Source organism: Monodelphis domestica, chromosome 4 (genome assembly GCF_027887165.1).
Source record: "Monodelphis domestica isolate mMonDom1 chromosome 4, mMonDom1.pri, whole genome shotgun sequence".
Classification (NCBI taxonomy): domain Eukaryota; kingdom Metazoa; phylum Chordata; class Mammalia; order Didelphimorphia; family Didelphidae; genus Monodelphis; species Monodelphis domestica.
This window is the reverse complement of record NC_077230.1, coordinates 195,320,497-195,897,212: the sequence shown is the minus strand read 5'-3', so window position 1 is coordinate 195,897,212 and position 576,716 is coordinate 195,320,497. Positions and strand designations below refer to the sequence as shown.

The 576,716-nt window shown below is 35.7% G+C and overlaps 3 protein-coding genes across 4 annotated transcripts; 2 read left to right on the top strand and 1 right to left on the bottom strand.

Annotated features, from left to right (window-relative positions):
* Window positions 1-88,249: 88,249 nt before the first annotated feature.
* On the top strand, window positions 88,250-92,300 carry NEUROD1 (neuronal differentiation 1). The gene is made up of 2 exons (XM_007494465.3): window positions 88,250-88,452; window positions 89,912-92,300. Exon 2 carries the CDS (start codon window positions 89,922-89,924, stop codon window positions 90,990-90,992), a length of 1,071 nt encoding a protein of 356 aa, XP_007494527.1. The 5' UTR covers window positions 88,250-88,452; window positions 89,912-89,921; the 3' UTR covers window positions 90,993-92,300.
* Window positions 92,301-110,062: 17,762 nt separating this feature from the next.
* On the top strand, window positions 110,063-283,329 carry CERKL (ceramide kinase like). The gene is made up of 13 exons (XM_001377714.4): window positions 110,063-110,556; window positions 177,346-177,588; window positions 228,003-228,134; window positions 251,048-251,111; window positions 263,036-263,178; window positions 272,235-272,309; window positions 272,951-273,128; window positions 273,254-273,319; window positions 274,808-274,833; window positions 274,928-275,030; window positions 278,636-278,732; window positions 282,771-282,943; window positions 283,228-283,329. Exons 1-13 carry the CDS (start codon window positions 110,307-110,309, stop codon window positions 283,307-283,309), a joined length of 1,632 nt encoding a protein of 543 aa, XP_001377751.1. The 5' UTR covers window positions 110,063-110,306; the 3' UTR covers window positions 283,310-283,329.
* Window positions 283,330-283,845: 516 nt separating this feature from the next.
* Window positions 283,846-380,562, bottom strand: ITGA4 (integrin subunit alpha 4). 2 transcript variants are annotated; one of them, XM_001377699.5, is made up of 28 exons: window positions 379,566-380,562; window positions 378,913-379,034; window positions 354,753-354,859; window positions 354,528-354,657; window positions 351,073-351,140; window positions 349,686-349,815; window positions 347,686-347,771; window positions 346,715-346,777; window positions 346,486-346,623; window positions 344,900-345,011; window positions 336,446-336,540; window positions 334,147-334,237; window positions 333,198-333,243; window positions 332,660-332,814; window positions 329,618-329,772; window positions 318,596-318,745; window positions 315,407-315,483; window positions 306,603-306,753; window positions 305,240-305,335; window positions 304,361-304,440; window positions 303,896-303,985; window positions 301,619-301,709; window positions 299,971-300,078; window positions 291,310-291,435; window positions 290,288-290,407; window positions 288,041-288,139; window positions 287,122-287,241; window positions 283,846-286,605 (listed from the first exon to the last, which is right to left on the bottom strand). In XM_001377699.5, the coding sequence occupies exons 1-28, from the start codon at window positions 379,760-379,762 to the stop codon at window positions 286,513-286,515; spliced, it is 3,096 nt and encodes a 1,031-aa protein (XP_001377736.1). In that variant the 5' UTR covers window positions 379,763-380,562; the 3' UTR covers window positions 283,846-286,512. The 2 variants fall into 2 exon arrangements, with proteins under 2 accessions (XP_001377736.1, XP_056650073.1); XM_056794095.1 differs by lacking the exon at window positions 378,913-379,034 and having other exon boundaries at window positions 379,566-380,152.
* Window positions 380,563-576,716: the final 196,154 nt, after the last annotated feature.

The following is a 576,716-nucleotide window of genomic DNA, read 5'->3' as shown; positions in this document are numbered from 1 at the left end:
AGTAACTGAGGTCAGATTTGAACTTAGGACTTTACGCCTAGCATTCTTTCCATGTTAAATTAGTAATTAGGGGTAATATAGAATTGAATTGAACAAATATTTCAAAGAATCTCTGAGTTGGAAGGAACAGTGGTAGCCTATTTTGATGACCTGAACAGAAATCCATTCTACAATACTTCTCACAAATGGTGGTCATCTGGCCTATGCTCAAAGATCTAAAGTGGCAAGAAGTTCACTCTTTTGTGAGGTAGTACAATCAATTTACCAATGTTTCCAGTTGCTAGAGTTTTTCTCATATTAAATCATAATTTAATCTGATCTGCCTCTGAAACTTCCACATGTTGCTCCTAGTTCTTCCCTCATATGCCAAGCAAAACAAGTTTGATCATTCTTCTACTGACATTCAAATTCCTGAAAACAGTTATTGTATGCTTCCCATGTCTTCTCCAGAAAGGCCCTGTTCATTCAATTAATCCTCAGACAGCTTGGTTTCAAATTCCTTCATCATCCTGGTTAACCTTTCTGGATATGTTCCCAGTTTTCCTTTTTTTTTTTTTAAAAACTAAACCTATGATTTCATTGGAATAGAAACTCCTCATGAAGAAATTCCACAAACCAAAGTAGATCAGCAATTGCTTTACAAATTAGAGTGTTAAGAGAGTTGCTTGAAGTACTGAGAGATCCAATGACTTGTTCAAAGTCATGTAGTCAGGAGATGTCAATATCATTTATATAATATGGTACTTAAATTTAATAAGTTTGCCATTAAGGCCTTCTTCCAACTCACTGAGAGAAATGTTAAACAAGTACAAGACTCTTGTGACAAGTCACTAGAGCCCTTCTCATCAGATTGACATAGAATTCTCTTTATGCCCAGTTAGTAAATGAGTTTCAAATACATATTATCATCCATTTCATTAAATTTATTTATTTGTTACATTCAAAATATTCCCTTATTTTCTTCCTTTGCCAACTTAATTCTAAATTAACCTACCCTTGTAAGCTTCCCTTCCTTATGCTCTTAATTGTTAATATATTCCCCCTCCTAAGGATCTTTCCGTTATTCCTCCAAGGGAAAGTTCTACTTCACTACCTCTCAAACTAACAGTAGACTTTAAGATTGGTGCAGTACATAGAATGTCAGTCTCCCAAGCTGAAGGTCCTGAGTTTCACTGGAGAAGTCTCTTGAGACAAAGAGAGTCATTTGACATCTTAAAGTCTATTGTTAGTCTGAGAGGCAGTGAAGTAGGACTTTCCCTTGGAGAAGGAAGATTCAATGACTTGTTCGAAGTCATGTAGTCAGGAGATGTCAACATCATTTATATAATATGGTACTTAAATTTGATAAGTTTGCCATTTAGGCCTTCTTCCAAGTCACTGAGAGAAATGTTAAACAAGTACAAGACTCCATGTTGACAACAGCAATTCTCAGTAATACAATGCTTCAAGACAGTTACAAAAGACTCATGATGAAAAATGAACCTCCAAAGAAAGAACTGATGGAATCTGAATGCAGATTGAAGCATATTATTTTTCACTTCCTGTATTTTGTGTGTATTGCAGGGAGAGCTATCTTTGGTTTGTGTTTTCTTTAATAATATAATTAATACATATATATGCTTTGCATAATTGCACATTTATAACCTATTGAAGCTGGACAAAGGAAAAACATACTCCCTTTCTAGAATCTGCATTTTAAAAGAGGACTATAATATTAGAGAAAAGAAGGCCTGGCTTGTGGTCTTCTCTCTGATTTAATAACTGTATAATCACTCTAATTTATTTTTCTAAGTCTTTATTTCCTTTCTGTAAAAATGAGTGAGTGTACTAGCACTAAGTACCCATTTAGGATGAAGAAAGCACTTTGTGAACCTTCCAGCATTCTACAAAAGTGAATGATTATTATGTATTAAGTGTAGAGATAGTTGCCAGTTTTCTTCCTTGCTGAAGCACTTGGATGACTCAGTGGATAGAGTATTGGATCTGGAGTCAGGAAGACTCATCTTCCTGAGTTCAAATCTGGCTTCAGACACTTAGTAGCTATAGGCTCATGGATAAGTCACTTAACCCTGTTTGCCTCAGTTTCCTCTACCTGTAAAATGATCTGGAGAAGGAAATGGCAAACTAATATAATATCTTTGACAAGAAAACAGGAAGAGTCAGGAAGAGACAGAAATGACTGAACAAAAACTTTCTTTTCTTGTTTGAGTAACTAAAGAAAGAGATTTAACCCTCCCCCCCCCAAAGCATACATAATACATAGGGATAGTAACCAGAGGAAAAGTTGAATAAATTCTGAGGAAGAAAAAGCATTGACATAAGGGGGAAAGGGAGACAAATAGGATAAAAGAATATTTTCTCTTTGAATGGAAAAGACAGCATGGCACAATGGATAGAGAACAGATCTATAGGTCAGAAAAGAAACCAACTAGGTGATCAGTGGCTAGAGAGCCAGGTCTCAAGATAGGAGGTCCTGGGTTCAAAGCTGACATGAGATACTTCCTCTCTCTCTCTGACGCTGGAGAAGTCACTTAACCCCATTACCCAGCCCTTGCTGCTTTTCTGCCTTGGAACTGTTATTTAGTGTTGATTCTAAGACATAAGGAAGGGTTAAAAAAAATAAAAGACTTAGATTTAATTCCTCCCTCTGACTTATATTATCTATGTGACTCTGGGCAAATACCTTTGCTTCTCAGTTCTCTAGTTTCAGTTGTTTCAGTCACATCTGCTATAGTGATTTGCCATTTCCTTCCCCAGATCATTTTACAGATGAGGAAATTATGGCAAATAATAAGTGACTTGTCCAGGTTCACCTATCTAGTAACTCTATGAGGTTAGATTTGCACTCACTAAGATAAATCTTTGGAACTCCAGCCTGACACTACCAACTATCTATCTGCCCCAATCAGTTCTTTAGGTTAGGCTAAATTCCAGAGAGGGTGTCAACCTGTATTTAGTAGAGGGAATTTCCTTAGCTGGGAATTCCCTATTCTGATGCTATATTCATAGGTCTAATCTATTCCCATTCCTTTTACTTCATACCATGGGTAGTGGTAAACTTACCTGGCTGGTTATCTTATCCTACAGAGGTTATTTTGGCTGAAAATATAAATCAATTCCTAAAAGAAGTCAGTTAGATTTCAAGGCTAAGAATTTCACATTGGTTTAACTTTTCTATGGCTATTCTCCTCTCTGTTCTCAGGGTCAAGTTACAACCTATGCCCTTCCTAGAGGGCATAATAATACAGCCCCGATTTTTAATCTATTTCTTTGAAAATGGGAACTGGGAATGTGTGCCTAGAACTACATAGATTGAGGGTGTGGGCTAAATAGCAATATTTAAAGATTTAAAAGCCTAAAGGATGAATACTCTCCATCAAGGCGCAGATATGAAAATTACTCAATATCTTGAATTATCATCATGTTACACTGTAGCATATCTACTTAAGAAAGGAGTTTCAAAATGATTGCTAATAAATAATACAGTCATAAATGAAAACAGTAACATTGTGTTTAATAAATGCAAAGATCAAATCTTTTAACATAAGTACTCATTTTTTGGTAGAAATTGTTGAGGAAATTGGAAAGCAATCTGGCAGAAACTAGAGCAATATCTTTCACAATTTAAAATGACATGGTCAAAATAGGTAGATAACCTAAACATAAGGGAATATATCATAAGTAAATTAGAAGAACAAAGAACCTATGACCTATCAGATTTATGGATAAGAGACTTTATGAATTCATAAGAGCTAGGGAACATTGTAACATATAAAATTGATCATTTTAATTATGTTAAACTATGAAGTTGGGGAGTTGGTTTTGATTTTTTACAAATAAAACCAATATAATCAATATTAGAAGGAAAGCAAAGCATTGGGAAGGGGCGTGGAAATTATAGCCAACTTCTCTGATAAAAACTTCATATCTCAAGTATATAGAGGACTGAGTCAAGTTTATGAGACTATGAATCATTTATAAATTAATAAATGGTCAAAGAATATAAACAGGCAATTTTCAAGAGAAGAAATCCAAGCTATCTATAGTCATATGAAAAAATGCTCAAAATCATTACTGTTTAAAGAAATGCAAAATTATAACAACTCTCAGGTACCATCTCAAAAATATCAGATTGGTTAAAATGATAGAAGGGAAAATGACAAATGTTGGAGGGGATATGGAAAAATTAGGACACTAATAAACTATTGGTGGAATTCAGAACAGATCCAACCATTTTGGAAAGCAATTTAGAAATATGCCCAAAAGGTAATAGACTTATGTAAATCCTTTGATTCAACAATACCCCTATTAGGTCTGCTTCCCCAGGTGATCAGGGAAAAAAATAAAGAACTTGTATGTTCTAAAATATTTATCACAGTTCTCTTTGTGATGGCAAAGAACTGGAAAATGAGGGGATGCACATCAATTGGGGGAAATGGCTGAATAAATCATGGTATATTATTGTGATGGAATATTGCTATGCTGTAAGAGATGTAGGAAATAGAAGAAAGTAGCCTGATTTTAGAAAAACATAAAAAGATTTGTATGAATTAATACAGAGTGAGATGAGCAGAGCCAGGAAATTATTACATGCAGTAGTGGCAATATTGTTCAAAAAGCACTATAAATGACAAAGGTATTCTGAGTAACATGATTATTCAAATCAGCTTTAAAGGACTTATGAAGGGAAATGTTATCCAACTCCGAAGAAAGAACAGATGTATGGAAGTGTATGTTGTATGACTCTAGTATAAGTATATCTACACACATACATATTTGTTCTATATGTGTGTGTGTGCATATATTTGGTCTATATGAGAGAAACACCTCAGAATTCAAAAGGATACAAAAAATGTAATTTAAAAGTTAAAAAAAGGAAGGGTCTCTGCCCCAAAAGGAACTCACAAAACAAAACAAAAAAGGACTATTAAATTTTGGGGTGACCCCAACAGCTTTGGACCATCCTGTAGAATAGAAACGATTGAAAATGACAATGCATATCAATGTAACAAATCTAAATTCATGAACCTTAATCTTCCAGGAAGTGTAATTGATGGCAGGTTTCATAGTTTGGCACACACACAGGTCTTTGCACAATGTTGACTGTTTTCTCTGTCTGCCTCTCTATTTCTGTCTCTCTCGGTCTCTCTTTCTATCTCCTCTTTGTCTTCCTCTCCCCCCCCTCCACATACCATGTATGCATAAGCATACATATATAGTTATGTGTGTATATGTGTGTGCATTTGGCTTTCTCTAATTGAAAGGAAAACAACTCAGAACTCAAAATGTAACAAAAAGTTTCTGAAAAAAAATTTTAAATGGAGATGGGTTGGGGAGAGAGAGAGAAAGATTCTATATTTTTTAAGCTCATCCTTCTTTGGGATAAGCCCAGGAAAAAACCTGTATTCTCCACTTCCCACTTGCCATAAGGAGAAGACATTTGTTGCATCAAATCAATCTTGGAGTCAGAAAAATGTGGGTTCAGGTCTCAGTTCCATAACTATCTGTATGTCCCTGAGTGAGTCTTTTAATCTTGCTAAGCCTTTGTTTCCTTATTTGTAAAATGAGGATAAGAATACTTGGACTTGGACTTCCGGGTAATCATGGCTGCAATCTAGACTCCACACGCTTCCTCTCCCCGACACCGAACGAAATAGACTACATCAAAGGAGCATAAAAATCACCTTTGGAGGAACAGAAGGACTCCCCAGTACACCCCAGTACCCCACAAAGGAGAAGGTACGTGGGGTTGGAACATTTCCACACTATAATAAGAAGGAGGAAAAGCTTGCACAGAAACGTGAACTGAGCCTCCCTTCCCCCCCCGCCACTTCCCCCACCAAACCAGAGTGAGCTACCGGAGCACTCACTGGGACAGCGAATGAGTGGAGAATGTCCCTGTCTTGGGGGGCACTCCAGGGTCCTTGGGATCTGGGGACTACCAGGAAAAAACACAGGAGAATTCTGCACCAAGCAAAGGGGGCCCAGGGAGCTGTACTCTGGGCGGTTGCGCTGAACATCTGGGTGGAGCTAAACACCAGGGGTGGACCACGCACTGATTATTTGGGCAGAGCTGAACACCTGGGCAGTGTGGCTGTGATCAGGGGCCCAGTGCTCTAAGAAACCTTGGAGGCTGGGAAGAACTACTCTGAGGCAACCTAAATTCATAGAAAACCCGCCCATACCACCCAGACCCCAGACCAAAAAGGAAAGGGGAATAAAACCACCAAAGGGATGGCTCACATGGCCCAAAATCAAGCCTCCAGGAAGAAAGGGAAAAAGGTGACTATTGAAAACTTTTATGGTGGAAGTACCCAAGGAAAAGAGAAGAATGAGGATGAAATCCAAAAAAAATCAGAACATGCCTCCCAAAATGGAAACTATCAACAAGCTCTGGAAGATCTCAAACTGGAGCTTACCAAAAAGATGGAAACCTGGAAAGAAAAATGGGAGAAAGAAATCAGCAGTCTGACAGATAAGACTGCTCAATTGGAAAAAGAGTTCAAAGCATCCAGTAGAAGGGCAGATAAAGCTATAAAGCAAAACCAGTCCCTAATGACCAGAATTAAGCAACTCGAAGAAAGTGAGATCATAAAACAGCAAGAATCAATAAAGCAAAGCCAAAAAATTAATGAATTAGAAGAAGACATAAAATATCTCACTGAAAAGGTCACCAACTTTGAAAAAGAGGAAGAAGAGACAACCTCCAAATTATTGGTCTCCCAGAAAAAACAGAGATAAACAATGAACTCGATGTTATTCTACAGGAGATTATAAAAGAAAATTGCCCACACGTTCTGGAGCAAGGGGGCAAAATAGAAATAGAAAGGGTTCATAGAACACCCTCTATACTAAATCCCCAAAAGACAACCCCTAGGAATGTAATTGCCAAATTCAGGAGCTTCCAAGAAAAGGAGAAAATCCTACAAGAAGCCAAGAAGAGGAGCTTTAGATATGGGGGGCGGGGGCTCCCATAAGGATCACACACGACTTAGTGGCTAACACACTAAGAGACCACAAAGCATGGAACACGATATTTAGAAAGGCAAGAGAGCTGAGTCTCCAACCAAGAATCAACTACCCAGCAAAACTGACTATATACTTCCAGGGGAAAGTATGGGCATTCAACAAAATAGAAGATTTCCAAGCATTTGCTAAGAAAAGACCAGAATGTAGTGGAAAATTTGATATCCAAGCACAGAAAGCAAGAGAAACATGAAAAGGTAAATCTGAAAGAAAGGGAAAAGGAGATAAATCTTATCTTTTTCTTTAAGTCAAACTCTCTTCTATAAGGACTACATTTACATCAAATTATATATATTAATATGTGGGGGAAAATGTTTTGTGTAACTCTCAAAAATTGTATGCATCATAAGAGTAGTTAGAAGAAACATGCATAGGGAAAGATTGGGGCATTAAGAAGATTTGGGGAAAGTAGGGGCAAAGAAAGAAAAGGGAGGGGGGAAACCATCGATAACACTAAGATTTACTTCAAGAAATAGGGGGGGGACTTAGTAGAATAATCTTTCCCATATAAAGATACACATGGGAAGGGGAGGAGAAGAACTCTCATATGAGAAGGAGAGAAAGAGAGCGGGAAGTGGAATTACTTAAACCTTACTCTCAGTGAAATCAAATCTGAGAGGGAAGGACATCTAGATCCAGTGGGATCCTGAATTCTATCTTATCCAATAGGGCAAGAAAGAAAGGAAAATCAAGGAGGGGGAGGGGGGAGGGAGTATAAAAAGAGAGGGAAGGAGAGGGGGGAGGGGAAGGGAACATAAAAAGGGAGGGGCTAGAAAGGGAAGCATCTCAAGGGAGGGAACTAGGGGGACTGACCTAAAGTAAATCACTGGTTCAAAAGGAGATAGCTAAAGAAGAAAGGTCAGAACTAGGGGAAGATATCAAAATGCTAGCGAATCCACAAATGACAATCATAACTTTGAACGTGAATGGGATGAACTCACCCATAAAACATAGACAAATAGCAGATTGGATTAGAACCCAAAACCCTACCATTTGTTGTCTTCAAGAAACACATATGAGGCAGGTTGACACTTACAAGGTTAGAATTAAAGGTTGGAGTAAGACCTTTTGGGCCTCAACTGATAGAAAGAAGGCAGGAGTTGCAATCATGATATCTGACAAAGCCAAAGCACAAATAGACCTGATCAAAAGGGACAGGGAAGGTAAATATATTCTGTTAAAAGGGAGTATAGGCAATGAGGAAATATCACTAATCAACATGTATGCACCAAATGGAATAGCATCCAAATTTTTAATAGAGAAACTAGGAGAATTGAAGGAGGAAATAGGCAGTAAAACCATATTAGTGGGAGACTTGAAACAACCACTATCAAATTTAGATAAATCAAACCAAAAAATAAACAAGAAAGAGGTAAAAGAGGTGAATGAAATCTTAGAAAAATTAGAGTTAATAGACATATGGAGAAAAATAAATAGGGACAAAAAGGAATACACCTTCTTTTCAGCACCACATGGCACATTCACAAAAATAGATCATATACTAGGGCACAGAAACATGGCACTCAAATGCAGAAAAGCAGAAATAATAAATGCAGCCTTTTCAGATCACAAGGCAATAAAAATATTGATCTGTAAGGGTACATGGAGAGCCAAATCAAAAATTAATTGGAAATTAAATAATATGATACTCCAAAATCAGTTAGTTAGAGAAGAAATCATAGAAACAATAATTTGATTGAGGAAAATGACAATGGCAAGACATCCTTTCAAACCTTATGGGATGCAGCCAAGGCAGTACTTAGAGGAAAATTCATATCCCTGAGTGCATATATTAACAAATTAGGAAGGACAGAGATCAAGGAATTGGAAATGCAAATCAAAAAACTTGAGAACAAACAAATTAAAACCCCCCAGAAGAAAACCAAACTAGAGATCCTAAAAATTAAGGAAGAAATTAATAAAATCAAAAGTGACAGAACTATTGAGCTAATAAACAAGACTAGAAGCTGGTACTTTGACAAAACAGACAAAATAGACAAAGTACTGGTCAATCTCATTTAAAAAAGGAAAGAAGAAAGGCAAATTAACAGCATCAAGGATGAAAAGGGGGACATCACCTCCAATGAAGAGGAAATTAAGGCAATCATTAAAAAAAAACTACTTTGCCCAACTATATGGCAATAAATATACCAACCTAGGTGATATGGATGAATATTTACAAAAATATAAATTGCCTAGACTAACAGAAGAAGAAATAGTTTTCTTAAATAATCCCATATCAGAAAAAGAAATCCAACAGGCCATCAAAGAACTTCCTAAGAAAAAATCCCCAGGGCCTGATGGATTCACCAGTGAATTCTATCAAACATTCAAAGAACAGCTAACTCCAATACTATACAAACCATTTGACATAATAAGCAAAGAGGGAGTTCTACTGTTAGATTAAAAATAGTTTTGAGTGTTAAATAGTTGTAGATAAGAGAGTGGGAGCCATAAACTGTGATAATTAAAATGTTTGGGAGCAAGGGAAATATATATATCAATTATGACCACTGAAATATGTTTTCTACTGTGTCTTGGTTTTATATAAATATAAGATATTCGCCAGGGAATATATTCCCAATTTATGAATATGCCCAAGCCAACTGGGTTTTATAGAGAAATTTAATTTATAATACACTGATTAATCAATAGAAAAAGAGAGAAAGTAAGAAAAGAATAAGAATGAATAAATCAGTCAGTTGGTTTTTGTAGCAGTCCAGCCCATAGGTATTATGGAGAGACAAGGATTGTGAGTGAGCACATGGCCACCCTGCGCATGGCAATGAGCTCTATTCCCAGTGTGGCTGAAGTTTAGGTGAGAAACCTTGCTTTCCTTTGTCTCACTCTCCGGAGGATAATAACCTCACCTTCACCTTATCATAAGTTGCATTAGCCAATGGCTATACCCCAGGGAACTCATCCATATGTATTGAGGTATCATGTAACTGATCAATATGTATTGAGCTCATTTGTATATCAAAGAGAATATAAGGGACGTAACACAGCCAGCCCGCCCACTGGGAGGACACCGACAGGTTTGCAATGGAGCAACTTCTCCCCTTTCTCTCTCCTCTCTATCTTTCTCCCTGAGGCCTGGCCTTGTGGCCTTGTGGCCAGGCCTCCCTGTTTCTCTCTCTTTTCTAATGCTAATATTTAGCATTATCTACCACCTTTAGTTTCTGATCTCCTTTCCATCTGAGCTAGCATTATCCTCTGACCAGTGCAGTGTTAAATTAAGTCCATTGGATGGGAATAGCCTGAATTAATAACCACCAGGGGTCAGAGCAGGCTGTGGCTTCCGAAAATCAATAATTGATTACTGACTCAATTATTTACATCTCTAAAGTCGGCTCATTCACGCCCTTCACGGGATCTAAAACTTCTATCCTGTTTCTATCTTCTCTCCTTGCAACCTCTTGCAGGCCAGGAGGTTGTAGTTTTATCACTCACCCAAGATCTCTCTAGGTAAGGCTTCTCATGCCAACCTCAGGCTCCACCTTCAAGAGAGCCTCCTTTCAAGAAATGTTTCCAGAGAATTCTCCTCCTTCAAAGCCAGCCTTCTCTCCTGGTCCTCCAACAGAGCAACCTCCTCAGAGCAAAAACTCTCCTCCCTCTGTCCTCAGACCCCGCTATCTTTAAGGAAACCATCTAAGTTCCCTCCCTTCAGTTCTCACATCTACCAATCACTGTCCATGTCTCCCCTGTGCCAATGGTAGCTCTAGTTTAACCCAGAACTGCCTAGAGGTCTGTGGCTTTGCACATGTCTGTTGAAGGTCATATTCTCAAATAATTAAATCTTGATCTTTGCTGCAGCCCTTCCTAAATCCTGTTACTCTAAGTAGGGTGGAGATTGTATTTTCCAAGACCTCATTCTGTCATTCCAAGTATCTCTATTGTATCAATTCTAAAATCAATCATGACTCAAAGAACTTCCTGTTCTATGCTTAAGCATAGGTCAAAACCATTTCCATTGTTTAGCAAAAGGTTTCTGTCCTAAAGTAATCTTAAGTAGGGAGGAGAAGGATCCTCCCATGCAAAGGGGTTTCACATTCCAATAGAGTTCTTACTATCAGTAGGAAATTTTTTCCAGTATGAGATTTCCCAATGGGGAAATTTCCAACATTCATAAGTCTAAGAAATTTTAAGGTTTACACTACCAAACTCCTTTTATGACACAAACATTATACTAATTCCAAAGCCAGGCAGGCCAAAAATGGAGAAAGAAAATTATAGACCTATCTCCCTAATGAATATAGATGCAAAAATCTTAAATAGGATACTAGCAAAAAGACTCCAGCAAGTGATCAGAAGGGTCATCCACCATGATCAAGTAGGATTTATACCAGGGATGCAGGGCTGGTTCACTATTAGGAAAACTATCCACATAATTGACCACATCAACAAGCAAACCAACAAGAACCACATGATTATCTCAATAGATGCAGAAAAAGCCTTTGATAAAATACAACACCTATTCCTACTAAAAACACTAGAAAATATAGGAATATAAAGGTCATTCCTAAAAATAATAAACAGTATATATCTAAAACCATCAACTAATATCATCTGCAATGGGGATAAACTAAATCCATTCCCATTAAGATCAGGAGTGAAACAAGAATGCCCGTTATCACCTCTATTATTTGACATTGTATTAGAAACACTAGCAGTAGCAATTAGAGAAGAAAAAGAAATTGAAGGCATTAAAATAGGCAAGGAGGAGACCAAATTATCACTCTTTGCAGATGACATGATGATCTACTTAAAGAATCCTAGAGATTCAACCAAAACGCTAATTGAAATAATCAACAACTTTAGCAAAGTTGCAGGATACAAAATAAACCCACATAAGTCATCAGCTTTTCTATATATTTCCAACACAGCTCAGCAGCAAGAACTAGAAAGAGAAATCCCATTCAAAATCACCTTAGACAAAATAAAATACTTAGGAATCTATCTCCCAAGACAAACACAGGAACTATATGAACACAACTACAAAACACTTTCCACACAACTAAAACTAGACTTGAACAGTTGGAAGAACATTAACTGCTCATGGGTAGGATGAGCCAATATAATAAAAATGACCATCCTACCCAAACTCATCTATCTATTTAGTGCCATACCCATGGAACTTCCAAAATTTTTTTTACTGATTTAGAAAAAACCATAACAAAGTTCATTTGGAAGAACAAAAGATCAAGGATATCCAGGGAAATAATGAAAAAAAAATACAAAGGAAGGGGGCCTTACAGTCCCAGATCTCAGACTATATTATAAAACAGTGGTCACCCAAACAATCTGGTACTGGCTAAGAGACAGAAAGGAGGATCAGTGGAATAGACTGGGGGCAAGAGACCTCAGCAAGACAGTATATGACAAACCCAAAGATCCCAGATTTTGGGACAAAAATCCACTATTTCATAAAAACTGCTGGGAAAATTGGAGGACAGTGTGGGAAAGATTAGGTTTAGATCAACACTTCACACCCTACACCAAAATAATTAAAAATGGGTGAATGACTTGAACATAAAGAAGGAAACTATAAGAAAATTAGGCGAACACAGAATAGCATACATGTCAGACCTTTGGGAAGGGAAAGACTTCAAAACCAAGCAAAACTTAGAAAGAGTTACAAAATGCAAAATAAATAATCTGGAATACATCAAATTAAAAAGTTTTTGCACAAACAAAATCAATGTAACCAAAATCAGAAGGGTAGCAACAAATTGGGAAACAATCTTCATAAAAACCTCTGACAAAGGTTTTACTCAAATTTACAAAGAACTAAATCAATTGTACAAAAAATCAAGCCATTCTCCAATTGATAAATGGGCAAGGGACATGAACAGGCAGTTCTCAGCCAAAGAAATCAAAACTATTAATAAGCACATGAAAAAGTGCTCTATATCTCTTATAATCAGAGAGATGGAAATCAAAGCAACTCTGAGGTATCACTTCACACCTAGCAGATTGGCTAACATGACAGCTATGGAAAGTAATGAATGCTGGAGGGGATGTGGCAAAGTGGGGGCACTAATTCATTGCTGGTGGAGTTGTGAATTGATCCAGCCATTCTGGAGGGCAATTTGGAACTATGCCCAAAGGGTGATAAAAGACTGTCTGCCCTTTGATCCAGCTTTAGCACTGCTGGGTTTGTACCCCAAAGAGATAATAAGGAAAAAGACTTGTACAAGCATATTCATAGATTCGCTCTTTGTGGTGGCCAAAAATTGGAAAAAGAAGGGATGCCCATCAATTTGGGAATGGCTGAACAAATTGTGGTATATGTTGGTGATGGAATACTATTGTGCTAAAAGGAATAATAAAGTAGAGGAATTACATGGAGACTGGAACAAGCTCCAGGAAGTGATGCAGAGCGAAAGGAGCAGAACCAGGAAAACATTGTACACAGAGACTGATACATTGTGGTACAATCGAAGGTGATGGACTTCTTCATTAGTGGCAATGCAATTTCCCTGAACAATCTGCAGGGATCTAAAAAATACTATCCACAAGCAGAGGATAAACTGTGGGAGTAAAAACACCAATGAAAAGCAACTGCTTGACTACAGGGGTGGAGGGGATATGACTGAGGAGAGACTCTAAATGAATACTCTAATGCAAATACCAACAACAGGGAAATGGGTTCGAGTCAAGAACACATGTGATAACCAGTGAAATCGTGCGTCGGCTATGAGAGAGGGAAAGGGGGGGGCAGGGAGGAAAAGAAAATGATCTTTGTTTCCAGTGAATAATGTTTGGAAATGACCAAATAAAATAATGTTTAAAATTTAAAAAAAAAAAGAATACTTGTACTTATCTATCTCATATCTACCTTTTCTGAGGAAATCACTTCATAAACTTTAAAGTGCCAGATAATGTGAGATAGCACTTGGCAGAAAGACAAATCAGCCACCAAATTTCCCAGTTTGCTTAGGACCACTTACATAGGAATGTGTGTGTATGTGCATATACATAGATACAGCATACATTATACATTTATATGTGTTTTATTTGTAAATATATATGTACTTCAGAACTTCCTTGTAAGAACTTTTTCATATTTATTAAGATATATAAATTTAGGAACTCTATTTTTGTCACAGATAATAGATTGGTGTATCAAGATTTATCTAAAAGCAATTTATTGTGTTTGGGCTTGTGATTTGGATTTGTATGGGCTTGTGAGAAATATGTAACTATAAAAGCCCTTTTAAACACTCTGGAATTACATGGATAGGTTTAGAAATTTTAAAATCATGCAAATTATATAAATTATTTGCTTATTTCATTCACAGAATATTTTCAGCATCATCAACAATTTGGCCTCCAGGCATCCATTTTAAAACCTCTAGGGAGAGGAAACATCCTGTTTCCTGAGAAAATCCATTCCATTTGTGGATGGCTAATTATTAGGAAGTTTTTGTTTATATCAAACTAAAATCTACTTCTCAGGAACTTCTATATACTGCTCCTGGGTATAATAATAAAGATAATAAATAGCTACTATATATAGTTCTTTAAGGTCGGCATGGTGCTTTATGAAGAGTATCTTATTTATTCCTAGAACAAGCCTAAGGTAGATGCCATTATTAACCTCATTTTACAGATGAGAAAACTGAGACAGATTTAGGTGAAGTGACTTGTCCAGAGTCACACAGCTAGAGTGTCTGAGGACATATCTGAACTCAGGTCTTCTTGACCCCAGGTCCTACAATCCATCCACTGAGTCACATAGCTGTCCTCTAGGACCAATCATAATAAATCTAATCTCTCCTAGTGATAAAACATCAAATACTTGAAACCTGAGATTGTGTTCCCCCTTAAGTGTTCCTTATCCAGGTTAAATTCCAACAGTTCCTTCAACCATTACTTTTTAAGTTTAGTCTCAAATCATCTGTTAGCCCTCTTCTGGAAGCTGTATAGTTTATCAATGTATTATTTTGAACCTTTACCTTCCATCTTAGAATTAATACTGTGTATTGATTCCAAGGCAGAAGAATAATAAGGGGTAGACAATAGGGGTTAAGCGACTTGCTCAGGATCACATAGCTAAGAAATGTCTGAGGCCATATTTAAAACCCCAAATCTCCTGTCTCTAGACTTGTCTCTCAATCCACTGAGCCACCTACCTGTTCGCTTTCAAAGTATTTTCTAAGCTGTGGTGTTCAGAACTAAACATAATATTCTGACCAGGACAGACTCCAAGGTCATACTGCCTCTGTTTGAAGACCCCTAGTGAAGGAATATCCACTGTCTCCAGATGTATCCCATTCTACCTCTGAACAGACCAAATTGTTACAAAGTTTTTTCCAGAAATCAAGTCTCAGTTTACGCCTTTGCGGTTTCTATTTTTCCTGTCATACGTGTCCTATGATGCCAAAGAGAACCATCCTACTTTCTCTTCCCCATGAAGCTATATAGAAGCTTAAAAATGATGGAGTCTTCTCTTCTTCAGGCCAAATATTGCACTTCCTTCAACTGACTCTAAAATGACATGGATTCAAGACCTTCCCAAAGATGTGTTTCTTTTCATAGAAATTTCAGGCATTGGGTTTAGCTGATGGAAGAACTATCTGGTGACCTTCAACTTAATTTAGGCAATAGCTTTTTTCTACAACATGAGAGGCTGGTGCTAGTCTTGTGGGTCAGTATGTGGAAGTTTTCAAAATCAGTAATGACCCGTAGGGAAAGGCTGGACTGAGAGATGTGTGCCAGACAGACAAAGCCCTAAGCACCACTAATGATCTTGCCTGAGGCTTCCTTGGAAATGCAAAAGATTTCCAAGCTTCTTGGTAATGAAACCTTTCCTGTCATTTCATGAAATGGCAGCACCTCTGGTTACTTTCTAAACATAGCCTTGCATGCCAGAAAAACAAAACAAAATTTTTCTCTACCAAGTTCACAAGAAAATATGAGATCCACTGGATTAAAAATAGCTTTTAATTAACTGAGCATATTCTTGTCATTTACAACTTATTCAAATGAAAAGGGTTTGAACTACATAACTCACATTTATCTAATTCTTTCAAGTTTACAAAGTACTATCCCAGCAACAATTGAGACAAATGGTATAAATATTGTTACCACTATTTTATAGACGAGGAAATTGAGGCTTGTGACAAGGAAATCACTAGATAGGCTAAATAACTTGTTTAGGATCAGATAGCTAGTAGATGTCAGAAGAGAGATTCAAACCCAGGTTTCCTGTCTGCTGGTTCAGAATTCTTTCTGCTAAGTCACATTATCTCTTGTCATTACACTTTACTAAGTGAATTTTAAGTTCCCTCCAGCTCTAAAATGCAGCAGTCTAAGATTCTAATAAACACACACACACACACACACACACACACACACACACACACACACACACAACTAAAGGTGTATCAAGATTGATAACCATTCTAAGAGCTCTTGTAATGCCACAAACCAGCTGGTTTGTTTTTTGTTTTTTCACTAGTCTTCATTCCCATTTAATTCCTCCTTGACTTCCTCCCAGCTTTGGTAAAAAAAAAAAATTAAAATTAAAATTAAAAAGAGAAAGGGAGAGAGACAGAGAGAGAATAAAAGTAACTTGTTTTAAAACCGGAACTGTTGTCTTTCACATAAGAATATATTTTTAGCTATTGATGCATGACTTGTTCCACAGTCTTTGGCAAATTTTCAATACATGTGCTATACAAAAAAATCCACTGAGTAAAATGGTCTTTGGCTTTGAATAAATTACAACACTTCCATTGAGAGTCCAAGACATAAGCCATCAATTCAAATGTGGTAGTGATGCCAGAGTGAATACTGAATCTTCATTCTTCCTCTAACTGAGTCTAGAATAGGAATGGCAAAACTCTGATGGCAGGAAGGCTCAAAGATAACAAAACAGTGCAGTAACAGCAAAGCACAAGGCTCTTGAGAGAAAAAGAAAAGGTACCTCAATAAGTAGTGTTGTCTAAACCAGACCCAAGAGCACGAGCATAGGACCCAGCAGACTCCTGTCGTACCACAATCTACTTGCTTTATATTTGGGGGCATATCTTTCTTTTTTCTTCTTTATCCATGAAATAAGAGTTAAATAAGGTGATCTCTAAGTTATCTTCTGGGGCAGTGAATGGTAGGTCCAGGCTTGGAGACACAAAGGCCTGAGTTCAAATTTGGCCTCAGATACTTATTGTGTGACCACAGATAAGTTACTTAACCTTGTTTGTCTTAGTTTCTTCATCTGTAAAATGAACTAGAGAATGAAATGGCAAATCACTCCATTATCTTTGCCAAGAAAACCCCAAATGGGATCCCAAAGAGTCCAACCCAACTGAAATGTTTAAACAACAATGACAGCAATTTGCCATAGTTCTAAGAGACTACAAGTCTACAATGAACAAGCCTCCTGGAAAAGTGAAGGTACTATACTATAAAGGAAACCAGTATTAAAATGGTTCAAACTGTCACTAATTGGAAAATGTCCCAAGTGAGTCTTGTGAATTAAACCACATCAGTTCCTTTCATGCTCACAAGAAATACCAATAATACATGAAAAAACCCCAATGGTTATTAATTAATTAATTAATCCGTGAGACTATGTGGTGCAGAACTTGCCCATAGGAAGCCAAAATGGCTTTGCTAGAGTCCCTGTGTGGGCCTTCTCCCTGATCTACTTGATCAACCTTCATAAAAGCTGCAGTGTCTCCATTGCCAGGCAGAAGGCTACAAACTTTTAAGACTGCTTCCCTTCCAACTGCCATATGGTTCCACTAGCTCCATAAGGTAACACTGATGGCAGAGTTAATACAAGGGAGAATGAATTGTTTCTCCACATTTTTAGGAAAATCAGAGGAAAATATCTACTGGTTCACTCCTACTACATATCTGTGAAATTTCCTGTTCTCTGTTGATCAACCACCAAATTCATAAAACTCAAGCAAACATTGTTCAAGGTTATGACTAAATACCTCATTCAACATAGTTGAAATTGAGTGTTAGACCTAGAGACAAGAGATCCTACCCTGGGCAAGTCACTTAACCCCCATTGCCTAGTACCTATTGCTCTTCTGCCTTAGAACCAATACCCAGTATTGGTTTTAAGATAGCCAGTAAAAGTTTTTTTTTTTTTTTAATGAACAATAAAATTGCATAGAAACTGTCAAGCATTCCCCTTCACCCAATCATCTCCTAAATCAAACCAGAGTCATCCCAGATGTTCTGGGTTGGAGAAAGATAAGGGATCTGGGACTTTGGAATTTTAGCAGGAAGTCAAAGGAAGCACACGTGTCTTCCTCCTATGTGCTCACCTCTTCTCTTCTTTTAGAACCTCAATGCCTGGCTGATTCTAGCCCTGTGTGATTCATCTTGGTAGCTATGCTCCTCTCACTTTGGAAAGCAGCTTGCATTTCTTTTCTAGTTCTGAACCTTAGCTCCTGATTGTGACAGGTAGAGCTTTGTCATAACTTTTCTATTATACAACAAAAAGAGTATATGGAAGATGTTTACATTAATTAATCAGGTTTTCAGCCAAGTGCTTATGCCACCTGCCATGTGGAGCACATAACACCAGAGAATATTCTGGGGCTATCATGATGCTCTTTATAGCTTTCAAAGTGCTGGATGACTTTTTCCCCTGAAAGTGACCCTTCAAAGAATGGGAATGTTTGAGACCACCACTTTAGAGATCAGTTTGGATTATTCAACCAAATTATGACTCCATTTATTAGGAAAATGCCTGCCCTTCCACCTCCCTCATAACTATTGTTTCCTAATTGATTCACCTCTAGTTCAAGGATATACTATAATAAGCATTTAATGGGATTAAGTCAAGGTAATAAAAAACAGAAACTTTATGCACATGTAACAGAGACACAGAACATGCATTTCATCTGACCTCTGGTTCTAGCCTCTCCCCAAAGGCGGAAACCTTGTCAGAGCTAAAATTTACCTTTCTCTCTCTTCTCCTGGCCTAAGTATAAGTGTTAGCCCAAAAGTTCAATTCCTGACTACCCTCTCAGTAAAGAGCTGAATAAAAGACCTTCTTTTAAACTTGTGATTTCATATTTGTTTATATGGGTATGTGATTTGGAGTTTTTGGTTTTAAAGGATTGCTCTTTTATGGAAATGGGTTCTAGTAATTATATATATATATACATACATACATACATACATACATAAATATATATATATATATATACCAATGGAATTACTTGTCAACTCCAGGAGGGAGAAGGAGAAGGAGAAAATATTAATTGTACAACCATGGAAAAAATTAAAAAGTAAATAAATATGAAAAAGACTTTCTTTCAATTATGCAGTCTACAGTATCTGGGAATATATCTCATCATTGCTAGAAGTTAACATTATTCTCTCTCCTTTCCTTCCCCATCTCATACTCTGCCTTCTCCTTGCTTTAGTTGGATGTCACAGGCATATGCTATTTATTCATTCAGAATCTGAAGCTGCAATGAGCTTCTCTATAACTTTCCAGGTCAGATAATGGAATCCAGGCTCTAATCAGGTAGATTGTATCCTTATATTCATAGCTAAGGCCCATTGCAGAAGACTGGAACATTATGAATTGGTCTTGATTAGGTCACTTCCTTATCTTTTTTTTTTTAACCTTTACCTTTTGTCTTAGTACCAGTTCTAAGAAAGAAGAGTGACCAGGGCTAAGCAAAGGGGATTAAGTGACTTGCCCATGGTTACATGACTAGAAAATGTTCGAATCCAGATTTGAACCCAGGAATTCCTGTGTCCAGACCTGGCACTCTATCCACTGTGTTATCTACCTACCCTCACTTCCTTGTATTTTACCTTTAAAACTTCTCATCCCCCTTTCAGCTTCTTTCTGTGTATCATCTCACCCCACCCCCCATCAAAATGTAAGTTCCTGGAAGGCAAAGGCTATCTTTCTACTTCTGTTTCTATTCCCAACATTTAGCACAGAGTCTGATGCATGGTACATGCTTAGAACATGCCTCTTGCCTATGCACAAAGACATCAGGTCCATGGACATACTTCTTTTTCAGGTCCTGTCTTAACCTTCTCCATCAGCGTGCCTGGTCAAGGTATGCTGCCATGCCCTCCCATTTAATATTAGTACTGAATAGGGAGGAATCAGGCAGCTAGATGATATGGTAGATAGAGTCCAGACCAGGAATTAAGAAGACTCATCTTCAGGAATTGAAATCTGGCCTTTTACACTTACTAGCTGTGTGACCTTGAGCAAATCACTTAACCTTGTTTGCCTCAGTTTCTTCATTTGAAAAATGAACTAGAAAAGGAAGTGGCAGACTACTCTAATATCTTTACCAAAAAAAACCCAAATGGGGTCACAAAGATTTAGATGTGACTGAATTGAGTTGCACTCAATGCACACACACACAAAAAATGTTGCACTATAAAAAATGTCTTAAACTGAGGACAGTACAACAGCAATGACATTGGCTAAGTAACCACTGTGCTATAGAGGTTTCCTTAATATGGAAACCTGCTTTTCATATTACAATCTGCCTTAGATAGGTTTTCAATTCCTTGTTATCTTACAGACTCTACTTTATTTCTTGGTGAGGAAAAGATGTGTAAAATCAGTTATTTTGGAATGGGAGAACTACCATTTCTTAAATTCACATCAATTTAAACACACAGGATAGGGCCATAGGCATTAAGATAGAAAGCTGGCAATCTCTACTGGATACTATGAGGTACAGAAAGAATTTGATTCCATTCACAAGTTTTTGTTGATGAGGAATGCATTGCTAGGTACTAGGGAGACCAAAACAAAAACCCACAAACAGCTCCTTCCTTCAAGGACTTGTTTTATACTGGAGAATATTGTATAGACAAATAAACTTACCATATGGGCAATAAATACAAGATAACGTGAAGAGGGAAGAGTATATTAACAATGGAGGTACTAGGACCATGGGTAATTTAAAAAAATATATAACATTAAACTAGAGCTACATCCTGGTTCCTGTATACCCAGCTGGCAGCAAGGTAATTGCTACAATCATATTGAATGGGTATCAGGAGGAAGTTCATGGCTTTCACTTCTTAGATCTTAGATAGGTTTGTTTGATAGAGCAAAGGATTGAGAGTCCTTAAAGACATATTTTTATTCTGCTGGTTGTCTTACAAATTGTTCACTTCGCCATCTACAGGGGTGCCATTTTCTAAGGTAATGAGAAGAACTTCTGACTGTAGTGAAAATAATCTTATTCAATCCCATTGTCTCTTCTCTGTGTTATTTTATAGTTGGCCTTATGAGTAGGCCATCATACTTGGTGAGATGAGGAAGGCTCAGCAATTCCTTCTCCCTCAAAAAAAATCCCCCCCAAACTTATCAAATGCTTGAAATTCCACTGTTGGGGATTTGTTCCTCTCAGACTCTCCAGCCTTGAAGAGTCATCTCCTCAAGTATAAATACCCTGGTTGAGCTAACACATTTAAGGGATTAGTGGACAGCTCTCAGAAAACAAGGCTGACAAGAATATAGTTCAGGGTTAGGGTGATGGTGACAGTTATAGACAGTAATGGAGAAAGAGGATTAGGAGGATTAGGGGGTTGAAAGGGGGCATGAAAAATTATTAAATACAAACTTGTGCACATCATCATTTTTTCAAGGGCTTTGAAGGCTTAAAGAAAAACTTGAAAAGAGCAAGGTTATCTCACTTCTCCCAATATATGAAGTGTTTGCTCTTTACTAGTATTTTCTCTGTGAATCTGTTTCACGACAAACTTCAAATCATGAGATTTTTTGAGAGATCACTGCACCATCTTCATAATCTTGCCCCAACCAAATGAAAACCTGGAAAAAAAAAAGATGGAGTAGAATAGTCATTCATTTGCAATAGCAGGGTTTAACCAGTAGCAGGGTTTAACTTTGCAACCAAAATGATTCTTGCTACTACTCTTGAAGCTGCAAAACTACCTGCACAATTGTGCAACAACTGCTTATGAAAATAACTAATGTGAGCATGTCTGAAAGCTGGAAATTAGTCACAGAAGTAGACAGATCATTCCAACATATTCTCTAGGGAACCAGGAGATTTCTAGCTGTATTGGCAAAGCTCTATTCCTCAGGGAGTTTCCAACCTCCAGATTATGTCTTGATGCCATTTTTGATATGACTGAACATCTATGAAAAGAAAAATGCCTAGTAAACATTTCTTGGCTGAGGAAAAAAATTTGACATATGAAAACAAGTTCCATATTTAAATACCTTCCAGGGGTATTGTAAGGTAAGTTGGCTGCTTTGTTTGGTCAAAGTGCTTTTATAGAAATGTGAGTTTTGACTCCTTAATGAGATGACACCCTGGTGCTAGAGTGCACTCGACTCCACAGTGCTACTATGTCACCAAGAAAATTTTTAAAGAAAAATTGTAAACTTGTTTACTTTTTTATTTATTCATCCATTAAGTCATTCATTCCAGCATACAACTCATTCATTCTCTTTCCTCCTAAGCCCTTTGACACTTCTACCTTCTTTATTGCTGTAGAGCTATAGCATCCTCCTAGTCCCTCAGGCTCACCATCTGGATGTCATCCCAGATTCCTTACTGTCTAGTACCTGCCATATCCAAAACGACTAACACTAAAATTTCAAGTGTCATCATGTTACCTCTCCCAACTCCAATAAACTCTAGTGGTTTCCTATTGCCTCCAAGATCAAACACAAAATGTCCTGCTTTACATTCAAAATCCTTCAAAACCTGCCTCTCTCTTACCTTTGCAATAGCCTTACATCTTACTCTGCTACAGGTACTCTTCTATCTGGTAAAACAATCCTCCTGATTATTCCTTTAGGAAGACACTGAATTTGTCTGCTCCAGGCATATTCTCTGCTTATCTTCCATTCAGGACATTCTCTTTGTCCTCAGTTCTATCCACTGACCTCCTTGACTTCCTTTAAGTCCCAACTAAAATGTTATCTTTTACTGTAAGCTTTCCTGAACCTCTCTTAATTCTGTGTCTTTCCTATGCTAATGATTTCCTATTTATCCTGTATATAACTTGCTTTGTATCCATTTGTTTGCATGTTTTCTCCCTCTTTAGCCTGTAAGTTCCTTGAGGCTTTTGCTTCTTTTTGTATCCTCAGCACTTAGCACATTGCCCAAAACACAGTAGGCACTTAATAAATGTTTATCAATTACTTCATTGCTCCATGCTTTGTTATTTATTTATTCATTTATTTATCTATTTGTATAGGTAGATATTTGGTTTTAGATTTCTGTCTTGGGCTCTCTGGAACTTTCATAGAGAAATTCCCTCCCATGAAGTATGTCAACAACTTATTTTAATTTAGAGTCTTAGAGAATTTCTAATTCCCTGAGAAGATAAGGGACTTGACCAGGGTCAAGTTTTAGTTATATATATATATGTCAGAGGCAAGATTTGAAATTTAAAATTAATTAGAATATTTAACAAAGCTCTCTATATATTGCATAACCAATTCCAAATGACTTAGAAAACATTTTCCCCCTTTCTTTATTCATCAAACGCTGTAGTCTAGAAAACCAGTATTCTTAAACAATTAAAAAAAGGAACTGAGAAAGATAAAACTTCATCTTATTTGTCATTTATATTAGTACTAAACCAATCAAGGCAAATGGCCACCGTTCAAAAACTCTGTGATCCTATACAATTAATTTATCCAACCTTGGACTTCAGTTTCTTCATATAAAAATAAGAATAACAAAATTTTCTTTTTTTTTAAAGTTACACACATTACCAATACATAAATGCTATTAGGAGCTAACTTGTAATGAGAATGAATCATTGTGAAATTATTTGCTTTCTTTAGGGGAAGTATCTGGAAAAGGAATGACCACACATTAAGAAACATGGGTTCTTTTTATCCACAAGTGATGATTGTTTATTTTTTTCCTTTTTGTTTTCCCCCTTCTATTAGTTTCAATAAGACTTAGGAGAAAGATGATGGCCCATTTGAGATATATGCTGGGCAAAGCTCCTGATCAAATCAAAGATCTCTCATGACTCATCAGAGGAAATAATGTGATGGTGAGTGATTTGAAATCCAGTCTTTGTGGAGAAAAATTTAGTGGAGAAAATATCTTTAAATGTTAAAGTCAGTTGATAGTGAATAATTACAGAGAAATCTTCCAAAATTTGATATTAAGAATGCTTGGGGGAAATCATGATTATAGAACAATTGCCAAATAGTATAAAAAAGATTGATCTATGAACAATGTCAAATATATATTCTTATAAAAATGCATATAACCAGAACACTTCTTTTTCTCTGCAATCTTTATGACTCATGGTCCTAAATCTTAATATCTACTTCAATTCCTTGCTTCTGTGATATTACAGATTATCCAGTGTCAGAGAAAATATCTGAATCTGTTGTTGTTTAGTCATTAACTAATGATCCCATTTGGGTTTTCTTCACAAAAATATTGGAGTGATTTTTTTTCTCCAGTTCATTTTACAGAAGAACTGAGGCAAACAGGGTTAAGCAACTTGCTGAGGGTCATATAGCAAATAAGTGTCTAACACTGGATTTGAACTCAGGAAGAAGAGTCTATCACTGTGCTACCTAGCTGCTTGAATGTAGTATATACATTATAAATGCTTAATACTATGACAGGACTGGCCAAATATTTGATATCTAACAAAACAGAACTCTGCTGTTGTAACATAGCCTGTATTAATATCCCACGATGAAATTAGACAGCCATACTCTTTCTCACATACTCAGATAGAATTCTGATTACAATGAAGTTGGAATTCCCTCCATTAATGCATATCAAAAACCAGGCCATGAGTGCCCATTCCCTAGGATCCTAGTCTATGAATCCTGTATATTTGCCACAGGGTATCCACACAATGCACTGGAAGGAGAAGGGGAGGGATCTTCTTTGCTTTCTCTTGACATCATAAAAGATACTAGTGGGAACACACGTGTTACCCATCATTTATCCCTTGCCATATTATTAATCTGCCTTCTCTTCCATAGTCCTTGGACTTCCTTTACAACACAGAACAAAAAGATCCTTTTTACTTAAAGAGTTCAGAAATCATATAATTTTTGCCCTATTCATAAGCCCTAGAAAATCACAGGGGAATAAATTGTGCCATTGAAACATTAAGCTAATAGGATACATTATTGATTTCAATGGAACATCAAATTCTCCAAAACAAAATGTCCTCTATTTGAATCTCATTGTTAACATAAACTAAGATTGCTGAAGTCACAATTACATTTGTTAAAACAAATCTGTTTTTCAATGTTTCAAAGGTTGCTGATTAAACCAGGAATCAAAAGCTATTATGTCATTCCACTTGCACTCTGATGAGAAGGGATATATATATATATATATATGTTATATTTATTCATCATTACCCCAGGAGCAAGCCTTTTAAAAACAAAACCTACAAAGGCAATAAATCCAAAAGGGTAAAGTAGAAGGAACAAAATAAAGGCATTATCTACAGTGCCACCTAGTGACAAACCTGAATAACATTCAGATGAATATGAAGGCAAAGTTTTGGTCCTTGTTTGTTCTCAGTGGAGTCTGACTCTTTGTGAACAGATTTGAATTTTCTTGGCAAAGGTAATGGAGTGGTTTGCCATTTTCTTCTCCAACTCATTTTCCAGATGAGGAAACTGAGGCAAAGAGGGTTAGGTGGCTTGCCCAGGGTCACTCAGCTGGGAAAAGTAGGAGAACAGATTTGAACTGAGGAAAATAAGCCTTCCTGACTCCAAATCCTGCATTGTATTCCCTGTGCCCCTTAGCTGCCATTTGAAGGCAAATAGATGAAGGGGAAACTGATGCTCAGAGGGACTCATGGAATAAATGAACAACATAAAATCCTCAGGCACATGAAGAAGTCTATAAATAGCAATTTTTCTTAGAAATAAAAAGAGTATCCTCAGTTAGAGATAATTCTTAAAGAAAGGTCGGATATTCACCAGTCTTCCTGGTCACATGTCAATTTTCATATGTGAATCTTATAATCTTCTATCACAAAGGAAAAATAAATACAAGAAATAATAAGAAAAGTAGTAGTGGCATAGTGCTAGTCATTTCTCATAGCCTTCAATTTCAAGCTTTGGTGAAATGTATTATGTTCTCTGAGCCCTCAGCCCTTTTCATCTACTGTAAAATGAGAGGGTTGTAGTTGATATGCTCTAAATCCTTTTAGACCTAACAGTCTATGATGGTGTGATTCTATACTTTGTGCTATTTGGTAAGGTATCACAATTAATCCAAGGTCAATGGGTCAGAAAATGTTATATGACATTCATGCATAGTTTTATAAGATGGACTCAAACCATTAATTACATATATAGGCAACATACAGTGGGAAAAGGTAGCAAAGAGAAAGCAGAAATATGTTGTCACTTAAGAAGTTTAGAAAGAATCTTCTGGAGGTGAACTCTCAGTTTATAAATTATAGAAGGTAGTTGTACATGAATACATGTACAACTTTTCCTTGGCGGAAAGACGCTTGAAATTGATAAAAATGAAAGCAAAGGAGAAATGATAAGGTAAGTACTTTTTTGAACATCCTGTAGCTTTCCTCACCAGTAACAAATCCCCACCTCCAATTTTCATATTTTTTCTTATTTGGTTTCTATAATACTGCTGCTTCTTGATGGTTCTTCTACATGTCCAACCATTCCTGTTCAGTCTCCTTTGTTGGATAATCACCCTGTTCCCACTCCCTAACATATATGAGTGAACCTCAGGGCCCTGGTCCCTTTCTCTCTTTTCTTGCCCCCTTGGTGATCTTCTCCCTGATCAAATTCTATTACCATCTCGATACATATGACTTTCAAACTTAAAAATAGCTGTAATTTATACAAGGAAAGAAGGAAATAAACAAATATAATATGCCTACTTTGTGCCAAACACTATGCTAAGCACTTCACAAATATTTTACTTGTTCTTTACAACAACCAGGAGAGGTAGATGCTTATGTTGTTGACATTTTTACAGTTGAAGAAACTGAGGCAAATAGAGATTAAGTGACTTGTACAGAACCATACAGCTAAAAAATGTCTGAGGACAGATTTAAACGCAGGAGTTCCCCACTCCAGGATTAGTACTCAATCCTACTTTGCTAGGTGTCTTCAGGGGGATATTCCACAGGCATCTTGAACTCAACATATTCAAAATTAAACTCATCATCTTCTCTTCTAAACCATTGCATTCTCTAAATTTCTCTGTTTCTGTTGAAAGTACTATCATCCTCATGGGCCCCCACTTTTATAACCTGTGAGTCCTTCTTGACACTACCCTCTCTCTTCTATCATATCCAATCACTTTCAAATCTTGTCAATTCTACCTGAACAAAATTTCTCACCTCTCCAGTAACAGTCACTACCTTTATCACTTCTAACATAGAGTTCTAGAATAACCTAATAATCAACTCCTTGCTTCCAATCTCTCCTCACCCCAACTTATACTTTACACAATAACAAAAATAATATCTCTAAGTCACAAAATTGACCGTTATATTACTCTACTTCAAAAGCTTTATCTAGGACAAAGTAGAATCTCTTCTCCTTGGTGTTTAATGAACCCTACAATCTGTCACCAATCTAAGTTCCAGTTGTAGTTCATATGATTATACTGCATGTATCTTGCTACTCAGATAAATTGATTTTTTAACAAATTGATTTGCATGTAGTGGTATTTCTCTGATGACATAACTTCACATGACCATATTTTTGTAAGATTGTAGATTTAGAGCTAGAAGGGACCTAAGGGCCATTGGGTACAGTTTCTTTATTTTTATTAAGGAAGAAAGTGAGGCACAGAGTGACTTACACAAGATCACACATCTGGTAAGCCTGAGGTAAGATTTGAACTTGGGTTTTCCTTATTTCAGATTCAGAACCAAATCACCATTCCATGCCTCTTCTCAACTTTGTCTTGACCTATTTCTGTATTTGGAAGGTAAGAGCCTTGAGGTCAGGAATCTTCCCTTTTACCTTGTATCCTAGGTACCCAGCACTGTTCTTTACACATAGTTAGCGCTTGATAAATATTTACTTAATCGACTTGAATGAGATACACTAGAAAATCAAATAAGCCTTTTTCATGCAAAAGATCTGGTTAAAAATAGATAAGGTCATTTCAGGATGCAAACTGAAGAGTGACAGACACACTCTAAACTCTGCTGTGGGGCTGTTTTAGACAAGTCCAAAGCAAAATACTGCTTTCATTTTTTGTTTTTAGTCCAGGTATAACTAGACAGAAGAGAATGGAGATTAGTAACAGAAAATAACAAAGGGAGAGGAGAGATTAAGTTACCAAGTAAGGAAACATTGGGGAGCTAAATCTATGAAGTCTCATTAAGCCATGTCTAAAAATAGAGATGTCATGGGGAAGAATGATATAGTTTTCCACAGACCCAGGAACCACGAATGGGAGTAGGTAATTAGATGAAGGCGAGGCAAGGAAAATTCAGACAATATTGGGATGTGGAAGGGAGTTGGGGTGGGGGGAACTTCCTGACTAAGAAAATTATTAGATTAATGCTATCTCTCAAGGGAAGTGATAGAAGTTCCACTTCTTAACATATTTGAAACCAAATGGGATAGAGCACTGGAACATGTATTGTGGGAGATCTGGGTGGAGATAGACTGGATAAATCTTTAAGTCTGTATTTTCCATTCTGACACTTAATGGCATGAGTTGAAACTCCATAAACGGTGAGCAATACAAAGAGAGTTTTTTCTCTTGACAATGGTTCATATAACACTGGAAATAGCGAACAACACAATCAATAAATGAAAATATTTTCTGACTAATAAAATGTGGATAGAGGTACATATATATATATGTATATATATATAATGGATAGAGTACTATGCTTAGAGTTGGGAAAACCTGGATTCATATATTACCTCTGATATTTAAAAGTTAATTGTGTGTTCAGAGGTAAATCACTCAATCCCTCTGTGCCACAGGTGAGTCTCTAGGACTTATCTTCTAAATTCTAAAGGAGTTACTACACCACTGGAGGGATTTCCTGCATTGGGAGTTTCAGGCACCAATGAAATTGAAGATCCTTCATATATTCCCATAATAAAGTGAGTACACAGGGGAAATGAAGTAAGAACCTAATTAAATCCAATCAGTAGAGCTAGTTTATGTTAATTTCGTCTTAGCTTTTTTCATATCAAATTAGGAACCCTTAAAAAGCAATCATCAGATAGTTAATTCAGTTACTCTTACTCTGTTACCCATAACATCCAGTAATAGAACATGAAACTGGGGTAAAGGCCTTAGTGCCTTCTCCCCCTTTGAGGCCATGTGAACCCTGAAAAACAGGCTTTGAACCTTGGGCTTTTCATTTATTCTTTTCCATTTTGGGTGAGAGAGTGAAGCCATGACTCTGGGATTTCAAAGGTCAAAAGAGTGAGTCATAGGAATTTCAGAGTCAGAGTTCAAGATGGATGAGGCAGCCAGTACAATATTGATGCCTGGAGGAACAATCTTGAGGAGTGAATATCTGAATTCTAGTCTAATAAAAGATCTCAACCAGTAATAATATTATATGTGGACATGAACTTGGTTAGGCTAATACTATATAGGAACTAAGTTAAATATTGAGCATTCTTCTAGAGACCAAGAAGCTATAGAGAAGGGGATTGGGCAAAATATTTGTACACTAGTTCCTGTTACTTATTTTGAATAAATTTCCTTTTGTAAGAGCTTACTGATGTTAAGTGGTAAAATGAACCAGTGGTGCTAGCTTCTGGACCCCTAAACATGAGAAGAACACAGCTGATGGCAAAAGAGAAGAGACACTCCAATCTTTCACATCCCCTCCCTTGATTCTAAGAATCAGTTCAAGGAAGCCTGAAAGAGTGATAACGATCTCTTCCTATATATATATATATATATATATATATATATATATATATATATATATATATATGTCTTGACAGAAATAAAGATGGACCTTTTGAATTTATGTTTACCAAAGGAAAGATTCTCTACCTGGAACATTAAATTTTGGTCATCCTACTTTGCAGGATCCTCAAGGAAAATTAGCACCACCTTCCCTACACTGCAAATTAGGCTATGCCTTCACAGTCAGTTGTCAAATATGTATTCCCTCATACATCTGTTCTATTGAAATGATTTTCCAGATTGTTAGATTTGTCTATTTGTTGTAGAAACTAGGAAGCACAATGTATTGGGCACTAGACCTTCAGTCAGAAAGTTCTGAATTCAAATTCAGCCTCAGATACTTAATAGATATGTAAACCTTAATCTCAGTTTCTTTATCTGTAAAATAGAGAAGGCAATAACATCTACTTTTCAGGATTTTTTGAGGACAAATCAGATAATATTTGTAAGGCCCTTTGCAAACCTTTAGTCTCTATATAAATGCAAACTATTACTATTACTTTTTATATAAAGAATCTTGCATAAGTATTAATATTTAATCCAATATGACGAATACAGAATTTGTTTTACTAGAAAGTCAGAACTAATCTGAGAAATGTTTCTCCTTTTATTTTTTATGCTTTTAAATGTATGTAGTCTGTTTCTCTTATTTTGAGCTCCTTATGCTGTGTAAATCTTAAGATAAGGTTTGGCTGTGTGATTAAAATCTCTAAGTATTTGCTCTAACTGAGCCTACTTATCTTGTTGAGTGAGTTTGCAATTCCATTTTGGATTGTCCTTGCAGGGGCAGGGATCCAAGGGGGAAAATTTGGGTGTCTTTGGAATAAGAACTCAGGAGAAATTTTCCTGGTCCTCTAAGGAGATGGCCTATAGTATAGGGACCCACAGATATTTTAGTATGTCCAATATAAAAAGAGGCACTTGGAAATTTTCTCCAGACTCCAGCTGGATGAGTTCATTGCTAAGGAAATAGTAGAAGAATTTCTACCCAGGACAATTTTCTGCCAAATGGGGGAGGAGATGACTTTCAGTAAAACCGGATTCATCATTTCTATGTAGAAAGAGATCCATGTGATTGGGACTCAGCTTTCCTAAGACATAAAGTTTAAATTTTTTTAGGAGTTATTCAGTGATTAAACCCACTCCAGAACAGAGGAAAGTGCATGGGTATGTGTGAGGTTGGGGTGAGGCAGATGGTTAGTAGTGCAAGGTGATATAGGTTCCCAACACCTGAAGTAATTTTTAGGCACCATGCCAAGTCAGTTAGATTTCTAGTCTGAGAATTAGGGGGTAACTCCTAGTCAATTCCTGGTCCAAAATTCATGGGAAACACAGTAGGGATCAGGTTCTTCCTTCAGACACAAGAAGCTAATTTTTTTTTTTCTTACTTGCTTTTGGGTTAAGGAAGGCCATTTGAGCACCCAGTTAGGCACCTGAGTCCTAAGCAAGCAGTAATCTTTGGCAAACTTTGGGAAATACTCCTCGTTTGCAAAATCTATAAGACTTTGTATTGGGGGATAATTGTGCTTTTATATGTATAAGAGGAACTGTATACAGTCAGGCCACATCAATGATTTTGAGATTCTTTCCTATATGCACCAGGGAAACAAATAAAATGACAATATTCCTGCCTCCTCAGAGGCTCTATAGGATTGTTGGTATGTAAAAATAGACAATATATTCAAAACATATCCCTATCTGTCAAGAATGACAAAATTTTCACTAGGTGAGGGAAAAGTTGGGGTTTTGAGAGTGTGCAGACTCCATTAGGTTTTTTAGTTAATTCAATTTCTTCAAACAAAGGATTTTAAGGAGTACCATGTTGATATGTAAGGGAAATGCATTAGATTTTCATTGGAGGTCATCTTTCATCCTCTTTACCTCATCTTTCATTTTCTTTGCCTCATCTTTCATCTCCTTTACCTCATTTTCAAGCTGGTTGATTTTGGATTTCAAGACACTGTTTTCTCATTTTAGTTCAAGTGCCTCTGTTTCCAGATGACTTATCTTAGTTTTTAAGTTACTTTCCCAGTTGTCTTCAACCTCTCTTAATTGTGTTTTGAATTGTATTTTGAGTTCTTCCAAAGCCTGTATCCAATTCACTGGGTTTTCTGTTTTATTGCTTGGTGTTCCCTCCTCCTTCTTTGTTCTGCTTGTTCTTTGTTCATTGCCTGTATAGAAACTGTCAATTGTAATTTCTTTTTTCTTTTTCTGTTGTTTGCTCATATTTACCCCCCTTCTTTACTCCCTGCAGTTGTCTATGCTCTTGCTCTTTTCATTTTAGTTATTTATTATTTTTTTTTTTTGTTTTGGACTTTTCTGTCAGTCTTCCCTTTTGGAGTTTTGTCAGCAAATCTCAGTGTGTCTGTGGGGGAGGGATATTGGAGCTTGAGATTCCCTGCCCTCTGGAAATTTTGATAGGATTAAAGTCCAGCAGTCTGTGGGGGAGGGGTGTTGGAGTTTGAGCTTCCCTGTCCTCTGAAGACTTTTGATGGGATTAAGTCCAGCTGGGTTGAGCTGGATGTGCCCTAAGGCCAAAACCTCCTGGAAACCCAGGAGCAATATGGAGGGTCTCTGATGCAGCAACTAGGCTGCCAACTCTGCTCCTTCTCTAACTCCTTCCCCACCACCTGTGTTCGATGCTCTGAGCCTGGCACAGCTTTGCCCGCAAGGTACTCCCTCCAGATCAGTGCCTTTGCCTGCCCAGAGGTTCCAGCTGCCATTGGAGGCTTAGTGCTTTAGGTGGGAGATGGGTCCTGGGACCTTCCTTCTCCCTTCCCCTTAAACTGGAGTATTCCCAAATTCTGGCTTTTGGGGGGCATATCTTTTAAGTTGAGTCCAGCAAGAGGGTTCCTTGGCTCTGTCTTGCTGTTAGGTTTGATTTTCAGTCCCCTGGAAGCATTTAGACTGTAATTGGTAAGGAAGGGTTTTCAGAGGTCTGAACTTTCACTGTCTCTATGCAGCCATCATGACTCCTCCTCAGGGAAATGCATTAGAGACATGAAACATAGGATAAGAATTTCCACTAGTTTTCATTAGTTAACTACATGGTTTCATGAAGTCTTTTCTTCATATAGTAAAAATTGTGAGTTTCTACAAAAAGACCCAAGTCAGTATTAACTAACACTATTAGCTTTGTTCAATAATGGAGACCATGAGATATGGCCCAGAGAAATAGAATTCTTTCCTTGACCTTTTTATTTCTTCTTTTCCATTCTAGATAATGGGAGTGGAATCTCTGACCTTGAAAGTTTCAAAGATTTGGAGAGTAAGCCATAGAAATGTGGGAGACAGAACTTCCAGGAGTCGAACCCACAACTTTCTAATCATTTTCCTTACTTTTAACTGAAACTATCCCTAAGTAAAGTTCCTAGCAGTTAATTATGTTACAACTGTTGATTCTTTATGTTAAACTGTGCCATTTACTGACAGAAATTAGAAGTGCAAACAACATTAACAAATAGAATCTAATTATTAGATTAACAATGATTCGGGGTAGTCTAGTTTAAGTTGTGATGCTGTTTCTTGTCTATCTAAAATGGTTTATTATCTAACAGAATATTTCACAGTGACTTTATATAGCATTGTTCCTAGTCATACTTATAGTGATAGAAGGCTTGGCATTTTGCCCATTTCTCCTCAGGAAGAAACAGAATAATAGTTTTGATGTACTAAAAGCTCACCTTGAAGGAAAACTGGAAAATAATTCGAGTGAACTAGAGAAGCTGGAGGAGAGTTTGAGGGATCTCAAGACTTATATAAAAAGCATTGAGAAAAGCTTAAGAAATCCCCAGAATAAGAAGGGATATTTATCTCTCAACACTCCCTCATCATTAGAGCTGACTCAGTCTCTGTCCAGTCCTGCTCCATGAAGTTCTGCTCATACTAAAACCACCTCAATTCCTCCTTGTCCTTTTCTAACTATCTCTAAATCTACCCAATCTCTCCCACTCAACCTATTTCCCTGCCTACATCCATTACCTGTTCTACAGCAACTCAAATAAAAAACAAGAGGCAGAAACCAAAAATAATGCAGTCACATTCCTATTCCCCTTAAAAGGATTACCCACCTTTGATAAGAGTAGAGATGTAATTTTGCTCAGGCATCTTACACCATTCACCCCCAAAGATATTGAGAGATTCAAGTAAAATATCCCTTCTTTTGAAAATGATCCAATTGTGATTACTAAAAAGCTAGAGAACATTTTTCACACATGTGATCCCGCATGGATTGATTTTGAAATTTTGCTCCAAGATTTTTTGACAGAGAGAAAAACAAAATTGTCTCTCTCGTCAATCAGGCTCAGGGAAGGAGAGCAGTTCATTGGCCTCCACAAGACCCAAAATGGAACCCCAACAATGAACAAGAATACACAAGACTATGCCAATCTAGAGAGGCATTATTAACAGCAACAATAGCTTGCTCTGATAGGACTGATACATGGACAAAATTTGAAGATCTCAAACAATACCCCAATGGAAATTTGTCCTAATTTACGAATAGACTTACTGAGCTGGGAGACAGATATATAGACCTGGATCTTGCCAGAGGAATGAATGTCAGACAAATAAGGAGAACATTTGTAAAAAACTGTTGTAAAGTGACCAGAGATTATTTTAAGACCAATTGTCTGAATTGGGTTAATATGGACCTTGAAGAATTGAGGAGAGTAGCAGTTTATGTATTTAATGGCCATGAAAAGAAAAACGAGGAGAACAGTGACTTAATAGAGACATTAAGGAGAGAAATTAAAATTTTAAAGGAGGAAATTGAAAGAGAAAAAGCAAATCTAGCAGAGACTACAGCCCCTTTGCAAGAATACACAAATCAAACACCAATGTGTTACTTCTATGGGAAAAGAGATAATGTAATATTAAACTGTCAAAACTGGAGCCAGGTACTCAATAACATAAATTTTAGAAATAATGGGAACCCTAGAAATAATAACAATAGAAATGCATTTATAAATACTAATCCAAATGAGTCAAAATGATAATTTACAACAATATGTCCAAAATGGGGCTCACACACTCAATATTCAGGTTGGAAATCCCCCTCAATGAGAGGAAACTCAGAGAAATGGCTAAGGACCTTTATGATGGTCTGAATGGGGAGAAAGGACTCGAATCAGAGAATGAACCCTTTGGTTTCCCAGACACTGATACCTTAACACCAGTTATCCCACTCCATTCTCCCCTACATAGTGATGAACTGCATGTAACCCTGAAAGTTGGAAATACCTATTATGATTGCCTCTTAGATACGGGAGCTTCTGGATCAGTGTTGATGAGTAAACCAGATTCTGAATGCAGTTCCTATACATGCCAAACCTTTTCCCCCTGCATATATGTCATTGCTAGGGGGAGATGTTTCTATTGCTTCCTATATATAATCAAGAATCTGGAGCTGCAGTACAAGCAGGACCTATAGACTTTTCCCTTCATAATCTTAACACAGGAGATAAAGTATATATAAAGAACTTCCAGCACACAGGGGCAATTCAGCTGGCCTGGGAAGGTCCATTTAAAGTATTGCTGACCACTCTAACAGCTATAAAATTGGAGAAAAGACCTCATGGATACATTGTTCCCATATAAAATGAGTATTTTCCATCAAAACTGATTGACTATATCCTGTCACATGCATTGAAGATAAAACTGCAGAGACAACTGGACACTATTTTCACTAACATTGAACTCTGGAGTTTTTATTTTTTAAATAGGATATTTGATTTTTCCTTGTACTTGAAGCACATGATACTAGTATTAATTTTTTTTATTTTGCCATCAAACAAGTTTAGACACCCATTAGCTAATGGGCAAGTGCATAATTTATATTATATTATAGAATTTGTATTTTGTTTTAAATTAGTGTACTGGCATGTATGTATTCTGTTTAGAAATGGTTATTGTATCATACTTTTATAGGACTATAGAGAAAAGTTGTAATAAGTAAATGATAATTGTTACAAAGTGTTATGAGTATTGGTCAACACCCACCTCAAGGAGGATTGGTTGTATACTTTTTTATGTTTTATCTGTTAGATTATATACTTTTTTATATAGTATCTGTCAGATTTAAATATATATATATTCAGATTCTTATTTTCCATAGAGTATAATTTTCATAAATTCTGAGATTTAGGATTGTATTATTTGTAATTGGGAATTGTATTTGTAAAATCTAATATTTGAAATCTTTTGAGATTAATTTTAGGATTTTTTAACTCCCTGAATCAAGAAAAGTGAACTGTTTTAAGAAGATACCACAAAGAAAACTAAACTGCATCAGAAGAACTAAAGTAAACTGTAGGAAGGTGTCAATTGAACTGAAGGGGACTGAATGCATTTAATGAATGTAAATTTCTTATGCCAAAGGAAATTGGCCCCTACTTGGTTTTTTTTCCCCAATATGCCTACCTGCCAATGGTTTTGCTTTCTTTCTCTTTTCTTTATTATTTTAGTTTTCTATTGGTGGTAGTAGTCTCTCAGTAACCGAGGATGATGATTGTCTTTGTGCATTTTTGTACACAAAAACACTTGTGCACTAAGATTTAAGTGGAAAAGTCGATGCACAGAGACAGTCCCACTCTCTAGGCATTGGAAGCCTGGGTCCAGTGGCACAAAAAGTCATTACACCTGGAGACTTCCTCAGCTGCATTGGATGGCCGTGTTGTCCTTTGTGCTCCAACACGCTCTAAGCACTCCACAGTGCTTTGCTGCATCACCCTCTCAGCCATTGAAACTTCTTGTTGGTTTCTTCCACCTATTCTGCCAAAGCAGCCTTCACATGCTGGGTGAGCAAAGCCCTACTTCACCAGGGGTCGACGACGATGACCTGATGGCTATCCTCAAAAGGTTTAGCTGGCCTGTCGAAGCCGTTGCCCAGGGTGTGGCCGCTGCTGCATGCTAGCAGCTACTAGGAGCCACAAGTGAGAGCTGGGTGTCAGGTGGGAGTCAGAGGCTGGAGAGCTGCCCCAGGAGGGCATGACAAGCCCTGCATACCAGAGATACTACCCCTCCCTGAGCACCCCGTAATATTATAGTGTAATATTATAGGCACCTTTAACTAGAAGATTTTTAGAAGTATAAGTGAGATATGTTTAACTGATTCGTTGGGGATACTTGCCTCCCAAACGATCACAGGGGGATTGTAAAAAAGGAATACTTTAATTTCTTTAATTTTACAGTGGACCTGTAGGTCCTCTTACCATAGAGGTGTGTAGGAATTAACCAGCCCATGTGACAGGAAGTAGGCATTGGGGAGCCCCCTGCTGAGCTAGCATCAGTTGCAGGCTGTCAGTTGCTGATATTTGGTGAGAGAGTTACTGATGGTTAGGACTGGGAATTGCAGGGAAGTTGGTGGCTGGGGTGAGTTGGTTGTTGGGGGTTGGTTGCTGGTAGTGTGGGTTGGCGTTTAATTACTAGAATATAAAGGTAGGCCTGAGCTTACTGAGAGGGCTTTTGGCTTTAGCCTTTAAAGGGCTTTTTGCCTCTGGGATCTCTAGAGAGCAGGAGGTCTGTCTCATAGGCAACAATCTGATGTCAGTTGGCTACTGACGATTTTGACTGCTATAGAAAAGTGATTGAAGGAGTGAGTGAGTGGTAGCTTTCTATTATTTTAGGGAGTTAGGTAGTTGGGTTAGATAGGCCTGGTGTTTGCCAGGCAAGAAGAGGTAGTTATTAGGAATTTTAGGTAGTATTAGGAATTTTAGATATATTTATATAGGGCATAAGATTAGTAATCTCTCCTCTTTTCTACCTTTCCCTCCTTTACTATATTCTTTTACTATCTCTATTTTAATTAAACTAAGTTGTTAATTGTTAAAAACTTAGTTTTCTTTTCTCTGGCTGAAAGAGATAATATTGATTGACAACTCTATTATATTCTCATTAAAACTTAAATTATTAAGAGCTGCTATTTTATTTTGTCAAAACCCTTATTTTAACCCTTACAGCTCTGATATCCCAAGAAGCAAAGAATGATCTAGAATCAAGCTGATAGAAGCTAATAAAGATTCATCTTTAATCATATTCATCTCAAAAGGAACTTAATGGAACTCTTATTATGTGATACCAAAGCTAAATTTTGAACCTACTCCTTCAGAGTGAAATCATAAAGGAAACAGTAAGCCTCTTGAGGTTTTATTTATTGTTTTGTTCTGGGTTTTTTTTTAGGGGAGGGTGTTTGTGTTCTTACTCTTATAATGTCTTTCAAGTTAATAACTTCAGATAGCTTAAGAAACAATTATTATGGTGTCTATTTTAACTTTCTACTTCACCATATCAGGGTAGATATGATGATTATGATTTCATAATAAAATTATCCATTATTTGCCATGGAAAAATTATGAGTAAATTCATATTATAGGTCAAAATATCTCTGTTCTAATATAAGGAAATCACAGCATAAAGTGAATCTGGCCAGGGGGTATAGGTGAGGTTGACAATCCTGTAGCTAATTTGATTTCTGAATATTTTTCTTTGCATAATTACTAGGACCTGCAGAGAACCCAATTACTGGGGCTCTTCCAAACTGTTGTAAAGATAGTAAAATTTCAGAACTGAAAAAGAACTTCAAAGTTTCTCTCTCTTTTTAAAGATGAGGAAATAGCCAGAGATGTAAAATGATTTGTCCAAGACCACAAAGGTAATTAAATGGCAGTGACTTACAAGACCTTTTGATTTGAGGTGTAATGTTCTCATTCAAAAGCAGGAAAAAAATGTTAATTAATTCTTACTTCATTCTAAGTTGATCAGACAGCAAAGGTACTGCCACCATTCCATAGAAAATTATAGAATCTCAGAGTTCAAAGAGATTTAAAAGTCCATCTGTAGTTGATCATCATGTATTGTTCTTGCTTTGTAAAATATTCTTCTGGTTCTGCACTTTATATCACTTCACATAAATCTCTCCACATTTTTTGGTGATCATCTTGAGTGTCATTTCTTATAGCGCAATAGTATTTCATTATAATTATATACTCCAACTTGTTTAGCCATTCTTCAATTTCTGGACATCCCTTGGCTTTTTAGTTCTTTGCCACTATAAAAAGAGCTGCTATACATATTTTAGAACATCTAGTTTCTTCACCTTTTACCTTGATCACCTTAGGAAATAAATCTAATAGTGATATTACTAGGTCAAAAGGTATACAAAGTTTGATAATTCTTTGAACATAACTCCAGATTGCTCTCCAAAATGGTTGGTTCAGTTCACAGCTCTACCAACAATGTATTAGTATCCCTATTTTTCCATATTACCTCCAACATTTGTAAGATTTTTAGCCAATCTAATAAAGGTATTATATGACAGAGTTGTTTGGATTTGCATTTTTCTAATCAATAATGATTTAGAGTATTTTTATATAGCTTTATGTAGCTCTTATTTCTTCATCCAAAAACTTAACTATTATCAACAAGGCAAGGATCTAGGACAACTCCAAAGGCCTCATGATGAAAAAAGATATCAGCCACTCCAGAAGAAATAGACATGCAGAATGCAGATTGAACATATCATTCTTCACATTATTTCTTCCATGAATTTTTCTCTGGTATAAGAAATATGTGTCGTATCTCACAACATGATGAACAAAGAAATATATATTATATGATAATATATGCACAATCTATATCATATTACCTGCTTTATTGGGGTGATGTGAGGAGTGTAAGGGAAGTGAAAAAAAAGAATGAAACAGATTTTTGGACATAGGTAATGTGAGGATTTTTTCTAATAGGAAAGCATATTAATAATAATTTAGTAAATATTTATAACAAATCATATGTATTATATTTTTAAAGTATATATATTATGTTTTTATATATAATACAAATAAATGGTAACTTTAAAAAAAACTCATCCATTCTAACCTGTATCTGACCAAGACTCTCTTCTACATCACACCCAGCAGAGAGGTGATGGATCCAAAGTAAAGACTGAGATATATTTTTCGAAGATGGAATTTGTTGTACTTGGCTATGAAATTTTCTTTTTTCTTTTTCAAGAGGATAGAAGAAGAAAATAAAATTTTGTTAATTCAAGAAATAAAATTAAATTAAAAAGGGAATATGGCATTCATCACATGCAGAAATATTCATTCAAATTTTGTTCATACAATAGATAGGGAAAATGCAAATTTCAAAGACAGTCCATGACATATTTGGATAACTCCAATTATTTGAGAGTCTCATTTGATTTCCAAGTTCTGATTTTTAGTCCCTGAACCTTGACAGAGACTCCGGTGCCAACCTAAAAACCTTTATCTATATGTCAATCCAACAAAAAGCATGACTAAATTCCAGTCTGATTTATCTCTGCTAGGGTGAAGCTTTCCTTTCTCTTCTTCACCTGCCCTTGATATGGGTTATATAAAAGAAAGAGCCATTCTTTGTTTTTTTTTCATTTCAAGTAAAAAAGGAATTATGCAATGTTATATAATGTAGTAATTCTACCACATAGTTTAAAACAATAATATTGTAATAAAGGTTACAAATATAAGTATATTTATGTTATAATAAATATCATAAAACAATGACATCATAAATAATAGTTTAAAATGATAAATTTAACTCAAAGTACAATATTGTAAAAATCTTTAATGTTATTAGTATAGACACTTCCTATTTATAATGAACTAAATCTTTCTATAATTAAAAATAGTCTCCAAGAATTGCTATGGTCAAATTACTATGATGATGAACCTTTCTGAACTTTACTGGTTCATTCTTGTACCATAGACATTTAGTCCATTCCCCAACCTCAAATCAAAATGGCAGGACTTCAATGCTAAAAGAGATCTTAGTTGCTATGCAGTTCAACCTGGATCAGGAAAAGAATCCCTTCAATATCATGGAAACAATCATTCTGCCTTTACATGGAGATGTAAGATTTAAATTAATGTCCAATAACTCTAAGTATTATTTTATAAGATTTATTAGTAATCATTTGAAGTAGAAGAAAAAAATAGAAGTAGAAAGCTTGAGTATAACCACGTGAGTAAAATTCACTTGCCTGGCTCTCATCCAACCTCCAGAACCACCTTCCTGGGAACAGAGAGACAGGGTGGAGCAACACTCACAATATTATCTTCAAAGCCTAAGCACATAAGGTGAGAAGAAAAATGGGAAGCTGAGAAAGAGAGTTCTGAGGAGAAAATTCTAATTACAAAGAGACCTCTAATGGGAAAGAATTCATTGCCTCCTTTGCTTTTTGGAAAGTCTTAGTTATATTTTCTCTTATTTAACATCTAAAATGATTCTTCTCAGCTTTCATTCATTGCTTCCTGCCTTTGACATTGGTGAATTCCTTCTAAAATTCCATTTTGGTAGGAAGAACCCTAAGTCAGTTATCTTGCACCATGATGTCCCTCACCCCAAGTTTTCAGTTTACTTTTTCATGTTGTCTTCCCTTTTTAGATGATAAACTCCTAGAGGGTAGGGATTATCTTTCTTTTGGCTTGTCTTTGTCTCCCCAGTGATTAGTATAGTGTCTCCCACAATATAAGTCCTTAATAAATGCTTGTTGACTGAATGATTGGCATTGCTTCTAATTCTTATTCAGGTACTAGACAGACCAAGTCTAATCTCTTCCATATGACAGCTCTTCAAACATTTAATGAAAGCTAGCTTCATCCCTGTTCCTTGAGTCTTCTCCAGGTTAAACACAAAGCCTTTCCAGCTGGTTAGAAAATGCCAGAGATTACATTTTGCTGTCAGAGCCTTTGAGAATTCAGGATAATCACAACATGATGAGACCTCAGGGTAAGTCTTTAGTGGAAGATTAAGTCAATAGTAAAACTGAAAAATGCTGTTCAGTTTCAAAAATGAAAATGTCCCTTCCTTATTCTCCTAGGAATCAAACTAATATTCATTAAAAGATTTTTAAAAGCATAAATTCTAAAATAAGCATGCAATTTGCATACTCAATTCTAATCTCCAAAATTTTAATATATGTCAAATATAATTTTCTTTCATATATAAATTGTGATTATTTTTAAGTATGGCTCAGATTCAGATTTCACCAATATCTATTATTTATGTCTTGATGTCTATGTATAATTTATGTCTATTCATATATTTTGATGAGTGATAACTAAAGTATTAAAAAAACTCATTTACACCTGGAGAGAGATTAAGTCTAAAAAATACACATGTCCCTGCAGATGAGTATGGGTAACTCTAGTTGCTTAGAATAAAAATACTACAGTATGAATGCTAGCATGGTGACCCACAATTTTCAGATTCTCTGTTCCTAAGAGCCACAACTTCATTTTCAGTTTGATTTTATTCCCAGAAATGAGAGTGGACTTTTGTGTGAAAAGTTTGTTAGCAAAACAATATCACCTTAAACAATTCCATAAGCTTTCCTGGAATGTATGGGATTTTCATTCAGGTGAACATAAAGAGTATGATAGCCTCATATTTTGTCTTTCTCCTTACTCCTCCCAGCTTTCTCATAACAAAAAATGGAATTTAAAAAAAATAGAGTTAGAAGTCATCTAATGTAATCTCCTTGTTTTATAGATGAGGAAATTAAGGCTTAGGGAGATTGGGAACTTAACCATGTCACACAGATAGAAAGTGGCATAACTGGGACCAGAGCCCTGATCTCCTGACTTCTAGCCCAATATACCATAACTTAGATGAGCTGATCATTTCAGAAAAAGATGAAATAAAGGAAACATATCACTTCTTATTAGCAAGAAGATACGCTAAATTTTAGTTCAATAAAGGTAAGAAATATAGGTCTCTAGAGTACTGAGAGATGCAAAAATAAAAATTAGAGATATCTGAAATTTTAAAGTTTTAAAAAGCACTTTATTTGCAATGACCTTGTGAGACAGATAGAAAAAAAGTATTATCCCTACTTTACAAATGAGAAATCTGAGGATCAGAGAAGCTAGGCCACTTATCCATGGCTACAGAACTAGTAAAATAATCAGAGGCAGGATTAGAGATCAGTTTCCTGATTCTAGGTCTAGCCCTTTTTACATTATACTACCTTCTATTCCTAATGGACCTATTTTAAGGACAGAAAATTTTAGCAAGTTTTGATAGTATTAACAGTAGCTACTATACTGGGACAATGTGTATAGAAAAAATAGAAAGTTTAATTTCCCCATCCTTTTTTATCTTCCTTGAAGATTCTACTTTTTTGCTTGTAACAACAACCAAAACAACTCTTGTGACCCATGGTGTCATCAAATATGGCACACGTCTGCCTGCCCCCTCTCAATATTTACAGAATATAAGATGATTATCCACAATCATATCTAGCTGCTGACAATATATAGGAAAATTGCTAAGAAGGGAAAAAAAACAGGGGTAGCTAGGCATCTCAGTGGTTAGAGCGCCAGGCCTGGAGTTAAGAGGACCTAGATTCAAATCTGGCCTTGGACACTTCCTAGCTGTGTGACCCTGGACAAGTCACTTAACCCTGATTGCCTAGACATTGCCGCATTGTCTTAGAATTGATCCTTAGACAGAAGGTAAAAATTAATTTTTTAAGAGAGAAAGAAAGAAGACAATGCACCTAAGAATTAGACTTGTGTGCATTTTAAAAAATTTAAAATAAATGTAAATATATATGCACTCTTGGATAGTGCCAATGTTGGACAGACAGTGCTGTGATTTTTATTCTATGGTTCCTCCTACTGCCACATGTGAAAGGTAAGGATAGGAATATGAAAACTATTATATGTCTGCTACAGTATTTACACTTCCAGTTTGAATCTGTGTTGGAATCATTACTGGACTGTAATGGTTATTAAATAAGCATTTTAAATTAATTAATTAAGAATATTTTCCCCATGGTTACATGCTTCATGTTCTTTCCCTCCCCTCTTCCTTAACCCCTCCAGGACCTGACAAGCAATTCCACTGGGTTAAACATGTATCATTGTTCAAAACCTGTTTCCACTTCATATTTGCAATAGAGTGATCTTTTCATGCCATAACCCTAATCATATCCCCATCAAACCACATGATCAACCATGTTTTATTTCTGCATTTTTGCTCCCACACTTCTTTCTCTGTACATGGATAGCACTTTTTCTCGTAAGTCCCTCAGAATTGTCCTGGATCATTGCATTGTTGCTAGTAGAGAAGTCCATTACGTTCTCTTGTACCACAATGTGTCAGTCTCTGTGTACAATATTCTCCTAGTTCTGCTCCTCTCACTCTGCATCCATTCCTGGAGGTCGTTCCAGTTCACACAGAAATTTTTCATTCCTTTCAACACAATAGTATTCCATCACCGTCAGATACCACAGTTTGTTCATCCATTCCCCAATTGATGGACAACACCTCATTTTCCATTTTTTTGCCACCACAAAGAGTACAGCTTAAATAAGCATTTATTAAGCATTTACTGTATTCAGGTACTGTGTCAAACTCAGGGATTCAAAAGAAAGACTTGAGGGTAGGATAAATGTTTCTTCTAAACTTTTTCCCTTTATTACCGTGCCCAGGATTCTGCACACATTAGGGATTTAAGAAATGTTTGCCAAATCGCATTAGAGAATCCATAATCTTAGAATTAGAAAGAACCACCTCAGTCAATCCATTCTTGAGAAAAATTCTCTCCTAATACGTTACCAATATGTAGTGATCTAGCCTCTGCTTAGAAAATTCTGATAGAGAACACACTACTTCCTGGGGTAGTCCATCCCACTTGGAATAGCTTGAATTGTGAAGAAATTTTTCTCTTATGAAAACTATAATTTATATTCCTAATCCTAATTGAATTCTGTTCTTCATTGCTTCTTGTTCTGCCCTTAGCTGACAAGCAGAAATAGCCTAGTTCTATTTCCACATGAAATGTTTAAATTGTTATCATGTTCCCATTAAGCCATCCCTTATCCAGGCTAAACTTTCTTACTTCTTTCAGTCAGTTCTCACATGGCATATTCTACAATTCCCTCACTCTGGATGTGCTTCAGTTTGTCAATATCCTTTCTAAAATGTGACATTAAGAACTGAACATAATACTATAGAAACTATCTGATTAGAAGCAGAACCCTTTATTCAGGACACTGTGTCTGTCAAAGCAGCCTAGAATAGCATTAGTTCGTTTGGCCACTATATCACACAGGTGACATAGATTAAGTGTATAGTACACTAAAACTTTCAAATTATTCTCATGTGGAATACTTATTTAGGCATAAGTATCTCATCCTATGGGAGCAGCTAGGTGGCACAGTGAATAGAGTGACAGTCCTAGAGTCAGAACAATTCATCTCCATAAGTTAAGATCTAACCTCAGCCACTTATTAGCTGTGTGACAATGGGAAAGACATTTGACCCTGTTTGCCTTCATTTCTTCCCTTGTAAAATAAGCTGGAGAAGGAAACGACAAAACGTTCCAGGATCTTTGTCAAGATGGAGTGATAGAGTCAAACAAGACTGAAAACAGCTAAGTAATAAATCTCATTCTGAACTTGTGGCTTTGATTTTTTGAGTCAGTGTAGGAATTCACATTTATATCATTAAAATTTCATTTTATCAGTCCATCACTTTTGAAGATGGTGGAGATAGCATGGATATAGATGGAGGTAATATGGAGATAACATGGAAATGAATGGAGATAACATGGAGATAACATGAAGATGATAGAGATAAGAATTCATGACTGCAATGGATTTGTGGTCTCATGGATGCAGATATTTCCTCTAAGATGCAGATCACAAGCTTTACATCTCTGCATTGGGTCTTCCTTTGCTTTCTTCAAGTCTCAGCTAAAATCCTACCTTCTAAAAGAAGTCCTTCCAACTCTCCCTTAAGGGTAGTGCTCTCCCTCTATTGTTTACTTCCAATTTTATCCTGTCTATATTTTATTTGTATATAGTGGTTTATATGTTGTCTCCCCCATTAGACTATGATTTCCTTGAGGGCAGGGACAATTTTTTAATTTTCTTTATATTTTCAGCACTTCACACAGTGCCTAACACATAGTAGGTGCTTAATAAACATTTATTGACCCAGTGCCTGCTGATTCATCTTGTATAATTAATTCTTCTATTCTTCTTGCATTTAAAAAAAATTTTTTTATTTAAAAATGAAGAAAAATCTACAAACTTATCAAGGGTATAATTGTTCAAGACAACATAAAGGAGGGGGAGAAATAGATTTCTTTGGCCCTAATACAGGTTGATTAAAAAACTTACAGTTACAACTATGTTGACAGCAGTGGGATGCTAATTTACCTGACACAGGAATGTCTTCCTTCATTGAAGCTATAGATCTGAGTTTTTCCAAGGAATCCTATTTGTAGAAATTTATTCTGACATTTGATCCTTTTTTAAGTGTGCTTTTAATTTATAATATTTTATATATATCACTCTCTAACCAATGCTTATTGGATGGCATATCAGATAAAAATTAAAAAATTCAAGCAGATCAATATCTTGTCTACATGATACTATGCACCTAGATATTTGCAAACATCTATAATATGGACTAGGTTTTTCATATTTTCTTGTAAATGTTTAGCAAAAAGAAAATGCAAATATTTCTTTTCTAAATTGAATTCTTATACAATAATATTCTATCTACTTATTGTTGCCGATTATTGTGGGAATTACAAAGATTTCAACATATCACTGAATTGCTTTGCCTGACAGTAAATGACAGAATACCAGATAACAACTGAAAACTACATTTTTTTCATGAACCCTTTCTCCACAGCAATGTATATTATAAAATTGATTATCAACAGAATACATTCATATTCTCCCTCAAACTTTTAAAATTATTTTATTGATAAATTTTGCTTCACATTTCCTAAATTTCCCCCTCCATTAAATTTTAATAGTCTCTATTGAATATGATCTTTACATGGGATGAGAGAGTTCTATTCTTTGACCAGATGTTGACATAACTGTAAAACATCTGCACTGATGTCTGCTTGGCACTTGTGGTATGGGGAAAATTTAACTATCCTCTTGAGGCTTTGGAGCACATAAGACAAGCATTCTAATCTCTCTCTCTGCAGAAGCTCAATGGGACTAAGTAACATGCTTTTCCCTTGTCAACATCTGCTGAGAACCACAAGTCAATTACTGTTCCATCTTTTCTCAGGTAAAGAAAAGATAACTCCCAAACCACCAGTCTTTACCATGCCAAACAATATGTCCCCATCCTTCTCTCTGGGTTTCAAGCTCACAAGTTTATGCTCATTATCCACCTGATGTGATCAGAGTAAGGACGTGGCTTCTGTCTCAGCAAACCAGCCTGTATTGGCATTATCCTTTGTGCCCTTTTTATAGTTGACCTTAGTATAAATGAAAAGAAGATCCCCTGTACATAATTTGGATAGAGTAGTTCATTTTTTAAAAAATCTATCTGACACAGCAAATTGGTTTCTATTGAATTCCTATTTGTAAATAGGGTTGGGGAGTAAAACCACAAGAGGAGGAGAAAAAAGAGGGGAGTGGATAGGAAAGAAGAGGAGAAGGGAGAAGGAGAGAGGAAAGTAAGAAAAGAGCAAGAAAAGGAGGAAAGGGGAAGGGAGAAGAAAGGGGAAGGGGGAATGGGAAAGGAAAAAATAGGAGGGAAGAGAAATTAAGTATTACTCAGAAGATAGACTGAAAGTAAGCCATAGTCTACAGAATCTATAATGTGCATTCTGTAGCATAAATAATTGCCTAGAAAAGCATTATTACTCACTATCTTCTCTCCAACCTGCCCTCCTCAAAACTTATCTTTATATGTTAATACTATTCTCCTTGGTTTAGTGGGAAAGTTTGAGTTAAGTCAATTCAAGTCCTTTTATATTACTTAGTGACTGTGTGACCAATTATATAATTACTCTAAGCCTCACTTTCCTCATCTATAATATATATTTCCTCATCTTTTCTGCCCCCCTGGATTAAAGTCAAGAAAATCCCTTTTCAGTCATAAAGCACTATATAACATAAATTGTTTTGTGCTGCCCAAGGGAGTCTCTGCAAAGGAGAGATATAGGTGCTGGTGCCTTCTTGTTGACATAATTCAAAAACTTTCTCATGTATGTTCTTGAGAAATATGTGGTTGTGGTTGTTATTGTTGTTAGTCCTTTGGTTTCAAAGAAGTCCAGCTACATCACAGGGTGGTGTCTTGAGTTACCCATGAATTGGATTTGAGTGAGGCAGAGTTGCACAAAGCCATCAGCCTCACTCTTTCTTCCAAAATCATCCAAATCCAGTGACAAAACAAAAGTTAGGATGACTAGAGATGGCCCAGATGCAATGGGTAACTCTGATGTCTTCACAATATCTGACCAAACTCTAAGGGCTCCGCAGTGCGGACTTCAGCCACTTTTATGGCCTTTGAAAGAAATTATTCTCATCTTTCCCATTCTGCCAGGGGAAGTCCTCCAGTGCTTTGGGTGGATATCCCCATAGATCCCCAACAGGTTTAAAGCCTGTTACCTCCCCTGACTAAACCTGGTTTTATCCATCTGCTAAGACAGTTTTACTGGGGTGTGTGACCCCACATACTACAGCTTCTTGGAGGTGAGAGTTGGGGGGACAAGTAGACACCAACAATGGGTGAGAAATGCCATAAGGGCTTGGCAAGTCCTCACATCAGCAATGCTAGCCCTCCCTGAACACCCCATAAACTGGAGTCTTGAATTCATATACACCCCTCTCCCATCCCAACTGTATTCAAAGCAATTCTGCTTTGGCTTTGAGGATATAAAGGCAAAAGGAATATATCGGCTGCCCTCAAAAAGGCTAAGGTTATACTGGGGGACACAAAGTGTACACAAGCAAGTAAAAAGTGATTTGAGAAGAGAAAGAATACTGGCAATAGAGGGGGTCATGAAGGAGATAAAATCTGAGCTAAGCCTTGAGGAAAGATACAATTTTGTAAGAAACACTTAGAAAGTTACTTAGCAGTAATTCCAGTAGAATATTATGGAGTTGCAACTGACTATGCAAATACTAAAGCTACTTAGACAACAGGTATGATCATCACCAAATATAACTAATTAGAAAAGGCTTCCTGGAGAAGGCAAGTTTGATTTATAGATTAAAAATGGCCCATCTTTGTTTTCTCCTCATTATTTTAATGTTGATATTGATTGTTCCTCTCCATTTAATTAAAGCATAAAGTCTATGGAAAACACTAAGGAGCTATTTTCACAAAAAAAAAATTTATGAGAGTTTTCTTATAACATTTTATAAACCTCCCCAGTTTTTTATGATACCATGAGCATTACATGACCTTCTTAGGATCTTAGATTTAGATTTGGAAGGGTCTAGTCCCTTCATTTTACTGATAAGAAAACTGAGACCCCAGAGAGATCAAGTAACTTGTTCAAAGGCACAAATTGGTAAGTGGTGGAGTCAGGATTTGAACCCAAGACTTCTGACTACATCTCGACCACTTAATGTCTCCTCCTGTGTAAGACTTCTAAATTCCTACTTTACTGATTCCTTCCCCATCTTTGCATGGGTCCTTCGCCTTAACTCACTTAGCTCACTAACTTCTTTTGCTTTCATTATTCCACGATCACCTGAAATCTGTCCCCAGAATAGCATCCTAGAATTGAAAGTAGAGTGACCTTTACCCTTTTCTTGGCTATGCAACTCTCAGACTGCTGACGTCCGATGGGGATATGGCTGGGGATGCACACTCTAAATGATCATCCTAGTGCCAACATCAACAACATGGAAATAGGTTCTGATCAAGGACACATGTAAAACCCAGTGGAATTACGCATCTCTTATGGGAAGGGATGATGGGAGGGGAGGGAAAGAACATGATTCTTGTAACCAAGGGAAAATATTCTAAATTGACTGATTATTTAAAATTTTCAATAAAACCTGCTGACATCAGTCAACAAAATTATTGTATTGGGAAATTTTCTGAATAGTGTCTCCAAAAGAATAAAATAAATTTTAAATTTTCAACCCAATGATTCAATTTCATGTGTAAACATCAGTCCTTCTGCATCTCTCTTTGACTTCTGGATGAGCCAGCTTCTCAAAGTGTGTGGGATTTTACAGACTGGTTCTGAAGTTGAATTTCGAGAGGAATTTGAGGAGTCATTTTAAAAGCTGGACCTGATCTCCAAGCCAAGAAGGTCTGAACCTCTTTGCCTCTGAGAGACAGAGTCCAAGAAGGATCCTCTTACATCGTTGAAAGACAAAAATGGAAGAGGAAGGGAAAGCCTTCCTCAGGTCAGACCAACCAACCAATCAATTGTATTCAAGGGTAAAGTTCTGTACCAATCTAGTTAGAACAATTATAGGCACATACAGCTTCCTAATTGTCTTTTGCTCCATAGAGGCTATTACTAGAGTTATGCATATGTAAAGTAAGTGTTCTCAGTTATCTCTGTACCCAGAGAAGTCAGTTCTCTATGCTGGAGAGGAACATGCTCTACTACTTTAGACTGAAAAACCTTGAAGTGAAATATTTATTATATACTTTTTTTAGTACTAAATATATATCCTGGTATCATTTTATGTGCCACGGAAATCGGTATTTGCTTATAACTTTAAACTTTAGTTTGGTAGAACATTTAGTCAACAGGGATGTCCTCAGACAGAACAAGGAAATGGGGGGGTCGGTTTCTGACAATTTCCCACCTCCTCTTTCTCCACTTCTCTCATCTTTATAGATTTAGTTCTCCAACCATGCCATTGCAAGTCTGCCCTATCATTGATAATCTTCTGCTCCTAAACTATTCTATTCTTCTCTCTACCTCAAAACCTATCCAATGTCTCATTCCCTCAGAACCACAGAATCTCTGAGTTAGAAATGATCCTAGTGACCAAAAGTCCAATCCATCTCTGAATTAGAGATAATCTACATAGATCACCCCTGACAAGGGCTGGTCACCCAGCCTTTGCTTAAAGACCCCCTTCCGCCTTTTACCTACTTTTGCATAGGTTTAATTGTTCCAGTAAGGAAAATGCCTTTCATCATGCCTTTTCTCTTAGCACAAGCATACATCTAATCTCCATTGGAAATCTCCTTCCCACATCTTTTGATTTCCCCTTCAGGGACTAGATCCACCTTCAGATACCTGGCCTCCTATTTCCTATTGTTTTTATCCTGTTCTTCCACAAGTTCTGAATGACTCACATTTTTGTTGAGACAAATAGAAATTATTATTCTTTTTCTGTTCATCTCTGGATTGGTGGTGAATAGGTACATCTTCATTTCCCATTTGTCTCTTTATTCTCTTTTCATCTTTATTTTGTTCTTTTGAAATAAGGTATACTCTTTCTTGTCATGGATATCTTCTCACCAAATCTCAATTATATCTATAATTTCAAATATGTCTTCTTGCATTAAGATCTTTAGTGCACATTGTTTGCTATCCCATACACACTCCGAATACACAATGCATAGCTATTTGATACTAAAGAGTGTTATCACCAGATTCTCTTTTAAAATGTTTCTCTTGTAAACTTGGTGGCATATCGTCTGTTGTATTTTGTAATTACTTTTTATTGTATTTAGATTGATGTGTATACTAGGCAGTGTTTCTTCTTATCCTTCCTTTTCAACTTAAAACTATTTTGATTAAATTTACAACATTCCAGGGAAACACATTCTTACTAGGTGATGTCAGGTCTAACTATCCCTACCTGGAAAATCCCTCTTGCTTATATTTTTAGTCATGTTTCAGAAATCCAAATCCTGTTCTCAGACCCAGTCTTTTCACAAATCATTCACTTTCCAAAATCTGCATTTTTGAAGCTCTAGACTTCAACTGACAACGACTAAAAAGACAAGCAAACAAACATCCTTTATTCTATTCTATATTATATTCATATTTAGCATATCATCCAGATTCTAATGGATCCTGACCATTTTATACCAGTTCCCAGTATATTCTCTCTCTTTCCTTAATAAGTTCAGTGTCTAACATAGGTTTCCTTTCCACTCCAACTTCTGCCTTCATACTAGGGGATTTCAAGATTTTATCCAAATTCCCTAGCTTTCCAAGTCCTAATCTCTTCAGTTCCAATGACCAACTCCTCTATTTCATTATAGTTATATACAGAAATGGCCATACCCTTGATCTTGCCATCACTTTCCAGTGTTCTATATTCTAGAACTTCAGAATTCTGTTTATTATATCATGATGTTTTGTTATTCTACTTTTTCCTACTGCTTTTACTTATTTGTTTATTTTATAAAAATTCTTTATCTTCTATCTTGGAATCAATACTGTGTATTGGTACCAAGGCTGAAGAGTGGTAAGGGCTATGCAATCGGGGTTAAATGACTTGCCTAGGGTCACACAGTTGGGAAGTGTCTGAGATCAGATTTGAACCAAGGACCTCCTGTCTCTAGGCCTTGCTCTCAATTCATTGAGTTACCCAGCTTCCCCCTTCCTGCTGCTTTTAAAGATATATACATATATATTTTTTTCCCTTATGTCTTCAATATCTCTCTTCTTCAGTATTTTTCAGATCATCACCTCTGCTCTAACTATTCTCTCCTTCAAATCCTGGTGGACCAATCCAATCTTATAGTATCTTCTACTTTCAAGTCTTTTGCTCCTCTGTTCTATTGCCCCTCACACTTTACCAAAATCCAACTATTGATTATTCTCCAATATCCTCCTTTGCTCCTACAAAGAAACTACTAAAAAGATCTAGAGGAAGTCAAGTACAATTTGTTTTCTAATCTTATCTGGACTGCCACTCTCTCAAGACAATCTTTTTATTCTTCCCTAATTGATTTTCTTAGTTAATATCTCACCTCTTCAATCTCCGAACCACCAACTTAGTTCAGAACTTTTTACCAAGATTCTTGCAATAGCCTTCTATACCTCAGCTTTCCTCTCATTACAATACAACCATCAACGTACTTTCCCCAAAGTATGTCTATGTGGCTCTTCTACTCAATAAATTTTAATGGTTCCCTATTAATTCTAGAATCAAAAATTATGCAAATTCAGATTTTTTTGGATTTCAAGATTTTTTAACAGCCTGGTCCCTTTCTATTTTTTCAGTCTTCTTACTTACATATTACTTTCCTCCATGGCCTCTAAAGTCCAGCCATACTGGGCCAGTTGGCCTGGCACAGAATACTCCATTCTATACCACATGCATTTGTAATGGTTATCCCCTAGACTAGAATGTCTCTTAGAGTCCCTGAATTCCTTCAAAATTTATCTCAAATAGCAGCTAGGTAGCTCAGTAAATAGAGTGCCAGGCCTGGAGTAGGAAGGACATGAGTTCAAATTTGACCTCAAACATTTCCTATCTGTGGAGCTCTGGACAAGTCACTTAACTCCAGTTGCCTAGCTCTTGCCACTCTTTTGCTTTGAAACTGATACTTGAATTAATTCTAAGGTAGAAGCTAAGGGCTAAATAAAAGATTCAACTCAAGAACAATCTTCTGTAAGAGGTTTCCCTCTTCTAGTTCCCCTTCCCTCTTATCCTCCTCTCAGCTCCTAGTATCTTTGCTACAAAGAGTATCTTGTAGTAACTTGTTGCATATATCATGAACATAGCTATGCATGTTCTTTCCTAAAATAATTGAATTTCTTTGCAGGAAGATTTTTTTAATTTGATTTTTTCTTTGTATTCTCAGTCTAAGTATAATCCTTGGCACATAGAATAAGTTTAATAAATGCCTATTGATTGATGTTTTAAATCACTGAGATAGTTTATTACTTACTGTATGTATTTGCTATTTTATTTCTTGTTGCTAACATCTATTATTATTTTAAGTATGAATTTTTCTGACATTGAAATAATCTTATTATGATTGCTTTTACTCTAAAGGATGCTGCTTTTATTTTGTTTCTCTTTCTTTTCTGAACCCAAAGTTCCTATTTTTCTTATGGGAGTGATTTTAAAGCAAGACCCACAACAAATTTTGTGATAAATTTAATTTCTCATGGAGCAAAAAACACCTTGATGCCACCAAAGAAATAGTCTGTTGATTTATTTCTGAACAAAATGTAGTAAGATTAATTTCATTAAGAAAAAATGTTTTACTATGTCATGTTATGAAAAAATTATCCTTTTCATCTGGTTAGCTTCTGGAATTCTTTTCTCTGTATGAACTTTTTTTTGAACCAACCTCAAGATGGAGCCACTTGCTTAGCAATGCTGTAACCTTTACAGCATCACATTCATGTACATGATTAGAATCGCAATGTCACTAAGGAGATGCAGAATTATAGAAAGATTTACAGCAAACACTAACTTGTAATGAAATTTACATATTCAAAGTGCCAAGACTGAATTAATATATCTAGATGATAATCTGGGTGGATTATTCCATTTTTAGGGAGTGTGGATGAGGGAATTCTTAGGGAGATTGGCAGGCAAGCATAAACAAAATATGATACTGAGTTTGACTAATGGCTATTTATCTGCAACTGCACTAAGGGTCATATCAATATCAAAATGGATATAACATAGGCCAAACATTGAGAATGGCCCTATATCTCTATAGAGCTCTTTTCCTTACCCACCAATTCTGGCCCTTCATGACTTAACAAATATTTATTTGATCTTTTCTTTCTCCAGACTAGAGTTGTATATAGGATGCCTATCGTCATTCAGAAATCTTCATTCCTTTGATAATTTTAGTTGACCTCTGAATATTCTCATGTTATTATATGTATGCATAAATATATGCATATATGGAAAATAAATACATTTCATGGAATAATTGAAAAAATAAACAGATTTACTGAAACTATTTTCATATTTCAAGCTGGAGGACATTTCAGAGCTCATTTAATCCACATCCCTCATTTTACAGATGAGGAAACTTACAGTCCCAAAAGATTTGATAATTTGCCCAAGGTCACTCACATCATAGGAAAAACAGGATTTGGACCCAACTTCTCTAATATATCCACCACTTTAAGTTGTTGAAAATTATATGCATTAAAAAGTAGAAAACATTTTAGAGATGAACACTGGTGAATAGAAATCAGTCCTAGTATATAAATGTATTCACTTCTTGTAAGAATGGTATTTATATACCTATAGACAAGTCATGCCTCCTTCCAGTATTTATCTAAGTGTGCAAAAAATGTTTTGATTCTTCCAGGTCACTAGGGTACCCTTTAGACAACTAGTGACTTAGATTGTGTCTATATGCACAACTTAGTTTGATAATTTCGAAAGAACTGAGAAGTTATTCAAAGTTAACCCCATTTATGGTGGGAGAGGCTAACACATTACACACTGACCAAGTTGCTACAGAGAAGCCATGGAGAGTGAGGTTTAATGAGTTTAATGTAGCTAAAATTCAGTGATCTAGCTAAATGCTATAAGCCTTGCGATAAGCCACTATGGCCATTATGAATGAAAATGAAATCTATCCAAATGGCAGATGATTTTTGCACTTTGAATTTATAGTAATAGCTTATATGTTTTGGGATCTGACTAAAGTGAAGAAAAAACACAGATCAGTTGATGGCATCTGGAAGTTGAAGTAAGTTCACAGAATTAAGAAAGAGGAAGTAGATAGGAAGAGTAGGTAGAAGTTTTTTAAGAGATGGGAAGTAGAGCTAAAATCATGGATAGAGAATGCCAAGACAAAATAGAAATAAACAGTAAAAAGAAAGGAAATGCTGACATTTAATCACTGGAAAAGAAGCATCTGGAAAAAATAAACATAAAATATGACAATTATACACATATTTGGATTTTATATCTTTCAAAATACTAGGTTAAGTTGTAGAACAGTTCCTTCAATTTTATAATGGAAAAATCTATGCAAGAGAGTGGTCCTGTGTCTATTCCTTATAGAAAAATTTCTAGTGAGGAGCTAATTTATAAAGATAAACTATGAGTCATAATGTGAAAATCAGAAAGTGAAGTAAAAGAAGGTTCCATCTGTACAGGTGTTTCAACTTCCAGAGTACAAAAAATGGTAAAGCTGGAAACAAGATTTTTGAATGGGCAATAATTCAAATCCCATCTGGCCTAAAAAAGGTTTATCCAGCTACCTGATTCAGAAATTATACCCTTACTTATTGGCCTATTTGGGGGCTTAACAGAAAAGAAAGAACTAGTAAATTTAGAGAGATGTTTATCGGAACCCAAGATAGAAAGTATCCCTATAGTGTATTGGCTCCAAGGGCTTCATTTGGGAAATTAGGTAGTGCAGTGGGTATATCATTGAGCTTGGGAATCAGAAAGATCCATCTTCATGAATTCAAGCATTACCTAGGACACTTAGTAGCTGTGTGATCCTGGGCAAGTCACTTAATCCTGTTTGATTCAGTTCTTCATTTGCAAAATGAACTAGAGGAGGAAATGGCTAAATACTCCAATATTTTTGCCAACAACTCCAAATGGGTCACATAAAGTTGGATGTGACAGAAACCACTGAACAACAACAACAACTTGATTTGGAGGCCACTGGAAAATTCTAATATTTCTCTCTGAGATCCCTTTCATCAAGATTCTATGATTCTATGACTTTATGGGAGGTGAGAGATTGAACCATCACTGTTCTATGTGTGGGGCCAAAGGTCATGAACAAATTGAGCTAATTTGTACCCAAATCAATGTTTGGTCTGCAAAACAGATTCCAGGTATAGATTGAGTAAGTGGATATGAATCTGTTCTTTTGTAAAGGATTCTGAAATCTTCCTTCTCAAATTTATCTACTCTGGCAGCCTGCATTGGTAGTAGAAATTCCCACCAGGAGATTGACTCTTTGGGATGAGTCCAATGAGGCATTATAGCCAGATGGTCCTGGTTAAAATGCAAACTCCCTAGTAGGGAAGAAGCAGAAGCTTATGTGAGCCCCAGAGGGTGTAGATAGTCACCCAGATAAAGGCCACCTTGTCACCTGAACCCTCCCAGCAAGCAACCCCTGCTCAATTTATTATTCCTCATCTTGATCTTTCTTGAATTCCCTGTATCCTGAGATCCTGACTGCCTTTGTTGGCCTCTAACTGTCATATCAACTTGTCTCCTGGTTAATGACCTAGGACCTCTGCTGACTTTGATTGGCTCTTCCTTTTGGTCTTTGTTTATATTTATCTAGCTCAGCCTCCCTTACTAATGACCCCAGAGGCTTAGACCTTGATTATGGATTGCCTTTTGTGGATTTTGAGTACTTAGCAAACTAGCCTGAGGGCTCTGTCACTAATATGGAAGGGGTAACATAAATCTATTAACACCTGAGCACTGATTAGTGCCTGGGAGACCTAAAAAATTGCTTGTCTTTTCCTCTAGAGGGAGAGAAAATAGGTTATGGAGATCCTGAACACAGAGTCCTTCCAGTGGAAGGCAGGCCAGAGTGGGACACCAGAATGAAAATGAATTCTACTCCAAACCTAATTATATTCTGTTCCATAACATCTCCCAGTTACATACACTTTAAGGCATCTAAGGGGTGTGTGTGTGTGTGTGTGTGTGTGTGTGTGTGTGTGTGTGCACGTGCCCACGTGTGCATGTATGTGTACATCCTTGTGTAAGAAGAAAAAATATTCAAGGTGGAAGGATTACAAGAGAATCTTTACCTGATTTATAATTTTCCCCAATGTCCATCATTTTTTAGGAACAATTCATGAATGTCACAAATGTATATGACAAATAATTCTTTTTAATAATGGGAGCATTTGCATGGAAACATTTCAAATATGGAGTTTTAGCTTTGAATCACAGCTCTTTAGAACATGTTAATGGCTATTAATGGTTAATGTATATTAGTTTTTTCTGTAGTCATTTTAAAAAAAACCTTCCCTTCCATTTTAGAATCAATTCTGTGTATTGGTTCCAAGGCAGAAGAGTGATAAAGGTTAGGCAATGAGGGTTAGAGGTACAAGGTCACACAAGTAGGAAGTATCTGAGGCTATATTTGAACACAAGACCTCCCATATCCAGGTCTAGCTTTCTATCTGCTGAGACACCTAGCTACCCTCCCTGTTCTGTTGTCAGTTGAGGGAGATGGGTATTCAGAGAAAATGCCCCTAATAGGGATTGCTTGTTTTCCCTCAAATAAATGGCATTGGCCATTTGTTTGTATGGCATTATATTTCATCAAACTGTAATTTTACACTGAAAGACAGAGATCTGGTTCTTTTCCTTGAGATCCTTCCATTGTATCCCAAGTCCTGTTTTAGGTTTGTGTGAGAACCACAAAGCTTGTCTATGAGCGTATTTAGCATTTCTAACATTGCAAGGTCAAATGGATTATTTCCAGCAGTGAACTTTGTTTTTCAATTCTTTTAAATTGTAAGTCATGCTTTAAAAAAAGTATTCACATCAGTATCCTGAATCTCCTAGCTATATTAAGGGCTATTTTTTCTTCTTTGGGAATCTCTTGAAATGCAAACAAACCAGGAATGTATTAAAAATTATTGGTTGCTATTTATGTGGGGCATTTAATCTTGATGAGTTCTAAATTTCACACATTAACACATTGAGTGACCTCTCAGGCTCTCACAAAGAAAAAGTATTCCATATGCATCTGAAAGTCAAAAGATGAAATTCCCAAGAAAGTTTCAAATGCCAAAACTTCCTATAAAAGCAAATATTTTTTCTCTCTTGTTATACATGTAACAATCCTCTCCTATATCTCATATTAGTTAAGTACTTAGTGCCTTAGCTTATTTCTTTCTATTTAATGGAATCCTCCACAATGAAAATATTGTTTCAAGAATTTCAAAGGGTCAACTTTTTGGCATTTGAACCTAAAAAGTCTCAGTGACATCAGAAAAAAAAATGGATTCTTCCATTTTGTCTGTAGTTTTTGTACACTTAACATTAATATTCACTCTTTCCTCTAAAAACCAATGAGAGCAATATGTTTAAGGATCACATGATTTATTTTATTGTTTTCCTTAAAGACTAGGGTTGTGTAAATATTTAATATCGGACTCCCTTTAAAAAATAACTATACTTGGGACAGAGGATTAAATTTGTTCTGTATTATTAACATTTTTTTCATCTCTTTCATCTCTGGCAATCATTAAAACAAATCAAGTCTTGATATACACTGTTTGCCCATTTCTGAAGTATAAATGCTCACACTAAAAATTTAACAACCAGCTCTCTTGAGTCAATTTGAGCCAGCGCTGTCTAGCATGCCCCTGATCGTGTTGCCCCAACCCCGTTTTCTTTCATTCTTCCTTTTGACAAATGATTACTAATTTTAATTAACTTCCAATTAACATGTGCAGAGCTCACACAGTAGTCCGAAGAAGTGGTATAAGGACGCTTGCAAGGTATCTCTAAAGAACCTTGGTATTGACAGTGAGACATGGGAAATGCTGGCAGAAGACAGTATAACATGGGGTGCCTGCACCAAAGAAGGCGCTATATTCTATGAACAAAACAGAATCATAAACACACAAAGGAAAAGTGAACTGCACAAATCCAGAAGCACTTCCGCTCTAAAAATGTGATGGTGCCTTCTGAACTCGTATTGGTCGGATCAGTCACAGTTGAGCACACTGCACTTTGACTCTAACATTGTAATGCTGTTGGTCTTCTTCCAGAAAGAAAAGATGAACAACTGTGCTAAATTCTAGAAGAGATCCAAAGATTAGGTGAAATCCAAACCCTGCCCTCAGGGATTCTTTTAGTTCTATTCTAACATGGAATATGTGTTAGCAGAGTTCTAAGAGGTTAATGAATATCTTTTTAGTGAATAAAGAGGCCAGAGGAGGTTTAGGCTTTTAAAATAAGGTTTGAGTTGGATTTTCCCAGCTGGATAAGATTTCAACTGAGAGTATTCCAGGTTAAGGGAACAGTGTAAGCAAAGGAAGAAAATCAAAGGGAATAAGTGAAGAACAGTATATAGTTCAGTTTTGCAGGCAAGGAATCCAGCATGATAGATGAAGGCAAATAACAAATGGCTGGAAAGCAAGGAGTCAGATTATAGAGGGTCCTAAATACCAAGGTAAGGAATTCAAAACTTATCTGGGGAGCAATGGGGAGCCATTAGAAGTTTGTGAACAGTGAAATAATAATTCTAGATACACTGGAAATGTCCTATTCTTATTTGTTGTGGTTCCAAATTGTGTTTCAAAGTGGGAACAAAGTAATGAGCTATATTTCAATTAAGTCCAGGGCTACTTCTACCAAGTATTGTATTCAGGAGTTGTTGGCAAAAGAAAAGAGGGGCTTTCTCCATCTACCTCAGACAATGGAGATGCTGCCTTTTCAATTTGGATATTAAAATGATTCTATCCTCCCTCCTCCAGTTAGTTTCTATCTCTCCAGTTTTGATTTTTCAACCCTTCTGTGGGGTCTTTTTTTTTAGTGACATCATGTCCTCCTAGAGGAATGTTGTGTCTCGGTAGTCATTAGTAAAAGACAACTTCCCTTCCCTACTTTCTTCTAGCTTTTCTAGCTAGACATGTAGATAGATGGATGGACAGATAGATAGATTCATAAATACATAAGCAGAACAGATAATCAGACAGATGATAGTAGACAGAGCATTTATTGCTGTTGATCAATCATTCAGTCATGTCCAACTCTTCATCACCCCATGCTCCATGGCTATCCATGAAGTTTTCTTAGCCAACAATATTAGATTGGTTTGCCATTTTCTTTTCCAGTATCCTTTTATTTTATTCAGTGCATACTATATGCCAGTCACTATGCGAAGAACTGGGAATAAAAAAAAAGATGTTCTGTATTCCCAAGGAGTTTGTTTTCTAATTGGGGAAGACAACGCATAAAAGGGAGCTCAAAATCATAGCACAAAGGAAAGGAAGAGTACCTACACAGGAACCAGACATTCAGTGTGAAGGAGAGGATCAGTATGGTGGTGGACCAGGTCAGAAGGTGAGGTAGAAATGAAGAGTTAGCAGCTTCTCTGGGCCTTTTTACAGGCAGACATTGTAGAGCCAGAATAAGGTAAAACTCCAGCTTTTGCCTTCACATATTCCCCATGTAAAATTGTGAGGAAATGTCCTTTAAAAGTTAATGACAGGGGGAAGCTGGGTGGCTCAGTGGATTGAGAGATGAGAGGTCCTAGGTTCAAATCTGACCTCAGACACTTCCTAGCTGTGTGACCCTGGACAGGTCACTTAACCCCATTGCCTAGCCCTTATCACTCTTCTGCCTTAGAACCAATACACAGTATTGATTCTAAGATGGAAGGTAAGGTGTGTTTTTTTTTTAAGCTAATGACAGTGGGCTTCAAGATGATAATTGGGAATAGTATCTCATCTCTTAATTTTTTCTATGTTAAAGTAAAGATACAACTTTTAAGTATTCTTCTTTAAAAGGAAAAAAAAGAGAATATGAAACTTCTAAGGTAGCATGGAGACATGTTACAGAGTGTTTATCCTTATTGCAAAAGATTTCTTCTCAGAAAAATAATTTCTGGCCAGAGTATTAAAATGAACTCTACCCTGTGTAGTGAGTTGCATAATTTCACACATAATTGTATTCTCACAATCTTATCCATAAAACATTAATTATGGGTTTTTATATTTTATTAACCCATATAATAGCTAAAGAATTTACAATAGATAGGTTAAGTATGCCAAGGGTACATAGAAGAACATAGAATCTATGATGTATTCTGAATTGGAGCCTGATTTTCCTAACTTTTTATTTAATGTTTTGTCTTTTAAGGGTCCTTAATTTGAGGTCTGGGAATTTATTTTTTTAAAAATATTTTGAAAACTAAATCTCAAAATGATTGGTTTCCTTTGAAATCATATACACTGTATGCCTCTATAAACAGTAGTCTTTTAAAGGATCCATAGGCTTCACTAGACTGCCAAAAGGATACATGAAATAAACAAACAAAAAAGAACTTTGTGGTTCTTACTATGAGGTTTACTTTCTGTAAAAGAACTCTGAAGTAAACTTATTGGCTATATAGAGGTGGCTGAGGCATATTTTATAGAGAACCAGCCTTAGAGCCAGGAGTACTTGGCTCCATGTCTTGTCTTGGACACATTCTAACTGTATAAGAATACTCAAGTCATTTAACCTCTCAGGGTTCTAAGCAACTTTTGAAATTGCAGAGAGGTAGACTAATACTTCCTTTAAGAAAGAATTGGTAAGTACTCTACATGGTGAGAGCCAAATAACAATGTAAAAACAAAATAGACTGTATGTTAACAGACAAGAAAAGATATTATTGTTCTCAACTTAGTTATCTGTACTGTCAGAGCACTGCCTTAGTATTTATTAGCTTTTTAAATTTTTGTTTATATATTGAAAACATTTACAGATTATTCTTATTTTATGAGTAGTCTCTTTAGCAAAGTAAAAGAGTTAAGTAAGACAGATAATAGAGTGATATCATCTGAAAGTTCAGCAACATACTATGTCTATAGCATTTCCCTCCCCTATTGCTATTAAGCAAACAAACAAATTTATATTCTTTCCTTTCCATTCCTGTCCCATTATGAAAAAGAAATTTCTAGTAACAAATATGCATAGTCAAGCAAAACAAATTGCCTTAAGAGTTGTGTGTTGCTCCCAGCGTGGAATATATACACAAATATAAACATATATACACCTATGTAGGTTATATACATATATATATATTCCAATCTAGCTGCCTTTTCTGTTTCTCATCTTTAATGCCATTTCTGTCTTCCAGACAGAACTATAATGTTAGTAGTATAATAGCCACAGATAGTACTATAATACTAGTGTGCAAAAGTGATGGTCCCTCTATCCTGAATGGTAAAAATAATTTGTTGTTTATATTTTTTGAAAATCATTTCCATTTTTCTTCTATTTGTTGTACTTCATTCTGTTTCTTAAATGTCCTTGGAATAACTTGCATTTGAAGTCTTGCCATGTTTTATACAAAATATTATTTATCATTCATTGCTTTTTCTGTGCTTTATCAGATGATGCTTCTTGCAATTAGCCATAATCCTTTTTGTAGGATTTTGCATATGAATTCACATTCTAACCCAATTTTGCTTCCCTATGTTTCTCAAATAACAAGATGGTTATCAACTAAGATGTTTTAGGTCTCTTTGGAGTTCCTTATATTGTTTAAACTTCCATATAAAATTTTTAATATCCATATCAGTGCCATTTTTATTGCCAACTTGTTAAGATAATTCAAGCTTAGTCATTTCAACTGAATTTAGTCAATTCATTTTATATCTTCCTCTAATAAGCCAAGCAGAATCAGTAGAACAATTTATACCATAACCTCACTATTATAAAAATGAACGATTCTGAGGACTTCTATAAATCAAAGAAGAATAAAAGGCCCCAAACCAGGAGAACAATTTATACTATAAAAATAATTAATTTTGAAGAGTATAAGAATTATGATTACAACAATGCCCATTCATGACTACAGAGGATGATAATAAAACATGCTATTCTTTACAGAAAGGTCATGAATTTAGGGTATAAAATGTGACATGGGTATATATGTGTGTATATGTATATATACATGCATGTATATAAACATCTATATTATAAAGATGATCTCTCTATACATAAACATTTGCATTTAAATATATATATATAGATATATATTACTTTAAGATTTGAAAAGTGCCTTACAAATATAAATTCATTTGATCTTCACAACAATCTTGACAGGTAGGTGCTATTATCATCCTGTTTTGCAGATGAGAAAATTGAGGTAGACAGATATTAAGTGACTTGCCCAAGTCACACAACTAGCAAGAGTCAGAGGTCTGATTCAAACTCTGGTGTTCCTGACTATAGGAGCTGATATATTGAATGAATTTGCCATTTGGAGGGGAAACACTTTATACCTATAAGGCTGTTGTTTGGCTTCAGATAAATTAGGATTTTTTCACTTATAAATTCAAATATATTTGAATCTCACAGCCATAATGAAAAATTAGAAATTTTGAATTTCATACTAGGAAGCTTAGTTTAATAAACATTTTTATGATAACCACTCAATAGAAAGTACAAAGCTTCACTTATACTTGAAAATAACTAGTTCTTTGGAATTCAAGTGTAAAACATTAAAGAATAGTTTGTGAATTTGCTAATTGACATTCCTTATTATTTAGTATATGAACCAGCTTATCTTTTTGGTAATAACATAGACATATGTTTTTTTCCCTTTCAGTGGTACTCTAAAGCAAGGAAATACACAGAAATATACTTCTTTAAAGGACCTTCCAGGACCAGGCTCCTGACTTTGGGTTAGACCATTATTAAGCATTCCCAGGGGGAAGAAAATTGCTCCTTTTAATATAAAAGTAAAAACTACTTGAAATTTAATATTTCCTTCCACATTTGTTCATCTTCCTGATTTTATTTTTCACTACTGAACAAAGCTGTGACCAGCAATTTGTGCCCTATATAAGTAGCACAAAATTAAATCAACTTTTAAGGATAATTCAGTTGAAATGACAGACCCTGGGGCAACATCACATGGGGTAGAAATAGAAACTCCATCATATCATCCCCTATGGGTGGAGACCTTAAAACTTTTCAAGGTTCTTTAAGAGGAGGCTGTCACCTGGTGCATTGGAGAAGGATGGAGCCATGACAGCAATGATTTTAACCAGGATATATCCTCTGGTGAGGGGTGGGAAGGAGGAGGTAAAAAGGAAGGAAGCATGCCATCTGGTAGCATCTGATTTTAACTAATTATTTTTGCTAACTAGGTGTTAAGCTCAGTTGTTTCTACTCTGCTTAAGACTGTAAGTGCTATCACTCACAGTGACTATCTAAAGTCCCTGGGTAAATTCCTAGTTGTCTCACTCTAGTGATGTCTCTCCTATTAGGCAAATCTTTGACTGCTCTAGTAGAAGAGGTAACATTTGTAAGTATCATTCTAGAGTTCCTTTCCATCCAGTTGTTACATAAGAAGACAGGTAGTTCAAGAAAGGATGGAGTATCTCAGTCATCATCATCAACTAAATATATTTAAATATCTACCTAATCTGGATACTTTTTGTGACTAGAGCATGTTGTATATACCATATGCCCTCAAAAATTGATTGAATGTCTAAATGAATGAATGATGCTTCATAACTATTTCTAACCTACACAGATACAATGTTAAAGTTTTTATTGCTATTATTCTTGTTCAATTGTGTCTGACTAGCCCTGACCCTTTTTAGGGTTTTCTTGACAGAGATGGGGCTTGCCATTTCCTTCTCCAGCTCATTTTCTAGATGATGAGGTCAACAGGATCAAATGACTTCCCCAGGCTCACACAGCTAATAAATATCTAAGGCTGAATTTGAACTCAGGTAAAAGGATTCCTTCTAACTCCAGGCTCAGCACTTTATTCAGTTACCTAGCTGCCCTTGTTGCATTCCTTAGAGATGGCCTATAATTTACTTTTGAATATAATTCACAAATGTAAGGTTGGATATGAGATTAGAAAAGTTAGCTCATCCTCACCCCTAATTTCTGTCCGTCTATAAAAATCTGATCCATCCCTCTAGTCCCATCTTAAATCCAACCCATCTCTAAAACAGCCCATGATGTCCCCTTGTGATGCCCCCAAACACCAACCTATTTTTCTAGACCTATTTCCCATTACTCTCCCTCACAAACTCTATCTCCTCTTGTCAAACTGGTCCACCTGATATTCTCAGTACTGTACATTCACCTTTTCTCCCCATTTGCCAGAGCACATCTCCCCTCATCTTCTCTAGCGCTCAGAATTACCTTCTCCATTAGAGGCTCAGTTTAAGAGTTGCTTTTGTCTTTTCTGATTCTAACCCTCTAACTCTTTTTCATATGAAATCATTTGGTGCTTAATTTGTATAAATTTTGTAGTTACTTCTCTGTGTACACGTTGTCTCTTCCCCTCTGTCCTGGTAGAAGCAATTTTTTGTCTTTTTATTCTCTAGTACCCAGGACAATGCCTGCAACGGAAGTGCTTAGTAAGTGCTTGCTATATTTAATTGATGTGACATAGCACTTATTATTTGTAAGAATACTGATGCACTGCATTACATGATGCCTTTTAATGTTCTCTATTAGACCGAAAGATCTTTGAAGGTTAGAAGGTATCTTAGATATTTCTATATCCTCATAGCACCAGAGCCTCATATATGGCAGGTCATTGGGAAATGTTTGCTCATTTAAGGTAATGCTTCCAGGACACTAAATAGCAGTCTGTAACATGGAAGAATAGATGTATGCCAACCAAAGAAGCAAATTACTTCTTTGCCACTGAGAAAGGGAGTTCTCTTTTTTATTTGGATAATGAACTACGGTATTTAGTTAAAAGTTCTTGAATATAACTGACCTGAAAAATATTTTAGAATGAATCTAAATATTAGAGTTTATGGTATCTGGTTAAATTTTGTTGTATGATTAATTTTACAATTTAGTAAGGTTTTGTTGTAATTTTAAGAGGAGAGGAGATTCTTATAGGAATGATGGGAAACAGATTCCATAGTTACTTTTTTGTAGTAATAGCAAAGTTATATGCCTGTTTCCCACTGAAACATGAGGCATAGCCAAACTCTATGAATTCCCAAATGAAAGAAAAGTCAGCTTTTTGGTGTAAGTAAGTGTTTTATGGGGTGGGAATTATAGTGCACACCACCATTGTATTTTGGCTTCTTTTTCCCGTCTATGTCTTTGTAGATACTCCCCAGAAAAAAAGAAAAAAATTCCATAATTACATTTACCAAAATCCAGGTGCTAAAACCAGGGAGAAAATAGTCCTAGAAAAGGGAAATTTTATTTAACATATCTGATTATTGGCAATGAAAGAAACAAAAGAATTCTAGTATTCTGAAAATAGTAAAGAATTAATTTATCATGTCAGTTATGAATGTGATGAAACATAATGAGTTCCCATAGCATATGTATTGTGATTAAATATAATTTTGCCTACACTGATGGAATGCTGGGGCAAGTGGTTCATTTAAACATAAAAATATTTCAAGAAAAAAAGTGAAAAAATGTAGGAAAGGCAAAGTGATCCTTTTTAAAATAAACACAGTGTATATGTATATGGTTCCCAGAAACACAGGATAAGTAGCCATAACATTAGCTGAAGGAAGCTGTGTTTTCCTGGGATAACTAAAACTTGTTTTCTACAAGCCTAGTTTTCTATGTGTCCTTGTCTTATGTATTATAAAATTTACATAAAGTAAAAATTCTGACACAGATGATTTAAAGTAGAAGTTTATTCCATTGCTATGTTTATGCAGATCAATATATCTATTTAATTTCCCAAGTAGAAAATATGGTTGACTGGTGAACATTTTTCTGTGTTTAGAAAGCAAGGATCAGATGCATTTAATGGCTTTTGGAAATGGTCAGTTTAGTTTATTTTTATTTTTTACTTCTCAGTTCCAACATTTTCTTGGTTTGTGGAAAGTTTATATATAAATTCATAGATTGATCAAAACTTGAAAATCATTGGAATTGATATACTAGAGAATGAACAGAGGAAAAGGTTGAGTTATGATTATGCTAGGAAGGATTTACCTTCTAAAAAGTGGAAAAGAATCCTCATTTTTTGGGAGTAGTAATTTTAGATATGTGCCAAGTTAGATCCATTCTTGGATTCCTATATCTCCTTGTCTGCAGCCTTGCCCCTTCCTGGGTACTCTCTTTTCCTCCTCCCTTTATTCCAGCTCTCCTATATATGCTATCTTTCCACATTGGAATGCAAGCTTCCTAAGGGTAGAACTACCCTTTGTTTTGCTTGTTCTTGTATTTTCAGAACTTAGCTCAATACCTTGCAAATAATAAGAGTTTAATAAATGGATTATGTTTCTCTACCTCTCATATTAAAAAGTGATACAGGTTAAGTCAGTTATGTCATTGAAAACCAAAATTTTTTTCTAGAAATCTTTTGATGTTTTTCATGTTTCAAATTGTTTACAATTAGTTATACTGAGTTATCTGTTTCTTATCACCCAAAATGATCTATATATCTACATATATTATTATATATATATATATATATATATTAAGTAGGTTCCTATTGCTTTAATTCCTGGTTGGATGTAGCCAGACCCATCTATAGTTCTGCTTTCATATATCAAGGAATAGTAACTGAAATGGAAATCTCACCTTTACAGTATCACATCTTAAGTAGATGATTGTAATATCTTCCTTAACTAGTTTCCTGGAGCACACTCTCTCCCTTTTCCAATCCCATTCTTTTACACAGTTAAAATATAATTTTCTTTAGGCACAGATCTGATCATATCTTTGCTCTGATCAAGGAAAAGTCTTTAGTGGCTCTAGAATAACATATGATCACCTCAGTTTGACATTTAAGGCCCTCCACAGTGTGGTTCTAACTTATGTTTACAACTTAGATGTAGTGGTTAGAGAACTGGACTTGGAGTTAGATTTGAACTCAATCACTTATTGGCAGTGCAATCTGTGAGAGAAAATCCAGAGACTTTTGGAAGGAAAGTCTGGTGGAGCTGCATGGATTCCATCAGCAGTGGGGGTTGGGCAGAGAGAGAAGGTATGGGACTGAAAGGAAAAACCCTGAGAGAGTCAGTTGGCTCTGCTCTCTTGCCTGAGACATGCTAAAGAGAAAGTCTATTCTTTGACTGGATCCTGATCCCAGAAACCTTTTCTTCCCCTGAAACCTTATCCCAATCCTCTCAATCCAACCCAAATTGCCTAACTTTGGGGGGAAGGGTTTATCTAGATAGGGATCCCTTCCTCCCTCTTTCCTTTTAACCCCAATCCACCATCCATTTCAACCTTGTCCTTCATCTTTGTTGTCATAGAATAAACCTCAAGCCTCAGTGAAGGGCAGTCACAGTTGAGAGGAGAGAGAAGTGACCTCTCTCTCTCTCTCTCTCTCTCTCTCTCTCTCTCTCTCTCTCTCTCTCTCTCTCTCTCTCTCTCTCTCTCTCTCTCTTGAAGGAAGAAGTTATCATTTAGGAAGAGCCTGGCAATAGAGAGAGAAAAGACAGACATAGTGAGGGGCCATAACCAGAGGATTGAAGGGGGGGAAACAGACTCACCCTCCTTCTATCTCTTGACTTAACTATAATATCATCTCCTCCTCCTTTGTCCTTGCCTTGAGGGAAGGAAGACCCCATTCTCTCCCTCTCTTCTCTCTCAACACAACCCCATTATTAAAGATCATAGGCAAGTCACTATAAGCTTTTTTATCTGTAAAACAGAGATAATAGTACATAACTCAGAAGGTAGTTATGAGGAACAAATGTCATAATATTCATAAAGCTCTTTGCAAACATTAAGAACTTATGTAAATAATAGCTACTGTTTATGCATTTTAAATTAGTCAGCTAATACCATATATTAAGTACCACTACAGACACCTCACTAAGCAGTGGGGATACAAAGAAGAGACAGTTCCTGCTGTCTAATGAAAGAAACAACCTAATGAAGGAGATAATAGTAAAATGATAATTTACTAACAAGACATATACAGGATCAGTTCGAAACAAAATGCATCCTATATGGATGCAATCATCTATACCTATAATGCACTCTTCCTTCTTCTTTGCTTCTAAGAATATTTCCTTCAAGACTTGGTTCAAGCAACATCTCCACGATTCTTCCTTGACCTCCCCTCAGCCGTTGATAATAACTAATGTTCTCTGTCTCTGTTTCTCTTCCTCTCCCTTTGTCTGTCTTTGTCTCTCTGTCTCTATCTCTCTCATTTTCTCTTTCTCTCTGTCTTTCTCTCTTCTTCCCTCTCCTCCAATTCTTTTCTCTTTAGGCATCATTTTGCTGTCTTTCTCTATCAGAACATACATTCCTTGAGGGCAAGTACCTTTTAGATTTTGTCTCTCTGTTCCCAAAAATCTAGCACAATGCCTTGCAATACTGAATACTAGGTGCTTAACAATTATTTTCCAAATTGATTTAGGGATATAACACCTGTGGTTTTCATTTCTAAAATGAGGGGATAGGATTATTTTATCCTGAGGGTACCCTTTGCTTCTAAGAGTCTATGACTAGATTAGAAGAGAGTAAATGTAATAGAATATAAAACAAAATCATCACACAATACAAATATCTATTGAGTCAAATTTTCTTGATGACACCCCCTTCCCATCTTTAGCATTTTGGAACCTAGACTGGAAGCTTCACTGATTCTTTTGAACTGCTGGGTTACTATTTATTAAGCTAGTTTTGGATTGAATTATGCAATTTATCATGGGATACAGGTCCTATAACCTCCATTGTGGCCCAATCATATCCAACAAATAATGGTGATAATAATGATAAGAGTAATTTCCACTTAAAAAGCACTTTACAGTTTACAAAGCTGTTTCTAATCTAAACCAAGCTTTTGTTTATTTGTTTTGATGGTTGTTGTTTTGTATGAAACAAGGCAGTATTTTCTATTCAGCTTCGAGGGTGACAATAGTGGACAGCTGTCTATTGTGAATTCATCAGAGAATTCAAGGATTGAATAATCCATAGAAAATGAATTAACTGCAAGTGACCTGACCTTGGGCAAATCATCTGACCTCTCTATGCTTTGACCTCTTCACCTACAAATTGGAAATTAGAGCATTTAATTCCAAACAATGATTAATAAAATTTCTTTGAAATTCCCAGAAGCTTTAAGATCAAATTATTTTATCATGCTATTAATTCTTCCCCTTAACAATGGTCCTTCCAAATCATCCCTTCAATTCCATTTTATTTCTAATATTTAACTTGTGTTTATACATTATGGGATATATAGTTTACTTGTAAATAAAAAATAAGTTTTGAGAATTATTCAAATCAATGACTTTTAAACTATTAAAAGCATTACCCTGTTCACTATATTAGATGACTTACTGTTATCTTGAGATACTAGAAGGGTAAGAGGGTGGTATTGAACACAATAAAAATCATTCTCTTTTGTTGGATTCATAGGAAATATGGACAAGAACAGCATGTGGCCATAAAGCAAGGAAAGTTTGCAATTTGCTTTTGTATAGGGAATACTCACAGTGCTATCATGAATGTTAAAATACCAAAACCATGGATGTTAAAATTCCAAAATATTAAGGATCAGATAGAATATGGATTCCCTGTTTTTAGTCTTTTGTTTAAGAAGACTAAGAAACAAATAAATTATTAAAAATAAGAGCTTTATTAACTACATTTTAATATGTTGAATGAGATTTTCAGTTTCCAAATATCATATGTAGATTTTTTGTATATATAACCTAGGGAGCCAGAGGTCAGATCTATAGTATTATAGCAAGAAGTAATCAGCTTTTTTGACTATTTTGAATTCATGAATTCCTTTTGCAATGCCTTGACCCACTAACTTCTGAAATGTTTTAATTTTTAACTTGCTAAAGAGTTAACCTTTATGTAGAATATACTGTTATCCAAATGGTTTGATTGAGTTGGCACTGAGAAGCCTATTATATTTTTTTAATTTTATAATATTTTATTTGATCATTTCCAAGCATTATTCATTAAAGACAAAGATCATTTTCTTTTCCTCCCCCTCACACCCCACATAGCCAAAACGTGATTCCACTGGGTATCACATGTATTCTTGATTCGAACCCATTGTCATATTGTTAGTATTTGCATTAGAGTGTTCGTTTAGAGTCTCTCCTCTGTCATGTCCCCTCAACCTCTGTAGTCAGGCAGTTGCTTTTTCTCGGTGTTTCTACTCCCACAGTTTGTCCTCTGCTTATGAATAGTGTTTTTTTCTCCTCTATCCCTGCAGATTGTTCAGGGACATTACACCGCTACTAATGGAGGAGTCCATTACGTTCGATTATACCACAGTGTATTAGTCTCTGTGTACAATGTTCTCCTGGTTCTGCTCCTCTCACTCTCCATCACTTCCTGGAGGTCGTTCCAGTCTCCATGGAATTCCTCCACTTTATTATTCCTTTTTGCACAATAGTATTCCATCACCAACATATACCACAATTTGTTCAGCCATTCCCCAATTGATGGGCATCCCCTCGTTTTCCAATTTTTGGCCACCACAAAGAGCGCAGCTATGAATATTCTTGTACATGTCTTTTTCTCCATTATCTCTTTGGGGGTACAAACCTAGAAGTGCTATGGCTGGATCAAAGGGTAGACATTCTTTTATCGCCCTTTGGGCATAGTTCCAAATTGCCCTCCAGAATGGTTAGATCAGTTCACAACTCCACCACCAATGCATTAATGTTCCTACTTTGCCACATCCCCTCCAGCATTCATTACTTTCCTTTGCTGTTATGTTAGCCAATCTGCTAGGTGTGAGGTGATACCTCAGAGTTGTTTTTATTTGCATCTCTCTGATTATAAGAGATTTAGAACACTTCTTCATGTGCTTATTAATAGTTTTGATTTCTTTATCTGAAAACTCCCTATCCATGTCCCTTGTCCATTTATCAATTGGAGAATGGCTTGGATTTTGGTATAATTGATTTAGCTCTTTATAAATTTGAGTAATTAAACCTTTGTCAGAGGTTTCTATGAAGATTTTTTCCCAATTTGTTGTTTTCCTTCTGATTTTAGTTACATTGGTTTTGTTTGTACAAAAGCTTTTTAATTTGATGTAGTCGAAATTATTTATTTTACATTTTGTGATTCTTTCTATGTCTTGCTTGGTTTTAAAGTCTTTCCCCTCCCAAAGGTCTGACATGTATACTATTCTGTGTTTACCCAATTTACTTATGGTTTCCTTCTTTATGTTTAAGTCATTCACCCATTTTGAATTTATCTTGGTGTAGGGTATGAGGTATTGATCAATTCCTAATCTCTCCCATACTGTCTTCCAATTTTCCCAGCAGTTTTTATCAAATAGTGGATTTTTGTCCCAAAAGCTGGGATCTTTGGGTTTATCATATACTGTCTTGCTGAGGTCGCTTGCCCCCAGTCTATTCCACTGATCTTCCTTTCTGTCTCTTATCCAGTACCAAATTGTTTTGATGACTGCTGCTTTGTAATATAGTTTAAGGTCTGGGACTGCAAGGCCCCCATCATTTGTGGTTTTTTTTTTTTTCATTATTTCCCTGGATATCCTTTATCTTTTGTTATTCCAAATGAACTTTGTTATGTTTTTTTCTAAATCAATAAAGAAAATTTTTGGGAGTTCAATGGGTATTGCACTAAATAGATGAATAAGTTTGGGTAGAATGGTCATTTTTATTATATTGGCTCATCCTACCCATGAGCATTTAATGTTTTTCCAATTGCTCAAGTCTAGTTTTAGTTGTGTGGAGAGTGTTTTGTAGTTGTGCTCATATAGTTCCTGTGTTTGTCTTGGGAGATAGATTTCTAGGTATTTTATTTTGTCTAAGGTGATTTTGAATGGGATTTCTCTTTCTAGGTTTTGCTGCTAAGCTGTGTTGGAGATATATAGAAATGCTGATGACTTATGTGGGTTTATTTTGTATCCTGCAACTTTGCTAAAGTTGTTGATTATTTCAATTAGCTTTTTGGTTGAATCTCTAGGATTCTTTAAGTAGATCATCATGTCATCTGCAAAGAGTGATAACTTGGTCTCCTCCTTGCCTATTTTGATGCCTTCAATTTCTTTTTCTTCTCTAATTGCTACTGCTAGTGTTTCTAGTACAATGTCAAATAGTAGAGGTGATAATGGGCATCCTTGTTTCACTCCAGATCTTATTGGGAATGCATCTTGTTTATCCCCATTGCAAATGATATTAGCTGATGGTTTTAGATATATACTGTTTATTATTTTTAGGAACCACCCTTCTATTCCTAAGCTTTCTAGTGTTTTTAATAGGAATGAGTGTTGTATTTTATCAAAGGCTTTTTCTGTGTCTATTGAGATAATCATGTGGTTCTTGTTGGTTTGCTTGTTGATGTGGTCAATTATGTGGATGGTTTTCCTAATATTGAACCAGCCCTGCATCCCTGGTATAAATCCTACTTGATCATGGTGAATGACTCTTCTGATCACTTGCTGGAGTCTTTTTGCTAGTATCCTATTTAAGATTTTTGCATCTATATTCATTAGGGAGATTGGTCTATAGTTTTCTTTCTCTGTTTTGACCTGCCTGGTTTTGGAATCAGTAAATCAGTACCATGTCTGTGTCATAAAAGGAGTTTGGTAGAACTCCCTCTTTGCTTATTATGTCAAATAGTTTGCATAGATTTGGGGTTAACTGTTCTCTGAATGTTTGGTAGAATTCACTGGTGAATCCATCAGGCCCTGGGGATTTTTTCTTAGGCTTGATGACTTGTTGGATTTCATTTTCTGAAATGGGATTATTTAAGAATTCTATTTCTTCTTCTGTTAGTCTAGGCAGTTTGTATTTTTGTATATATTCATCCATATTACCTAAATTGGTGTATTTATTGCCATATAATTGGGCAAAGTAATTTTTAATGATTGTCTTAATTTCCTCTTCATTGGAGGTGCTGTCCCCCTTTTCTTCTTTGATGCTTTTAATTTGCTTTTCTTCTTTCCTTTTTTAAATTAGATTGACCAGTACTTTGTCTATTTTGTTTGTTTTTTCAAAGTACCAGCTTCTTGTCTTATTTATTAAATCAATAGTTCTATCACTTTTGATTTTATTAATTTCTCCCTTAATTTTTAGGATTTCTAGTTTGGTTTTCTGCTGGGGGTTTTTAATTTGATCTCTTTTGAGTTTTTTTATTTGCATTTCCAATTGATTGATCTCTGCTCTCCCTAGTTTGTTAATATATGCACTCAGGGATATGAATTTTCCTCTGATTACCACTTTGGCTGCATCCCAAAAGGTTTGAAAGGATGTCTCGCCATTGTCATTTTCCTTGGTGAAATTATTAATTGTTTCTATGATTTCTTCTCTAACTAAATGATTTTGGAGTATCATATTTTTTAATTTCCAATTAGTTTTTGATTTGGTTTTCCATGTACCATTACTGATCATTATTTTTATTGCCTTGTGATCTGAAAAGGCTGCATTTATTATTTCTGCTTTTCTGCATTTGTATGCTATGTTTCTGTGACCTAATGTATGGTCAATCTTTGTGAATGTGCCATGTGGTGCTGAGAAGAAGGTGTATTCCTTTTTATCCCTATTTATTTTTCTCCATATGTCTATTAATTCTAATTTTTTCTAAGATTTCATTCACTTCTTTTACCTCTTTCTTATTTATTTTTTGATTTGATTTATCTAAATTTGATAATTGTTGTTTTAAGTCTCCCACTAATATGGTTTTACTGTCTATTTCTTCCTTCAATTCTCCTAGTTTCTCCATTAGAAATTTGGGTGCTATATTATTTGGTGCATACATGTTGATTAGTGATATTTCCTCATTATCTAAAGTCCCTTTTAACAAAATATAATTACCTTCCCTATCCCTTTTGATCAGGTCTATTTTTGCTTTGGCTTTATCAGATATCATGATTGCCACTCCTGCCTTCTTTCTGTCAGTGGAGGCCCAGAAGGTCTTACTCCATCCTTTAATTCTGACCTTGTGTGTGTCTACCCACCTCATGTGTGTTTCTTGATGACAACATATGGTAAGGTTTTGGATTCTAACCCATTCTGCCATTTATATACGTTTGATGGGTGAGTTCATCCCATTCACGTTCAAAGTTATGACTGTCACTTGAGGACTCCCTGGCATTTTGATACCCTTCCCTAATTCTAACCTTTCTTCTTCAGCTCTACATTTTAGTCCAGTGATTTACTTTAAATCAGTCCCCCTTGTCCCCTCCCTTGTTATGTTTCCCTTTCTAGTCCCTCCCTTTTTGTTCCCTCCCCCTCCCCCCTCTTCTTCCCTACCTTTCTTGTGTTCCCTCCCCCCTACCCACCTTGGTTTTCCCTTCTCCCTTCCCTTGTTGGGTAAGATAGAATTCAAGATCCCAATGGATCTGGATGTTCTTCCCTCTCAGAGTTGATTTCCCTGAGAGTAAGGTTTAAGTAAAAACTCTCTTCCTCTCCTTCTTATAGGAATTTTCTTCCCCTCCCCTTCCCATGTGAATCTTTGTGTAAGAAAGATTATTCTATTTGGTCTTTCTTTTCCCCCTATTTATACATTACATTTTCCCCACATGTTAATATACATAGATTGATATAAATGTAGTCCTTATAGAAGAGAGTGTGAGTAAAAGAAGAAGATAACATTTTTCTCCTTTCCCCTTTCCTTAATATTTACCTTTTCATGTATTCCATGCTCTTTGTTTTTCGATATCGAACTTTCCACAGAGCTCTGGTCTTTTCTTTGCAAAAACTTGGAAATCTTCTATTTTGTTGAATGCCCATACTTTCCCTTGGAAGTATATAGTCAGTTTTGCTGGATAGCTGATTCTTGGTTGAAGGCCCAGCTCTCTTGCCTTTCTGAAAATCATGTTCCATGCCTTACGGTCATTCAGAGTGGAACTTACAAGGTCTTGTGTGACCTTGATTGGCATTTCTTTATATCTAAATTGTCTTTTTCTGGCTTCTTGTAAGATTTTTTCTTTTGTTTGAAAGCTTTGGAATTTGGCAATTACATTCCTGGGAGTTGTCTTTTGGGGGTTTAGTGTAGAGGGTGTTTAGTGAGCTCTGTCAGTGGCTGTATTGCCCCCTTGTTCTAGGATCTCTGGGCAATTTTCTTTGATTATATCTTGTATTACGATGTCGAGTTTGCTGTTCATTTCTGGATTTTCTGGAAGTCCAATTATTCTTAAATTATCTCTTCTTCCTCTATTTTCCAAGTCTGTCACCTTGTCAGTGAGATATTTTATGTTCTCTTCTAATTTCTTGGTCTTTTGGCTTTGCTTCATTAATTCTTGCTTGTTGTCTTCGACTTGCCTAATTCTGACCTTTAAAGCCTGGTTTTCCTTTTCAATTTGGTCCAACTGGTTTTGTAGATGCGTGAATTTCTTTTGCATTATTTCCCAATTTTCCTCCCAGAGGGCTTCCATCTTTTTGATCCTTTCTGATTCAAATTCTTCATGGGTTTGTGGAGAGTTTCCATTTCCTTTGGAAGGTTTCAGAGCATTTGCTTGTGTTTCCTCTTCTATCTCCTCTGTATTTTGTATTTTTGCTCCATAAAATGTGTCCAAAGTCTCCCCCTTTTTCTTGTTTTTCTTGGAATTTTGGGGCTTTTGTGCTTCTGTGGAGTTTTCCATCTCTATCTGAGTGGGGAGGACTAGCTTTTCTTATCTCTGTCTGGTGTTCAGAGGTTTTAGCCCCAGGCAGATTGTCTATTCTATGAAGTTGTTGTTCTGTCTTCCCGGGGAAGCCAGGAATTGCTGGTGTTTCCATGTTACTGCCCTCCTCAGTTCCCTCCCAATACTTTTCCGTTGCCCCACTTCCACAGTCTGAGCCTGGCTTTGCCATTTCCATGGGGTGTTTGTTTCTGTGCCTTAGCCGGCCAGGAGAGCCAGCACTCTGAGGTGGAGGGGCGGCGGCTTGAACAAGGTCAAGACAGCTCCTGGAGACCTCCCTCCAAGCTATTATTGATACATTAATAACTGCTCTGTCATTCAAACAGTTTCAAATCCATTTAGCTATGCTATCATGTAGCCCATACCTCTTCACCTTCCACAAAATAATTGCAGTTGAGGTTTTGTAAAATGTTTTGCCGCAATAGAAACATATTATATCTACATTTTCTATGTATTCCTGCTCAGAGAATTGAATTAAGATAGAACATGCTATTGGTCTATAATGAAATGTTTTTAATCAGCTTGTGCTGAGTGTTAGTGGCTGATGTTTTACATTCTAAGTGTTCTCATATCATCATCTCATTAACGATGTACTCTAGAATTTTGCCAAGAATAGAAGTAGACCTTATCATTCCATAGTTTCTGGAATCTACCTCTTCCCTTTTTGGACACGTAGGACATTTGCCATTTTCTGGTTCTATAGAATCTCTGCTATTATTTAAGATCTTTCAAAGATCATCATGGTAGCTTAATAATCACATACACTGGTTTGCCCGTGATTAATGCAGTTTGCCTTGGCTTAGTGACTTGTACCCATTGATGGAAAACAAAGCCCAAAGATTATTTTCCTTGGAAGATTAAAAGAAAAAAATGAAGATTGCATTAGTGAGCCTTCTTATCATCTTTTATTATTGTCAGACTTCAAGTATAATTTCTCTTCTTTGGTCTTTTGCTTGATCTCAGTATAGCTTAAGAGAAAAGTAAACAAAAAAATTTTAATTTCCTTTTTGTCATTCTCCTTAACATTCATTGATGCTTTGGGGCTTTAGGAAATCTATCACAAATTTTACACTGCTGTGTTAAATTAATTTATATTTTTATATTCATAGTTTATATTTACAATTTATTTTATACTCATTCTGAGTTGCTTGCATTTGCTTCTATCTTTCACAATAAACAATTTTTAAAAATCAGAATTTGTTCATAGGTTCCCTATGTAGACACATCCATCACTTTAGGCAGCTCTCCTTCCTACTCCTCATTGCAGTAATTTCTGGTTAAATATACAAAATTTCATTCTTGAGAGTTTTCCATTCCTCTGAGACTAAGTTCTCCAAAATACTAGGCCATTGTACCTTATTTATTTATTCTTTCTCTGATTAAAAAAATCTCTGAGGTTTTCTTTTCAAAGAATATAATTTGCTATCTACCTTGCTACTATCAATGTCATATTGTCATGACTTTCTTCTCTCAGTATGAACTCTATGAAAATCACCACTTACTCCCAAATTCTTTATCACTTTTATTCCATCAATTAGTTCCTTATTGCTGAGGAATATTTAAATCAGAATATCAGGTTTTCAGTTGCTTTCTCCATCTTCTTAAGGGTAAAATTGCATTATGGATTTATTAGATCTTCTACTTTAAATAGAGATCTCTAGAGAGTAGAAGCATCTTTCACTAAAAATAGGTGAATGAATAAATGAAAAAAAATCTTTCATTAGAAAGATTTAAAAATTCATTCAAAAATATTAATTAGAATTCTAATTCCTAATTCTGTCCAAGTGATGTCAATATCTCCAACAATTGTCTCTGTATCTATCTCTATTGGTTCTCACCCAAATGCCCTCATCATATACTTCCCCCCAAACAAAATGTTTCCTTCTTCAGTTCTATAACTTCATAATCTTTATCATGCTTTCTAGGGTCATTCTATTTTTCAATATGAATCAGTAGAAATTAAATGTGATCTTTGTACTTGATAGTTCTCTGGAGGCATTCTGTCACATCCAATACATATCTAGGAAAATATCAGACCTTCCAATATTTATATCAGGTTGACAAATAACCATATTATCACATCAATGGTCCCCCCCCCATCCTGCTACCAGGAGTCTTTAACTATCATTACGTTTGTACCTTTTGTCTTAGATGATTTCCTGATCAATGTTGGGTGACATTGTGATTTTTTGAACTATACCATCATGCCTCAGTTGCCTCCTCACTCTGTGCCTGCAAACCCCTTCTCCTGTTTTTGAGATCTTCCTGAACCTCAATTTTGGGAAAGAGTCCAGCCCAGTTATCTTTGATTCTCAGGAAAATGCCACCATGCCTCTGTTAGGGTATCCCTTTCCTTCCTCAACCATAATCTCCTCACATTTAAACTCATTTTAGATCTTTTATATAGTTTTCCTCCACGAGAATTTAAGTTCCTTGAGAGCAAGGATTGTCTTTTTGCTTATATATATCTGCCCAGTAATTAGTTCAGCTGCAGGCACATAGTAACTGCTTAATAAATGTTTATTCACAGTCAGTCTTCCATCTCATCTGATATCACTTATGAATCCATCTCATACAAGTAGTTTTTCTAAAGATTGTCCAACTTCTTTGTGGTTTTTTTGTGGGGTGTTTTGTTTTTTTGTGGTGATACAAAGAAGATACAAAGAAGAGCCTCAAAACTATCTGATATAGGTTCATTAAACCAAACACCTTTCCCCCCAGAAGAGTGATGACATTCAGATGCAGTCAACTAATATGACCAGGAAATACCCATGGATGTAGTCCTTGACTTCAAAGGAATTTTGTCAACTACAGTGCTTCATTTCTTTATCCTAAGATTAGTACGTTTGTGAAACTTGTCAACCCCCTTTGTATGCATCAATATATGATCCCAAAGTCCTTTAACATTTTTGAGTCATAGAATCATGTAGCTGCTTATACTGATCTAGTTTCCTGGAATTTAGCTACCTAAGCATGCAGCTTCATTTCTAAACACCAAGACAAGGATGCCCTAAGAATGATGTGTGTTTAAAAAATACTAATATGTAATACTCTTTTTGTTTGCAGAAGTCCCTCTAATATTCTGAATATTATTTAATAGGCATAATAGCCATCTTAAGGAGAGAATAGTTCTGTTTATTTCCTTAAATTGCTTGAATTTGGCTATTAGCATCAACTTTGTAGCAGTTCTTTTCTTACTTCTTCATAACACATTTTTCTACCTGTTAGCCTCATAATTGAGGTAGGAATTCTCCATTGAATCTTGGTGCTCTTTCTTTATTTCCTCTTTGAAGAATTTTTCTAATCTTTCAAGTAATAATTTAATCTCATTGATAAGAGGGAAAGTAAAACTTCATTCCTGCAAGATTTCATTTTCTTCTCCAGGAGGAAGACAATTTCCATGGTAGTAATAGAGATACATTTGTAATATAATGTCAGGAACTCTCACCAACATTTTCCTTGACAACCTTACTCACTAAGAAGCAAGTTCTAGAATCTTTTCTCTTCCTCTTGGCTAACCTCTATAGTTAACTATTTCAGTTAACTGCCTATCTATGAAATATAAGATTTGAGAGATAAACATAGCATGATCCATCCATCACATTTCACTTGCCTGTTGCTGAACAGAACCTTCCTTTTACTTCCCCGGATGCTAAACTTTCTTCAGCTGATGCCTGAAAATTTACTATTAGAGAATAATTCCTGTGGTATATTCCCTTGTTAAAATGCAAATAGATTTAGAAGAATTAACACATTAGGCTTTAGCAATTTACACCCTAACATGTAAATGAATGTGTCAGCTCCTTCCCAGATAGGTTGAAGTGGAAATAGAACAAGGCTGCACTGGGCATTTCAAAAGAGGTATCATCTCAAAATAGAGATGGAAGAAGATACTAAAAGTATTGAATAATTTTAAAAAGAAGAAACTGGGGATAATAGAGAGTTTAGAAAGGGTAAGCTAAAGATGCTTCACTTGTTTCACAAATTTGTCTAGGGCAAACTCTGATTTGCCCCTTCTGAGAGAAGGGCATTTCAAATCTCACACATCATAAATTATAGTGAAAGAAACTTTTTAATCTCATAAAGTGTTGGAATCCCTACAGAGTACTTGTGCTCACTTCTCTTTTGCCATACAAGTGTATTAAGAAAGGAGAATGGAGGGTGTGATAGAAAAAGCCCTGAATTTAATATCAGAAGCCTGGTCAACACGTTCATAGGTTAAAATTTTGACTCTGACATTTACTAGTCATGCAGTCTTAGATAATTCACTTAGTTAACCTCATGAGCCTGAAATTCCTCATCCATTAAATGGGCATAATAATATCTGCTCTACTTACTTCACAGGCTTATTGTAAAGGTCAAGTGATATAAATCGAAAAGCCTTTATTGTGGGTATGACCAATTCCCAACAAAAGGCTTCTAGACTTCTTTTTAGAGGATAAATATTAACACTAGAAGAGACCTTTGAAAACAAACCAAACCCTCTCGTTTTATGGGCATGGAAAATTAGGCCAAAGGTGGTGAAGAAACTCACCACAAACTGAAACCCATGTCCTTTGAGTGTAAATTCAGTGCCATCTCCACTACAACTCACTGAAGATCAGATACATAATTAGCATGTAAAGTTATTACTGTAGTCTGGGTTCTATAACTCTGATACCGATGCCCTTTTTATTACATAATTTACTATTAAAACACCCTAAGACTTTGGCTAAACCTCTTTATGTCTCTACTTCAGTCCAGTCTCTAAATTAAATTTCTAAATATAAAGAAGTCACTGAGAACAAATCACAAAAGGAGGTTTAGAATTCTAGACAACACAGAGTGGTCAAGCAATTTTTTTTTCCTTGAAGAAGTTGCTGAACACAATAAACTCTGAGCATTTAATTAGTTCTCACAGATGTATAGCAGGGTCATAGCATCTCCATAATAGTAAGTAGATCAATATATTTATAAGTAATCCAAAAAGCTTATACGGCCTATAACTTCCCTAATGTCATACAATACGCCAACTATAAGAAGTCTAATTGAAGGTTTAGGTCTACAAATGTATAGATCTTGGAGATCTATGTTTTACATTTTTATTTATTCACTGATTTATGCCCTTTTATATTCTAATAATTCCTTGCTTTGTAATAATATTCCTCCCCCCCCCACCCCACTTAGGCTCAAAAAGAGACTTGTCACCCAGAGAAAGCAATTTCCCCGTGGCAGGTGCATACAGCAGGTGGTTCCACATGGTACCTGCATTGGAAAGGTAGATTTAGTCAGAGATTTTATTTTAATATGAAAACCTTATTGCAGCCTGAGCCACCACTGGGTAATGTGCCAAAAATCATGTCTGCAGCATGATTTATTACGTGAAAATACCACCGAACTAATCAGTGGAGTTACTAATTAATACAAATCTGCATTTTTTGCATAAGCAATTAGTGCAAGGAGAGTGCAATGAAAAAGGAAGTTGACTCGTTTAATCTCAGTGCCTATTCAAGCGGAAAGACCCACCAGGGCCAAGCACTAGATCTACATTTGGAATTTTTCCCTTTTGATTAGTTAAAGACACTAAAAGGTCAAATTATCAATATTTAATTCAAATGGAAATGCATTTGTAAAAAGAGAAAACAGAATGCTTAACTTAAAGGTGGAATCCTAAAACTATATACATAGATCAAAATTAATTAGATTTTCAAGTTCTAACAATGTTTAAATCAAAGCAGATAAAGAATTCTGGTTCCTAATAATTGGAAGCTTAAAAAAAAACAACCTCAATGAATGTGTGTGTGGACTGTTATTGATACTAAAAATAGAGCCTTTGGAAAATCTTTCCCTCCCTGGTCTTTAATAGTTATAATTCCAGTAGCCTTTATTTCAAAGTTAGGGGGTTAAATTTGTTTTTAAAATCAAATGTAATATTTCAAAATCTTGCATTATTTTAGTAATTATGTAGTTCAACAAAAAGCTGTCACTTAACTGTAAAGCATTACTTAACTTCAGTTGATTTATTTTCCCGATAACTTAATAGAAATTATTTACAAAATTAAGTACCTATTGGATTTAGGGCATAGAGGGAAGAGGCAATGGTATTATTTTTCAACTAGTATAGGGAACACCACTTTAAAATACCAGGAGAGATACTTTTCTCATTCAGATAACCAAAAGCAGCTTTCAAGTAAGGTAATCTACCTTGGTTTTTGCTTTTAAAAGATAGTAGAGTTGCTACTGAAGAAGGAAAAAAAGTGTATTAAATAATTTTTTGAAAAACTCAGTATTTCAGTTTAATCACATGGAGTCTATTTCCTTTTCTCTGAGAAAAATGCCATCCCCAAGGGGAAGATGCTAAAAAATATGAGTTAAAAAGGCTTCCTGATGAAAACTTCTGTAAATAAAATGAAAACAAAAAGTTAATGAAAAATCAACCTTTAGTAAAAAAAATAAAATAATTTTAGAAGAAAGGGAAGAAAAAAGGAAGGAAAGAAGGAAGAAAGGAGGGAGAAGAAAGGGAAGAAGAAAATTAAGGGAATCATAATTATTATGTTTTTGTTTGAAGCATGAAAAATGGAAGAGATGTGGGGAGAAGGCTGGGAATTGTCCACGGTGCTGATTATATTTCCCTCCCTACCTCTTCCACTGTCCCATCTTCTCTTTTGTTCCTGTTTTCTTTCATGGCCTTGCTTAGAGCTTCTCAGTTATTCTCCCCCATTCTCAATCATTCTTGAGGATCTATTGTTCTGAAAACAATTTCCCAACTTCTTTCCGTTCAGATTTTTTTTTTTGGTGTGTATGTGGGGGAGTTGTAAACCAAGAGAAGACTGGTAATCGCTTCATCCTTGTCAGTTACCTGGTTCTGCCTTCCCCTTTGGTCTGCAATATATTATCGAGGCCGGTATTAAACAGGTGTGCGAACTCTGGTCAAACATGTCATACACAATACACACAAGCACAGAGTCCTTCATCTTGCATCTACCGCGAAAAAGCCATTCTTTAATCTCACAGATGAACTGCATTTGCTACCATCTACCGAGATTTATTGACTTTATTTTGTAAAGGCTTTTTGCCTGTTTGTTTTGTTTTAAAATGAGATGTGCAAGCATGGAAAGAAATAGAAGCAAGGATATGTGAACTTCCAAAGGCTTCATTAATTTGGGGGGTGAGGGTAGGCTGGATTAAAGAGGCCGGGGTTAGGGCCAGAAAAACGTAAATAACAAATAAAAGAGACCCAGACAGGCAGAGCTGTGGAAATACTGTACTAAATCATTCACCAAATTACAACCAAGGCTTACTCTCTCCAATAGCTTTAAGCTATTTGGAGGGAAAGGGGGGGAGGAATCCATTTTTTCCCGTCGTTCTCGCAGGTGCAATATGAATCAATTATCTTAATTAAGATAATGCCGCAAGCCCAAGAGATTTGCATCGGACGGATTTTGCACTCTGGACAACTGCGAGGCATTTTAATAGCGTTTCCGTTACTTCCAGATCAGGCTTGAGCAACTACAAGCCTCTTAGCCTCAATAAAAGGCAAAGCTCTGCTCTTCCCTAGGGGTGCAGGTCCTGACTGGGTCCCCAGCGCTTAGAGCTTGCTGTCGTGCTCCTTGAAGCGATTTTTTAGCCTAAGGGCTATCTACTCAAAGAATAACTCATATGGGACTTTCAGAAACCCTTAGGGCAGTGATGAGGCTCTTTCCTCCAAGCTTATATTCAAGCTTCTTCTGACCCCTGGCTTCCGGTCCCTTATCCCATCCCTTCTACTCCTTTATTTCATTTTGTGGGACCCGACTGGCCTTCTCTTGCTGCGGCATTCCAGAAAGAAAAGAAAGGAGGTGGCAGAGAGGGGGCCGAGGAGGGACTTGAGAGATGGAAGTGGAAAAAGGGAAAGACTATTCAACCGGACTTGAACCTTTCTAATAAGAACTGTACACAACTGCTTCGAAAAGAAATAGGTCATTCAGAGAGATACCCAAACATTCCTCTCTCAGTCCTTTAACCTTTGAGCCTCTGGACTCAGGTCACTCCGTGTCTCCTGGCCCTACATTCACGAAGACGCTAGCCGTGTAGTTCTCCCCACTCTTCATTTCTCTTTTCCCTCCCTCCTTTCCCCCGGCGGCTGGACATTCCCGCTGCTCCTGCTGCTGCAGTAACGGTCAGGCCCCGGCTGCACCCGCAGATGAGCTGAAAGGGAGACCTAAGAGGGAAGCAGATTTGGGACATTGCATGGGGTCAGTGAGCCGTGAAAGGGGCTTTTGTTGTGAGCGCGTGCGGTTCGCGTGCACCGCTGAGGACCTGAGTCCCCAGCCAGGGGGCCGAGAAGGGGGAAGGGGCTGGTGCTAGGCGGAATGGGGCGGGGCGGGGGGGTTGGGGTGGGGATAAGAGAAGGATCTAGTGAGAGCAAAAGATAAAAAGAGTCAAAGGAAAACCAAAAATGGATACTTAAGGATGAGAAGGGAGTAACTATGTTAGGACAACGAAAACAAGAAGACAGAATAAGGAACGAAAGATATTGTGGAGGATCAATTTGAATATAGAAGACAGAAGAAAAGCTAGAGAGCTTCACTCTGTTAAGTAAACTAATACAACTGCAATTAAAACAAGACTTTTTAGACTCAACTTCCTACTCTGCTCAACAACTTCCCTTTTACCTTTCAAATCTGAACCAAGCTGTTCTTCCCCCAACTAGAGATTCAGTTTTTTGTTACCCAGAAAAAAAAAAATCAGCTGTACTTTCCTAGTCTAACAATAATCTCTAGAGTTCAAGAAATCAAACCATTAATTTTTTTTAATATTTGCTGCATATATTTGTCTGATAGCTTTTTTTTCTTTCCAGGGTTCTCCCCCTGCTCCCCCAAGCTTTCCTAGGTTTCAGTGACTGAAGTGACTGAAATTGTGGTGCAAACATTGACATTTTAGCTAAAAAAAAAAAGATCCCCCGCTTCCTTCTTCTAACTCCATATTTCCCAACAACTTAAGGTAGAAATGGGCATGAATTAACCTAATGAAAAAGATGGGAGCCAACTTAAATTAGATAGAAAGAACATTGATTTGATTTAGCACTTATTATGAAACAATAACGAAGGGTTTTCCACCTAAGAATATTTTTTTCAATCTACATGAAATCTTTACAACCCAGATATCTCCCTCCCATCTGGGGACATTCTAATAAATCATCCAATTTAAAATCTTGGGGTTCCTAGATACCTGTAGCTTACTATCACTCATTCTCTCTCTCTCTCTCTCTCTCTCTCTCTCTCTCTCTCTCTCTCTCTCTCTCTCTCTCTCTCTCTCTCTCACACACACACACACACACACACACACACACTTTCTATCTCACACATTCATCAGTCCTCCCAAAAAACCATAACATTGAATGAAGCATTGAAGATATATGTTAGTAACATAAAACATATTAGCCCTTCTGTGAGCTAGACAGAGGGCCAGTAAGTTCAAAATAGAAATAATCAGGTACCCAGCCAGTTTTCTATTTTAGAATTAAGACCATTCCATCACTGTTACCCTAAGAGTTTTTCTTTGTAAATCCATCTCCCAAACAAATGTTTCGATGGAATATTGAAAAAATAAGTAGTTTGAAGAAATTGAATTACTTTTCATTCTTAAGTGCATTTTCTTATCAGCAAGGAAAACCCCAAAAGCAATCATTCAGATCTGGCCCCGAGATCCAGAACTAATGACTTCTTGTTTAAAGGTTCGTGCCTCTCTAGATTTAAAGCCTCGGATAAAGTTCATCATACTTAATATCCCTCCCCTCCAACAATTGTTTGCAAACTCGGGGTTTGTTTATAGGCTTTTAAGGCAATTACTTTTACATAATCTATTCAATTGCAAAACATTCTACTGGGCTTTAAGGCTTTCAGAGTTAGCTTTGGAAAATTTGGCCTGGGGAGGTGGGTCAGTGAAGAGGGAGCAGAATGCCGTTCCCCTTATCTGTCTTTGAAAATCTTTTGGTGGAAATTAAAATACTGATAAGGTGGCTCATTCAAAACTAGCCAGGCCTAAACAGTGATTTGTTTCCTAACTTCTAGCTTATGAATCTGTGCCCTGGTGAAGCCAGCTAAAGAACACTTTGGGGATTGCTTTGATTGCAAAGGTTAAAAGTAAGAGTAAGTGTCTATCGGAACACTGGGAGGTGAATCAGCCTTTACAGAGAACAGCAACGTGATTCGTAAATGCTCAATATAGAAAGAGAAGCTAAATTGAAATGAATACAATTTGAAGGAAAACCACTGCATCTTCTTATTGGCATCTTAAAAAGAGTCGTTTGTGAAACAAGATAGATTTACAGATTTGATTGAAGTTACAAATGTGTAAGGTAAAAACCGTAGGAAGAAAAAGCACAGATTGCAAGCCACGCCGGATGTCTTTCTAGGGAAACAGGTAGGACTGACCAATGGCACTGAGTCGCTTAGCCCTAATGCTGCAGAAGTACAGGTTGCCAGCTGTCTGCAATTGATCCGGGGACTAGGGCTTCAGAAGCATGTGTAAAACTTTAGTACCCCTAGAAACATTCCTCCAGGCCCACTGGGATTGATTACAGTGTACCATAACAAAGTCTGTACTTCTTTAAAAATCATATTTTCGAAGAGCTATTCTCTAGTCCTGGTGCAGCTCTTTCTCGGCTCTCACGAAAAAGAGATGCAGCTGACAAGTGCTGAGGCATCATTTCTACTCTCACACCGTGTCGATATCTAGGCAGTCCTAAAGGACCCTATGCCGAAAGGGAACGAGAGCAGCAAAAGTGGGCAGAGATCTAGGGAGTGGAGAGGCGGAATGCAGGAACTGGTTGATAATGAGAAGGCTGCTGCCAATCGAGGAAGGACGTGTAGAGGAACAGGATCTCCGGGAGAAAAAGTGTTCACTGAAGCCAGGAATGGGGCATAGGGAACCAGATGATAGACACCTTGATCTCACAGTTCCCTTATTGCGCTATTCACCACTGTCCCACTTCTATACTTCCATCTCGCCCTTCACTAAACATAGCATTCATCAGCTTCGTTTCCCCGCCCTCATCACTTCTGCCCGGAACTCACCCCCCCCTCCCCCCCGTTTTTTCTTCGCCTTCTGCTGTCGAAAGGGTTAATCTCTCCTGCGGGTAAAAACAGGTCCGCGGAGTCTCTAACTGGCGACAGATGGGCCACTTTCTTCTGGCCACAAAGGGGCCAGAATGGAGCGCTCCACGGAATACAAATAGGCAGGTCACGTGGCACCCGGGCCCTTTGCTTGACGGAGAAGACCATATGGCGCATGCCGGGGAGGAAGAAGAAGAGTGGGGAGTTGGGGCGGGGGGGGGGGCAGAGAAAGTAAGGGTGGGGGGGCGTTGGGGAGGATAGTATGGAGGGTAGGAAGGGAGCAGGAGGGAGAGGAGGGCGGGAACACCGGGAAGCTGCAGGGAGGGGGAAGGAGGCAGCCAGAAGCCGTGCGCAGGCGCTGGGCGTTACAAACTAGCTTCTGGGTCTCCTCCTCCCCCACCCTCCCTCTTGTAGCATCACCAACTCCGCTATATAACCTGAGAGCCCAGGGCGCAGCCCCCCAGAAACAAGAATTCAGTCCCTCACAGGAGAGAATCCCGGGAGTTAACAGGGTTATGAGACGATCACTGCAAAGGACTTACTAACTAACGCAGGTAATTATGATTCTTTTCGTTTCTTCTTCTCAAATACAGCATTTGAGGACACACTCATGCCTTGTTTTCACTGAAATACCCCCGCACGCAAAAATTTACTTACAGAATGTATAGCTACGTAGACATAGTTTAATGTTTTGTGGTGTGTTTTTTTAAAGGAGAGAAACCGCTGAGATTATTTCAATGTCGTGTTTCCAGAGATCTAATTATAATAAAAACTTTGTGATTATCCCCCACGCCCATACTAGTCGTTTCTGTGGTTAATGTGTATTTTAACTATTATAAGGGGGTTGGCTTTTAAAGGACAAGATTTTTTTCTGAGTTGGGCAAGGGAACCTAAAGGGTTTTTAAAGCATACTCTGCATACCCACTTCTTGTCATCTAAAACGGATTCTGAGGTAGTTTACTTTGAAGGAGAAAAGAAGAGAGCTGGAATTGCAATCCCTGCTACCTGTTACAGCAGTCAAGCGAGACACACATCACTATTGGAGTCCTATATTCAATTGTTGTACTTGAAGCCTTTCATTTTCCTTATTGGAAGCAGGGATTTTCCCATTGCTGATCATTGTAGAGGGGTGCAAGATTTTAATTATTCAGTCTTTTAAAGAGAAAGGTTTGAGCAGAACTTTGAAAAGCCCCCTTAAAAGGATGGCCGAACATTTCAATGGGCTGTTTATTAGAGAGGAGGCTTCTGCACCTGATCCCGGGCACGAAAGAACTGCTCTTTGCTTTGACCTGCACACTTATGAAGATGTGATAGATTTTGTAGAAGGTTGGGGATCCAATCTTGGGGTGGGGGTAGGGCTAAGAAAAAAAGAAAAGAGAGGGAGAAGATTACTTGCCACTTTTGTTTCCTTTCTGCTGTTGTTGGTTGTAAAAGTATTTTTGGAAACTTCTTTCCCTTTTCCAATTAATTTCCAATTAAATTTCCTTCCATTTAATCTTAAATTCACATCCCAAATGCCAACAAATTGAATGTTTTAATGAATAATTTTATTAATATGGGAGAGTGGGCACAGGCAGTATTAACATTTGCTTTAAAATACAACAAATCATTCTTTCAGAGATGTTATGGACCTTACTACATGCAAATATATATGGAATAGCTATAGATGGATATGCATTTAATCGCCACACGTTTATTTTCATCATATCCTCCAAACATTTAATCAGTATAAACACACTTAAGAAGCTATACTAGGAGAGCATACATACAGATATAATCTTAGGCATAAATATTGTTAACACTCACACACTCTAATACAGCCTACACATGCCAATATAACACATTGAATTTGCCCACTCCCCTGGGATTTCAGCGCTCTGACTAATTGGTCTCTTCCTCACACAAGCATTTAGAATACAGTAGTGAGGTGGGTTGGGAGTTGAATTTCTTTCCTTTGAATGTGGTGTTTTCCTTTTTCCCCCCTTTCTCTTTGGTCTCTCCTGTTAAATGTAGGACTTGAAACATGACCAAATCGTACAGCGAGAGCGGGCTGATGGGGGAGCCTCAGCCCCAGGGCCCCCCGAGCTGGACAGATGAGTGTCTTAGTTCTCAGGATGAGGAGCATGAGACGGACAAGAAGGACGACGATCTTGAAGCCATGAATCCAGAGGAGGAGTCATTGAGAAACGGGGTTGAGGAAGAGGACGAAGAAGAAGAGTTGGAAGAGGAGGAGGAGGAGGAAGAGGAAGATGATGATCAAAAGCCCAAGAGAAGAGGTCCTAAAAAGAAGAAGATGACTAAGGCCCGGATGGAGCGATTCAAGCTGAGGCGCATGAAAGCTAATGCCCGGGAGAGAAATCGCATGCATGGGCTAAACGCTGCGTTGGACAATCTGCGCAAAGTGGTGCCCTGCTACTCCAAGACACAGAAACTGTCTAAAATCGAAACTCTGCGTCTGGCCAAGAACTACATTTGGGCTCTTTCGGAGATACTGCGCTCTGGTAAGAGCCCGGACTTAGTGTCTTTCGTACAGACCCTCTGCAAAGGCTTATCCCAGCCCACCACTAACCTAGTAGCTGGCTGCCTGCAGCTCAACCCTCGGACTTTTCTGCCGGAGCAAAATCAGGATATGCCACCCCACTTACCATCAGCCAGTGCTTCCTTCCCCGTACATCCTTACTCCTACCAATCTCCCGGGCTTCCCAGTCCTCCCTATGGAACCATGGACAGCTCCCACATCTTCCACGTAAAGCCGCCGCCTCACTCTTACGGGGCAACCCTGGAGCCCTTTTTCGAAAGTACTCTCACAGATTGCACCAGCCCTTCCTTTGACGGACCCCTCAGCCCACCACTCAGCATCAATGGGAACTTCTCTTTCAAACACGAACCTTCCACCGAGTTTGACAAAAATTATGCCTTTACGATGCACTATCCTGCAGCGACCCTGGCAGGAGCCCAAGGCCATGGATCAATCTTCTCTGGCACTGCTGCCCCCCGCTGTGAGATCCCAATAGACAACATTATGTCCTATGATAGCCATTCACATCATGAGCGAGTCATGAGTGCCCAGCTCAATGCCATCTTTCACGATTAACCCTTGAAGAGACCCATCGATTTCATGATCAGAAGGAAAACGAATCAACTGTGCTTACAGTGACTGTCTTGTTTACAAAGGGCAGCCCTTTGGGTACCACTGCTGCAAAGTGCAAATATTCCAAGCTTCAAGTGATATATGTATTTATTGTCGTTACTGCCTTTAGGAGAAACAGGGACGCAAAGTTCCTGTTTATCTTATGTATTATTTTCTATAGTTCCTCTATTTTAAAGAAAAAAAAAGAAAAAGTAAAGAAAAAAGAAACTACACTGTAAATCTGGTGTAGCTGTATTCAGATCATATTAACTATCTGATCAGATAACAAAATCACAAGCAATAATTAGGATCTATGCAATTTTTAAACTAGTAATGGGCCAATTAAAATATATATAAATATATATTTTTCAACCAACATTTTACTACTTGTTACCTTTCCCATGCTGAATTATTTTGTTGTGATTTTGTACAGAATTTTTAATGACTTTTTATAATGTGGATTTCCTATTTTAAAACCATGCAGCTTCATCAATTTTTATACATATTGGAAAAGTAGAATTATATCTAATTTATACAAAATAATTTAACTAATTTAAACCAGCAGAAAAGTGCTTAGAAAGTTATTATGTTGCCTTAGCACTTCTTTACTCTCTATTTGTAAAAATTGCACAATTTGAGCAATTTCTTTCCCATTAAAGTCTTTTCCCTATAATAAAAACCAGACCCATAGCTCTCAAGTTGACTCGAACTCAAGAGACTTATTTTCTATCAAAACATATCAATTCAACACATTACTTGCACAAACTTGTATATAAATATTTTAAGCAAATGCCAACACCCTTTTTTGAAATCAAAAGCTGCTTGACTATCACATACAATTTGCACTGTTTCTTTTTAGTCATATACTGCTTTGCATTCCATGATTTTACAGAGAATTTGAAAATATTGGTGTTTCCAGACAATATAAATGCATGATTTTATACATACTCACACAAATCGTGTTTTGTCATATATTCATCTTATGAATCTGAGCCTAAAACGAATCAGGTTGTTAATGTTGGGCTTTATACCTATTGTAGTCAATTAGTACAGTAGCTTAAAACAAATTTGAACCATTTAATCCATAATTAGAACAATAGCTATTGCATGTACAATGCAGTTCAGAATAAGTGCTGTCTGAAATGTAATGCTGGTTCAACTGGAATCAATTTGTACTGTAATTTTGTTTGTAATCCTGTATATTATGGTGTAATGCACATTGGGATTTTAGAAAACACTCATCAATTTGCAATAAAATAGTATTGAATGTTTGATCATTTGTTGCATTTCTTCTTAAAGGTATTCTTTCCCTTCTTGTAAACAATTACTATGGGATTGTTTTATTTGGTCAGATCATGAAAGGTATAGCATTAATTATTTGTAAAATCAAATGAACTAGAAAAAATTCTGGACTCCCTATTTTCTTATGTTTTTATCTTTTTTTAATTGCTAGGCAGTTTAGCAACACATTCTGGAGGCTAGAAGCAAATAAATGCAATGGTAATTGTTTGGGATGTATGTGTGTGTGTGGGTGGGTGAGAAGAGAGAGAGAGAGAGAGAGAGAGAGAGAGAGAGAGAGAGAGAGAGAGAGAGAGAGAGAGAGAGAGAGAGAGAGAGAGAGAGAGAGAAACTCTTTTCATATTCCAAACAATTTTAAGGCAAAGCCTGAATTTTTTCCAGGACTGGATGTTTATGCCATTTGATTTGGTTCTCAAACCTATAAATCCCTTTTAGATAGAAAGAGAAAGGATTTAGTTTAGGTAAACACTGCCTTACTATCTTATCTTTTCTTATGTACTCTTTTCCTTAAAAGAGTTTGGTTACTCAGCTTAAAACACATAGAATACTTTAGTTCTCTTCAATTCCTCAATACATCTGCTTCTGGCATACTGTCCAGAACTGGAGTAACAAGTAACTAGTATAGTAAAGTGCATATTTCTAGCAGAGCATTGGAGAGAAATATTATTTCATCAAAAGTATAAAGTTTTCATGAGAAAGGAGCAAACAACTTTCTGGTAAAAATGTGCCAAAAAGCAAGTAGGACCTATGCTTAAGAAAACTTTTTTTTTTTTTGCTTTAGTGTATATAGCAATAAGGTATTGACTTTTTTGGTCCTATCCTATGAATTTAAAAACCTAAATCCACTGGCAAACTATAGCAGATGAGTCTGCCAATTTCTAAGTCCACTCCCAAGCAGCTTGGCACTTTCCTTTTCCCTAGATATACTGACTGACAGGAAAGGTTTCTGGGGAATAACATTTTGGCACTTATGTCCTGGCCCTACTACCGTGTTCTGATTACTGTCATTAGTAGCTCCATTGTTTCCACTATGAAGTGGATGCCACATTGGATGGTTACCCCTTTTCCCAAGCATGTTCCTTTAATCTCCTTCTCATTGGTGATTTAGAGGTTCCAGAAAGCTGACCTCATTTAGCAAACTGCTCCAGAAAAATGTAAGTAATCTAATGAACAGAAACAATTAGCTATCCTAATAACATCATCAATGAAACTTTGTCAAGCTGTGATAATATCAATAATACAATTAAAATTTCTTAAATATCTGGAAGCAATTTTACATAACTCTTTCTATCTTGTTTTCTACCATTATTTATCAAATGGGTGGAATGCATTTAAATTAGCCTCATATTCATACTAAATGTATCCATCTCAATTCAGGGGAACCAGATTTGTCAGCTATGAATCAAGACATCCCCTTCTATGTTTAAGACTGCATTCAGTGTTCCTTTCCCACTGATTAAATATTTGTAAATTGCTAATATTCAAGTCTCTGAGATCATGAAGTGAACATTAACATGTGGACTTAAAGATTTCCTTTCAACAGCTCAGTTTCACCTGCAATTAAAAATGGACATGCCCTTGAAATCTGATAATAATAATAAACTGTTGCTATCATGAATAGAAGAAAATTAAAAAGAATATTTCAAATACCCATTAATGTATTTTAAAATTTAGTTACTTACACTACCCAGTTTGCTATTTTTATGAAAGAACTGAAGATTTTAATGTTTTCATACCTTATGCATATCACTTTATTTTAAAAGAAAGATTCTTTCAGTCAGTCAAAGAGTAACTCACATGCCACCATCTTTTATTCAAACATAGGCACAGATGTTCTTCTGCAGGGGAGGTTTTAATTTATGAAAATGATATTGTTTATGCATGAATGCACTGAATGCACTCTGCATAACACACAGTCCTTCCATCTGATGAGAGAAATACCACAGAACTAGTGCCAATGTCAGGAACATATTCTACAAATTTACTTGCTTAAATGTTTAATGAATATTTGGAAGGCATTTCCAAGCCACAAGAAACCTTTTCAATTACATTCCCTTTTTCATTTATGAATTGCCATCCATAGTTAAGAGGAGAAATACAATTCTTACAGTTAGTACAACTGACTAAAGCCCATATCTGCTATTCGGAAGGAATTATAAAGTATAGAGGTGAAAATTAGCCAAGAAAAAAGTATGAAAAACAACTCACTATTGCTTAGTTTGAAATATTTTTTCTTTTATTTTGCTCTGAATATTGTTTTTCCACTCATCCTCATTCCATATAATACTATGAAGCTTCAGTTTCCTCCTTCATCTTGAGCAATCAGTACTCATCAGGATAAGCTGCTGTAGACCTACTTGTTTAATCTGGAATTGCTCTGAAGAGTTATTTTCAGCAGGGGCTGGTGGTTTCAAAAACCAGCTGAGCAAATTATTAAACAACATTATAGTGACCCATTTTCTCTGTCATTAAAAACTAGACTATAAACATTTGATTGGTGATAAAACTTGACTTAAGCATATGATTTAGTGCATAATTCATTTTAACCAAAAATTCCTCCATCAGTTTCAATTGATTTACATAATGAATTGAGTACATATGCTTGCACAGATATGATTTTCTAATATTTAAAAGTAAAATATCATTAAAGAGAAACAAGGAGAAATGTTACTGTTCCAAAAATATTCCCCCAATTTAAAGATACAATATGCTAATATAATAGAAATTTTAAAAAGCATAATATAAATATTTTCATCTACACATATATATTTTTAATCCTCAGCTCCCTATACTTTTACAGTAGGATATCTCAATTACCTTTGCAATTAATTCACTTGTAAAGGATTTTTAAATAATTATTTAAATTACATATTAATCATTAATAATCAGAAAAAAGGTGTTGGTTCTTTAATTAAACAAGAGTTTTTATAAAATACAGATGTGTACTAAAGTTAGTAAGTTGGAAAGGGTCCAAATAATTTTAGGGGCTTAAAATAAAAGCTGGCTTTTGGATGGCAGGTTTCAATTACTTTTTGTGGATCCATTGATCAAACTATTATGAATCCTATCATTGTTTTCTTCTCTTCCCCTCCAAAAAATGATCCAAATGCAATGGCTAATTCTTGGATCTTATTTAAACCACAGAAAGAGCTAATTCAGCATTATGTAGAACACCAGGGCTAGGAACTATTGTTAATATCTTTGGAAAGAGGTATTTTGGCACCAGAGCCACAGTGATTTGTATAAAGGTATAGTCACTGGCATCTGGCCAGCAATTATATTTAAGAGGATACTTGTCAAGAATTATCCAACTAGAAGCTATGACTGTAGGCATTCTTAAAGTTGAGATTACCTGTCTTGAAATGTAGTGAGTTGAAACTGACAGTTAACTCTCTTCCTTTTCTCTCCCTTCTTTCTCCCTTCTCTCCTTTCTTCCCTTTCATTTTTCCTCCTCTCTCTCCTTTCCCCCTTTAAGTCATTTCCCCTGCCTCTTCCTTTATCCTCTTCATCCTTTCCTGTTTTAGCCTCCTCTTTCTTCTTTTTCCTTTTTTTTTGTTTTTTCCCCTCTCTTATCCTCTCCCTCACTTTGACTTTATTCCATATCTTCTTTTTCACTGTTTCCTCCCCTTTATTTCTTCTCTCACTAATAGATTCAATCATTTGGATTAAGTTAACTGGACATTTGATGAAGTTAGCCACATGCTTTCTTGTAGCCATAGTTACCAGGAACTTTTGTTAAAATTACTAATTGTAAAATATTTTAAAATGTGAAATATAAAATGGATGCTGGACTGGTTTCTAGGTAATTCAAAATGAAATTTAGCCATTTATATAGCCATTTATATATTAAGTCCATCTTTATATTAACATATATTTGTCTTTTACATCTGTTGGATATTTGTCACAATTTTTACATATGTAGCAAATCTTTCAACCTTGGCAATTTTTTTAAACAAAATAAAACTTATTTGGGTCTAGAACATCACCAAGAAATCTAGACTGTACTGGTGGAAGTAAATTAAACTGAAGATTTAAATTATTATGCATGCACAGAAGCTCTTTTTGACTTCCTGCTTTATATGAATTTTTTGTAGGATCATCTATTTGGTTCTCTACCTTTAACACAACATTCTTTATTATATATATATATATATATATATATATATATATATAAACCGTCCATTCATAAGAGCAAAGTTATATAATGCCCTCAGTTGATACCCATTCCTAAATTCTGCCTTCCACCTCATGACACCAATAGCTATCAAATCTCAAAAGTGAGGCACTGACATAAGGGAAAAACAATCTATAAAAGGCATCCCCCATTGATCAATTTATGTACAGTGATTTGTGAATTACTTGGATAAAAATATAAGAGCAATTTTAAAGGTTTTGTGACATCAAAAATCAAGGGAATATACTTCTACTAACAGTAGGCTGACTCAGAACATCTAACCTTAATTAAATGAAACAAAATTGAGCTGGTTTCCACATTTTAATTTCTTTGTCAGCTGACTGCAAGGTTTCATGCTATATGTTGTGCTTCATTGCTATCTTTGTTATGTTTTTTTCTGTAGATTTTAAAATGGATATGACTATAAGGAAATGTATAAAAGTTATTCTTAAAGAGCACACTTCAGGCAATGATTATTGGAAATATTGCAATAGTTATTAAGCTGGGTAGTTCAGTGAATGGAGTATTGGACCAGGATTCAGGAAGAACTAAGAATCCTGCCCAGGATGTTTACTAGCTGAATGATCTTGTGTAAGCTATTTATCCTCTCTCAAACTTTAAAATGGGTATAATGATAATAACAGCATTTATTTCATAAAGTTATCAGAAATCTTGTGTAAAAGCTCTTTATAAACTCTAATGCTTATGTAAATTCTAGTGAATTCTCATTCATGAGAAGTCCCAGACTTGCTCACTCACTTGGGACTTAATTAACTCTCTGGACTCCTCCATCTCCATAAATGAAGCCTAGGTGTCCTTTTATCCTCCCCCTCTTCTATGTCCCCTTATGTAGTCTTTTTCCCAATAGAATGTAAGTTTCTTGAAGGAAGGGGTTGCCTTGATTACGTATATTTGTATCTTCAGTGCTAAACAATTTGTTTAGTATGTGGTAAGCACAAAATAAACAAATGACAAAAAGTTATCCAGAAGTTAGAGATATGTTTGCTTATGAGATTGACTTACCACTGAAAACTCATGATCCATAATTAAAGCTAGACTTGGGAAAATGGAGTGTTCATCAAAGGTACACTTAATATCTAATACAATGTGTTATTTTTTGATGCTAAGTTAAAGAATATAATGAAAGCTTGTGAACGCAATACCAAATACTATGAAACAAATGTCTATAGCAAAAGATGTACATATTATGTTTAAAAAATTTTAAAGAATGGAGTAAGTTGTAAGGTTTAAACCAACATATTTAATTGTTTTACTTCATCCTCATTAATTTGCATACCATAGTAGACCTATAAAGAAACCTAAGAAACACCTGATGCTTCTTGTAAGATCAGCTGCATTCTCTGATTTAGGGTGTGATGATTAAACATAGTCAGCAGAGAACAAATTGTAGTCCTGTTATAATTCATGCTGGCATTTCTTTTTCTCTTTCTCTTTTGAGGATATTGAAGTATGTCATCTCTTTTCTAAATATATCATCTGATTTATTGATCTTCATTGCTTAGGATTTGCGTTCATAGTTATATAGAAGGGACCTTCAAAATTATCTAATTCAATTCCTTTATTTTACAGATGGGAAAAGGGACCCAACTTGAGACCAGGAAGCTAGTTGAATGTATTCAGTAACATCATTTATATTGCATACTCTGCTAATTAAATGAAGCACCATTGTTAGTTTATATATTGAGACTAGAATAAAAATTTAAGATAAATGACACTGATTTAAATGTGATAAAAATCACATTTTTTAATTATCAGGCAGCACTTTCAGAACTTTGGCATTTAAAAAAATTTGAGTAATTTTTCTCTTGCCATTTTTCTCTTTCAAAATGATGATGTAGATAGTGATAGCTTTTATATAGCACTTCAAGGGTTATAAAACACTTTTGATTTGACTTGAGCCTCTTTGCTTTGACTAGCTATCTTTCCCAAGCACAATCATTGAGCATTTGGGTTAAAGGCAGAAATAGCCTTCAACTTAAATTAGTCTTACCTTATTTTGCTTCGCAGAACAATAATTTCATGATATTATTTAACCAACTAGAAACCCATATGTTCAAGAAGAACACTGTAATATTCTTAATAAAGATAAATCCTGGAAAAAATAATCTCCTTTGAAAACATTGGACTAAAATATGTTAAGGTAATAAGAAATATGTCTCTTTAAGTCATGAATATATCACTATACAAAACAGTTTTCATTATGATAATACTAAATATTTATTCATCCTATTGCATGACATATTGAGAGCAAAAAAAGACTCTGAAGGGTAGAGATAAGACAAAGTATATTCTAGGCATGGTAAAAGGCTTGTTTATATAAGAAGAGGGAGGATAGAATGCCAAATTTGGGGAGCAGTTTTTCATCCAGCTTAGCTAACATTTAGTGTGTGTGAAGGGAAATAACAAAAAATAAATCTAAGAAATCAGATAACAGATTATGGAGGGTCTTAAATACTCATACTAAATATTGTGAATGTTATAGCAAGCAAAAAGGAGCCAGTGAAGATGTTTGAGCTGTGACTGATGAGAACATATCTGTGAATTAAGAAAGTTATTTTGGCAGATGTTTGCAGATTTGCCAGGGTTAGATTAGAGAGCAGTTAGTCAGTCAGCAAGCATTTATTAAGCATAAATCATGTGCCAGGCATTGTGCCAAGCACTGGGGTTAAAAAATGAAAACAAACAAACAACAGATAAAGAGATGGAATTATAATAACCCAGGAGGGAAGGAAGGAGTACCTGGACTAGGATGTTGTCAAGTGAGTGGAAATAAAGGAGTAATCATTAGGACATGGAAACTAAATTTGGAGAATAAGGGATAAGTAAGAAGCAAAATGATTTTGTAAAGTTCGAGTTAACTAGGAAATTGGTGGTATTATGAACATAATTAAAGAAGAAGGAAGGAGAGACAGATTTAGGGGAAAAGAAAATGAATTAAGTTTTGGAAATGTTGGGTTGGAGGTGCTAGTTTGAATACAAGTAGAGATCTGATGCATGCAGATGAAAATATGAATGTGAATTTCACGGAAGAGAGAAGGATTTGATATAAAGATTTGAGTCTTCCATGTGGATGTGATAATTAAACCCATGGGGAAGGATGAGACCACTTAGGGACCAAGTGTAGGGGAAGAAAAGAAGAGAGTAGAGCTGTGGAGTAAAATCCCAATTAGAAGGTTAAGGAAGGAAATGAAATAGACAAAGAAGGAAGAATAAAGATGGGAGAAGAATGCAGAAAGAAGACTATAGCCAAAATCAAAAGAGAGGGAACTATTCAGAAAGAGGAGGTATTACATTTTGCAAAAAAGCCCTTCAGGAGACAGAACTTGAGAGATGACTGGTAGGGTGTAGTTGTTGAGGGAAAGAAGGAAGTCAGATAAAACTAGCAGGTTTTGTAACTAGATGACTGAAAGGAGGTAGTGCTATTAATGGGGAAAGGGAAATCAAGAGGTTTTGTATGAATAGATCCTTAAAAATGACTAAAGAACTAATATTTCCTTAAGGGAGTTTCATTTAGGTAAATGCAACTGACTTATTTACATTGCCATCTAACCTTTAATATGTTCAGTTCTATAAATTTTAAATATAAATATTTTAAATTTAGAGTACTGTTTAAATTATGTCAGTTATGACTACTTTAACTTTGCTTTGACGTCAATGAAAAGGTATTACAACCCTCAAGAGATATGCTAATACATTACCATTGATGTCAGTGAGAATTGTAATGCCTGTCTATTGATAGTAGAGAATTAAATTTTGCTGTAGGTTAAAGATAAATAAATACATGAGATAAAATTCACATGCCAAAATATTTTTTTTAAAGTTACTTTTTTCCCAATTCATTTGTGAAAATGCAATTTAGTGATTTTCGTGCGCATAGCTAAACTAAAGTGTGATTAGGCCCCCAAAGCATCTAGGTGTTAATATTTAATTTTAAATAGTCCATAATACAGAATTAATACAAGCAGAATTAAAACAATTGATTACACTCCTTTTTTCTCTTAAAAAATAGAGATGATGCAAGAAAATATTGTCTAAAAAGGATATAGAAAGATTTTAATATTAAATATTTCAAGTGCCTTTTATTATTGTTGTTATTCAAATACTCATTATTTTCATGGGGCTTAAAGATGGGAGGGACCTTAGAAATTATCTATACTTTCTACTTCCTTTATTTTACAGATTAGGAAACTGAGGCCCTCATAACGAAGTTCATTGGCTTGCTCCAGTTCAATCGGATAGTAAAGACCAGAGCCAGGATTCAAACCCTTATCCACTGACTCTAAATATTTTCTAATACAGATCATTCCTTTAGCCATTTAACCTGATTTAAAATATTCAAAGATTTAATATAGAGATAGCTCCAGAAAAATTTCACTATGTGGCATGAGACATCCCCCATTAATATTCTGTTTCAATATGGCATGGAAGCCAGAGATCCTCTAAAGTTGTGTCACCAGTGCACGAGCTTTGGCCAATCTTACCAAACTAGAAAGGACAGAGGATGGAATGTTGTGTGAAGTCAAGTTAGAAAGGGTCATCCCAAGAAATTCGGCCATTAGATACATATTTTTGGCCACAGAATCACATTAAATTGTATTTTAAGTGAAATATGATAGGGATGGCAACTTGAATCTGAAGAAGCAACATCAGTCCTTATGAATGAATGAATTATTTGAAGAATTCTTCAGAGATTCTATAATGCATAATTTTGACTATATACTATCCATTTGTGAGTCAAACAGGTAGCAAAGCTATCAGAGACTTTTTATTTATTAAAAAAAATTTTTTTTGGTTACAATACTCACTTTATTTCCCTCCCTCTCCTCCACCCACCCTTCCTGCAGGAAATATGCAATTTCATTGGCTATTACTTGTGTCCTTGATCAGAACCTATTTCCATGTTGTTGTTTGAACTAGGATATTCATTTAGAGTCTACATCCCCAATCATTTCCCTTCCACCCATGTATTCAAGCAGTTGTTTTTCTTCTGTTTCTACTCCCACCGTTTTTCCTCTGAATGTGGATAGTGTTTTTCTCGTAGATTCCTCCAAGTTATACAGGATCACTGTATTGCCACTAATGGAGAAGTCCATTACATTCAATTGTACCACAGTGTATCAGTCTTTGTGTACAATGTTTTCCTGGTTCTGCTCCTCTCACTCTGCATCAATTCCTGGAGGTTGTTCCAGTCCCCATGGAATTCCTCCACTTTATTATTCCTTTGATCACAATAGTGAGACTTTTTTAAAGATACCTCTTTTTTGTGATTCACTTACAAAAATGCAAGACAGTGGTTTTGGTGCAGATAACTGACTGGAAGTGTGAATAAGGCATAAAAACAGGTGGGTACAAATATTTAACTTTAAGTAGTGCCTAATACAGATTTTTTTTCTCTTTAAAGACTTGCATTATTACTTATTCTTCAGCAGGGCCAAGCCTAACAATGAAATCAGACTGGGAAAAATATATGTGTGTAATACACATGATACAAATTGTCTGATTTTTCGATGCGTTCATTTCAAAGAAAAGAGTACAAATATGATTATAAAGAATAGTAGTTAATTTTGTTATGGGGAGGTTATTCAATTGACTCAGTTCACCTGTTGTTTTATCATTGGGTTGACAGATTAAATCCTACTTTGAATCTTTCTCTCTTTCCTCCCAGTAGAATCTAAGTTCCTTAAAATTGGAATTTATTCTGTTTTCTTTGAATCCCTAAGGCCTGTAACATTGCCTCACATATAGTAGATTCTCCATAATTGCTAGTTGAATTGAACTGAATTGAATTTTTGGCTTTCATCTGGTTCCTTTGTAGTAAGATCTATTACACTAATCTGATTTATAACTCCAAGCCCCCAAAGCTCCAGTGTAAACTCAGAATTGGCCCATTAGAATGACAGTGTAGTTTGGGCTTCTTTATCTCCACCCCTAAATCTGTAGCTTGACTAGAGATTCAATAACCTGTTCCTTGTGGGCCAAGATTTTATTTTATTAATATATGTGTAAACGACAACCCCTGACAGCATGCTTTGTCCCTAGAAAACAATCAATAGACAAGCAAATTTTATTTAAAAATATTTCCCAGCAAGGCCATGGAATTGTAGATCTGGAACTAATAGGGATCTTAAAAGCCATCAAATCCAAGTCCTTATTTGACAAATAAGGAAATAGAGGCAAAGTAAAGTTAAATGACTGCTCAAGGTCACATAGGTAATAAGAAACAGAAGAATTTGAATCCATTTCCTCTGAGTCTAAATTCAGGGCTATTTTCATTGTTATCACATATAACTATACATGCTTCCTTTGGCAAATTATTCTTGTCCCTACAATTTTTACTCTTAAGGGATTACAATACCATAAAACTTTTATTTTGTGTTAACACAACAAAATTGTGTTGGCAAGAAAACTAGAGTGTTACCTCCCTCTCTCCCTCTCTTTTTTCTCTCTCTGGCTCCCCCTCTGCTTCTCCCTTTCTGTCTCTGTCTCTTTCTTGGTGTCTCTCTTTCAGTCTCTCTGTCTCCTTGTCTTTCTGTTTCCTCTGTTTCTCTCTCAATCTCTCTCAGTCTCTCTTTGTCTCTGTCTGTCACTGTTTCTGTCTTTGTATCTCTCTATTAAACCCTTACCTTCTATCTTAGAATCAATACTATCAATTCTAAGGCAGAAGAGTTATAAAGGGCAGGTCATTGGGGTAAGTGACTTGCTCAGGGTCACACATCTAAGATGTGTCTGAAAACAAATCTGAAACCAACACTTTCTATATCTAGACCTGACTATCTATCGATTGAGCCACTTAGCTGCCCCCAAACCTCTATTTATTGGGGAAGTATAACTTACCAATGAACTTGAAAGTGATACAGGCTGAATTCCATAAAGTAGTGACTGTGACTATTGATATTTATTTTCTACATAGATAAGAGATGCCATATAGCTTAGTGTATCGAACTCAAATAAAAAAGTAAGACTTAAATCTAGTTCTTCTTGACTTCAGTGTTGGCCTTCTTTCTACTGTATCATATTGTCTCACATATGTAATATATAATATAATCTATAATAATATAATATAAGTATATATATATATATATATATATATATAATGGAAGAGGGTTTGTCTGATAGTTAACCAATGCTGCATTTAAGTCTATTTTTCTTGCTTAAGTGATGACAGAGAAAAGCTGCATCTCATTCCAGCCAGAAAACTTACCTTGATCAGTTAGTTTCTTCTATCTATACAAACATTTTTCTAACTATGATATGAATATTCAGCTAGATAAAGAAAATGAACTTCTAATTTTGCCTGTTAATTGTTCTAATCTTGTTTTTGTGGTTATTTACACAGGTTATTTCAAACTCGACTTTAGAGGGGGAGAGACCTTAGGAATTATCTAGCCAATCCTATCATGTAGCAGATAAGGCCACCTCAGTATAGTGAGGGCAGGGAACTTGTCCAAGGCCATATTGATATAAAGAATTGAAGAATCAGGCTTTAAATCCAGGATTTCCTCAAACTTTTTAAATCTAGTACTCTTGTCAGTATGTAACATGTTCCCTGCTCCAAATGATGGCAGCAGTTAGAGCTATTGAAGGCTACATTTGAAAGGAACCTTAGAGGTACTCTATTCTAACCTGTTTGTACAGAAATCACCTTGACATCTTGACACTTGGGCAGTTGGTATCTGAATCTCAGCTGGGAGATCTACAGTGCAGAGAAAATCACTACCTCTTATGGGATCCATTTCCATTTTGGAGAGTTCTAAGTGTTAGAAAGTTTCTCCTCTCAAGCTCTACTCTGTTATTTCTACTCATTCCTCCTCTTTTTTCCTCATTGAGAAACTGCTTATATTTTAAGAAATAATTAGAATAAGCTTTTTAAAATAATAAATCAGGAGAACCATTTATGTAAATTATTTCCATCCTATATTCTTAATGTGAAAAGAAATATCATCCGTTCTGTGCACACTAGATTTTATGCACCTAGCCATATCTAAATCTCAAATTTCACATTTGCATACAAATTCTCTAGCTCCATACAACAAAACATATGGTTTTTAGCTTTTACTTTGAGTTCATCTAAAATTGAATTCTATTTAGACAAAGTACCTTGAAATTAGGGAGAAAGGAATGACAAGTACTATCTTTATTCCACATAGTTGGTCTTCCTGAAATAGGGATTCATTAATGAAGAAAAAGATGGGCAAGATGGAGAACTTGGCTACAACTGTACAGATCACTTTCAAAGAGAGTTCTAACTGATTTTGAAATATGAAAGAAAACAAAAACAATGATACATTTTACTTGACTGGATTAGTGAGATTCCAGAATTTTCCCCATTTTCTTTGTTATTGTTTGCAGGGGCATATGGCCCTCTACCTTTAAGGCAGCAGGAGTCAGAGTAGCAGAAATATCCTGGCAAATTCTCTACTCAGCATGAAAGGGAAACAGCAGCACCCCCCATACCCCTGACATTTTGAAAACATGCCCACTTATCATTAGAAATGACTGAGAAATGGAAGCAGTTGAGTCTCTTTTTGCTCAAAGCATCTAACTTTGGGAAATTGAATTTTGCCTATGGTAGGGCCTCCTTTCTGCTAATGAAGCAGATGTATTTTACAATCACAGAAGTCAATTGCAGGAGCACACTGGTAAGAATAATCAGGAGGACTTTTTGAAGTGAACTAATTTCAATGATGTAAAACAAATTTAGTTAATGATTTTCATTTCTGTCTTTCTGCCCTCTAGATCTAGAGGCCTGTTTGTGCTCTCAGGATACAGAGAAGAATCGGCAGAATAAAAACAGAAAAGTGCCATCCTCAGAACAAAGTTTGGGTCCACCCTAAAAAATGATCAAGGTGTTAGAAACAAACTTTGGTGTCTGCTGCCTTCATTTTTAATACCATTAAACTTTTACTGTAAATGGAATGGATCTGGCTCTGATGAACTTAAATGTTTCAAAATTTCCCCATTCCTCCTTTATGGTTTACTTTTATTGGTCTTGTCAATAAGGAAAGCACTCTTTTTGGGGATAGGATGCATTTTAAGGACTTTCATGCATGACTGCATCATACAGATCACTTTTGGTAGCACTAAGAAAGTCTGTCACTTCACTTGAGTCAAGTGGGAAGAAAAATGAATGGAAGATATTTTCAAGTTTTAGAAGAAAAAATACTTTTTAAGTATTAGGTTATTTTATTTATTTCTGTAACAGAGAAAAAAAGAATCTTTTGAAGGCAAAGAAGAATAATTTTATTTCTTTGTTTTAGGGGTCTAGAAGATTATTTGACCTTAAAATATATCAAAGCACATTATGACTTAGAATTAATAAAGGGGGCAGATTTTCTCCAATCTCCTAAGACTGGAAACATGATAAAGTAGCTCAATCTTGCTTTTCTTTGTCTCTCATCATTTTCATGGTCCAAACTGAGAAGTGGTTACCTGAATGCCTCCACTGAGGTATACCTTTCCTAGGAGATAGGTTAAATAAAGATTTCCATCTCTGAGATGGTTGCCTGACAGCTTTCACCTATATTACATAGTTGTCATAAAGGCAACATTTATTATACTAATCTTGTTAAGAACTATGACAGTAAGCCACCTTGTAGAGTTAGAAATTCACAGTGTATTGCCTAAACAGGTCTCTGCCACACAACTGAGTATTCTCTAAAAACGTAATTTATTATCCATGAGGTTTAACTGGGCCAATGACTAAATCTCCAAACCAGAGTTTTCTGATTACCTAAGGCATAAAAGTCTAGTTCATGAAGAGTCAGGAATCCTCACTTTTCACTGTCATGAGAGTCAATTCTGTCTTCTAACTGGAAGTATCATCATAGAAAATGTGAAGGATTGAGGAACTAAGATAAAATAAATTCATAATGTGACTTTCCTGAATATTTTTCATGTTGTTGTCAAATCACCTTCCTTTTATTGAAAGTTGTATGGTTTATGAGTGTCTCATTTAATTTCAATCCTGAGCCTGAACCATCAGTCAGGCCTGACCTAGAATAATAGCATTTTTGAGATTTGTTCTCCTTTATACCTAGATATATGGTATTATTAAAGCCACAGGATGGGTTTTATTCAGACGTAACATGCCTATTTATTTTGTCTGTCCTAATATGTAATTGTTTAATTTGTAGATACTGACATATTATGGCAGGGGGAAGAGAAGGGAAGGATATACTGAGACTGTAATTTAAAAAATCTATAGTATGAGATTAAGAGTGTTGAATTTGAGTCTATTGACCTAGGCTCACAGTTCACTTTATGGCCATGGATACTCAGAATCATAAAGCCTCAGTGCCAGACATTGCGCTAAGTGCCTGAGATACAAATACAAGCAAGAGGGAAAGTCTCTGCCCTGGAAAACCTTTACATTAGAATGGAGGAAGACAAAATATAAAGGAAAGTTACAAAGAGAAGGACATGCTTAGAGGTATTGTGGGGAGATACTGGAAAAGAGGCATGAGATCCTGGTTCTTGGCAAGATGAGGCTAAACCTCATCTATGAAAGGTGGGCAACACAGTGGACCCCAAGGTTGAAGGGATGGGGAAGGGAAGGGAAGATGAGAATGATGGTCAGAGTTGATGGCTTAGAAGAGATAACCATTGCCTTTCTCTGTTTGCTTTGATCATCAGTGAGATTTCCAGATTCTAAGAAGTTCCAAATTCCAAGTTGTTACTCATTGGTCAGCTGTGTAGAGATTGGAGAATCAAAACTCATTAGGCAAGGAACACTAGCTCTCCTAAGGTAATGATGGGGAGTTTAACCTCACTTGAAGTTGGCAGGTTGTTCAGACAGCAGTTGGTTGGGCCCAGATCAAAATGAGGCTTTTCTCTCAGCTTCACTTGGATGCTTAGGTACTAATTTTCAAGACATTAAACAATATGTGAACCAGCTTGACAGGAATACAAGAACTTGATATTCAAAAGGAAGTTAGTTGACTCTTGAGACATAAGTCTCAGTCCCTAACTCTTTCAGAGTTTGAATCTGAGCTCTGGGCTCTGAGATAATCCCTATTCCTGTGAAATAACAATATGAATTTGGAGGGGTTTAGAAAGGAAAACACATAGGGATTATGCTTTTATACAAGAGAGAGGAGAAGTATGGGAAAGGAGGGAGAGGGAGAAGGAGGTTTTACAACTTAATCCTGTTGTTTAAAACTCCTAACTAATAATTCTATCTTATAATATCCTAAATTCCTAAGGGCCAGTCCAACAGAAAGTGCAGAGATGTTACATATAGAGTCTTTTGACCAGTAGAGGCTGGAGTCTAGATGAGGAATCCTAGACTGTCTAAAGAATGGCTGGAGCTCTCAATCTTTAGCTTGGTCCACCCAAGGGTAATTGGGACACTCCTATCCACTCTTGTCCAGAGGGCTGCTTACAGGATGATCCAGAGATGTCCACAGGAACACAGATCAGCAACCTCCAGCTTCTTTGTCAGCTGCAAACCCCCAAGAGTCCAACAGTCTCCTCAACGGTTTTGAACCTTTCCCCTGCCAACTCTGCGGATTCTCTGCCTGTCAATCATTCTTATGCACTAAGCATGACATTGCAACACCTGAAATCCTTCCTTCAGATTTCCTGAAAGTTAATTGGTCTTACCTCAGCAGCCTTCTAATTCCTCCTTTGGAGGGGAAATTGTGAAGGATGCAAGGTGATGATACAGCAGGAAAAATCAAGCCTGGAAATTGGAGACTAGAGTTCTGATTCTAGCTCTGTTCTAGGACAAGGCTTAACTACTAATTAATAATGTGGCATTGGACAAGTCACTTCATTTTTCTGGTCCTCAGTTACCTTATCTGTAAAATAAAGAGGTTGGACTGGTTGGTGTTTAAAGTCACTTCCACTTCTAAAAATGTTATCTTTAGATCTCTCCATTTGATTCAATAAATATTTATTAAGTACCTACTCATGTGCTAGGCACTGTACTTAAAGCTGTGGATACCAAGGCAAAATGAAAAGGGTCCCTCAACTCAAAGAAGGAATATCACATGCACACGTACACACACACACACACACACACACACACACACACACGCAAGATAATTTGAGGAAAACTAGCACTAATAATGGGAAGGATCAGAAAAGGGTTTTCCTAGAAAATGGCAGCTGACTGACTTTGGAAAAAGTTCAGAAGTCTGGAGACAAAGTCTAGAAGACAAGGTGATAAACTGAACTAGAATTTCAATAAAGTGAATGAAGAGAAGGGAATAGATGTGAGATACTCTAGAGATAAAATTTAAGAGGACCTGTCACTTGACTGGATATTGGAAATGAGGCAGAGGGTAGAATTAAGAATGAGTTAGGTTTCCAAAGTATGAAGACTGGAAGAACAGGTACTCTTGCCCCAGGAACCTGCCCTTAGGGCTAAATAACTTAAAGCTTAAAGTCAATATCTCTTTCCCTTTCCTGGTTGATAACTGACTAGTGTGAATGTTTCTTCCCACCACCCCCCTTCCCAAACTGATTGCTTATGTAACCCTGGATAAGCCACTAATCTTCTGTAAGCTTTTCCTCCTCATCTGTAACATGTCACACAGGGTTGTCTAAGGACCAAATTAGATAACATGCTTTGTAAAACTCAAAAAACTTTATGAATAAGAACTATTATTATTCTGGTTTGTCTTATTTATGATACTAAAATTTCTGTTAATCTTCCAAAGTGAATTAGCTAATCTTATAAATCCATGCTAATATGAGGTCTTCAACTCTTTCCATATAAAATGAATTTTAACAGCCCAAATAGAAACATAGACTTTTAGAGCTAGGATGGGCCTTGGAGCTTACACTGTCCAATCCCCTTATTTTACAAATAAGATAATTAAGGTCTAAAGAGATGATATGACTTGCCAAAGTTTATAGGCATTTAGTTACACATCTAGTTACAAAAAATGATTGATAAGCTTCAGCATGCATGGATACAGCTGGCTAGTCTCTAGAACAAATCTAGGACTGAAAACTTCCTAGTGCAAAACAAACAACTGTTTGGGAAGTTTTATGTCCCAATATTGTTCCAGAGAATATAGAAGCAGAGAGATCAGTTAAATGATGGTTGTCCTGGAGGGTGGCAAAGAGGGCTTAAACTCAGGTTGTGGCTGTGTGAGAGGATAAGAAGAGATCTGTCTGCCTTTCGTTTGCCATTATCCTCAGGACTTTCATTATTTATGCTAATGACCTTTCTAAGCACCTAACCTTCACAATCCTGGAATCTCATTTCTTCAGAGACAGTGTTCACACAAGGGCATGGTCACAACTGGGAAGATCCTGCATTCTTTTGGAATTATACCTCCTCCAGGATCTAAATCTTTGAAACCGAAATCCCGAACCTCTAATTCCATCTCTCCCACTATCTCATTTGCATCGAGCCTACTCTTTTCAAGTATCTGTGAAGGGTCTACAGCATCTAGCTAATGAGGAAGATGGTTTAGATTTGTTCTGCTCAGCCCGAGGCGAGAGCAAGGATCCACAGATACAAACTAAATATCAGTAGGTTTTGGCACGCTCGCGCGCGCGCTCAGGACTCCTCGGGTTCTTCAAGAACACGTAGATCTGTAGCTAGACTACAATTAGGTACTTTTCAAGACCGCCGCAGGGAGTAAGGCTTGGGCACACGCAGGGAGGGGGTGGGTCTCTCGCTGTGCACGCGGCGCTCGCTCTCGCCCCCTTGGGGAGGGCGCGCGCCATTGCCAGGGCAACGAAGGACGCATTGGAGGAACGCTGCCGCCACTTTCGCTTGGGGCCTCCCCAGGACCCTTCTCGGGCCCCAGTCCCTCCTAGGCTCTGCCATGCTCCGCTTGGCCAGGGGCCGAGTGAGCGCCTTGGCTGGGGACCCAGAGGGCGGGAAGCAGCGGAAGGGAGCCGAGGCTCAGCCTCCTCGGGTGCTCCTTCCGTCCGCGCCGCCCAGGTCCGCATCTGAGCGCATCCTGCAGCGGGGGATATTTGAGATAGATGGGAGAAGCTGCGACGTGGTGCTGAGCAACAGCGCGTTGAGGTGGAGGCCCATCCAGCCTGAGCGCCCCGCTGCCCCGGCGGCCGGTGAGTGGCCCCGCGCAGCGCCTCTCCTCTCCAGGTGCTGCTCCCAGACCCCAGCCCAGGCTGATCCCCTAGTCCTGCGCCCCTCGGGGCTCCTCCTTCTCCCCGCCCCCTGGCAACCGCGTCCCAAAGCCTTCCCTGGGCGACCGTCTCCACGTGTGTTGCCTGGTCCATCGTGTCCTCCAATGCTTCACCAAGCTATCTCTGCCTTTTGCCGGAGCCTGCGTCGCACCTGCTGCCACAAAGTGAACTCAGGACACTGGGTGTGAAGTCCGAATGCAAATTTACTTCATTGTTGAAGTTATAGTTAAAGTGATACAGAAAGAAAGTCATTTGAACAAATTTATTTTTTCTGTTCCTAAAACTACTGACACATATAGCAGGTTCACGTAGTTTCGCTTTCACTTTTATGAGGAACAGTTAGTTTACTCTGAGGGTCTGAGAATAGGAGCTGAATTCCATCGCTTTGCCTTATCTCTACCCTGACCTAGCTAGGTTAAAAAAAAAATTGCGGAGGAAAGTGGAAGGAGCACTTGGAAAAATCTACAGGGAATGTGGATAGATTAGAAAGAGCCCTCCCTTTGAAGTGGAAGAAGGTCTGTGATTAAATCTTACCCCTCCAAGTGGGATGAGGAGCTTTTATACCTTTTTGTGTCATGGACCTTTTTGGCAGGAGACAGGTGAAGCCTATGGAACTTTTCTCAGAATAATATTCATAAATAAAGTGGGTAGGATTACAAAGGGAACAAATTATTTTTAAATTTCATTTTTACTGTCATGCAAAACACTTCCATATGGTTCATTGTTGTAAGGGCAAACTCATACATAATCCAAACCCCCAAATAATACTATAAATATACTGATGTGAAAGACAACTCCAACAGTTTTTTTTTTTCTGAAGGTGGATAGCATTCCCTGTCATAAATCTTTCAGGATTGTTTCAGATTGCTGAGAGTAACCAACTTTTCATAGATAATCATCGTATAATATTGATGCTGTTGTCTACAATGTTCTCCCCTGTTCTACTTATTTCACTCTGCATCAGTTCCTGCAATTCTTTCCAGCTTTTTCTGAAATCATCTTGCTTATCATTTCTTACCATTACCAATATATACCACAATTTGTTCTGCCATTCCTTAATTGATGAATATTCTCTCAATTTCCAATTCTTTGTCACTACAAAAAGAGCTTTTATAAATATTTTGTACAAGTAGGTCCTTTCCCCTTTTTTTCTTTGGGATATAGACTCAGTAGTATGTAGTAGTGGTTTTACTGGATCAAAGGGTATGCACAATTTTATAGCCCTTTGGGTATAGTTCCAAATTGCCCTCCAGAATAATTGGATCAGTTCACAACTCCACCAGCAATGCATTAGTGTCCCAATTTTACCACATCCCCTCCAACATTTATTACTTTCCTTTACTGCAATATTGGCTAATCTGATAGGTGTGAGGTGGTACCTCAGCATTGTTTTAATATGCATTTAATAAATCAAAAGTCATTTAGAACATTTTTTCACATGTTTATTTATGGCTTTGATTTCTTCATCTGAAAATTGCTTGTCAGTTGGGGAATGGCTTATATTCTTATAAATTTGCCTTAGTGATCTATAAATCTGAGAAATTAGACCCTTACCAGAGACATATAAGTTTTTCCCCAGTTTGTTGTTTCTCTTCTAATATCAGTTACATTAGTTTTGTTTGTACAAAAGTTTTTACATTTAATATAATCAAAATTATTCATTTTACATTTTATAATACTCTCTATCTCTTGTTTGGCCACAAATTCTTCCCTTTTCCAAAAATCTTCCAGGTAAACTATTCTGTGTTCTCCTAATTTAGTTATGGTATCACTCTTTATAGAACAAATTATTTTGAATACAGTGATCAAAAATTCCAAAACAAGTTCATAGACTTCAGGTTAAAGAATGCCTGTGTTAGGAGTTGTGTGACCATGGGCAAATCTCCTAGCTTTTCCGAGGCTTGGTTTCCCCATCTGTAAAGTGGAGATATTACCTATAGTGAAAGGCTTAGTGTCCTCTGCACAGGAACACTTGAATTCAGGTTCCCCTTCTGATGCATTCTGGTCTTGTGACACTGGGCAAGTCACTTTACCAGGGCATACTAGTTATGTAAATCTAGGTAAGTCTCAGTGCTCCAAGCAACTTTTTAAGACTCCAAATTACATAAAGTGGCAGCTAGGCTGCTCAGTGGATTGAGAAACAGGTCTGGCGACAGGAGGTCCTAGATTAAAATGTGATCTCAGATACTTCCTAGCTGTGTGAACAAGGCAAATTACTTAACCCCCACTGCCTAGTCCTTACTCCCCTTCTGCCTTGGAACCAAAACATAGTATGGATTCTGTAGATGAAAGGTAAGGTTTTGCTGATGTTTGTTTGTTTGATTGATTTTTAAGACTCCAAATTACAGAGAAAGTGCCTACCTGCATCAGGTGGAGGAATTTCCTCCCTGGGATTTTACCACACAAGTACCTATCCCTTCCCATGATCTTTTGTAAAGTACTTTGCAAATTGCAAGTCCTTATATAAATGCCCATTTTTGTGTCCTTCAGGGAACTTCCTCCACCTAATTGCAATCCATCTGTCATAATTCTTCTTGGTCATCCTAGTCCTCTTGTCTGTGACTGAGTGAGAGTAACTGGTGCACATTAAATTTTCCAAGGTTGTTAATACAATTATAACCAGTTCTGAAGTCCATCTATCCTCGGCAAAATAGAAAAAGGCTGTTTTTTCATATATGGGCTTATTCACAATAATATTTGTTCAATAGTTATCGGGGAAAAACCACAGAATTTTTTTTAAAAATTATTTTATTTGATGGTTTTCATACATTATTCACTGGAAACAAAGATCATTTTCTTTTCCTCCCCTCCCCCCCTTTCCCTCTCCCATAGCCAACGCATGATTCCACTGGTTATCACATGTGTTCTTGACTTGAACCCATTTCCCTGTTGTTGGAATTTGCATTATAGTGTTCATTTAGAGTCTCTCCTCAGTCTTATCCCCTCCAACCCTGTAGTCAAGCAGTTGCTTTTCATCGGTGTTTTTACTCCCACAGTTTATCCTCTGCTTGTGGGTAGTATTTTTTTTTAGATCCCTGCAGATTATTCAGGGAAATTGCATTGATACTAATGGAGAAGTCCATCACCTTCGATTGTACCACAATGTATCAGTCTCTGTGTACAATGTTTTCCTGGTTCTGCTCCTTTCGCTCTGCATCACTTCCTGGAGGTTGTTCCAGTCTCCATGGAATTCCTCCACTTTATTATTCCTTTTAGCACAATAGTATTCCATCACCAACATATACCACAATTTGTTCAGCCATTCTCCAATTGAAGGGCATCCCCTCATTTTACAATTTTTGGCCACCACAAAGATCGCAGCTATGAATATTCTTGTACAAGTCTTTTTGTCCATTATCTCTTTGGGGTACAAGCCCAGCAGTGCTATGGCTGGATCAAAGGGCAGACATTCTTTTATCGCCCTTTGGGCATAGTTCCAAATTGCCCTCCAGAATGGTTGGATCAGTTCACAACTCCACCAGCAATGAATTAATGTCCCCACTTTGCCACATCCCCTCCAGCATTCATTACTTTCCTCTGCTGTCATGTTAGCCAATCTGCTAGGTGTGAGGTGATACCTCAGAGTTGTTTTGATTTGCATCTCTCTGATTATAAGAGATGTAGAGCACTTTTTCATGTGCTTATTAATAGTTTTGATTTCTTTGGCTGAGCTGCCTGTTCATGTCCCTTGCCCATTTGTCAATTGGAGAATGGCTTGATTTTTTGTACAATTGATTTAGTTCTTTATAAATTTGAGTAATTAAACCTTTGTCAGAGGTTTTTATGAAGATTGTTTCCCAATTTGTTGCTACCCTTCTGATTTTGGTTACATTGGTTTTGTTTGTACAAAAACTTTTTAATTTGATGTAATCCAGATTATTTATTTTGCATTTTGTAACTCTTTCTAATTCTTGCTTGGTTTTGAAGTATTTCCCTTCCCAAAGGTCTGACATGTATACTATTCTGTGTTCGCCTAATTTTCTTATAGTTTCCTTCTTTATGTTCAAGTCATTCACCCATTTTGAATTTATCTTGGTGTAGGGTGTGAGGTGTTGATCTAAACCTAATCTTTCCCACACTGTCCTCCAATCTTCCCAGAAGTTTTTATGAAATAGTGGATTTTTGTCCCAAAAGCTGGGATCTTTGGGTTTGTCATATACTGTCTTGCTGAGGTTGCTTGCCCCCAGTCTATTCTACTGATCCTCCTTTCTGTCTCTTAGCCAGTACCAAATTGTTTTGATGACTGCTGCTTTGTAATATAGTCTGAGATCTGGGACTGCAAGACCCCCTTCCTTTGTATTTTTTTTCATTATTTCCCTGGATATCCTTGATCTTTTGTTCTTCCAAATGAACTTTGTTATGGTTTTTTCTAAATCAGTAAAAAAATTTTTTGGAAGTTCCATGGGTATGACACTAAATAGATAGATGAGTTTGGGTAGGATGGTCATTTTTATTATATTGGCTCATCCTACTCATGAGCAGTTAATGTTCTTCCAATTGTTCAAGTCTAGTTTTAGTTGTGTGGAAAGTGTTTTGTAGTTGTGTTCATATAGATCCTGTGTTTGTCTCGGGAGATAGATTCCTAAGTATTTTATTTTGTCTATAGTAATTTTGAATGGGATTTCTCTTTCTAGTTCTTGCTGCTGAGCTGTGTCGGAATTATATAGAAATGCTGATGACTTATGTGGGTTTATTTTGTATCCTGCAACTTTGCTAAAGTTGTTGATTATTTCGATTAGCTTTTTGGTTGAATCTCTAGGATTCTTTAAGTAGACCATCATGTCATCTGCAAAGAGCGATAAGTTGGTCTCCTCCTTGCCTATTTTGATGCCTTCAATTTCTTTTTCTTCTCTAATTGCTACTGCTAGTGTTTCTAATACAATGTCAAATAATAGAGGTGATAATGGGTATCCTTGTTTCACTCCTGATCTTAATGGGAATGGATATAGTTTATCCCCATTGCAGATGATATTAGCTGATGGTTTTAGATATATACTGTTTATTATTTTTAGGAATGACCCCTCTATTCCTATGCTTTCTAGTGTTTTTAATAGGAATGAGTGTTGTATTTTCTCAAAGGCTTTTTCTGCATCTATTGAGATAATCATGTGATTCTTGTTGGTTTGCTTGTTGATGTGGTCAATTATGTGGATAGTTTTCCTAATGTTGAACCAGCCCTGCATCCCTGGTATAAATCCTACTTGATCATGGTGGATGACCCTTCTAATCACTTGCTGGAGTCTTTTTGCTAGTATCCTATTTAAGATTTGTGCATCTATATTCATTAGGGAGATTGGTCTATAATTTTCTTTCTCTGTTTTTGGCCTGCCTGGTTTTGGAATCAGTACCATGCTTGTGTCATAAAAGGAGTTTGGTAGAACTCCCTCTTTGCTTATTATGTCAAATAGTTTGTATAGTATTGGGATTAACTGTTCTCTGAATGTTTGATAGAATTCACTGGTGAATCCATCAGGCCCTGGGGATTTTTTCTTAGGCTTGATGGTTTGTTGGATTTCATTTTCTGAAATGGGATTATTTAAGAATTCTATTTCTTCTTCTGTTAGTCTAGGCAGTTTGTATTTTTGTATATATTCATCCATATTACCTAAATTGGTGTATTTATTGCCATATAATTGGGCAAAGTAATTTTTAATGATTGTCTTAATTTCCTCTTCATTGGAGGTGCTGTCCCCCTTTTCATCCTTGATGCTGTTAATTTGCCTTTCTTCTTTCCTTTTTTTAATTAGATTAACCAGTACTTTGTCTATTTTGTCTGTTTTTTCAAAGTACCAGCTTCTAGTCTTGTTTATTAGCTTAATAGTTCTGTCACTTTCTATTTTATTAATTTCTCCCTTAATTTTTAGGATCTCTAGTATGGTTTTCTTCTGGGGGTTTTTAATTTGTTCATTCTCAAGTTTTTTGATTTGCATTTCCAATTCCTTGGTCTCTGTCCTCCCTAATTTGTTAATATATGCGTTCAGGGATATGAATTTTCCTCTAAGTACTGCCTTGGCTGCATCCCATAAGGTTTGAAACGATGTTTCGCCTTTGTCATTTTCTTCAACGAAATTGTTAGTTGTTTCTATGATTTCTTCTCTAACTATCCGATTTTGGAGTATCATGTTATTTAATTTCCAATTAATTTTTGATTTGGGTCTCCATGTACCCTTGCCGATCAATATTTTAATTGCCTTGTGATCTGAAAAGGCTGCATTTATTATTTCTGCTTTTCTGCATTTGAGTGCCATGTTTCTATGACCTAGTGTATGATCTATTTTTGTGAATGTGCCATGTGGTGCTGAAAAGAAGGTGTATTCTTTTTTGTCCCTATTTATTTTTCTCCATATGTCTATTAACTCTAATTTTTCTAAGATTTCATTCACCTCTTTTACCTCTTTCTTGTTTACTTTTTGGTTTGATTTATCTAAATTTGATAATGGTTGTTTCAAGTCTCCCACTAATATGGTTTTACTGTCTATTTCCTCCTTCAATTCTCCTAGTTTCTCCATTAAAATTTTGGATGCTATACCATTTGGTGCATACATGTTGATTAGTGATATTTCCTCATTGTCTATACTCCCTTTTAGCAGAATATATTTACCTTCCCTATCCCTTTTGATCAGGTCTATTTGTGCTTTGGCTTTGTCAGATATCATGATTGCAACTCCTGCCTTCTTTCTATCAGTTGAGGCCCAAAAGGTCTTACTCCAACCTTTAATTCTAACCTTGTGAGTGTCAACCCGTCTCATATGTGTTTCTTGAAGACAACATATGGTAGGGTTTTGGGTTCTAATCCAATCTGCTATTTGTCTATGTTTTATGGGTGAGTTCATCCCATTCACGTTCAAAGTTATGATTGTTATTTGTGGATTCGTTGGCATTTTGATATCTTCCCCTAGTTCTGACCTTTCTTCTTTAGCTTTCTCCTTTTGAACCAGTGATTTACTTTAGGTCAGTCCCCCTAGTCCCCTCCCTTGAGATGCTTCCCTTTCTAGCCCCTCCCTTTTTATGCTCCCTTCCCCTCCCCCCTCTCCTTCCTTCCCTTTTTGTACTCCCTTCCCCCTCCCCCTCCTTAATTTTCCTTTCTTTCTTGCCCTAATGGATAAGATAGAATTCAGGATCCCACTGGATCTAGATGTTCTTCCCTCTCAGATTTGATTTCACTGAGAGTAAGTTTTAAGTAATTCCACTTCAAGCTCTCTTCCTCTCCTTCTCATATGAGAGTTCTTCCCCTCCCCTTCCCATGTGTATCTTTATATGGGAAAGATTATTCTATTAAGTCCCCCCCTATTTCTTGAAGTTAATCTTAGTATTATCGCGGTTCCCCCCTCCCTTTTCCTTTCTTTGCCCCCACTTTCCCCAAATCTTCTTAATGCCCCAATCTTTCCCTATGCATGTTTCTTCTAACTACTCTTATGATGATACAATTTATGAGAGTTACACAAAACATTTTCCCCACATATTAATATATATAATTTTATGTAAATGTAGTCCTTATAGAAGAGAGTTTGACTTAAAGAGAAAGATAAGATTTATCTCCTTTTCCCTTTCTTTCATATTTACCTTTTCATGTTTCTCTTGCTTTCTGTGCTTGGATATCGAACTTTCCACAGAGCTCTGGTCTTTTCTTAGCAAATGCTTGGAAATCTTCTATTTTGTTGAATGCCCATACTTTCCCCTGGAAGTATATAGTCAGTTTTTCTGGGTAGTTGATTCTTGGTTGGAGACCCAGCTCTCTTGCCTTTCTAAATATTGTGTTCCATGCTTTGCGGTCTCTTAGTGTGTTAGCCGCTAAGTCGTGTGTGATCCTTATGGGAGCCCCCTTATATCTGAAGCTCTTCTTCTTGGCTTCTTGTAGGATTTTCTCCTTTACTTGGAAGCTCTTGAATTTGGCAATTACATTCCTAGGGGTTGTCTTTTGGGGATTTAGTATAGAAGGTGTTCTATGAATCCTTTCTATTTCTATTTTGCCCCCTTGCTCCAGAACGTGAGGGCAATTTTCTTTTATAATCTCCTGTAGAATAATATCGAGTTTATTGTTTATCTCTGGTTTTTCTGGGAGACCGATAATTCGGAGATTTTCTCTTCTCCCTCTGTTTTCCAGGTCTGTGACCTTCTCAGTGAGATATTTTATGTTTTCTTCTAATTCATTAATTTTTTGGGTTTGCTTTATTGATTCTTGCTGTTTTATCATCTCGCTTTCTTCGAGGTGCTTAATTCTGGTCGTTAGGGACTGGTTTTGCTTTTCAGCCTTGTCTGCCCTTCTATTGGATGCTTTGAACTCTTTTTCCAATTGAGCAGTCTTATCTGTCAGACTGCTGATCTCTTTCTCCCATTTTTCTTTCCAGGTTTCCATCTTTTTGGTAAGCTCCAGTTTGAGATCTTCCAGAGCTTGTTGATAGTTTCCATTTTGGGAGGCGTGTTCTGAATTTTTTTGGATTTCCTCCTCATTCTCCTCTTTTCCTTGGGTACTTCCACCATAAAAGTTTTCAATAGTCACTTTTTTCCCTTTCTTCCTGGAGGCTTGATTTTGGGCCATGTGAGCCATCCCTTTGGTGGTTTTATTCCCCTTTCCTTTTTGGTCTGGGATATGGGTTATATGGGTGGTTTTTCTGTGAATTTAGGTTGCTTCAGACTAGTTCTTCCCAGCCTCCGAGGTTTCTTAGAGCTCTGGGTCCCTGATCACAGCCACACTGCCCAGGTGTTCAGCTCCGCCCAGATAATCAATGTGTGGTCCACCCCTGGTGTTTAACTCCGTGGAGATGTTTAGTGCAGCCTCCCCAAGTACAGCTCCGCTGAAGAGCTGGATTCTCCAGTGAAACCGCCCTGAGACGTTTTTTCCTGGCAGTCCCCAGATCCCAAGGACCCTGGAGTGCCCCCCCAGACAGAGACGTTCCCCACTCACTCGCTGTCCCGGTGAGCGCTCAGGTAGCTCACTCTGGTTTAGTGGGGGAGGTGGGGCGGGGGAAGGGTGGCTCAGTTCACTTTTCTGTGCAAGCTTTTCCTCCTTATTATAGTGTGGAAATGTTCAAGCCCCACATACCTTCACCTCTGTGGAGTACTGGGAGTACTGGGGTGTCCTTCTGTTCCTCCAAAGGTGATTTTTATGCTCCTTTGATGTAGTCTATTTCATTTGGTGCCGGGGAGAGGAAGCATGTGGCGTCTAGATTGCAGCCATGATTACCCGGAAGTCAACAACAGAATTTTTAAAACTAAGTACATTCAAAATAAATTCAATCAACCTTCACTTCAATCAGAATAATATTGAATCCAGTAATATATGAACTGAAAATCACAAAGTTAAACCATAACAAAAAATGCAATAGAATACAGAGATTTTTTTATAAACCAATGGAGTCTGAAATGCCTTAGAATATAGCCTTTAGTCTTTAAAGTTCCTTATGTATGTTTATCCATTTAAATGTATCAGTTCACCTGTAGGCAGCGTGTTGCAAAGTTCTGTTTATAATGCTCCAGTTCTACCTCTCTTCTGTTAACTCCACCTGACTTCTCCCTTTCACTATTGTCTCTTTGTGTACTTTTAGAAAGAAATGTCTTACTAGTTTCTCTGCCTTTGGATGCTCCATTTACTAATCACCCAATCACCTGCCCCCACCCCACCCCACCCCAATTTGTCATTCCAGATGTTTTGAGAAACCAAATAATCTTTCAATTGTTGTTTTCTTTCCAAGAATATTTTAAATGTTTCTTTTTAAATTAAATATTCATCTTTTTTATTCATGTTTAAGCTTTGATTTGTAGGGTAGGTCACCTTCAGTTACATCCTGACCCTTGTTTCTCTTCAGAATACATCATCTCAAACCCTTCTACATTTTCTGATCATCTTGTAATATTTAAATTTCCTTTCCTTTTATTAAAGACCTCTTGTTTGTCTGTATAACTTTTTTTTTTCTGAATTGACTTGTTAAATCTTACCACTATATGCTTAGAAATTTGTGGCCTGGCTGCTATTTGATATTTCACATTGTATTTCATTTTCTCAAATATTCTGGATAGTTTTCTTATTTCCTGCATCATGGTGTTCAATTTTTTTGAGAGACTTATAATCCTTAGGCTATTTCTATGCAACTTATCTTCAAGATCTTGATGTTTTATTTGGATAAAGAATATGTTTTCTTTTCATGTTATTGTTTTATGCTTCCTTTCTTCTAGATTGCCCTTTAGTCTAGTTTTGGACGCATTCCAAATCAATTGTTGTCTCTTTTGTTTCTTTAATGAGACTTGCCATCACAGATTCAAGTACAGTCAATCCTTAACATTTTCAAATTTAACTTTTCCAACTACAAGTATTCTCATGGTTTTATTAGAAACCTCGTTTTCACTTTTTTGTTGGCAACCATGCACATTGGGCTGAGTGACAGAGAAAAAAATAATTGTGCCACTCACAGTTTCCAAGTTTGATGGGTAGCTTGGTATAATCGACTAGCTAGAGTCATTAAGATTGTTGATCCCATCACCAATTGAAGCTTCAATGTTAAATGTCACCTTAACTTTGCTATGTTTGCATACTCTGAAACCCTGAAGGATTTAATAAAGGAAGTAGATTATTTCAAGTTGGTACATCCTTCACTATCTCCAGTGTCATCCACTAGTTGTGAAGGACAGTGCTGGAAGTGATGTTGAGCTCTCATCAGTTTCAGATTGTTTCAACAGTTTTGATTGAAGTCCCAGCAAACCTTCCCTCAATCTTCAGAGGGTGGTCAAGGCAGAGAGGTTTACATCAATATACTGTTGTGGTTTGTCTGTTTTTGAAAAGAACAAATGACATCACAGGGTGATGACTTGCAATGAATTGAATTTAAGTGAGGCAGAGTTGCACAGTGGTCAGCATCATTCTTTATTATAGTCATCGAAGTTCAATGGAAAGACAAAAGTCAAGACAATTGGCAATGGTCTGGGATATATTTTTAGAAATCTCTAGCAAAAGACTATAATATTTGATGGTCGCAGGGACTTAAACTCCTGTTTCCCATAGGTTGAATGTATTGATTGTTTTCTAGGAATGTGTCCCCCACCATGAAAATTGAATATTGACAATAGTTTTTTTCTGAAAAAAATATTTTTTCCTGCAGATGGTAAAGTCTACTTTCATAATTCTCATTTGTTTTTTAAACTGTTCAGTAATAGCATGTTTTGGTTTCAAATTTGGTTTCATAGGATCTTCTGTCACTGTAAAGAAGGAAGTGAAGATTGGATGTGGGATTAGGTTTTGTTGCAAGAATGTAGATTGGGATTTTGTGCCAGTTAGTGAAGCCTCAATATTGGTAGTATGGTGGGTGGTAGGTCAGAGGGTGCTGTATGAACTCAGGTAGATATCAGTTTTATGTTTTTTTCTTCATTTTGGTTTGTAAGTATTCAAGATGTTAAATCAATATAGGTTCTAGGTAATCAGTGGTGTCAAACTCAAATAGGAATGGGGCCACTAAGTATATAAGGCTGCATGTTGACTTGGAAAAGCACATGATAATATTATCTGTTTTGTTGTATTTTTATTTATTTTGTTAAATACTTACCAATTACATTTTTAATCTGGTTTGGGCCATGCTTCAGAGTTTTATAGGATACAAACAGCCTGCATTTGACATCTTTGTCCTAGCTCGCAGAGAAAACTTTTAAGTTTTATTTTTGATGCATCATTTCTGTTTGGGGGAGCTTTGAGAGGTAATAGAGATAAGAAAATATCTAGTTTTCCATTTCATTGATCACATAATCCCTAACTATTGGTTCTTACCCTTTCTTTCCTTTTAAACTCTTCTTGATGATCACCCCTCTGCACTTAGGGGTTGTTTTGCTCATGCTTAATCTCTCCTTAGAAATACCCTCCATTTTATACCCCCCCCCCCTTTTGCTCTCCCTATTTCTGATTCCTTGTTGATTTTAATGCATTTCTACACCAAACTCTGTGTATGTTCTAATTTCCTTCGACCAGTTCAGATAAAAGTGAGATTCGGGTGATGCATTCCCCCTGCCCCTTCATCGTTTGTATAAATTCATATTTGTACACTCCAATTATGTGCAACTTGCCCTCTTCCTATTATTTATTTTGTTTTAACAGTTCCTCTTCTCCCATAGTCATTAACTTCTATTTGGTGAGTTCTGATTTTTAAGGAATCTGTTACTTGGGTTTAGATTGTATACCTCTTGCTTTAAGCTTTAATTCTTTTATCCAGTGTTTCTTCCATAGCTTTCAATGATTTTCCAATTCATTCTTTTATTGCTTTCATTTTATTTATATCACTTTTAACTCTAAAAATTCTTATATTATTTCTTCTAAGAATTCCAATTGCTACGAGAAATAAACCTCTGTTTTTATTGTAGGTGTTTTGAAGTTATTATTTTCTGGATTTGTGTTATTGCCATCTCTATCATCATAGCTCTTTACCTTTTTTTGTTTACTTATTTTTCCAGTGATCTGCTCTGAACAATCTGGTATTGCACTAGGGTAAAATTTGGGGGCAGAATTTGTGATCCCTGCCCTCTGAGAGAGTGCCCCGGACACTTAATGCCATGGATGGGCTATAGAGTTCATGATTTAATCTGGGACAATGCTCCATTTGAAGGTCTGGGTACAGAGTCTGGACTAAATTTGAACCACTTGTGTCCTCTCTTGATGCTGGAATTTAATAAGAGACAGAACTCTCCTCTCCCAAGCTTTCACTAGTTCTGCTCTTCTTACATCTACTAAAGAGGAAAGTCTTAGGAAAATACCTAGGGACAAATCTGATGTTTGAGATTCTATACACACACACCTCAGTAAGAGATGTATACTGAACTCTTAGATATTTGTAAGAATTTGACTACTTTCCAATTTCTTTTTTTAATTTACTGGCTGACTTTAAAAAAAAAAGAATAAAATACTAGGATTTGCAGTGATTTTGCAAAAGTTTCATGAATAGGGAATCTTCATCCAAAGAAATGTTATTCATTGTAACCTATTTTTAGGGGTATCTTTCCATAAAATGACTTATAAAACATAGAAAAGCCTTATAATGTTAAATAGTAGTTTATAAGTTGAACATACTGATTATTTCATATGCCACTTTAGCCAAAGGACTATTATTTTTTTTTAAATTTAGAATATTTTCCATGGTTACATGATTCATGGTCCCTGCCCCCTTCCCTCCCCTCCTCCCAGAGCTGACAAGCAATTACACTGGGTTATACATGTATCATTGTTCAAAACCTATTTCTGTATTACTCATATTTTTAATAGAGTAATCTTTTAACATCAGATCCTCAATCATATCTCCATCAAACGATGTGATCGATCATATGTTTTTCTTCTTCATTTCTGTTTCCACAATTCTTTTTCTGGATGTGGAGAGCATTCTTTCTCATTAAGTTCTCTGCATTGTCCTGGGTCATTGCATTGCTGCTAGTAGAAAAGTCTTTCAATTGTACCATAATGTGTCAGTCTTTGTGTACAATGTTCTCCTGTTTCTGCTCCTTTCACTCTATATCAATACCTGGAGGTCTTTCCAGTTCACGTGGAATTCCTTCAGTTCATTATTCCTTTCAGCTCAATAATATTTCATCACCATCAGATACCACAGTTTTGTTTAGCCATTCCCCAATTGGACACCCCCCCCCCATTTTCCAATTTTTTGCCATCACAGAGAACACAGCTATAAATATTTTTGTACAAGTCTTTTTCCTTATAAGTCTTTTTTGGGTACAAACTGAGCAGTGCTATGGCTGGATCAAAGAGCAGGCAGTCTTTTAAAGCCCTTTGTGCATAGTTCCGAATCACCCTATGGAATGGTTGGACCAATTTATAACTCCACCAGCAGTGAATTAGTGTCCCAATTTTGCCACATCCCCTCCAACATTTACCACTTTCCTTTGCTGCTATATTGTCCAGCAAAGTACTATTGTTGATCAAGAATTAATCTTTCATTGATCATCTCAGGCTTTAGGTTAATATTCTAGGCTGGATTGAGAATGATTATTTCTGTATTAAATACATTTTGGCTTTCAGCATTTCAACTTCATAAATTTATTTATATAATAGTTTAAATACAAATCAGCTGAAGCCACACAAAAATATTTGGCCAGGTCAAAGAGCTTTGTAGTTTAAATTTGCAACTAAAACCCATTCAAACTTTTGATATCAGATTGCAAATAGAAGTGTTATATTTAGACATCAAGAAAAAGTCCAACTTTGTGGACTTTATGTTCTACTATGGGATTACTTCTACATGACCAACTTTACAATTTCAGGAGTACACATTTATTATATTTAATTCAATCATCTTATGTTTTTAATTTGTTTGTTCATGTTCTCCCATAGTAGGATAGGTATCTGAAGCCCCTTCTAAAAATCTGATCACCTAAAACTGAAAAAGTTCAGGGTGAGAATTTCTTATTATCTCCATTTTTAGACCAGAGATATCAAATACACATATATGGGAGGCCTTAAAAAATCCTGCATACATGAGATTAAAATGCAATTGGGAAGTATTTAACAAAATAAATAAAAATGCAACAGATTAGAGACCATATTAATATGTGGTTTTCCTTTCTTTCCTTCTTTTTCTCTTTCTCTCTTTAAAAAATCATTACTTTCCATCTTTGCGTATTGGTTCTAAGGCCCAAGAAGCTTGCCAGGGACCCCTAGCTAGAAATTGTCTGGAGTCATATTTGAACCCAGAACCTCCTGTCTCTAAGCCTGGCTCTCAATCTACTGATTCACCTAGCTGCCCCTAATATGGGGTTTTGTGTCCATATATCCCCATAGGGATCCTTTTATATGGTTAATGACCTTTATCAAATAGTACTTGAGTTTGACCTCATCGATTTATCTTATTTCCTGAGTAGCAGCCCCAATCCCTTTAAAAATATTTAGCTAGTTCTATGGATATAGTTTTCTCAAGATAGCCTGTTTTACCCCTGTTCTGGTCCAGGTGTGACTTGGGCTCAACTTGGGGTTCAATTGAACTAAATGCCCCTCTCACCTAGGCAAGTGCTGGAGTCAGCTCTCACTGGTTCTGAAAGCTGATTCTTAAATTTTTGATAGGAGCAACTGCATTGTGGAAACTGGCAAATGCTACAAATGAGAGTTTGATTCAGTTGTTGATTGTCTGGATTTAAATAAATGATGGAGAAAATGCTAATGATGTAGATTAAATTTAAAAGTAATCTGGAATTTTCTGCGAGCCAGTCATTAAACATTTACTAGCCTACTCAGCCCTAAATCATCCCCCCTCACCCCTTCCCTTCACAAGACTTAGCAGCAAGGTATATCAGGCCTGAGGAGTCCCTGCCCTTATGCTTTTATACTCTGGGTATGACTTTTATACTTAAGTAATTAAGCCTTAGTCCCCTGGGCCATATACATCTTGAGGACAGTTTCATTGCCTTCTAGGCAATGGGAATAGCTGATGCTCCCACCACAATTCCATCTTTCAAACAAAAGGAAACTCTTCATCTACCTCAAGTTCTAAATAGTTGGTTACATAAAGAGTTGAAAACCCTATCTCTTCTAAAAATATGTACGACTGTCCCTCTCAAGGCATACTTTTTCAAAAGAAGACATAGGCACTATTCTTTTGCTTCTGAATGCTGCTCTACAGCCTTTTTATATAATTGAGAAAACAATAAAGAATGATGAACCCTACAAAAAGCCTAACCACTTTTATCAATCTTTTATACCATAGATAAAATGTCCATTCAGTGAATAAAAAAATTCATCTAAATATAGACCTACTATTGATATTTCTTCTAAGACTATAGCATAGTAGTACTAGCCAAATCAAACCAGGCAGGAATATTCTTCTTGGACGAAATGCCAATTTTAAATGATATAAAACAAAAATGTTTATAAAGCCTCCTTTCTTTTATTCTTGTAACAAAAATAACTTGATTCAGTAGAAAGAGTGCTTTGTTATAGGACCTGAATTCATATCCTGTGTAACTTTAGGCAAATTAGCTAACTGCCTGGACCTCAGTTTCCTTATCTGTAAAATATCTTAGTTGAGCTAGATAGCCTCTAAGATTTCTTCCAAATTTATCACTGTCATTCTTTTATGAACTTGGTATAGATATTAGATTATCTGTATAATTGTTCTCTACCTATAGGAAATTGAAAAAGAAGCATGCTGTCTGTATTTTTAGCATAATTTTGTCATTCTTATTACCAGTGGATTTAAATGCCAGGGTCTCACGAACCTCTGATACAGGTGTGCCTGAGTGGAGGTCTTAGAGGTTGTCAGATTTTCAGCTGCTGCTGACATTTGACCCATAATCTTGATCATCCAATGATTTTGATGTTCTTTGTGCCTAAAACCTTAGGCTCTTTTTTTTTCATAGCTTGGCACACTGGAACCACACTCTTCTACTCTAAAAAAAACCCCACTTTTCTGATTTATATACTTAAAAATGTTTTATAATTACAGTATTGTTGTATTAGTATTTTAACAAGCAAAAAAGATGAAATGATAGCGGAAACAATGGTTTGATCTTCTGAGCATGCCAATTTATTTATTGTTTATTAAGCACACTAATTGCCTAATAAATCTGGACCAAACCCCTTCCTCAGCTTAGGGATGGTCTCAGACTATCAGGAGTGGGGAGAAACAGACTTTTATAAATTAAAACAATTAACCAAATAAAGCCAATTAATTAAAAAGAAACAAAACAACATTAGATAATCTGATTTCTAATTGGAGGAAAGATTAGAGGGTTTCTGAGTTGGGAGGGGTAGAGTAAACTTGTATGGTCCTCTGAATTCAAGAAAAGAGGTGGCACATTCCTCCTTGAGTATCAATAAACAGTCAAAAGAACATGGAAGCAATAATTGATTGATCAGTATGGGGTCATTTTTCAGATAAGAAAGATAGGCTGCTTGAAATGTACAATTTATGAGAAACCTTCCTACATCATTCTTAGTATTTAACTGAATTTCTGAGCAACATAACCTAGATCCTTTTTTTCCCTTTTTAAATTTAGAATATTTTTCCATGGTTACATGATTCGTGATTCCCCCCACCCTGCTCTTTCCTCCCCCTTCCCAAAGCTTACAAGCAGTTATACATGTATACATAAAAAAACCTAAGCTGGGTTATACATGTATCATTGTTCAAAACCTATTTCCATGTTATTCATATCTGCTGTAGAGTGATCTTTTAATGCCAAAAGCCTAATCATATTCATATGGAACTACATGATCGATCATATGCTTTTCTTCTGCATTTCTGCTCCCACAGTTCTTTCTCTGGATGTGGATAGTGTTCTTTCTCATAAGTTCCTTTGGAATTTCTTGGATCATTGCATTGCTGCTAGTAGAGAAGTCCATTACATTCGATTGTACCACAATGTATCAGTCTCTGTGTACAATGTTTTCCTGGTTCTGCTCCTTTCACTCTGCATCAATTCCTGGAGGTCATTCCAGTCCCCACTTTATTATTCCTTTGAACACAATAGTATTACATCACCAACATATACCACAGTTTGTTCAGTCATTCCCCAATTGAAGGGCATCCCCTCATTTTCCAATTTTTTTGCCACCACAAAGAGCACAGCTATGAACATTTTTGTACAAGTCTTTTTCCTTATTATTTCTTTGGGGTACAAACCCAGCAGTGCTATGGCTGGGTCAAAGGGCAGACAATGTTTTAAAGCCCTTTGAGCATAATTCCAAATTGCCCTCCACAATGGTTGGACCAATTCATAACTCTACCAGCAATGTATTAGTGTCCCAATTTTGCCACATTTATCATTTTCCTTTGCTGCCATATTGGCCAATATGCTAGGTGTAAGGTGGTACCTCAGAGTTGCATAACCTAAATCCTTGATTAAGGGTCTCTAAATAGCATGTACAGGTGGTTCAAATTCTCAGCCATTTAGGCCTAAGTTCAAACAATACAATAAGATTTTCTCGCAATCATATAATTGAATACATTTTCTTCACAGGACAGAATCTGAACTGGGCACATAACTGAATTAGAAAGGGAACTAAACTTAGTTCAAAATTGAGTTGGTGCTGTTCACTCAATTGCCTCAGTTGACCTCTTACTGCCCTAATCCTCTCAATTTTCTCACAAAATTACATATTTTACTATTATACATACATACATATTTGTCCAGATTTTTTTTCACTTGTGTCTGATTTAGGGTTTTCTTGGCAAAGAAACTGGAGTGTTTTGCCATTTTCTTTTCTATATCATTTTACAGATGAAGAAAATGAGGCAAGAAGGTTTAAGTAACTTGACCAGGGTCACACAGCTAGTAAGTTCCTGAGGCCAGAAATAAAGCAGACATAATTGTTTTATTTCTCCTGTATTCTATGAGATTTCTAGGAGAATAGAAAAGCTTATAGGTAGATTCTGTGAAGGGATGAGTAAAGATTGGTTTAAGGCATCATAATAACAAAACTATGTTTATATGGAACTTTACGGTTTAAAAAACACTTTGCATGCAATAATTCAAGCTCATCTGCTTGGCATTTAAAGCATTCCCTAATATAGCACTAGCCTATCTTTCCAGGTTTTTTACACATTATTTTTCTTCACACATTTTGCAGTCCAGCCAAACCTGTCTCTTTGTTGCTCTGCACAAATGATGTTTCATTCTCGGTCTCCAAGGTTTTATACAGATTATCTTAATAGCTGGAATGTTTTTTCTCCTCATCCCAAAATGTTATATGATAGGCATATTGATTCAATTGATTTAAACCTAAGAAATATAAAGGCATAGGATTTTAGCGCTGTAAGGAAACCTTATCTCCATTCTTTTTATGGATTGGGTCCAAGAGGTTAAATAACTTACCTGAGATCACTTAGGATTGACCCTTATGCCAACTGTAAACATGATCTGCCCTTGAGCAAAGTACTTGGCAATTAGTTAACATTGGCTTTCCGGCCACTGTGTTCACATATATTCCTTAGCCCAGATCTTAAACTCATCTGCCACTTTTTTTCCTGAAGCTTTTAATATAGCATTAAGATAGGGACTAGACCTATGATTTCATTGTTTAAAGTATGAAACACAAAACATATTTAACAAAGATGAATTCTGTGTTATAAAAAAGTCAAGGACAAATAAAATAAGTAGTATGGGAAGAAAAGAGAAACCAGAAGACAGGATAGTGCTACATAACATCACGATGCCACTAGTGGCCTTAGTCATAGTTTTGGCATAGGGAAATATTCTGAATCAATGAATAAATGAAGCTTTTATGAGGTCAGATTTTCATATTTGCAAGAGGGCCCCTAGTCTATGCTTTCTCCCCCTACACTTTAAGCATTTGAGACCTTAGGATATTTTTTTGCTACTGACTCTTTTCTTGGATTTTATCTTCTGGGAATTTTTGGTTCTTATTGTTACTGCTGTTCTTTCTTTGTGGCAAATCTCTCTATATAACTTGGGGTATATATGTAAGCAGTCTACTCTTTCTCCCATCCCTTTTTTCCCTCTTTTTATTAGATCTACAAAACACCTGGCAAACATATTCTTGCCAACCTTTGTTAAACATAATGCATTTCTGGCCAAGAATCTGTCATCTCTAAACTGTAAACATTGATTTAGAAATACAAATTCCCTTCTTTGATAATACCTTGTTAGGCAGGTACTAACTTTTCAAAATATATTTTCTCTTCTATGTCCCTATCTTTCAGTGGGCAGCAGTGAAGAAAACACAACCTGTGTCCTGGTGATTTTCAGCTTCTTGCCCAATATTTCATAAATGTGAAGCCTTTCAGACTCTGTGAGGCTTTAAATGTCAAACTGAGCAATTTGTATTTTGTCCTAGAGTCAGTAGGGAACCACAGAAGGCTCCTGAATATCAGATTGTCCTGGCCAGACGTGTGCTTTAGGAATATTAAGATTGGAGAGAAGAGAGACTCAAAGCCAACTTGGGCTGTTCCAAAAGGCCAGGTGAGAGGTAACGAGCATCTGATCTAGTTAAATATTGTGGAAGAAGAAACAGTCAAATTTGTCCACTGATGAGATATAGTTTGGTATTGGAAAGTGTGGGGTAAGAGTTTGAACCTTTGAACCTGGGTGACTTGGGTCTTGTAAATCCCTCATCTGTAAAACAAAGGCATTAGACAAGGTTATCTCTCATGTTTGTTGTTATTGTTGTTTTAGCAGCAGGCAGGAGGTCCAAAACAGTACAATTGTGAAAGAACAAATGATAGCAATCATAACTAACATAATGCTTTTATAGATTGGTAAATTTTTCTAAGTACTTTATATATATCTATATATCTATATCTATATCTATATCTATATATCTATATCTATATAAACCTTAACTCATCTGAGCTTTACAATACCTTGGTGAGTGTAATTAGGGAGTCATTAGGGAGGAAACTGAGGCTTAGAGATTAAATTTCTTGTCTATTATCATATAGTAAAGTAAGAGTTAGACTTGGGATTGGATCCCTGATTTTCTTGAACTGAATTCCACCATCCTTTTTACTAGGATAAAACAAGAGTAGAGATCCTAGATAGGGGCTCAGGCTATTCCTAGAGCATTCAGTAGTCAGTCAGTCAGCCTAGGTCAGAGCTGGTGGCTGACTTAGGATCCAGTTCAAGTAAGAGATCATGGATAAAGGTACAGGTGCTTGGTAGTAAGGTTAATGGAAGTCAGGAAGGTAAAGTTAAAAGCTAAGCAGAGGTTAAGAGCATTGTATTAGAGGCTGTAAGCAGAGGTCATCCAATATGTTGGATCATTCCTTGGGGAATATATATTTTTTCTTAATAAAGTCAAACCAATTGCTTTTATTCTTAGATCCTGAAGTTAGCTGTTAGTTTAACCCTCTAGTTAGTATTCTGGTTGTTAAAGGAATATCATCCACATGTTCCAGATTTATGTGGGATGAAGGAAGTATTATTATCCCCAAGTTGCTCATGATATCCTTGTTGAGGGAAGAGGAATGAAGAGATGGGAGAGAAAAGGGTCACTCTTTTTAGTTTAATTTGTGATAAGGTCCCCAGTGCCAGCTATAATTGTTTGGGAAAGGGGGAAGTGACAGATTGGAGAGTATAAATCTTCATACCTCACTGGATAGTTCATCCTTTGGAGACTCTATAGTTCATTGCTATTAAGAACCCTGACAAGGCTTAACATAAAAGGAAAAGAGAACATCTATAGTATTCAAGGCTCAAAGGACAAGGGCTATGAAAGATAGTCTGTTACAGAAAGATTCCAGGAGCTATCAGAAATGGAAATATAGGAGAGGGGAAGGTATCAGAATAGATAGATGAAAGGGATAGAGATGAGTTAAGCAGAAGCATAAAAGGATTTCAAAGGAAGAAGTCATGAAGACTTTTTTTTGGCAACTTGTCCTCTAAATAGAACAAATAACTTCTCTTGTCTGGCTATGTATCTTGGACAAGTCTCTTAGATGGAGTTATATAGAGGTGTCCAAGATCTCTTCCAGTTCAAAATCTGTGCTCCAGGGAAGGGAAGAGAAGAGAAGGCCAGTTTCACTGTCCACTACCAGGATCACCACACTATCCCTCCAAACTTATTCTATGCATTTATTAACAAGATTTTTTTTCTGCATGTGCTAAGTATCTTCCCTCTCATCTAGTTCCTCCAAATCCTTCCTGTCTTATATGTTGTAGATCGTGTAATAATGACTATAATCATTAACATTCACATAACCTTTTAAGGCTTGCAAAATGCTTTTCATATATTATCTCATTTGATGCTTACAGCAATTCATTAAGTAGGTGCTGTTATTATCCCCATTTTAGATATGAGAAAACTAAAACTGAAAAGATAAGTGACTTGCTTAGGATCATACTGCTAGCAAAATCCAAACTCAGGTCGGCAGGGCCATAAGTAATTTAAAAAATGGATGAAATTACTATGATTCTCTCCAATCTCCTTCATTTTCTTCTACCTTCTAGATTTCCCTTTCTAGTTTGTAAGTATAAGTTTTAGAAAGCTCATTTTTAGGTTTAAATTTAATGGTTACAGTTACATAGTTTCTGACCACATGTTGCCTTTCAGAGACTATTCTTAGTATAACTTGGACTTCAATTGTATTCTTTTAGTAAGGTGTAGGGGGAAGCAATTGAGATAAACAAAGCTTATGTGTTAAAAGTGGGAATGCTCCAGTGATTATGTAATATGTAAATATAAATACATGAAAGCTGCTATTTAAAATTGTAAGCCTAAATATAAAGATGTGAAAACCCAGATAATCAACTTTAAAACAACAACAAAAACTAGTCTTCATAAAGGACTTAGCAGAGCCCGATGCAGTCTGAGTATGAATCTACCCGAGCTATTTAGGAACAGATGTATGTGAAATGGATATGAGTAGTCTGTTTTGTATATCTAAAGTACAACATCTGTCAGTCTATCTTGTGGTCAGGAATAATGGAAAGAGGGGTTAAACCCCCAAATGACCTATTATCAGTACATTATTGAAGTAGTAATTACTTGATCAAATTCAAAGCTTTTGGTTCACCAATGTACATATTAAGAAAATAATTGTCTTTTGCATTTTATTAAAGTGACAAGCTCTTACACTCAAACTGACTTTGAGGAAATATTCAAAAGATGGGATTAAATTAAACTGTTCCTACATGTTTATAGAGAAACATGTTACTTTGACAGAGCTATTCAATTTAAGAATGTATTCTATAGTATGCTGACATGTTTGGGATTTTTATTGACGACAAATAAGAGAAAAACCAATAAAGTATTTCAGAATGATTTTTCATCACGATACTGTGAATTATTTGGTTTTTAATTTATATGTAACCATTATTTCTATTTATTTCAATTACAACAATTATTATAACAGCTTATTTTCTAAAATGACAACTATTTCCAGTAATTTTAACCAATATATAGCTTAAAGAATTGAAGAGCATGCTATAGATCATCTATTCCAACACCATGTAATAGATGAGAAAATGGAAGCACAGAGCAGGTAATGATAAATATGGTGTGTTCCCACATATGTTCTCATTTGTAACTTTAGCTATTTAAAGAGCCTGTCTAATGCAGTTTTAAAAGCTTTTACTCCAAAAATAATTTTGTTTTATTACTCATGGCTGCTAACTCTGAAGATCTATTTTTTTTCCTGAGGAGTTCATAGCAATGTCCCACTGTGTGAAAATTTGTTTCAGTGTTATTTCATAGAGTCTTCCTGTATTCCTTTGTTTCTGTTAAATTTCAGTTAATCATAGAATATCTCCTTGGGCATCCTAGTATTACCTTTTTTTTTTTTGCACATACCCAGGGTCAATAGAGCTTTATTCTATCCCATCCTGTTAGACTGGCTATTGAAGGATCTTCAATAGCTTTTTTTAGATGAATATCACTGGGACCTTTGAATTTTTACCATAAAATGTTAAGTGGAATCATTTCTCAAGTGTTGGGATATTCAGAATCATAATAATTCTACCAGGAAACAGTATGCAATCAACAACAACACAGAAATGAGCATTATTACAAAAGTAGTATACCAACAGAGGGAAGGTGATAGATCCTGAAAAATGATGGTTTATATGATCAGGGAGCCAAGGAAGCAGTGTAACCTCCTTTCCTCTTCCCCCATGGTGTTCTGAAGCCACTGCTGGCTGTATGCAATTGTATTTGGCAGCAGGGTCCCTAAAGAAGTGGGATTTCAGCCAAAGGAAATCAACCCACATGCTACCTTTGGCTTAGATGCCAGAGACTGTGGTTCTTTGGTATAGCAGATGACTATTTTCACCAAAGTATACATGCAAGAAGATATACAACTTATTTCAGATTTGCTTCCCATGGTTGGCATACTGCTCTGGATTGGTGGTACATCTAAAGATAAGATTGAGGTTGTATATCAGGTGTTATAAAGAAAGCCCAACATATAGTCCAAAGTTTTCATCAAAAACAAAAACAGAAAACAATCACTAAAGACTTTATATATTGTCCAATGGAAGAGTGATGTCCCCTTCCTTTTCTTTTCCCTTTCCTTTTCTCTTTCTTTGACTTTTCTCTCATTTTGAACAATCAGGAAGGCTGTCATGACTTATAGAATAGATAAAGTTATTGTGGATACAGCATTAAACTACATCTAAAGTTCTATCAACAACAGTATTGTTTAAAATCATATGGGGCAATGAAACCTTGATCAACCACAGGTGGCATATCTAAGCTAATGAGGGAAATAGTAGAAATGAGAGAAATTCTTTGTTTCTTTATCAGTTTCAATTTCATTCCCTAAAGAAATCTTTCTAAGGGTCCTTCAAACATAAAGTAGGTAATGATCTCAGTTCAATTCAACAAACATTTATTAAGCAACTGCTATTCAGAAAGCTTCATGGTATTGTCTGGAGATACAAAGACAAAATGAAAAAATAGTCCTTGCTCTCAAGGGGCTCTGTCTACTAATGGATACAAAACATATTCAGATAAATACATTTATTCATCTTTTACTATATGGATAAAGTCCATTTGGCACATATTATAAAAATCCATCTAATGGAAACCCTGTTTATATTCATTTCAATGAAAAAAATAATGTGGTATTTGACCCCTTTCTACCTCCAAAATCATCCCTTTACCATCCAAATAACAAATATCAAAATAAAATTTTAGCTAATTGCACTTTCTGGAAGGAGAAAAAGGCAATGTGTTACTGTCAAGACAGCAAGAGAGAGATGCAGAATGGGCCAGTGTTTTGTGTGTGTGTGTGTGTGTGTGTGTGTGAAGGTGTAATAAAGGGTTTTTTTTTTTATGTGGGGAGAGAGGAGAGGGAGAGAATGGTCTCTTCCCTCCCTCAAAATCAAAGGGTGCATTGAGGAAGAATTGGTCAACTGGTGAATCTGTATGGGTTATCAGTTTCTTATTGTCATTCTGAAACAGTTTGCATGATGTGGAAACTTCAATATCAGTGTTTCCTGTGAAACCTTCACCTGAAGTCCTCAGGCATTCAAGGCAGCTATAGCTGTCCTTGAATTTTCACTTCTTTAATGTTGTCTGCCCCTTAGTGTGTATTGTCTCATTATTCTGTCAATGTATGTGTCTTATTTGTGGTCTGCTGCATGGAGTAATTTATGCTTAAAGATAAGCATATATTGAAAAATGAATATAAATTACTATTGCTTAGTAAAAGGAAAATCCTTAAGTGAATGTCTTAATCAGGAGAAATAGATATACATAATAATTTGAGGAGGAAAAGAGTACAGGCAGGCCACTAGGGGAATCAGAAATGACTTGCCTCAGGAGACGGCATTTGAGCTAAGCCTTGAATGAACCTCAATGTTTGAAGATGTAGAAGTGAGATATGAGTATATTAGAGGAATGAGGAACTGCCTGTGCAGAGGCTTGAAGGATTGAGCTGTGGAGTGAAATATATAAATGGAAGGATGTATAATGTCTGTACAGTATTCCTGGGCAGGCGTATTAGAGCCAGAATATGAAGAACATTAAAAGTTCAACTGACAAGTTTGTATTTTATCATATGGGCAATTGGTAAAAACCATTGAAAGTTTTTGAACAGGAGATTGACTGACTTGTACTTCTGGAAGATTGTTTTGAATTATTGCAATAGTTGGGGGGGGGGGTAGGCAGAAGAGCCTGAACCAAGATGAATGGTCTCCTGAGTGAAGAGAGAGGCCTCCAAAGGTGAAATAGAGTGCAGAGTTGGAATTGAAACTGATTGCATATGACTGTTGAAAGCTACTGAAGAATTAAGGATAACTCAGAAGTAGGAACCCAATTGTGACTATTGAATGGACAGTTTTCTGTTTAGTAATGGGATAAAGTGAGATTTACTTAGTAATGAGAGAAAAATATTCAGCAAGGTTATGCATTGAGGTATACCTGAGTTGATTCAGTTTTGTGCCAAGTTCTCTTCCCTGAGTTGGCCATCATGGTTCACCTAACATCAGAGGAGGCCTGAAGCTCCTTGTTGCTATTTTGTTGTGAGGTTACCTGTCAATAATGTCAACAGCTTGAGCTTTAATCTCTGGAGTCAGTCAAGTTCAGAAGATAGTTTCAAAACCAAGGCAAAGCTACTATATATGCATGGGAGAAAGGGTTAAGCTGTCACTCCCACACTATTCACCTTGGTTGTAAGGATTATTAGTCTTCTAGGGGATATTCTTCCACTTAAATGACTTTAGGGTTCTTACTGGTCCACCTGATCACCTTCAGGAAGACTGACATTGGCAGCACTGATGGAGGAAAAGAAAAATTAAAGCAGAAGCTCAGCAAAAATAAAACTGTGTAACAGCCCACTGAAAGAGTGATTGAATGTGACAGGAAAAAGGGCAAGAAATCAGAGACTTTGCTCTTCCCACTTCCTTTGGGAAGGAATTGAATCCAGCTCTGAATGATCAGATTTTTGTGTTGAAAAATTCCAAGTTTTTTGCAGTTCACCATGTATCTCTCGGGTGACCTCAAGTAGGAACAGCACTAAGAAGATCAGGGATACATCACAAATGATGACCCTTCCTGCATGGTTGTTTGTTTGTTTGTTTGGTTGGTTGTTGGTGCTCATCATCAGTCAGGGAAATTACCCTCCACCCTTACCTAATTAGTCTTCCCTGGACCACCAGGCAGAAATGAGATTCCTATGGGGAAGGAGTACCAGATCTTTGCTCCATGAGAAGTCTTTGAGGGGCTGCTCTGCTTTTTCTCTACGGACTGTGAAGACACCATCAAGCCCCTCTTTGTTACTATAATGCAAAATGCCCCTCATCAGTGCCACTCCATGAGCCTCCAAGGCCTTTCTGAGGAAGAATTGTATGTATTGTGATCATTGGCTGCAATGTGAAAGGGCCAGTCAGTTCTAGATTACAGTAAGTAATTGACTCCAAATGGCCTTTCTTTTACCACTGCCCATGCCTATGCTCACTCTTCCAACATTGGATTGCCAATTGTGCTCTTTTGCTATGCCTAATGATCCTGTCTCTTGCCTCCTATCTACAGCTCCTCCCTTATGACAGGCATGATAAATATTTTTGCTCCTTGCCCTCTGGTCACTGTTATTTGTCCTTAGCAAACTGATTGGGATACAATTACTGTATTTGTCCCTTTCCCCAATACCAGAAATGTTTTAGACTCTTTGGGAGCTTTCAAGTCCTTGGTTCAATGACTTTCACAAAAGAATCACAGAAAAATTCCCGAGGCACAATTCTAGTTGGCTTTTCAAATGCCAAATATTAGTACAATAACAAACTACAAACTACCACCACCACAAAACACAACCAACAACCTGTTACCTAACGTAAAACACCTATGTAACAAGTGAACATTGTCAAGTACAAAGCAAATCCAAATAATGGTCAAGTCTATCAAAAGTCTTTTTTTTCTCTCTTTAAGCTTATACTAAACTTTGAGGGGGGAAAAGTTATTCTTGTTTGTAAGCCCATTTCTTTTGCTTTTTGGAATGGCAAATCCCAAGATTTCCTTTAATTTTTGTAAAAGCTGTCAGGTCTTATGTGATCCTAACTATGGTTCCTTGCTTATTTCAACTGCTTTTTCCTGGATGCTTGCAATTTTTTCCCACTTAGATGTGGGTTTTGGCTGTGATGTTCTTAAGATTTTTCCTTTTGAGTTTCCTTTAAGGTGGTGATAAGGGATTCTTTCTTTATTCTGCCTTCTGGCTCTCATAAATCTGGGTGGTTTTATCCTATGTTTTCTTGAAAAATTGTATCCAAGCTTTAAAAAATCATGGTGTAAAGTGATTATTGAATGAACATTCATTATTAAATTGTCACTCCTTGATCTGTCAGACAAAATATCAGATATTTTGCCTTTTATTTTGTTTTTTTCCCCCATCTTTTGATTTTGTACTACTAGTCCTTGCTGTCTGATGGAGTCATTAGTTTCTCTTTGGTCTGTTCTAGTTTTCAAAGAATCAATTTCTTGGATAAGGTTTACCACAAACTACTTATTCTCCTAACAAATTCTTCCTCTAGAGCTTTTGTTTAATTTTTAATCCCTTATTTCTTCTTATTTTCTTAACCTTTCTAATATTCTAAAGCCATAATTTCTTCTAGGTACTCATATTATTCTTATGGAAAATAAACTATTTTCCTTTGACTTTTTGTTTACCACAATTATGGAGTCAGAATTATAAGAACTTTGTATACTAGTAGGTGTTCCCTTTGCTTAATGTTTCTTCAGTTTTAAGTTCCTAAATTGAGACTATGTGACAGGGTCAACCATTAATCCTGTCCTATGCTTTTGGTTAGCTCTTGTTCCAGGGCCTCTGATATATTGTACTGACCTCTCTCTCCTAAGGTGCTGTCCCACCTTCCCACCTAGATCTAGAAATTTCAAAATGTTAGATGTTCCTTGCCCCCTCTAGGGAATGTTAGGGAGCTTGGATTCTCTGGGCCTAAGCTCTAAAGGGCTAAGTGTTATGGCACTGCTCCAGACTGGTCAATTACTACTGCCACTCACTAGTCTTTTTATGGTTCCCACTCTGGGGCTTTCTGACACTTTGCTTTTTTCCCCTGACCACCCCGCAATTTTCTCAGGTGATATTTCCATTCTTCATACCTCCAGACACCTAGCCTTTCAGGTTAAACATATATCTGAACATCTCTGGTCCTTTTAGGAGGCACCCTTGTGTCAATTCTGTCAAACCTTCTTTACTCATGTCCTTTGCCTTCATGCAGTTGGATAAAAGTATCTTCAGTGATTAATTGAAGCTCAAATGTGAACTTCCCTTCAGGGCCAGGCACAAGGACACTAAAGAGACTCTTATTATAAAGAATAAGATAATTATTGAAATATATATATATGTAAAAGATTTTATTAAGAACATCAATTTATGGAAATGGAAATTCATTTTCCTCTGAAATATGAGTAGTTTCAGTAAATGTCCTCATATCCTGAAATAATCTGGAAAAATTAGAAAATCATTACTGGAGTTCCAAATTATCATTTATTACATATGATTAATTAAATATATAATTATTATAACATTTATGTTCTTCATTATTGTATTTATATTTAAAATTTTATAATTTTGTATTTATGTTCTTATCTACTTCATGCTACCTATTTTGAAAAATAGCAGAATTACTTCAAATTAAACTAAGATCTAAATTTCAGTATGGCTCAACCATATGCAAGCTCCATATTTAGCCTTTCAATTTTGTTTTCTCATCTTAAAAAAAAATACTGGTCATTATAGCTGCCATGGATGCTCTTTTGTCTCTACATACTGTTACCACATAACGCGTTGTGCATTTGATACGGATATTACCTTATTGCCATAAGGAGCTGCCATTATTTTAGACACCAACTGATTTCATGATAGTGTCAAATTTCTTTCACATATGCTTATGCTTTTGTGCAGATGACCCCCCAAAACATCTGCTCGTTTTGTGGTGGTATCTGCTGTTTCTTTTTTAGAATTTGACCTGTCTGTCACTTTGCTAATGGGAAGGTACAATATTTCATTAGAGTGGATCTCTTCTCTGGGTTTTTTGCCATTGGTATTAATTATGAAAATTTTCAGTTCATTATTTTTGAACTTTTACTCCTTACATTTTCATGATCATTAAGCCTATTATTTTACTTAACCTCTTTTGTTTGAAAACTCAAAGCTTGGCAGATAAAAGTCTTATTTGAATAAACCATTTGCTTTTGAAGATAGATCTTAGGAGGACACAAAGTTGCAATGTGATGATATTAAATGTGCATTTTATTAGGAACATAGTAATTCATAATGTACCATGATTATTGAGGCTAATACACTATGTATACTTTGTGGGTTTCACATTATAGTGGCAGTAGCTTTTTATTCTAAAATAGCTTCTAAAATAGCATGTCCATAACACAAAGGCTTATTAAAATAGAACCTTTTTGGGTGGGTGGAGGCAACTTTTAAGTTTTAATAGCAGAGAATAGGTTTAAACCTTATCAAAAGTTCATGAAAATATATTTTTAAAAATGAACTAAGTCAGAAAAATGTTATTTTGGAGATAAATCAGTTCAAACCTTTCCCCAAACTCCTTCTTGCTACTAATTTTATAGAAATCTAGACATTTATTTTAGTTTTCTCAAAATTGAGTATTCCAGGAAACAATGAAAATTCAAATAATTGGTAGTTAATATTAATGACATTAAACAGTAAAGTAGTTCATTGTGATGAAATATCTCCATACTAAATTTTGACAATTTCTAAAAAGTTAGAGTCATTTTTATCTTCTCCAATGTCTAAATACTAAGATATGTTTTATTTAAAATTAAGCACTTGGCTGTTTATTATTAATTTTAAAAAATCAAACTTTAAGGAAATGGAAATGTTGATTAAGCTGATGCATTAGGTGATTTTGTGATGAACAAAATTAATTTTCTTTAATTTCATTTACTATATTGATAAATAAGACATTATAATGTTTTGCCTGACCACTCAGCTGAGAGTGAACTTGGGCCCAAGATGCCAACTTAAGGTTTAAAATCAAAGTAAGAAACAAAAACAAAAAACCTACCCACAAGAAAACTATCCATATAATGATGCATTTGGACTGTTCACTCATTTTCTTTTAATCACTTTCAATTGCCTACCTTCTTACACTCTCACATTTAAGTCTGTTATTATTTAACTTCTCCCTGCCCCGGTCCCCCCCACTTGTTGCTTTTGCTCCATTGATTCATTTTTCTCACTAGCCTGTCATGCTGCCTACTACATTCCTTTGACTTTGGAAGAATTGATACCAGTGCCAGTTACCTTGAGGTACTGCCTTTAGCTGTCATCTCTACAGAGCTTTTGTGCCTTTTACCCTAATACCCACTATGGGGGACAAACAGGATCAAAAGAGGCTTTAGTTATGGCATTGTACTGAAGTGTGTCATAGTGTCATGCTAGCAGAGGGTTATTGTGCTCTCAGTCTCCCTTGCAGAGAGGAAGACAAAACTTTGGAATAGCAATTCCAAATGGAAGACTTTTCTCCTTCAAATGCTAACTTTTTGCCAACCAAATGTACACGTTGTAGTTCTTACACGTGAAACTCTTCACAGATATGCAGGTTGTGTGTGTTTTTTGTGGATGTTGAGCAAGATGCAGAGACAGTCCAAAACGTCTTCTCCACCCGTGGCTGAAGTTAGGTCCTCCTGTTTAAAGGACAGTTCCCAGCTGGTGAAAGAGATTAGTGACAATCTCAAGTAAAGGATTTAAAAAACAAATCATTTATGAAGCAACTACTAGGTGCAAGACATTATACTAAGCATTTTATTGTTGCAGCAATCAAATGGGCATATGCGTTATTATTATCTCCATTATATATTTGAGGAAACTGAGGTCGATTGACCAAGGGGCTTGACTGTGGCCAATACAGTTAGTTAGAATCTGAGAACAGTTTGAACTCAGGTCTTCTTGTTTCCAGCCCCAGTGCTCTATCCAATGTAGGAACTAGCTACCTGTGGCAAACAGGGATGGCCAGAGGCACTAATGTACATTTTATAGAATGACAGCCTGAAAGTGCATTTTATTAGTTTTCATTTGATATTTGTTGAAGACAAACATGAATTACTTTTCTTTTAGGTATGTTTTTAGAAATATACTGAATGCTGTTTATCTTATGTGTACTTTATGGTCATTCAGAGTGACATTGTAGAACAAAGAAAAACTCAGGGGAGAGCTCTATTTCCTTTTGCTTTGTATTATTTTTACACTGGTACTATAAACATGTGGGACATTCATCTGAAGAAGTAAATTATAACATGGGAAAGTGGAGAATAATATTTCATGAATGTGTACTAGATCAATATTAGATATTTCTCTCAAAATGTAGGCTTTTGTTTTGTTTTTAACATAACTTTTCATAATTAAAATGAAATCCTAGTGTTAAAGGATTACTGCTTTAAATAATTGGATTTTTGTCTTTTGTTTCAATGATCCTTCTATATTAGAGGGAACTTAATGTATCTTGGGATATGCAATATTTCTAGATTAGAACATTCTTGTTACATAATCCCTCAACTTTAATAAACGAATGAATTCTCCGAAGCAAGGAAGCTTTTAAAGAAAATAATATAGCACAATAAAAAATACTTTTAAGATGTAGAAATGAGAAAAAGGAATACTTTTCAACATGTTGACAAGTTTGAATAATCATTTGAGAATGCTGAAAATGACTTCTAAGTAGTAAATATTTAATGTATAAATGTTTTATTATAATAACATCTAGAGAAATTATATTTAATTTTGAAGAACCACTGCATACTCTGTAGGATGACTCATTATATATAAATCTAATATTTGAATAATAATATGAATAATAATGATGATTCTGTTGAATCTCTTTCTTTGGTAATGATAATTTTTGTCTATTTCTTAAAGTAAATGTCTCAACTTCCTTAATTGTATGCCCTAAAGTAGAATACTAGGTCTGAGAGAAAGTATTAACAGAATGATCTATACTTGGAAGAAAAGGAGTAGAGGAAAGAAGTAACATGCTTAGGCCTACTTACCATTGAAATGACAGAAATATACAACATTCCCTACTCTTCTGCCTCCTTATTCAAGCTTCTAAATAATAGAGAATCCTACCCTCAGGGGAGATATTGAGCCAGGATCAGGATAAGCACTAGAGAGTGTTAAGAGGGGAGGAAAGTGCTTTGCTTGAGGCATGGGTCTATTCCATCTGGAACCCTCTTAAAATCCTTTCACCAGCCCTGAAATCAGAATTGGAGACCTCAGGCTAGAAACTGAGCTGGGGGCAGCATTATTAGTGGAGGGTGGGAAGAGACATACTGAGAGACAGAGACAAAGGGGAAGAAGAGACAGAAAGATAGACTGCCCAAAAGAGGAGAGCAGAGAGACACAGACAGACCGACAGACAGATAGACAGACAGAGAACACACACACACACACACACACACACACACACACACACACAGAGAGAGAGAGAGAGAGAGAGAGAGAGAGAGAGAGAGAGAGAGAGAGAGAGAGAGAGAGAGAGAGAAGGAGACAAATACACCATGCTTCTGTTCTGTCACACTGCTGACTAGATATAGAGTTAGTAGTTAGAGCTTTCATAAACTTATCATCTAGGACCACTTGCTATTTAGAAATGTTTCTAAATGAATAACTTTCTGTTATTGTGAGTACACATTCCTGCTTCCTCTGAGTTGGGCTGTGTATAAAGTCAGTGGAGCCAGAATCGGGGTTCATAATGGTAGTGAAAAAATTTAGTTAGTAAAAATGTAATAATATGAACATATTACAGGGAAGAAGAGGGAAGGACTTAAAACCAAAACTTGGAAATCAGTAAGAAAAACAAGCAAACAAATAAAAAACCCCAAACAACCCCCCCAAAAGAAGAAAAGAAAAGAAATCAAGAAGAAAGATAGGCTTTAGATTATCACAAACATTGACTTAAAATATGTGTGTGTATATATATATACATATATATACCTATTTCTAGTTTTTCCAGTCCCTGAAGCAAAGGAACATAATAAATAACTTATTTATGAGACAGATAAAATGCAACTTCAGTTGGTCAATAAATACTAAGTATCTAGTGTGTGAAAAGGCACTATGCTAAGTGCTGGATTCATATTAAAAAAAATAAAAGACAAAAAACACTTTCTGACTTCAAGGAACCAACCACCCAAATGGAGGAGATAACATGCAAAAAAAAAAAAAAGTACAAACAAGCTATATTCAGGTTGAATTGGAAATAAAAGGAAGGCACTAGAATTAAGAGGGGTAGGGAAAGACTTCTTGTAAAAAGTGAGATTTTATCTGGGACTTGAAGGAAGCCAGGGAAACCAGGATATGGAAATGAGGAGGTAGAGTATTCCTGGCATGAGAGAGTAGGTGAAGATGCCCAGAATCAGGAGATGGAGTGAATTTCTTGTTTGAGGAATAGCCAGGAGTCCAGTGTCACTGCATTGCAGAGTACACTGTGGGGTATAAGGCGTTAGAAGACTGGAAAGGAGTAGCTGGGTTATAGTTAATACTGGAGGTTATAAGGGAATAAGTGGAATTTATTGAGTGGGGGTGGGGTGGGGTGGGGTGACATAGTCAGATCCGTGATTGGCAGCTGAATGGAGGATGTACTGGAGTCAGGAGAGACTTGTGAGGGGAAGGCAAACCAGAAGGCTATTATTTTACAGGAAGCCTTCCACAAATCCATCTGAATTCAAATGACTTATCCTGTATATAACTTGTTTGTATATATTTGGTACCATATTCCCTCCCCCACTAGATTGTAAGCTCCTTGAATCCCTCCTAGAGGGAATCTGTTTTTCTTCTTGATATCCCCAGCAATTAACACAGTAATGGGCATTGAATAAATGCTGATTTTTTAATTGATATTGGAATAGTCCACACATGAGGTAATGCAAGACTGGGAAGGTAAAAATCTTTTCCAGGTTTGTTAATTACTTAAACTTATTTAGATCTTTAAGTTGAAATCAGTGATCAACCTTTTTTGTTATTTGTTAGAACCTATCATTTCACTCATGTAGGCAATTCCTGATAAGGAAAATGTCTTCATGAATGCAGATCAACAACTTTTCTGTGACTTATAATCTTAGAGAGTTTCTTAGAGACATTCAGAGGTCATTTACTCGCTGAGAGTCTCATGACTGGTATATATTAGAAGGTACACTGGAATCAGTATTTTACCAATTCTGGTGGGCTCCATACTACTGTGCCTCTCGAATGTCTTTTGGCATAAAAATTAATCTGAATGGCAAAAACTACTTTGGATACTGAATTGCTGGATCAAATTAGGGCATCTTCCTGTGAGATCATAGATACACATAACAATTCACTTTTGATTGCTTTATTGAAAGCATATTGTGGAGTTGTCTTATCATTTGCCTAAACCTTCCATGATAGTCTTAACTACTGATGAATGATAGAACAGAGTAAACATGACACCTATCAAATTATTTTCTCTGTTCTTCCTGGAACATAGCGAACCTTTACTTTGTTTAGTAATATAAGCCTAAAAGTTGTCAAATAGCAAGATTCATGTGTGGAGTATTCTAGCTAATCCAGTCTTCCTTGGGTAGGCTGAAATAGAAAGAGAGACCCCATGTTATCTTTTTAGTGTTTAGTATCTACCATCCTTATTTAATTCCTAAAAAGTTAATCTAAGGAGAGATACTATCGGTATTAGAATTTAAAGTTTAAATGAAGAAGATTACTAATGTGGTTAAATGAATTTTATCCATTTGTTGCTACTTTTGGAATGAGTACAGTTTATCATCAGCAGGTTGTTTGAGCTTTCACAATCTATCTTTCCTGTCAATCATTCCCCTAAAGCAGATATGGAAACCTGTGCTTATCTAGGCTTTGTAAGACTCTGGAAATACAGAGCAACAGATGTTGTAGTCTGCACAATAATATGTATCCTGGATACAACTCTTTATAGAGTGCAGATTGATTCTTAGAAAAACAAAAATTTAGCAAACAAATGACAATAAATTGCTGACTGCAGCAGTAATTACTTATGAGTAACTATAATGGTCTTGTCTAAATGATATATCCAATTCTGTGCCTATATATTTTTTAAAAGTGCAAATACAATTATGAGAGACCTTTTAAAAGGAAGAATTCTTGAATTGAGATGGAGAGAGTAATCTTGAACAAACTTCTAATTTCTAGAGATTTATTTTCCCCTTAAAATGGGCAGAAAATATTACTACTGCTCATTAGATTTATAAACAAGCTCCATTATCTTTTAGATGATGATTTTTACCTTGAGTAGTAACAATGACTTTTCTTTGATTTTATACAAGTTTGGGAAAACTTATTTCTGTTATATAAGTTATACATCTGAAAAATTTTACTTATTTATATACTTTACTGGAGTTATGATTTCATGTGAGTAGAGTATCCTTAATGAGAATTTCCTCCACCAATGCAAATTGTCTTTGTAAGTTTCTTTGTAAGTCTCTTTACAGACTAAAGTATTAAATCCATCAGTCAACAAGCATTTACTAAGTACCCAATCTATAGGGTAAGACACTGTATGCATTTTTATGTATAAAATGTAGATCAAAGTATAAATCAAGAATTTTAAATTATATGCTAAGAAACTGAAACTGTTTTACAAATAGGTTGTGGCTCAGTATTGTGCAAATATTTATATGTATATATATATATATATATATATAAATACACAAATGTGAATTAAAGCATACATATATGCTTTATGATGTGAATTCGAAATAACAATACATTTTGGTATAGATATAAAATGAATGGTGTTGCTAATGTTATATAGATCCATTTTCATATTTATGGCTTCAATTTGATGTTTACCCCCCAAATTAGATGTTTATCCCTTAGTTTTGTGAGACAAATCAAATAGTTTGGTAAAGTAGCATGTCTTACTTATATTAAAGCAGGCTATTTCCTCTCTGTTTGAGTTCAAACCCAGATCATCAATTGGTGTGACATGTATAATTATTCTATAGTCTTCAATTAATTGAAGAAAAGGATATACTAGGGAGGATTTAAAATATATCAGAAAATACATGAAATAAGAATTTTTATAAGAAATACATAAACATTTACTCTTCCATTTAATTTAATAAATTATATTAGTTGTCTTTGCAAAGCACTGTCAAGTGCTAGAAATAGAAAGATAAAAATGAAATGATTCTTGGCCTCAAAGAGCTTACATTCAACTCAGGGATACAGTATCTACACATCAAAGTCAATATAAGTTTAAGAGGGAGAGGAGACTGACACTTGTAGAAATCAGGAATTCTGCATAATAGGTGGCAACTGAACTGAAGTTCAAAAGAAGAATATGGGGAAGCCTGTGGAAAAGAAAAGTGGTGAGAGGTTGAATGTCTGATTTTCAGATGAGCTAGTAGACAAGTTCAGCCTTGAACAAGTATATGTGAAGGAAATTATCCTGAAATGATTGCCAAGTAAAGTCAGATGAAGTATGTAGGATAGGTACATTAGTGACAGGAAAATTTGTTAATAACTGATGATAAAACTGATAAAACAACAATTTAAAAACATTTTGTATGATGTGCAATATTAGAATTTGGAGAAAATATAGTTGTCAAGTATTTAATTTTCTTTAATGTTATTGTTAATTGTGTTTTATGTATGCCATCTTTCTAGGAATTTCATGTGGTTTTTCTGCTTTTCTACTTTTAAAACTTAAAATTTTCAGTACTTGTTTATTATGAGCTGAATCTCCCAAATTATTTGAAGTGAGGAAGTCAAATTAATACTTACCTAGAAATCTTCATCACTTGGCAGAAAAGATATCATTTTCCAGATCTTAAAAATAGCTTCCCCCCCCCCCTCCCAGTTTTCCAGTTTACTAACCCAGTGAATAATTTCTAAATCTTGATTATTGGTTCTTCAAGTCACTTGAATTCTTTAAAAATTAAATTTTCTCCTTTTGACTTTTGTGCTTAATAATATTTAAGTTACTACTTGCTCTCAAAGTTATGCTAACCTGTTTTTGTAGTATTTCAGTAATAATAAAAATCATAATGATAAAAACTAACGTGTATAATAGTAATTATCATGTGCTAAATACTTTACAATTATCTTATTCCTCACAAAATCTATAAAAGGTAGGGACTATAATAATTCTCATTTTACAGATGAAGAAACTAAAGTAAACAGATTGGTTCACTCAGAGTTATAAAGCTAGTAAGAATCCAAGGCTGAATTTGAACTCAGGTCTTTTTGTCTTTAGGTACAGTGCTGTATCCAGTAATTTTACAGCTGCCCTTGTCATTCAATTATTTCTTAAAGCAAAAACTGCAGACTTTTAGAAGTCCTGTGGATAATCTGAAGTTGATAATTTTTGGACATTTGAATCCTAGAAATAGTATTTAGTGATGAATCTCTTATAAATCATTAGAACAAAAAACACTATTCCTTTAAAAAATAAAATTATTTATAAGGTTCTAAGTTGATTGGATATTTTGCACATAGCAATATTTATTAATATTTAACTTATAACTTATGTAGAAGTGATTTAATTTTTCTTGGTTCAAACTTTTGATGCTTTTTTCATCTGGAAATTGTTGCCATGGAATAGATTTCACATCTGTTGATAAAAATTAAAATAGAGGAGGTGAATGGCATAATTTAAATTGGGTATGTTATTACAAGTCTAATGTTTCAGTACGAAAGGCAGTGATATTTGTGGTATTACCCTGAAGCCGTGTAGACTGAGATGTTTTTCCTTTGTACATAATCTGTATTTTCATAATGAAATCAAGATTGAAAGAAAAAAAACCACAGGATGAGGGCAGGTGACTGATCAAATTTCTGTTCCACATTACACGATCAGTAAAGTTTGCCAGTCTGTCAGAGTTGACACCATGATGTGTGGGATCGATTGGGTATTTTAAATTGGAAAAGGGATACAAGACAAAAGCAAACAGCCTCTGAAATGTCTTTCAAAATGTTTGGAAGAGGATTTGTGCCTACATGAAAAATAGAGAGGTCTGAAGATAGACATATGAAAACACTATGAACATTTAAAGCAATTTTCTCCCATTTTCATTTCTCATTTTTTCTATTTTCCTTCAGAGTCCCTCTTTCCTTATTTCTTTTGCTTAGTCTTTAGGCTTAACAGTAGCATCTGTAGGTATTGCTTAGACCAGCTAGTGGCATTAAGGATGAAAGATGTTGTAAACTGCAAATAAACTGACCTCTTTTGCAATATAGAAAAGAGGATTTAGTGTTATACATCATTAGCCTTCAGTTTTCTTCTAGACAACATTGCCCATGATACTGAGGGATAATACATAATATTGGTCACATAATAGACATTTGATCAATTCTTATTGGTCATTTGGATCAAAGTACATAAGAGAACTCACTAGATGAAATAGCTGATCATCTAAACCCTTAAGTGGCTCACAGAAAAAAATATTTAAAAAATAAATGGCTATAAGCTGAGTCCTCTATGTGATTATTACCAATTAATATTTGCTAAGAAGTACTGAAAGCATGTCACCCTCAGTGTTTGACAAATAAATTATAGAATAATAGAAGGACTTCAGAGATCTTTTAATACAACCTTTATCCAAATCATTAATTCTCTTTACAACATCACCATCAAGTTTCTAATCTAGACATCTACATTCTACTTAAACACTTCTAATAACGGGGAATTCAGTGATCATAGTATCATAGATCTAGAGGTAGAGGGGTTGTAAGGGTATTGTTAGTCTAGCCTCCTCAGATTACAGATGAAGAAACTGAAAGGTTCAAAGATGTGTCTAGGATCCTACAGGTAGTAAACATTATACACATTATTTGAACTCAAGTCATTGGACTCAAGAACCAGTGTTCTTTCAAGTAGGAAGTCCTTCCTAAGTGGATTTCTTTATGATTCTAATCATTAGGAAGTCATATAATATTCTATTTTAGAAATTTTGTACGTTTCCTTTATGTTGAGTTAAAATATGACCCCCTTAATTTCCTTCCTGGTTCTGATTCTTTTTGATGCCAAGAAGAACAATCCCAATTCCTTTTATTTTCACATTAAAACTCTGTAGCTTCCATTGATATCCCTAAGTATTTCTTTATACGCCTAAATATCTCCTCCTCTTAGTCTTCTCCAGTTTGTCAAAACTTCACTTCAGGGAATCTGTGCTCATTGCTGTGGGTATTACTCCCATAATTGCAGATTACCACCCATTTATCTTTTTCAATTTCTTTCATTATTTTCCCATAGATCATAGACAGAAGACCTATTCAATGTGCTGGAATAAGTCCTTGTAGGGTTTCAAAAAGTATATATTTGGGAACTGTAGCAATCAGGTTGTGGATCTGTTTTTCAATTGCTCTTGGTTTATGTCTAGCCCATTTTTATCTTCTGATCACGTATTTTTGGATGATATCATTTACACCACTCTTAAATACATAATATCTTTGCAAATAAACTATAGAGTACTTATATCCCCCATTGATTAATTCTAGTTATTGGTACTGGATTTTAGAAGCTCAATGAAAAGGCTTAGTTTTTAGTTGTCTACTTTTAAAATGTGACATTCAGAATTTCACACAAAGCTCCAAATATAGTCTGATTGGAACAGTGTATGAAATCAATTGTTCAGAATACTAAGCTTCTAATTAGTGCAGTTTAACATTGTATTTATTTAACTTTTGGCTGCCACATTTGTTCCATTTAAATGACTTGACCCTTAGATCTTTTCTTTTTTAAATCATCTAAGGTACATCTTACTCATCCTATAAAAATCCTTTACATTTATCTTTATTAAAGTTCAATTTATTGACTATATACACTTGATATTTTCTTGCCATGCTGCTTTATTCCACCTTCCTCAGATTGGACACTAGCTTCCATCCTGTGTTCCTTATTTGTGAGCATTTATCAAATGTAAGCTTCCTCCATACCCATCACTCTGTTCTTTAGATCTTCCCTCTGATATATTGCCTTGTGTATCCTCCCCTCAACCTTTCCAGATTTCTACTTCTTACTCTAGGATCATCAATCAAATTAGGACTACCATTGCTGGAAAGAACATGCTTACCTTGTGACTCTATTCACCATCCCCATAACTACCCAGATCAAAACAACCCTCTCTGATCACCTATTCAGGAATGTGAGTGAGCCTTCTTGTGAAGGCAGAGCTCCTTTGCTCATTTGTATTTATAACCACATCTATTAGCATAGTGACTGTTACATAATAAATGCTAAATAAGTTAATTTTCTTTCATTCATTAATTTACCTTTCCAGATTATTATCCAACATGTTATTTCACTTTTTCCAGTTGAATATTATTCAAAATTTTATGATGATCATTTTTGCCATCATCCAAATAGTTTTGTCTTTTTATCTATTTCCAAGACAAAATAGATTGCAAGTCAACTATGTGTTTATTCTGAGCTGCTAAAAATAGGCAATTAATGTGTTTTTCTAAAGTAAAAAATTAAACCATTATACCAAGTATTGAGATTAGCTGAATTTTCAAAAATTATGTTCACACTGATTTTTTTCCCTCTCTTCTTTAATTTATTGACTATGGAGGAAGCTAAGTTTGAAGTTCTGATATTTACTCTGCATAGCATGAAATATTGGGATTTGTGTCTTCACTGCTTCTGAAATGTAATCAACTCCCTTCTCATGTACTAGTTTCTTAATCCATCGCTCGTCCTTCTCACTCTTGTTTTTCAAACTATAAATGATGGGGTTGAAGGTAGCTGATAGAGTGAAGTAGTTGAGGTCAAAATGGCTCTTCAGCATGGTCATCAATATTTCATGAGATGATGGTCAGACTCCCAAAGGTCAATGCTGACCAACTGCCACCATTAGCGAGACAAGCACAGGAACCACAGAAATGGCAGAACTATACAGACCTCTAGTCCAGCCTTAAACACAGTAATCGAGGGAAGTAACCCCTATAGAGAAGGGGCCAACCATCCCCACCAACTTGCCAAACAATTACCACACACGGTAGGTAAGCTAGCCTAGATGAAGCAGCAAGGCACCCTAAAGGAGAGCCAGGATGCAACATGTGCCAAGCAAATCAAACTACCACAATCACCTTGACCATTAGCTCCCCTTAGACTCTGATGGAGACCTCCTAGGACTCTGAACCCTGAATCCCAAGAATCTTGGGAAATAGCAATGATTCTAGTCCAACATCATCCTTGGAAGCAGCCCCTGTGGAGATGTCATCTGGTTCACTACTGCAGGAGCTACAACCACACCCACACACCCATGCCCACACCCACACCCACGCCCCTCCCCCCCCACACAGGCATGTGGCAAAGTAGATAGTTGGATTCAAATCTGGCATCAGACACGAGCTGTGTGACCCTGAGCAAGTCATTTAACTCTATTTGCCTCAGTATCTTCAGCAGTAAAATGATCTGGAGAAAGAAATGGCACACTACCTCAGTATCTTTGCCAAGAAAACTCCAAATGGGTGGGGTCCTGTTATTACAAATATTGATCTTGGTATTTGTTATTGATCTCTATGGTCAGTTGATATAGACCAACTAAACTGTCACTGAGCTCTGATGATTGGCAGTTGATAACTTGCTGGATACAGTTTAATCCAACAAAATTTATTAATTACTATCAGGAGAGGCAGGGACAGAAAAAGGATATATGAATAATAAAGGATATCTTAAATCTAAACTAAAGTGTCTAACTGTAACCCAAACCCCTCTGTCCCACAAGGGACGTCTTCATGTCTGAGATCACATCTAACCTGACTCCCTCTCTCTCTAAAGATATATCTAACTTACTAAGCTATCCTAATAGTTTATCTTAAATTATGTAATTATCTTTACTTATATTAAAATATCTTTCAGCTGCCTCAAACTGATGATCAGCTGAATGCAGTTTGTTCTGTCTCCTCTCTCAGCAGGGGGTCAAAACTGATGCTATTTCAGTGAGAGTACCCCTTTTCTGATGCTTTTCCTTCTTTGAAAGGAAAAGTAGTCACTTCACTCAATCTTCCTTAGTTCTCAAGAAGTTTCCTCTCTTCTCCAAAATAACTCTGACAAAACTCACTGAGTTATCTGAGCCAGCCCTCCAATCACCTCCTCCAAGCAAAGAAGCTCCCAGAGAGAGAGTCCTTTCCCACCTTTCTTTCCTTTTCTAAAATTCTCTTCCCATCACTCACAGAAAATGCCTTCCTTCCTTACTTAAAGGACCCATGGTAAAAACAAAACTTTGTCTTATACTAAATACTTGTTACTAACTTGGTTAATTAACTAATTTAAATTCTTATCATTACAGTCCCAAAGATACAGAAACAACTAAAATATAATTATATATTTTTATTTATATATTATATTTAACTTATATTTTATTATATTTATATATTTAATTTATATATTATATTTAAATATAATGTTTAAAATATATTTATATATTATATATAACTAAAATATATGAAATATTGGTAGTTCTTGCACATGTAGGATTGTTCTTTATAGAAAAATGATTTAAAAAAACTGAAGGAAATGAGCTTAATTGCAACCACTAGCTAACAGAGCTGTGGTCATAATTGCAAAGATCTTATCAGAGAAGATAAAGGTCATATATTATAACTACACAGTCATGTTTCAAAAATTAATTAAAAATAAAACTTAAATTTTCCCTCTCAATACTCATTATTATATTACATGAGCAAATTTAATGCTTCATTTCCTAAATGATGAAGTAATTATTTTATCTTTAATTTTATTATTAAGGAAAATATGATAGGAGATTCCTCATTCCAACTTTTCTGAAAGAGTACTTAGATCTTATTCCCATGTTTCTGTTTCAGTTGAGTGAAAGTATGAGGAGTAATTATAGTGGCCTCTAATATGCACAAGCCTCCAATTATCTAAGAGTTAATATACTTCCAGAAAACATGCAGTTTACTCCGCTTTGGCTATATCAGCATCATAATCATATTGGAAATGCCAAGTTATTTTGAATAGGCTTTATACTCATTTATGTAATTCTCTGATGATGCTTAGCATAAGAATACTTGGAAAATTTTATGCAAGGAAACGATAAAATAGAGGTGACAAAATTTTACTTTACATAAAATTGGGCCTTGAATTACGGTCTTCGATTTTCCCATGCTTACTTTTGGCATGTTAAGTTTGTATTACTCTCATCTTGGTAAACTAGAGAGCAGATGTGGCTTTTTTCATTCTTGTATGAAGGGATTTTTATCCCTTATTCTGCAATGTTTTACATTTTACTTAGACTTTCTGAAAGGAAAGATTTTATTTTCTTCTGCTGCAATTCATTAGACTCATAGAAGAAATATGCCATTTAAAAAAACTCATCAAAACCCCCAAACTATAATCAACCTAACAGAAAATAAACAGCACCAAATAAACAAAACTGTCTTGAGCTGTACCTGGCTTACGTGGATTATTTTGTATATTCAACAGTTTTTGTGTTAAACAAAATAAACATCGATGTTTATTCTGTCATTTGAGCACAGGTGGACACTTGGGTAGCAAGCACCATGCAGTGTAACACATGGCACTACACAACATGGGGGCAAAGAGCAGGCATCCTGACCTAGCAGTCATTTTATGGACACTTTGCTTGTCTCTGTTTTCTCATGTAGTAGCTACCATTCAGGTTCATAAAGAATGCTGTGTCTGTGCTATTTTATTAAACCTTTACAAGACAATTATCTCATATATAAAATGAACCAAATTTAGTAAAAATCTGACCACCAGTGTAAAGCCAATCTGAAATTTTAGATTTTTTTCATCTTGGTATATTAGACATTTCGTCCATGTCCTTTATAATGTTGGCACCTTGTGCATATTAGATGTAATCATTGCTGAAAGGAAACTTGCATCCATCTGGAAGCAATAAACTTTTCTAAAAGACTGCACAGTGTTATTGAATCCTGTGACTTCTTACTGTGAGTGAAATTAAGGTTTGATGCAGTTGTGTCATATCATATTGATATCAAATTTATCTTTATAAAACAGTGATAAAAGTATTACAGCATCAAAGAGAACATGGCATATTATAATTTTATAAACTTTGCTTTGCATATCTCAGGAGAAAATTACATGCAAAATTTATTTTTATAACTAGCAAAGACTATTTAAGATCTTCTCAAAGCTTTTATATTATCAGGGATTGTAACATAAATATTTTGGGGGGGGGGGCTTCTACTCATATCTAAGCATTAGAAAATGGAAATTAAGTACCAAGTTTCATCATCATCTTATATTGGATACATTTTCTATCTTTTAAAAACATGTATTTTTTAACTTAGGAATAATATATCCTTATGTTTTGAACACAGAACTCCAAGAGTTGAGTAATTTTTAAGGTCATACTTTTTGAAAAGAGCTTTTGGGCCTTTTCAGAAATATTTAATAACTTTCATAAGTTTGATTTTTCTGTTGAAAATAATATTTGTTTTTAATTGAAAGAGGAAAAAGGTTCAGATTTTTTGGTGAGGAATTTTAGTATTATGAAATGATAGCTTAACCTACGAAGTTTATTTAATATTTTTGGATCTGTAAAAGTTCAATTAAAAAAATTAAACCTGTCCCTTATGCCAAAGCTCAACATTCATTTAATTTAGAGAGACAAAGGATGTTTTAAACAACAAGTTGATATATGTTTTATTTGTAACATGCTAATTGTTGAAAAAAAACCCAATTACATATATATAGTCTATATGAATTTCTAGATTTTCATTAATAACAAAAATCTGATTTTATTAGATAGATGAGTGTCCTTAAATCATTCTTTTTTTCCTCCCAAGGTACTCACTATCATTGTATTTCCCCCCAAATAACATGTAGATACAAATCTAATAATCATCTTCTGACAATTTGCAATCCATGTTCTCTCCCTCCCTCCTATCCTTTCCCCCTCCCCAAGATGGCAGATAATGTGATATAGGTTGTGCATGTGCTATCATTCAATTCATATTCCATGTTCATCATTTGAAAGAAGACATATAATGCTTATAATAGAGAAAAATTCACAAAGGAAATAAAATGAAGATTGGCATGTTTTAATCTGCATTCAGATTCTATAAGCTTTTTCTATGGCAGTGGATGCCTTTTTTTCCATGTGTCTCTTGGAGTTGTCCTGAATCCTAGCATTGTTGATAATAAGTCATTCACAGTTGGTCATCGTACATTATTGTTGTTAATGTGTACAATATTCTCCTGGTTCTGCTCACTTCACTGTGTATCACATCATATAAGTCTTTCCAGGTTTTTTGTGATCATCATTTGTCATCTCTTAATTTTCCATTAGAATCATATACCTGAAAGACATTCCTCTGTTGATGGAGAGTATGAGTTGACTCCAGCTCACTCTTGTATCCTACTTCAGACATTACCATCCATGAGATCATTTACTTCTTAATTACTCTCTATTACCCATATCAATTCCCCCACCCAATTTACCATTCCCTTAACTTACAACAATCCAATTTAGTTCCTCCTGTGCATTTATTACAAAGTAGTCTTATTGGTCTTACTGTCTTTACTCACTCTCCTCTCCAATTCATTCTCTGCTCAGTTGCCAAGTGATACAGTATTTGTAAAGTATGAGCCTGATTATGTAACTCTAATTCGTGAAGTTTTATTTCTTACCTCTAGATTCAAATATGGACTCTAACCAGTCTTTAAAACCCTACACAACCTGCTTTAAACTTAACTTTTTTTAACTGAATGTATCTTCCTCCCCTTTGTAATTTGTACATTCTAGCGATTTACTCTTCCTCATACAATATTTTTCATCTACTACCTCTTTCCCTTTGCAAAGGGAATGGATGCTTCCTTCTCACCTCCACTATGTTGAAAACAGTTTTCTACAAAGTAAAGATCAGGTGCCATTTCTGATAAGAAACCTTTCTTGATTTCCTAACTTCTTAATAGTTTTCCTATAATCATTTTGCATTTTCCTCCTTTCTTTCTCCCTATTCTCTCTCTCTCTCTCTCTCTCTCTCTCTCTCTCTCTCTTTCTTTTATTTCTATATCCTCAGAACTTTTCACAGTACTTCAGATAAGGTAGACTCTTAAATGATTATTGAGTTAAATGAATCAAAGGTAAATAATTTAGTTACTTGGGGTGTCAGTTCCTTCCTCTAAAATGTAGAGATAGTAATGCTTATCCTTCTTACTATCCAAGATTCTTTTGAGAGTAGTGCTTTTCAAACCTATACAAATCCCTTTTAATATTATTTATGAAGTATTCAGAAATTCAGTTCAAGTATTAATTATTAACAAAAGTATTTTTTAATTCAATTCAACAAATAGTAAATGCCTACTATGCTCAGAGGTCTGTATTAGGTACTGGAGGACAGATAAAAAATTTTAAAAACACAATTCTTTGCCTTCTTGAACCTTAGAGATTTGTAGAGGGATAAGACACATAAACAAATATCCTGTACTTATTTGTAATGTAATATTTATTATTTTTATTATATATATAATTATATATATATATATATAATTAAATGTAATATTTAAGTTGGATTTAAAGAATTGTGAAAAAAGTGGAGAGAGTACATTCTAGGTATGTGTAAAAGGGTATGCAGAGGATAGAGCTTGTACAGGAGACAGAGGATGGTCTACTTTAGTTAGAATTCTCATGAATATGCTTCCCCTATTGATTAATAGCTCATCAATTAGTCAGTAAGACTTGATTAGTTTTTAGTTAGAAGATACATACTAAAGTATGTATCTTTCCAACCAAAATTTGGTAGGAAATTACCTTCCTCCAAAAAAAAACAACAAAAAAAAACAGGTGTAAACTCTCTTCTTCCCCAAAACATATCTAAAAATATCTAAAAGTGGACTCAGGTTTAGAACACACATGACTCCAGGTTGCTAGAAGCCCCCCTTTTCCTCCTTTTTGTGGCATGAGTCCCCATAGAATTACCCTTAGGCTACTATTGCATCCTGCTGGGCTCCCTGTAAAATTCGGAAACTTCCTTTACTGAGATTGTTCAGTTCATCTTTGATTCCTAGTGCAGACATAGCTGCCAACTATTTGAGGGGCATTGTTCATAGGGAAATCCAAAATCTTCAGAATTTTTGATGGTGAGGCAGGGTTGGGGAGGGGAGGGTTAAGAAGCTTTTCTTCTTCCCAGTTGATTCCCTTTCAGGGTCTTCGCTGGGATTACTTCCACTACTGAGTGAGCTAGACATTGAATTCTGAATTAGCATACTGGTTACCCATGCCTCCTCAAAGGGCATGGTTGAGTCTCTTCAACTAATCTCTATATACTTCCAATCAACATCATTTAATTTCATCTAGTGGCTTTCACTCCTTCCAAATTGATTTAAGACTTTTTATACCTTGGAGAATGCTTTTGATCAATTGATCCAGTAGAAGTTTTCTCACATGATAAAATTTTGTGTTATATTGTTAGTGTTTGGGTAGTTTGGGATGATTTATTTAATCAAATCCATCCTTATAAATGAATATGAGTTTTGTTGTTTGGTAGTTTCAGTTGTGTCTGAATCTTCACAACTACATTTGGCTATTTTTGGCAAAGATACTGAAGTGGTTTGCCATTTCCTTCTCCAGCTTATTTGACAGATGAAGAAACTTGATACAGAGTTAAACAACTTATCCAGGGTTACATAGCTAGTAAGTATCCTAAGAGTTCATATTTGAACTCAGGCCTTCCTTTCTCCAGGCCTGGCACTGCTACGTTCCCTATATGGTCAATCGTGTCCTCAAAAGAGAGATGTGAGAAGATACCATTCTCCTCCTTATATGCAGAGATGGGGGTCCATGGGTGTGAAATGTAATATTAGACTTTTTGATATGTTGGTTTTGCTGTCCATCTATGAAGAGGCAAGGAGAGAGAGAAGGAAGGATAGGTTATGCAAAACAAAGTATGTGAATAAGTTATCAAAAAAGTTAAATTGGAGGACAGGACAATCAAAGATAGAATAGACCGCTGCTTTGGAATTAAAGGAACAATAATAACTGACAATCAAGAGAAAGCAGAGTTACTCAACTCATTTTGCTTCTGTTTTCTGTGCCAAAGAAAATGACCTTTGAATGGAAGTGATACCACAAAAGTGACTGATAGGGATTATTGGATGTACAAGCTAAATAAAAAGATAGTAGCATAATACCTTATCTGTCTTTGATGAATTCAAGGGACTTGATAGACATGAACCACCCTGGTTCTGATGTTTAGAAGGATATAGAGACTAGAGAAGAGCAAATATACTGATTTACAAGAAATGGAAGAGCATAAAGGCTACAAATAACAGATCCATGATTTTGAATTTACTTCCAGGTTAAGTTCTAGCACAGATTGCCAAAAGATGATTAGTGAATATCCATAAAAGGAAATGTTATTTCAATGAGAACTTTTTCATTTTGCATTGTTTTTAGAACAAATGATGCCACACTGATGTTATTTTCCTTTTCCTAATTTAGTGTTACTAAATTGGTAGATCAGAGGGGAGGTTATACATATGGATTACATAGATTTTAGGAAAATGTTTGATAATGCATTTGATTCTATTCTATAAGAAAAATAGAGAAATATGGGCTGAGTGATAATAAGTTAGTTAGCCTATTAGTGGAATTACCAGATTCAAATGTCATCAGTGGTTCAGTACTGTATTTTTAAAAAAGATGTTTTATTTTATTAATTATATGTAATAAATTTTCCACATAACTTTTCTTAAGTTATATGATCCAAATTGTCTCCCTCTCTCCCTTCCCTTCCCTTTCCCAAAGATGGTAAACATATTGATGAGCTCTACAGTGGAGGGATCTCTTCTTGATCCTATGCTGTTTTACATTTTTATTGATGACTTGAATTGTGAGGAAGTATGCAAATTTGCAGGTTACCTAAAACTGAGAAAAATAGTTAATAGGATCAGGATCCTCCCAAATCTGGAAAGAATGGAAGCATTGGATTTATTTTAATTAGATAAAATTCAATAATATGGATAAATCTAAGACTAGATGAAAAAATAAATTTCATTAAAGCAAGATCAGAGGACTCAGTACTTGTCCTACAAAAAATAAACAAAAAATCTAGAAGTTTTATGAATTGCAAGCTTGAGATTCCAGAGGATTGTAAACTCAATATTAGACTGTTATGGTAACCAAAGAGGCATTATTACCAAGTCCAAGTTGGTGGTAGGAGTGATTTTGGTTGAAATGTTCCTTCTAATTCTAAATTCTGTGAGTTTAGAACTCAAATGAGAGATTGAGATTGGGCACAGAGATCTTGGGAGCTGTGTGTATATAACTAGAGTAAAAGCTATCGGAATGAATGAGATTACTGATAGAGCATGTAGAGAGAGAAGAGAAGGTAAAACATGAACCTTTGGGAAATAGCTAAATTAAGGATAAGAAGCAAGGGAACACAAACTTAACTGAATGGTTGCATTAGAAGGAGGAGAACCAGGAGAATGGCATTTTTGAAGCCAAGAAAAGAGAGATTTTTAACATAAAGGGAAGTGGTTGACTACATCCAAAGCTACAGGAAATATGAGAATTTTAAATAAAAAAAAAAAACCTATCGGATTTGACAATTAGGAAGTCATGAATGACTACTGAGAGGGCAGTTTGAATACATTGGTAAGGCATAAAAACAACATTGCAAGGGATGTAAGTGAAGAATGGGTAGGGAAGAAGCAGAGGAAGATGAAATTGACAATTTTTTTCAAGAAATTTAATAAAAAAATAAGGGCAGCTGGGTAGCTCAGTGGTTGAGAGCCAGGCCTAGACATGGGAGGTCCTAGGTTCAAATCTGACCTCAGACACTTCCCAGCTGTGTGACCCCAGGGAAGTCACTTAACCCCCATTGCCTAGCCCTTACCACTCTTCTGCCTTGGAGCCAATACACAGTATTGACTCCAAGATGGAAGGTAAGGGTTTAATTAAAAAAAAATCACATGAAAAAATGTTCTAAATCTCTTATAATCAGAAACATTACAGCAAAGGAAAGTAATGAATGCTGGAGGGGGTGTGGCAAAGTAGGGACATTAATTCATTGCTGGTGGAAGTGTGAATTGATCCAGCATTCTGGAGGGCAATTTGGAACTATGCCCAAAGGGCGATAAAGGACTGTCTGCTCTTTGATCGAGCCATAGCACTGCTGAGTTTGTACCCCCAAGAGATAATAAGGAAAAAGACTTGTACAAGAATATTCATAGCTGCGCTCTTTGTGGTGGCAAAAAATTGGAAAATGAGGGGATGCCCTTCAATTGGAGAATGGCTGAACAAATTGTGGTATATGTTGGTGATGGAATACTATTGCGCTAAAAGGAATAATAAAGTGGAGGAATTCCATGGAGACTGGAACAACCTCCAGGAAGTGATGCAGAGTGAGAGGAGCAGAACCAGGAGAACAATGTACACAGAGACTGATACACTGTGGCACAATTGAATGTAATGTACTTCTCCATTAGAGTCAATGCAGTGTCCCTGTACAATCTGCAGGGATCTATGAGAAAAAAACAAAAAAACAAACAAAAAACTATCCTCAAGCAGAGGACAAATTGTGGGAGTAAAAACACCAGGAAAAGCAACTGTTTGACTACAGGGATGGAGGGGATATTATTGAGGAAAGACGCTAAATGAGCACTCTAATGCAAATACCAACAACAAGAAAATGGGTTCTGAGCAAGGACACATGTGATACCCAGTGGAATCTCAAGTTGGCTAGGGGAGGAATGGCAGGAGGGGGGTGGGAGGGAGGAAAAGAAAATGATCTATGTTTCCAATGAATAATGTATGAAAATGACCAAATAAAATAATGTTTAAAAAAAAGAAATTTAATAGTTAGAGGAAGTAGAGAGATGTCAGTAAGCAGAAATAACCTTAAGGGAAGACTTTGTAATTGGAACACAGGAACATGTTTTCAGTTATTTAGGAAGAGATGAGTGGAAAGGGAGAAACTATAGATATATGAATGACAAATTTTAGAGAAGGCATGAGAATTGAGGATAAAAAATATTGATTAGCCTGTAAGGAACAGGTATTTCATTGTTACCAGAGAATAGAGACTTAAAAAGAAATAGAGACAGTAGACTTTCTTTCCAATGGCCAAATTCTTTGGTATGTAGTAGAAGGTTAAGCACAGGAGTGGTAGGGCCTTTTGGTTGAAAAGAGAAATAAATGGTTTGGAAATGAAATTGGGAATTTATAATTGTACAGAAGGAGGATTTTTGAGCAACAGGGAAGGTACAGCTGAGATCATATTATATAAGATCTATGTACTCTACCCCACACCCTATAAATTATAATTTCCTTGGGGGAACAGGAACTATTTTTGAATTTTTTTTCTACGTCTCTAGCACCTACCACATAGTACCTTGTTCATGGTAAGTGCTTGATAACTATTTGTTGAATTAAATTGAATTTATCAGAAACACCTTTGTAATACTAGATTTGTCTATCATCAATGACCTTTGAAAAAACAGTTTCATTAGAGTGGTGGAAGTGGGAGAAGGGCATATGAGGAAGGAAATGATTACTGGGGCAAACACTTAAAAGAGGTGTAGAAAAGTAGAATTAAAATTTAATTTAAAATTTAATTGTTTTAAAATAAATAAATTTAAAATAAATAAAATTGTTTTGTCATTCCCTAGTTGAAGGATAATTTCTAGTTTTTTGCTGCTACAATAAGAGCTGTTATAAACATTTTTGTATGTATAGGTCATTTTTTGGTTTCTTTGATCTCCTTGGAAAATTAGGTAGTTGATATTTGGGATTAAAGAGCATGAGCAGTTTAGTGACTTTGGGAACATAGTTCCAAATGGCTTTCCAGAATGACCCACCAATTCTTAGTTCCATCATACATTAATGTTCTTGTTTTCCTGTGACTTCTCCAACATTACTAATTTTTCTTTTTTTGTTGATTTTGTAAATTTGATAAGTAAGATGTCAAATCTCAGAGTGGCTTAATTTTTGTATTTCTCTGATTAGAAGTCATTTGGAACACTTTCATATGATCATTAATCAATAATTTAGTTTTCTTTGAAAATTGCCTGTTCATATATGTCCTTTGAGTATTTTATCAATGAGTGAATACATATCAACTAGTGAATATAGATTCCCTAGGTTTTAGGAAGATTTATGCTAAAGTATCTCATACTATCCCTGTGGAGAAGCTAGAGATATACGAAAATTTCATATTTGGTTAGAGGCCAGATTCTAAGAGAAGTCTCTAGAAGTTCAATGTTAGTGTGGCAAGAGTTCTCTAGTGAAGGTACTACAAAATATTTATTAATTATTTAAAGACATAGATTGCATTATTATACAAAGCTGGGAAGGATGGCTAATAAACTGGATTACAATCAGAATCCAAAACGGTATTGTGTTGACAGGCTAGAGCATTGGACTAAATTAAATTAAATAATTCTATAGGAATAAGTATAAAGTCTTGCACTTGTGCTCAAAAGATAAACATCATAAGTATAAAGTATAAAGGGGATAGATATGATTATGTAGCTATTTGAAAAAAAATTAAGGGTTTTTGTTTGTTTGTTTTGTTTTTGGTCTGCTATACAGCATCTCCAAAAGCTTATTTAATCCTAGGCTACATTTATAGAGATTTTGGGGAATAAAATGCTCATCCCTATGCACTTTGACTTTATGCATCTAGATTACTCTGTTCAATTCTAGGGACCATACTTCAAGAATCCATTGGTAAGCTGGTAATCTTAAAAAAGGAAATGAAGTAGGAAGGTGAAAGTCACTAAGGCCATGTCCTATGAGAATTAGGTGAAGGAACTAGGTAAATTTGGCCTAAATAAGATGAACACAGGGGAGAAAAGATAGATGCATTCAAGTGAAGTAAAGTAAACATTCATTTATAAAGCACCTACTATGTGTTAGGCACTGTGCTATGGGCTGGTTTTAATTATTTGACTAGTTGTAGAAATAGAATGAGATTGGTCATTTTGAGAAGAAAATGAGATAATATTTGTAAAGCATGTAACAGTGCCTGGTACATAGTAGGCTTATTAAAATGCTTATACCCTTCCCACTTTCTTTTCTTCTAAAGAGTGTGTTCCCTGGTCATATGGAGGAAAACCAGATATAGAAGAACAGTCAGTGCTTGGGAAAGAGTTCTTCTTTGTCCTTTTCCATGCTCCTCTCCCAGAAGGCAATAGTGGAGAAAAAAGGATTTACTTCCATTTTCTCCTGTTCCTCCAGGCTGCCATGATCTTTTGTAGAAGAACTGCATACCCAGTAAGAATATTATACCCAGCATGGAGAGTCAATGATGGAATCTCCAAAAAGTGTGATCCCTGGCAGCAGAGAAGAGAGAGAGCAGCTTATGAATTCAAGGCACCAGAGTGCTACAATTTTATTATTTCTTTCCATTTATTTCTTATCCAATTATTTCTTAGTAACTAGAAGTTGTTGGATCACTCCAGAGATAATTCTATTCAAAGAAACACAGCTAAGTAAAACTAAAGGACTCAGTGAGCATGTCTGACAGCATCATTCCACACACACAGCTAAATGACATATACTGACAATGTTAAAGAAATGGCAGTGCTGTCATAATCATCATTAAGATTAAAATACAATTATTGAATTGATTTGATTGTAGTGCCACATTTAGAGAATTATACATGGTATGGAATTTCTCAGCCTCCAAGAACCTCAATAGCAATGCTGTTCATAGAACCTCTGGAGCTATTACTGTCTTCCAGGGCCAGTGCTGCAGCCCCTGATTCCAGAGTAGCCACAGCCGCTGAAAATCGAGAAAGGAAAATTCTGGACATCAGAGCCCTTACCACTGTCAAATGCCTCAGCATCAGAAATGAATATAATTTGTCAATGGAAATGGCATTAAGTCAGATTCCTTAGCATCTATTTTGCTACTTCACTTTAAGGATCATTTGATTTTCACCTGAAGCTTCCAAATGTATGTCTTCTCTTACTAATTCTTTGCTTATAGTAAGTGCTTAATAAATGACTTTTCCATTGAGACATCCAATCAGGAAAATTCAGATAAAAGTAAAGAACATACGCATATATGATAAAACTCATAGAGGTGAGCATTAATATATAGCAAAACATGGAAATATTGGAATTAGTAATACCAGTAAGATGGGTCTAAAAAGCATTTGAACATAGCAATAAAGTACTTGTTCAGTTGTTTTCAGTTTTGTCTAATTCTTTGTGACTCCATTTGGGGTTTCTGAAGAAACTGAGACAAACAGAATTAAGCTCCTTGCCCAGGATCACATAGCTAGTAAGTATCCAAGGCTGGATTTGAACTCAGGAGGATGAGTCTTCCTTACTTCAGGCTTAGTGCTCTATCCAATGCTCCAACTACTGACCCTATTTAAAGTGAAAATTATGTAATATAATGGGTAACATTCTGATATAGAGTATAACAGATATAGCATTTAATTCAACAATACAAAGAGCAAAATTAAACAGTCCCTTACCCTAAGAGATCTTATATTTGACTGAGATGATAAACATATATTGGGATAAATAAATACTAAGAAAATGGAGGAGAGAATAAGCAAACACATTAATTATAATATTTTCTATCTGAAAATATTTCAATGTTATAAGTATTTTTATTCCAGAAAAAGGTGGCATGCCTTCTTACATATCTAAGAAAATTGGGATTTTTAGGATATATATTTGCTGAAAGCTATTAAAGATGACATAGCCCAAAATATTCTTCCGTCTTGTCCATTCCCTTTGATGACAATCATCAAGATATTTATGTTTAGTTGAATGATTGATTTTGTATTGAATGAAGCACACTGATGACTAATGTTTTCTTTTCACATAAATTTTTAGTCTTGGAAAGACATTTCCTTTATGTCAATAGAAGTTTTGAACTAATTGTCTAGAGTTAGTTTATAAGATGAAAAAATTCACCACATGTTCTTAGTGGAAAAATCACTTTGAAAGTAATAAGGAATCAGCATTTATGTGATACTTCTTATTTATTTTTAAGTACATATGCATATGTTTATGTGTGTGCATACATATATATATATAAACTAAATATTATGTGCATATCTTACCCCCAGTTGTTATCTAGTAAATATGTGGGGAATTTTTGTGTTTGTACATTCTTGTTAGAACCTTTCAGAAGTGCATTCAAAAGAGCACAGCAATTGATTTGATTTCCTGATTTTGATGCTTGACTGATAAATATGCAATCCAAAGTGTATGGAAATGCCTGTTTATCATTGACATTTAAATTCTTCAGCCATAATGTAGAGTCATGTAGAGGAAAAACCCCATAGTTGGAATTCAGTACATTTTTATCATTAAGAAAAATAAATCAGTATTTAGTGTTTATTTTTCTTATTTGCAGATTTTCATGTAGATTGCAGATTTTCTCAGAATTTTGATAAAATCCTTTTAGGATGTTAACTCCTCTCCTCCCTTATCTTGTTATTTTCCTAAAATATTTTGTGCTTAGGCATTTGTATTAACAAATGTTAAATCTTTAGTCTAGAGGGCAGTTGTTTTTATCATTTTCACTGAAATGCAGGAACAGCCTTATTTGTTTAAACCCTAGTTTAACCCAGTTGTTAACAATTACATTGTTGTTGTCTTCTTACAATTAAAGGGTATTCAAATTTATTGGTCCTTTGCTTCACAGATATTTAACTCAGTGTGTGGTGTATTCAAACAGAATCTTGTATTTTTAATTAGGGGATTAGATAAGTAATTCTAAATAGCCCAGAATGTTAGACTCCATGTTGCTTAAAAGTCTAATATAGCATAAGTGTGGACATAAACTCTGTTGTTAGGGATTCATATATCAGGCAGGCTCGTTTTTCAGGCAGTATTTTAAAATGTGGACATGTGCAGAAACTGTAAGCACAATTAGCGTCCAGCAGATAAATCCAGCTCTAATCCTGTTTACGGTCTGCATCAGACAGATGTGCCAAGATTGATTTCGACAAGCCTCCAGCTTACAGTAATATTTTTAAAAGTGCAATTCACTATTCTATTTTTGTTAAACCTCTGCTAAATATTCTTAAGCATTGTTGGCCTTATCCTTCTTCCTAACTGCTGTAACCTACTTTTATACAGGTCTCTGCTTTGCTCGCATGGTGACAGGATAACCTGGCAGGAGAGATTATCTTTATTCCCTGTAATTAAATTGACTTTTTTTCCCAGAAGATACAACAATAGGAAGTGGGTGCTGAATTAAATAAATAGCATGATATCCAATAGATGTATACTTAAATCCCTTTCAAGAACAGATGGTACCCAGTATCTTTGTAAGTAATGTGAGAGGACAGTTAATGTTCTGAAACAGCTAGCTATAACCAATATGATCCTAATGAACCAATAGTTCTTCAATGATAAAACACACCTAAACCAAAAGTAATGTTATTTGTATAACTTCAGTTCTCACAGCCAACTTAAAAGTTTTTCATACAAAATCCTTAAGATTTTATCATATGTTCTAAAAATGGTAAATAAAATACAATTTTAGTTACTTTATGTAATAAGTTGTTTCTTAATTTTTCCATCAATGAAAAATGAATATTCTTACTTTCTATGAGTTGCCTCTATTAAAATTATTTACATAAAATAGTTTACCATATTGTATATGTTCTATGTGCATGCATTGTGTTCTATTGTAAGTTTAACTTTTGTCCACATCAGTGAAAGCGTTTTTGTTTTCAATAGAATTTATTTGTAATATAGCATACATATATTGTTAACAAAGGAATATGAATAGTTAGGTGAGAATTTAAGTAGATGCTCTTCTTTTGCTCACATAGGATCTGAAATCTTTTCTAGTTTTATTTTGCAAATTAAGGCTAATTTTCCCTTGCAGTTCTCATGGGGATTGAAGAGAGCCAAAGACCTTTTTAAGTAACTCTACATAGAGGTTAGACATAAAAGTGTTTTTTAATTAGTTTCATATTTGTAGTACTTTCTATAAAATGTAATTTTTCTCTCAGTAGGGTTACAATAACACTTGTTTATACTGTCATATCATATCTAGGTCCTTTTAGACTATCCAAATATAAAATCTTTTGGGGGCCAATGACTTTCTTTAAACAATGCTTATTTTCTTTTTTAAATTAACTTTTAAAAACCCCATCCTGCATTGGCTTATTCATTTAGATTAAGAGCTCTGAACTTTGGGTCCATGAATTTGTTTTTTAAAATATTTAAAAAACTAAATGTAATTACTTTTTTCTGGATAATGTTATGCATTTTATTTTATGGGTTTCAAAGCATTCTGAGGAGTCTATAGACTTCATTAGCCTACTAGGTCCTGGTGGGTTTGGAGGGGTCTGGGATAAAAAAAAAGATTAAGAATTCCTATCTTAGGTAGTCTATAGAATTCGTTGGCATCATCTACAGGTTAGAAGGGTTTTCTATAGAGTGTTATGAGTTTTCTTCATCTAATGGGGTGTTGGTTTGCTTGCATGTCTAGAAAGTTGTTGAATATTCTGCCATTAGAAAAGCCATCTGGTGCCTCCCTATATCCATCTCAACTTAAAAAATCTGAATTTCCACTGAAAAAAATTCCTGGGTAATTCTTAAAACAATGGAAAACTTTAACTGGAGTTTTCCTTGATTTGATAATTTCACAATATCCTCATTTTATTCTGAATATCATGTAGTTAGTTAGACTGATAAAATAAGAACTTTTTTGAATTATTATTATATTAGGACTTTATAAAATTTGTGAAATGAAATTCTCTTCCAATTCAATAAATTATAACATTTCTGTTAGACTCTTTGCTATAGTGAGTAGGGATTGATTTGTGGAAAAAATGAATGAAAAAGCATTAAATACCTATTTTGTGCCAGACACTGTGTTAAGCATAGGCATACTAATAGAAAAGTAAGATAGTATCTGCTCTCTGGAAACTCATTTTCTTTTAGGATAAGACTACACATTTGGAAGTCTTGCAGTATAAACCATATAGAAAGGTGTTATAGTCCCTAGGGTGCAGTGAGTGTCAAAGAAGATGGGAATGTGCTTCTTTAGTATTGGTTCTACTGATAGAGTCATATCTGTTTCTGATGTTGAACACTGTTAAGGACTTGGGTATTGAGAACTGTCCTGTCTGTCCTGGGCTTCAGTATCCGTGACTGTTAAGGATGTGGGGGCTACAGGAAAGGCACATTTGTCAAGGTTGCATCTCATTGGTGTTTGCTTCTCTTAGGTGAAGTTGGGCTGAATTAAACAAGGGAAAGTGGTCTGGAATCACTTCTTTTCCCAGGGCTCTTGGGGTCAGGGACCTAGTTCAACTGCATTAGAGTTAAAGGAGGTGGTAGTTGGAGTAATAGTGGTTTTACCTAGCTTATACAGCCTCTTGTCTCTCCTTCAGCAGGGTGCCTTGACACTTCAGCTTGGCTGGTTTGTCTGTTCTGTAATTAGCAGTTGGTCTCCAGTTGGTGAGGATGACTGGACCTTTCAAAAAATAAAGGGTTGCTTCCCTGCATGATGACTTTGGAGGATAACTTGGAGGCAAGTCCGGTGATCTGGATGCCACTGCCATGGGGGGGGGGGAGGATTTGCTTACTTGTCTGTTGGTAATAATTGTTCAGTGGTTGGTGGCAGTGGTAAAAAGAAACAAGTAGGAAAAAAAATATATATACATATATTTGTATTAATAGGACCTGTCATAGTACTTGACACATAGTACACATTTAAATGCATGTTGATTTGATTGCTATGTTAATGTAACATTAATTTTACATGTGACATATATAATGTCATTTGTTATAATGACATGATGCTTAGTCTGAAAAAATAGCTTTTATTCTGAAGGAAGCTTACTTATGTTTGGGAATTATTTTAGTTAGCTATTTGTATAGTAGTCTCTCGGTGATCGAGAATGACTATTGTCTTTGTGCAGTTTCATCTATGGTGTACCCTCATGTGGCTTTGCAGTCCAAAGGCTGAGGCACACAGTTTGTGGCACATGGGGCTTGGGACGCCAGTTGTTACGGGAGGTGCGGTTGTGGCCAGGTGTCGGCATTCACGCGCAGCGGCAAGACGTCGACGTTGCTCATCTTCAAAGGTGGCGGCGGCATGGTTAATGTGGGTTCGCCAGCTGCTTCTGTCAGAGGCAGCGAGTTCTAGTTGCTTTGGTGTAATGCCAGCCCACTTCAAGTTGGACTTTAGCTGATCCTTGAATCTTTTCTTTGGTCGGCCTTGTTTCCTGAGTCCAGCTGACAGTTCACCATAGAATACCTGTCTTGGTATTCGCTGTGGGTCCATGCGGATGACGTGTCCAGACCATCGTCGCTGGGTTTTGAGGACCAGGACTTCGATGCTGGTGGAGTTGGCTCTGTCGAGGACTTCCTGGTTGGTGATTCGGTCCTGCCATCGGATCCTCATGATTGACCAGAGAGAGCTTTGGTGGAATTGCTCCAGCTGTTTCATGTGCTTCCGGTACAGTGTCCATGTCTCACAACTGTACAGGAGCGAGCTGAGGACCACTGCGTTGTACACTTTGAGCTTCGTCACAGTGCTTACACCGCTGTGTTGGAGGACTTTGGAGCGCAGCTGCCCGAGTGCCTGGCTGGCCTTTTGGATCCTGGCATTAATCTCGTGGTCTAGGGACCCGTCGTTGGCGATGGTGCTGCCCAGGTACTTGAAGGTGTTGACGTTAGAAAGCTGCGTGCCATCGATTGTAATGCACGGCTGGTTCATTGGCCTGCCTGGTGTGGGTTGGAACAGCACCTCTGTTTTGCTGAGGCTAATGGTCAGGCCAAACAGTTTTGTTGCGGTAGAGAACCTGTCCACAATGGTTTGGAGATGATTTTCTTGGTGGGCCATGAGAGCACAGTCATCTGCAAAGAGAGCTTCCAGGATAAGTCTCTCTGTTGTCTTTGTTTTTGCAGTCAGGCGGCAAAGGTCAAATAGTGAGCCATCCAGTTGGTATTTGATGTAGACGCCCAGGTCTAGATCCATCACAGCATGTCGTAATACTTGGGTGAAAAATAGGTTGAATAGTATTGGAGCGAGGACACAGCCTTGTTTCACACCATTGGAGATGTTGAAGCGATCGGAAGTCTCTCCACCAGATAGGACTTCCCTGTCATGTCGACATGAAAGAGCTGGATCAGTTTGACAAATTTTGCTGGGCAACCGAGCTTGCTGAGGATCACCCACAATGCGTCCCTGTTCACTGTGTCGAACGCCTTTGTCAGGTCTATGAAGACAATGTAGACTTAGGTTCTGATCAAGGCATTTTTCCTGCATTTGCCTCACCGTGAAGACCATGTCGATGGTGCTGCGATCTGGTCGGAAGACACATTGTGATTCAGGCAGGTTTTGCTCTGAAACAAATGATAGGAGTCTGTTGAGTATAACACGGGCCAGGATCTTTCTGGCAGTGGAGAGTAGTGAGATGCCTCTGTAGTTGTCACAGGCTGCTTGTGCGCCTTTGTTCTTGTATAGGGCTATGATGGAGGCATCTCTGAGTTCTGGGGGCATGTCTTCCTCTTCCCATATGCTGGTCAGCACTATGTGGAATGCCTGGAGCGCCTTTCCATTTAAGGCCTTGTACACCTCGGTTGGGATCCCGTCTTTACCGGGTGCCTTGCCTGCACTCATTTGTTTAATGGCTTTTTGGACTTCCTTTATTGAAGGAGAGACATCAAGTTATTCAATGGAGTGGTTTTGGGGGATCTGGTCAAGGGTGCTTTGGTTGACTGAAGAGGGTCGGTTGAGAAGCTGACTGAAGTGTTCTTTCCACCTATTGCTGATGCCTTTTTTATCTCTTATGAGAGTGTCACCATCAGAGGATAGCAAGGGAGTGGTGGTGGGTTTTAATGGCCCATAGACAGTCTTGAGGGCACTGAAAAATTGTTTGTAGTTTTTCATATCAGCAAAATGCTGGATTTCTTCTGCCTTTTTTTTCTCACCATCGGTCTTGCAACTTCCTGATCTCACGCTGCGCTGTGACTTGGAGAGACTTGAATCTGTCCTTTTTAGGAGCAGAGTTTGGGTTATTTTGCCACTCCATAAAGGCTTTGTTCTTCTTGCTCAATAGGTCTTCAAAAGCAGTGTTGTTCTCGTCGAACCAGTCCTGGTGGTTGCATTGTTTGGGGCCTAGGACTGCCTTTGATATTTCCTTCACTGAGTCTCTGAACTGGTTCCATTTCTCGGTTGGGCTTCCAATGAGTGGTCCCTTGGCAGACAGCTTGTTGTCCAGGCAGGACTGGAATGTTTGCAAATAAGATGGATCTCTAAGACGACTCACGTTGTAAAATGCGCGAACTGTCTGGGCGCATTTTGGATGGCGAGGCGCAATGTGCATTTGAAGAGTCGCCCTAACCAATCAGTGGTCTGTCCAGCATTCAGCTCCTCTCATGGCTCTGGTGATCTTTACATCCTGGATGTCTCGCTGGCGTACAATGATGTAGTCAATGAGATGCCACTGTTTTGATCTTGGGTGCATCCACGTTGTTTTATATTTGTTCACCATTCTGAACACAGTATTCGTGATGGTGAGTTCGAACTCTGAGCATTTGCTGAGTAGCAGTAGGCCGTTGTTGTTCATTTTGCTCATGCCGTGTTTGCTGAGCACTCCTTTCCATCTTTCATGGTCCTGGCCAATGCTGGTGTTGAAGTCTCCCAGTATCAGCTTGTCATTTGTGGGCACTGAGTGCAGGACGGTACTCAGGTCAGAGTCAGCTATTTAGAAAATAACTAAACATATGTATTCTGAATGCAATTCTAAAACCTTTGCCTATTCCCTTTTAAGGTGTTACACAGAGTCTGGCAGGTGGGTCATTCATGTATGAGCATAAACTTCTAAATGATTTTGTAGACATTCTTTCCTCTTTAATATATTTTTAGATGTTTGGGGAGAAGAAGGAAGGGACTTTTAGTTTGGAAGGTAGGAAAAGAAGATTTCTTAGAAATCATTATAGGAGTCTCCCTGGCTAAGTCCCACCAATTGAATTATTTTCTTGCCTCATTTGTTCATTAAAGATGCTGTTGGTAGTATTTGAGAGGTTGCCTAAAAATAGTAGGTAAGCCTTTTATTGGGATTCTTCCTTTTCATTGCCTTTGGAAATAACTAAAAGAAAGGATGTTTAATATGTTTGAGAATACATAAAAATAATAAGTACAATCTCTTAATTTTCTTCAAGAAATAGAAATTCTATGGGTTAGAAAAGGTGTTGAATCAAGAAATGGTTTGGAGAGTATAGAAGATTATAGAACATTTTGGAAAGCTTGTAATATATTCTAGAAGGTCAAATCTAAGTAGAAACTAGAAAGAGCCCATTATTCTTTGAGAAATGAAGAAAATGTGAAGTTTATAAATGCTATAGAGACAAAGTATCAGTTACTTTGAATATTAGAACACAGAGAAAAATAAAAAATACTATGATGAAATAATACATGAAAGGATTTTTGGCAGTAGAAATCTGGAAAACTGTTATTTATTAAAGAAAATGCTAGGTCAGGAAATTTGCATTTTAGGCCTGGTCCTACCATTAGCTTGATAAGTTCTTAACCTAGGTCACCTCTCTCTGTTTCATTTTTTTTTCTATTAAATGGACATAATAAAACCTACCCTACTCACCTCATCTTGGTATTATAATGGGCAAAAGAGGCAAAATAGATTAAATTACTTAAAGCATAAATGACTTTATATAATTGTATGATAATATATGATTATTATTGTGCAACCCCAAGACATAGTTTTTATCAACAGTATTTTTAATTAATTGACTGGTAAATTTGACCAAATTTAGATTGATTTATTTGAAGAATTTTATCTAAGTCATTTGCAATATCAATATTTAGTATTTGTGTATGAAATAAAGGCAAACATTTAAATAATTGACATTTGTTTTTAAATGGAGATAGGATAATAAAACCTAAAATATATATTTTTAAGCAAGATGGGGACATTTTCTGTCAAGGAGCAAGTGAGCAAAAATATTTTATTTCATTTTTTCAAGAAGTAGAAATAGAAAATATTCAACTCATCAAAGTTTCAAATTTAGAACAGGTGCTAGAAATTCCAGTCAGTAAATTAGAAAACTATATATATATATATACATATATATATTCAATTATATGTCATATTTTGGCCAGTGGTGGGAGAAGGGGGTAGAAGGGAAAGCAACCAAAAAGCAGAGTACGGAAGACAGAGAAGACACAAATGGAGAAAGGACCAGATTAGAACACAGAACCATAAAAGTCTCAGCTTATTCATTTATAATATTAGATAGTTGGATTAATATTTCCCATATTAATTTGATTACAGAACATATCCGATCTTGAAATATATTGATGAAACCCATCATTATCTATTTGGGGGAATTTATGAATAGAGAATACTATTGGTGACAAGGGGAATGTAGTTTAGTGGAAAATTGGAGCAAAATCTGGGAAACTATACCCATTTTCATTCATAAACCTGTAATGTAATTAGTTTTGTTATATACATATTTAATAACTTAGAAGGGGAAGTATTTCTAGCTTCATTACTTATTCAAAACAAATATTTATATTCATGCAGCATAGGAAAAAACAAGATAAAGTGATCTTTAGGTTCCATTCAACTTTAACAGCCAATTCAGTCAAATATTTGATTAAATTGTTTCAGTAGAAGATGGTGAAGCTGAACTCTTCGCAAGTTCCCTTCCAAACGAATTGAAAATCATACCTGAAACTGTATCCTAGTGTCAGAGGTGATAAAAGGTTGAGGAAAAAGGATTTTCCTGTGAAAAACAACTTAGAAGGTTAGCAGAAAAAGTGTCTTGCACCATGGTGGTTGTCAGGCACAAAGTATGGCACAGGCCCTGCCCCTCAACATCATCAGGCAGGCTTTTGACATGACTGCAACAACCACAGCAGCACCTTAATAATTTCTTGAAATATGATGTCCTTTTGTGATCATGGCTTTCAGATAGTCCAATAATTCTTAAATTCTCTCTTGATCTATATTCCATGTCAGTTGTTTTTTTTTCAATGAAATATTTTACTTTTTCTATTTTTCTCATTTTTTGTTTTTGATTTGTTGTTTTCTGATCTCATATAGAGCCAGCTTCTACTTGCTCAATTCTGCTTTGTAAGGAATTTTCTTCATTGAATTTCTGCATCTTTCCCCATTTTTATGCTACATTCACAAACTGTTAATTCTTTTTGTGTGTGTGTGTGATTCTCTTGCATCTTCTCTTCCAAATCTACCATCTACCTATCTTTGCTTTTTAAAAATCCTTCTGAACTCTCCTCAGAATTCTTGGGCCTAGGAACAATTCACACTTTTCTTTGAGATTTTACCTGTAATCTTTTTGCATTGTTGTTCTCTTTTGAGTTTGTGTTTTGATTTTTTCCCTGTCCTCATAGCATCTTTATAAATCAGGTTATTATTATTTTTTTATTTGCTCATTTTTCCAGTCTGCTTTTTTTTTTTTACTTTTAACTCTACTTTAAATCTAGACTATGCTCCTGGAGTGTAGGGGGAACTGCCCAAAGCTTTGGGTTTTTCATTATGCTGTTTTCAGATGTAATTCTACACTCTTCCCCCCTACCCCAAACTGTAACCAGGATATTTGCTCCCCTATAGTCAGATACTGTGGATTTGTGATCCTTCTAACCCTGGGACTGAGGCTTGGACCTGTGACCTAGACCTTCATAACAGTATTGCGACAGAGTACTGGAGTACTGAGGTACTCAATGCCAACAAAATGTCCATATAGTCTCCTTCTGACTTGTTTTTTGGCCTCTCTAGCGTCTGTGGGCTGAGTTCCAGTTGCTGCTGATTCAGTCATCCCTAAGGTCGGTGCTAGCTTGCACAAATGATCAGGGCTTTGCTACTTGCTGCACTGTGGTGAGAGGCTATATTACTAACTTGAACTGGGGTTTGGTTCCTTGTTGCTGGCTTGCCCAGGCACCACGTGTACTGAACTGTGCTCCACTCTCACCCTAGTGAGGAAGACCTTACCTGTCAAATTTCTAAGTTGTCTTGGGAAAGAAAATTGTTTCATCCTATCCTTTTATTGGTTCGGTCACACCAGGATTCATTCTGAGGCTTTATTTTAAAGTTATTTGGAGGGAAATTTTAGAAACTTAAGGAAAGTTCCTACCTTTACTCTACCATCTAATCTTTGATTCCATTGCAAACATTTTAAATAAGCAAGAAGATTAGAGTACTTTATCACAAAGATTATAAAACATGATCAGGTGATATTTTTTACTAGGAATGTAAGAGTGGTTTAATATTATGAAAACTGTATCAGCATAATTGACTATATCAGTGACAAAAGCAACAAAAATCATAATGATCTCAATAGATGTGGAAAAATGCTTTTTGACAAAACACAATATCTATTTAAAAAAAGCCCAACCCTCTTAGCTTCTATCTTAGTGTCAATTCTAAGATAGAGGAGAAGCCAGGGTTGGGGGTTAAGTGATTTGCCTGGGGTCACAAAGCTAGGAAATATCTGAGGCCAAATATGAACCCCAAACTTCCTGACTCCCTGGTGTTCTATCTACTGTACTACCCAGCTGTCCCACTATTCCTCCTAAAAACACTAGAAAGTATAGAAATAAATGGAGCTTACTTTTAAATGGTAAGTAGTACATATCTGAAATAAAAAATAATTTTATGTAATGGGAAGAAGCTAGAAGCCTTCCCAGTATGATCAGGGGTGAAGCAAGGATGCCCATTATCATAACTCTTATTGACATCATATTAGAAATGCTAGCCATGGTATTAAGACAACAATAATTGAAGGAATTAGAATAACTTCTCACTATTGGCATATGTTGCATACTGGATGTTGTAGAAGGATTGGAGAGTTGGGAAAAATTTGATGAGGAGCCTAAACTAAGGTAGTTTATATGTCAATAGTGAGAAGGACCAGATAAGAGAAATATCAATGAAGAAATGATAAGATTTGGTTGGTGATTGATTGTATGTGTCATGTGAAGGAGAGTGAGGAGTTGAGCATAATTCCAAGACTATAGACTTGGTGCAGAGAAGATACTATCTAGGAAAAGAAGGGTATTCAGAAGTGTGAAATAGTTGCAAAGACATCCAGAAGGATGAGGACTTACATTCTTTTAAAAAAAATCAAATCTGATAACTAAGAAATCATTGTTAATAATGATTTGACAAAATGATAGAAAAGTTAATGACACATGTTGTTTCCTTCAAGAATTTAAAGAAATTATGAAGACTTATAAATTGACCAAGGATACTAACCATTGAATCTTATGTACCTGTTTTCCTATTATCAACCAAAAAGCATTAATTATGGATTTACTTTGTGTTGGACATTGTTAGGCACTGGGAGTACAAGTTTCAGGAATGGATGGATTAGTTTTTAGTTGAAAATTTTCTTTTCTTTTCTAGGTAATTCCAAATGTGACTTCTTGAGTAAAGAAGAATTCATTGAGCTCAAAGACGTATTCTCTGTGAAACTGAAATGGCGCCGTTCTGCCAAGCAGCAAAAAGGTGGTACTTTGCTGGGTATCACACTTTTTCTATGTATGAAAAAGGAACAAAATAAACTGAAGGATTATACTCTTAATCTTAATAACATAAGTGAAGACCATTGTGCCTCATGGGCTAAACATTTGAAGAAAATTTTGACTGGTAAGTAAATACTTCATCATAGAAATATGTTATTAGGCTGTCAACTATTGACTGTGCACTTCATTGTGAAAAAAACCATGGAAAGGAAGCTGGCAAGGAGTACTGCAGACAAACAAGGATGTTGAATTTTTTAAAGTGAGAAAATGTGAATCTCTTAAATAGAGCTTGTTTTTTTAAGTATGTATTAAATTTAATATGGTAGTAACAACACTTTTCTACTTGTTTGTGAATCCTCCTAGACTTCCTTCTGTTTTCTTTTGTGTATTTTTATTTAAGTTCATTAAATTAAAACAAATACCTTACCTTCTATCTTGGAATTAATATTAAATATCAATTCCAAGGAAGAGGAGTGATAAGAATTAGGCAATGTGGTTTCAGTAGCTTGCCTAGGGTCACATGGCTAGGAATTGTCCAAGATCAAATTTGAACCTAGGAGCTTCCATTTCAGAGCCTTTTAATTAAAAAAAATTTTTTTTAATTTCATTTTACCTTTTTTCATGCCAGTGCAACTTTTAATAATGACTTTTCTACATTTTGTGATTCATGCTCTCTCTCTTCTCATACATCTCCCATTCTCAAGGTGGCAAGTAATATGATATATATTGTACATGATGTGTGTTTTTTAGATGATTCATTAATATTCATTTATTTCTTCATTTTTTTCATTACTACCATTCTCCCCTTAGACAACAATTCCACTCCTAAGGAAAAAAAAGCCTTTCCTTGTAACTAGTAAGTTAAGAGTATACTGGCCAGTGCCTGTTATATAATAATAGTTAAGTAAAACAAACTTGTATTGCATTCGTCATGTCTAAAAATGGATGTCTTATCCTTCACTTACAGTTTAATTACCTTTCCTCCACAAGGTGAGAGACATGTTTCATCATCAGTCTTTAGGAATCATAATAAATTATTTAATTAGTCAGAGTTCTTTAAAAATCATTTTTGTAATGAAAAATTAATTCTTAGTTATTTTACCATTTTCTTTCCATCCTTGCACCATAGAAAACACATTTCATAGTAGTATTTAGTAGTTCTTTCTCTAGAGGTAGACATTTATAGGTTATTCTTCAATACTCTGTAGCTGTATATAATGTATTCCTGGTTCAACATGTTTAGGTCTTCATTATTTCATATGTCTTTCCAACTTTTTAAAAAAAATAACCTGCTTAGGAGGATATACAATAAACCCACATAAATCATCCAACATTTTTGTATATTTCTAAAAAAAAGTCCTACAAGAAGAGATGGAAAGAGATACTCCATTTAAAATAGGTAGAATAAAATACTTGGGTCTATATGTGCCAAAACAAACTCAGGAACTACACCATCAAAATCATAAAATATTTTACACAAATAAAGTCAGCTCTAAATAAGTGGAGGAATAATATTTATGGATGGGCAGAGCCAATATAATTAAAAGGAAATTTTTACTTAAACTAAGCTACTTATTCAAGCCCATTCCAATTTAATTAAAAATACTTTTATTGAGCTAAAAATAATAATAAAATTAATTTGGAAGAATAAGGGCTCAAGAATATTAAAATTAATGAAGAAAGTGCAAAGTAAGGAGGTCTAGCAGTACCAGTTTTTAAACTATATTATAAAGCAATAATTATCAAAACTATATGGTACTTGCTAAGAAATAGAAAGTTAAGTCAGTAGAACAGGAAAAAAATACAACAAAGAGTAGTAAAAGATTATAGTAACTTTTCATTTGACAAAAACATAGATTCAAGTTTTGGGGATAATCTCTTTTTGGTAAAAATTGTTAGGACAACTGAAAAGCAATTTGGCAGAAACTAGGTAGAGACCAATATTTTATACCATTCACTGATAATATACAAATGGATACATGATCAGACATTAAAGGAAATAGATATAAGTAAATTAGAAGACAGTGAACATATTACCAATCAGATTTATGGATAGGAAAGGAATTTATGAGCAAACAAAAAATGGAGAGCATTATAAGATGTAAAATTGCTAAATTTGAGTACATTATGAATTACAATTTTTGCAAATGAAACACATATTGCAAGATTAGAAGGAAAGTAGATAATTCAGAAAAAAATTCATAGACCAGCCTCTCAGTTATAGGTCACATATCTAAAATATATAGAGAACTTTTTCAAGTTTATGAGAATAAGAACCATTCCCCAATGGATAAATAGGAAAAAATATGAACAAACAATTTTCAGATGAAGAAGTCAAAGTCATATAAAGGTATATGAAAAATGCTCTAAGTCACTACAGAGTAGAGAAATAAAAAATAAAACAATTCTGAGATATCATCTCACACTCATCAAACTGGCTAAAATGACAAATGTTGGAGGGGATGTAGAAAAATGGGGACACTAATACACTATTGTTGGATCTGTGAACTGATCCAAACATTTTGGAGAGCAATTTGGAATTATACTCAGAATTATAAATTCTGACTCTGTTTCTCAAGGAGACCAGAGAAAAAAAGAAAAGAACCAATGTGTTCTAAAATATGTATAGCAGCTCTCTTTGTGATGGCAAAAAACTGGAAATTGAGGAGATTTCTACCATTTGGGGAATGGCTAAACAAACTGTGGTATATGATTGTGATGAACTACTACTGTACTATGAGAAATAATGAATGGGTTGATTTAAAATAATATTTTGGTAGTTTTATTGATGTGACTAAATACATTAAGTAAAATTTTCATTTTTATAATATTTGTTTGGCCTACCCTGTGGGCAATTAATATTTTCCCAGTTGTTTAGATCTGGCTTTATTTGTCAAGTATTTTGTAATTGGTTTCATCTAGTTCCTGGGTTTGTTACATTTTATATCATCTTCAGTTAATTTAAAGGATTTTCTTCTTCTATCTCTTGCTTCTGGTCTTTGTTAGTAATATATAGGAATGCTGATGATTTACATAGATATACTTTATATCCTGTAACTTTGCTGAAGTTGTTAATTATTTCAACTAGTTCTTTAGTTGATTCTCTAGGAATCTCTAAGTATATGGTCATATCATCAGAGTGATTGTTTTGTTTCTTCATTGCCAATTCTAATTCCTTCCATTTCTTTACCTTTTCTTATTGCTATAGTTAGCCTCTTTATTTTTAATTTAATTTTTTAAATAATTATTTTCTAACATTTTGCTATCCATTTTCCTTCCTTCTTTCTCCTCCCATCCCTGAGATGGCATATAATATGAGATTGGTTATATATATGCTATCATGCAATACATATTTCCATGTTCATCATGTTGTATAAGAAGACATATCGCTTATACAAGGAGAAAACTCAGGAAAAAGATAAAGTGAAAAATGATACTCTTCAGTCTGTATTCAGATTGTATCAGTTCCTTTTATGATCATGAATAGCTTTTTTTGTTCATGAGTCTCTTAGAGTCTTGAATCCTTGCTTTGCTGATGATAATTGTTAACCACAATTAATCATCACACATTATTACTGTTACTGTGTACAACATTCTCCTGGGTCTGCTCACTTTACTTTGAATCAATTCATATATGTCTTTCCATGTTGTTTTATGATCCTATAGCTAACATTTCTATAGAACAATATTGAATAATAAGTGGTGATACTGATCATCCTTCTTTCACTTGTGATCTTATTGAGAAGGCTTTTAGCTAGTCTCCATTAAAGATGATGTTTGCTTATTATTTTGGATAAGATATTACTCATTATTTTAAGGAAAGCTCCATTTATTCCTATGCTCTCTAGTGCTTTTTAATAGGAATGGTATTATATTTTACCAAAAGCTTTTTCTGCATCTATTGATATAACCAGATGATTTCTGTTGGTTTTATTATTGATATGGTCAATTATGCTGATAGTTTTCCCAATTTTGAACATTTCCTGAATTATTGGTATAAATCCCATCTGGTCATAATGAATGATCCTTGTGATATATTGTTGTTGTCTCTTTGCTGGTATTTTATTTATATATTTTTGCATCAACATTGATTAGAGAGATTAGACTATAATTTTATCTCTCTGTTTTTTATCTTCCTGGTTTAGGTGTCAGCTCATATTTGTGTTGTAAAAATAATTTAGTACAATCTCTTACTTGCCAATTTCCCCAAATTGTTTATATGGTATTATATTAATTGTTCTTTAAATGGTAGAATTCACTTGGGAATCCATCCAGCTTTGAAGAGTTTTCTTAGGGAGTTCATTGATGGCTTGTTCAATTTCTTTTTCCAAGATGGAATCCTTCAATTATTCTATTTCCTTTTTTTTGTTAATTTGGGAAATTTACATTTTTGTAAATATTTATCCATTTCAATTAGATTATCAGATTTATTGACATATTTTAGTAAAATAGCCTCTAGTAATTGCTTCAATTTCCTCTTTGTTGGTGGTGAATTCACCCTTTCCATTTTTAATACTGGTAATTTGATTTTCTTCTTTCCTTTTTAAAATTAAATTAACCAATGGTTTATCTATTTTAATTTTTTTCATAAAACCAGCTTTTAGTTTTTAGTCCAAAAGTTTTCTTACTCTCATTTTATTTATCTCGCCTTGAGTTTCAAGATTTTCATTTTACTGTTTAATGGGGATTTTTAATTTGTTCTTTTCTTAGCCTTTTAATTGCATGCCCAATTCCTTGATTGGTTCTTTCTCTAATTTCTTGATGTAAGCATTTTGAGATAAAATTTTTCTCTGAAGCTTTGGCTATATCTCATAAATTTTGGTATGTTGTTTGATGATTGTCACCCTCTTTAATGAAATTATTGATTGTTTCTATGATATGTTCTTCAGTCAACTTATTCTTTAGGTTTAGATTATTTAGTTTCCAACTAATTTTTAATTTGTCTTTCCACTGTCCTTTGTTGAATGAAATTTTTATTGCCTGAGGATCTGAAAAGGATACACTTTATATTTCCATTTTTCTGCATTTGGTTTGTGAGGTTTTTGGACCCTAATATATGGCCAGTTTTTTTTGTAGGTGAATGCACTGCTGAGGAAAAGTATATTCCTTTCTATTCCCATTGTTATGAGATTTTTTTTTGTTTTTAATTTTATTTGTTCATTTCCATGCATTTTTAATTAAAGACAAAGATCATTTTCTTTTCCTCCCTCCCACCCCCCCGTGGCCGACGCGTGATTCCACTGGTATCATATGTGTTCTTGACTTGAACCCATTGCCATGTTGTTAGTATTTGCATCAGAGTGTTCGCTCCGAGTCTTTCCTCTGTCATGTCCCCTCAGCCATTGTAGTCAGGCAGTTGCTTTTCCTCGGTGTTTCTATTCCCTCAGTTTGTCCTCTGCTTTTGGATAGTGTTTTTTTCTCCTTGATCCCTGCAGATTGTGCAGGGACATTACACCACCACTAATGGAGAAGTCCATTATATTCGATTATACCACAGCGTGTCCGTCTCTGTGTACAATGTTCTCCTGGTTCTGCTCCTCTCGCTCTGCATCACTTCCTGGAGGTTGTTCCAGTTCACATGGAAATCCTCTACTTTATTATTCCTTTGAGCACAATAGTATTCCATCACCAACATATACCACAATTTGTTCAGCCATTCCCCAATTGATGGGCATCCCCTCATTTTCCAATTTTTGGCCACCACAAAGAGCGCAGCTATGAATATTTTTGTACAAGTCTTTTTGTCCATTATCTCTTTGGGGTACAAACCCAGCAGTGCTATGGCTGGATCAAAGGGTAGACATTCTTTTATCGCCCTTTGGGCATAGTTCCAAATTGCCCTCCAGAATGGCTGGATCAGTTCACAACTCCACCAGCAATGAATTAATGTCCCTACTTTGCCACATCCCCTCCAGCATTCATTACTTTCCATAACTGTCATGTTAGCCAATCTGCTAGGTGTGAGGTGATACCTCAGAGTTGTTTTGATTTGCATCTCTCTGATTATAAGAGATGTGGAGCACTTCTTCATGTGCTTATTAATAGTTTTGATTTCTTTATCTGAAAACTGTCTATCCATGTCCCTTGCCCATTTATCAATTGGGGAATGGCTTGATTTTTTGTACAATTGATTTAGCTCTTTATAAATTTGAGTAATTAAACCTTTGTCAGAGGTTTTTATGAAGATTTTTTCCCAACTTGTTGTTTTCCTTCTGATTTTAGTTACATTGCTTTTGTTTGTACAAAAGCCTTTTAGTTTGATGTAGTCGAAATTATTTATTTTACATTTTGTGATTCTCTCTATGTCTTGCTTGGTTTTAAAGTCTTTCCCTTCCCAAAGGTCTGACATGTATACTATTCTGTGTTTACCCAATTTACTTATGGTTTCCTTCTTTATGTTTAAGTCTTTCACCCATTTTGAATTTATCTTGGTGTAGGGTGTGAGGTGTTGATCAATTCCTAATCTCTCCCACACTGTCTTCCAATTTTCCCAGCAGTTCTTATCAAATAGTGAATTTTTGTCCCAAGACCTGGGATCTTTGGGTTTATCGTATACTATCTGGCTGAGGTCGCTTTCCCCCAGTCTATTCCACTGATCCTCCTTTCTGTCTCTTAGCCAGTACCAAATTGTTTTGATGACTGCTGCTTTGTAATATAGTTTGAGGTCTGGGACTGCAAGGCCCCCATCATTTGTGTTTTTTTTCATTATTTCCCTGGATATCCTTGATCTTTTGTTATTCCAAATGAACTTTGTTATGCTTTTTTCCAAATCAGTAAAGAAATTTTTTGGGAGTTCCATGGGTATGGCACTAAATAGATAAATAAGTTTGGGCAGGATAGTCATTTTTATTATGTTGGCTCGTCCTACCCATGAGCAGTTAATGTTTTTCCAATTGCTCAAGTCTAGTTTTAGTTGTGTGGCGAGTGTTTTGTAGTTGTGTTCATATAGTTCCAGTGTTTGTCTTGGGAGGTAGATTCCTAGGTATTTTATTTTGTCTAAGGTGATTTTGAATGGGATTTCTCTTTCTAGTTTTTGCTGCTGAGCTGTGTTGAAGATATATAGAAAAGCTGATGACTTATGTGGGTTTATTTTGTATCCTGCAACTTTGCTAAAGTTGTTGATTATTTCAATTAGCTTTTTGGTTGAATCTCTAGGATTCTTTAAGTAGACCATCATGTCATCTGCAAAAAGTGATAACTTGGTCTCCTCCTTGCCTATTTTGATGCCTTCAATTTCTTTTTCTTCTCTAATTGCTTCTGCTAGTGTTTCTAGTACGATGTCAAATAATAGAGGTGATAATGGGCATCCTTGTTTCACTCCTGATCTTATTGGGAATGCATCTAGTTTATCCCCATTGCAAATGATATTAGCTGATGGTTTTAGATATATACTGTTTATTATTTTTAGGAATGACCCTTCTATTCCTATGCTTTCTAGTGTTTTTAATAGGAATGGGTGTTGTATTTTATCAAAGGCTTTTTCTGCATCTATTGAGATAATCATGTGGTTCTTGTTGGTTTGCTTGTTAATGTGGTCAATTATGTGGATGGTTTTCCTAATATTGAACCAGCCCTGCATCCCTGGTATAAATCCTACTTGATCATGGTGGATGACCCTTCTGATCACTTGCTGAAGTCTTTTTGCTAGTATCCTATTTAAGATTTTTGCATCTATATTCATTAGGGAGATTGGTCTATAGTTTTCTTTCTCTGTTTTTGACCTGCCTGGTTTTGGAATCAGTACCATGTTTGTGTCATAAAAGGAGTTTGGTAGAACTCCCTCTTTGCTTAATATGTCAAATAGTTTGTATAGTATTGGGATTAACTGTTCTCTGAATGTTTGATAGAATTCACTGGTGAATCCATCAGGCCCTGGGGATTTTTTCTTAGGAAGTTCTTTGATGGCTTGGTGGATTTCATTTTCTGATATGGGATTATTTAAGAATTCTATTTCCTCTTCTGTTAGTCTAGGCAGTTTGTATTTTTGTATATATTCATCCATATCACTTAAATTGGTATATTTATTGCCATATAATTGGGCAAAGTAATTTCTAATGATTGCCTTAATTTCCTCTTCCTCAGAGGTGATGTCCCCCTTTTCATCTTTGATGCTGTTAATTTGCTTTTCTTCCTTCCTTTTTTTAATTAGATTGACCAGTACTTTGTCTATTTTGTTTGTTTTTTCAAAGTACCAGCTTCTTGTCTTATTTATTAAATCAATGGTTCTATCACTTTCAATTTTATTAATTTCTCCCTTAATTTTTAGGATTTCTAGTTTGGTTTTCTGCTGGGGGTTTTTAATTTGGTCACTTTCGAGTTTTTTTATTTGCATTTCCAATTGATTGATCTCTGCTCTCCCTAGTTTGTTAATATATGCACTCAGGGATATGAATTTACCTCTGATTACTGCTTTGGCTGCATCCCAAAAGGTTTGAAAGGATGTCTCGCCATTGTCATTTTCCTCGATGAAATTATTAATTGTTTCTATGATTTCTTCTCTAACTAAACGATTTTGGAGTATCATATTGTTTAGTTTCCAATTAGTTTTTGATTTGGTTTTCCATGTACCATTACTGATCGTTATTTTTATTGCCTTGTGGTCTGAAAAGGCTGCATTTATTATTTCTGCTTTTCTGCATTTGTGTGCCATGTTTCTGTGACCTAATGTATGGTCAATCTTTGTGAATGTGCCATGTGGTGCTGAGAAGAAGGTGTATTCCTTTTTATCCCTATTTATTTTTCTCCATATGTCTATTAATTCTAATTTTTCTAAGATTTCGTTCACTTCTTTTACCTCTTTCTTATTTATTTTTTGATTTGATTTATCTAAATTTGATAATGGTTGGTTCAAGTCTCCCACTAATATGGTTTTACTGTCTATTTCTTCCTTCAATTCTCCTAGTTTCTCCATTAGAAATTTGGGTGCTATATTATTTGGTGCATATATGTTGATTAGTGATATTTCCTCATTATCTAAAGTCCCTTTTAACAAAATATAATAACCTTCCCTATCCCTTTTGATCAGGTCTATTTTTGCTTTGGCTTTATCAGATATCATGATTGCCACTCCTGCCTTCTTTCTGTCACTTGAGGCCCAGAAGGTCTTACTCCATCCTTTAATTCTGACCTTGTGGGTGTCTACCCGCCTCATGTGTGTTTCTTGGAGACAACATATGGTAGGGTTTTGGATTCTAATCCATTCTTCTATTTGTTTACGTTTTATGGGTGAGTTCATCCCATTCACGTTCAATGTTATGACTGTCACTTGTGGACTCCCTGGCATTTTGATATCCTTCCCTAATTCTAACCTTTCTGCTTCAGCTCTACCTTTTAGTCCAGTGATTTACTTTAAATCAGTCCCCCTTGTATTTCCCTTTCTACCCCCCTCCCTTCTAATTCCCTCCCTTATTTTCCCCTGTAGTCTTTTTAAAAATTCCCCCCCCCACCCTCTCCCTCCCTTGTACTGCTTCCCTCCCCACCAGTCTGTTTTTTACCCTTCTACTCCTCTATAGGGCGCAAATCTATTCTCTTCCCCAATGGATTGGATTGTTCTTCCCTCTTTGGGTCAGTTTCAAAGTACGTAAGAGTTGAATATTTCCTATCTCCGACCTCTTTACCCTTCCAGTGTATCGATGTTCTCCCCCCTCCCGCCATGAGCTTCTTTGTGACATATAAATTTACCCCCATTTGTTTCTTTTCCCATTTCTTTTAGTCATAACCTCTTTTCTTTTTTAGCTTTAGTCATGTATATATATATATATACATACACATGTATATGTATTTATGCATGCATATCTCTATATACCTATTTATGTCTTGTCCTTTCATCCTATACAGTTTGTCACTGTTCCCTCTGAGTGTAGTTCTTCTAGCTGCTTAGGTGATAGCAACAGTTTTTAAGAGTTGCCAATGACCTCTTTTCTTATAGGGATACATATCATTTTAACTTATTGAGTCTCTTAAAAAAAACCTTTGTTGTTGTTGTTGTTTTTCCCCTCTTTTTTAATTACCTTTTGATGATTCTCTTGAATTCTGTGGTTGGACTTCGAATTTTCTGTTCAGGTCTGGTCTTTTATTTATGAATGCTTGGAATTCCTCTGTTGTGTTAAATGACCATACTTTCCCCTGTAAGAATATAGTCAGTTTTGATGGGTATTTTATTCTTGGCTGTAGGCCTAGTTCCCTTGCTTTCTGGAATATCATATTCCATGCCTTTCGGTCCTTCAGTGTGGATGCAGACAGATCCTGTGTTATCCTCACCATGTTTCCATGGTATCTGAATGGTTTCTTTTTGGCAGCTTGTAATACCTGTTCTTTTATCTGATTGTTTTTGAATTTGGCTATAACATTTCTTGGTGTTGTCAGTTGGGGATTAAAAACAGGGGGTGATCTGTGGATTCTTTCAATCTCCACTTTCCCCTCTTGTTCTAGGATTTCGGGACAGTTTTCCTGGATAATTTCCTCTAGTATTATGTCCAGGCTTTTTCTTTTGTCGTGGTCTTCTGGTAGTCCAATTATTCTTAAATTGTCTCTTCTTGAACGATTTTCTAAATCGTCTGTTTTGTGAATGAGATGCTTCACATTTTCCTCAATTTTTTCATTCTTTTTGTTTTGTCTTATAGTGTCCTGCTGCCTTGTGAGGTCACTTGATTCTAGTTGTTTTACTCGGGTTTTTAAAGATTGGATTTCATCTTTGGCTTTTTGGTCGTCTTTTTCCTTCTGGTCTGAGTTTCTTTGAAGACTGTCTTTCATCCTCTTTATCTCGTCTTTCATCTCCTTTGCTTCATCTTTCATCTCCTTTGCCTCATTTTCCAGCTGGATGATTTTGGCTTTCAGGACACTATTTTCTTGTTTTAGTTCAAGTGCCTCTGTTTCCAGATGACTTATCTTAATTTTTAAGTTCTTTTCCCAATTGTCTTCAGCCTCTCTTAGCTGTGTTTTGAGTTCTTCCACAGCCTGTATCCAATTCGCTGGGATTTCTGGTTTATCGTTTGCTGATCTCTCCCCCTCTGTTCCATTTGGAGAGTAGTAGCTGTCTATTGTAGTTTCTTTCTTCTGTTTCTGTTGTTTGTTCAAATTCACCCCTTCTTTCCTCCCTGTATTTGTCTGTGCTCTTGTTCCTCTCATTTTTTTGTTTTTTAGGGACTTCTATCAGTCTCCCCTCTTGGAGCTTTAACTGAGGATCTCTTGGTGTAATCTCTGAGGGAGGGTTGTTGGGGGTTTGAGCTTTCCTGTCCTCTGGAGGCTTTTGATTGGCTTAAAGTTCAGCAGTCAGTGAGGATGGATGGGGAGCCTGGGCTTCCCTATGTTCTGGAGACTTTTGATGGGATTGAGTTCAGCTTATTTGGGATGGGTTTATTCTGAGTTTTAAACTTCCTGGACGGCTGGAGCAGATATGGAGGATCTCTAAAGCTCTGGCCAGGCTGCCAGGTCTATGCTCCTTCTAGGCTGCCCTCTTGACTTCGCCTCTAGGTTTCTGTTTTTTCAGAAGACCCAGCTCTCTAAGGGGGGAGGGGTTGTGGCTTGCCTGGACTCTGAGGGCTCCTGATGAGATTAGGTTCAGGTGGTGTGGGCCGAAAGATCCCTGAGCCAAAAAAGGGAAGGGAAAAAAAAAAACAAAGCAGCCACCTCCTCTTCCACAGTCTGTGTTGAGTGCCCAGAGACTGGCCGAGTTACTTTCAAGGAAAGCTCTTTGGAGCAACCCCTTTGCCAGCCCTGAGTTTTCTGTCCTTTCAGTAGCTCTGAGGGCTCCTGATGGGATTAGGTTCAGCTGGTTCTTTCAGAAGACCCAGCTCTCTAAGGGGGGAGGGGTAGTGGCTTGCCTGGACTCTAATGGCTCCTGATGGGATTAGGTTCAGGTAGTGTGGGCCAAATGATCCCGGAGCCAAAAAAAGGAAGAAAGAGAAAAGCAGCAACCTCCTCTTCCACAGTCTGTGTTGAATGCCCGGAAACTGGCCCGGGTTACTTTCAAGGCAAGCTCCCCGGAGCACCCCCCTTGCCAGCCCTGAGTTCTCCGTCCTCTCAGCAGCTCTAAGGGCTCCTAATGGGATTAGGTTCAACTGGTTCTTTCAGAAGACCCTGCTCTCTAAGGGGGGAGGGGTAGTGGCTTGCCTGGACTCTGATGGCTCCTGATGGGATTAGGTTCAGGTAGTGTGGGCCAAATGATCCCGGAGCCAAAAAAAGGAAGAAAGAGAAAAGCAGCAACCTCCTCTTCCACAGTCTGTGTTGAGTGCCCAGAAACTGGCCCGGGTTACTTTCAAGGTAGGCTCTTCGGAGCCACCCCTTTGCCAGCCCTGAGCCCTCTGTCTTTTCAGTAGCTCTGAGGGCTCCCGATGGGATTGGGCTCAGCTGGTGCCCCGAAGCTGGGACCTCCCCCGAGACCCAGAGGGAAGAACCCAGCCAGGAGGCCACAGGCTTCCCCCTTCTCTCTATGCTTCCCTGCCGTCTGTGTTGGGCGCTCCGGAGACTGGCTCGGGTTGCTTTCAAGGTGAGTCCTCAGAGCCCTGAGGTTCCCGCTGCTGCCTTGGGCTCAGCACTCTGGGTTGGGGGGGATGGGTCCTGGGACCTTCTTTCTGTCTACCCCTTAGATCTGAGTGATCTAGGGTTCTGGCTTTTGGGGTGCGGTACCTTTTGATCCAGGTCCAGGAGGAGGTTTCCCCAGGTCTATCCTGTTGTTCAGCTTGAATTTCGGTGGCCTAGGAGCACTTTGTTTGCGATCGGTAGGGAAGGGTTTCTGAGGTCTGAACTTTCGCTGCTTCTACACCGCCATCTTCTGTTATGAGATTTTTAAAAGGCTATTTCACCAGAATTGAAGAAGTTTAAAGGACTGTTGATTGGGTTGGTAGAAAATGATAATGAGAAATAGAGAGAAGGTAGAGTTGTGTAATTTTCTCTTGTTTTCTGTGTTTTTTTTTCTGCCAAAGATAATGGTCTTGTTCAGAAAATAATAGAACAAAGATGAATAATGAAATCACCAAATGAGGTAAATTCAGGATCATAAGAGTACCTACTTGGTTTTGATCCATTTAAGTCATTGCTCCCAGATGAGAAATACTGAAAAAAAAGATGTTTAGTAAGTCATTTAAATAATATTTGAAGGATTGTTGAAAATTGAAGAATTATAGGACTAAAAACAAAAGAAAATATTGTCCTGGTTTTCAAAAAAGTGAGAATAATCTATATACTTGATTTGGATTGCTGGCAGAGTTCTAGAATGATTCATTAAAGAGATAGTATACATCTTGAAAATGTAGTGATGATCACAAAGGGACAACAAGAGTTTTTTTTTTTTTTGAGAATAAGTCATGCCAGTGTAGCCATGTCTCACTTATTTCCCAGGGAATACTAAACTTAGATTTGGAGGAAAATTATAGAAAAAAATACACCTAAATTTTAACAAATAATTTGAGAAAGTACCTCATTATTTTGTTGAAAAGATGAATAAATAGCTGAAATTATAATAGAATAAGGTTAATTTAGAACAAACTAGACTCAACTGATGTTATGTCATTTTGGTGGAAGATCTTCCATGGAGTACCCCAGGAATCTCTGCTTGGCCTAGCTATGCTCTTTCATATTTTTGTCAATGATGGATAAAGACATAGCTGACATGCTCATTAAATTTGAAGATGATCACAAGGAGGAAATGACTAGCACACTGAATGACAGAGTTCATAGGCTAGAACCCTAAGCTAAATTTAGTTGGACAATATTCAATAAAGGTCAAGTGAAAGTTTTATATTTGAGCTTAGAAGAACTTTCCAAATTCAAGCCATGAGAAGGATGATGAGAGAGCAATTTGCCTGTAAAACATCTAAGAGTTTTACTGGATTATAAACTCAGTACAAATCATGAGTGTGTTATGGTAGCCCCAAAAAGCACATGTTATCTTGGATTATCTTAAGATAAACATAGTTTGTAGGATAAAGAAAGGCCTACTGTTCTCTACTTTGGTCAGATTACAGCTCTAAGCAACATTTTTTAAGAAGTTGTTTGATAAACTGGAGGATATCTGGTGGGGAAGAACAAGTAGGGTTGTGAAGGATCTTTTGTTCATGACATATGAAGATCAGTGGAAAGAACTGATAATGGTTAAGAGAGGAAAGATATGGTATCTCTATTCTAACATTTGAAAGGTTGCCATATAGAAGAATTAGACTTGTTCTTAGTTTGGCCTAAGAAAGCAGAAACAAGATCAATGGGGAAGAAATTGGAAAGATGGATATTTAAACTATTTTTCAGGGAAAAGTCTAATAAGTATCCAAAAATAAAATGCCTGCTTCAGAAACTTGAGTCTTTAATCAGAGACTAGATGGCCATCAGAAATGTTGTAGTGGAGACTATGTTGGTGTATTTGGAGGATGAAGTCTCTTCCAATTATAAACATTTTGTGTCTCTGATATTATTGTTTGAATCACATTTTCTTGGTCAAGTCAGTATGAAAACATATGATTCCTTGTATCTGCCAGGTGCCCAAAGGAGGGCTAGTGTGAAAACTTCCTAATATTAATTATTTTTTAGTATAAATCATAAAAGTGGCAATTGAGATGCCAATCATTAAAAGTAGATTGTGGACCCAAAGTGATCAAAGGAAAATGAAAAGGATACCTATTTACAACAACAACAAAAAATGAATAGCAATGCTTTGCTGAGAACACAGAGTTGGAAACTAAGAGGGAGGTGTCATCAGTTAGAGATGGCTGAACAAATTATGGTGCACAGATATGATAGAATATTGATATTAAAATAATGAATGAGGTGAATTCAGAGAAAACTAGAAAGCTATGTTAGCTGATACAGAATTAAATGAGCAGAACTAAGAAAACATTTTAAAAATAGCTTCTTTTTAAGGAAAAGCAGTTTTGAGACTTAAGAACTCTATCATTATTGTGATTAACCACAGAGCACCAGTGAGGAAGAATGGTACCCACTGTATAACAGAAAGGTGAGGTATTTGAGGTACAGATTGAAGTATATCTTTAGGACAAAACCACTGCATGGATTTGTATGTCTTGACTATGCTTATATTACAAGGCTTTTAAAAAAATTGAGTAGGGAAGAGAACTAGTAATGCTTGCTCCCTTTCTGAAAACAAAAAAAAAAAGGAAAAGGGTTATTTTAGTTCTAGTTCAGAAGAGAATAAGATTTAGGAAACAGAAATATAATGCAGCTTTTAGAGTAACACATTGATTCTTTAAAAATAGTAATAAAGATTTGGGGTTTCATAAACAAACCTCGTCAGTTCTGTTTATATGGAAATGCTCTTTCATTTCTAATGTAGTAACAAAAGAAAGAATGCAAAAGAATTTTGCAATATGAACTTCATTTGATTGGCAGGGACATGTGACAGAAGGTCACATGAGAACCTGAGCCTCAAGATTCTAAGGTCCCAACTGTAAAACAGTCTCCTGGAGAAAGCTTTCGGAGGAGATTGGGGATTTTCCATCTTTCTACAAGGTTTCTGGCTCTTTGGAAGATACCAGCTTAAGTGGAGGAGAACCTGCTTGGCCTGGCTGCTGGCAGCTGGACAGAAGACCAAAGAAGAGCCACTTCTCTGCTGGACCTACTTTGGACATTTCTTCTGGGATCTTGGCTCATATGCTGGACTCTATTTTGTGAGATTGTGTTTGGGGAAACTTAACTTATCTAGCATAGATAAGTTAGCCATTAAGATGGTTTTAAGGGAATTAGTTTTGGGGTTAAGATCAAGAGCCTTCCCTCCTCCTTTTAACCTCCTTCCTCTCAACCTTCCCATCAATAAACTTAAAATATTTAGATGTTTTCCCTCTTGTTATTTCCCCTTAACAATCCCATCATAACTCTACTGAAAATTTGTCCATAACTGAATGACAAAAACTACCTAAAAATAAGTTGTTTCTTGGGGAAATGTAATACTTCTTAAAACAGAAAACAATTATTTCATAGGACTATATTGTCCATTCAAAATAACTGAACTTCATTTAATTTCCAAATAAAAATGTTCATTAATGGTTTTTTTTTAAATATTATTTTATTTGGTCGTTTTCATACATTATTCACTGGAAACAAAGATCGTTTTCTTTTCCTCCCCTCCCCTTCCTCCCCCCCCCCCCCCCCCCCGCCTTTCCCTCTCCCATAGCCGATGCATGATTCCACTGGTTATCACATTTGTTCTTGACTCCAACCCATTTCCCTGTTGTTGGAGTTTGCATTATAGTGTTCATTTGGAGTCTCTCCTCAGTCTTATCTCCTCCAACCCTGTAGTCAAGCAGTTGCTTTTCAGCGGTGTTTTTACTCCCACAGTTTATCCTCTGCTTGTGGGTAGTATTTTTTAGATCCCTGCAGATTGTTCAGGGAAATTGCATTGATACTAATGGAGAAGTCCATCACCTTCGATTGTACCACAATGTATCAGTCTCTGTGTATAATGTTTTCCTGGTTCTGCTCCTTTCGCTCTGCATCACTTCCTGGAGGTTGTTCCAGTCTCCATGGAATTTCTCCAGTTCATTATTCCTTTGAGCATAATAGTATTCTATCACCAACATATACCACAATTTGTTCAGCCATTCCCCAATTGATGGGCATCCCCTCGTTTTCCAATTTTTGGCCACCACAAAGAGCGCAGCTATGAATATTCTTGTACAAGTCTTTTTGTCCATTATCTCTTTGGGGTACAAGCCCAGCAGTGCTATGGCTGGATCAAAGGGCAAACAATCTTTTATCGCCCTTTGGACATAGTTCCAAATTGCCCTCCAGAATGGTTGGATCAATTCACAACTCCACCAGCAATGAATTAATGTCCCCACTTTGCCACATCCCCTCCAGCATTCATTACTTTGCATAGCTGTCATGTTAGCCAATCTGCTAGGTGTGAGGTGATACCTCAGAGTTGTTTTGATTTGCATCTCTCTGATTATAAGAGATGTAGAGCACTTTTTCATGTGCTTATTAATAGTTTTGATTTCTTTGGCTGAGAACTGCCTGTTCATGCCCCTTGCCCATTTGTCAATTGGAGAATGGCTTGATTTTTTGTACAATTGATTTAGTTCTTTATAAATTTGAGTAATTAAACCTTTGTCAGAGGTTTTTATGAAGATTGTTTCCCAATTTGTTGCTACCCTTCTGATTTTGGTTACATTGGTTTTGTTTGTACAAAAACTTTTTAATTTGATGTAATCCAGATTATTTATTTTGCATTTTGTAACTCTTTCTAATTCTTGCTTGGTTTTGAAGTATTTCCCTTCCCAAAGGTCTGACATGTATACTATTCTGTGTTCGCCTAATTTTCTTATAGTTTCCTTCTTTATGTTCAAGTCATTCATCCATTTTGAATTTATCTTGGTGTAGGGTGTGAGGTGTTGATCTAAGCCTAATCTTTCCCATACTGTCCTCCAATTTTCCCAACAGTTTTTATGAAATAGTGGATTTTTGTCCCAAAAGCTGGGATCTTTGGGTTTGTCATATACTGTCTTGCTGAGGTTGCTTGCCCCCAATCTATTCCACTGATCCTCCTTTCTGTCTCTTAGCCAGTACCAAATTGTTTTGATGACCGCTGCTTTATAATATAGTCTGAGATCTGGGACTGCAAGACCCCCTTCCTTTGTATTTTTTTTCATTAATTCCCTGGATATCCTTGATCTTTTGTTCTTCCAAATGAACTTTGTTATGTTTTTTTCTAAATCAGTAAAAAAAATTTTTGGAAGTTCCATGGGTATGGCACTAAATAGATAGATGAGTTTGGGTAGGATGGTCATTTTTATTATATTGGCTCGTCCTACCCATGAGCAGTTAATGTTCTTCCAATTGTTCAAGTCTAGTTTTAGTTGTGTGGAAAGTGTTTTGTAGTTGTGTTCATATAGATCCTGTGTTTGTCTCGGGAGATAGATTCCTAAGTATTTTATTTTGTCTTGGGTAATTTTGAATGGGATTTCTCTTTCTAGTTCTTGCTGCTGAGCTGTGTTGGAATTATATAGAAATGCTGATGATTTATGTGGGTTTATTTTGTATCCTGCAACTTTGCTAAAGTTGTTGATTATTTCAATTAGCTTTTTGGTTGAGTCTCTAGGATTCTTTAAGTAGACCATCATGTCATCTGCAAAGAGTGATAAGTTGGTCTCCTCCTTGCCTATTTTGATGCCTTCAATTTCTTTTTCTTCTCTAATTGCTACTGCTAGTGTTTCTAATACAATGTCAAATAATAGAGGTGATAATGGGCATCCTTGTTTCACTCCTGATCTTAATGGGAATGGATTTAGTTTATCCCCATTGCAGATGATATTAGCTGATGGTTTTAGGTATATACTGCTTATTATTTTTAGGAATGACCCTTCTATTCCTATGCTTTCTAGTGTTTTTAGTAGGAATGGGTGTTGTATTTTATCAAAGGCTTTTTCTGCATCTATTGAGATAATCATGTGGTTCTTGTTGGTTTGCTTGTTGATGTGGTCAATTATGTGGATAGTTTTCCTAATGTTGAACCAGCCCTGCATCCCTGGTATAAATCCTACTTGATCATGGTGGATGACCCTTCTAATCACTTGCTGGAGTCTTTTTGCTAGTATCCTATTTAAGATTTTTGCATCTATATTCATTAGGGAGATTGGCCTATAGTTTTCTTTCTCTGTTTTTGGCCTGCCTGGCTTTGGAATTAGTACCATGCTTGTGTCATAAAAGGAGTTTGGTAGGACTCCCTCTTTGCTTATTATGTCAAATAGTTTGTATAGTATTGGGGTTAACTGTTCTCTGAATGTTTGATAGAATTTGCTGGTGAATCCATCAGGCCCTGGGGATTTTTTCTTAGGAAGTTCTGTGATGGCCTGTTGGATTTCTTTTTCTGATATGGGATTATTTAAGAAAACTATTTCTTCTTCTGTTAGTCTAGGCAATTTATATTTTTGTAAATATTCATCCATATCACCTAGGTTGGTATATTTATTGCCATATAGTTGGGCAAAGTAGTTTTTAATGATTGCCTTAATTTCCTCTTCATTGGAGGTGAGATCCCCCTTTTCATCCTTGATGCTATTAATTTGCCTTTCTTCTTTCCTTTTTTTAATTAAATTAACCAGTACTTTGTCTATTTTGTCTGTTTTTTCAAAGTACCAGCTTCTAGTCTTGTTTATTAGCTTAATAGTTCTGTCACTTTCTATTTTATTAATTTCTCCCTTAATTTTTAGGATCTCTAGTATGGTTTTCTTCTGGGGGTTTTTAATTTGTTCATTCTCAAGTTTTTTGATTTGCATTTCCAATTCCTTGGTCTCTGTCCTCCCTAATTTGTTAATATATGCACTCAGGGATATGAACTTTCCTCTAAGTACTGCCTTGGCTGCATCCCATAAGATTTGAAAGGATGTTTCGCCGTTGTCATTTTCTTCAACGAAATTGTTAATTGTTTCTATGATTTCTTCTCTAACTATCTGATTTTGGAGTATCATGTTATTTAATTTCCAATTAATTTTTGATTTGGGTCTCCATGTACCCTTGCCGATCAATATTTTAATTGCCTTGTGATCTGAAAAGGCTGCAGTTAATATTTCTGCTTTTCTGCATTTAAGTGCCATGTTTCTATGACCTAGTGTATGGTCTATTTTTGTGAATGTGCCATGTGGTGCTGAAAAGAAGGTGTATTCTTTTTTGTCCCTATTTATTTTTCTCCATATGTCTATTAACTCTAATTTTTCTAAGATTTCATTCACCTCTTTTACCTCTTTCTTATTTATTTTTTGATTTGATTTTTCTAAATTTGATAGTGGTTGGTTCAAGTCTCCCACTAATATGGTTTTACTGTCTATTTCCTCCTTCAATTCTCCTAGTTTCTCTATTAAAAATTTGGATGCTATACCATTTGGTGCATACATGTTGATTAGTGATATTTCCTCATTGTCTATACTTCCTTTTAGCAGAATATATTTACCTTCCCTGTCCCTTTTGATCAGGTCTATTTGTACTTTGGCTTTGTCAGATATCATGATTGCAACTCCTGCCTTCTTTCTATCGGTTGAGGCCCAAAAGGTCTTACTCCAACCTTTAATTCTAACCTTGTGAGTGTCAACCCGTCTCATATGTGTTTCTTGAAGACAACATATGGTAGGGTTTTGGGTTCTAATCCAATCTGCTATTTGTCTGCGTTTTATGGGTGAGTTCATCCCATTCACGTTCAAAGTTATGATTGTTATTTGTGGATTCACTGGCATTTTGATATCTTCCCCTAGTTCTGACCTTTCTTCTTTAGCTTTCTCCTTTTGAACCAGTGATTTACTTTAGGTCAGTCCCCCTAGTCCCCTCCCTTAAGATGCTTCCCTTTCTAGCCCCTCCCTTTTTATGCTCCCTTCCCCTCCCCCCTCTCCTTCCCTCCCTTTTTGTACTCCCTTCCCCCTCCCCCTCCTTAATTTTCCTTTCTTTCTTGCCCTAATGGATAAGATAGAATTCAGGATCCCACTGGATCTAGATGTTCTTCCCTCTCAGATTTGATTTCACTGAGAGTAAGGTTTAAGGAATTCCACTTCACGCTCTCTTCCTCTCCTTCTCATATGAGAGTTCTTCCCCTCCCCTTCCCATGTGTATCTTTATATGGGAAAGATTATTCTATTGATTCCCCCCCTATTTCTTGAAGTTAATCTTAGTATTATCGACGGTTCCCCCCTCCCTTTTCCTTTCTTTGCCCCCACTTTCCCCAAATCTTCTTAATGCCCCAATCTTTCCCTATGCATGTTTCTTCTAACTACTCTTATGATGATACAATTTATGAGAGTTACACAAAACATTTTCCCCACATATTAATATATATAATTTGATGTAAATGTAGTCCTTATAGAAGAGAGTTTGACTTAAGGTAAAATCGACTTAAGGTAAAATTGACTTAAGGTAAAATAAAAAGGTAAGATTTATCTCCTTTTCCCTTTCTTTCATATTTACCTTTTCATGTTTCTCTTGCTTTCTGTGCTTGGATATCGAACTTTCCACAGAGCTCTGGTCTTTTCTTAGCAAATGCTTGGAAATCTTCTATTTTGTTGAATGCCCATACTTTCCCCTGGAAGTATATAGTCAGTTTTGCTGGGTAGTTGATTCTTGGTTGGAGACCCAGCTCTCTTGCCTTTCTAAATATCGTGTTCCATGCTTTGCGGTCTCTTAGTGTATTAGCCGCTAAGTCGTGTGTGATCCTTATGGGAGCCCCCTTATATCTGAAGCTCTTCTTCTTGGCTTCTTGTAGGATTTTCTCCTTTACTTGGAAGCTCTTGAATTTGGCAATTACATTCCTAGGCGTTGTCTTTTGGGGATTTAGTATAGAAGGTGTTCTATGAATCCTTTCTATTTCTATTTTGCCCCCTTGCTCCAGGACGTGAGGGCAATTTTCTTTTATAATCTCCTCTAGAATAATATCCAATTTGTTGTTTATCTCTGGTTTTTCTGGGAGACCGATAATTTGGAGGTTGTCTCTTCTTCCTCTTTTTCAAAGTCGGTGACCTTTTCAGTGAGATATTTTATGTCTTCTTCTAATTCATTAATTTTTTGGCTTTGCTTTATTGATTCTTGCTGTTTTATGATCTCACTTTCTTTGAGTTGCTTAATTCTGGTCATTAGGGACTGGTTTTGCTTTTCAGCCTTGTCTGCCCTTCTATTGGATGCTTCGAGTTCTTTTTCCAATTGAGCAGTCTTATCTGTCAGACAGCTGATCTCTTTCTCCCATTTTTCTTTCCAGAAGGTTTCCATCTTTTGGATAAGTTCCAGTTTGAGATCTTCCAGAGCTTGTTGATAGTTTCCATTTTGGGAGGCGTGTTCTGAATTTTTTTGGATTTCCTCCTCATTCTCCTCTTTTCCTTGGGTACTTCCACCATAAAAGTTTTCAATAGTCACTTTTTTCCCTTTCTTCCTGGAGGCTTGATTTTGGGCCATGTGAGCCATCCCTTTGGTGGTTTTATTCCCCTTTCCTTTTTGGTCTGGGGTTTGGGTTATATGGGCGGTTTTTCTGTGAATTTAGGTTGCTTCAGACTAGTTCTTCCCAGCCTCTGAGCCCAGGTATTCAGCTCCGCCCAGATAATCAGCGCGCGTTGTTCAGCGCAGCCCGCCCCAAGCACAGTTCCCCTGGATTCTCCAGTGAAAGCGCCCTGAGATGTTTTTTCCTGGCAGTCCCCAGATCCCAAGGACCCTGGAGTGCCCCCCCCAGACAGAGATGCTCCCCACTCACTCGCTGTCCCGTGGTGAGCGCTCAGGTAGCTCACTCTGGTTTAGTGGGGGAGGTGGGGTGGGGGAAGGGCGGCTCAGTTCACTTTTCTGTGCAAGCTTTTCCTTCTTATTTTAGTGTGGAAATGTTCAAGCCCCACGTACCTTTGCCTCTGTGGGGTACTGGGGATTCCTTCTGTTCTTCCAAAGGTGATTTTATGCTCCTTTGATGTAGTCTATTTCGTTCGGTGCCGGGGAGAGGAAGCGTGTGGAGTCTAGATTGCAGCCATGATTACCCGGAAGTCCATTAATGGTTTTAAGTAGTTAAGCAATAGAAATTACTACTATATAATATGATCATCTTAAAAGGTATTTTAATGCACTAAAAACTAAATTGAATAGTTTTCATCTTTGTATTTGGGGATTAATTTTCAAAGAATCACAAATCTCTCTTGCTTTTATTTAAGCTTATTTACTCTTGTTAGCCTGTAGCAGACATGCAGAAAAATTGATGTTCACCCTCTCATAAAAAATCTCTTCATATTCTTTGATGACAATAATCAAACAACTCTGTACCTTTTTTCCCTCTGGATTAAATAACCACAGTTATTTTAACTTCAATGCCTAGGATGCTTTCCGACCATTAATTGACTTTGCAATTCTTTTGTGAAATTTTTTGTAGTTTCTTCTCCACCTCTTAATAATATGATGACAAACTCTGATTTAAATAATATAAAAAGACCTAATGAGAACAGTGTATAGCAAAAATATTATTCTCTAGCCCTTTAAATGCTGTAACCTTCTATTGATAGAAGATGGGGTAAAAAATTGCAGAATAAGTCATGTAAAACATTTAAGATTCCTTTTTGGCATTGTACTCAAATTTTAGGTATCGTCTACCCTTTGAACTACTGCCTAATTAGGGGACCATAAATATGATGATTAGAATTACTTTTTATTATTGTTTCATCTGTTTGTCTGACTCTGATATTCTATTTGGGATTTTTTAGGCAAAGATACTAGAGGGGCTTGCCATTTCCTCCTCCTCCTCCTTCTCCTGCTCCTTTTCCATGTTTTTCTCCTCCTTCTCCTCCTCTTCCTCTTCCACCTTTTTTTTTGTCTCTTCCTCCTTCTTCTACTCCTCTTCTTCCTCCTCCTCACCTTATCTTCTGTCTTAGAATTGATACTAGGTATTGATTCTGAGATAAGAAAGTGGTTAGCAATAGGCAATTGGGATTCATTGACTTGCATAGTGTCACACAGTGTCTGAGGCTACCTTTGAACCTAGGTCCTCCTGATCCTAGACTTGGCCCTCTATCCTTTGAGTTACCTTGCTGCCCCACCATTTACTTCTCTATTTCATTTTACTGACAAAGAAACTGAGGCCAACAGGATTAAGTGACTTGTCTAGGGTCACACAAATAGTAAGTGGCCAAGACCTAACTCTAGCCAGAGCTCTATCCTCAATGCTACTTAGGTGCCCAAGACTTATTTTAGATATAACTGACAGATATTGATAGAAATTCTACTTAATATAGTCATCCATATTTTTAATTTTTGTGTATTTCAAAAGACAGCAGAATTTTTATTCAAAAATTATTTATTAGTGTTATTGCCTACTATGTGCCAAGTACTAGGAATCCAAAGATAAAATAATATCTACCTTCATAGTGTTTACATTACATTGTGAGGGCATAATATAAAAGCAGGTAACTAAATATAGAAGTGTATAAAATTAAGCAATTTCTGGAGGGAGAAGGTACCAGCAACTTGGTGTGTGGTAGAATCAAGAAGAGTCCATATTTTAGAGAGGATGCTTGAGCTGATTCTTAAAGAGTAGAAGAATTCCACCTGCCAGAAGTGAAATGAAGGGTGTTCAGCATATACATGGTGGATAGCTTGCCAATGCAAAAGACAAGGAGATTGGAGACAGAAATATTATGAAAGGGGTGCTGCAAGTTTTCCAGTTTGGCCAGAACACAGAGTACATAGGGAGATAAATGTGTTTTTTCTACCTGGATGTCTAACCCACATCTCCACCTCTGGTCCAAAAGAAAAGGATAAAAATCTTGGCCAAATTATATGCAAAAATCCAGGTGAACTATACCTGCAGAATACCCTGCATCTATCAGTCTATCTATCTATCAGTTTTAAATCACATCTTGTGATTAAAAAAAAACACAAAGGAAACTGGGATTAGTCTGACATGACTTTGAAGTCATTGGGTTTTTTTCCCTTAGCTTTTCTTAGACTAACAATTCTTCTAGATCCCTGAAATACTTGTAAGATGGATTTTTTTGTTAGTAGTTTCTGTTGGGAATGTCCCTTGCATACATTTTGTATCATTTCTCTGTATATCTTGAATGTCCATCTTTACCTCCTTGATGATTTTGAATATATTTATTCTCTGCAGTTCGCTTTATATACACTTAAGCCATTCTAGTTTCCTCTCAGTACTTACATAAATTGAAATCTCTCAATTCTAGTTGACTTTTATTGTTATTCTAATTATCTTTCTCTCTGTGTCTGTCTCCACCTTCTTTCTTTTGTTGGCTTTCCCTTCTTTTTAGCAGCCTCAAGTAAGGGTACCTAATTGTCTACCTCCTATCTATACCTCATTTTCTTTTAATTTCAATAACATCAATTTGTACTCCCATGTGTAAAAGTAAAATGAGATGATTTAATTAATGACCTAGTCATTTATCAATATGAGAAGTATTGAAAACTGTCAAATAAGAAAAAAGACAAAATAAAGATGGAGTTAAGAAAGGGAGGTAGAACTATCACAATTATAAGGAAAAACTTTAAACTATTAAATATTTCCCAATGCCTAGCTCTTAATTTGATAAACAAGTGACATAGTTAATCTGCTATTAATACTAATTATTTTAATCAATATTTAAATATTAAAATTTAATTGACAGTGATATTTCAGTTATTTTATATTCTATAATATAAAAGCATATTCAGCTGATTCACTGAACACAATGTACAGTAGCTTTAAAAATGGTAGCAAATTCAGATATTTTATTGGACATTAATAATTATTTGGTATGAGGAAATAATAAAAATGAAATTATAATTATCATCATTTCCAAACCATATTTGAAAGAAAATTGAATTTTAATTCCTTTAAGAATACCAGTTAGTTTTGATGATATCTACTTGGTGATGTAGTTTGGAATTTAAAACTAATATTTTCCTTTTAGATCTATGCCTCTTTTCAGAATTTCTTTTGATATACTTCATATTTCATTTTTCCAAATGTGTTTTGCTTTTATTTTGTCAAGTTAAGTGTCCTATTGTTTATTTGATTGACATAGCATTAAAACCATAAAATAACTTTGATAAACAAAAGATCAAGAATATCAAGAAAAATAATGAAAAGAAATGTGAAGAATGGTGGTCTAGCAGTACCAGATCTTAAACTGTACTATAAAGCAATCATTATCAAAACAATATGGTACTGGCTAAGAGACAGAAGTGGGGTAGACCAATGGAATAGATTTGGAGTAAATGATCTCAGCAAGATAGTGTTCAATAAACCCAAAGATCCCAACTTTAGGGACAATAACTTATTCTTTGACAAAAACTGCTGGGTAAATTGGAAAACAGTATGGGGAAAATTAGTTTCAGATCAACATCTCATACCATATACCAATATAAAGAGTGAAAACAAATAAATTAGATGAACATAGAATAGCATACCTGTCAGACCTGTGGGAAAGGAAGCAATTTAAGACCAAGCAAGAAATAGAGAACATTACAAAATATAAAATAAATTATTTTGAATATATCAAATTAAAAAGGGTTTATAGGAAAACAAAACCAATACAACTGATATTAGAAGGAAAACAACAAACTGGGAAAAATTATAACAAAACTCTATGACAAAGGTCTAATTTCCTAAATATTTAAGGAACTAAGTCAAATTTATACATAAAAAAATCCATTCCCCAATTGAGAAATAATCAAGTGAAATGGAGAGGCAATTTTCACATGAAGAAATCAAAACTATCAATAATCACATGAAAAAGTGTTATAGATCCCTCTTGATTAGAGAAATGCAAATAAAAATAGTATTGGGGTACCACCTCACATCTAGAAGATTGGCCAATACAGCAGCAAAGCAATATGACAAATGTTGGAGGGGGTGTAGCAAAGTTGGGACTCTAATGCATTACTAGTGGAATTGTGAATTGATCCAACAATTCTGGAAGGCAATTTGGAATTATGCCCAAAGGGCTTTAAAAGAATGCCTGCCCTTTGATCCAGCCATACCACTGCTGGATTTTTACCCCAAGGGATAATAAGGAAAAATACTTCCACAACAATATTTATAGTCATGCTCTTTGTGGTGGTAAAAACCTGGAAAATGAGAGGGTGTCCATAGATTGACTGAACAAATTGTGGTATCTGATGAAGATGGAATACTATTGTGCTAAAAGGAATGATGAACTGGTGGATTTCTACGTGAACTGGAGAGACCTCCAGGAATTTATAGAGTGAAAGGAGCAGAACCAGGAGAACATTGTTCAGAGAAATTGAAACACTGTGGCACAATCGAATGCAACAGACTTTTCAACAGACTTTTCTACTAGTAGCAATGCAATGATCCAGTATAATACCAAGGAACTTATGAGAAAGAACATTATCCACATCTAGAGAAAGAACTGTAGGAGTAGAAATGCAGAAGAAAAACATATGATCAGTTGCATGGTTTAATGGGGATATGATTGGGGTTTTGGCTTTAAAAGATCACTCTATCGAAAATATGAATAATATGGAAATAATTTTTGAACAACAGTACATGTATAACCCAGTGGAATTGCTTGTCAGCTCCAGGAGGGGGAAGAGAAGAGGGGTGGGAAAAATCAGGTAACCATGGAAAAATATTCTAAATAAATAAATAAATTTCTAAAAAGAATTTTAAAAAGACTTTATAGTGTCATAAGGTTTAATAAAAATAAATTTTTAAAAATTCAAAAATAACTTTGGTAGTATTATCGTTTTTATTATGTTGACAAAGCATAACCATGAGCACTAAATATTTCTCCTGATATTTAAATTGTTATTTCTTTCTTTAAGGGCCACTTTGTTGTTGAATTTCTATAAATCTTTTCTATAAAGTTTGGTAGATTCTTTCCCAAGCATTTTCCTTATTTTTTTTGTTCTTTGTAATGAGAATTCCCTTTTGTATTATTGCTTTTTCAATTTCTATTATTACATGGAAATTCTTTGATTTTTGAGGTTTATTACTGATTCCCTAGGATTTTCTAAGCAAATTGCCATGCCATTAGCAGGTGATAGTTTTAATTTCTACTTTACCTACAACATCTTTAATTTATTTTTCTCATCTTGTTGCTATTGCTAGGATTTTCAGAACTATATAAAATAATAGGGTGGAGAATGGTCATTCTTGCTTTATGCCTGTATTAAGAAAAAGTCTATTATATTCTCATTATATATGATCTTTGCTTTTTTAAGAAAAATAGTTAATCCAATTTGCGCAAGGGGCAATCTGACAGAAATCAGCTGCAGAGAGTGGGGGAGGTGCAAGAAGGAAAAAAAAAACCTTGAAAGTTCCAAGAGGGAACCTGAAGCAGAGAAAACTCCAACTGGTCACTCATTTCACCTCACTTCCAGTTGAGAGCCAGAGAGAGAAGAAGCAGGTCTCTTAGGCTGGGAAGAAGCTTGGTTTTCTCTGAAGATCAATTGTTTCCCTGTGAACCCTTGGATACCACATGGCAAGAGGCAGTTTTTACTAGGATGCAGTAACACAATCAAACATTTCTATAGACATTACTGCCCACAATTTGAATCACTTTCCTTGCAAGAATTGCATGATTCTGCAACATACTTGCATGACGCAAACACTGAACAACAAAAGGAGGATGACCAGAACAGGGATCTAAAGCAAAAGTTAGAGGAAGCCAAAGAGAAAGTGAAATAAAAGGAGATAGAAGAAATCAAAAATCTAGCAGACAATTAGAACTGTCCCACAAACAAGACCCCAATACCAATAGAGAGGTCAGGGAAATGCAAAGAGATGCTTCCTTTGCAACAGAATTGGTCATATAGTCAAATTTTGTCCCATAGAATTCCAATATGAGCAATAAGAGACCACAATACAACAACCACTACAACCAACATAGAAATTACAAAAATAATAATAGAGAAAACACATACTACAACACATCGAAACCAAAATGTTATGATCACTGCAATCAAAACAATGCAAAAATTAATCGATGATGGGGCAAAATCCAGATATTCAACAGTGGTAGCTAAGGGAAATACACACAGTTATGAAGTCGGGAATCCTTAGTTCAAAAAGGATACAGGGATACATAGTAAGGGCTACTTTACCATGGAGGATGCTAAAGGAATTCTTATGTTATATATGATGTTTGCTTTTGATTTTAGATAGACTTTTAAAATAATATTTAAAAGATGTCTTTCTACTTATACTTTAGGGTTTTTAGAATAAAGAATACTGTACTTTGTCAAAAGCTTTTTTATATCTATTGAGGTAAGTTTGGGATTTTAGATGTTTTTGTTTTAAATATTAATTATGCTGATTTAAAAAATGTTAAGGAGTTCTTGTATCCCTGGTATAAATCCAACATAATGAATTGTATCATGGAGAAATTGCTGCAGTCTCTTTAAAATGATTTTATTAAAAAAATAATTGATTTTTATTAGTAATATTGTTCTATAGTTTTTCTTCTGTATTTTATTCGTTTCTGGCTCAGTTATTAAGCCAAAGAACACGTGTATGACTGTATGTGTGTATGTGAGCCTGTGTGTATAGTTATAGCTACAAATCTATATCTGTGTGTGTATTTGTTCAAGGAATATGGTAAGGTACATTCTTTTTCAGTTTTTGCAAATAACTTGCATATGAATTGTTCCTTGAAAGTTTTGATAAAATTCCAGGAAACCATCAATGTGTAAGTTTTGTTTTTTCTTCCCCACCTTTGGGAATCCCTTTATAACCAACTAATTCTATTTTTTCCCCTGAAATTGAATTATTTAAGACCTCTACTATGTTAGCTTGAATATCTTAAAATTTTGAAGGTATTTATTTCTTTTGTATTCTCAATTATACTAGTATATATTTGTTCATAGTATGTCCTCATAATTATTTTAATTTCCCTTTGATTTTCTTATGACTTCACTTTGCTTTTTTGTTGTTGTTGTTTTGATTTTTTGCTCTCTTTAATCAGATTGGCTGTAGGTTTATCACTTTTATTAGTCTTTTCAAGGTACCATGTTCTAGTTTTACTTACCATTTCTATAGTTTTCTTTTTGTTTCTAGTTTATTTTACTCTTATTTTTAATATCTCCACTTTTGTGTCCATTTTAATGTTTATTTATTTGTCGGCTTGCTAATAAAAAATACATATATGGTTATAATGACCTGAGGGCTAGACCTTAAAGTTGTCTCGGCCTACTCCAAGCTGGACAGGTCATTCATCAAGAGTTCACTGACAATTTCATTAACAAATAATAAATTCTACAAATCAATCAAGAGAGAAAACTTTTAAACATAAAGGAAATGGATATTTGAATAACATAAAACTATTCTTCACCCCCATAAACGGCATAAAAAAATAGAACATTATATTCTTAAAAGCAAAACAGCTCAAAATGTAATTAAAAAAATGGCATTCCCTATAATCCTTGGAGCAATCACCAGTGAATAAAGGATGTGTCCATAAGAGACATTTACATAATGTTCCAGCCCTCCCCTCCCACATACATACAAATACATGTACAAACCCTCAGCAGATTATTAGATTAGTAAACACCCTGGAGCCATAATGGTGAACCTATGGTACATGTACTGAAGATGGCATGCAGAGACTTCTCTGTGGGCACTTGCAGCCCTGGCCTCACCCCTGAATGCAGGAGGTAGGGCATTCTAGCCTTTCTCCACCATCACAGGGGCTGAGCACAGCTTAGTTCTGCTCAGCCTCTAGCATGGCTGTGCCCCGCCCCCCCCCCCCCACTCCCAAGCCTCCCCTAGCCGAGCCAAGGCTATGGCCATGTCCCTCAGACCCCTTGAAACGAAGCAGCAGTGAGCATGGTGGCCACACATTTCTGGCCTCAGAGAGTCTAGGTGTGCAGCTGGCCTAGTGCTGGTAGCAGGGCCCTGAATCCCAAATGCAAGGGAAGGATATAGGGCACTGGGGCACTGAAGCCCCACTGTGTGGAGTTCGGCCCCTCCCCTGGTCCTGCCCCAGCACACAGGAGTGGGTGGGGAAATGCACACAATTGGGATTGGGGTTGGGTGGGTAGGACATGGCAAGAGGTCCAAAACGGTTCTCCACCATTGCCCTAGAGAACAGAGACACATTAAAGGTAACTACACATATCAAATAAAGCACAATTAACAAAATAAAAAATCTCATTTGATTAGTCACTCTATAAACTAATGAAAAGGGAAAAATAAATTTAGGAAGAGAAAACTATTTTGGGTGTTAAAAAGAAAATTAACAAAAATAGCAACACTAAAGTGGGACTATTAAAGTGGGTAAATTCATTTCACTCCCATTCCCATTTTAGGATCATTACTTGTTTATTCCTTTCTATTTGTTTTCTCCTATTTTCCCCTCTTTGTTCCTCACTTTTTAAAAATCACAAGTAATCATTTTTTATTTCCTGTTAAGCCACTCTCTCCCCTCTGAATTTTGGGTCATTTTACTTATGACTAAGCCCTACAACTAACCAGCTTGATTACTACAGAATTTCCCTCCTATCCACCTCCAAGTCAGGTGACCAAGATACAGACCCCTTAAGGGATAAAAGTTAAAATAAAATTTAAAAGCTTCTTGTCAGAGAGGAAAAAAAATCTGGGAGAAGGTAAGAAATCCTCTAAAGAATGAAAAATTGAAAGTGAAAGATTTAGGCACACCATAAAAGCTTCATCTGAAATAAAGAAGCCTTAGCAAAAGATCCCCAGAGGGACAAAAAGTGAATGTGTAATATAAAGTGGAAGATTTTTGAGCCGAAGGGATAAAATCAGCATGAAAGGCAAAAACAATACAAAACAAAATAAAAACATCCTAATATGAAAGGAAACCAGCCTCAATCCAGGCCACATGTTGCTGTGGTCCTTAATTAGTTGTGGAAGAAAAAAAAAAGATCTGAACTTAGTAAAATAAAGTTAATTCTCAGACCTCCTTCTTAAGGAAAAGACTTCAAGTTGGTTTGTTTCACTCCAGGAGGGGACAATCAAGGAAATTACAGAGGATTAATGTAAAGGGTTGTCCTTCTCTCACCTTCTTCCCATGAAAGATTTTCTGAGAAGGTTGATCACAAAAGGAGGAGGGATCTTTCACATCCATGATAAAGGGTCTAAAGAAGGGACTCTAACTCAGCCTGAACTCCAAGGAAAGAGGAAGTCTGACCAAAAGAAAGATCTTCTGAGCAAAGAAAAACCCTCAATTTGATCTGATTCCAAAGTAGAGATCCATAAAATCTCAACCCCTGGTGCCTCAGCAAGAAAAGTAAATAAAAGAAACGCATACAAAAAAACCCCACAACTTTTTAAATGCCAACAATGATCCAATACACAAACCCAGAATAGAACAACTCAAAAATATTTATACACCAAGACTTCAATGGAAAAAAAAAACCAACAACTTTCTCACAAGAACAAATAGAAGTCCTTGAAGAAAGAGGGGTTTACAAAAATAAAATAACTAAGCAATGAGAGCAATGGAAGAGAAGTTTGAAAAAAAAGAATCAAAGAACTTGGGCCAGAGCTAAGATGATGGAGTAGTAGGAAGTGCACATTGAGCTCCCTCCCCAGATTCCCTCAAACAGATCCAGAAAGTATGAGACACAAGCCTAAAGGGGAAACCACAAAAAAGTCACAGTCCAAGCTGGCATAAGGAGTCAGAGAGAGAGAGTCTGACCAGGATCATGCGATGTTTGAGGCACTCCAGCACCCTAGGCATTAAGACCAAACTGCAGAAATATGAGTCAGTTGGTAACTTTGGCAGCTACTACTCTAGTGGTCTGAGAAGGGGACCTGTGATACAGTGTGATATTCCTATCTAAGGCGGCCTTGGAAGTGTATCAAGAAAGGGGCAGATTCACAATCAAGCAACAGCAGGAGAGCTGAGATTCCAGGAGCCGAGAAGGGTTTCAGTTCCTATTTCTAGTCCAGTTGAAGTCTGTAGAGGAATGATCGGGACAGAAACCAGACGGAAAAGGATTCTGCAGTTCTGTTAGTCAGTACCAACAGAGCTTCTCAAATGGCTGATAAGAACTGAGTCCAGCAACAGTCTACTATTCTGAAGACCCAGTTTAGGAACTTGCAGAGCTCAACTTTATAGTGATTACAGTGATTAGACTTTTATTTGGATCAGACCACTTGACAGAGCTGAAAACTCACAAGTCCTCATCCTATCTCTAAGAATAACATTACACCCTAGCAGCACACTTGAAAACTGTAAAAGGACTTACTCCCCTGGAGTGTGTGGAGCCTAGCCATAGCATGAACTCTTAGGTCCAGAAGTGGGCTGGAAGAATTAACCATAAACTAAAACAAAACAATGTCTCCATAAAGAGCTACTATAATGGCAGACAGTAGACACAAGACACAAAAATGGTAGAGAAGACTGACTTCAAAACATCTCCAAGCAAAGCCTCAGAGAAAAATGTATCTTGGGGACAAATTGGTCTAAAATTTCTTGAGAAAATGAAAGCAAGAAAGAAAAAAAAGAAAATTTTTAAGAGTTGAATTTTTTAAAAAGAATTTTAAAATGTTTTTATAAATGAAATGGTAATTTTTGAGGAAAAAATGGGAAGAGAAATGAGAGTTTTAGAAAGATGAACATATTTAACACCGGAGGTAACAAAACCTTGCTAAAGAAACATTCCCTAAAGTTCAGAATGGACAAACATGAAGTTAATAACTCCCTGATGCAATAAGAAACATTAAAACAAAAACAAAATACTGAAAAATGGAGAAAATGTAAAGCATTCCATAGCAAATGCAATTGAACTGGAAAACAGATTAAGGAGAAAAATTTAGGAATCTTTATACTATAGGAAAGCTATTTTATATGTCTGTATAGGCACATATATATATATTATATGCATGTAATATACCTAGGCATCTTATTTCAAGAAATCTTGGAAGAAAATTGTTCAAATCTAGAATCGGGGGAAAATGTAAATAAAAAGAAAAAATATCAAGTACTGAGGAGTGATAGTCAGTATAACATATGATTTAGTAGCCACCAAAATAAAGGCACAAAGAAGTTGGAATATAATATTACAGAAGAGAAAGGATATGGGCTTCAGCAAAGAATAACTTAGGTAGAAAAACTAAGCAAAATGCTGTAGGGGGAAAAACTTCAAAGTGTTCCATATGGAAAGAAGAGCAGGACTATTATAAAACACATAGTAATCACAATGTAGTAAAATTATACTAAATACATGGCCACAGAAGAAAATATTAAAAATCAACTGGAAACTGAGTAACAACCCTAAAGAATTGAGAGTCAAAGAATAATCATAGATATGATAGATAATTTCATTACAGATATCTACAAAAATGAGATAACATAGAAGAATTGGGACTGAAATCAAATAATTCTTAGGGAAATTTTATATCTCAAAAATGGTTATTATCCAAAAAAGAGAAAAAACAGATAAATTAATAGGTAATGCAACAACAACAAAAAATACCTAGAAAACCAACAAATTAAAAAATTCCATTAGACACCTAAATAGAAATCCTGAAAACCAAGGAAGAGATGAAAAAAATAATTTAATAAATCAAGCTAGGAGTTTCCTGGAGGAGGAGGGGGTTGGAGAAACAATAAAGTAGATTAATCACTAATCAATTAAAATTAATAAAATAATATTAAATTTGTGGTATCCAAAATTAAAAGAATTTACAACAAATTAAAATAAACATTAGAAACTTTTGTCCAAATACATGTGAATAAAATCAACTTAAGTGGTATAAATTAATATTTATAAAACTTTCAAATATCCAATCACTAGAATAAGAAGTAGGAAATTCAAACAATCCAATCTCAGAGGAAGAAATTAACTTCTAAAAGAAAAAAGGAACAGATGGATTAAAAATTAATTCAATTAAATATTCAAAGATTAATTCCAAAGAATTAATTCCAATTTTATGTAAACTCTAAAAATAAAAAAGAAAGTATCTTAAATTCCATACATGACACAGATGTAGCCTTGATACAGTTCTGGGAGAAGGAATTAGAAAAAAGATAGCTATAGACCAATAACCCTAATGAACATTAATACAAATATTTTAAGTAAAACATTAATGGAAACTTAAACAAGATAACACAGAGATGATATACTATCACCATGTTATTTTATACTAAAAATACAAGGTTGATTTAGTATTAGGAAAACTACAAGAGTAATGATATTAATGCAAATAGCAAACATATATTTTCAAGAGATGTCAAAAATGTTTTTAACAAAAATAATATCTCCATTTCTGTCAAAAAACACTGGTATAAATGTATCTTTACTTGATATTATAAATAGCTTGAACCTAAAATTGACCACAAGTCTTATATATAATGGAGCCAGATTTTAGTATTCTTTCCAGAAAAAAATCATGAATGAAACAGAAATATTCAATGTTACCACTTACATTTTTAAATTTATTTTTCAGTCCCAAATTCTCTCCCTTCAATTATCTGTTCTTATATGTCTGAAAAGTGTTTCATAGAAATGCTTATGCTTTATGTGGATTTATTTTATATCCTGCAGCTTCACTACAGCTATTAATTGTTTTGATTAGTTTTTAGTAGTTTCTCTTTTGTTTACAAAGTATACCATCATATCATTAGCAAAGATTAATAGTTTTGTTTCTCCTTTGCCTATTTTTATTTCTTCAATTTCTTGTCTTATAGCTATAGCTAGGATTTCTAGTACAATGTTGAATAATAGTGGTGATGATGGACCTCCTCACTTTGCCCTTGCTCTTACTGAAGGGACTTCTAGTTTATCCCTATAATAGATAATGTTTGCTCTTGGTTTTAGATAAATACTATTTATCATTTTAAGAAAAGTTCCATTTTTTCCAATGCTATCTAGAGTTTTTGTCAAGAAAAACTCCAAAGGAATACATGACCTGTACATAATGATAACATTACCAAATAAGAGAAATATTTCAGAGGTATAGAGGGAGAGTTTGTGACCAAAGTAGGATCACAGAAGACAAAATGGACAATTTTGGATACACACAACTAAAAGTTTATGAAAAACTAAAATTAATACAGGTATTTTTACAATTAGTTTCTCTGATAAAGGTCTAATGTACAAGATAAAACTTTCAAATTTAAAATACTTAGGACCATTTATTTATTTATTTAGATAAGTAGTTAAAAGATGTGAACAGAAACTTTTCACAGGAAGAGATCCAATGAATTGACACCCAGGGGAAAAATATTCTCCCAATATCATAATTAGAGAAATGCGACTTAAGTTAAATTGGAAAAAAGTATGTAAGAAATTATATTTACATCAATACCTCATGCCATACAGAAAATTGGGCTCTAAATTGATAACTGAATCATATCATGTAGTATTCATAAAGATCAAATCATTCATTAAAGAACTACAAAAAAATTACCCATCATCAGATCAGTGAATAGAAGAAAACTTCAAGATGAAACAATGGATAGATAAGAATGCAGAGACAAGTGGGGCAATTCTGAATGCATAAAATTAAAATTTTTTGCAAAAACAAAGTCAATAAAGCTAAAGTTAAGAGTGAAACAGCTGGGAAAAATCTTTGTATGATGATAATGCCTATTTTTTTTTTCAAGTGATTTTTAATTTCTTCAACCATGTATCCATAAAAATTATTATCAGTGATTTTATGATCATCACCATAATAAATATGTCTTGATTAATATATTGAGATTTCATTATTATGGAACAGAGCCCAACTATTTCTCTTTGTAAGATCACCAAGTAGGTTCTTTTTTTCTTTTTCCTTTCCTATCATCATTATCACATTCTAATCTATTATTATTGCTAAAAATTATGGTCCTATGAAAACTCTTCTCAACTTCTTGGTGGAGTTCAAATAGAAATGGGCTTGGGACAAGTTGCTTATCCCATTATTATTTTATATTTAATGGTTCTTGAAATGTTGTACAAGTAGATTTTGTTGTTGTTGTATTAAGATATAAAGCTCATCCTCTATATAATCAGTAGCATCAAATCACTTGTAATCTAGCCATTAGCCTTATCTTCTTCCCTTTGGAAACTTGTTCTCTGCCCTTAGAATCTGGGCTCTAGTAGGGGAACTTATCTCACATAGAACAAAACCACATTACATCTCAATTCCACACCTCATTTTTCTACTCACTTTCCTGTCTTATCTCCCACCCACAGAAAAGAGGGAGCAGCAAACCTATTCCAACCATATCTCCCTACCATTCCATACCAGCCATCTCCATGCCATGTTGCTAGTCACTTTTACAGTCCTTCTTCCTTCTCCAGGTCACCCAAAGCAAGGATGGTTGTGATGTAGTCGACAGAAGGTAACTGAAGAAAGATATATTGAATAGGTCGACAGAATTGTTAAATTCTGGATGACACTTAGATTTTGAACCTGCGTAACTGGATAAATGGTGGTGCCATGCACTAGAATAGGAAAGTTAGGAGGTACGTACAAGGGGAGAGTTGAGTTCTGGCTTGGGCATGTTGAGTTTAAGACGCCTTTAGAATATTGATGTAGCAAGTGGAAATGTGGGACTGGAGCTCTGGAGAGAGAATTAAGGGCCAGCTATGTAGTTTAGAAGTCGTTTGTATAGAGAAAATACTACAAAATAAAGCAGCTGATGTCACCAAGAGACAGAAGAAAAAGCCTAAAAAAGAAGCCTTGGGATGCATCTAGCCATAGGAACATTGGAATAGGTAACGATCTTGGAAAGTTAAGAAGAATTGGTTAGAAAGATAGGGTGAAAGTAGATACAAACAATGACTAAACAGTGCCATGAAAACACAGCAGAATAAGAATATCCATAAGGAAAGGGCTATCAGCAGTGTTAGATATTACAAAATAGTCAAGAATGAGAATTAAGTGAAATTCACTAGTGGATGTGGAGACAGTAAGTAATTTTAGTTAAGTAGTGCATATGGAAGAAATATCATAAGAAGTTGAGATATGGCTGTGCAATTAAAAAAAAGTGGAGATGATTATTTACAGCTTTTTCTAATTGTTTATCTGTGTAAAGAAGGAGAGATGATTATAACTTGAAGTGATGATAGAGTTAAATGAAGGTTTTTGAAGGATGGATAAGATCTGAGAATGCTTGTAGGTGTCAGGGAAGCAACTGGTCGACAAGGATATATGAAAACTTAGGAAGAGACAGGTGATGATCAAGGGAAAGCAAACTCTGATAAGAGTCAGCAGGGAAGACAACAAAGAACACAAGGGAAGATGGGATTGGCAAGGAAGGAGAATCACCTCATCCTCAGAGATTGTAGAGGGAGTTGGAGTTGGAGCTAGGGAGGAGGGGAAGCTTTTTAAAAGGAAAGATTGCTTAAATTTTTTTTTTCAGGGAAGTAAGGCTTTGGCAAGCTGAGAGGAAGAGGGTAAGGAATGGTATTCGTTGCTTGAAGAGAGACAAGGTTTGAAATAGCTGCTGTGGGGAATAAGATAGGGAGTTAATCAAGGAAGAATTAAAAGTACTGGTGTGTAGCAGCAAGAGTCCAGTTGAAAGTAGAAAACATAAAATTGTAGTGGACTCAGTCAACAAATTGTGACAATAGTAAGGGTGTTTGAGAATATGTTAACCTGCAATTTGAATTCCATGAGTATAAAGAAAGAACTTAAAAGGTAGAGAAGCAGAGTGTGATTTACTACTTATCTAATTACCAAAATCTTTGAGAAAGGAGAGATAATGATAGGCTAGTAGATAACAGCCATGAGGATCATGATAGGCTGATATAGCTGGAGAGGATGAATTTCCAAGGAATGATGGCCAAAGAAGAAGAGTCTCCAATTGAGGAATAATAAATTTGTCTAAATTCCCCTCTTGGCCCTGGTAGGGAAGGGCTGGAGAAAAATAAGAAAAGGTATATTAAGGTCTTAAAAGGATAGACAGGTTTATAATATCTTCTAGGGGAACCAGGTCTCCTTCATTGCAACGTGACAGAGGTACATTATGAAGGAAAGTCTGTTAAGGATAGAATAGGGGTCTAGAGAGCACAAAGGACAGAGAAGATTCTACCTGGGGGCCTACAACTCTGAATCACATTAAAATGAAGCCCTAGGAAAGCTATCTAACTTCCCAAGTAGCTGTTATAATACTGATTTGATTATTCTTTTAGCAAGAGGTGGGAGGAACGTGGTGGGAAATGGGAGAAGGGATTTTTGTGGGACAGTAAGTATTCTTACTTAAGTAGCAAGACAGTCATGTTGGATAGGCTCTGGTCCTGGTTACAGGCTGGAGAAAATAATATAAAAAATAAAAGAAGAAGATTTCTGTCTCAAACTATATTATTCAGATCTCAAACTATACTACAAAGCAGTAAATAAAAAAAATACCTATTACTGGTTAAAAGTAAAAAGGTTAATAAGCCAAATTGATTATATACTTAACATATAACTATAAATTCATCTATTAGCCAAAAGACTTCACTTTCCTTAAGTATTAAATGAAGGTCTTGGACTAGATAATCTGATCTCTAAATTTCTAATTATTCTGTATCTTGTGGCTTGAAATTAAACTAGTCTTTTACTCTAGGGTGCCTAATGAGTCCTTTGAGCTTAAAGAATTTTTGGTCATGGGAATTTTTAAACTTCCTAATTGAACGCTCAGTTTTTAAATATTTACTCTACTGGTCTTGAATATTTGGACTATTTTGCAGGAATGCTATTAATTTTGCTAATAAAGAATGTCTCATCCCCTATTAGGAAACACATGTTCTGAGTCTACAGATCAATTGTTATAGATAAAGAACTTAGAGATAAGTCATTTCTTTTCTTTTAAAATAAACAACTTACAACTTATGTGTATAGCAGAAAACAATAGTTTTTCTATTTGACCAAATCAGGAGCTTTAAATTTTTCTGATTTTAAACATTTGAATGAAAAGTTTGTTGCATTATAACATGTTATATTCTCTAGATGATTGTCATCATGGTTATAGGTATTCTTTGTTTTTTATTTAATTTTTAATTCCATTGTATTTTAAATACACAAGGGAATTCTTTAAGTATCTTGTGGAAAATTCTGTACTATAATGAATAATGATTTTTAAAGCTAGCAAGAATCATATTTCTGCTTTAAAGTAGAATTTTAATTTTAATTGTTTTTAATTTGGGCTACACTTTATACAGACTTTTAAAACCAAACAAAATATATATTATTAGGATTTCAAACTATGAAGAAGATAAATACAAGCTATACAGTGAAATACCCATAACAATATATCCCTATTCTTCAACATGCAACTCAGCAATTTCATTATGAAATAAGTTTGGGTATTTACATTATTTGGATGAATATCAACCTGGGGAGAATTTATTGAATTTTAAAAATAATATTACAATGAATAGAAATATTAAATAAATAAGCATACATTAGCTATAATTAGTAGTTGTGAAAAACCTGAATTTTTAAGTATAATTTTGTTGTCATAAACACTATTTTCCTACATTGAGATTGGATGTGAGTATGTCTAAACACTTGATGTGAGATTGTTTCCTTTCTTTTTATATGTTACTCAGCGTAGTTGACAATTAGTGGCTATTATACAACTGTCATTAATACAAATAAAATTTTATTTCCCATAATTAGGCTTTTGTACTTACAAAAACTGTTGCTAGATGTTCTAAAAAATTCCTCTTTGTAAAATACTTGCAAATATATGGGATTTGTGACATGGCTTGAAGCTCTTAACTTTTGCAAACATGAACCTATTTCAATAAAAGTCTATGACAAAAACAGCACAGATGTGAAGTCTGAGAGTGGCGTCTCTGCCGCCCTACGAGCCTTTGTTTGGAGAACACCCTGATTAACCCCCACCCTTCATGGTTCATTGATTCACTCATAGATCAAGTTTAAACTAGTACATATTAGCACACTTTGTTTCTAACAGAGGAACAGTTGGTCATTCTGTCTTCTGCTGCTGCTTCATTACAAACTGGGGGCTAAAGAGACTATACTTGAATAGGAAATGAGAGACAACCACAGGGCTAAAAAATGATTTTGTTGATGTGTATCTGCCCTATTAATATTGAATTCTAGATTCTAGCAGTACTAAAAATATTTTATACATGAGGATAAATGACAGTGTCTTCCGTTTAAATGACTGATTTCTTTCTATCTAGCTTCTAACTAAAGGTAATATTAAAAAAAAAAAACAGAAAATGAAGGCCTGATGTATTAGAGCATGAAAACATCTAATTTGGGGAACATTTTAAAAAATATTATTCCCTAAAGTTAGCTTTCAATTGTGTTTTATTTTATGCCCATGATGCAATCGATGTAATGTGCTTAATTATACAGAGATATTTATGCTGAAAAGACTGGGCTACTGGAGAAGACATATGACTCCTTTCACATTTAACTTCCGTGTTTTAGGTGAAAACAGATGACTCACCTTGATTTCTTTTAGGTCTAGAGAACAAAAGGCCAGTGATTGCTATGAAAAATTTAAATTGAGGAAAGCTCTAACCAGATTTTTAATCCTGTACAATTGCTATTTTTATTTTGCGTGAAGAATGGAATGAAGTGGGGATAATAAAAAGATTAACAACTTTTCATGTTGACTACTTTTTTCAAACTTTTTACAGGTCTCAAAGAAATGTAATTGAGATAAAACCTTTGCTCTTTTCCTAGGAACAATTCTGTTTAAAAAAAAAAAATAAATTGTTGGCCTTTGGGGGCTTATTTTTATATACGAGTTACAGTTCAATCCCATTTTATTCTGTTGTAATTTAGAAAATAACTTTAAAGTGACTTGCATATTTTATCATTTTACTTTAATATTAGTTATGCATGAATTATAAAAACAGATTTTTGTAGTTTTGCTGAATATCATTATGTATTATATGTAAGCAAAACTCTTCGAATTTATTGATACATTTTATTTTGATAAAAACAATTGTACCATACACACAATATTCTCTTACAAAGTATCAGTTCTTAATAAAAAGAGGTGTTCTTTAACTTTGATAATATTGGATTAGCATTATATCTGAACAGCCTTATTTCTTCTCAATGTCTTTTTTTACATTATCTTAATGATTGTATAGATCATTCTTTTGGCTCCATTTTCTTACCCTTTACATCAAGAGACCTTTAGTGTTTCAATTCCGTATTTGTTACTCCATGTGATAGGGTAATATTCCATTACATTCATACACCAGACTCTTTTTGACATTCTCCAATTATTGATCATATTCCCCCCTAACTTTTAATGATCACAAATAGTGTTTAAACATCTTGTCATATATGTTGTTTTTGTTTTGTTTTTGTTTTTTGCTACCACTAAGTTCCTTCAGGTATTGCCTATGGCAGTTGAGGTGCTACTTGAGTAAAAGGGTATGAACAATTTAATAACTCTTGCAAAATTTCATATTGTCATTCCAAAGTAATTGAATCAATTCACAATTCTACCAGAATTGAATTATTGGGCCTATCCTACATCATTCCAGATAATATGTTGTTGTTTCTTTTTTCATCTTTTAGTATGTTGGATCATATAATGGGTATAAAGTATTATTTTACTGTTATTTGATTTTTCATTTTTGTGATCATCATTTTGAACGTTTTTTCAGGTAACTATTGATAATTTATAATGCCTTTGAAATTTGTTGATCACCTTGGATTGTCTATTAGGTGATGATTTGCAATTAATTTTACATGTAATTCAATAATATCTTTATAGATTTTTGGATATAAATCTTTTGTAAAAGTTGTGGGGATTTAGGAGAGGTGACTAGCTATATGTTTCTGAACATTTAAAATAAATTTTATTGGTGTTGTTTGTCTTTATATCAATTAATTCCGACCACATTTCCTGAACAAACTCTTCTTTTGAGAGAGCAAAACAATTAAGCAAAAAAAAGTTTGAAGTACAAACCTTGTCTGATAGTAAATTGAAGATTCTGCCCTTATATCTCCTATCTCTTTGTTGTGAGGGAGAAGTATATTTCATTATCAATATTTCATGTTATTCATTGTATTTTTTATTACTTGAAGTTCATTTTCTTTTCAATGAACTTTTTATTTATGTCATGATGGTCCCTGTATATCAAACTAAAGACCTGAGCTCAAATATGGTCTCAGACACTTCCTAGCTGTGTAACCCTGGGCATGTTGCTCCACCTCTGTTGGCCTCAATCCATTGGAGAAGAAAATGGCAAAACATTCATGATCTTTGCCAAGAAAAGTCCCTACCATCATGAAGATGACTGAACCACACATCATTATTTATATTTCTGTTTAGTTGTTCTTCAGTTTTCTCTACATTAGGTCATATATATTATTTCCTATTTCTTTGAATTTCCATTATTTGTAATTTTTTACTGAAAAATAGTACTCTATTCTGTTCATATGCCATATCTTTTTCCACTTTATAATATAGTATGTTATTGGGACTGAGAGTGAGGAAATTCTCTTTACCATTGCAAACATACCTGAACTCTACAACTTATAGTCAAATGGCTTATTATGGGACACGGAGAAAAAAAAAGTACCTTTCCCAGGATTACCCCCTATGTATTCAGGAATGTGTGACCCTCAGCAAATATATATGTATACATATATATGTATATTTCTGTTCTGTTGTATCTCTCTGAATGGGATGTAATATAATATATTGTTATGGTTTAGTTGTTTTCAGTCATGTCTGACTCTGTGATCTCACTTGGAGTTTTCTTGGCAGAGATACTGGAGTGGCTTGTCATCTCCTTCTGCTCATTTTACAGATGAGGAAACTGAGGCAAACAGGGTTAAGTGACTTGGCTGGGGTTAAACAGCAAGGAACTGTTTGAGGATGCAGGAGGATGAGTCTTCCTGACTCCAGACCTGGCACACTATCTACTCTAACACTCGGCACATGTATACATGTACATGATACAAATTTATCTCCTTTTTAATGTCAATCCTTAGTGTCTGGATTTATTTCACTTTTACAAATATAAACCTGGTTTTCTTCCCACTACATCCTTTTCTTTGTCTTATTCCAAACTCTGGGTTTTCATTTTATCTATTTGGTTTGTTTAACCCCTTCTTTGCCCTACTTTAAGGAGAGCATGCTACCTGATCCTTCCTTCTCAATAACTCATCCATTTTTCTATTTCACTAACATTAAATTAGTATTTTCCCTTTCTAAAAATTATTTTTTCCACTCTCTGTCTTGTCCCTTATCTCTTATAGGATTATCTAGAATTGATTCTCAGAAATGTTAGTTAACAACGAACTCAACTGTTTGCAATGGGAAGTATTCTATAACCCTTGTGTATGGAGTCCAGTCCTATTTTTGTCTTTCCTCTCATTGCTTATCTCTTTTGAAATACTGTCCCTTTGATTCACCTTTTCCTGTCTTCAACAGATATTCTCCATATTATTCCAATATCTTTAGAATTGATTTTCTAGTAAGAAAATGAGGTTTTAATATTTGAAATATTATATTTTTCCATTATACTGTTTACTTCTTATACTTGTTAACTCATTGATGTTTTTTACCTTCTCACTCTTAGTGTGTGAAAGTAATGTATATGTATATATACATATATAATATTTATATAAACTATCAAAACTACTCCCCATATGTGCTCAAGGCCTTGCTTAGTCATATCTCCATGAAAACATTTCAAATTTTAGTCTTTCATTGGTTTCTGAAAAATTATTAGGTATTTAGTAAGGTTTCAAGGTGAATAATGGTTCTTTTTGAAGAAATAGTTCAAATTCCTTTGTTTTACTGACTATATAAATTTTTCCTTTTAAAAAACATTTAGTTGGAGAATATATGTTATTTTTGGATCTAGCTCAGTTTTATTCATTCTTTGGAATATCATATTCTATTTTTCCCTATTGCTCAGGAATAATCCTGTTTTTTTTTTCTGATTGTTAAATTTGAAGATTTTTTCTCTCTGTTTGATATGGTAATTCAGAAATGTATAGCCTTTGTTCCTCAATGAGTTAAACTTGTTTTTCTGTTGGTGTTCTATAGATACTCTTATTCTGTATATTGCTGTCTGTTTCCACTATTTCTGGGTAATTTTTCTAAATTATTTGTTGGAGTATGACACTTGGGTTTTCTTGTCCATACTATTTTCTAGAATATCTTTAGAAACTAGACAACTTTTTTTTTATATCCTGACCTCAAATTTAGTATTCTTCATAGAGATCTCATATTTGTTGTTTTAAAATCTTTATTCTATTATTTTATGTTTTCATTTTGCATTTCAATTCTATCATATCTTTTTTTGTTGCTATATTTATATGGAGAAAATTTCATGTTTTGTTCTAACTCCTTTAGTTTCTACATAAATTTGTTGATTTTCCCCCTTTACCGCCCTTATTTCTCTTCTTATTTCTTTGATATGTCTTTAATTATTCAAGTTGCTCCATTGTAATTTGAGGGAGATCAAAGATTTTGTTTTTCTATCTTTACCTTCTTTAGGAGATTTTTCTCAATTTCTTTTGTTGCAATGTATTTGTTTACCAAGATGGATCTTTTCTTCAAACTAATGCTCATGTCTTCCCCTATTTCAGATTTTCCCTATCTTAATCATTCTGCTAATTTTTCTATGATGTCCTTGTTGAAAATGTTTTTATTGCTAATCTTTCCCCTTCAGAAGATCCAGGGTTTTTGTGCCCCATCCCTTAGCTTTTCTGCTTATTTTAAACTAGGATTGGTTCAAATATAGATCAGCAAAGTCTATCTTCGAGGATAAAGATGGTAATTTGGAACACTAGTGTAGGATGATTCAGCAGACCTTTTAGTAGAACCACCTTTCCACTTTCAATAGCATTACTCTTCTAGGCTCTAAAATCTTCTCCACATTTGGATTTCTTTTGAAATTAGACTGATTAGTTGTGAAAGAGTTTTTAAAGTTCTTCCTTTCCCAAGACACAACTAAGCTCTTAAACTTGGAGGAGTTACACCTGGAATTTATTCTTACTTATATCTTGTGGAATCAATCATTCTGTAGATGATCCTCTGTTTCCACTAGTTTGGAGCAATATTTTATAGTTTCCTGAAATATTATTAGTATTCAGCCTTCTGGGAGAGTGGTGGTTCTTTGATTATCTCTCCAACCCTTATATTTTGAGGTTAATACTTTTTATTATATAATATTTTCTTTTCTTTTGATTTTGTTCTAATAAATCATATTAAATCACTGAATTTTAAAATTTTTCTCCTCCGTTTTTTCATTGTCTTTATTTTTTTGCCTAAATTTTATAGATTTTTCTCTGTCAGCAATGATTACTTTAAATTTGTCATTAAAAGTTCTAATTTCATACTTTATCTTTTCCTTTCAGTTTTTCACTGAACTTCTAATGATTCTTTAAGGCTTTACATTATTGCACCCTCTTTAAGAGGTTCTTTTTTAGAAGTAATATCTTCTGTAATCAACTAATTTAACCAAAAGTTGATTATAAGTAATACAATTTTCTTGGCATTCTCTTATCTATCACTTTCCAGGTCTTATCATTTTTATCTCTCCAATAAATTTCATATCTGATCTCTTCTCTCCACCCACATGGCCACCATCCTTGCTCAGGGCCTTATCACCTTTTTACCTAAACTCTTTTATTAGCTTCTTGTTTTGTCTCCTTATATACCTTAAACTTCTCCTCGTTTCAATCCATCCTCCATACCACTGCCAAAGTGATTTAGAGGACTATTCATGTCAATCTTTCTCAGTAAATGGAAGAATCTCCCTATCACATATTGAACAAAATTTACATTTTCTCTGTTTAAGAGCTATAAGTCCTCCACATCCTGGGCATTCCTTCCATTACAATGTTCTTATATGTTCCTGTGAAATGGTCATAGCAATGCCCCAACTTTGTATCTTTGCAGTGACTGGCTTCCATTATTATAATGTGCTTCCTCACCAACTCCAAACTGTTGGAATCCTTGGGTTCTTTTAAGAGGCACATCAAACACCACCTGCAAATCTCCCCACTTGATAGTGCCTTCTCTCTCCAAATTACCTCATAATTATTTTGTATATACTGTGTATTTACTTATATAAGTTCTTCTTGTCATCCCCATTAGAATGTAAGCCTCTTGGGGATGGAAACTGTTTCATGTCATTCTTTTCTCCTAAGAGCTTAGCTTAGTATTTGGCATCGAGAAAGCACTATTAGGAACTTTTCATCGCTTGATCATTTCCTCATTTTCTTTGCTATTTTTCTATGGGTATTTCTTTTCTTTTTCCTTATTTTAATTTTTGTTGTTCATTTAGCTGGGGCATTTTTAATTTTTTTCAGATCATAATGAGCAGCTGGATTTATGCACAACATCTTATTTAATAATTTTGCTGAATGTTCTGAGTCATCTCAAATAAATTGAAGAAAAATCTTCAAATATTGTAATCAATAGGTTTCATAAGCAAATATTTGTTTAAGAAACTTGGTTCATTCTCTACATTTCATGATTCTTAGGGGACATACTGAAATTCGTTTATAGCTAAATAAGTTAACTGGTAACAAACACAAAATCTTTTGTCCCTTCCGTGGCATATGCCCTAGAATTTGGAGTTATCATTAAATCATTTGTACTCTACACAATTATTTGTTGAGAAATTTAAAAATTAATTTTTGAGGAATTTGCTTCATTTATAATTCTATGAATTCTGATTTATATGAAATAGTCTTTGCATGCTCAAGATTACCAGTTAATTGCTAATCAACTCTCTATACACATTATTTCTATATTAAATGGACTTATTGAAAAAAATAGAAATAGAAAAAATCAAATAAAAGTTAGTTTTTGGTTCATATTCAATAAATGTGTAGGAAAACCTTTACTTACAAGAAATATGGAGAAGGGAGAGTTTGAGTTAATTTAATTTTGTGGTTCATTCAAGTATAACTTAAAAAAGTTTTTCTCCACCCCAACTCAAAAACAAAAATATGTTTTTGTAGAAAATATGCCTTTGTAGAATGAGTAAATTCATTTTCCTAACATAGTAAGTATAATTTAATTATTTTGGAACCATTAATTTTAGCTTTCAAGGCAATTATCTATATAAAAAAGATCATTATAATTTTAGATTTAAAATGTATGAGATTAAAGTAAATCCATACTGATCCTATCATATATATACTTTTCTATTTTCAGTTTAAAAAATTATTTGCATTTTCTCCTGTCAAATGAACAGAAGGGAAAAATTATTGTTTGACATTTCTTATTAGGATTTTCATCTGTCACATTGTTGTTCTCTGTAATCAGTATAATGAAAGTTTTTTAAAAAGTATTTTAATAATTAGCTCAGGGATAAAAAAAAACTTATATGACTCAAAATTTCTCCAATTTGACTAAATATTTTTAGTGCGTGCCATTTGTTGCCTAAGATGATTGTAGATGGAAGGGGAAAAGTAGAAATCTATTCAATACCTGTGGTGAGTTGCTACTCCTTTCTTCCTTATTATCATCAACACATGCCTCTCCCTGAAGAAGGAAAAAAAAATATTTCTCTAGGAGAAAAGTTCCTGAAGTTTGACAAAAATCTTTATAGAGTTGGAAATCAAAAGTAGAAGGAATCAAAGAACAACTGGATTATTAACTTGGATAATTTTCAAAGATGAATACGACACTCATCATATTAATTGTTTATTGTGCACACTTTTAAACATCTTTTGTTTCTTTGCTCTCTGATGCTTTTATCCCAGAAGACTTGCCTAAAAAAGCCCTTGACTACTTGATCTCTTCTGTAGAAGGGTTCAAAATAAATCTAACAAAGTGGATCATTACAAGTCAATGCTTCAAGATAATCATTAAGCCATGGTTCCTTTACATATAACTTAAGCAATAGCATCTAGAACTGGAGGGGATTATAGGGATCATATAGTCCAACTCCTTCATTTTACATATAAGGAACTAAAGTTGAGAGAGGAAGTGACTTGTCCATGGTCACACAGGCATTGTAAATGCCTTACCATCCATTTTAGCCATTTGCTACTTGCCTGTCACTCCACTTAGAATCCCCGTGATTCTGAGTTGTGGACCGACTTAGAGGGAAGCTTGCATCCCTGGTGACCAAGTCCTAATCCTTCATACCTACTGCCCACCCAAACCCTTCCATGTTCACATATGTCATCACTCCCATTCTATTTACAATAGACTGACTTTCCTATTGAATTTTGTGATCTTCTCTGACAATTACTTTATATTGGGGTATAAATTAGGGAGGCTTAGCACTTCTGGTATGAAAGCTTGCTGAACCCTTTTCAGGAATACTCATCCACCTTTCACCCTACTCTCACTTGTGACTCCAAGAAGCTGTAGCATGGGCAGCATAAACCATCTTGACAGATTGGCTACACTAGGTTGAGGATAACTGACAGTCTACCACAACCATGACAAGAATTCTCCTAGTGGAATGGGGAGATGAGAAGCTGTTAGAACTTGGACAGACATGGAAGACATCAAGGTCATCCATGGTGGGTCATCACCAGTCATCCTGACTTTTATCCTATCACTGACTTTGATGACTTTGGAATAGAGAGTTAAGCTGACAACTTTGTGAAATTCTACCTTACTTAAATCCAATGCTCTTATGTCACCCCATGACATCAATGGTCCTCTTTGAAAACGAAGGATAAAGTTTATATGTATTTTGTTTCTGTGTTTAATTATATTTATCTCTTTCTCCCTTTCCTTCCATGCTCATCATCTATCTATATAATGGGCCTATTTAGCACCTAGAGTATATTAGATGCTCAAAAATGTCCACTGAATTAAATTGGGCTAGAATATGAATTCAAACCCTCTGACTTCCAATCTGTTCTATATAGTTTTAAATATATTGTTTATAATTAGAAACATATTATTGGTTTTATTCTCATAAGTATTTTTGAGAAATATAGGGGTACATCTATTATCATTTTAAAAATATGTTTTTTAAAGTAAAACATTAGCTTTAATTAATTGCCATTTTAAGTGGTTTTTTTGTACCTTTATATTTAGGTGTCCTTTATTCAAAGATTTTTCTTACTAGCTGGTCCAATTAATTTGTGCCTAAGGATAATGTTTTTACAAATTCTTAGTACTTTTATATATTTGAAGAACTTTTATCTTGAAAATAATTTCATCACTTTTACCTCCTCATTTGGATTTCTCTCTCACTGATGTTGAAGGAGTCTATGCTGCTGGAAAATTTCATGTCAGGGAAGAAAAATGAGACTGAGGCTGAGCAGACACTACCGCTACTCAAAACCTGACATTGGTGTGATGGACATTTTAATTTAGATCTTTTGTAATGGTATTAATAAAATCCATAAAAAATAGATGTTATTTCCAAAGAGAATATAGAATTGAAATATGGGTTTCTTTTGCAATGATGTTATAACAGAAGTAGTTTTTTACTTTGTGTAGCTTGCCTTTTCCTCCTGACCCTGACTAACAACAGAAAATTTGCTTTGCACCTGCTCCAGCTGTGTCCTAAGTGATAAGCATCTTGCAGACCCAGAAAATTGCAGTATCAAATCTCAGCACCAACTGTGAGGTAGCACTATCATCAAATCCCTGCTGAGAGGCGTTTCCTATTTAATTCCCAATAGAATATTTCTTTCTTCCTTGGCCTCTTTTTTTTTTTTTCAGGTTTGAGCCGTGACCCAAAACCTTTTTCTTCGTTACTAACAAGTATTTCTATAGGTGCCTTTGCACTGACTCATCCTTACTTGTTTTATTTAACCCTGAACTCATTAGTAGGTCAGGGCTTTGGCAGCCCCAGGGTTGTTGAGGTGTCTGACTCTTTAGGGAGAGGAAATGGATAACTGTATATGTTACGGTTCACTGCTTTTCTCTAAGAACTAAAGTTAAAAGAACATTTAATTTGTTATATATGTCTGGGAAAATAGAAAATAAAACTTAGTATTTACAAAAGCAGCTTTTATTCACATTTTCCTTTATGAACTAAATGTTGTGGTCCTATTTTGTTATAAACTAAGGGTTTCTCTCCTTTAGGCTGGTTACCCTTTTAATTACTAATCAAATGTAAGTCTGTTGACCTAACATTCAAGTCTAGAAAATGTTAAAAACTATTTTAAATATAGATAATAAACAGTTTTTAACTTATCTACCACAATCTAGCTAAAATCTTGTCAGTAGTTTTTAAAAAGTTAAACATTAAATCTAGACACTATATTTAAAATGTAAGGTTTTCATATTTTTCTTTCAGAATTTTCAAATCGACCCAAATCTTTGAAAGTACTTATTAACCCACGAAGTCACAAAAAAGAAGCTACCCATGTCTATTATGAACATGTTGAACCTCTTTTGAAGCTTGCAGAAATAAAGACTGATGTCACAAGTAAGTGATTTTTAGGAATTTGATGTAGTAGCCTTTTTTTCAGAAAACATCTACATAAGAAACCAAGATGATCTACATTTGCTGCTACTCCTTATTAGAACTAGATTCTGGAAACGTGATCTTTTGAAATAATGTATTTAAATCAAATTGTTATGATTTTTTAATTTGTAAAACATTTTGAGATGTCATATTGGCACATGTAAAAGAAAGGCTGAAAATGATCATGTTTAAGTGAAATATACCCATAGATATGTAGGTGTGTTGGATAGGTTGGTTTGATAGGAATATTTTTGAAGTCTGAAAACCTAGTGGGATAAGTGACAAATATATGTATAATGGCCTTCCTAGGAATGCTTTCCTTCCATTGTTTTTGCTCTGATTCTGACCCCTACTGGTTAGGTCAAAAGTGAGTACTTAATTGCTGGTTTCTGGCAGTGAAATAGAGGACAACTTCACCGCAGGACAGAGCTTACAAAGATTGTCACCCTCATTTGTAAATGAGAACCCTGAACTTTAGAAAAGCCAAAGGACTTGCCAGAGAGATAGCTGGAAAGGTCAGCAATGGAGGTTTCTGCTAGGCTTTCTGTTTCCTTGGCCTGCGAAGCTCCATTATGTTCTGCTGGTTTCTCTGTGACACAGAGAATGTGTAACTATGCATTCAGTGATGAGTGCAGTGGGACACAGACTTAGGCATGTCAGTTCCTCTTCCAGGAAAAAATTCATATCGGGAAAGGAAAATGAGATTGAGGCTGAGCAGACTTCTAACGCTATTCAAAATCTGATATTGGTGTGATGGACATTTTTTATTTAGATCTTTGGTAGAAGAGATATAGGAATATTTAATATTAATTAGCAAGTGTTTGGGGCAGCAAAGTGGTGCAGTGGATAGAATGTGAGGTTTGGAGTCAGGAAGACTCATCTTCTTGCATTGAGTTATGGCCTGGTCACTCACTAGCTTTATGACCCTGGGGAAGTCACTTATCCGCTTTTGCCTCAGTTTCCTCATCTGTAAAATGAACCAGAAAAGGAAATGGCAAACCATTCCAGGATCTTTGCCAAGAAAACTCCATGTGGGGTCCCTTAAAGTCAGATTTGACTAAAAAACAATTGAATAACAACATAAAACAGCCCATAATAAAATTTGCTTAAATACTATATTTAGCAGCATATGCCTACAAACAACTATATGAGTCACACATACACTAATATTTGTGTATGTGGCTGAGTCTCTATATACAACATACATATACACACATGCATACACACACACCCATTATATATATATATATATATATATATATATATATATATATATATAGAGAGAGAGAGAGAGAGAGAGAGAGAGAGAGAGAGAGAAACAGAGAAACAGAGAAACAGAGAGAGACACAGAAATAGCCAGAGAGCCAGAGAGAGCCAGAGAACCAGAGAGAGACAGAGGAGGGGGGGGGAGGAAGAGAGAGAGACAGAGCTAGGCAGAAAGAGACATACACAGAGACACAGGCACAGATAGAGACAGAGAGAAAGACAGAGAGACAAAAAGAGACACAGAGAGACAGAGAGAGACAGAAAGACAGACAGAGAGGCAAAGAGACACAGAGATAGACTAAGGCGAGGGGGAGGGAGGGATGGAGACAGAGAAAGACAGAAAGAGACACGCAGAGACAGAGAGACAGAGACCCATCTAGGTCTACACATGTTGGTGTATATATATGTGTGTGTGTGTGTGTGTGTGTGTGTGTGTGTGTGTGTGTGTATGTGTGTGTGAATGTCTTGATGTCTGTGTGCATATTAGGGATAAGGATTGGACATGCGATTTTCACTGGGAATAGGGTATTCTGGGAAAACTTATGTTTTAGAAAAGTTCCTGGAGCCCTGGAAATTAAGTGAAATTAAGAAGTTCATATTTAAATACACCCCCTCTTGTCATTCTAAGTATTAGGCTTCCTTCAAAGCAGATAGCATCCTTCACTCCCTTTCTTCATTGAAGTCTTCTTATTTTTTGGATATTCTAGCCTTTCATGCCATATCATCTGAGAAACTAGCCTTTTGTCTTACTGAAAAGATAAATCAAAAGACCATTCATTCATTCATTCAATAAACATTTAGCTTCCTGAAAGACTATGTGTCAGGCCCTATGATAAGGACTGGTTGACGTTATGTGATAAAGGATTTAAATAATAAGGATATAGTGATTCCTTTGGTCAAGTTTGGCAAAAGGGGATACTTAGAAGCCTACAGATGAGCCTGCTTGATGCAGATTCACTGCTCAGAAGCCCTTCAGCTCTTAAAAACTCTGTAATGGTTCAACCTAGAAGTTCCTGGACAGGAAAGCATGTTCTAGATAGAGGGAGGCAAGACTAGAATTCTCACCCAGGGAAGTTCCAGATCCTCCACTCTCTACAGAAGTCTCATCTTGAACATGAGCACTGGAGTGTCCTAGGTAGCTCAGTGGATTAAATGGCTGGCTTTGAGGAAGGAAGGTTGCTTTTTCTTAGCTGTGTGACCCTAGGAAAGTCACTTAACTATTTGCTTCAATTTCTTACCTGTAGAATGAGCTGGATAAGGAAATGTCAAACTATTCCACTATTTTAGCCAAGAAACCCCCCCTCCCCCCACAATGGGCTCACAAAGATTCAGATATACTTGAAATGACTGAACAACCAAAAACCTATGTGGAGGACAGAAGATATTTCACATTCTCTGAGGGCTCTGAAAGTTTGTAACAAGCTGACTTACACTACACTTGAAAGTCTTGAAAGCACTGAGCACTCTGTTCCCAGGGGACATAGGTGAATTTGATATCTGCCAGCACTTTGTGTACAATAGAAACCAGCAGAAGGGAAAGTATCTTGAGACCAAACAGGTACTCACTATACTATGCAATTGTGCTAGAATAGTCAAAACCTGGCCTTGATCAAGAAAAGGTCTCAATTCAGGAAGCAAAGATGGAAATAATGATTAAATAGAAAAATAAACTTGATAGAGAAATATTGCTGCAAGAGACATATCCAAGATACAAGCCTATAGAAAAAGATCAACTTCCCAGGGACTGTAGGCAGAGCTTCATAAAGATATGGTTCCACCAATTTCCAGAAAGAGCTGAAATAAGAGATTCAAAAGAAATTATAAATGAAATGAAAGCTTTAGAGGAAAAATGGAAAGATAATGAATAGATTTGTTGTGGGGGGAGGGGGGACCAAGTAGCACAGTCCCTGAAAACTAGGATGGAAAGAAAATAAATCAATCATTCCATGAGATAAAAGCAATCAAAATACTGAAAAAAAACCCAGCAGGAAATGTTGAAAGTTTTGCTTATCAAAAAGAATTGACCTAGAAAACTTGTTAAAAAAAAGATAATCCAAGAATTACTGTATTGCTTGAAACTACAAAGGAAAAGAATATGGATACCACATTTCAAAGGGGTTATACATTTATACATATACACATATATATGTGTGTGTATATATATATATATATATATATATTTACACACACATACATATACATGCTTCTCAGACCTATTAGAATCAGAGGACAAAGTAAAACCAAAAAGGAGCCCTCTCAGAAATACTGTAATCCAATATTGAGGGTTTCCAGATTAAGGAAAAAGTACACAAGCAGGTAGAAAGAGATCAAATACCAAAGAACCACAACCAGACACTAAAGCTATCCCTAAAGGAAAAAAAAAAGCATGGAAGATGATATTTCAAAAGGCAAAAGATAGAGACTCACAACCAAGAATAACTAAGAAGAGAGGAAGGGCAGAAAGGGGAAAGAAGAGGGAAGGAATTTAATTTCAAATAATTTGTGGAGGGGCACAAGGGGAAAACTATACAGATATGGAGGAAGTAGATGGGTTAAGCAGTCATCATATGAGTTTCACTTTCCTCTTGTCTACCCAGAGGAAACCAGCATACATGAATAATTTGGTGTAGAAAAACATCAAATCTTATAGGAAAACATGTAGGAATTTTGAGGGGGTGTTAAAGAGGGAAAGCTAAAGAATAAGCAATAGAAACTCTAGCTTTGAAGGGTGGGTTGTGAAGAAGGGATTAAAAAGAAAGAAGGGTTGATAATCTCTGATTATTGACCTGGGTACACAGAAGAGAAGAGGAGTGGAAACAGACCATTTACTAATATTGAGAACATTTTTTCTCTCTCATGATATTCTTATTTTTTAAAGAGAGGAATAGAGGGTTAGAAGAAAAAAAGTAAAAGTAAACATTTCTTTTCCTACCATTTTCTATACTTGCTTTCGACTCCAACATCATCAAGCTCCTCCTTTTCTCCTCAAAAATCATCTGGAAACTTATCATTATGAAGATTCCTATAGCTTTGGTATCCATACCTCAATAGTACCCCTCAGTTGTTTCTACCCATTTGATTGAAGTTCTGGAGAATGAAGCAAAAATGTCTTCCTTATGCAGAAGATTCATTATTCCCAACCATCTCATCCTCTGGACTTCTCAGCTTGCTTTTGATTTTACCATCATTGCACCCCCCATTCTGGCTATGCTCTATACTCCTATGCTCTGCTTCTGTATTGTATTTTCTGATTAGATTTTAAACTCTTTGAGGGCTGGACATGCTTTTATTTTTTTAAATTTGTATTATTAGTGCTTGGCACAGTGCCTGGCATATAGAATTCATAAATAGTTATCATATTGTAATAAGGTGAAAAGAAATACGTAATTAACAATTTTAATTAAGAAAATAAATATAAGATTTTAAATCATTACAAATATATAAAATGACGAGGATAGCAAAACAGGTTAAAATTTGCATCCAACAACTGGCGTTGCTAAGAAACATTTTTAAAGGAAATATTCACATGGTGGGTTTTTTGGTCTTTAAAAAAACATTCTGAACTTAACACAAACTAAATAAAATGAACATTTCCATATATGCTGTAGCATAAAAGAGGAGATTGTTAGATGAAGCTGTGAATCTCTATTATTTAGAATGTGATTTTCTTTTTAGGTAGAAAATAAATGTAATTTATATAATGTATATATGTACATGATACATTTTAAGGTATACAATAAATTTAACAAAGCTATCATTATTGTACATGATTCATTCTGGATTTTTTCTCATTTTTAAAAGAACTCTGGCCATACCTTTCCTTTCTCTTCTACCTCATTCCTACAATTGAGAAAAAGAAAAGTAAAATCTTTAAAATACATATGTATAAGTAAGTAAAAATATTCCCCCAGTGGTTATGTCTAAAAATGTTCATCTTACTTTTCTTATTTAGGGCCTTACATCTCTGACCTGGGTGAGAAATATACCAATTGATATTGCATTAATGATTATTCCTGGCACTGCTTATTTTATTCTGTATCAGTTTATATCCTTACAGGTTTCTCTGAAATCATAGCTTTCATTACTTCTCATAGCACAATAACATTATATTTTATTAATTTCATAATTTGTTCAGCTATTACCTATCACTATCCCCTTAAATTCCATTTCTTTGACAAAGGTTAATTAAATTAATTTAGGATATTTATCATTGACTCAGCATACCCACAAGCAATTAATATTGCTCTAATTATTTAAATCTGTTTTTATTTCCATAAAGAATGTGCTATATTCATGTGTTCCTGTCAGTGCCTTTGTAGGGGGACTTCCAAGTATTTTATAAATTCTGTAGTTATTTTTAATAGAATTACTCCTTTTATTGCCTTTTGTTAGGTTTGTTAGTAATATACAGAAATGCTGATGATTTATGGGAATTTATTTTAAATTTTGTAACTCTGCTAAAGTTGTTGTTTCAGTTAGGTTTTAGTTGACTCTAAAGTTCTCTAAGAAAACCTTTTCTTCAAAAAGTAATTATTTTATTTCCTCTTAAATCGATTTTTTTCTTTATTTCTTTCCTGGCATTTTGCTATCACTAGCATTTGTAGAACATACAGTTGTGGTGATAATTGATACCTTACTTTACCTACTCCTAATCTGATTCTAAAGCTTTTAGTTTATGCCTGTTACATCTGATGTTGACTTTTGGTTTCAGACAGATACTACTTAAATATTAAAGAAAGGCCCACTTATTTTTATGTTTTTGAAGTTTTGCATTGTGTCAAAAGTCTTTTCTGCTTCTATTATATAGTAGTCTCTTGGTAACTGAGGATGACAATTGTCTTTGTGTGCTTTCATCTGTGATGTAGATGAGTGTGCACAAAGACACCTGTGCCTGAAGGAGATTTAAGTGGAAAAGTCCATGCACAGAGATAGTCCCACTCTCTCGGTGTTGGAAGCCTGGGTCCAGTGGCACGAAAAGTCGTTACACCTGGAGACTTCCTCAGCTGCATTGGATGGCCGTGTTGTCCTTTGTGCTCCAACACACCCTGAGCACTCCACAGTGCTTTGCTGCGTCGCCCTCTCAGCCATTGAACCTTCTTATTGGTTTCTTCTGTCTGTTCTGCTGAAGCAGTCTTCACATGCTGGGTGAGCAAAGCCCTGGTTCACCAGGGGTCAAAGACCCGATGGCTACCCTCACAAGGTTTAGCCGGCATGTCGAAGCCATTGCCCGCGGTGTGGCCTCAGCAGCATGCTAGCAGCTACTGGGAGCCACAAGTGAGAGCTCGGTGTCAGGTGAGGGTCAGAGGCTGGAGAGCTGCCCTAGGAGGGCACGACAAGCCCTCCATACCAGAGATACTACCCCTCCCTGAGCACCGCGTACACCCCACTTCTATTATATAAATCTTATTTTTCTGGTTCTTATTTCCATATTATAATTGTAGTTTTCCCTTCTATTAAGTCCATCTTGAATTACTGGTATAAATCCAACATAATAAAAGTTTGTAATCTTTGAGATATGCTATGGCTTCCCTACTAATTTGTTCATTAAAATTTAAGCATTAATGTTCATTAGAGGTGGTGATTTATAAGTTTCTTTCTGTATCCGGATTCAGCATGGTTTAAGTATAAAGTCCACATTCATTTTACAAAAGCAGTATGGTAAGATACCTTATTTTCCTTTCATTGCAAATAGTCTATCTAGTATTCAAATTAGTTATCCATAGACCATATACTCTTTTAGAGCAGAGGCTGTCTTTTGCCCCTTTTTGTATCCCCATTGCATAGCACAATGCCTGGCACATACTAAGGATTTAATTAATTATTGTGAATTCAATAATTCAATTATTGAATTGCATTGTTTCTAATTGATGAATTGATGAATAGAAATGATGAATTGCATCATTTCTAAATCCTTCTGTCTCAGGTTTTTTTTAGGAATTCATTTATGAGTTTTTCAAAATTTTTTTTTCTGAAATTGGGTTTATTACACTGTCAGTTCTGTTAATCTGGGAGTTTGTTGGTTTTATAAACACTCCACCATCTCAAATAATTTATTAGTTTTATTGGTACACTGTTGGGCAAAATAATTCCTAATTCCTAATAATGTTTTTATTATTTTCATTTATTGTGAATTATTTTTTCACTTAATTTCCTTTCTTTTAAAAGTCAAATTAGATTATTTTCCCCAAAGCAAGAACTTAGTTAATATTATTTTTTCAATTTTTTTCTCTCCATATTTAATCACTTCTTTGATTTTTAGGATTTCTATTTTGATATTTAATTGGTATTCTGATTTGTTGATTTTCAAGGGCCTTTATTATTTTTTCTTTCATGCCCAATTAGTTAATCCAGTCTTGGTACCTTTTGCTAAAGAAAGTGTTTTGATAGGTAATTTATCCCTTCAAACTACTTTGACTACATCCTCCATTTATCTGTTGGTTCTATAATTTATTGTTTGATCCATCCATTCTTTAGTATTTAGTCTCCCGTCCAGCCATGTTCTTGACTTCTTTACAGTCAAGCCATATTGTCTCAACCAGGAACTTCCCTTAGCACCTGGGACCACTTTTCCCTGGAACATCCAGTCATCCCTATGACTTTCTTAATGTAGAAAACTCCTCTGTAAGCTGTTTTCCTCTCCTCTTCCGCTTTTAAACATTTTTGTTCTTCTTGATGCTTTCAGATTGTAGGAGGATCCAAGCCAGTTAGTGAGTCAATGAACTTTTATTAAGTGTTTATTATGTTCCAGGAATTATTCTGAGCTGTGGAGATAAAACAGTTCCTGTTCTCTGGGAGCTTACAATATAATGCAGGATTATAGGAAGCTAAAAGGTAGTAAAGGGAAAACAAGGTGCCCATAGTGGAGACATAATGGAGAAGTTTAAATGAGTAAAACTAAGTTGGGGAAGAAGAGGTGGCTAGCTTGATGACCCTCTTTAAATGGTTTGGTGGAAGAGATCTGCCCGCCCTCCTATCAGACTTGAGGTTTGAGTAAGGTGATGATATAATGATGGAATCCTTGGGAATAGGTATCCAAAGAAGTGTACCTGGGTGGGAAATGAAGAGTTGTTTTGAAAGGAGCTCTATTTCACCCTAGAGGAGGTCCCAGGCAGGAGCAGAGAACACTGATGAAGTATAAATTGCAAAGTTAGTATGATCTTGCAGGATGAAGAGATCTCGGAGTATGATAGGATATCCAAATTTGGAATTTCCAACATAAATTTGTAGTGGATCCAGTCATCATGGTTTTGTGATCTTATTCAGATGCATTCAATAGCATATGAATATAAGTGAAGGCATTGGATTGTGGGAATATTCTAATGCTGAGGTTTGGCCAGATAATATCAGTGGGCAATGCTGCAGGAGGCTTGAAAGAAGAGGGTAGTGTAGAACTGAACTGGTTCACCAAGGAGGAAGATCACATCAAGATGGGGAATAGAGGAGAGTGAAGCTAGTGCAAAGGGAAAGAATCAAAGACAAGAAAAATTGGAAATTACATGGAAACTGGAGAACAAGGTTTGGGACTATAAGGTACAGGGAGAGGTTTTGATCAGACAGGAGAATTTCATAATTTGTTAACATGGAATGGGAACATTTGTGGATAATGGCAAGATCAAGGACTTGGCCATCTCTGTTTATTAGATAATTTTTGTATTGTTAAGTATATACTTAAGGAATATCTAGGAAAGGAGGCAATAGTGTTATTGATCTATTCACAGGTTTCAAAGGAGAATTCTTTGAAACTTTTAAAGAACACTCAGTACTCTTACTTCACAAATTATTCTCAAGAGGTGAGAAAGAAAGCACCCTGTCATAATCTTCTTATGAGACAAATAGAGTCCTATTACCTACACCAAGGAAAGATAAAACACAGAAAAATATAGATAAATATTATTAATGAACATTTGACTTTAAAAATTTGAACAAAATCCTGTGAAATAGACTATAGAATAGATTTATCCAAGTAATTATTTATTTATGACAGGGCAGCTAGATGACAAAATGAATAGAGTGCCAGGCATGAAGTGAGGAAGACTCATCTTCATGAGTTCAAATCCAGCCTCAGACACTTAGTAGCTCTATGGCCTTGGGCAAGTCACTTAACCCTGTTTGCCTCAATTCCTTATCTTTAAAGTGATCAGGAATAGGAAATTACTCCAGTATCTGCCAAATGCTAAATGAGGTTTCAATGAATTGGACATGACTAAACAGCAACAACAAACCAAAGGAAAAATCTTAATAAGCAATGTAGTGTGGTTATTAGAGTATCAACTATGATATTAGAGTATTTAAAAAGTAACACAGATAAGAGTTGTGATGTAATTCTTCCACTACATTCCAAAATGGTCAGATATTTATTTGAATGTTATGTTGTTTTCTGGCCATATGCCTTAATAAAGAAGTGGAGAATTTGAAACATAGGAGCAGAGCAACAGAATTAAGCAATTATTAGATAGGTTAACCTCATTAGAAATGGTTAAAAGAACCAGAGACATCTAGCCTGAAGAAGGGAAGTCTGAAAGGGATCTTATTAGTTATCTCCACATGGTATGATACTGCACGGTTGATGGGGAGGGAACAGCTGTTTTCGCCTTCCACTGAGAATAGGAGGGAGAAAATGGGTTTAAATTGCTCCAGGAGGTATCTGTATTAGAAAATAAGAAAAACTTTCTATGTTGTCAGATTCAAGAGTGGTTACTGGAGGAAGTTTTGGAAACTTTTTAATTGAGAATTTTTAAACATCTTTCTAAAAAGTTTAGAATATAACTTTCCATGAACAGATAATGAACTTGATAGAAGCTGAGAAAAAAAGTACATCCTATAAAGAAATGTGAAAAGATCAGGCTTATTAAGCCAAGCAGTAGGCAAAAGGTAAATTATAACAGTAGAAATTCATATATAACTTGTTATTCAAGTATAATAGTATCCTGACATGTTTGAAGATACTAAAAATTATAGCATTTTTCTCCTAAACTGAACAGTTATATTACAATTTGAAATTGAATTACTCAAAGTTTCCTTTTATGACACTATAGATTAACAGACAAAGGGGAGGTCGTGGAGAAATGACATCTGAGTTCAAGTTCCCACCCAAATACTAGCTAATAATGTACATCTATAAAACACTTAATTTGTGCTTCTATTGCTTCTTCTATAAAATAGGGATAATGATTGCAATATCTACTCTTAGAAATGTGGGAAAGGATTTTGTTATTACATGAGTGATCACAGGAGATTTAAGAATTCTTAACACTTGCATTATAATGGATTCCAATGTAACTACTATTTTATAAAAATTAAAAAAAACCCTTACTTTCCATCTTAGCATCAATATTGTGTTCCAAGGCAGAAGAGTGGTAAGGGCTGGTCAATGGAGATTAAATGACTTGCCCAGGGTCACACAGCTGGGAAGTGACTGAGGCCAGCTTTTAATCCAGGACCTTCCATCTCTAGCCTGGATCTCAATCTACTGAGCCACCTCGCTGACCCCCCTATTTTATAATTAATAAGATATTACTCTTTATGTCCATATAAATCAACATACGATATACCTCAACTTTTTTGAGACTAAGGTTCATGTTTAATCTATCTTTGTATTATTTATAGTATCTAATATAGATCAACTATATGCCAGGCATTGTGCTAAGTGCTGGAGATACAAATACAAGCAAGCAAGGTATTACTTCGTCCAAAGAAGCTTACATGTCAAATGTGGAAGGTAGAAGAAGAGGCAATAATGACATGGAATATCCAGAAAATTGATGTGGGGGTCTGGGCCCCAGCAAGATTATCTTTTAGTTCTTCAGTTGTTTTAGTCATGTCTGACCCTGTGATTTTAATTGGGGTTTTCTTGTCAAAGATACTGGAGTGGTTTACCCTTTCTTCCTCCAGCTCATTTTACAGATGAAGAAACTGAAGCAAAATAGTGTTAAATAACTTACCAAGTCACACAGTTAAAAATTGTCTGAGGCCAGATTTGAACTCAGGAATATGAATCTTTCCTACTTTAAGCCTGGCTTTTACACCATTTAACCCCATACCCAGTAAGATAAAGCAAAAAGCAAAAACAAAAACAAACCCTTACTTATCAAGACCAAGGATCAATTATGTGGATGGTTTTCCTAATACTGAACCATCCTTGCATTACTGGTATAAATCCTACCTGATCATAATGAATAACCCTCGTGATCACTTGCTGGAGTCTTTTTGCTAGTATTCTATTTAAGATTTTTGCATCCATGTTCAGTAAAGAGATTGGTCTATCATTTTCTTTCTCTGTTTTTAACCTGCCTGGCTTTGGAATTGTGTACAAGGGAAATGACCAAAAGTAAAGAAAATTTGAAATTTGAATAAATACTTCAGAAGATGAGCAGATGGAACCCCACATGACCTGGGGGGATGAGATGAAATCCCAGCCAGGCTCAAAAGCAGTTGAGAAGAAAAAGCAAGGTTCTTCTTGTCTTGGACTCTTTGGGAGTTGGGAGGGAGAACTACTTGGCTGCTAAGATACCCAAATCTCTCAATCCTTTTATCTGAGAAGAAGAAAGAAGATCTCATTTCTCAACTGGTGGCAATCTTCAGGATAAAGACCCTTTTTTCCCCTTAGGGGAACCCAGAGTGTATTTCTTAAGAATATTCCCTAGGTCAAACCCTCAAGAGCTTTATAGGGAAGACACCTTAGGGATTTCCTCTTCCCCTTGTCCTTTTTTCATTATCCTTTCAACAACTTTATATCCAAATAAACTAGACATCTTGATTTATAATAGAATTTGAATCAGAGTTCATGTGTTAGGAGGCAATTTCAAAACCCATCATTTCAAGAAGGCAGCTAAGAGACAATCTAACTTACCCTTTAGTCTAATCAGACTGACTCCATTGGTAAGGAGCTCAGCTTGGGGAAAGGGAAGGAAGGAAGGAAGTGTCACATTGTATTCAATCCTCAAATAGCTGAATATTTGTTCCTCTTCTTTAAAGTCCCAGCCGCTAATACAGAATCAGTACCATATCTGTGTCATAAAAGGAATTTGGTAGAACATTTTCTTCACTTACTATGTCAAATAGTTTGTATAGTATTGGGATTAGTTGTTCATTAAATGTTTTATAGAATTCACTTGTGAATCCATCAGGCCCTGGGTTTTTTGTTTTTTTAGGGAGTTTTTTGATGGCTTGCTTCTTTTTCCAATATGGGATTATTTAAGTTTTCTCTGTTAATCTAAGTAATTTGTCTTTTTGTAAATATTCATCCATATCACCTAGGTTGTCATATTTATTGCCATAATAGTTTTTAATGATTGTCTTAATTTCCCCTTCATTAGAGGTGAAGTCTCCCTTTTTTATCTTTGATCCTGTTAATTTGGTTTTCTTCTTTCCTTTTTTATTAGATTGATCAGAATTTTGTCTATTTTTTTTTTTCAAAATAGCAGCTTCAGGGTAAAGATCCTCTTTTTCCCTTAGGGAAACCCAGAGTGTATTTCTTAAGAAGATTCCCTAGGGCAATATTTGATTGGTCCAAGGCTTTAGGTGATGTGTACAGCTTACTGGAGCATGGGAACTCATTGCAGGGTCTGGAAGAAGGAAACAAGCATTTATTAAGCACCTGCTATGATCATATCAACAAGCAAACCAACAAAAATCACATGATTATCTCAATAGATGCAGACAAAGCCTTTGACAAAATACAATACTTATTCCTATTGAAAATAATAGAAAGTATAGGACTAGAAGGGCCTTTCCTAAGAATAATAAACAGTATATATCTAAAACCATCAGAAAGTATCATCTGCAATGGGGATAAATTAGAAGCATTCCCATTAAGATCAGGAGTGAAACAAGGATGCCCATTATCACCTCTATTATTTAACATTGTACTAGAAACACTAGCAGTAGCAATTAGAGAAGAAAAAGAAAGTGAAGGTATTAAAATAGATAATGAGGAGACCAAGCTTTCACTCTTTGCAGATGATATGATGGTCTACTTAAAGAATCCTAGAGAATCAACTAAAACGCTAGTGGAAATAATCAATAACTTTAGCAAAGTTGCAGGATACAAAATAAAGCCACATAAATCATCTATATATTTCTATATATTTCCACATAAGTGAATACACACACACACACACACACAGACACACACACACAGACACACACACATATATAAATCAGCAGCAAGAGAAAGAGAAATTCCATTTAAAATCACATTAGACAATATAAAATACTTAGTTATCTATCTGCCAAGACAAACACAGGAACTATTTGAACACAACTACAAAACACTTTCCACACAATTAAAGCTAGATCTAAATCATTGGAAAAACATTAATTGCTCATAGGTACGATGAGCTAACATAATTAAAATGATAATCCTACCTAAACTAATTTACTTATTTAGTGCCATACCCATCAAGCTACCAAGATAATTTTTTACAATATGGTACTGGCTAAGAGACAGAAGGGAGGATCAGTAGAATAGACTTGTTGTAAGTGATCTCAGCAAGGCAGTCTATAATAAGCCCAAAGATTCCAGCTTTTGGGACAAAATCCACTATTTGATAAAAAATGCTGGGAAAATTGGAAGACTGTCTGGGAGAAATTGGGTTTGGATCAACATCTCACACCCTACACCAAAATAAACTCAAAACAGGTGAATGACCTGAATATAAAGAAGGAAACATTAAGTAAATTAGGTGTAACAGAGAATAGTATACATATCAGATCTTTTGGAAAGAAAATATTTTAAAACTAAGCAAGAGTTGGAAAAAATTACAAAATGTAAAATAATTTTGATTACATTAAATTATAAAGCTTTTGTACAAAGAAACCAATGCAACCAAAATTAGAAGGGAAGCAACGAATTGGGAAAAACTCTTCATAACAAAAACCTCTTACAAAGGCCTAATTACTCAAATTTATAAAGAGCTAAATCAATTGTACAAAAAAATCAAGCCATTCCCCAGTTAATAAATGGGCAAGGGACACGAATAGGCAATTTTCAGGAAAAAATCAAAACTATTAATAAGGACATGAAGAAGTGTTCTAAATCTCTTATAATCAGAGAGATGCAAAACAAAACAACTCTGAGGTACCACCTCACACCTAGCAGATTGGCTAACATGACAACAAAGGTAAGTAATGAATACTGGAGGGGATGTGGCAAAATTGGGACATTAATGCATTGCTGGTGGAGTTGTGAATTGATTCAAGCATTCTGAAGGGCAATTTGGAACTATGCTCAAAAGGCGTTAAAAGACTGTCTGTCCTTTGATCCAGCCATAGTACTTCTGGGTTTGTACCCCAATGAGATAAGGAAAAAGACTTATACAAGAATGTTCATAGCTGTTCTCTTTGTGGTGGCAAAAAATTGGAAAATGAGGGGATGCCCTCCAATTGGGGAATGGCTGAACAAATTATGGTATATGTTGGTGATGGAATACTATTATGCTCAAAGGAATAATGAACTGGAGGAATTCCATGTGAACTGGAACAACCTTGAGAAATTGATGCAAAGTGAAAGGAGCAGAACCAGGAGAACACTGTATACGGAGACAGATACTCTGTGGAGCAATCGAATGTAATGGACTTCTCCATTAGTGGCAATGCAGTGATCCTGAACAACTTGGAGGGATTCATGAGAAAGAATACTATCCACATTCAGAGGAAAAACTGTGGGAGCAGAAACACAGAAAAACAACTGTTTGATTACATGGGTCAAGAGAGATATGATTGGGGATGTAGACTTCAAATGATCATCCTAGTGTACACATCAACAGCATGAAAATAGGTTTTGATCGAAGACACATGTAAAACCCAGTGGAATTGCACTTTGGTTATAGGAAGTGGTGGGGAGAATGGAGGGAAAGAATATGATTTTTGTAACCAAGGAAAAATGTTCTAAATTGACTAAATAACACCCCCCCCCAAATAAAGACAACTTTTGCATTTTCCTTATCCCTTATTCCTTTATCTTTACACTACTATATTCCAGGCACAGTGTAAAGCATAAACATAAAAGAAAGGGGGCAGCTGGGTTGCTTAGTGGATTGAGAGCCAGGACCAGAAACAGAAGGTTTTAGTTTCAAATGTGGCTTCAGATATTTCCTAGCTATGTGACCCTAGGCAAGTCACTTAACCTTCATTGCCTAGTTCTTACCACTCAGTATTGATTCTAAGATGGAAGATAAGGGTTTAAAAAAACTAAAGGAAAGGAATTCCAAATAACACCAGAAATTGTAGAAGAGATTGGAATAATATATTCTGAAAGGCAAAGGAGTTTAAGATGAAACCTAAAATGACATGACTGGTAAACCTGAGGATAAATGTCAATGAATAAGATGTGTACAATATAGAGGACTAGACATTAAATTCCAATTCTCCCAACCTCTTAAAATTATCTGAAAATAAAAATTAGTTGCTAGAAATAAAGCAATTGTATCTTTCTTATTGAAGCTCTCTTCACAGGCTAAGACATGAAGAGCTCTAAAGGTAATGACTTGATCTATTATTAGCAAGAAGACTAATCCTTAACAAATTCACTTAACTCTTGTTTCCCCACCCATCTCTACTCTCTGACAGGACTACACAAAGGGACTCATGTTCACACAATACTTTGGAGTGAGAAATCTTTCACATGGGGGTAAATTGTGCATTACATCTTTCAGAAGGATCTGCATGAGGTTTGTAGCATAACCATCCAGTGTGATTCACAGTTTTTTTTTTAAGGTGGGAATCTCATAGGGAGAGAGATGGTGGTAGTGAAATATGAGTTTGTAAGAACTGAGTAGGAAATGTGTGCAGAATGATAGAAAGAATTGGTGTGTATAGGTTGGAGGGAACGAGTTTTACTGACTTGTAACTGATGTACATGCTACAGCTTCTTAGAACCACAGGTGAGAGTGCATGAAAAAGACCAAAGGTAGATGAGCAACTCTGAAAAGGGCTCATCAAGCCCTCATAATAACAATATCAACAACTTCATGAGCAATTTTATACTTGTGGAATTGAAGTTCATCCTGCATTATTTAATCATAGCATTTCCAGTCTCCCATTAAATTTTCAACATTAACTACTACCTCATACTTGCTTCCATGGCTTCCAGTGTGAAGAAAAATTTTAAACACACAAAAATGTGGAAAATTCTTACTGCCAAATTTGAGTCTAAATATACTGTGCATACAAAGATTTCTTATAAGAGCATGTTCTAAGGGACGTACTATCTTCATAATTTCATGTGTTATGTAATTTTATGCTGCCTAAACTCTTTTAGGAACTGAGATATTTGTATGAGAAAATCAACCAATCTGTTGATCAATCTGTTCCTTCAGTTGCTTTGAGGGCATTTTGGTCATTGAATTACTATTGATGTACAAAAGCAAGAAAATTTATTGGCTGAAATGTTGGTGATTCCAGATCATCTGAATTTCCATCCAGATTTGATATACTTAAGGAACATGACATTTTTCACAGAAAATCTATCTTACTTTTTGGACTACATGAGAAGAGATGCTCTCTCTACAGGCCCAAACTGTGATAAAATAGGGGTTGTTACACTTTTTTAATTCTTTTATTGCTTCTTTCTTTCCAAAATCCAGCCCATGAGTTTGGATACTCATGGGAATTATGGAACAAGATAGAAACTAATTAGACACTGGGTTTAGGGAGTTACAAGTCATGAGAATGCTTACTAGTTTACTCATTTCTGTGGTATTCATCTTGCTCTTGTGTTTTAATTAAATTATTTTAAAATTCATATATTATATGCCATTTGATCATGAATTTGTTCCTGCTGTCAGTTAGCCAAGGACAAATGGGAAAGTAAGGTCTGAAGCAATTTTACAAGATTTATGTCCATTGATAGCATACCACCTGGTGGAAGGTGCAGACTTTCAAACTGACTTTCTTATGTTAGTAACTTCTCTCTCTGAATATCATAGATTGCCTTCTCTGGTTATCTCTGGTTATTCTATGGTTATCGTCATAACTTTTTAACATATGGGCATTATGGGATAGCCTACCTACCTAACTTTCCTTTTCAGAAGGTAAATCAGACTTAAAATCAATATCCAATCACAGTCTCAGAACTTATTCATTATCACTCATTTAAAAATCAAGGACTTCAGTATGTAGGTAGGATGATCAAGATCTCTAATGAATGCAGTTTGTCTTCTGGTGGCCATTGCTTTCTTGATATAAAAGTGCCTTTAAGTTCCACTTTTGTATCAAATGTATGATGCAGAAAAGGTCCTAAAAAGCCAACAATGGCGTATGGGTGAAGTATTTGATGAAACCTTGAAAGTCAACTGCTCATATTCCTCATTCCAATGATGACTAAATGATTCTAGGGCTTTCAAAACAGATTATTTCTTTTGTCTTCCTGCCTTTGGTTCTTTGTGATCATTGAAAAGGTCACTGAATAGCTTAGTGATGATTACATCTTTCTTCCCAAATTATTAATAGTTGTTGTGTAATTATAGAAAAGTCTTTCACTCCCAAAAATTCTTTGGAAAAGGCCTATTGTGCTTCTGTTTTCTCAGATCATTACTCATTCCTTACTCTCAAGGACAACATGATTCACATTATTTTCAAAGACTCTAAAGAATCATTGCTTATCTCACTTGATAGTTTTAAGATTTCTAGTTGATACAACACTTTCTGTAGCCTTGTCATATACTCTTCTAATAGCTTTACATATATGATGAAATTATGCTGATGTAAGAACAGCTCCAAAAATTTATGCCACAAATCACTGCTTCCATGAGTACTAAAAAGTGGTAGATCCCTCCAAAATGTATTGGGCCATATTCTTAAACTGGGAGATACTAGTTGAATAGATCAAGGGCACATTTTTTCCATGAGAACTCCTTGCCCATGCTAACCAATCAGTGTGATGTTCTACTAAAATTAAGAGGTCTTATTTCTATAACCATTATATCGCCATTTTCTAGAATGGTTTTTCAAGAATAATATTTATTTCATGTTCAGTAGTATTGAAAAACTGTCATTAAATTTCCTGGATACTACTCTGTGTGCCACCAAAATTTCTATGTAACTTTGAAAGGAACTCTAACACCATGACCTTGGGATGTTTTGTGTTTTTAAAAAGAGATCATGTGAAATCAAAAGTAGTATCTCTTGATTATTTTATTAGCCTCTTAACATTTTCTGTATCAATCTTCTGCCACTCCTGTATTGCTTTGGTAGCGGTTGTTAGAAGGAATACAAAGGATTCATCCTTTTGTTAGACAGAGATGTCATTTTGAATAGAACTGTGATTTTTCCATATGTGTCCTTTGCAGTAATAACGCTTGTAGGCCAATATTCTATTTCCCATAACCAGTTACTGTCACAGGGTAACTGGCTGTTTTTGAGGGAATGGATGCCAGGTCACAGTTAAGAATGGCATTTCCATTGAATCATGTATGAAACACTGAGGATGGTGTTGCCCCAACCTATAGCAGAAATTTTACGTCATTTTACATTACTTCTTCTCTTGGCAGAAATCTCTTTTAGATGTCTTCACTATTTCTTGGTCAGGAGTGGCAAGGAAAGAAAAGGGTCAAGGTTAATAACTAGTTCCTAAATAGCTCCATTTGTTATTAAAGTTATATCTTTGGGGATGTTATATAATGTTTCATTGCATAAAACTGTATACACAGGGGACAGTTAGGTGGCTCAGTGGATTGAAAACCACACCTAGAGATGGGAGGCTCTGGATCCAGATTTGGCCTCAGACACTTCCTAACTGTGTGACCCTGGTATGTGGGTTGAAATCATGTGTTATTCTACAGCATATATTAGCTAGTAGTAATAATATTAGATTGGCAACTTCCCATAGAATGTTGGATGCCCTTCAGAAGAGAGATGCCAATCTCTTTTTTTGAAGAATAGAGAAATCCCCCTCCCCAAGCAGCTTTATATTTAAAGCATTCAAAAGGTTAAAGAGGTTAGAAACTAGGTGGTGATGGAAAATTATAGCTCCAAAGGTTCCCATGGGAAAAGTCCTGAAAGTAAAGTTACAATCCACTCCCTAGCTTAAATGTTTCAGTCTGAAAGACCTTGGCCATGTCTAAACTCTGACTCAGCTTAGAAATTTTGAACTTGATGCTCCCAGGAATTGAAGAATACTGGGAAACTTAAGGAGGATAGGAAAAGATAAAGAAAATATAACACATACACAAGTGATAGTGGGTGGCTAAAGAGAAGCATTGGATTAATTTCCTATAAATTCTAGGTCCCTTGTATACTTGACCACTCAGAGTAGTGCCCCTGTCTTCTCCCTCTCTCTTGATTAGGCCACATTTCTCTGCCAGCATCTAATCAAGTCTCCTGTTTGTTTATTAAATTGACTTTAGGGTGCAAATCTGTGAGATTGCACTCCACACACTGGGCCAGTCATGTAAGCCCCATTGCCTTATCCTTACCACTTCTGCCCTGGAACTAATACACAGCATTGATTGTATGATGGAAGATGAGGTTTTTTTTAATCTGTATACTTTGTATTGCAGCTGCTTTATTTTTATTCCTTTGTCTCTTAGCCTCTACTCTATATTTCCCCCAGATACATAGAAAACATTATCATCCCAATCAAGAGGTTTCACCAAAACCAATAGTGTTCAATGAGTGTCAAGTCTCATTACTAAGCACCAACTCTCTTCTCCATAGTGACTATTCAGCTCAGCCCTTAGATAAGCAGTACACGGTGACAGTTGCACAATATCACTTTAGAAATAAACAACAAAATGTCAGTGGCATTTGTCATACAATACTTACCTTGGCCTCACAGTTTAGGAATAACTGCTGTCATATTCTCTAAAACCTAAATCCTAGGCAGTCTCATGGACTTCCAAGGAACCAGAGGAAAAGATTTTCTATGCATATTTCTATGCCTATTCACATATATATATATATATATATATATTTTTTTTTTTTTGCAGGTTCGTCTCCTTTACTCTCATAACTTTACCTTTTGTCATCCTCTGGGAGACTCTATTCTTTCTTAAAACTGGGCATAAGAAAACAATTTCTAAATCCCTCTTGATAAGTGAAATGCAAACTAAAACAACTCTGATGTATCACCTCATACCTAGCAGATTAGCTAATATGATAGGAAAGGAAAGTGAAAAACATTGGAGGGGATGTGGCAAATTAGGAAGCTAACGTGTTGCTGGTGGAGCTGTGAACTGATCCAACCATTCTGGAGGTTAATTTGGAACTATGTCCATATAGAACTGAACATGCCCTTTGATCCTGTAATACTACTACTGGGTCTATATTCCAAAGGAAAAAGGTGGGGGGAGGGGGTGTGGAACCTACTTGTACAAAAATATTTATAGCAACTCTTTTTGTAGTGGCAAAGAAATAGAAATGGAGGTGAGGTCTAGCAATTGGGGGATGGATGAATAAATTGTGGTAGATGTTTGGTGATGAAATGCTATTGTGCAATTAGAAAGATGAATAGGATGATTTCAGAAAAAGCTGGAAAGATCAGCATGAAATGATGCAGAGTGAAATAAGCAGAACAGGGACAACATTGTAAACAGCAACAGCAATACTGTAAGATGATCAGTTGTGAAAACTTGTCTACTCACAACCGTACAATGATCTGAGACAATTCTGAAAGACTTTTGAGAGGGAATGCTATCCATATCCAGGGAAAGAATTGTTGGAATTTGATGGATGTGGATCAAAGCATTCCATCTTTCACATCAGTGTATTTATAGTTTTATTTGGGGGTTTGAGTTTGGAAGGAGTGTGTTCTTTCAACAGTGACCAATGTGGAAGTGTGTCTTTTCATGATAATTAAATAAGATTTTAAAAACCTGGGCTAGTAGCATATCTATCCAATTAGAGAAGATTCTGCACTGTGTTCTAGGAGAAACAATCCACAGAAAATTTCCCTCAATGAACCAGGGTTTTTCGGCTCAAATGAAATTTGGGATATGTTTACTGTGAAAATTTGAAATAGGTTTACTTTTGTAGTCTCTTAATTCCAGACTGATCATTTAATAAAACTGCATTTATGGTAATCATTGAAAACATAATAACTATTTCTATACAGTTCTGTTTATTGTGATAATGGTCTAATCATTATGAAATTAAAATTCTATTTGAAAGAAAGAAAATGGAATGTTTTGCTTTGAGATCCTCCCACTTAATCTAAACACCATCTCCATTCTGCAACTTTTGAAGCTAATTTTTATAATGGATTTGAGAAAATTAAATTATTAACAAGGATAATATTTTGTTGGAAAATAGCAAGTGAAATTTTATTGTAGCACATTTATTCATTAAGATCTTCCTTGTACTTTTTGACTTGTAGTTATATATGATGTTTTGTTATTTCAAAGATGGAAATGTATTTGTCATATTCTGATAGTATGCATTTGGGGTAATATTTATATGAATGAAAATTAATGATAAATATCATCTTGTATATTTAAAGTGGCCTTCAAATATTATAAATATGAAATGATAAAACTACTTAATATCACTCTTGTTTGATCCTTATAGATTTCTCCTCTATGTATCAATGTTATTTGAATAAGTCATGGGAACATAACATTGTAGCACTGGTGGATACATAATGATTCTTTCAGACACCAAGACTAATAATTTTTAACAATATCTTAAAACATTGTAGGAAAAACTTGAACCATACTGGCACTAGGGACAGACAGGCATGAAAGATTAATGTAATCTTGCATATAATGATGCACATTCTTACACAAAAAATGCATCTGCAAGTGTCATGTCAGTCAGCAGAAATCTTTGATGGGTGGATACAGCTGCGCTGTCTCTTCTGGCAAAGCTGCCCTGGAAAATGCTAAATGTGGTTATGATGTTTTGTGCCATCTGCAGTATGCCAGTTTATCGTGTCTTTGCTGGCATTTACAATACTACATAGGGCATCAACAACCACAGGGACAGCAATGTAGAATGACAGATTCATTTCCTCTAGAGACTATAGACACTGGTGTGTATTTGCACCATCATCATCACCTCCCCCCACTCCTCACAACAGGGTCTATTGTTATTGCTATTTGGTTTTATTTTCAATTTCCTTATTCAACTATTCTTCATAATCTATTAGTCCCAGATATATTCATTTTTGTTTAATATGTTAATCTAATATGAAATATTCAGCTAACATTAATTTAAGAATTATCAGTATGATTTAATATTGTCTCCTAGATGCCAATTAAACATGCCTTATTTTCAAAATTCTACTGATACTAATTTTCTAAGATATAAATGCTTCTTAATTTAGGAACTCTGAATGAACTAACAAGATAAAATAGAAAATTGCTAGGTGTGAAGTAACACTAAATGATTTCTTTAATGGAATGTGTATTTCATAAGAGACTCTATCACTATATAGTGATATATATAGATATAGATATAGATATAGATATAGATATAGATATAGATATAGATATAGATATGAACAGTCAGGGAACTACCAGAGAGTCTTTTATCATCATTAAAATGTATTCAGAAATAAATTTTGTTTTATTGTTTTGCCATAATGTTTACCATAACAGCATTCCAGACCAAGTTAAAAGGTGTTAAATGCATTAATTTTAATTTTAAAAATATTTTCATGTGTTTTTAATTAGTAACAGAATATGAAGGACATGCCCTATCACTACTAAAGGAATGCGAACTTCAAGAATTTGACGGGTAGGTTATTTATTTTACATATGATAAATTATTCTTTTAATTACAGACTATTTTGGAATTTGGACTTTTGAATACTTAAACCAAGAATCTTACTAGTTTATATAATGATTATTGAACCATATACTCTCATTCAAGAAAGGTTCCATGGCATATTAGAAAGAGGTCAAGCCCCAAATTAGAGAGACATTGTTTCAAGTCCCATCTGTGACACATACTATATGACCACAGACAAGTCTCTTAATTAACCTTTCATTTCCTCTAGGCAACAATCTAATACTAAAAAGTGTAGATCAGGTGCCAGTTTTTATAGGTTGAGTTTTCTAATCAGGATTTCCTCTACTACAGTGAAATCATAGGACTTGTTTAAGGGAGAAAAAAGTATTCTCATTCTAAGGAATCTAGTGCTATTGGCAAGGGAAAGGGGTATCAGTATTAAATACAAAACCATTGCCTCTCATGGTGCTGTATGCATGGCCCATAAGTTATAAGCTTGGTTATTTATTGAAAATGGATTTCTAATGTATAGAGGATAGAGTTTGTGAAATATTGATAATAAATTTATTAGTCAACAAACATATTAAGCTTCTACTATCTTCCAGGCACTGTGCTAAGTGCTAAGGATGCAAAGAAAAGCAAAAGATTGCCCTATTCTCAAGGAGTTCAGCCTTTCTCATGCATGTAATCTACTTCCCTCACCTATAGTGGCAGAACATGTACTTACTCTTATAATTACATACTTATAATTATTCATATGGGGGCATCTTTATGGTTAGAGTGTTGCTCTTGGGTTCAAGAAATAGAGTATTCAAATGTAACTGAAATTCTTGATTGGTTCATGGCTATGGGCAAGTCACTTAATTTGTGTTGGCCTTTAATAACACCTTAGGACAGCAGTTCTCAACCTCTCAATTTGTAGCAATGAGAATACATAATGCATGTCAGGTATTTACATTCCAAATCATAACTGTAGCAAAATTACAGTTTTGAAGTAGCCACCAAAATATTTTTTTGATTTGGGGTCACTGCAACACGAGGAACTATATTGTGGGGTCACGGCATTAGAAAGGTTGATAACCACTGCCTTAGGACTTACTTCTTTGACTAATAGAATAGTATAGAGGATGGAGTTGGCAACAGGAAAAATAGAAATCTGAATTCCCCTGAGATGTTTCCTGAGTGAGACTTTGAGCAAGCCACTTAATTTCTTTAAGCATGTTTTTTTCCTCTGTAAAAAGTAAGTAATAATAGCATTTACCTTAGCCAAGTATTAAGTGAGATGGTGTATTGAAAAGCTTTGAGAACCTTTTTGAAAAAAGTAAAGGTATATAGGAAGAAAAACATAGGGCAAGTTAATGAACTAATGGATAGCCTAGGGTAACTGGAAAATAGGGAGTGGTAAGAAATAAATCTGAAAAGGTAGGTTAAAACCAAATGATTAAGAACGTTAGATAACATACTTAAAAGTTTAGTTTTTTGGATGGAATTTGAGAGGAAAATGAAAAATTTTTGAATCAGAAGGTATGTGGAAATTAAAATTCTTAAGGAAAACAATAAATAAGAAGGGACTTGAATTGTGATAGTGGAAATTGAAAAAGGGGGTGAATGCAACAATCAGTTGTTGAGGAAGTCTATAGGACTTGGCAAACAATTGGTTGTTGAGATTGAGGTAAAAGAGAAGAAATTAAAGGTAGTTCTCTAAGGACATTTGCCTATGTTCTAAGAAGGATGGTGAGATCATTAGTGGAGACAAGGAAGACAGGATGGTGAAATAATTTAGGAGAGAGTACATAAAAGCGTCCAGTTATTGGCCACAAAACTACTTAAATAATTGTTTCCTCTTGAGCTAAATTGATTTGCATTGATTTCTAATTTTCATCATCTTGGAAGTACCCCAATTTGTTTAATGCTTATAATCATTCAAAATCTGCAGTATATACTTATTTGATAAAAAATCTACCAATGTAATTTTCTCTCCTTTACCTTCCTTTCTCCTCCTCTCCCCTCTCCTCTCCTTTCTTTTCCTTCTCCCCTCTTCTCCCCTTTCTTTCTCTCCTTCTCCACTGTTCTCTCCTATCATTCCCCTTTCCTCCTTCCCTCCCCTTTCTTCTCCCATCCTTCTCCTTTTCTCTCCCCTGTCCTCCCCTGCTCTCCTCTCCTCTCTTCTTTTCTCCTTTCCTTTTCCTCAAACACTGATGACACCTTTAAATAGTCAGATTTGTGAATTTGTGTCCTATTTAGGAAGACATAATTGTAGGAGTAATTATCATAATATAATATTTTTAAACTGCCCTATTTAGAATTGATTTATGTGAGAAAAATGGAAAATGGCATTTTAGTGTGTTTCTAAGGAGTTGTGAATAATAATTAGGAATAAGAAAAAACAAAAGTCTTAGAGTTTAACAGATGAAGAATGAAAATGAAAGTAAAAGAATAGATTTTTAAAAACCACAAAAATATGTGGTACATTTATTAGTTACATAATACTTGTTGGTATTTGATACTTGAATGAATCAAAAAATAAGTGCTTCAAAAATGTCATGTATGACAGAATGAGTATCAAACAAATTGATGGAAAAGAATATTTGGATAACATAACAAACATTTTCAAACAACATTTAACAATGAAGTTTCTAAAATTTAGTTGATGTGAACTTATTAGTTGTATGGATACTTAACATTTATGAATTAGAATCAGTTTGTTGCTTTAAAATACATGTTATATGCATTTAACTATTGTATTCTCCTATGATTTTGCTTCCACAATTTCCCATGATTTCCCCACAAAGTTAGCCTTTGTAAGTTGATATATGTTTTCATGAATTATTATGCCTTATACTTTTTCAGAGCCTTCTTCTTTATAACTAGTATCCAAAGCAGGAGGAGGGTAGAAAATTTTCTTGTGCATGCCTTTGTCCTTATCAATACTACAGATGGATTTTGAAATCAGTTTTCATTATAAATTAATGTTGATTAAATCTCAACAGTCAATTCAATTCAACAAACTTTTTAAAAGTTTTTACTATGTACAAAACACAATGCTAACTACAAAGTATATGAAGACAAAAATTAAAGAGTCCTTGCTCTCAAGAAGTCTGTATATGCATGTATGCTTGTGTACACACACAAAATAATAGTTATTTTAAAGAAATAATTACATGAATAGCTAGTATTTATATAGCATTTTTCCCATTTTTAAACCCTTACTTTCTGCTTTAATACTGATTCAATGGCAGAAGAGTGGTAAGGGCTAGTCAATTAGGGTTAAGTGATATGCCGAGTCACATAGATAAAAAGTTTCTGAGACAAGTTTTGTACTCAAATACTCTGTACTCCAGGGCTGGCACTCTATCCATTGTGCTACCTACTTACTTCTCCCTTTTTTCCTTCTCTTTTTTGCCCCTTAAATTTTGAAAAGCATTTTACAAATATTATCTGATTTGAAATTCACAACCTGTGAACTTGATACATTTGAACCTTGGGAGATACCCGCTATTATTACCCTTGTTTTACAAATGAGGAAAATGAATCAGATCAGGGTTAAATGACTTGCACAATTGTTAGGTGTCTGGCTGAACTTTTACCAAGTCTTTCTAGCTTTAGATCCATAGTCCAGGGGACAGGTGGGTGGCAAGAGGATCAGGAAAAAACTTTATATTGATCACTGGAAGCACAATGGAGTCCTCTTCTGAACTAGGGAAGCTTGCAGGAGGGATAGGATTTGAGGAAAATATGATTAACAAGTCAATCAGTAAATATTTATTAAATGTCCATTATGTGCCAGCCACTGGACTAAGTATTGGGGATACAAAGACAAAAATGAAAATGTCCCCATTCTCAATGAGATCATGTTATGGTTTTATGATTGATATGAGGGTGCAGGTTTCCCCTAGACACCCCAAACACTCAAGATTGTATAGAATATATAAAAGACTCATTTTTCCTTGCATTTCTACAGTGCTAGGAAAGGTGACTTTGAGGCCCTCTGGTCTCTCCTTTGATTCTTTTTTTTTTAAATGCTCACCTTCCATCTTGGAGTCAATACTGTGTATTGGTTCCAAGGCAGAAGAGTGGTAAGGGCTAGGCAATAGGGATTAAGTGACTTGTCCAAGGTCACACAGCTAGGAGGTGTCTGAGGTCAGTTTTGAACCCAGGACCTCCCATCTCTAGGTCTGGCTCTCAATCCACTGAGCTACCCAGCTGCCCCCCTCACCCTTGATTCTTGATGAGCACAGATAGGCACATCCCACCTTGCTCCTAATAAACATCTACTTTACATTCCAGATATCTGATTATCCTCTAAACTGGACAGTTCACTCCCTTTTGACTTTGAGGCAAAGGACATAGCCACATGACCCATGTCAGGTTCCAGAGCCCCAATAACATGCCATCATTATCCTATCTCTAGTCACATAGACCCTGTTGTCAAAAGGGTATATAAAGCCCAGAACACATCTCTCCAAGGAGGCAGTGCTCCACCTTCACACTGTCTCCCTGGCCTTTCATTATGACTTCCAAATTAATAAATTTCTCTTTATATTTTTAGGCTAAGTTTTGGAGTCTTGCATTTTTGCAAAGTGTAGCCTTTTCAGATCCAGGGTTTTACCTCAAAGCTCTCGCACAACTTATTTTCTTTAAGATATCTACAGGACTCCAAATCACTAGTAATTGAAAATGCAAATTAAAACAACTCTGAGGTACCACACCTATCAGACTAACTACTGTGACAAAATAAGGAAAATGATAAATGTTAGAAGGGATGTAGGGAAATTGGAACACAAATTCACTGTTGGAAGAGCTGTGAGTTGCACTTGATCAAAGACTAGGACTTCAAATGAGAAACACAAATTTGGTTAGAAGGTGATTAGCTAGCTAAGAATATGGTGTCTATAAATTAAATTTCTGAACAATAGCTTAAAATATAGGATTGATGGGCTCATTTCTTCAGGATGAAATGTATATAGCAGGGCCAATAAGAGTGTATTTGCGGGCAGTTAGCCTTTCAAATTTCCTAAAAAGGCCCCATTATGGTGGTGAGGTTTCACACGTTTTCCTGGTTTCCACGTACTTCTAAGGTAGTTAATGTTGAGAAAGCAAACTAATATTTTTAACCTATGCTCCAGTTTCAAAACTGATGGATCTTTAAGCATTGGAACTCTGTAGGGAGAAGAAGAAAGGGAGAAGTCTGACTCACTTGATAACTAAATCATTAGACCTGTTTTCAGAAATTGGGGGCTATTCTCATGGCCTCAACTGAACCCTGAGAAATGTTGACACCAGGAACTTATCTCTAGTACAGATGGCAAGATATCATGGCAAAACAAAGAAAGAGGAAAGGTGAAATTGGGTTTATTCATGACCCCAATTTCTGATTTAACTTAACATTACTGAACAAATCTATAAATTCTAAAATATTCTACAGTTGTAATAAAGACTCAATATTTAACCAGAGCTGTTTGTTTCATATCAGTATATGAGGCCAGCAGGAAATTAATAATGTATATATTTTCTATGAAGCAATGTCAGTTCCTTTATATTTGTAGAGGAAACATTGGTCATTATAAAATTACTAAATAACAAACATTTACTTAATACATTACAGGAAGAGTCATAGCAGCCACAGACTGAATTATGAGACTCATTATAGCAGTCATAGTTTAGCTGGCCTGGACACACTATTTTATCTTAGAGTTTATGATTAGAGTAGAAGAGACAAGCTAATCATAGTTGCTATATTTATTATAGGTGTGGATGGAGCAGATTTCAAAGGGTTCACGAAAAGGACACATATAGGGTCTGATGAACTAAAATTCTCTAACAGTAGTCAGCCCAGGAGAAACAGAAAGTTCTCAATAATGAAATTCTGAAGGTACCTTTAAGTAATTCCAATGAGGTAAAAAAAAAAGTTGTCATGGAGATGTCTAAAGAGACTGATATGGCTACATAATTATCATAGAACAACTAAATGGGATTGGGGACAGAGCCATTGTACTTAGAAACAGGAAGGCTTCAGTTTAAATCCTGCCTCAGCCACTTAATAGATTTGTGCGTCATTTAATTTCTCTGAACTTCAATTTCCTCATCTCTGAAATAGGGTAATAATATTATACACCTCACAGAGGTAAAGACAAAATTTAATAACATATGTAAACCCCATTAAAAACCTTAAAGTGCTATATATGCCACAGGAAAATAGTTGATGAGCTTGTAGCAGGGAGGTAGTGTGGGACAGTGGAAAGAACAGAGATTCTAGAGGTCTGCATTATGCCCCTGAAGTGGAACTTGGGGAAGTCATTTAACTACCTTAGGTCTTACTTTCTTCATTTGGAAAATGTGGGGGTTGGAATAGATGGCCTCTGATTCTAGCTCTAAGTCTATGAACTCAGCATCCTTTGGCCCTACTATAAAAACAAAGGCTGGACATGTAGAATAAATAAAAAATTATGTCAGTCACATTGGGTTTGGCAAGCGGAGTAAGTGACAATTAAAAGAGGTTTTGTTTGAAAAGGCTGTATTGGAGAAAAGCAAAAGACCAAGGAAAAAGATAGAGCTGTTATCCCAGTAGATTATAATTGACAAAGGGGAGAAGGCAGAGCTATGTATCCTTTCTTTTGCTTCAGTTTTTGTTTTTTTGTTTTTTTGTTGTTTTTTTTTTTGCTGAGGAAAACGATCTTTGATCTTAAAAGGTGAAAACCAAAATAACTAATAGAGAGTTAAAACCCAAGATAAATCAAGAGAGCTCTTAGCTTCTCTTGATGAGTGGAGGTGACCCAATTCCCAGGGTACTGAAAGAGTTGGTGGTTATTATTGCCAAGCTACAGTTGGATATAGAAAAAGAGGAGAGTAGTAAGGAATGGAGAAGGGCATATATCTTGAATTTCCTAAAAGGGAAACCATAGATAATTAAGGTTATCTGTGATTCCTGACAAATCTTCTATAATGTCATTCACCAAGCAGTAAGGAAACATCTAGAAAGCAAAGGGTCATCGCAAGTAGTCAGCATGGCTTCACTAAGAACAAATCAAGCCAGAACAACTTCATTTCTTTTTTGCAACATTATGAGATTAGTAATGCTGTGTATATTTGACTTTTCCTCTTAAAATATGTCCATATATTTCATGATAATTTTATAGAGAAAGTGGAATCATATTGGACAAACTTTATTAAAGTTAAATGAATTTGGAACTGGTTGAATTCAATGTATAGCTATTAATGTTAAATTTCAGTTGAAAGAAGATTTCTAGTGGTATGCCTCAGAATCTGTGCTGTGCATTTATTAAATAACATTTTGCAGTTTTAAAATTTTTTATTAGTCACTTGAGTAAAGTGTCATGAAGATGTCACTAAATTAGGAGATATAATCAGCATGTTGGATGACAGAGTCAGGATTTAAAAAGCTCTCACTAATCTAGAATAGTAGCTCAGACCTATTAAGATGAAATTCAATAGTATAAATATGAATCTTAACTTGAGTTTTTTTAAAAAAACAAATTCACAAGAACAGGGTTGGAGTGGCATGGTTAGAGAGCTGTTTTTTTTTTTTATGTAAAGGTTTCTTATTCATCTACTATTTGAAGCACTTGACTTTTAAAGTTCTTTCCAGTTCTAAGATTCTTGAATTCTTTAGTTCTGTAAAGATGATGTCCTTTCTCTCAAAAAGCTTTCCATCCATCAAATGAAATAAAAATATACAAAGCAATGTATAAATAATAGAATGTAGAGATATAGGTAAGGTACTGAGAGTTTAGAGGCAGGAACAATTTTCTCAATTGACAGATCTGGATAAGGATGGATAAGGAGGAGGAGAAAGCATTTGAGCTAGCCCTTGAAAAATCCTGGTATAGAATCTGCACAGGGTAAAAGTTTAGATAGCCTCACCAGACCTTCCAGAGAGACATTTCATGAAACACTACAGATTCAATCGATCAAATTCTGGATAATAACTCTTCATCAGTCCTTTATGCTGAGAGGTACAGAATGCCCATCCCAAATTACTTTTAAGCATTAAAAATTATAGGAATACATTGATACACCTTCTTCTAAATTCCACTTGTTTACTGAAAGTGATTTATTAAAATAAAATATAAAAGTTCCTATGGTAAATATCAACAGTTACACAAGTCTCATGTTGTCAGAGATATTATTTTCAACTGGATGAGAGTCTCCAACATATAGATACTGATCTGAGATATACTTTTCATTTTATCACTATTGTTTCATCACAAAAAGAAATGTGGTCTTAGCCATATTACTCAGCCTATTACTGTGAAAAGAGAAGCATGAATATTGCTTAAGCAGATCATGGTATTTGCTGCTGGCCTATTTACATAACCAAGATTATCCATAATTACCCACTCCAGCCACCAAACTCTGGGCACCCATTGGCCATAAACAGGCTTCATATTAGGTAAGATAAAGTAAACTCTCTCAGCAAACCATGTTTAAGGAAGTACCATATGATAGAATATGAGTGAATGAATGAATAAATGAAGCATTTTTTAAATATTCTATGCAAAGCTCAGGAGATAAAACTAGAAAAGGAAAACAATTTGTGTTCTCAGGGGACTCACATTCAAATGTTTTCTGAATCTATTAACTATATTAAAGTAACTTAACAATTGGATTATGTTTCCAAAGTAATGTGACAAAAATGTTACTACTAAGGACAATTAGTTTGTAATTGAAACCTTCCCTGGCAAGAAAGCATTTTCAGATTCATTGCTCACGCTCCTAAGGGCTTCACATTCAACATTGCATCCTATCTATTCAGTCTTCATTGGAAGTGGTTTAAAAGAAGATAAAATAATGCTACATTCTTTTATGAAAGTAATTTAACAGTTAGTGTTTGGAAAAACTAAATTTTTACTCTTTTAAAATGATTTTTTTTAAAAAACTTCTTGTCCTTTAGAGGTACTAAAGTGAAACATATGGCTTAAGGTTTGCCCCCATATTAATTATAATTTAACCAGACCTATATGACTAATCTAGACATTATCTCACCAATGTTTACAACTGAACTCTATTCATTGCCAATGACAACTGGACTACTTACTAAAGTCAGCATAATAAAAAAAAAGTGTTTTTTTTTTAATAAAATCAGAAACCCAACAATTTATTAATGAAAAGCTCAGTTCTCTGAAGGTGGTGAGGGGGTAATCACATTTTCTCTTTTCTTATAGAACTAAACATAAATTGTAATGTTTTTTTTTAAACTGTCTTATTGCTCTTTAAAGATAGGAAATAGACATTAAATCTCAGCAGTACATTTCTAGACAAAAACACTCTGGTTTATGTCCACAGTAGGGGGGAAATATAATTACTTACTCTGGAAACAGTGAAAAAGTACCCACTTATAAATGGCTGCTGGTACTAAAGTTTCATACTATGACTTAGTACTCAAATATCTGGGTGATAAAATTGTGCTCTTTTTGAATGTAATCTTCCTTTGCTGGTGATTTTTTCACCGCGAATCAACATGCAGTAGTGAATAAATTCTTAAATGTACTTTTTACTCTTGCATAAGGACAGGAAATATTAATGACTAATTGTTTATTGGAATAGCTAAAGTGGATTCCTCATTAACTTTCTCATTAACCATTCCACAGTAGTGTTGTTGGAAAGATAAAGTAAAAAAAAAAACCAAACATTTTTTTTAGTTTGCATCTACACATATGGAAAATCCCTCCCTTGAAACAGATGTTCAATTCATAATGTTAGGGTTGTCCAGTAGCACTGAAGTGAAATGACTTGCTCAAAGTCACATTGTTATTTTAAGTGAGAGAATTTAATCTCAGATCTCTCTGACACCCTAACTTTCTGGCCCACTAGCCACACAATCAGACCCCTGTCTTGGTAAGTCTAGACTGACTCTGGTGTATGAATTAAAGGACCAGTAGTACCATAACAGCATTTTTTTCCATGAAATCACTCATTTCCCTGGTTTTGGATCATGTTAGAAGCAATATTTGCATTCAAGTTCTTTACACTATAAATATTGCTTTGGAGAGGCTTATACCTCCTGACCCTCAGAGACCATTCTAGGTAGACTGGGATGGTCTCATGAGTTCTTTTTATTGGTGTCTTTAGTGCAAAGACTCTTTCATTTTCTCTTTGTATCTTCAGTGCCTAGCACTGAATATACTGTAGGGAACTGATATGCTATAGGAACTCAATAAATGTTTTTTGATTGATGGGATGAAATTCTTTGATCGCTGATCTTTGTTAGGGCCTTAGGCACTACTGTTACAGCATCATTCACCTGAGATGATGATTTCAGGCAAATTCTGGCTCTGTCAGAATGACCTATTCTAAGCCACGTTGCCTCAACACTTCCTTTTCTGAATGTTCATCACTTTAATTATCTATTCTAGAATTTCCCTGGGAGTTAAAGCTATGTTCTCCAGCCTCTAGATTTTAATTTTTCTCTTCTTTAACTGTTCAACATTAAAGTTTTCTTTAACTGCCAATGGGAACACTTCAGTCAAATATCTCTCTACTTCTCCACAATCTTTCATTTTTTGATAGTTCATCCATCACTGACTCTTTGCCACCTTTGAATATAGTTCATCTAGGCCATGGAGCATGAATTATGAATGTGGTGGAGCCAGATTATTATGGGCAATTGGTTACTCTGTCCCACTTTAAATTATTCTCAAGGGAGGTACAAGAGAGTCCGTGAGCTAAACCTTATTGCCCATTGAAAAATTGTTGCATAATCCATTAGCATAATATTGCTTTCTGAGGACCACTGACCATTCACTTACAGTTTGACTACCAAGGACCCACAATACGATCCCTTTGCTCAAGATCTAGAATGTGAATAGGGAATTCCTGTCCTGAGTGAGAGACCAAAGGTTCTCTGACATAAGAAAGGACATATAAAACTCATCAAGGGAAGAAGGGGACTGACCCAAAAACATTTCTCAGAGGATTCTCCAAGAGTTTGGGGTGTGATTCTCAGAATCTGAGAATACAGTAGGCACATGGAAAAACAGAGCTGAACCCTTGGAACTTCTAGCCAACCTCCAAGGAGATGTTCAACTAGATACTTGGTTGACAAAAAAACTAAACCATAAACTGAATAGGTGAAGAAAAACTAGAAATGGGGAGTCAGGATAGACAAAGCCCTAGTCATTCCCTGTTTTGTGCAGCTTTATTGCCCTTTGAAGACTTACAACATGTAATTTAGATCAGCGTACGCATAAAATCTCTTTGATGTAATATATAAAGACTATTGATATCTAAAGTTGTTTTGCATTTTCTAGGCTATTTTAATAACATTTCAATGAGCATTACCATTAGACCTACTTTATATCTGTTTTCCTGTAATTATGATTTCTGTGCTGAATGGAATTCAGTTATTGTTACATATTTTAAAAAATTAGCCTCCTAACTTGTGTTAGGAGGCATGAGAGCTAATGAAAAGTGCCATGTAAAACTGACAGAGAGGTAGGCAGCATTTGGTTCCAATGACTACCTACTAACTAGCAATAATTCAACATGAAACGTATTTTTACTAACTACTGAGTTTTCAGTGTTTTTTAAGTAGCAGAGTTTAGGGGTTTGGTAGATGTCATTTGAATGTTGTGTTGATAGTATATTAGCTTGAAAAAAAAGAGACATGATTTTGACTATTGATAGAACATAAAACAATGCTTATGTAGATCAGAACATGTTAACTTGTTCAAATTTGGCATGCTTATTAGCCAGTTTGTTATACTTATTTAGGGCTAGCTAGTTATTTTATTGAGGAAATGAGATTCACACAGATAGTACTTTTATATTCTCCATGTTCATGCTAAATATGTGAACATATATATATATCTACAAAGAAAACTTTACTCAACATTTTGAGGTCAAAATTTTATTAATATTCACCAAATATTTAGATTTTCTCCTTTTCTTCTGAATTATTCCTTTTCTTATAGGATTATCTGTGTTGGTGGTGATGGATCTGCCAGTGAAGTAGCTCATGGTTTACTTCTTAGAGCCCAGATGGATGCTGGGATAGACACAAATTACATCCTGACACCTGTCAGAACACCGCTTCCTCTTGGGATAATACCAGCAGGTAAGAATAGTGGCAGCAGACTCACTGAATTATGCATCCGTCTGAAATTAATCTGTTGTGGTATACAATTTAGTTTGCCCAGGTTACCTCTTAAATAAATAACTGAGAGTTGAGATTGATTGAATATTGACTTTCAATCTTAAACATCTCATGTAATGGCATATTCTCTAATATTGTTATGCATGCATTTACACATATGTGCAGGGATAATTTTCTAAAAGCCTTTAAAAAACAAAAACTTTTAGTTTACTAGCTAATAGAAAAATGTATTAAAAATCAACATTCTATTTATTTTATTATCATTTCAATCTCTTAATATTGGTTCATGGGTGTTATGGGACTTTAAAATGCAATCCATTCAGAGATGCCTTAATACTATTTGAGAGATGAAGCCCTCCTAGCAGTCTTTAAAATGATAGGAAACATTAAGGCATATTGTGTAGCTTTTACAGTGCCTGCAAAAACATCTCTGGTAAGTTATACTGTGAGAGGCAACCTCTGTTGCAAAGAAGCAAATATATGTTAGGTCAGGGATTTGACCATCACAGGTCATTTTGGTTGCTCTGAATGTGATGGTGATGTTTCCAGATGGAACCTCTCCAACATTTTACTCTCTGCAAATTGGACATGCCTAGGTCACTGTTTCTCTTCATTAGTATTTATAATCTTGAAATAATTTGTTAAGTTACACATCAAAAGCAAGAAGGATGGGTGCACCCAAAGGGATGCATTTTTTACCAAGGGGGCAGCTGCCTCAAAGCACAAGTTAAATGAGAATGGTTCTTTTCTTTTTTAAGCACAGCTCAATTTTTTTAAACAAGGAAATTACTGTCTTATCATTGAACTTTGTGGATGTTACAAGTTTTAAAATGCATCTGCTTTTAAACCCATATTATATATAAGTATATAATACAAATACTGAATTTCCATTGAAATCATTGAGAGGAGAGAGTGAAAAAAGCTTCAGCATGGTATCTGAACACGGGGTAGAGGTTCTAACTAGCTGGTTCTAGTTAATGAGAAAAGGAAATGATTTACCAGACATGTTTGTTTGAGGACTAAAGTCCTACTTCTTACCTTGTTAGGCAAAGAATAGGAATAACAAGTGCTAGGCAGGAAGTTTGCAAGCTTCTGAACAGGAGGAGACAGTCTGCCTTTGAAGTCATTTGCCTCCTGGAGAGAGACACCCAGAGGGAGAGTGTTTAGTAAATTACTCTACTGAGCCAGCAGACTAAGCTGCTGAATTATGGTCAGAATCAAATGGATCAGATGTGGGGAAGCCTGTATTTGTAATCCTGGCCATTAGCAATGGTGCTTGTTGCTATGGGAACTGGTACCAAGGAACTATACAGAGAGATTCGAGTTGAGGAGAAAAACTAGAAGGACATAAAGCTAAAAAATCCATCGAATTGTTGTTAAACAAGGCTTGATCCCTAGAATGATGGCTACAAAACAACACAGTCCTAAGGAGTTAATTTAAATAAATTCATGCTTTCCAATTAATTTAGGGAGAATAAAATATTGCCAAGGGACTGTTAATTTCTATGATATTTCAGGCAAAGAACCAAAGTGTAGGTACAGTTTTCATGAGAATTTTAGATATGCTTGACTAGGAAGTCATTACATCACATTTATCTGTTTGGATGTGGGAGACATTAACAGCCTTATGAATATTCATGTTGTCTGGTTAATTAAGTTAATTGTTCTGCAGAAGTGCTTGCACTTCCAAGGACAATTTTTTTTTTTCACAATTTCTGCTTGGTACCTTCATCAGTCATTCTCTACATGAACCGATACTTTTGTCCTTACTCTTCTGCTTTGGCACATTTTAGGAGTGATGGAGAAGAAAGAGGGAAAGAGGATAATATTGGCAGGAAAATAACTTTTCATTCTAATTAAAATGTTCACTTTGAAATAGAACATTTACAGCTTTTTTTGAGGTATTATTTTGTCATTATCTACATTGGGCGGTACTGCTTTTCAATGAATAGACCTCTTGAATGAAATAGTGTTTGAGGAATCAAGAAGTTAAATTTGATGTATAGAATTCATTTGAAAATTGCATATATAAACATCTTGAAAGGTCAGCTTGGCTCTGTATAAAATGGTTAGTCATGGTCTTGTTACGTCTGTCAAAAATGGTGAAACACAGACAGTTCCAAAACACATCTCACATGAAAATTTTCCATTCATGACAGTCCTCTTTTATATAATATTTTAAGAAAGAAAATATCTTTTTTTGATGGATGTCATGGTTATCTTGTTTATTGCTATATTTTAAGTTAATTGCTTCTATTTTCATGTCATTAAATGTATTATATTTATGGAATTTCCTTTTTCTTTCAAGAATTTAAAACTATATGCAAGGAATGGTGGACAGGCTAACAAGAGCAAAAAGGAATTATTTAACTGTTATCATTTTGGCCTCCTTCTCATGGTTATCCTCACCACCAGTAGTATTTGCTACAGAACTGAGGAACAGTTACAAAGCTCCCCTCTAAAAGCTAAGGAAGGATCTATGCTCTGTCATGATTCATAGGAGCATTCCCTTATAACATGGAAGAAATAAGCAGTCTTTGTGGCTTTGGTCACGGTATGCTTCCTTCTCCATTGTTCATTACAGCATTACATTATTGCTTTTTAATAGGCTTTCTAAAGGAATGTTTTTATAGTCAACTCGTAATTATCTATGATAATAGAAAGAGGGACAGCATGGATAATTGAAATCCATAGATAATAAAAAAATTCATTTTAGTTAATAGTTTCATTCTCTCCTTCACCAAAACTTTTACCAGATTTGCTAACATGAAGCATAATGTATTATTTCATTTCCTTTTATTTCTTCCATCCATTCCCAAGTGGGGGATTCTAATAAGCAAGAGAATGGTCAAAAGACAGGTAGCAGAAAGCCAAAGGATAATTCAAGGGGCCTGAATAATCTACTCCTGGATAATTAGCTCCTCAATAATCAAGAGTTGTCTGCTTTCACAGCTCTACTGTTTCCAAACACCCACGAATCAATTTCTTCCTCATTAGGCCATTTGGATTGGATATTACTTGAGGACTAACTAAAGACCATAATTTCTTTGGATTTAAGGCCTAGGATAGTAGCTTACATTTAGTAGGTACATAATATAGGTTTTTGTTGTTATTGTTGATTTGAATGACTGTAATATCCTCATAGAATAGGTTCTTATAAGTTGTTTTGATGATGTTGATAATCATTTGATGGACAGTCTCTTTAGGCTTTAATATTTGGGAACTGTATGATTCTATTCAGAATATGTCAGACTTTGGATATGTGTCCCTGAAGCAAATACTATGTCAGACTTTGAAAAAAAATATTCCTATTTATTTCCACTATTTAATTATATTAAAATAAATCAGGTTGCAGATATTACTTTGAGATTTCATATATTTAGAAAGTGAATATTTCCAGTTCCATATCAATTCATGCTATTTTCTAAGCACATATTCCTAATGGTCCTAATTAAAGATCCTGTTAAAGGTCCTAATTAAAGATCCAGGTTAAAGATGCTGACAATATAGTCAGTATATGGCACAGCAATGACAGAACACTTGACTGAGGTTGAATGCAGTGGTTTTTAGGTTCTCAGCATTTCCTTCTTTTAATATATAAAATAAACTACTTATCTTGTATTGGAGAAATTTGTCATGAATTAGGAACCTGTAACAAATTATTTTAAAGCAATTTATATGGTGTATATTCATACACATACATGTTTGACAATTTGTATATTAAAAACCTAATAAATACTTGAATAAATGAACCAATTCCATCTCATCTCCTTCAAAAGTTTTACTCCTCTAGTATTCCCATTCTCTCAATAATCTTTACTCTCTCCCTGTTCTATTGGTTCCTTCCTTGCTTCCTATAAACATGACCATGTCTCTTCCATTCTCAAACCACCCTCCCTCAAAAATGTATTTGATTCTCTCATCTCCACTGTCATCCTATATCTCTTTTTCCCTTTGTGGCTAAATGCCTTGAGAAGGTCATCTATAATAGTCAAACTTTCGTTTATAGCTTAATTCTAATCACTGCTGTTTCCCGTGGGGGTGTGGTTGAGCAAGGTGTAATTGGCTACTGTTAGTGTGCCTGATACCAGCTCCTCTTATCTTTTGGTTTAATAGTTTTGAGGGCATTCTCACAGGGTAGCGGAAACTTGCATGTGTAGGTCTAATTAAAATTAACAATAAGGCTAGGACCAAATCTTTTGTTTATGGGTTATACTATGAACCATCTAAGCATTTTCAGTGCTTTGCTTTAAAATTAAGCTACATTAACTTTAGGATAAGGGTTGATTTAATTGTATTTATTGATAGAATGAATTTGTATACTATGTCAGTATTGATAAAAAATAATTTTTTTAACTTTAAAATATTATTTTTATCTTTATATTAAAAACATTTAGACCGTAAAGTTTTTTTTTAACAAATTATACTCTAATTTATATTCCCTATTTAAGTACTTGAAGTTATGTCTCCGGTTTTGGGGTTTGACGGAAATAAGATATAATTTCTTTGTTAAGGGGGCAAGAGGGTTTAGTGAATATATACTTAAAATTATATTCGTTAAATAAATATTACAAATTAATATAAACATTATAAATTATATAAATTAATATAATTAATATAAATCAATATAATTATTATAAATAATATAAATTATTATAAATTAATAAAGCTAATATAAATAATATAAATTATTATAAATTCGCATGTTTGCATCACTCAGGTGGAAATAATATAAGCATGTCTTCAGATCATTGATTTATATGCCAGTTTGAAATTGATTAAATATATATCCTTAATACTGCGTATTACACGTATGTACATAATTTTAATAATATAATAAATATGTCTATTAAACCATTCATATAATTTACTCATTTAATTGCGTGAGCTCTAAGAACAGCATTAGATGCTAGGTCCTAGATTTTATCGGTGTCCGATACCTCCACTTCCTTCTCACTCTCTTCTTAATTCCTTACAGTCTGGCTTCTGAAGTCTTCATTCTACTTCATTCCATTTCTCTAGTTACCAATAAAATCCCAATTGTCAAATTTAGTATCAAAATACTGTCTTCTTAATCTTCCTCAACCTTTGCCACTGCTGATTGTGCTCTGTTCCTTGATACTCTTTTTGCTTGGTTTTTGGGACACCTATCTCTCCTGGTTTTGCTTCTACCTATCAAAACCACTTTTCAGTCTCTTTTGTTGGGTGCTCTTCTGGATCAGCCCCACTAACCAACCATTTATATTCCTCAAGGTTCTTTTCTTCTCCCTTTATACTACCTTACTTGGGATCTCATCAGCTCTCATGGATTTAATCACCATATCTTTGCTGATGATTCTCAAATCTCCCTATTCTGTTCAAACGTCTCTCCTACCTTCTAGTCTTGTATCTCTAGTTGTCTTTCAGATGTCTTGAACTGGATAGCCAATAGAAATCTTAAATACAACATGTCCAAAACTAAACTCATCATTTCCCCCCCAAATCCTCCAAACCATTACTGTCACCATCCTCCCAGTTCCTTAGTCTTAACAGCAGTGTCATCCTTGGCTTTTCAATTTCTCTAAAACCCCCTCCTCCATCCAATCTAGTGCCAAGTTCTGTTGATTTTTTTTCTGTGCAACATCTCTTAGATACAACCTCTTGTATCTTCTAAAGCTGCTAACACCCTGTTATGGGCACTCATTATCTCACACTTACTGCAATAGTCTACCAATGGATCTGCTTACTTCAATCTCTCTCCCCTCTACTAGCCCATCCTTCATTCAGCCACCAAAGTTATTTTCCTAAAACTTCCCTTCTGAGGATACAAATACAAAATCCTCTAATTGGTGTATAAAACTCTTCATAGTCTAGCCTCACCTACCTTTCCAATTTTTTTTACACTTTACTCTGCCATGTAATTTGGAATCCAGTGACACTTGGCCTTCTTGCTCTTCAATAAATAATACTGTCCAGGTCTCAGCTCCAGGCATTTTCTATTCCTATTCTGCAGTTCTCACTCCTCCTGGCTTCCCTAACTTTCCTTCCTGATCTCCTCTTAATTTTAGTCCTCCCCTCTCTTCATTATTTCCAATTTATCCTGTCTATGGCTTATTTGTACTTTTTTTTTTGCTTGTTGTTTGCTCCTGGAAGGCAGGGGCTATCTTTTGCTTCTTTTTGTATCTCCAGTGCTTATCATAATACTTATTAATCAACGGACTTTCTTTTTTATCTTCCTTTTATTTAATCATAGTAGAAATCTTTTGAATAGGATCCATTTTCTCCTTGTCAGTTAGAAATGACATATAACATTTAAAAATTTGTATATTATGAAATGGCAACACTACTATGTCAGAGAGGGTTTATACAGACCATTATTTGCTAATAATAATGTACTTTGGAGCACTAGTTTGATTATAGTCAGTTCTAAATTGCATACATTTTTTTCTGTCAAATTGAGTACACAACATTTTGTTGCATTCCTTTAAATAGTATAGATATGTTTGTTGGAATGGTAGCTACTCTTAAAGTTTTACTATCTAACTTGTAAATTATCAAGTGTCCTTATTTCTTTTCCTGCCCACATTTTAGTTATTTCACTCCAGGGTAGCTGAAAAAGAAAAGGAAGTCATTTTCTTCTCATGTGGATACAGTTCTGTTTTATTAATATAGAATCACTTCCTTTAGTTGTAGTGTATTTCTCCCCTTAGCTTCCAAATTACATTGTTCTTGATAAGAATTTGTGTGATGGAAAGAAGAGAAATCTTTCTGTAGCTAAATGACAGGATATTTTATGTTTATCAATTCAGTTGTTACCAAACTTTCTCTTGATTCATGGGTTTAAATGTATAAATAAAAGGACATTATTTCACTATTTTATGTTATTTTGTAATAGAATAGCTTTTTAAATATGATTTCTTAAAGTTGAAGTCACTGTACACAAAGGAGGAGCACATTTCTTCTGGAATTCCCAGTGGGAAAGTAATTTAACATTTGGTTCATGCCATACTCTATCTAGAAAAAACCAATTAACCATTTTGTCAGAGGATCCTCTCAAAAATTTTTACTGGTAAAGAACAGAATCCAGAAAATAAGTGGTTTTAAAATTCTAGTTTTCCTTAATTAAAAATTAAAAGAAAAAACCAAAAGGTTGAGGCAATGTGAGATGTCAAAGAAATTTAAAGAGCACCATTCAGAAACTTTATTTCAGAGATTTAAGAAGCAAAGAAATTAGAAGAGAGATGAACCCCCTGAATTTTACGAAGCTTTCTGGTCATTAATATAGTTGTAAAAACACAAACAAAATACAAGTTTGATGAAACAAGAAGAATCACTTTGCATATTATAAATGTAGTGAAGCTATAGAAAAATTATACTGAGAGGTGCCTAAAACTCTCCCTTCTCTGTAAAACTAGAAAAGGGTAGAACCAGGGTAAGAGCCATAATTTTCTTTGCTTAAAAATCTAATTAATTACTAGCAAAACACTAAGGTATTTTATTATATTGAATCACATGGCCACCCTCATGTAAAACTGAGGGATAGTAAAGGAACAGATCATAAAAACTGAGGAGGCTGATGAACTTGGAGGCTAATGTGTTTGGGTAGGATATCAAGATGTGTATGAAAAACTTGCAGGAGTAGTAGATTACATCAACCAGGATCTGATAGGTTGTTATCAATAAATGAAGAGGTTTTTGAAGTGGTACTGAGGATCATGTAGTGTGGCATACTCTTCTTTCAGGGCCAGTGTGTATAGAAGCTCAGAAGAAAGCATATCTAGAACTGAAGTAGGTTGCTAAGGACATAAAATGTATAGGTTGTTTGATTTCTATCAGTGCAAATAAGTGGAAGGAGTATTAAAGAAAATATATCTAGTATAATGGGAAACTTTGTTAACATTAGGATGAGAATTCCAAAAGACAAAGTAAAACCGGAAAGCAGAGCAATATGAATATTCTAGAAGGAAACCTGATGCAGACAGATTCAAGAGTCAGGAGTAATCACAGCAATGATAAGTTTTGGGCATTCTGTGATCTTGAATTATGTATATTTGGAGAGGATAGAAATGGAATTTTCTAGCCTAGGATAGTTGATTTTTATCAGTCTTCTCAGTAAACACTGGTAGCTCTCCCTTTCATGGTGTGGTAATGAGTGACTGAAATTAGATTTTCTTATCCTCTGAGGTCTCTGAGGTGCTAATCTGAATCTGAGCTCTGGAGGTAAAAGGCTTGGTGTTTGGATCCTCTTTTAATAATTTTTCAAAGCTTAGGCATTATTGATTTTCTCACCCTTTCAAATAAGTAGGATTGCCCACAGCCCTATTTCTCTTGTAGAGAATTTAGAATTGTTGATTTTCTCACTCCTATTTTTGGTTGAGGTTCTAATTCTAGGCAGGTGGATAAAAGTTTTATCCATTGTGGGGAAAAGCTTAGTATTTCCACCCTCTATGGATAATTGAATATGTTTACTTGAATATACTTTACTTACTTAATGAAGGGTCAAAATCAAATGATCACATATAACTATAGTTAAAGAGAAATAGAAATAACATATAATTTAAGAGGTAGGAAGAGGTTAATTATTAAATAGATTCTTTCAAAAGGTACATAATGCATTTCTATTAGAGTCTAGTGTCTTGCTTTGGCTTTTAAAACAGAACAATTTCCCCTGTTTTTTTGGGGGGTCACAAATGATTTGCCCAAAGATTGAGAAAAGGCTTTTGATTCTCCCTTCTACACCCTTTGCCTTTTTATAAGGCCTTTTGAGATTACACATGGTTTATGTTTAACTAACCAGACCATTTGTGATAGAAGTGTTTATCCAAAAGTAATAATGGAAATTCACAGAAGTTTGTCAAGTGTGCATTGCTAGATGAAAGTGACCCCTCTGCTAATCTATGGGAAAGTCTGGAGGGTGGAGAAGAGTAGAAAAATATTAATATTTTTGCCAGAAATATAACTTAAGTAGTTTAATATTAGTACAATATTTTTTTTTCTGATTTCTTTCCCTCATTGTCAACTTTTGTTCAATTTGGCAGGTTCTACCAATGTCCTGGCACATTCACTTTATGGGGTCACTCACATAGTGACTGCAACATTACATATCATAATGGGTAAGAATTACTTCATATTTTAGGAGATTTTTATTTATTTAACTCAAGAAATATTTTAATTCTAAGAAAGTAAAGTAATACAAATTATTAATCATCAAAGTTAGGACTATCATTTCAAGTTTTTGCTTCATAAAGCAGAAAGATCCTTTCTAGTGGATAATATTTACTGAAATACATGAAAAGAATGCAATTGTTTAAACTATTAATTTAGGATCCCAATGATATATTTATATGGTATATATATATATTATTACATTGGGTGCAAGCTGAATTTATTTTGGGATTGAAAAGAAAGATCATCTCAGACATTCAACTCATAAAACTGAAAGGCAGATATAACTCAGATTAATGAAAACCAAATATACTGTAAAATAAAGCCACTGTAGCCTTATACAACCTCAACACTCATATGATCATCATTGAACCACAGCACTAGTCAATAGGTATTTTACCTAAGTCTCTTTCCTTTACATTATGATGGAGAATAAAATGGAGATTTTATTAATTGGAGATATAATTGGAAAAGCTTAAGGCATCTTTTATATTTAATTAATTAAACATGTTGCTCCAGATTTATTATTTGCTTATGGAAATTCACAAACTTGCTTTTCTCATTTAATTTCATTGGGTTCATATTTCAGGGCATATGCAGCCAGTAGATGTCTGCACATTCAGTAGTACTGGCAAGTTTCTTCGCTTTGGATTCTCAGCTATATTTGGCTTTGGTGGAAAGACCTTGGCTTGGGCAGAAAAACATCGTTGGATGCCACCTAATCAAAGAAAAGACTTTGCTCTAATTAAGACACTGGCAAGCCTCAAGTAAGCATTTTCTGTAGATGTCTAGAGTTCACCATTTAGTATTATTTAGTATGGTACAATATGAAAAAGATATTCACATCCCCTTAACACCCGACAATCTATTAATAAAGGGTATTTTCTTTTAGACCTGAAGACTGTGAAATATCATTTTTACCAACAGAAGTTTCACAGGACTCTGAGGAAGCCAGTCGGTGTGTAATTCTCTTTCTCTCTCTATTTATTTTTTGGTCAGACCCATGATTGGTATCAGCAACTAGCATAAGGACTATGTCTTCTGCTACTGCAGAGTCACAGCTGCCTGCAACATGGAGTCACAGAATTTCCCAAATCATTAAGAAGTTAAGGTCACATATTCAGGATGTGTCACAATATTTTAACCTCTATCTTCCTGACTGAATCTGACTCTGTCCAGTATATCACATAAGACCAAGGTCTTTTTGACACTGCCCTTTGCATTATGTTGCTGTTCTCTCTGCTGTTTCCCTGAAGAAATGTGAGGAAAAAGGCAGCTGAGGACAGGTTTGACTGGTTCCCAAAGCCCTTGAATGTAACTTGGAATTTTTACTTTGTTTTATGAAAAATAGCTTTTGAATGAGATGGGAGGTAGAAGTAGGGCCTAGGTCATGTTATTGTCTTTTCTCTCAGCGAGTTTATAATTTACTGGAGGAATAAGTTAGGTACACAAATAAATACAATTTCAGGAGGAAGAGAGGGAATAATATGTTTTGACAAAACAGGATATTATTTAACATTTCTTTTGTCTTTTTTGTGCTTCAGTCATTTTCCCCCTCAGCACCACTATGAGTTATAATTCATCATGCATATAAATAAATATGTACAAGGTAGAGTATAATGGAAGAAAAGGAGAGATCCAGACAAAATGTTTGGAAGAACCTGAATTGGGAGAATGCAGGGGGAAACAAGAGATAAGGGGATCAATATGAAAGATGTGAAGCTATAATTTAGAAGATTTTGGCAACTAATCAGATATAGATAGTGAAGAAGACAGAACAAAGGTGACTGAGGCGTCATATCTAGGAATTGTAGAAGAAGGGTAGATTGGGGAGAAGATGGAGATGTTGGTTTTGGAAATGTTGAATCCTTGGCGTTGCTGTGCTGTAAAAGGTAGTGATCTCTAGTAGACAGTTCTAAATATTATATTAGCTCAAGAGAGAGAGAGAAACAGAGACAGACACATAAAAAAAAACAGGGAGAGAGAGAGAGAGAGAGAGAGAGAGAGAGAGAGAGAGAGAGAGAGAGAGAGAGAGAGAGAGAGAGAGAGAGAGAGAGAGAGAGAAGTAAAACAGATAGATTTTAAAGTTGTCTGCATAAAGAATGGGTAGCAAATGGGACCACTGAAAAAGAGTAGAGGAAGAAGAAAAAAAGGGTACCCATAGTTAAGAGTTTGAGACCATAATTCACCAAAAGAGATTGGAGACCATTCTAACATTACCTGATTTTCCTCTTTTTAGATGCCCTTTTATTTTTGAATAATGCCACTAATCACCAAATATATTATCACCTTCCACAAAAATTTGCATCTTCTTGAATTGTTGATGAATTTTGACTTTAAAATAAACAACTATTTTTAGAAAAAGTTGTAGTATTTAGTTGATTTTAAGTCTTTTAGTTTATATTAAATATATACATTTTTTCATACAATGCATTTTTCTTTTTAGAAATGAATATGGAACTACAGAATCTGGTATGTTCCAAAATGGTCTCTGTGAAATTTGAATGATATTGCCAAAATATCATTATAGTAAAGCAATGAAGTAATTATTTTTCACAACTTTTAGACTGTGAAAATCAGTGGCAGAAGGTCCAGGGTCATTTCCTGAACATCAGTGTCATGTCAATCCCTCATTTATTGTCACCTGGAGTCTTGGTTCCTAATACCAGGTTAGTAAATGTTTAAAAGAAGGAAAGAAATGTTTGTACATTCTGATGCATTCTTCTATCACTATTGAATTTTATGCCCAGAATATCTGCTATTATCCTTAGTGGTTCATTACTACATCATAGTGTTGGCCATCTCAGACTCTCCAATATCAGATATAAACATTAAGTTTGATATCTTTCAAATGAGGACAAATATGATTTTTTTCTCCAAATCTATGATCCCATAAGTGTGGGTTGCTAATAGAATTTCCCTCTTTTGGTGTAGACTTGTACACTAAGTATCAGAAAGTATATGAATGTAATGACTAAAGTCCAACAATTAATAGCATCAGCAAAGTTCCAGGCTACAAAAATAAGTCCATAAAAATCAATAACATTTTTGTACAATACAAGAGAATCCAAGAAGCAATAATAAAAAGTAAATTCCATTCAAAAGAACTAGAAATGCATAAAATGCTCTCAATATTTGTATCAATCCAATCATTAAATTCTCCTTAAAGAACAAACAACTTAAATAGTAGGTGGAATATTCAATACTCTTAGTGAGGCCATGTCATTATATTAAAATTTAAAGTACTTCCAAAGGTGATTTTTATCTTAATACTATACCAATTAAACTATCAAAAGGAGATTTTACAGAATTCAATAAAATAATAACATTAATTTGGAGTATGAAAAGATTTAGATATGAAAGGAAATAATGAAAAAAGGTAAGAATGAAGGGAGAATAGCACTTCCAAATCTCAAAGTATTTTATAAAGCAGCATTCATCAAAACCATTTGGTATTGTTTAAAAATAGAGAAGTAGAACAATGGAACAGACTACACAAAGGAGAATCAAAAATAATGGAACTCAATAATCTAGTGTTTGATTAACCCCAATACATAAATTACTTAGGAAGGTATTCTGTATTTGATAAAAACTGCTGGAAAAATAAATTGGAAAGCAGTCTATCAGATATCAGGCTTAGATAAAATTCTTATAAAATATGCTACAATAAATTAGATTAGCTTAATATTCAAGATACCATTAAAATTAGGAGAAATTTAGAACATACAGACTATGATTTACATATCTTCTAATTTTTATAATTTTTCCTTCTAATTTCTTCTAATTTTTATGTTCTACATTATATGGTAGACCATAAACTACTGAGTGGGTAGGAGATGTATTCTTAATTAAATTAAAGATAACTGGTATTATAGAAATATTAAAGACATATTACATGAAATTTAAAAGCATTTACACAGATAAAATTAGTGAATATAAGCTAAGAAAGGAAGGAGTCCACTGGAAACAAAATTTTGCCCTAGTTTTCTTGTATAAAAGTTTGACATCAAAAATATAGTAAAATAACAGAAATATATGAGCAGAAATCATTTCCAATAGATAAATGATCAAAGAAATATGAACAGAAAGGTCTCAAAAACTTTCAAATTCTTAATGAACATATGAAAACATTTTCCAAATAACTTATATTAAGTTAAAAAATTAAAATCACAACTCTGAAGTTTTGCCTCAGGCTCAGCAAACTGGCAAAGGTGACAAGATAGAAATAGTTCATGTTAAATGGTTATAGAAAGAGACCCACACTAATGAATTATTTGCCGAGGTATGAATTAGTGTATTTCTAATCTGGAAAGGAGTTTGGAATTATGCAAATGAAATGTCCATATTTTGCCCTGGAGGTTTTACTGCTATGCAAGGAGTTCATTGATAAAAAGAAGTCTCCATACATCCCCAAATATTTGTATCAGCACTTTTTGTAGTAGCAAAGTAGTAGAAACAGTGTAGATGCCCATTAATTGGGGAATGGCTAAATTGTGATGCTTGAATTTTTTGGAATATTATTCTTGCTGTAAGAAATTATTATTATTGTGAATACAGAAAAGCATGAATTGGCTTATAAGAACTGGTGCAAAGTAGGGTAAACAGAAATGAGGAAGCAATATACACAATGAATACAAAAACGCAAATGGAAAAAACCCCACCATAGAACACCAACACCAAAAAACCGAGTGCTACAAAATTATAGAGAACAAGCATGATCCCAAAGAAGAGAAAAGAGAAAATATTTTCTTTGCAGAGGTGGATCATAGGTGTGGGATACTCCATAGATAGTGAGATTGTTTCCTAAGCACTGATCAATTTTTCTGATCTTTTTCTTTTCTTTTTCCTCTTTCTCTTATTTTATTAAAATAAAATGTCTTCTTTTAAAGGATGAATCTTTGGAAATAATAGAGAGGGTAATTTAGGCACTGTAAAGACAAAGGGTATCAATAAAAACACATTTAGTAAGGTTTGGTCAGCATATACTAAAAACAATTTGTTCTCTTATAAAGTAAAACCTAAAACACTACACAGGACATGGTATTAAAAATAGATTAAATGGAGGCAGTAGGAAATGGTAAAAAAGAATATGGGTCATAGATTTATAAAATTGAAGTTCTCCCAGATCTAGTTTTATGACTTTGGACAATCTATTTGAGTAATCTCTCAATTTCTTCTTTTATAAATTGAGGGGTTTAGGCTAAACCCTCATTAATTTCTATAATCTATGACTTTTTAAATTGAAGAGCTTACTTTTATTTCCCTTTTGCAAACTTCCAAGCTTTTTTCATTGAAATAGAATTATAAAGGATTTTCATCAATTTCTACAGACAGACGTTTAAAGTTGGATGTATTTGTAAGTGATTTCCTTGGCTATAAAGTATAATTTTGTCTTTTTTCTTCTTAGGAAACTGAGTAGAGTTATGCAAGATTAAAATACTGAAGCATTTAAATAAACATAAGTAACTTTTGTTTTTACTTCAGTGCCTCTAATAAAGGACTCTTCATAGTAGTTATTTTTCAGTTATTTGATGCCCATGCATATAAACAGATATTTAAATCACATTAAAAATTTAAACTTGTGCGTTATTACACATTATACTTAGGAGTAATTCACAATTTTTACGGTATCATAACATCTAAACTCGACCAAAAAGCTTAAAAATATCAAATGGATGTGGATGTCAAAAAAGAAGCCTCCTAACTCTTAATGCCAACCACAGTAAAGTCTTCTGGTTTGCAGATATCTTCCACCATCTGAACCCAGAGCACCCATAGGGTTGGGTGATTTTCTTTCCTGAGTTGCCATCAAGATAAAATACAGCCATGACACCAAAATTACTCTTTCCCATAGCCCTCCTTTTTTACTAGCTCTGAACTCCTCTGACCTTTCTACCTGTTTGGGAGATCCAGAGACTTTAATCATAGTGTCTGACTAGGAAATACTCATTTTGATTAGTGGTTTTTCCCATTATCCCTTTAATTGTGGATTCCTTGTAATGTTTTGCCATGATAGTTGAACAATGTATTGATTTTCTTTTCACAGAGCTTTTTAGTATAAGAGGTTTCTGAAGATAAAGTTAATTTATAAGTAGAATTGATTAGAAATGGTCCATCATTAAGAAGAATACAGAATAATATATTGTTAAATTGATTCCCCAAATCTGCTAATGAATGCCATATTTATATGAAAGGAACTATATAAATTCTTTTTTATCCTGGTTCTGAACTAAGTTATATTTCTTAGAGTAAAACAAAAATATTTAATTTACAGATTAAATAGTGGAAGTTTGGCTCTTATTCTTACACGAAACACTTCTCGACCAGAATTTGTAAAGCATCTGAAAAGATATGCCAGTTTTAAAAACCAGGTATAGTAAATCCTTCTTGGTTGTTTTATTTTTTAAAATATTGTTAACTGTAGAGGGAACTCTACTGACAGTATTAACTGAGATGTCCTTCCTTAAGAAGGCTTAGTTTCTTGTCTGAATATATTAGCCTCTTCTTATCTGAGTTTGAAAATCAGTAATCACTCTAATAGAGATTAGCCTCCTTAGGACCATCTGCTATAGTTCAGTTCTGTGTAATTTCCATCAGATTTCAAAAGGGAGTATAAATCTATCAAACTCAAGAAAAGCAAAGGATTGTTATACTGAAGGGTGGATCAAATTGAGATTAACAGCATGCACCCATGTGTAGATGCCACCCTTTGGAAAGAAAAAAAATATTTTTTGGAATCAAATGTTTTTTGGAAGAGAAATTGCTGAAATTTCAAATTTTGGTTATTGATATTATGGCAACATTTTTTCTCTTTTTTACTGTGCTCTAAAGATTTCCCAGATAATCTCATATAAATGGGCATACAAGTTAACAGAAAAATACTGATCCAAACTGAACAGCCTTTCAAACGTAAACATTATTTAGTTTGACATTTGGAGTCAGAATAAATTTTAATTTTTGTCATTATTCAAGGGATTCATCATATCTTTAAACAACAAAGTGGTTAATCTAAATCATGTCTTTCCTGCAATCTATTTGATGCAATGGCTAGAAACTGAGCTACAAATATGAACAAATCTGTAAATTTCTAAACCATTTTTCAGTCTCAGAGAGACACCAGACTTCCTAACCTCAAATTCAGCACAATTTTAACTGTGCTTTGCTACCTCCATGTAGTATCCATCATACTCTATTCAGGAATGTAGTGTTTAGGACATTGAAGCTTCCCCTCAATCTCCGTGAAGATTGGACTCTAATAGGAAACCACGATGTGCAAATATAGATAATTCAAAACGTTGTTACTACACAGTAATTCAACTGTGGGTTTTCCCTTTATTTTAATCAAGCACATCCAAACTTATGCCATTTAAATGTATGCTAGCCCTCATAGTACTTAAGTTGAAAAAGAAAACATTTATTCTAATAACGCTGCTATTACTAAATTTTTGAAATTACCATTTTAGAATTGCTTGGAGAGCTATTTGATGAGATGCAAACAAAAAGGAAAATAAACTTAATACTTTATACCACTCCTTCAAACATTGAGAATTCCCAGCATAGAAAACAGCCAGTACAAAGACTCAGAGATGGGGTAGTGAAATGTGTGAGGAACAGCAAATAGACCAGTTATGGATACACCATAGACTATTTGGGGAGAAATATTATATGAGAAGATTAGAAAGACAGGGAGGGGAAGCTGGGCTGTGAATACCCAAACAAGAAATCTATATTTAATTCTAGAGGTAATAGGGAGCCAGTGAAGTATGTTGAGTAGGTATGGGGAGTGACATGGTCAGAATGACACTTTAATGAAAAGACTTTGGTAGCTGTGTGGGAAATATTAGAGTAGATGGACACGAGATAGAACTAGCAAATTGAAAAGTATTGGCAACAGTCCAGAAGGAAGATAGATGATGAAGACTTCAACTAAGATGGTGGCAATGTGAATGGAGAAAAGGGGATACAAGCAATGAAGGAATGAATGAAAAAAACACTTTTAAAATAGTTACTGTGTCAGGGGATGTGCCAAGCATGAGGTTTATATAATAGCTCTAGATATATGTAATGTATTTGTGTGTATGTATTTTTTTTAAGTCTTTATAAGACTTTCCATTTTGTATTCAATATTATGTATTGTTTCTAAGGCAAAAGAATGGTAAGGACTAAGCCATGGTGGTTAAGTGACTTAACCATGGTCACATGGCCAGAAGTGTCTAAGTTCAAATTTGAACTCAGGACTTCCCATCTCTAAGCCTGACTCTTAGTCTACTGAGCCACCTAGCTGCTTAAAAAAATTATATATATATATATATATATATATATATATATATATATGTAAGCTCCTTGAGGGCAAGGGAGGTCTCCTAGATAAATAAAAGTTTTGTTTGCATAGGAAGAAGCCAGCAAATATAAGTGACTGACAATAAAAGTGTTTTGTTCTGTAAAAGTAGAAGCTGGGACATTGTGAGTAGAGAATGTGGAGGCTTGGGTGGGTAGCTGGATAGGATATGAAACCAAGTCACTTCCTGGTGTTTAAGGTCAGTAACTAGATAGTAGGCTAAATGGGCTAGTTTGCACATGGACTTAGGCTGGTGAACCATGAATTGCCCAGTATGAGAGGAGGCTGAGACTCTGAAATCCAGCTACCAGGAAAACCATCATCAGAAGGTCAGAGTCAGAGAGCAATAGCGGGGAAAGATTAGTATTACCAAAGAGAAAAACTTGAATCTGTGATGGCAAGTCTCAACAAAAACAAGAGAGATCAGTAGATTTGGAATGCAAAGATACTAGAAAAAAGGGCAGAAGAAAAGCAAAAAACATTTAAAAGAAAATATGTTCACCTGAGCAAGATATACTGATCCTGAAGATGGGATGTATAGTGATAACCTAAGGAATACTGGAGATAACTATTATATAAAAAAGAAGACATCAATAAAAACTCATATAATTAAAAATCATGTGAAGAAATTTAATATTTTTTTAACATAAGACCACTATTGTGTAATTTCATTATATAAATGTCATTACCCTAAAGTAGTTTTCCAGACCATATTAATTTCCCCATTTTTCAGAAGAAAAGAAACATGTTACCACATTCACTTTGAAAATAATTTTGTTCTTAATGTAAAGATAAAAAATAGCCAATTTTAATACTTCATTTCAAAATGTTCTGGGGTTATGCAAAGATTTCTTTTTCAACCACAGTTAATCAAGAGAGTCCACACTAAGGAAATCAGATTCTATTCTGTGTTTATGACTCAATTTCTTATACTGTTTCCTACAGAAGCTATCCAAAGTTGAAGCAGGATATTATTTTATTCATTTATTCTAATAGAAAAAAGGACATAACTGCCTGAGCAGAAAATTCTTAGCACCTATCAATGATTTTTAAAAGATGTTTCTTTGAGATAAAAGATTATATAGAATTTTGTAAAATTAAAATATGAACCATATCCAAATATCTTGCTAATTTTTTTTACTTGAGCAGGTTTGGTATAGTATAAAAGAGCTACTCTCAGCAATACAATGATCCAGGACAATTCTGAGGGACTTATGACAAAGAATGCTGTCCACTTCCAGAAAAAGAATTGTTGGAATCAGAATGCATATTATTTTTCACTTGTTTATATGGGTATATGTTGTGGGGTTTTGGTTTTATAAGATTAGTCACTAACAAAAATGAATATAGAAATAATTTTTGCATGATAATATATGTATAACTCAGAAAGAATTGCTTGCCTGCTTCAGGAGAGGGGAGGGAAGGAGGATAGGGACAATTTAGATCATATAATTTTGGAAAACTCATATAGAAATGTATTACATGCAATTGGCAAGAAAAATTCAATTAAAATTTTTAAACAATATCTAATTAAATGAACATTACTTCATGTATAAATTTTAGACTTTTGTTCATAGCTTTGCCATCATGACCTAGGAATTACTAAACTGAGTCTTTCCATTTAATACTCCTAAAGTCTCACATTTTTTCATAAACATAAACATGTGAAAGTAACAAGTAAATTGGGATCTATTGGTAAATATAAAAGCCAGAATTTATATATCTTCAAACTGATCAATTTAGTCCACCTGGAACATAGTAGGTGCTTAATAACTATTTATTGATTGATTGATTGCTTTCCATCATCATTTTTCCATAATTTTTATCAGGAAAGGGATGTCCAGCCTTAGTGATCTCAAGGGATTCAGGAAAATGAAAAATTACTTCTAAGAAGAATGGTAGGAATCTTAGGTTCCAAAATAAACTAGTAAAACATCGTGGAGTTTCAAGTGATATTAACCCTAGAATAAGACTGATGGATAGATCAGTGTTTAGATGGAAAGTATTAAACTATTCTGACTGTATTATCAATTCAAGGTAAAATAGCTAACAAATGTTCTATTTAATTTAGCTTAATTTTCCATTTGTTGAGACCTTCACTGTAACAGAAGTAAAAATCCAGCCAAGAAATAACTCTGGGTATAACACAGGAGATGTTGAATTTCATGGAACATCTAGTGAAAATAATTACCCTTGGAACGTTGATGGAGATTTAATGGAAGTAGCATCAGAGGTTCATATTAAGTAAGTATATGTACCATTGTTCATTGAGAACAAAGTGCATAGGCACCCAGTTAATGCTCAGTTTAAGTTACTAATTTATGATATTAAATCATCATGCACCTTACCTCAGTTTATCTTGGTATCTATTTGCATTTTATGTGTGTATACTAGTTGTCAAAAGTTTTGCATGTATGAAACAAAGGACATTCAATATTATGTGCAGGTGATAAGACTACAGTATAAAAATCAAAAAAACAATAAATAAATTACTAGAATCTTATATGACAAGTATTTTTTTTTTACAGGGTGCACCCGCAACTTATCAAGCTTTTTGGAGGAAACCAAGAAGAAATGAATGATTATAAACTAACATTGAATTATTCATAGAATAAATGTATAAAGTTGGATATTTGTAGCGCAAATAATTTAAAAATCAAAATGACTATTTTTTATGGAAAAATGTAATTTTTAGCTTTTAAAAATCTAGAACAATTTGTGTATGGGATATTAAATTATTTCTAGTAAAATATATTTTTGAAACTACAGATAAAGATTTCAAATTTTAAAAATCTAACCACTAGTATAGTATACCACTCAAATTATTAGCCTTTATTATTAAAACTGAAACTAAGATATTATTTTTAGAAATGAATAAACCAATTCTGACATTTTCCTAATCTTCTGTTTCTCATAGCTTGTCCATCTTTAAAAATATTATTGCTATCCTAGACTAACTTGTATGATTTTTATGAATTCCTTAAGTATTGATCAATACACCATTCTCTAAGATAGGATCAAAGGGATACAAGACCTAACCATAAAAAAGAGATGCCAAAGAAAATTAGAAGGACAGAGAATAGATTACCTATTAGACTTATGGATAGGAAATGAATTTATGAGTAAACAAGAGATGGAGATCATTGTGAGATGTAAAATGGATAATTTTAATTGCATAAAATTTAAAACTTTTTGTACAAATAAAATTAATGTAGCCACGATTCAAAGGAAAGCAGAGAACTGGGGAATACATTTTATAGACAATTTCTAAAATAGAGGTTTCAGATCTTAAATTTTTAGAGAACTTTGTCAAATTTATAAATATAAGAGCCATCCCCTAATTGACAAATGGATAAAGGATAGGAACAGTTTTTGGATGAAGAAATCAACAAAATACAAGTATTTGGGGAAATGCTCTAAATAAGTACTGATTAGAGAAATAAAAATCAACGCAAAATTCTGAGATATCATCTCACACTCATCAGATTGGCTAGAAGGATAAAAGAGCAAAATGATAAATGTTGGAGGGGATGTGGAAAAATTAGGATATTAACATACTGTTGGAGGAAGTGCAAACTAGTCTAACAATTTTGGAAAGCAATTTGGAATTATGCCCAGAAAATTATAAAACTGTATACTCTTAGACCCAACAATATCAGGGAGCATAGAAAAGGGGAAAAACTCATATGTTTCAAAATATTTATAGCAACTCTCTTTGTGGTTGCACAATAACTGGAAATTGAGGGGGGTATCCAAAACAATGAGCAGGTTGATTTTTTTAAACTTGGAAAGACCTACATGAAATAATGAAAGGTGAAATAAGCAGAACCAAGAAAACATGATATACCACCATAGGATTAACATTTGGAGAACAACCTGTGAATGTCCATCTCCAGAGAAAGAACAAAATTAGAAACATGAAAATCATAATTTACATGTGCATATCATTTTGTCAGCTAACTGAAATTCTTATACTCTGTATTTAAAAGATATATAAAATCAGTATTCATTTGACATTTTAAAAATGCTTCTCCCTCATAGTTTAGAATAAATTTTAAAAGTTTATATTTTTTTTCTCAAAGCTGGGACACATGGTCTTAGAAATTACTGTGCTTTGGCACACAACTGGCAAATGCCCTGTAGGTGTGACCCCCTAGTACTGAAATACTCATTTCCAAATAGGAAGGAGGCCAAATTAAAGAGTTCTTCTAAAACAGAATTCTTCTGGAGATAGAAAACCAAAGATCACAAATTTAGAGGTCTTTAATGTTACTACTTAATAAGAGATACATAGAAATACCATTTATCTAATTGATGTGTTCATTAGTTTGTGTAGATTTTTAAAATAAAATACGCTGTTTTAGTTTTACTGAGTAAATGAAAGGATGTAAAAATAAACCAAAGAACTGGAAGAATGGAAAAGAGATTTTATCTTTATCAGGCTTTTAAAAAGTTACACATTTTGTCATATGTACAAGATACAAGCAGATTCTAATGAAATTGTATTTGCCCATTTTATGTCACCTAATTCATATACGTGTAATAAATAGTACAAATTAGCAAATACAACATAAATTACTTAATATCCTGGAAAAAGCTACTTCATGACTTTAAAAAACTACCTTACATTTTATGAAAACATTTGCTACATTTATATTCACTGTATTTATCCTACAATCCTCAAAATATTTTTATTTATAGTTAAATTTGACTTCTTTTGAATCCTTTGTAAAAAATACTGATGAGAATCCATTCAATACTTCTAGTTGAACAGTACACACAACTATTCAAATATATATTAGTGCATTTCATTATTGTCCAATCAGAATAAAAATTATTTGCATATAATGATTGTCCTTACACAACTTTAATACTGTTTTTCACCATTAGTAAGGTATGGTTTTCACAATACATACATCATATACATCAGTGTATTTCCTATTTAGATATTAGCTAAAGTGCAACACAAACAATATGCTGTCTCAGTATTTAAAATATCACAGAAGTAAATGATTTTTCAAATTTACAAATAATCACTTAAAAAAAACCTATTTTCTTTGATTTGTTCATGGGTACCATGGAAGAATTTATACTGTGAATATACTTCCATATATTCACATTATTTGAAGACACATAAACAAGTTTTACATATTATATATAACAATGCTTATTTTACATATATGTATATGTAAATCCATAGACCTAAGAAAGTTCACACCATCATTCATTCTCTTAAGTACAACCAGTTAGTCTCACGTTTGACCAACTATGCACATTAGCTCAGCAATTATTTTCCTCTGTTAACACTGTTTACTAAGTATTCTTAGCTCCTTGACAAATACTTATCTAATTGAGATCCAAGTGAATTGAGTTATTTTAAATAAACTATCATTCTTCAAAGGCAACTAATGTTCATTCGATTAGAGCTAGTTTCAACATTACAAGAGTACATCTAGTAGGTGCATTTTTTTGAAAGGATGCTTCAAGTAAAAAGGCTTACTTGTTTCTTATTGTCTCCATGAGATATATTGGCATCCCATGATCTCTTCAGAGTACTATTCATCCTGGAGAAATCAAACTTTTTAGTGTTCTTCAGTCCTTTTGGCACCTGAGAAAGATGCTGTCTTTGTTATTTCAGATAGTCCTTTTCATTCTTCTTGCTTTACTTGAAATATAATGCCTTAGGCCAAAGGTCAAATTTAAGCTCCCCCCAGATGAGTAAATCCAGTAAAATTCAGTTGCCAATGTTTTCTTGAAAACAATATCTTTCAACTTTTTAGTTAACCTGAGTCTATTATAATTTAAAGACGTCTTTAATTCTCCTTATTGCTGTTGACATAGCTCCAACTGTCTCTTCTGTTTTCTTCTTGTAGAATAGCTTTGTATTCTCTTTTAAAGAAACCCGCCTGAGAAAAACAATATCATTTAAGAGTCAGTAACCATAATTTTAATGCATGATGAAGAAAAATACAACAAATATATTGTAAACTCTTCACATAGTATTAATTCTAGTTCTCCCTTTTTCCCTTTTAGCTTAATTTGTTCTACAACTCCTAATGTACCTCTAATAATAAGCAAACACTATGGGGATACCATCTGCAGAAAGCCAAAAAATGTCTCTGAACTAACTTAGGCAAACTTTGAAGGGGTAGGAAAAATAACTCTGGATCTCTAAGATTTCTCTCATCCAGAAAAAAATCAGTTAATTTTGGCACTTGTTCAAAATGTAATGGTCCTGGTTTAAAAAGGCAAATTTTCTTTTAAAAGACTTCAATAAATTGAAGGTTGGGAAACAGGAAATCTGAGTAAAATGGATTTGGGGCACAATGAATCAATCATTGCAAGCTTTCAGGTTCAACTGTTAAAAGAGAAACTACATTACTGAATACAATAAAATTTGAAAACTGGACTGTGTGACTTACCTTCCACATGACATATAAGAGGAATAAAAATACAGTGAAACCCAGTATAAAACTGGTTGAAATAATCATTGTACGAAAATATGGTTTAGGCTTTTTATGATGCAATCCATCCAGATGGACCTGTATGAATTGAAGGAAAAAAATTAAAGCATCAGTTCAAAAACCTAACATAGATAATTCATGTGTTGAGGACATTTTTTAAAAAGACATAGAAATATAAAAGTGGAGGGAGGAAAAGAAAAGGAAAACCACAACATATCCATCTCTCACATTTATACCTAATGGGCAACTTCGTGCTCTATGTATCCCCTCAAAGTAAGTTCTTTATTCAATACATGGGGTACATGCAACAAATTAAGTAGTAGCACGTCCCAGTATTATGAGAAACTTGATCTTTCTCTTCCCACCATCATTCTGTCTTCCCCTTACTTTCCTAGTCTGTTACCCTTGCTTTCTTCCCTCTGAAAGGACCAGGACCCCATTCAGGCTACCTGACTTCTTACATCACTTGAAAGAGAATCGGACTACCATGTCTATTCCTTCAGATGAATTGGAGGGTCTTATAGTCTTTACCTTCTGTCCTGCCTCTCCATCCTTCTGGCATTATCTTCTGACCTACTGTGCTAACTAAAGGACCTTGGGTCTTCTCTACCTAGCTCCTTCCACATGACTTTTGGGCCTTTCTTGTTTCATCTTTACCATCAGAATATAAACCCCTTGAAAACAAGGAGTTTGCCTTTCTTAATAACCCTAAATCTTAACACTAACTATTCACTGACTAATTGAATAGCACAAAGTTAAAGATAAAGATGGTAAAAAAAAAAGAATTTATCTAGCCTGCTTTGTTTAGGCATGCAGAACAAAAACAATCATGAGCACTTCAATTGTATTTTCATTCCCAAAATGAAAGAATTCTTACATATGCAACATTTTCATCCTTATGCAGTTCAATAACTTTTGGATTTGGTTCTGATGAGACTGTAGATTTTACTTCAAACTTGAGTGTTGAGGCCTCATCCTATCATTAGCAAAAGGAAAAACACAATACTATTTTATTTCATTATATTGATTTCATATCCATCGAAACCTGAATTGAAATCAAAATCAATTGAAACCATTTATCATGTGTATTTCAAATAAAATTATATCTATATTCAATCATATCAGTTCATAACAATTTCATATCAATTTCATAATTGATTTCATATTCTTTTTTGTCTATTGTCTAAAAGATTTCATAGTTATTACTAATCCTATTTTTTCCAGTTTGTTCCATGATCTGTAGCTTACATCAGTGCTAAGTGTGTGATGAATGCCAAAGATCCAATGGCCTTAATATTTATATCTGTGTATTGTAGAATTTTGGTGAAACTTTTCTAAAAATAAGTTTATTGCATAGATATGGTTTTAAATGATTTTTTCATTACACTAGACTTCAATGGTGCCTATCATTTTTATTTTTTTTTAATTAATAGATTAAAAATGTAGGTATAATTAAAAATCAGCCTACCATAGCTTCCTTCTTTAATACACAAACTGCCTTAAAAACCTAACCTGAGTGAAGAAATTGGGATGAAGGAAGAAACAAATGAAATATCCCATTAGAATTTGTGACATACAAGAAATGCTACATTTTCTGGGCATTATTTAATTATTACTGAATTGTAGTTAAAGCTGAAATTAAATGTGTATTTCACCATGGGTACATGTTCTCCTTAGAATTCTCAATCCTTGGTAAGAGTTCCTTGATAATTCTTGATTACCTGACCAAGGAAAATAACTAATTATGTATCAAGGTCAGATTTCTGACTACAAAGCTGGTTTTCAATACACTATATCACACTGCCTCTCATGATCTACTTAGAAAGTTATCTCCCCAGCAAAACTATTCTGAAATAAGATCATTGGGGGTTTTTTTGGAGGGAGAAACTAGGAAAAAAAGAAAATAGATATTTGGAACAGTATATTCTTAGGTTTATGTGAAGATCTACTGGCATTTATCACTTATGGTTTCCAAATGTATAAGAGCCTAAACTCTATAATATATCATTAAAATCATATTATCTATGATGTAAATTGTACCTGTTTAAAAAATAGAAAAAAGAATAATATAAACAGCTGGATTATATTCTGCCTTTTCCAACTGGTTGATATTTTAAAAATCAATTTATCAAATTCTCAATAGTAATACATAAGAGTTCTCTTCATTTTCTTGTTTAGTGAGATTTTAAAAAAATTCTGTGGAAGAAAGAAATGATTATCCATAAAGTTGGATAAGGATTCTTATCATCTTTACACACAATTTTAAGTTTAATTCAGAGGTTTCTATGAAATGTTATTCTAAACTCCAATAGTTTGCCTATATTGGTTAATGCCAATGCCAATGTGTAGAGTCAAAACATAGTTTTTATGATCTTTCAGAACTTGAACTTCTTAAACTTCATTAAAAAATTTTATGCTATTTTGTTGAGGGTTATTTTTCATCCTTCTGGGAAAAAATCATTCACTTCTTTTCCTAATAGAAAATTCAGTGTTGAATTATTATGGATTTCAAATTCAAATCAAGGTGAGCAAGTATAGAGTCAGTCTTTTATAATATTAATGATATAAACTATTTCTTCTTTTGATATACAAGGATTTCAATGTTTCAAATGGATTTTACAAAAGCTATTTTTTTCTCCTTAACACTTTCTTGTTTTAATCTATGAAAGAATAGCTTTCTGGGCATATATTTTAGAAGTGTGTAACTTTCAGAAGCAAGGAATTAAAAACTCCAGCTCCAAAGAACTTTATAGCACCTTTCCCTTCAATTGCGATGTGTAATTATAAGTGAGTTGAATCATTTTGGGTAGCCAATCTTGTCAAAATAAATACTTTTTTATTCCTTAAATTCCTGGCCTGAATTACCTGGCTACCAAATCAGCTCCCTCAATTTACCATAAGCAGCAGCTTAAGTGTTTGGAGATCTTCAAGCAAAGTGATTTATTATTTATTTTTCAGATTTAGGCTAACATGTATTTCTTGTCTCTAGGGTTTTACCACAACAGTACCTTAACTGTATTCAAATCTTGATAAGTTGTATGCTCCTAACCAAATAAAATTCAATTGAATTAATTATGTATTGGTATTTTAAAACTGATTCATAATCATAGGGAGACATGCTTACCATTTCTAAAATTGATGGCCGGCCTTCTAAATGAATATGGACACTGGCTTCTTTTCCACTTTCCATTTTTCCAAAATTGCATGAAAAAATTAAGCAATGAGGATCATTTTTTATACAGTACTAAAAAAAAGCACACACACAAAATCATTTAGTTGAGTGTTTCCAACATTTTAAGTAAGGTAACACAACAAAGTAATCTAAATGAAAATCATGATGTTTTCCTAGCTGGCATTTTACAAAACATCTCAGTATAAATAAAACACAAACTTTTGCTTTGCAAATCATAGCAGAAACAGGAATTTTCCCTAAATGTTGGTTGTCATTTTCTATGTGATCTCATCCTTTATGATGAAATTTAAAATGAAGCTTGATAATCAGAATGCCTATATAAATTACATGCTATATGTAAATTACAAAGCTTAAAACATTTTAGACATAAGGCTGTCTTCTTAGTTTTGTGTAATATACATATATGTATACTGATACACATATATAAAATACATATTCTGATGAAAAGAAATTTTTAGTAATGCAACAAAAGCTGACCAGATAACCCAATCCTGGCAGGGCTAAAAATGAAGGGCCCACTGAAATAAATTGTATACCCTGGTACAAAACTAACTTCACACACTAAACACTGTCATATTTTAGTTTTTCTGAATATTTGATGCTATAGGAAAGTAAGAAAAGGATGCTATAGATTCAGATGTCAATAATGTGGTTGGCTATAAACAGCACAGAATGGTTCCTGGGAAAATATTCACTGATAATGAAGATGCAGAATTGATATCCAACCTCACTTTTAACATATCAAGGCTCCATGTCCTGGCATCCCATCTGGTTGGTTCCTCTCATAAGACTATATCTCAAAACTGAAAATTCCTTTATAATTAACTGCACAGTTGGTCACATGGGCCCCCTGTTCAATGTTAGAGACTATGTTTAACACAGTATTTAATAATTTTTAGGAGGGAAGTTAATGAACAAAATTTATTAATTCTATTGAATTAATATAACCTTACCATCAACCTTTTATCAGTTTTTGAAAAGAAGTTAACTATATCTTTTAGGGCTCCTGTTTTCCTCTTTTCTTGTGATAAAGCACAAACCCTTTGATAATCGTCAAAATCACATTTTCCAGCTGTTGTCTAAAAAGGCAAGGAAGAAAAGTATTACTATATGTTTTATATTTGTAAGGAAAAAATATAAAGATTCATGCTAGCCTAAGGATCACATACAACCTTATAACTGAGTTACTTAAGAACTGTGCTGTTCTCCCTCCCACCAGCTAATCTAAGGATGAAACTTCCTTCTTTTAAACAACAAATAAACAATCCATGTGTGGGGTTATACTTAAAGCTTTTCCAGTTTCACAGGCATTCCAATGGCTCTGCATCAATAATCTTTAAGGTCCTCACTGAGGAGGGTTTTAGAGAGCTCTGTATTTTGAATTTTTTTTTAAAATCTGGTTACATATTGCTTTGTCACAAAGTACTTAGGTCCTTAAAGTTTGCAAATATGGGGGCAGCTGGGTAGTTCAGTGGTTTGAGAGCCAGACCCAGAGATGGGAGGTCCTGGGTTCAGATATGGCCTCAGACACCTGCTAGCTATATGACCCTGGGCAAGACACATAACCCCCATTGCCGATCCCTTACTGCTCTTCTGCCTTGGAATCAATACATAGTATCCAAGGCAGAAGATAATGGTTTGAAAATTGTTTTTGAGAATATGTTATCTTTTGATATATCTCTAGTTTTGATATATCTTTAGTTTTATATTACATGTTTTTGAAACATCTTTAGTTTTGGATCACTAAGTTGAACATATGGAAAAGCAGATTTATTTGGAAGATTAGATTTTTGTGGATAATAAAGAACAATGAGGTCCTGGGTTAAAACATAGCCTCAGACATTTCCTATCTATGTGACCCTGGGTAAATCACTTAATCCCAACTGTCTAAACTTTACCACTCTTTTGCTTTGGAACCCATGGATTACAAGAGGGAGGGAAGGAGGGAGGGAAAAAGGGAGGAGGGAGGGAGGGAGAGAAGAAAGGAAGAAGGAAGGAAGGAAGGAAGGAAGGAAGGAAGGAAGGAAGGAAGGAAGGAAGGAAGGAAGGAAGGAAGGAAGGAAGGAAGGAAGGAAGGAAGGAAGGAAGGAAGGAAGGAAGAAAGGAAGGAAGGAAAGAAGGAAGGAAGGAAGGAAGGAAGGAAGGAAGAAAGGAAGGAAGGGAGGGAGGAAGGGAGGAAGGAAGGGAGGAAGGAAGGGAGGAAGGAAGGGAGGAAGGAAGGGAGGAAGGAAGGGAGGAAGGAAGGAACATTTTGTTCTTTGGCAGAATGTAATCTTCTGGAGGCTAGAGCCAATGGGTTCCTTGCATTGAGGATGGGGCACTGTGTTTGATCTCTAATTATTTGCAGAGTAGGCACTTTATATTTGATTTTTGGATTATTGTTTACACTAAAAATGGGACTTTGGGTCAAGATGGCGGCTTAGAGACAGCAACAGTTTAGACCCCCGCAAACCATTCCTCACGGAATCAAAAACACAATGCTTCAGGGGGACTGAAAACCAAATCTAACAACAGGGCAGAGTTAGGGAACCCTCCTCCTGCACCCAACTTAAAAGGCATGCCCCCCAAAAGCCCAAATTCTAGAAAACATGGGTTTAAGGGGAAGGAGGAGGGAAGGAGGAAGGTCCCAGGATCCCTCCCCCATCTATAGTGCTGAGCTGGAATTTCTGGGTGGGCAAGGGTGCTAGTCCAGAGGGAGTACCTTTGCTGGCACTGCTGTGCCAGGTTTAGGGCATTGAACACAGGTGGCACAGAGGCAGCTGGAATAGAAGCTTAGTTTCAGCCAAGGTGCTCCATATCTTGCCCCTCCCCTTTTCTGGAGGTTTTGGCCTCAGGGCACATCCAGTTTTGAAGATCTACTGCAGCCTGGCTCAATCTCATCAATAGGGCAGATAAGAAGCCTTCAGAGGGAAGGGAAGCTCAAGGTTCAACACTCCTACCCCACAGACTGATCTGAGAGCCTTGCTGACTAAGTTCCAAGAGCAAAAGCTGCAACAAACTACAGGCAACAACCTTGACAACAGGGCAGAAGCCCAGCTCCTTTTCAGCTTCTGCTGTCAGCTGGGGAAGATCTGACTAACCTGATCAATCAGCAGAACAGAGAAGAAACCCCTTCAGGACCAGCCCAAACCCACAGATCCAGCACAAAATGAGAGGATCAAGACTACAGGGGGGTAAAAAAGGGGAAAAATATGAGTAAACAAAAGAAAAAAAAAGAAATTGCAATCAACAGCTTCTAATCCAGGCAATGAACAAAGAGCAAATGGAGCACACCAGGAATACCAAGCAAAAACACAAAATCCAGCAAATAACTCAAAATACAATTCATAAAACAAAAGAGGCTGATGACAACTGGGAAAAGAACTTAAAAAGCAAAATAAACCATCTAGAAACAGAAAATAGTGTCTTGAAAGCTAAAATTAATAACCTTGAAAATGAGGCCAAGAAGATGAAAGATGACCTCCAACGAAAATCAGACCAAAAACCCAGGGATGAAATTTAGTCTTTAAAAACTAGAATCCAACAACTACAAGCAAACAACTTCACAAGACAGCAGGAAACAATAAAACAAAATCAAAAGAATGAAAAAAAATTGAGGAAAATATGAAACACCTCATTCACAAAACTGAAGATCTATAAAACAGGACCAGGAGAGAAAACTTGGACTACAGGAAGACCATGACAAAAGAAAAAGCCTGGACATCATTTTATAGGAAATTATCCAAGAAAACTGCCCTGATATTCTAGAATAAGAGGGAAAAGTGGAGATTGAAAGAATCCACAGATCACCTCCTGTACTTAAAAACCTCAATCAAGAACTACCAGACCAAGGAAAAAAATATTACAAGCCACTAAGAACTCATTCAGATACCATGGAACCACAGTTAGGATAACACAGGATCTGGTTGCATCTACAGTGAAGGACAGAAAGGCATGGAATATGATATTCCAGACAAGCAAGGGAACTAGGTCTACAACCAAGAATCAACTACCCAGCAAAACTGACTATATTTTGTAGGGGGAAGTATGGGCATTTAATAAAATAGAAGACTTCCAAGCATTCATAAAGAAAAGACCAGACTTGAACAGAAAATTTGATGCCCAAATACAGAACTCAAGAGAATCACCAAAAGGTAATTAAGAAAGGGGACAAAAACAATAATAAACTTTTTTAAGGGACACATTTAAAGTTGAAATGATTTGTATCCCTACAAGAAAAGAGGATATTGGTAACTCTTAAAAATTGTTATTACTTGAATAGCTAGAAGAATTAGAGGGAATAGTGATAAACTATGTGTATGACAGCAGTGGGGGAGAACACCAATACATTGGAAGTGTAAAGAGTTTGGAGACAAGAAATACTTAATTCTTACCTGCATTGAAATTGACTCAAAGAGGGCAGATAATTGATTCATGCCTTATAAAGAAGTAGAAGAGTAACAAACAGACTGGTGGGGAAGGAAGCAATGCAAGGGAGGGAGAGAGTGGGGGGCAGTTTAAAAAGAAAGTAAAGAAAATAAGAGGGGAATAAGAAGGGGGTAGAAAGGAAAGTAAAATCAGGGTGGGAATTAGGGGGATTGGTTAAAAACAAAACACTGGTATAGAAGGAAATAGTGAGAGAAGAAAGGGCAGAACTGGGAGTGGAAATCAAAATGTTGGGAAACACACAGCCGGTAATCATAACTCTGAACGTGAATGGAAAGAACTCACCCATAAAATGCAAATGAATAGCAGAGTGGATTAGAAACCAAAATCCTATCTTATGTTGTCTACAAGAAACACACATGAGGAAGGTAGACACACACAGGATAAAGATAAGGGGGTGGAACAAAATCTATTGGGCATCAACTGAGAAAAGAAGGCAGGAGTCATAATCATGATATCTGACAAAGCCAAAGTAAAAATAGATCTAGTTAAAAGAGATAGGGAAGGTAATAAAAATCCTGATAAAAGGCAGTATAGATAATGAGGAAATATCAGTACTCAACATGTATGCACCAAATGGTATAGCACCCAAATTTCTAAAGGTGAAACTAGTGGAGCTCAAGGATGAAACTATACTAGTAGGAGATCTGAACTAGATAAATAAAAAATAAAAACTAGATAAACAGATCTAGATAAATCAAACCAAAAAATAAATAAGAAAGAGGTAAGAGAAGTGAATGAAATCTTAGAAAAATTAGAATTAGATATGTGGAGAGAAATAAATAGGGACAAAAAGAAATACACCTCAGCAGTACATGGTATTTTCAAAAAGATTGATCATGTACTCGGGCATAAAAACATTGCAAACAAGTGCAAAAGAATAGGAATAATGAATGCAACCTTTTTGGATCACAATTCAATGAAAATATAATTAGTAAAGGTACATGGAGAAGCAAATAAAAATTAATTGGAAATTAAATAATGCAATTCTCCAAAATCAGTTAAAGAACAAATCATAGAAACAATAATTTTAGTGAAGAAAATGACAATGATGAGACATTCTTTCAAAATCTATGGGATGCAGCCAAAGCTGTACTTAGGGGATAATTTGTATACTTGAGTTCATATATTAACAAATTAGGGAGGGCAGAGGTCAATGAATTGGGCATGCAAATTAAAAAACTTGAAAGTGAACAAGTTAAAAAATCCTCAGATGAAAACTAAAAATAAGGGAGAAATTAATAAATTTGAAAGTCAAAGAACTAATGAATTAATAAAAAAGACTAGAAGCTGGTACTTTGAAAAAACAAATAAAATAGGCAAAGTACTGGTCAACCTAATTTAAAAAAAGGAAAGAAGAAAACCAAATTAACAGTATCCAAGATGAAAAGGGAGACCTCACCTCTAATGAAGAGGAAATTAAGGCAATCACTAAGAATCATTATGCTCAATTACATGGCAATAAATATGGCAATCAAGGTGATATGGATGAATATTTACAAAAATATATATTGCTTAGATTAACAGAAAAAGACATAGAATACTTAAATAATCCCATATCACAAAAAGAAATTGAACAAGACATCAAGAACTCCCTAAGAAAAAATCCCCAGCGTCTGATGGATTCACAAGTAAATTCTATCAAACATTCAAAGAACAACGAATCCCAATACTATACAAACTATTTGACAGAATAAGCAAAGAAGGAGTTCTACCAAATTCCTTTTATGACACAAATATGGTATTGATTCCAAAGCCAGGCAGGTCAAAAACAGAGAAAGAAAACTATAGACCAATCTCAAAAATCTTAAATAGAATATTAGCAAAAAGACTCCAGCAAGTGATCATGAGGGTTATTTGTTATGATCAGGTGAGATTTATACCAGGCATGCAAGGAGAATTCAGTATTAGGAAAACCATGCATATAATTGACCATATTAACAAACAAACCTACAAAAATCACATGATTATCTCAATAGATGCAGAAAAAGCCTTTGACAAAATACAACACTCATTGTTATGGAAAACCTTGAACATATAGGAATAGAAGGGCCTTTCTTAAAAATAATAAACAGTATATATCTCAAACCATTAGCAAAAATCATCTGCAATGGGGATAAACTAGAAGCAATCCCAATAACATCAGGATTGAAACAAGGATACCCATTATCACCTCTATTATTTAACACTGTACTAGAAACACTAGCAGTAGCAATTAGAGAAGAAAAAGAAATTGAAGGTATTAAAATAGGCAATGAAAAGACCAAACTATCACTCTTTGCAGAGGATATGATGGTCTTCTTAAAGAATCCTAAAGAATCAACTAAAAAGCTAGTAGAAATAATCAACAACTTTAGCAAACTTGCAGGATACAAAATAAACCCACATAAGTCATTGGCATTTCTATATATTTCCAACACATCTCAGCAGCAAGAATTAGAAAGAGAAATTCCATTTAAAATCACCCTAGAAAATATAAAATACTGAGGAATATATTTGCCAAGAGAAACACAGGAACTATATGAACACAACTACAAAACACTCTCCACACAAAATAATCTAAACAATTGGAAAAACATTAATTGCTCATGGGTAGGATGAGCCAACGTAAAAATGACAATCCTATCTAAACTTATTTACTTATTTAGTGCCATACCCATAAAACTACCAAAAAAAACCCTTTTTACTGTGTAAGAAAAAAGCCATAACAAAGTTCATTTGGAAGAACAAAAATCAAGGATATCCAGGGAAATAATGAAAAAAAAAGTAAAGGAAGGTGGCCTAGCAGTATCAGATCTCAAACTATACTATAAAGCAGTGGTCATCAAAACAATATGATAGTTGCTAAGAGGCAGAAAGGAGGATCTGTGGAAGGGACTTGGGGTAAGTGACCTTAGCAAGACAGTCTATATGATAAACCCAAAGAAACAATAATTTTAGTGGGGACAGCTTTGGGGACAAAAATCCACTATTTGATATAAACTGCTGCTGGGAAAACAGTATGGGAGAGATTAGGTTTGGATCAACATCTCACACCCTATATCAAGATAAACTCAGAATGGGTGAATGTCTTGAATATAAAGAAGGGAACTATAAGTAAATTAGGTGAACACAGAACAGTATATATGTCAGATCTTTGGAAAGGAAAGATTTTTAAGACCAAGGAAGAGTTAGAATAAATTACAAAATTTAAAATTAATAATTTGATTACATTAAATTAAAAAGGTTATGTATAAACAAAACCAATGCAACCAAAATTAGAAGGGAAGCAACAAATTGGGGGAAAAATCATCATAACAAAAATCTGTGACAAAGACCTAATTACTCAAATTTATAAAGAGCTAAATCAATTGTACAAAAATCAAATCATTCCTCAATTATTAAATGGGCAATGGATGTGAATAGGCAACTTTCAGATAAAGAAATCAAAACTATTAATAAGCACATGAAAAAGTGTTCTAAAATAGAGAGATGCAAATCAAAACACCTCTTAGGTATCACCTTACACCTAACAGATTGGCTAACATGACAGCAAAGGAAAGTAATGAATGTTGGAGGGGATGTGGCAAAATTGAGACATTAATGCACTGCTGGTGGAGTTGTGAATTGATCCAACCAACCATTCTGGAAGCCAATTTGGAACTATGCCCAAAGGGCGCTAAAAGACTGCCTGCCCTTTGATCCAGCCATAGCACTGCTGGGTTTGTACCCCACAGAGATAATAAGGAAAAAGACTTGTACAAGAATATTCATAGCTGCGCTCTTTGTGGTGGCAAAACAATGGAAAATGAAGGGATGCTCTTCGAATGGGGAATGGCTGAACAAATTGTGGTTTATGTTGGTGATGGAATACTATTGTGCTCAAAGGAATAATGAACTGGAGAAATTCCATGGAAACTGGAACAACCTCCAGGAATTAATGCAAAGTGAGAGGTGCAGAACCAGGAGAACATTATACACAGAGACTGATACACTGTAGAACAATTGAATATAATGAACTTCTCCAGTGGCAATGCAGTGATCCTGAATGAGAATGAACACTATCCACATTCAGAGGAAAAATTGTGAGAGTAGAAACACAGAAGAAAAACAACTGCTTGATTATATAGGTCAAGGGGGATATGATTGGGGATGTAGACTCTAAATGATCATCCTAGTGTACACATCAACAGCATGAAAATAGGTTTTGACCAATGACATGTAAAACCGAGTGGGATTACATATCAGTTACAGAAAGGGGTGGGGGGCATGGAGGGAAAGCATATTATTTTGTAACCAAGGAAAAATGTTTTAAATTGATTAATTAAATGAAATTTCCCTCCCCCCCCAAAAAATAAAGGCAACTTTTGCTTTTTCCTTATCCCTTGTCCCTTTATCTTTACACTACTATATTCCAGGTAAGTGGTAAGTTGACTAATTAAATAAAATTTACAAAAAAAAAAAACCCTAAAATGATATTGGGTTTAAATCTGGCTTCAGATACTTATAAGCTATGTGACCCTGGGCAAGACACTTAACTCCAACTGCTTTTCTGTCTTGTAACCAATACTTACTCTGGGTTCTAAGAAAGAAAGTAAGGGTTTAAAAAAATGATAATGGGTTTGCTATTCTTACACAAAGGAAGGCAATATGACAAAAGAGCAGCCTCAATAGGATTAGAACAAATACTATAAATGTGGGACTGAAAAAGCATTAACAAAGCTCTTCAATAATAATTTGTTACTTGTTTGACTTGAAGCTAGGAAGATAGAAACTACTTTTGTGGAGTTCTTACTGCACCAATAACTTGTACTGAATATAGACCACATGCTGTTTCTCTGGATAATCTGGAACTAAAGTTCTCTGCTTAATTTTGCTATCCTAATGACCAAAACCCATGTTACCAAAATAAATCATGTTTGGAATATGTAATTCAAAATCATATTCTTAGTACATTTTTATGTGCAAAGTCCAAAGCAGTGACTATATAATGATACAAATGTCACTAATGTACCGTAATGTCACAACCCGTGAGACAAGATTCACTGAGAACTCTGGAAATGTTTGATGATACAGAGAGATTGCTTCAGTTACATCTGTTCTAAGTTAACAGAATTGAATGAAAAGAAAAGTTTGGTGCCCGATAAAGGAGGGAACAATTTGCTTTTTGTTTTTAAGACATATAATAAAATTTAAGAGGAAAATGATACCTGGACATCCAAAATGTTGAATAATTTGTGGTAATATGGAGTGAATGAGTTGGGTATCATGATTTCTGCACTCACATTAGGGGCCATGCTGGGTCCTGCATTAATTACCTGGTGACAGGGGAAGAGAAGGGAGAAACTCATTTTACAACATTAGAAATATTTTGTCTTACATCCACATCTGATAACAATTTTTTAAACCATACAATAGCTGACATTTTTATGGCACTTTTAAGGTTTAGAAAGTGCTTTACATACATTATCTTTTTTGATCTTCACAATCTTATGACATAAATAATGTAAGGTCCTCTCCATTTTACAGATGACAAAATAGGTTCAGAGGAGTTAAGTAAGTTACCTGAGGCCACAAAGATATTAAAAGAAGAGGCAGGCCTAAGAGTCCAGGGCTCTTTTCACTAGATCATACTACCTTCCCCCATGTGACTTCTCTTTTGACATCTGTAATGGAATAAATTCACATGTAGCTACTTCTCTTCCATGGCACATGCAGGAAAACTCTCCATAGGGAGAGTCCCAGATTGTATCCAATAGCTTCAAAGTGAGGATTATTTTCATTTTTGACTCTGTCTCTCAAGGGCCTGGCATGATGCAGGACACACAGGTGGTTGGTGTTCAGTAAATGTTTGTTTAACTGAATCTCCTCTCCCCATGCCTAAATCCTAAACCTTCCCTCTTTAGTAAATCCGGCTTCAGGGTCCAACAGTCTCCATTCATGATGCAGCTAGAGCCATGAGGAAGACTCAACAAGAGAAACTGTCGACAATGCAACAGTGCAACTTTATTTTCAATTAATTAATTTTCAATCATTCTGATGAATAGTACTCTTAATATTTTCAGCAATTCAATACTAAGGAGATATCTTCAATATTAGTGCACATGGGAAAAAAGTAAAGCAGATATTTAAATATTTAAGGTATAAATGATTAGTTATAATTAAACATTGATACCTTTGTAGTGATTTATAAGCCCCAGTCTGACAGGTTTTTTAAGTGATGTTTTTAGCCTCTTAGGAACATAATATTTGCTCAGGGCAGCTAGAGAGATCAGTGAATAGTGTCTAGCCTGGAGACGGGAAGACCCATCTTCCCGAGTTCAAATCTTGCCTCATGCACTCACCCTAGACAAGTCACTTAACCCTGTTGGCTCCTGTTTCCACATCTGTAAAAGCCAGCTGGAGAAGGAAATGGCAAATCGCTCTAGTATCTTTGCAAAGAAAGACCTGAAATGGTCCATGAAGAATTGAACCCAACTGAAATGACTGAACAACAAACACTGGTTTTGGATAATGAGAGGAATGCTAGAAATTATGGTCAATAAATGAATGAGTAATCTATCTTAGTCTGTCTTTTCTAGCCTAACATTTTTGGCTTGTTTTTTTTTGTCAACCATGACCAACAACTCCCAAGTTGGCTCTTGATTCAATGATCATGCCTGGCCCCAGCTTGTTCTACTCTTTGGCTATCACATTCTCAATCTGAGTACCAAGTAAACTCTGAGCTATTTACTTTCTCCCTCTCCTTGTTGTTGACCTCCTTGTTCTAACAGGCTGATAAAATAAAGCTTTCTCTGCTAATAAGCAGAAAATAAAATTTCAGTTTGGTAGAAATATATTTTTAAAATTCTCTCTTACATGAAAAGTAAAATTGATTTTCTCCATCATACACATATCAGGTTCATTTTCTTCACTTGGTCCATAAATAAATGAAGCTGGAGTTACAAACCTGTAAAAGAAAAAAAAATCAAAACTCTCATCAAATGTATTATTTTTCACCATATTAAAATTGCCTTTCCTCTAAGAACCAATATTTTTAGAGGAGTTATGGAATGCTACATAGATTCCTATCTGGTTGAGAATTTTAATTGATAATAATTTCATACCTATGATCTTTGGGAAAACAACTTGAGAACCACTCTGAACAGAATGTACAATATCTCCTTTTCCTCTAACATACCCAGTTACTTTCTGCTTTAATGAGATTCATTCTAAATACAACAAAGGGAATTTCCTCTTAGTATCATCCTTTTGCTCACTGCCACGTCCATAGCAAGGACTGATCTACCTTCTTCTCTACTCCCATTTCCCAATGTCTTCCTGCCATCAATAGTCACTAACTTCGTAGAAACAGTACATGCTGGCATTTATGGATTAATCAATACCTGAGTTAGCATGGCTGGTAGCCAGAATGGGGAGGACTCTCCTTCCGCTTTGCTCTCCATCAAGCCTACCTTTGCCATCTAGATTTTGTGACCACAGGAAGAAACCATGTGATCTGAAGAACTGTAGAAGATCCTGCCACCTCACTACCCTTTTAATTCCTCTTTGCTTTGGCTGCTTCCAAATTCATCTTGGCTGCTTGGTTCCTCACATGGCTTGGATACTCTACTCCTTTTGATGAGAGAGACTACTAGGTTGTATTATTTACTCTACTACTGAACCATCTTTTAAGGGTTGTATCCTCCAATTAGTGTGGAGCTTCCTAAGACTTGTCTGTCTATTTTTCTGCCTATATCCCTAGTGCTTAACACATGGCAAGTACTCAATAAACACTATTTAATTATTATAAACAAAACAATAATTTTTAAAGAAAAGCAGCTGTGGGCAATTGGGACCATAGTGGCTCCTTCAAGCAAACTTGGGAAATTTTACAGTCAACTCCTGTATTCTTTTTTTTTTTTTAAACCCTTACCTTCCATCTTGGAGTCAATACTGTGTATTGGCTCCAAGGCAGAAGAGTGGTAAGGGCTAGGCAATGGGGGTCAAGTGACTTGCCCAGGGTCACACAGCTGGGAAGTGTCTGAGGCCACAACTCCTGTATTCTTGCCAAAGTGCTAAAACAAACTTTTGCTACTTCTCTGTCTTCATAGAATTGCCAAATATCAGGCATTGAGATTTAAGATGTTGACTTCTGAAGGTAGTAAACTCTTCCCCCCTCCATACTGTAGAGAAAACTTTCTATAATACTTTAAATATAAAAGGAAAAGCTTTGATTATAACCAGTACGTTTGCTCTAAATTTATGCAATGAGTGCATTTTTATTACTTTTTACAGTTTTAAAAACCACATATGGAAGTGGAACTGATAACATTCATTGAGTCACTTAGACACTATTAAGGCCCAGAAAAACACACATTCTGATTCCACATTTTCTGCCTCCTTCTTAAGAAGACAATATCTAAGACAGCAATTGTTTTCTCATGGGATGCATCCCTTGGTGGTCTGGTGAAACCTATCAACCCCTTCTCAGAATAATGTTTTTCAATGTATAAAATATGTAGGATTACAAAAGAAATAAATTATAAGAACATAAATTTACCAATTTCAGGTTAGGAATCTATGACTTAAGAAATATATATATATATATATGTATATATATATATATATATTTATTTACACAGACACACAGACACACACACATACTAAAATGTTGGGAAATTGGGAATGCCTCAGTTCTTATGTCTATGAAGCCAGTAGGTTCCTAGGAGTCAAGGGGTGAAGAGGGATACCCTGCTACTAGAGTAGTTCTTAGAATCTTCCACCCTACAAAGAGGTTCTGACTATACTCCTCACATCCATGATAGTTAGCCTCTCTTCTTAATGTAGTGAGACAGAAACAAGGAAGTCAGGCTGTAGTTCATTCTATTGTGTGGTGGACTAAGAGTTCTCTTACTGTTCTATGCTCCTGATAAGAGGCTTTTGGGATTCCTACTAACACTAATGCATCCTATATGGGCACTATGAATAATCTGCGACATTGGAAAATACATACTGGACCAAAAAAGGCCCTGAAAAGGGATTAAATCAGGGAGGAAAATGAACTAGTAATCTTTAATCTCAAATAAGATATAGGTAGAGTAGTTGACAAAGGATCAGCATGCAGACTAAAATGATGTTTTATTATTGACTTACCCATGAACATTTAATTGAATCTCATACTTCAGTGGTATCATTAAAGTCATATTATTATCCAATAGACTGTCCATTTCCCATTCATTTTCACTAGAGAATCAAATATAAAATGCCCTGTTAGAATTCTTCATGAAGAACACATTTTCTCTAGAGAGAATTAATTATATACTATACACATCTTGTGGTTTGTTTAAATAATACTTTTTGTCATTAATTACAGATGTGGCAATAGAAAATTATTTTTATGATGGGGTTGACAATAATTTTTTCTAATTGTTTAATAGTGTTCTCTACATTTTTGCTCATTCAGCTTCCTCATAGATTATATTATTAAGAATATTCTTTTATTGACCAATAATGATGCAAGAGTGTTATACTCTCCATGCCTTTGTACCCCCAACCCCAGCCCAAGAATGCCAAAGATATTATTTCTCAAGGCACAGCAAGTTTCCAAATGAAATTTACCAGGTGGCATTAACTGTAATGGTGAGGTCATCTTCTGCTTTGCTAAGTGAACTTGCATCCAGGAGAAAACTAATATCTTCCTATTAAAAAAAAAACAACAAAAACCAAAACACAGATTGCTGAGTAAACAATTTTCCACATTCCAATAACTGGGGATGGGGAGAGGGGGAATGTAGAGAAAGAAGGACATTAAGCAAATTGAATATGACTTTCTCATCTAAACTAAAATTGTCTTCTTTTTCATTCATTTTATTTTATGTGGAGCACAGATCGGACCCTTCATTGTTTTGAATGTTAGCAAACCACCTTTACTTGGCATATAATAAATGGCATATTTGATGGCAACTTTGATTACACAGAACTTTCTATGTGAGAAAACATTCATAAGCAAGGTCTAACTTAGAATGAAAACAAGAGTCCTACAGAATAGCAGCCTTAGAAAATTAGAGACATCCTAAAAGCTTGGAAGAAACATAAATCCTGTTGTTCAACAACAGTAAATAAAATATGTAGTAGTAAAAAAAAAAGCAGTTAGTGAAGACTTTTCAAAATCCCATCTGTCAAAGCCCAAACATTGTATTATCCTCAACAAAATACACACACACACACACACACACACACACACACACACACACACACACACACACACACACAGCAAAGGATAAATGTTTTATTAAATCTCTCACAACCCAAGCATGCAGTAATGACTCTTAGAGTGAATTCCCACAAGAGTATAACCAGAATTTCAAAGTTTAAAAGGCAATGAGAATCTGCTCAGTTTTCCTTTTGTCATTTTCATACCAAAACTTTATAATTCTACTGATTTATGTATAGACTGCATATAGGATTCAAAAGCCAAAAGTAAAAACAAGAATTTACCTTTGATAGATGATCCACAAATATATGACCAACCCTGCAGACAAGTTTCACTACACCCAAATTTTCTGTTACTTCACAATATAGTTGTTTCTCTTCCTAATATTAGGGGAAGAAATCACAAAAAGGGAAAACTTCATTTATTAATGTTTTCAAGATTCCTTTATAAAAACATATAATTAAAAACATTTCTATTTTTCCTAGAAGGGCATTGCTTGTTGAGTTTGCATACTAAATTAAATACAAAAGCTTAAAACGCCTTTGTTTTCTGGTGGCAATCTTCAATCCTCCTCCTCCCCATTCATCCCCCCCCCCCCAAATCCCAACTCTAACCTACTGGTCCATTCATGTGTGACACCCTGTTCATTTATGGGTTCAGATCTTAGGGATGGTTTAAGAAATGGGTTACAAAGAACTACTTCCTTATCAATCATTCTTGTGTTTGGGCTGTGGTTGTAAGGCAAGAATATATGCTTGGGACACTTGATCACCAATTTAAAAGAAAATAATGAGGATTTAAAACTCTTTGGTTATTTGAGCCAGTGTGATATTAATATGTCACATTTGTTTTGATGTGTTAGTGAGGCTATCAGTAGGCTTAGTCTTTTGTCCTCAGGTGTTAGTCCTTGCCCAGAACTCTATGACAAACCCTTTAGAAGGTGTGAAGATAGGGGGTACACAGATCTATAATTCTGGTGTTTTGAGTATTGTCAGTCTTGACCTTCAAAGGGCCTTCCTTTTACCTTGATTCTAGCAATTGGGGCCCTTGTCCATTGTAATCAAAGCCACCACTATTGTCCCAGTAGGGTGGGGGTCCCCATTTTGGCTTCCTTTGTTTATGTTCCCATATTATTTTTCCAACTTCTTAGCCCAGCACAAGAGCGAGGCCTTGTTTTGTTATTGACCTTCTAAGGGACTGACCCTTGTACCGAAATCACAATTCTTGTGTCTTTGACTATGACCTAATACTGGTACTATCTCAGGATGCCACCAGACTGCTCTGATGAAGGTAATTTGTGGATTTTTCCCACTCACAAGTGAATCCACCAGCTGTCTCCAACTGGACCTTCCTGAAAGCCAACCACTTACTTATCCAAATTTCTTGCTTCTGTTGTCCTCTTAGTTTCTTTTGCTGAAGGTTTCTCACATGGCCTTTTCTACTTTGTCATGTAACTCCTCTAACTTAGATACTGACATAAATGAGGATTGGTTAAACCATGAGTCTGATTCCTTTCCATGTCCTTGAAAATATTAATTACACTCCTGAGAGCCAGTAGGAGAAAAGTACATGCCAAGCTGTGGTCTCAACTGAGAAACTCAGACTAATAATTTAAAGAATCCATATACTATGCAATCCAATACTTACCAGATCCAAAATTTTAATGAAGTAAAGACCTTTGGGTAGATGAATGTGCAGAGTTGTATCATATGCATCATCTCCAGCATTAGTCAATGAAACATTCAACATTAGAGTCTTCATACTTCCAACTGCAAGGTAATTTTTATTTTCATATGGCCTAGAAATAATTAAATATTGGTTAGGTTCCATTTTTAAGAGAATTGAAATTCTATCTCCTAATGCACATGATAGTTGCCTTAATCATGAATATGAATTAGATTGGGGAAAAAGGTTCTTTAGTGAATCATGAATCTGGCACATGTGTTAGGCACAAACCCTTACAATCAAAGCTAAGTTTTCAGTCTGACACAATAGATATGTCAGTTGTCACTGGATGAAATCAAGCCACTTCATTTTCTACTTAATTTACCACTCTATAGTTTCTTTAATTTTTGTATTTTTATAGCTTTAAGAAGTCTCTTCTGAAGAAACTGATAAAATAAAAAAAATTCAATGTGTTGTATAGTCATAAAAGCTACAATAACAAGCTAACATTTATATAGCATTTTAACATTTACAAAGTGCTTCATATATATTTTCTCATTTTTATCCTCCCAACAACTTTGTATAGACGCTGCTATTATTATTCCCATTTTATAGAGGAACAACTGAGTTTAAGAGAGGTTGAGCAACTCATCCAGGGTCAGACAGATGTAAGTGTCTAATATGAACTCAGATACTGCTAACTTCAAGTCCAGCACTCTATCTACTATACCACCACCTAGCTGCCTCAAATATCTGGGTGTATATGCATGCTGGTGTATCTTCACTCCTTCCTCTTCAACTCTTCAGCTTTTCTATCTCCTCCTGAGATGCCTTCTCATCTGAAGATGCCTCTACCTTGCCACATTCTCTTCTGATTGCTGAGTTTCTGATCTGGACAGCCACTTTGGGTGGCCAGGCCATGCTCATTTTACCCTTGCTTCCAATCTCCACTTTTGTGTACCCTTCCCTCCTCCATCATGCCTTTTCCAGTTCCCTCTTTGATATTTCCTTCTCACATTAGAATGTCAGCTCCTTGGAAAGGACTGAGGTTTTTGCTTATATTTCTATTTCTAGTGCTTAGCCCATTGCTTATTTCTGGCATATAGTAAATACTTAATAAATGTTTTAACTATGTATCAACCATATATACCTATACACTTAGGGGTATATTAATAAATCAACTGTTTACTTCTCAATAGAATAACCACTATGATCTAATAAACAATTCATAATTCTTCAGGAGTTAAAAAAACAAACAAACTCCCTTTTCACATGATCTATAACATTTTATTTCTGTTCTAATTTCTTCAGTGATGGTCTTTCTCAATGCCTTTTCTTTAAAGGATGACTGAAATGATATTAGAATTATTTCACTTATTTTAATTAGTATGCCTTTAAAATCCCACAAGCTACAGAACAGTCTAAATTAAGGTCAGAGTTAGCTGCAAAATAAACAAAAAAGCAAGAGTTATATTTAAATACAACTTACTCCAGAACAGTTTTACAATAATACAAGCTTTGTTCTAGAATACATTTTCATTTTGCTTAATCCTCTTGTTCCAGTTTCAAAGGGTGAAACAATTCATCCTCTGAAGCTGTGACTACAAAAAATTCTCAACTGGCAGCTCCTGAATACTTGAGGGAGGGAAACAGGGAGCAGGTGAAGAAGCATATGAAGGAACGCCTTCCCCTTGGTTCACTGTTAGTAGAATACACTATATAAAGTCACCATTTAAAGTACCAATACTGATTATTTATGAAAAAGCCTATAAGCTAACACTTTAGGCAGAGGAAACTGATTAGGCAAGAGCCACACTACTGCCCCCAACTCTTGGGAAAGGGTTGTGAAATTGACTCTTATTTGCAAGCCTTTGTTTCTCAGAGCTAATGCTTGTAGGGCCTGAGTTAAATAGGCTGGAGGAAATGTAAGGGGGCATGGAGGTCCCCCAATTTCCCCTCCTGGTAGGTAATCAAGTTACAAATGAAGGAATCTAAGAGGTTCTAAAAGTAAACTTTCATTTGACATTAAAGTTTAATTAAGACTTGTGGAAGAGCTGCCTAGAAATAGACATTTATAAAATATTCTGGCTGCTAACCAAAGCATTAGTCACTGAACACCTTTGGGAAAGAAGTTGGCACTTCGACAAACAGCAGAAGGTGAAAGCGCTGCATAAACAGCAAGGTTCCAAGACAACAGCAAATTAAAGAAAAACACAATGTTAACATTTCAGGAGCTGGAGCCTTGGTTTCCTTTACATTTTTTAAGCTATTTTATCACATTACCATAATTACTCTCCTATCCATCCTTTTTTGTTTTACATCTTCCTGCATCTTGATTCATTAACAAGAAGCCATCAGAAAGATGCCCACTAGCTTACTCCAGGAGATACAATAAAGCACCAGGTGCACATCTGGGAGTGTGACAAAGCCACACTCGAGCTTTTCCCTGGTAATCATATTTCATTCTTCATTAAAACATGCATAATGCATACTTGAAATTTACCGAGCCGACTAGAATCCTAGAAGTTTAAACAAAGCGAGGTACTGTGTACATACAGAATCATAACTTAATAAGTACAGGGTTCGGGTGGGGGCAAGAGGGGAGAGAGGGAGATGTAATTCTGCCCTCCTGTCTCTCGACTTCTCTGAGCTGAATGAATGGAAGTCTTATTTGGAAAGAAAGATTCCCTGAGCTTTTGTATAATGAATATGCTCTATCTAGACAAAACAGATTAGTGCTTCACAGCTAAATAGTTTTTAATCAAGATACTAAGACAAAATGTAATGTGAGGTGATACTTCACACTTTGCTATGTCAAGGACGATAACACATTTATTTGGGTTAAAAAAATTCCTGACTCTTGGACTCAAAAGGCTGGAGCTAGAGTAAAAGATGTGTGATGCATCTTCTTGCACTTTCTTGTATGTGTGAAAGGAGAACTGGTAAGTGAAGGAAATGAAGCAATAGGCTTTTGGAGGGCATTTCATTGAGGGGAGGCTGTACTTGCTGAAATCTCTTGTGCATTCAAAAAAGAGGAGGAAAGAAAAGCAGGGAGTGGAAGGATTAATATGTTTAGACAGATTTTGTCTCCAGCCTGCATGTCTCAGAGTCATTCTTTTGGCAACCCTTTGCTTCTACCTCCTGATTAGAAACAGGGCATGTGTCCCACAACGGGAAGATCACCAAGTTTTGGAGTCAGAGCCTGGTATGTGCCCAGATCTGCCAGCCACTACCAGTGTGGGTCTGGGTAACTCAAAACTTCTCTGGTCCTTAGCTTCCTGACACATGAGAGAGGTGGGCTAGATGGCCTCTGAGGTCCCTTTCAGATCTTTGGCCCTCACAGACTACCCGGAAAAAGCCTGCTTGATTTCTTTTCCTAACACAGAGTTTCCATCAAGGGGTTTAGTGCTATATAGTCACTCAGAAAGCTAAATTTTTGATGGTACTGATTTGCCGCTGAATTCATAATTTTAGACAGGTAGCATTCAGCCTTCTTTCTGACAATTGAAGGCTCTGTTAATGTTGTTCATCATGTATATGAGATAGATTTTCATAAGAGGGTTTAACTTAATTAAGGACTGAGTTATAGGGCATTATAACAGTAAAGCATATGATATGGAAGGGAATAAGTATTTATGTAGCACCTACTTTGTGCTAGATTTTTAAAATGGATATCTCATTTAAAATAATATTACGTCCATTTCTGATGTCTTCAAAAACTGATACTCTTCACTGCCTAAAACAGGTTTATAGCTGAGGGGCACATAAAATACCATTAGTGCCCATGGAGTTATGTTTAAGAGGATGAGTGGAACATATGGCTTCCATTTTTATCCTATTTCTGAGGGGTGGTGGGGTGAAGAGGGTCTGCTGCTTTTGTGGAATAGGAGCACGTGTATAGAATGTGGTATAATTTACTAAACATGCAAAGCATTCTGTCAGAACCCTTCTAGAAATCAATTAGAATCTCTTACATGAAACCACCTCAAATCAGTTTCAGGTATCTGCCATAAGTAAGCAGTTAAACTCAAAAATAACACAAAAACTATAGTGCTTCCTGCCTTTGTAAAAGCATATATGGTGGTACTTAGTGACCCTAGGACACTGATGTACTGAACAATATATTCACATCATCCTTCCCATGGAATCACAAAATAAACCATAATCATATATTTTAGTTCAGAGATTATCAGATTTGGAGCTTGAAGAAGTGCTAAAGAAATACCCAGTGACCTTGTAAAATAATGCTTATTTCCCAGCAGTGCAAAACTAAAATAGTTTTATTGTGTTATATAAATATTCCAAGTAAAGTGTATTATCATTTAAAATTATCACAGGGCTTAAAACTCAAGTTATGTGGTCTGGCTGCTAAGGAAAATAAGCTTAATTAAGTTCAGAATAAATGCATAGATTAGATGTTCCAATAAAAGTGTTTTCATTCCTCAGATATGAAGCATTATTGTTTGTATTTTCATATTCTATATTTCAAAATAATGTTCACTTGCAGAGCAATTACAGGGATTTCATTCAATAATGCCAAAGATGATTAAAGGATAGAGTGAATTAGAAGGAAGATGGGAAAAAAAAGACAAAGCAAAGAATTTTCAAACTCAGCTGATCTTATTGCCAAAGATTTGTGGAAGCCAGGAATATGGAGGAATAGGAATCTAGGAAATGTTGATGAAAGAAGGAAAATGGGAAGAGAAGGGTTGAAAATCATTCACTCGTTCAAACACTTAGGGCGTATATATTATGTGTGAGGCACTGAGGAAAATACAAAGCCATTTTCACTGGAACTGACTAGTGTATTTTGCCAATCTGTATAATTGAGGAATAAACACTAACAATTATCTGTGTAATGAGCTGGGTTTCCTTGGCACAGAAATGACAAGTTACTTAAGGCTATATAGGCCTGGCCTAAATGAAATAGAATTAATTTAGAGAAAAAAGAAAATTAAAGCTAGATGTCACACATTTTAAATGCCATGCTTAAACGGGTTATCAATAGAAGTACCTTCAAGAACAGAAATGAAACACTAAGAAATGCATAGTGAGGAATAATCTGAGGAATAAAAACACAACAAGGAATGCAACCCATGATCAAATGCATTAGATCACTTGGGCAGGTTTTCCCAATCTAAATTCTATAAACTTCTGAACTAGATAGAGCAATCTGAACAAATATGTTTCCACTGGGCAGCAGACATGGAACAATCAAGTCTTTTCATTATGAAAGATGTGAAAAAACTGAGTTTATGAATGTGATTTGGGTCTATATAGGCCCATAAGTTTCTTCTGTGGAGCTGCAAGGAAGAATAGAGTCTGGGTGGATATCACTAGATTCAAACTCTACTTCCAACCTAAGGCCAGAGGCCAGAGATGACCAAGTCAGGCAGAAGCCCTTCTCTAATGCCCTATCACCTCCTTTCTCATCCTACTTGAGACCAGAGGGCAGAGAGGATTACGTTAGGGAGAGTCCTTTCCCCAAACTGCCCCCAGAGTCCAACCTGACCAGATCTTACTAGGTCCTGGAATATGGAAAGATAAAGCAGTGGGAGAATGTTTTCCCCCTGCCTACATGCTAAGACCTCTCCTTAACTGTCATGAGCTTAAGTATCTTTCCCACCACTCTGATGCCCAGATACTCCCATGTAACTTGTCACTATAACCTGAGATTCATAGGGTTTTTACATCTAAAGCCTCCTATTTTATCTTCCCCCTTTCTCCTTAAGAGTAAAGACTGTCTCACTTAAAAACCCCTCACTTGATCCTACCATCTCTGTTGTCTAATTCTATATCCTCTCCTTGTCTAAATTCCTCGAGAAAGCTGTCTATACTTAGGGATTTAATTTTCTCTTTTCCCTCTGCAATCTGGTTGGTAACCTCGTTAACTGAAACTGCTTTCTGGGAAATCACTGATTATCTCTTAATTGTCAAATTAATGGCTTTTTCTCACTTATCATGCTTGATTTTTCTGCAACCTTTTATCCTTGCTGACTCTGGAATGACCTCTCTCTAGGTTTCCATTACATGACTTTCTCTTCATTCTCTCCTACCTCTCTAATTGCTCTTCAGTCTTCTTTACTGTATCTTCAGGTCATACCCACTAGCCATGGATGCTTTCCCACCCCAGGCTTTGTCTTGTAGCCTTTCTCCCCTCTCTATGTTATTTCAATTGGTGATCTCATCAGCTCTCACAGGTTCCACAATCATTTCTGCAGATGATTCATAGATTTACAGTTATCTAACCTTGATCTCTCTCACAATCTCTAGTCTTGAATTACTAAATACATTTTGGATATTACAAATGTGACATTCTATTGGCATCTCACAGTCAAAATGTCTAAAACAAACTCATATTTTCCACTAAATCCTCCCCTCTTCCTAATGTTTCTGTTACTGTGGAACGTAACCCCATCTTCCCAGTCACTCATAACCTCAATGTCATTTTCAATTCCTTATTCTCATCTATCCCCAAATTCCAATCTGTCTCATCTCTGTTGCATTTTCCATTTTTCTTTTAATTTATTCTCTTCATTCTCACAGTTCCTCTCTGGCTCAGACACTTACCACCTTGACTACTGCAAACTTTCTACTAGTTGTTCTTGCCTCAAATCTTGCCCTCTACCTTCTATCCATCCTCACTCATCTGGCAAAGTGATTTCTGGGCTTTCCCCCTACTCCCACCTAAACTCTAGTGGTTTCCTACCACCTCAAAGATCAAATATAAAATCCTGTCTGGCATTTAAAATTTGGTTAATTTTTCTTACCAGTCTTCTTATCCGTTATTCCCATCCACACTCTACAACCAGGTACGTTGCCTTGTTTGCTGTTTCTCACGCATGGCACTGCCACCTGACTCCATGCATCTCCACTGCTTGCTTGTCCTCCATGCCCAGAATGCTCTGTCCTCCCCTGCTTATTTTCCTGGCTTCGTTCATGAATCAGTTTAATTCTCACCTTCTACAGGAACCCTTTCCTGATCCTGCTAGTGTCCTCCCTCTGAGTACCTTGCATTTACACTGTACATATTTTATGTGTATGTAGTTATTTATATACCAATTTTCCACTTAGAATATGAGCTATTCATTTTACTTCCTATCCCTACATTTTGCACCATTCCTGGCACACTGTCAGTGCTTAATAAATGCTTTTTAAAAATACATTTGTCCATTGAATCATTCATACTAAAATCTGTATCCAGACTGTCTGGATTGAAATTCCATTCAGATACCTCTCTTCCATGAAGATGGCTTCCCTTGCCACAACACAACTGAGTCAGAGAGAAGAGTGAAAATATGAGACAAGACTGTGCAATTCAGATGAATGGAGGGCAATGTATTTTAATGTACTTGGTGCTTATTCAACTTACTTAACTTATTCAAGGGCAGCTAGGTGGTACAGAGGATAGAGCACTGAACATGGAGTCAGGAAGACTCCTCTTCACAAGTTCAGATCTGGCTTCAGCTACTTACTAACCCTGTTTGCCTCAGTTTCCTCATTTGTAAAATTAACTGGAGAAGGAAATGGCAAACCATTCTAGTATCTTTGCCAAGAAAACCCCAAATGGGGTCACAAAGAGACACAACTGAAAAAGACTAAACAACAAAAAATATTTTAATCAGTTTCCTTTGTATTATTTTCATTTTATACACTGAAAAGAGTTGGATACAAAATGATTGAACAATAACAAATGAAACTCATTAATTAATATCAATCGAGAAGAAAACAGCAAGGCCATACTATATAGAAATACAACCATACCACATATTTATTAATAGCTTTATTATTACTACACTATTGTTAACTATCTCTAAGAAAAATATGACTGTCTTATAAAATGCCTTTGAGTAGTACTCTTAGATGATTCAGGTAGTTAATCTTTATTGCAATTTGCAATCAATTCAATAGGGATTTAGACCAGAAAATATCATTTATTATAACATTCTTATTTTATAAATAAAGAAACTAAGGAGAAGTGACTTAGTAAGGACAGACAACAACTTAGTAAAAGAAGCAGAGTAAGTACTCCTAGTATTAGTTCTAGTCTATAGGCTAGTGTTATTTCTATTCTACTATGGCTTTTATATTAATTGTTCTATGGAAAATCAAACCTTAACTTTGTAGCTCGATCTATCTATAGGCACTTTTGAGTATTTATAGTACCATGACAGAATCAGCAGGACATTGTCCCCTTGGAAGTTCCAGTTTTTTCCATTCCCTTTAGTGCTAATGCCTTCCTTCTATTGATTATCTCCAATTTATATACTTTGTTGTTGTTCAGTCATTTTAGTTGCATCTGGCATGTTGTGACCCCATTGGGGTTTTCTTGGCAGAGATACTGGAGTGGTTTGTCATTTCCTTCTCCAGCTCATTTTATAGATGAGGAAACTGAGGCAAACAGGGTGAAGTAATTTGTCCAGGGTCACACAGCTAGTAAGTATCTGAGGTTCAATTTAAACTCAGGTCTTCCTGACTCTAGGTCCAGTGCTTTATCCCCTAAGTCACCTAGCTGCTCTTATATTATCTTGCTCACACATGGTTGTTTGATGATTGCATTTTCAATTAGACTTGGAACTCCTCAGGAGCAAAGGCTGTCTTACACTTTTTGTTATAATTTTAACATAGTGATTGGCAAACCAAACGACCATGTTACAAAGAGCTTTAATGTGTTCTAAGTCTTTGAAAAAACTGGTCATTTCTATGTGTAATTTATCCAGAATATTTAATTAATCATCACACTCCAAGCCCTAAGGGTGATCAACGATAATAGATGTAATACTTACTTTGGAAATCCAATTTTTGAAGACACTTGTAAATCAGCAGAACAATTTTTACGGCTACAAAATCTTGCAAAGGTTATCTGAAAGGGCAATATAAGAAAAAAACAAAGGCCTCATATCAGTTTGGAAATCTTTAATGGAGTGATCAGGGATCAGTGCTTGACCCTATGTTGTTTAATTTTTTTTTAAACAATGACTACGCAAGAGACCTACATGATATACTTAAGAAATCTGTGGAATGACAAAAGTCTGGGAGGAATGGTTAATACTCTGGATAGCCTAAATAGACAGACAGACAGATAGATAGATGAGCATCCACAAGCACTATGGATAGTCCAAATAAATAAACAGAAAGATAAGTATACACATGAATATATACATATATATGATAAACATTACATACATATTATGCACATCATATATATGATATATATCTATTCCATTATATAGTATAATAATCATATAAATAATATTGTATCATTTATAATATATTATTCAGTTTGACTCAATGTTGTAGTTATATATCTATAATAGCATATATATAAACATATATATAAATATATATATACACACATCCATATATATATATATATATATATATATATATATATATATATATATATATATAAGCCAGAAGACTGAGTCAAACTGAGTAAAGTGAAATTTGAGAGGAATAAATGGAACCTTAAGCTTAAGTTACATAAAAGATAGGTATGGCTAGACAGCAGTTCATCTAAAGATGCGATTTTTTGCATCCTGCAACCTTATAGAGTCAACAGTGTGATACAGAATTCAATAAAGTTAATAAAATCTTCTTGTAACATCAGCCTTTATTAATGTCTATTTTTATATTATCATAATTTCCCCCCATATCCTTTCTCTTCCCTCTCCAAGAGCTATCTCATACAACAAATAGTATTTTTGATGAAAAAAGAAAAAAAATCAGCTGAAATTCATTGCAATGTACACTTGTGGGACCTCCTATTCCTGCAAAGAAAATGAAGTAGGAGCATCTTTTCACATTTCTTCTTACAAGCATGGATTGTTCTTCACAATTTTTCCACTTTTACTTTTGATATGTGTTTTGTGTACATCTGTCTATATGGAGTAAACTAATGCAATTTTAATCTCAGAGAGCTATCCTGGTCAGGACTAAGAAGTACTTAGGATACCATTGTACTTTGCCCTGTTAGAAGACACATTAGAGACAAGTAGTTTGCCACTGTGGATGGCATACTGGGTCCAGTTTGAATTCAGCCTCAGATGCTACTTGTATGTCTTTGGATAAGTCATTTAACTGATGTCTGCCTCAGTTTCCTCAACTCTAACTAAAATGGGGCTGATAATAGACCTATCTTGTGATTGATTATATATATCTGCAATTTATAATAATATCTGCAATTTGCTTAGCAGAGTTCCTGGCACATAATAGTGCTTGATCAGTACTTGATTTTTTTTTGGGGGGGGGGTTGTTTTTGATTTCTTCATTCACTTCTGCACATTACATTTTAGGAGATTATTCATCTTTACTATTAATTATTAATAGAAATTAAACTATAAAGTGTTCAAAGGAAAGAATTAGAAAAAGAACGTTTAAAAGGCGTGCCACATGGAGTTCAAGTCACATGGAAACAGACTGATGGATAGGGATACTTAACTTGAAGAGAAGAATATACAGAAGGGACACAAGGATATCGAAGTAGTATTACATGTTTTTGCTTACCCTTGGAGGGCAAAACTAAGATTGATCCATTGTTATAAGTTGGAAAAAGCAAATTTAGGCATTAAAGAAAAGCATTGCTAGTAATTCAAGTTATCAAGTGGTCGTCTCAGGATTGTAGTGGGTTCTTGCTTATTTTGATGTCTTTCAAGCAAAGGTTCAAGGAAGTAATGTTTGCAGAGGGAATCTTTGTTCAGTTATAAAAAAGACTAGATGTCCTAAGAGCTTTTTCACTGCCAGAAATGCTGAGACAATACATATATTTCAATTCAGGAAATCATTTATATTTATTTGTCAGAGGAGAACAAGTCAGTATTATATCTGGAAAAAATGAAATTAATGCACTATGTACAGTAACTGATAATCTACATCCCCCTGAATTTCTTTTTATTTATTGCAGTGCTGTTTTACCTAATCGATAGTTCAGTTAGTCAATAAACATTAAACTACTAGTATGAACTAAAAACATTAAGTAGGGGAGATATAAAGAAAAAAAGAGCCCCTACTCTCAAGGAGTTTATAGTCTAATGGGGAAGACAACATGCAAACAAGTATGCACAAACAAGCTATATACAAGATAATGGGGATAATCAACAGAAGGAAGGCACTAAAATTAAAGGGGGTATGGGAGAGGTTTTTCATAAAAGAAGGACTTTTAACTGAGATTTGAAGGAAGCCAGAGAAGCCAAGAAGTAGAGATGAAGAGGGAATATTTCAGACATAGAGGAGAGTCAATGAAAATGTCTGAAGTCAAGAGATTGAGTATCTAATGGGAGGAGTGGCAAAGAAGTCATGCCACTTGATCATAGAGTAGATGTATGTTTGTGCACATTGATTCTGTTCAAATATATTCATCCCGCCATGTCTTTCTGCATTTGGAGAGGAAAAACTTAAATGAAATGATTACAACTAATAAAGTTGCTCATGGTATTGACAAAATCTGGTATAAACTAGGATAAGTGATGAATGTAGGAACCTTAACATTAGACTCATTTTAAAGAACAATTTGTACAGAGACATAGATAGAGGAAAGTAAAAAAAAACAACAGGAATTACTGGACAACATAACCATATGACTATAAAAAGCAGTAGAACTCAACAAGGGATCTGTTATCTCAGGACAAATTATATCCCTAGGACATACTATTTGTATGAACTCATGATATTTTGTGTAGGCAAATAATTCTAACACATAAAAGTTGCCATTGATTTTTTTAACCTTTTTCTTCAAAGGAAACGTAAAATAAATTGAAAACTACCATACACAAGATTCAATACCATGAGCATAAAAAGGGGGCAAAAGAAAATTTTAAATACATGCAAACATCTAATTTTTTGGTAAGAACAGCATCAGTAAATAATATGTACAGATTTTTAAAGGAAGAATTCATATAAAAGAATGTCTCATTGTTCTGTTACATGGAATTTCTAAAAATACTAAAAAAAATGAAAATAAAGGAAAACATTCTAACCTTTTCTCTAATTATGTCTTTTTCTTTCTTCTGTTGAAGAATTGGTTGAAGTGGTGAAAATTCTTTAGTGCTGCTCTTACTGGTTACATGATGTCCAAGGTGGTAAGCTGCTTCAACATGAATTGGAGTAAGAATATCCCTTACATCTTTCTAAGAAAATTGGAAATTTTAATAATTACTCATTTAATAAACACATACAAACTTCAGAAAACACAAACTACAAGAATTTCTTTTCTGTATAAGACCTAGACAGCCACAGGAAACCCAGATTATTTTTCTCTTTCCCAAAAACTTAAAAAAAAAATAATTGTTAGGCACATATATAATCCCTGCTACTGAGGTAGGCTGAGACTACTGAACAGCTTTAGCTTGGCATAGCTGAGGAACAGTGTGTTCAAGTTGAAAAGATGTCCAGAGTTCAACACCAATATGGTAAGTCTAAGATCGGACAAAAGGGCCGAGATCAGAAATAGAGGAGGTTAAAGCTCCATTGCTGACCCATGGTACTGATTCTATGAGTTGCTGCTTCACTTCCAGTCTAGGCAAGATAGGAGAATCAGCCTCAAAAACAAAACAAGCAAAACAAAATGTGTGGATTCAGAGTTAAGGATTATGCCATTCATTAGTCCAGGACCAGACTAGATTGCCACTGCCACCTCCGCCATTGTGCCACCCCATGATGTTCTTCTGCTAGTGAAGGGTCCAGAAGGTCATCAAAGAAATATAAGGATAACAATGAAGGTAAGCTAGTCATGTGTGAGGAGCAAAAGGTCATGGACTTCCTTAATGCTCCACAGATATCCTCAAAATATTAAGACAAATCAAATGAAAGCATGAGTACTTTGGATGAATCTGATGTGGTGACATTAACGGTCAAGGACAAGAATCACTGAGGAGATCAATTTTCTTCCAGGATTGTGAAGGGGAAGGGAAAGGGAAATTAGTTCAATCATGTAACTTAGAAAAACTTATTTGAAAAAATTTTATTACAAGTAATTAGTAAAAAAAATTCTGAACCATCAAAAAAAATGACTGAAGATGAACAGACATGGATAGGTTAACCATCTGGAGGGAACACCCACAATGATGATTTCACAGATCCATATGAATATTGAATATTTGAATGCCTAATTTAGTAATTTGGGTGGATGATTTCAACTGAATTAAATTACCAATTTAATTAGATGATTTGAATATAGACTCATGGATCATAAGTCTTAAATGAGGGCCTCTAAATATTATGAAGCATAACTCAAGTTAAAATCCCCCCCAAATTCCAAAGCATGGAAGGGGAAGTTATGAATCAACAAGGACATACATCTATAGCTAGTTTTTATAGGAGTTTAGAAGGCAGTATGCAATCTTACTCAATCTTCTTTGTTTTAGAATGATTAATATGTAGGAAATATATTCATGGAACAGGTCATAGATTTGGTTGCCTTTATTATAGTTGCCATTTTAATCCCTATTCTGATCCTCTTCCAAAATACATTTTTAATAGAGAGAACTATAAGTTTTTAATTACAAAAGTGGATGCAATTTAAAAAAAAGAGGGGGGTAATTCGATAAAGTCCACATGAAACATTAAAGGAAAGATGGTCAGGAGCTTTCATTAGAACTACAAACACTTACTGAAAATGTAAATGAGGTTAACATTTATATTAGGTGAACTCTTCAGAGGAATGACATAAATTCATGGCATTGTACTAGGACATAAATTTCTCAAAGATTAACGTCAATAGGCCAGATTTCCATTCATCTATTGATTCATCTGTTCAAAGCAATAGATTCCCATTCAGAATTCTTTACAGTGATGTCTTCCCTATTAGAATGTGAGCTCCTTGAGGGAAAGAGACCCTTTTCCTCCCTTTACTTGCTTTTGGTTGGGAGTCGGGATGGGGCTTGGGGATAAGGGTTTTTTTCAGCAGAGCAGGGAACTGTACTCCTAGCATGGAAACTTCCTCCACAGATATACATTGGTAATTCATCTCCATCTGTAATCTACTGGCTTTGAGGGATGCCACAGAGGTTAAATGATTTTCTCATTTACACGTATAGTATATGTCACAAATAGCTCCTTAACCTAGGTCATTCTGACTCCTTGGCTGATTTTCCCTAAACCACCATTTCACAATGACAATGAAAGAGTTTGCACTTACCAGGAAAGAACATTTAAAATTATTACAAGGAATCTATTCTTCCAATTTCATATTATGTTAAATAAAGTTTTCTTCTTCATCTTATTTTATATAGTAAAATGAACATGTATTAATTACAAATTTTACTAGCCATCAATAAAAGGTAGAAAAGTCATATTTCCTTTTGAAATCCAAATAATTCTGGTCAAGAGTTTATAGGGAGAGAGAGAAGACTGTGTGATTTTATAGATATAGAGAACTCACCCTCCCCACTCATACAAGGGGGCACCTTCTTTCCTCCTTATAACCTCAAACAGCTGCCTATAACATAAGGAAGCTAAAGGACTTGCCCAAGGTCCCAGAGCCAAATGTATCTGGGCAGGACTTGATCTCAGGTCTCTTGGCTCTGAAGCAACTATCTACTTGACCACATTGTCTTATATAAATTTATAAAGAGGAGAGTAAGGGTGTGGGGGGAAGAGAACCCAGTCAGTCCTGACATGAATTCCGATTGCAAGGCAAAAAACATAATATATGACTCATTCTATTAATTACATAATAACTGGAAGACATCTAGCATGAATCAAAAAACTAAGAGGTGAGGGGTTTTTGTTTTTACATTTCCACATTAAAATATATTTTAAGCCGATTCTGTTAAGCCACTCAGCAAGTGATAATTTCTACATGAAACCTTGACTATACAGGAATGCTGCAAATCAAGGTCCAAATCCCAAGTTATTTACTTGTGAAAACGGAACAGCTTGAAGCACTGAATTTTACAATAGCAAACTTGATTAAATTATTCCCCAGGTGTGGGAGATAGACAGCCAGTGATTGTCCCTCCACGTGTCCACTGCTTTAATTCTTCTCAACTAGCTTGCTTTGACCAAATCACATGTGATCTAATTCATACTAATTTTCCACAAGGTCTTCTCTGCATCTGCTGTATATTACTTCCATTATCCTAATTAGCTATTAATTATTCTTTTCTCACAATATAGAAAAAATGCACATACACTCTTACAGAGACTTTACTTGACAGACAGTCACACTTACTTAACTTTAACAGTTCTATGTAAGGAATGAAGCCTCAGTACCAAAACATGCCTTTAGATTACTAATTAAGATTCTCGAGGAAAAAGAAGTCAAGGTGCTGGGGTGATATGTGTATTAAAAGTAATGAAAGTGCTGTGCTACATTTTTTATGGACAATTACCCAAGATGATGCACACTCTAGCCATGGCATTTGGCACCTGGGCTGAACCAAAAATGAGTAAGTCTTACTGTCTCTCGATTCCCTTTCCTGTTCAGTTTGCATAGAAGTTTGTATTCAGAGGAAATCCGGAGGGTTTAGTTGTCGACAGGTGTTCTCCTAACTTGGTCATGTGTTGAGTTACAAGGGAGAGGGGGCTGACCATAGGTCAATGCATTCTTTTAGTAGTATAGAATTAAAATTTTTAATAGTGCTCAGTGCTTTAAGGCTTTCCAAAGTATTGGATAGTCTTTATCTCATTTGCTTCTCACAATGACCACTACAAGGTAAAGGTATTTTCCCCACTTTAAAGACTGGGAAATTGACTCAGAAAGGTTCAGTAATTTAACTGTGAAAACACAACTAGTGAGTGGTAAGATTCAAACTTGGGTTTTCTTGACTTTCAACTCCAAACCCCATTGTCAATTCACCACAATATCTTTGTTCACTTTGATTCAACAAGCACATATTTTGTGACTATTATTTCACTAGGTGATTTTCTTAGCAAACATACTAGAGTAGTTTACCATTTCCTTTTCCAGCCCATTTTACAGATGAGGAAACTGAGGCAAACAGGGTTAAAGAACTTGCCCAGGTCATACAATTACTGAAATTTACTCAGGTTACTTAGTCCAGACTTGAATCCAGAAAATAAAATCTCACTTCAGGCCCATCATTTTATCCACAGTACTATCTAGTCTGGCACCTCCATTAAAAAAAAAATCAAACCTGTGATTCCATATGTGTAGTAAGGCAGGTTGACCCTTGATCCTTAATGTATAGTCTCAAAAGTTAAGTAACTTAAGTCAGATTTATAAGAATGCAAGCCATTCCCCAAATGACAAATGGTCAAAGGATATGAACAAGCAATTTTCAGATGAAGAAATCAAAGCCATCAATAATGATATAAAATAATTGTCTAAATCCCTCTTGATTAGAGAAATGAAAAGTAAAACTACTCTGAGGTATCAACTCACACCTATCAAATTATATGGAAGTAAAGGAAAGAGTTAAATGTTGTAGGGGATGTGGAAAAAATTGGGACATTGATGCATTGTTGGTGGAGTTGTGAACTGATCCAACCATTCTGGAAGGCAACTTGGATCTATACCCAAAGGGCTATAAAATTGTGCTTCTCTTTGATCCTGTAATACCACTAATGGGTCTATATCGCAAAGAGATAATAAAAACGAGGAAAGGACCCACTTGTACAAAAATATTTATAGCTGCTCTTTTTGTGGTGGCAAAGAATTCGAAATTGAGCAGACATCCATTGTGGAAAGGAAACAAGAATGACCCATACAAACCTCCCATTATCCCCCATTTTTCTAATCCCATTTCCTTTCCCAATAAATATTACACCATCAATTGGGGAAGGGCTGACCAAATTGAGGCACATGTTGGTAATGGAATACTATCAGGCTAGAAGAAGTGATAAGCAAAGATGATTTCAGAAAAAGCTAGAAAGATCTGCAGGAACTGATGCAAAGTGAAATAAGCAGAACTGGGAGAATAGTGTACACAATAACAGCAACACTGGATGAGGATTATCTATGAACATTTGGCTACTCTTAGAAATGCAATTCTGAAAGGCTTATGATGGGGAAAGCTATCCACCTGAAGAGAAAGGGCTGTTGGAGTTATCTTTCACATCAGTATTTATTGTTTTATTTTGGATTTTTCATTATATATATGTGTTTGCCATTACAATAAAGACCAATATGGAATTGTGTTTTGTATGACAATAAAACAATGAAAAAAAAAAGAAATTAAGTAATTTACTCAAGGTCACACAAGTAGAATGTGTCAGAAGCAGGACCCAAACCCAGATTTTCTGACTCGAAAGGTCAGTTCCCTTTCTACTACACAATACTCTCTTTCATGATGTCAATGTATTAGAAAGTAGAGTAGAAAGTCAATTAGACACTACCAACTCACTCTAAGGGGCCAACAGAATAGTAGGCTTTTGAAGACATCTCTGCTAGTAAAGGGAGGAATAGCTTGTGGAAAATGTACCCCAAGTAGTTTCTTCACATCCTGGGAGGGTCTGAGTCTACAGTGAGATTGGAGCAGCTGAGGCAATACCAGTTTGGGTTGACTGCTTCTGAGGGGAGGACTAGGACTTATGGAACCAAGTCAGCAAAAGGGAACTCTAACTGCTTTGGGAGCCTGGAGAGACAGGTAATCAATGTGGTTTGGTCCCATTGCCCTATATGCTCTTCTACAAGATCCTGATGAAAAGGAATGGTCAAATCCTTCCTGAACACCCACATACCCCATTCACATACAAATATGGGTCTGCCAGAGGGAATAAAGAAAGTCCCTAAACCAAGGGATTAGAAAGGCAATATGGCATAGCAAGGAAATTGGGTTCAAATCCCGTCTCTGACAAGTTACATGATTAATGGCAAATCATTTAAATTCTCTGAGCCTCCGTTTTTTCATCTGTAATATGTATCTAGTAATACCCTCATATGATTGTGGTGAGACTAAAAAGAGATAATACATATCAAATACTTTATGAATTTTAAAACACTATATCAATGTTAGTTTTTACTAGATCAAAAGAATCCTGAGCACCAAACCCACCTTCCCCTCCCAGATTCTTTACTGTCTTTAGGATAAAATGCAGCATATTCTGTTTAGCATTTAAAGTTCTTCACAACCTGGAGCAACCTATCTTTCTAGAATAATTTCACATTATCTTTAACTCATCCTGTATTCCAGGGAAATTACTGTCAAGCTGTTCTCTATATAAGAATTTTCCATTCCCTGCTCCTGGTCTCTGCTCATTTCTATGGTGGATTGCCCTCCCTCTTCTCTTCTGCCACTAGGAATTCCCAACTCAAGCTCCATGTTCTCTAAATAAGACCTTTTCTGCCCTCCACAAATGTTACTGCATGCCACCCTGAGGAATCATTTTGCATATGCATAGTTATGATGAGATAGAATCAGGGGGAATGTAAGCTTATTGAGGGCAGAGATGATTCCATTTTTGTATCTGGAGGGACTATTAAAAACTTCTTGCCTTAAATTGAATAGGATACTATAATTAGGGATGAAGGGAACTCTCAAATGTCAATAAGTAAAAGCCTCTTATTTTAAAGATAAGAAAACTCAGGCCAAAAGAAATTAAGTGACTTCCTTAAAGTCACATGTCTGGGGAGCAGTATAGGTGAGAAAATAGAGGGAGTTAAAGATTTTTTTTTAAACCCAGATCCTTTTGCATCAGATCTAGTTCTTTTATCTCTACCACATCCCCTTTTTGAACATATGGAAAGTTAAGTGACTGACTACAATAAGTGTCCAGGGTAGGGCATGAACCCCCAGTTTTCCTGACTCCAAGCCTGGCACTCTATATGTGCAATCTATATACCACTGCATGTTTCAATAAAAACAAAAAATGAGAAATGATAGGTAGAGCTCAATTTGAATACTTTCATGGAATTTGAATGAGATTATTATCACTCAAAATTAGAAGGCTATTTAATCAATCAATGATCATGCATGGACTACTTAGCAAGGCAATTTGCTAGGACACAAGGGATATCTCTGCCTTTAATGAACTTGTTATTTAGTTGGGAAATAAAGACATATGCATGGAAATATTATCAACATTAAAGGACAATCAATCTGTGATAAGTGACAGAGGAAAGGTCCAGCTAATAAGGGTAACTGGTATTAATGGAGCTGAGTAACCAATTAGGATTTCATGCAAAGGCATTCCAATAAAAATAATGTTCATGCTTTTAATATTGAAATTGTCAAAAATGTTGCTATAAATGTGCTAATTTATACTAATATGTGATAAGATGATTAGTTAACATCAGTGGGACATTCCATGTTTATATTAATGTGCAACACGAGTCATTCTTAAACTAGACATTTAAATTAGAGGAATCACATTGGATGGTTAAGTAACACAAGTAGATTCCCCCCTCCTTTTTTTTAAACCCCTACCTCCTGTCCTAAATTGTATTAGTTCCAAGGCAGAAGAGTAGTAAGAGTGAAGGTCAAGTGATTTGTCTGAGGTAGGAAGTATCTAAGATCAGATCTGAACCTAGTTCCTCATGTCTCCAGACTTGGCTTTCAATCCACTGAGTCACCTACCTGCCCCCTCCTGCCCTAGATTTTCAAACATTGCTGGGAAATGAAAAATCGCCCTGAGGTGCAACAAGTATTTAAAGTAGAACCACCACATGCTAACTATATTGAGATGAAGATGAGTTCAAGTTGGATGAAACTCATACTGGCTTTTAAAGCCAAATGTTACGTTTTCATTGTGAGCATTAATACTTCAGATATGGGCAAACACAATAATACAGAACCTGATGTGTTGTTCTGCTGATTGTATAAACCTAAGAAAATCATGGAGAAAATATTAATCATGTAGATTGTTTCAAACATTTCAAATATACATTATTTTCCCCTGGAGAGGTGATTATTAAATATTATGAGCTCATGCCTGAATTAATCTTACTAGAGTTAAGAAAGACTGTGAAAAAGATAAACACTTTAATAGCAATGAGATTTAGTATGTTTTCCTTATTTGACTGATCTGGCAGCTGGGGCTATACTCCAAGAATACTCTAAACAACAATTGGGGGTAGCTAGGTAGTACAGTGGATAAAGTGCTGGGTCTAGAATTATGAAGACTCATCTGCTCTCAGGCACTTACTAGCTGTGTGATCCCAGGCAAGTCATTTAACCTTGTTTGCCTCAGTTTCTTCATCTCTAAAATGATCTGCAGCAGGAAATGGCAAACCACTCCAATATCTTTGCTAAGGAATCCCTCAAAGCAAGGTCACAAAGAATCAGACACAACTAAAACGACTGAATTGAAACACTAAACAACACTCTTAAAGCAAATGTTGATTAGTTACCTATTTACAATCTGAAAGGGAATATAAGACATAAACTAAGGAATTAGCTACAAAACAAGGCCTTAAAACTAAGGAATTAGCTACAGAACAAGGCCTCTTACTGGATGGGTACTGACACCAGCTGAGGTAATGCTGATATGAAATTAACCTGGGCTGCAATTTCAGGACAAATATATAAACATATATTATTAGTCTAATTTTTTCTTATAAAAAAGCAGTGAGAAGTTAATGGTAACATTTTCTTCCTTATAATACATGCATCCTCAATATTCTTTTGCAAATTACTTAATAAGAGTATTTGTATATAATTGACATTAGTAACCCTACAGAAACTAGATTTGAGCAATCTTCTAGACTAACAGCATCAGACAAATAAAATATCATTTTCAGGAGTCAATGTGCATCTAGAAAATAGGGGAAAGGGACAGACAGCTGCTCCTACACAAGAAAAAAAATAAGCCATGCTCTCCTGATTAATATGAAGAGTATCCACTCCACTGATTTGATTGAGTATCAGGTGGGTAAATTGGTAGGCATACCTGGTCCAAAGAACTCTCCTATATCCCCAGCAGAAATTCTACTGGGAAGAAGGAAAACAAATTTCTCCATGAAGAAAATAAAAGTTTCACCAAGTGTTTGTGAATATTTTTAATATCTTAATGCGTCTATCAGGGTTTGCAATGAAATTTTACTCCTTAACATTCTCAGGTAGCTTTCCATTGTATAGAGTTATCTAAACAGTTGCAAATGTTATAACCAATTAACAAGGCAATTTTCAGATTTGTTAAAATTAAATTGGGTGGTGTAAGTATTTCATAAAATGGGAGGTCTAAGATGCAACTGCCTGTGCCCCATGAAGCCTCTGAGATCCAATGAAAGGAGGAAAAAGGACTTACAAAGAACTTGACAATACTAACTGATGAGCATTCCAGATTCATGGGGGGAATTCTCCCTATGTTGGAAAACTGTCTAGAAGCACACAAATATTACAGTAGCCCTAACATCTGGAGCTTTAAAATGAATAATTTCACTAACTTCAAAGCAACTCACTGTCTATGACCTTTTAATTCCAAATGTTAGCAAATTGGTAATATCTAATCTTCTTTATATATATATATGTATATATATATTTATATTCTTATATATAGAGATGAAAGTTTTGAATCTGCAGGAATATCGCCATGTTTCATTCTAAATAAAAATGAAGGCAGAAATTGACTTCTTTTGATTACATTTTGGAAAAATTTTAAATTCAAGGACATATTCTCAAAACACACATTCACTGTTTTAAATGATAAAATAAATTGAGCTTGGACTCCACTTGGATATAATTGGGAAACAAGAGAAAGTTATTTGGGACATGCTAATCTTGCTAACTATATAAAAGATGAAGGGGTAGAAGGACCCAGTAGAACTCTGTGGTCACCAAAGTTTGTAATTGTCTCTTTCCTCCTGAATCAGACACATCAAATCAGGACATATGCTAGGATTACAATTCTGCAAATATATACAATATATCTATAATCTCAACTAGACAGGCATTTTGAAATACATAAACAAATTTCAAGAGTCTTCATCTTGATAATAGCATGATGGGGGGAAGTCTGTGGAGAAAAAGCTTTTTCGATGTTATTTTAATTTCCAATTCAACACAGAGTCCTGGAAATGACACACGGAATATTCCTTTAGGTTTTTTTTTATCAACTTCAATATCTGTCACTAAAACTGATTAAGTCCCTGAAAAACTGTGGCTTTAAAGAGTTAAAAATAGAACCTACTTAATCCCCACCATACAAATGACTGTTAGGTTAATGTCAGCCTATGCCTTCAGAGCTCCACCATCCAATAGCTTTGTATGAGTACTAGATAAAAACCATTAAAGGAAATAGCATGCAGATTACTGCTCTTAGCATTTAATAGTATATTGGATTCTTTGTGTTTGTTTGCATTTGGTTAGAATAAGTATCTTAGGGAAAATTAAGTTCTAAGCTGAGGCTAGTATATGGAATCCCAGAAAGGGCTTTTGGGGACAGTTTAACTTTTGTGTGTGTGTTTGTGACAATAGATACTCTGATGTACCATTCTCTAATGTAAAAGGCATTGGCAATGCTTTCTACTCTGATATTTGGCTAATGTAATAAAGGTGATTAGTAGTTTAATGATAATAGCTTAATTTTTTTTAAGTGTACTACTCCTGGCTGCCAGTGTCAAGCATTGGCTTCATCAGTTTCCTCCCAGGTCCAAGGAAACAAATATAGAAATCCAGGATTGGCTCAGTTGGGACATTTCTGACTTTTGAGCTGAGCCAAGGACTCTGTACACCTCCAGGCAAGGTTATGAAGAAGAAAAGTGAAATTACAAACAAGGCAAAGACGAAAGGACTGACTCAGCCCATGTAATGACATTTACATAGATAGGCAATACAGTAAAACCTGATTCACATGGAATATAGAGTTACAGAACCTGACATCTGTAGCATCTCCAGTTTCTGAAGCACTTTACCATATTTTGTTCCACTGAATAATGTTTGTGAAACCAAAGGGACAGAAAGATAGATTCTTAATGAAGAGGCCTCCTGGGTTATTTCTTGTGTACATAACATAAAAGCATCTCAGGCATAGGGTAGCATTTCACTTTTTTTAGCCTATAGGAGAAGAGCAATTTCATTGGATTATATCCTACAAAACATGACACTTTGATGATGGGCTTTTATCTTATGGTATTAGTAATATTAAATAGGTCACGTTACCCGCATAAATGCCTGATGCTTCCTGCAGTTTTCAGTAATATTGGATACATTAATGCTTCCTGAAATCACATCAGATGTCCCATTAGAAGAAAAGTAAAATCTTGATGGGGTCTCGGCCTTTCTGTTCACATCCAGGCTCACATTATAAAACAAAACTGCAATATCAAAGAAAGAATAGCTATGAGCCATCAATCTCCAAGAGTTATATCAAGGAACCTATAAGCTTTATTATTATTATCACCAATAATGGTAATTAATGTTATCCTGAATATTATAAATATCTTCTGTACTTCATCAAAGGAACTTTTGAAAACACTTGAAAGATTTTTTAAAAATAGTTAAAATGCATACTAAAATTTACATAAAAACAGGAGGAATTTACATATTGCTTCATTAAAAATGATGACTGATCACAAATTATGCTAAGCAAATCATAGTAGATACACATCTACGAATCAAAGTGGGTTCAACTATCCTAAGAAAAATCTTACTTTAGTACCAAAAACTTTCAGGTAAAATTTAAACAAAAAGAAATAGTAATAAGTAAAATATATTCTTCTATTAATTTCTACTAGGCCAGATATGCCATATAGAAATAAAATGTTTTGTGAACTGTAAAAGAGATCTAGAATTCTTTTCAAACTAAATAAATCATCCTCTTGAGTGGAAATCAGGCACTTTAAGAGCTGAAATTACTCTCATAGTCCACTACAGTAACATTTAATGCACTTGAGTCATCATTTCCTCAAGGGAATCTGAAAAGAATGAACACATTTTCCAAAATGATGGTTTATATTTTGGGAGTAACCTAATCATCCCACCCACTTTTTTCCAAGGACTGATATGTACCCAAGTAGGTACACAACAAACATTTACTCCCATCAATTACCAGATAGCTACATCTCCTTTCTTCCTATTTAGAACACAAAAACAACCATGTCATTTCATTCTAATTATAACAACGGAAGCCAAACACTCCTGGACAAGAACTAAAGTTTCCAAATCTAAGTTCAGTGGAAGCTTTTGTAGGTAAATAAGAATATGAACCAATTCATCAAATGCAGCAGGCAAGGAGGGATTGAAGAAGGGCAAGCTGCTTCCAGTAAGACATAAAAAGTTTTTAATTTAAAGTATCTCCCTCAGGCATGGTCTCCCTGAAAGCCCTCCTCAAACAATGATAAAAATATAGTTATTTGCAGTGCAGGGGTTATATGAGGACTGGGGGTAGCATTTGGGACCATTTTTCTATTGACAGTAAAAGCAGGGTACAAAACAAAGAAAGAACTGTCATAAAGGGAAAAAAATCAAATATGGTAAACCAGCCTCTAACTTCACTTTCACTGGCTTTTCATGGGTTGTCATGTCATTCACTCTGGGACCACCCACCTCTTCCAAATGGCAGTTCTGACTACAGTTTTACAAGGAATCTGTTTTCTGTTTTGTCTTGGTTTCCTCAACTGTAAAATAGGCACAATAATAGCACCTACCTTTGAAAATCAAATGAGAAAGTTTGTGAAGCATTTAGCACAGTGCTTGGCAAATAGTAGGGAATGAACAAATATTTCTCTCATTTCTTTCTTGCTCCCCCACTTTCTTTTTTTTTCTTTCCTCCCTCTCTTTCCTTTCTTATTTTCTTCTTTCTTCCCTCCCCCACTTTCCTTCACTCCCTCCCTCCCTCCCTTCCTTCCTTCCTTCCTTCAGCCTTTCTCAAGTTCACCCATGTTCCTGTCAGGGAAACTCTAGCAAGAAGTACTTAACTAGGATGTTTTCAGACAACCACTAGCACTGCTCCTGATGTACCAAGGATGGGCATATATGAGAAATATGAGGATTGTTCTCATCACATCTCATTAAAATTGAATTATGACCAATTTTTTTCTTCTGAACTTCTATATGTTAGAGGAGGGAAGGAAAGTATATAGAGAGCTTATTCCATTCCAGGTACTTCACTTGGAAAATATTATCTTATTTAATCATCAATCTCTTTTAATATTAGCTGTATCTATAGTGAAAGCTAGTAGTCACTGAGAAATCAGTCAATGTTGGCTCTGCCTTTAACTTGCTATATAGTTTTAGGCCCATCATTTAACCCTCTGGGTTTCAGTTTTATTAATTTAGAATAAAGAAGTCAAACTAGATAATGTCTAGTGTTTCTTTTTGCTCTTACATACCAAATGAAACCTGCCATTCAAGCCAATCTCTGGGCTCAAATGGTAACTTTTGATTATTACTGTCAACTTTTAATTACCTATGTGTAACCTACAAAGTTTATGAATTGTTTATAAAAGCACAGGCTGACACATACACACATTCCCTATCATGTCTTCTCAAATAATTCAAACTACTTTTAATATTGGCCTAAATGTAAAATGATTAAGAATATAAATCTTCAGATTTTTTGTATCAATATTAAATCATTGTCTTTGAAATTCATAATATATTTCAAAGTCAAATAGAAATGATTTTTGGATTATTCACATCAGTGCTCTCCTACTACTAGTATCTGTAACTGAGAACTGGCTATTTAGAATATAACTGGCTCCACTCCCAGAAGATGATTTGTTGTCATAATAAATCATTAAGAAGCAGGCTGTTCTTTATTTAAATTGGAGATTTGTTCTAAATTTACAACCCATCAAAGCTTCAATGATAAAAACAGGCTGGTCCATATCAAAACACTTCACCCTCATCTATCCATCTCTTCAGTCTAGCGCACTGGAGGCAAAATATGGCAGCCTACAAAAAGTGAGCTTTGGTGACATCTTTCCATTAAAAAAAGACTTCCTAGATATTCTCAAAATTGGCTGATCTACAACAAATGTGTGAGAGCATCCTTCTCCTTGGGCCTTTAAGGCAACCTCTTCTTCATCACCCATTTGCCTTTTAAGGACAGGAAATTTGGAGGGAAAAGATGCAGATCAAGAATAATGCAGTCATTAAGTATCTGCTTTCAAAGGACTCTTGATACAGCAGGAACAACAGTATTTAGCAAGTACTTATGTGGCATAGTGGTAAGCAACTATTCATGAATTAAATACTTACCAATGTAGCCTGGGACCTCTCGGCCTCTGTATGAAAAGCAGAGGGTCAGGTCCATACATACAGAAGGTTGTCCATTTTCAATACATTCAAATTTAGTTCGGTTCACTGAATCAGGATGTTTTAAAGAAGCCTCAACAATTACTACTGGTCTTGTCCTACAAAAGAAATAAGGTGAGTAATTTTAATTACAGAATAATTTATAATAATTTTAATATAATTAATAAGAATAAAAATAATGCCTTAAAAGGAACTAGTGGCAGTCATAATTTCATATACATATACAGATAATTGCTTCATGCACTGAACCTAAATTAATACTCCACTTAAAATTCATTAAACTACTTTAATTCTGATTCAAGACACTTCTTTAAGCATGCAATTCTGGTGAAAAATCTCCAAGGTCAATGAATTAAAGTTCAGAATACCACAAAGAGCATGCATGATGAGGTCACAATCACTTTGCTGATTTTGAAAACTGTCTCTCATCATTTACAATGAAGCTCAATTGTTTTTAAGCACCGACATATATCAGCCTCACCTTAGCACCACAGCAGAATCAGACCAAAAGGCACCAACTGCTACATCTGGAAGGGGGAAAATGGACACAGATTGACGATCACCACTAGTCAAAAGAAACTACTTTTCAGACATAAATACGATATAGCATAGTCACCTTTTCACTGTATCAAAACACTACGAACACAGAATACATCTATCAATGTGCTTTTCTTAAATCAATTCATTTAGAGTGGCCCACATTCCTATCATGCTAAGTATCTGTAATAACAGAGAAGAATCTTTTAAAATTGAATTGATATTCAAACATGGGGCTAGAAATATCCACACAGAATTACTCTCTCTCTCTTCCTTCCTGGTCTCATCTGATGAACGGTTAATAACTCTTTAATCTGTATATCTGCTTTTTGGTTCTTCAAACCCCTCTGTCCAAATAGGACCATAAGTTCATAGATTTAGGACTGGAAGAGTCCTTAGAAATCATCTAGTCTACATTTAGTAGTTGATAAAACTGGGGTAAGTTAAGTGAATTTTCTAAGGTCATAAACGTAGTACCAGGATACAAACTTAGGTCAAAGGTACTTAGTATTGAGAACTGGAAGAGACCTGGGAAATTTTGGAGTCCTACTCCCCTATTTTTTGGATTAAGGAAACTAAAGCTTAAAGTTAAGTGACTTGCGTAAAAGGAGAAAAAGAGAGAACCCAGGTCATCTGATCTCAAACCAATCTTATTTCCATTGCACTGAAACAGTTAAGACCATTAAGTTGAGGATAAAGCTAGACTTCTTCCAAAGATGTTCAGTTATTTTGCAGAAAGTATTTGCATTCTTGGAATTTAATCAAATTTTGTAAGTGGGAAAAATCTTGACCAAGTTAAAGATTTTCAAGGTGTGAGTTCTGTATAATTTTGTGACAGAACAGCTTTCACCAACCATCTTATTTATATTTCTAAAACAAATATTTTAATTCACCTGGATATCCATTATGATCTGCATCAATGCCTCCAGATATTGATTGTCCAAACATGCGTAGGGACTGACTGATCTGACGTCCTTCGATTCTCTGTAAAAACAGGTGAACTGCATGGGGAGATGTTTTGTAAAGCTTCATCTCCAAAAGGAAATAATGAATTAATTCTGACTCCAAGAAGTCCTCTTTCCATGGTACTTTTATTTACATGAAATCTAAGAAGTTTCAAATCTCATGACAGTAAAGAATGAATATTCATTCTAATAAAAATTACTTCCAAAAGTGTGAAAAGGTGTATTTTCAGAGTACAGAACACTCAACAGATGCTTTTCTGTCTTTTCTACCCCACTTAACCCTTACATGAACCCTATTAGTCACAACAGCTAAACAAAGGCAGCTAGGGACTATGAGAAGGCTCTTGATCAAATGAGATATTTGTAAAGCACTTAGCATAGTGTCTGGCAGTAAGCACTATGTAAATGTTAGCTATTATTATAATATTATCATTTTATTTCCCAATAACTGGCTAAAAACTATCATATTTAGCTGGATTGTTTTTGACGAGAGCTGACAAATAATCTGTGCTAAATATGATATCTAGAAGTTAATCTTTAAGTCCTTTTTCAATTTCTAGATACTGATTTATAAACTCTGGACTATTAGCCAACTTTTAAAAATGGTCTTTTGGCTTGTATGTACATATAGTAAACAAATCGTTCACTTTCTTCTTTTTTAATGAATTTTTTTCCAATTACACATAGATACAAATTTTGACAATTGTTTTCTGACATTTTGTGATTCTGATTCTCTCCCTCCCTGTGTCCCATCCCAGTGGGTGAATATTATGTTTTAGGTTGTATCATATATATATACATATTTCCATATTTCCCATGTCATAACAGAAGACACATATCACATATAAAAGATTCAAAATCATTCACTTTCATCTAGGGCCCCAGTTGAATATTTTGCACATCAAATAATTCTCTTTAGTCTCAGGTGCCACTTTTATATCATTATACTTGGAGTAAGTCTTTCTTCTTGAAATTGGAGTAAGCCATCTTTTTTTAGAACCTGCCATTTTCTTATATCCTCCTCCATTCTTAAAAAGCGATTATACATATTACAAAATGAGGGATTATGAAATCTTAGTGAAAGTTTTTGCATGTTAAGTTACAGTATTGACTATTTCTTAATTTATAACTAAATCATATTTGAACTGGAGTTTTGGAACTTATGTTTTTGTATCAAACTCATGCTTTTATTAGTATAGGGATCTCCTGGTGAGAAAATTCTCTCCACCATTATAGATCAGCAGCTCACCTATAACTGAAGAGTCTTAAGAAAAGTTTTCTGGGCCATTAAACTGTTGAGTAACTTTCCCATGGTCACACAGAATTCATATCAAAGGGAGTACCTGAACCAAGTCTTCCCGATTCCAAGGACAGGTGTCTATCCACTAAGAAAAATACTAAATTGCCTTACTTCTTAGATGTCTAATAAGACTACTATATGCTCCATAACTATTTTCTTTTAATACAAGTATATATAAAGATGTGCTTTTTTCTACGAGGAACCACAATTTATCAAGAGGAACCAGAATCAAAGTGGAGGGATGTATTTTTAAAATTATGTTGATATAAGTGATTCAAAATCTAATAAAATGTAGACTCCTTGATGGTAGGAGCTATTTCTTTTTCTTAATCCCCAGACTCCAAAGAGCAAGGTGCCTGGCACACAGAAGGCACTTATCAAATGTTTGTTGATTGATTCACAGGCTCTACAAATGTTGAATTTCTATCATTGCTCCAATAAAACAGTGGGCCATTTTATGTTTGTTTTACAAATTGATAGTACCATGGAAGTTAGCACAAAGCAAGAATGTTAAGGCTGTAAGATATTTTGGAAGTTATCTTATGCCTTGCTTCTCATATTTTATATAAGAGGCTGGGAAAGCTAAAGTGATTTTGCTCAAGCCTCCAGAAACAGGATTGAAACACAGGTTTTCTAATTTGATTTGACAGCTTTTCCCAGTAAGAAATCTGACTTTTCTCTCTCTCTTCTTTCCTTTCTCATTATATTTCTTCATTCTCTCAGCCCTCCTTTCTCTTCTCTTCCTTTTTGTCTCCCTCTTTCCTTCCCCTCCTCTCCTTTCTCCTCTGTTTGTTCTTCCTTCTTCTTTTGTCCCTTCCCTTTCCCCTAACACATTTTCTCCCTCAAGTCTAGTAATATTAGTAATTTAAAGACAACTTTTACTACCAATGCCTTTAGGTAAAAAAAAAAAAAAAACAGAAAACTCACCTGTGAAAAGGATGGTGATATCCCATCTATTCTGCCATTGTAAATATAAATAGCACCACGTAAATCATCTTCTTGAGGAGCCCCAATGGCAACATCTATAGAAGCAGTAAGAAACTATTACTTGGAAAGATAGGGGCAAAAATAACCATATTATTATGAAGTACTAGCCTGTGATTATGCTAATGTTGACTGACCTTTATTACATTTTAGCTCAAACTAAAAAAAGGAATAAACATTCCCTTAGACAAACACATATCAAATGCCAACATGGCTTAATAATAACTTCTCTCATTCACAGAGACCATTAAAGTTTACAAAGTACTTTTCCTATATTATCTCTTTTGATCCTAGTAAACACCCTGTAAGCAAGGTGCTGTTTGTATCGTAATTTTATAGGTGAGGAAACACTGAGGCTAAGAGAACCTGACTTGATCAGTCACATAGCTAGTATCTGAAGCAAAATTTGAATCTTATTCTTCCTAATTCCAAGCCTAGTTGTGTCCAGTATGCCATGGAATCTCTCCTATAAAGGAAAGATTTAAAATCTATAAAATCTGTCCAAAAAGATTATATTTCTTGAGTATATTTAAGTATTTTTACTGATTTCTTATTACTTATCATATTTAAGTAGTCAAAATATAAATGACATAAAAGAGATTTTTTTGCCATATAAATATCCAAAAAGGTTACTATAACTGAAAAATTTATTATCAAGTGGCAGAAATAATGGCAATGAATTTGTGTTTATCTGTAATGTTAGCTGAGCCTCAAGATGGGAATTATGGGAGAGAGTGGATAAGAACTGCCCTGGATAAGACATAGATTAGCTATAATCTCTCTTCACTAATGGGTGAACACACATAGATGAAATAAATCACAGTCTGGTGGAATATAAAAATATTCAAAAACAACTGATGCATAGATGGAGAGAATAAGATAGAATATAACTAGCTAGAATATAAAGCAAAATCAAGAGTTTCCTATTGTATATACATCTGAAGCACACTGGGAAGAAAGAGGACTATGACTTCTCTTTCCATCTGTTCTTCCATAAATTCATATGTATATTAAGAAGTAAGGATCTTGGAATTACAGTGGACCTCACAGCCTTACCATTGACAAAGTTTCTGAGGGGCTACTTTGGGGGGAGGGAGGGTGGAAAGAGTCACCTATTTGGGAACACAAGATCCCCATAAGAGGTTTTAACAGAATTTACAATTAATCTCTGCCAAATGGCATCACTGTCTGTGACCATGCACTTCAAATCGGCATCAAACACAATCAAGCCAAACTGCACCCCCCCAAATAATTTTATCGGGGGATACTCTGGCTTATCTTTTATGGGTTACTCTTAATGAGCTATATGTGTGGTAGCTCAAAGTCCCAAATAGAGACTAATAAAAATTGGCCTTTTCTGGTCAAGGAATGGCTTTCTCATCACTGCATGTTTAGAAATAGAAGTGAAGAGCAAATGTCTCTAAAGAACTAAAACTCAGTAGATTAGAACAAAGAAAAGTTTGGTTATCACAACATAGGCAGAAATGCATAGTGTTTTGAAACATATGACCAGTAGAGACAAGATGTTCAGCAAAAATGATGTACCTCACAGAAAGGATGTATCCAGGGGAGAAACAGAAACATGATATCAAACAGAAGGTAGTTGCATTTCACCAGAAGTCCCTGCACTAGAAGTGAGTTGCCTTGACTTTGGTCATAAATCTCTTCTAGTGGATACCCTCCCTGTTTTTTCTACATTCATATATATTCTCTCTGTATGCCCCCCCCCATACATATGGCTTGGCAACCTGTGAGAGGGTTACCCATGTTTTCATGGAAAATCTTAGCTTCCTTTTTATATCTTATGTTGTTTGCCTAAATGTCTTTTGCTTTGAATTAACGTCTTCTGGTTGGCTAATAAAGGCAAACATATAAGTGGAGGGTTTGAGGGCGATGTTTTTGAACAGATGTTAACCCATGGAATATCTCAAATTTAAGATAGTTTTTCTTGAGTCCACATATGAGAGAAGAGGCATCCTGAGGAGCTTCATGTAAATAGTAATACAAATACATAAATACACCCATAAAGTAAGGATGAATAAGTAGCTCATATCTATTATGGAGGACAAGTAACAATTATATGAACTAAGGGCTCTTTTTACTTTTATTACAAAGTATCTTCATTATAGAGCTACTTTAAATCCCATTAAGATTCAGAAGCCCCTCTGGGATCTTGAAAGCTATAAGAGATTACTAGCTCTTATAGGTTTTACCACACTGGAAAATGCTTTGCTTATGCCCCCAGTGACAGACTACGTGTCCAACCCCATCACTAGGTTGACAAGTTTAGTAACTTGGCTCTCAAGTTTACTATTAATTTACAAAGGGTTTATGATGTAGGTAGGTACAGAGAAGAGCCACACCAATGAAATAACAGATCCTTGAAATATTGAAGGATGAGGGATAATCATTTGCTTAAGTAAGGATCCCATGCCTTGAATGCTGGTGTAAATCAATTTAAATGCTGACTTAGCCTGGATCCCTGCTGTGAAATGCTATGTGTATGGAAATTCAAGCATAGTTTTATTTATTCATGGGCACTAATGACGTCAATTAAGGCAAAACATCTTACTTAAAATAAATAAATGATGAGCCTTCAGAGAAGAAGAATAAATAAGCCTCTAATCAACAACTTTCCAAATTACTCCTTTCCTGCTGAAGGCATCATTCACTTGTAAGCTCTGACATACACATGAACAGAATATAAGTTTCTAAGAATCCTGAGATTAAGCATTGAATTTGACAGATAAATGTGTCACATTAGTTTAGGGAACCTAAGAAAAAAAAAACTTTCATTGTCCTCTAAATATAAAGAATTGTTTGCCTATTGCTAGGCAGTGACATGGGGAGCCAGAGGGTCTTGAGAGAGGCTTGTTGCCGGATACTCAGGATCTCCAAAGGAAGCCCATGCTCTCTGTAAAAGGTTTCCTCTCAGCGTGCCTTATGCCCCCATCCCCTTGGAATGAGTCTACAGTCTAGCTCCTGATGACCTGGTCAAACATCATCATTTGACATTGCTAGGAATTCACCAAAGAACATGAAGCTTAGTGAGGCAGCAGATTAGAAGGCTTGTGTCAAAGAAGACTTAGGAAACCCCCAAGATCCTGAACTTTAGGAAGTTCTTGTCAGAGGCCAGTTCTGGAAATTGTTTGCAGGTTGCCTGAACCCAGATGCAAGAGACACATCCTGGGTTTACAGGAGGGTCTCTGCTGACTAAGAACCATGCAGACAGTCCCGTAGAGTGCTGACAGTTTAATGGGTTGGGGTCTACAATTTATAGGGTAAATGATGTAGGTAAAGGGATTATGTAAGTTTCATACAGCAACAATGATAAATAATGATTTACAACGTAAGGATAGTGGAAATGAGCTACGAGTTCTCATTTCTCCAAATCTATCATCCTTGCTTTGATCTCATTTTCTTCTCTTTGTATTCTTGACCCTATGCTTGATAAGTTTAACTTAATGTATTATATTAACTATATTTGACACATTTACCATGGAATCCCTTGCATTTGTTCTATTACCATTCATGTCCTACCGAGACCCAATGTTGCATTCCTCCTACCATCTGCCTTCTTTTTTCCAACTCCCATCCTGAAGAAGGCCATGAGACCTGGAAGGCCATATGCATCAAATATGCCCAACCAAATCTAATCAAACCTCAAATGGGAGGCAGTGTGTTATAGCAGATAGAAGATACAGATATAGATTGATGTAGATATATAAACGTAGAGACAGTGTCATAGTTAAGAGATTGTATACGCAGGCAGAGAGAGAGAGACAGAAAAAGAGAGGGAGATGGACAAAGAGCATATATAGGTGTGGATATATATATGTGTGTGTGTGTGTATATATATGTGTGTGTGTGTGTGTGTGTAGTATATATGTTATAAACACATAGATTTTTACTTATATATGCCATGTAATCATGGGAAAATCTTTTATCCTCTCCCATTCCTGCAAGTAACGCTCTAAAACTCTAAGTTACAAATGAATTGTCTTTCTGCATTTGTGGGGAAGGTTACAACAAAAAATGACAGATCTTGATTATCCCACCCACTTTCTAATAACTCCTCACTTACACAACAAATCTTTTATTCTTCTCTGACTATTATGCTGCCCAAATTGGCAATGAACAAACCTTTCTTAACTTCATAAATCCCTTATAATACTCTAACTCAGACTTCCAGTTAATAACATCCCCTTCTACTTTACTAAGAAAGTTGAAGTATCAGCTAGCTCCCTTTTCTCCCCAGCTTCAAAGCTCAATCTCTGTTACATTTTCAAGTATCCATTCTCCTCTTTTGTTCTAGTTTTTGAGGGAGTTAGGACTTTTAATGCTCTATACCCTTTTGTCTCTTTTCAGAGAATTCTCTCTCTCTTCCTCCCTCCTCTTCCCTCCTCACTCTCACTGACTCCCTCTCTCCCTTCTTCCTCCACTCTCTCTCCCCCTCTCCACCCTCTCTTCCTTTCTCCCTCTCTCCCCATCCGCTCACCTTTAACGTTCCCCTTTGTATTGGCTCCTGTATTATCACCTAAAAATACACCCAGATCTCCCATACTTAAAAAGAACATTAAGTGGATTCTGCCATCCCCTTAATTCATCATCTATCTCACCTTCCCCTTAATCAAAAGTGTCCTAGATAGAGCTGCGTATTCTCAATGCCTTCTCAGAACTCACTAATTTTTCAACCTCTCAGACTCAGCCTTCTTATACTATCCTTCTATTGCTCTTTAAAGTTGACCAACAATCTCTTAAGTGCTAAATCCAAAGGCCTTTTCTTAGTCCTTCCAAACCTTTTAGACTCTCTGTTGGGTGCTAACAGTATGAACCAATCATCTCCTCCTAGATTCTCTCTCTTCCCTTCTTTTTTCAATCTCTTTTCTCTTCCTTGGTGATCTCATTAGTTCCCATGGATCTAATAGTTATCAGAAATTTTGGTTGAGTATAGAGACTTGGAAATTATCTGTGAAAAGAGATATCAGACATACTTCTTCACAAATAATTTTCAAATCTACATACTCAGTCATAATTTCTCACATGAACTCCAGCCCCTTAAGACCAATAGCCTGCTAAACATGTCCACAAGAAGATGTCAAACTTAATCTCTCTAAAATGGAATTCATCATCTTTTCTCCTAATCTTAAATATCTCCTCTAGGTTTCCCTCTTTCTCTTAAGGGTCCCATCCTCACAACCACTCATATTGATGAGACTGGATTCTTCCCTCTTCCCAAGTCCCACATCAAAACAATTGCAAAACCTTGTAACCTCTCATATCTGTTTTTTTCTCTCTTCATACGACAACTGCCATGTAGGGCATTGTAATAATTTTTTGAATGAATAAAGTAAATTTATTGAGAGCTTACTATATAGTAAGAGCTGGGAAGAAAAACTGAGATAGTTCCTGTTTTTTGTAATAATTAAAAAAAACATTTTGTTCTGTTTTAGAATCAATACTTAGTATTGGTTCCAAGACAGAAGAATGGGAAGGGCTAGGCAATGGGGTTTAAGTGACTTGCCCAAGGTCACACAGCTAGGAAGTGTCTGAGGCCAGATTTGAATATATGGACCTCCCATCTCTAGGACTGGCTCATAATCCACTGAGCCATCTAGCTGCCCTCATAATTTCTTAATTAATCTCCCTTCTCCCAGTCTATCAGACACTTTCTAATTTATCCTTCACACAAACAGAAGATAATCTTCATAAGGTCCAGGTATGAATTTCCTCTTCAGTAACCTCTGGTGGTTTCCTAATATCTCTAAGGTGAATTATATAAACTTCTCCTGGTTGGTGTTAAGACTCCCCACAATCTGGTTCCAATTTACCTTTCTATCTTGCATCACATGCATTCTAGCTTTTATATGAGCTGTCTTCAATGCATAAGATTCATCACCATTTTCTCTCTCTCTGAATTCCCATCTTTCTTCAAGACTCAGATCAGATGCAACCATTCTCTGCTTCTCCAGGTAGCTTGTCTTGATTTTCTCAGTTATTAAAGTTTGCTGTATTTAACTGTGTATGTTGTATTTCCCATGGAAAATGTCAGCTCCTTGAGGACAGTACCTGTTTTATTTTTGTTTTTGTATTTCTCACAACTAAAAGAGTAGCTTCTCATATAAAAACATTTTAAAATATCTGTTGTATTGAACTGAACTGAGCATCATATACACTAAAGCCACAGATAACTGAAAACTATTGTTTTAGTTTGAATTTTCTGTTTCCTTCCCTCCATTAGCTTTTGTATTTACTTGAGAACAAATGTACTCAGTCTTTGTCATATAGGTCAGTCAGGAACAACAAAATGGGCAGATAATAAATATTTGAAGAAAAAGATTATGAACTACAATAATTAAGTCCTCCCAACTTCACTGCTCTGGTGTATATGACTTTCTTTAAGGTGTAGCTTAAATATCACTGAATACAGGAAACCTTTTTGGTTCTCTCCACTCTCATTACAAGATTTCCTTCCATACAGTTTGTACATAACTTCTATAGAGTTGTTGTTAGCATGTTGTCTTCCCCATTCAGAGGGTGAACTCCTTGCTTGTACCTTTCTTTGTAACTCCACCATTTAATGCAGTGCCTGCCACAAAGTAAGTGCTTATTAAGTGTTCCCTGATTAATTGAAACCATTCTATATTTGGAAAATAACCTAATATGGCCATGATTTGAAAATTCTCAAATTACAGAGTACAAACATAAGCATAACCATAAATATTTATATTTAAAGCCAATTCTAAAATATCAAAGTGATGGCGAAGTGTCCTATGGCAACAAAGTCACATTCCTATATGTATATGGTACCATGTAACAAAAGCCTACCATATGACATAAAGTCTCTACCCTTCTCCAACTCATAATCAGGTGTTCAAACTCTGGATACTAGCCAGACTCTTCAGAAAATGTCTAATTTCACTTTGCTAAGCACAACTCTCTTTACTATGCTAGTCATTAGAATTAAATTATTTGGATACAGTAAATACAGTTGATTTTCTCACTTTTCTTTTACAGCAGAGTAATTGATTTTGTAACAATTCTACTACAGAAGGCAGCCATAAAAAGCAGTAGAATAAAAAGTATAGACATTTTGACTAGAAGTCATGGATTACAGTGAGGAAAACAGTAAAGGGAAAGGGCATCTTTTTTTTTTCACTACTTAACCCTCCACCCCACACACCTGCTACAATTAGAAATCTTCCCCCTTGTCACCACTACGGGGGTGGGGGGAAAGGGGGGAGAATAAAAGGAATAAGGAAGAGAACAAGGCATAGAGGAAATAATAAAATCCAGATCATCCTGGGATTTTTAAACTGGTAGGAACAGTTAACTGAAATGTAAGCTATTGAACAAAAAATTGGTGCATTCTGGTATACCTTTGGTGCTCATCAGCCTAAGCCCTGTAAAGATCTAAAACACAAGGAAATCTACAAAGTAAATATTCCAAGAAAAATGAGATGTGCAGAATTCTTCAGAAATCAAAGATTCAATGGAATTAAGAGGTATAAATGTAACCAGTGAAAATGTCATTTTGAATTTAATTTGATACCCACCTAACTGCTGAGATCCATATTAAAATAATTATTTGAGGAAATATCTTTTGGTATCAGCATATACTTTCTATACTTTAAAATATTCAAAATGATAATGCTGAATGGCACAAGATTCCCATTGTAGGGAGCCTGCTTCAAAGTCTACTGGAAGTCTCATCTCTTCTCTGTAGCCACCGGAGAAGTGAATTGACCTACTCCTTCCATTCCAACATTCACTGACAAGCCCCTTTTCTTTTTTTTGTTAAGGGAAAACTGGTCAAAATTGACTTGGGCATCGGGATTTCTGTCCCTGATAAAGAATCTTGCTAGGATCTGGGGTATTCTTACCATATCACAACCTTATTTTAATATCCTACACACACAGATACATAAACACAGATATAATACAAATATAATATGTATGTTTGGCTTCTGCCTAAATATATCAAGTTGAACTAGACGTTCTTCTGGGGATAAGGAAGCATGAAGAGATTAAGTCTGACAGTGGCATATCTCTTAAAGGAAAAAGTCTACCAATTCTAAAACAATTCTTCTCAAAACTCTAGTAAGCACTATCTTTTATTCCTGCACCAGAGTAGACACATCACTGCTGGATAAGGAGTACACAGAAGTACTCCTAGCCCTTGTATTTAGCAAGACAAGCTATACACCAACAGGGGCAAGAAAGAACAGCTGATAGTGAGGGAGAAAATAGAAAAACTGTATAAAACACATACAAGAACTTTAAAAGCATAGCAACCTGAGTTCTCTCATGCAGAAGCTAACAAAGCACAATAATATTCAATTTAATGAATAACTCTGTAAGATGAAATCAGCCATGAAATATTGACTTTATCATTACCTTCAAAACCATCATTATCAATATCCCCTAGATTTAGTATGGACTCTCCAAATCTTGCAGCATGTTTGTCACTTCCAACCAGCTCAGTTTCCAGTTCTTTCATTTTTCCTTCCTAGAAGGTGAAAAAAATGTCATTATAGATCTTTTCTTTAGAATTGTAATCTGATATGATTGTTTGAACATGGCTTTTTTAATCCCCTAAAATCTAGAGGGAAATTCTTACTGAGTTTTGCTATCAATTTAAAACTCGACAAATTTTATTAGAGTTTGTAGTTTTTAGAATTGCAGTGTGCATAAAGCATTTCACTAGAGGCTTGGGAAAAACTGCTATTATGGTAAGACTGTGGTCAATGAGGAGAAACTGGATACCAAAGTAGAAATAATAGTAATCTGGGAGAAAGTTATCATGTCATTTTCAAAGTTCATTATCTATATATAATATGGAAGAGAAAGGCAAATATCAAAATAAAAACTCTGCAAAATGATAAATTAGGGCAATAAGTACTAAAATTTTCTGGGTTAAGTGGGTCCTAGAGGTATAGAATACTTTTATGAATTCATAATGCAAAAATGAAATTAATATAATGGAGGAAGAAACAGGAAAGTTTTCTAACAGCACCAGTGAAGATAAAGACTGACATGAAAAAAAAGATATGTATAGTAGCTGGGCAAGTAAAAAAGAAAAAGTAATCCTATAAAAATAGTTCGGGGTATTCTAAGGGAATGTTATGAACAACATGAATTTTTAAAAATACAAACTATTTTGGGTACAAGGAAAATACCAAAGAATGGAAAGACTCATTATTGCAGATGAATAGGACAATTAGAAGAGACAATGAAATGAAGGCAAAACTATGCAATCCTTTAGTCATTTCTTTTTTTTTCTATCAAGGATAGAAATTCTAGAAGATAGAAGATAGAAGATTCTATCTTCAACATAGGAAAAATTGAACAAAAATTGTTAAGCTCTAGATTAGAAACACATTTGCATAATTGTTGAAATCCATATTATAAATTTGTTATCACTACTGAAATCAAACAAAATAAAGACAGGTTTATTTTTTAAAATTCTCTCAAGGATTTAATTTAGACAAAATTGCACCGATAGGTCTGCAATTTCATCAGAATATATACTTCCTCTACTGACAGGAGTCAAAGGTCTTTGACCAAAACCTCCAATGGTCTTTTCAGGTTACTATAAACAATAAATTTAACCAAAGAAAAATAATTTAAAATTATTTTGAGCAAGTTTTTTTGGTTTCTCCTTTGTACTTCAATCAAAAGACAAAGATTCTTAAATGAAGGAAGTATATGTTTTGGGATGAAACACAAAAAGATTAAGTAAGCATTAATATATCATGCTCTCTCTTTAGCAAGTTCTCTCATAAGGGTTAGGGTCAATTAAGCCAACAAACCAATTACCTGCACCCCACTTAAAGTAAGCAACAAGATACTTAACCAGGTGAAAACAGTTCTCAGTTGAATCATAGGTTTTAGACTAAAATAGGGAACAGTCCTTCAATTTTCCTAATAGTTCCATAAAAGATCTCAATTTAACTGCTGACTGACATTAAAAGATAACTTACTGAGCCTGAGTTGATGTAAACAAAAACTCTTCCTTCTTCCCTGATAATACTGTGCATAGGGGCACCAACAAGTAAGTCCGAGAGGCCATCAGCATTGAGATCCACTGCACAAACCGAGGCTCCAAAATATGAACCAAGCTGTACAAAGTCAAAGCAAACCTGGTTATGACAGTGATTTAAAAAGCAGTGTTGCCATAAAGTTCAGGATGCAAAAAAAGGAGTACATTACCTTCTTCCCCTTCATTTCATACAATATATTTAGATCTCTTGCTTCAACACTGAATATGTATGCCTATAATTAAAAAAAAGTCAGCAAATGTGTTTTTCAATGATATTCACATGAGGTAAAATCCTCTTTTCATTCACCCTAGGATGCCATTTGACTAATGTGATATTAACTAAGTTAAAAACCTATAGTTTACTTCAAGATTGGTAACTTGAGGTAAAGTAGGGTTAGCTGTCCAATTGTCCAACATCTAATAATATTTTACTTGTGCAGAGCACTTTATGCTGCCAAAACACTTACTATCATTCTCTTATGAGATCCTACTCTGACTCTGATAGAGATCCTACTCTGATAGAACTGACATTATTCCCATTTTTGCAAAACCAAAGAGAAATCAAGGGCAGGGAAGATGACTGGTCTAAGGCTGCAGAGCTAAAAATAAAAGTGAATTTGCTTTCTTCCTACTCCTGCCCAGCTTGCATTCATACAACCTGCAAGGTGCCTTGAGAACTAATAAATACTAACTTTTATTTCTACACTATGCTACTTACCATTAAAATACATCCCCAAACAATCTTTATTTAGTTTTACCATAAAAAGTGAAAACATTGCTAAAAGGGAGAAATGCTGAATATGTTTAAAAGGGGTAAAAATTCTGCCTGCCCAAACACAAAACAAAATGGAATCTAGAGGCAGCATAAAAAGGTCCTTTGTTAGAGACTATTTTGTAGTCTTTATATGAAAAGTAATTTTTAGTCATCATGTTCAAGATACACGGTAATAGCATCTAAGTTAAATCAATCATATGCAATATATTTTTTCACCAATTGTATGATTGCATGATATTTCCCATTCTCTTTGGTGTAATTCCTCAAGGCTTCTTAATTCCTTTCTGCCACACTCTTTTCAATCTTTCTAACACAACCTATATTGAATCTCTGCAGGTAAATGATGCTAACAAATACAATCCTTACCTTACCAATCTGTTCATGCTGTGGAGCTCCTCCAACAACTTCCATACGCTGGTGATCCCGAAAATGACCAGCACCAACAGCATATCCTTGGGAGGGAACATAGAAATCAATATCAAAATTCATTATGGGAATATAGTTTTATACCCTGTAAAAGTCATAAATTTGATGAACTAAAATGTATCTTTTTGATTGCACTGTGTTGCATTCCCTTAATACATTTTTTATTAGGAAACCAAAATGTTCTTGAATTCTCTATTTTGACTTTAAAAACCCCAAAACTCTTCCATTCCATCTTAGAATCAACACTGCATATTGGTTTCAAGGCAGAAGAGTGGTAAGGGCTAGACAACAGGGGTTAAATGACTTGCCCAGGGTTACATAACTAGGAAGTGTCTAAGACCAGATTTGAACCTACAATCTCCCATCTCCAGGAGTTTCTCTCAATCCACTGAGCCACCCAAGCTGCCCCTTGAATGATCTATTTTGAAGCAGTGCCTTCATTCATCAAACCCTATTTCAACAACATGAAAATCTTAAGGAAGAACCTAAAAATGGAAAAAAATCACCAACAGCTAGTTCTCTTGACTTTTGTTACATTAGAGCCAAAACAATTACTAAGATTATAGTAGGAATGTTTCCATGTAAATGAAAAATGTAATTCAAAAGTCAAATATAATTTAATTAGAATTCATCTGAAAAGATGATCTGAAAAAAGCTTCCTTTTCTGAAAGTTGATATGATACGAAGACTACTATAATTTTTTTGTATTTGTTCTTAATTTTGGTTTATAAAAGCTGGACCATATAGTTTCATAAAATGATCCTCATTCTTTTTTAGATTTTTCCAAGGCAACTAAAAGCATTAAAATTTCAAAGGTAATTAAGAAAATGTTAAAATACAAATGGAATTATATTATTTTGCACTGGAAAAAAACTAAGACTGCTTCCAAATTTGTCATCATTATCTCTCGAGCATGGGATACATATATGTAAAGTAGAACCAGATAGCTAAGGAAACTCTGACAAAATGTATTCTTGAAATAACATTAGTATTTAAGTATGAACTACAATTTCCTAAGGATGAAAGGAACATTTTCTTTCACTACAACCTTGGAATTAACTCCAAGCCTAAGATTCCTAGAGAAGCCCAAACTATGTGTTCTATTTCAACTATTTTGACTACAGAGAAAATTTGTGTCCTTTAAAAAGAATTCAAAATGATCACCCTAATGCAAATATTAATAATATGGAAATAGGTCTTGATCAATAACATATGTAAAATCCAGTGGAATTATGCATTGGCTATGGGAGGAGGAGTAGGAGGAGGGGAGAGAAAGAGTATGAATAATGCAACCATGGAAAAATATTCTAAGTTAATTAATTAAATAAAATATTTTAAGATTGAAAAAATAAAAATAATTCAACTCTCAATAAGTCTCAAATAGAATGTAAGTTCCTTGAAAGCAGGTACTATGTCATTTTAAAATTATAGACCTACTAATGTTTGGCATGGTGTAGACATAACATTCATTTTTATTAAGCTGAATTACTCAGGAATAAAGGGAATTTTAATTTTAAAAAATCATCACCTTTCTAGTCTGTATTCTTGTGCACCTTTTAGAAACATAGCCATTGTCACCTAGCAGGAAAGGCAAGATTACTCCCAAGTAATGTTCATTTGTGTGAATGGAGGCTCTGGAGCTCTTTGTCCATAATACATTGATTTTTGCCCAAAGAAAGCACTTAATGAGGGTTTGTTGGACTGAATGTATGTAGTCTTGATTTTATTAGGCCTCTTTTTCATCCTATGGTTTAAATGCAATTGGCAAATGTAAAATTTAAATTAATATAAATTATGAAATTCTATAGCTAAGCAGTCTATTTCTGAACTCTAAGTGTTGATGGCTTCTTATATCCATTATGCATCTCATCCCTAAATCAACATTTATTATTCTTTGTAGACAAAAGGCTATTAAATTTGTGTTAAATTCTGTACAATACCTAGATAGCTTCCGAATTTTACTTTATTCATTCTGTCCATAAAAGCCTTGTATTCATTTGCAGTAATGTTGTACACAAAGAGTGAACCTGTCCAGTAATATGATCCAGGGGCTCCTAAAATAATTAAGTCCTGGGAGAAAAAATAAAGCACCTTTATTATCAATAAGAAAATGTTTCACCACCAAAGTTTAAAACATAGGTAATATTTTATGTGAACATTTACTACACTGAGAAAAAAGTATGCTTTTAATACCAAAGAATTTCTTATGAACAACCAATCTAGTGAAGGCATGGAAGATGGCTATTAACATTTCAGTTCATTCAAGGAGCTTCTGGAAAAAACCTCTAAGACTAAACTTATATGTAAATTTTACTTTTTGATCATAAAAGCCAGTAACTTTTAAAATAAAGAATGATAGTCTTCTGCCTTCTTCCCACTCCCACTGCTGACTCTTATACAAGGATATTCAATTAGACCAATCAAAAATTGCTATAGTATGATCAGTATTTTTTCTATTGCAAATATTCTTGGGGCATTTTAATTTTTTTCTCTGACCTCTTAAATCTTGTTTACATTACACTGACCTATCATCACCTTACATTAATAAATCATTTTGAAAGTACAAAAAAATTAAAATAAAGAATTATTTAAGATATATATTTAAGAGCAGTGAGGACTGTGTTTTGGAAGGACAGAGAAGATATCCTTTCCCATTAAATAAAAGATTAGGGGTGAACCCACAAACCATACCACAAAACAAGTTTCTTCAAGAATTTATAGACTTCGGTACTATTTTCTCTTAGTTTTTGTCTTTTGAGATGGAAATTCCTATTGTTAAGGTCTTGCTTTTATATAGTAACTAATCCCCTTGTCTTAACCATTCAAGACCTCTTAACTTTTTCCACATTTATCACATTCACAGAAGTAGAATTAGACAAATTTTTCCTCTGAGAAAATTATTCTTAAATTTGGGACCTTAGAATGTTTAATGGGAAAAATGCAGATTTACAATTCCTTTCTACAATTTAAACTAACTTAAAAATAATACATGTGGGCAGTTAGTTTTAAAGTGTGTTTTGTATAAAATGCAAAAATTTGTCCTGCATTAAATTGAAACCTTGACATATTCAATATTACTTTTAGAAGCCCATTTGGGACAAGACATTCCTTACTTTGTTAATTTTTTTAGAATTTTCTAAAAATATAAGTTTAATTTAAAGAACAAAGATTAGGATGTAGGCTACTAAAGGAAAGTCATTTTATGCTAAACCACTGTCAAAAAGCTTAATGTCAGTCCTATGAAAAATTTAACTTATTTGTGTTCAGAAAAATGTAAATTATGTAGTTCCAAAAGTTTAAAATGCTTTTTAAAAATTTAATACTTACTTCTGTATAAAAACTAGATATTCCAGCTTGACATGATGTAAAGTATTCTCCAAATTTTTTCTGATAATCTATAGAAAAAATAAAAATAATCTATTAATGTTTTAAAATAGCACTATCACTATGTGACTATAATTTTTAATGTCCTTATGTTAAAATGTTTTTGTCATGTTTTTAACAAGAGTTGACATTAATACCTTTAAAGATGCAAGTTTCTTAATCATAGGGATTGTTTTATTCATTGAATTTATATCTAACTTAGTGTTCTGTCTCAGAATGTAATGAAGATGGAAACCATTGAGAGGGGCAGCAAAATGGCTGACCATGTTATATGCTGCTATATAAAAGCATAACCAAAATAAAGACTTCAACCTCAAGAGGCAAATGCAGAGGGGAAATAGAACTGAAGTCTGTAAAATTTTGAAAAAACTGGTGGCATGTTTTATGGCTGTGTCCCTAACCATTTAGTCAATCCATACAATATAGGTTCTTTATAAATAACAGCAGATCAACCAACAGATCAACATTCTTTGGAAAAATTCAAAACCATTTTACATGCAATATGTAAGCCAAGGCAGGCTAAGGTTCCAAGCTCTAATCCTCATTCTACTCTATGATCTAGGGCAGATCAGTCCAGACTTTTCCTCCTCCCTTCCAATTTCCTCATTTGTAAAGTGAGGAGCTAGAATAAGGTCCCTTTCAATTATAGTACTAAGCCCCCAAACATCCCTCTTGCATAAGGCATAAATATAATTTATTGCAGAAAAAAATGAAGCACTCTTCCAATTAAATAATTTGTTACATGGTCACATCATTTGTAAGTGAAATATTCAAGATTAGCATTTTAGATCCCTAATTCCCATTTCCATTCCATTGAACAGATTACATTTCGTTCCAAATGACAATTTTAACTGAAACTCTAACAGCTACAGGGGATGCATGGGGTAGAGATTTTTATTACATACTGATATTGATCATTTCACCAAACATAAATTACCCTCTCCAATCTAAATGCAATATACTGCTGGCTTAAGGGAGCCTAAAGAAATATAGGTTTCGAGCACTCCACGTCTGCTTCAATATGCTAGAAAAATGAGAAATCAAATCAGTGGGGCAAGAATCTGGTCAATTTTACCTTTAAAGATCAGTCAGATTGGACGTTTGCTATCCTGTTAATAAAAAACCCGAAGACTACATTTCCCCTTTATCACCCGGTGCTCAGTATCAACTATCAGCAGAAACTACAATAATTCTTTAACATGAGTATTTCATACAACATAGTCTTTGTGTTCTCCTCAATTCCCACTACTAGGGAGCAGCCCTGTGTGTGTACAGCTCAGATGTAGAGGGGGGCGACAGATGGGTAGAGTTGGTATTGGGAGGCTGTGGCTAGGCTTGTGTGGGCTCAAGAGAACTCTCAAGGGTGTCCCAGAAGGTCATATATGTGTTACAGTATTAAAAAAAAACTGTCAGATATACTGGCATAACAGCAGCACATATAAGGACTATGTTTGGGATCACTGTTGTGGGAGATCTAAATAGTCTAGCACAATGGCACTATTAGTTGGCAATATAATTGTACATTCATTTGAAAAACCTGCAACATTATTTCTTCCTAGCCTTCATATCTATGAAATAGGTTTTATTTTAATGTGTAAGGAAGCATGCTAGGAACTCTAGGCTAGGGGTATCATACTCATATAGAAACAGAGCGCACTGGTACATACAGATCCCTGAAGGCTGTATATTGACATAGAAAACTGTATATTAATATCATCTATGTTCTACTGTATTTTTACTTATTTTGTTAAATACTTCCTAATTACATTTTAATCTATATCCTGGAGTGTTTCTGCCTACTTTAGTATTAAAAACTTTCACTACTAATTGAATGAATTAATGAAGGAAAGCTCTCGATTACACAAGGATGCACATAAGATGGGGTCCCTGCCTCAAGAACATAGTCTGTGCTTCCTTGACTATTGAGATAATTATTCTGGACACATGTATCATTTTTAACTTTTTGGGAAAAAACTATCAAAATTTAAGAGCACTACAAATAATTAAAATTTAAAAATTTAATTAAAATATAAGTTGGTATACTTTAACAATAAATTTTCTTTGGAGTCTTGGCATATAAAACTTTGGACTCGTGTTATAATTTCTTAACTTTCTAAATACATATGAGTAATGAAAGCTTTGTGTAACAAATCTCACTTTCCATTTCATGTTAAAGAACATCAGGGCCTCCTCAACTTATTTTTAAGTCATGTGTTCATATTTTTACTTTCCTTGTTGACTACTACTCTTAAAAGCTTCTTGCATCTTAGCTGGATCAGGAAGGACGAGCTTTTCAAATTTCACTTATTTTATGTTCCTACACAAAAGAAATTAAATAAACCAGAAAAAGTGGAAAGAGCCAGAGATAGTAAAGGAGAGAAACAGGAACAGAGAGAGAGAGAGAGAGAGAGAGAGAGAGAGAGAGAGAGAGAGAGAGAGAGAGAGAGAGAGAGAGAGAGACAGAGAGACAGAGAGACAGAGAGACAGAGAGACAGAGAGAGAGACAGAGAGAGACAGAGACAGAGAGAGACAGAGACAGAGAGAGAGAGAGAGACAGAGAGAGAGAGAGACAGAGAGACAGAGAGACAGAGAGAGAGACAGAGACAGAGAGAGAGACAGAGACAGAGAGAGAGAGAGACAGAGAGAGAGAGAGACAGAGAGAGACAGAGAGAGAGACAGAGAGACAGAGAGATAGAAAGACAGAGAGAGAGAGAAAGAATAAGAGACAGAGAGAAAGAGAAAGGGAGAGACAGAGAGGGAGGGAAAGAGAAAGGGAGAGGGAGAGAAAGGTAAGGGAGGGGGAGAGGGAGAGTAAAAGGAAGACAGAGAAGACGAGGGAGAGGGAGAGAGAGAGAGAGGGAGGAAAAGAGGGAGGGAGAGAGGATATATGGTGCTCTGCTTAGCCTTTTACTCTAAATCATTCTGAGAAGTGTTGAGAAGAGGGAGAAATTAAATGAGTAATCTTAATGGAATAGCTTCATTATCTGTTAGAAGGGCAATGCATTTATAGAACATCAGAAACACTTGTTTGAATATAACTATAGAGAAAATTTTATTTCCATAACTAAATACAAATGATTCTCAATTATCCACTTCACTGGTAGAATTAACCTCCTTATCAAGTAGAAAAGAATTGACTATAATATCTTTCTCCTTAAGTATATAAATTTCATTAATTATTTTATTAGACCCATATAGAGCTACAGAATACAAAATTAAAGACTAATTTTAGAAGTTAAAGAAACATTTAAAAATAATTCATAAAAACAAAGAACTAAGTTGTTTATTCATCCATAAGGAAAAATATTTTTCAACTTGAGAATCTTGAACCAAGATGTAACTACATTTTTTAAGCAACATGTATTAGCTTTTCATGATCTAATATAACATCACCTCACCTTGATAACAGGGTGCTATTCTTTTACTCTGCTCTGTTCGCAGGTCAGGGGGCATTAGATAACAAACACCAGTGGGAAGCTTATTTTCATTTTTCATGTAGTATATATTTTTCCATCGATGTCCACAAGCCTGCATTTAAGACAAATGCAAATTATGTAACAGCAGTACCCTATGCTATAACTGGTTGCAATAACATCAACTGAGGACAAAATGCCAATACATACCACAATAGCTCCATGCTCTTTTGGTTGTCTGAAAAGACTGACCCCCAACCACTGATTGTCTCTTTCTCCCAAACATGTCTTCCCACAATATTCTCCAGCAGGGCTGCCTATAGAATGTTCAAAAATATTATTTTCCATAGCTGTCATGGAGAAATTATATAATGCTATATCAATTAATAAAAATAAGTACTTGAATTCAGGAAATCATACATGGAATTAAACTCTACTTTTGTTTTCTTTATTCTGTGTTAAATATTTATGAAACTATGGTAGACGGAGAGTTCTACATCTCTCTTTTGCTTATTCTCTCTCTCTCTCTCTCTCTCTCTCTCTCTCTCTCTCTCTCTCTCTCTCTCTCTCTCTCCCCCCTTACAACCTTATTTTCTACCTCAGAATCAATGTTAAGTATTAGTTCCAAAGCAGAAGAGCATGTTATATAATTATATATTATGTCATAATATTATTTATTATATCAAGTCTGGTCTCCTTGCTAGTCCTTACCCACAACCTTCTACCTCCAAGCTTTTGCAAAGACACAGGATACATATCCTCCTTCCACCTACCTCTCAAATTCCCTCATTGTCTTTGAAACTCAGCTCCAATGCCACCCTCCTGATTGTCCTGAGCTCTGACCTCACCCCAGGCCCCCACTCTGCATTTATTTCATATGTACTCATATGTGCATGTACAAGCTATTTTTTTAAAAAATCATCCTCATTTCATTTTATTTATTTATTTTTTAAATTTTCAATATTTTTCCATGTTTATATATTTTGTTTTCTTTCCTCCCCTCTTCCCTCCTCCCTCCCAAAGCCAACAAGCAATTCTACTGGGTTGTAAAATGTTATCACTTGATACCTATTTCCATATTATTCATTTTTGCTATAAAGTGATCTTTTAAACCCTAAATCCCAAATCACATCCCCATATATACATGTGATAAGTGATGTCATATGTTCTCCTTTTGCATTTCTACTCACATAGTTCTTTCTATCAATGTGGATAGCAATCTTTCCCCTAAGACATTCAGGAGTGTCCTGGCTTGTTGTATTGCTACTAGTAGCAAAGTCCATTACATTGAATAGTTGCACAATGTTTTACTTTCTGTGTATAATGTTCTCCTGGTTCTGCTCCTTTCACTCCACATCAGTTCACCGAGGTTCTCAGAGTTCATATAGAATTCCTCCAGTTCATCATTCCTTTCGGCACAATAGTATTCCATGACCATCATATACCATAATTTGTTCAGCCATTCTCTAATTGAAGGGCATCCCCTCATTTTCCAATTTTTTGCCACCACAAAGAGCGCAGCTATGAATATTCTCGTACAAGTCATTTTCCTTATTATCTCTTTGGGGTACAAACCCAGCAGTGCTATGGCTGGATCAAAGGGCAGGCAGTCTTTTAAAGACCTTTGGACATAGTTCCAAATTTCCTTCCAGAATGGCCGGATTATTTTACAACTCCACTAGCAATGCATTAATGTCCCAATTTTGCCACATCTCCTCCAACATTTAACTGTCATACTGCCAATCTGCTAGGTGTGAGGTGGTACCTCAGTGTTGTTTTTATTTGCACAGGCTATCTTCCCTTATAGGATGTAGGCTCCCGAAAGGCAAAGATAATTTCATTTGTCCATGTATCCCAATACAGTTCTTGACACACCAGAAATGCTTATTGCTGTTTGATTGAAGTATTCCCAAGAATGGTTTGTAGGAAGTACCTACTCCTGTCTCTCTCTCTCTCTCTCTCTCTCTCTCTCTCTCTCTTCATGCTTGGGTCCTCCTCATTTACCTCTACTTTATGGTCTCTCTTTTCCTTTAAGATGCAGTTCAGGCATCATATTCTGCAAGAAATATGTCCATTTCTCCAAATATTATTATAATAATTATTATTATATTATTGTTATTCCCCTTAACTCCTCCAATCACTCTTTTAAATTGTTTGTTTTTCAGTTGTTTCAGCTGTGTCCAACTCTTTAGGACCTCATTTGGAGCATTCTAGTGTGGTTTACTATTCAGCTCATTTTACAGATGGGGTACTGATGGGGAACTGGTGGTGAACAAGTTAAATGACTTGCCCAGGTACACATGGCTAGTAAGTGTCTGAGGCTGCATTTGAGCTCAGGTCTTCCTGACTCCAAGCCCAGCACTCTATCCACTGAGCTGCCCCCTTTTAAATTACTTTGTATAACTGCTTTGTATATATTATTATTCATTTGGTTTATGTTTATACAGCATACATTTATATATGTATACAATAACTTTATTAGAATGTAAACCCCTTGTAAATAGGGATTGCTTCATTTTTTATCATAGATTCCTGATGACTGGCAAATAGTAGGTGCTTAATAAATACCTGTTTATTGATTCCTCCTGCTCCTTAACTTCTTGTGATACAAGAGGAGTTATCAAAGAAAGGGCTCACTAAACTGATGTGCTTTATTTATTGTTGTTTTTAACTTGGTAGTTATATCCTCTTGATTCATTTTAATGCTTCCTTTCATTTCAATTACATTATACCCAAATCATTAGGTGTACCATACTGGAGTCATTTTCCATATAAACTAGGCATTTTATGCAGGGGTTCTTAACCTAGGATCTGTGGATAGATTTCAAGGGACCCCTAAAATCTTTCCCTTGGGTAGGAAAAAAATACATCTTTATCCACTAGGCTCTAACTGAAATTGAGCATTTCTTTCAATTATTTAAAAATGTATTCAGCAAAGGAGTCCTTGGGTTTCACCAGGATGCCAAAGAGATTCACAAAAGGGACACACACAAAAGGGTTAAGAATCCCTAGATTCTAGAGGAAACAATCCACATTAGAAGTGCTTGATTACATGTTTAAGGCTAACATATTAGAGATGCAATTCCTTCACATTGTTCCCCCCATTCCTACCCCAAGAGCATTATCTTGCCTGGTGATGGCTGGGGGATGAGCTTGCATTTGTTTATTCTACAAAAAGATGTCAAGGGAAAACAACAAAACCCTCAAACACAGCTGCCCTGAGCAAACAGCAGCACAAAAGCCAATCATGTAGCCATCAAGGAACAATGCAGTATGGTTTCACAACTGGATTGTTACATAAGTAAATAGGTGGGAAATTCCATATGCAGACAGAAGCTGCATTAACTACTTATTGCTATGCCTTGTCAATTCTTCCCCAAAGACTATGCATGATTTTTTTTAATCTACTGTGGCATAGAAAATGGTTAAAATGCATTAAAAGTGCAATAGTTTAAAGGAGACATTTTCAATTTTGTTTTTTTTTATTAAAAAATGAATGTTTTAAATGGAAACAATCTCAAGAATGGCAAAATAGCAGCTAAACATTTTTATGTTTAGGCAAAAATTTTAAATATTGGGAATTATCCCTCTAGTTATATCTCCATGATGCCAAAACCAAAATTATCTACATGGTATCTAATTTCTAGTAGCCTGATTGATTTGTTCATTCAACCACCCAGTTGAGCTGTTTGGTTCTCAGGAAGATACAATTGGATGTGTAAATGCTTAAAAGATTAGATTGAACTAAATAATTAAATCAATATATGTGTGCATACACACAAATATACATATATGTATATATAGATATATGTTTGCATAATATCTAGAGATATGTGCACGTATATACCCATAGAGACATATATGTATGTAAATATATGTACATAGAGATATGTATGTATGTATGGAGAGGGGGAGAGAGAGAGAATGAGAGAGAGAGAGAGAGAGAGAGAGAGAGAGAGAGAGAGAGAGAGAGAGAGACAGAGAGAGAGAGACAGAGAGACAGAGAGACAGAGACAGAGAGAGAGAAATTGAAAGAGAAGGAGAGAAAGAGGGGGGGGGAATTTAGGCGGGAAGCTTGGTACAAAAGATCTTAACTCCCAGTCTCATTTTTCACAAAGAAAGCAGTGCATTATAGCAGAAAAATCACTGGCCCTGGAGTCAGTAGACCCTAGTTAAAATCTCAACTCTAAGATCTTAGGAAGGTAGGGATTGTTTCATCATTTGCATTTGTGGCCTCAATGCCCAGTATAGAAATAGTAATTATTAAATAAATTAATAAATGCCTATTGTGCCTTATGCGACTTTGAGGAAGTCATTTAACTGCTGAAGGCCTCAGTTTCTCTTCATGCAAAATTAAGGAGTTGGACTAGATGGCTTCTAAGGTCTATTGAGGGGTCTGACCTCATGAAGCTGAAACTCTGGAAGGTTAACTTACTTAAAGTCACACAAGGACTGGTAGAACTCAAGTCCTCCAAATCCAAATATAAAACTCTTTCCTACAATACCAATCTGCTTCTCAATTCTTCAGCTACCTCAAAGATACTTCAAGGATGCTCTTCCCTCAAAATCACAGTACTTTTATAAGAAATATACTAGGGTGACTGTGCAATTCCTACCTGATACCTTCAGTGGTTTTGCAAAAATATGATTAGAAAAACTTTAATTAAAAATTATTTAAAACTTTATATTATTTAATAGAGGAAAATTTTTTAAAATTTAAATAGGGTCACTTAAATAAGGAGTCATTTTTAACCTCAAATCTATTCCATTAACATGGATACAGAGATAGTACCTTACGATATTTAGGGGCAAAAATTACACTTCCTTTTTGTCTTGGTTTCTAGCACATAGTAAAATGCTTGCTGAAGGTTAGCCCCAAAGAGGAAAAATGAGACTACATCTCCCTCTCTTTCTTGTAGCAATGCAAGCCTATGGTTGTGGAACACTTTAGACAAAATCATATTCGAATAATGGACTGCTTCATTTTGCTGAACTGCTTCCATCTCTACTCTATTTTCCTTCCCTTTTTTAAGAGAGATTCTTAGCCTTTCTGTGAGTCATGGACCCCTTTCGCAGTGTGATAAAGCCTATGAATCCCTTCTCAGAGCAAGATATTAAAGGTATAAAAATAAAATGCATGGAATAAAAAAGAAACCAATTACACTGAAATACAATTATCAAACTATTAAGAATGTTCATGGACTCCAGGCTAAGAAGCTCTGTCATAAAATAGAGTTCTTTGGGGAAAAGGTCCTAGAAACAGTGATATTAAAACAAAAAAATTGATGAAAACTTAAAAAATAAATGTGGTTGAATTGTATTTATTTAGACCCTTTAAAAAAAGAAGTTGGCACTAGTCATCTTTTCATGGAAGACAGAAATGAACATTTTCATTCTCATTAAATTTCTCATGTTTGACTGTCTTATCTTCCATACCTCTAAAGCATGAAGACAATGTTTACGTCCCTTAGTGAATTGTATCAGAATTGAAAAAAACTTATTCTAGTTTGAAAATAATATTTATAGGCCTCTGTCTCTCTTGGTTTCAACCAGAATGAGAAGTAGAAAGCCAAACACTAGGCAGAATATTATTCATGTGGTAACATAGTACTTCTGATTTGGCCAAATCTGAAGATTATTGGAAATGTCAAGAGAAGGCTAATTCTATTAAATTTTCCTGACAGAGGAACATAAGCAAACTCAGATTATCTTCATATTTTATCCAAATGCCATACTGAAATGATTTATAATCTGATTTTCAACTTAGTTCATACTTTACTCATCTAAACTCTTTGGCAAATCAGCTTTATAATTTAAAAAGTACTTTACATGGCTTAACATAAAAGAGGTCAGTAGAAATTAACATGCGATAATTTTCCATGCTTTTCTAGAATTGGAATACTAATTCTAAGCACAGCTGAATGTATTTTCCCAGTAGACAGAACTATACTCTCTTCAGCTCAAGCTGTTGATAAATCCCACAGATTTCTCCTTTCTACTTAGGAAAAAGAAAATGTGACACTGTTTACTTACTACTTGAATTCTTCTTCTTTATTGGCTTGTTCAAATCTATGCAATTATTATGAGTAAATATTTCTGAGAAACAGAATATAAACTATGTTACCATTAAGGCAGTTTGATATGTTCATCTCTATTCCTTTATGCAAAGTTTTGTCCTGTGGTTCTGGGGAAGCATCTGGAGAAATGTCAAGACAATTATCTAACCTCCCTAGACCTCATCTTCTTTATCTGTTAAAAATGTGGATTCAACTATATAACTAAGGTTGTTTCTGGCTTTAAACTCCTCATGCTAGCACATGACATATATACCTCTTAGAGAGAAAATAATACAATAATAATAATAATGTAAATACATTTTATATGATCAGTAACAAGATATGGTGATATTGTTATATGTGTGTAATATTGTTTATCTTCTACAATACAGTGGAAATGTTCTTTCAGTTGATTTGCATAAAACTTTAATGAACAAGTTTCCCACTTTAAAAAAAATTATACAGAGCATAAATTCCTCGAGTGCAGGAGCTATATGTATAATATATCTGGTAACAGCATCTAGCATGGTGCCTGTAAACACATTTACTGGTTTATATGTGTAAGCCAGATGATATGCATTTACTGATTGACACTTTCATATACTCTGCTGCTAAAATGCTTCATTGAAGGAAGGTCAGATAGATTCATTGAGATGTATCTATTTACACCTGAGGATTTGCTTGCTATTTTTGAAAAATTTTGCTCTGATTTTTTTTTAAACTAAGTTTTCTCCATATTTATCTATGACACCACCTCATTTCTTACCTGGTTGCACTTCTCTGACTTTTCTGCTATGCCCCAGGAAGCTCATTATTGGGAAAATCTCTTTAACCTGCAAGATCCCATCAGCCTCATCATGCCACCTCATCACTACATTCTTTTTCCTCTGACCAGAGAGTGAAGAAACCATGAACTCTTAAGACCTCCACTTAAGGAAAGAGCTCAGTTTAGGCACCTTCTTATTTCTCTCCTGATTGTACAATTCTGGGATTTTTCTGATTTTTCCTTTCCTGATCCTATGTCCCTACCCAACCCTTTGTTTTCAGCCTTTTGTGAGTAGTCTTCCCCCATTAGACTGTAAACTTCTTTAGGACATGGACTGCCCAATGAATATTTCCAAATGAACACAAGATCCTTGAGGTCAGGGATTGATTTTATCTTTTTCTTTGTATCCCCAGCATACAGAAAGCATAGGTTTATTATTTAACAGGGGTTTAATAAATGTTTACTGAGTGATTGACTCTTGTTTACAAACATCTAGTTCATGTTTTAAAATAATAGAGGTTTAATTCTATTAATACATAGGGCTTCCAAACATGTCTTCTAATAATATATTTACCTACAAGAGAGGGAGTAAAAGGGAGAAAGCTATTCTTATTTATATTTTTCATGAAGTCCACTGTTCAAGATAATTTTACATGGAGAGACAATGAAGGTAGATATATATTTTGCTTCATTGAGAGAAAAATATATTTTATATTGGCCCAAGCTTATTCTTTCCCTTCTCCAGTTCTATAGCTGAACATATCAGCAAAAGATGCCCATGGCTACACAAGTTGGATTTCTGATAGCTGAAATCAAATAACAGCATCTTAAAACAAACCAGCAGAGGGAGCCCACAGTGTTGTGTGAATAGGTACCTTTATGACCTCAAAGAATAATTTGTACATTACTGTGACCCTCCTCTAAAATCTTATGATCTTTTTTTGGCCACTCTACCTCTCTAACCTTAATCTCCTAACCAATCTAACTTTGTACATTTCCCTAACAACTAATAAAACATATTAGCAAAAAATGAGAGATTTGTTGCTAAATAGCTCAAAACTAAAACATGTGGTAAACACTAATAGAAATCATGTTAGAGAGAAAAAATAGAATCCCCAAGTTAGGGGCTGACACAGGAAATTACTAAACAACTTATAAGATTAAAACTTTGAGGTTCCTTTTCTCCAGCTGGACTATTAGCTAACAAGGTTTTAAATATAGCAAGTGGTCAAATAACTATAAATTATAAACTTTCTTTAATAATGAACATTATATTCAAAGAAAGATAGATCACAGACTCTTAAAGACTAATTATATCAAATTTACATGAGCTAAATTTATAATCAACACAATACTACATAAGGTATGCAGTTTATTCTATTATTTTCAATCAGTACTATAAACACAAGAAACCCATCACTGGAGGAATTTTTTCTCAGAAAACCTCACCGTTCACTCCTGTTTAGAGATGGCTGTTCTGAACTTGAGCTGCTCAGCCTCAGATCAGAAAAACTGTCTATATAGAATGAGGCTCTCTGGTCTAGAGAATCATCAGGAATCCAGGTAATTTCTGAAGCTTATCCAAAAGGCTTAGGACCCCTTCTAAAGTATTTAAAAGAATGTGCTTGGATCTAAAACTACTATCGTTAAGTCATTTCATTTGTATCCTACTCTTCATGACTCCATTTGAGATTTTCTTGGCAAAAATACTGGAGTGATTTGCCATTTCTTTTTCTAGACCCCTTTTACAGGTGAGGAAACTAAAGTCAACAAAGTTAAGTGACTTGCCCAGGATCATACAACTAGTAAGTTTCTGAGACCAGATTTTAATTCATTTTCTGACTCCAGATATAGCATTCTCTATTCCTTAGAGAATACATTGTTCTGTAACTTGTAATCATACCTAAAATAAAAAAAACTTGAATAAAAATATGCCTTTGTTTTCAGAGATGCTTGACTTTGTTTCACAAAGGCCATATAGCTCAGTCTCATTCTCCTAGTCCATACTGGATCCAATTTCTTGTCCAAATGTAAAGGCTGTCCAAAATAAATAGATGAATAAGTTTACAGGTTCTCCCTCTAACAACATACATCATTTGGACCATAGACATTATTCATCCACTTCATATTTCATGTGTGGTAGGTAGTCTAAAACCTATTGAGTGATGAGGGATATTGTCAAGTTCTGCTTTGCAGTCCTCTGAAATTTGGTGCTATTAGAACCATTATAGAGGTCCGCCCATGTAAACCATGTTATCCACAAAAAGTAGCATCTGTATGATCTACAGAAAAGTGCCAAGCCTTTGTTGTGTTACAGATTCTTTTGGCAGTCTGGTAATGTCTACTAGCCCCTTCTCAGAAGGATGTTTTTAAATGCACAAAATAAAATATGTAGGAAACCAATCACTGAAATAAAGATATATTTTTTCTCATTCAAGTTCATTCAAGGCTGCCTATGTTCTATATATGGTATATTAAGAATCCCATGATGTAAAAGGAATCCTTCTTTATCCTGCACCTTGCACTGTTTCCTCTATGATGGGTGTAGACACCTTTCTCAAGTGTATGCCTCACTCTTCTTTGCCTTTTTTGATATAAGTAATATTGCTCATCATTTTAGTGTGTATTCTGTTTGTATGAGTGTAATGTGTTATAAATATTATAATTATAAATGTTATAAATATTAAAATCAAAATTAAAAGTACAAAGTAATCTGATGGCATTATTCAAAACCAAATATTTAGAGTATTGTATAAATTTTGTGAACCTACAATTTAAGAGGAACAAGAATTTGGGCACCAAAGCTATATGTACTGAGAATTGAAGAAAGAGGTTATAGACTAAAAGCATTAGAAATCCAAAAATCAGCTCAGATGTCAGCATTACTTTGGAAGTTAGTCCCATTTTACTTTATCAGTGTGGAATGTCAAATTATAGAAGCTCCGAGGCTGAGAATGAGGTGAAGAGTATCGATATCATCTGAACTTTCTCTACTAGCAGTCTGACACTGGGGAACCAAATGCTGGGAAAATAGAGGGCCTAGGATATTGAACAAATAATGATATGATCACAAATATTCCTAAAATGCTTCATTTTCTCTCACTTCCCTCCACTCTCTTCTTCCCCTACCTCTACCTATCCAATATTTGTAAATTCTACCTCCATAACATCTCTTCTCTTCATTCATGTGCCCTCTCTACTAGTTCAGGTTCTCATCTTCCCTAACCTCAATTACAAGAGCCTACCTGGTTTCTCTGGTTCCCAAGTCTCCTCTCCAATCTATTCTCTGCTAATATGCCAACATGATATTCCTAAAAAGCTGGCATGGCCATGGCACTCTGCTGCTTAAGAAGTTTCAGTGGTTCTTTCTTGCCTCTAGGAGAAAAATACAACTTTCTCTGTATGGCATTAAAGTCTTTTACAATCTGTTTCCAATCAATCTTACCATGCTTCTTTTAAATTACTTTTCCCCGACCACTACATTTTCCAGCCAAACACTCCATCTCCTTCCCCTCTAACTTTGCTCAGTCTCTCCAAGAATCCTCTTATTCCTCCCTTTTGCCCTTTGGAATCCTTAGCTCCATTCAAATTTCAGTTCAGGTGCAAGAGGTCAAGTAAGATCCCTTCAATTGCTGCTGCCTCTACCCTGAATTTATTTAACTTATTTTCTATTAATATTGCATTCATTTATCGGTGTATGTGTTGTTTCCTCACTGCAAAATAGAGGATGCTTGAAGGCCAAGTCAGTTTTCACTTTGAACTTTGTGTCTCTGGCACCTAGCAGAGTATCCACTTATAGTTTCTGACCTGAATAAAATACATGTTGACTTAAATTGAATGGATTATTTCTCACAATGAAAGAATTCTTGTTTCCAAGTACTCTATGGTTTTCATCAACACGGGATGTTAGAGCTGGAATGAAATTTTGGAAATTGCCTTTTACAGAGGCAAATTTCTGCCCTCTTCATTCAGATTTCCCCCCCTGCTATTTGTTTCATGTCATTTGGCTAAGGGGGCCTTTGTCAGCCAGAACAGATTTAAACTCATGTATGGGGTACTTGGTTCTTTAGCATTTAACTCTAACACAAGAAACTTGGGCAAAAAGGAAATAACTGAGCAATACAAGCACAATGAGCTAGATGCCAGTTCTCCAATATTTAGTTTCATGGTTGTTGGCAAAAGTATCTGTTTCTTAATCATCAGGGGTGTCATCCAAAGTACAAGGCAACAACGAAGCATGTATAAGGCAAAAGATGCAATCTGGAATGGATTACTAATAACTGCCAATAGAAAACATAAAGGAATAGAAATTCTATCACTTGAGAGAGAGCCATAACTTAGTAAATTGCTAGAAATCAATCAGTTCAGTGAGTTTTGCTACCATAACAAATGAAGATCTTAATGATATTCTATATTTTAGGGATGGTGACTTCTGAAGTGACAAATCTATTTGTGGGTCATAAATGACTTGTGGGTCATTTCATTTTTTTTATAAAAACAAAAATGGGTGAGAGTTTTCAAAAGGAATACATGTGGAATTTCAACATCAGACATTCATCTTTCAGTGATAGGGATAGTTAAGCTAAACAGATAGAAGCAATTTTGGGGTTAATAGTGACCTTTCACATTTTTCAAATATATTCTACTATGTAAACCAAGAGTTTGACTCAGAGAATGAAGTGTTGAGGTAGAGGGCAGTGGAGGGGGAATGAAATTAATAAAGAGTAGCCCCTGGTGGATCATAATTCATAGAATTTTAGAGCGAGAAAGGACATTAATTGCTCTGTTCATAAGCATTTATCAAGCATGTTCTTTGTGCCAGGTACTCTGCCAAGTGCTAGAGATCATCTAGTCTATCCATTCCAGTGAGATAAGATTAAGTATAGATAGAGATACTGTGAAGGCCCAAGAAACTCAGAGAGGCTAAGTAACCAGTAAGAAGCTGACATCCTTTCACCTGAGACCCTGGGAAAGCTCCTACAGGAATATTTGTATGTTGATAAAGGGAATTCCCATTTCCCTAGAGGACCACAGTCAAAAAGTTCAATTGGCCATAACTCATCGTCCTGGGTTTAAATCTGGATTCAGATACTTCATTAGCTGTGTGACCCTGAGCAAGCCATTTAAATTTGTCTCAGTTTCTTCCTCTGTAAAATGATCGGGAGGAAGAAACAGCAAAGCACTTCAGTATCTTTACCAAGAAAATCCCATCTCATGGCACAAGGAGTCAGACATAATTGAAACAATTGAACAACAAAAACAACAACCTCTCACAGAGCTATATTGAAGGGTAACTGAAGTTCACAGTGATGAACATGAAGTATAGCAAGATGCTAATTCTCTTTCTGAATCACTGAACAGAAATCAAACTGTATTTAGTCTTAATTCCCACGATAGATGTATTTTACTTTGTCAGAATGCTTGTACGAGAACAGCATGTATGCAAAGTCTCAGCTAAGCAAAATGTCCTATCATAGTGATGTCACAATGAATAAATCTGAAAACATAGCTCCTTTGAAAGATACAGACTTGGTGAGAATCGGGGAAAAAAATCTGACCTTGCTTAATAGATTATCAATAATGTTGACTGAGGCCAGTTATAGAGGCAATGGTTCTACCTAAGGCACATCCCAGCCTCGGTATTACTAAGGAGATGACCTGAAAGTTAAGGAGAGATCATTAATCAATAAATTAACTAAAATGAATTTTTATTAATTGTATCACCAGCACTTAGCACAGTGTCTGGTGCATACTAGACATTCGATAAATGCTGATTAGATTGGATTGGGTTGGACTAGCTCAGCCTTGTCATTGGGCACAGATCATGCTGGGAAAGGTAGAAATATTCTAAATGCAATATAAATACTAGGGACCTGCAGCTCACTTTTCCTACTGATATAGAAGGACAGGAATGCCACACTGAAAGAACCTCTCTCTTAGAATCCAGGTCTGTGATTTCTATGGTATTTTACCCTTGAAATTAAAAGTTACATAGTAGAATTGTGAATACTTTTAAAAAGATTCTCAGATTAACTAATTTGTTTTGACCATTCCTCCCCTCTCATTTTAGGGATGAGATAAATTAAGATTCTGTGAAGGAAAGTGAAACTTGCACAAGGTCTCAGAATTGGTTATTGGTACACTCAGGCTTGCCAATCTCAAAAAATGGGGATTTGATGTATGAATTTTAAGGCTGGAGGAAATCTAGGATGAAGAGCAGAGCCATGGTAGAGATTGTCCAGAAATCAGCTGGAGGAGAAATAGATAGACAGATAAATAGATAGAGCCTTCTTCTAGCCTTGGAACTGACACACTTAAAGGATCCTCTGTTCTTACAGCCTCCCTCTCTGATTGGTGGTACCCTTCCACGCCTTCCATTTCAGAAGGATGCTCAGGTCAGTCATGACTCATCCTTCTCCAAGCTGTACTCAGGACTTCCTCTCCTAGGCTTCTGTGTCAGGTATCTCTAATCAGCCCTTTTCAGCTTCTATTCATGCATTCTCTATATGATTTCTACTTGTATTTGTATTCTTGGGTCTAAGCTAAGTGCCTGGCAAATAGTGAGCACTTAATACTTGATGACTAACAAAACATCAGAAAAATATTTAGGAGTGAGAAATAGAAGAAAGTACAAAATGGCTCGAGTCAGAGGACCTGGATTCAAATCTTGTCTCTGATACTAGTTATGTGGTCTTAGATAAGTCTCAACCTTCCTAGACCTCAGTTTCTTTATCTATAAAATGACAATGTTAGACTTGTTGGCCTCTAAAGTTCTTTCCAAGACCTACAAATCCATGATCTCAAATCTTCTCTATCACTCCTTTCCCTATAAAAACTCTTTATTAATAAAGGTATTCCTTTCAATATTCCTGACCCATTTCTGATGGTGTTTAGTAAGAGAACAAAAAAACAATTTCTTCATGACAAGCACTATAGCCTAGTGAGTAGAGAACTGCCCTCCAACTCCATCTTAGTTGAACTGGTTTTCAAGTCCACCTCTGACATATACTGGCTATGTGATTTAGAATGAGTCACAACCTCTTAGCCAGTTAGGTGGCACAGTGGAAGACTTCAGTGCTTGGAGTGAGGAAGATTCATCTATCTGAGTTCAAACTTGGCTTCTGACATTCACTAGCTGTATGATCCTGGGCAAGTCACTTAACCCTGTTTGCCTCTGTTTCCTCCTATGTAAAAATGAGCCAGAGAAAGAAATGGCAAGAAAACTCCAAACGGGATTGTGAAGGGTCAGACATGACTAATGAAATACTGAAGAACAATAAAACTCTGGATGAATCACAACCTCTCACTATTCTAGGATGCTCTCTAGTTTTATAAATTGCCAGAGAGACAATCTGAATTAGTAGCATTAGTTTCCTCAACTGAGAGAATTCCTTATATAATGAAATAAAAAATTTAGCCCCCATTATCCCTAATATTTTAATACAGGCCATTCTTTTATTTTTTTCCATTTAGGGGCATAATTGATACCTGACTCTATTCTGTAGAAGATCCTGTATAAAATGCAGAGTCTTAGTACCTGAGGGCTATCCCTTAATGCTGGAACCATGGCTAGGTATCAGGAGGACAAGATTATTTATATTGCATCAGAGGTGAAAAGAAATCTCACAGGATGCAGCTTGCTCAGTTCTTTCACTGCAAACCAACTGTCTCAATTTGAAGGGGAAATCCTGAATGCTGATTTCATGATCACTGATAAATCACCAATTATTGTAACAGTTTGTTTTGTGCAGAGAATAACATTTTTCTCATTTATGATGTATTTCAACTGCTGCTTCTTTATTCATACATTCAACTTTCTGCTTTTGTTCCCTAACTGTCCTTCATTTGTTAAAAAAGGGTGGCTTGTAAAATATAGCTTTCCTGGTATGTGATTTATGGCTTAATCCAGAACCCAGGGATAGAATAGCCTTTAGAATCTAGTCAGTTCTTTCAGGTAGGGCATATTCAAATGACATTAAAAAATAAGGAGAGACACTAATCCTAAAAATAGTAGTAGTTCAGTGCTGTACTCTCAATAAATTCCCTTGTATTACAGCATTCAAAGTGCTAGGTAAGAATGTTTCCTCTTTTTTTGACCTTAGTCCAGATGTTGGAAAAACAGGGACACTAATGCATTGCTGGTGGAACTGTGAACTGATCCAGCTCATTTGGAGAGCCAGTTGGAATTATACCCAGAAAGCTAGTTGTTTCCCAAGATCAGGGAAAGAGGAAGAGAATCCATATGTACCAAATATATATATAAACAGCTCTTTTGTGGTGACAGAATTAGAAACTGGGGGATGCTCATCATTTGGGGAATGGCTAAACAAATTGGGGTAAACAATTGCAGTGGAATTCTACTGTATTCCATAAGTGCTCTGCTTTCAAAGGTAGGTTTGTAAGAAACAACAGACTGATTTTTTTTAAAACCTGGAAGGAACTGTCTGAGATAATGGACAGTAAAATGAGTAGATCTAGGAGAACATTATACACAGCCACAAAATTAATGATGGAAAAATAAACTGTTACTTCCAGAAGTTGAACACAAAGGTAAAACATGAAAGATCTGATTTATATGTACATGTTGGCCTCTCTGAAGATATCCTCTGTGATACAGAGAGGGCTAGGAGGGGCTAGGACACTCATGAACAAGATTTATTGTGTAGATATGAAAAAAGTAAGCTAAAAATAAAAGAAATTTGTGTACTATCTTCTTTTTTGTATATGGAAAGACTTGTGTTTGGTTTTATAAACATTTGGAATAAAAAATGAAGGTTACATGGTAATTTATTTCACTAAACTAGCAGAACATTTAAAAAGTTTAAAGGCAAAAAATGCTTTTCACTTTTAATTAGTTAAAGAGTAAGTTTATTTGTTTAGCCTTTTAGGAGATAACTAACAAATTATTTCAACACTTCAAAGTTAAAGGTATAACTGATATTTAATGTGCTATATAGTGTTAGCAATGATTGAAATTTAATATTTTATATATATTATCCTTTGAAAATCCATGACAAAACTGGATCCCCATTGTATAGAAGAAACTGAGCTTCAGAGAAGCTACATGACTTGCCATAATCTTTTTTTAAAACTATACCTTCAGTCTTAGAATCAATACTATGTATTGGTTCCAAGGCAGAAGAGTGGTAAGGGCTAGGCAGTGGGGATTACATGACTTGCCCAGAGTCACACAGCTAGGAAATGTCTGAGGTCAGCTTTGAACCCAGAATCGCCCATCTCTAGCCTGGATCTCAATCCATTGAGCTACCTAGCTTTCCCTAAACCTTAGCCTTTTGATCATAAAAGCAATAAGTCAGGGTGGGATTCAAATCCAGGTGTTTCTGGCACCAGTTATATAGGAACTCTACCCCATTAAAACATCATTCCAGGCTGCCTCATATTAATTCTCATGTTTTAATCAATACCTCCAATTTACTGACAATGTCATAAGGGGTCAAAAACTCTCTCTCTCTCTTTGTACTTCCATTACAAACCTACATTTGAAAGTAGAACACTTTATAATGTTTATTGGATGACATAGTTAATACATTTACAATAGAAGCAGTACTTCAGAAGTCAAATTTGTGTTTCAAAAAGGTGAAGAGAGATCTTATTCCCCTCATAGCAAGTGCAAAGTAAATTCTCAACAAAGAATCCCTCTAAGGCAGAGTAAATTACCTGTGCTTTTCCCTAATTTTCCATATACTCAGCTAAAGTTCCTGATCCTGCCTTAAAGCCTTAGGAAAAGTGGGAGAGCACCCTCCAACAATAAGCCACTAGTATGGCTAGGCAACCCTACCAAAGTGGAAATGGAGCAAGACTTCCCAGGGTTCTAATACACAAATCATAGCTTCCTTAGGTAGAAGAATTCAGCACCTCACTCTATGTGTAATCATAACACCTAGTGATGAAATATGGACCTCTTAGAGTCTTTTGGTACTTTTTGGTCAAAGATAGCAAAAACGGTTTAAGACAGTCCTTGGCAGATTTCAGATCCAAAACAGCATGATTATAATACAGAGCTACCACTGAGAAAATAGGGATACTTTTGTAAAATGGGGAAAACAATGTCTTCTATACTCCTACTGACTTCACAAGGCAAGGCATCCAAATTGTACTTATGGAGTTGATTTCAAGTTTTAAACTCTTTTCTCTTTCTAATTCCAATGAAGGCTTCATTCCTAAGCAGTACATTCAATTGTTGTTTCTGACTCTGCTTGATACTATTTGGGATTTTCTAGGCCAAAATAATAGAGTGGTGTGTCATTTCCTTCTCTAGCTCATTTTACACATAAGGAAACTGAGGCCAACAGGTTAAATGACTTGCTCAGGGTCACATAGCTATTAAATATTTGAGATCAGATTTGAATTCATGAAGGTTAGTCTTGCTGTTTCATTCTCTATCCTATTCTAGTGCTCTATCCACTGCATCATCTAGTTGCCCATTTGAAAACGGGGAAAAAATCATACAAAACAATGGTCACATGTGCATCTCTATACATTTTTAAATCTAAAAACACTCCTTTTATGGAAAACACATTTTGGTGAGTTATACAGAGTGCCTAGGTTTCAGTAAAAAAAAAAAGTTCAATAGATATCATTTGACTGGCATCTGATGAAGTCGATCATATCAAGATGAAAAAAAAAAATCCAGGGCAGTACATAGTTATAATGAAAAGGTTTTCTGGGCCTAATTTTCCCTATACTGATAGTCAGGAAGGATAAAGGTCTTCTAAGATTCTAGGATCTTGTTACTTTGCATTTATTTCTATTCTTTCTTCTCCTTTTTAAAAATGTTAAAATTGTATCGATATATCGATATCTTTTGTTTTTATATCACCTCATTTCTAAATATATCTCTTCCTCTTGCTACCTTGTGAACCATCCCATGTAACAAAGAATAATAAAAGAAAGAAGAAAAAACAAAAGAGGAAAAGTTAAGCAAAATTAACCAACACATCAACAGTGTGAAAAGATTTAAAATATGTCACACCTATAGTCTCCTGCCACTAGTGAAATAAAGGTGGGGGGGAGAGGGAGGGAAGCAAGAGGGGAAGGCGAAGGGGGAAGGGAAGATAGAGAGAGGGACAAGAGAGAGGAGAGGGAAAGAAGTGGTATTTTTTTCATTTTTTTGCATATGCCATTTTTGAAGGTCTTAAAACTCTTCCAACTTGTATGAATTAATCTTCATTCACCTCATCCCTGACCAATATTCTTGTTCACTATTATAGCAAAGATCAAGATTTTATTTCATTATTATTAGCTTACTTGATAAACTTATTTATACTCTGTATTCCTGATTCTAGGAAAAATCACCTGTCTTTGAATAATGCTTCAAAAAAACCTAATCAACCATTCTTCCCCCTTTTTTTCTGTCACACCTCCCTTTTGGCACTTGACCAAACTTTACAAAATCTTTAAATTTCTACATCGTCTAACCTTGAATTTTTAACTCTTCATGTTTTAGACACTGGGTTTCTTTACCTTTTACATTCCTAGAACACCATTTTCAAGTTCTTCCTTCCCTGTTCTCCCCCAAATGCCCCCCAAATCATTCTTCCTAATATATACTTTGGCTCCTCCCTAGGTTTTGGTATTTAATATTTTAGTCCTCTTCTTTTGGATACACTGTAGTTATTATTCAGGGCTCTGGTCTTCAAAGGATAGTTTGGTCCTAAGGTCCTCTGACATATTGTACAGGTAGGTACAAATCCCACTTGGAAAATCAATCCTCAGATAAGTGACCAAAGACAATTATTTTGCTTCCTCATTCCTTATTTTCAGTTATAGACCTGGAATACTTTCCATTCCTTTATGTCTTACTCTTTCCTAATTCATTCATTTTTGTAATCTGATATATATCATCTTAAAATTGGAAGATACCTTAGAAATAATACCCCCAACTTCCTGTCCAACACAGCAATTCCTTTCACAATATTCTGATACACTTCCTAGTCTCTTCTTGATAATTTTGGTGATAGCAACTTCATTAGTCGCCTATATCAGTTGTTATAAAGTTATTTGTGTTGAGTCTTAATATGTCTCACCATAATTTCTAGTCAATTTTTGTCCGGATTATGTCCTATGGAACTATTTAGAACATCTTTGTTCCCTCATATGGCAGTCCTTACATTATTTGAGAAAAATTATCATGTCCTCCTCTCTTTTCTAGGCTAAATATTCCAAAATAATGAAATACTTTTAAATTGCAGAGTAGATAGAACAGTATTCAAAATCCAAGTGTTTGGGTCCAAATCCCAGGTCTGCCACTTTGTGATTATAGACTCATTTAACCTCTCAAGATCTCAGTTTCTTCAAATAGAATAGATGACCCTGAATTCCCTTCTCTATAATCCTATGATCCTTCATCAGATCTTACATGATATGGTTACCAAAATTTTCATCAATCTGATTTTCCCCTGATTACAATCCACTTGGCCAGTGTGCTGTTTAAATGAAAGGAGAGGAATGATAGAAGAAGGAAGAGAGGAAGAAAAGAAGAAAGGATAGAAGAAAGGAAGGAGAAAGAGAGAAAGGAGGGAAGTGCAAGGGAAAGAAAAGCTAGTGAAGGAAGGGATAGAAGTAGGAAAGGAAGGCAGGGAGGGATATAAAGGAAGGAAGGGGAAGGAAAGAAGAGGGCTTCTGAATTAGGAAGGAGGCATTTATTAAGCACCTACTAAATGCTTAGTACACAGTAAACCTACTATCTACTTCTGCTTACTATTCACGACAATATTTACTACTTCTTAGGAAATAGTAAAGGAAGATTTTCTAATTCTAAGATTTCTTTATTTGGCATTTATTGCCCCCCTCCCTCCCCCTCTTATTCTCTCTCCCCCCCCCAAATAAATTTGTATTGATACCTTCTGTTTTTTTGAATCACCTAATTTCTAAATATATCTCTTCCTCCTAAAAGGAAGAACATGAGAAGTTCAGCAAAATTAGCCAGTCATCAACAGAGTGTGACTAAATAGAAAACATTTCACACCCAGTCTCCTGCCTTGGCGGGGGGAGGAATGGGAGTGCACTTTTTTCAATTTTTTTAATACCTTTTTTTTTGAATGGCATAGAACTCTTTCCCCACCTGTATGAATTAATCTTCACCAAATCTCTAACATTCTCGTCCATTATTATAGCAAAGACCAAGATTTTATTTCATTATTATTATTACTAGGAAAACTTAATGTTATATTCTGAGCATATTTTCTTTCTTTTTGATTCCAGGAAATGCCTATCTCTGAATAATGCCATAAAACCACCAAATTAACCATTTTCTACTTTTTTTCCTAGTCAAACCTCCCTTTTGGCATTTGACCAAACTTTACAACATCCTTTAAATTTCTATACTTTCTTACAAATCCTCCCTTCTTCTCTTCCTTCCTCCTCTCCCTTTGTCTTTTCTTTTCTTCCTAATCTTAAAAGAAATCTATTATTCTGAGAAGTTTACAAATATTATTAGTCATTTGATCCTGACGAAAACCCTATAGGGTATTTGCTATCATTATACCCATTCTATAATTGAGAAAGCTGAAAAATACTGAGGCACTGCCCCAATGCCCAATAACTTGTGTCTCCTGTTGCTTGTGAACTCAGGTCTTCCTGATTCTAGGCCCAGAATTCCATCTACTGTGCTACCAGCTATCTCATTTGATTTAAAGGGGCTGTTCAGAACTGAACCCCAAACTCCAAAAATGGTCTGACAAATGTAGATAATAGTGGGGTTAATGATAAGGCTGGTTTAACAAACAACAAGACTTGCACAGTCAGGCAAATAGGATTTTCCCTTTAGAGCTAGCATATTAGCTAACATGACAGCAAAGGAAAGTAATGAATGCTAGAGGAGATATGGCAAAGTTGGGACATTAATGCATTGCTGGTGGAGTTGTGAATTGATCCAACCATTCTGGAGGACAATTTGGAACTATGCCCAAAGGGTGCTAAAAGACTGACTACCCTTTGATCCAGCCATAGCACTGCTGGGTTTGTACCCTAAAGAAATAATAAGGAAAAAGATTTGTACAAGAATCTTCATAGGTGCGCTCTTTATGGTGGAAAAAAATTGGAAAATGAGGGGATGCCCTTTGGGGAATGGCTGAAAAAAATGTGGTATATGTTGGTGATAGAATACTATTGTGCTCAAAGGAATAATAAAGTGGAGGAATTCCATGTGAACTGGAATGACCTCAAGGAATTGATACAGAGCGAAAGGAGCAAAACCAGGAGAACATTGTACACAGAGACTGATACACTGTGGTACAATTGCATGTAATAGACTTCTCTACTAGCAGCAATGCAATGATCTAGGAAAATTCTGAGAGACTTATGAGAAAGAACACTATCCACATTCAGAGGAGGAACTGTGGGAGTAGAAACACAGAAGAAAAACAACTGCTTGATCACATGGGTCAATGGTGATAGGCTATACATTTATAATTTGAAATTGCTGTAGGACCTGTGACATACACTTTTTGAATAAAAATAGCTCACTTTGGTAACACTTTTCAGTTTAAGAAATGCCTCTCACAAATACCTATTGAGTAACTCGTGCAAATATTACAGTCATGTTTTAGAGAGAGAAACAAACAAATAAAAAAAAACCCAACAACACAGAAATTAGGTGACTTCCCAAGGTCACACAGCACAGTCAAGGCTTGAACCAAAGTGCCTCAAACCTCAGTCCAATGCAATTTCCCCTTTACCTCTCCAACTGTTCATCCTTAGACAGCAGATTAATCTCTTTTTTTTTCCAGGAAAGGGGATTCAGCATCAAAATCAGTAGACAAGATGGATGAATATGCAAAGGATATTACGAAAGTTTTCTTTTTAAAGAAAGGTCTGCCTATATAATAATGAGACAGATAACCTTGTGGGACAGCATTACTGTTATTCATATGTTTTTCAATTGTCAGACTCTTGTTGATTCCATTTGGAGTTTCTCAGTAAGTATATGAGTGGTTTGCCATTTCCTTCTCCAGCTTAATTTACAGATGAGGAAACTGAGGCCAACAGGGTAAACTGACTTGCTTGGGGTCACACAGCTAGTAAGTATCTGAAGCTAAATTTGAACTCAGGAAGATGACCACACACCTACCACTCTATCCACTAGCTCTGAAAGTAGTTCCAATATAAAAATGCCCAAAACATCATTAATGGAATAATTGGATAGCATTTAAGGCTCATTTGGGACCTAATTTCTAGTATTGAAACAAAGCAATTAGTTTATAACAACACCTCATATAGTCTTGGTGCTGACTGAACATACCCAGCTCTGAACTGTCTCCCATTTAAGCCCATGAATTCCATTCAATCCAATCTATAAGCATTTACTTGGCACTTAATACATGCAAGGCAATGTGGCAAGCTCTGAGGTTATGGAAGACAAAATGAGGAATCTACTCTGTTCTCAAGAAGGTTACTTTCTAAATGAAAGCAACTGTTTTCTTGCCAAATATGGTAAATGGACAGTCACCTTTAAATTGGTATAGAGACTTGACTTGTAATTTTATTGGTATATGGAACTCCCAGATAAGAAAACTCCCTCTCCCATCCAGGTTGGGACGCTATGTACAACTCATATATAATCTCAAAGAGTTGCTTAGAACATGGAGAAATTAAATAACTTGCCCAGGGTCATTTATCAGAAGCTGGACAGATTAGATAGTGGTACAATGTAGGATGGGGTAGTGAATTGAATACTGGTCTCAGAGTCAAAAGACCCATATTCTAGTCCTGCCTCTAACACATCTTCAGGTATTTCATCAAAACTCAATTCTTCACTCAAGTCTGAACCCTGTAGAAGACAGTATTTGTACTCACATAAAGGATATGGAGGATTTTCTTCACAATAATTCTCTGACTGAAGTATTATAATCTTCATTTTTACAAATGAGGAAATTGAAGCTCAAAGTACTTGAAGAACTTGTCACTTGCCCAAGGTAACAACTATCAAGTATTTGGATAAGGATTTGAACCCATGTCTCTCTCTAACATTGTTCCATTTACATACTGGTATGAATTCAACAATGCTCAATAGTCTCTACTCTACTCTACTCTGCCAGAGAAAGTCTGGCAACTTTCTCTTCTAAATTATTCCTACATGTTAATTATCTTGATCATTTGTTAAGGAAACATCCATAATTAATTATAAATTTTGAAGAATATATTAAAATGTGAACCCTTCCTCTTTCAGCTGATCTCAGAATTCCCAGAACAGCATGTATATCCTATTCCTAAAAGGAAGCAGTTGCTGTGTAACTATGATAGCCAAGGCCAACCAAGCCAAGACAATAGGAAGATTTACTGACCTCTTGTCAGCAACTCTGGTGGATCTCCTAATCATAAACAACCCTTCTCCTTTCAGGATCTGTTTTCTATAGAACAAATTTGTCTACTGCACAATTTCTAGTCTCTTCCTTATCAAGCTTCCTCCTCCCAAAAATGAAAAAAAATAAGTTTTACGAAATAATTCTATGAGCACATATCTAAGAATATATCCAGACTTTTGCCTTTGGGAATGTAAGAAAGTAAAAGTGGAGGTGGGTCTTACTCTGTTTTTAAGTCACAATCTCCAACTCAAGAAAGAAGCCCCAAACAGCATGGCATTTTAGATCCATCACTGAATTTGGTTTGAGAGGAAAGTCCATAGTGTATTAAATCCACAATGCATTCTTCAGTTGGGTATTTTATGTCTTTGTACTAAGAAATAAATTTGCTCTTGGTTTTAGAGCTTACAGTTCCCAGATTAAATAAAGATTTCTAAAGCTGTCACAATTCTAATGAACGTTTTTAAAAGCCAACTACTGAGGGGGAAATAATTTTTGAGGAAATTACTGGTTTCAATATACTGTGCTAAGAAAAACGTTAAATATGACACCACTGATGACTTTACTAGGGAAGACAACTATGCATCAAGTTTTTTTTTCCTATTAATTACATTCATGAGGGGCTGTGAAGTTTGGGTTTTGCTTTGTTAATAATTTTCAGGAAGGGAAAATGCTGCGTGTGCTTACACCAAAACTCTGATGCTAAATGACAGGATATGCTCCTAATTTTAAGGGCAATTTTTGATCTAACCCTAAGCTTGTTCTATTAATAAATCTGAGTGATTGAAGGGTGATTATAAAATTTCCATTCTTGTAGAAAGATTCAAACTACTGTCACTTCTACAAAAGTTTGAAAATACCCTTCTCTATGTTTTGGGGTTATTTCAAAGTATTGTACTACAAACTTTATAAATCTGTGTCTTAGTTGGGGGAAAAAAGCAAAAGAGGGAGGGGCTCTCGGTACCTGACCTTTTAAATAAAAAAAGATGGCTATCTTACAATACCTTCTCTTTTCAGTAGTTTTGAAATTACTATCTTGAGCAAAAAAAGCAAAGCTCACCGTGGGTAGAAAAACACGCAGACTTTTTTGGCAGTCTGGCAGGGGGAGGATTTAAGGGAATCCCTGTGATTTAATACAAAAGTGTACATAAGTATCAGGACCAGTTTCTGAAGAAATATTATCCCTTTCAGGTACAAATGAGTGGTAACTCCCCTACTGGACTCACCCAGCTGGAGTTGTTCGCAAGTCCTGTTAGGGTTGTCTCCAATCTTGCATCTGAATATTGCACCGGGGTTGACCACTGAAGCGTTGGTTTGCCAGTTGGCGGTAGGGGCTCCTACCACAAGCCTAGCCCAGGGAACACACACACGCAGGCGCAGAAACAGATATGGTAAAAGGTCATCCCATACATCTTAGAAGCTCGGCAAAATCGAAAAAAATTAAAGAAAAAAAAAATGCACACATCCCCCACAAGCCTCAACTTTTGACTCACCACTCAGGGAACTGCAACACACTTTCTAGGCTCATAATAGGCGCTTATAATCGCTTGTTGATTAACTGGCTGCCAACTATGCCCAACGTGCTCATTCTCGATGATGCCCAAAGAAAGTACTTACCTTCTCCGGTACCCAAACTGAGCTTGGACCACCTCTCACCCCGCCCTCCCCTTCCTCCAGGCGCTTCAATTTTAAGAGAAGTTTGCCTCCTGGGCAAATTCACCTGGGAATGTCTATCCACAGCCCCCGCACAGCGTCTCCTGAGTGCTTTACTACTTTAAGAGGAAAAAAAGTTTTAAACCAAGGAGGTAATCACTTCAAGGCGAGTGCTTCGAAGCCTCCCCGCAAGTGGGAAACCCTGAAACAACTAACTCAAACTCACCATCTGCTGTCCCCATGGCTGTGCAAGACAACTGAATAGCCAAAGAGAGTCCCTTTGGGTCCGTTAAAGAGCAGTGCGTTGTCCGTGTCCAAGTTGTAGGGATAGATCCTTGGGATACAGGAGCAGAGAAGGACAATCACCGCCTTCCAGATGGCCACCCCTAGGGGAATAGCCTCTCGACTTTCTTTCCAAGCCATGCTCTCCCTGTTCGGGACATCCAACAAGCCGCACACAGTTCAGAAGTTATGCGCGAATGGGCAGAGAAGAGCGCCCCAAGTGCACCGAGGACGCAGCCGCGTGTCTCCAGCGGCGGGGCGCCAGGAGCAGGCTGGCGGCACGGGGTGATGGGGGTGGAGGAGAGCGTTGGGAGGAGGAGGAGGAGGAGGAGGAGGAGGAGGAAGTTCACAGCGGGCGGAGCGTCCCCAACGGCTGTGGGTTCCGTGGGCTCCTGGCCCCCCACGCCCTGTTTCTGTATCGAGAAGTTGGGGACTCCCGCCTTGCCTCCTAGACAAGACTGGGTGGGGTCCAGGGGTGTGGTAGAGAGTTGGAGGGGTGTGAGGCAGCTTGGAGTCCCCACCCGCCCTCCGGCCTGGCCAGACGGGCTGCAGAGGGCGCTAGGAGATTTCGGCAGGTCCAGATGTGTGCGCGTCCAGCTGCTCCGCCTTAGAATCAAATGAGATGCCTAGACTTGGCCTAAGATCTAGAAGCAGACGGATTCTCTTTAGTCTTTCTTGAGGAACGAGAGAGGTTCAATCTGGAGATTTTGTTTTCATCCTTTGACAAAGAGTGCCTAACTTTGCTACTTCTGGAAATCCAAAGATTCTGGCTGTTCCAATGAATAATTCTCTAGAAATTCCTTTTCTTTGGTGGTGAGCAGCAAGTCCAGAGGAAAGGGTGGGGTCAGGGAGAGGGGCTTCACTCAAGTGCCCCAAATCTAGGAACTTGGTTTTTAAAGGGCCAAGAGAAGCTAAGTTGCTGTTTAAAAAAAATTCATTTCACCTTAAAACACCTACCCCCATTTCCGTCCACCCCCTCACTTCCCTTTTAAGCCAGTCACTGATGTGTGAAGGGGGAACATTGTGAGTGGCAAATGGTACCAGATAGAAAACTTTAATCAGAGAGTAGAGATGTCTTAGACAAAAAGGGTTGAACTTTCTGTCTTTCTGAATCACAAACCTGAAAGCCCTTCATTGTCTGGTCAACACACATTGCTTTCTAAACACCATCCACTTCTAAGAGATATATATCCAGTGTGAATGCCCTGAAACTGGACCCCAAATGGACCTAACTTTCTGATCTTAAGAACACATATTCATGAATGTCTCAAGGACAGGCTTTCAGTGACTTTATTCACCAACAATTCCAGCAGTGGTGAAAGTTATTTATTTCCCCCAGGTTCCTATACTTTGTTAGTTGCTTTATAAAGAAGAATGAAAGGACTTCAACAAAACCAAGTAGAAAAAACTCTTCCTCAAATTGTTTACTTGGTGACATAAATGAAAATCATCAGGTTGAGTGAGTAAAAATTGTCAAATTAAATAAACCTGCAAAGTAATATTTCTCTAGGTGAAAACAAACTGATGAAAATATATGCTCATAATTTTCCTATTTGTTTTTAATATTGAATAAAAATCTAGGGCTATGATGTCAAACAAATAGAAAGAAAATCTTGTCAATTCATGCTGATTTGGAAAACTACAAATTAACATTATTTTTTTATTTTATTAAACATTATCCATTACATTTTATTTTAGTTTGGACTGTGACTTGGTGAAGTATGTTGACACCTCTGGTGTGTGGAATGTACAAGAAAATTTATTCACTGTACCTTTCTCTTTGTGAATTGATCCAGGTGCCAATCTCATCTTTCTATAGTTGGAGCCATGATTCTCTAATACTGTAAGACACTCTAATATCTAGTACTTCACTTGAGGGCATCAGTAGGAGAGAGATACTGGGTTCATTTTCATGCCCTGAAGCTTCATAAAATATGAGCTTCTATTTTGACCTTTGCATTTCTTGTTTTTCTCTTTCATAAAGCCTCAGTGAAATAAAATCCATTTAGCAAAACTCACCTAGCAGTATACTTAAGACAAACATTACTTTGATTAGGATATTTTCCTTGAGGAGTGTTTCTCTGCTTCCTACTTTCCCCAGGAAACAGATGGATTTAACTAGATCCAGGTGATTTGCTGCCCAGTTCTGTGAAGAACTTTGCTACCCTGCTGACAGATGGGAGTGGGATGTCTCCAAGGACACCACCAAGATTTCATAAGTGCATTCTTTTCCTTCTTTCTACATTAGCTTATGAAGTGGTACAGAGATTTCCCCTCCCCCATCTAACCCTCTATCCTACAAATCAAGTTAGGCAGAGAGAGTAAATGAGAGAAGACATATATTTTATGAGATTATAAGTACATTTTTAGATTTGACTTTTAAACATGCACTCTGAGCCAGCAAATCTGGGTTCCCTCCTTAAGAATTGGGAAAGAGGGTGTCAGAGTTCAGCCAGGAAGGGAGCATCTTTGACCAGATCACCCTACTCATCCTTCCCTTATCTTGCAAGGTAGATAAGGTCATAGAGATGGGCAGGGAATTATCAATTACAATCCTTCCCATAAGAAAAAAGACCACCACACCATAGCAACTAAATTCACAGGGGAGAGAACACTGGACATTAGTTAGAATCATGCCCATGACACTCAATAGCTGTGTTTTATGCTGGTCAAGCCACTTAATTTCTCTCAGTTGCAAATTTATCATCTGTAAAATGGATTTAATAATAATAGCATTTATCTTACAAGGTTGTTGTGAAGATCAAATGAGATAACCTATGTAAAGCATTTTACAAAACTTAAAAATGCTAGTTATTCTTTTCACCATTATTATTTATCACTTCCATTATATCCTCCAGACCCCCAGGCATTGCCATCTCTTCTGCCAGTTCACTTTAAGGACTTCCAGGTTGTAATGGTGGCCATGCAGTTGATATGTGTTGCCTCACTCAATTACAATGTGAGTTCCTTGGGACAAAGGAGGGGCTGGCTTTTCTATTTCTATCTCTAGCACTTAGCACAGTGCTTCTCACATAAAAAGTACTTGAAAATTGTTTTTCCTTCATTCACTTACTCCACTTTGTATCTGTCACTGTGTATAATAGCACCAGTTGTGCTAATAGAAGCACCAGGTCTGAATTTAACCTTTCCAATAATTTAGAGAATTGCATACCACAAGTTTTTAATGTTGTGATGCCTACAAAGCTCTGAAAATGACCCCTTTAGAACTGTTGTCTGTTTTAGCAGTCATTATTGATAGCAAGACAGAAGCAGAACTGCTAACGTCTTCCTTTAGAAAGCTACCTCAAGAATTCACTTGTAAGCAGTGTTTGCCTTACATGGCTTTAAGGGGAAGAGGATTTGGTTCTGGTATATCAAGATATTTAAGATCTTTCCCAAGTAAGTTCCTCTACTCTTTGTGGTCTGTGGATTACTTATTATTGCCATCTGAGAGCTGAAAGACTCATTAGCTACCGTAAAATGCTAGTATTCATTTCTGCAATTTGTCTACATTTGTTAGGTTCACTCATCCATTCACAAATGTTTGCTGTGGTTGTTGCTATGGGTGGGACACAGATATGTAAAACTGGTCATTCCCTTCAGGATCTTGCATTCAAATAGAAGATCATGGAGATATTGGGAATTATAGCTAGAAGGGAGCTCTGATGTCATCTAGTCAGACTCTTTAGGAGGAATAAGTAGAGAGAGCATGGAAGACAGGCTAGTCAGCCAGGTAGGGGAAAAAAAAAAAACAAGGCAATACAAAGTAATGGAAGGCAAAAGTACAGAGAGATCAAAGAGGGTCAAAAAGAGATCAAAGAATTTTGGAGGGCATTGGAGATCTTGAAATATTTTCAATGAGGAAAGAGTTGGATTTTAGGAGGTTGAGAAGGCCTCAGTGGTGACCAAGAAGTGGTCATCTAATAATTCAAGAAGTCTGGTGGTAAAAGGAAAGAGTAATAAGACACCAGCTCAAGGGGTTAAGAGATTCAAAGGAAGTTTTTGTTTTATTTTGCTTTGCTTTATAGTATAGTATAGTATAGTATAGTATAGTGTAGTGTAGTGTAGTGTAGTGTAGTGTAGTGTAGTATAGTATAGTATAGTATAGTATAGTATAGTATAGTATAGTATAGTATAGTATAGTATAGTATAGTATAGTATAGTATAGTATAGAGTATAGTATAGTACTTGCCCATCAGCTTTGGCAGGTGGGCTAAATCAGATTGAGAGTAAACAACAGGTCTCCAACCATTGGTGAATTAGGGGGATGTCTACCCCAAGGATACTTAGACTTCACTCAGATGAATTAGAGGGCAGGAATAATTTGTTCCAGTCTCAATGAAGGAGGTTAAAGTGGGCACGGTGAAGTGCTTAGAACTTGGTCAGACATCAAAGATGCCAAAGTCATCCAGAGCATCTCAGAACATCGCCAGTCATTCTTACTTTTGTCTTGCCACTGGACTTAGTTGACTCTAGAAGAAAGAGTGAAGCTGACAACTTTGGGCAACTCTGTCTCACTTAAATCCAACTCAAAATCAAGTAAAGACATCAGCCTGAAATATCACTGGTTTTCTGAAAACAAAAGGACAAACAGCAGCAGTATTGAGGCTGCCTAAGTGATGTATGGCAGGTACACAAGAGAGAGGTTCAGTGAGGGATCAGCATCCTAGAAGAGGTAGAATGAGAAGGAGTCGAGGGCATAGATAGAAAGGTTGGCATTGAAATGATCAGGCACATTTAGCTCTTGTTCTAAAACACAAGAGAAAGAGGAGAAGATGAGCAAAGGTACAAAGAAAAACTAAGTTGGATAGGACAGATTAATAGTGAGTTGCTTTGAAAGAGAAAGGAATTAAGCTAACAGGGATCAAAACTTGTGGCCCCATCTTTTCAGTAAAATACCAGGAAAGATCAATTGCTAAATGAGGGAATAGGTATGAGCTTGATGAGAAAGATTTGAGACAGCTGATCTTACAAATACTCTATTCAATGAAGAAGGAATGAATAAAAGGAGTAATATATTATATAATTATATAAAATCATTGTAGTACTATATAAGCTTGTATAACTTGAGCCCTTGCTAGCTAACCCATATAATTTTTGAACTATTGCTTTCCTTTGCACCATAGGATATATTTTATAGAAAGAGGGAAAAGATGAGTAAGGAAATTTCTTACAATCTTGACACTGGAAATTCCAACCTGTTTCCCTTCAAATGATGTCAAGATATCATGCAACAGGATAAAGTAGTTTTATCTGTATGTCATAGCAACAAAATTTTGTTTTCTGCCCTTTTTCCTCTGACTTTGCCATCTGGACTGCAGGGGACAGACTAGGGGATACATGGAGATTTATAGACACTACCATTAGTACTGGCCAGAGGCTGTGGTACCTTAAAGATGAAATGAACAGAAGCCAAGATATCTGGGAGAGGTTCACATCTTGGAACATGGTTGAATGTTATTGGAGTTGAAGAATTATGAGACCAAGCTACTGTCCCCAGAGACAACAGGGAACAGAGTAAAGAGGAAGTCTGTGAACCATGGTTATATGTTAGAGCCAAACTCTTCTACCTAAAGAGATAGATGCTTTTGTTTTGTCTTTTCAGATGATTTTGCATTTTGTAAGTCAGGTATAATACTAAATTTCATTCTTTAATTCAACAAGTATCAATATTCAAAGATGTATTTATTTGCATTCAATAACATTCAAAGCAGGGTCCCTGGTGACTTCCTATGGTCAAGGTTCTGTGACTTTTGCAAAGAACATGCTGGGACTGGGGGAAGGGAAGGAGGAAGGAGGAGTGGCTTAGACAAAGTGTTCTCAGAGACTTCCTCTTCCCTGTATGCAGAAATCCTTACTTCTGGAAAAGAGACAAAAGGAGACCAGACTTACACACTCAGAGCACCTGAAAGACATAGATTCTTTATGCCATCCATAGGAGTGCAAAAATGTTATACGCAAGGCATAGGCATGTGGGATGAGAGGTGAGAGGGGCAACAGTTGGTTATCTAACCAAGCCAGCAAACCTAATCTCATACCCAAACTTAATTCAAATCATAGAAATCAGGACAGGTAATAAATATAATAAGCAATATATTATATTATAATAAACTATAGCTTTCCCTCTCTTTGGGAGGTTGCTTCATCTGTTTAGACCTTAGCTTTGCTTTCTTTGAGTGTAGAGGTTGGATTGATTGAACTCAATGACCCCTTCCAGCTCTGATATTCCCTGTGATTTGGTTTCCTTGCATTACCCAAACTCCAGAAGTCTTAAGGAAAAAGTGGTAAGGTAATCATCTCATTGGATGTGTTCCCTAATTTCAGTAGCTCCACAACCACAAAAGGTTCTCAGAGAAAATCTGCTTTCTCTATTAACACACAAAAGTAAAACCCTCACCCTCAATAAGATTATGATACTAGTAGAGAGGAGAAAAAATATTTTCATATGTTTTCATTCGTAACTATAATTTGAATGAGTGACATACATAATAGATATATCAGTAAAGTGATAGAATAGTTTCAAGGAAGAAGCTACCAACGACAGGAGAGCTTTATAAAGGAGGTCATATTTGAAGGACTAGTGGCTTATCAGAGTAGTCCTAAATAAGGGGGAAAATGCAGTGTATGTTTAGGTGACATGGAGTTCAAGAAGAATGCAATTAAGAAAACTCTCCTGACTAGAGCAGAGGTTTTTGGATGTGGGAATATTTTAATAGTTATTTTTGTTCCTCTCATTAATTTTAATCTGTCCTCCCCTTTAATAAACCCACCACCAGAAGTGCAAATCAAAAAAGGGGAAAAATGAAATATAAGACCCTTAATACATAGCTTCATAATCTGACCAAATAAAATTTCACATTAGTCATATCCAAAAATGTCTATCTGAAGTTTGTCACCTCTCTTAGGTGTCATGTTTCATCTTCATTCTTTTAGACTCATGGTTGATCAGTCTTCTAAAATCTTTCAAAGTTGTTTTTGCTTACGATGCTATCACCATATAAATTGGTATCCTGGTTCTTCTTACTTCCTTCTGCTTCAGTTTCTTAAGATCTTTCCAGATTACTCTGAAATTGTCTAATGCATCATTTCTTATGGAATAATAACATTCTATTACACTCATATGACAAAATTTGCATAGCCATTCCTCAACATGCAGACACCTCCTTAGTTTCTAATTTTTGGCTACCAAGAAAAGAGTAACTATAAATATTTCTGTACATATAGATCCTTTTCTTCTTTCTCTGATTTCTTTTGCTTAGAGTTCTATAGTGGTATGGGTGTGAATAGTTTTGTAATCTTTGGGACAAATAGTTTCACATTGCTTTCAGCTGGATCAATTTGCACCTCTGCCAACAGTACCCTGGTGTACTTCTTTTCCCATTGCCTCTTGTGTCAACCTTGATGGACTGATAAACTGCACTATTACCAACAGTTTTCTGCCACCTAAAGGTGGTCACATGCCACTCACTACATACCTTTTTAAAACCTATTTCATGCCATGCCTCATTTCACAGGAAACAATAGTTCCTCTTATTCTGTTGTTTGAAGCACCAGTTACCAAACTATTCTTGTCTCCACATACCGAATAGCTATTAGATTATGCAATATTATCTTATCGGTAGCCTGTACTAGATGGCTGAATTTGTGCACTATAACAATTTATCTAAAAAACTGGTGATCTCAGAATTTTGCTAAGAACAGATCAGAACTTTTTGTGTTTTCTCATCACAGATTGGATTGGATTATTGTCTGTGTGCTGCAAAATAATATATTCTCTCTTTAGGTATTATTTCCATAGCCTACTTTTAATGTTAGAGACTTTTTGGTGTTTATAAAATTAAGAAATTGCATATATGAGGAATTCTCATTGTTTTAAGAAATTTTGAACGAGGGAACTAAGTGGCACAGTGGGGAAGAATGTTGAACTTGGAATAAGAAAGATCTGAGTTCAAGTGCAACCTCAAAGATTTACTATCTGTGTGATCATGAGCAAGTCATTTAACTTTTCTCAGCCTCAATTTTCTCAGCCCTAAATTCAAATACCACTTACCTCACAGGGTTATTGTATGGATAAAATAAGATAACATATTATACCACTTTCTAAAACTTGAGTAATTATATTTATGTACAACCCTTTCAGACTCTATAATTCCATTTGGGATTTTTTTTTTGGCAAAGATATTGGAGTAGTTTGCCATTTCCTTTTCCAGTTCATTTTACAGATGAAGAAACTGAGACAAATAGAATTAAATGAATTGCCCAGGGTCACACAGCTAGTAAGTGTCTGAGGCTGGATTTAAACTTGGGTCTTCCTGATTCCAGATTTAGCTCTCAATTCACTATGCTACCTAGAGTACTATAAAAATGCTACCTATTCCATTGAAACTATTATTATGAGATATAGTTTGATCATTTGTGTACAAACTTATTTCACTAAAAATATTTAATTAGTCTTTATCCTATCAGATGCTCTGAGAGATAAAAGAAGAACAATCGGTGATTTTATACTATAAGTAATGGACAGTCCATTTAGATAATTCAATTCATTGAATATTTATTAGGTAATTCCTATCTTTCTGTGTATTCTTGGTCCTGGATCTAACAAAGATGAAATGAAATAGCCTTTGTCCTAGGGTGAAAATAATATATACACATTAGACTTGAAAAAAAAGCACCTAAAACAGCATTTAAATATGATATAATATTAGTGAAAAATAATCTACCATGTTACCATGCTATTGTATTCATAAAATGTATGTATTTCAGTGGGCTTATACAGTTGTTAGGTGATTTTAGTCTAGGAGGGGCTTTCTAAATCTAATTTAGCTTTCAACTTATCCATGTTTATTTTATCCCTGCTTCTGGACTAGAGGAAGACAAAAATTAAATGGAAGAGATTAGAAAGAGAGTCAGAAATTCAAACAATATAATCAGATACAAGGAAATATAAAAAGATGATATAGGTCATATCCTTAAGACTGAGGACAAAATTGCAAAGAAACACTCTTTCTTGTCATTCAAATTTTAAAGTAATTCATAGGGGCAACTAGACAACACAATGGACAGAATGTCAGGTTTAAGGTTGGGAAGTCCTGGATTCAAATGTGACTTAAATACTGCCTACTGTGGAACCCAGAGCAAGTCACTTAATCTCCACTGCCTAGCCCTTACCATTCTTCTGCCTTAGGACCAATACCCAAACTTATTCTAAGACAAAAGAAGGTAAAGTTTTTATTAAAAAACACACACACATATTAATTTAATAGAATGAACATCTCGAGTCTTCAACTTATATTTAGTATTGCTTCTAAGACAGAGAGTAAACAGTTTTTTAAAGTAATTTATAATATTTCAAGAATTCTGAGGGACAAAGCAAGACAACAAAAACAATAATACAAACCAATAAAATACTGCGATTACAAGTGTGAGGTTAAAGATATATATCTACGTATTTATACATACATATGCATCTATCTATATATTTATATTCATTTTTATGTTTGAATATTATATACATATATAAATTTATTGCATGCAAGTGTATATATTCAAATGTAGCTTTGTACTAACTAGTGCTTGTGTGTGCAAGGCTTTTTAAACAAGTAAACTTTTGGACATGTTACTTTGTACAGAAGCACACTGTGGCACAGGCTATAATTCAGCGGTGTGAGGTAGAAATGCATTGTATATTTATATAGTAAAGTAAATTTCCCTTGTTTATAGGAACTAGGAAAACTATTTGGCTTTTGAAAGAGGATGCTGTGCTCATACAATGGTAGTGAACAATAAAACATTTCCTCAGTAATAATTATTTCAGAACATCATAGCTGCCTGGGACAATGTAATGGGAAAAATTTTAATTTATACATTAAAATTTTAAGTTTTTAGTCTGTTCTGGAGGACAAACTCAAGGACTACTTCTTAGATATTTTTGTCCTTTCATATTCTTCTTATGCATCTTTTGAAATCTTTAGGTTTTGTTGAATAAAGTTTCAAATATTGGGATTGTGATATAGACCCATGTGCTAGTCCTACTTGGCTATTAGGTACGTTGGGTGAATATCTTCCTATACTCTGGCAGGTGAAAGAGGAAATGCCTATGGAAACAAAGGTTTGTATTTCCAGGTATATCCATTTTATTAAGCATTGCATCCCAATTGTTCAACAAACTGGGACCAGGCTCCCCAAGTTTTGGCACTGGACTCTCTGAATACATGGAGAGACACATTTTACATGTTAAAAACAATTAAATGAGAGCAATCAATTAAAAGAAAAAAAACAGAATATAAAATGAGGTAATCAAATTTCTAATTGGAGGAAAGATTAGGGACTTTTAAAGTTGAGAGGGAGGAATGAACAGATACAATTTCCTGAATCCAGGAAAAGAGGTTATTTCCTACTCATCCCCTCCCTCCCCAGCATATGTATATAATCATGGGACAATGGAAACAACTAATTGATCAGTATGGGGCCAGTTTTCATATAAGACATATGGGTTGCTTGAAGTCTATAATTTTAAGAAAATTCTTATCATCAATCTTATGGGGTTTTTGGCCTAGCAGTATAACTTATATATTAGGTGAAGGGTCTCTAAGCAAAAGAATAAAAGGGGCCAGTTTCCCAGCCACAAAGGGCTTGGTTCAATCAATGATGTAAGGTTTTTCTTATAATTTCCACCACCAAATTCATAAGAACAAAGGGCCTCTACAGTAGGGCACAGCATTGAATGTACTTGGGATTTGGGCATTTCTACACTATAAGGGGGTAAAAAAACTCCCACCCAAATATGAGCTGATCTACCCTCACCCACCCCACATATGGAGCCAGAGCCAGAGCCAGCATGTGCCATAATCAGTGAGTGAGCGAGAGGGCACCTCTAGAGTGAGCAAGGGGCACCTCTAGGTCCTTGGGAGCTGACTAAGACCACCAAAGACTTATCCTTGAGAGCAGATACACCTGAAAACATGACAGGCTGGGGAGCGCAGAACATGGGCACTCTCTCTCAGGAAGGTGGCGTAGAGAAGGGCAGCAAACAGCGGAGGCTGCAGAGATTCGAGAGCTTGCCTCAGGCAAAATACTTGCTCCTTAACTCCATACCCAGAGAGCCTGCCCATCTTACTCAGATTTTTGACTAAAAAGGGAAGGAAAAACCTCCACAGAGATGGCAAATTGTGCACAGGAGCAACAAATACCCTCCAAGAAAAAAAAAGGCATTGACCCTTGAAAATTTTTATGGAGGAAAAACCTAGGCTATAGAGGAAATACAGGAGGAAATTCAAATAAACCCAAAACCTTCCAAAAAATGGAAATTGTCCACAAGCTCTGGAAGAATTTAAATTGGAGCTTATCAAAAAGATGGAAGCCTTCTGGCAAGAAAGGTGGGAAATAGTTCAAAGAGAAAACCAAAAGATTGTAGCAGAAAATCAAAAGATTAAAGCAGAAAAAGATATCATAACAGAAAACCAGGCCTTAAGGACCAGAATTGGGAAAGTGGAAACCAATGATCTTGCAAAATAGCAAGAATTAATAAAGCAAAGTCAAAAGACTGACAGAATAGAAGAAAACAAAATATCTTACTGACAAGATGATAGATCAGGAAAACGGATGTCGTCAAATTGATGAGACAATTTGAGAATCATTGGTCTATCGGAAACCCCAGAAATAAACAAAAATCTCTACATCATACTATAAGAAATCATCCAATAAAACTGCCCTGATGTTCTTGAACAAGGAGGCAAAATAGACATTGAAAGAGTTAATAGAACATCCTCTACATTAAATCATCAAAAGACAACTCCCAGGAATGTAATTGTCAAATTCCAGAGCCTTCGAGCTAAGGAGAAAATTCTACAAGAAACCAAATAGAGACAATTCAGATACCAATGAGCATCAGTCAGGATCACACAAGACCTGGCAGCTTCCACACTAAAGGACTACAAGGCCTGGAACAGGATATTTAGAAAGGCAAGAGAATTGTGTCTTCAACCAAGAATCACCTATCCATCAAAACTGACTATATACTTCCAGGGGAAAGTATGGGCATTCAACAAAACAGAAAGTTTCCAAGTATTTGTAAAGAAAAGACCAGAACCAAGTGGAAATTTTTATATCCAAACACAAAGATCAAGAGAAACATAAAAAGGTAAAAAAGAAAGAGAGGGAAAAGGGGAAAATGTTTTTTCATTCAAACTCTCTTCTTTAAGGGCTAAAATTAGATCAAATTATATATATATATATGTATATATATATATATATATATATATATACATATATATATATATATATATGGGGAAATGTTATTTGTAATTCTCAAAAATTGTATTCATTATTATCAAAATTAGAAGAATCACTCACAGGAAGAGATTGGGGCATTAAGGGCTATAAGATGATATGCAAAATAAGAAAAAGGGTGGGTGGGGGAATCGAAGATGGCACCAAGAGATACTTGAAGAAATAAAATAAATAGGATAATATTTATCACATAAATATACACTTGGGAAGGGGAGGGGAAGAATACTCTTATAAGAAGGAGAGGAAAATAGTGCTAATAGGTAATACTTAAACCTTACTCTCAGTGAAATCAGTTCTGAGAGGGAAGAGCATCTCAATCTAATGGGGTCTTGAACTCTATCTTATCCTACAGGATAAGTGAGAAGGGAAAACTAAGGGGGGTGGGGGAAGGGAGTATAAAAAGGGAGGGAAAGAGAGGGGGGAGGGAACTTAACAGACCTGAAAAAAACAAGAAGGGAACAAAAAGGGAGGGGCCAGAAAGGGAAGCATATTAAGGGAGGAGATTAGAGGGATTGATTAAAAATAAACCACTAGTTTAAAAGGATATAGCAAAAGAAGAAAGGACAGAACTAGGAGAGGATATCAGAATGCTAGGGATTCACAAGTGACAATCATTACTTTGAATGCGAATGGGATAAACTCACCCATAAAATGTAAATGAATAGGAGAGTGGGTTAGAATCCAAAATCCTACCATATATTGTCTACAAGAAACACACCTGAGGCAGGTAGATACAAGGTTAGAATTAAAGGCAGGAGCAAGACCTATTGGACCTCAACTGATAGAAAAAAGGCAGGAGTTCCAATCATAATATCTGACAAAGCTAAAGTAAAAATAGATCTGATTAAAAGGGATAGGGAAATTGAATACATCCTGATCAAAGGGAGTATAGACAATAAGGAAATATCAGTAATCAACGTGTATTTACCAAAAGGTATAGCATCCAAAGTTCTAAAGGAGAAACTAGTGGAATTGAAGGAGAAAATAGATAGTAAAACTATACTAGTGGAAGACCTGAACCTACCTCTATCAAATTTAGATAAATCAAACCAAAAAATAAATAAGAAAGAGGTAAAAGATGTGAATTAAATCTTAGAAAAATTAGAGTTAATAGATATATGGAGAAAAATATGTAGGGACAAAAAGGAATACACCTTTTCAGCAGCACATGGTACATTAACAAAGACTGACCATGTACTAGGTCATAAAAACATGGCAAACAAATGCAGAAAAGCAGAAATAATAAATGCAGCCTTTTCAGATTATAAGGCAATAAAATAATGATCAGTAAGGGTAAATGGAGAGTCAAATCAAAAATTAATTGGAAATTAAATAATATGATTCTCCAAAATCGGTTAGTTAGAGAACAAATAAGAGAAACAATAATTTCATTGAAGAAAATGACAATTATAAGACATCCTTTCAAAATCTAGGGGATGCAGCCAAAGCAGTATTCAGGGGAAAACTTATATCCTTGAGTTCCTATAGTAACAGAGGTCAATGAATTGGACATGCAAATCAAAAAACTTGAAAGAGAAAAAATCAACCCCCCCTGAAGAAAACTAAATTAGAGATGCTAAAAATTAAGAGAGAAATTAATAAAATTGAATGTGAAAGAACTATTGAAGTGATAAATAAGACTAGAAGCTGATATTCTGAAAAAACAAACAAAATAGACAAAGTACTGGTCAATCTATTAAAAAAAGGAAAGAAGAAAACCAAATTAACAGTATCATATATGAAAAGGGAGAGCTCAACTCCAATGAAGAGGAAATTAGGACAATCAGTAAAAACTATTTTGCCCACTTATATGGCAATAAATGTGCCAATCTAGGTGATATGGATGCATATTCACAAAAATATAAATTGCCTAGATTAACAGAAGAAGAAATAGAACTCTTAATAATCCTATATCAGAAAAAGAAATTGAACAGGCCATCAAAGAACTCCCTAAGAAAAAATATCCCCAGGGCCTGATGGATTCACAAGTGAATTCTATCAAACATTCAAAGAACAGCTAATCCCAATATTATACAAAGTATTTGACATAATAAGCAAAGAGGGAGTTCTACCAAATTCCTTTCATGACACAAACATGGTACTGATTCCAAAGCCAGGAAGGTCAAAAATGGAGAAAGAAAACTACAGACAAATCTCCTTAATGAACATATATGCAAAAATATTAAATAGGATACTAGCAAAAAGATTTCAGCAAGTCATCTCAAGGGTTATTCACTATGATCAGGTGGCATTTATACCAGGAATACAAGGATGGTTCAATATTAGGAAAACCATCCACAGAAATGACCATATATCAACAAGCAAACCAACAAAAATCACATGATTATCTCAATAGATGCAGAAAAAGCCTTTGACAAAACACAACACTCATTCCTATCAAAAACACTAGAAAGTATAGGAATAGAAAGGTCTTTCCTACAAATAGTAAACAGTATTTATATAAAAGCATCAGCCAACATCATCTGCAATGGGGATAAACTAGATGCATTCCAAATAAAATCAGGAGTGAAATAAGGATGCCCATTATCACCTTTATTATTTAACATTGTACTAGAAACACTAGCAGTAGCAATTAGAGAAGAAAAAGAAATTGAAGGTATTAATATTAGCAATTAAGAGACAATGCTATCACTCTTTGTGGATATGATGGTCTACTTAAAGAATCCTAGAGAATCAATTAAAAAGCTAGTGGAAATAATAAACAACTTTAGAAAAGTTGCAGGATACAAAATAAACCAACACATGTCATCAGTATTTCTATATATCTCCAACACATCTCAGCAGCAAGAATTAGAAAGAGAAATTCCATTTAAAATAACCCTAGACAATATAAAATACTTATGAATATCTGCCAAGACAAACACAGGAACTATATGAACACAACTATAAAACACTTTCCACACAACTAAAACTAGATCTGAGTAATTGGAAAAACATTTACTGCTCATGGGTAGGATGAGCAAATAACATAATAAAAATGACAATCCTACCCAAACTTATTTATTTAGTGCCATACCCATTGAACTTCCAAAAAACATTTTTACTGAATTAGATAAAATCATAACAAAGCTCATTTGGAAGAAAAAAAGATCAAGGATATCCAGGGAAATAATGAAAAAAATGCAAAGGAAGGTGGTCTTACAGTACCAGATGTTAAACTATACTATAAAGCAGTGGTCATCAAAACAATTTGGTACTGACTGAGATAGAAAATAGGATCAATGGAATAGACTTGGGGTAAGTGACCTCAGCAAGACAGTCTATGACAAGCCCAAAGATCCCCATCTTTTGGGACAAAAATCTACGATTTGATAAAAACTGCTGGGAAAATTAGAAGACAATGTGGGATTTGGATCCCACATTGGATCCAAGGTTTGGATCAACATCTCACACCCTACACCAAGATAAACTCAGAATAGGTGAATGGCTTGAACATAAAGAAGGAAACTATAAGTAAATTATTTGAACACAGAATAGTAGACATGTCAAATCTTTGGGAAGGGAAACATTTTAAAACCAAGCAAGACTTAGAGTCACAAAATGTAAAATAAATTATTTTGACTACATCAAATTAAAAAGTTTTTGTACAAACAAAACCAATGTAACTAAAATCAGAAGGGAAGCAACAAATTGGGAAACAATCTTCATAACAAAAACCTCTGATAAAGGTATGATTACTCAAATTCACAAAGTACTAAATCAATTGTACAAAAAATTAAGCCGTTCTCCAATTAAAAAATGGGCAAGGGACATGAATAGGCAATTTTCAGTTAAAGAAATCAAAACAATTAATAAGCATATGAAAAAGTGTCTAAATCCCTTTTAATCTGAGAGATGCAAATCAAAACAACTGTGAGGTACCACCTCACACCTAGCAGATTGGCTAACATGACAGCAATGGAAAGTAATGGATGCTGTAGGGGATGTGGCAAAGTTGGGACACTAATTCATTGCTGGTGGAGTTGTGAATTGATCGAACCATTCTGGAGGGCAATTTGGAACTATGCCCAAAAGGTGCTAAAAGATTGTCTGCTTTTTGATCCAGCCATAGCACTGCTGGTTTTATACCCCAAAGAGATCATAAGGAAAAATACATGTACAAGAATATTCATAGTCATGCTCTTTGTAGTGGCAAAAAACTGGAAAACGAGAGGATGTCCTTCAATTGGGGAATGATTAAACAAATTTTGGTATATGTTGGTGATGGAGAACTGGAGGAATTCCATGTGAACTGGAATGACCTTCAGGAATTGATGCAGAGTGAAAGGAGCAGAACCAGGAGAACATACACAGAGACTGATACCCTGTGGCACAATCGAATGTAATGTAATTCTCCATTAGTGGCAATAAAGTGATCCAGAACAACCTGGAGGGATCTATGAGAAAGAATAATATCCACATTCAGAGGAAAAACTGTGGGAGTAGAAACACAGAAGAAAAAGAACTGTTTGATTACATGGGTTGAAGGGATATGATTGGGTATGGAGACTCTAAATGAACATCCTAATACAAACACCAACCACATGGAAATGGGTTCTGATCAAGGACACATGTAATACCCAGTGGAATTGTGAGTTGGCTATGGGAGGGGTAGGGGGAGGGGATGGAGGAATAGAATATGATTTTTGTAACCTAGGAATAATGTTTGAAATTGACCAAATAAAAAGAAAAAATGAAAAGAAAAAATAACAAAAAAATCACAAGTAGCTTTAGAATTCCATAATTCTAAAGCATTTATTGTGAAAACATGGACATATAGCTATTATACAAATTAATAAATTTAGTAGGCCCTTACTTTGAGCTTATAATACTTGGAAACAAGTACTTTTATTCAGACTACTTAAAAGATGCCCAATCTAGTCAATATAATCATTCTTCAAAGCAGGAGATCAAGTAAATCAGACTCCTAAACTCTTGCTTTCACAGAGCCTCAGAGTTGGAAAGGGCTTGAGATATTAGCTAGTTCAACTTATTCCTGAACACTCATCTCAAATGAAGAACTCTAGTATGAAATGTGTCTATATTATCAGGTAGCAATTACCAAACAATAACTATTTAGTGATGGTAAAGAAAAAAAAGTAGCTCAGTGGAAGAGACTAGATAAGCATGATCTATGAGTTTGTTCATTGTTGTTGATCAGTTTTGTCCTACTCTTCATCACCCCCTGGACCATAGCTAGCCATGGGATTGTTTTTTGGCAAGGATACTGGAGTGGTCTGCAGATGCATGAGGAAGTTTTAGAGGGGAAATAGTATAGCCCTTTGGACCTACCAGAAACAGAAAAAGAAGCAATAGTCTTACATTATTCAATTAGATACCTGGTCTTTGCTTGATCACAGATATTTCCCTCGAGTTCCGCTGTGACCTATGCCTGGAGTAGGGTATAATAATAATAATAATAATGACAGCTAACATTTCGATGGCACTTTCTATGTGTTAGGGCACTGGTCTAAGTGACTTACAAATATTAGCTCATTTGATCTCACAAAAATCCTGGGAAACAGGTGCTAATTTTCCCCCTTTGATAGATAAGGAAACTGAGGCAATCAGAGGTAAAGTGAATTGCCCAGGGTCACATATTTAGTCAGTGTCAAAGGATGGTTTTAAATTCATTAATCAATTCATAAATTATATATACATATATTAATATATATTAATCAATTCATAAATTATATATATATAACCAGAGAGCATGATTTGGGCTATTTTATGAGCAGAGTAGGATAGAGGGATGGACCATTGAATTAGAGCCCAGGTGGCCTTCACTTGATCCTGAGTGGTAGACTTGAACTGATGACAAAAACTACCCTCCTTCACTAGTGATCAGAAAAAAAAATTAGAATACTGTATAGCTCTGGTTTGTCCTATGTGTAGAAATAAACATGGATTGGGAAGTGGAACTGGAAATAATGAAATACATATTTTGAAGGAGAGGCAGCATAACATAATGGAAAGACAAAAATGGTTTGGACTAGGAGTCAGAAGACCTCTCTGACATTTTCTAGCTATATGACCTTGAATAAGAATTGCTTGCCCACCTAGAAAATGTGTATACTAACCAGGAGTCGGGTTGTTTTGAAGATAAAATGAAATATCCTCAGTGAAAAGACTTTAGAAACTACAAGATACTATATCATTGTGGGACATTCTTCTAGAAAAAGAGTAAATATAACTGTAACTGGCTACAGTAAGGAGTCTGGATGAGGAAAAGCTGATTTGTATATACTGTAACAGAGCTTGAAAAGAATTTCCCTGCCTGTTTCTGTCACGACCACCTCTGTGTGCCAGCACAGTGCTCAGATACTTTAGAGATGCCAAAGCCTCTAACTGCTTCTAGCTAGTGTAAACCTTAAAATTTCTTAGACTTATAAATGTTGGAAATTTCACCAGAGCACCTCTCCAACCACTCAGAGCCCAAACTCTCCAACCCCCCCCTCAGTCCTCAGACCCCCCCTATCTTTAAGGAAACCATCCAAGTTCCCTCCCCTCAGTTCTCACATCTACCAATCACTGTCCATCAATTTTCCTGTGCCAATGGTGGCTCTAGCTTAACCCAGGACCACCCAGAGGTCTGTGGCTTTGCACATGTCTGTTGGAGGTCATATTCTCAAATAATTAAATTTTGATCTATGCTGCAGCCCTTCCTAAATCCTGTTAGGACTGAGTGGGGTGGAAATTGTATTTTCCAAGACCTGATTCTGTCATTCCAAGTATCTCTATTGTATCAATTCTAAAATCAATCATGACTCAAAGAAATTCCTGTTCTGTGCTTAAGCATAGGTCAAAGCCCTTTCCATTGTTCAGCAAAAGGTTTCTGTCTTAAAGTAATCTTAAACAGGGAGGAGAAGGAACCTCCCATGCCAATGGGGTTCACATTCCAATACACTATCAGTAAGAAATTTTCCAAGTATGAAATTTCCCAATGGTGAAATTTCCAACATTTATAAGTCTAAGAAATTTTAAGGTTTACAATAGCTGCCCAAGACACCTAGAGGTGTCTGGTGCTTGGGGGAATAATAACACAATTCCTTTATTGGCCATGGATCAGGAAAAGCTACTAACACAGTTGATTTTAAAAAGGAAGTGACATATCTTCAGTAGTTTTTATATATCACAAGATGTCAATTTGACTCTGATTGGAAGAGCAGGAGAAGGTAGACTTCCCCTCAGTCTTGATAGAAATGCTCATATCTGTCATGTGGCTGTGAAAGCAGTTTCTCAACTAGCTGAGCTGAGCCTGGGCTTTACGTGTCCCCTGGACAGATCTTCTATTCTGTGTTCCTTTCCTTAGTGTAGATGACTGAATTAGAGAGCCTAGGATGGACAGTCTTAGTACTGGAAGAGACATTGTTGGCTCAACATGTGGGAAAACTTGGATTTCTTGATCAGAACTACTGGCAAGGGGAAGAATTGTATCAGCCCCTGGTCAGTCTTACCAAAAATTAGGGGCCTGTAGGAAGTTGTATGGATAGCACAATTATAAGGTGAAATGTAACAGAGCCTATTTAAGTCATCCCACAAATTACTTCATGTTCTCATGTCTATGAATCAACATCCCATGGAAAGAAAACAAGTTACATGTTGATTGCCTAAGTCTCGTGAGTGCCTCTTGGGTCAAGCATTTTTTTTTTTGGTGTGTTGGAAATAAATGCCTGCATAATACCTGAAGCAGTTATGTGGCCCAGACAATAGAGGCCTGGTCTTGGGAGTCAGAAAGACATGAGTTCAGATCTGGACTCAGAAGCTTACTAGCTCCATGATTCTCAGAAAGTCTCTTAGCTTCTATATCTCAGGTTCCTCATCTGTCAAATAAAGGAAATAATAACAACTATCTCCTAGGGTTGTTGAGAGAATCAAATGAAATGATAGTTGTAAAGCACTTTACAAAGCTTAAAGTTCTATATAAATGTTAGCTCTTATTATTCTCAACTTACATCATACCTTCTGTAATTTTTTACTCCACTCTTTGGGGATATAGTAGAGCTTTAATCCAAAGCCTAATCTTTAAGAAAAAATTCCCTATAATTTGAGAAAAATAAAATGTAATTGGGGAAAAATAAAAATTTTAAGAGGAAAAAAATTCCTCCCTGAGGTGCATAAGTACAATTAAAAAAGGCCAAAAGAAGGAGAATAGGAAACTACAGTCTCCTTTTATGCCTTGGGCTTCTCAGGACTAACTTTGTGACTTAAGGGTACATGGGCCCTTTTTGGAGAGAGAGAAGAGGCTCTGACTCACCCTGTGCAAAACAGTTCAGATAGTTAGACATAGATGATTTATCCCCTATACATCTTATTGAATTAGCTTTTACATTATAAAGGTCTCATTGTGTATGTAATATATAACAGTTTTCCAACTGTTTTTTTTTTCCATCAGTCACTTTGCTCCACAAATAATATGTCACAAATAATGAGCCACTGGAACTCATCTCCTCTGCTTTTTAGCTTCCTTTTATGAATTCTTTACCTCCTTTAGTCGGTAAGCTCCTTGGGGGCAAAAACTATCTTTCTTTTTCTTATCTGTATCCCCACTGCTTAGCACAATGGCTGGCATAATAGTAGGCATTTTAATAAATCAATAATATTGACCAGCTTATATGATAGTATAGAATTATGACAAAAATAACACGAGTCATTATTCCAAGAATGTAGCTTTTCTTTTTTTTTCTTTAAGCCCTTACCTTCCACATTAGAATCAATACTGTGTATCAGTTGCAAGTCAAAAGAGGGGTAAGGGCTAGGCAATGGGGGGGTTAAGTGACTTGCCCAGTGTCACACAGCTAGGAAGTGTCTGAGGCCAGATTTGAACCTAGGATCTCCTGTCTCTAGGCCTGGCTCTCAATCCAGTGAGCCATCCAGCTGCCCTCACCACCCCCCAAGGATGTAGCTTTTCAAGGAGATAACCACTAGCCTCCTAGTAGTTTCAGAAGAAAGTTATTCAAATGGCAATAAAGGGTTTAAAGAGCCTTTGTTTGGAGGTATCCCTGGATCCTATTTAGTTACTCTCTTGTATAAGCAAATAAATATAGCAAATGAGTAACAGATAAGCTAGTTGGGGAAAACCAATATTAGTAGCTATGTTGAACTTAATGTATTTCCTACATTCTTCAATTGAGATATAAAATTGGATCCCATAATGAATCCCATCTTGACATTTAGTAATGAACTCCATGAATTTTTGTGAAAAAATATATTTCATCAAACTATGTCTACTAGCAGTGATGAATTGGTACTATGAATGCTCTTTCTTATTATCTGTATCATCTCACTAGTAAATTTTCCGGTATAATTTCTTATTTCAGGCAGCTAGATAGTGAAGTTGATAGAGGATTGGACTTGGAGAGTTGAAATGTCGAGCAGCAGAATGAAAAGCTGGAACTGCTCTGAGAATCCTTTCAAACCAACCTTAAAATAGACCCTCAAAATGAATATTGGATTCACAGAACAAAGAAGGGGATGGAGTAAAGTAACTCTCCTGCAGAAAACAACTTGTAAGGTAGGTAGAGAGGGTCTATTTCACTGGGGAACCAGAAGTTAAACTACATACAGAGGAGTGTAAGCCACCCACCCCTCACCTACAATGCCAGATTCTGAACCTGGGCACAAGCCAACTTCAAGAACCTGGGACCCTGTCTAAGCCAATGGCAGAGCACCCCAGCCCCATCCCTTGCAAACCCTAGCACAAGCCTTGAGTGATGTCCTAAGTCCATGCAATTTGGTCCACTCAAGCCCTCAGTGAAACCTCTAGTCCTGGCACAAAGTAGCTCACATTCCTCTGAGCCCTGCAAGCCATCAACAAGTGCTAGAGGAGAATGAATCAGTAGCTTCCAGAGCTCTCATACTATGGACCATCATACAACCTTCAAGGAGCTAGAAGTTGCAGAAATCCAGAACCAGAACTGAGGGTAGCAGCAAGGAAATACTGATGTTTGAGACCCTTTCTACCCCAAGAACAGAGCCCACCTTTAAAATAAAAGTAAAAATAAAGAAACAGAAAAAGAAGCCCCTAACCATATAATTTTTATGGAGACAAAGAAGAGCAAAGCACAGATTCAGTAACGAAATATTTAAGTGATAGATGACCTAAATAGTGCATGGAGCTGTAGTAGTTGATTAGTAACTTCCTATGAACCCAGTGATGTTTCCCAGCAGGTTGGAATCAAGATGAAGGGCACAGGTAGGCGTAACCTTTCTTTGTTGGTACAATTCAATCTGACTGCTTATCAGATAGTTATAAACAGTTGTTGAGTTATTTTGGTGCTCAGACTCTCATGATAGGTTAGTGGACCAGGGTTTAGGAGTCCCTAAATCTTATAATCTAAGTTCTCTACCCAAATCCCAACCTAAGAGTCCTCACGGACTGTCTTCTTAGAGGATGATGGCTACTCTCTCTACTCTCTCTCAGCTGCCTAGTAAAATCTGGCTACCTAAATCCTGTTCTAACTGGTCCATTCACAAGTAGTGACAAGTAAATAGTTCGTCAGGATAAGAGAGTAATATCAAGTTGAGTTCACCACCTAGAGGCCTGAGACCTCCCCCAGATGGTAGGGCTCTTCTCTTGTAGATTCACTGGGTCTCTACAGCTCACACACACAGAATTCATGATGGTACAAGAATGTCTCAGCTCACAGAATCATAGATGATATCCTGGGTCAGGGATGTAAAAACCACACAGAAATATCTTGATGACAGAAACTTCCAAGGCTGGGTCAGGAAATTCAGTTAACTCCCTCTAGCCTTCACAATATGGCTACAGGAAGTCAGTCCCTGCTCTTCTGGTGTCCAACAGTCAACGGACCCCCTTGATCCTCAGGTTCCACATTTTATCCCTTTCCCTGATTCTAGAACTCTTCTTTTTCATTCCATGCATGAGCCAGGTCCTGCACAGACCCTGCTTTGCAAAGCTCATGCTCCAGGCCTTTGTAAAAGCTCCTATCTGTCTCTTTCTATTCTATAGTAGGAGATAGTGAGATCAAAGCAGTACATGCAAATCTTCAGAGAAGAATGTAAATTGGTCTCAGGCTCTGGAAGAGCTAAAAAAGGAATTAAAAAATCAAATAAAAGAGGCAGAAGAAGAATGGTGAAGAGGAATGAAATGGAAATAATGTAAAAAGAAAATAACAGCTTAAAAAGCAGAATTGGTCAAATGGGAAAAGGGGCATAAAAATCCAATATAGAAATGGATTTCATGAAAAGAAGAATTGACCAAGTGGAAAAGGAGGTTCAAAAAGAAAATCATTCTTAAAAAATTAGAATTGGGCAAATAGAAGCTAATGACTTCATAAGACACCAATAAACAATAAAACAAGATCACAAGAATGAAAAAAATAGAAGAAAATATGAACTATCTCATGAGGACTGGACTTGGAGTTGGTATGATTTGAGTTCAAATCTTAAAAACTGTGCAACTCTCAGCAAGTTAGTTGGCCTCTGTAAGCCTCTTGTGAGTTTCTTCAATTGTAAAATGAAGGAAATAGCAGAACCTACCTCACAGCATCGTTATGATGATTAAATGTAAAGCACCCTGTGAACTTTAAAGCACTATACAAATGCTAGCTATTGTTGTTGTTGTTGTTGTTGTTGTTGAGTTTAACAAGGCATATTTAATTTCATAAGTCAACTGTATATTTGTTATTATTTATATCTAGCTGCAGTCTATAGAAGAACTCAGTCAAAATAAGATTTTTTACTAACTGGAAAAAGAAATGAGGAAATAAACAAATCCCAAACATTGAGGTACTATTTCCAGTAGTATAGGTAATCAGTCACCATTTTAGATTGACTTTTTCCAAAATCCACATTACTGCTGAAGAGGCCTCCTCTCTGTACTGCCCCCACCCTCTAATCTCTCCAGCAAGTTGTCATCTTTCACACCCCAAGATTCCAATTAGCACCTAAAGCTTGAAGCCCATTACAGTGTGAAATGGTTACTTTTTTAGCAGCAGCTTGCACATAGTGGATGTTTCATGATACTGAACAGTATCATTTGACCTTATGATCCATCCTCCTTAACTCTAACAAGAATTAATTGTATGATAGTAAAATGTTCAAAGGGAACAAGTAATCCTTTTCCTTTTCTACTGAGTTTCATTCATAGAACATAAGTAATCTCTCTCCAGATCACCTATGACTCTTATCTCTCCAATGCACTAATCTTGCCATTTTGTATTGTTTACATATGCTATGGATACTGCCTTATCTAGGCCATAAACTCTGTAAGGACAGAGACTGTGCTTTATTTATTGTTTTATCCCCTAGAATGCCTTTCACAATTGATACTTGATACATATTTCTTTATTAAATCAAAGGTTACCAAACTTTTTCAATTATGTAGCCTATGTGTCAAATATTTTGAACTTACTCCACAATAAGTGTATTTATTTTTATTTATGAGTTATGTATTATGGACTCCTTGGGTATATTAAATATTTGTGGAAAATGAAAATTCAAAAAGGATAAGAAAAATATGAAATAATATTTGATCATATCATTACTGAAGCCATTTGAGTTTACTGAGTAGGAAGAGAATGATATGGTCAGAAAAGTATTTTGGGAAAAATAATTTTGGTAAGATGTGCAGAGGATTGGAATTTAACTTGGATTTTAATATGCTGTTTTGCCTTGTTCTCTGGTTCCTCTTGACTCTTGGATCTACCTCAGTCTAAGGATATTGTTCTCTCTCCTCTTTGTTTTCAGCCTTGCAGTAGTGATGATGAGGTAAAAAGTAACAAATGATTCTTCTAGGTACAATAATTAACATCCATGTTAATGGATTCGTGGGTGCCAGTGTCATACATGGTTTCTTTCAAACATGGGCCATGCATTATGTGAGATGGGTTTCTGCTTGCAGAATTAAATCTTTTGGAATGATAAAGGGATCCTGAAACACTAGGAATTGGAGAAAAGGGATGATAACTAGCCAGTTTTTTCCATTTTATATTTTGCAATGGGTACCATTTAAAAGTAAATTCTTGGAGTTTACATTTGATCTTAGAGGCAACAGGGAATAATGGAAGTTTAATGAATAAGGGAATTACATGATAAAAAAAGAAACACTTCAAAAATCATTGGAATTTGTGTTCAGGATAAATTGAGAGAGGGGAGGCTTGAGGGAACCAATAGAGAGAACTCTTTGCAGTCTATTGCTGGTCTCTGGGCTTAAGTCTCTTTCTCCAGATGGTAACATATCCTGAGAAATCCTTAGACTACCTCTACTGAATCAAAGCAGATAGTACCATAATACAAAGGGATCAAGTAGCTGGGCTAAGGCTCAGGATCCCTTCCCTTAATTAGACCAAGTCAGAGCTTAAGTCTAACAATCTCACCTTTGCTGGAGAAAGGAAATATAATCTTGCTACTTACTTAGCCAAAGACCATTGCCTCTACTGTATTATAACTGGCTTCATCTGACCAGGGCTTCATCCCTGCCTCGATGTCAGAATTCTCTATTGTCTTAAGATCAAGGTGCCACCTCTGCTTTCTTCCTCAGAAAAGTAGAATTACTCTAAGCAGTCTCATTCTGGGGAAGATTTTCCTACCCTAAGTCAAGTATCCTGATCACTTGCCTTGTTTAAGATTCTTATAGAAGAATCCAAAGAAAGATTTTAGCTATTTCATAGTTTAGACCATATCTGAAGGCAGTCTGTTGTTATGTCCCACTCAGACTACATAAAGAATTAATATAAGGTGTAGAAATATTTTATAAATAATTAAGTTTGTGAAGATTAAGAAATCATCAATAGTTGTATTCTTAAGTAGTTGAGGGACTGAGAGATCGTGATTAGTTCACTATACATTGCTAGTGTTATTAGAGGCAAGTGTTGAACACTATGTTTTTGAGTACAAGATTGACCTACTAGTCACCATGTTATACTGCCTCTATCTACAAACATGAAGTACAGTTGAACCTTGGTACTCAATGGTTTCAGAACTCATCAAATTTGGTTTTCAACACTTTTTGATGAGAAAAAAAATGTTGCAGTGTTTGAGGTTTGCTTGACACTTGATGCACTTGCTAAAACTTGTTGGCATCATGATCTTGGAAAGCATATATCCACTCCAGCTGAAAGAAAGGATCATGTCTTAGTTAAGGAGCCTAAAGAAGAGGTCAACACTAGGAGTTGCAGGATCATCAAAGGGAGCAGCAACAGCTAGTGGCAGCAGGAAGGTTTTTTTCAGGTGAGGAGAAGGCAAAGGAGGATGTCCCTGCTTCATCAATCAAAGAAATATTTGCAAAATGGGTAGATGTACAAAAATTTGTTGAAAAATATCATAAAGCTTTAACAAGTATAACTGTACATTTGTTAAATGACCAGGCCATTTTTCACTTTAGAGGAATTCTGAAATGCAGATCAAAACATACACCATTGGATCAGTTTCTTGTGACCCTTATACCTGGTGAATCTCAAGCAAAGTTCAGTGGTGATAAGGGTCAGAAAAGAGAAAGAGAAATAACTCCTGAAGGGCAGTTGTCCTCAGATATTATGAAAGAGCCCTCTTTTTCTAGACAATAACATTTCTCCTCTTAGGCCATGAACTTCTCTTGCTTAAGTTAAAATTATTTTATTTAATCTAGTTATTGGTTTTTAAAATTTGTCTATGTATTATTTGTGTTTATTTAGTAAAACACGACTCCATTAACACATATAAATCTGGATTTTCTGGGTGTCTGGAAAGGATTAATGCAATTTACATTATTCCTTATGGGAATAATTCATCTGGTACTTGACTTGCCTTCTGGAATGAATTACTGAGAAGTACCAAGGTACCACTTCATTTTAATGGCTCATGTTTTCACTAAACATTTATTGCCATGTTATTGCTAGGATCAGGACACCCTTTGACACTGTCCTTTTGTATGTGTTTTAATCCTATTTTCTATCGAATTAGAATATTTTGTACTCTGATATAAAACTCTTAGAATTACTGCAATAAACTATAAATGGAAGTCTTTAATCAGTTCCAGACTTCTGGGCCCAAGAACTCACTGATTGCCAATCTAACATCTAATGTTAGTCTTATGCTCTTAGTTTAATGTATAGTCTAAATAGATTTTCAGGTACACAAGAGAATTCTCTTTTAAAATGTTGGCATTCAGTGGAATTGCGCATTGGCTATGGGAGGGGGTGGAAAGAAAATGAATCATGTAACCATGGAAAATTTTTCTTAATTAATCAACAAAATTAAATTTTAAAAAATGTTGGTATTTAATAGATACAGATAAAAATTTTCAGTCGCTTCTGACTCTTTTTGGGATATTCTTTCTAAAGATGCTATTTCCTTCCCCACTTCATTTTACAGATGAGGAGTCCAAGGCAAACAGGGTTCAGTGACTTACCCAGGATCACACAGCCAGTAAATAGCTAAGACTGGATTTGAACTCAGGTCTTCCTGAGTCCAAGCCCAGCACTCTGCACCACAGGCACAATACTAATAAGTATCTTTGATGATGCAAAATCGATACATACTGCATCCTTTAAAATATACTTAAATGTAAGAAAATAGCACCTATTCAGCTCAAGCCCCCCCCCCTTATTCTAACTATAGTAATTCTCTTTGATCTTACCTTCCTCTGACACTATAGGACACTTAAAGTAAATATCCTAGAACTTAGTCACATATAAGTCTTGATCTCTATTTAAATGTCTCATTTAGTTATATCTTATTTCCCAAACTAAGCTTTAAGTTTCTAGTGGTCAGGAAGAGTCTCTTATATTTCTTATATATCTCCCAAGTACCTAGTACAGTGCTATGCAAGTAGTAGGAACTAAAAATAATTGGTAAATTGACTGATTCTCAGCAGGCATTAATCTATCAGATTGCTAAATGCAAAGCCTTATGGAGAAAATATATATGAATTTTGATGAAGGACCAATAAATCCTTATCCAGGCCTTAAAACAGTTATCTCTATCTATCTATCTATCTATCTATCTATCTATCTATCTATCTATCTATCTATCTATCTACCTATCTATCTCCTCATCTGGAGGGAATGGTCTGGCAAACAGAGGACCTTTTGCCAGGACTGACTTACTTTGGGGGAAGGAGATGATATGAATAGGGATATTATGATGCAGAAACGTAGCAAGTAAAATTCTCTGGAGGCTCTGTATATTAAATTTTAAATTTAGTTTATTGAAAGAATGTTCCAGATTTTTAACTAGCTAGTAGACCCTTGCACAGTCCAAACAGATGCCACAGAACTTGAATGGGACAGAAGAGAGAGCCCAAGGGAGAGAAGCATAAGCACAAGCAACTAAAAAGAGGGCCTTTGTATAAGTGGAAATTTTGTATCATTTGGACTCCATCTCCCAGAATTCTTCCCTCATCCCAAGAATCCTCTTTCCTTTCTCTTTATGTGTATCCTTTACATTCGGGCTTTTAAGCTGTGGGTAATGCCTCCCTTGCTCTTTTTACCACATGTGAGGCTGGTGAGCTCTATCTGTTTCTCTAGACTTTTATTTTCCTTTTGCTTCAAGTTAATAATTAATAAATCTTATTCAATATAATACTTGGAATACTGGATATTAATTTTCATTCAGATTCCATCAGTTCTTTCTTGGAGGGCAGATGGCATTTTTCATCATAAGTCTCTGGGATTGTCTTGGATAAATCATTACATTGCTGAGAATAATTTGATCATTCACAGTTGCTTGTTGGAAAATATTGGTGTCACTGTGTACAGTGTTCTTTTTGGTGCTATTCACTCCACTTTGCATCAGTTCATATAATTCTTTCCAAATTTTTCCAAAATCTTCCTGCTTGTCATTTCTTATAGCACAATAGTATTCCATCCCAACCATATTCCACAACTTGTTCAGCCATTCCCCAATTGGTGAGCAATCCCTCAATATCCAATTCTTTGCTTTTCAAGTTCCAATCTCCAATTCTTTGCTTTATGGTATATGATTGTAATGGAATACTTTTGCACCACAAGAAACAAAGGACAAAATGATCACAAAAAACCTATGTGAAGTGATGAAAAGTGAAGTGAACAGAACCAAGAGAACGTTGTACACAGTACTAACAATAAAATACAATGATCAACTGTGAACAATTTAACTATTATTAGCAATACAAGGATCTAGGACACCTACAAGGGACTCATGATAAAAAAGGCTGCCCAACACCATAGAAGGAACTGATGGAGTTGCAGTGTTGATTGAAGCATAACATTCTTCATTTTATTTCCTCTGTGAGTTTTCCCTCTAATGTAAGGGATGTGTTTCTTCTTTCACAACGTGATGAACATGAAAATATTTATTGTATTATAAAACATATATGACTAGATCATATTGTTGGCCTTCTTGGAAAGGGGGGGGGAGGAGGGAGAGAATGTAGATCTCAAAATGTCAGAAAACAATTACTGAAAATTATAGACATGTAATCTGGAAAAAATAAATATGAAAAAATAGTTGCAAGTAAAAATGAAAGGAAGAGGCATTCCTCACATAAAATAATCTCTTCTTATCTCTGTATCTTTATGCTGACTTTTTAGGTTGAAATGCTTTCCTTGCTTACCTCTATTTCTTCGATTTCCTTCTTTCCTTCAAAACTGTTCAAAATGACACCTTTTATGTGAAGGCTTTTCTGATCTCTATCAACTGCTAGTGCTCTCCTACAACCACCTCTTAGTATCTTAAAACTATAGCTTGAGGGAGCTCAGAGGCCATCTAGTCTATCCCTTTGATTTTACAGATGAGGAAACTGAGAACAGGGAAGTTAAGAAACTTACTAATAGCCCACAGAAGTTTCACAGGTAAGATTCGACCAACATTCTCTCTGACTTTAGAAATATTGCTTTCCTATTTGCAGATAGGATCAATTCAGGTACTATGTGAAAAGATTTTGTAAAACTTAAAAGCATGGCATATCTGTTACTTATGATCAGTCTTCCAGTGTTTTCAGTACCCCCAGGTTACTTTCTGGAATACAGAAGCACACTATGGGTCTAGAGAAAGATGTGCAAATTAAACTGTAGTTGTATAGTGTGGTTCAGAGATCTTTTTGATGAACAATTTCTATTTGCTTGCAAGACATAAGATTTATAACATCCTAATACAATGATCTATTTGCCAATATTATAAATGCACCTACAAATCTGCAACTGAACTAAGAAAAACCCCTGTTTCTTCATGACTGAGTCAAACACAGACTTTAGACTCTTCAATCAAAGAATATTCCATTTTGGTCTTTTTCTGAGTCCCATACAGCACATTTTCTCAATATATTTTTAAATCCTTCTTGTTTTGAGGATGAATTCTTTATTTCAATATAATTGATGCTTTTTGCTCTCTATTCAAGTGCCATTTGTAGGTTTCATTAATTTATCATTTTTTGGAAAGAGCATTTTTGGATAGGCATTTTTATTACTACAAAAATTATAATTGTTAATTTTTTCAAAAAGAAAAAGGAATTTTCCTGCTACATTTTTGGACTAGTTTTTTTATGTGTATAATGATGTTTATAAGAAATTTGTTGCCTTTTCTTGAGATCTATCTGCTTAATTATAATACCATATAAAAGTGTCTATAATATTCACCTATGTACTGGAAAATCGTAAATCAAGGGAACAGAGAAACCATTGATGGATAGCTTTTACAGAGATACAATGGCACACTACTTTATCTTAGGATAATATCGTACCCTGAAGCCCAATTAATAGCTTGTGCCATTATCTATATTTGATGGTGAAATATTTTAGTGAAAACAAGACTTTTTTAAACACTCTGAACATGTAGATGTTCTGCACTATATTGAAATTGTATTCCTATTTAAAATGTTAATTTAGGCTTTGATGCAGGAGTCCTTGAGCGCTCATGTTACTTGTCCATCAGCATTTCTGTCTTAAAGGGATGGTATAAATGAAGTATTATTTAGACCTAATTAAGAGAAAGAATGAAATGGCGTGAGTTGCTTTGGGGGAAAATACAGAGTTCTTTAAATAATCCCAGGCTTTCCCTAGAAATGAAATTCTATCTTTTTTATACCAATCTTCTTCTGATCATGTTTTATGAGTAATGAAACACTATAGCCTCCAGATTAATGAAAATGAGTGCCATCCCAAAGGCAATGGAGAGGAACATGGTGGTTAGTAGCTGACTCTAACACATCAGAAATGAAGAATTACAAAGGAATGCTAGTGTAAAAGATTGCACCCCACTGGTACCTTTGAGGTGTCAAGAAAATGAGGAAGACCCAAAGCACATACAAGATGGCTAGGCATGGATAGAACACTATCTTTATGGTGTTGGTGATGAGGGGAGTGGAAGGGCAGAATGCCAACATTAATGAGATCACATATTCATTATACCTGTGTATTAGAGTATTTCCATTTTGAAGTTCTCAAAACTTGTTCTCTTTTCCTCTGAGAATAATTAGATTCCTCATTAATTTGCTTTAAGGTGCTAATTTTTAATATTATGAAAAAAATATACAAAGATTCTTAAACCTTAAAAAGAATTGTTTAAAAAGTGGTATTTTTTTTTAAAATAAGAGTATGTTGTCTTAACCTTGAGATAAAACCTTTAATGTTTGACTCTGGCATTTATCAACTGAATCCACATTTCAGAGTTGGAAGAAATTTTAGAGATATCTAGTATAATGTATACTTGTCCCTTCTAGTCTAAAGATTTTTTTTTCACCTTTGGATGCTGAAGTGAAAATGGCATATTTAAATGTTTATATGTATATGTCTATCTGTCTGTCCATCTCTCTCTCTCTTTTTCTCTCTCTTCATCTATCTTTCCCCCATAAAATAATCAGTTCCATTATTTTTAAAAGCATCAAATTGTTTCCCTTAATTCTAACTCTTTGTTTTACTGAAGTGAATTTATATTCACATTAGGAAGAAATGGGGATTGCAAAACAAATTAATACTTAAAAAACTATACTTTGATAGTCATTTCACTGCAAAGGTTGTCATTTTTAAACCAAGTCAATAAGCTTTTATGTTGTGCCAGGTACTGTGCTAAGTGCTAGAAAAAAGTTACAAAAAAAGTCCCTGATCTCAAGCAACTCATAGTCTAATGGGGAAGACAACATAAAACCAACAATGTACAAGCAAGATTTATACAGAATGAATAGGAGATAGGCATTAACATCAATGGACATCAGGAAAAATCTTTTTTGCAATAGGTGAATTTTAGTTGTAAGCAGTAGGACTTCAGGGAAAGCAGGAGACAGAAGCAAAGGGAAAGTTCCAGACACTGGAGATAGTCAGTAAAAATTCATGGACTCAAGAAATGGAGTGTAAGAAATGAGGAACATCAAGGAAGGCAGTGTGATTGTATCATGGAATATGTATAAAGAAGGGAGGTTTAAGAAGACTAGAAAGATGGTAAGGAAAGGTCCAAGTGATGGGCTTTGAGAGCCAGAGGATTTTATATTTGAATCTGGAGGAGATAGGGATCCATAAAATGATAAAAATGAATTTGATTTATTTAATATTCAAAATGGCTTGTTACTGATGTCAGTGTCATTTATAAATCAGAAATATATGTGTAGTCAGATTATCAACCTGTTAGAACAAAATGAAAATTATTACAGAGTTGAAAAAAAATAAGCGGGTAGCTGGGTAGCTCAGTGGATTGGGAGCCAGGCCTAGAGACGGGAGGACCTGGGTCCAAATCTGGCCTCAGACACTTCCTAGCTGTGTGACCCTGGGCAAGTCACTTGACCCCCATTGCCTAGACCATTCTTCTGCCTAGGAACCAATACACAGTATTGATTCCAAGATGTAAGAGGAGGGTTTAAAAAAGCCGAAAAAAAATGAGAAAACTATTTAGAATACAATGAAAACAACTCTAACTTAAATTATTGTTGATGAAAAATGAGAAAAGAATGGAAGAAAGGGCATTGACACCAATTGTAATGATTGTATGCACAAGGTTAATGAATGCAAATAAATTGCTATAGCCAAAAGATAAAAAGAGCCCAAGAAACCCCTTAATAAAACCTGATTTACCTGCTAAGCAGAAAAATATGATAGTTAAGTGTAAGACTGATTTAGAATATAAGATATGTATTCAAATTCACTAATATTCTTATAAATATTTATTGTGTGAAAACATGCATATTTAGAATGTGTAAATGTTTATTAAGTACAATGGAAAATTATGAGTAGTATCACATCACAAAATAGTAAAAGAAAAACTGCTTAAAGAAAGTTTGGCAAGAAATTTGATTAAACAAATCTATTCCAAGAACATTTAAGGAGGACACTTATAGTAGAACAAGAGATGAAAATAGAAAATATCTGTAAAGAATTTTATAAATAGTAACCACATTTAATAAAGTAGAAACTAAAAATATTTTCCTTTTAAAGAAGAGGAAACTGAGACTTAGAGAGAATCTACAGTTATGAATCAAATAAGGGTTAGTCTGAGCCTGGACTAGAACACAAGTCTCCTTATTCTTAAATCTCTTTGCTTCAAGATAGTTCCTCAAATAGACCTTTTATACTATGCAGCAATGTTTCAAATCTTTTTTGCTCCTTAATTATTACTTTCTTCTCAATATCCACTTCCTTCTTGACTTCTGAACTGCTGTATTATCATGTGTTTTTTTTTCTGAACTCTCTCATTTAAGACCTTCCATAGCCTGACTCTAACCTTTGTTTCCAGGACTATATCATACTACTCCTTTGAGCTTACCATGCATTCCAACAAAATTGGTACACTTTTCTTTTGTTCAACCATCTCCATGACTTTGCATATACTGAATCCCATATCTGGAAAAGATTTAGCAAAACAGCTCCTCACTCTCCATCCAATAAAGACCTTCCATCCCTTCAGGTCCAATTTAGATTTTATCTTCCTCTATAAATCCTTTCCTGAAATCCTTTCCTCAGATGAAAGATTGAAAGCAATTGCTCCTTCCTTAAATTTCTTATAACCATTTGCCTCAACCATGTTTTTAAAACTTGTCATCTTTTTCTTGTAATTTATTTATTTGTTCATATGTCTTTGTTAGGTATTTGAGAATAGAGTCTGTATTGAATGTGTATTAAGGAAAGGATCACCCACAAAATTAAGGTCAAGTGGAGCATGTAAATAGGGAACTCAAGACTATGGTGGGGAAGATCTGTGCTGAAACTCATCTAAAATGGCCAGAGATTCTTCCCATAGCTTTGTTTTACCTACGTATGAGACCAAGAACAGATTTATATATATCATCCTATGAAATGCTCTTTGGACATGCTCCACTACAGGCAAAAACTTATGATACAGTCTATATATCTCTCTTAGGAGGAGATTCTCAACTTGCTTCTTACTTAAGTGCTTTACAACAAAGACTCAAAGAATTACATGACATGGGAGTATTATTTCAAACTGGTCCTTTGGATTATTCTCTCCATAATTACAAACCAGGAGATATGGTATATGTCAAAAATTTTGCTAAAACATCAGCAACACAAGAGAGTTGGTTAGGTCCTTACACTGTTGTTTTAATTTCTCTATCTTCAGTAAAAGTTTTGGGTAGAGATTCATGGTATCATTGTTCACACATAAAATTAGCACATGGTATTAATAATGAAAATGTACACATCATCAAAGAAGAAAATGAAGAAGAGATTGTTGAAAGTTAGAATCATCAGGCAAATTGAGTCTGCAGTAAAAAAGATCAATAAGGAGAGGACCATTCCTGTGGAAGAGGACAGAAGAGGACAACGCAGATGAAGAGAAGAATTCAGGAATTAATGGACATTATTAAAAGACTGAAAATTTATAAATTTAAAAACTTTGGAAAATTTGCAATGAAGAGGATTACAGGATTAATGGACTAATGAATTAAGTACTTTAGGGTACTGTATTATAGCACAAAATAACATGGCATTTATTCACACACAAACACAAGTATATTTACTACTATGGAATTGTAAAAGAAGAATTCTTCAAGCAAGAGGAGATGAGAAGGAAAAATCTGAAGTAGTGGTAAATATATATTGCATGCAACAGTAACATAACAGTAACACTGACATTCCTTTAGCAAAACAACATAACAGCAAAAGTAACTACATAACAAAACATAAACATAAAACATAAACATGGTTAGGCTATATTGAATCATTGCTTAAATGAATGAAACAATGTATATTTAGGGTACTAACATTGTTATAATTAGCTATAGATAAATTACTTACTAACAAAACATAGTTAGATACTTAGATTTAGTTTAAGTATAGAAATCTAGTTAGAAGAATTTTGAAGATTGGGATTAGTTAGGTAGGATTAAGTAGGTAAGATAAGAAAATTAGATACTGACTTGCACTACATCATATATTACACAACACAAATAACATATGATACATATCAAACAAAAGTGTAAATATATGTAAATAGTGTGTATAATAGGACTGTAAATTAATTGCATTATAGTGTGTATATATGTAACATATGTGTTAATATGAAGTGTATATAAGTATATGTGTATGCATGTATAGCTTGCATGTATATATTATATGTGTGTACTATATGTATATATTTATGTATAAATTATGTACATAGCTCACTTATATCTAGTGTTACATGTATTTGCATAAGTGAGTTTAATGTTTGGTTTGATGTTCAGTGTAAAACTTATGCAATGTTGGTTATGTTTATTATAATTTTCAAAAGATTTTTTTCTCTAAGTTTGATGTTAACGTACTACAACAGTAGTAAAATGTTCTGTATTAGCTGATAATAGTAGTATTTTGAGTTTGATGTTTGCATGGAAGTTATATTCATCTTTTGTTTTGATGTTATTTGCTTGTTTTGTTTTTGCTTCTGTTTCACATTTGTACATGTCCATTATTTAATTCCTTTTCCTTTTTCCTTGTTAATATCCCTAGAATAGGTTAGTAATAGATTAAGATAGTTGAGTGTAGGTTGTTTGTTACTTTGGGTAGATATTTTAGCTTAGGTGATTGGTAAATATTTTAGGTTCTGCACAAATGCCAAAATAGTGTTTTCAACATGATTTAGGCTTTGTGCAAAGGAGTGACTGTATTAAGGAAAGGAAAAGACTGCATTTTGATTGACAGGGATATGTGACACAGAATCACAGGGGTCCCTGGGTCAAGATTCCAAGCAAGGAGGTTGGGAGAGGTTTGTCCCAACTGAACAACAGTTTTCCCTCCTGGGGCAGAAGTAGTAGAAATAAGTTTGACTATACAAAGATACCATTGATTCTTGGAAGACATCAGCTGTGGAGAGGGACTCCTTCAGCCAGACTGCTGGTCAGCTGGACTGGAGTGTATATGGTAGATTCATCAACTTGACTGGGAGCTGTTCTCTTTTCTTTTGGACTTTGGCCTATTTTGGACTCAACTTTGTGAGATAGTGTTATTATGGGACTTAAATTATTTAGCTTAGGAAGTTAGCCAATAGTATAGTTATTAGTTTTGGGGATAGATTTAGAAATTTCCCTTCTCCTTGTTACCCTCATTCATATCCCATTTCCCCATTAATAAATTCAAAATATTTAGATATTTACCTCTTGTTTCTTCCTCTTAAACATCCCATAATAATAAGTGCTTTGTATACAATAGGCACTTAATAAATTTTCAGCAGGTTAGATACTAAGGTCATGGGTTGCTCTCTTAAGTAGACCAGTGAATTTTTATTCTTTTCCATGTCAACAGGGAACACCTTTTGCCTTGTGATTCATCATGGAAATAAATGTCATTGATCACAAGAGGAACTGCATGGAAGCAGTTATGAATGGATTAGTATAAATTCATTGCTATTATTAGAAAAGCAATTCAAGGCTTCCTGACAATGAGAATGTCATTCTTATAGGTGGACAGCTGGATATCAAGCTCACTTATTACTAATTGTAAGATATCTTAATGGCTCTCAGACCTGGTGTTTCTGTTTTATGGAAGCTGCTAAGTGCTTCTACTGAATCCAACCTATTTAATAATGATTCTTAATGAGCTTAAAGCTTCTTTGAATGAAGAGACTTTTAAAATATTTGCCAAAATGTTTTTTATTAATATATTAGTTATTGCCTATCAGCATTAAAACACAATCAGAACCCCTTTGTTTGCTACTGATTTATTTTCCTGCAAAAAAACCATTTAAATATTCACTTATGAAGACTATGAAGCAAAATGGGAAGCATTAATATTTGAAATTGAAAAAGGCACATAAGGAATAGCTGGAAGCAAATGGGATATGTTTCAAAAAATGATTAATTACAACATCTTATCCTATGAGGAAAATTGTTGGTGAAATATAAGGAAATCACTATAAAATTATTATTTTACATATATGCCAGATACATTATCTGAAAGTAATTTAAGTTCACCTTAGTCAAGAAAAGGTTCAGAAAATATGGCATTTTGGAAAAATTAACAAGAGAACAGAATGGAAACTTAGAATTCAAAAAATAATTTAAAATAAAATGTGGTTCAAGAGGATCTCATAATAATTTAAAAAACTTTGACCATAAGGGCACTACAAAATTCTACTGTCAAAGCTCACTATTTCATCCTTGTTTTCAGAATTGGAACTCTAAGGTACGGGACAAAAATAGAAAAAGTCTTCTTGCAATGGAATTGGGAACAATACAACAGTCTTTAAGATAAACTCCCTAACAGAGACTAATCTGGGGCTGTAAAAACATCTTTTGCCTACCTATTTGCATAATTACTTATCCCAAAGTCTGTTAACTATATTCTGATACTTCAAAGAGCTATAATTTTCCTGGTAAGAGTATGCCCTCTAACTGATGCAAATCATAGTCTTTCCATGATTTAGTGGAGTTTTAATGAGTTTCTATGATCCCCAGATTTTATTAGCTAGACATTTATCTACTGGGTGTTTTGTTTGGTTTGCTATAACAACTGAAAGGATAGTGAAAATTAATTCAAATTAATGATGAACTGGAATTGTTACCTGCTTAAATACTATAAAAGTGTGAGTTATAAAGTCATAAATCCTTAAGTCATCAATTGTCAGATGTAAAAGGAAACTTAGAGGCCATCTTGTCCAATCCATTCATTGTACATATGAAGAAAAACTGGCATCCAGACACATGAAATGATTTGCCCCAAATCACATAGCTAACAAAAATCTTGGATTGAAACTCAGGCCTTCTAATTACAGTTGTTGGTGTTCTCTCTTTTCTCAAGTTACCTCATATTTACTTATCCTTGCCAGACAGAATATTAGCTTTCAAGGTAAGGAAATACTTTTAATTTTGGTTTTATATTCCAAGTTTCTAGAATATTACTATGTGTACAGAAGGCACTTAATGTTTGTTGAATTGAACTGAACTTTTCAATAACTCAAAACAAACAAAAACAACTCAATTTCCTTCTTAGAATCAACACTGTGTATTGGCAGAAGAGCAGTAAGGGCTAGGCATTGGGGGTTAACGGAGTTGTCCAGGGTCACATAGCTGAGAAGTGTCTGAGGTCATATTTGAACCTAGGACCTCTTGTATCCAACTTTCAACCCACTGAGCCATCCTGCAGTGCCCCCTTTCCATGATCATCTTCTTCTTGTTCTTGTTCTTCTCCTTCTTCCTCCTCCTCCTTATTCCCTGTTCCTTCCTAGACATGCTGGGTCACTGAAGTGCACGAAATCACTCTATTTTCAAAGACTGGGCCTATGCTGCTATTGCTAAACAGTATCTACTTGAGGAATGTCCTTTTTGTGTTTCAATGGCAGCACTGGTAGACTGTTGGCAACCCACACATCATTCAAGTGAACATGTTCACTGTAAATAGCCTGACCTATTTGGGCTCAGCATGTTTGAAGTATATTTCCCTCCTGTGGCTACCATTGATGATAATATCTTGAAAGCTTTTGTAATGATTAATCTCATATTTGAACTCTGGTATTGGCTCTCTATGAGGCTGGAGAGCAGAAAAGAGGATTGGAGGCATCCTCTGTGGGGGTCTATTGTCTCTGAAACTTCTTTCATCATTGTGCCCAGTAGAGACTAGTTTATCACAGTTTATCTTTATGTAAGGCTCAGTTGCAACATTACCAAAGCATTTATATTTCTTTGCAAGAATTCAGGAAAATATGTAAGCAGGTCACCATCAATAAGCATTTATTAAGCATCCAACTATAGTAACTGATGAGTAACTCTTAGTCACTGAATTAATACTTCCTTATGGGAAAAAAGCATTTTCAGATTCTCTAAAGCAGTAAAAATACATCTATTCAAGAATTTATTATCAATGTACAGTTAGTGTTATCCCAAGATGATATTTATACCTTCACTGATTAATTCATTGTTATTTTCAATGACTTAAATTCCCAAAAAACTTAGTGACTTGTCCGTTGGTAAGATATTGAATAGCCCTATACTTTGATGGAACCATGATTTCATCAATTTGGGTACTCTGTTCACCAGTATATACCAACTTCTTCTTTCTCCTCCTATATAATACTTTAAGGTTTGCAAAGAGCCACATGACCACTATGTGATGCATAGGTCAGCAATAAAGATATATTTAAAATAACCTACAGAGGGGGCAATTAGGTGGCTCAAAGGTCCAAGAGCCAGGCCTAAAGATGAGAGGTCCTGGGTTCAAATGTGGCCATTGACTCTTCCTAGCTGTGTGATTCTGGGCAAGTCACTTAAACCCTCATTGCCTATCCCTTACTGTTCTTCTGCCTTGGAACCAATACACAGTATTAATTCTACAATAGAAGGTAAGGGTTTAAAAAAAAAAAAGCTACGGAGATAAAATCTCTGAAGAGCTGATTCTAAGATGGATGGTAAGAGTTGAAAAAGAAAATAATCCACTGAGATTACCTCTCTGAAGGGCTGACATGTAAAAGAGGAGTTAATTCTCTTATTTTCATAGAGCAGAACTAGAAATATGGGTTTAAAGTCACAAAGTATCAGTTTTAGGCTTGATATCTGGGGAGAAGTTCCTAATCATTCATATTCTTCCTTGGGAGAATGGGCTACCTTTATAAGAAAGGGCTTCCTTTTTATTGGAGTTCTGGCAGAGCTAGGAAGCCTGCTTTTGGGTGATGAGCAGGAGGGATTCTCATTCAGATACCATATGAACTAGTTGACCTCTGAGCGTTCTTCCAATTCTGAGACTGTTTAATTCTGACTGTTGGTATTTGAACTACATCCATCCCTGTTGGCATATCAACCATGGTATACCTGTGTAACCTTGGTCAAGTCAATTAATTTATTTGGGATTCCTTTTTCTCATCTGTAAAATGAGACAGTTGAATAAAATAACCTCCAAAGTCATATCCACATCAAAATTCATGCTTCCATACTCCAATGAACTGAATAAAACAAAAAAAAATATGTCCTGTAGAAGAAATTGGCTTTTAAAAATTCATCTCAGTGTAAACAAATTACAAAGTTGTTCTTGATCATATGAGTAATTGAAGTGCTTTTTTTTTCACATGGATGCTAAAACTCAATAGACTTGAGAAGACATTTAGATGAATAAATAGTTCATATCCAAAGGGACAAAATTGCCCACCTATCCAAAGTAATTCTTTGTAATAGTAATCTATCCATCATTCCCCAAATTGTCAATGCCAATCCTCAAGAAAAAAGGCAATAAACCTAAATCACTTTTCAGAAATTAGAAATTATTTAGTGGTGGTTTGTAATACTCCTGTTTTTTTAATAAATCTTTTCTGCTAAATATATTTTGAGAATGTTCTTTTAAAGATAGGTTTTCATGATATTACTCTATTTATTCTTGTTCAACTTCCCACTTATCTGATTATGCTTTCTTAGTCTTCTTTGCTGGATTTTCTTTAGGGTGGTGACTGATAATGGAGAATGCCCTCAGGGTTCTGTCTAGGGGCCTCTTCTCTTTTCTATACTATTTTTCTTGATGATCTCTTTAAACCTCATGTTTAACTTATTATGTATGCTGATGATTCTCAGTCTGCTTATCAAATCCTAACCTGTTTCCTAATTCCTAGACTCACATTTCCAATTGCCTGTTGGACATTTCAAACTAGATGCCTCATATATATATAATTCACTGTATCCAAAACTGAGCTCATTATCTCCTCCCCTCTGTCCATTTGCCAATACTCCCCTCTTCAGAACTTTCCTATTACTGTTGAGGACACTACTATGCTCTTCTGGTCAACACAACTTAGGTGTCATTCTTGATTCTTTACCCTCCATATCCAATCTATTGTCAAGTCCTAATCATTTTATCTTTATAACATCTCTTGTATATACTCCCTTTGTTCTTTTGACACTACTATCCTCTTGGTGTAAGCCATTATCTCAGCCTAGAGTCTTATAATAATTGCCTTTGGGTTGATCTTTCAGACTCATCTCTCCCCACTCCAGTCCATCCTCCAATCAGCTATCAAATGGATATTCCTAAAGCATGGATCCTACCAGGTCATTCTCCTAATAAATTAAAAAAAACCTTTTGTCCCCTTACTGCTCTTCTACCCTAGAATTAAGGCAGAGAGAAAGAGAGAGAGAGAGAGAGAGAGAGAGAGAGAGAGAGAGAGAGAGAGAGAGAGAGAGAGAGAGAGAGAGAGAGAGAGAAAGAAAGAAAGAAAGAAAGAAAGAAAGAAAGAAAGAAAGAAAGAAAGAAAGAAAGAAAGAAAGAAAGAAAGAAAGAAAGAAAGAAAGAAAGAAAGAAGAAAACCAGAGTTCATTTATTTTACATATGTTATCTTATTGGGTCACTGGAAAGTTATTTAAAATATCGGTGCTTCAAGCAACTAAGGCTTAGTTGCTTAATACTTTTGATCTTAACTGGTAGAGGGAATTTTTTCATGTTCAATAAATCAGTTTTGGACCTTCCTATCACCATATACACATATATTATGAAGCTTAGAGATAACTTAAATAGTTTTAAAGCCTTTGTTTCAGAACAAAATCTGTGATAGGCAGAGGAGGAGGAGGAAATGGGAGTTTTATATAGTTAAATTGAAGATTCAAGATGTCCATGCTACTAAAGTAATGTGTTGGTTTTTTTAAAAAAATAAAACCCTTACCTTCTGTCTTAAATTCAATATTGTGTATTGGTTCCAAGGCAGAAGAGTGGTAAGGGCTAGGCAATGGGGGTCAAATGACTTGCCCAGGGTCATACAGCTACGAAGTATCTGAGGCCAGATTTGAACCCAGGAACCTCCTAGCTCCAGCCCTGACTCTCTATCTACTGAGCCATCTAACTGCCTCAATGTATATGCTTTTAAAGACATTCTGGGCAAGTGAAACAGATTCTTCAAGATTTAATTTCCTGCTCTTTAAAAATGAGGAAGTCAGACTAGATGAACTTTAGATTCTTTTGAGCTCTAGACTAATTACTCAACTGGTGACCATTTACTCAGCACTTACTATGTTCTGGGCTTTGTTCTAGGCCTGGAAATAAGGCCTACAAACAAATGGTGCCTGACCAAAAGAAACTTGCCTTCTCTCAGGAGAGGAAATATTTACATAAGTAAATTTTGTCACAAAATAAACTGATTTGGACTAGGGCACTAGTACTGGGGAGAAGATGATTTGTGGTTCTACAATTCTACAATTCTGGGTCCTGGAAAGTTATCAAACATAGTTTGTGTTATAACTTTTGAATGATATTATAGAAAAGATTCATGGTTTTAATAGGAGTTGACCTGGACTACTACTGAGGCCATATATCTCTAAAAGGTTTATGATTCTCTAAGTATTTTGATTTTTTTCTCTAGCTTCCTCCTTTTTAATTTTTAATCAAAGCATATTTGAAAAAGAAAGGACATTAGAGATGATTATCCAGTGCAACTCTTTATTTCATAGATGTGGAAACAGAGGCCTGGAAGAAATAACTTTCCCAAAGTCACAGTGGTGGCAAATATTAGGGTTGGAATTTGAACCAAAGGCTTCTGACTCAAAGTCCAGTATTCTTTTTTTTTTTTTAACACCTTACCTGCCATCTTAGAATCAGTACTGTGTATTGGTTCCAAGGCAGAAGAGTGGTAAGGGTAGGCAATGGGAGTTAAGTGACTTGCCCATGGTCACACAGCTAGAAAAGTCCAGTATTTTTAATGACATATTTTTCCAGCCTTTGGAAATATTATGTGACATTTTGCTATAGACTAATGTTTGATAAAACAAATGAATAAAAATCTTCCTTAGGGTCCACATATTAATTCAAAAATTATGTATTGTGTTTCTACCAAATATACAGCAGGATGCTAGGCACCATCTATCATTTTTACATGCTATATCAAACACACACAAACCTAAATTGTTTTGTATTGGCAAAGATTTTTCTGTCAACACATCATTCATGTTCTCACTTATATTCTGAGCTCAGTTTCATCACTCTGTCAATAAGCACTTGACTTGTAGAGTAAACATCTATTGAGAACCTCTGTGTAGAGGACTGGAGAGACAGGACAATTTAGTAGAAACAATACTGGCTTTGGAGGCAGAAAACATAAATGCTTTCTGTAAATAGACCCCCTCCACCCCCAACCCCCCACCAAGAGCCTAGGCTATGTCTAAAGATTGACATGAGGAGTTTTCTCATAATTGTCAATCTAAGCAACTCGTGTCTTATATGAAAGGTGGTCCCATTCTAATCAACTAGTTTTTTTGTTGTTTGTTTCTGTGTTCTTTTGATTGTATACAGTGGTTTGGCAGGGTCTGGGAGGCATTGCAGTCCACATCAGTATCATTACAGACAATGTATTCAATCTCTTTGAATCTCTGGAAATCAGTCTTCTCATCTATAAAATTGAGGATGATAACATTTGCACAAATTCCCAAGGAAACCACTTTCTCTACAGTAAAGTTTTATGTGGAGCTATTATTATTATTAGAGCAGTTATTATTTTCTGCATGATACAAAATACATAAGAAGAGCTTTTGTCTAAGGACTACCAACAGAAAAAGTGAGCATTTATTGTAATCTAGTCAGACTCTTTTAACAAACTCCCAAAGTTTAACATAAACTCTTTAGACAGTTAGAAACTCTTGGCAACACAGGGAGGAAAAATTTCCTCTATGAAGTCATTGTGAGCATTTTTCCTGTCTTCTCTCAACCCTTTGACACAACTAATCTTACCCCTGTGATATCACTCAATCATTCTATATCATGTCATTAGCCTTGCCTCTTGTGTCTTATGAATGTTTTCCCTTACTCTTTGCCCAAATTGCTAGCATTATGTGACTTATCAGTGTGATATCGGCTGCCTTTTCCCCTGTGACATCATCAAGCTGGACCTTTTGGCATCATCTTGGGGTTTTCTTACTCAGATCTCATACAAGCTTTATAGTAATGTCAGAGGTGATATTCACCAAGAAGGCTATGATTCCAGCTTCATAGAATGTAAAGCCAGCCTGAGAATTGGCCATTACTTTAGGTGTTTTTATTACAATGTAGATGGTGACTACTCACAATTTACCAATATTGATAACTGTTTCAATGTTGCCAAATTTTACAAACCATCATAGGTTGTTCCCTGGAACTTACGTCTCCATCTGGATTTTACAAAATTGGTTTTGTTTCTGAAGCTGCTAGTTGGTATAATGATTGGGATGGATTGAGGATCCCTGAAGAGTCTCTGACACTGAAGACTCAGAACCACTCTCAGCCTCATCTGAAAAGTGGGTTTACTAAAAACACTTAATTGTGAGAACCTGGGCGAGTCTCATAACCTTTCTTAAAACCCTAGTTTCCTCATTCTTCACAGAATTAGAGAGAAAATAAAATGGGATAATTTATGCTATGTTTTGTAAATATTAAAGCATTATATGAATACTAGTGACTGTTTCTTCTGTGGGATTTTAAAAGATGATCTTGTTTCTGTGGGCTTTGCAAACCTTTTGCACTCTGGATTTTACAAAGTAAGTCATTTCAGTAGGATTTATGATTTTTCTTTTCGTAGGTTTTTGAAGTTGGTCTTATTCCATTGTATTTATGAGTCTCTCCTTTGAGGTTTATTTCATAAAAAAGAATGAATCCTGCTCCAAATTATGCAGAAAAGGTACTGGCTAGTTCCTGATAAATCTGGCTTCAGAAGCTGCTAAATGTGCTTTCGAAAATGTAGGGCGAAGCTATGAGCAAAACATGAGTGATGACACTTCTAAAGAAACTGGTCATGAATTTACTGATTAAAATGACAGCTCATCACTTGCCACCTCTGGGTTAAACAAAGGAAAATGATTTGATTCCTATCATGTGGTAAGAGACCCAGATTTGGAATTTGACTAGGCTAGAGTTCCAACCCCTCAGACATTGAATTCTGAATTAAGTGTAACATCCTCAGCTAGCTAAAAAATTCATAGGCTTTTAAAGCTTTATTGTAGCAACCCCTTTATAACTTACATTTGACTCTTTATGTAGCAATACTGATTTTGCAACTTCTGCCATGTGTTATTTCTAATACTTTCAGTGAAACACCCCACCTCCTGACTCCATTTCTTTGTCTGGAATGTTTTTTTTCTTTTCGCCTCCACCTACTGACTTTTCTGGTTTCCTTCAAGACTTAGTTCAAATTCCACCTTCTATAGGAGGGAGGCATTTCCTAGTTCTTCTCCCTCTGCCTTCACTTCTAATCCCCTCTTTTCAGATTATCTTTCATTTACATTCTCTCTCTCTCTCTCTCTCTCTCTCTCTCTCTATATATATATATATATATATATATATATATATATATATATGTATATGTATATGTCCTATATGTAGAATTTTTTTAGTATCTCCCTAATTAGATTGTGAGCTCCTTGAGGACAGGGACAGGTTGGGTTTTTTTTTTTTTGCCTCTCTTTCTAACTCCAATGCTTAGCACAATGTCTGATCCTCAATAACATGTAAAGGCATATCTTTGATTTTCAGGACTTGTTTAGCCAGTCAACCACTCATTATTGGTGCCAAAATGGTGGGCACTTTGATGGCTTAAAAGCTTCTTGATGGTATTATCAAAAAATTATTTTCTTGGTCCAAAGGTGCTCTGAAGCCATCCTACTCATGTTAAACATTAATTTTTATTTACAATACCACCTGATTCATCTTATCTTTTCATACCACTCAGATATTCTTTGAGATAAACTTAAGGCTATATACTATGCACAGAAAATTGGCTCATGTTTATCAGATCTTCATACTTATGGACATCTACATCTACAATGATGGTTTTATTCATTGGAAAGATGACCCATGTGGATTTGTGAAGTGGATAAACATTCTTCAGCTAATTTGACCCCTTCTTCCTCCTCTATATCCCTCTCTAAAGTCCCTTGAAAAGGAATGTACATACTGTATTTTTCTATTACACCTAGAGTGGAAAACATACATATGCAAATATATATTTATCTTTATGTAGATATCTATATTGATACCCATGTAAATCTCTTTCCATTTCTCTGTCTCTGTGTCTCTGACTGAATAAAATCCTAATTCCATAAATTAAAAAAAAACAACTATAGCCTGAGAGAACCAAACAAAAATATACTGAAGGGAAGAGAGTAAATCAAGTCTCTTATATTTTCTGTTTTATGGTTTGGCATCAGAAAAGGTATGTTAAGTGGTGTTTTAGGTTCATTATTTTACCTTGTCCTTTCACCATTCTACAGAAAGTATAGTTTTGCTTAAAGAATCTCACAGTTTATGGTCTGAAAGTGATAAATTAGTTGTGGGTGATCATGTAAGATTCTTCAGAATTCTAAAACTCCTTCAAGGAAGTCCCCACAAAATGGTCCCCAACTTCTGTTACATTTAATACTTTGTTTTTAAGTCACATATGTGATAAGTTTTTCAGTGTTTGGGAGATTTTTAATTTTGTATGGATATCAAGGTTTTTTTGCATTTGTGGTATTATCATATAATTCTAAGTAGAAGTTTACCAGCTGCACTAATGCATTCATTCATGCATCACACACACACATACACACACACACACATACACACACACATCATATCACAACAGTCTAGCTTGGTTTCCTCAAAACATTTGAAAAAAAAAGTCAGATAGCCCTTCATTTTTTGATAGCTAGATGAACATATTTCACTCTACAGCCATCTTCTTCCAGCTGACAGGATGAAGAGTCTTTCTTTTTTGTATTCTTGATCATGAAGCAGTGACTGTATGTATAGACTTTTAGGAAAAGTTCGGCAGCACTGTCATCCTCTACAAAGCCCGCTAAAGATAGAAACTGGTACAGAAATTTTTTTTAACCACAAATACCAGCCATGACCTGTATGTATGTATGTATAAATGTATGTATTTCTCCCTCACCAGGCTTTGACCTAACCACCTCATGGTCTAGCAGTTCCACACCTTTCCTTTCCTATACCACTTTGGCATGTAATAACTAAAGGGGATCATCTGAGTTAGAAAGCTTGGACCCTCCTGAAGTTGGTAATTTTGTTTTATTGGCCATTAGAATGTAAGGTCCTTAAAGGCAGAGACTGTATTTATTTTTCTTCTTATCCCTCTTATCACAGTATTGGGAACATAAGTTCTTGATAAATGCTTTTTAGCTGACTTGTGAATGACTTATTAAAAGAGCTTTAGTAAGTAATAGGTTCATGGAAAAATGAAGGAGAAAGGTTAGTGTGTATGTGTGTATGTATTTCTGAAAAAAAAATCCATCAATTTCTATGTTTAGTATTTGCCCTTGTATCTTTCTTACAGATAGCAACTTCATTCTTCAGCATCCCTGATTCTTGGGGATGCTCTCATTTTCTGCAGTAAAGAATCCATAAAATCTATGGTGGTCTCATTCCTATGAACCCATTTAGAGGAGTAGAGAGGAAACCCTAAGCCAATAACTCTAAAAAGAGTTGTGTCTTTATACTCTCCATTCTTAGGAGAAATTATGAAATCTTATAGAAACAAGCACAACTTTAAAAAATTCTAGAGGGCCAAAGAGATGTGTATATTTTGAGGAGCCAGTATCAACTTTGTAAAATCCAGGTCATAGAAACAACATGCACAGGACCATTTCAATACACCTTCAAGGCAGACTCATATTACCTCATCAAAAGAAAACCCCCTGATGTCTCTGAACAGGCAGCAGATGTGTGTCAGAGAAGCATTCTTCAAGGAATGAGGTTGATAAGTTTGACTAACAGCATAGCAACTTACTACTTTTGTAGCCTCTGTTCACTTAATGACATGCTCCTGTTTGCTCTAGGAATGGATCTCAGAACTTGTCTAGTGTGATGTGAAAAGAGAATATCAGTCTGGCACTAGCTTTCCAAAAAATGACCTTGGAATTATTTTTCTTTAGATCTTGCCCAATCAGGGTGACAGACTAGTGAAGCATCAAAATCCCTACATCGAATTCATTTTTCTAATATTGACAAAGCCATAGACATTGGTGATGGATATGGAGATTATTATTAGACCAATTAAATTTCAATAAAAACTAAATTGATATCAATAACTTGTAATTCTTGTCCTAAACCCAGATATAGTATATTGTATTAGTAGCAAGAATACATTCTCTGATTATCAAAGGGACTTGAGTCATTGAATTAATTGGAAATGAAATATTCTTAAACTTCTTTTATTCTGTATATTAATGCCACAATGGAATTTTGAGAAATGATAGATTCAGACTGCTAGAACTTTAAGTAGCCTTAAAGGAGGAATGTGTGAGTAAATGCTTAACTATAGGCTCTCCTGCCTCTACCTCAACAATATATAAAAAACAGAATTTTAAATTATTCTCTCAAGCCAGCACACTCCTAATAATAACATGTTGTAGAAGTATATGGTAGCTGTGTTCAAGGTTATGATGGGTTCTTTTTGCTTTTCCAACCCAGTCCATACTAATGAGAACTCTGTTTTGGTATTGATGATAGCACCTTAATAAATTGTAAATTCTTCATTTTAGTCTACTTTAAACTATTTAGTTGCACATCCAATTCCTTGACCTGCTTTTCTCTATTTTGTTGATATAATCATTCAAGGATAAAGCTTCTGCCTCAGTACTACTTTGGCTCTATCCCATAAATGTTGTCACTTCATTGTCATTCTCTTCAATAAAATAAATGATTATTTCAATAATTTCTTCTTTGACGCACTCATTTTGAAGAGTTAGATTTTCTAGTTTCCAATTAATTTTTAATTTGTTTTTCATGAACACTGATGAATTATAATTTTTATTGCATTATGATATGAAATTAAAAACTGGGGGATTCTGGTTTTTTTTTGATACATTCTGCTATCTGCTTCCATTTCATGGGTGAGTTCATCCCATTTACATTCACAGTTATGATTATTATCTGTATATTCCCTTCCATCTTGTTTTCTTCTTTTAATCTGCCCTTTCTTTTTTCACTCTTTCCTTCCACATGACTGTTTTGCTTTTAATCACTTTTCTCATTCTTACTCTTTTATATTACTCCCCATCCCACCACCAGCCTTCTCATTCCCCTCTTATTTCTCTATAAGGTATTATAGGATTCTATACCCCAATGAATCTGGCTATTCTTCCCCCTCTGAAACAATTCCAGTGAGAGTAAAGTTTAAGTACTATCCATCACTACTCTCATCCTCTCCTCCATTGTAATAGTGTTCTCTCTCCTACCCCACACCTCTTTATATGATAGACTTTACCTCATTTCCCTTTTCTTTTGCATTGTCTTCATGCAATCCTGTTTTTTATGCCTAGATTGTTTTGCTTATCAGCAAAAATAACTTACTGCCACACTTTCTGTCTACAAGTTTTTCTTCTAATTACTATTATAATGATAAAAAATTTTAAGTTACAGATATCATCTTTCCATAGAAAAATATAATTAATTTGACCTTATTGAAGCCCTTACATTTTTTCTTTTTCTTATTTACATTTTTATGCTTCTCTTGAACTTTGTATTTGGACATCAAATTTTCTCTTTAAGTCTGATCTTTTCTTTAGGAATGCTTAGAAATCTATATTGTTAAATGACCATATTCCTCTGAAAGAATTTAGTCAGTTTTGATGACTAGGTGATTGTTGGGTGTAAACCCAGTTCCCTTGTCTTCTGGAACCTCCTATTCCAAATATCCCTGTCCTTCAACATAGAAGTTGCCAGATCATATGTAATCTTTACTGTGGCTCCATAATATTTTAATTGTTTATTACTGGATGCTTGCTGTATTTCTTCTTGGTCCTGGGGCTCTTAACTTGGTTATCACATTCATGGGTATTGTCATTTGGGAATTGCACGAGGTGATCTGTAGATTCTTTCAATTTCTATTTTACTTTCTTTTTCAAGAATATCTGGGTATTTTTCTTGGATAATTTCTTATAATATGATGTATAGCCTTTTATTTATGATGACTTTTAGGTAGTTCAATGATTCTTTTTTTTAATAATAATTTATTTGATCATTTCCAAGCATTATTCATTAAAGACAAAAAAGACATTTTCTTTTCCTCCCCCCCACCCCCCATAGCTGACTCGTGATTCCACTGGGTATCACATGTGTTCTTGATTCCAACCCATTTCCATGTTGTTAATATTTGAATTAGAGTTTCGTTTAGAGTCTCTCCTCTGTCAACCGCTGTAGTCAGGCAGTTGCTTTTCCTTGGTGTTTCTATTCCCATAGTTTATCCTTTGCTTATGCATAGTGCTTTTTCTCCTAGATCCCTGCAGATTGTTCAGGGACATTACACCACTACTAATGGAGAAGTCCATTACATTCGATTATACCACAGTGTATTAGTCTCTGTGTACAGTGTTCTCATGGTTCTGCTCCTCTCGCTCTGCATCACTTCCTGGAGGTTGTTCCAGTCTACATGGAATTCCTCCACTTTATTATTCCTTTTAGCACAATAGTATTCCATCAGCAACAGATACCACAATTTGCTCAGCCATTCCCCACTTGATGGGCATCCCCTCGTTTTCCAGTTTTTGGCCACCACAAAGAGCGCAGCTATGAATATTTTTGTACAAGTCTTTTTATCCATTATCTCTTTGGGGTACAAACCCAGCAGTGCTATGGCTGGATCAAAGGGTAGACATTCTTTTGTCGCCCTTTGGGCATAGTTCTAAATTTCCCTCCAGAATGGTTGGATCAGTTCACAACTCCACAAGCAATGAATTAATGTCCCTACTTTGCCACATCCCCTCCAGCATTCATTACTTTCCTTTGCTATCATGCTAGCCAGTCTGCTTGGTGTGAGGTGATACCTCAGAGTTGTTTTGATTTCCATCTCTCTGATTATAAGAGATGTAGAGCACTTTTTCATGTGCTTATTAATAGTTTTGATTTCTTTGGCTGAGAACTGCCTGTTCATGTCCCTTGCCCATTTATCAATTGGAGAATGGCTTGATTTTTTGTACAATTGATTTAGCTCTTTATAAATTTGAGTAATTAAACCTTTGTCAGAGGTTTTTATGAAGATTTTTTCCCAATTTGTTGTTTCCCTTCTGATTTTAGTTACATTGGTTTTGTTTGTACAAAAGCTTTTTAGTTTGATGTAGTCAAAATTATTTATTTTACATTTTGTGATTCTTTCTATGTCTTGCTTGGTTTTAAAGTCTTTCCCCTCCCAAAGGTCTGACATGTATACTATTCTGTGTTTACCCAATTTACTTATGGTTTCCTTCTTTATGTTTAAGTCATTCACCCATTTTGAATTTATCTTGGTGTAGGGTGTGAGTTGTTGATCTATTCCTAATCTCTCCCATACTGTCTTCCAATTTTCCCAGCAGTTTTTATCGAATAGTGGATTTTTGTCCCAAAAGCTGGGATCTTTGGGTTTATCATATACTGTCTTGCTGAGGTCGCTTTCCCCCAGTCTATTCCACTGATCTTCCTTTCTGTTTCTTAGCCAGTACCAAATTGTTTTGATGACTGCTGCTTTGTAATATAGTTTAAGGTCTGGGACTGCAAAGCCCCCATCATATGTGCTTTTTTTTCATTATTTCCCTGGATATCCTTGATCTTTTGTTATTCCAAATGAATTTTGTTATGGTTTTTTCTAAATCAGTAAAGAAATATTGTGGGAGTTCAATGGGTATGGCACTAAATAGATAAATAAGTTTGGGTAGGATGGTCATTTTTATTATATTGGCTCGTCCTACCCATGAGCAGTTAATGTTTTTCCAATTGTTCAAGTCTAGTTTTAGTTGTGTGGAGAGTGTTTTGTAGTTGTGTTCATATAGTTCCTATGTTTGTCTTGGGAGATAGATTCCTAGGTGTTTCATTTTGTCTAAGGTGATTTTGAATGGGATTCCTCTTTCTATTTTTTGCTGCTGAGCTGTGTTGGAGATATATAGAAAAGCTGATGACTTATGTGGGTTTATTTTGTATCCTGCAACTTTGCTAAAGTTGTTGATTATTTCAATTAGCTTTTTGGTTGAATCTCTAGGATTCTTTAAGTAGACCATCATGTCATCCGCAAAGAGTGATAACTTGGTCTCCTCCTTGCCTATTTTGATGCCTTCAATTTCTTTTTCTTCTCTAATTGCTACTGCTAGTGTTTCTAGTACAATGTCAAATAGTAGAGGTGATAATGGGCATCCTTGTTTCACTCCTGATCTTATTGGGAATGCACCTCATTTATCCCCATTGCAGATGATATTAGCTGATGGTTTTACATATATACTGTTTATTATTTTTAGGAAAGACCCTTCTATTCCTATGCTTTCTAGTGTTTTTAATAGGAATGGGTGTTGTATTTTATCAAATGCTTTTTCTGCATCTATTGAGATAATCATGTGGTTCTTGTTGGTTTGCTTGTTGATGTGGTCAATTATGTGGATGGTTTTCCTAATATTGAACCAGCCCTGCATCCCTGGTATAAATCTTACTTGATCATGACGGATGACCCTTCTGATCACTTGCTGGAGTCTTTTTGCTAGTATCCTATTTAATATTTTTGCATCTATATTCATTAGGGAGATTGGTCTATAGTTTTCTCTCTCTGTTTTTGACCTGCCTGGTTTTGGAATCAGTACCATGTTTGTGTCATAAAAGGAGTTTGGTAGAACTCCCTTTTTGCTTATTATGTCAAATAGTTTGTATAGTATTGGGATTAACTGTTCTCTGAATGTTTGATAGAATTCACTGGTGAATCCATCAGGCCCTGGGGATTTTTTCTTAGGAAGTTCTTTGATGGCTTGTTGGATTTCATTTTCTGATATGGGATTATTTAAGAATTCTATTTCCTCTTCTGTTAGTCTAGGCAGTTTGTATTTTTGTATATATTCATCCATATCACACCTAAGTTGGTGTATTTATTGCCATATAATTGGGCAAAGTAATTTCTAATGATTGCCTTAATTTCCTCTTCATCGGAGGTGCTGTCCCCCTTTTCATCTTTGATGCTGTTAATTTGCTTTTCTTCCTTCCTTTTTTTAATTAGATTGACCAGTACTTTGTCTATTTTGTTTGTTTTTTCAAAGTACCAGCTTCTTGTCTTATTTATTAAATCAATAGTTCTATCACTTTCAATTTTATTAATTTCTCCCTTAATTTTTAGGATTTCTAGTTTGGTTTTCTGCTGGGGGTTTTTAATTTGATCGCTTTTGAGTTTTTTCATTTGCATTTCCAATTGATTGATCTCTACTCTCCCTAGTTTGTTGATATATGCACTCAGGGATATGAATTTACCTCTGATTACCGCTTTGGCTGCATCCCAAAAGGTTTGAAAGGATGTCTCACCATTGTCATTTTCCTCGATGAAATTGTTAATTGTTTCTATGATTTCTTCTCTAAACGATTTTGGAGTATCATGTTATTTAATTTCCAATTAGTTTTTTATTTGGTTTTCCATGTACCATTACTGATCGTTATTTTTATTGCCTTGTGATCTGAAAAGGCTGCATTTATTATTTCTGCTTTTCTGAATTTGTGTGCTATGTTTCTGTGACCTAATGTATGGTCAATTTTTGTGAATGTGCCATGTGGTGCTGAGAAGAAGGTGTATTCCTTTTTATCCCTATTTATTTTTCTCCATATGTCTATTAATTCTAATTTTTCTAAGATTTCATTCACTTCTTTCACCTCTTTCTTATTTATTTTTTTATTTGATTTATCTAAATTTGATAATGGTTGGTTTAAGTCTCCCACTAATATGGTTTTACTGTCTATTTCTCCATTCAATTCTCCTAGTTTCTCCATTAGAAATTTGGGTGCTATATTATTTGGTGCATACATGTTGATTAGTGATATTTCCTCATTATCTAAAGTCTCTTTTAACAAAATATAATTACCTTCCCTATCCCTTTTGATCAGGTCTATTTTTGCTTTGGCTTTATCAGATATCATGATTACCACTCCTGCCTTCTTTCTGTCAGTTGAGGCCCAGAAGGTCTTACTCCATCCTTTAATTCTGACCTTGTGGGTGTCAACCCACCTCATGTGTGTTTCTTGAAGACAACATATGGTAGGGTTTTGGATTCTAATACATTCTGCTATTCGTCTACATTTTATGGGTGAGTTCATCCCATTCACGTTCAAAGTTATGACTGTCATTTGTGGACTCCCTGGCATTTTGATATCCTTCCCTAGTTCTAACCTTTTCTTCTTTGGCTCTACCTTTTAGTCCAGTGATTTACTTTAAATTGATCCCCCTTGTCCCCTCCCTTAATATGTTTCCCTTTTTAGTCCCTCCCTTTTTGTTCCCTTCCCTTCCCCCCCTCTCTTTCCCTCCCCTTTTTGTTTTCCCTCCCCCCCTTCCCCCCTTGGTTTTCCCTTCTCCCTACCCTTGTTGGGTAAGATAGAATTCAAGATCCCAATGGATCTGGATGTTTTTCCCTCTCAGAGTTGATTTCCCTGAGAGTAAGGTTTAAGTAAAAATTCTCTTCCTCTCCTTCTTATAGGAGTTTTCTTCTCCTCCCCTTCCCATGTGAATCTTTGTGTGAGAAAGATTATTCTATTTGGTCTTTCTTTTCCCCCTATTTACACATTACATTTCCCCCACATGTTAGTATACATAGATTGATATAAATGTAGTCCTTATAGAAGAGAGTTTGAGTAAAAGAAGATAACGTTTTTTCCTTTTCCCTTTCCTTCATATTTACCTTTTCAGGTATTCCATGCTCTTTGATTTTTGATATCAAACTTTCCACAGAGCTCTGGTCTTTTCATTGTAAAAAGTTGGAAATCTTCTATTTTGTTGAATGCCCATACTTTCCCTTGGAAGTATATAGTCAGTTTTGCTGGATAGCTGATTCTTGGTTAAAGACCCAGCTCTCTTGCCTTTCTGAAGATCATGTTCCATGCCTTATGATCATTTAGAGTAGAACTTGCAAGGTCTTGTGTGACCCTGATTGGCATTCCTTTATATCTAAATTGTCTTTTTCTGGCTTCTTGTAGAAGTTTTTCTTTTGTTTGAGAGTTTTGGAATTTGGCAATTACATTCCTGGGAGTTGTCTTTTGGGGGTTTGGTGTAGAGGGTGTTCTGTGAGCTCTGTCAGTGGCTGTATTGCCCCCTTGTTCTAGAATCTCTGGGCAATTTTCTTTGATTATCTCTTGTATTACGATGTCAAGTTTGGTGTTTATTTCTGGCTTTTCTGGAAGTCCAATTATTCTTAAATTATCTCTTCTCCTTCTATTTTCCAAATCTGTCACTTTGTCAGTGAGATATTTTATGTTCTCTTCTAATTTCTTGGTCTTTTGGCTTTGCTTTATTAGTTCTTGCTTTAAAGCCTGGTTTTCTTTTACAGTTTGGTCAAACTGGTTTTGTAGATGCGTGAATTTCTTTTGCATTATTTCCCACTTTACCTCCCAGAAGGCTTCCATCTTTTTGATCATTTCAGATTCAAATTCTTCATGGGTTTGTGGAGGGTTTCCATTTCCTTTGGAAGGTTTCAGAGCATTTGCTTGTGTTTCCTCTTCTATCTCCTCTGTGTTTTGTATTTTTGCTCCAAAAAATGTGTCCAAAGTCGCCCCCTTCTTCTTGTTTCTTTTGGAATTTTGGGGCTTTTGTGCTTCTGTGTAGTTTTCCATCTCTATCTGAGTTGGGAGGATTAGCTTTTCTTATCTCTGTCTGGCGTTCAGAGGTTTTAGCCCTAGGCAGATTGTTCGTTCTATGCAGTTGTTATTCTGTCTTCCAGGGGAGCCAGGAAATGCTGGTGTGTCCCTGTTACTGCCTTCCTCTCCTTGGCACACTCCTGATGCTTCTCTGTTGCCTTACTTCCATGCTCTGAGCCTAGCTTTAGCTTGGCCCTTGTTCCTGTGCCTTAGCCGGTCAGCTGCAGCACTCTGTGGGGGGAGCGGCCGTGGCTTCCTGGAGCTCTGAGGGCTCCTAATGAGATTAGCTTTCCCTGGGTTGAATTTAGTATGCCTTGAGGCAGGGACTTTTTTCGTGAGACTCCAATGGAAGGATCCATCCAGGGGGTTACAAGCTCCCCCCTCTCTCTCTGTTTCCTTCCTGTCTGGGTGCTCCCTCGACTGGGTCAGGTTGTTTTCAGGATGTGGCCTTCAGAATAGCTGGCTCCCGAGGCCCTTTTGCCAGCCCTGAGGGTTGCTGTTGTTCCAGATGACCCTGCTCTCTGAGGGGGAGGGGCCATGGCTTCCCGGAGCTCCAAGGGCTCCTCCCAGGGGGTTACGAGCTCCCCCGTCCCTCTCTGTTTCCCTGCTGTCTGGGTGCTCCTCGACTGGGTCAGGTTGTTTTCAGGATGTGGCCTTCAGAATAGCAGGCCATGAGGCTCTGAGGTTGCCTCTGCTGCCTCAGACTCGGACTCGGAACTCTGGGTTGGGGGGAATGGGTCCTAGGACCTTCCTTCTGCCTACCCCTTTGGTCCGAATGGTCTCGGGTTCTGGCTTTTGGGGAGGGCTGTACCTTTTGATCCAGGTCCAGGTCCAGGAGGAGGACTCCCAGGGTTTATGCTGTTGATCATTTTGGATTTCGGTGCCCTAGGAGCATTCGGTTTGAGATCGGTAAGGAAGGGTTTCAGGAGATCTGGACTTTAGCTTTCTCTAAGCCACCATCTTGACCAGAAGACCTGTTATTATAATTATTATTTGATGGTCCCTGGTCTCAAGTTTAAGATTGTGCTGAGACTGGCAGTTGGTGGGATCTCAGGAAAAGGTTCCACCTGGACAGAGTGCTTTGCTGCCACAGCTACACAAAGCTCAGGGCTCTGATGACAGCCCGAGGGAGGCAGCTGGACAATAGCTGCTGCCACGCCAAGATGCCAAAAGGCTCAGCACACTGCCACCAGCCACCTCTCTGCCACCAAAAAAAGCACAAGATTTGTCCAAGCAAGATTCTAGTGTTCAGAGAGACACCAGTTCAGCTTTGGCCAGCTCAATCTCCAGAGAGAGTTCTCTGAGACAGAGTCCGGAGAGAGTCCTCCTTCAATGATTCTTAAATTGTCTCTCCTGGATCTATTTTCCAGGCCAGTTTTTTTTTCAATGCAATATTTCATGTTTTCTTTTTTTTTATTCTTTTGATTTTGTTTTATTGTTTCTTGGTGTATCATGAAATTATTAGCTTCTCTTTTCTCAATTCTAATTTTTAAGAATGAATTTCACATTTTCCCATGACCTTTTAATACTCCCTTTTTTTATTTAGTCCCATCTATTTTTTTCATGGTATTCTTTTCTTCATTGGATTTTTATGATTCTTATTCCAGTTGACCAATTTTGTTTTTTAAACAATTTTCTTTTTAGATTACTTTCACTTCTTTTACCCATTTTTCTTTGACCTATTTGACTTTTTAATCCTTTTTGAGTTATTCCAATGCCTGAAACCAATTTCCATTTTCCTTTAAAGTTTTGCATGTGGTTACTTGGATCTCACAGTCCCCTGTTGAGACTGTGCCTTACTTTTTTATCTCCATAGAAATTTCTAGGGTTAGGTATTTCTTTTGCTGTTTTCTCATTTTCCTAGTCTTTGCCTGTGGACTGGGAGTTCTGAAAAATGCGTGATGGCTTATAGTACTCAGTACTATGAGCTATTTTGCCCTGGTCCCAACAGCTTCACCACAGGTCAGAGTTGGAAAGGCCAAGGGCAAACTGCAGGCTGGTACCAGGGCCTGGGACTTCAAGGGGTGGATATGGGTTTGGGGTGCCTTATTGTTGGTGTAGGCAGGGTCCCAGGATCTCAATGTTGGCCTATGCCCAGGCTTAGAACTTGGCACAGTAGGTGGGGTTGGCTAACACTCCTCTGTGTGCAGTTTTGCTTCTGGTTCCCCTTTATCCTATGAAAGTCAACTCTCTCTGCATACCTTTTAAATTGTTTCCATTGGAAGAGCTCCCTCACTCTGTCATGCTGTTGGTTTTTGACTCCTGTTGTTTTGAGGCATTTTTTGAAGATTGGTTTAGAAGGATTGTCAGATAGGTTTTAGTTTTTCCTGCTACTAAGCTGCCATCTTGTCTCTGTCCCCTATTTAAGTTATTTATATCACATTGTGGCTAATGGACTGATTGATAGCTGACATAAACTAGAGTACTTTCTTGAACTTGACATAGAGTGCAGCGACTCAAAAACAGAGAGATGTAGAGTTGGAAAAATGACTAAAGAAAGGTTGATTTGACACATATAGACTTAGTTTTATGTAAGGAAGCTGATTCATTCAAAGGGACCCTCCATGTGTTCCAGGGAGGCAGATAACCCCAGGAAGGATAGTTAAGTTTGCCAATGGCCAAATGACAAAGAGTTCTTAGCCTACCCAGATAGCTTCAAGAGCCCAGTTCCACAGCATTGGAGTGGCACTGGAGAAGTAAGTGTTAAATTTTTGGAACAAATGAAATAATTCCTGCATTAAAGAGGAGCTGCTAAACAGAGGGACAAAGTCATATTATGGTATATCAAGCAAAAAAGATACCCCCCAGTGAAATGTAAACCCCTTGAGGCCATTATTTCCATTTTTCTCTTTTTATTTCCAACACCTAGCATGGTACCTGAAAGCACACTTATATTGGTCCAGACCAGTGATGACGCTGAACTCTCAATGAGGAAATTCCCTCTACCAGTAGTGGTTAGCATCTGCTTGCAGAATTGCCTGCGAGGGAAATTGATTTGTCTAGAGATAGTCAGTATATTTCAAAACTGGGCATTGAACCCAGATATTCATGACTCCAAAGATTCCTTTTTATCCGTTAGGGAACAGTAGTTCTTACCTGGAATAAAATAGTAAGAACTTAACAAATATTTAAATGAATTCTTGAAATTAATTATTGCTCTGATATAATACTGATTGTTCAAGTCTGGGAAATCCCAGGGTAATACTGGAAATCTGGAGGGTGTCTAGGGTCCTGAAAGAAGGGAGGCCATGAGAGGGGAGGCTTACCCTCCAGGAACACTGAATCTTTTTTATTTGCGAGATATAGTATTAATGGGAAGAGAGTCAAATTTCCTATGAGGGCATAGTTCCAGGGAGAGAGAAGAATTGTCTTGACTATTTATGGAGTCAAATGAGAGTCTTTGCATTTTTATTATTATGTTGTTGTGTTTTAAGTAGAACTATTCCTAGCTTCAATGTTTTATTGGTTTGAGTGCTGGCAGGGAAGCTAAAGACCTTTTAATTCTCTTTCTTAATAAAGAAAACAAAACACATTTTTGTTTTTGTTGTAGAGGTAATTTAGCATAAAAAGAGAAAGCCATATTTGGTCTGAGGAAGACCTGAGTTCAAGTTCCACCTCTGACAAAAATTGGTGCAAGTAACCCTAACCTCTAAATTTTCCCAAACCACTTAGGTTCTAAGGGAAATAGAGATCTGAATTTTAATTGAGTTTCCTCACCTAGCCATTCCTTCTGCAAATCACAGATCTAGATTTATATAATATACAATAGAATTTTTTAGGGAAATGCTGGACAGATTTTGTGAGTCCTCCTTTCACCTCCTACACCCCCAAAATGAACCCTATCTTTGCTAACCCAGAGCTATAGTTTCATAATATAGATTACTTTTAGATTCTACATACCTCTTTCTTAGCTTACATTCTTTTTTAATGTGATTCCAGTTGATATTCTTCAAACCATTTAAATATCTCATGTAGTATATTTAAATTACACTTTTAAAATGGTAACAGGTGGGCTTCTTAAACTAGATAAGCTGCATATAAAAGTTTCTTATTCTGTATTCTAATTATAAAGCTCAGACAGAAGATTTGGTCTGAAGGTTTAATTTATAGCAACTACACAGGGTTAGTTTCCTATAGTCAACCCAGTATTTGACAGGTGTTAAATATTTTCTCTAACCAAGAGTTTATTTTGAACACAACAGAATTACACTCACTATCTCTGCATGACACTTTGAATTGGCACTCACTAGAAAGATTTAAGCAGAACAATAAATGATATGAAAATAGAAAAGGCATGAATTAATGCACTCCCTTGGAAACATAGAAACTTTTAAGAAAATTAAAAAGAAAAAATGATTCTTGAGAGACCTTGCTGAGTAAAGGTTTTACAAATTAAATTTTAATTATGTTCCTTTTAAATAAATTATCCTTATGTCTTCTTCCACAAGTATGTGAAGACTTCCTTGGTGGGATGGGCAGATGAGAACAATTTTTCCTAACATGCCATGAAGGCAGCTGAATAATATACTATGGGCAACCTAGATCTTGGTCAGATATCAAAGACACCGAGGTTATCCACAGCATCCCACGTTATTACCAGGTATATTTACTTTTATTTTGCCACTGGACTTTGATGACTCTGAAAGAGAGTGTGAGCCTGATGACTCTGTGCAACTATGCCCCACAAAAATCAGCTTTAAGTATAAGTCAAGACAATTATTTTAATGGTGCTTATAATTATCAGATTCTCTCTGCCATGATAGAAAAGAGGGGCAGCCATTGAGCCAAGGAAGCTCAGGTTATGATCTTGCCTCCGACCCATAATACTTGTCGGAACTAGGACAAATCCCTCTCAGTTCTGTAGGCACCTCTCTAGGGATAAGCAACTGTGTCTCATCTGCAACTGTAGAGGGAGTTGCTAGAACAATGAAATCATAGCTTTACACCCAAAAAGCAGGGGTCCCCAAAGGTTTTTACACAGGGGGCCAGTTCACTGTCTCTCAGACTGTTGGAGGACTGGACTATAAAAACCCAACCCTAACCTTAACCCTAAAGGGGCAGAAGTATACATAGTGCGGAATCCTCCCCCCATATTGCCGCTCACCATGCTGACGTCTTCCACTGTGCCGTCACATAATCCTTTGCATGGCACCTCATTCTAAGGTGCCGTGCAAAGGATTATGTTACCGGAAGTATTACTGTATGTGGGCACCACCTTTCTTTCAACCACATACAGTGCTCCTCTCACTGACCACCAATGAAAGCAGTGCCCCTTCTGGAAGTGTTGTGGGGACCAGATACATGGCCTCAGAGGGCCACATGTGGCCCTTGGGCTGTAGTTTGGGGAACCCTGCCAAAAAATATACAATTTGTCTTTGAAGTAGTTTTTACTTGCAATTAGTAAAAAGAAAGCCTACAAAAACAAAATTCCCTAGGTTAATAATAGTCTTTGGCCTACATTTGATTGTGAGCTCTTCAAGGAGAGGAACTATCTTCTATGTTTGTATCTTTAATACTTAGCACAATATCTGACTGTGTTGGTGAGTAGTAGGTGCTTTATTTCATTAAGTAGTTTATTTTATTAAAGTAGCTTTAAATAAAATAAGAAAACATTAAGTAGTAAGTGCTTAATAAATGTTTATTGATTCATTGGTTGACTTTTTATATACTTTGTCTTTAAATGTAAAGATGCTGCTGCTGACATTCTTTCTGAGTTGTATTTCCCATGATGGTGATTTGATTAACATCTGTATATTAACTGACTAGGATTAAGGGTATAACTGGCAGGATTTCAGTTCTTGTTAGTTGTTTTTTTTTTCCATATCCCAGAAGTGGACTGGGATAGAGAAGAGAGACCATATCCTTTTTTCCCTTTAGTAACTTGCTTTAATCAGCTAAGCTAACTATCATAAACTGTTTGCTCTTATAAGTACATTTGCACCACAAAATGTAGGTCCAAAGGGAGTTTAATGGGCATCCAGAATAGAAGAAGAGCTATGAAACAAATTTAACATAGGTTCACATGCTTTATAGTCCAAAATTCTATCACTGATTGAAGTGTCTTATGTGTGGTAGAGAGGGCATGTGCATTGAGTCAGAGTTGAGTTCAAATTTCAGCCCTGCTTCTAAATATTTGGGCGAGCTTGGTCCTTTGCTTCCTTTGAAAAGAGACATATGAACTTGATCATGTCTATAATTCCTTACAACTTGAAATCTATAGATTTTTGTTCCTTCAATAAGGATTCATAGAATGTCAGAATTGGAAGGGAAATTAGAAATCATGTAGTCCAACCTCTTCATTTTACAGAGAAAGGAACTAAGGTCTAGAAAGGAAACATTATTTGGCTAAGCCAGTAGATTAATTTGATAGAATTCAATAAGGCCAAATAATGTAGAAATCCTTAATGACAAACTTTTGTACCAGCATAATGTTGGTTAAAGAATGCAGTCATATTTTTTCTATTTTGCTTTGACATTTTAGTTAGATTATTAATGAGAAAGAGAGAGAAAGTAAGATAGAGATAGATGGAGAGGAGGGAGAAGAAAAGAAGAGAGGAGAGGAGTGAAAATGTTGATATAAGACAACCCTATCTTATCTGACCAGAACATAAAATACTTACGAGGGAGTTGTATTTCTTTCCCTCCTGAGCTAAGCCATTTGTGAATTTTAACAAATACCTATAATAAATTTCTCTTCAAGTCTTTAAGAATATCATGTAATATTCAAAGCTAGAAATACCCTTAGAGATCAAATAGTCTAATATCTTCATTTCATAAATTAGGGAAAAGTTTTAGAAAACTGGTTTGTCTAAGTTTACATAAAAAATAAGCAGCAGAACAAAGATTCAAATCCAGGTCTTCTGATTCCAAATCCAAAATACTTTTCATGACAGCATTTTTTGACTTCCATGTCTTCACTGTCCATAGCAAAGGGTAAGCAAGAATAATTTTCCCTCACCTCCTCTTCTTTAATTCTTTATGTTGAACTTAAAATTCCTTTTCAATCTTCTTTCATGGTGCTTATTGTCTCCTGTTTTTATTTAGCCTTAGGTAGAATTAGCCATCCTTTGGAGCTACATTCCTAAGCAATTCAAAAGACCTGGGTACCAGATTGTAGTACTGATCTCACACCATCCAAATGTTCTGCCTCACACAAAAGAAACTTGTCTCCCACCTCAAAACTATTTGAGATCCTCTCAATCTACTCTGCCTAATACTTAATGTCAATAAATAGGAACTGGACTGCTCTACTTGGCTCTGGAGGGCAGAAACAGAAAAACATGGGTAGAAGCTAAAGGTAGAGAGTTTTCAGCCTGACATAGAAGCAAAACAAAACCCTTTTTGGTAATCAGAACTACTCAAAATTGGCCAATTGACTTCCTAGAGAGGTAGTGAGTTCAATATCCCTGAGGATTTCTAAATGGAGACTGAATGTACCTTTTATTGATTATGGTGTTGAAGGGATCCTTGTTCACACATAGAGAGATAAATTAGAGAAACTCCTGAGGAGGTCTCTTCCAAGTTCTGTGATTCTAAGATAACATTATCTGCTACTGCCTCCAGAGATGAAGGTCTTCTTCAATCTCAAACAATGTCTGGATTCCAAATAAAGCTGAATGTGATTCTTTAAGTCACAGGCAAAGGGGGAATTCCTAACAGCTCCGACTGCTCTACTCTTGAAGTCTGATCTCAGAACAATTGTTTATTCTCCACCTCTTCCCACAAAGTGGCATTAATTTAGCCTTGAAAAAAATATATGTTTGCTCATGAAACCAAGGGCAGGAGATAATGTTAAAAGCTGAAATTGTTAGCTAATATTCATCTAAGGTAAAATGAATCTCAACAATTTTATAGATTACTTGGAAAATGAGGTACCTTAGCAAGGTCTGAATTCTCCTAAGAGATCTTGGGACAGACTCAGAATTCTAACCTCCTGCAAATGAGATATTTGTTGAGAGAAGAAATATAAACAGTCTATACAAAATAGTAAATGGATTGTTCATTCATTGTAATCTAGCAGTCAATCAAAAAATTTTTATTATGTACCTACTATGTTCTAGGAACTCAGCTAAGGTATGATATGTAGACAAAAAATAAAGCAATCTTCTTCTCAAGGACCTTACAACCCACAATGCTGGTTGCCAATACAAATGGTTTGGCAATCCAATAGAAATTTAGCCTTAACATTTTAAAAAGTGGTTCTATATACGCCATGCAAGTAGTTCTTGTTTTTCAGTGGTTTCAGTCATGTATGGTTCCTCATGATTCCATTTTAGGATTTTCTTGGCAAAGATACTGGAATGGTTTGCCACTTCCTTCCCCAGATCAGTGTACAAATTAAGAAACTGAGGTAAACATAGTTAAGTGACTTGCCCAGGGTCGCACAGCTAGTAAGTGTCTGTGGCTGGAATTGAACTCAGGTCTTCCTGATTCTAGGTCTGATGCTTTATCAACTGTGCCCAAGTAGTTCTATATGAATCAAAATAAGTCAATATATATGTTGATACTCAGGAACAATGCTAAAATGTGTGAAGAAGGAACACAATGAAAAATATTTTGAAAAAGTTTTCTTTCGGATTACAAATCTTAGTCTTATGCTAGTACTAATACTCCTAAAATGCTTTCTTCACGAAATCTGAGATTCTGAGGGGTCAGTGAGGTGGTTCAGGAGATTGAGAGCCAGGCCTGAAGATAAGAAGTCCTGGGTTCAAATCTGGCCTCAGACACTTCCTAACTGTGTGTGACCCTGGGCAAGTCACTTAACCCCCATTGCCTAGCCTTTACCACTCTTCAGCCTTGGAACCAATACATGGTATTGAATCTAAGATAGAAGGTAAGGGTTTAAAAAAAGTAAAAGAATTTGTATATGTTAGGCAATTACTGAATAATGTCACAAAAGAATGAAATTGACTATATTTTAATAGAGACAAAACAATTGTTTAACAACACAGAATTCATCTCTAAATCAATTGTTTGTACGTCTTCAGCTCATCGTCCAATTAGAATGAAGGTAAAAATTAATAATATTTAAAGAAAAGATAAAGATTAGAAGACACTGTTGATGAATCAAATTATGACTCTAAACTCACCTTTTCAGACTCCTTAACAATAGAAAATGAATAAATGTAAAGACATTGACTCTGATCATAGAGAAATTTATCCTGTGTAAAACAATTGTCACTAGGAACAGACCCAAAGAGCCTCGATGCTGTCTTAGCCAGCAAACACCTGATCTTTTTTGGCAAGTGGAGAGAAATTGCAGCCAAGGGCAACACCAGCTCCAGTAAATGATTATTTGTAAAATGTTATAGAGGAGGAAGAACAAAGATTAAAAATTTTGACACATCTCAGAATAGTGAAAAACAGTGATTGGGAAAAGAAATCTTTGAAAAAGTAGTCATGAGACCCAACTAAAACATATCATCCTAAGAGCATTTAGAATTGGAAACTGAAAAAGGGAAACAAATAGAAAATAGCTTTTCCAGGGACTTGTTCAAGGTGAGAGTACACTTTGTCCTTTTGCTTTGTTAGTGTTTGGAGCTGTTTGCCCCAGTATCAAAATGACTAGCTATAGCTTTCACATCAATATTTTTATAGTTTTATTTTGGGGTTTTGGTTCGGTATGAGTGTGCTCTTACAACAATGACCAATATGGAAGTGTATTTTGCATAATAATACATGTAATGTCCAAATCAAATTGCTTACCATCTTCAAGTAAGGAATAGGGAAGAAAGAGAAGAAGATGGTTTGGATCTCATAATTTTGGAAAATGTATGTTGAAAATTATTATGTGTAACTGGGAAAATAAAATATCTTTGAACTTAAAAAATCATTCACTATATATAGCTCTTGGCATAAATCAAAGTATTAACAAAAGGTAAAAGTTGCTGCTGTTGTTCTTTTATCAATACAGATCAATAGTTACAATCATCCCAGAAAATAATTTATAATACTAAACCTCAATAAGAGCCAGGTTAGAGACAGGGGATCCTATGTTCAAATCTGTCCTCAGACACTTCCCAGCTGTGTGACCCTGGGCAAGTCACTTGACCCCCATTGCCTAGCCTTTACCACTCTTCTGCCTTGGAGCGAATACACAGTATTGACTCCAAGATGGAAGGTAAGGGTTTAAAAAAATACTAAACCTCACTTTAGAAAATAAATTTTACAATAACTGATCAAATGTCTTGACATTGGAGGCTTCTTATTTTTCAGATTCCCCCCCCCCCCTGAATTCTACACTTAAAAATATGTTCCAATTTAAAAGGCTCTGCAAATTCCCAAGGAACTTACAGGGAGGAAGGGACTGTAGGAGCATATTCTGTACTCAAACACAAGCATTTCCAATGTGAGGAATTTTGTTGATGGTGAGGAATGGTATCTAACTGAGCTGATCCAGACTAATAGAGATGAGGGAGGCAGGCTTAGCCGAAGTACTAGAATGCTAAAGTATGTGGCATGGTGAGAGAGTTGGGCAGTTGGGTCATTTGGGGAATTTTCTCTTTTATGAGCTCATATCTGTTGCAATATCCATGTCTATAGCTCATGGCATGACGTTACATTGGATTTTCCCATTTTCCCCTTGGTATCAGACTTCCAATAGAGTCTTTGCTCCTGGCCCCTACCCACTTAGTTGGCCCTTTTGTCTGCTGGTGCTCCTCCACTTGCTTCCTGCAAGTCATTGCCCAAGCCATTACTGTGATGACAACATCCCAACCTGGCTATTCTGTGAGCATTGTGGTCTGCTCTATGGAGGGATCTCTGAGATGGCTTTTGGACAGCCCTGCCCCTCACCACACCTTGGAAATGTATAGGCTTATTGGCATGAGGCCAAGTCATTTCCCAAAGTCAGCCATGCCCCACCAAACTCTACATGCCCAGCAACTGAATGATACCAAAGATTCATTTTCAAAATGTTCACTCTGGAAAATTAAGCACTGGGTGCATTCTTGTGCTCTGATTTAAATTCATTCCATTTCCTCCATTCTTTTCCTTGCTTTCACACCAGCTGTGCTTGTTAAATGTCTGCCTTGTTAGCATGTTTAATTTTCAGCATGGATTGGAAAGGTTTGAGGTGTAAAGGTAATATAAATCTCTCCTTGGTGCATAAAATGACATGTACAAATGGAATGGTCATCAAGTATCTTGAAGAGAGAAAGCAAAGGTCTGACCCTAAGGACTGGTAAGAATTGGCAGCCCCAGGAAGGGGATATCTGTTGCTTTAAGAAGTTTGTCCTCTACATGCAAAAGGGAAGCCTTCTGCTTTTATTCTGAAATGTCAGGAAGAAGCTTTCACAAAAACCTATCTGTGGGTGGCAAAGCAAGTCACAGGGATGGCCTATGCTCTCTTGGAGCCTAGCAATCAATATTATAGACAGCTGAGGAACAAGCAAGGCCAGTTTGCCATGTACAAGCTGGATATTCTATATGCGGAGAGAGAATAAAGAGAAATGTGTGAGTTTTAGATACATCAGAGCTGGGTGGATCAGAGATTTAGAGCTATAAAGGGATTATATAGGTCACTGAGTCCACTTCCCTCATTTTACAGATGAGGAACTGAAGCCTGGAGAGACTCATCGACTTGCCTAAAGGTTACAAAGGAAATAAGTGCCAGAACCCAGGATGTGAAACTTAGGTCTTGTGTTACTCTTTACATTGTGTTCTACTGACTCCCCCACATGACTCTAGTTTCCAGGTTCCTAAAGTAAATTTCATGGAGAACCTGTGACAACAAAAATTGAATGATGGTTTCAAGCCACATTGACAAGTTATGGATTTCAAAGGGGCAGAAGGAAGGAAGGAAAGAAGCATTTATTAAGCATTTACTATGTTCCAGATACTGTGCCAAGTGCTTTATAAACACTATCACATTTGATCCTTACAAAAATCCTAGGATTTAGGTGCTATTCTATTTCCCACTTTACAGTTGGGAAAACTGAAGGAAACAGCACTTCAATGACTTGCCCAAGGTTTTTAGTGACATGACCAAACTGTCTCAAATCGGATTTGAATTCAAGTCTTCCTGACTCGATGTCCTAGGACTCCAGGGGTCTATCTATTGCAGCACTTAGATGCCTATTCTAGGCATCAGGTACAGATCAGGAAAGCGGTCACATCTTGGGAAAGATTGCTAGCAAAAAAGGGAAGGCGCAGCCAACTTTACAGAGAGTCTGTATCTTGTATAGGGTGTGGGAGGTGAGGAGAAGGTGAACTCTCTTGGTATGATAGAAGGATGGGACCCTGGTGTTGGTGGCCAGGACAGTTGTTTCAAGTGCCTCCAAAGTACCACTAATAAAATCAGTATGATGAGAAGTCCCTAAAAGGTTCTAAAGAAGATATTGTTAAAAGAACAGCTTTAGGGAGAGAGAACAAAAGGGTTTTACAACAATCAAGAAAAAGTCACAATATGATGGATGAGTTAGATTTGGATATAGATTGGAATGCGAAAAGCAAAAGAAACCACATTGATTTGAAAACTGGCTAAAATTCATTTTCATAAGTCAGTGATGGAGTTGTATTGTTCACTATGATGAATTCAGACACTGGGGAAAGTAATTTCAATTTCCCCTCCCCCAAAAAGTAATTTTAAGACACTATTGTGAAGAGATGACTTGAAGGGTTAGAGGAACATGGAATCAGGAATTTAAACTTGGAAAGTTTATCATGCAATTGAACCCCCTCATTTTACACATGAAGAAACTCAGGCACAAAGAAGTTGCCAGTAGAAAGTATGTAAGGATGGGATTAAAATTCAAGTCTTCTTGACTATAATTCCAGTGCTTTAAGAACAAAAGACATCAATTATTTTTTAACATTAAAGAAACCACTGGGATATTGACAGTCATGTCTATTATCTTTTTAACATCTCAAAGCTAAAGTTTTTGGTGCATTGTCTGCTGAAACATACAGCTTAGAGCCTAAAGAGCAATTGGACCAGAAAAAGCTATGAATCCACCTATTGTTATTGTGGCTCCTCTTTTATGTCTGCCATTTTGTGATATAACCATGAGACCAACTCTATTGATTATAAACTCACTATGTGAGATTAAATGACATCATGACTCAAATGGATAGAGAACTGGCTTTGAAATCCAGAAGACCTAGATTCAAGTCATACCTTGGTCACATACTGATTGCGTGACTCTGGATTTCCCCTACTCTTTTCAGTGCTCCAGGCAACTCTCTAATATTGTGTATTGCATAAAAAGCAATGCTAGTTTGCTTAGGTGAAAGGAGTTTCCTCACATGAGAGTTCCTTATATGAAATAAATAATATATCTGTCCAGTCCTTATCCCCATCCTCTAATACTGTTGTATGAAATCAGTAGGGTTTTCTTTATAGGGAAGTCTGGGAAAATACAAATTCATGCCCAGATGCGTGAATGGTAGCCCTGCATGACTGGGAATGTGAAGCATGCTTGCCTAAGAAACAATTGGCATCTATGAAGGCATCAGGATTCAACCTGCACTCCAGGATGCTCTTCGATTACCCTGGGCTCCAAGCCAGTCCATTCCTGCAACTTCTTGATCTCCGTAGCAACAGCCTAGCAACAGCAGCAGCCTATCAGGATTGTGCCTGAGGGGACTTTCTGTGTTACTCTATCAAAGCTAATACTGAAGCCTAGGGGGCTCCCTGTGCCTCATATCCCTTTTATGGGGAGCTGGCCACCTCCCAGCAACTGGAAACCTGAAGTCTGTGTAGGACAAGAAAATGCATAGATGTGTATACCAGGGCTCATCAAACTCCATGACTGTTCCGTTTTGGAAAATCAAACACCCATGTCTGTTGGTAATTTGTCCCAATCTTACTCTTGGTGGATCTCACAGAAGCTAAACAAAAATGTCTAAAAGCTGGCCTGGTTGTGTTTGCCACAATTGTATGGAAAGATGAACTCTCCACTCCCCTCCCTGCCCCAATTTCAATCCGAGTCTAGTGAAAACTCTGGCTAATTGGTGTTTACACCAGCATTGCCACATAGACCAGCTGCTACTGATGTCAAATGAGCTACTCACATAACAGGCCAACAGGCAATGTCTGATCTGGGAGCACTTGACAGAAATCAGCCCAAGAGGGGTGCAGATGATTTAATAAAGCAACATAAGACATTTAATTACCTTTCTTTCTGGCAACTACAAAAAATAATTTTTACAGTAAACAAAGTACAGAAGCCTAGAATTTATGGTCAAGTTTTACTTGTAGTTGAAATATGTCATCTATGTTCATTCCCCTTTTCTAGGATCATAGATTTGGAGCTGAAAAGGATCTTAAAGACTGCTTAAAGATAGAGAATTGAACCTGGAATAGGGGAAATTTGAGTTCAAATCTGGCTTTAGAGACTAGGTATGTGACCCTGAGCAAGTCATACCCATATTTGCCTCAGTTTCTTCAATTGTCTAATAGGCACCCACCTATTAGGGTTGTTTGTGAGGATCAAATGAGATATTTATAAGATGCTTATCATGGTGTCTGTCTGGCCCATAGTAGGTATTCAATAGATGCTAGTTATTATTTACAGATGAAAAAGCTGAAGCAGAGAGATGTGAAGTGATTTCCTCAGGGTTACAGAGTTAGTATCAGATGTTCTTGACTCTAACTTCACTATTTTATTCACTCTTTCACAATGGTCCTATTTTGAGTGGGGGTCCATTTAGTAGGATCAAATAAGCTGCCAATCTCAGTAAGAGAGTCAGTTGAGAACTAGAAAATTTCTTGCATAGTGAAATGACCTTATTGGTGCAACTGAATTTTTCAGCCTCTTGCTCTAGAGACCAGACTAACATTGAAGCATTCTCCTTCCTTGAGAACAAATAACCTTCATAGCCCTTTTCTCTAAGTTTCTGCTGTTTCCAGCCTAAATTCCCCACTAGAATTAGTTTTTCATTATAAAAACCCATGTCCCCTAATGATTGCCCCAACAGTTTCCTTTTTCTATTTTCTAAGACTCACTGTTTTCTAGAACAAATGGTAGAGCAGAGGAAATAAACCTAGACTGAGGCCAGTTTTTTTTTTTTTTCTGGTTCTGTTTGCTGCATCTAATTGCCTAGTATAGACGGCTGAGTAAATATTAATGATTTCCTCTGGGGGTTGACTTTCTACAACCTAGAGCTCTTAGCTATTTTTTGTGGTCATGAGCCTCTTTGGCAGTCTGGTGAAGCCTATGACCCTGTTCTCAGAATAATGTTTTCTTAAATGCATAAAAAATACATGGGATTACAAGGAAAACCAATTATAATGAAAGTTATTTATCTATACCGATATGTATTTATGTGTGTGTGTGTGTTAATGGACTCCAGGTTAGGAGGTATTGATCTATAGCCAGGATTCATAATTTAAAAAAATTGCAAACAATAAATGATAATGGATAATTCACCTCTTTAATAAGAGCAAGATATTTTATCATACTTGGAAAGTTCAGGAAATTAAAGGAGCCTAATGGAAGAATCATAATTGGCTGAGGGAGCAAGATCAAGAGATAAAGGCCAGGAGACTTTTCAGGCAGCGTCAGGAAGATAGGTAGACCATGATAGGATATGACCTCTTTGCAATAATGGGACTCAAGATACTAATGTATCTTGCAGAATTTCTAAGAGCAGGAGTTAAGCATTTTCTGCCCCTAGCCAACAGCTGTGTATTAATTCAGCTTAAGTATATACCACAGGAAAACTTAACAGCTAAGGACAAGTTTGGCTACTAATGTATTTCAGGAAATAATCTTCCTTGTAGGAAACTGATCCTCTTTCTATTACAAACTAATTTCTTTATCAGATGTAAAAATGCTCTTTTGCTCCCTCCCTTCCTCCTTTCCTCACTTCTTCTCTCCCTCCCTTTATCTATCCTTCTTTCTTTCCCTGCCTTTCTCTCTTCCTTCTTTCTTTTCAAGCTTCTGCCTTCCCTCTGAGAATATTGCTTCTCATTGACACTGGGTAGGAGTCTTGTTTGTATGTAAGCGTTTGCTTACTGTTTCCCCCTTCTACAGGGAGTTCTTTGAAGGGAGAGACTGTTGCCTTCCTTTGTATCTCTACTACCTAAGTAGGCGCTTGCCCTTAGAATGGGCAGTTCCTGGCATGTGATGTGAAAGGCAAGTAACTGCTATTCCTAACTCACTTACTACCTTTCCCTAAAACAAAGGTGACTTGAAATGATCTGAGTTTTTCAAGTAGAAAGAAGGAAACAGAGGGTGTGCTTCAGAGTATTTTAATTCATTTCTGTTGAGGTATTGTTCTTTTGAAATCCGAAATAGACCTTGTCCCTGATAACTTGTCTTCAAAAAAAACCCTGACTGACCCTTGTCCCAGATGGAGCCACAAACCATCAGGCACCCAATGAGCACCCTAGAAAGAACAAAGTATCTTCTTGGTTTCTTAGTTTCTCTTATTGTATCTAGGCTGCTTGCTCCTAGATAGTCTAGTCTCTGGCTATATCCTCTTTCCCAAAATCTCTCTGTAATTAGTTAATTGTTCCTCCTTAATTGTACTCCCTGAGGTATAAATATCACCCCAAGTTCTTTAATTCAGTGCAAATTCCCATTCTTGGTGTCCTTCTTGGAGACAGTGTTTTCAGACCTCCCAGGACATTGGCTCTGTGTGGTGGCCATTTGAGCATTATCTTCTTTGTCCTGATTAAATATGTGTTCTATTATAACAACTTCAATAGTTCTGTGTTGTTTTTTATCAGATTGACAGGTGATATAGCCATCACAGTTCACAAATACTTATTGGAGCCTAGAACTCCATTTGCTTATTTAGGGAAAGGAAATAGAAAGCTGAAATGAAAAAAAAAAAATAGAAAGATTAGAGGCAATCCAAACCAGAAAATCCTTCTACTTTGTTTAAATTCATACTAAATTCAAAATGTGTTTCAGACTCTGCCTTTTATGTCATTGAGTATCCGCAAAACATTAGGAAGAATATAAAACATGCATCTAGCACAGTCCTTGCCCTTTGAACTTAAGATCTAAATAATTAATTCAAGGCTCTTAAAACTACAATATCAGGATTCATCAATATTAAAATTTAAAACTGGCAAATGGTATTCACAACAATATAAAAAAGCTACTGAACTTTGTATAATTTTGTGATTTCATTCTTTTTTTCCCCTTGTGAAATGTGGTATCTTGGTGATGAGGACAAACAAAAGAATCTAATAACACAAACTACCACATACTGTTTGCATAAAATGTCACCATGACCCAGTTTTAAGAAGGACTTCCATAAAAAGATATTATTAAATTGGAAAAATGCAGGAGATTGTTAGTTTACTGTTGTAGTTATACTGAAAAGTCATTTCTAATTGACTTATCCATGGTAGCTAGTACAAGCAAAGAAAGAAAGCATCTACTCTTAATAGGTTAGGACCCAAGAGAATATCTCCTCTCTCTCTCCCCCCTCTCCCTCTCCCTCCCCCTCTCTTTTTCCCCTCTCCCTCCCTTTTTTCCTCCCCCCTACCCCCCCCCCTCATCTTCCAGGGTAGAATACTTCATTTATTTAGAGAAGGGCCTACTGAAAGATATTAGGAAGGATTAGTATGTTAGGAAAAAGAATTTGCCAAAGTATGTGTGTGGTAGTGGTTGGTGGTGATAATGATGGTGATGGTAGATACTGGATGCAATGGTGGCAGTGGTGGTGGTGCTCCTAGTGGGTGGCACTGGCACAGGCCTATTGCTTCGGCTCACTGAGAACCTAAAACTGGTGGATCCCTAACATTTTGGAGTTCTAAACTGCAATAGGATTAAAGGCAACTTGGGGTTAGCACTAAGCCACACACCAGTATAGGGACCCCTCAGAAGCAAGGAACTACAAGACTGTTCAGGGAGAAACAAACTGATTTAGGTCACCTATGTTACAGATCTAAATTTCTGTGCTGATCATCATTGGGGATGGGCCAAAGAGTGGCTGGCTGGCCATTATACTTCCAGCCTGAGTTAGATTAGGAAACTAAAAAATTCACTTAAACAAAACCTATATCTTGACCTTTGGTCAAACATAAGTCATCTACTTCATTTGCTCAGCCTTACTTCCATTCTCAACCTTTTCTTACTAATAAATTTAGCATCGGTCAGTTTGTCTCATCTCATATGCAAGATTGTAGTTCTCCAATCCTTTTCCTATCTCATTCCTCACATACACTTTTGATTAAAATATGGTGAAAATATGCCAGAGGATTCTGCACAATCATTATTATGATGATATATAGTAAAGAAAGGCTTTTCAAGCTGTAGGTCTTAGGACCTATAGTAGTTTTAAAAAATTAGACAATGATTTCTACTTTTCCAAACACTTTTACATATGTGTTCATATTGGTTTTTCTGTTTTTAGACTTTCTCTTCTTTTTGGCAGTGAGGGGACACAGAAGATAGAGCTCTGAACTTGGAGTCGGAAATCAGTTAAAATCTGGCCTTGGTTGCTTAATAGCTATATGACCCTAGTCAAGTCACTTAATTGTTTCCCCAACTGCAAAATGGGGAAAATAGTACCTAATCCCCAAGTTTTTATGATGATTAAAAGAGTTATTTGAAAAGTGCTTTGCAAACCTAAAAGTATTATTATATGCTAGCTATTAAGATAATTATTGTTCAATCTAACCTTTATTAAGCTGCCAAACCAATATTATTACAATGATACAGGTCAAACCATGTAACTCACTTGCTCAAAAAATTTCAGTGACTCCCTCTTGTTAGGATATTATTCAAATGCCTCAGAAGAGAATTTAAAGGATGTAATACTGATGCAATCTCCCTTTCCAGACCTATTTTATCTTAATTCCCTTTACATACCCTATGTTCTATCCAAGTCAGTCTTCCTATTTGTTCCTTAACTTAATATGTTATCTCCCATTCCCATGTCTTTGCCCAGATATCTGCTTCAAATTTTACACTGAGGGATTTCTATGCTATTCTTTTTAAAAAATGGAAATTAGTTTTATATCCAAATTTTTCTGGTACAGTGAAATTGGCAGGAGTTAAATAAGTTTCATTTCCCCACAGTCCTCTGCAAAATTACAAGAAAATTACAACTAGTTTTTTTATGTAAATTGATCCAGTTAAGGAAAACATATTTGTAAATACATCTATGTCTATATCTACAACTATGTCTACCTCTCTCTCTCTCTCTCTCTCTCACTCTCACTCTCTGATTTAGAACTTACAAATGCTTAAATACATCTAGTCCAACTAAACCCCTCATTTTGCTGAGGAGAAAACTGAGCCTCATTTAGGTGAAATGATCTTTCGACTGTCATAAATCTTTTAAAAAAGTTTTTAACATTTAAAATGAAAATTTGAGCTCTGAATTCTCTTCCCTCCTTCCAACTCATCTCCCATGCACTGAGAAGGCAAGCAATATTATGTTATACATGCTAAATAAGGCAAGAAATATTGTTATTAGTCATATCACAAAAAACAAGAAAAATAAAGCGAGAAAATTATATTTCAGTTTATACTCAGTTTGTCAGTCCTTTCTCTGGAGGTGGAGAGTAGTTTTCATCTTGAGTCAATTGTCTTGAATCATTATATTAATTAGAATAGCTAAGTCTTTTACAGTAAATCATCATTACAATATGCTGTTACTATGTACAGTGGTACCTTGACACATGAGTTTAATTCATTCCATGGCCAAGCTCATAACTCAATTTGTTCATGTGTCAAATCGAATTTCTCCATTTAAATTAATGGAAATGCAATTAATCTATTCTGGCCCCCCAAAAACCACATGAATTTTTTCTTTTATGTGCTTTTAAAGATGAAAATGTACTTTATAAATAACAAATAAATATATTTATAAGTAATAATAAAGTATGTAAAGAAATAAACTTGCTGATGATATTTATTTACCTTCAAGATCAGGCAAAGGTGCTGATGAAGAAGCTTTTTATTTTGCTCACTATCATTTAACATAACTTACTCTCTACACAGAGTAATGTGTGAAACAATTGTTGTTATACAACTCTAACATACGACCTGTTGCAACTTTTTCTGGGTGTGACTTTTCAATAAACTGTTTAATTTTTTTCCCAAATCCTCACTTGTACTGATGACCTCATCCACCTTGGGATCCTCTGCACTAATTTCCTGCAAAACCTCTGTATGCTGCTGCTGTTGTAACTCCTTCAGTTCCTCCATCATCAGGACCCCTGTTTAAAAGTTAAGAAATTTGCCCCCAAAACAGATAATAAAGACAAAAATAAAGAAGAAAGTAAAAGCAATTCAATACATATAATTACATGGCCAGATAAACACTGATCTAAGTAAGATAGCCTGAGTGTTCAGCAGGCTATCTAGTGGAGGGTGGCAGAAGCTCCTGATTCAAATATCCACTCATGACTTAAAGCAAAAAGGCCAATTGTGACTGCTCTTCTCTCAAATTGCTTGTGACTTAAGGTTTCATGTATCAAGGTACCACCGTCAGACTTCTGGTCTAAGATCGCAAGAGAGTAGAAGGAAGGGCCATACTCTGCACAGCTGACCAATACAAAGCCTTAAAATAAGGACAAAAATCAAAATAAGACGAGTAAAGGGGCTCTGCCAAGGGGCACAGCCTTGAACGTAGGGAGTTTGGGGGCATTTCCATGCTATAAGGGGGTAAAACTAGATCTAACAAAGTGGGAGCTAGTCACCACTCCCCCATGCCACCTACCCAGCCAGGGTCAGTGTGAAGGCTGGGGCAATCTCTAAATTCTGAGATACTGACTGAAAGCACCACAGACTTACCCCTGAGGACAGCACAGGGTCCTGGCAGTGAGATTTTGGACCTGAGGCTGGGGAGTGCAGAACATGGAGCTTGGTGGGCTTGGACACAGGACAGACTGGGGCTGGCCAAAGCAGAAAAAGAGAAACTGGAAAAATAACCTCAGGGCAAGACTCTTTTTAAATTTTGTTTTATTTGGTCAACTTCAAACATTATTCTTTGGTTACAAAAATCATATTCTATTTCTCCCTCCCCTCCTCCTGCCCTTACCATAGCTGATGTGCAATTCCAACGGGTATTACATGTGTCCTTGGTCAGAACCTATTTCCATGTTGTTGGTGTTTGAACTGGGCTGTTCATTTAGAGTCTACATTCCTAACCATATCCCCTCAACCCATGTAGTCAAGCAGTTGTTTTTCTTCTGTGTTTCTACTCCCTCAGTTTTTCCTCTGGATATGGATAGTGTTCTTTCTCATAGATCCCTCTGGGTTGTTCAGGATCACTGCATTGCCAACTAATGGAGAAGTCTATTACATTCGGTTGTACCACAGTGCATCAGTCTCTGTGTACAATGTTTTCCTCGTTCTGCTCCTTTTGCTCTACATCACTTCCTGGAGGTTGTTCCAGTCCCCATAGAATGCTTCCACTTTATTATTCCTTTGAGCACAATAGTATTCAATCAGCAACATATACCACAATTGTTCAGCCATTCCCCAATTGAAGGGCATCCCCTCATTTTCCAATTTCTTGCCACCTCAAAGAGCTCAGCTATGAATATTTTTGTACAAGTCTTTTTCCTTATTATCTCTTTGGGGTACAAACCCAGAAGTGCTATGGCTGGATCAAAGGGCAGACAGTCTTTTATCGCCCTTTGGGCATAGTTCCAAATTGCCCTTCAGAATGGTTGGATCAATTCACAATTCCACCAGCAATGCATTAATATCCTGACTTTGCCACATCCCCTCCAGCATTCATTACTTTCCATTACTGTCATGATAGCCAATTTACTAGGTGTGAGGTGATACCTCAGAGTTGTTTTGATTTGCATCTCTCTGACTATAAGATATTTAGAACACTTTTTCATGTGCTTATTAATAGTTTTGATTTCTTTGAAACCAATTATCAATTGGAGAATGGCTTGATTTTTTGTACAATTGATTTAGCTCTTTGTAAATTTGAGTAATGTGATATGGAAATCACTTTTAAAGACTGATATATATATTAATTTAAGGTTGCCAAGGAATTCACTTATGAAATTCCTAAATGAAACACAAGTCAGAATGGAGTTTTATGGTAATTTAATTACAACCAGTATAAGAAATTATTAGAGGGAGAGAAATAGGGAGAGAAGGGAAGAGGGAGAGAAGGAAGAGGTTAACTCAACCTCCTGGCAGAGCCAGAGGGAGTTTTAGGCCTTGGAGGGCCAAGGCAAGGAAGGGAGTCAGTCCTTTCACTCACATGACTGATTTGAAGGAAAGCCGTCTGCGGGCCTCCACCCACCCCTAGCTCCAGAATCTAACTAGCACCTAGCCCTGTCCACAGGAAGTGAGCGAACATCAGAGGCTGTTCTCTACCTCACTTCCTGCTCCTCACATGTGCCAATGGTGACTCAAGCTTGGCTTAGGACAGCCCAGGGGGGCAGTTAGTATTTCTGATTTGTCATTAACTAGCACATGCACATGTAGTATGCGTGTGCACATTCTTGGGTGCTAAACCAAGCAAGATGGAGGAAACTTAAAAATCACAGTAATTAGACCTTTGTCAGAGATTTTTGTTGTGAAGATTGTTTCCCAATTTGTTACTTCCCTTCTAATTTTGGTTACATTGGTTTTGTTTGTACAAACCCTTTTTAATTTGATATAATCAAAATTATTAATTTTACATTTTGTGATTTTTTTCTAAGTCTTGCTTGGTTTTAAAATCTTTCTTTTCCCAAAGGTCTGACATGTATATTATTCTGTATTCACCTAATTTACATATGGTTTCCTTCTTCATGTTCAAGTCATTCACCCATTCTGAGTTTATCTTGGGGTAGGGTGTGGAATGTTGATCCAAACCTAATCTCTCCCACACTGTCTTCCAATTTTCCCAGCAGTTTTTATCAAATAGTGGATTTTGATTCCAAAAGCTGGGATCTTTGGATTTGTCATAGACTGTCTTACTGAGGTCACTTACCCCAAGTCTATTCCACTGATCCTCCTTTCTGTCTCTTAGCCAGTACCATATTGTTTTGATGACCACTGCTTTATAGTATAGTTTGAGATCTGGGACTGCAAGGCCACCTTCCTTTGCAATTTTTTTTTCATTATTTCCCAGGATATCCTTGATCTTTTGTTCTTCCAAATGAACTTTGTTATGTTTTTTTCTAATTCAATAAAAATGCTTTTTGGACATTCGATGGGTATTGCACTAAATAAGTAAACAAGTTTGGGTAGGATGGTCATTTTTATTATGTTAGCTCAGCCTACCCATGAGCAATTAATATTTTATCAATTGTTAAGATCTAGTTTTAATTGTGTGGAAAGTGTTTTATAGTTGTGTTCATATAGTTCCTGTGTTTGTCTTGGCAGATATATTCCTAAGTATTTTATATTGTCTAGGGTGATTTTAAATGGAATTTCTCTTTTTAATTCTTGCTGCTGAGATGTGTTGGAGATATATAGAAATGCTGATGACTTATATGTGTTTATTTTGTATCATGCAACTTTGCTAAAGTTGTTGACTATTTCCATTAGCTTTATAGTTGATTCTCTAGGATCTTTAAGTAGACCATCATATCTTCAACAAAGAGTGATAGCTTGGTCTCTTCATTGCCAATTTTAATACCTTCAATTTCCTTTTCTTCTCTAATTGCTACTGTGAGTGATTCTAGTACAATGTTAAATAATAAAGGTGATAATGGGGATCCTTGTGTCACTCCTGATCTTATTGGGCATGCTTCTAGTTTATCCCCATTCCAGATGATGCTGGCTGATGGTTTTAGATAGATTCTATTTATTATTTTTAGGAAAGATCGTTCTATTCCTATGCTTTCTAGTGTTTTAAATAGGAATGAGTATTGTATTTTGTCAAAGACATTTTCTGCATCTATTGAGATAATCGTGTGATTTTTGTTGGTTTGCTTGTTGATATGGTCAATTATGTGGATGGTTTTCCATGAGACTGAACCATCCTTGCACTCCTGGTATAAATCCTACCAGATCATAGTGAATAGCACTCTTGATCTCTTGCTGGAGTCTTTTTGCTAGTTTCCTATTTAAGATTTTTGCATCTGTGTTCATTAAGGAGTTTGGTCTAGTTTTCTTTCTCTGTTTTTAACCTGCCTGGCCTTGGCATCAGTACCATATTTGTATCATAAAAGGAATTTGGTAGAACTCCTTCTTTGCTTATGACGTCAAATTGTTTGTATAGTATTGGGATTAGCTGTTATTTGAATGCAGGCCCTGTGGATTTTTTCTTAGGGAGTTCTTTGATGGTCTGTTCAATTTCTTTTTCTGATATGGGATTATTTAAGAATTCTATTTCCTCTTCTGCTAACCTAGGCAATTTATATTTTTGTAAATATTCATCTTTATCACCTAGATTGGCCTATTTATTGCCATATAATTGGGTAAAAGAATTTTTAATGATTGCCTTAATTTCCTCTTCATTGGAGGTGAGGTCTACCTTTTCATCTATGATAGTGTTAATTTGATTTTCTTCTTTCCTTTTTTATAATAGATTTACCAGCACTTTATCTATTTTGTTTATTTTTTCAAAATATCAGCTTCTAGTCTTAGTAATTCAATAGTTTTTTTTTACTTTTGATTTTATGAATTTCTCCCTTAGTTTTTAGGATCTCTAATTCAGTTTTCTTCTGGGGATTTTTAATTTGTTCGCTTTCAAGGTTTTTGATATGCATGCACAATTCATTGACCTCTGCCCTCCCTAATTTGTTAACATATGAATTCAAGGATATAAAATTTCCCCTGAATACTGCTTTGGCTGTATCCTATAGATTTTGAAAGGATGTCTTATCATTGTCATTTTCTTCAATGAAATGATTGTTTCTATGATTTGTTCTCTAACCGCTTTTAGAGAACCTTTTTATTTAATTTCCAATTAATTTTTTATTTGGCTCTTTATGTACCCTCACTAATTATTATTTTATTGTATTATGATATAAAAACATTGCATTATTATTTCTACTTTTTTCATTTGTATACCATGTTTTTATGAGCTAGTATATGGTCAATCTTTGTGAATGTACCATGTGCTACTGAAAAGAAGATGTATTCCTATTTGTCCCTATTTATTTTTCTCAATATATCTAATAACTAATTTTTCTAGGATTTTATTCACATCTCTTACCTCTTATTTTTTTATTTATCTAAATTTGATAGTGGTAGGTTCAGGTCTCCCACTAGTATAGTTTTACTATTTATTTCCTCCTTCAATTCCACTAGTTTGAATAAAAAAAACATTTTTCCCCTTTTCCCTCTCTTTTTTATTTGCCTTTTCATGTTTCTCTTGATCTTTTTGTTTGGATATCAGACTTTCCACTTAGTTTTGACCTTATCTTTAGAAATACTTGGAAATTTTCTATTTTGTTGAATGCCCATAGTTTTCCCTGGAAGTATATAGTCAGTTTTGATGGATAGGTGATCCTTAGTTGAATACCCATTTCTCTTGCCATTCTGAATATCATGTTCCAAACCTTGTGGTCCTTTAGGGTAGAAGCTGCCTGATATTGTGTGATCCTGATTCGTGCTCGGTATCTGAATTGTCTCTTTTTGGCTTCTTATAGAATTTTCTCCTTAGTTTGAAAGCTCTGGAATTTGGCAATTACATTCCTGGGAGTTGTCTTTTGAGGATTTAATGTAGAGGGTGTTCTGTGAACTCTTTCAATGTCTATTTTTCCCCCTTGTTCGAGAAAATCAGGGCAGTTTTCTTGAATGATTCCTTGTAGTATGATGTCACAATTTCTGTTTATTTCTGGCTTTTCAGGTAGACCTATGATTCTCAATTTGTCTCTCCGTGATCTGTTTTCCTGATCTGTCATCTTGTCAGTAAGATATTTTCTGTTTTCTTCTATTTTGTCAGTTTTTTTACTTTGCTTTATAAATTCTTGCTCTTTTGCAAGTTCATTGTCTTCTAATTGCCTAATTCTCAATTTTAAAGACTGATTTTCCTTTTCAGTTTATTCTATCCTGCTTTTCATAGCTTCCAGCTTTTTCTTCAATTGGGAGTTCTTGTCTTTAAAACTGTTATTTTCTCTTTGAAGTATTTCCCACTTTTTTTTCCAGAAGACTTCCATCTTTTTGGTAAGCTCCAATTTAAATTCTTTAAGAGCTTGTGGACAATTTCCATTTTTTGGAAGGTTTTGGTGCATTTATTTGAATTTCCTCTGCTATTTCCTCTGTAACCTGGGTTTTTCCTCTTTAAAAATTTTCCAGGGTCAGTTCTTTCTTCTTGTTTTTCTTGCTGGAGGGAGGTTGTTGTTCCTGGGCACTATTTGCCATCACTGTGGATGTTTTTCCTTCCCTTTATAGTCAGAAATCTTAGTGAGATGGACAGGCTCTCTGTGTATGGAGTTAAGGAGCAAGGGTTTTGTCTGAGGCAAGGTCTTGAATCACTACAGCATCTGCTGTTTGTTGCCCTTCTGTGTGCTATCTTCCCATGAGCGCCCATGATCTGCACTCTTCAGTGTGCTGGGGTTTCAGGTGTAGCTGCTCTCCAGGGTAGATCTTTGGTTATCTTAGTCAGCTGCCAAGGACCTAAATGTGCCCTCACTCTAGAGGTGCCCCCCACTTACTTGCTGATTCTGGTGCACGCTGGCTTTGACTCTGGCTCTGTAGGTGGGGTGGGGGAGGGTTTAAAGCCTCAATTTAAATCTCACACATTTTAGTGGGAGCTTTTTCACCCCCTTCTAGTGTGGCAATGCCCAAATCCCACATATCTTCAATGCTGCTCCCTACTGTAGAGTCCTTTCATTCTTATGAATTTAGTTTTTTTGTTCTTTTGAGGTAGTCTATATTGATAGGTGCCAAGGAAAGGGCATGTCTTGCATCAGACTGCCACCATGTTTACCCGGAAGTCCCTCAGGGCAAGACTGTTTACAGCCCACTATACCAACAACTGTCTGCCCACTTCACTAAGACTTCTGGCTGAGAAGGCAAGATAATGCAGTGAAAAAAAAATAAGCACAGCAATGGCTGCCAACATGAAGGAACCACAATTCACAAGTACCAAAAGAAATAAACTCCAACAGATAAAGCCTCTTACTGTGGCTAACTTATATGGAGAAAAGGAGAAGAGTACAGAGGTGATAGCCGAAAGCAACAAATAAGCAAATATATCCATACTTTAAAAAAAGTGGAAATTTGTCATAAGTTCTTGTGGTGCTCAAAATGTAATTCAAGAACCAGTAAGAAAGATAGAAGATAAATGGTCAGAAGAGTGAGACATAGAAATTCAAGTAATTAAAACAGAAAATAACATTTTAAAAGACAGAATCTCTCATTTGGAAAAAGAAGCACAGAAATCACATGAAGTAATAAGCAAATTGGAGACCAGAACTGATTTGGACATCATGGCTACAGGAGGGGGTATGGGGAGAGGAGGGATAGAACATGAATCTTGTAACCATAGAAAAATATTCTAAATTAATTAATTAAATAACATTAAATATTTAAAAAAGACTTGAATTGGGTAAGTAGAAGCTAATTATTTCACAAGACAGCAAGAATAAGGCAAAATCAAAAGAATAAAAAAAATAGAAGGAAACATGCAATATCTCATTGAAAAGACAACTAACCTAGAAAACAGGTCTAGAAGAGATGATTTGAGAATTATTTGTCTACCTGAAAACCTAGGGGAAAAACAAACAAACAAACAGAAGCCTCTACATCATATTACAAGAAATTTTCCAAGAAGACTGCACTGATATTCTCAAATAAGAGTGCAAAATAGACATTGAAAGAGTCCATAGATTACCCTCTACATTAAATCCTTAAAAGACAAGCCCCAGGAATTGCCAAATTCACGAGCTTCCAAGCCAAGGAGAAAATATTTCAAGAAGCCAGATAGAGACAATTCAGATATTATGGAGCCCTAGTCAGGATTACTCAGGATCTGACAGCCTACACAAAAAAGGACTGAAAGGCTTGGAATATGATATTCAGAAAGGCAAGAGAATTGGGTCTACCAAGGATCACATACCCATCAAAAATGACTATATATATTTCTAGGAGAAAGTATGGGCATTTAACAAAATAGATTTCCAAGTATTCCTAAAGAAAAGACCAGAACTAAACATAAAATTTGATGTCCAAATACAAAATTCAAGAGAAAAATGAAAAGGTAAACAAGTAAGAGGGGGGAAAATTTTAAGCACCTCAGTAAGGTCAAATTGTTTATATTCCTATATGGAAAAAAAATTTATATCTCTTAAAATTGTTTTTACTATCATGGTAGATAGAAGAATTATTCATAGATAGAGGTTGGGGGTACTAAGGGGCTTAATATGATATGTAAAAAGGGGGAATAGAAGATGGCACTAAGAGAAACTTGAAGGAAGAAGAAAAAAATAGGATAAATTATACCACATAAAGAGGCGCATGGGAGGGGGAGAAGGAAGAACTCTATTACAAGAAGGAGAGGAAGAGAGTAGTAATGGGTAATACTTAAAACCTTACTCTCAGTGTAATCAATTCTGAGAGAGAAGAACAACTAGATCCATTGGGGTGTCTAATTCTATCTTACCCTATAGAGAAGTTGAAAGGAAAAAACCAAGGTGGGGAGTGGGGCAGGGAGTCCCAAAAGTGAGGGAAATAGAGGAGGGAGGGAATTCAATAGACCTTAAAGGTATCACTCACTGTACAATGATCTGATTCTGCTCATTTTTTGTATCAGTTCATTTAAATCTTCCCAGGTTTTTCTGACATCATCTACTTCATCATTTCTTATAGCACAATAGTGTTCCAGCACAGTAGGTATAATAGCTTAAGTCATTCCTCAGTTGATGACATTCTCTCAGTTTCTCATTCTTTGCCACCATAAAAAGAGTTGCTATAATTTTCTTTTTGTACAAAAAAGTCTTTCTGTTACTAATAAAAATTAAAATAAAACTAGTACTACATTTCTAGGGAACCCATCCCTAGACTTGGTGCTGGTCATTCTTCATGTTGGTATGTCTCATTTGCCTGATATTAATAATCAGAGGGTCTTTAAATGGCCATCCTTTTGTTTCCTCTTTCAAGGAATCTTATACACTTTGTACAGAATTCAGTATCCAAGTCATGTTGGCAGGCCAGAATCTTTTAATACTAATGACATGACAACCAGTCCTGCATTTCACTTTTAAAAATCACACACAAGGTAGGACACTTGCCCTGCATCCAGGGTACCAGCTCCCTCATGAATCACAAATACTTCTTTCTGTCTTAAAATCATAACACAGAACTGTTCATGGGCAACTGTATTGTGGTGCCAAATGGCATCATGTCCTGAACCCAGTGCCAGCAAACAGACCAATGTAAGTCCTTTCTCATTAGGCGCCTGACTCCTTTAGCATCTCTGGGCTGAAAGCACCTAAAGTTGCTTCTGTCACTTGTCACAGCTACCTCCAAGGACCACCACTGGTGCTGCCGGCACTTAGGGCTGACCCACCATGTTCGTGTCCCAGACCTCTCCTGAAAATGTCCTAAGCTGTCTTGGGCAGGAAAAATGTCTCATTCCCAACATTTTGCTGGCTTTTTTTGATCCACAGTTCACTACTGAATTATTTTAAAGTTCTTTGGAGGGGAATGTTTTAAGAGTTTACTCGAGTTGCTGCCATTACTTTGAGAATCTTGACTCTGATTTGTATATTATACTCAACTACCTCCCATGAGATTGTATTTTGTTTTTAAATAGTCTACTTATAAGAATGTCCATTCTTAGGTTGAGTCCAAATCTACCTCTTTGTAATGTCCATATTTTGACCCAAAGAGTTTCATCTCTCATCCAAATAATAGATTTGTAAATATTTTTTTATGTAAAGATAAGGATCTAGATTCAAATTTTGCATTTGGTCCTAGATTAGTCATGAACTCATTCCATGGCCTTGGGAATGTCAATTCATCCACATGGAACTCATATTCCTTAATTATAAAATAAAAGTATTTAATGAGATGACATTTAAGCTTTCTTCCAGTTTTGATTTTCTATGATTCTATGTCCTCTCTCATGAGGTTTTTTTTTTTCCTCTTGGAAATACTTCCCTGGTTTTCCAACCATTTTTCATTACTGAATTTGGAATTCCTTCATCACCTTTGTTGCCTTGTCTAGACATTGTTCAACTTACCCATGTTCCTCTTGCTATATGGGAAATACAACTGAACACAAAATTCTAAGAATAATCAGATGGTAGAGAATACATTGGTATGTCAACTCCCTTGGTCAACTTTATGCAATATTTCTACTAACACTCCATTGACTTTTGAGACATTAACATCACATTGCTGATTCAAATGGAATTTATAATCATTTAAGTATTTTCTTTCTGACAAGGCCTAATTTTGAGCTTTATCATATTTATTTGCCTGATTTTTTAAGTGTAGGGTTAAGATTTTACATGTACCCTTATTAAACTATTTTGTTGAGGCAGAGCCATGATAAGAGAATAGAATTAATTACAACAAAGTACTATCCCACTAGCTCCTCCAAAGAGATTTAGAAAATACACCATACCAAAATCTGATGAAAAAACAAAAACAAAAAAAGAGTCATTTTTCTAGCCCAGATCAGCAGAGGTCTATGGAAACTGGGGACAGGGTCTATCTAGACAGGAGTGAATTGCTGTGAAACAATTCTGCAAAAGTTGACTACAAGGGCAAGAAGAAGCACTGATCCAGCACAGAAGAACTTAACCGTATGCAGGGTTCAGGCAGGAATAAGGACCAGATAGCAGTTTTATCTCCCTCTTTCTTCCTTAGTTTTGAGCTATAGATCAAAGGTAGACTAAAGAAGTAGCTGTGCTTCCATGTGGCTTTCTAGAGTGAGGAGCATTCACAGGCGTTTTCCTACAAGCAAAGCCTCAAAATAGAACATAGTTTGGAAACAAATACAATTAAAATTCGGGGGGGGGGGGATTTAAGTTTAAAATGTTTCTCTCTTAGTGTGAGAGGTCAAAGTTAAAATAGAAAGAATCCACCAGTCATCTCCTAGAAGAACCAACCCCTCCACACACACCCAGGAAAATTACAGTCCAAATCCAGAGCTTCCAGCTCAAAGAAAAATACTGAAAATAGCCATATGTATATATATATATATATATATATATATATATATATATTATCAAGGAGCTATTATCGAAATTACACATGCTTTGGAAGTCACCAGTATAAAGAAGTAGAGAGCAAATTTAGGTTTTCAACCTAATGAATTTATCATCAAATCAGCATAATCCTATAAGGGAAAAGTAGGTTCTCAATGAAACAGAGAGAGCTAGGTGATGCAGTTGATAGAATTCTGGGTCTGGAGTCAGGAAGAACTGATTTCAAATTTGGCTTCAGAGATTAATTAGCATGTGACTCTGGGCAAGTCATGTAACCATGTTTGCCTCAGTTTCCTCATTCATAATATGAACTGGATGAGGAATTGGCAAACCACTCTAGTATCTTTGCCAAGAAAGTTCCAAATGGAGTCATTAAGAGTTGGACCTGATTATAATGACTGAACTGCAAAAAAAATGGAACAGAACAATAGTGTCAAATTCAAATACAAAAAGGAGCTACCAAACTGTGCAAAAATATCCCTGTGATCCATGTATTGACTAAGAAAACCATATATTAATGCTATCTATGTTATATTGCATTTTATTTATTTTGTTAAATATTTCCCAATTACATGTTAATCTGGTTCAGGTGTTATAATTGGGTCACATATTTGACATCTCTGAAATAGTGGACTTCCAACCATTACTGATGAAAAGGCCAGAGTTTCATAGAAAATTTGAAGTAAAACACAGGCAATAAGAGAAACACAAAAAGGTAAACATGAGTATTAAACAAGGATAAATGAAGAGATAATGCATGTCCCTCCTCTGAATCATATCATCATTATAAGTAACTGAGAATCTAATTGGATAGAAAGATGAAAGTAATTCTTTTATATCTTTATGGTTTTTTAAAGAAAAATAGGAAGAAAAGAGAACTATACTAGAGGAAAGGGAGAGGAAAATTAAGGAAAATTATCACACTATCTAGACATTTATATAAACAAGGAAAAAGGCATAAAGAGAGTAGCTGACACTTAAACTTCATTCTTGCCTGGTCAAAGGAGAGGAGAACATACACATTGAGTTGGGTACAGAAATATAATTTATTCAATATGGAGAGAGGAGGGAAAAGAAAGATGGGAGAAGAGATGATTAGAAAAAGGCTAGATTTGTGGAAGGATTAATTCTAAGCAAAAGATACTAAATAAGGATGTACAACAAATGTCTATAGCTCTTTTTATGGTAAAAAAGAATAGGAAACTGAGAGTGTATGAATCAACTGGGCTGAGCAATTTATAGTGTAGTATAGAGATATTTTGAAATGCTATTGTGCTTTAAGAAATTTCATTTGCAGTATTGCTTACATCTATCCTTTACTCCTCTAAAGTCCTCTATAGTATCTCTCTCCTAGTTACCTTTTCAATCTAATTTCATATTAATTATGTTCATATCCTGCCCATTTTAGTCAGACTGATGTTTGCTTATGCCTATAAAATATTTAATTTCCTGACTCCATATCATTGCACATATAGTCTCTCCTACTCAGAACACCTTCCCTTCTCTGTTATACTTCATCAAATGGCAGTTTCCTTTAAAGAATAGATCCCATATGACAACCTACATGAGGCTTTTCTTCATCCTTTCTAACAATTATTGTTTTTTCCCTCTTGAAATTATTATGTATTTGTTTGTTTTTACTTATTGGTATGAATATATGATATACATATATATACATGCTTATATATTTATTGCCTCCCCTTAGAAAAATATAAGATCCCCGAAGAAAAAAATTGTTTCAATTTGTATTTGTATTCCCCAGCATATTAAATATATAGTATACATTTGTGGAAGGGAGTTACATTGAATTATTTGCATAAACATTAAAATATTGTTTATAGATCCTTTAAGAACTCTTGTGAATTACTAAAACTTCTCTACTATTACTTATTTTTTATATATTGTACTTGTCCTCCATACTATCTGAATTTATCATTTTCTTTAGGCTTTTTTAATCTTCCATTTTCAATTAAAAACTCCCTTGATTACATCAACAAACATCTAACCAGATGGAAAAATCTCAAAAATCTCAGAAAAAATGGCTGCCTAGAGCCATTATATTTTACATCTGCCACAGCTTCCAAATTATTTTCAAGAATACTAACGAAAGTAAAAAGCATTGTTCAAATCCCAGTTTGGAGACACAAAAGTACTGAGTGCCGTGCTTTTAGACCCAGGATATGGACTAGCTTTACCTTTTAAAAAAAAAGAGACTATTTTAGGTAAAGTTAGAAGTACTATTAAGAAAAAAAAAACATCTCTCTTTATCTGCTCTTCTGTACTATATTCTTTTTCTCCCTCTATGCCTCTCCATTGTCCCAGTTATCTATCATGCTAGTTTTATAAAAATAATTTATAAAAAAATGATTTACTTTTCCATCAGTTTAAAATATCTGCTTTCACAGAACTACAAATAGTATTTAAGGGGAGTCATCATTGTTACAATAGAAAACATTAAAAGATGGCCAGATTAATTACAGTTAGCAGTCTTGGTCTCAGAACAGATGATGAAATGTACTTCTGTTTTCTCAGTAGAAATAAGAGGTTACACATGAAGAGACATACATCTTTTGCCAGACATAGCTGTTTTGACAGGTGGTTTCCCTTATGAGTTTTTCTTTGTTATAAGGGAGGATTAAATGAAGGGAATAGGGGTGGGGACAAGGCTGCATAAGGAAATTATATTAAAAGGAAGTATCAATAGAACTTTAAATAAAGATTAGTCATTAGACTAGCCACTGGTATTACTCTTTGGAATGTTCTCTCTCCTCTACTCTGAATATTGATTTCCCTGGCTTTCTTTAAGTCCCAACTAAAATTTCACTTTCCACAGCAATCTTCTCCTGACCCTTCTTAATTTTAGAATTTTTGGTTGTTAATTATTTTGCATTTATTCTGATTACAGATTGCTTTGTGTATATTTGCTTACCCAGTGGCTCCCCCATTAGACTGTCAGCTCCTTGAGGGTGGAGATAGTCTTTTGCCTCTTTTTGTATCTCCAGCACTTAGTACAGTTTCTGGCCCAGAGTAGGCATTTAATGAATATTGATTAATTGGTTGATCACTGACAGTGCTGAAGTGGAATTCATAGTTAAATCTTTTTGGTACCATCTTTAGCTATTATCTAGATTAATTACCTCGGGAAAATCACCATCTTTGGACTTATGTTCTCTTATCTCTTAAATGAATATTTTGGATAGGAAGACATTAAAAGCTGATATAGCTTTAGGCAAGTCTTTTCTGGGCCTCAGTTTCTGGTTCTGTACAATAAAAAAGGTTGGACCAGATATTGTCTAAAACCCCTTCTTGTTCTAAATCTAAGATCCTATTCCTTTCAGTTTAACATTCGATTATTCTCTGGAACAAAAGATGTTTCTTTAATGACTAAAAATTCCCTTTAGGATGGTAGAAGTGATGAAATGTATATGGAACAATATTAAAGAATGCCGGTTGATTGCTTTCTCCTGCCTGGGAACATCTTCCCATCCACCTCATAATGGCTATGAACTTTAATTCTTATGCAGTGCTAGCTGATAGAGTATTGTGAAACCTACCTCATATTATACGCAATGATACATCGTTATTGTAATAATAAATTTAGAGATTAACTACCACAAAATAGCATTAAGTATTTTATGATCCCTACAGCATGTAAATGATGCACATCATTACTTTTTCCAATCTTTGCAAATGGTCTGGTAATAGCCTTTTTGCATTAGAACATACTGTGGATGCATCTTGCTTTATCCCAAAGCTGACTTTACCAGTCATGATCTATAAGCTTTAGACCTATTTAAGAATGCAATCACCGAGTTGGTATATGACTGAGCATAAATACTGCTGTTTGCTGTCACACTGGAATCACGGTGGTATTTGAAAAGTAACATTGCTCTTTGTGCAGGTAGAAATTACGGTGTTGGAGAGAAATCTGGTACTAAGCTGAAAGGGAAATCATTGAATCACATTCAACAGTCTCCCATCTAATAGATTTTTTTTTAAATGTAAACTACTTGAATCATGTCATTTTCTCAATTTTATCTCATTTTGCATGGAAATATGGACCAGTTTATCACATTAATAGATTTTAACTTTAGCATCAAAGCTATTTATGTGGTTTTCAATATAACTCGTAGTCAGTCTGTACAAGGACTTCCACATTTGCTCTACCTCCAACGCCCCCTCACAAAGAGGTGTGCTGGAGCCAGCTTGAATTGAATTCTAAAGTGTTAAATTTTCAGTGTGTGTATTAATACTTCAGAAATCTGCAAATACTACAGATTAGGGATTGATATATTTCCTATTGATTGCCTAGGCTTAAAAAGGTATTGAAGAAAATTCTAATAATGCAGACTAAATTTAAAAGTGGGTCATGTATACATTTTTTGGAAGAGCCTGTTGTTAAACATTTACAGCACAACTTTGCTCTATGCCCACCTTCCATCTATTCTATATGTATCTTATAAACACCTATTTAAATATATACTACCTCCCCTCCATTAGAATGTAAGCTCCTTGAGGAAAAGGACTATTTTAGCTTTTTCTTTGTACCTCCAGGTATTAGTACAATGCATGGTACATAGTAAATATTTAATAAATGCTAGTGTAGAGTATCTTGCAAACCTTAAAGTGCCATATACATTTTGGCTTTCAAATGATTTTGTTTTTTGTGACGGGTGGCTGAATTTGGAGATTTATAAGCATCAGAAATCATGATGACTCTTAAAGCTAGGTGACATCGCCAGAGTAGAAGAAAAAGCAGTTATAGTGGAAAGAGCAATTAAGGAAGATCAGAAGACCTGGGTTCAAGTTCTAGCTCTTTGATTTAACAGTTTTATGACTTTAGGCAAGACATTTCCCATCTTAAGATTTCAGTTTCCTTTTTCTACAAAATAAGAAAGTTGGACTAGATAATATCTGAGTTCCTTTCTAGCACTAACATTCTATGAAACATATCGAGGTCCTATTGTTGCTACTGTCTTTTCCTGGATTCTATTCATCTCCACCTCCTCACCCATCTGCTAAAAAGCAAAACAAAACTACAAGGAATAAGGATTTAAAGCTTTTGTTGGGACACCACAGCAGAGATGTAAACTAAAATATTTCAAAGCATAAGCTGAGGATGTTTTTCATTTCTTGGCCTATGAAAAGTAAAGTCTTAGTTTGGAGACAAACCAGGTAAAAATAATATAAAGAAATATAGTAATTAATTGTAATAATTTACATTTAGGTAGAACTATACTGTCACCAAACACTTTCATAGATATTTCATTTACTCTCCCAGCTCTAAGAGGTAGGATGTCTACCTCAAGCATGTAAAAAATTCTCTCCTTATAATGAACAGATGAGTGACTTGTTCCAGTGACCATGAGCTTAGATCTTGCCAGACATTGAAGACACCAAGGATATACCTTGCCTCCTGGGCCATTGTGGTTGTCCTGATATTTGTTTTGCCACTGGACTTTTATGACTTAAGAAGAGAGAGATTGTTTGCCTCAATAAAGTCCAATTCACATGCATTTCAAACATCACTCATAACTGATGTCAATGGTCTTCTTTGACAATGACAGACAAATAACAACAAATATTACTGTCCTTGTTTTGCATATTAGGAGACTGAGGCACAGGGTACCTTAGTCAAGCCTTAGAGTTAAGATTTGAATCCAGGTCCTTGGAATCTAAGTCTAGTGCTCATTCCATTATACCCTGTTGCTCGTATGTTAAATGTTTATTTTTGCAATTACTCTGGGCTTAGAATCACTCTAAATGCTAAGGAGGAGATACAAAGGAAGATATTAGCCTTAACTCTGTTCTGAGGAATCATATTGAGATGAAGAGAGCATTGGTTAGAAGACCTGAATTCAAAGATTGGTTTGTGCTCAATATGTAAATATGTTTTGCATAATAATATACGGATAACCCAGATAGAAGTGCTTGCCAGATCCAGGAGAAGGAAGGGATAGGTGGGATGGAGACAATGTGGATCATATTACTTCAGAAAACTTATGTGGAAATATGTTATTATGTGTAATTAATGGAATATCTTTATATTTTAAAAAAATTGAAGTATAAAGATTATTTTATCTCTGAAGTCCTTAGTAAGTCACTTAATATTTTTTTTATATTTTTTTTTACTCTGGGTCTTTGTTTCTTCATTTGTAAAATGAAGGATCTGTAAGCATATCACTTCTATTTGCCCATAGAGTATGATTCTAGTTGATTGTTAAAGAAGAGAAGAAGCATTAATTGTATCTTGTCTTTTCAGGTAGGTCCCTGAAGTCTTTTTTTATATATAATTGAATTGCCAGCATATGAAGGATAATTGTTCTTTTATGTATTTTATGTAGAGAATTAATTTGTTTTATTAATAAGTATTAGCAATATTAATAATAATATTAATACAGATGTTTAAGTCAGTACTTCAGTGCATCTAACTTTTCACCTATATATTTACAGTTACCTTCACTGCAAATGGGTACACATCCATTCCCTCTCATCCTGAGTTTCTTTTGTTTTTGCTTTCCTATAAAGTCTCCATAATTTTCTTAATGCTCCCAGCATGCTTGGACTATTGCAATAAGTTTCTGGTTGGTCTCCCTGCCTTAAGTCTGTCTCTTCCCCCTACAATCCATACCCTACTGAGCTATCAAATTGATCTTTCTAAAAGGTAGTCATCATTACATCCTCCTCCTTCCTTTTCTCTCATTGAATAAACTTCAGTGACCCTCTTTCACCTCCAAGATCAAATATAAAATCTTATTTGACTTTTAAAGCCCTTCATCACCTGAATTCTTCCTACTTTTCCAGTCTTCTTACCTTCTCCAGTCTTCTCTCTATATATTCTGTGACAAAGACCTCCTTCCTGTTCCTTTCACAAGACACTGCTTCAGCTCTGAGTATTTTCACTGGCTCTCCTCCTGCCTAGAATGCTCTCCTTCATCATTTCTACTTCTTAGCTTCCCTTAAAACTATGCTAAAGTCCTACCTTCTCCCAGAAACCTTTCCAGAACTTTTAAAATGTTAGTACATTTCCTCTGAGATGACTCTCATTTATACTGTATATGTCTTTTTTGTCCATAGGTTTTAAAAAAGATTTTGTCTCCTCTAGAGGACTGTGAGGTCCTTGAGAGCGGGGGCCTGTTTTTTGTTTACCCTTTGCTTAGCAAAGTACCTGCAACATAGTAAGTGCTAAATAAATGCTAACCTGCTGACTAAGGTTTTCCTCTAAGGCTCCTAATACATTATGGCCATCTAGGAAGCACTTGGGGTGACTATCTCTCACTCTTGTGACATAATCAACCCATCTCTTTTTTTAAAACTCATCAATTGTCACTTCTTGGATATAATTCATGGTTTGTAATATTTAGATGGGATCTGTGATTTCATTGGCATTAGGAACTTCCACTGAGGAAGTTCCCTCTTCCCATACAGATCAGCAACTCTTCTGCAACTAAATCTTGGTGCTACCTAGAAATGGACAGGTTTGCCTGAGATCAACATAGCCAGTAAGTGTCACGGAAAGTATTCCTGATTTTCTGATTCCAATGCCAATTCTCTGACCACTGAACTCTTCTGTCTCTTGTTGAAAAGACTGTAACCTGTTTATTCATTATGCATCTCTCCAGTGATCTTTGCATCACTAGTAGTTTTGATTCTTTGAAAAGCATGAGTTTCTTTGACTCCTAGCTCCATAAGATCACTTATTAATGAATATTAACATTAGAAAGATGGCTTTTCGTGTTGGGAAGTAATTTAAAATTGTTGGAAATGTGGCCCAATTTTATACAGCCTATTCTTTTCTTTCTGTTTAATTATGGATTCAGTGAAGGATCTATCTACAGTGCCTGTTTAATATCTCTATATATTGATCAACTATTTCAACAGACTTTACTAGCATATCATAATTGAGTAGTATATATACTTCATCCAGGAGATTTTTTTCTTTGTGGATTTTAAGACCAATTGAAGTCAGTAAATCAATACTGGTAGGAGTTTTTTTCTATGCTAGACACTATACCAAGCTTTGAGGATACTATGAAACATTAAAGACTATTTCTGCCCTTGAGTCTATAATCTCTCTTGAATGGTTATTACTAAAAATGCTTTAAGATATTCTTCTACTCAAGGCGATGAACACAATGCCATTCAAAGTCATTCATTTCCGCAAACATTTTTAAAAAGAATTGTTCTGTACAACACTATCAGCTGACTATGGGGTATTCAAAGGCAAAAATGAAAAATTGAGATCAGCCAAAAAGAGAATTTCTGGAGTATATCACCATATGTACTGGGGTGTACTGGAGCCAGCTCTAACCTATGTACAAGAACCCATTGTGAAATTTCCTATTTCATCATTTACATCTCAAAAATCAAGAATTCCTAAAAATTAGGTTTTTTTATTTATAAAATTTAAAAGCATCAATAATTTAGATTAAATCTAAATGAGAGCAAAAATATACAGGGCATCCTTGATTTGATTATCAATCAAGGTACCATGCTTGATATTGATAATCAAAGGGTAATAGAAAAGTTATATATCTGGTTACATCTAAAAATAATTTCTGACTTCTGGGTAAACATGGCAGCAGTCTATGCAGTCTAGACGCAGGACTCTTCCTCCCCTCAGCACCTACCAATATAGACTACATTAAAAGACCAAAAAACCCAAATTCATATGAATGAAGGGACTCTACAGTAGGGCACAGCATTGAAGGTATGTGGGATTTGGGCATTGCCACACTATAAGGGGCTGAAAAATCTCCCACCAAAACGTGAGCTGATCAACACTCCCCCACCCCACCTACAGAGCCAGAGTCAGAGCCAGCATGTGCCAGAAATAGTGAGTGAGCGAGGGGCAGCTCTAGAGTGAGTGAGGGCACATCTAGGTCCTTGGCAGTTGACTAAGACCACCAAAGACCTACCCCTGAGAGCAGCTACACCTGAAACCCCAGCAGGCTGAAGAGAATAGACCGTGGGCACTTGTGGGAAGATAGCACAGAGAAGGGCAGCAAACAGCAGAAACTGCAGAGATTAAAGAGTTTGCCTCGGGCAAAATCCTTGCTCCTTAACTCCATACACAGAGAGCCTGCCCATCTCACTCCAAACTCTGTGATGGGGTGAAGGTGAGCATGCTCACAGAGAGGGCTCTGAGGTTCCCCTCTGGTGCATTTGCCATAAGCTCACCACCATGGGGACATGGGATTGACTGTCTCATAATGTTTTTTTTTTTTTTCTGAGTTCACTGTGTCTACTGGTTGACTATTAATGGGAAATTCACTAGTGAGAACTTGGGAGCAGTAGTTTTAGGAGAGGATCCCTACAAGGGATTGCCTACAAGAGTTACCAATGATACTAATGATCTTCTGGAAAAGAATCCAAGAACACTACTGCAAATTGAGAGTAGTAACTCAAGAAGGTATACTGAAAATGTTTCTGATGAAGTAAATTGTCTGTGAAAGCCATCCTGTTCTCTTCTTATATTTTTTTTATCAAGAACATATTCCTTGTCTATGCAGATTATTCTCAAATATTTTATAGAGACAAGAAATAAATGATCATTAGTAATTATGTATTCCTGGTCATATTTTTTTTAAGAATAGGGAGAAGAAACACTATTCCCCTTCCCCAATCTTTTGTCATTATCCTTTCTTCAAAATTTATTGAAAATTGATTCTTGAGTTTCTTCACAACTGTATCATTTCTGGCCAAGGGCTGACACTTGGTTTATGCATGCAAGGTTCTGTCCATACCCTCTTTCCATCTTTTTCTTCTTCAGTATTATTTCCATTTCCTTGTGTTGCTACATGAATGTATATCCCTGCTTGCTAAGGAGATAAAATGTTTTATGAATGAGGCAATATTGGACTCTAGGTTTCTTTGACCAGGGTGTGGTCATTGGAGAGAAATATTTCATGTCAATTAAGTGACTCATTAAATAGTGAAAATCAGAGTCAGCAGTTTTACTTTTATCCCTTTAGCATTTTAAAACACTATAAGTTGTTTGAAATAGGTTGGACTAGAGTTCTCAAATTTGCACATATGCATTTTTATTAATTGTATTTATTAATTATTTGTAATTATTATTACTTATTAATTGTAATCTTTTCTGATTTTTTCTAATTGTGTTTCAGCTCCTAAGAGTCAATGGAGATAAAGAATGGAGAGAAGCCACATTTAGTACTGAATGAGGGTGGTGGTGGTAGGGAGATAAATTTACTCCAGAAGAAGCAAATGATGATATTGCATCTATAGTAACATGCAATAGAAGGATAGAGACTAGACATATGGTTTCATCAGCATATTGGTAAATATCCTCTACCAGCAAGGTAGGTTGATAGCTTCTTTACAGCTTATAGTCTTTAGAGAGTCACCTAAAATACTGAGAGGCTAAATGACTTGCTGTGAGTCACATGACTAGTACATGTGGGAAGTAGGACTTGAGCCCAGATGTGTACATCACTATTATTATTCTCTATTTGTGAGAGAATATGATCTACATTTATGAATGGGGGAAGGATGTTTCATAGCTATTGTTCTAATGATGCCATCTTAGTAATACCATTGCTCTGAGTTCGTTGTGTCTACTAGTTGAGTATTAAAGGGAAACTCACTACTGGGAACTTGAAGCCCATCTCCTTCATTCCAAGAGTAGCCCTTTATCCACTATGCAACTATCTTGGCCAGTGGAGTCAATGAATCATAGGACAACAAACAGTTGCAGGTTTAACAAGCTGACTCTTTTTTGTCCTTTGATCCTTTGATGGGATAATATGAATTGGATTTAAGTGAGGCAGAGTTGTACAAAGTCATCAACCTGTCATCAAAGTTCAGTGGCAAGATAAAAATCAGGATGGCTGAAGATGTCCCACAATATACACAATATAGTGGATGATGTTGGGGTATTTGATGTCTGCTTCAACTGTCTTCCTGGACGTTATAACAAATTGTTCTCATCTGCTCATTCCACCAGGGGAAGTCTTTATATGTTTAGGTTGGGATAGGCATTCCCCTAACTTACTAATAGGTTGGATGACTGTCAGTTAACTCAACTTGGTTTAGTCCATCTGCCAAGATGGCTTTACCTGGGCATGGCCACTGGGAATGCTATAGCTCTTTGTAGCCACAGGTGATAGTTCAGTGAAAGTAGACACCAAAGGTGGGTGAGCGGCCCTGAAAAGGATTCAGCAAACCTTCACATCAAAGGTCTGTGTGTTCAAACAGACATCAATCCTTTTAGCTATGTTTATGCTCCATGAGCTCTGTCACCTTTGGCGGTGAAGGACAACAATAAATACAGTGCCCTCAGGAAACTAGAATGTAGCAGGAACATTTAGGGACAACTGAAGAGATGAAGTTACTAGCATAGGACAGAACAAGCACTAGGTTTCAGACCACTGAGTTTTATGATCAGGAAGGGCTATTCACTATCAAATTCAATGATTATGGCTTGATTTCCCCAACCATCCTTAAAGAAATACTAAGGTTACTCAAACCAAATATTTTAATGAATTCATAACGATTAGAAAGTCATTTCTGTACTCCCCAGCTGTGAGATTACTAAAATGTAGCTGCTCTATTCCGCTCAATAGAACAGTAAAGTAAAAACATTTACTGCCTGTGGCATTCCAGGGACCAGTTAAAATTGCTTTATAGCCTTCAGGAATGAGAGTGGACAGCAATGTAACAATATATAATAAGGTGAGTTTAGTTTTATGTCCTGAGAACAATCTGCTTTGCCCTTATGGCTCAATTCGTTAAGTCATTTCTATTTAAGAAGATTACAAACCATCACTGGCCAGCAACAGCTATAAATGCTACAACCTATGGAAGAAAACGGCACTGGTATGGAGGCTGTACTAAGGCACAATTGCCCTCAGTCTATAATGTCCATTAAGGCTCAGAAAGGACAAATGTGGGCAAGTCATTTAACCCTGTTTACCTCAGTTTCCTCATCTGTATAATGAGCTGGAGGATTAAATGGCAAACCACTCCAGTATCCTTGCTAAGAAAACTTCAAATGGGGTTATGTGGAATTGGACATGACTGAATAACAAGAATGACAAAGCAATTTAAACATCTGTCAGTAAATCTTTTGCTTTTAAAATTGAATGAAGTAAGTGAAAGAAAATAAGGAAGTAAGGGAAGGGGGAAAGAATGAAGGAAAGAAGTCAGTTAGGGAGGAAAGAAGGGAGGAAAGAAAGAAAGGAATGAGAGAGAAGAGGGAGGATAGGGAAACTTCCTAATGAATAACTTGGTCATGTCATTTCTTAATTAAAAAAAAGTATTAAGTGCCTATTATGATTTGAGGCACTTTGCTAAGTGCTGAATATTCAAGGAAAAATAAAAGTCCTGCCTTCAAGAAGCTTATACTTTAATGTACACACACACACACACACACACACACACACACACACACAGAGTTATAGACAAGATGCATTTTAGAGAGATTACCAGGTAATGTTAGATAAGACTCTAGTAGCTGTGGGTCCTAGGACTGAAGAAATGGCATTTGAAATGTCCTAGAAGGTAGTCAAGGATTCCAAATGGAGATAATGGGACAGTCAATGCAAAAATTTGTGTGTGAGAAATAGCTGGAATAGGTCATATGGTAGACCATATTGTGTGTGGAAGGGAGTAATGTAAGAGTAGAAAGATGAGAAGAGGATAGATTGTGAGTCCCTTTAAATTCCAAGCCAAGGAGACAACATGAGCTTAATAAATCCCTGATTGATTCTGCTGTCACTCAAAATCTTTCTCTGAGACCCCATTACCAAATGAATTAACTATAAACATTTGATCCTGGCAATCAAAGCCTTCCTTGACTGGGACTCCTCTTTAATCCAACCTGTTTTACAGTCTTATCTTTTTCTAATGCTCTGCATTTAATTGACATTCTAGTCAAATTGAATTATCTACTGCCCGAGTCTGGTTCTGTCTCCTTTAATTACACACACACACACACACACACACACACACACACACACTAATTCCTACTTAAAATGGGTTCTCTCCACTTTTCTGTATTTCTTTTTATTCAAGATTCAACTCAAATTCTCCTTGAACTCTTCCCTTATGAAACCTCAGACAGGTAGTACAGTCAGTAAGACAAACACAGACTCAGACATATATTGGCTTTGTGATTCTAGACAACAACTTAACCTCTGTTTGCATCTAGTTCTGCAGCTTTTAAATATGGATAATAATGCCATGAGGGAAGGTTGTAATGATCAAATGAGATAATATTTGTAAGGTGCTCAACATAGTAGTAAGCATTATAAAAATGCTTATTCTCTTCCCTCCCCAATTCCCACTTACACCAGGTAAAAATGATCTTTCCTTCTTTGACTTTTCCTATCATTTTACCTAAATCTCACATCCCAATTAATTTATTTTCTTTGTCTACAAAATAGTAGAGTTGGAAGGATCCTTAGAAGCTATCTGGTTCAAGCCAAAGTTGAAAAAGAATTCTCTCTGTAACATTCTTGACTAATGGTAGGTTATCCAGGCTTACCTTTATTCATTGATTCACACATTCAACAATTCTTTATTAATCCCCTATGTGACAGGTATGGGCTCTGAAGATACAAAGTCAAAAACAAAACATTTCTAGTTCCCAAGGAATTTGTATTCTATTTGGAGGAAATAATATAAACACAAAACACATACAAAGTAAGTATAAAGTAATTTTGAGGGGTAGGGCTTGAGCAAGTAGGGGAATCTTGGGTGGTAGGAGAGATAATGAATTCTCTCCACTTTTCATCTGCAACACTGCTTGGTTTGAATTCCATGGAACAGAATATCCTTTATATAAGTTGATCATCTGAAATCTCATAAGCATACTATTTGTTAAACTCTGTTTTGGATACTCACCACCTTTCCAGTTCCCTCAATGGAATGTCCCATGAATCTTCCTCTCCTTCCAGTTTCCTTTTTTGTGTTGTCTTTATTAGATTTTAAGATCCTTAAAAGCAGAGAGTTCCTTCCTCCCTCTCATCCTTCCTTCCTCCCTTCCTTTGTGCCTTCCTTCCTTCCTCTCTTCCTTCCTTTATCACTGTCCCTTCCTTCCTTCCTTCCTTCCTTCCTTCCTTCCTTCCTTCCTTCCTTCCTTCCTTCCTTCCTTCCTTCCTTCCTTCCTTCCTTCCTTCCTTCCTTCCTTCCTCTCTTCCTTCATCACTGTCCCTTCCTTCCTTCCTTCCTTCCTTCCTTCCTTCCTTCCTTCCTTCCTTCCTTCCTTCCTTCCTTCCTTCCTTCCTTCCTTTCTCTTTCTTTCTTTCTTTCTTTCTTTCTTTCTTTCTTTCTTTCTTTCTTTCTTTCTTTCTTTCTTTCTTTCTTTCTTTCTTTCTTTCTTTCTTTCTTTCTTTCTTTCTTTCTTTCTTTCTTTCTTTCTTTCTTTCTTTCTTTCTTTCTTTCATTTTTCTTTCTTTCTATAGCACTTAGCAGAGTGCCTGGTACATGGTTGGCATATAATTAATACTCATTGAATTGAACCAAATTTTAGGCACATTGAGTTTAAGATGCCTGGTTGGAGATGTCTTCTTGGTAGATGCAGGATTGAACCTCCAGAGAGAGACTAGCCCTGGTTAACACAGATCTGGGAGATATCTATCCAGAGGTCACAGTTAAACCAACAGAAACTAATGAGATGGAGCTTTAAGAACTCTAGTAATGTGAAATCCATTCTCTCCAGAAGTATTCCATTCCACTTCTGAACAACTTAAATTCTTAGAATGCTTTTCTCTAAAATTAATCTCCCTCTCTGGAACGTCTTCCTGTTGCTCCCTAATTTTGTCCTTAGGGGCCAAGGACAACAAATGTAATTCTCCTTTCCTGTGACAGTCCTTCAAATATTTAAGGCAGTATGACATATTTATTAGCAAGTTCATAAAAATTTATTATGTTTCTCCAGAATCCTGCTCCTTCTTCTCAATGTGCTATTTGTCAGTAGCACCCTATTCACTCAGTTCTTCATTTTTTAATCTTTGTATACATGTCCTTCGCCCTGTCCTCATTAGGTTGTAAGTTCCTCAAGACCAGAATCTATGTGATAGTTATGTGTCTACAGAAACTTTGCACAGTGCCTCACACATAGTAGCACTTAATAAATACTTGTGGTTGAATTTGCTGAATCATTGCTAAGATGAGGCTTGAATTAAATTACTTTGGACTTTATTTTGGACTTTAATTTCCCATGCTATCTGGACCCACAACTTGCACAAATCATTATGAGTGGTCTGTCCTTGAAAACACTTTGATTTTATATGAGTCAAGAGTGTTAATATTTATATTTACTAGGAATATGTTGGTTTTTATAAGCAAGAATAATGACAATTTCCTTCTGAATACTTGAGCTAAAATAAATTTTAAACTTAAGAATATTTTCTGCCATTTCCCCACATATTGTATTCTCTCTTCTGTAGAACTGGGATCCAATTCTAGTTCTAATTAGCTGTACAACTCTGAGCAAGTCATGTCTGAGCTTCAGTTTATTCATCTCTAAAATAGGCACAACAACAACAATGACAATAGCTAATATTTATAGAACTCTTTAAGACTTTCAAAATGTTTTACCTATACTATTTCAATTCATCCTCACAACTCCTCTATGAGATAGGTACTATTATCTCATTTTATAGATGAGGAAACTGAGTCTGAGAGAGGCAAATGATTTGGCTATGATAACACGGGTAGGTTTCAGACTCAGGTTTTCTTGATCCCAAATCCAGTGCTTCAGACACTATGCTACTTAGATAACTAACAATGTTTGTCTTACTGAATGCAGTAAATTATGAAAAATAATTGCTTTGTAAAAGTTTATAAATTATTTTGTATGCTATGAATGTAAATTATTATTAATTGTAATCTAAGTATTATAAACCCTAATAAGAAAACTTATTTTGATCCCATTTAAGTTTGTTAGGTATTTAGAAACCTTTTCCTCTGATCCTCCATTATTATTCTGGTTTTATGCTTAATTCTCTTTTTAATCTTTTTACATTATCTAAATATTTACCTACATATTCTCCCTATTTGGTCTTTTTGGTCATTAAATTCTAGCCTTTTGGTATCCATTGTGTTTTCCTTAGAACGGCACCATTATATCTAGTGGAGGGAGTACCAAAACTGATGTCTATGTTCTAAATCAGTACCTTTATAAATCTTTACAGTTTCATGGCCCCCATTTCTACTTGTGTTTATCACTGATCTTGTCTAATTTCATTTTGCAGGTAGGCAAAATGAGGCTCAGATATATTAAATTATTTGCTCAAGATCATGTAATAACTGAAAGATAAAAAATTTGAACCCAAGTACTCCAACTCCAGATCTAGTACTCTTTCCATCATGTGTGCTATGGGCAATAGGATTGTTATGCCTTTTTTGTGAGTTTGAAAACAGTCTGGGGGGAATTTAATTAATTTAATTACAGTCATACATTCAGACTTTCTGAATCCAATTCTAGTTCTGTTTTCTCTGTGTTACCTCCTATATGAAGACAAGGGTTATTGCTATTTTTAATGGAGCAAAAAGCACTCAAAATAATAATATATTGGCATTTTACTATTTGCTTGCCTTTGTTTTTGGACTTAATCATGCTACTAGAAAAAATTCTAAATTTCCTACTTAATTATGGGTTAGTTTGTGTTAGTGTAGATTATTGTATATTATATATGATAATATGTTCTCATCTAATTTTAATGAATCTGACTTCTGAGGAAATTATGCCACAGAAAATCACAATGTCATATCACAAAGACCAGTGGATCTAATGTGTCTCTAGTGTGATACAAGGAGAATATTTTGCTAAAAGGGAAAAAAGGGGTTTACTCAGCAGGAGGCAGATAAAAAGCATCCCTTTAAAATAGGCAGCATCTGTGTAGCAAATGGTAGAACCCAATAAATAAACCTATCCAGTTCATCTTGGTTATGGTATCCTCTGTTAATTGTCTTCTAAAACATTTACACTAGTCAGGCAGAACAGAGGGATGACCATTTTTACTTCTAGTGGTTAAGATGCTATCTTGTGATGACATTTCACTATCTGGTATTCCCTCACCATATTTGCAACTATATTTGGGGGTGTGTGAGTAGAAATGTTGGGTGAAAAGAAGAGTCCAGTAACAAAATAAACCTTACAAATTCTAGACTTAAAAAACAATTCTGAATACTGAATTCATTCCACTTTTTTTGGAAGCTCGGTGAAATGTCTTTTAACATTCAGTATCTGTAATAAATGCTTCTTGATTATAGACTGATTTGAAGTCAGTCTACAATCAACAAGCATTTATTAAGTTCTTGCTAAATATCAGGCACTATAATAAGCACTGGGGCCATAAACAAAGAGAAAAACATAATCCTTTCACTCAAAGGAGCTTAAATAATGGGAAAGACAACAAGCAAACAACTGCATACATGCAAGATATCTATAAGCTCTTTCTGTCTGTCATTTATCTGTCAGTCTATTTATCTACCCATCTGTTATACCTTTCTCTATTATCGATCTGCCATGTATTTCTATCTATTTACCATCTATCAATTTGTCATCTGTCTATTTCCCTATCTATCCATCTACTGGAAATGAGAAGTAATCTCAGGAGCACTGAATCTGCAATCAGGAAAACATAGGTTTTCATCCCACCTTGAAAGCTGATTATGAGACTCTGGGCAAGTCATTTGCCTTTTCTCAATCTCCTATTCCCTTTCTATGAAAAGTAAGAAGTACTGAAAAGCACCAGTAACAATTACTGCACTGGATGGGTGTGAGGATCAAATGAGATAATGTATGTAAAGCATTATATAAATGCCAATCATCAGTATCTGTAAAGACATTTTAGGTCTTTGTATGAAAGAAAATGGATGTTCCGCAAAATACATCACTCATGTGAGTGGTTATAATTTGAGCATGTGGCTCATTGAAAGATCATCTTTTAGAGAGATTTTACTCCTATATAACAAAAGCAAGGCCTTTAAAAACTGAATGGACTATGCTGCTTAATTTAAGAATATTCAATGGGCTTACAAGAAAATGTACTGAAAAACTTTGTGGCCTATTATGCTTTTTTAGTAGTATTCATGTCACCATATACTTAACGTTAATCCTTAATGAGAGAATATGTATGAAGCACTTAGTCAAACAAAATGCTATGTAAATGTTAGCCATTATTATTACATTATTATTGTTGTTGTTTTAATTATTTTCAATTGATAGGTAGCAATATATAATGGAAATCCCCATGGTCTGGACAATGTGTACGCTTTCATTATTCCTAATTGGTAAAGAGAATATTGATATGATGCTGTTGATAGTGGGTAAGGAGCAGAATTGGTGAGAGCTTTGGGAAAGAGACATTTTTCAAGAGAGTGACATACATGGATACAGACCTTTGGGATAGACTTGGGCTAGGGGGTGGAAGGAGGGAGAGAGAGAGGGAGAGGGAGAGGGAGAGGGAGAAGAGGGAGAGGGAGAAGAGGGAGAGGGAGAGGGAGAGGGAGAGGGAGAGGGAGAGGGAGAGGGAGAGGGAGAGGGAGAGGGAGAGAAGAGAAGAGAAGAGAAGAGAAGAGAAGAGAAGAGAAGAGAAGAGAAGAGAAGAGAAGAGAAGAGAAGAGAAGAGAAGAGAAGAGAAGAGAAGGGGAGAGAAGAGAAGGGGAGAGAAGAGAAGGGGAGAGAAGAGAAGAGAAAGGGGGAGAGGAGAGGGAGAGGAAGAGACAGATAGATAGACAGACAGAAAGACAGAGACAGGGAAATGGAGAGAGACAGAGGCAGAGACAGAAAAAGAGGCTAAGGAAGTTGCATGCATGGAGGGAAAGCTGTTTCCTCATCATATCCCTTATTCCTTCTTTGCCTCCCTAGAAGCTCTAGGGTGAATTTCCCCTTTGGAGAAATTGAGGAATTTAGAGATTCAAAGAATGTGTCTTCTTAAAATCTCTTGCTTCATACCTGCTTCTCTCACAGGCTCACAGCATTTCTCCCACCAAATAGGACTCTCCTTTTCCATATACAGAAGCCAGCAGAACTCCCAAGGCTTGGAAGTTCAGGTTACATAGACCCAAAGTTGTTTAAGGACTCAAGACCCATCTAGTTCAATGGAATAATTATATAGATATGGAAAAAAGAGACCAGGGGGATTAAATGAATGATTCAAGGTAACACAGGAAGTAAACTTCACTTGTCAGGATTTAATCACAGTCTGTTTAGTCTTGAATAATTCCCTAAGCTTTGTTCAATATAAGAAGTAGTTCATCTATCACTGAAAAACCTTTTTTAAGTGAATAAGGGGTAGGGAATCTATAATATTTAAGAAAATAGGAAAAAATTTAGTGGACACATTTAATATTTAGGATGAAACAAAAAATAAGTAATCTAATACTCATTTTTTACATAGTGCCCAGGACCCAAAGGGTCAAGGAAATAAAAGGCATTGATAATATCTGGCATTATAGGACTCTAAGGTTTGAAAAACACTTTACAAATATTAACTCATTTGAATCTCACAACCATGACAGGAGGCGATGCAATTATTATCCCCATTTTATTACTGAGCAAACTGAGGGAGAACAAGTTTGCATAATTTGCCTAGTGGCACATAGTTAATAAGTGTCTGAGGACACATTTGAACAGTTTTCAAAGTTAAATTTTCCTGACTCTAAATCTAGTTCTCTATCCACTGTAACACCTAGCACTACAAAGAAGCATGGCATTGGTACCAACAAAAACTTTTTGTAGTCATGTGGGCTATATTTTTGCTCCTTTTTAGAATATATTTTTTCTTCTTTATTGCCTCTCAATTTTTCATCTCCTTATGCTGATGACTTTTTTTCTTTGTTTCACAGGTTGTCATGACCAAAAAACCCCAAAACAAAACACATACCCAGTAGTCATTCCAGCAGTGATGTGCCTCTCTTCATAGGCCTCGGAAAAACAGACTTGTTTTGTTACCAGGGCCTTATTCAAAGCCTTTCTGGCCTGGTAGAACATGTCCCAGCTTGAATTGCACTGGCACAGTCTTAAAACTTGGGGTCATGCCCATGCCATGATCACCTCTTCAGAGAAGGACTTTATGGCTATACCCTCAGCCCTGTTTGGCTCCATCTGCAGTGGTAGTGACAGAGTATCAGGAAACATGGTGCCAGGAGTCACATAGCTTTTAGGTTTTCAACAAATTTTAATTTGACACACTAAATGTGATATCTTTGTCTGGTGATCAATGAGTGGATGTATTGCTAGAGGAACTGAATGAATCACAGCAATCCTGACTTTCTATGAGTTTTGTTCCAAGTCAGTAATTCTATAATAAACTAAAATCAACTGTTTCCAAGTCCCAGGTGGTCTTTGTAAGAATAGTTCCTTTGGATAATGCTTTAAGATACACAAAAGAATTTTCATACAATCATCATTTGATATAGACTTTGTATAATACCCACAAGTCTTCCCAAGTCTCCCATAACTCCACAAAGTCCTCATTAGATGACTACCATCCCTAGTTAACACTTTTTCTATTTCTTTCATTACTTGCTCAAACTCTTTGGTGGAAAAAAAAAACTATCTGTACTCCTCACCTATAGTTTTCATTTCCAAACTAGCAGCAGTCTAGCTTCTTATCCCATTACTCAATAAAAAATACTCTCTCCAGTGTTATTAGTTACTTCTTTTTTTAAAAACCCTTACCTTATGTCTTGGAATCAATACTGGGTATTAGTTCCAAGGCAGAAGAGTGGTAAGGGATGGGCAATGGGGGTTAAGTGAATTGCCCAGGGTCACACAGCTAGGAAGTGTCTGAGGTCAGTTTTGAACCTAGGACCTCCCATCTCTAGGCCTGGCTCTCAATTCACTGAGCTAACCAGCTGCCCCCTATTGATTACTTCTAATTTGACAAATCTAATGGTCTCTTCTCTATCTCCATCATTCTCTAAAGCAATTGACAGTGTTGATCACTCTTCTTCTGGCTATTCTTCCCTCTTTGTATTATTTTGTGATATTGCCTTTTTCTTGGTTATCCTCCTGCTGGTCCAACCAACCCTTCTCAGTCTCCATTTGTCATGTCTACTACTTGTGGTTATATGACAAGACTCTGGCATGTCTCTTTTTTTCCTATATACTTTTTCACTTGGTGCTCTTATCTGTTCCCACTGATTCAACTATCACATATATGCAAATGAGTCCCATATTTTCATATATTGGCGAACTGTTTCTCCTGAATTATTAACTTCTTATGGAACAAAATAAGCATCTTGAGCTAAACAGGTCCAAAACAAAATGCATAACAATCTCTCCCACATTCCCCTCTTACTTTAGAGGGCTCTTAAACATTCAGTCTCACAATCACACCCTCTTCCCTCAATAGTCAATCGGTTGCTACATCTTGTTTCTAGTTCCGTAATATCTTTTACCATCTTCCTTTTCTCTGTACTCAAATGGCCACTTAGATTAGTCCTTCCTCATCTTTCTCTTATCCCTGCCTGCCTTTCCAATCTTACATTTTACTTCTTTCTGGGGCCTCTATGATTCAGCTTCAGTGGCTGAGTTGTTATTCCATCAATATGACCCTTCATCTGTCTCCATGCTATAGCACTGACTGTCCCCCAAGCCCTTCACACCTCTATTTCTTAAATTTACTTGTTTCCTTCACAAATCAGCACAAAGCCTATCTCATGCAGGAAGCCTTCCCTGACCATTTTACAACTAGTATCTGTCCTTCCATCTATTCCATGAATATTTTGTATATGCCTAAATCATTTACATGCTATCTCAGTACAATGTGAGGTCTTTTGTATCTCATGGGCTTAGCTCCTACCTAGCAACCTACATCAAGTGTTGCTCTACTCTGATCCAGACCCCTCAAAACTTCTAAGGAGTTGGTTTTAAATCTCAGATCTGGATCTGAGAGGCAGAGTCAATATGGCGGCATAGAGGCAGCGAAAGTTCAGTCCTCTGAAAACCCTTCCTTATCAATTATGAACTAAATGCTCCTAGGGGACTGAAAATCAAACCTAACAACAAGACAGAGCAAAGGAACCCTCCTGCTGGATTAAATACAAAAGGTATTCCCCCAAAAGCTGGAATTTGAGAACACTCTGGTTTAAGGGGAAGGGAGAAGGAAGGTCCTGGAACCCCTCCCCTACCTAGAGTGCTAAGCCTCCAATAGCAGCTGGAACCTCTGGGCAGGCAGGGGTACCTTGTGGGCAGGGCTGTACCAGGCTCAGAGCATTGAACAGAGGTTGTGGGATATGAGCTGAAAAGAAAGTGCAGAGCAGGCAACCTGGTCACAGCAGCGGAGACCCTCTATATTGCTCCTGCCTTCCAGGAGGTTTTGGCCTCAAGGCACATCCAGCCCAACCCAGCTGAACATAATCCCATCAAAAGTCTTCAAGCTCCAGCACCCCTCCCCCATAGACAACTGGATTTTAATCCAATCAAAACCTCCAGAGCACAGGGAAGCTCAAGCTCCAACATCCCTTCCCCACAGACTGCACTGAGAGATCTTCTGTCAAAGCTCCAAGAGGGGAGACTGACAGAAAACCCCAAAACCAAAAAACCAAACAAACAAACAAATGAGAGGAGTGAGAGCACAAACAACTGCAGGGAGTAAAGAAGGGGGTCAATATGAACAACAAAAAAAACAGAAAAAGAAAAAAGAAATTAAAATCAACAACTTCTATACAGGCAATGAACAAAGAGCAAACAGAACTGTGATGGAGGAGGGAACATCAAACAATAATACAGAAAACCCAGTGAATGGCACACAGGCTTTGGAAGAACTCAAAATACAATTCAAAATACAATTAAGAGAGGCTGAAGACAATTGGAAAAGAACTAAAAAAAACTAAGATAAGTCATTTAGAAACAGAAAATAGTGTCTTGAAAGCCAAAATCAACCAGCTTGAAAATGAGGCCAACGAGATGAAAGATGAGACAAAGAAGACAAAAGATGAGGCAAAGGAGACAAAAGATGAGGTAAAGAGAATGAAAGATGACCTCCTAGGAAAATCAGACCAGAAGGAAAAGGATGAATGAAAAGCCAGGGATGAAATCCAGTCTTTAAGAACAAGAATACAACAACTAGAATTACATGACTTCACAAGACAGCAGGACACTATAAAACAAAATCAAAAGAATGAAAAAATTGAGGAAAATATGAATCATCTCATTCATAAAACAGAAGAATTAGAAAATTGTTCCAGGAGAGACATTGGTCTACCAGAAGACCATGATGGAATAAAAATCCTGGATGTCACACTATAGGAAATTATCCAAGAAAACTGCCCCAATATTCTAGAACAAGAGGGAAAAGTGAAGATTGAAAGAATCCACAGATCCCCTCCCCAACTGACAATACCCAGGAATGTAATAGCCAAATTTAAGAACTATCAGTTCAAGGAAAAAATATTTCAAGCTGCCAAGAAGAAGTCCTTCAGATACCATGGAACCACAGAGAGGATAACACAGGATCTGGCTGCATCTACACTGAAGGACAGAAAGGCATGGACTATGGTATTCTGGAAAGCAAGGGAACTAGGTCTACAACCAAGAATCAACTACCCAGCAAAACTGACTATATTCTTACAGGGGAAAGTATGGTCATTCAACAAAATAGAAGAATTCCAAGCATTTGTAAAGAAATGACCAGACCTGAACAAAAATTTTGATGCCCGAGCACAGAACTCAAGAGAATCATCAAAAGGTAATTTAAAAAGAGGGAAAAAGACCCAATAAGTTAAAATGATATGTATGCCTATAAGAAAAGAGGTCATTGGTAACTCTTAAAAATTGATATTATCACCTGGGAAGCTAGAAGAATTATACTTGGAGGGAACAATCACAAACTCTATAGGATGAAATGACAATACATAATTATATATATAGATATATGTATGCATAAATACATTCACACACACACACACACACACACACACACACACACATATATATATATATATATATATATATATATATATATAACTAGAGCTAAAAAAAGAGGTCAATACTAATAGAAATGGGAAAAGAAACAAAAGGGGATAAATTTATATGTCACAAAGAAGCTCATGGCGGGAGGGGGGGAGAACAACAATACACTGGAAGGGTAAAGAGGCTGAAAATAGGAAATACTCAACTCTTACATGCATTGAAATTGACCCAAAGAGGGAAGAAAAATCTAATCCATTGAGGCAGAGAACAGATTTGCGCCCTATAGGGAAGTAGAAGGGTAACAAACGGATTGGTGGGGAGGGAAGCAGTACAAGGGAGGAAGAGGGTGGGGGGGTAGTTTAAAAAGACTGCAAAGAAAATAAGGGGGAAATAATAAGGGGGGGTGGAAAGGCAAGTAAAATAAGGGTGGGAACTAGGGGGACTGATTAAAAACAAATATTGGTATAGAAGGAAATAGTGAAAGAAGAAAAGGTAGGACTAGGAGTAGAAATCAAAATGCTGGGAAATACACAGCTGGTAATCATAACACTGAATGTGAATGGAATGAACTCACCCATAAAACACAAGCGAATAACAGAATGGATTAGAATTTAAAACCCTACCATATGTTGTCTACAAGAAACACAGGAGGAAGGTAGATACTCATAGGGTGAAAGTAAGAGGATGGAGCCAAATCTTTTGGGCATCAACTGATAAAAAGAAGGCAGGAGTCACAATCATAATATCTGACAATGCCAAAGTAAAAATAGATCTGATTAAAAGGGATAGGAATGGTAATTACATCCTGATAAAAGACAGGATAGACAAAAAGGAAATATCAGTACTCAACAATGCACCAAATGGCATAGCATCCATATTTTTAATGAAGAAACTAGTGGAGCTCAAGGATAAAATAGATAGAAAACCTATACTAGTGGGAAACCTGAACCTTCCTCTATCAGAACTAGATAAATCAAACCAAAAAATAAATAAGAAAAAGGTAAGAGAAGTGAATGAAATCTTAGAAATATTAGAGTTAGTAGATATGTGGAGAAAAATAAATAGGGACAGAAAGGAATACACGTTCTTTTCAGCAGCACATGGTACATTCACTAAAATTAACCATGTATTAGGGTATAAAAACATTGCAAACAAGTGCAAAAGAGCAGAAATAATAAATGCAACCTTCTCAGATCACAATGCAATGAAAATAATAATTAATAAGGGTACATAGAGAGGTAAATCAAAAATTAATTGGAAATTAAACAATATGATTCTCCAAAACCGGTTAATGAAATAATGGAAACAATAATTTCATTGAAAAAAACGACAATGATGAGACATCCTTTCAAAGCCTATGGGATTCAGCCAAAGCAGTTCTCAGGGGGAAATTTATATACTTGAGTTCATATATTAACAAACTAGGGAGGGCAGAGGTCAATGTATTGGGCATGCAAATCAAAAAACTAGAAAGTGAAAAAATTAAAAATCCTCAGATGAAGACTAAATTATAGATCCTAAAAATCAAAGGAGAAATTAATAAAATTGAACATCAAAGAACTATTGATTTAATAAATAAGACTAGTAGCTGGCACTTTGAAAAAACAAATAGAATTGATAAAGTACTAAGTACTGATCAATTTAATTTAAAAAAAGGAAAGAAAAAAATGGACAGTATCCAAGATGAAAAGAGAGACCTCACCTCTAATGAAGAGGAAATTAAGGCAATCACTAAACACTGTTATGCCCAATTAAATGGCAATAAATATGGCAATCTAGGTGATATGGATGAATATTTACAAAAATATAAATTGCCTAGACTAACAGAGGAAGAAATACATTACCTAAACAACCCCATATCAGAAAAAGAAATTGAACAAGGTATGAAAGAACTCCCTAAGAAAAAATCCCCAGGTTCAGATGCATTCACAAATGAATTCTATCAAACATTCAAAGAACAACTAATCCCAATATTATACAAACTATTTGACAGAATAAGCAAAGAAGGAGTTCTACCAAATTCTTTTTATGACACAAATATGGTACTGATTCCAAATCCAGGCAGGTCAAAAACAGAGAAAGAAAACTATAGACAAATCTCCCTAATGAATATAGATGCAAAAATCTTAAATAGGATACTAGCGAAAAGACTCCAGCAAGTGATCATGAGGGTTATTCACTATGACCAGGTAGGATTCCTACCAGGAATGCAAGGATGGTTCAATATTAGGAAAACCATCCACATAATTGACAATATTAATAATCAAACCAACAAAAATCATATGATTATCTCAATAGATAACAGAAAAAGCCTTTGAAAAAATACAACACCCATTGCTATTGAAAACACTAGAAAGTATAGGAATAGAAGGGCCTTTCCTAAAAAGAACAAACAGTATATATCTAAAATCATCAGCAAACATCATCTGCAATGGGGATAAACTAGAAGCCTTCCCAATAAGATCAGGAGTGAAACAAGGATGCCCATTATCACCTCTAATATTTAACATTGTACTAGAAACACTAACAGTAGCGATTAGAGAAGAAAAAGAAATTGAAGGTATTAAAACTGGCAATGAGGAGAGCAAGCTGTCACTCTTTGCAGATGATATGATGGTCTACTTAAAGAGTCCTAGAGAATGAACGAAAAAGCTAGTCAAAATAATCAACAACTATAGCAAAATCACATAATAAACCCACATAAGTCATTAGCATTTCTATATATCTCCAACACATCTCGGGAGCAAGAATTAGAAAGAGAAAGTCCATTTAAAATCACTCTAGAGGGGGCAGCTGGGTAGCTCAGTGGATTAAGATCTAGGTCTAGAGATGGGAGGTCCTAGGTTCAAATCTGACCTCAGACACTTCTCAGTTGAGTGACCCTGGGCAAGTCACTTGACCCCCATTGCCTAGCCCTTACCACTCTTCTGCCTTGGAGCCAATACACAGTATTGACTCCAAGATGGCAGGTAAGGGTTTAAAAATAAATAAATAAAATCACCCTAGACAATATAAAATACTTAGGAATATATCTGCTGAGAAAAACACAGGAACTATATGAACATAACTACAAAACACTTGCTACACAATTAAAACTAGATCTAAACAATTGGAAAAAATATTGATTGTTCATGGGTAGGATGAGCTAACATAAAGAAAATGACCATCCTACCCAAATTAATTTACTTATTTAATGCCAGTAATTTTTTACTGAATTAGAAAAAAAAACATAACAAAGTTCATTTGGAAGAACAAAGATCAAGGATATCCAGGGATATCATGAAAAAAAATGTGAAGGAAGGAGGCCTTGCAGTCTCAGATCTCAAACTATACTCTAAAGCAGTGGTCATCAAAACAATTTGGTACTGGCTAAGAGACAGAAAGGAGGATCAGTGGAATAGACTTGGGGTAAATACCCTCTTCAACATAGTGTATGATAAGCCCAAAGATCCCAGTTTGGGGGTCCAAAATCCACTATTTGATAAAAACTGCTGGGAAAATTGGAAGACAGTGTGGGAGAGGTTAGGTTTGGATAAACATCACACACCCTAAACCAAGATAAACCCAGAATGGGTGAATGACCTGAAGATAAAGAAGGAAACTATAAGCAAATTAGATGAACACAGAATAGTATACATGTCAGATCTTTGGTAAAGGAAAGACTTTAAAACCAAGCAAGAGCTAGAAAAAAAATCACAAAATGTAATGTCAATAATTTTGATTACAACAAATTAAAAAGGTTTTCTACAAACAAAACTAATGCATCCAAAATTAGAAGTGAAGCAACAAATTGGGAAATAATCTTCATTACAAAAATCTCTGACAGAAATCTAATTACTCAAATGCATGAAGAACTAAAACAATTGTACAAAAAAAAATCAAGTCATTCTCCAATTGATAAATGGGCAAGGGAAATGAATAGGCAATTTTCAGTTAAAGTAATCAAAACTATTAATAAGCACATAAAAAAGTGTTCTAAATCTCTTATAATCAGAGAAATGCAAATCAAAACAATTTTGAGGTATCACCTCACACCTAGCAGATTGGCTAACATGACAGCAATGGAAAGTAATGAATAAAGTCGGGACATTAATTGAGTGGGTGTGGCAAAGTTGGGACATTAATGCATTGCTGGTGTAGTTGTGAATTAATCCAACCTTTCTGGAGGTCAATTTGGAACTATGCCCAAAGGGCACTAAAAGGCTGCCTGCCCTTTGATCCAGCCATAGCACTGTGGGGTTTGTACTCCCAAGAGATAATAAGGAAAAAGACATGTACAAGAATATTCATAATTGTACTCTGTGGTGGCAAAATTTTGGAAAATGAAGGGATACCCTTAGATTGGGGAATGGCTGAACAAATTGTGGTATATGTTGGTGATGGAATACTATTATGTTCAAAGGAATACTAATGTGGAGGAATTCCATGGGAAGTATAGCAACCACCAGAAATTGATGCAGAGTAAGAGGAACAGAACAAGGAGAACATTATACACAGAGACTGATACACTATGTACAATCGAATATAATGGACTTCTCTATTAGTGCCAATGCAGTGATCATGAACAACCCGGAGGGATCTACAAGAAAGAACACTATCCACATTCAGAGGAAACACTGTGGGAGTAAAAACACTGAAGAAAAACAACTGCTTTAATACATGGGTCGAGGGGATATGGCTGGGAATGTAGACTCTAAATGAACATCCTAATGCAAACACCAACAATATGAAAATAGGTTCTGATCAAGGACACAAGTGATACCCAATGAAATTGCATGCCAGCTGCGGGATTGGGGGTAGGGGAGGGAGGGAAATAATGTGATTATTGTAACCAAGGAATATTATTCTAAATTGACTAAATAAATTAATTTTTTAAAAAAGAAAAAATCTTGGGTCTGACCATGTTAGATCCACATCTTTGCCCCCATGCTTTTCGACTTTCTTTTCAACCACCCTGCTTTACGACGTTCCTCTCTTACCTTGCCACAATTTTCCTCTTCTCTGAATTCATGTGGCTACTTTGATCAGTCCATGATCTTCTCACACTTTCCTACCTTTCCAATCTTCTTACATTTTACTTCCCACTAAGCATCATTATAGCTAGGAAAAGAAATAAACTCCTTTGTCCAGTATTTTTACTACTTTAGCTTCCCTGGTTTATTGTAAGACTCAGTTTAAGGGTCATCTTCTTTAGGCAGAATTTTCTAACCCTTCAGCTGCTGGTGCCCTCCCTCCCCAAACCACCTTATACTTATTTGTTATATATTTGGTATATGCTTATATATACATATTTTCTCATTGATTGAATATTGTTCCTGGAGGTCAAGGGCTCTTTCACTTTTCTCTTTGGATTTCCAGCATTTAGTGCAATGCCATCACATAGTAAATATTCTATTGTTGATTGCTGTTTGATGAACCCCATTTTCCAAAGGGTAAATGAAAACTCAGAATAAAGTCACTTAGCTAAGATTAAAAATAAATTAGCAAGTAAGAGAGCCTAGAATTGAATCTAGTTCTTTTTGAGTAAAGAAAATCAAATGAACTTTTCATCAAAATGCTTTGGCATCATTCAATAAGCCTTTAAGTTCTTTTTCATTGTAATTCAGTTGTTTCAGTTGTACCTGACTCTGATATCTTGTTTAGGGTTTTCCAGGTAAAGTAATTGAGTGGTTCATCATTTCCTTCTCTAACTCAATTTACATATGAGGAAAGTGAGGGAAACTGGATTAAGTGACTTCCTATGGGTCACACAGCTAATAAATGTCTGAGGCTCAATTTGAATTCAGGTCCACCTGGTCCACTGCTCTATCTACTGCACCACCTACCTTCCCCACCCCCACCCCCAGTTCTTACAGAATAAATCCTATTAAGCACTGGAGTGACAAAGAAAAGGCAAAAATAATAGCCATCCTCAAGGAGTTCATAATCTAATGGGGTAGAGGAACAAAATATAAATAAATAGAAACATGTAAGATAAAAATAGATTAGAAGGAAGGAACCACCTTAACATGGCCATCACACTACACTAAAATGAAATTAGTTTAAAAAATACATACATTCTCAAGTACATTTCTTACTATTTGCACTGATGGGACAAATAAACAGGAAGCATAACTTGTTTGTTGTGTGAAGTGATGAAAAGAACTCTGGAATTTTCAGGAAGATCTGTATCCTCAACTTGACCCTCAATTTAACTATATATGTGACCTGGGGGAAATCATGAAGTTTCTCTAAGTGTTAGCTTTTTAGTCTGTAAAAGAGGATTAGATTAATTGATCTCTGAGGCCCTTGTAGACAACTGACTGCTTTCATAAAGATAGGACATACCATCCAAGTTTAGTGACCAGATTAGCACTGTCAAATTAGCTAAATATCCTCTCAAGGAATTAATCGGGAAAAACTCATGCTGTCTTACATCTGTTGTCCAATTTTATGATAAATAGAGGCTCTCACTTAAGAAATGCATCACAGAATTACAGAATGTCAGATTTGCCATGGGCACCTGACCAAGGATCAGCTCTATGTTATACTCTATGTGTTGTTTGTCATTCAATTTTAGCTTAAAAAAATTGAATTAGGGAGACAACACAGCATTTCCCCAGGGAGCTCAATACATTTTAAAATAACTAAATTGTGAGAGCCTTAAAAAAAAAAGGATCACTAATTAGGTCACTTAGTGAGCCTCAATTTGTTGTTGTTGTTGTTGTTGTTGTTGTTGTTGTTGTTTTGCATATTGCAATTGTAGATTTGGGGCCATAAGTGTCTTGGGAGTCATGTAATCTAAGTCATTACTACTAGTTTTGCCCTTTGGAGACAAGCAGAACCAGTTAAAATTTTTTCGATGTGATAATATTGTAAATATTCATAAAGCATAGATAATGTATATATATGCACACATGCATATTACATATATGTATGCATGTAGCTATCTGTATATCCTAGACACTGCCCTAGGATTTCTCTTCTCCATGCACCACCTTCTATATGACGGTGGAGATGAAAGATTGGAAGATCCATGTACAGAACAGCAGTAGTACCAATACCTTTACTGAATCCTTAGTTGGAACAAACTCTAGGTAGACCCTTCAGGAACCAGAAATACTTTCCTCTAAAATCTCTCTAGATTATCAATATTTTTCTAAATATATGACATAGACCTGAACACAGTATTCTGTATATAGTATATGACCAGAAGCTATGATAATGTCTAGTACTTGTATAATGCTTTATATTTATTATCTCATTTGATCCTTGCTTCAAGCCTCTGAGGTAGGTACTAGTAGTATTTCATTTGGATGAGGAAGCTAAGACTGAGTGAGGAAAAGGGACTTGCCCACTGTCACACTGACAGTACCTTAGGAATGATCTGAACTCAGCTCTTTCTAACTCTATGCCCAAAACTCTATCCATTAGGCTACCTTGTTGCCTCAGGACTTGTCCTGCACATTATTACGTTATTACTTTCTTAATGCAGAGGAAGAATACATCAACTATCAATACTTTCATTTCATATTGAGCTTATAGTTCAATAAACCCCCAAATCTTTTAAAAGAGATACTGTCTACTCTCAACAATTTATACTTAGGAAGTTGATTTTTTTTTCAGTTCAGGAGTAAAATGTTACTTTTGCCCCCTTCGATTTTCATCTTATGAGGTTTGGTTTAATGTTCTATTCTATCAAAGTCTTTTTGAATTCTGTCTTATCCAGTAAGCTAATAATCAATGAATCTTTAAGGATGTCAATACCTTTATTTAGGACTTGTATGATCTTCTGATAATCATTGACCATGACTCATCAATTCAAATGTAACTTTTAGAGTCCTAGGATATAGTTCTTCTTAGTCAAATAACTTGATACCTACCAGAACAGCCAGATTTTGTAAAAATATTAATTTACTAATCTTGTGCTTTTAAATAAGTGATTTTAATTCTGATTGGATAATCCATGGAGTTTCTTGGCTAAGATATTAAAATGGCTTGTCATTTCCTTCTCTAGTGGATTAAGGTATACAGAGGCTAAATGACTTTCTCAGTCTTATAATTAATAAGTGCTGGAGGCTAGAACTCATGTCTTGATGACTATAGTCCCATCACTTTACCTATGGAGCCATCTAAACTCCTCATTTATGGGAGGTCCTAGTTTCAAATCTGACCTCAGATACTTCCCAGCTGTGTGACCCTGGGAAAGTCACTTAACCCCCATTGCTTAGTACTTATCACTCTTTTGTCTTGGAGCCAATACACAGTATTAACTCTAAGATAGAAAATGAGAGTTTTAAAAAAAATAAACATTCCATTCAGCAGATTGTCAGGTCTTATTTTATTGAGAAGAAGTTGCCTGTTTGATTTATCTTCCTCTATTCCTCTCTTCTACATTTTGAATCTTCTCTATTCCCTACTCAGAGAATAATAAATTTTCATCTCCATAGTGTTTGTATTTTCCAGACATTTCCTTGAGAGCCTAGACAGTAACAGCCTTGCCAACAACACAATAAACCATGTCCTGGAGATCTTAATTCTTTCATCTCTGTCTACCCTGGATCCTTGACATTCTACTTCCCTTTAATCTCTAATCTCCAGACATTTCCTTGGCAGCCTAGACCAGAGCCTTATTGCTGAGTGCTTACTCTCTCTCTCCTGTCTTTAGTCTCAGAAATATGATCAAATTGACCCTGCCGTTGTTCCTGGATGATACATGTCAGTCTACCCCACATGCAATCCCTAAAACATTCTGGACTAAAATAGCAGTAACTGACTACTACTTTCTTATAGGTGTTGCTTCTTCTAATTAGAATGTAAGTTCTTTTAAGTCAAAGATTATCTTTGCCTTTCTACTTGTATCTCCAGAATTAGGAATATTGTGAGCACTTGAACATGTTATTAATTTATTCATTTACAGCTACAGGACATTAGAAATCATCTAGTCGATTCCCTGAGAATTCAGGAACCGAATCCCGGAAAACATGAGTGATTTACTTGTACATGGCTAGCTTGTACAAGATCCAGCTGAAGACACTAAATCCTACATCACCTCACACTATCCCCTTACACACATAATACTCTTCAGTTTAGAGACTCCGGCCTCTCTGCCATTCCATCAAGCCAATCTATTTCCTAATGTGGGTCATTTTCAGTAGTTGATATGGTCTCCTGATTTCTAGTCCTATGCAGTTGGTGGCTGGCTAGAGGGAGTGTTTAGAGAGCACAAGCCTCATTCTGTAGACAATCCTAGGAGGTATTTCTTCTCAGGTATAAAGCCGACAGATCAGTGATGTGGCTCTCTTCCATCTGTCCTTTGAGAACATTATTGGTTACTATTTGTGGAGCTCTTTGCTATTCATAGCTCTACCTATTTCATCCAAATACAGTAAGAATGCCCATAAGATATAATACAATTTCTAAAACCTCTACAATAATAAATTAAGAATAATTCCCTCTAGGCATGTAATTTGAACCATATGTGTTCATTCCGTATTTCCAATTGAACAATTTATTTGTATAATGTCTTATTGTTCCATGTGTTTTGAATTTATTTTTGGTTACAATTGCTAAGGTTTTTTTCCCTAAAGATATTAGCCCAATACTGGTGAATAATGGCTTTCTCAAATGTTTTAAAACATTATTTACGTACCTATCTACTTCTTCCTGACAGAGTTCATAATTCATTCTTATTGTGTTGCACTTATTTCAGAATGTCTTGATCTATTTTCCTCTTCGAATCATGATTATTAAGAGATCCTACAACTATTGGGTGCTTACATAGCCCTAACTCATTTAAATCATCTGAAACATGTAATAAAAATATGCCAGAGAGATAGATACAAGGCTTAGTTGCTTGTATTACTTGAAATTTATTTTATGTTCAAATAACAATATTTTTCTTTCCATATTAGGAAGAACTGACTTTCAAAAATGTTCTTGAGAAGGCTTCCAAGTCATGGTGGTACAGTCATGTAAAGGAGGCTTATATGTCTGTGTATTAGATCTCTCTAGTAAGATAGGTTATTTTTTTTTCTGATCCAAAATTCTAATTTAGTTAATTAGTATAGGGAATTTACAATGGGAAAAATCCCTTCTCCAATATAAATCATCAGATTTTAAAAATTATTAACTGCTTCACTAATTTATACATCTTCTTATAAAAAAGCTGTGTTAAGCATTTCTGTGTTATTTTGATTTTTGTTTATGTGTAGATGAAGTGAGCACTAAGTAAGCAATCATTCTGAGAGTCACAGTCAGTCAATAGTCAATAAACATTTATTAAGTGCCTACTATGTGTTAGCCACTGCTAAATGCTGGGGACATAAGGAAAGGTAAAAGGTAGTCCAGTCTAATGTGGGTGACAACATGAAAACAAAAGTTTAAAAACAATCCATAGAATATATTACAAATAATCAACAAAGAGAAGCCACCAGAGTTAGGAGGTATTTGGAAAAGCTTCCTCTAGAAAGTAGGATTTTAGCTAGGACTTACCTGAAGGAAGCCCAGATGAAAACTGAGGAGAATGAATATTCCACTCATGAAGAAAAAACACTGAAAATGTCCAGAATCAGGAAATGAAATGTCTTGTTCAAGGAATGGCAGGGAGGCCGGTGTTATTGGATTGAATAGCAAATGTGTACATTCAAGAGGGTGTTCAGAGAGTAGTAAAAAGTATAAGAAGACTATAAAGGAGGGGGAGAAGATTAAGAAGGGTTTTGAATACCAAACAGACAGACTGGAGCCTATATCTTCCTGATTCCAGAGTCAGTTTTCTTTCCAATTCAACTGATGCTAATGAAAGGTTCTTGGATAGTTTTCTAAGATGATAATTAGAAGTAATGAAAAAAGAAATAGAAAAGATATTTAAAATAGATTTATTGTCATAATCTAATGGACATGGGGGAGAAATTAATCTATGAATGGAGATTCTTGAGAAATGTGATAAATGTGTCATGGTGCAGAACTGTATTCATATAAATGTTATAGCCCAGAAACTAACAGGAGACCACAGGAGCATCCTAGAGAAAGAGACTAAGAACATTATTTCCCCTACTATAAGAGAATGAAATAGACAACCTGGAAAGATGCCAAATTCTGAAGTTACTTTGATAACCCTGTAGGAAGCCCTCTGTCAGTTGCTCAATCGATCATTTACTAGATAGATATATGCTATTGACCCTCAGGATTGCATGATCTTTGAGGGAGGCTGTATGTGACACAGTGGGGAAAGTGCAGGGCTTTCAGTCAAAAAGACTCATCTTCTTGAGTTCAAATCCAGCTTCAGACACATACTAGCTGTGAAATCCTGGGCAAGTCACTTTACCCTGTTTGCCTCAGTTTCCTCCTCTGTAAAATGAGCTGGAGAAGATAATGGCAAACCAGTCTAGTATCTTTGCTAAGAAAACCCCAAATGGGATCACAAAGGGTCAGACGCAACTGAATAACAAATGTATAATAGAAAAATCATTGACTTTTTTCCAAACAAAAATCACTTTTAAAAGTCCTAATAATTTAGTATCTGATGTGGTGTTTATAAAAGGGAATATTTCTCAACTCAAACAAAATAACAAAAGAAAGGAAAAAACAAGAAAGAGAATAATTTCCCTCCTAATTGAATTCACTGAGAATGTGTGGATATCCTTGAAAGGACAAAAAATTAATCTCCACAGAACTCATAAACAAGGAGTAAATATAATTCAATGATCAAATTAACTAAAATAATTCTATCATAAATTAGGTTTATACTCTCTAACAAGAATCATTTTTATATACCTTTTAGAAATAGTTTGCCTTAGTAAGTGGCAGATCCATCCCCCCTTTATATGAAAATTTACATATATCTGAAAATCCATTCTTTACAATTCTTTACAGAGTCATTTTATGAACCAGGTAAAGCAACCAGTCTCATTACTTTACAATCACACCTTATTTATTGTTGTCGTTGTATGGCAACTGAAGCTTAGAGAAATTAAATGACTCATTCCAGGTCATGACAAATAGTCATGGTGCTAATCTGTCACTCATGTAATGAGTTTATATGAAATGTTAAGTTGGCACTGGGTTAAGGGGTGGCACTAGAAAAAGGCAATTATATGTATGTGTGTGTATATATATATATATATATATATATACATATACTATTACCTCACAAAGCTCACTTTATACTGAAGGAGACAATATATAAATAAGTAGGAATCAACAAGATATATTCAGCCTAGAAGAAAGCAATCTTGGAGGGAAAGACATTAGCAGCTGTAGGATTGAACCCTCTGTGATCCCCTAAATCTCAATTTAGGCTTCTTTCTACGATGTCACATTGCTACCCATGATATTATTACCCAGATTAATTTCCCACCTGACTCATCAGATTTGGTATTGTATGACATTCATCTGTTTCCAAAAATCAAAATATCCCCTTAGAGGTTTATTGTGCCACTCCTGAGGCTATTAAATCATTTATCAAGCATTTGTTTAAGTGCCTGCTATTTTCCAGGCACCATATTATATGTTGGAGATATACAAAGACAGGAAGGAAGCTGTTCTGACCTCAAAGATCTTACATTTCATATGGATTATACATTATATTATATTCAAAAGATTCTACTTAATATCCAAAAATATTCATGTTCAAAAAAAATTCTACTCTGTAATATCTGAAAGAGAAATTCCAAAGATATCTTGAACAGTAGAATAAATATTGAGATGAGATAAGACTCCTTTGAAGAGGACATTACTCATTTGAGACATTAGTTATGAGATGTTTGTTTAAAAATGAATGTTATCTTTGAGTCAAATCTTATACATGTCAAGGATCTAGTAGATCAGTAGAACAATAAGCTGACAAAAAGACATGGGAGTTTCAATGACTAGATATTTATACCGTGCTAAAATATCCAGATGGAAGGCGAAAAGTTGAGTCTGGTAACTGATTAGGAAGGCTATATTTTGAGAGGCAATGTCCTTGTAGTGGATAACTACTGTAGTTGGCACAGCTTATCCATCTACTGTGCCTAACATGAATTTGACTGTCCCTGGGACTTGATTGCCTCTTGCTTCTCTTAGTATAGCTTTCCAATTACCTAAGGAGGGAAAAATCTCACCCCATGGAATCAGGGTCTCTCAGACTTCTTAAAGCATATAAGGGACCCTATCCCAGCTTGCTTTGATGACCTGACATGACTCTATGGGAGGTGAGGGGAGCCTCATCCAGAGAAATTGAGTGCTACTGCATTCCTCTAAATCCTTGCAGCCTTAAGGCAAAGCAAACTCCTTTTTGCTAATTGCTCAAGGGACTTCTGAGTGCTTCAAGTCATCCCCAAATCAAACCTGAATTAATAGTGTAACCATTAGACCTCCCTTAAATAGGGTATATATATATATGTGTATGTGTGTGTGTATGTATGTATACATATATACATAATATTCCATGTATACATGGAAATGAGGTAAAAGCACAATCCACTGAGATGACTGAACACTTCTACTGATTGGATTACTATAAGAGACAAATACAGAAGGTACTTGATGACTGCCTATTCCTCTTGCACATATAGCGGCTTGTAAGGCACTTAACATAGGACTTAGAACTTAGCACTCTATAAATGTTAGCTGTTATTATTATTATTCTTGTTTAGTACTGGTTGTCGGTTTTTTAAAATTGCAACTAATTCCTGATTAGTAAGAATAAAGAATCCCCTGAAGCAGATAGATGTGTTTGAATTCAAACTATTGGAATTTATAATTATATAAAATGTGGGCATTGGTCCTAGCCAATGAAACTGCTGTGAAAATTCAAATAATATATCTGCTTCAGAGGATTAGTTCTTCACTCTGATTGGTATAAATATAAGTAAATATTTAGTTAAATATTTACTATAAAGAAATATTTACCTAAGCACTCACTCTGTTCCAGGAATTGTGGTTTGATACTCTGATTAGGAAAACCAAATAAGAAAACAGTGTGTGCCCTCAGGGAGTTTATAGTCTTCATTCTTCTGTCTGCTGAAGTAGAAAGCCTGAATTGTTCTGCAGGCATAGAAAGGAGTGGCTTTGTTAGGTCTCAGCTCCCATTTGAGTTGCACCATGCTATTTAAGTGTACATGTTTAGCTGTTTCTGCTTCAGCCTTTCTGGTTCACAGAATGATGATCAGGGTTCATCCATATGGCACTGGTACAATGAACTAAACCAGGGAGAGAGGAAAGACTTCATTCCTCTGCTCTCCCTCTCTTTTACCCTTCCTTCAAGAAATGGGCCTGGGAGGTGTTTGTTTCTATTCTCTGTCATTTGTCCTTACTATTAGAAGTGTGGGGGCATGGAGGGAGGGTACAGTTGGAGTCATGGCATCCTTGAAGCCAGCATTCCAGGTAGAATGGTACAGCCAGCCAGTCTGTCAGGGAAGCCCCGCCAAGAGTAAGCAGGTTGCCTGGTACTCAAGCTCCAGTAAGTTTTAGACTTGGAAATGAGATTCTGTGCTCTATAGGAACTGAGTTTAGCTATGAAACTAATCTTCCTCTTCTCCCCAGGGACTGAGGTGGTGCAAATCAGAAATAAAACTTCTATATCAGATATGATGATTACAGTTAAAATCTTTGAGTCAAACTATTAATTAGAATTTTAGAACTGCAACATTATAGTTAAATTAATCTAGTTATCTAGAGTATAATAAAATTACTCTGCCTACTTCTGGGGTATCTGGGAAGGCTGATTAAAGGGCTATATATTGCTATTCAGATGAAATGTAAGCTCATGTGCTTGGCAGCTAGATGGTACCACAGTGGACAAGTATGCAGGGTTTAAAGACTTTGGTTCAGATCTTGCCTCAGATACTTACTAGCTATGTGGTTTTGAGCAAGTCACTTAATCATTCTGCCTGCCTCAGTTTCTTTATCTGTAAAATGAGGAGTAATAATTACACCTACCTCACAATGTTGTTGTGAGGATCAAGCCTCAAACTGACATATAAATGCACTAGTTATTAATATTATTGCATAAATACCTGTCAGAGTCAGGATTTGAACTCAGGACATTCACCCAGTGTAAATACCATTTTTATTCCAATACATCATATAAGAAGTGAACTAAATCTTAAAATTGAAATATTTTCTGAGTCTCCAATTTCCATTCTCTTTTAATCTTTAGGGCATGACTATTTATTGTTCTATTCCTGCACTCATCATCTTTATGACCGCCTAGCCTAGAGACCCATCACCTAACCTGGAAATGACACTGACTCTGTGGTCAAAGGGCCTGGGTTCCAATATTGCCTTTCCATTTATTGTACTTATCACTTTGGGCCTCAGTTTTTACTTCTGTAAAATGAGAGGATTGGTCTGGTCCCTTCCATTTTTCAGCTTAGGAACCCAAGCATTGTGTATTTTCTTAATAGTCTCATTTTCGTACTGGCATCCCCAGGAACTAGTAAAGGGTACGGCACATAGTAACTGCTTAATAAGTAATGAACTGGTCTAACAAACAGCTGCCTGATTTGACTTGTGCACATTGCTGGTTGCTATTTTCTGAGTTTAGAACACCTTTCATCATTTAAAACCCAACTCAAATGTTATTTATTTAAAAAAATTTTCTCTTTCTTCCCACCACATAGCACAATGCTAAGAAAACAATAGGTCAGTGAGGTTGTAGGAGGACAGAGCATCAGGCTTGGAGTTAGAAAGATCAGGGTTCAAATCTGACCTCAGATACTTAATAACTTAAACCTGTTTGCCTCAGTTTTCTCATCTGTAAAATCAGTTGAAGAAGGAAATGGTAAACCACTCCAGTATCTCTGCCAAGATGGGGTCATGAAGAATCATAAATGACTAAATAGCAACAACAAAAAAAGTAGTAAGAAATCTCTTAACAAATGTTCATTGAATTTAAGGATTCCTCTAATAAGTATATCAAGAGGCAATGAAATTCTGCATTCCCTTACTGGTTTTGTTGAGAAGGAGGAGCAATGTAGATGGCAGCAAATAATATTTAACTAACAATAAATGAATTAGGATTTAACAGGGGAACAAAATGGTGACTGGAACTTGTGGCAAGAATTCTTTCCACTGTTGCAAATCATAACTTGTTTATAACTTGTGGTCTTTGAAGCTTGACTCAGATTCAGAGAAGTTAATTGCCTTTGCTAACACTACACAGCTAGGTTAAAGGTGGGATGTAGGTCTATGTCTTCCTGATAATAAGTCTTACCCTCTGTCCCCTAAGACACACTACCTGCAGTGTTATATGATGCTACACACTGCTTTAATTATAAACCAATACAAGAGTTCTAAATTTATACCATGATTCTGTATTCCAGGCTGAGAGCAAGAGCCTGGTGAATAGATGGCTATTGTGATCGCCCTAAATCACTGCAAATTATTAAACAGCGTGTGGCACACCTGGGGGGTTGGTAAACCCAGGTGTAACAAATGATTGTCCTTCAAGAGACTAATTTCTTTATATCACGGATATAATTCATTAGGGGAAAGGCAAAAAGCTAAAATGGCAGCAATTAAGCATGTTAGACTACTCTGTGTCTATACAGTCCTTTGCTCTCAAACAGAATGAAAAAAAAAATTCAAGATTTATTTAAATTTTCTAATTTGTTAACTGTAATAGTACACATATATAGAGAAGTGAAATATTTCTTTACTTATTCTTAACTCCTTGTTAAATATGTAAAAAGCAATTTGAGTTAATATTTACTAAATATTTTAAAGTTTGCAAAGCCCTTTACAACTACTAAATCATCTGATACTCGCAATAGGCCTGAGAAATAGATGTTATTGTTGTCCTCGTTTTATAGAAGAGGAAACTGACATAAGTTTCTGAGGCTAAAGTGACTTGCCCAGGATCATGTAGTTAGTATGTATCTGAGTCTGACCTTGAACTGTGATCTTCCTGACTTTAGGTCTAATGCTTCATTTGGAGTTCTAGCTATAGTCAATAACAGCTCATAAAAGACTATCAGCAATCTTATAAATTTCTACATGAGTGTAATTATTTAGTTAAGGATCTTTTTTGATGGACACCATTATTTGAGGAGATGTAAGGAAAAAGATGGGGAAGTGGCTTTGGAAAAAATGCCAGTGATGAAAAAGTTCCAAAAGAAGGAAAGAGCTGATTGATGCTGGGATAATAATATTTTTTGCTGTTCAGTCATTCTGTTGTGTCTGACTTGTGATCCCACGATCTATAGCTACCTATGTTTTCTGGGCAAGGATACTGGAATGGTTCGCCATCATGGCTCTAGGGGATCTAGTGCATTCTTTTGAACCAATAAAACTGGGCCCCAAAGATAAGACAAATTACTGTGTAGAAGGACAAGTGGTCAAAGAGATTAAGCAGAGAAGGCAAGTATCACATAACTGCTTCTCATGAAGATATCTTTGTATTAATGAGTATCCAACAGTAGATATTTTTTCTTCTAGTCCTTCTTTTTCAAAATATAGTAAGAGAGGAATCCTCTCTTCCTCCCCATCAGTAATTATTTCATTTTGATGAAAACACTTCTCATTTCTTTCATTCAACTACATGCTTGGAAGGGAAGTATTGTATCTTATTAGTGTGCCTTTTACCCCAGGGGCCAGGAGAGGGGAGAATGACGGATGAGAATATTCATAAATGCACAGTCCCTGACTACAAAAAAATTCTACCAACTCTTGTGTCTATGATCCACTCAAAACTACACTTGTAAAAGCTCCCACTTTCATCTACATGCCCTATATACATTAGTCCTTTTTAGCAATGCTTAGCAGAATGGGTGGTTAACTGTTAATGGATTAATTATACCTGTGTGCCAAACAGTGGTTGGATTGTACTTGGATAGTCTACTATTTGGGAGAGGTTCTACATACAGATTCATTCCCATAAGGCAGACAGATTTGGGAACCCAGAGTTTGGCAGTGAAGCAGATATACACACAGCTTCTTGTATCCTGCCTAGATGGATATCTCCTTTTGGTTTGTATTATTTTTTGAAACCCATTAGACCAATTCAATTGAAGGTTCTTTGAACCAGTCTTTGTTCTTTGAACCCTTCAACTTAAGCCAGGATGGAAAGGGATTTATAGAGGAGCATAATCTTAGCCTGGGTGGGTGACTTCTTTCTATATTCTTAGATAGTTCAGTTACAAACCTCAAAGAATACTATATCAATTTGGGAAAATTATTAGTCCCCAATGAGAAAATTGTGACTTTTAAAATAAAGGTCACTTTATCTCTAAGGTTCGACTATGTCCCATGTACTATTCCATTTTATGCCATGTCTACTCTTCAAGGAAAAGTTTGTTTTTTTTTGCAAGCTGTAACTACACTTAAAAATAAAATTATACGGCTCTTACTACTGCAGAAGCATAACAAGAAGTATTTGGTGGTCAGCAGTTGAGATGCCTCAAAATTTCTTAGTTTGAAGAGTTCATGGAGATTATGCATTTTGCCCTCTTTGAATTTTATAAATGAGGAAATTAACACAAAGAAATGAAATGACTTGCCTAAAGTCACACAACCAACATAAGAGATGCCATGGAAGGGAATGAATACCAGATACAGAGTCAAAAGAGGCTGGCATATTAACTGTTGGACTATAAGAAAATCACCAAGTTTATGTAAGTTTCTTTTCTTTCCCCTGTAAAATAAGAATAGTAGAATTTTTAAAATATGTTATTTAAAGGGATATTAGATTGATCAAATGATATGTTATCTCTATTGTGCTTAGCAAACCTTAGTATGCTATGTAAATGGTCAATATTATTTGTTAGAGAGAGAATAGGTACTAGAGCTCTGGTCTTCCAATTCCCCATCAGGCACCTGCCCCACTATATCATGGTAGCATATTATATGCTGAAGTTGCAGGGTATATTTCAGTTATTCTCTGTGTATCTCAAGATGCTCTATGACTTCATTTTTAAAAGTTAGGCTTATTAAAGATATATGTCTGCATCTTTTAAAAGTAGAATGCTAAATGAATAACTGATTAAATAAACAGCCAGAGGATGAGACTGCCAAACAGTCTACATGCAAAATGAAAATGTCCAAATACAAATCTAATGCCTGTGAGCTATCACTGGTCATTTAATTTGGGCATCTGAGTAAATTGAGATTTTCACAGATATTTCTTCAATCATTATTTTATTTAAATCAATGCCATTAGAGATCTTGGCTTCACCACTTCATCAAAAGTAATTCCTTCAAGATAATGCAGGAGAGATGAAAAAAAATAGAACATCAATTTTTGTTTAAAAATTTGCAGAAAGGGCAGCTAAGTGGCTCAGTGAATAGAGAGCAAGAACTGGAGACAGGAGGTCCTGGGTTGAAGTCTGACTCCAGACAATTCCAAGCTGTGTGACTCTGGGCAAATAACTTAACCTTTACTGCTCTTCTGTTTTGAAACTAATTCAGAGTTTTGAGTCTAAAACAGAAGGTAAGGGTTTCCCTTCACTAATGAAATCTCAAGTTCAGTCCTTGTGCTGTCCCACCACCAATATAAATCACAAATATCGTATACCTATTCATTTTGTGAGACTGCTGTCACATCCCCCCAAGAGTGTACAGGAGGATATGTATTCAATGTGCTGGAGGATTTTCTTGTGTTCTTCTGACACCTTCGAGCTACCAATGGAGCATGTAAATGGTCCATTAATTTCCTCATTCTTCCTGCATAGCCATTTTCCCTAATATACATTTAATCACTGAGAATTATAAACTGCTTTTAAACTAATAACTTCCAAAGCATGTTATTTGTACACTGTACCATTCCCCTCAACTCCCCTTCCACCAGAACTTGTATTCTGCCTCTGTTATACTGGACTCAGATAGTAAAATTTTTGCCTTATCCTGCTAGGTCCCAGTCCTTTATGTTACTTCTCCATCATTTCTAAATCATGTATCTGCTAGCATATCTCAGCTCCTCTTCTATTTCCGTTTCACATATATATTGAAATATAAGCTTTATTGAAATATAAGCACCATGAGGACATGTGCTATTTTAATGGTTTATTAGTCTCAGGGTTTAACATAGAACTTGGAAATTAATAATGCTTAATAATTTCTTTGCCCTTTATTTTATTTAATAAGTCTCTAGATCCAATTTTTCTACATAAATAAAATGTTTTAAGAGTCCTTTACACTATATTTGGAAATGAACAAAAAAAGTTATGTCATGTATGTGATACTATGGGAACTATTTATCACAACTCAATCAGTTGTATAACATTTAAACATTTTAATGGTATAATATAATTTAACTTTAATGATGTAGTATTGTCAAAAGGGAACAGAATGCAATGCTAATTAAATTATATAATAATTATGGATCTATCCATTTGCAATTTTGGGAAAATTGCAATGGTACCCAAAGGAAGAGCAAGGGAAGTTTTCCTTTCCTGAGTAAGCTCTTTCTAACTTACGTCACCTCAGCCTCGATTTATTTATTTTAGTATATAGTCTGCACTATACCTTATGGCACTGGGCATCACATCTCTTTGAAATGGTTGTCACATAATTTCATATTAGATATTTTATCTTCCTAATTAGACTAAAAATATTTCACCAGTGTTTATAACTCCTATATACTTTCTATGTTGCTACAGAGACCTATACACAGTAGATAGAGGTAGATCCATCCTCAGACTATAATGAGTTATGTTGTTTGTCCTGGGTCTAAGCTATTGTTGGGCTAATACTGCTATCAGACTGCAAAGTGACCCTAAGAGTCAGCTGGACTTTTAGCTGTTGCTAAATTTAACAAACTATTAAAACAGATGCCTTCCTTAGGCTATTATAATCCTTAAATAATAATAATAATTTAACAAATGGAATTATATTAATAAAGTACTTAGTACCACTATTGTAACAGAGTAGTTAATAAATTAAACATTTAATAAATGTTTGTTGAATTGAATGTTTGATTCCCTATTTGTTGCCACCAATTGGTAGTTTTGTTATATATTAAATTCTGTAAAATCACAATTTATATACTTAAGTACATTTATATTTTCTATGCAGAGGCTAGAGGCATGGTCTTGAAGCCAGGAAAACCTGGGTTTATTCAATTTCTGCTTTGGATGCATACTGACTGTGTGCCTGGGTAAGTCACTTAGCTATTCAGAACTTACTGTAGATGACTCTCTAAGACTAGATCTGGTAGTGATTAATATTAATTTGTTAATTAATATTAAGGATGTACCAACATCTATGCAATGTGATTCACTCCAGAGGTCATTAAGGAGTGCAATCCATGCTGGATGAGGTCCGCCAATTTTGGAAGCTCCAGGGATATTAACGAATGCTATAAGAGTGTGTCAGGCATGTGACATATGTAGAAAGTTTAACCAAGGTAATTTCAAATGCAAGGCATTGGGAGGGCAACCCCTAGCCTATACCTTTTCAGTGTCTGCAGATTGATTTTATTAACATGCCTAGGGACCGAGGATATAAATATGTTCTAGTCATAGTGGACAGACTCACTTGATGGACAGAAGCATATCAATCAAAGAAAAACAACACTGGCATGGTAGTGAGAACATTGCTGAAAGAAATAGTTCCTAGATATGGCATTCCAGACGCCATAGACTCAGACAGGGGAAGTCACATTACATCTAGCATTTTACAACAAGTGTATAAGTCTCTGGAAATAAAGGGTAATTTCCATAATGCATACAGACCAGATAGTTCAGGACAGGTGGAAAGAATGAATAAGGAGCTAAAAACCACAAGAGTCAAACTCTGAACCCAAACTCATTTTAAATGAACAGAGGTTCTTCTACTTGCACTGTTGTATCTGAGGACAAAAACCAAAGGAGACTTACATATTTCCCCATTTGAGATATTGTATGGACAGCCAGCATGGATAGGAAGGACCGCTAAAGCATCTTATGCTTCCATGCTAGGAGGGGAATGCCAGTTACACACATATCTGACACAGATACAAGATAGACTAGAAGAACTGAGAAGACTAGGACTACTAGTGCAAAGGGTCCCACTAGATTTCTCACTACATAACATCAGGCCAGGGGACAAAGTATATGTGAAAAATCTTACCAAAGATAAACCTACAGAGCCCAGGTGGATTGACCTGTATGATGTACCTCTCACCATTCCTACATTGATCACAGTAATGGGAAAAGATTCTTGGTTTCATGCATCTCACATTAAACATCACTACACCCATGATAATATGCCAGAAGACAACTTAATGGAAGCCCCAGATTCCAGGCAAACACAAATGCCCCAAGAACAACAGCCCTTGATAAACAAACAGAGAGCACATGAATCCAACAAAAATGCAGAGGAAGAAATAGAGATACTGAACAGAGACAGCCAGAATGACAGTGAAACTAAAACAGAATAGTGCCCAACACAGATAGTAAACATATATACAAATCTCCATCTCAAGCCTAAACTAAAATATCATTAACCTCTACAATCAACCACATAGGAATATAATAATTGCCTTACAATCACACATTAAGAAAGATACCTACATTCATTACATAAAAAATCTCACTTACACACATGAAGATGGCACAAACATCCTGTATAAAGTCTCACATGCATCAACATATTCACTCTTACATGCACACATGATCCTGTAATTCTGGATACCTAAGATCATCTTTCAAGGGTAGACAACAGACAACTATGTATTCTGAAAAGGAGAAAGTACCCTTGACCAAGGGACTGTCTCTCAGGGGGCTCAAGCTGCCAAAGGCTGAGTTCCCCCCAAACTTGAGGTGGGAGGGAAAAGGGGTTTAGCTAGAGAAAGGGACCCATAAGTCAAGACCAAGAAAGAAAAATTACAGTGGATGCTCTGCTAGGTAGATTTGAAAAAAGAAGTCTCCATTTTCACCAAATTTATAATCTAATGGGAGAGATAAGGATGCCATATATACGCCACTCAGATCATCTGCTGGTGAGAAACTGACTCCTACAGAAAAGAGCAAAGACAGATGGAGGGTAAAGTGAATGAAATATAATGTTTTAGCCCTTTCCTGGATACATACCTTCATTCCCAAATCCCTTCTCAGCAATATGAATTATATTCATCCATTAGATATAAGGGGCAGGGACTGTCTTTATTTCTATTTGTATTCTCAAAACTTAGCACAGCGTCTGGCACAAAATAAGCATTAACATATACACTCCTTGACTTGGCTTGATCTGGCAAAGGAAGCACCCTGGGAATCATCAATATCACCAGAACTTCCACAAGTGTTGAAGTATGAACCTGTCCAGCCATGGTGTTTGATAAGAGGCCTGCCATTACTATGGTCACATCACTTTGAAAAAATAGTAAAATGGTAAAAGGAAAAGACCATTGTAGTTTCCTCTACTGAATTTGCAAGAGTTTGGTCCTGAAGAATTATAGCCAATTTCCAAAATGTAGATTCCTTTATTGCAAGTGGCTCCTCCATGAAACTCCTCCTAGATATCATAGAAAGGTCTTCTCTAATTTAGGGAGCTGTTTTTTCCTTCTTTATTTTTAGAGTTAAGAAATTTCTTTTTTGTCAACTTCCATCCCTGTGTCTTTTACAGACTATTCCCTATATCTGGAAAGCAGATTTTTAATAGAATCTTACTTTAATAGAATCGTACTTCTACTAGAATCTAATAGAATCACAGGATCAATACATCTTAGATTTGGGACTGGAAGGAACCTCAGAGGAAGTGAACTACTAGGATGGACTTCCAGAGAGGTTCCTTCTTACCTCCAACACAAAAGAACTAATCCATTCGAGTTTTGGGGACCCATCAAAAAATTTCCCTCTTTGGGACTGTTCTAATTGATGAATGTATGAAAAATATACCTCAACTCATTGCAGCTAGCCAGTTCCAGATTACATCTCACATCTCATATAACCACCAATTAAGACTCAAAAGTCTACTGAGCTGGGCATCTTACCATCTGTTCTGTTGCCAGGATAACTTCCTCATTTTTCTGGAGAAAACCAAGGCCTAGACAGGTTAGGTGGTCACCCAAGGTTCCACAAGACAGATAGACACTTATCACAGGCAAGATTTGAAATCAGGTCCTCTGACTCCCAACTATTCTTTCCAATGTGCCATGTCTGCCTCTTAGAATCCCAGGCTTCTTTCAAAGCTCAACTCAGGTGCCAGCTCCAAATGGTGGTCTTTCCTACCCTGATTTCCTAACCCCTGATTGTTAATTCTCTTTCCTCCTGAAATTATCTTTTATTTACTCACTTTTTGTATTGGATCTTTCCCTCTCCTGTTAGAATATAAGCTCTAGGAGGGCATGATAGGGGTGTTTTGTTTTTGTTTGTTTGTTGGTTTTGGGGTTTTTTTTGGTCATTGTAGATCTAGTATTTAGTTTGTAGTAAGTACGTTTAGTGAATCACTGGATTGAGGACAGTGGTAAGGGACTCTTCTGAGGAGACAGCTGAGATCATGACAACTGAAAGTCAAACATTATTTACCCATGGGAAGACTGTGAGCTGGGGAGCTTGGTGTATGGGGCTGGGAGGAATGAGTGGGTGTCAACACACCCAGGGGTAAGTACTCTTAGCCCTTCCTGTTTCCCTGGGGGGGAAAATCCACCCAGTACAAGTTCTGTGCATACCAAAATATGATGGCTGGCACACATGTGGAAATATATCATTCAGTAGCCTTGTTGCATTTTCATCTTTAGCTGATCTGGAGAGTGGAATTCTTTATATATCTATGACATAAGATCTTTGCATAAAGTAAAATTCACTTCAACTCAGTCCACATAAAGCTTAGACAGTTTATGTCTGATACTTGAGGTTATGAAGTGTTGTAAAGGAAAGTAGAAGAGAAAGCTAAAAGTGTCCTGTTTGGTTTTTGAAGCTGGGCATATCTCAGCTTGCACTTAATAAATGTATTAGTGTCTATTTTATTGTGTGATGATTACCGACTTAAGAAAATCAGGAGGATCAGAAAACAAGGATCATTATTATGATTGTTATAGATATAATAAATTAAAGGGGCAATATAGACTCATTAAAATAATATTAGGCTTTAAGTTAGAAAGACCTCGGTTCAAATTCTGTCTTGAACATTTACTAGTTGAATGACCTTGGCCAAGTCACAACTTTATGTGCTTCAGACTTAACTACTAAATCATCAACAGGCTGATATCTGTGTTATAGATAAACATTTAATGACAAAATACATATTTTTCTCATATTTGTATAATTCATAGGATTTAAATTTTTAGTTAGAAGGGGACCGTAGAAGCCAAAGTTTCAGCAACTTTTATTGACTACCTTTAAAAGTCATATGCTGCTGTTTTATAAGGCATAATAGACCAGTTCATTTAGTCAAAGCATTCTACATCATTAATTTGGATGAACTTTTACTGAAACCGCTATAGCATTGAAATATTTAAGGCAAATTGGAATTGACATAAAAAGATAAGACACTTCACATGTTATGTTCAAAGAAAAATGGAGAGTTAAGGAAATGTACACTGTGACTGCAATACATGGTATTACAGTGACTCACAAAACTGCAAGCACAGAACATCAGTTTTGATTTTTTGACTACTTTAAACTTTAGAAAATCCATTTCATGCAATTTTGAAAAGCAAAAAAGGAAATAAAACACACAAAAGAACAAAACACAAAAATTTGGTCATACATGTGAAGGAATCTTTGTGATCTTTGTGTATTCCCAGAAAATTGTCTTCTTTTTCTTTTTTTGCATAACACTTGATAAAACTTTTTTATTAAAATAAACATATCCAGGGAAACTAGATGAATTTAAGGATTTTTATGTACCTTATAGAAGACATAGAAAAAATAGTTTTAATTGATATCATTATAAATAACATTTTCAAGAACCTGTGCAAAACTGTCAATAATTTAAAAGCAGAATTGATCAGAAAAATCTATGATTGTTTCAGCCTACACACTCTATATGATTATATAGGGACTATAAGAGACCTTGGACCTTAGAAGCCACAGGACTAGTCCTATGCTTGGACTATTCATTTCTTAATATATTTTATTTTTCCAAACACACACAGTAATAACTTTCACATTCCTTTTCTAAAATCTTGAGTTCCAAATTTTCTCCTTCCCTTCTTTTCTTCCCTTTTCCCTAAGATGATAAGCAATTTGACCTATGTTGTACATGTGTGATCATATGAAACATTTCTATACTGGCCATGTTGTATAAGAAGACTTATATAAAACAAAAACAAAACACACACATACACACACAAACAAAAAACAAAAATAGTATGTTCATCTGCATTCAGATTCCATCAGTTCTTTCCTTGTAGGTGGAGAGTGTTTTTCATCATGAGTCCTTTGGAATTGTCCTGCATTGTCTTGCTGAGAATAACTAAGTAATTTATAATTGATCATTATGTAATATTGCTATTACTGTGTACAGTTGCCTCCCTGTTCTGTTCACTTCACTTTGTAACAATTCAATTAGGTCTTTTCAGATTTTTTGTAATCATTCTGCTTGTCATTTCTTATAGCATAATAATATTTCATTATATATATCACAACTTATTCAGCCATTCCCCAGTTGATGAACAATTCCTAAATTTCCATTTTTTTCCATCACAAAAAACTGCTAAAAACATTTCTGTAAAAAAGGGTCCTCCAACCCCTTTTAAAATTTTCTTTGGGATTTGGACCTAGTGGTGCTAGATCTAAGGGTATGCACAGTTTTAGTCTTTTGTACATAATTCCAAATTGCTTTATAGAATGGTTGGATCAGTTCAAAACTGAATATATAGTATAGTAGTGCTGAACTATTCATTTTGCAGATGAAGAAACTGAGAGTTAGGTTAGGTAATTTACCCTGGGTATCATAACTAGTAAGTGTCTAGCAAGGTTACAATCATAGACTTTGTTTCCAAGTCCAGTTGCTGCCTCTCAATTATTTAAGCTTAGTTTTAATTAGAACACTTATATATCTTATCTCACTGAGTTGTCCCATCAGACTTTGCAAAGACCCCCCCCATTATATAGATGGGGAAACTGAAATTTGGAGAACTTACTATCATAAAATTATATAATATTTTCAGCTGTACAGAGCCTTTTCCTCATAGTGCTAGAGATGCATAATAAGTGGCATGGACAAGGTCACATAGCTAGTATCTCTAGGTTTTCATGAAAACCACTTTCTCCTGGTTCTCATATATCTCACTGCTTCTTCTCAGTCTCCTTTTCTGGAATTTCCTCTAGGTCATGCCTATTAACTATGGCTTTCTCACAAGGCACTGTCCTGTGCCCTCTTCTCTTCTTTCTCTATACTACCTCACTTGATGATTTCTTAAATTCATATGGACTTATCATCTCTATAATGATAATTCTCAAATGTACTAACTTTCCTGCTCTCTCTCTCTCTCTCTCTCTGCTGATGTCTAATCTTGCATCTTCAATTGGCTTTCAGACATCTAGAACTGGATGTCCAGTAGTAGTAGTCTCTCGGTAACCGAGGATGACGATTGTCTTTGTGCATTTTCATCTATGATAGATGAGTGTGCACAAAGACACTTGTGCGTGAAGGAGATTTAAGTGGAAAAGTCTATGCACAGAGACAGTCCCACTCTCTTGGCATTGGAAGCCTGGGTCCAGTGGCATGAAACGTCGTTACACCTGGAGACTTCCTCAGCTGCATTAGATGGCCGTGTTGTCTTTTGTGTTCCAACAGGCCCTGAGCACTCCACAGTGCTTTGCTGCGTCGCCCTCTCAGCCGTTGAATCTTCTTATTGGTTTCTTCCGTCTGTTCGGCCGAAGCAGTCTTCACATGCTGGGTGAGCAAAGCCCTAGTTCACCAGGGGTCTATGACCTGATGGCTACCCTCACAAGGTTTAGCTGGCCTGTTGAAGCCATTGCCCGGGGTGTGGCTGCTGCCGCATGCTAGCAGCTACTAGGAGCCACAAGTGAGAGCTATTCTGCTGGTGGGTCAGCCTTCCTTTCCCCACTCCAATCCATCCTCCACTTCAACCATCAAAATTATTTTTCCCAAAGCATAGGTCTGACTATACCTCCCCCTCCCATCCAATAAGTTCCATTGAATCTCTATGAATGCCAGGATCAAATACAAAGTTCTCTTTGGTACTCACAGTCCTAATAAACACAACCCCACCACACACCTTTCTAGATCTTTTTACACCTTACTTTTCAGCATGTATTCTTCAATCAGTAATGCTGGTCTCCTTGCTATTTCAGATATAATGTATTCATCTCTCAGCTCTGGGTATTTTTACTAGCTGTTCCCCATGCTTAGAATTCTTTCCTTCCTCATCTCATCCTCTTGGCTTTACTGCTTTACTTTTCCCCAAGTCCCAACTAAAGTCTCACCTTCTAAATGAAGTCTTTCTGGAAACCTCTTAAACAAGTGTCTTCTCTCTGTTGGTTACCTCCAATTATCCTGTAAGCTTGTTTGTACATAGTTGTTTACATGGTATCTATATTCTCTGCATTTATCACAGTGTTTGGTGCAAAGTAGATGCTTAATATATGCTTATGGAATGGCTGATTTGTGGCCAGTGGAGCCAGGACTAAAACCAGGTCTTTAGTCAGACTGGCCTTTCTGTTCTTCCTTAAAAACATTCCTATTTGGGGGTTTTTGCACTGACCATGACCCATCCCTAGAATAAACTCCCTCTTTACTTCTACCTCATAAAAACAACCCATCCTTTAAGATGTAGTCCAGAGTGGGCAGCTAGGTGACTCAGTGGATAGAGAGCCAGGACTAGAGATAGGAGGTCCTGGATTCAAATCTGACCTCAGAGACTTCCTAGCTGTGTGACTCTGAGAAAGTCACTTAACCCCCATTGCCTAGCTCTTCTGTTTCATAAATAATACATGGTATTGATTTTTAGATTGAAGATAAGGATTTTTTTAAAGATGCCATTTAGAGAGGCTTTCTTGATTCCCCAAGTGCTAGTGCTATTTCCTTCTGAACCATATTATATTTAGTTATATCATATGTGTGTGTGTGTGTGTGTGTGTGTATTTCTTACAATGTAAACTCATTGTAAGTAGGGATTATTTCATTCTTTGTGCTTGTATCCCCAGGGCTTAGGGAAATGCCTGACACATAACAGTCCTTTAAAAAATACTTGTTGATCAGTTGTTGATGGACATCAGGTCTAAAAATCTATCAAGTAACTCTACCATGTTACCTCATTTTACTATTTATGGCACATCATTTAATGTTGATCTTTTGTGTGTTTTATTTTAGATTCATAGAATCATAGATTAAGAACTGTAAGGAATATTAGATGCCATTAAAGTCTCATTTTACAGATGAGGAAACTGAGGATCAGGACTATGAAATTACTGATCATGATAATATATGTAGTAAACAACATATGGATTATAAATTCATGGGATTAGAAATGGGAGGAAAATTCAAGGTCACCTAGTCCAACCCCTTCATTTTACAGATAAAAATTGAGATCAAGAAAGGTACCAGTCTAGATTAAGACTTTCCCAAGATCACATAGGCAGAGGTATGATATAGAGGGCATCAGATTATAGAGTTCTCTCCATTGGACATCATTATCTCTCAAATGTTCAAATTAAATAATTTTGTGAATGGTGTAGATCAGAAAATCAACCCATAACAATGCAATTGTATATTTCCTTGCATATGATTAATCTATATGTAGAGAAAGAAAAATGATATTATCAGAAATTGATACTTGCTTAAAATGTGATAGAAGTCTCCTCCCCTAAGAAAATATAGACATGAAAATAGAGAAGGTCCTCATCTTTTGTGGACAATATGTTCTTGAGATACCAGATAAAAATAAAATGAAGAAATTATATATTATGAAGACATTTCCCCATTTATCAATGGTTTGTATATTGGTAGCACATGAATTAGACCCTTCTGTACTTTTAAAAACCTGAACCCATGATTTCATTGGTATAGGGAATTTTTGGAGAGGAAGGCTCCTTTGCAAATACAGATTGGCAATTATTCTACAAAGTAAAGCCTTGGAAAGTTATTTTGAAAGTTAAATCACTTACTAGGGTCACATAGTCTCTATATGTCAATGGTGGAGCTTCCTGTTACTGAGGGCAGCTGCCTAATGAGGTCTCACTCTGTCTTTTTGTACTTAGGAACTTTTCCTACTGTATTTTACATTGTGATTACTCAAGTACACGTTTCATCTAAGATCTATGAGCTCAGGAAACATCCTATTCTATAGAATGTTGTAGTAGAAAGAATACGTTACAATTTGAAAACCTGAATTAAAATCCTATCTGTGCAAAGGAAGATAAAAAGAAATCACTTAACTCTATCTCATTTCCCTTATCGGTAAAAATGGGCTAATGATATTTACCCTTATTATTATTACTTATTAAATAGTATACTGATCCTTCTTCTATAGCTAATGCTTAGAGTTTTGTGAGGAGAGCACTTTTTCAATCTTAAAGTGCTACAGATAGAAATTATTTTTATTATTATAGTAAGTGAACATACTGTTCCCATAATCATGCTATAGAGCATGCTATAGATCCAACTTTATAGGAAGTTGAACTTTTCGCTTGTGGGGAAATTGTAGGGGTCAGCATAGTCAGAGGTCAACAAATGAACCTCATTCTGGGGAAATCAGTCTGGGGCTTCCCCTAACAAATATTTATTTCTTCACATTCTCTTCTGATGACTCACCATGGTCCAAAGATTAACCTGGGATCTTAAAGGTTCTGATAGTAGAGGACAAAGCCTGGAAGGACTGGCCAAACTGGAAAGAGCTTGAGGTTAGGTCCAATTAGGGACTGTATATATTTCTACTGAAGATCAGTCTAGCTGGGTCTGGAAAAACTGAATATCAGGTTGGCTGCAGGGTGGTAAATTTTCTAGGAATAACAGTTCCTGAATATCATTGAGACTTAGAGAGAGCAGCAGTCATTTACCCCCTTGAAATAATATCTGCTCTAATAAAATAATATGACCTTAAATTACTAAAGTAACCTTTATCATCATGATCATGATCATGATCAAATTGTCATTTTTTGGTGGAGTTCAGATACAAACAGTTCAAAAACAGGTTGTTATTCTTCTGTATTTAATGCTCTTTAGATTGTTGAAATAATTCCTCTTTTGTTACCAAATAAAAACAGCTAGTTTTTTCCATTGTGAATTTTTAAGGTTTGAAAAGTACCGTACAGGTATTATTTCATTTGATCCTCTTTCAAAAACTCTTGAATATGAGTTATTTTTATCTCCATTTTACAGATAAGGAAACTGAAATATTGAGAAGTTGACTTGTCTAATATTGAACAGCTAGTAAGTATAAGAGGTAAGATTTGAACTCAAGTCCAACATTCTGTTGAACCACGTCATTGCCTTATAAGTATTGGAATATAAACTCATATTTTGTATGGGTTTTTAAAGCATCTTTGAAACAACTATAATAATAGGCAAGTGATATGAACTTCATCTATTGTCATATGGTTTTGACTTCTTCTGGGTTTCTATACTTTGAGAATTATTCATTCTATGTGGTTCAGAGATTATGAATATTAGTATGAAAGCATGTATGAAAATAAAATTAGTAATGTTGTCTAGATTAGTGTTATGCCTGGGCATTTGTGGAAAACAGCATTGTCTAATTAATACTGCTCTGGTTCTAATAGTTTGTTGAAATCACAAGGATATTTGGGGGTTTGTCTTTGCAGCTGAGGGATTTCTTAGTTTGTTAGAGATTGTGAGCTTCTAGCATAGAATTTTAGCCCCTTATTCTGGTCTTTCTGGGTATTCCATAGGTACTAAATTTTGGAAGCCTGAAAATTATTTCACCTCATTGCATCATCTTCATCAGTTCATTAAATATGGGTTCTTTAATGGCTAACCATTAAGATTTCAGGTGCAATGATCTGGATGCTGAATTGCTCTCAGAGGCTACTGTATTTTCATAAACAAATCCATGTGATTCAGTCATTCGTTTGACATTCATTTTATAAAATATTGTTGGTTGAGTTTACATGGATTTCATTTCTGGAGGCTTTTTGATTCTACTTCTGGATCACTACTATTGTTTCACAAGTTTCATCCAGATGTGTGCCATGTTACATTTGACAAATCCAGTGCCGTTTACCTATTGACATCCTTTTATCATGGCAAACTGAGGTCTGATTGTTTCAAAAGTATTTCTACAAAAATTTAAATCTGCTTCATGGCCTCTCTGAGGACATCTTCCTAGTTGATAAGGAAAAGTTCATCTTCCAAAGCTATCATATCATCCTAAAGCTTAGTCCTGTGTTTCTTTCACATTGTATTGAATTTTGTTTGGCTAACTCCAGATCCTTTGCAATCCATGGTGCCATGCCTAAATTATATGGCTCATATTGTGTAAACTTTAATTGTTTTAAATGGATTTTTCCTATTAGGCTTTGACCTTGGGGTGGCAATTAGTTTCTTAACAGATGTTTAGTCTGATCTTCCTCTGACAGCTTTCAGCCTTTTCTTGGAGATGACCAAGATATTTGTAAGTATCACCTGATCTCTGGTCTCAAGCTCAAAGACTTCAATCTCTTGTCTTCCTTGGCACACATGAAAAATTTTGTGCTTATTGAAACTAAGTGTCATTTTAATATTGGAAATCTTTTTTCTTAAATGACATAGCTTCATAAAGTATATTTCCATGGAACAACTTAACTTGACTCATCCATGTACATTACATGTTTAATACAATTTTGTAGGACTCAATAATAATAATAATAATAATGAGTGATAATATATGTTTCCCAGTACTCAGAATAGTGCTTTGCATGTAGGAAGTACATAAATTCTTGTTGAACAAACTAATACATTAAAAGGCATCTATATGTCTTCTGTTGAAGTTAAAAGCATCTATATGTCATTTGAAAACTGAGTCAGTGAGAGTCCAGGACATTTCATTATAGGAGTTGGGATGGGGTCTGGGGTTCTGGAATGAAAAGCTTTGAAGTATAAGTATAAGTATACTTTGAAGTATAAGAGGTCAAGAAGGTAATAAATGTTCCATGGATATTATTGCTGAAACAAATGCTGAGGCACAGCAAGATGTGTATTGGAAGTCCTTCTTCCTGCTACAACAGATCTACTGAAACCCCCACTAAGCTGATATGAGAAGCTTTGTTGGTGATGGAGGAGGGGAAGAAATATGGTCCTAGACAGCAGCATATAGAGGAACAAGGAGATGAAAGGATGAAATTTCAAACTGTAGTCCTGGGCTTTAGGGATAACTCTGGCAGAGAAATGAAGAGTCATCAAGTTGCATAAGCAAGCTCTGTGTATTGGTAACATATATCTGAATAGTTTAACCTATATAACATAGACCTATGGATAGCACAGATTACCTTTAATCTTTTTTCATTTACTCAGAAGAATGTGTTATTCTTCTTGTATAAAGATCTAATCACAAAAAAGCACCCCGAGAAACAGAGGTATAAAGTTTGCAAGCAACAGTTTGAGAACAAACCCAACTTATTTCTTCACTGAGGTAAAGAGAAAAGAAAGGAGAAGCAAACTCTATGACTTGTCATTTTTTAAACTCTTACCTTCCATCTTAAAATCAATACTGTGTATTGGTTCCAAGGAAGAAGAGCAGTAAGGGCTAGGCAATGGGGTCTAAGTGACTTGGCCAGGGTAACACATCTGGGAAGTGTCTGAGACTAGATTTGAACTTCATGTTGTGGCTTTGAATCCACTGAACCTAGCTGCCTCCTATGAGTTAGTTTTAAATTTGGTCCATTGGCTTGTAACTGTAGGGAGAAGGAACCACCTGAAACTACTTTGTGGCAGAGCAATAGATGGAAGGAAGAGGAGGTCATCCTAAAATCACAGGTTAAAATTTAGAAGGGATCTTAGATGTTATCAGTCTAATCCCCTTATTTTACAAATGAGGTATCTGAGGCCCAGGAGGCTGTGTGAGTTGCCCAAAGTCACATAGATGAAAAGCATTAGAGGAATGATTTGAACCCACATTCTCTGGTACCAGAATCAAGGCTACTTTCACTGTTCCTAGCTGCCTGGTCTCACATTCCTGGGGACCTTTGACCATTTGTTTTACTATTCTTCTATCTCATTTATGTTCCTGAGGAAGTCTTGTGCTTTGGGCTGTTCTGGGACCTACATAGATTTGGGGTATATAAAACACAGGAAACCTAGTTAATGATGAGTGTGTCAGCAACACCTGTGTCCTTGACAACATCCTTTGAGCCCTTCTATCTTCACTCAGGTGTGGGTGGCAGACTTCATAGCACATTGAGGAAAGGAGAAGAAGAATGGTAATTTCCAAAGATGTAACGTAAAGCTAAGTTGGTTATATGTCATTGTTTAGTACCATTGCAAAGTTCTGGTGATGTATTGTCACAACATTTCATTTAGTCCTAAAAAAATGGTTAATGGCCTGAATAGTGCTCAGAACTTCTGGAACAAGAAAGCATTATCCATAATGGTGGCCAGATGCCAGAGGGAAGAGCTCCACAATTTGCATTTTAAAACAGAGAAACTGAACCAGAAGATAAACTTAAGGCTTGCACGAGATGACTTACTAGACAATGTCTATATAATAGAAGTAAAGATTCAAAATGAAAAGATTTTACCTTAAAGGAATCAATTGAGTCATTCTAACTTTGATTCAATAAAGAACACTTAATTTAAAAAAAAATAATTCCTGGCCAAAGACAGATGATACTACCTAACTTAATTTTCTCTCAGCCAGACTCTTTGGTGCATAGCCTGGTTGGTCCATAGCAGGAGATGAGGGACACATTGTTCTCCATCTGGTCCAGAGAAATCTGAGCCAGCTGGATTATGGCCAGGAAATCTCCAGGCAGGTTTTAACTCATGACCTGAGTGCCTCTGGGCAATATCAGCCCAGAGTTATTAGGGTTCCTGATGGCTCCCTGACCATACCACATCCATCCTCAATACAGAATAGGACTAGCTTGGAATCTGAATCCAAACACAAAAGAAAAAAAAATGATGTAGCGATAATGATACAACAGACAATGGCAACAACAAAAACAACTTAAGGAGAAGTGACTTAAAATTGTGTCCCAGAGGGAGCAATTGATCATGTGTCACCATCTGGATTAGTTGTAATCATCTCATCAGAGGGAAAATTCCATAGTTAAGAATTCAGGAGAAGGGGGACATTTTAATAAGAAGGCTTCAAGTGCATGACCAAAAAATGCCTTCCTATAGGACAATTCTTAGATACTAGTGATAACACTGCTCACTTTTATACTCCAGAATTCTTGTAACCCCAGACAGATTCTCAGAGTCCAAAACTTTAAAGGAAAGAGAATGTTGAGGTAATATGGTTAAAATAACCCTGAACTGGTGTTGGGAAGACCTGGAAATGAATCTCTCCTCTAGCATTTACAAATGATCTAAGCATGGATAAATAAGCTTCAGTTTCCTCATTTATCAATGGGGATAATGACAAGTGCAGTAATTTTTGCATAGGATTCTTGTAAGCATCAGATAACCAGATAAGGCATATTAAAGTATTTTGCAAATCTTTAAAGTGTTATATTAATGTAAGCCATTGTAATTATGATCATGGATGCTAGAGGTACTCTTTGAGACATCATAGTACCACAGAGACTCTCAGATGAGGGTCAAGGTTCCCAGAACTGTGATAGAGCTGAGGTTGGCAGCATGGTGCTATGTTCAGTTTTGACTACCACCTCCCCATTTTCACCTGCACCCAGATGAATATAATCCATACTCTGTTTTGGCAGAATTGTAGTTGGCCAGTCTCAGAATCACAATATTATCCTAATTCTGGAATATCTGGTAATTTCCTCAAGATGCTTTCCACTGGTTTCAGGATTCCTGTGATCTGTGTGCTAATCTTTTTCATCCCCACAGGGAGAGTGGAACTTCTGGTCTTGTGGAAGGTGTAGCTATTACCAAAAGGCATGTGACTCTCAGACAAACACTTCATGCCATTTATTAATGTAAAGTCAAAATGGATACATGATTTAGAAATAAAAGGTGAAAGGACAAACAAATGAGAGTAGCATAGAATAGTTTAATGATGATATCTATGAATAAGGGAAGAACTTAAGTCTAAATAAGAAATAGTGAGCATTATGAGATAAAATAGATAACTGGCTACATTAAATTTAAAAGATTTTGCATAAACAAAACCAACACAACTGAAATTAGAAGGAAAAAAAACAAATTGGGAAAGTTTTTATAGCAAGTATCTCTGACAAAGGCCTTATTTCTGAACTCTATAGAAAAATGAATTAAATTTATGAGAATACAAAGCATCTCTCCACTGAAAAATGGTCAAAAGAAATGACTAGGCAATTTTCAGGTGAAGTGAATCTTAAAAAGTACTCAGACTGTACCTTAGAAGATTTTATTTAGCTATTCCCTTATTGTAACAATGGTGATACTTGGTTTAAAAAGAATCAGGAATGTATTGGGAACTTTTAAAATTATTCTACCCTACTCAGACAGTGCCTTAGGGGAAGATAAAGTTCTAAACTCCTGATTGAACAATGAAAGTCCCTAACTCATACCTTATAGTAAAGCTAGAAACTTAAGATAGGTCTATTTTTAGATCTAATAAAAAAAGGTGTTAACTATCTGTAAAAGTTAAATTAGTACCTAAAAGGTCAAGCAACTTACAAAAGGCAAGCTTAACAAAGAGGTGTGAAGTACTCAAAAGATATAATCTAACCAGAGAAGGTGAGAACAAAAGAAGATGAGAACTAAGTATGGGCAGCCCTGGAAAAAAGCATCTACTGTGATTGGTAGACATGACAATTCAGGAGGTGACATAAGAGAAAATATCTTTAAAAGGAAAGGGTAAAAAGTCAGTTGAGGAATTCAGTTTGGAATTGAGTTAGATTCTGAACTCAGTTCAGGAGATTCAGTGGAGGACTGGAGCTTGCTTGGAGAAGGTTTTGTGGTGAGTGATAAGACTGACTTCCTCTCCCTTAGGCTCACGGAGGCCACTTTGACCAAAGCCTTTAACTACTGCTTGGCTCAGCTTGATCCAGAACAGTTTAAATTAATTCATTCTCATTCTCTCTCTCTCTCTCTCTCTCTCTCTCTCTCTCTCTCTCTCTCTCTCTCTCTCTCTCTCTCCCTCCCCTTCCCTTAATTCCTTCTCTCTTTATTAATTAAAAATCTCCATAAATCCCCATATGACTTGGGTATTTTTCATATTTGGCAATTTCCAATGGTGACTACTTATTTAGATTTTAAGTCAAAATACTAAAAATTATCCTTACTGTAAAAAATTTAAACTATTTCTAGTCATATGAAAACATGCTCCAAATCACTACTAGAGAAAAGCAAATTTCAAAAAATGCTGAGATACCACCTCACACCTATGAAATTGGCTTATGTAATAAACATGGGAAAGTATAAATGCTGGAAAGGATAGGGAAAAACTGAGACACTGATATGCTATTGCTGGAGATATGAATTGATCCAAACATTCTGGAGAACAATTTGGAACCAATTCAAAGGGACATAAAACTGTATATGTTTTGACCCAGCTATAATAGTAGGTCTATATTCCAAAGCAAAGATGGGGGGAAAGATCCATTTGTACAAAAGTATTTAAAGCAGTTCTTTTTGTGGTGGCACAGAAATGAAAACTGAAGAGATGACCATCAATTGGGGAATGGTTAAACAAGTTGTGCTATATGATTGTAATGGACTATTTTTGTACCATAAAAAATAAAAAAAAAACAAGATCATCACAAAAAAAAAACCTAGAAAAACTTATATGAAGTAATTAAAAGTGAAGTAAGCAAAACAAGGAGAACATTGTACACAGTAACAGCAATAAAGTACAACAATCAACTGTAAATGGCTTAACTATTATTAGAAATTCAAAAATCCAAAATAACTTCAAGGGACTAACAACAAAACAGGCTACTCACTGTCATAGAAGAAACTGAGTCTGAATTAGATTGAAGCATACTATTCTTCATTTTCTTTCCTAAATGAATTTTTCTCTTGTGTAAGTGATACATGCCTTCTTTCACAACATGATGAACATGGAAATCTATATTTCAACCTATGTCATATTACCTTCCATCTTATGGAGGGGAGAGGGTTGGAAGAGAATGAAAGAACATGAATAGCATAAAATGATTATTTAAAATTGTATAATGTAATCTGGAAAATAATGAAATTTTAATATGCCTGTGATTTATTTGATTTGGTCCTATAGGTCCTACTTATCCAAGATGCAGTTTTATTGAGAAATTATTAATAATTATGAAGGACATTTATATAGAACTTTAAAGTGGAGGCAGAGTCAAGAAGGCAGTTTAGAAACAGCAAAAGTTAAGACCTTCGCAAACCCTTCCTTAGAGAATCAAAAATACAATGCTTCAAGGGGACTGAAAAACAAATCTAATAATAGGACAGAGCTAGGGAATCACTCCTGCTGGACACAACTTAAAAGGCACCCCCCCCCAAAAAAAAAAGAAGTCTGAACTCTAGAACATGTGGATTTAAGGAGAAGGAAAAAGGAGGTCCTAGGAACCCTCCCCCACCTACAGTGCTGAGCCTCCAAGAGTGGCTGGAATTTCTGGGCAAGCAAGAGAGCTAGTCCAGAGGGAGTACCTTGATGGCACATCTGTGATAGACTCAGAGCGTTGAACAGAGGCAGTTCAGAGGCAGCTGGAGGACAAGCAAAGAGCAGGCAGCCTATTCTCAGCCAAGATACTCCATCTAACCCCATCCCCTTTCAGAAGGTTTTGGCCTCAGGGCATCCAGCTTTGCAGATCAACTCCACCCTGGCTCAATGTCATCAATAAGGCAGATAAGAAGACTTCAGAGGGAAGGAAAGCTCAAGCTCCAACATCCCTCCCCCACTTACTGATCTGAGAGCCTTGATGACTAAGCTCCAAGGGCAGAGACAAACTAAAGGCAACAACCTTGTTAACAAGGGAGGAAGCCCAGTTCCTTTTCAGCTTCAGCTATCAGCTTTGGAAGATCTGACTAAGTTGATCAATCAGCAAAACATAGAAGCCCCTTCAGGATAGAACAGCCCAAACACACAGAACCAGCACGTAATGAGAATAGCAAGACTACAGGTAGCTATGGGGGGAGGGGAGAGAAGGGGAAAATTTAGCAAACAACAGAAAAAGAAAAAAGAAATTACAATCGACAGCTTATATCCAGGCAATGAACAAAGAGTGCATGGAATAGAGGAGGATCAAGGAACACCAAGCAAAGACACAGAAACTCCACCTATTGGACTAGAATAACTCAAAATAAAATTCAAAAAACAATTAATAGAGGCAGAAAACAACTAGGAGAAGAACATAAAAAGCAAAATAAGTCATCTGGAAACAAAAAACAGTGTCTTGAAAGCAAAAATTAACCACACTTACCTCTTAATTTAATTTAATTTGCATGCCATAATTTGTAAATATATGAACTCAAGGATATAAATTTCCCCTTTATTACTGCATTGACTGAATCCCATAGATTTTGAAAGAATGTCCAATCACTGTCATTTTCTTCCAGGAAATTATTAATTGTTTCTATGATATGTTCTTTAACCAGTTTTGGAAAATCATATTATTTAATTTCCAATTAATTTTTGATTTGCCTCTCCATGTATCCTTACTAATTATTGATTTTTTTTGCATTATGATCTGATAAAGTTGCATTTATTAATTCTCCTCTTTTGCACTTGTTTTCAATTTTTTACACCCTAGTACATGGTCAATCTTTGTGAATGTACCATGTGCTGCTGAAAAGAATGTGTATTCCTTTTTGTCCCTATTCATTTTTCTCCACATATCTACTAACTCTAATTTTCCTAAGATTTCATTCACTTCTCTTACCTTTATTATTCATTTTTTGGTTTGATTTGTCTAGATCTGATAGAGGAATGTTCAGGTCTCCAACTAGTATAGTTTTACTATCTATTTCCTCCTTCAATTCCACTAGTTTCTCCTTTAGAAATTTGGATGCTATACCATTTGGTGCATGCATGTTGAGCAGTGATATTTCCTCATTGTCTATACTGAAGTTTATCAGGATGTAATTACCTTAGCTATCTCTTTTAACTAGATCTGTTTTTACTTTGGCTTTGTCAGATATCATAATTGTGAATCCTGCCTTCTTTTTCTCAGTTGATGCTCAATAGACTTTTGCCCCATCCATTTACCTTTACCCTGTGTGTATCTACCTTCCTCATGTGTGTTTCTTGTAGACACCATATGTTAGGACTTTGGTTTCCAATCCACTTTGCTATTTGCCAGTGTTTTATGGGTAAATTCATTCCATTCACATTGAGTTATGATTATCAGCTGCATATTTCCCAACATTTTGATTTCCATGCCTAGTCCTGCACTTTCTTCTTTCTCTATTTCCTTGTACATCAGTGTTTTGTTTTTAATTAGTTCCCCCTATTTCATACCCTTTTTTTGCTTTCCTTTTCCCCCTTCTTGTTCTCCTCTTATTTTTAGGGTCCTTTTAATCAACCCCCCCCCCCCCGCACTCTCCTTCCCTTGTATTACTTCCCTCACCACCAGTCCCTTTGTTACCCTTCTACTTTGCTATAGGGCACAAATCATTTCTCTGCCCCAATGCTTCTGTTTGTTCTTCCCTCTTTGAGTCAATTTCAATGCACGTAAGAATTAAGTATTTCCTGTCCTATTATTATTTTCCAATTATTTAGATCTACTCTTAATTATGTGGAAAATGTTTTGTAATTGCACTCATATGGTTCCTGTGTTTGTCTTGGTATATAGATTCCAATATTTTATATTGTCGAGGGTGATATTAAATGGAATTTGTCTTTCTAATTCTTGTTGCTGAGATGTGTTAGAAATATTTGGAAATACTGATGACTTATGTGAGTTCATTTTGTTATCCTGCAACTTTGATAAAGTTGTTAATTATTTCCACTAGTTTTTAGTTGATTCTCTAGGATTATTTAAGTAGACCATTATATCATCTGTAAAGAGTGATAGCTTGGTCTCCTCATTGCCTATTTTAATACCTTCAATTTTTTTTCTTCTCTAATTGCTACTGTTAGTGTTTTTCATACAATGTTAAATAATAGAGGTGATAATAGGCATCCTTGTTTCACTCCTGATCTTATTGGGAAGGTTTCTAATTTCTCCACATTGCAGATGATGTTTGCTGATGGTTTAGGTATATACTCTTTATTATTTTTAGGAAAGACCCTTCTTTCCAGTGTTTTCTTCTTTTTTCCAGTGTTTTCAATAGAAATGAGTGTTGTATTTTGTCAAAGGCTTTTTCTGCATCTATTGAGATAATCATGTGATTTTTGTTGGTTTGCTTTGTTACAAGGGAATCACTTTAAAAGACTGATATATATTAATTTAAGGTCGCCAAGGAATCAGCTATGTAATTCCTAAATGAAAAACTCAAGTCAGCCGTCAGCCTTTTTTGGAGTTTAATTACAATAGGAGCAAGAAAGGAATTAGAGATATATATAGGGAGAGAAAGGGGAGAGAAGGGAATAGGGCTTAAATACCCCTTCTGTTTAGGCTGGGCCAAAAGGCCCAAGCCCTTAGATAGCTGGGGCAAAGAAAAGAGATCAGTCCCTTTCACTCACGTGTCCAAAATGGAGAAACAGTCTCAGAGGCCCCCACCTCCAGCTTCCTTCAGAGCAAGCTTCCTCAGAGCCCAGGAACCACACCGACCAAAAACTCAATCCTCCTCCTTCCAGTCTCCAGACCCTCCTATCTTTAAGGACACCATCCAAGTTGCCTCCCCTCAGTCCTCACATCTACCAATCACTCTTCATCAATTTCCCTGTCAATGGAGGCTCTCGCTTAACCCAGGACCGCCCAGAGGTTTCTGGTTTTTGCACATGTCTGTTGAAGGTCATATTTTTCAAATGATTAAATCTTTACTCCTTTGTTCCAGCCCTTTCTAAATCCTGTTAACTTGAGTATGGTAGAGATTGGAATAATTAAATTTTGATCTAGGCTGCAGCCCTTACTCAATCCTATTAGGACTGAATAGGGTGGAGATTTATTCCAAGTATCTCCATTGTATCAATTCTAAAATCAATCAAGACTCAAAGAAATTCCTGTTCTATGCTTAAGCATAGGTCAAAGTCCTTTCCATTGTTCAGCAAAGGGTTTCTGTCCTAAAGTAATCTTAAGAAGGGAAGAGAAGGAACCTCCCATGCCAATGGAGTTCCCATTCCAATAGACTATCAGTAAGAAATTTTCCAAGTATGAAATATCCCAATGGTGAAATTTTCAACAATTATAAGTCTAAGGAAATTTGAGGTTTACAGCTTGTTGATATGATCAACTATGTGGATTGTTTTCCTAATATTGAACCATCCTTGCATTTCTGGTATAAATCCCACCTGATCATAATGAATAATCTACATGATTACTTGCTGTAGTCTTTTTGCTAGTAGTCTATTTAAGATTTTTGCATCTATATTCAGTAAGGACATTAGTCTACAGTTTTATTTCTCTGTTTTTGACCTGCTTGGATTTGGAATCAGTACCATATTTGTGTCATAACAGAAACTTGGTAAAACTCCGTCTTTGTTATTATTCCAAATATTTTGTATAATATTGGGATTAATTTTTCTTTGAGTGTTTGATAGTATTCATTTGTGAATCCATCTGGTCCTGAGAATTTTTTCTTAGGGAGTTCTTTGATGGCTTGCTCAACTTCTTTTTCTAATATGGAGTTATTTAGGTATTCTATTTCTTCTTCTGTTAATCTAGGCAATTTATATTTTTGTAAATGTTCACCCATGTTACCTACATTGCCATATTTATTGCCATATAATTGGGCATAATAGTTTTTAATGATTGCCTTAATTTCCTCTTCATTAGAGGTGAGGTTTCCCTTTTCATCTATGATACTGTTAATTTGGTTTTCTTCTTTCCTTTTTAAATTATATTGAACAGCACTTTGGCTATTTTATTTGTTTTTTTTTCACACTACCAGCTTCTAGTCTTATTTATTAATATAATAGTTCTTTTACTTTTGATTTTATTAATTTCTCCTTTGATTTTTAGGATCTCTAATTTAGTTTTCATCTGAGGATTTTTAATTTGTTCACTTTCTAGTTTTTTAATTTGCATGCCTGCAGGAGTAGAAACACAGAAGAAAAACAATAACTTGATCACATGAGTCAATGGGGATATGATTGGGGACGTAGACTCTAAATTATCATCCTAGTGCAAACATTAACATGGAAATAGGTTTTGATCAAAGACACATTTAAAATCCAGTGGAATTGCATGTCTGCTATGGGATGAAGTGGGAGAAGGGGAGGGAAGGAACATGATTCTTGTAACCAGAGAAAAATGTTCTAAATTAACCACTTTGAAAATGAGGCAAAGGAGATGAAAGATTACCTCCAATGAAAATCAGACCAGAAGTCTAAATTGACTTATTAAATACAATTTAAAAATTTTTCTAAATTTAAAAAGAACTTTAAAGTGTATGTTAGGACAAATAACTTTACCTCTGCAAAGATCAATATACTCTTTTTTTTTTTCTAATGGGGATATGAATATTTTCATTAACCATGCCCATGGAACCTTAGGAAACTACTCTATAAGGAAAGCCCTTTTTAAATTTTAAAATGTTATATAAATATGATTGATTATTAATATAGTTTCTGAACATTCATGAAACAAAACCTATACACAAAAATAAATGAAAGAATAAGACTTGCCAACACAAGTCATCCTGGCTTAATTCCCCAGTGGATTTTATGGACAATTAGTTATTTATCTGATTAATTATTCATACTTCTGAGATGAAGAAACTATGCCTAAGGTTTGAAGACCATGTCATAAAATGATTAATTTAAGGAAGTGAGGATATTAAACCTGGAGAAAAAAAGATTTGGGAGAGGAACAATGAAAGAAAACTGTCTTCAGATACCTTAAATGGCTATCAAATAGAAGAAAGACTAGACATTTTGTTTGGCTTCAATGATTGAAGTAGAAGCAATAGGTGAGAATTGCAGAGATTTTGATATGATATAAGGGAAAACTTCCTATAAATTATTGTCCAGAAGTGACATTAAGTACCTCAGAAACTTTCCCTCATAGGAGGTCAAGAATTTATTCAGAGCCTACTATATGCCATACACTATTTTAAAGCAAAGGCTTGTACCATATTGTTTCCCCTGAGGAGTCAGTATGGCACAGTGGAAAGAACTTTGACTCTAGGTAGAAGACAAGTTCAAATCTGTTATAGAAGGGTTGGAAGGAAGGGTTAAACAAGATATATAAAATAAAAGTATATTTACCTAAAGGGATAAAGGAAAGGAAAGGGAATCAGGGAGTAATTTATTTCTAATCCCACCTAGATATAAACCTTAAACTTTTAAATTAACTTAACCTAACTAATTAAATAATTAATTAAAGATAAAGAGGAATTTGCAAAGTCAATAGGGCCCAAGATTCTCACAACACCAGAGTCCTCCATTGAGTCACACAGCAGTCTGAAGTTGAAAAAACCACTGTGGGGTAATCACCTACTCAATCACTCTTCAAAGATGGTCCAATTCCCTGGCAACTCCAAAGTTGTTTTTCCTTGAGAGAGAGACCTCCACACTTTCTCTGTCAAGAGACAGAGACAGAGACAGATAGAGAGAGAGAGACAGAGACAGAGAGACAGAGAGAAAGAGAGAGAGACTTCCAACTGCCTGTCCCCAACTACTTTTCAGGTACCCAGCTTAGAATGTTGACCCAGTCCTTGCTCTGTGAAATTTTGGTTTTGCAGCATCCCATGCTGCTAGCCTGCCCTGCTAAAAATCCCTTACTACAAACCTCAATAGTTAGGATTCCTACCTAATTAACCTCTTAATACCTTTCTTAAAGATGAAGAATTTAGACCTCTGAGGTCATCTTTGTGCCCTAGCTCTATGACCTTATGAATTTAAAATTCTCAGAATAAAGAATATAGAAGGGGTGTTACCTATATATATATATATATATATATATATATATATATAAATGTATATATGTATATGTATGTATCAAAAGAGACCCTGAAGTACTCAAATAAGTAGGAGAAGAATCAGGAGAGAGTGTTGTCCTGAAAAGCTAGAGAGAAGAGATCAACAAAAATAAAAGTGATCGAGAGTAAAAACCAGCTTTAGAGAGGTCAAGGAGTATGAGAAGCAAGAAAGAGGCATTAGGTAACACATTTTTTCTTTTAATATAATTATGTATGTATATATAACCAATCTAAAATTATTGAAGAAAAATTGGAGTTCACAGAATAGAAATTTCTAAATTTTGAGAGAACAGTTCCTTTTAATCAAATGATAGCATAGGCTTGGGACACTTTTTGTCTAATGATATAGCTAATCATATGATTATGTATTCTGACATAGCAATTTGATTAAGAAAGTAAAGCACAGAAATCTGCAAAATTATTTGGAAATGACACTGTTTGAAACTGTCTCAGATCTACACATGCATCCTCTGATGGCCATGAATCTCATCCATTTGAACATATCATGCACTTCGATCTGATACTCAGCCTTTTTTTTCCGTCAGCATTTGAAAATTAAAAAATTGAGTGAAAAATTCTCCTCATTAGTCTCATACATGATTCATTTTGCATGTCCAATCTGGGGGACCATTTGGTTTAGCTTTTTTGAGTCTGCAATGGATGAAAATAGTTTTGAAATAATCATCACTGTGGTTCACAAATAGATTGTATTTTTTTTGTTAAAAACAAAACAAAACAACTGATGATATGGGAAGTTAGCATCTCTGAGAGCTTAGTTCTAAATAACAACTGTGGGCTGTTTTGTGGCACATACCAGGAAATATACTTAAGACAACTTGCAATGAAACATGTTTGAGAAGACTTTAATATTACATATCTAAGTTTCTTAACTAATCAGTAATTTCTTTCTCATCAGTAATTCAGTCAATCTGAAAGAAAAGTTTGCCAGATTTAGCACTGTAGAACCCCTTACACCAAAACTCATCCCAAGCTGAAATAAAGTCTACAGCTCACTTCAGTGCTGCAAATTTATCAATAGTATCTAATATTGTTCAGTAGCTAGACTTATATATTCTGCCTTGCTTTACTAAATAAAGGAGGAGCTGATGAGTATTTAAAAAGATGGATTTTGCATATAACACTTAGCTTTGCCATATAAACATGTCTCAGCACTACACTGTTGGCCAATACTGTTCTTGTCTGCAGCATTTTTAATATAAATAAAAGACTATTTTCTCCCCATGTCCAGAAAGTCCAACTATCTAAAGAATAATTTGACTATGTGACTTCCCCAGAGGCCATTCTAGAGCTGTGTGCTCAAATGCCTGTGGAGTTCACTAAAAAGCCAGATGTTGCTACTGGAATGTTCCAAGGTTTGGCATCTGGGTTCTGCTATCCCCCAGAGATAGCCCTGGGTTTTGTGCTTGTTGTTGGAGTTTATAATCAAGGAAAACCCCTAAACAAGTGGCTAAGCAGATTTGAGATCTACATATGAATGAGAGAAGAGATAAAAGTAAAAATGAATGATTATGCAATTAATTATCAGTAGATATTAAAATGATTGGGGAAATGAAGAGAATTTCAACAGAAATATCAGAATAGAACAACTCCTGTTTTATCATCTTATAAATATGTTTAGAAGGAATTAATTTGGTAATCAGGGATCTGTGACAATCAATCAATTAGTGAGGCGTAATGGATTCTGACCCCAACACTTGCCTCTTATTCTCCTCACATGCTGCTGAAGAATGCTGGAGAAAGTTACAATACCTTGGGGTCTAAATTTACTATAGATTTATATTTTCTAATTTCAATTGTATCCTCATTGCCATAAGACAATGCCTTTATTCTTCCCTATTTGACTCTCTACTAAATTCCCCTCAGTAGATGTTTCAAGTATTATTTTCTCTCCTTAAGATTCCTATACCATCCTTTCTTCCATCTTGCTGGATGGATGATGTTGCCTCTATACTGAGAAAGTAGAGGCTATCTGCCCTACTTTTCCTATTCTACTTATCTAAATCCCTTGATATATTCTCTATAATCTCTTCTCTCACTTGGTTTCACCGAGGGAGAGGCGGCCCTTCTCATTAAGGCTAATTTTTCTTCTTAGAACATTGATTTCATACTCTCTTATCTCCTATAATAAATTTCATCCTACATTATCAGGTCTTTATATCTAGTCCTTAATCTCTTTCTATCTACTAACTCCTTCCCTGATGCCCACAAACATTTTCCTCATTTTTGAGAAAACATTCTCTTGACCCTACTAATCCCTCACACTATTATCCTATAAGTTTCCTTCACCTTTACAACTAACCTTCTAGGAAAGCTGTCTTCATATGTTGACTTTACTAACTTTCCCTTTATTCTTTTTTCAATCCCTTAATTATCTGGTTTCCTACCTCATTATTCCATTAGAACTGTTCCCTTCATGTGACCAATGATGTCCTTTTAAAATAAGTTTTTATTGATATATATTTTATATCTCCATGTTTCTAACATTATCCCTCCCTCTCCTTGCAAGAGAACTATTCTATGTAACAAATGGTATTTTTAGGACAAAGAAGAGGAAAGAGGAAAAAAATATGAAATTGATCAGTACATTGTAAAGGTCTAAAAATATGTACAATGTACATTACTGTGGAAGGCAGTGAGAGACAGCTGGACACATCTGTAGACAATTTCTTAGGGGATGCACACCCAATTTGAGAAAATTTTTCAAGAACTATTTCCCTAAATATGACTCAGTTTCCCTAATTGAATTGAGAGAGGCTGTAGGTTACCTATTTGAAAACAATTCAGATCAGAGTAAGGAAGTTAAAGACCTGAAAGATAAGTTAGAGAGGACTGAAAAGGATTTGAAACAAAAGGAAATTGTGGGTCAGATTAAATCGATTACTCCTGTTAGGATTGAGGTCAGGGAAGGAATACCACCTAAGATACCACAATACAAGTTGAGTAGAGAAGCAAGAGAAGGGATAACACCTATCATAAATAGTTTGCTTGAGCAAGGTATATTGAGAAATATGGTATCTGGATACAATAGCCCAATTTTAGCTATTAAAAAGAATAAGCTAAATGAAGATGGCACTACTGCATGGAGATTTGTGATGGATTTGAGGGCTGTGAATAATTTCATAAGGAAGAGACACACTGTAACACTATCTCCTAATGATATTATAACTCAGATACCTGCAGAAGCTAGGTGGTACATCCAGCTTGAACCTGAGCAATGCTTACTTTACTATACCATTGCACCCTGATTCTCAAAACATTTTTGCTTTCCAATGGGGACAAACCCAGCTGTGCTATACTAGATTAGTGCAAGGATGTTGTGAGTCTGCTTCGATATTCTGTCAACTATTGCAAAGAGATCTAGCTACCATAACTTTAAAACGTAGCAGATTGATACACTGCGTGTATGATTTGTTGCTAGCATCTCCTGACCCTAAGACATGTTTAGAAGATTCAAAGAAATTGTTAATAGAACTTTATAAGAGGGGACATAAAGTTTATAAAAAGAAGATTCAATGGGTCTTACCAACAGTTGAATATTTAGGATTTGTCCTGGAAGGGGGCACCAGGAAAATCTCTAATAAAAGGATAGCAGACATACAGAAACTAGGCATCCTTAGAACTAAGAAAGAACTTAGAGCTTTTCTGGGGGTTGCTGGTTTCTCAAGGCAGTACATAGTAGGTTATTCTCATATTTCCAAGTGCTTGACTGATTTGACAAAGAAAGACATCAAAGAACCATTGCAATTGAATAAAGAACATTTGCATGCTTTGTCACAGTTGAAAGGAGCTATTCTATCAGCTCCAGCTTCGGGAATACATGATTATAAGAAAGAATTCCACTTATAAGTCCATGAAGCAAAAGGCATCACTTCTGGAATGTTAGCACAGTATTTTGGGTGGAATCTAAGGGCTAATGTGTTTTACAGTTCTATCCTCGACATGGTTGCACAAGGAATGGTGCATTTCCTCAGGAGCGTAACAGCTACTGCTCTAATGGTCAAGTCCTATGATATAGTACTGGGATGTAAATTGCATGTGTATTCTGCACACCAAATTGAAAAACTATACAGTCCCAGAATATGCATTCATTCACCAATGCAAGAATATCCCAGTATGAAGTCATTTTGTTAGGCAATGATAACAGCACAATTCATAGATGTGCACCATTGAACCCAGCAACTCTGATCCCTGATTTGCCAATGGGTGGAAAAGTATTGCATGATTGTAATCAGATAGTGGAATTCATGCATAGGCCAAATGAATACCTTAAGGATATACCTCTTATCAATCCAGACATTGAGTTATACATAGATGGAACCTCCTATGTTCATGATGGGAGAAAATTCACAGGGGCAGTGGTAGTTGACAATGACAAAACACTTTGGCATGCATCATTACCAAGTCATGTCAGCACCCAAGGAGTTGAGCTCAAGGCTCTGCTCATGGCCCTAGAATTAGCTAGAGGGAAAAGAGATAATATATTTCTGGATTCACACTATGCTTTCTCCACTGTACATTGGTCATCATACATATGGAAAAACAGAGGTTACAAAACTTTAGCTTAGAAACCAATTGCATATGGCAATCTGATAGATCATACCATAAGTACTGTAGACTTTCCTAAAGAGGTGGCCATAAACTATTGTAAGGCACACACTCATGGGAAGTACAGGATATCCCTAGGGAATGACAGAGCAGACATAACATCTAAATATGCTGCTAGGTTCAGTCCCCACCATGTGCTGAATTTCTCTCTGATCAAAAGGCATAATCTCACTGAAGCCTACAACAGAGAAGAGATACAGTCATGGAAAGAGCAGCTAGGTGCTAAACTGATCAAAGGAGTCTAGATTGCTCAAGGGGGTCAGCCTATTCTCCCTAAAAAGATATATTAACATCTATCCACTGTAATTCATGCAAAGGAACATTGCGGAGTGAAGGGATTCTTGATACCATAAAGAGATATTGGACAGCACCAGGAATAACTACAAATGCCATTAAAACTTGTCAGGCATGTGAAATATACAGGAGATATAATCAAGGACATTTTAAGAGTACTGCATTGGGAAGCAGACCACTCAGCTATATGCCTTTCCAGTGTATTCAAATTGATTATATCAATGTGCCTAAGGGCAAAGGATACAAGTATGCATTGGTTATAGTGAACAGACTGACTAGATGGGTTGAAGCATGTCCGTCCAAGAAAAGTGACACTGCTACAGTAGTGAGATTTTTATTAAAGGAGATTATACCAAGATACGACATTCCCAATACCATTGACTCGGACAAGGGGTCTCACTTTACTTCCCAGGTTCTACAAGAAATCTATAAGAACTTGGGGATTAAGTGTAATTACCATTCAGTATATTGACCCCAAAGTTCTGGGCAGGTTGAGCGTATGAACAAAGAATTAAAAACTCAAATAGGTAAACTCTGTTCATAAACACATTTAAAATGGATAGATGTTTTGCCTCTTGCTTTGATCAACATTAGAACCAGGCCTAGGACTGACCTGCATGTGTCACCTTTCGAAGTGCTGTATGGTCAGCTACTTTGGCATGGTAGGACAGTAAAGCCACCTTACTTGTCCATGTTGAGAGGGGAATGTGTTCTTCATGAATACTTAAAACAGATACAGTGTAGGATTGAAGAACTAAGGAAACTGGGTTTGCTGGTGCAAAGAATACCACTAGATTTTTCATTGCACAAAATAAAACCAGGTGATAAGGTCTATGTCAAGAAATTTAATAGAGAATCTCCTATAGAATCAAGATGGATTGGACCTACTAAGGTCGTAATGACAACCCTAATGTCTATAAAGGTTGATCAAAGAGATCCATGGTTCCATGCTTCACATGTGAAATTGCATCACACTCATAATATTGAGTAGCCCTAGGAAAATAATTGATAAGCAAATGCAGTCCCTACTGGAAACACAGGAAAGCACATGAGTACTTGTCACCAGAATACAGTAGAGAGAACCCTGCACAAGTTAAAATAATAAAAGGATAGCACCCCTGAAGTATATAGTAGAATTCCTGAAGAAATACAGCCAGTTACAGCCAAAAGGAAAATATTAGCAGCAATACAAAGAAAGCCTCAATGTGAAATATAAAATACTCTCCGCCTGACATAGTAACAAAATGAAAAGTACTATCTCCAAGAACTACATATAGTAACCATCCAAGAAGCAATAGCAGTAACCATATGATAAACCTCCTTGATGAAGAAAAAAATTGAAATCATTATTCTTACCAAAGTCTTGAAAACCTATGCATAGGGGGCAGCTGGGTAGCTCAGAGGATTGAGAAAACAGGCCTAGAGACAGGAGGTCCTAGATTCAAATCTGGCCTCAGCCACTTCCTAGCTGTGTGACCCCGGATAAGTCTCTTGACCCCCATTGCATAGCCCTTACCACTCTTCTGCCTTGGAGCCAATACACAGTATTGACTCCAAGATGGAAGGTAAGGGTTGAAAAAAAAAATTTTTAAACCTATGCATAATGCTCACACCTGCAAGCATGAAGATGTATAAATGCAAAAGCTTACCCACTTGCATGAAGAAAACACATGTAATCTTACTTGCAAACACATAAAATTGATAAATTCTGGCACTCAAGAAGATTCCATCTTACTTCCATGCAAAAGTAACTTTTCATTCTTACTTGCACACACCGTTAAAATCTTACTTGCACACAATTGTCTGTGGTTTGTTCATGTGTTCCTGGTTCATTATTATTGCAGTGGATCCTGATTTGAAGAACACAAGTCTTCAATCAAGTGACAGAAGACAGAAGAGTGAAGTGTTGACCAGAGAGGATGGAAGAGGTTCTACCAAGCAACATGAATGGACACGGAAGGACTTTGGAACTTTGGAAATTTTGGAATTTTTGGCCATGTGGATATGTAAGGATGCATCATACATGTGAACATATATATGTATATATATGCATGCACATCCTACATAGCAAAGTAAGATATTCCATGGCTTGGGTAAGTATACAACATGCATAGTTACATGACAACAAGACACACTGATGAGAAATTTCTGTGGAAAAATCGAACAGAAAAAGAAACCTCTTTTCTGCATGAGTTTGCACAGAAATTTAGATTGATGTACATATGTAAATTTGCATAGATCATATGTGCACATGTAATTACTAAGTTTACTAACAAGCTAACTTTTTAGAGTAAGTTATTAATAGTCTAACCTCTAACAATAGTAATAGCCTAGTGAATTTGTTTAAGGCTTAAGAAAGTAGAAACATAGAAGTTCTGAAGCACAGAAGATAGATTGCATTATGGTTAGCATTTGTTAGTGTTAGGAAAATTTTCCTAGTGACTATATAGACATTAGCATAAGACATTTGAATGTTCAATATGTTATTGACATTGTTGAGGTGATTTGGAAATTGTTACTTGTTTTGTTATGGAAAACTATGTTCATGTAAATCCCCTACCTAAATCATTTTCCTATCCCACTCTTACCTTAGCATTTAGGTAGTTAGAACAGCTAAGAGGAGTTAGGATTTTGTTATTTTGGGGGAGGATAAGGGTATATTTATGTCAGAGCAGAGTTAAAAGCATAGATAGATAGAATTAGGAAGGTAAGTATCATTGAAAAATGCAAGTTGCATTTTTTCTAATAAAAGGGGAGATTGTAGTAGAGACATGAAGAGAGAGAGGGTTTTCAGGGCAAGCTAAGATGCAAGAAACAAGGGTGGGGACCTGCCTGTCAATCAAGAAGAAGGTTCCAAATGGAATGTTCCCAGGAGAGGCAGTTGAAGGTCTGACCACAGAGAGAGAAGAAGGAGGATCATAAAAACTTTTGACTCTGTTTCTGGACCTGGCTGTTGAGCCTGACTGAAGGGGAGAAGCTAAGAACTGATCCCGGTTAGCTTCTGTCCATGGGTAAAGGATCCTTGTAGGGCTGGCTTGGCTTTGGGCTTTCTGATCAAGGAGAAACCTCTGCTCTTTCTGAAATTTGACTGACCAAGAGTTGGAGGAAAGCCAAGCTGAAGGAGGGACTTTCTTGGTGGCTTTGTGAAAAATAAAGATGATTTTAACTAGTTGTCCTTCATCCATCTCTCTGTCTCTCTGTCACAGTTTGTGATAAGACTGATTATTTCCATAACCCTCCTAAATTCTCCTTGTAGTTTAGGGACACTCTCATCCCTCTTAGCTCAGTTTCCCATCCTGTTTCCCAATAAAACCCCTGACTTGAAAAGGAAAAGAAGAGTATCTTTATAGTTCACTTAGGAGGGAGGGAAGAAGCTTCAAGAAGAGGCTTCAAGAAAAGATTTCAAGAAGAACTGGGTGGTGAGGGAGACAGGGAGGAGAGGTGAAGAAGGGAGGGAGAGAAGGTAGGAGAAGATTAGGAAATATATTGATCTACTAGTCATCAGTAGGGATCAGTAGGTAAACCCCAGAACATTCCCTTTTAGTAGTATCCCTGTGGCTCCATCTCTCCCTGTCTCTGTAGTACCTCTACCTCCATTGTAACTAAGTACCATCAGGTGTATCCCATACCAGCAGCTGTTCTCTAGTCTCAAGCTAGAGTATAGTCAGTCACTGGAGCAACAAGAAGTAGTTCACAACAGATTACCCATTTCTATTTCAGTATGAGCCCACTAACCAAGTCTCTGGGTCCAAGAGCATGGGCATTTTGGTCATTCTATTTTAATAAATCCAAATTGCTTTCCAAATTTTTGTATTGATTCATAGCTCTGCCAACAATGTATTAGTGTGCCCATCTTCCACCAACATTGACAATTCTCATCTTTTGTCATTTTTATCCATTTGCAGGTTGTGATGTAAAAATTCAGGTTTGGTTCTTCCAGGTTAACATGGCTGCAATCTAGACACGAATCACTTCCTCTCCCCAGCACCGAACGAAATAGACTACCTCAAAATAGCATAAAAATCACCTTTGGAAGAACAGAGGGACTCTCCAGTACCCCCACAGAAATGAAGGTAAATGGGGCTTGAACATTTCCTTACTATAAGGAGGAGGAAAAGCTTGCACAAAAACATGAACTGAGCCGCCCCTTCCCCCCACCCCCGCCAAACCAGAGTAAGGTATCAGAGCACTCATTGGGACAGTGAGTGAGTGAGGAGTGTCTCTATCGTGGGGGGGGGGGCACACCAAGGCCCTTGGGATCTAAAGACTGCAAGGAAACAACCTCTCAGGGCAGTTTCATGGGGAAATCCTGCGCTGAACAAAGGGGCAGCCACGCTGAGAGGCTGTGCTGAGCAAAGGGGAGGCCACACTGAGAGGCTGCGCTGAGCAAAGGGGAGGCCATGCTGAGCAAAGGGGCCTGCATTCTGAGAAACCTCAGAGACTGGAAAGAACTAGTCTGAGGCAACCTAAATTCACAGAAAACCCGCCCATATCACCCAAAACCTAGACCAAAAAGGAAAGGGGAATAAAACCACCAAAGGGATGGCTCACATGGCCCAAAATCAAGCCTCCAGGAAGAAAGGGGGGGGGGAGTGACTATTGAAAACTTTTATGGCCGGAGTACCTAAGGAAAATAAGAGAAAGAGGATGAAACCCTAACAAAATCAAAACATGTCTCACAAAATGGAAATTATCCACAAGCTCTAGAAGAACTCAAATTGGAGCTTACCCAAAAGATGGAAAACTTCTGGAAAGAAAATTGAGAGAAAGAGATCAGCAGTCTGATAGACAAGACTTCACAATTGGAGAAAGAGCTGGAAGCATCTAATAGAAGGACAGACAAAGCTGAAAAGCAAAACCAGTCCCTAAAGACCAGAATTAAGCAACTGGAAGACAGTGAGCATGCAAAACAGCAAGAATTAATAAAGCAAAGCCAAAAAAATTAATGAATTAGAAGAAAACACAAAATATCTCACTGAAAAGGTCACACACCTGGAAAATAGAGGAAGAGAACGTGAGAATTATTGGTCTGCCCGAAAAACCAGAGATAAAAATTTCAATGCTATACTACAGGAGATTATAGAAGAAAATTTCCCACATGTTCTGGAGCAAGGGGGCAAAATAGAAGTAGAAAGGGTTCATAGAACACCCTCTATACTAAATCCCCAAAAGACAACCCCCAGGAATGTAATCGCCAAATTCAAGAGCTTCCAAGAAAAGGAGAAAATCCTACAAGAAGCCAAGAAGAGGAGCATCAGATATAGGGGGGGTTCCCATAAGGATCACACATGACTTAGTGGCCAACACACTAAGAGACTGCAAAGCATGGAACACGATATTTAGAAAGGCAAGAGAGCTGGGTCTCCAACCAAGAATCAACTACCCAGAAAAACTGACTATATACTTCCAGGGGAAAGTATGGGCATTCAACAAAATAGAAGATTTCCAAGCATTTGCTAAGAAAAGACCAGAACTTAGTGGAAAATTTGATATCCAAGCACAGAAAGCAAGAGAAACATGAAAACGTAAATATGAAAGAAAGGGAAAAGGAGATAAATCATCTTTTTCTTTAAGTCAAACTCTCTTCTATAAGGACTGCATTTACATCAAATTATATATATTAATATGTGGGGAAAATGTATTGTGTAACTCTCAAAAATTGTATGCACCATAAGAGTAGTTAGAAGAATCATGCATAGGGAAAGATTAGGCATCAAGAAGATTTGGTGAAAAGGGGGGGCAAAGAAAGGAAAAGGGAGGGGGGGAAGCATCGACAATACTAAGACTTGCTTCAAAAAATGTGGGGGGGGGGACTAAATAGAATAACCTTTCCCATACAAAGATACACATGGGAAGGGGAGGGGAAGATCTCTCATATGAGAAGGAGAGGAAGAGAGCATGAAGTGGTATTACTTAAACCTTACTCTCAGTGAAATCAACTCTGAGAGGGAAGAACATCTAGATACAGTGGGATCCTGAATTCTATCTTATCCAACAGGGTAAGAAAGAAAGGGAAATTAATGAGGGAGAGGGGGAAGGGAGTATAAAAATGGAGGGAAGGAGAGGGGGGAGGGGAAGGGAGCATAAAAAGGGAAGGGCTAGAAAGGGAAGCATACCAAGGGAGGGGACTAGGGGGACTGACCTAAAGTAAATCACTGGTTCAAAAGGATATAGCTAGGGAAGAAAGGTCAGAACTAGGGGAAGATATCAAAATGCCAGGGAATCCACAAGTGACAATCATCACTTTGAATGTGAATGGGATGAACTCACCCATAAAACGTAGACAAATAGCAGATTGGATTAGAACACAAAACCCTACCATATGTTGTCTTCAAGAAACACATATGAGGCAGATTGATACTCACAAGGTTAGAATTAAAGGATGGAGTAAGACCTTCTGGGCCTCAACTGATAGAAAGAAGGCAGGAGTTGCAATCATGATATCTGACAAAGCCAAAGCACAAATAGACCTGATCAAAAGGGATAGGGAAGGTAAATATATTCTGTTAAAAGGGAATATAGACAATGAGAAAATATCACTAATCAACATGTATGCACCAAATGGAATAGCATCCAAATTTCTAATGGAGAAACTAGGAGAATTGAAGGAGGAAATAGACAGTAAAACCATATTAGTGGGAGACTTGAACCAACCACTATCAAATTTAAATAAATCAAACCAAAAAATAAATAAGAAAGAGGTAAAAGAGGTGAATGAAATCTTAGAAAAATTAGAGTTAATAGACATATCCTTGATCTTTTGTTATTCCAGATGAATTTTGTTATGTTTTTTTCTAAATCAGTAAAGAAATATTTTGGGAGTTCAATGGGTATGGCACTAAATAGATAAATAAGTTTGGGTAGGATGGTCATTTTTATTATATTGGCTCGTCCTATCCATGAGCAGTTAATGTTTTTCCAATTGCTCAAGTCTAATTTTAGTTGTGTGGAGAGTGTTTTGTAGTTGTGTTCATATAGTTCCTGTGTTTGTCTCGGGAGGTAGATTCCTAGGTATTTTATTTTGTCTAAGGTGATTTTGAATGGGATTTCTCTTTCTAGTTTTTGCTGCTGAGCTGTGTTGGAGACATATAGAAATGCTGATGACTTATATGGGTTTATTTTGTATCCTGCAACTTTGCTAAAGTTGTTGATTATTTCAATTAGCTTTTTGATTGTATCTCTAGGATTCTTTAAGTAGACCATCATGTCATCTGCTAAGAGTGATAACTTGGTCTCCTCCTTGCCTATTTTGATGCCTTCAATTTCTTTTTCTTCTCTAATTGCTACTGCTAGTGTTTCTAGTACAATGTCAAATAGTAGAGGTGATAATTGGAGGACAGTGTGGGAAAGATTAGGTTTAGATCAACACCTCACACCCTACACCAAGATAAATTCAAAATGGGTGATTGACTTGAACATAAAGAAGGAAATTATAAGAAAATTAGGCAAACACAGTAAAGTATGCATGTCAGACCTTTAGGAAGGGAAAGGTTTTAACACCAAGCAAGACTTAGAAAGAGTCACAAAATGCAAAATAAATAATTTGGAATACATCAAATTAAAAAGGTTTTGTACAAACAAAACCAATGTAACTAAAATCAGAAGGAAAGCAACAAATTGGGAAGCGATCTTCAATTGTACAAAAAATCAAGCCATTCTCCAATTGATAATTGGGCAAGGGACATGAACAGACAGTTCTCAGCCAAAGAAATCAAAACTATTAATAAGCACATGAAAAAGTGCTCTAAATCTCTTATAATCAGAGACATGCAAATCAAAACAACTCTGAGGTATCACCTCACACCTAGCAGATTGGCTAACATGACAGCTATGGAAAGTAATGAATGCTGGAGGGGATGTGGCAAAGTAGGGACACTAATTCATTGCTGGTGGAGTTGTGAATTGATCCACCCATTCTGAAGGGCAATTTGGAACTATGCCCAAAGGGCGATAAAAGACTGTCTGCCCTTTGATCCAGCCATAGCACTGCTGGGTTTGTACCCCAAAGAGATAAGGAAAAAAACTTGTACAAGAATATTCATAGCTGCATTCTTTGTGGTGGCCAAAAATTGGAAAATGAGGGGATGCCCTTCAATTGGGGAATGGCTGAACAAATTGTGGTATATGTTGGTGATGGAATACTATTGTGCAAAAAGGAATAATAAAGTAGAGGAATTCCATGGAGACTGGAACGACCTCCAAGAAGTGATGCAGAGCGAAAGGAGCAGAACCAGGAAAACATTATACACAGAGACTGATACACTGTGGTACAATCGAAGGTAATGGACTTCTCCATTAGTGTCAATGCAATGTCCCTGAACAATCTGCAGGGATCTAAAAAACACTATCCACAAGCAGAGAATAAACTGTGAGAGTAAAAACGCCAAAGAAAAGCAACTGCTTGACTACAGGGGTGGAGGGGATATGACTGAGGAGAGACTCTAAATGAACACTCCAATGCAAATACCAACAACATGGAAATGGGTTCGAGTTAAGAACACATGTGATACCCAGTGGAATCATGTGTCAGCTATGGGAGAGGTGGGGGGGGGGAGGGAAAAGAAAATTATTTTTGTTTCCAATGAATAATGTTTGGAAATAACCAAATAAAGTAATGTTTTTTAAAAAATTCAGGTTTGTTTTCCTGTACTTTCCTCTTACTATTGCTGATTCAAGGTATTCTTCCATATATGATTGTTAATAATTGGAAATTCTTCTTGGAGAATTGTTTGTTTTTGTTATGTTAATTGTTAATGCTATGTTAATAGTCAAATTCATCCATGCCTCATCTAAGTCCTTACCTTTTTTGAATTCTCTCCATCATGGGAGCCTATTAACTACCTTCTTCCCCTAGATAGGATGAGCCAGGATTTTCACAACTCTGCTTTCCTGTTCTCTTGTTCTGTTCTGATCCTATCTGATCTACCATTTATCCCCCACCCATCCACCAGAATCTTTTGCTGGATCATCATCAATATCTAGATATCCTCTGCAATCCAGCCTCCTCTACCCACTTTCCTTTTCTCCAGAATATTATCTTTCAACCTTCTCAGCAATTCACATGGATTTCATTATCATCTCTATGGAGATAATCTCTATATCTAAATATCAAACCTAAGTATCTCTCCTGAGCTTCACAATTCTCTGTTGGGCATTTCTACTGGATGCCCTGAAAGCATCTCAAAAAGCCTATAAAAAATAGAACTCATTATTTTTCTCCCCCACATCTACTACACTTCATAAATTCTCTACTTTTGTGGATGACATAGTTATCCTTGAGAATATGAAATTACCTTGCATTAAGTTGGCATAAGTTTTATATTTATCTGCTTTTATATTGTTATCCCCCCCCAATATTATATAAATTCCCTAAGGGCAGAAATTGCTCTTTGTGTGTGTGTGTCTCCCATCTTGCTTAGTATAAAACAACCTCTTATAAAACAACCTACATATTTAAGGTCAATGGTAGGAAAACAGAAGTGGAAAAGAAATCACAATATTTGAATAAAAATAACCTAGACTTTGGGACCATTTAAAAAAATATGTAAAGTGCTAGTGACAGTTTTAAGATAAGCAACAGTTTGGTGGCGGTATTTTCTGTCATTAGAAAATTGATTTGTCCCCAATGCCTACATGATACTATTATGCTGTCTACTTGCTTTACTAAATCATGCCATCTTTTTTCTTTCTGACCCTAGGAGTTTTTCTGATTTGAACAGTCTAAATTAGTTACAGGCCACTAATTAGCTCTTTGATTTTTCTTTCTCTTTTTTGGTTAAATATTTTATCCCTTGACTATCTGGGAGGTGTCCTCTGATCAATGCACCAGAGTTTAGAAATATCTCCTAATATATCTGGATGTTGAAAGTTTTCAGAGTACTGAAATAAATAATGTAGAACAGAATTTTATTTGCAACAGCAAGATGCTAATGCTCGGTCACAAACAGAAAGCTTTTCTGTTCTTCCAATAACCTTTTAGCAGCTGGCTAGACACACATTTACTTCCTTGGGAGTTGGGGGCTTTTTTGCCATCCAGATTAAAAAAAATTCCTAACATGTTCAGTCATCTACATTTTGATGCTCATTTAGCAATAACTCTGTGAGGTGGGATTGACTTTCGACTGTGGCATTAAGAGAGCAATATATTAAATCAAGTTCTTTCTCTCTCTGAGGATGGCAGCAGGAGCTCAGCTGTGCCCCACTGTCTGAGATGGGCCAACGGCAGCAGCCGCCACAGTGAATTCAGCCATAACTACAGCCGAGTCTGATCATCGTCCTGATGAAATTACACTGATCTAATTTGCACGCTGTGAAGACATTTGGCACTGGCTGGATCGGAGCCTTGACATCTTCATTGGAACTCAAAGGACACTAAGAACCCAACGTTACATTTCACATTCTCTTCTGCCAGGCTGTGACATTTTCTCCTCTTTAAAGGCATTATTGCAAGAACATTTAATTTGGGCTTGATATGTCTGCCATTTTGCTGTGCAGAACACACTGAGCCAGAAGAGCTCAGCTGTAATAAAGTTTGGCACCATCAGCCCACCATATACCTGCACCATCCTGTGCAATTTAATTGGCATTCAGTGGGTTGATAAATGGATTGGCTTAATGAGACAATATACTTGACATATGCAGGACTCTCCTGAGGAATAGGATTCATTTTAGTACTTCACACATCAACATGCTACAGATACCAACACAGTCACCTCCAGCAGCTGTGCCATAACCAATGACATGCCTTCCACTGGGCTGACCAATAACATTGTCATTGCACTTCCATCCTACTCACTTTTCCCTTCTAGCAAGGTTCAGTGTGGTCTTTTTACTAAATTTGCCTAATTCCTCTCTCCCCAGACAGAGTCAATGCATTTACAAAGTTCTTTAGCTCCCCTAAGGAAAAATTATGCAGTGTTCTCAACTGATAGGTTGGAATGTTTCTGACAAGACCAAGAATGAAATTTCAGCAAAAGACAAACAACCCACTCTAGGGACAAAGAGTGCTGATAAACACAGTCAGACTAAGAAGTAAGTGGATGCCATTCTCTCTCTTTCAAACAGGAATTCTGGTGGCATTTGCTTTCTTTGTGACATTCCTGGTCGTGTGAGAGAATACATGTTGTTAAGAATTCTTACAACCAAAGGCATAAAATCCTGTGTCCTTGATGTCTCCTTTTTAGGTCACAGGTGGCAGATATTGATGCTGAGCAATTCAAAAAACATCCTATTCTGATATTTCATTGTGACAAGGAAACCATCTTGGGGTATCAAACATTATTAAAATGCACCATGAGCTCAGACAAACCCTAATGAAGAAAGTAAGTTTTAAGTATAGTCCCAATACTGGGATGTTTGCCTCCAACAAGAGGCCTGTCATTATCCTGACCATAGTGAGTACTTAATGCTGCCCACATTACCTTGTATTTAATAGGTATATAATGATACATTCTCATGTGTGTATCTATTAAATCTCTGAAGAATGTAAGTTCTTTGAGGGAAAGTGATGCTTCCTTTTTTCTCTTTGTCCCCAACACCTAGAAGAGTGTCTAGCCCATAGGTGGTCATTAATAAATATTTGTTGCTTTATTGAATAATAGGTTACCATCTCAGAACCAGATTAGATAAGATTAGAGAGAGAGAGAGAAACTCGGGAGCTGGAGGTGAAGGCTGATTACCAGGTGATGAATTTCCTTTGGCTCATGAAAATCATCTACCAAGTTGTATAAGAATTACAATCTGTCAGTGGAGAGAATACCATTCATTGCCATGAAGAGAATACCACATATCTTTTGAAGAAGAAAGGTGAGGAGTTAAACAATTTTTAGATAGATCATCTGCTTTACTCAAATTAAGAAAAAAAAAACTTTCAATATTCAGAATCTGTCAAGCCTTGCCAGAATCTGTCAAATATTGAAATTCGAGAAGAAATCTCTGGTTTTCAAAATATCCAGTTGACACAGAAAAGCATTTTTCTCTATCATGATCTATTCATGGTGCTTGTCCTGTTGAGAACTAAATGGCCCTTTCACTTTGCCACAGTACTGGTTTCTAAGTAAATAATGAGGAAAAAAAAACTTGAATAAGAAGCAGGACACAGAGGAAGCAATTACTTTCCTGTCTCTATCATACACCAGGCTAGGGCATTAAGACTAAGTGTTTGTGTAGCACCATAAAAATATCCTTCAAACAAGAAAGAAAAGTAAGTCACAAGTCTTCGAGAGATCGAACATGCGCAAGATGGCTAAAATGCTCCATAGTGTGATGCCTGAGTATTGGGACTTGGTCAAATTTTTAGCCTGGGCAAGATGGTGTGCCACGTGAATGGGCTCCTGTGTGGAGGCAGCTGCCCACAGCTTAGCTGTGCTCTGGGCTGTGACAGGACCTGCCACTGGCTTCTGAGCCAGGGGATAGGGTTGGGGATCGGTGGGGGTAGGGAGGGAGGTCCACGTGTCACCGCTCCAGATTTCAACTGGGTGCCAGGTTGATGCTTGCGATTCTGCTCCAAGGGAAGCTCCAACATGCAAATAAGCCCAAGGAAAGGGGAAAATGAAACGGTGTGTGACAGTTTCTAATTACTGCATAAAAACAACATATGGAAACTTCATTGTCCATTTCATCCCTCAACATGTATCATCAAGTCAGATTTCCTTTGCTCAGTCATTCTCTTGAGCATTTGGAACTCTTTGATTTGGACACACACACACACAAAAAAAAATCACCTTTTGATAAGGTCGGCATGATGATTTTATATTTTTTCTCTATAAACTCATTAAGTCCTTGGAGGTTTTCAGAAACCCATTTTGTTTCCAGCCTAATTCACTCATTGCATTTTTATGGAGATCATTCTGTTCTCCACTCAGAGTCACAAACTAGAACCTTTTGAGAAACATTTTCTACATTCTTCAAAACTGGAAACAAACTTGAGTTCAACATTCTTTTAACAGTGACAGCAAATATACCCAAGTCATTGTGGGGCATAAGGTGTGAGGTGGGAAAATCCTGCTCAAAAAACAGTCCGAGTACAATAGTTTGTGTATATAATAGTAGGAAATTGGGAGCAAAATTAGAGCAGTCAGTGATGAGATTAAAAATAATGTTAATAATAATTTAGGATTCATCAAGGCTGACCTAAATGGGCTATAGCTAAAACAATGCCATTCAGTGTGATATAATACAAAAGTACTGGGTAAGGACATAGGGTACCTTTGTCATGGTCTCAAGTGGGCTATTCATACTTTGCATGACTATGACCACACATTCACTTTCTCTCTGGGCATCTCTGCATCTTCACCTATGAATGAAACCAAGTTATTCAATGAGATGGTTTCTAAGATGCTTTCCTAATTTTTAAGAGTCTCTGAAATATCTTACATGGAAGTTACTTATAATGTTTAATGACATAAATGTCCTTGCATTTTGAGGCAGGGAATGATGCCAACTTTTAGAGAATATTGTGTATGGAAGCACTAATGATGGAGAACACTTTAAAGGCTTAAGGAAAGGAGGCATGTACTGCTTGCTAGTAGAAAAAACCTTCCAACTTTCCCTCTCATTTCCCCCACCCCTGGCCGCAGAAGCCAGTCAGTTAATGAATCAGAAAAAAGCTGGTTACCAGATGTCCTGGCTTATTAACACACACATCGCATTCTGTAATGGCATTCACTGAGCAATCTGTGTGGCACGGGTGATAGTGGAGTTAAAGGGCCCCCTCTCTAAAGCACCTCTTTCTAAGGATGGAGGTGAAATGTTGAATTTTCGGCACACTCCTAGGCAGGTTTATTTAAGACTTTGTGAAGCATTTGATCTGAGTGAGTTTTTCCTGGGATACAAAGAATTCCCCAAGGTCATGGGGCAGCAGACCTCTGTTAGCATTTCTTCTCTGCTCATTTTTTTCAGAATCCCAAAGATGAGAGCAAACAAACACGTAAAGAAAGAAAAAAAAAGATAATAAACGGAAGAGCAATGCAAAGAAAAAACCAATTCCATTTGATTGGTTTTCACCACTGCTAATTTTAATGCCACCCATTGTTCAGCTCTGCAGTCTAATTTTATGTTAATATCCTGAAAGTTGTCAAATCTTGGCAAAACCTATGCATAAATTACACAGAAAGTAGCTCACAGGAGGGGGAAAAGTAATGACTGTCATGGTTAGCCAAACCCATTAATAGTCTGACAAGCAATAACCCAAGAGCTCTGGTCAACTGCTGCAGACATCTGTGAAACTTTTGCAATTAATATCTTTTTTTCCTCGTTGGAGGAGGTATCAGCTGTGAAATAGTCTGTAAGTGACTGATTATTATCAGCTCTGCTGGTGAGGGCCAAGCTGATCATCTCCCACTGTTGACCACAGCCCTGACGTTTTAAGAAGCTACTTTATCTGAAGCAACATTGCATTCCAGGATGAGGAGACTGGCAATTTCCAAAAATTGAAAGGGAATGTTGTTTTGATACCTATCCCCTTTGCTTCTCACCCCCCCATCCCATAAAGACAATGAACAAAAAGTAGAACTATAACTCATATACTCATATGATTCCTCCCCTTACCTTATGATAAATTAGCATCAGGACCTCCTAACTCTTCCCAAACTCCTCAGTTTTCTTTAGATTTGGCTTTGACCAAGAAGCAAAAAAGGAAATTCTCTCTGTAATTTTCCTCACACCTTCTTCTTCCATCCATCTTGGCCTGATGCTCACAAGTAAGATAGATGCAACCATACTTTATTAGGATGGAGAGGGGCTTCATAGTGTGTGGTTTACAATATCAATTAGTACCGTGCAGGGCAGTTTCCTCAAGTTTTTAGAAAGGCTTAGTTCATCTTGGATAAACCACAAAAGATAGAACTTGATTTGTTCTCTTTTGTCTGTATCTTAGCCTTACTTCTAGTACCAAATTCCATCCTGTGGAGTCCCGGAGTTTGAAGGACAGAGGCATTAGTTTCTTTAGATCTTATATGACCTTTATATTTCAAGTTCAAACTATATAAATGTTGCAGGTACTTGCTTCACCTTTCTCAAGGTTCCCTTTCAACCTGACCCATGAAGAAGAAAAGTTATTATCTTGTGGGGTCTCAGGTTTACCATATTGATTTATGGTTCATACTGCTATGACTCCATAGCTCTTATCTTGCCATGAAGTGAGATTCACTCATTGGATCCACAATATCCTATTCTCCCCACTAATGCTTATTTTGTCCAAAATAATGCAACATGCAATCTCCCACACCTAGAATGAACTCTATCTCTTCAAATTGTTAAAAGAATGAATAAAAACAATGACAGAACTAGCATTTATCTAGATCTCTAAGGTCTACAAAGCCTGCCTCATCTCATCTGATTCTTACAATAGACCTTTGAGGTCTATTATAACTCCCAGATTATTGGTCCTGTTTCACAGATAAGAAATGCAGGAGGCAAAGGGATTGGTTCATGATAATATAGTTATGAAGTGATGGTCATAGAGTTCCAATCCAGGTCTTTTTCACTCCAATGCTTGCATTCCCTCCATTACATAGGGCCTGCCATCTTTCTTGTTCCATCTTGGATATTTCATCTTGTATATCTGAGCACTTTGAAAAACAATTCTCATATCCTTCATTTGCCCTCCAGCCTCACTGCTTAGTTCCCATATTGTTCCCTTAATCTGTCCTGCTTTTCATTTTTTCCCATTTCTTCCTCATGTCTAAGGGTCCTTCAGTGTTTTTCCTTTTCTTTCTCATTCTTACTTTCTTGAACTTTCAAGAACTCTTGAGATCTATCTCCTCTTAGGTACTCTTCCTTTTTTGTTTGTAGGATATCAAATGATTTGGACTTAAAAGGAATCTTAGAGATCATCTAATCCAAACCTCTCACTTTACAGAAAAATGAAATTGAGACTCAGAGTCTTTCCAAGCTTGTGTAGGTGATATATAACAGAATTGGAATTTAAACTGAAGGATTCTGGCTATAAAGCCAATGTTCTTTCCATCAGTCCATAAAGACACTTTTCGGTCTTGTCTGCTCTCTCAGGGAAGCCTGTAAGTTCTATCCTAAAGTTTTCATGATCACTATTTGGTTGAAACACAAATACCTCCATCCCATTGCCTTGAGGCTTCTCAAAAATAGACAATTACCTCCCCCATGGGAGAGAATATATACAAGTAGTTTCCAAGTAAATGCTGTTAAAGTTTAAATATTTCTTCTTGAGGTGGCATTATAATAGAAACATAATGTAAGGGAAGGGACATTTGATTTGAATCCAGAGATTTTGAGTTTGAATCCTGACTTTGCCACCTATAACTATGGACCTTAGGCAATAATCTTACTTGATATTCACATGAATTCTAAAGTTTGCATTGAGCCTTACATGTATTAATTCACTTGATTCTTATTAGAAAACTGCAAAGAAGATACTGTAGTTATTGTCCTCATTTTACAAATGAAAATGTATAGAGTTGAAGAGTTTTAAATAGTTTGTCCCTGGCCACATAGCAAAAAAGTGTTAGAAGCAGAATATAATGTAATTTGATATCTCTGGGTTTCAGTTTCCTTACCTATAAATGGAGAAAACTAAATGTCAGAATCATAGGGTTTGGAGCAAGATGAAGGGTGGGAGTGAGGGGAACCTAACAGATTACCTTTATGTGACCTCTCCAAGTCCACTAAGATTGACAGGCATAAATGACAAGCAACTAGGGAACTCACGGCAATTTTTTTTGTCTTAATGTTTCATGGTTTCAGTTGTGTCCAACTATTTGTGACCCCATTTAAGATTTTCTTGGAAAATAAATTAGAGGGATTTGCCATTTCCTTCTCCAACTCATTGAACAGATGAGGAAACTGGGGCAAACAGGGTTAAGTAACTTTCCCAGGGTCACAAAGTTAGGTAAGTGTCTGAGGTCAAATTTGAACTCATTTCTTCCTGACTCCCTACCCTAGTACTTCATCAATTGTGCCACATAGGTCCCCATATTTTTTATTTTGTCTTATTATCCCCAATCTATTTATTAACAGAACTTTCTGTGATATCTACACTGAATACAACAGGTTTGGACATACTCTAGAGATCTGGTCAGCCTAAGTCCCTATTACCAGTCTAATTCAATTGTGTCAATAAGAAAGAATATGGGAATATTATGTCCTTTTTGTTTTGTTTTGTTTTGTTTTTGGTGAGGCTGCCTTCATGAGCCCTAGCAAAGTGGACTCATCCAATTTTCAGGGTTCTGCTTAACTTTCATTCTAATTGTTATTATTCATTATTCATCTTTTTTTTTTTTTACTGAGCTCTAATCACAGAGATTACCTGACAATACTCAGTGAAATTCAAGTTTAATCTGTATTTTTTGGAGAAAATCCTTAGAAAAATACAGAATTACCCGACCATCCTACATCTGTATTTCTGATAATAATACCACCATCTTCCTTGTTATGTAGGCTCCACTGGGGAGTCAGCCTTGACTTCTCAGTCTCTTTCACCCCCCTAGAGCCAGTCATTTGCCAAGTCCTGTCAGTTCTACTTTATCATATTTCTCACTGCTGTCCTCTCCTTTCCATTTAAACAGCCTCCATCCTAGTTTCAACCCTCATTACCTTTTGTCTGCACTGTTGCAATAAATTCCCATTTTCCCTGCCTTGGTTCCCCCTACCCCCAACTCCAATATGTTACATTTCCCTTAACCATTGATCTTCCTAAAACTCAATATGAATTGGTCAGCTCAACCCTCTCCTCCCAGAGTCTACTCCATTTAAAGATTTTAGAACATTTAACTTGGCATTCAAGACCTTCTATTAGCTGCAATCAAACTATTTTTCCAGTCATAATAAAACCTACCCCCATTCTATACTTCACTCAAAATGGAATTCCCTGCACATTCTTTATGTTTTTCTCCTTTGACCAAGTTGTTGCCCTCACCTCAAAAACCTTCCTCCCCATTTCATCAATCACTACCTTACCCATTCTTTAAGAGCTCACATTTCAATCACTCAATCAATAGACATTGGTTAAGCACCTACTATCTGCTCAGGTGCTATGCTAATTGCCAGAGATTTTTGTGAGTGAAAATGGAGACTTGTTATGGGAGGAGGAAAGGCAGATCTCTAATCAATGACGGGAAAGTACCCAACTACTAGTACCTTTGAAATTCAAAATTATGACCTTGGCCTCATCCTCTACTCTCTTATCGTCCTCCCCTAATGTGCAAACAGTAATACTGACATACCTAACCTTGGCAAAATGTTTTTCAACTCTCTGAGTAAATACATTATGAAAGTCTAACCATGAGAAATACTGTTTTTCTCCCTAACTGGTTCCCCCTGCTGGGATCTATATATGTGCTTTCCATTTGCAGAGAATGCCACTGAGGATTTTCTCTCTGTGTTTGGGGGTGGCTGCTGAAAATACTGCTGTCTCCATGACCAACTGTTCTTCCCTCCACAGAGAAAGACCCTCTTTGACCAGCTCCTCCATCTACTCTTTGCGGCAGTGCCCTATTTATTGTAGGTACTTAAAAATGCTTTTGAATAAATAATCATAGCTGGTCTTCATTCGGTACTAGCTCTGTATCTCATATGATGCACACATCATACTCCTGGCCCTTATGACAATCTGATGAGGTAGGTAAACCCTGGATTATTATTTCCATTTTACAAATGAAGAAACTGAGAATTTTGAGGCAAAGTATTAATGGTAATATAACTAGTAAATGTTGGACATAAGATTCAAACACTATCTTTCTGGCTCCAGTTCCTATTCCTTTCTGTTGTTTGACATTAGATCATTAAAGAGGGTCTCCCCATTATGGCTGAATTAGGAGATGGCTTTCAGTTCTGATTTACTGCTAAGAAATCTCTGCTTGGGCTAAAGGTTTCCTTGTGTCTGTCCCAAGTTTATTGGATACCAGTAAATTGGTATCCAAATTTATTGTCAGTCTGGAGCATTAGGCTACCTATGGTATAGTGAAAATAGTAAGGATTTCAAATTAAATGTCTATGGATATGGGATCATATACATATATATGCTATAGAGACATATACAGATACATAATCGTCATATATACATCTCTATGATAGAGACATCACTGTGAAATGGACACAAGAGGGCCAGTCTTAGACTCAAGGTGAGTTTGGCTCATTCCAGCTGTGAGATGCATCCTGCATAAGCCACTGAACCCTTCAATGGCCCAAGAGACTCTCTAAGTCAGGGGATCTTACACTTTTTGTTTGTTTGTTTCATGAACACATTTGGCAGCCTGGTGAAGCCTATGGTTCCTTTTTTTTCCCCTGAAAGATGTGTTTGGGTGTAATATGAACATTTCTATATATTCTCCCTACTATTATAACATTTTCTTTTTCAAAAATATTTTTCCATGTTGACATGATTCATTTTCTTTCCCTTTCTCTTCCTTCCCCACTCCCAGAGCTGACAAGCAATTCCACTGGATTGTACAAATGTATTATAACATTTTCTGAAATATAAAGTTGGCAACATTTTTGGTTAGTGTTTCTGTAACAAAACTTTGTCAATTAATGTAGGGCTGGAAGGAACCTTTGAGATTATTTTACAGGAGACCCAGAGGAGTAAAGCAGTTTCCCAGAAGATTTGAATCCAGATCTTCTGAATCCAAAGCCAGGGCACTTGCTCTCTGTTGTATTATACTGCCTTCTTCCTTAATGCCTTTGAAGATACTGCCTGCTTCATTTGTTCCTTTGTATTTCAATTAGATTCAATAAAGGTTTTATTAAGTACCTTCTATATACCAGATATTATTAAGTACTAGGGATACAAAAAGAGGGAAAATTCAATTCCTGCCCTCAAGGAGTTTAAAATTTAACAGGGGGGATAAGCTGCACACAAATATATACAAAGTAAACTATACAGATTTAGTAGGAAGTAATCAAAAAATGGAAATTAAGAATGGTTGGGGAAAGCTATCTGAAAAAAAGGTGGGGTTTTAAATGGAATTTAAAGGAAACCAGGGAAGGTCATTAGTCAGAGCAAAGGAGGGAGAGCTTTCCAGAGAGACATGCCAGCCAGAGAGAACATCATGTCAGTAGTTGAAAGATAGACCATCTTGTTGATGGAATAGACAGGAGACCAGTGTTATTGGATCTAATCCAGTGCCTTCTACCAAGTAAATAATCAGTAAATATTTGTTAAAAGAATTAAAGATTGATATGCTCAAATTCACCTTCATTATTATACATAGTCTAAAGCACATGTACATCAAAGAATTCCTAAACACCGCTGACATGTAAAACAGACAGATGCTTATAAAAGTCAAATGAAATTTTAAAAGATTCTCTTCATTGAGGGGGGGAAATGACTTATTAATAATTCAAATATCCCAAAAATGGATTAGACATTCGAACACAAGTATAAAGAGATCATCAATGGGCATCTCTTTGCTGGTTTTGATTTCTGGTTTTCAAAACTGATCTTGCTTAATAAAATGCTCAGGATAACCTTTTTCATCTTTCTTTTACCTAAATCAGACAATACCCTTCACCCCCCCAAAAATCTGAAAAGGTTTGTCTGCCACTCTGGCCAGAATAGAAACTAGGCTGGACAAATGAGGAAAGCAGGAGAGGCCATGGAGAGCATACAAAAGGATGCCAGTTGCCTGCAAAACAAATTTGCTGTCATCTTGGGACACATCATTTCTAGAAACAATGAACCATTTGGCAGCCTTGCACATGTTCCCATCTCCAAATGCTTCCAAACATTTTCAGCCCTACTTTATTCAGGTTCTTGGTGTGTGTGTTTGTACACACGTGTGCACATGTGTGTGGGCATACATGTACATGCCTTTTTGATTTTGCCTGACTGTTTAATTTTTTTGGTAAGATCCCTTGGTTAAGCTAGTGAGGAATCTTATTTCAATTCTGTGTAACTAATTCTATTTACATTCATCCCCCCTTTATTGTCTTCTCTTATATCCCTTCATCTGATTGCCTCTTACAAGTTCTCCTGTGATCTCATACAAAATGACAAAGTGTTATTTTCTATCTTAAATCCCTTCACTGTTGAACTCACACAGCTGTCCTTGGAGACTGCTTCTTTGTTTTTATGGCTCACAAAAATGCCTGACCTCTGGACCTTTGACAACAGCTGATGCTGCTCAGAGGAAATGGTTGCTGTCATGAGAAAGTTGCGTCAGCCTACCCAGCACCACATTCTGAGTAGACTGGAGGTGGCATTAACAACTGGAGGTCTGCCCTTATTTTCCACTTTTTCACTCTAAATTGAGGGCATTGTTTATTGGGTGGCCTCAGGGTATGTGGTTTCTCTACTGAGATTTAGGGGTTACAGGGTCACAGAACATAAAGACAATGTGGTACCTGCCCTCGAGGATCTTGCATTCCTCTTGGTTGAATTTTGTGTTCTTGATTGAACTGGTTCAGTCATGGCATAATTGGGTTGATGAAAATGCCCAATACTCTGGGGAAAAGATTAATCCATCAAATTACAGTAATGTTGAGACTTTCTTTCTTCCTTCCTTTCTTTTCTCCTTCCTGCCTTCCTTTCTTTCCTTCTTTCCCTAAGCTATTAAATTAGAAGGGTTATCCCGGCTCTGAAAAGAGGAGGTCGAGCTGGAGAGCAGAGACAGGAAATGTCATGCTAAGAACCAGGCTTTTGTTTGGCTGGGGCAGCAGCAGAGCTGTAGCTTTTCAGGAAGCTGTCTGTGTGCCCCTTCTTCAAAAAGAAGAATTTACTTTTGAGCAAATTAAGTTGCTCTTTATGAGCATTCCTCAGGCTCAATTATGCCTTTGTTTTTAGCCTAATAACCTGATATTCACTGTAGGAAAAAAAAAGTTTTCTTCTCTGTCTCTGGCTGATAGATACTTTGTCAAAGATGCTTGGAATGATTCTCCAAATTCCTCACTGTAGGATCCAGCTTCGTGGTGCTAATATCCATATTGGATACAATTCTGAATATTTGCATATTTATTGAAATTTTTCTCACCAAAAATAAATCTTTAAAGAATTGTACCCAATTTCTATAGCAATTTTCTCATACAAAATAGGTAGCTTAAGATCTTTTAAAAAGTCATTCATTGAAGAAAGCAGGGTGGAGAATGACAAATGATTTGAGGTGTTAGAACATTTTAGTTTATTTTAAGTTCCTCATTATGTTAACACTAATCCCAAATTTCTACCATAAAAATACTAGAACTGATATCTAATTTTTTTAAATAGTCCAAATGAATAGCTCTGGATAAAACAGTGTTTGTTCTATTAATTGGTCTCCAACTAATAAATATAATTTTAATGGAGGATAAATATTTAATTATAGGTAAAATATTTTAGCCAATATGTTTGATACTATTCACATTAAGCTTCTATATGATTTGATATATTGACACCACATGCCATGAGTAAATAACTATACTTTCTTTTGAAAAGCTTCACTGATTTCAAATTTCTAGAAATTTAATACAAATTACATTACAACATACCTCACAGCTGCTTCATTAATATGAATAGAAAAATGTCTCCATCCCATCATTCCCAATACTGGGTCAAGGGTCAGCAAGGCAGAGTGCTCAGAGCCATATTCCAAAAAGGACTGCCACACAGAGACCTGGGAACAAACGGATCATTGAAACATGAAACCATGTTTCCCTGCTCGACATTGTGGATGGTCTCATTTGGTTAACCTCTTTACTGCCTGGATCCAATACACTTGTGAAAACATGATATACTATATTTGGAATCTTGGGCCCAAAACTTAGACCCAATTTTTTTTCTTCCTATTTCAAGTTTGCTTAGTGAAGTCTAGTCAAAACCAAATCCTTTTACCCCAGTCCTACCCAATTAACCACACATGTGCAAGCTGAATCATCAACAAAAAAATAAGAATGAGATTGGCAAACCTTTATGCATCTGGTGACCACCTGAATGTGGTGAAGGCACTTACTAGAACAGCAATGGAAGTCCATGAGGGCACTGAGCCCTGGGGACTCTCCAGTGGGATGTGATAGGGCTCATCAGCTCAGAAATGAGCGAATGAATGTCTTTAAACACAGTGGGTCCATTTCTCCCAGGGAGCCTGGAGTACTTCATTTTGTTACACACAGAGAATTAAGGTCATTTAAATACAAGGTAGAAAAAAGCAGACAGACCTGAATGTAGTTCTTTAGATTCCTCGTCATGTGTTTTATATCTTTCACTGCCAAGCCCTCAGGAAGCTTCAGCTGTATCAAGTTAGGCTCTCTGTCTTAACCATTTGCTTGTCTAAGTGGAAGATATTACACTCCGGGGCAGTGTCTTAGGGGCATAAACGTGGAAAATCCACCAACAACTGTGCGTTTGTCTCTGAGGATGTCATGCAAGACCAAAAGGCAATAATTGCAAACAGGAACTGGAAGACCAAGAAAGAAAGGGTCCTTTACTGTTGAAGATCTGTTAACTTTGCGATCGCAATCATGGAAGAGGAACAGAGATATTTTCTGAAATCTTTGTCTAAGTGCCTAGAACTTAACAACAAAAATGATATAATTGTTTGCATAGAACATGACACATACCCCAAGCCCTCCAGACTCTGTAAATTCCCTATGGAAAATTCAATGTAAGAATGAGAATTAGTAGAATATAGAAACCAAATCTATTAACTTGGCATGAGGATATATGGGCTCAAGTTCTGGACTGGACACATATTGGCTATCTGGTCAGTAAGTCATCTGGTCATCAAGTCACCTAACATCTCAGGGTCTTGGTTTCCTCATCTGTAAAATGGGAATAAAAATATCTGCACTTGTTAACTTACACAATGGTCATGAGGAAAGCACTTTGCAAATTATAATGCATGGTACAAGTATGAAGTTATTACAATGAGGATAACTAACTTTGATTAGTGTCAAAATTAATAGGGCTTGATTACATTGAAAGTCTACTTCTAACTAATCTATACTTTGCATCTCCACAATGAGATGAGTTTTCTTGCTCAAATCATGGAATCAAGAGGTAAGAATTAAAAGTGAAAAGAATTATTGAGATTGCCATATTTTAATATCTCTCTTATTTTTAATTTCTCTTTTATTTTAATGTTTTAATTATTTTAATATCTCTATCCTTGAAGTAGACTTTCGAGGCAAGGTGAGTCAGACTGCTCTATTAAACTTAGCAGTAAACAACTGGGAAACCCTAAAAGAGGCTGCCAATGACATGGTTGGGGCACGTGTGCCTTTGTTACCAGACTGCAGAACTCACTTCATGGTTTGTTAGTTTGCCTCCCAAAGGTGTTTCCTGATGGAGCAACTGTCTTAGTGATTTACAGGAGAGAGTCCCTGTCTTTTCTATCTTTTTCCTCCATCCCTTTGGAAGTCACTTGATGGCATAAATAGGAGAGGGAGATAAGGCTTCAGAGCCTGGCTCCAAGTTGTATAAGAAGGAAGTAGCAGAGAAAGGATTTGCACCCAGATGCTCTTTTTCTAAATCCAGATTTCAATCTTTGGGGGCTTATGCATATGTAGACACCTTTGCTCATAATATTTCTCAAACCTCTTTTTCACTTCAAAGCTCAAGTTTTTCTCATCCATTTCTACTAGTTCTTTTGTATCATGCCTTTCTGGGCCCAATGAAGTCTTCATATTCTCATTAATTAAAAAAAAAAACGTTTGTTTAAATGATCTTGTTGACTTTTTCTAGAGGTAGCGAGGTGGTATGATGGATAGAATGCTGGTCTTAGACACAGGAAGACAACTTCAAATTCTATCTCAGATCCTTTGTAGTTCTGTGACCCTGGGGAGGTCAGTTTAATCTCTGTCTGCCTCAGTTGGCTTCTTTGTAAATTGAAGATAAAATAGCTCCTATCTCCCAAGGTTGTTGTGAAAATTAAAAGATAAAATATTTGTAAAGTATTTGTAAAGAGAAAATATTCTTCCTACAATGTTAACAAATTAGTATGTCTGTCAGATAAGATTTTTAAAGCTCAATTCCATAGTTCTTAAGCAGAAAAAAAAAGTAAAAGGGAAACTGTTCCTGCCCAGAGGGGTTAGATCATAGTGCTCTATTTTTTCCCTCATAAGCAAAACTTCAAATGTAATTTTTCATGAATACTGTACATTTTATTCAATAATGGTGAACTTTATTGCTAGTGTATTAGTTTGGAGGCCTTTAAAATAAATCATAAATAATGATATTCAGGATAATAAGAATAAAGATATTCCATTAAATCAGAATTTATGTTTTTAAGTCTATGTGGCCAAATGAATTCAGTTAGAAAATATTTTGAGAAAAATAATAATCTATTGGTATTATCATATAAAACTTCTTGGTATAAATGTGCAGGTTGGATATCTTAAAATGTCAATCATACTTAGGAACAGCTTAAAAGCTTCTGTTTCTTTTATTATCTTATAATATAATTCTTAGAAATCTAAATGACACCATGAAATGGGAATAATTTAGAAACAGTATGTTAAACTTCAAACAAAAATCTGAAATAGGATAAACTATGCAAAAGTTATCTTAAACCAATCATTATGGTAGTTTTTTCTGAATCATTTCCTTTATTATTCAACAACATCTAATAGGTCTACCTAGTAACTCCTAATAGTTATGAATATAGTGTTTAATTGTTTCTTTCATCCCCAGGTAGAAAGGAAAAAGACATTTACAAATGTCTATATTTTGTCATCTCCAAAACCCAAATTTATGCAGACAGATTTATCTTCTTCAAATGTTATTTGAATGTCACCCCATTGTTTAAAAACTGCCAGTAGTTTCTTGTCTATCAGATGAAGATGAAATTCCTTAGCTTCATCTGAAAGGACCTGCATAAAGCTGACTTACTTATTTTTTTCCAGCCCATGCTCCCTTACATGAGTCCTTTATTCCAGCCGGACTACACTGCTCCTTGACCCAGGCTCATGAACATCTCTATATCTTGTTGCACAATATTTCTCACATGTGGAATGCTTTGCCCTTGAGGACAGGAAATGTCTTACCTTTTTCTATTTGTATCCTCAGTGCTTAGCACTTAACTAATGCTTAGTAAATGCTTTTTATTCATCAATTTTAAGGGAAAATTAAAAAATGCCTATAAATAGGGGCTTGAAACTTATTTACATAAGATTTTTATGATGGAAAATAATCTACATTCTGTGGGAAGTTAGAGAGAACTTTGAAGAAAAGACATCTTGGTCTTCTTTGGCTTCCAGCTCTGAGAAAGAAACCATGTGGTCCCAGGTTCTTTTCGGTGTTATAAATCCCTAAATGGGGGAGGGGGGACCTCTGGAAAGAAGTTGAAATGCAGAGGGACCAGCACCTAGTTCTTCCCTGGGACCTTTTCCCTGGTTGAATTGAAATATCTCACACACTGGAAGAGCTCATGAAATCTATATATTATCTAGCTTATTCTCACTTTCATAACCTCTTTAATTTCTGTTTGCTATCAGCTTGGATAAATACATTTATTTGCTATTTACTATGTCTAGGCTTTGTTTAGCTGATATATGAGGGGAAAGGAATCAAATCTTGGATTTAATACTCTTTCCCCAGGAAAATCAATCAGGTATACCACAGGAACTAAGAAATTGTTTCCCCCAGTTTATCCGTCTTTGGGGGAATGAGAAGATGGATCTAACTCCAGACCAGAACTGTTTCTATAAGGAAAGCAAAGTGGTCAGCATCATGGACCTAATCTCCTGCTTCTCTCTTGGCAGGTATCAGAATGTCCCCTGCAGTAGTTTGGGTAGAAGAGACTTGAAATATCTACTTGTGCCTTTATGTTCCCCCATATGATGTATATAGGCAATATACACATATACATATATACACCCTCACATACCTATCAACATATATATATATATAAATATGCTTCATGTGTAGAGATGTGTGTAGATACATCTATCAATCATCTATCAATCCATCTATCAATTATCTATCCATCTATCAATCATCTCTATCAATCAATTTTCTATCTATCCATCTATCCATCCATCTATCTATCTATCTATTCATCTATCCATCCATCCATCTATCTATCCATCTATCCATCCATCCATCTATCTATCTATCTATCCATCCATCCATCCATCTATCTATCCATCTATCCATCCATCCATCTATCTATCCATCTATCCATCCATCCATCTATCCATCTATCCATCCATCCATCTATCTATCCATCTATCCATCCATCTATCTGTCTATCTATCTATCTATCTATCTATCTATCTATCTATCTATCTATCTATCTATCTATCTATCTGTCTGTCTATCTGTCTATCTATCTACCCAATTGTTTTCTTGCTACCTTTACCATTAGAATGTGAGTTCCTTTAGGAAAGGGATTATATTTTTGCTTTTCTTTTCATTTCTATCACTTAATAGAATTCCTGACACATGGTAGCAATCAATAAATGCATATTGACTCACTGACTGACTTCTATCTGCACCCAGCACAGAACACCTTTGGTGATAAATAAATACATTTTGTTGACTGATATACTAATTTCCCTGGAGAGAAGCTGTCTGTCGTCTGCACCCCAACACACACACACACACACACACACACACACACACACACACACACACACACACCACCCTGAAACTGTAGTCATTGCTACAAAAAATCAGAATACCATCTGTAGAGGCATGTAAGAGACTGAGTGTGTAACAGCTCAGTAGTTTAGCTTCTGAGACTCTTCCTCTCTTTCTCTATTGATTTGGGTTCTTTATATTGGTTATTTCATAGGTAAAATGGCCACTGGGTAGAGTTATTCAGCTAGAATGTGGTGAAGAAGAATTCATCTCCCCTTTGGCAGCACACCAGTGAATTTTCTCTGGCTTATCAAAATAGATTTACATAGTGTTCTGAATATCGTAAGGATTTAATAAACCTTTATCTACTTCACAGAATCATTGAATCTCAAATTTAGAAAAGACCCTCAAAGTCATTTTATCTACTACATTCCTGACAAAAATCCTCTCAATGATCTCCTTAATAGCTGGTCATCTAGTCCCTGTGGGAAGGTTTCCAATAAAGAAGAATTCGTTAGGTCCCCAAAGAGCCCATTCCACTCTAAGAGAGTTCTAATTGGTAGGAAACATTTGCCTTCTGTCAAGCCTACATTTCCATAATTTTCAATGCTTGTCCTCTGAGGCTGAGCAGATAATGTCTGATGTGCCCCTCACCATTTGAAGACAGTCCTCATGTCCTTTCCTGAGCTTTCTCTTGCTCTGTGACATGGTCTCCAGCCTCTCCCAACCTGACTGACCTCCTTTAAATCTGTTCTAGCTTGTTAACTTCCTTTCTAAAATACAATGTCCAGAATGGAATACATTAGCCCAGATGTGGAGCAGGGCAGGGCAAAGAGGGGCTTTCCCTCTCTTGTTTTGAACTCTTTAACTTCCTTAATTAGAGACTAACATTTTAACTTTTTTTCCACTGAAATGACAAATTCTCATACTGAGCTTACAGTCTGCTGGAATGTTCCTATCTTTTCCCTGCAAACCATTGTCTTACTATACCTCCCCTCTCTTCTTTTTCAGCTTATTTTTTCCAGTTGAATTTTTTACATGTTGCTACAATTTTAAAAAAAATCCTTATCTTCCATTTTAAAATCAGTACTAAGTACTGGTTCTAAGGCAGAAGAGCAGAAAGGGCTAGGCAAGGGCTGGGGTAGGGTTAAGAGATTTGCTCAGGGTCACACAGCTAGGAAGGGAATGAGGCCAGATTTAAACCAAGGATCTCCCCCATGACTAGTCCTGGCTCTCTATCCACCAAACCACCTAGCTGCCCCTCAATAAAATGTTTAATGTTTGTTTTCTGACATTTCATAATCCATGTTCTATTATTCTCCCTCCCAATCCTCTCCCCCTCCCCAACAAGATGGCAGGTAATATGATATACGTTGTACATGTGTTCTTGTAAAATACATATTTCCATGTTCATCATATTGTGAAAGAAAACATAGATTGCTTATACTAGAGAAATATTCATGTAGGAAATAAAGTGAATGGTATTCTTCAATCTGCATTTAGATTCCATCAGTTCCTTCTATGGTAATGAATGGTCATTTTGGTTATGGGTCCCTTGGAGTTGTACTAGATCCTGGCCTTGCTGAAAATAGTTAATTAATTCACAATTGATCATTGTAATTTATTGCTGTTACTGTGTACAATGTTGTCCTTGTTTTGCTAACTTCGCTTTGCATCATTTCATGTAAGTCTTTCCAGGAAATTTCATGATCATCTTGTTTATCATTTCTATGGCACAATAGAATTCCATTAAAAGCATAAACCACAACTTGTTTAGCCATTCCCCAGTTGACAGACATGCTTTCAGTTTGAAGTTCTTTGATACCACTAAAACAATTTGCTATAAATATTTTTGTACAAGGAGGCTCTTTATTTGATCTCTTTGTGAGACAGACCTAGTAGTGGTATTTATGGATCAAAAGGTACACATGGTTTGATTGCCCTTTGGGCATGATTTCAAATTGCTCTTCAGAATGGTTGCATTAATTTATAGGTCTACCAACATCATATTAGTGCTCCAATTTTCTCACATCCTCTCCAATAATTCTCATTTTCCATTTTGTCATGTTAGCCAATCTTATAGGTGTGAGGTGATACCTGGAGTTGTTTTAATGTGCATTTCTTTAATTAATAGTGATTTGGAGCATTTTTTTCATATGACTAAAAGCAGTTTTAATTTTTTATCTGAAAACTACATGTTCATATCCTTTAACCATTTATCAATTGAGTAATGCTTTGTATTCTTTTGAATTTGACTCCGCATTCTATCTCTCTTTGTCAGAGGCAAAGCTTATTTTTTTAAAAGCCAAGTAAAGGACTACAATTTATCTCAAATTTCAGTTTATTAGTTTTTGGTTATACCACTGTTATCATCTATCAAGATCTTTTTGAGTACTCATTCAATCATTCAACTTATTAGCTGCCAGTTTTATGTAATCTGAAAGTTTGATGGGTATATTGTTTGTGCCTTTAAGTTATTGATAAAAATGTTACATCTCACAGGGCCAAGGGCAGAGTTATAGGGCACTTCATTAGATACCTTCCTCCAACTTAATCCATTAACAACTCTTTTGGTCAGGTTATTTAGCCAATTCATAATCCAAACTAACTAAATTATTATTTGCCCTACATCTCTACATGCTTTCCATTCAGATAGCATGAAACACAGATTAAATATCTTTAAGAAATCTTGATATAATACAGCATGTTGCTTAGTTGAGTTTTAAGCCTTAATATCTGCCATATTTCTTAAATCTATGAGTCTAGTTTACTCTGCCAATAAAAAACATAGCTGTAATCCATCATGACCTGTTCTTGATGGAAGCCATGCTTTCCTCTGACTGAACTCTCCTTTCTCTGGCTGCTCATTGATTATTATTTGAATAATACTTTCTAAAATTTTGCCAAGCATTGGAATTAAACTATGGGGTCCATCATTTGTCAAATCCACTTTTCTTTTTGAAAGTTAGGACAGGGGTCAGCTAGGGGGCTCAGTGGATTGAGAGCCAGGCCTAGAGATGGGAGGTCCTAGGTTGAAATTTGGTCTCAAAACATTTCCTAGCTATGTAACCCTGGACAAATTCACTTAATCCCCATTGCCTCACCCTTATGGTTCTTCTGCCTTAGAACCAACACAAAGAATTTATTTTAAGACAAAGGTTTAAGTTTTTTTTTTTTAAGAAAATGAGGAAATTTGCTTTTTCCTAGTTGTTTTTAATCTCTCCTATTCATTGTAATTCTTGGTTGCTTTCAGTATTATTGATGTATTTTGTTTTTACATTAATATATTTACAGATTATTCCCACTTTTTAGAGGTTTCTTGTACCAAGGTAAAACTATTAAGTAAAATTAATAATACAATGATGTCATTTGAAACTGCATGCATCATCCTTCCACATATTTTTAAAAAAAAAAAGAATAAAAATCTATCTTTGCTACCCTCCTAACTATGTTCCACTAAAAGAGAAAAAGAAACTAATTTGTTATAGAAAATATAACCATAATGAACTGGAGGATTTCTATGTGAACTGGAAAGACCTATAAGAATTGATACAGAGAGAAAGGAACAGAACCAGGAGAACATTGTACACAGGGACTGATACGTTATAGCACAATTGAATGTAATGGACTTCACCATTAGTGGCAATGCAGTGATCCAGGACAATCCAGAGGAACTTGTGAAAAAGAACACTTTCCACATCCAGAGAAAGAACTGTGGAAACAGAAACGTAGAAGAAAAACATATGATCAATCACATGGTTTTTATTATGGATAGACTGGGGTTTTGGCATTAAAGATCACTATTGCAAATATGAATAACATGGAAATGGGTTTTGAACAATGATTCATGTATAACCCAGTGGAACTGCTTATCAGCTCCAGGAGGGGGGAAGGGAAGAGGGATGGGGAAAATCATAGATCATGTAACCATGGAAAAATATTCTAAATTAATTAATTAGTTATTAATTAAAAAAAGAAAATATAACCAAACAAAATGAAGTCCCCAATCACTGCATAGAAAAACATACTGTCTCACCCTGTACCCTAAAACTAGCTCCTCTCTGCATGTTTCATCATCTGCCCTCTGGAATCATGAATATATCGATCATAGTTCTTACAGATTTAAAAATTGTTTGTTTTTATAGTATTGTTGACATTGAATAAATTGTTTTCTTGTTTCTGTTCATTTCCTTCTTCATCAGTTTATAAAACTCTTCAAAATTTCTCATTTTATAAGATTGATGTTATAGTATAAATTGTTTTAGTTCTGTTCACTACATTCTGCATTGGTATATAAAAATCTTTCAGTGTCTTTTTTGAAATCATCTATGTCTTCCTTGTTTACTGAATAATAGTACTCCATGGTATTCATATAAATTTCTGTGATTTGTTTCTTCAAATATCATTTTCCATAGTATATCTATAGGATATATGGAATATTCTATATATAATTAATCAAAAGCTATTCCAATCTTTTATTTTTCTCTCAAGCCTCTTAAATATGCTCTGCCCCACCACAAAATAATTGTTTTTTTTTACTTTATTTGCAAAACTGAGGTCATCTGACATGAACTCCCTCTTTTTCCACTGACAACATCCTCAACTCTTTCTTTCTTTTCCTAAATCTCTGACAAACATGTGGATTTTCTTGCCAACACCAATACCTTATCCATGTCCTTGATTACAACTTCTCTCTCCTAGCTTCTTGAGTAGACAAAGATCATGCCTACCTCTCTTGCAGCTTTACTTTCCTCATTTACTGACTCCTTCTCTACTGTCATCCAATACACCCAAATCTCTATTATCTTTAAAAAAAAGTTTATTTAGATTATACTATGCACTCAAGTTACTTTTATCTTTCCTCCTTTTTTCAGCCAAAATCCTAGAAAAGTGTAAAAGTTATAATATGACCTCTAAACTCATCATTCAATGTAATTATTTTATGCAAAATTATCATTCAATTCTTATTTGTTTTAATTGTCTTTTTTCAGACCTCATAATTCTTAAACTATTGGCTTTACTTTAACTTCCTCTTTCTCTTGGCTATTCTCTCCGCTGTGAATTTTTGTGGTGCTACCCTCTCCCCTTTCCCCTCCGAGCCATGTAACTACAATTCATACGTTTCTTTTATTATTTTGGTTCATCATCCATATCTTTCTCCATAACTTCTGGGGTATTAAAAAGTTCTGTCTTAAGCCTGAGAGAAGAAAAATATTTCCTGACAATTAGAGCCATCCTAAAGTAGAATGGGCTATTTGGGAAGATGATGAATTCCTCTTCATTAGAGACCTTCCAATAGGGGCTAGAAAAACAGTTATTAGGGAAATCTTTGAGAGGATTCTTGTTCTTTTATACTATAGATTAAATGACTTTTCTTGGTATCCTGATCCTAATCAACTCCCATAGATGTAAATCTCTATGCAATTAATTAATCTATATCCAGCACTACTTTTTTCCTTTGAACTTCAATCTAACACCACCAATTTCCTTTTAAATCTTTCGAATTAAATATGGGCGAGACATCTTAAATTCAACTTATCCAAACTGAACTCATTATCTTTAATACCAAACTTTCCCCCTCTTTCAGACTTACCATTTCTGTCAACAACATCAACATCTTTTTAATGTGGGCAATGATAACTGTGTCTGCTGACCCTGTGGTGATGGATCAAATTTCAGTATAAAAATGAAGTAATGGAGTGGTTATAGAGAGTTAGCTAGCTAATAGAGTAAGTAATTAAGGAAAGATAAAGTAAGTAAGTAAAGGTAAGCAAAGGTAAGTGAAAGGTGAGTAGGGATTTGCAAGAATATTTTTTATCTTAATAATTACTAAGGAACAGATCATTTATTTGGGCAGTTGTTGCCCTATGTTTCCAAGGAACTGATGTCACTCTACCCATGGTCCACTCCAGTCTGTGTGGCTTTACCCATGATTCATTTTATATATATATATATATATATATATATATATATATATATATATATATATATATCTATCTTTATATTAATTCTGTGAAAGCTTATATATGTACATATTGTCTTTCCATTAGAATATAAACTTCTGAGTATTAGATATTATTTTATTCATTAGATATGTATGCCTATCACCGAACATAATGCCTGCCACATAATAGTTACTTAATAAATATTTATTGATCAATTAATTGAATGGTACTTCCACTTGCCACTTCTGAAGCCATTGGCATAATAAGATATTCAAAGCTGCTGACTTTTGATAGAAACTTCAGAAAGTGTAGTTAGTTTAGGTTTTCCATCGCTACTGCATCATGCTTCTGTGTCATATTTGTGTTCTTTTTCCTGAACTCATAGTCTCATTTTATTTTTCTTTCCATATGGACAGTAGAATTGAATTGGATGAAATTCAAATCAGTTGGATTCTTCTAGTATTTTCCCAACATACAGCATGTGATAATAATTTAGAGTGGGAATGAGTTTTATTTACTCTAATTGAGCTTCTTTACATTACTGATGAAGAAACAATTCAAAATCAGAATTCAGAGATGTTTTTACTGCAAATCTTTGTGAATCTTAAAACTGCTCAAACTCTACCTTGGAACATTTTTAGTTAGGGCTATTCCCCATTTAAACAATGGAGGTACTTGATCAGGAATGTATTGAGAACTTTACATTACCCCAGCTATTAACTCATTAATTAAACAAGGAATAATAATCCCTTGCAAATCTGAATACAACACACCCATCCTGCCAGTTAAAAAACCAAAAAGAGGGCCTGATGGCAAGTACCTCTATAGATTCATACAGGATCTGAGGGCAGTGAATAACCACTTCATAAAAAGACACTCCGTAGTTTCAAACATAAATACTATTATTTCCTCTATTCCTAGCACAGCTACATACTTTACAGTAGTAGACTTGTGCTCAGTTTTCTTTTCCCTATCTATACATGAGAACTCCAGGTATATTTTTGCTTTCACCTGGAAAGGCTCAAAATATACATGGAGTCGTCTGCCACAAGGTTATGTGGAAAGTTCGAGTTTATTTGTGCAAATTTTGAGCCAAGACACAGATAATATAACATTTAAAAATAGTAAATTAATCAAATATGTAGATGATCTACTCTTGGCTTCAACAGACGCAGAAACATGTCAAGAAGATAGTAAATGCCTTCTTTTGGAATTGCACAAAAGAGGACATAAAATCTCGAAGGATAAGGTTCAGTAGTGTCTCCCTAAAGTAGAATATTTGGGATTCATCCTGACTGCGGGTGCTCCATATATTTCTCCAAAATGAATTGAGAATATTCAAAATTTAAGTGCTCCTACTACTAAGAAACAGTTGAGAGCAATTTTAGGAGCAACAGGGTTTTGCAAAAAATGAATTCCTTGCTATGGGGAAATTACTAAACCCCTTATAGCATTAACAAAGGATTCGGTTCCTGAACCCCTCAAATTAGAGCCTGAACACTTGTCAGCTCTATCAGATCTAAAAAAGGCTATCATGTCTGCCCCTGCTCTAGGCATCCCAGATTACAACAAGCCATTTACTTTATATGTGCATGAGCGAAGAGGAGTAGCTTCAGGTGTTTTAACTCAGACTTTGGGACCTTCTCAGCACCCAATTGCTTATTATTCTGCCCAACTGGACCCAGTAGCATCAGGAGCACCACCATGTCTTAGAGGAGTAGCTGCTACAGCCCAACTAGTGACAAAAACTGTTGATCTAGTATTGGGATGTCCATTAACAATTATGTTCCCACATGAGGTAGAAGCATTGTTGCTAAAGCATAGAACATAGGCATTTTCGGATCAGAGAATTACAAGGTATGAAATAACCTTATTAAATAGTGAAAACATTACCTTGAAACGTTGTACTACCCTTAACCCTGCCACCTTGCTTCCAGGTTTACCAACTTCAGGAGAACCATTACACAATTGTGAAACATTAGTGTCCATGGCAGAAAAGCCTCAAGATAATCTCTTGGACCCTCCCTTAGACAATGCAGATCTGACTTTATTTACCGATGGTTCCTCTTTTATAAGGGATGGCATACACTATACTGGAGCTGCCATCGTCTCAGAATTTGCCACTGAGTGGTCAGCTTCACTATCCTCTAACATTAGCGTTCAAGGAGCAGAATTCATTGCTCTGAAGCACACTTGTATAATTGCCAAGGATAAAAAGGCAACAATTTATACAGATTCTAGATCTTTTAATTACACCATCATTCCATCGTTCAGGAATTAATCCATAAGATACATTTTAGATCGTCTAGAATTAGATGGAAATTTTCCTTCCAATATGACTTTTACTGAGTAAAGGCTTCAAGGTGTTTCTTTACTATCAAGTAGAATTCATTACTAGACTTAGGGATGTATGGGGTGCTCAGGGAGAAGTAGTATCTCTGGTATGGAGGGCTTGTTGTGCCCTTCTAGGGCAGCTCTACAGCCTCTGACCCCCACCTGACACCCAGCTCTCACTTGTGACTCCCAGTAGCTGCTAGCATGTGGCAGCGGCCACACCCCGGGCAACGGCTTCGACAAGCCGGCTAAACCTTGTGAGGGTAGCCATTGGGTCGTCGACCCCTGGTGAACCAGGGCTTTGCTCACCCAGCATGTGAAGACTGCTTCGGCCTAACAGACGGAAGAAACCAATAAGAAGGTTCAACGGCTGAGAGGGCGACGCAGCAAAGCACTGTGGAGTGCTCAGGGAGTGTTGGAGCACAAAAGACAACATGGCCATCCAATGCAGCTGAGGAAGTCTCCAGGTGTAACGACTTTTCGTGCCAC

Excerpts from the sequence above, each read along its gene's own strand:
- NEUROD1 (XM_007494465.3), top strand. The coding sequence starts at position 89,922 with ATGACCAAATCGTACAGCGAGAGCGGGCTGATGGGGGAGCCTCAGCCC.
- CERKL (XM_001377714.4), top strand. The coding sequence starts at position 110,307 with ATGCTCCGCTTGGCCAGGGGCCGAGTGAGCGCCTTGGCTGGGGACCCA. Across the intron at positions 263,179-272,234 it reads TCTTGGGATAATACCAGCAG|GTTCTACCAATGTCCTGGCA; the intron begins GTAAGAATAGTG and ends TCAATTTGGCAG. Across the intron at positions 282,944-283,227 it reads GCATCAGAGGTTCATATTAA|GGTGCACCCGCAACTTATCA; the intron begins GTAAGTATATGT and ends TTTTTTTTACAG.
- ITGA4 (XM_001377699.5), bottom strand. The coding sequence starts at position 379,762 with ATGGCTTGGAAAGAAAGTCGAGAGGCTATTCCCCTAGGGGTGGCCATC. Across the intron at positions 349,816-351,072 it reads TATCTAGTTTTTATACAGAA|GACTTAATTATTTTAGGAGC; the intron begins GTAAGTATTAAA and ends TTTTTCTCCCAG. Across the intron at positions 332,815-333,197 it reads GATTCTGCTGTGGTGCTAAG|GACAAGACCAGTAGTAATTG; the intron begins GTGAGGCTGATA and ends TTTCTTTTGTAG.